A 573,764-nucleotide genomic window follows, 5' to 3' on the forward strand; every position below is an offset into this window, starting at 1 on the left:
GAAACAAAAAAGGGTAAGTCAGAGGGCAGCTGTTGGCATCAGTAGAATCTGCTAGGGAACAATAGCAGTGAACTGCCCTTGGTGTTGGGTGTGATGCTGCAGCTGGCGGGCATGTAGACTATAGTCTGCAGCAATCGGTACCTGCCTGGTCTTTGAGCACCAACTACTAGCTTCCTCTCTGGCAACTGAAATGCAGTCTCTTGTGGTAATTTGCATTTATTTGACTAGCCAGCTTTAAAATTTTTTCCAGTTAGGTATGCTGGTGTTATTTCCATTTGCCCACCAACTTGAGGCTGAAGCAGGAGGATGGCTAGTTCAAGGTCAGCCTGGGAAACATACCCTGTGCATCTTAACTCAGTGCTAGAACACATGCTTGAGGCCCTCTGGGTTCAGTGTCCATACCCCTCAAGAAAATTACTCTCAGCCCTGAAAACATGGATGCTGATCCTGCCATTGATGCTTCTCTTTGCTGATGGTGTATTTTTTTGCAGGGAAGTGGGAATGTCCTTGGCATCACTGTGATGTATGTGGCAAACCTTCTACCTCATTTTGCCACCTGTGCCCCAACTCATTCTGTAAGGAACACCAAGATGGGACTGCCTTCCGCTCCACCCAGGATGGGCAATCCTACTGCTGTGAGCATGATTTGAGGGCAGACTCTGCGAGAAGTACCAAGACTGAGAAACCCCTCCCAGAATCCCTGAAGTCAAAGGGGAAGAGGAGGAGAAGGCGGTGTTGGAGAAGGGTCACCGAAGGCAAATAGCGCTTGGTCAGATCCAGGGGCGGCATGGGGCAGCCAGCCCTTGCCAGCCTGTAATGGGAAGGCAAGCACGGCCCTTGCCCCAAGGACCCGCTCACTATGCTCTGACATGTATAGGCCTCCTTGGGTGGGAGGGAGGGAGCACTCCCACCACTGAGCCATCCTCAGCAGCTGTGCTGCGTCTGCACTGATGCTTGTCAGCTGCACACTCAGTGGTCCAGGACAAACAAGCCTTACTACGCAGCACCAACTGCTACACTTGAATCTGAGACCCAACATCAAGGTGCCCTCCCATTTTTATTTTAGATTAAAGTTATGATTAAAGATTAACTGGCATGTGAAATGCTTTCATCTTACCTGGAAATATAGACTAGAACTTCCTAAAGGTCACCCTAGCTCTATCCTGATGGTTCAGCCTTCTATTCACGTACTGCCCTCCCCTCAGGACAGACTGGGACTCAGGCCCTGGGCTACTCCCAATCAGGATTGATCATCACTTTGCTCTTTTGAAACAGCCCATGTTCTTTGTACTAATGTGAATTGTTTCCTCAAAGTGCTTTGTTTCCACTTTGAGTGGTTGTGGTTTTCCTTTGTGGACTTGACCAGCAATGGCAGTGTGGCCTGTGGAGCAGACCACTGCCTTTGTTTTGGCTGTTTTTCTCTGATGTCTGCTCAACCCAATTTCTTTGACCAACATTTGGGGGAAACCCTGTATATTTTCTTCACTTGGTTTTTCTGTTTCTGACATTTATTCCCAATATACTTTTGCTAAAACTTTCACAAATTATTTCCAGCTAAAATGTATTTGAGTTGTCAGGCAGATACCAACTATTGAGTGAGCAGGGAGGTAACTACAGGATCCTGGGACACCAGGCACACAGCCTGGAGCCTAGGCTGGTGCTTGCTTGCCGACGTGCCCTCTCTGCTGTGCATCTGCTCGGCAAGCCCCCAGCTCTGTTGCCCTCGACTTCTTTCCACCAGGGCACCACCTGGTCTCATGGTGGAAGGTCTGATGGTACTTGTGTCCTTAATGAGATTTAAATGATTTCTTTAAAGGCCCCCCAGCCGAAGGACCATTAGATTGTCTTTGGCAGGTTTGCTTCTGCCTTCTCAGGAGTGTGTCTTGGCCTTGGAGAGCTTGAACACTGAGAAAGGAGACCTCGTGCTCCATTGGAGGGGGGGGGGTTTGCATGCAGTGCAGCACCACTGGCTTAGGAGAGCCACGAAGTGGAAAAGCTCTAACTCTCCATAAGTCCCTTGCAGGGTGCTGCCCACTGCTGCCCTGCTGCCTTCTAGAACTGCAGTTTCCATCTGCACCAGGACTGACCGCGCCCTCAGTGGTCAGTGTCGCGCATTAGCCATGACACCCACAAGCCTAGTATGTCCTGAGTACTGACCAGTGACCATCCTTTTGACCCCAAGAGTCAAAGCAGCTTTGCAGGCAGCCTGTGGCTTCCACAGGACAGGTCTGGTTACCTCTGGAGACGTCTATTTGACCAGATGAGACCAGGAGCATTTTTCGGTTGATAACTTAACCTGGCTCAAACTGTCCTCTAAAAGTACTAGTCTGGCTCATAAAACTGTGTCATCTATGCCCTAAGTTTGGAAGGCTGATGAGTGATAGGTCAGATAGCCTCCTCACATGCACATGGCCCCCCTGGGGGTCCATCCTGTTACCTGTCCACCAGCTGAGTGGCTTCTGTGAAAGAGCGTCAGAATTGGTTTTACAGTACACTTTGGGGGAACAGATGAACTCTTTTCTAATGTTAAGTAAAATCTTGGGATTTTTGGTTCTACATTACTATTTATGATCTTTCTGAAGGAAATATTGTGAACTTTTTAGACAACTTCCCCTTCCCAAAAAGTATTAATGAGTAAATAACACTAACTCTGAAAACCAACCGAAGACCAATATATACAAATCTGAGTAAAGTAACCCTCTGGGGTGATTTCCTTTCCCACAGGAGGACCGGCCACAGGGCCAGCCAGGGCTGTGACTCTGGATGTGGCAGGTGCTCTGATAACAGAGTCTGAAAGATATGTGACTTTCTGAGCATCAGCTCCAATTTTTTTCTTTAATGTGAAGTAAACCAAATAAAACCTGCCCGGATTCCATATTCCTCAGACACCTCCAGTATCCAAAAACCAGCCAGCTGTTCCCTACTCAGCACACACCTATGTGCGTGCCTCTGCAGGGTGGCAGCAGCCGGGGATGCACAGCCAGTGTCCATGCCAGCATCGGTCCACGAGTCTGTGGAGCCATCAGTTAAAACCAGGCACCCACCCGTACGGCGGTGCATCTAGCAAGAGTGATGAGGACCCAGGTGCTAGATCCTGGGAACTTCCTGGCACCGGCACCCAGGTCTCTTGAGTCCCAGGCAGGCACACTCAGGTTGGCATTTCTGATGACTTACAAGTGATACCTGTAGCACACTGTGTGAAGTGCCCATCTTCGGAGCTACCTTATTTTCAAGAATTAAGGATAAAAATGTTAAGGATAAAGTTAATGCAAACAACCGTCAGTTGCCAAATATCTTCATCTACAAGGAGTGTAGCTGATGACTGTTAGTCAGTAGAATAAATGCTGTGTCCATGTGTGTCATGGTGTCACCATATCCTGTTGAGATGTGAAATGATCTATCAGAAATTAAATTTAAGTTTAAATGTGCCTATTGGTGTCTAAACTTCATACAATATAAAGTCAGGTTCCTTTTAGGAATGCTGGGTACTGTCACCAGGTCTGATACTGAAGGCTTAAAAAACTTGAAGTCTGGGGGGTGGGGGGGGGGAAGTAATAAGAAATATGGACGAAAATTACCAGTTGGGGAAAAATAGCATTTAAAGTGGAAAAGTTGTGTTTGGAAAACTGTATTGAGTATTTTTTTATTAAAAAAACTTTAAAGGCCTTTTTCTTATACTTTTTTTTTTTTTTATATGGAACTGTGTTTGAATCCACCAACTTCCTGGGTGCTACACATTCTGGGCAACAGGCTTAGGCTCATTTCCCAGTGCTGTAGCTGTGGCCTTGACTTTCCCGGTTGCTGCCTGTGACTGTGCCTCACTCTGCAGAGTGAACACCCCAAGGTTGCCATGGACATTACCTACCTGTTTTCAGGTAGTCTGGTTATCTCCCAGCCCTGCCTCTTCTCCCCTGGGGTCCTGACAATTGTACAGGGAGGGTTTGGTCCCAGAGTAGGGAGTCAAGCTAGCTTGAAGCAGCTCTGTGGGCTTTCTGTAGAAAAACTAAACTTTAATGCTCATATCATTTTACAATGAAAATAGGTACCCAGAGACAGGTTTGAAATGTTTACAACTGCACAAAAAACATACAAATCCCTGGCAGGCAGTGGCACTGAGACTGGTCATAGCCCCCTCACAGCCTAGCCTGCCAGGTGTCACCTTTGGTCCCCTCGGCCTCATGAGGGAGGGCATGAACAAGCAAAGAAAGTCATCTCAGCTAGTGCAGGTTTGTACAAGAAAAAATAAAGGTAAAAGTCTTAACAGGCACTAAAATGAACTTTTTTGGTTTCGCATTAGAATATTAATACTGAATCTAAAAAAAAAAAAGTATCTTAATCACACAAAAACTAACCCATTATAATAATTAAAAAAAAGAAGTCTACATCCCCCAGAGAAATAATCTAAAACTTAAAACAGCCTGTGGCCCAGCAGCCTGTGCATGGCAGGTGCTGGGTGGAGTACATCCTTGGGCATTTGCTCGGGTCACATAGCATAGCCAGCAAAACTTGTCTTCGGGCCTGATGAGGTCAGTAGCAGAGATGGCACTTAGGACACATTGGTCATGGGCTTGTACTTCTTGAAGCGCGTCCACTGGCCCGTGGCGTAGTTCATCTCGAACACTGTGTCCACTAGCATGGTGGTACTGCCCTGGCCGTCTGCCTTGGGCAGATCCTCTGTGTGCTCGCTGAGCTTGATCTGGATCACATCCCCCTGCTCCGGGCATGGGTTCTCTGTAGGGAGCAGGGGCTGCTGGGCAGGTGCCTGGGGCCAAGGAACCCACCCCCCACCCCATGGGGGGCACCCCCCAGGCCTAGTAGCACAGACGCACCTCGAGAGCCAGCCATGAAGCCCAGGATGAGGGCCTTCTCTGGCCGAGTGACCTTGTTTGCTGTCTTGAACATCTCTCGGGCAGCAAACATCTGTTCTCTCTGTAAAGAGAGGACGGGGCTGCTGGGGCCACTTGCCTCCACCCACTGGCCCTGCCAGGCTCATCCCAAAACACCCCCAGCTGCAAACAGGCAAAGCTATGCCATCCACCTAACGGTCATGAAACCTGCCAAGGGTACCTACCGTGAGGGAAAGGTTCTTCTTGGGTTGCTGCTGAACAGGGGCAGGTGCCTGGGTCTGTGGGGCCACCATGGCCACTGGGGGTGTCTGAGCAGTGGGAGTGGCAGCCGGGGGAGTAGTAGGTGTCAGAGGTGAGGTAGGTGCTGCAGGTGCTGGCGTAGCTGGGCTCAGGCCACTGTTATACATAGGCACCCTTTGTTTAAACTGAGCTGGTAGTGTAGGGCTTGGGGCACTGGGCTCCTCAGGTGGTCGGCTGGCTTCCCGGGAAGGAGGCGCTGCAGGCAAAGCAGGTTTACTAAGGAGAGCTGTCCAGGAAAAGGAGTACACCCCTAATCTACTCATCCTACACTGCTCTCCAGGCTGCCTGCCCCAGACACCATTTTCTGTAGGAGCAGCATGCTCAGCTCCATCTTCTAGGTCATGACAGCAATTGTGTCCTATACCTGCCTGCCCTGTCTTGCTCCCATCACTGCTGACTAGAAGCCCTTGCAGGCCTGCACAGCCAGGGACAAGAGCCCGGTGCACTACTACCCAGCAGGGCAGAACCTATATCCTCAGGCATTTCTAGATCCACAGATTTCAGTTATCCAGGACTGGCTAGCTCCTGGTCTATGACAAGTTTCCCATAACCTGGATGCTGGTGACAAGGCGCTGGAAAGCAGCTTCCCCAAACCTAGCACCCTCTTTGCCTCAGCAGGGCTGCTTAACTGACCCTCGACCCACTAACCAATAGACAGAGCTGAGCCCAATGGAACCAACCCCCTCAAATGACTGGCTAACCCAAGCGTATGTCTGACCCTGAAGGAACGATCCCTCTGTAGTATCCTTCATCTGGGAAGAGACAATCCTCAGCTCCCAACCAGAGAACAGGGTGCCAAAATGGCAGTCCTGGCAGCCACTTGTTCACTCAAATCAGGACTTCTGGCTTATTCCTTAGCCAGGAGTTCCCTCCACGCTGCCTGGGATCCAGAGATAATGAGGCAGCGCTGTAAAGCTGAGCAGCACCAAGTAAGCAAGGTGTAAACGCTTAGGCTCAATCCAGCTAACCCCAGGGCAAGTCCTTGTGTGAGCTGAGGGAATACTGGCTTGGCTACTGAGGCTACTCACCTGGGGGTGTCTCAGAGCTGGGGATATAAGATGAGGCCGGTACCACACTGGGGGTAGAGGGCAGGTAACTTGTGGAGGGAAGTGCTGGCTCGCTATTCAAAGACCCAAGTTTCTGGAAGACAGAGGCTAGGATCACTTCAGGCAGAGGTCAGGGTTTCAGTACACCTCCCTGGGTTATCTGGACAACGTCCATCAGCCCCTGCCCATCAATGGAGCAAGACGGCAGGTACACACATCCCCAGGACACAGGCTCCTGGCTTCAGTGATGCTAGACTCCAAACTTAAGCCATGGCCACCACCCCATGGTCCCAAACTGATACCTGGAAAAAGGTCAGCAATCAAGGAGCTCAGAGACAGATCACACCATGCACAGGGCCACACTCTGCCCCCACACATGTAAACTCTGCACCTATGTCTCTGAAAACCTATTTCTATTTCCACAGCCAGCCTCTGAGGAAGAGCTGCTCTGGCTGACTCAACCTTCAACCTACATGCAAGACCTGATCTTCAGGGCTTAAACAAGAACCATACCCACTGGACAGAGAGGAAAGTGAGGTACAGAGGCATGGAGACACTCCAGGCAGTAACCCCAGTATAAAGCAGGTATTCGTTCCAAACCCGAGGTTGATGCCCAAGTCAGGCTCTGCTACTCACATACATTTACATCCATACACATCTGTACACACACTTTTACAGAACACATCTTAGGGCCTATCAATCAGGACAAGACGGTGCACATTATTTGGGCTGTGTCAGGCTGGAAACAGTTGAAAGTGGTATGTAACATGCATGCCCATGGCTGTACTGCATGGAAGTCCTACCTGTGTGGACACCAGGCCAGCAGCATAGTCAGGGGTGGCATTTTCAACAACTGTCTCTTCCTTGGTAGGCTTTTCCACCACTTCTGTGTCTGTCAATAAAGAGAGTTGGTTAGTGTCTCTCTGACCCTGCTCCAATTAAGAGGTTACAAGTGTCCTCCGAGTGGGTCAAATGCAAAGCAGCATTGTGTCTCCAGGTCTCTGGGCAAAGAATAAATGATTCCTTGGGCCAGGCATTATAACCTGTAATCCTAACACTTGGAAAGCTACAAGCCTGAGGCCATCTTGGACTGCAGTGTAAGACCAGGTCTCAAAAGCCACTCTGTCCCCCCCTCATCACCCCAAAAAAAAGATTCCGGGGGAAAGTCCCATTACCATTGTGTTAAGATAAAGCTCTCAGAAATACTGGACCTGGCAAGAAACCCCAAAGCACCTAGACACCCACAGGCAGAGCCAAGCACAAGCACGCTAGGCCGCAGGGCCTTCAACTTCCCTCCAGACTTGAGATGCTCTATACACACCCAAAGTCTTCCTCCTCCTCTTTGCCTCTCGGCCAGCACCAACCGTATTCAGCTCAGAAATATCCAGCAGCTGGCAAAATAAACACATTCCATATTTAACTATAGAGCAAAGAATCAAGGCTTGGTCTTGGCAGGACATGAGAAGGGATATCCCACCTTCACACCCCTTTCTTTCTGCAATGGTGTCCTTGAAGGTGGTATTGGGGTCCGGTTCCCGGAGGGGCTGAAGACACTGGGCTTGGTGGGACTTCTGAAGGGGGCTTGCTTCGGGATGCCTTTGAGAGGGGCTACAGAAAAGATTGATGTCAGTGACAACAGCAGCTTCGAGCACAGGGTGGGCAGAGCAAGGATGCCTCTGCTTCAGGGAGCCCCACACAAGTTAGTCTCTCCTATCACATTTTGCCTTTGTACATTTGTCCTGTGCTAAAAAGAACTCGGCGCTGGGTGGGGCAGTGGTGGCTCATGCCTTTAATCCCAACACTCAGGTGGGCAGGTGGATCTCTAAATTCAAGGCCAGCCTGGTTCCCAGAGCGAGTTCCAGGACAGTCAGGACTACGCAGAGAAACCCTGTCTCGAAAACACAAAACAACAAAACCAAACTCTGTGCTGGAGCAAAGGCTCAGTGGTTACAGGCATTGGAGATTCTTCAATACCCAGCCCCATTGTTAGTTACAGTCCCAGGGAAGCTGATGCCCTCTTCTGGCCACATGTGCACAGACATATACCCACACAAAACACCCATACACATACAGTAATACAGTAATAACAAAACACAAAAAACCAACACAAAAGCCCACTCAGACTGTTGGGGCCAGTGTCTCTGCAGGGACGGGACGCTGGTTCACACCCACAAACCTAACAACATCCCTGAAGGTCTGTTGGGAAGACCCAGGCTTGATTCTCTGGATGTGCATGACTCCTATCCTTTCTGCGGAGGCTGGAGTAATGGAAGATGACTGTTGTCTAAGACACTGGAGACCTCCAAACCTTGTAGGACAAGAACTGTCCAGATACCGAACTCTGACCAGGAGAGTGAGCCACACCAACTGACAGTCTTGCTAAGAACAAAGGCTCACATTATCTCCAGCTGTGTGACCTGCACTGACTTCCCCTTTCCTTACATGTCTCCTAGTGCTGGAGGACCACCCACTGAAGGAACCGTCCCCACTTCGTCTTGTCCTCAGTCGTATCTCCTAGCTGCAGCACCAGTGGGTCTCAGCTGTCAGGACTAACGTCTGAGTGGTTTCTCTGGTGAGGAAAAGGCACACCACCCGCAAGGCAAGCAAGAACAGCACTGGCCTGACAGCAGGCACAGTCTTACTTGTAGTGTCCATCTTGCGGAGCAGCCCCCGGCCCTTGGCATGGAATGGCACCCCGGCACTTCTCTTCAGCTGCTGGGCTGTCTCGGTGGCTGTGTGAGAGAGGTAACAGGCTTAAGGGTCTCTTAGATCACAGGGCTGCTCAGCCCATAAAGTAACCTCAACAAAAGTGACTCAAAAACTACCCAAGGGGACTTCTTTGATAACCCAGCAGGAATGAGGCCAGGAAGGCCACTGACCTTATAGCCAATACTTCCTCAAAAAAGAAAGAAAGGAAAAGGAGGGACCGTTCCTGGGAATTTATTTTATGAATCATTGCCTGTATAATCTAACATTAAGCTAAGAAGTAGTAAAAATTTTTTGCTACTTTGTAATTGTCAGAGCTTCTGAGAAGTCTATTTTTCCCTGGGCAGTGGTGGCACATCCTTAATCCCAGGGCTCAGGTGGCAGAGGCAGGCAGATCTGAGTCTGAGGCCAGCCTGGTGCACAGACCAAGTTCCAAGACAGCCAGGGCGACACAGATAAGCCCTGTCTCTTCATCACTGTTCCCAGGGCGGCCAGACACTGACAGAAGTGAATTACAGCATGGGGAGGCTCTGATTTCCCTGGCGGGAAAGACAGAGGTGGCCAACTACCTACTCCGTGGCTTCTGGGTTGCCCAGCCTCATCCTGGGGGCCTGCTTCTAGGTATTTCTGAGAACATGATGATTAGGCAACAGTTAAAGTTCAACTTAATCTCCACTACATCTCCTCCAAAAGGGGGAGCTCAATCCACTGCTGCCTTCTCTTCGCCCTGGTAACCAAAGCTTGTCTTGGAACAGATCCTGAGGCAGCACCTAGATGGACAGAGCCTGAAATGAGCACGTGGCTAAGTCTCTCCCCTCGCATGGTCCCCGACTCGATGCCTGTCTTCACCAGTGGACTCTCAGACCTCCGCCCGACTTTGCTCCATTCCCCCAGGGACTCTTTTGGTCATGGAAGGACTAACACCGAGGTAGTATTGCAGAAGTTTCTCTCTTCTTGTGTCCTTCAACAGAAAACATTAAATTTCCCTATAAACTGCATTGGCTTTCTAAAGTGATGACCTAAGCCAAGAAAATACCACGGTGGGCACTGATGGGGCATTTAAGAGGGCACTGATGGGGCATTTAAGAGATAGCAGCAAGACAAGAGTCTTCCGTGAGCACAGAGTGAATGCCAACTATGAGAAAGAGCTGAATGTTAAAGAGAAAGAGATGACTGAAGCCACAATAAAGCAGTACCAAGTAATAAACCCACCATGTGTTGTAAGCCCATGTGTCTAAGCCTCCCCCGTCACTAAGTTGCTTGACACAGTTCAAATACAGTCAAGACTTTCTGTGTTTGGAAATTTCCACGTAAGTGGCTCCAGAATCATCACAAGTCACCTGTTGCGCCCCAGGGACCCTGGAGCCTGAGAGGGGCTGATATCTCACAGGTCCCCGCAGCTGTCTTTATAACAGGCTCAGGCCAAGACTCCCCCGAGTCATACAGACATAGGAGAAAGAGCAGATTTTCCTGAAGGCTCCTCAGGAAGGCTGGAGGATTAGCCCGAGTGCACTGGCAGTACTGCCGACTCCCACAGCAGGGCTGGGGCAGCTCTGCAGAGACCTTTCAGAGTAGCTCGGTCGGCCTGCACCACACAGCTACCAGGCAGTACAAACCCCATTCCGCTGACACACCCGGCTCCAGGCTCTTCTTAGAGTCCTCAAAACAGTATTTTCTGGGCTCGCGACAGACCTGTGATCCCAGCACTCAGGAGGCTGAGGCAGGAGAAGGGTGAATTCAAGCCAGCCTAGGCTACACAGACTGTTTTCCAAACTCAAAACAAAAAAGCAGCATCATTTACAAATATTAGTAAATATTATGTTAACTGCATAGCCAAATAACAGTTTATGACCCAGGCAGTGGTGGCACACACCTTTAGTGGTGCACACAGAGAAACCCTTCTTGAAAATTAAAAAAAAAAAAAAAAAAAAAAAAAAAGAAAGAAAGAAAGAAAGAAAGAAAGGATACAAAGGTCTGTGCTGCCTAGGCTGGTCTTAAGCTTATCTGGGCTCAAGTGATCTTTCTGCCTCAGTATCTCAAGAAGCTGCAACCCAGGTACACAGTACACCTGACTTCTTAAGACCCATGCTTTAATGTTATTTGGCTAAGGGACACTTTCTCCAGCAAGGTAGTGCCTTCCATACAAACTGTCATAAGAATGCTCTGGGAAAGCATTTAATAAAATCATCCAACATCTTCTCTGAGAGAGACCAAATGTGGCTCAAGACCAAGGTCAGGACATAAGCAACACCCTCGCACCCCACCTTGGCCGGCACAGATTCCACTTTGTGAGATTACAGGAACCACGCTTGAAAACCCTAAGGTCTCTAAACAGCAGATCCGACACAGAGCAGACAAGCTATGTCTAATTTTAAAGTAAACACATCAGCAACACCACAGAGCAAAGAGCAGGACTGTTGTAACTCAGACACTCACACTTCTGCAGCAGCTCCGCCCTCAGAGTGGCGCTCTTGGGTTTCCGCTTCAGCTGAAAATGCTTCACCGGTGGGGTGAGGGGTCCAGCAAGGGTGGTCAGGGCATTCTTGTTCAGGTACTGGCACTCCAGTGGCAGCATGGCAGATGCCTCGCACTCGCCCACTGTGGAGAACCAGAGTGTCACAGGAAGTCAGAGCCCTTGCAGCAGGGAGCTCAGGCTGTGACCCTCACAGCTCACCTGCAGATGTGCAGATGGCTCCATGTAGGCTTCATTATTTACCAGCATGGCATCTTTGGCTTTGGTTCCCACCCCCTGTGGACACCACCACTCCAGTTCTAACATCCCTAGAATCCAAGATCATCCAAGTGGGTCAGGACCAAAGGTCAGGCCTGCCACCTAGAGGAAGGCTCATCAGACTCCCCAGGGACTTCTTAAAGATAAGAAACACGAGAAGAGAAGACAAGGATTCCTCAGTTATGTTAGCTGCAAGCCACGGACCACGGGGTACAGGGAGCACAGCACACTTGATACAGCAGCATGGAGACCAGTCTCCTGCATCCTAACTACACGGCAGCCTCAACACCACGAAAGGCCTCTCCCTCTGGCTACAGAGTCCTGGTGCCTGGTCACCACAGACACTACTCAATTGCTGTCTTATAAAACTATCCACGTGTGCTTTCTGACTCAGTGTGGTCCCCAAGAAGTCAGAGCCTGAAAAACCCCAAGGAGCTCCCCCAATCAGCTACATGAGTGAGGGAAGCAGACTCCTAAGAAGTCAGCTGCCTCATCTTCCTGCTCTCAGGAGAATCAGCCACTCCAGGAAGGGAGGTGACCAGAGCAGGCCAGTGCTCCAGTCTGCAACTACAAATTAACAAAACACCAAAAAGTACTAGGGCCTCCCAAGCAGCCATTTAGAAGGACGTATCCTCAAGCCTCCATTTCCCGAAGAGGGAGAGAGCGTCGCAGGCACGGACGTTCCCACTGTGGCAGATCCAAAACCACACCAACTGTTTGCCTCTCAGATTCTAGCGACTTACTGGTTGGTTCTTAGTTATGAGTCTACATTTGTTATTTAGGACAGGATATATATGTTTGAGGATCTGAAGACATAACCTGCAGGTGTTCATCCTCATGGAGCTTATGGGGAGAGACAGCAGTGGCAAGGAAACATGGCCGAGTCATACAATTCCCGACATAGCACTTGCATGGGGAAGACTGAAGCATGTGAGAACGGAGAGCGAAGCATACTACACTCACAGTGTGATACGGATAACCAGTTTCTAAAATGAGGCCCCTTCCTCCAACTGTAAAATAAAGACAGGCTACGTACTGTGGTGGTATTGTGTTCCCTGAAATATTGTGTGTTCCCCGAAATAAACTTATCTGGGGTCAGAGAACAGGATGGCCACAACATTAAACATGAGGATAGACAGTGGTGTAGCAGACGCGTTTAATCCTAGCATCCCAGAGACAGAAATACCTGAGTTCAAGGCCACATTAGAAACAGCCAGGCATGGTGACACACCTTTAATCCCAGAAATCCAACCTTTAATCCCAGGGAGTGATGGCAGAAAGTAGAAAGATATATAAGACGTGAGGACCAGAAACTAGAAGCATTTGGCTGGTTCAGCATTTAGGCTTTGGAGCAGCAGTTCAGCTCTGAGCCATTGGGATGAGGACACAGAAGCTTGCAGTCTGAAGACACAAGACCAGCTGAGGAACTGGCGAGGTGAGGCTTGTTCTGCTTCTCTGATCTTCCAGCATTCACCCCAATAACTGGCTCAGGTTTGATTTTATTAAGACATTTTAAGATTCATGCTACAACATACCTTTTTCTCTAAGTTCTCCTAAGATGTCTTGAACATTGGGGTTCTGCTCCTCGAGGTCTAGATTCAGTGAGCCCATGTCAGGAAAGGATTTCAGAATGTCAGCAACCATGAGGACCCAGGGATCTGAGTCCAGGGTAGCCAGTTGGATAATATCCATCAGCGCGCCCTTCATCTGCCAAGACAGAAGAAGATGCCAATTACATGCTACCAGCCCTGTTTTGTCCTCCTGGAACAGTGGCAGCTTCAAATGCCCCCTGCCACGGATCTACCCATTTCCACACTGCAGCCTCTGGGTGGCCTGTGGCAGTAACCACTGTGAAACCTGTTGTGGAATATGACTTTAACTGTGTAAAGATGTATTACTTTTGTTTATCCTGCATTTGTTTAATTATGTAAAGATGTGTTGCTTCTCACCTTGCCTGCCTAAGGAAACTGATTGGTCTAATAAAAAGCTGAATGGCCAAGAACTAGACAGTAGAGGTGTAGGTGGGCTAGCAGGCAGCCAGAACAAGTAGGAGGGATCTAGGCTCAGGAGATGATGAGAAAAGAGAAGAGAACAAGGGAGAAAGAGAGGGAGGTACCAGCCATACGTGGAGGAAACAGTGAAAGTGAGACATATAGAAGGGAAGAAAGGTAAAAAGCCCCAAGGCAAAGCACAGACAAAGAGAAACAGGCTAAGTTATAAGACCTAGTGGGACAAGCATAAGGTAAGGCCAAGCATTCATAAAAGAAGTCTCTTTGCCAGGCGGTGGTGGTGCACACCTTTAATCCCAGCACTGGAGAGAGAGGGGCAGGTGGATCTCTGTGAGTTCGAGGCCAGCCTGGTCTACAGAGTGAGTTCCAGGAAAGGCTCTAAACTCTGTCTCAGAAAAACAAAAACAAAAACAACAACAAAAAGTCTCTGTGTCATGATTTAGGAGCTGGCTGGCGGCCCAAAAGAAAGCCTGTTATATTTGTCATTCCAACATGGGGCCCAAATTTCCACATAGGGCCTGAGAAAACTGAATAAATAAATAAATAAAAACAAAAGAGAGAGAAGAGGATATGGCTCCTTTAAGAGGCTCTGCAGAACCAGCACACTAAGTAGAAACCACAAGCTAGTAGAAACACCTGCCACAGTGCGGGACACCAACATCCCAGAGCTGGGATGAATGAATGCTTAAAAGTTAAACTCAGTCCAGCTCCCAACAGAGGCCAGGTTGCAGTCTTAAGGCTGGCTGTAATAATGAACACAAGGAAGGGGCAGAGCCAGCCACCAGAGCAACACAGCAGCAGCTTAGCAGTTTAAGGTCTGGCTCACATGGTCAGAAAAGGCTAGAGACACTCAGTAAAGACAGGTCCAGAAGGTTTTTTTAAGAGGGAAAAAACTCTAAACAGGTTACAGTGTGTTTAAAATTTTGCATAGGCTGAAGAAAGAAAAGAAAATAGGGGCTGGAGAGATGGCTCAGAGGTTAAGAGCACTGACTGCTCTTCCAGAGGTTCTGAGTTCAATTCCCAGCAACCACATGGTGGCTCACAACCATCTGTAATAAGGTCTGGTGCCCTCTTCTGATCATACATGCTGTATACATAATAAATAAATCATTAAAAAAAGAAAGAAAGAAAGAAAGAAAGAAAGAAAAGAAAAGAAAAGAAAATGGGTATAGTCGGGCAGTGGTGGCACATGCCTTTAATCCCAGCACTCGGGAGGCAGAACCAGGGTGGATATGTGAGTTTGATGTCAGCCTGGTCTACAGAGCAAGATCTAGGACAGGCACCAAAACTACACAGAGAAACCCTGTCTCGGAAGAAAAAAAAAAACAAAGAAAGAAAGACAAAAGAAAATGGGTATAGACAGTCATAGGAAAAACTAAAATTTAAAATTAATAAAGTCCTTAAAGAGAGATTAAAGTAATATAAAGGGAAAAAGTCACATAAAGATGGGAAATACACAGGGAGTCAGGATTCTGAGATGATGTGCTGCTTTGAATTTTCTGAATGTTGATGAGCGAACAATAGATGCTGAGAGGGACTGTTGAATTAATCCAGCCTAGATACTTTAGGGATACCTTAACTTTAAAATGGAATTCAGAAAATGCATTGCACTGGGGGAGAGGTTATGCTTTTGTTTCCATTAAGAAACAAAAGGCAGGCCTGGAGAGATGGCTCAGAGGTTAAGAGCACCAATTGCTCTTCCACAGGTCCTCAGTTCAATTCCCAGCACCCACATGGTGGCTCACAATCATCTATAATGAGATCTGGTGCCCTCTTCTGTATACATAATAAATAAGTAAATCTTTAAAAGAAAAGAAAAGAACCAAAATGCTGTGGATTCCTTCAAGGTTAACAGATCAGGTTTGGTCAGGGGAGATCTCCTGAAAATCTTGGCTACAGACAAAAAATAAACAAAAGGTAGATGACAGGTGACATATACTGATCCCTCAGCTGGGAAGAGTTCTGAGACTGGGACAGCAAAGGTTATAACTACTTTTCCTAGGACTTGACCATTATCTTAATTTTCTCAGGGTCCCTTAAAGATGGCATCATCCTCAGACAACAGGAAGCAGTCAAGAGAACACAACACCCACATTTGTAGGAGTTGGGGTGGTGGTTTTGGTCATTCAGTAGGTTATGGATGCTTGTCATCGTTTAGGGGGAGATAGAAGAATATAGGATAAAAAGACATCTATTAACCTCAAATATTTTACATTAGTATGGATTTTGGTATATTGATACAAATTTAAAATTATGGGATACTGCATATATGTTTCTACTCTTGTTTGGGGGTATTGTGCTTATGCAGCTCATTGAAAAATATAATATATAATTAAGAAATGCAGGTTAGTAGTCATCTATAGTAATCAAACTTATAGTCATGTTAGCTATGTTTTCAAGGTCAAACATACATGTCAGATGAGATACATGATCTTCAAATGCTTCAGAGACCTACAGAATATGGCATTAAAGATGTTTAATAAACCTAAGGCTTTTCATGACAGCAAGACATATCTGTTCTTGGCAGCATCACTTTACTTCAAAAAAGGATGATGGGCATTGAAGAAACTCCATATGGAGTTTGCTTTCACTGTGGCAAAGCTAGCCATTTGGGCAGAAACTGCCCTAGCCTCAACTGCTGACAACGGGCTGTACACACTGGACATGCAGGACACACAGGAAAGTGACTGCTGAACTTTGCCAAAACAAGGCAGGACAGTCCTTCAAAATTCCTGCTTCACAGAAAAGCCTGCCAGATATTCTAGGCCTGTAGGCTGAAGAAGATGGATGTGCCCCAACATTGCAAAGGAACCTTAGGTGGCTGTCCAGGCAGCCAGATGTTTTCTGTTGTTTCTATAGTTTGGGAAGTAGCTTGCTGTTGTGGAATATTATTCTAACTATGTAAAGATGTGTTACATTTGTTTATGCTGCATTTGTTTAATTATGTAACGATGTGCTGCATTTGTTTTACCTTGCCTGCCTAAGACACCTGATTGGTCTAATGAAAAGCTGAATGGCCAATAGGTAGGCAGGAGAGGGCTAGGCAGGGCTGTCAGGCAGAGAATAAATAGGAGAAATCTAGATTCAGGAAGAACAGAGAGAACAAAGGAGAGAGAGACACACCAGAGGCCAACTAGTCAGGCAGCCAGCAGTCAGCCAGATACAGAGGAAGCAGGAAAAGTAGAACATACAGAATCAAAGAAAAGTAAAAAGCCCTGAGGCAAAACAGAGATAAAGAGAAACAGGTTAAATTAAGTCATAAGAGCTAGCCTAAGCTAAGGCCAAGTTTTCATAAGTCTCCGTGTCCTGATTTGGGAGCTGGTTGGTGGTCCAAGAAAGCCTGCTCCTAAGTACCATCCTATTCAGGAGCAGCACTTCCCATTTCCTCAAGGCCTTTAAATTCACTCAAGCACCACTATGTCGGTTCCTATGATCTCTGTGATCATTGCATCCTTACACAAGGTATCTTACTTCCCAACCTCACAGTAAGGTGTTAGCAGCTCCACCTAATTCTGCATCCCTCACTGAACAACTGAAACAGACCACTGAAAGACCTTTCTCTTTGATGAAATTGGTTGAAAACTGTGGTTTACTTAGCGTCTACAGAATGAATAAGGCTGTACAGAGTCTGAGAATTACATACATATTCACGTATATAAACACTATACAGAGAGACATTTATACACCTCTGTGCTGGTTAGATTTGTCAACATGACACAACTGGAGTCCTCTGGGAAGAGGGACTCTCAGTTGAGAACATGTTTGCACCAGACTGGTCCATGGCGAGTCCATGGGGGGCACTATTACTTCTTTTCTTTCTTTTTCTTTTGAGATAGGATCTCACCATATAACTCATGACCTGGAACTCACTAATGTAGACCAGGCTAGCCTCAAATTCTCAGAGTCTGCTTGCCTCTGCCTCCAGAGTGCTAATATTATAGGCATGTGCCACCACAGACTTATTTTCTTTCCTTCTGTTTTGAGACAGGGTCTCTATGTAGCTCTGGTTGTACTAGAACTCACTATGTTAGACCAGGCTGGCCTTGAAAGTCACAGAAATCCCATTTGCCTCCCGAATGCTAAGATTAAAGGTGTGAGCCACCACACCTGGCTATTTTCTTGATTGAAGACTGATGTGATAGAACACAGCCCACTGTTGAGGGTGTTTGCCCGCAGGCTATAATGGTAATAGTAGAAAAGCAGTGTGAAGCCACTGGAGAGGCTAGCCTGGTCTACAGAGTGAATTGCAGGTCAGCCCAGGGCTACAAAGAAACCCTGTCTGGAAACAAAACAAAACAAAGTAAACCTTTCGGAATGAGGCACAGGGAGCAAGCTAGTAAGCATTGTTGCGCCACACCTCTGCCTCCTGTTCTAGGATTTCCCTCGCATAAGGGACTCTAAGCTAAGCTGAAGCAAGCTTTCCTCTCCAAGTCACTTTTAGTGATGTGTTTTATTACAGAAACAGAAAGCAGACTAAGATAGAAATCAGTATAGATGTGGGGTATTGCAATGAAGTGACAGACAGACCATGTTGTTTGGGGAGGATTGTTGGCACACAACCTGGAGGCTTTGGATGGAAAAACCATTCAGGTGCTTAGAGCTTAGTGAACTGTTATATGGGAGCTTGGAAGACGGGAATGTTTAAAACCAGTGCAGATAATGGAGGCCTGGTGTATGAACTTTCAGAGAGAAGCAAAGACTCTATCTATCCAGTCTGCTCCTGTGATATTTTGAATTGAGAAATCTGTGGTTTCTGGTCAGTAAGAGCTGACCAGAATCAGCTGTGATTAAAAAGAAACATCAATCACTGAGGCAAAACCTTTTGGGAAATTTCCTTCAGGTGAGCACACACAGCTGTAGTCCAGAGGGTGGAAAAAGCTGCATCTCAAGCTGGCAGCTGAACTTGGTAATGTGTGAGTCTCCTGGGAAGGACTGAGGTTGGAGTCCCTGCAGAAAGGCAAGACACCATTGTCAAAGGTGCAGCCTGTGGAGACCCCGGCTTATTGTAGATGCTAGTACCACGGGACGGCCACCAAGGGCGGCTGAAACTGTGGAGGGGAGCTAGCTTGAGCCTATGAGCTTACGAAACAAGCTCTATGTGCTGTGGATGGCAGAATCAGAGAGATGGAGCCCAGAAGCTCAAGAGAAAGTCCATTATACTTTGAGACACTGGATTTTTACAGAGAGCTTCGATTTTTAAAGTGATGAAACTTTTTTAAAAAAGATTTATTTATTTATTATATATACAGTGTTCTGCATGCCAGAAGAAGGCACCAGATCTCATTACAGATGGTTATGAGCCACCATGTAGTGGACCTCTGGAAGAACAGCCAGTGCTTTTAATCTCTGAGCCATCTCTCCAGCCCCTAAGTGATGAAATTTTAAAAAGACCATAGGACTTGCCCGGTGGTGGTGACACACACCTTTAATCCCAGCACCTGGGAGGTAGAGGCAGGCAGATCTTTGTGAGTTTGAGGCCCAGCCTGGCCTACGGAGTGAATTCCAGGACAGCCAGGGCTATACAGAGAAACCCTGACTCGAAAAGCAAAAAATAAAATAAAATAAATAAATAAAAGAAAAGGAAAAAAGATAGGGACTTAAACAGTTGAACTGTATTTTATATTTTGATATTAACATGACTTTAGGGATAAACAACAACTGGAGACATTATGTTTTAACAGTGATGTTTTAATGTGTTTGTATGTCAAGATGACTAGGAGTCAGCTGTGCTGGTTAGTGCTCCATACCACTGACTTATAGGCAAGTCTGCTGGGACAACTTCCACTTTTATTTATTTATTTTTATTTATTTTTTTTTTTTTGAGGCTGTCTCACTTGGATGGCTTGGAACTCAAGAGGTCCGCCTACTTCTGCCTCCTGAGTGCTCACATTAAAGGCGTGTGCCACCACAATAGACTCATTTTCTTGACTTGTGATTGATTTCGAAGGACTCAGCCACGTGTGGGTGGTGCTACTCCAAGCAGGTGGTCCTGTGGTTTGTAAGAAAGGCTGAACAAGCCAGTAAGCAGCACTCCTCCAGGGCCTCTGTTTCAGTTCCTGCTTTTAGGTTCCTGCCTTGAGTTCCTGCCCCGACTTCCTCCAGGACAGACTGTATAAACTCAAGCTGAAATAAGCTAGTCCCTAAGTTGTTTTTGGTTATGGTATCTTATCACGGCAACAGAAACCAAACTAAGACAACACTATAGTAGTTATTTTCTATTGGTGTGATAAACATCGTGACCACGGCAATTTATAGAACAAGGAATTTAGGGTTCCAGTATGAAAGCCACCATGGCAGGGAGGTGTGGCAACAAGCAGCAAACTCATGGCTGGAGCAGAGCTGAGGGTTCACATCTTCACCACAACGATGAAGCAAAGAACGAACTTGAAATGATCAGTCTGAAAGCTCACCCCACTCCCGTAATATACTTCCTCTAGGAAGGCCACACCTCCTAAGCCTCCTAAAACAGTGCTACTAACTGGGAGCCAAGTATTCAAATCCCAGAGCCTTTGGGGGACATCCTCATTCAAATCACCCAACACTCACACCAAGAGAAAAGACAACTAAGCTAGCATTAATGTGAGATTAAAAACTGTTACAAGGCCAAACACAGTGTGCATTTCTTTAATCCCAGCACTGGAGGCAGAGAAAGATGGAACTCTGTGAGTTCCAGGCCAGTCAGGGCTGCATAGTGAGAGATTCTTATTAAAAACAAACAAACAGCTGTGCGGTGGTGGTGGCGCATGCCTTTAATCTCCAGCACTTAGGAGGCAGAGCCAGGTGGATCTCTGTGAGTTCCAGGTCAGCCTGGTCTACAGAGTGAGTTCCAGTTACACAGAGAAACCTTGTCTCGAAAAACCAAGAAAAAACAAGGAAATGACTGCTCCTAGGTATGGTGAAGAAGGTTTATTATAGATAAAAGGGAGAGCACAGCCAGAGGCAGATACATCTGGAGGAGTCTGAGTGGACATGGCCAGACTGAGCTGGACCATGTTGGGAGAGAGAGAGAGAAAGAGGAACCATGGACTGAGTTATGGCCTGGGCCAAGGAACTGGTATAGCCAAAATGCCTCCGTTATTGATGGACCAGAGGAGGGGAGGGGAGGGAAGCCTAGTGGGCTGGAGAGTTCAAGGTAGGGGCCAGGATATGTCAGACATACCCCAAAACAAGTAAAGACTGAGGGATGCTGGGAGAACCTGGAGGCCAGGTCCGGTTTGATATGTTAAATAGGCAACTCAGCCATTTGTCCTGGGCTTAAGATATAACACATGGCTGGAGACCCACAGTCTTCTCTGGAGGTACACTGGAGTGGGGTTGTGGACTGCCACCTATTTCTTCTATTTGTCCAGAATATTAATTAGCCACTGTCTCTGTCCCTTCACTGCCTGTCCCCAGCACATCTGCTGGATGTTTTTTTTTTTTTCTTTTTTCCATGACAAGGTTTCTCTGTACAGCCCTGGCTGTCCTGGAATGTAGTCAGGCTTTTCTTTGGGCCACCAGCTCACAAAAAATGATATGGAGACTTATTCTTATAAAAGCTCAGTCTATAGCTTAGGCTTGTCCCTCTAGGTCTTATAACTTAAATGAACCCGTTTCTATTCATTTACATGATGCCACGTGACTTGTGGCTTTTACCTCTCCCCCTGCATTCAGCTCAAGACTCCTCCTTTCTTCTTCCCAGAGCTCTCTGTCCCCAGAAGTCTCACCTAACCACTTCTTGCTTAGCTAATGGCCATTCAGTCATTATGTTTCCCCTGCTTTGGCCCCAATATCACTAGGACACGCCTCTGGGCCTGTCAGTGTGGGCAGAAAGAGACTGCATTTATCATTATGTCCCTAGTTCCATTTTTCCATTTGGTGCAGGGGGTGACAATGGAGACATCAGACTCCTGGGATTTGCCACAGAGTTTTTTGTTTTTTTTTTTTTTTTGTTGTTGTTGTTGTTTTGTTTTTTAAGCTGAGGATCGAACCCAGGGCCTTTCACTTGCTAGGCAAGCTCTCAACCACTGAGCTAAATCCCCAACCCCCACAGAGGTTTTTAGGCCCAGTCCCCACCTCAGCTCTCATTTCCCTTCCCCTGCCCTGCGGGGTGCCAGCTGCCAATGCACGATCCCGTCCCCCACCCTACCCCTTTTAGCCTCAACCTGAAAAATTTTTTTTGAGACAGGTGTTCACTATGAAGCCCTGACCTAGATCTTTCTATGCCAAATTTTCAGGCCGGCCTGAAATTAATAGAAATCTGCCTGTCTCTGCCCCCTAAGTGCTAGAATTAAAGTTATATACCACCAACCCCCCAGCAAATCTTTTTTTTTTTAAGTTTTTAAATTGTGTTTAGATTTATTTTATGTATTTGGGTGTTCTGCCTGCATGTATGTTTATATTCTTTTTGTTTGTTTGTTTTGCTTTTGCTTTGTTTTTGTTTTTTTCCCCGGATAGGGTTTCTCTGTGTAATTTTGGTGTCTGTCCTGAATCTTACTCTGTAGACCAGGCTGGCCTCGAACTCGCAGAGATCCACCTGACTCTGCCTCCTGAGTGCTGGGATTAAAGGCATACGCCACCACTGCCTGGCTTGCATGTATGTTTGTAAACCATGTGCGTGGTTGGTACCCACAGAGGCCAGAAGACATCAGATCCCCTAGGACTAGAGTCACTGATGGTTATGAGCCACCATGTGGGTGCTGGGAACTGAACTTGGGTCCTTTGGAAGAGCAACAAGTGCTCCTAACCACTGAGCCATCTCTCCAGCCCCCAATTCCTGCTGAATCTTGAAGCTAGGTAGTCCCCACAGACATATCAGATCCTTTCCGAAAAAGCTGATCCAGAGAGGTTGTGGGACAAGATCCTGAGACAGAGCTGGGGCAAGGGTGGTGGTGTGTGTGTGTGTGTGTGTGTGTATGCATGTGCGCGGGCACCCAAACTGTATGTTCAAAGTAAAGGGTTACAGTCCCTGACAGACCAAAACCAAAACGTATATTCTTTCCCCCTTCCATTTTCCTTCCCTCCCTCCCTTCTGGTATGGGGGATTGAACCTAGGGCTCACACATGGCATTGAGCTATATGCCCAGCTGGCAAAATGCTTTTTAAAAAACTTAACCTAACCTGTAGATTAACAATATAACCTCCAAAGCTCCCAACTGGCACATAAATATCAAGAACTCAAAATCCAAAGATTATGTCTCACATCTAAGCTAAATCTAATTGTGTCCCAACTCACTCTATATTGACTTGTCCTAAGTGGCTGTCCTTAGAGGAACTTGGCCACACAGCCAGCCCCGAGGAACTTCCTCCTGGAGGAGACTGCTGACTGGGCTGCTGAGCACCATGCAGGGGGAAGTCACTGTTCTTCAAGTCCAGGTGTACCAGGGATGGGACGTGGCTGCTCTGCTCACCCCAGCCTCTAGAGAAAGTGGGGCCAGCGTCAAAACTGGGGGTAAAGAAAGGATCGTTGGTTGCTGGCCTCAAGGAGGGCAGATGAAGTGGGGGTGCAGTGGGCAGGGTGAGGACAGAGAGGAGTTGGAGAGAGAGAGAAGAGAGAGAGAGAGAGAGAGAGAGAGAGAGAGAGAGAGGGAGAAAGAAGAGAGGAGCAGATGGGTTTGTGTGAGCTGAAGATTCCTGAAGACATTGCCTCATTTAACTGTTCTAGAAGGCTGCAACACTCATGCAGCCCGGTGGTTGACTGTGGAGACCAAGGGCCAAAGTGATCTCGTGCTGGACTTAAGTCCTTTAATAGTTACCCTAACTTGTCTGTCTGACTTGGCAACCCGGTGACTAACATATATCTCAGAATGTATCACCTATGTCCCCCAACTATAAAACTAGAGACTCCAGATAACATTTGAAATGTATAGAGGTGATCCCGCCCGCCAGATGCAGCACCAATTTCTCTGGCATCTGCATTCCCAGCCTTGGTCACTCACCTGGCTTAGAATAAACTAGTCTTTCCTTTAAGAGCACAGTTCCTTCCTGTCATCAGTGACCTTTGGGGCCACTTTTGAGTGGTTTGAATATAAATCTCAGCGGGTTTTCTGAAGAGAGAGTGTGTGGTGTGCTTGGGTGGGAAGGAGCAAATGGCTCACCTGGACCCTCCAGCGTGGCTCATGGTCATTGAGGTCAGCTTAGAGCCTGGAATAAAACATAGTGGAAGGGTTTTCACCCCACCACAGTGCTCACTTGGGCCAATCCCGCAAGATGCAAGCCTAACCCAGAGCCTTGCTTTCCGAGGGAAGGCGAGCTCCTCTCCATGACACCTTGATGGGGCAGGACACTGCAGTGACAAACCAGTGTGGTGTGGCGCCCCAGGCTCTCTCCTGACTGCAGGCTCGCCCGCACCTATCGCGAGGTTCCAAAGCTTCAGCCAGGACATTCCCTCAGCCTGGACTCGCTGTTCCCGGCCGGCCTGGGACAGTATCCCACGCTGGTCTCCCACACGCGTGGGTCCCAGAGAGCGGGCAATCAAATTCGGCAGCGGCCAGCAACTGATCACCGTGGAGAAACAGCACCCAGGCCGCAGGTGCTGGCCGAGCGCTGAAGTGCGCGGCCAGAATGGGGGGGTCGCGGCAGATGCCCCCAGCCCGGCTTCTGTGTCCTCCGCTGCGCTCCTGCGCGGGTGCGCTAACAAGCCTCGCTCAGTGTAGGAGCAGCCAGCGCCAGGCGCGCGCGGCCGCGGTGTTTCCATGACGACGACGTCGGGGGATCCGGGTGGGGTCGGCCTGGGCGCATGCGCGCGCGTGCGGGTCGCGGTGCGTCTTCCCGTGTCGCCCGCGCTGCTGGTCGCGGTTCCGTGAACCGCGGTAAGGGTCGGGTGGGGTCCGCGAGGCCCGGGGAAGGCTGGGTCCGAGCTAAGCAGACCCGAGTTCGCGGGACGCGTGAGTGGGGTTGGGCTGTGGGTCGCGAGCCGGGGGTGGGCGGGGCCGGCGTCATTGCCAGGGGACCAGCTCGGGTCCAGCCTGGTGCGCAGCGTCACTGACCGCTCTGCTCGCTGCAGGGCGGCCCCGGGCTCCCTCCTCGGCCATGGCCCCCGCGTCCAGGTCCTTGCTGTCGCCGCCGACTTTGCTGCTGCTGCTGCTGTTGCTGCTGAGCTTGGCGCTGCGGGGCGCCCGCGCCGAGCCCGCCGCCGGGAGCGCTGTCCCCGCGCAGAGTAGGTGCCCGAGGAGGGGGCGTGCGGGAGGCGTCTTTGTTTCCTGTGCGGTCACTTCTTGGGTGGGAACTGGAGGGCTGGAGACAGGGACTGGGTCGCCTCTGGGCGCTCGGCTGGGGCCTGGCTGAGGCTTGGTGTGTCCACCCTCACGTGATGCTGACCCCCGGTCCCCGCAGGCCGTCCGTGTGTGGACTGCCACGCGTTTGAATTCATGCAGCGCGCCCTTCAGGACCTACGGAAAACGGCCTACAGCCTGGACGCGCGGGTGAGTACACAAGGTCAAGGAGGTCTGGCTTTGGTTTGTAAGCATCCCAAGACCTAGACACTCTTAAGATCTGGGACCAGATCTCATCGAAAACGCCCTCCTGCCCAGCGAGCTCTATCCTCCGCCAAGGCCTCAGGGCACTTTGTCCTGTGACTTGTGGTAGATAGTGTACTACAGGGATGTGTAGTACTAAACTAGGATCCCTCGTGAGAGATGAGCCCAGAGAAGAAAGGAGAAACTGAGGCTGGGCATAGAGGTTATGGTGTGTGCGGACCGGAAAGCTGGGTAGGACTAGACCCAGCCCTTTTGGGATAGTCAGGAGGACACTCCCAACACTGGTGTCTCTCCCGACTCCCCAGGGAAGTCTCTACTCTTGTGGATTGTGGAATGGGAGTGCATGATGGAGGAGCTTTGAGTGATGGGTGTGAGTTGAAAGATGTCTGGAGTGGGGATGGGTGTAAGGAGGGCCCTCAGCAATGGAAACTGCTCTGGAGGGAGTGAATGGAGAGATAAGACACCTAAGGGACAAGGAGAGCAGGCCCAGCAGGGTTCCTGGGTGAAAGTGAAGAAGCCAGGAAGGCCTGGGAAGAACTCTGTCCCATCCTCATGCTCTGGTTCCTTTGCAGACGGAGACCCTTCTGCTGCAGGCTGAGCGCCGGGCTCTGTGTGCCTGCTGGCCAGCTGGACGCTGAAGATCCTTGGCCAGCGATGTTCCCTGTCAATAAATGCCTGCTAGCACACCTGTGTCACGTGTCCCTGCTCTGGCCATCAGAGCCACCCATGTTGCCCTGTCATAACCCTCTCTGGGTCTTGGTTCCTCTGTCACAGGGGGTAGGGTACTGTTTGACACTGCTTCACCCGTGCTGAGGTATACTTGCCTGCCCATCCAAACACTTGGCCCTCACAGACACCGACACTGCAGTTTTTAGTCTTCTCAGACCTGTCCCAACCGGCTAGCCCTTGTTTGGAGGCCAGGGGATCTTGATAATGGCCTTCCCACTTCTGAGTTCTCCAAGGCCTCTCTCCACAGGGGTGGGCATGGATCTGTGGAAGCTGAGCTCTGGGATCCTAACCTGGGGCTTCTGGAGAAGGGAGCAGCAGTGGGCAACAGGCAGTGGGTAAATGTCCTTTCCAGGAAGGGGCAGCTGGGATGGTTCCATCTGCAGACCCAAGCTTGGCCCCTGGGTACCAAGGACTTCTGGATGGAGTTAGTGGCCCCTCTTACATCTGCACATGTGCACTAAATGCCTAGCAGGTAGTCCTCAGGCAAAGGGAGGGTAGGTCTCTACTTTTATTGGAAACCTGGTGCAAGTGAAGTCAAAGCTTCTTTTCTTTCTCTTTTCAAGGTAGGGCATGCACTCACACTGTTGCATCGCACTGTTGCAAACACCTCCAGGAGCACAGCAGAGCTGAGGTTGAGTGACAGCCTCGCTCTAGGCACAACACTGTCTGATCTGGGGTATTGTTTTCTTGATTAGCACCATGCCCCACAAAGAGCTAAGCCCCACCCCACCATGTGCTGAGATGACCACAGTCCAGGTGTGCTGCACTAACCAGGTTTCCGGGTTCTCCCTGAGCAAAGGAATAGTTATACACTCCTGTGCCATTGGATGGTCTCAACTGGTCATCCCTAGTTGCAGGAGAGACCAGAAGTGTAACCTTGTTCTAGGGGTAGGTTGCCAGATTTAGCAAGTCAAATACAGAAACACTTTTTAGTACCCTTTATACAATGCTTGTGGGATGTACTTATACTAAAAGTATTGTTTACTCTAACTAAATTCAAAATTAACTGCCCTGTACTTTATGGATGCTTTTAGCCCTTGATACAAATAGTCAAGAAACTATGGTGTAGGGTCCTCTGGGGACGTGCTTATGGAAGGAAGCAGGGGTACCAGCCAGGAAGGTAGGATGGAGCGGTCTGGAGGTTGGTAGTCATGTTCCAACCCATCCTGCAGGAGTCAGGGGCTGCAGGTGCTGGAGCAGGAAGAGGAGAGGCAGGTTGGCAGGTGAGCTTTGTGGTGTCTTTAAAACTGTGTGTATATGCACGCACATGTGTGTACACAGAGGACAGTTAGGGAGATCGTTGTCTCCTTCCACTGTGGGTTCCAGCGATTGAACTTGGTTTGCTAGGCTTGCTTGGCAGGGACTTTACCCGATGAGGTCTCTCTGACTTTACGAGGTTTTGAGCCAGCAGAATCTAGGTCTGTGTGAACAGGTGCTTGTGGTTGCTAGTGACACTAGCTGACTCTGGAAGATAGTATGGGCCCTTGGGGAGATGGCTGCACCCACCATGGATGGGGAACAGCTGGACAGTGGCAGGAGAAATGGTTGGATTCCAGATGTATTTGAAAACAGAAGTGGGGTGTAGTGACACACGCCTTTAGTCCTGGCACTCAGGAGGGAGAGGCAGGCAGATCTCTGAGTTCAAGGCCAGCTTGGTCTACAGAATGAATTCTAGAACAGCTAGGGCTATGTAGAGAGACCCTGTCTCAAAACAACAACAACAACAAAAAACACAAACAAACAAACAAAAAGAGAATGAAAAACAGCCAGGAAGCTTTGGGGATGGGGCAGGTCATTGCAGCTGGACAAGCACCAGAGGAAGAGGGATGGACCAGTTATACTGCTGAGTTCTCTGTGCCTGAGTGTGGACAGGAGGGGCTGAGAAGTCTTAGATGAGGGGCCTCAGGGGAGAAGGAGCAGCCACGAAGCACGAAGAAAGCTGAAGCATGTTCTGGGTGGTGTGAGGGCTCTAGGGAGAAGAAAGGGGATGAGTTCCACACTGCTGAGGTTAAGCAAACACCAAGACTACCAACAGGTTTGGCCTCATTGGCCACTGGTGATCTTGATCAAAGATAGTCAAACTGGGTAAACTTGACTTGGGTTTCTGGGAAGGAGCAGAGGTGGAGTGTTCCACAGCACAGACTCCTGGGAAGTTAGACTTTTGTAAGGTCAGTGGCCTTTGCATTGTCCCAGAGCCCTGGTACAGCTCTCCTGTTTGTCATCGGCTCAGAATGACATTCAGAATGGCTAAGTGTAGCTCAGCATATGGCCAAGCACACGGCATGCATTTTCTTTACGATGCCTTTCGTTTTCCTGGATTTTGAGTTGGACTGACTCTTTTTGCCCAGCACCGAGCCCACACCTCCTGTCTGCCCAGATTCCTGTTTCTGTTCCCAGACAGTTGTACATTCCCACACTGACTGCCCTTTAGGGAGCAGAGGGAGTCCTGAGTGAATGAAGTGCTGAGTGGATGTGAGTGTGAGTGTTTATAATGGTTGATGGACGTGTGCAAAAACCAGCAGCTGCAGCTTCTTCCTTCCGCCTCCTCGTAGTCTGGGACTTACGACCTGCAGACACCTCTTACAGAGACCATCACCCTCCTGTGCTGTAGCTAACACACACACCGAGGTTCCAGGTTCCAGGGGAAGTCACAGAGGACCACCTCCTGACCCCAGCTTTACTGTGCGCACCTGTGTAACTGTTGCTACCCCTAGCTGGGGTTCTGGGCCCCAAGCCCCCAGTTACAGCGCTGTCTACCTTTCACTCCGGGCAGAGCCACCCTCTTCTAGGTTTCATGTCCTTTACCCTTTGTGGTCTGTGTAGGAAGGTGTTCAGGAAGGAAACTGAGTCAGTCAGTCTGAAAATAATTTTTGTTGACACATTCCATTTGTAGCCCTCCCTCCTCAAAGGCTTTGCATGCACTCTTTGGTCGCTTCACTGTGACCTGCTTCACAATTCAGCCCTTAGCATCCTTCCTTCCTTCCTTTTTTTTTTTTTTTTTTTTTTTTTTTTGAGGCAGGGTCTCCTGTAGCTCTGGCTGGCCACCTACTTGCTTGGTAGTTAAGGATTTAGTCTTGAACTCTTAATCTTTCTGTCTCCACCACCTCTCAAGAGCTGGGAGCCACCATGCCTGTCTCTGGCTCCTTTTTTTTTTTTTCCTTTTGGTAGAGTTGGCTCCTAATGGGTGCTAGGTTATTTTTCTTTTCTTTCTTTTGCTTGTTTTTTTTTTTTTTTTTTTTTTCTGAGACAGGGTTTCTCTGTGTATTCCTGGCTGTCCTGGAACTTGCTCTGTGGACCAGGCTGGCCTCGAACTCACAGAGATCTGCCTGGCTCTGCCTCCTGAATGCTGGGATAAAGGCGTGTGCTATCATGCCCTGATTTGTTTTTCTCTTTATTAGCATATTCCCTCACCCAAGTCCATGGCTGAGTGTGATTGAATGGGTCAGGCCCAACACAGGGTGGGGCCTCTCAGTCTGTGTTTAGAGGAGTAGTGGGGTAGGTAGACATGGCTTCGGAGTGTGTCCACTTTGCAGCTGGGGTAATGCCATGTGCCTGCCGCAGGTGGCTCCCCAGAGGTGTCGCTCTGGGGTGGCCTTTCTAAGAGGGCAGACCCTGAGGTTGTCTGGGGGTCTTTTTGCACTCAGAGTGCTGGGCAGGTTGAGTCTGGGACTCCAAGACTTCTAAACTGGAGATATTATTGCGGAATTTCCATTTTGGTGACATCTGTTAGTGGCATGCTGGGCTTGGTTTTCTTCCCTGTTTGGGGGTTCTTCTACTTTCTTAAGGTTCCTGTTCCCCCCTCCCCCCCCCCCCCCCCCCCCCCCCCCCGTTCCACACCCACCCCGGTCCTCAGCGGCTTATACCCTTCAGGGGCCAACCCCGGGCCATTTTTATCTTGGCTGTGTATCTTCCCAGCGCCTTCTCCTTTTCTCTGCATTTTTAGCTCTAGGCTCATCCTCCCCCATAGACCCTGAGGCAGCCATGCCAGGCAAGGATAAGTCTTCTGTCCCCAACATCATTAGAAGACACACCCTAGGTGAAGGAACATTCAGCTGCAGGGCGCCAGGAAGCCAATTTGCGTCTCCAGAGTCCTGAAGATCCAGGCAGCGGAGTGTGAAGGCCTGTGTGGGGAGTTCAAGAGAGGTCTTCATCAGAAAGGACCTTGATGCCACCGGGGAATGACCTAAGGGATACCAGTAGAGGGCGCCCCACGACAGGGAGGAGGAACCAGGCTAAGCAGGGCCCCTGGCCGCCCTGTTGTCTGCGCAACCCAGTCTTTGGGTCTCCAAGCCCTTCTAACTGGCTGTGCCTAGATTCCAGTCCTAACCCCACTACACGTCCAGACGGTTCTGATGTGTTTTAGCTGGCCACATCCAGGCCTCCACCAGGGCCACGGGGGGGGGGGGGCACATGGTTACAGGAGGATTGGGGCACTGAAGGGCGTAGTCAGGCCGACAAGGGGGAAGGGACCTCTGCAGAACGGGGAGGGCCCATCAAGGTCGCGCTGATCTGAGCCTTGGCCCCTGGGCTCTGGCGATGTCTCCTGACAACGAAGGAGAAGCTCGGCTCGGGGTGTAGGGTGAAGCCCCTATAGACTACTTTGTTACCTCTAAAGCTTCAGGGTCCCGTGACCCTCAAGCCTAGGGTCCTGAGTCAGACCTACTTGGCTTCACCTGATGTCTCCTCTGCGCCCAGCCTCTCCTTCTCCCAGGCCCCTGCCTGAACGCCCTCACAGGCAGGCACAGTTCCTGCACACCATCAGGACCCAGAAGAGGACAATGTGGCTGGTCAGGGGTCTCAGCCTGTTCAGGTACTATCAGTGAGTTCCTTTGAACTTTCTAGAGATTTAGCTTCAGTGTTCTGGAAGGTCACAGCCGGGACCCAGATATGCCTCCGTGTTTTGAAAATCCACTGAGGGAAATCCTCCTTCGCTTGGCCCTCTCCTCCCCAAAATCAATGCGCTGAGGAACCTGGGTGTTGGATTCTTCACACCCTACTCCCAGGCTCCATATGCAGGCCAGGCCCCTCCAGCCTCTAGGTGACCTTAGCCTCTCTGCTGGCTCGAACTCTGGTGCTGCACGACGCAGTCTGAGGGTTCTCAGGCCCGAAGACGGTCAGGGTCTCCAGGAGCATGTGGGCGAACTCGGCTCTGGGGGTTGCCCATCCCTGTGACCCAGGAAAGAGAATATACCACTACGCGTCCCCTGGCCTGGATACTGGCCCCCACCCCATGCGTGCCCAGTCTGCTGCGTCTGCACGTCTTGCTCCTGGAGACCGTGAGACGCGGTTCAGATGTGAGCCCCCGCTGCACCTGCACCAAGGCCACGGGGCGCATGCGCGGGCCGCGGAAGGCGGGGGCCGAGCGGGAGGGGTCCTGAAATCCCGAAAGCCTGCTGCCGGGAGTGGTCGGGTGTCAGATTGGAGTGGGGTGGGGTGCGGCCCTGCGTCAGGAGGCGCGGGCATCATACCCCACTTCAGCTGCATCCTCACTGTCTCAGTCTGTTCGGCCCCGGCCACGGGCTCGCAGGGCGCCAGCCAGGGGAGCATGGTGCCCCTCCCGAGGACTTCGGCCGGGCACCGCGTTCAGACAAAGGGGTGGGAGATGGAGACACTTCCGTGACTGCTGCCAGCGGCCGCGGAGGAGGAGGACGCGTTGCTGCAGGCACCGAGGCCCGAGCGCAGCGGCAGCTTTGCGGGTGCTCAGGGGCGGGGTGGGATGCGTCCATCACTCGCTGTCCTCCGGGCGAGCCTCAAGCTCCCGACGCAGTGCCTCTCCAAGCGCCCTGTCCCTGCTGCCGCTGGCCAGCGCGCTCACTGAGGACCACTGGCCTGGCCGCTTCCTCGCACTCTCGTCGCCCGGCCCCGCCGTGCTCCCGCGGTCCGCCGGCCGCGCGCAGCCCAAGTGTGCCATCGGGCGGGCGCAGAGGAGGCGTCAGCTCCCACCCCCGAGATCACATGGTGACCCTCGGCAGCCAATGCAGTGGACGCTAGGACCCTGCGGGACCCCGGGCGCCTCGACTGCACCGGCGCCGCTGCATTATAAATACTTCTCCAAAATGCGGCGCAGCTCCCTGCGCGCGCCCCGGCCGCCCGCCGCCTCCGCCCTGCGCCCCTGAGCTGCCGCCGCCGCCGCCGCCGCCGCCGCGGGTCCGAGGGCGCCGCGCCCTTGCCCTGGGCCCGGGCTCTGCCCGCCTCCGCCGGCCCGAGTCCCCGCGCTGCGCCGCCCGGCCGGGTGCATGCATTGTGGGCCTCCCGACATGGTCTGCGAGACGAAGATCGTGGCTGCGGAGGACCATGAGGCACTGCCGGGGGCCAAGAAGGACGCGCTGCTCGCCGCCGGCGGAGCCATGTGGCCCCCGCTGCCCGCTGCGCCCGGGCCGGCCGCCGCGCCCCCACCCGCGCCCGGTCCCCAGCCCCACGGAGGCACGGGGGGCGCGGGGCCGCCGGAGGGGCGCGGCGTGTGCATCCGCGAGTTCCGCGCAGCCGAACAGGAGGCGGCGCGCCGCATCTTCTACGACGGCATCTTGGAGCGCATCCCCAACACGGCTTTCCGCGGCCTGCGGCAGCACCCGCGCACCCAGCTGCTCTACGCCCTGCTGGCGGGTCAGTGCGCCGCGGGGGGGCGGGGGGCCGGCGGGTCTGCCGCAGTCCCGGGCCGGGCCCGGCTCCAGCGGGTCCAGCGGACCCCCTCAGGGGACCGTCGCGCTTGACTCCGCCTTCTTCCTGGGTCCCCTTCTGGGAGAGCCCGGGTGCCGTACCGGTGCGCGGGACCGGCGGGGAGGAGACCCGCTCGAACCCGCGGCGCAGCGCTGCGGGCTTACGGCCGAGGCGCCTGGACCGGGCGTGGGAACCGGCGCGGGCTAAGTGCAGGCGCTGCGGACCGGGAAGCACTGGGTCAGCAACTCAGTCCGCGGTGCCCGTTCTCCCCGTCGCGGGGCATCCCGGGTGGGGGCGGCGTGACAGGGCAGGTAGCGCTGCAGCTGCGGCCCGGCGCGACAACTATATATAATCTGCGGGCGGGGGAGGCCGCCTGAGGCTCAAGTGCTAATTTATGACGGGAAGACAGCCAGCTCCGCGGGGAGCCAGGGAGGCTGTTCGCCAAAGCCAGGGCCACAGGGAGGATATCCTGTGCGGTCTTGAAGTACACCCCTCCCCCCATTCATGTCACCCCATTCTGCAGATGAGGAGCTTGAGGCGACTCTCCCAAGGTCATTCAAGGGAGGCAACTTTTGCTCTAGTGCCTTTTCCTCCTCCACAGCATAAATGAATCTGGAAGCAGTGTGGTGCTTGTCGCCTGACCCTGTGGGCCTAGTGGGCCCGGAAGCTGCCCAGGGATGGCTCTGACTGGGTCCCTTCACACCCCAGCGTGGGATGACCTGCATCGTTAGGCAGTGTCCTGGTGTCTCTGTCCAGCTCTTTGACTTAGCACCAGGTTAGATGGAGTAGGCCAGAGCCCTTTTGGAAACTGGAGCACCAAGGGCTGACCAGCACTGGCCTGGCCTAGGCTGTATTGTGGACCTTTGTTTCAGGTTGTGGAGGTAGCAGGTGTTTACGCCAGAGAGCTTGGAAATGAGGAAGCGTAGAAAGGGACTGCGGCCATGACGGCTCCTACACAGAGAAACAGTCCCTGGTGGGGCGCATCCCTAAGCACTGATTTACAAAGGTGGTTTGGGCTCCGGGTGCTGTGGGGCCCACCCATGTCCCGCCTGGCCCGGTGCCTCTCTGCACCTGCCACCTCACCTGTGCCCCCTTGCCTGCAGCCCTCTGTTTTGCTGTGACCCGCTCCCTGCTGCTGACGTGCCTGGTGCCAGCCGGACTCCTGGCCCTGCGCTACTACTACAGTCGAAAGGTGATTCTGGCCTACCTGGAGTGTGCGCTGCACACCGACATGGCTGACATTGAACAGTACTACATGAAGCCACCTGGTGAGTTCTGGAATTCCAGCTCTGCCCGCCCACTCCCTCTTCCCCTTCAGGTCCAAGGGCCTGGGCTGGGGATCCTGATGTTCTGAGCGTTCTGAATGACTGAGGTCTCTAGCTAAGTGTGGAGAGTCAGCCTGGGAGGCCAGAGCGCAGTCCTTTCCTTGGTGGCCTGGCTCCACCGTGCCTGCGCTGGTGGACACCTTTTCCGGGTACCTGCCTTGTGTTTGTGTGTTGGGGAGTTAAGTCCTGGCTGGATCCTGAGCCAGCCCAGAGTGCCTTGGGTGGAGGAAGCTTGTATGGCACAGGAGAGGTCCCAGGAACAGAGAGGGCAGGGATCCCGGCCTTATGCTTGGCATCTGACCAAGTGAGCCTCCTAGTGAACCATATTAATGGTATTAATTATTTCAGACCTCAGGGCTTTCTGTAGAAAGAGGGGCTGGGAGCTGGAGACTGCTCTCCCCGAAACGAGCCCTGAAGCAGGATGGGTCTTGGGAACCAGAGGAGAGAGACATTTGGGATGTGAGGGGCTAAGAATAGGGAACTGGCCAGCAGGAGTTGGGTCTAGTTCAGGGAAGGGCAGCCACTCTGGCTCTGCCAGCTGTAGTTTTTGCCAGCTCCTCCCCAGCTGTCCCATCTTGTGCCCCAACCTCCTACCCAGCTGGCTTCCATGCCTGCTGTTCTCTTTGGCCCTCCTCACATTGGAGGCCTCTACCCGGCATTGCTTGGGAAGAGAAGGAGAAAGATGGTTGAAGTGGGCTTGGGTAGATGGCGTGGGTGTGGCCAGAGGTTCCTTGTGTGCTCTGTCTGAGCTGTAATCCCCCAGGGGTTGGAGTGTGGCAGTCTTTGCCAACCCTCGAACGTCTGCTGGGTTTACAGGACCCCACAAGAGCAAATGCTGGACAGCAGCTAACAGGCTATGTGGATTTATGAGAGTTCTCATGTAAATAGGGAAAGCAGACCCCAGGGAGTGAGAACACTCAGTGCTGGAGGCTGCCCTGACCTCTGTCAGGTTTGTGGGGGGGGTGGGGGGCAGTTGGTAAGAGTGGGGTTTGCCCATAGGCTCCCCTTAGGGTGGGGGAAGTCCTGAGACTCTGGGATGAGGGCCCAGCCCGAGCTGTTGCTTTCTCTGCTGCGCTGATGGAGGGTGGGCAGGCAGCACCTTCAGCTAGAGAGCTCAGAGTCTGCAATGGAGGGGCTGGGCTCCCCCCATCTCCCAAGAGGTAGGGGTGCTTCCTACTGCCTGGTGGGGGCAAGTACAAGTGCAGAGCCTTTGGTGGAAGTTTGGCCCTTTGAGGGAAGGCCGGATCACCCACAGCACAGGCACTCTGGACCAGCCAAACGCGCTCTCTCTCCTATCATCCCTCAGCCTTTGTTTTTCAGAAAGGTCTCTGGGTATCCCCTTGACCATGGATGGACCTTTGGTTTCCGAAGGTGACTGGGTTCCCAGCGGCCTGTGCCCTTCAGCATCCTTCCCATCCCAACTCCTTATTCCCTCCTATCCCTTTCTTTTTGGTTTTTCAAGACAGGGTTTCTCTGTGTAGCTTTGGAGCCTGTTCTGGAACTCACTCTGAGCCCAGGTTGGCCTTGAACTCACAGAGATCCACTTACTTACCTTTGCCTCCCAAGTGCTGGGATTAAAGGCGTGTGCCACTACCGCCCGGCCTATCCCCTTCTTGTAGGAGTGAGGCTGGGATTGATTGGCTTTGCTATAGGTGGGGATGACTGGCCTAGACATCAGGCTCAGCGTCCAGTAGAGGCTGAGTCACTGGGGCTTGGGGACGGCTGTGGCTGTCTGGGTCTCTCACTGGTATTTATAAAACATTCTTCTGGGTTCTCACTCAGTTCTGTCCCTGCAAGGATCCCAGAGAAGGAGGATGGCAGGCTGGGGGCTGGGGTTCTGAGTATGTCTTGAGGCCTTGGCTGTGGTTGCCCGTGGTTTTTCAGGTGGTCTGGGGGTAGGAATCTACTTCGTCAAGGTCTGCCCAGCTCCTAGGCACCTCCAACTACTAGCCTGGCCAGGAGAGTACAGACTCAGGTCAGAGCTGATCGTGTCTTCCTGTGTTGTGGGATCTAGTCATGCAAAGTTGGGCAGGTTAGCCTGGACTAGGGATGTTGGAATGTTTTTGCTGCTGGGGGGGTCTGGAGGAGGCAGCTTACCTACTTATCCTGAATTGTGGCCTCCCATGGTGTCCGAAAGAGCTGAAAGGAGGGCCAGGGTACTGGAGGATTGGACATCACTGTGATATCCTGACTTGGTGCCCCACTGGAATGGGCTGCTGAAGTCTCTCCAGCCTTCCATGCAAAATGTCCCTGACTGTCGTGTCATTCATAGGTTCCTGTTTCTGGGTAGCTGTGCTGGATGGCAACGTTGTGGGCATCGTGGCCGCAAGGGCCCACGAGGAGGACAACACGGTGGAGCTGCTCCGCATGTCCGTGGACTCACGCTTCCGCGGCAAAGGCATCGCCAAGGCTCTGGGCCGGAGGGTGCTGGAGTTCGCCATGTTGCACAACTACTCTGCAGTTGTACTGGGCACCACAGCCGTTAAGGTGGCCGCCCACAAGCTCTATGAGTCACTGGGCTTCAGACACATGGGCGCAAGTGATCACTACGTGCTGCCTGGCATGACCCTCTCGCTGGCCGAGCGCCTCTTCTTCCAGGTCCGCTACCACCGCTACCGCCTGCAGCTACGCGAGGAGTGACCACCACCACCTGCCCACCACCCTGTCTGCCCCTGTCCACCTCTGCTCTCCTGCTCGCTGCCCAGTGCGGCCCTGCTTTCCAATGCTCACCTTGGCGTTAGTTTGGGTTTTCCTTTCTCAGCATCATGCTGGTTCATCAGCTGGCTGGTTCTGGGGGCCACAGGGTGTTGCTCGTCTGCAACACTCTGGTGGGGTGGATTGTCTGCAGCCATGGCTCTTGCCTCCCCAGCCCATCAGAGTGGCTCGTCATGCCTTGAAGAGTAGCATTGTGGACCACCTGGACTATCCACAAAGCTGCCCAGCCTGCCTCCATCAGGGAAAGACTAGCCTTGCCCATCAAGCACAGAACCTCTACATCAAGCCCCCCAAGGAGCAGACCCCTGGCCCCCAGCCAGGCTAAGGCTCAGCCATTGGCCTCTGGAAGAGTGGCCTGCTGGGCTGGCCAGCCACTGCCCTGTGGGAGGCCAAGCTGGCCCCAGGCCCTGCTTTGCCCTGTGCATGCTGAGGACATGGCCTGGCTGCAGCATGCCGCATGCCACAGCCCCCTGCCCCTCTGCCCTGCCTAGCCTGGACCTCAGGCCCGAGCTGGTGAGCTCCCCTGTCCTGTCCTGAGCTGGCCTCTGGAGGGCCTACCTGCCTGACCCTGTCTGCTCTCTGGTGGGGCCTGGCCTGGTCTAACCTGGCTCTATCCACTCCTGCTTTGCTTCGAAATCATCTTACCTCTTCCCCTTTTTGGTCCCCATGCCTCCTTGCTCTGGCTGACTTGGCTGGTCACCCGGGTTTGGTTCCTGTAGCAATCCACTGCACAGCATGGTGGGGATTTCATGGGGGTGGGGGGACACCTCCCCCAACACCTGTTAGATCAGGTGGCCCCCTCCCAGCTGCCCGAGGCCCTGTGGCCTCATGCTGTTTGTGGGGGGGTCTGCCCTGTGAATGTAACTAGCTCAGGCTGTTGTTGGCAATGCCTGCCACAGCTTTTCCCAGCCTGAAACAACCCATTCTCTAATAAGTTACGTAGACAGAATAGCACTCTGCATGACTTTAATTCCTGGGACAAAATGGTAGTTTGAGCCTCCAGACAGACACACATCTGTGTGGTGCTAGCATACACACGGTCTCTGGCCCCATTTGATGGGGTGGGTGGCCGGGTAGGTGAAGATTTAAGTATGGAAGGAGACTCTAATTTAGTGTAACTGCTCCCAAAGTGCATTCCTGGTCTGTGAGGCCTCAGGCTGCCCCTTGAATCCTTGTGTGTAGGACTGAGGGGACTGGAGGGCCCTAAAGCCTCATAGGAGGGGCTAGGCACTGGGGGTAGGAGCTGGTGGATGGGGTGGGTCCAGCCATCTCACTATAGACTACTCTGCTGGGCCAACTGTGCTCCTGGCCTCTCCTTTTTGAGGTCCAGCCTAGTGGATGGGGGGGAGGCTTGGTGGCCTGGGACAGGGAAAGGAAGGTGGTGGCTAGTAGTGCTCAGGTGGCCAGGCTGAAACCTGGGCTTAGCTTCAGTGTAGGGTGGGGGTGGGGCACAAAGGCCCATCTGCACCCTCTGTGTGGGGCTTGGGGACAAAGAGTGGCAGCCTGGGTAGGCCATAGAGCTGGGCCCCTAGCACCAAGGCTATGTTCTTAAAAAGGCTCTTTAGAGTGAATGAATTGGTGGAACAAGCCCAGCTTCCCAAGGGGCCTTTTGTCCTGTTAGCAATTGAGGCATCTGCAGAACACTGTACAGACCCCGCTCTCCCTGTACATTCCTCCCTGGTGGTGCCCGGTCCCCTCGGGGATGGGAGTTTTGTAGACTGTACAGAAATTGGCACCCTATTTTCTTGCAGCTCTCAGATTTTGTTAATCTGGATTATACAGACAGACGTAAAGTGTTTTAGCAAAATGGAAAACAAACAGTTGTGCCTTTTTCCTCTTTTCTGTTTGGATTGGTCTCGGCTTGGGGCTAGTCTTAGTTGTTGTGGGGGTATAGGGACTACTGGTGTCTGAGGCTGGGGTCAGAGGCTGCTGGTGGGTCTGAGGCCTGGGTGGGCCTAAGTGGGAGCCAGGTCTGCTGGACACCGTCAGCTGCCAAGGCTTCTCTGATCCTGTGCCTTTGGGGCCTGCAGTCTTTGGGGTTGAAAGGGCACTGGGATCATTTGGGCCAGGGCAGAGCGTGGGGGTCCCACAGCCACCCATGTTTCCTTGATACTGACCTGGGATGAACTCATAGTACATTCCCCAATCCTAGGAGCCTGGGGGTTAGGTGTGGCCCTCCTGGTCTATTGGCACCTGTCTGCCCAAGGGGATCTCTTCCTGCTGAACAGCCCACAGGTAAAGGGAAGCTTGCTGGGCTCTTGATCGATGTCTGCCTTTGGTTGCTGCCAAGACTTGGTAGAGATGCCAGGAATGGGTGGTGGGGTAGTTTCCAGCTGCTCCAGGTGGAACTTCACCAGGCAGTATATAGCTTGGCAAGGCCTGAGGCCCTGGAGGCACATCTGTCTCCCTGGGCTGGAGGGAGCTGAGCATGCTGATGACTGGGCCTGGCCCTGTCCACTTCATCCCAGCTAGGGCTCTAAGTGCTCTGTGCATGTGCACTGATGTGAATTTTCTGTTTGTTGAGATTCTGATGTTTCTTCTACCTCTGTGGGGGCCCTCCTCCCCGTTCCACCTGGTGGCCATGAGCTTGGTGCAGCTCCTTGGAGTTTGCTGGCCATCTCCCCCTCCCTCTGGCCTCCAAGCACCTGAGGTGGCCAGCACTTGTACTCTAGGCCTGGGAAGGCCCAGGGAAGGCCAGTCTGGGGTCTGGCCCTGTGCTCAGGATCTGTGGCTTCCAGGAGCACTATTGTTTGCTGGGAGCCTCTGTTTAGAGCAGGGAGGGTGGAGGAGGTGGTGGAGTATACCTGCAGCACAGACCTGGTATAACACTGCTTGACTGTCCCCGGGCAGCTCCCACTGCCCAGGCATGTGTCTCTGCAGATGCCTTGTCTCAGCTGTATGGCCAGGAGGCTGGCCTGCATGTGCTCTGGCCCCTGAAGGGTGGGGTGGCACACTCCTGAATGTAGCGAGGCCAAGCCCTGGTAGACATGGGAACCTCTCCCCTGTTCTCCCACCCTTGTGCTCGCCCTTCACCCTAACATTGCCCTGGGGCTGGGCAGCAGCTGAGGGAGGGATGTGCTAATCTGGCTGAGGTGGGAGAAGGTTCTGGCTGGGAGGCCCTGTAGATAACAGGCTGGTGGTCTCAGGGGTTTGGACAGTTCCCATCCTGCACTGGTACCCTTTGTCAGACAAGGGGATAGGTCAGAGCATAGAGTCAGGGACACAGCTGAGGGGAGCTGGAACTCTGTAAGCCACAGTATCCTCACTTGCTGCTGGAAAGCACCCTGCCCATTCCCACTTGCCTCTGCCAGCTCCAGGTGGCCCCACAGTCACAGCTTCCTGGAGCTGGCTTCCAGGGCTATGCCTGGGGCTAGGGGCTTGGGAACAAAAGTTTCTGGGTCTTGCTGGTGCCTGGGGCTTCTTGGGGGCTGGGCATGGCTTCCTAGCTGTGCAGCACCCATGAGGCTCCCTTCTGTCAGGGCCCAAGGGGCAGCCTGAGAGTTGACCTGAGGTGGTTGTGTGTCCCCGTCTGTGGTAGGCCGCACTGCTGCTGGCATCTGTTGCTACCTGTTCTCTGTCAGTTCTGGCCTCAGCAATGGTCCTGTCCTTGGCTCTTGGCCACACTGCTGGGCGTGGGGCAGACCCTGGGTTGCGCTGCTCTTTGGTGCTGCCGTCACTGTGCTTCCAGCAGGGGTGGGGTCCATGGAAGGTGGGCAGAGCTTGCCTGGGTCTGGGTAGAAGATGAGCCTTGACTTACCACTGTTGGATGTATTTTTTTTTTTAAACAGCAATAATTAGCCATTTTAAAGACGGGGTGTAGCTGCGTAAATGTGCATACCCATCTGTGTATGTGCATCTGTGCACACATGTGTGAGCATGTGCATCTGAGAGTGTGTATGCATGTGTGAGTATCTGTATGAGTAGGTGCGTGTGTGCACAAGCACATGCCATTTGTAATCATGTGCTCATGTGACTATATGTGCCCAAGAAATCATAGTCATGTGTTGCATGTGTGTGAGCATGTATGAGTATTTGTGTGTGCATGTGTGGGCATCTCCATATGTGTATGGATGTGTGCATGTGTGTTGGTATGTGCACATGTGTAGCAGTGGGAGGGAAACAGTGGGAACAGTCTCTGATCTGGGAGGCACTTTGTGGTAAGAAGCAGGGTCCTGCAGTTGTCTCTCACTGTGCCCTCCCCTGCCCTGCCCAGCTCCATGTGAATGTAGCACAACCCCACCAGGCCAGCGGAGCCTCTGCTGGCCCTCACTTCTGTCCATCTCCCCCTCAGCTGAGGGTAGGGCAGAGGAGCAGGAGGCCCCTTGGAAAGGACACAACTGGGTTTGGTCAGGGTGCAGAGGGTGTGACACAGTGGTAGATCTCACTGTTGTGGTTTTGTTCCTGAATTTGTACTGTGAGCCCATGATGGGGGTGGGGGTGTCCTGAGACCCCAGGATGTGCCAAAATAGCCCCTAGGGCCAGGTGACGAGCCGAGTTCCCAAGAAGACAGGCTGGGGGCCCAAGTGGGTGTGTGCCCCTGCCTGCACGGCCCCCAATGCTGCTGTTTTTCAATAAAATCAGAACTGAAGGAAACCGGCTCTGTGCTTTTTTGAGGCACCTCCTGGGGTGGATATTCTGGGTTTCTCACTGTCTGGGCTGCTTCTGCTTGTGTTTGGCTGAGCTAGACCCTGGATCGGAGTGGCATCAGTGAGGCAGGGTTAGGACCTTGGTGTCCCTGTCAGGGAGAGGTCTCTTCCCTCAACTGGTACCAAGCCCCTACCTTCCAAGATGCTCCCTCCCCCACCAGGGAAGAGGTGCCTGGACTCCTCCTTGGTCAGGGATGGTTAAGGGCTCTGCAGGTCTTCACACTTTCCTAAGTGTGGTAGACACAGGCAACAGCCTGTCTGTGGGACAACTCAGCTGAGGGGTGGAGGGCGGGGCAGGGGACTGACTTGGGCCCAGCAGCGACCTGAAGGTTTTACCCTACTTCTCTGCTGGTTCCCAGTTCCTGGGTGTCAGCACAGCTAGGACATCTTTAGTGTGGTCCCCTGGCTACCAAGTCCCACTGTTCTGGCCTGTTTCTGGGATCTGGGTATTTACAAGGCCAAGACTCCTGGGCTTATGGGGGTTGGATCCATGAAGAGCTTCACTCTTTTCCCAAGGGGCTCTTTTGGACCTTGATGGTGCTGGCAGTCTCCTGCTGGATGGCTTCACCACAGGCTGTGGCTCCTGCTGCTTTGTCTGCCTCTCTACTCACAAACATCTTAGGGATGATTTGAGATCTAAGAAGGTATCAGTGTTGGCCAACTTGAGGGGTAGACATCATGGTGAATGAAGACACACTTCCTGTCAGATCCCAGTGCAGGATACCAGCCAGCCTTGTCAGTAGGGAGACCCTTGGAGGCTGGGAGAGGGTTGCCAGAACTCTGACATTGAGCCCAGCCTCTGGATAGCTTTCTAGGAGCTTCCTCTCACCCCACTTCTTTCCCATTCGGAAGCCAGAAGGAATGTAACCATGGCATAGTCAGGGGCTACCCTTTTCATCCAGCAGGAGGGAGTTGGTGATATTTCCTGGGCTTGGGTGACATGACAACCCATCTCTGAGACATCTTAAGTGAAACACAGCCAGTGGACTGCCTGCCTGTTATCTTAAACCTTGTGGTACACTCCCCAGTGCCAGTTTTGGCTTCCTTACTGGACATGCTCCATGCTGGCTAATGTTTGGCACAGGGAAGAACAGGGCCCAAGTGGACACCTATCAAGGGCCACTTGGGTGAGGCACTCTCCAGTCAGCCTCTTGCTGAACAGAGTGTATACTGTACGTGTGTGCACCTGCAGGAAGAACCCCCTCAGTCAAGAAGAAGGCAGTGTCTTATTAGGCATTTACTGCAGGTAGTGACAGCTGTTCCACACAGGGTCAGTGTGTCTGCATCAGTCTGGCCCTCACGGAGTGCGAGCTGGGGAAAGGCTGCAGGACGGACTGACTGGTGGGATGGACAAACTTAAGATGAAAAAATGTACTTGATGGGGCTGGGAGCTGAAGGGGAAGCTCATGGTAGATGGGCTGTTGCAGGGAGATTTGCTGTGGCTCAGGCTGAGTCCAGGGTCTCCTGCAGTGGGGCCAGGTGTCCCCATGAGCGGCCGACACTCAAATTCACCTTTAGGGGCACCTGTAGGGTGACAACCAGAAATGACCTTCAAAGAGAAACAGCCACCTCCCAGGCCCTCCAGCAGGTTGAAGAGGTAGCAATGCACAGGGACACACACTTCCACACAGAGAGCAGCCACATATACAGGCATACACATGGACACACACATGTGTACTCACATTTGCCTTGTGAGCTCACATCAGATGCCTACCATAGTGGAGCTCCCTATCTACTAGGCTGTGTAGGTCTGCAGGGCTCCCAGGCATGGTGCCTTAGGGTAGAAATGTCTTTTTTCTTTCTTTTTCTTTTTTTTTTTTTGAGCTGAGGATTGAACCCAGGGCCTTGCGCTTGCTAGGTAAGCGCTCTACCACTAGCTAAATCCCCAACCCTAGAAATGTCTTAATGCAACATGTGTTCACCCTGTCAGTGCTGTATCTTGTAGAGATGCTAGGGAGCAGAAGACCCCCTACTTGGGTGGGCTTTTCCCCAAGACAAAGCCACTGTGTCTGAAGAAAGGGGCTGGCTCCCAGCTGTTTGCCATAGTCTTCTGCCTCTTGAAGGCCCCCTGATGGCAGCTAAGTTTAGTTTCCTGGGCTTCAAGCTCCTCCCTAGCACCTACTTCTTTGCCCACCACAGGCATAGGTTTTGTAGACTACTTCAGGGGGCAGGGTAAATACATGTATTGCTCCTTAACCCTGCAAAGTTGCCACCTATCCAGAATGCACAATGCCCTGGTGTGCACCAGGAAAGCCTCAGAGCCTGTGAGCAGAGCCAAGGCTGCTCTGGAAGGTGGTCAGCCAGCTTCTGTGGCTCTGGTTGGTTCTGAGGGGCCATGGGGCTGGATGCTTTACTAAGTGACAAGATGTGTTTCTGGTACCATCTGGATGGCTCTACAGGCTTCAAGGCCCCCACCTTGTTACTCCCTGCCCAGTTGTCCACACTGCTCCAGGGAGTCTGCTGAAATACCCAGGGGTCTTTGCCCAGAGCTGCCTCCAAGCAGTATTCAGCTAGGTGCAGAGTGGGCCTGTGTTTAGACACGTCCTGGGGTATACTCAGGGTAGGTGGGGCCCAGTGCTCACACCCTCAGTGAGGGTGAGCCTCAGGGAAGGGGGTTAGCCAAAGGCTGGTAGGAGCAGCAGCAGATATCCGTGGTGGTGGTTTCTTACCAGGGACTAACCAAGTCATCGAGTAGGGAAAGGGACAAATGGAGGCTTGGAGGGCGGCAGTCCTGGCGCACAAGGCTGGGGCTTGCCTTATTCCTTGCCCTCCTGACCTCTGGAGAGTGGGTCCTGACCTCTTGCATACCCTGGGTTGACTCCAGCTGTGAGGGATGTGGCAGTGATGCTGGGCAGATGTTTGTCTCCTTACCTGCAGCTGCAGTTCCAGGGTCTGTACCTGTTGCAAGGACTCCATGATCCTTCTGACAAGAGCTAGAACAGGAAAACAGCTGCTTATAGCTGTGTGGGTCCAGGTCTGGCCAGCCTTCTGGCTTCCAGGCCCCAGGAGTTGGGAAGTGAGGAACCTTCAGGATCCCGCCTGACCCAAGTTCCTGGGTTATTTCTTGGGTCTACAAGCCACTCAAACCAAATGGTCAGGGCCTTGATCCTCTCATGTGACCTCACAGCTGGTTCAATACCGTGTCCACACCCATGGCTCTGGATGCAGCTTAACGGACCCTCAGCCCACTCTTCTGGCTCCACCCTTCCACCCCAGCTCTTCCCAGCAGAGGCAGGCCAGCTGAGGTGGGCAGGCACTGTGCCCACACCACTAGTTCTGGCTGTGGGGCTAGGACTAGGAGGAAGCACCAGGTTATCCTTCCCAGTCAACAGTCTGGGCATGGAAGACCACAATCCCTGATGTTCTCGCCATGCCTCTGAAGGAAGCGTTGTGGCCCTGACAGTACGACCTATCTTGTGAGCTTGTGTCATCTCTCCAGACTGCCCTGACTGGAGGCTCAGCCATGGATGTCTGCACAGGAGCTTCAAGGCTGTTCTGGAGCCTTAGACATATATCTCCCCTTACTAGGGTCACTAAACTAGCTGCCAACTGAGAGAGTCTCTGAGAGACAGAGTAGGAGAAGAAGCTTCAAAAAGACAGCAAATTTCCTGACTGTGGGTACCACCACCCTCTGTGCTCCCCTGGACGCACCTGCAAACTCAGGGATCTGAGTATCTTCTACTTCAAACAGCAGCTCATCATGAATTTGGGCAACTAGCCTGGAGAGGAAAGAAGTCACTCGTGGGTGTAGATACTTCCACGTGGGACCTAGGGTTATCATTCACAGTTCCTAGTAGGTTGTTTGGCATCCAGTTTATGAAAGAGTGTGGCTCTGTGTGCAATGGGTATGGCTATCCTGGCACTGTGGCCTGGGGTTGCTGACCATCAGAAGGACAGCTCCAGGGAGTGGGCAGAAGGGGTCAGGAGAGAGAATAAATGACTTCCAGCCCCTGAGCAGACTTAGCATGTCACACTTCTGGAAGACTTGCAGGGCAGAGGAAGAACACCTAGGGGCAGAGCACATGCAACCCCTTCCTGTTCTCTACTCTTCACTGGTTGTGAGATGTGACGATGAGCATAGATGGGGCAGAAGAACTGAGGGGCGTTAGGAGAGTTGCTCCTGCTGTGAGGAGTGAGGCTAAATCGAGAATGTGCTGGAGCATACCCTTTAGCTTAGAGGAAGTGATGGGGCAATTTTTTTTCTTTTCTTTTCTTTTCTTTTTTCTTTCTTTTTTGAGATAGGGTTTCTCTATAGCTTTGGAGCCTGTCCTGGACTAGCTCTGTAGACCAGGCTGGCCTTGAACTCACAGAGATCCACTTGCCTCTGCCTCCCAAGTGCTGGGATTACAGGCATGCACCATCACCACCCAGCTTCTTTTCTTTTTTTTCCAGAGCTGAGGACTGAACCCTTGTGCTTGCTAGGCAAGCGCTCTACCACTGAGCTAATCCCCAACCCTGGGCAATATTTTTTTAAAATTTGCTTTTAAAGTCACATAAAGATTCAACAGAACTTGGAAAATGTAGAAATTCAAAGGTACAAAATCACATCAGATATGGGATATTTTGATGGCCCATAGAGGACTGAACATGGCCTTTGGTTCCAGTTGACTGGCTTCATGGTCTACTCCGGGCCCATTTCTCTTGCAGTCCTGCATGGCCCCTGGGGCCCCTTCTGGCACCAGTAAGAAGAGGACTCTAGGCAGCAGTGCTCTGATAGCCAAGGCAAACCGATTCAAGCAGGGGAGTGGGGGAACAGTACAGATGTACACAGGATGAGACATGGAGTGCTGGGGACACCTGAGTACTCAACCCATACATCTATGTCAGCACATCAACAGCTTGCCACAAACCCACAGGATCCTTGGGAGGGTGGGATCCTGGTGGTCAAGCTCCCCAGGAAGATGACACTTCAAAATTCTTGTAGATGTGTAGCCCCCAGATCTGGCCAGCATCTTTGTGGGGGCACAGGGGCAGCTGGTCCTATCCTGTCAGGAATGGAGTGTGTAGTAAGGATGGTCACAAGGACCTATAGTCCCCAGGGAAGGGAGAGGGCATAGAGGGGTCCCACGTGTGCTGTCTTCTATGGCCCTTGCTCTGTCTCCTGGATGGGACTCTGAAGGGCAATAATCCTATGCCATATGTCCCCCACTGCTATTTGCCCTGGATTCCCCCGTGGCACTGGAAGCTGAGGCTCACAGGGAAGTTTTGGCACCCCTCTCTACCCCAGCAGTGATAAAGGATCTGATGGTAGACCCTGGTTGGAAGGAAGGAGCAGTCTTCAAATGCCTGACAAGAGCAGCCATGATGGCACTTGACAGCAGAGTTCTATGGTGACCTGTCCATCTATCTTCTTCTCTGACACCTTTTTGTTATTGGGTGGGGAAGAGAAGGGGCTATGTTCTGAGCATACACACCATCTCATCTAAGATGGGGTGACCCAGAAGTTATCTGTTTTCAAACTCCCAGGAAGGCTTGTAAAGGGTTGCCTTGACCATCACTACCTTCTTTTGACAGGAGGGTGTTGTGATGGTCAGAGCAGCTACCTCTATCATGGAACCAAAGGAAAGGACCCGAGCTTCTAAAACAAAGCCAGCAACTTCTGTGCCTTGAATTTGGCAGGAAAACGACACACCTTTTTGAGCCCAGGCTACTAGAGCTAGGCCATGTGTTACTAGAGGTCAACAAATGCACATCCTAAAGACTGTGCAGGCAATGGACATATCATGCTGGGCCCAGACTATGGAAGAGTGGAGTATACATTCTCAGAGACGTTCACAGAGGGTTCCCTTGTGTTTTGTGTACTGCCTCTGGCCAGGGCATCAGCATTGCCCTTCCAGAAGCCAGACTGTGGTAGGACATGGCAGGCACTAAGCTATAGCACTGACATGCTTTCTTAAACTAATACAAAGGGGTCTGGCAGGCCTTGGCTCCCAAGGGGTTTACTTTTCAAATGGACAGAAACCTCAGAAGAGGCACTTGTAACTCTTTCCAGATTTAGCAGAAGTGCTTTCACACTTCTTGAAATCACACCATACACTCTGAGCTGCCAGTGTGGCAAGACCTAATAGGTGTGACTGTTAGTCACTCACACATCACCATCACAGCCACAGAGATATCACACTTCTCACTGGAAGCTAGGGCACAGGGAAAAGCAGGAGAAGCAGAAGAATGCAGGCTTAGACCACCCAGGCTCCCAGGGCCATGCCTCCATAGGTTACCATCTGCTCCGCAGAGGACACCAAACTACTGGATTTGCACCTGGTGGGCCCTTTGAGAGGACTTCCAAAAGGGCCTAACCTCATCTCTTTGCCAATAGCCTGCCAGGCAGCTCCCTCTTATGGAGCACCCTAGCGATGCTGAATTCTTGGTGGTTTCCTCCTAGAAGTGCATTTGTCTGGTGGCACAGGAGAGGAGAATGCAGTCCTGGAAGGATACCTAGCCCTGGCTTGGCTCTGCTGAACTTGGACAAGGTGCATACTGCTGCTTATTGCCTTAGTTTCCTTTTCTCTGTATCCCTGAGTCAGATTTTCTATGCTTACCTTTTGGAAAGACATTGCAACCAAGGAGACCCTAAACCTTAATATGCTAACATCTCCCACCAATTCTAAAAACAGCATCAGAGAAGCAACTTGCTAGCCTTGCATGTGGCAGATGCAGAGTGCCATGTGCTTGTAGCAGCTGCCAGGATGGGTTAACACAGGCTGTGTACAGCCCAAGGGAAGCTAGAGGTTATCCCAGGAAGGGTGGGAGTGGGCAGACGGACAGATTCCATCAAAAGTGGAACTGGGAGGAAATCATGGAGAGTACTAGGCAGAAGACAAAGAGGGGTGATAGGAGAACCCAGTGGGGCCCAGCTTTGCAGTCTGCTCCTAGCTCTGGGGCAGGGCTCAGCTGCCGTCTACACCTTTCTCTGGTACTCTTCCCAGAGGGCTTGCAGCTTCCCAAACTATTTCTTTTCAGAGGAAAGTGCCTGGAACAGGGCTGCAAATAGGGCTTGGAGCTGAGCCTTCTGCCCTTGGGTCTGTGTGACACCAGTCCACAGAGCATACTCCAGTTAAGAGGTGTAAAACCCACCCAAGAACACAGGTCAGAGGTAAAAATGGACAGGGAAAATGTTTGAAGAAAAAAGTTTTTGAAAGAAATATGAAAGGTTGCTGATAAAGGAAAACTCATGCCTCGAACATGAATTCAATTACAGGCCAAGAACAAACTGTAAGCTTAGTGAGGAATGCCCAAAGGCAAGCAGGTTCCCATGTCTCCAAAGCTCTCTTGGGGCTGAAGCACAGGGGCCCATGGGACCCAGTTCACATTTTAGGATCTAGGGAAGCTGTCATCTTCCTGTAGGAGATTTCCTCCCAGGACTAGGGGTGCTGACCAACGTCGGCAGTGTTATGGGCACCCTGGTGTGTAGAGGCCCATGGGAAGAGCTCGGAGTCCTTAGAATAGGATAGGAAAACATGTGGTGGGTAGAAGGAGTAGTGCCATTTTGGTACCCAACAAACCTCTTTGGCAGGAGTTCAAGGCTGGGCCCTGGAAAATGACTACTTCACTGACCTGGCTGTCAGGGTTGGGGATGTGGCCACTGCAGCGAAGATGCGGATCATGGCTAGCTTACAGAGGTCTGCGGCTGAACCTGTGGACACAAGGGTTCTGGTTTAGGGTCTGAGTTATGTGGCACACAGTAGCTGTTATAGAGACATTTCCCATGGACACTGCTCACTCCACTGGCTAACAATGAAGGAGTTTTTTCAAATGGAAGCAAACCAGCAGCAACAGAGCTGCTTCCTTCTCAGTGCTGGGGGGATGTGTGGGTTTGGATGCCTTACTGAGGAAGCCTAACCTCAGCCAGATACTCAGGTAATATTCCAGGGTCCAGGCCCCAGCCTCTGTCAAGTAACCCATCTCTAAGACTGGCTCTATTATGGTGAGGCTCCTGGGGACTCAGGATCCTACTTTTAGAGGGGAACAGAATGACCTCCATGGGTCTGGGGAGTTCATCTTTTTATTTCATTTTTTATAGGTCTGGCTACATAGACCAGGATGGCTTCAATTTTTTGGCAGTTCTGTTTCGGTCTTCCAAGGGTTAATATTACAGGTATGCCTCACCATGTCCTTCCAAACATACCTGAAACATGAAGGTGACCCTGTCATCGCATCAACAGCTGTGACACTTACTCAGGCAGGACATGTAGGGGCTGTAAGGCTTCATACAGAGAATGAAGTAACACAGCAATCTGCCAAATACCCGAGGAGCAGGGGACAAGGGCCTTCAGGGATGGAGCCACAGGCAGTGGTAGGCTAGGGGCTGTAGTACCTTGTACCACAAAGTTTACTGCCTGTCGCTCTGCTTGTGACCGTAGCTTCTGGTCCTGTGCACGGATCCTTGGTAGAGGTCTCCTTCTCCCCAAGATGGATGTCACATAGCCTAGGGTATAGGAAGGAGAAGCATACAAGAAACAGATATAGCGTAGCACTAAGTGGTCAGCGCCTCCTTATACTGCCCTTCACTTCCCACAGGGCTATCCCATATAGTTCCAGGGAAGATGGCTTCTATACAGTAAGGACTGTAGTGGGATGGCTTCTACTGGCCAGGTATCAAGCTTCTCTTTTCTGGCTTCCAGCTGCACTAGGATCTTACACAGAACAAGGGAGGAAAATTTTTATTCTATAGAAGTTTAACGCCATATGTAGGGCTTGGGCACAGGAGTCATTCTGGGGTATGTGGCAGCTGGAATATAGAGCAAGGAATAGTGGATAGATATGTCCTCACATGAAGGTATGTTGATATCTTCTGGGGCCTGAACTTTACATGGCTTTGGGCTCTTAGGAAATGCATAAAGGGTACAGAGAGATGGCTTAGCAGTTAAGAGCATTTATTCTTCCAGAAGACCTGGGTTTGCTTTCTGGCATCCACATGGCGGCTACCATCTGTAACTCTAGTTACAGAGGATCTGATACACTCTTCTGGCCTCTGCAGGCACTGCATGCTTGTGGTGCACAGACATATATGCAGGCAAAACACTCACACTCACACACACACACACACACACACACACACACACACACACACACAATAATGAATAAATAAATAAAACGCACACAAAAACCCACCATGTTGCTGGGTAGTGGTGGTGCACAGCTTTAATCCCAGCACTCAGGAGGCAGAGGCAGGTGAATCTCTGTGAGTTTGAGGCTAGCCTGGCATAAAAAATGAGTTCCTGTTTTTCTAGAGTAACAGAAGTTATAGAATGAATCTCTCTATATAGATCTATAGATCTATAGATATAGATATATGGGGATTTATTAGAATGACTTACAGGCTGTGGTTCAGCTAATTCAATAATGTCTGGCTGTGAATGGAAAAATCCAGGAATCCAGTAGTTGCTCAGTCCATGAGACTGGATGTCTCAACTGGTCCTTAGCAGACACTGGATTCCAGAAGAAGCAGGCTCTAAAGCCAGTGAAGGAACAGACTTGCTAACAAGGCCAGAGTAAGCACACAAAGAACAAAAGCTTCCTTCTTCCGTGTCCTTATATAGACTTCCAGCAAAGGGTGTAGCCTAGATTAGAGGTGGGGTGTCCCAGATCAAATGATCTGGATTAAAGGAGTTGTCTTCCTACCTTAAAGACCCAGACTAAAATTGGATCTTCCTATTTCAAATAAAGCAAAAATCCCTCACAATTGTGCCCTCCATTTCAGGGTCTTAGTTGATTCTAGATGTAGTCAAGTTGGCAACCATGAATAGCTATCACAAGCACACTCTGTCAACCTGACACACAATCACAGTTCCTTATATCATGATTAATTTCCAAATGAAAGAATAACCAGGTCATAATAATGCCTAAATATGAGATAAATATAATGTACAATCATAATTCATTATATATTTAATCAGGTCAAAATTATACCTTGTGGTGGTATTGTGTTCCCCGAAATATTGTGCACCCTAATAAACTTATCTGGGGTCAGAGACAGAACAGCCACAGTATTAAACATAGAGGATAGGCAGTGGTAGCACACGCCTTCAATCCTAGCATTCCAGAGGCAGAAACCCATCTGTTCAAGGATACAGCCAAGTATGGTGACTCACGCCTTTAATCTCAGGGAGTGATGGTAGAAAACAGAAAGGTATGTAAGGCGTGAGGACCAGAAACTAGCAGCATTTGGCTGGTTAAGCTTTTAGGCTTTGGAGCAGCAGTTCAGCTGAAATTCATTTGGATAAGACTCAAAGGCTTCCAGTCTGAGGAAACAGGATCAGCTGAGGAACTGGCGAGGTGAGGTAGCTGTGGCTTGTTCTGCTTCTCTGATCTTCCAGCGTTCACCCCAATACCTGGCTTCAGGTTTGATTTTATTAATAAGACCTGTTAAGATTCCTGCTACAATAACTAGCATGATATAACTATCCCTTGTACAACCACAAACACATTATAAATCTGGAATAGGTTACAATGTCCCTTGAGGAACATTGTTTTACTATCTCAAACTTAAATATGATAACAACTCTTAATTGATGTTATAGTATATGATAAAGTAATTGAGGAAAGAAAACATAAATATCTGTACAAACACATTCTTAACAAAATATGACAGAAACATTCATGTCAATTATAATCCATTTCTATAACTTGTCATGTGGATTTAGCTGGCATTTATAACTATTTTCCTCTACTACCCATTCTTTATTTCCTCCAACCTTGGGCAAAAACCACAGCAGGTCTTAGCTTTTTTCCTGGAGGAGTGACCCATACCTTCATTTCTGATGGGTCTGTGCCCTTTGTGATCTGCCAGGATTGGGCTGTTGCAGTTTCCCATTGACTTTAATCACAGGACATGGTGGCACCAAGAGATGCCCTAAAGGATCTCCTGGACTCCAGACATGATTTTTCTTATCTCCACTGTGGAGAAGCAATCCAATTTCCATGGTAATCTGGATCAATCACTCCTAGCACCATTACTCATTTCTTTTTTTTTTTTTTTCTTTTTTTTTTGAGATAGCATTTCTCTGTGTAGCCCTGGCTGTCCTGGAACTCTCTTTGTAGACCACACTGGCCTCAAACTCACAAAGATCCACCTACCTCTGCCTCTCAAGTGCTATGATTAAAGGTGTGCACCACCATGCCTGGTTCACTGTTACTCCTTTCTTAGTCTGTTAGTTTAAGGGCATTAGAAGCCCTAAGTGGCTAGCGGCCAGTCTGAACTTCCAGTTCAACAGTTCAATGGAATGTTAGTTGTGGCTTTTGGTAGGAACTCCCCTCCCCCAACTGGAACCAAAACTTCTAGGCCAGCAGAACTAATGGTTGAGGGAACAGGGTGATAGTGAGAGTAGCTGTTCCCTTTTCCATCCCTTGATTCCTGGAGAAACCATACCAAATACTGGACGCTGACTCAAAGCATATACTGCCTTCTGGAGAACCCTGCCCCAGCCCTCCAGGCTGCTCCCACTTAGTTAGTGCTGTAACTGTGTCTTCAAAAGGCCCTTCTAACTTTCTATCAGGCCAATTGCTTCAGGATGGTGGGGAACATGGTAAGACCAGTGGATTCCATGATCATGGGCCCACTGTCATACTTCTCTGACTGTGAAGTGAGTTCCTTGATCAGAAGGTACCAGGAAAAAGGCATTTGCTAGATCAATTGCTGTTTACCATGTACCAGGAGATGTGTTAGTTTGTCCAAGTAAGGACACCACATCTGGGGTTGGGGATTTAGCTCAGTGGTAGAACGCTTGCCTAGCAAGCGCAAGGCCCTGGGTTCGGTCCTCAGCTCCGGAGAAAAAAAAGGACACCACATCTGGTACAGCTGCTGCAATTGGAGGAGTTTTTTGATAGACAACTGTCATTCTCCATGATGCATCTGTCTTCTGCATTGTCCAGATAGGAGAGTTAAAGGGAGATGTGGTGGGAACCACCACCCCTGCATCTTTCAAGTCCTTAACGGTGGCACTAATTTCTGCAGTTCTTCCAGGGATGAAATATTGGTTTTGCTCCATTATTTTCTTTGGCAGAGCCAACTCTAAAGACTTCCATTTAGTCTTTCCAACCATAATAGCCCTCACTCTGCAGGGTCAGGGAACCAATGTGAGAATTCTGCCAACTTCTAAGTATATCTATCCCAATTATACATAATAGGACTGGGAAAATAACTACAGGATGAGTTAGGGGACCCACTGGACCTGCTGTGAGTAGGACATCAGCCAAAACTCCATTAATCATCTGGTCTCCATAAGCCCCTACTTTAACTGGAGGGCCACAAGGTTTCTTGGGGTCTCCAGGAATCAGTGTCAATTAAGAACCAGTATCCGGGAGCTGGAGAGATGGCTCAGAGGTTAAGAGCACTGGCTGTTCTTCCAGAGGTTCTGAGTTCAATTCCCAGCAACCACATGGTAGCTCACAACCATCTGTAATGAGATCTGATGCCCTCTTCTGACCATGCAGACACAGCACTGTATACATAAAAAAAAAAAAAAAAAAAAAAAAAAAAAAGAGTTGGGTGGGGATTTATCTCAGTGGTAGAGCGCTTGCCTAGCAAGCGCAAGGCCCTGGGTTCGATCCTCAGCTCAAAAAAAAAAAAAAAGAAAAGCCGGGTGGTGGTGGCGCATGCCTGTAATCCCAGAACTCAGGAGGCAGAGGCAGGTAGATCTCTATGAGTTTGAGGCCAGCCTGGTCTACAAAGCTAGTCCAGGACAGGCTCCAAAGCTACAGAGAAACCCTGTCTCGGAAAAACAAACAAACAAACAAAAAACCAAAAAAAACCAGTATCCAATAGACCCCAGAAAGTCTGATTGTTTCCTTTCCCCCAGTACAGTTATACTCATGAAAGGCTGTAGGTCCCTCTGGGGAAGGACTGGAGAAAGGCTAACAGTAAAACCGTTAGGTATTTTACCAAGTCCTTCCTCAGGGAACCTGGCATTCCTTAATTCAAGGTGTTCTGGTCTGCAAACTGGCTCAAGTCTGGAAATTGATGCACAGGCCAAGATCGCCTCTTGCTACTGCCCTTTGTAGCCTTTGTTTTCATCTGCTTGAGAATTTTTCTGCTTATACAGATCAAAAACAAACAAAAACAAAAAATGAAAATAAAAACAAAAACAAAAAAAACAAAAACAAAAAAACTTAGCAGCTTTCTTATCCATTTCATGCCTGGAAACATCATGATTGATTAGCCAGTAACATATGAATCATGTCACCATAAAATTCACTTTGCTTGTGATGACCAGTATGGACCAGGCCACTATGGACATTACTTGTCTGTGCTTCCCATTACAATAACTACGAACACTGTCTTAGGATTTCTTTTCTTTTTTTTTTTTTTTTGGTTTTGAACCTTTAATGAGAAAAAAATATATATACTATGGAGCTCAAGTACATGGTGGTCGGTGAGCCATTGAGGGGAGATCGGGGTCATACATGACATCTAGTTAACAGACTATACAAATGATACACACTTCACAAAATGTCAGAGTGGTGGCTAGCAAGTTTACGTTTCCGTCTCCTCGTCATTCAGCAGCATATTGGGGATCCCGCGGCTGATGGGGAAAAGACGGCTGGATTCTGGGCACTGCAGGGTGCCTTCGCGCACATCAACCTCAAGCAACATGTGGTGCATCTTCCTCAAAAACGTCTCGTCGTGGTCATAGCCCTCAGTCGGCTCTTTGGGTACCTCTTCCAGGTTTAAGGTGTCTGCCGCCTGCACAAGCGCCGCCCACTCCACTTTGGGGATCACCCGGCGCCACAAATTCGGGGTTGAGCTCCACAGGGTTGATGTGGACCTCGGTGGCCGGCAGCCTCAGCGGGAAGCCACGTGTGCCCATGCCCCGTACATGAGAGCTCAGGAGATTGTGGGTGAGCAGGTTCATGTTGTCACCCTGTCTTAGGATTTCTATTGCTGTGAAGAGACACCATGACTACAGCGACTCTTATAAAGAAAACATTTGAGGTGACTGCTTGCTTGCAGTTTCAGAGGTTTAGTTCATTACCATCAGGAAGGGAACATGGTGGCATGCAGGCAGACATGGTGCTGGAAAAGGAGCTGCTACATGTTAATATGCAGGCAATAGGAAGTAGACAGTTTCATTGGGCATGGTTTGAGTATATATGAGCCCTCAAAGCTCACCTCCACAGTGACACACTTCCTCCAACAAAACCACACCTCCTAATAGTGCCACTCCCTTTGGGGGCCATTTTCTTCCAAACTCCCACAGTCACCTTGCCTGGGGTGATTCAGTGCAGCCACTTGGCCCCTACTACCTTGGGGCCCAATTAAACCCACTGCATTTAATTCGTCCAACTGAGCAGCAGCATCTCCAATCCTAAGGTCTGGCACAAGAAAATGGGTGACAACGAAGCTCTTCACATGTGCTGGTGCCTCTCTCACCGTTTTGTGTTTACAGGATTAGTGAAGGGCGTGTCTTCTGGGTCTTCCCATTGTGGAGGCTTAGGTTTTACATAGTGTACCCACACTAGCAATACAATTTTCCTGAGCCTTAACATTCCTTCATCAACACTAAGCCATGGCACAGTAGGAATCTCCAACTCTTTTTAGGAGGCCATCTTTTGATAAATGCTTCAGCCAACCATTCAAACAAACTTTTAACATTTCTTTTAACTGTGCAAACTTCCATCTTTAACCTAGAATCTCCACTCAGAGAGCCATAAACTCAGCCTGATCCAGGTTTATGTTCGGTCCACCATTATCCCACATCCTTAAAATCCATTCCCATGCTGGGCAGTGGTGGCAGTGGCGGCGGCTCACGCCTTTAATCCCAGCACTCTGGAGGCAGAGCCAGGCAGGTCTCTGTGAGTTCGAGGCCAGCCTGGGCTACCAAATGAGTTCCAGGAAAGGTGCAAAGCTACACAGGAAAATCCTGTCTCGAAAAACAAAAACAAAAAACAAACAAACAAACAAAAAAAATCCATTTCCACACATACTCCCCAGACTTCTGCTTGAATGAATTAGCAGCCTCATTAACCTCTCTAGTAGTGTAACACACCTTTTCATGGACCACACTTTCTACCTCCCCTCTAGAAACCTACTTTAAGTCTGGTTATAGGTATGAAGTAATGACTCGTAACCTGTGGGTCACAACCCCACTGGGGGGTTGAACAGCCCTTTCACGGGGGTCTACTAAGACCAACAGAAAACACAGATTCACATTACGATTCCTAACAGTAGCAAAATCAGTTATGAAGTAGCAACAAAAATCATTTTATGGTTGGGATCACCACAACATGAGGCGCTGTATTAAAGGATGGCAGCATTAGGAAGGCTGAGAACCACGGCTCTAGAGGCAACTATCGGTGGGTCCTGAGGGACATCAGTATTGTCTTACCTGGCATCTCTCAGAAAAAGTCCCGCTGGTTTAGCAGCAGACAATGAAGGATTAATTTCCTTGGTCAAAGGTGAAAAAGGCTGTATTTCAAGGGATAGGGCTAAAGGTAGAGAGACTACTTCAGGAGAGAGAAACCCTTGAGAACCTGAGGGCTCAAAGATCTCAGCTTCAAAAGGTTTCTCCCACACATCCCTATCCCATGTCATGGGATCCCATTCTTTACCAATTAATGCCCTTATTTTAACTGTGGACACCCATCTGAGGCTGAGACTTAAAATTTTTTTTTTTTTTTTTTTTTGAGCTGAGGATTGAACCCAGGGCCTTGCGCTTGCTAGGCAAGCGCTCTACCACTGAGCTAAATCCCCAGTCCCGAGACTTAAATTTTTGCTGTAATTCAGCCAGTCTTATATGAGGGCTTTGGTTTGGTTTTCTGCAATTTGAGCTCTGTGGCTGCTGGAAAAAAAGATTCTCTTCTAGGGCACACTTAGAAACTTTTAGACTGTGGAAATCTGGAGCTGGTCAGTTTAATCACTAAATTCTTTGTTGACCTTCACTGTATTTTGAGATGCTAGAAGTTGGTTGGTTTTTATCATGGAGCTCATCCTTATTCTTTATTAGCTTATCTAGAGATGCTAAGAACAATTGACCAGCATAATTTTCCTTATTTTTCCCCAAATTGTCAAAAGTTTTAGATACAGGGTCACCAAATCCATTGCCACTCACAACTGGTGAATCAGGATAGTCTAATGCATTTGTCTCCTTAATTTGTAAAAAAAGTTCACACCATGGGCTTTTAGTGCTCTCCAGGCTCCCAAGGGAAGAGGTTGTAGTGGCTTTTACAACCATAGATATTGACAAATTGAAAAGCTTATCCATCCTTATACTTCTGTTGTTGCTCTAGAACCAGTTCTGGTAGTAAAATCTGTATTGTCAGGGTTTTCTGGAGTAAAAAAAAAAAAAAAACAAAAAAACTCTCTCTATACATAGAAAGGGAATTTACTGGAATGACTTACAGGCTGCTAATCCAATGGCTGGCTGTGAACAGAAAGTCCAAGAATCCAATAGTGGTTCAGTCCATGAAACTGTCTCAGCTGTTCTTTAGCAGACACTGGATTCCAGAAGAAGCAGGCTCTAATGCCAGTGAAGGAACAGACTTGCTAACAAGGCCAGAGTAAGCACACAAAGAGCAAAAGCTTCCTTCTTCCGTGTCCTTATATAGACTTCCAGCAAAGGGTGTAGCCTAGATTAGAGGTGGGGTGTCCCAGATCAAATGATCTGGATTAAAGGAGTTGTCTTCCTACCTCAATGATCTGAATTAGAAGTGGATTTTCCTACTTCAAATAAAGCAAAAATCCCTCACAGTTGTGCCCTCCATGTTTAGGTTTTAGTACATTCCAGATGTAGTCAAGTTGACAACCAAGAATAGCTCTCTCAGTTACAAACGTTCCTGAGCAGTGAGGGCTTCTGTTTTAACTTGGTGTGGGTCAGAAACAAATCTTCCACTGGTGAGTTCCTTGGTTTAAGGATCAGAAGAATTCTCTACATATAAAATCTATAACTTTTTGGTGTTGGTGGTAGGTGTTAAGGACTGAAACCTAGAGTCTCTCACCTCTATGTTAAGTAATACAATGTAATCATCATGGAGTGACAAGGTTCTGAGGACCTCCACTTCATGGATGACATGTAAAACAAGGGCAGGGCACTATGCTCTGACTCAGCACATTTGGTTCCCATGTCTTCACATGTCCATAGCTTGTGACTGGATGTTGGGTATCATGGACTTCATGTTGCCTTTGTTCTCTATCCTTGGCTGTCTTGGCAGGCCTACATCACTTGTATATATCCTTGACTTTTGAGGCCTATCTTTATGCTGAGGGTGAGGAAGTTAGAGTAATCTTTCCGTAGAGCTATAAGGTGTGGCCCTTGTGAGGCATTTATTGGATGGATCAGGTATCCAGTGAGTTAACTCTGGCCTATATGAACTTCGGGACCATCCTGCTGGCTGCTCCCAGTGGTTATTCTCCCAGAGCTTCTCCTGCCTTGTGCTGTGTGCCTGCAGACATGGGCACTTACAGGACTCATCTCATTTGTTTTTTTCTCTCAACACCTACAGCAATAGGACGCTCACCACTAAGTGTCATGGACGTTGGCCTGTTGTAAGGTTGCCTATGGAGGGATCCACTGTGGTCCAAAGTGACTACACATGCTTCAAACCTTGTCTTTACTCTCCCCAGCGTTTGCAGCACCGATGATGAGTTTCTGTCTCTAGTGCAGGAGGACCTGACACCTTGCCACTGTGTGCTCAGGGAGGAAGCAACCCTCTGGAAGCCATTCTCATGTCAGGACACCTGGCATCCCTTCACCACACACTTAGGAGTGAGTGGTGAGCCATGCGAATACTGGTACGGGAATCTGTCATCTCACCCACTCACCCCCAGTTAAATTTTTAAAGTGGCTGTGGTCATTCTAAGGTACGAGACATAGGAGGGAGAGGTAGAGGAACCTGGAACAAAAGCAGCAGCAGTCTTGGTTGACTGCAACCAAGATACATTAGTTTGGGACAATTTTGCATTTTGAGTAAGATTCAACTATGTGAACAAGCTGTGAGCCTGGCTTCTCTGAGGCTTTTGGAGCAACTTGTGTGGTTGTAACCATTTGAGCTGGGGAAGGAAGAGAGTCAGGTAGAGAGCCTGAGCCCATCTGTATTGGCAGCCAGAAGATGCTTGAGCATCTGCTTGAGTGACATCTCTGTTAAATTTCCATCATTTCATCTCTGCTACTGATCTAATTAATACCTTGGCTACTCCTAGATGGTCCTCTGGTTGTAGCTCTGACTTCAGACTCTCCAAATCCCTTGCAATGGTGCTGCTGGACTAATTTCTAAAGATCAAATTCATATGCCTGCCATGTAAAGTGCTATGAATGGGCTGGGCTTGATCAGCCCCATCTAGCCTCTTGTCCATACATCTGCTCAGGTCTCCACTTGCTCACACTGGGTACTTTCCTAGGTCCTTCCTGATGTTTCAAGTCCTAGCCCTGGTCACCTCCTCAGGAAAGCTGTAGCTGCCAGCTCTTCTGAGTTCTCTCTTTGGCCTGAAACCCTTTTGTTTCTTCCATTTATGGGATGTAATGTCTGTTGCATCCCATAGGCTCTCTGTCTCACCTGCCGAAAGGTGAAGTCTGAAAGAGTGAAGAGCTGTTGTCTTTAGCATTGGCATGGTAACTGACACATGCCAGGCATCCAGCAAATCTTGGCCAATAACTAAGTGATTATTCTAGTATGTATTTATCACTCCACATCCCTTTAGAAAAGTGTAGTACAAGGAGGAGAGAAGATGTCTGTACCAGAGAGGAGTGTTGAAACTGTGGTCACTCTACCTGTGGCCTTGTCATTCAGATATTGACTGGACCTCTTGCTGATTCATTTGATTCTGCTGTAAAATGGTGGCAGCACCATAATCCTGGAACACGAAATCCAAATGGTCTTTTAATAAAAAACCCAGAACCAGGTATTGGGGTAAATGCTGAAAGATCAGAGAGACAAAAGAACAATGGGGCTGGAGAGATGGCTCACGGGTTAAGAGCACTGGCTGCTCTTCCAGAGGTCCTGAGTTCAATTCCCAGCAACCACATGGTGGCTCACAACCACCTATAATGAGATCTGGTGCCCTCTTCTGTCATGCAGATATACATGCAGGCAGAACACTGTATACATAATAAATAAATAAATCTTCAAAAAATAAATAAATAAAGGTGCGCTCCACCAGGAAAAAAAAAGAAGAAGAAAAGAAAAGAACAAGCCACAGTCGAGTCTCACGTTGCCAACTCCATGAATCCTCTCACTTAATGCCTCTGAGTCCTCAGCCAAAAGCTCTCAAGGCAAAAAGCCTTTAGTTCCTGTCTCCCCACACCTTATATACCTTTCTCAGCCCAGCCATCACTCCCTTCCTAGTGTTGGGATTAATGGCATGTGTGCTTCTCAAATACTGAGATTAAAGGTGTGAGATCTCAAGAGCTGAGGTTAAAGGTATGTGAATCCCAAGTATTGGGATTAAAGGTGTGTGCCACCACTGCCTGGCTCTGTTTTTCTCCTAGACTGAGTCAATTTCATGCAGTCCAGGGTGGCTTTGAACTCACAGAGATCCAGACAGAGCTCTGCCTCCTGAGTGCTAGGATTAAAGGTGTGTGCCAGCACTGTCTGGCTTCTTTGTTTAATCTAGTGGCTTGTTCTGTTCTTTGATCTTCAGGGAAATTTTATTAGGATACACAATATGTCACCACATCACCTACTGATTTCTTTTCTTTATCACTCACTTCTTAATTGTTGTGAAGATTACATAAGTAGCTTTATGGACCACATTTAACAAGCACTCCCAGTATGCAGCTGGTGTTACGGAAGAGTCTATTGTGACTATGTTTCAATCTGTAACATGTGAGAAGACACTGGCTTCTTATGTTCTCATCAACACTGGGTACTATCACTATTGCATCATTTCAAATAGACAGTATTTTAATTTCTACTGAGACTCCTGGGCAGACAGTGGTCAAGGTCAGAGGCTTGCGGGATGTGGGGCAATGATGATGGTCTGAGTGAGTAGTGAGCTTTGGGATCTAAGTGTGCTGGGGGCTTGTGGAGGCTTCCTTTGACTAACAGGAGGTAACTGGGCACATATGCTACCTGATGACATCTTCAGGAATGCCAAGGACAAGCCTGTGGCAGCTGCCCAGAATTTATGAGGATGAGCACAGGCTCTAGGCTATAATCTCTTGAGTCCCTAAGAGCATTTGGGAACTACAGGTTCTAGAACTCACATTTAGGAATGAGAAGTCCTGCCAGCCTAATCCAATTTTAATTTTTCATCCTGTGAGTACTTATTTGCGAATGCTATCTCTGCACTAATTAATAACCTTGCTGCTTGTTGTTAATATGTGATCCTCCATTTATTTCCTTCCTTCTGCAATTTCCACTGCTCTCTCTCTGGAATAATCCTGTACACTGTGAATGTGTATTGCTCTTATTTGTTAATAAAGACGCTGATTGACCTATAGCAAGGCAGGATAAAGTTATGTGGGGCAATCTTGGGCTGTCTGAGGGGCCCCTGACAATGTGAATAGGACCTATCCCTGGTGCATGAGCTGGCTTTTTGGAGCCCATTGCCTATGGTGGGATGCTTTGCACAGCTTTGATGCCAGGGGAGGGGTTTCCACCTGCCTCAGCTGAATTTACTGGGCTTTTCTGACTCCCCTTGGGAGACCATATCTTTTTGGAGGAGGGGATGGGGGGTGGGATGGGGAGTGGCCTGGGGGGGAATTCTGGGGGGGGAGTGCAAGGAGGGATGAGGGAGGGATATGTGGTTGATATGAGGAATGAATAAAAAAATTCTTAATAAATAAAAATAAAACACTAATGCCACATCTCCCCTCCCAAATAAATAAAAACACTCTTGGTGTGGAGAGATGGCTCAGTGGTTAAGAACACTGGCTGTTTGTGTAAAAAGAGAACCTGAGTTTGGTTCCCAGCATTCACATGGTACCCCACAACCATCTGTAGCTCCAATTCCAGGGGGATCCAATGCCCTATTCTATCTTCCACAACACCAATCACACATGCCATACACTTACCATACATGCAAGCAAAATACTTGTGCACATAAAAATTAAATAAATACAAATTTAAAAAAATAAAAAATACACCAGGTGGTGATGGCGCATGCCTTTAATCCCAGCATTCAGGAGGCAGAGCCAGGTAGATCTCTGTGAGTTTGAGGCCAGCCTAGTCTACAGAGCAAGATCCAGGACAGGCACCAAAACTTCATAGAGAAACCTTGTCTTGAGACCTGCCCCCCCCAAATAAAATAAAAAATAAAAAATACTATTTTATTCTCTTATTTCCAATTAAAGCATATATGTAGCTAAGTCTCACATTTTTGGTGAGACTTGTTTTATTGGGATATATATATATTCTAAAATTACATAGGATTTCAATGTATTTCCAAACAAATAGAGAACAGAAGGCATACTCACAGAGTGTGTATAAAGCTACATACTTACTGTGCTATGTTCACAGATAAATTTTTCTTGTGTGGATACTGTATAAATGGGCTACAAGCCTTTCAGAGGAATATATGGTCTCCACTTTCAGGGTCTTTTTGTTTGTTTGTTTTTTGTTTTTTGAGACAGAGTTTCTCTGTGTAACAGCCTTGGGTATCCTGGATCTCGCTCTGTAGACCAGGTTGAACTCAAACTCACAGAGATCCACCTGTCTCTGTCTCTTGAGTGCTGGAATTAAAGTCATGCACCACCATGCCCAATTAGCTTTCCAGTGCAGGGTTTTATCTGTCATTTTTACCATATGTGTAGCTATCATGCTAACTCAAGCTTGTTCATTTTGTCACTACAGTTTGAACTTGGCTCTAGCCCTTTCTTTTCCACATGGTGTCTTGCAGCCCTGTTGATCCAGTAGGGCTAATGGCTCTCCCAGCCACCTCCACCTAACTTCAATAACCCATACACTCACTTGTCTGTCCATCCACACAGCCACAAAATGAGAATCTGTGGACACCACTGTCTGCTGAAGGAGGAGGGGCCTGGCTGCAGCTGGCTTACCTACATGGTGACACTGGGCAATAACTGTCTGGGAAAAGTCCTTAATTTTCTTGTACTTCTGCAAAAATCTCTCCAAAAAGTGGGTGGCTTCCAGAACAGTGACTCCAAGGCAATCAGCAAGCCGCTCTTTCCCTGTGAATCAGGAAGACATAACAACCAGAATGCAGGCCTAACCTGTCTCAGGTGAGAACATGGTGTGTGGAAATGAGCTAACTGCAGGCCTCAGGGGCAGAGTGGCAAATAAGGGCCCACTGGTGGTGTGGGCCTTATGAGGTTGGTTTAAATAATATTGGCTTTGGGCTTTCCACACTAGATGTTGGATGGCCATTGACCTGGAGAGGGCCATTTAAACACTTATAGCCTCCGTAGTCTTGACTATCTTCCAGGAGCTGCATGTGAAGCTGGAAACAGACTTGGCACTGCTCTCAGTCAATGGAAGATCTGCATGTAGAACTGGGGGAGCTGCAGGGCCACAGGAACAGAGAAGGCAGAGCTAATTACCAAATGTGGAAACATGGCATTCAGGAGCCCCTATGCTTGGCATTCTCATTTTAGAATACATGCTTTTGACCTAGATCAGTGTTTTGCTCCTGAAAGAGGCAAAGCTCTTGTGAAGTGGCTGCAGAGAAGTGGGGAAGGTCTCCGGAGGAAGTGGTACGAAGTTCTAGCACAGCACATAAGCCTCATGTTCACTAGGTGCAGGGACTGGGATAAATACACAGGCCTGGGTCTGACTTCAGCTCAGTCACCCACAGGAGGTTCTGGTGGCCTTGGGGAAGTTGCTTAACTCTCAATAAATGTTTCTTTATTCATGAATTGGGAAAAACAGTCTTTAGCCTAATCCTTAGCCCTAAGATTGGTCAGGGAATCCTATGAACCAAACTCTAGCCAAGTGTAGTTTCTATTTGGTACTTAATGTGTAATCATTCTCTTTTTTTTTCCTCCAGGAATAGGTACCATGTCCTTTGCTTAACAGTAGTATTGTGGGGAAAGTCCTAGGCTCTAGGGGTAACAGTGTTTGAGGGATTCCAAGAGCTGATTCCTGGGAAGGTCATTACTAGGTCATTACTGGCCTCATTGAACTTTGAACTGGCTACAAAAAGGGCACCCAAGAGGCCTTCAGACACTTGGCCTAGAAACCATGGCTTAGGGCTTGAGCTCTGTGTCTGTAAAAATTGGGAGAGATTCTTAGAAGAGGAACTATCTGACTTCTCAGAATCTCTTTTTGATTCCTTCTTCAGGGAGGCCACTCCTGGCCTTAGCCAGGTGAAACCTGCTGTGGAATCATTCTTCCGTACACTGTGGATATGCATTATTCTCATTGGTTAATAAAAGCTGACAGGCCAGTAGCTGGGCAGGAAGGTAGGTGGGAAAGCCAAACTGAGAATGGCAGGAAGAAGGAGGGCAGAGTTAGGAGTTACCAGCCAGATGCAGAAAAAGCAAGATGGGCAGGCCATACTGAGAAAAGGTACCAAGCTATGTGGCAAAGCATAGATAAGAAATATGGGTAAAGTGTAAGAGTTAGCTAGTAACAAGCCTGAGCTACCAGCCAAGCATTTATAAGTAATATAAGCCTCTGTGTGGTTATTTGGAAGCAGCTGCTGGGATGGGAAAACTCCACCTACAGAAACCTAAGGAGTTCTAATGGCAGCATTATTGAACATGAGGGGCAATGAAAGAGCAGATGGCTTCAAGTGGTTTGCTTGGAAGAGTGGAGAGCTAGTTTTTTCCCAATAGAGAACGACAAATACCGGGAGTCCTTGGTCCTCTGTCCATGTCTAGGCCTTCCTGACATGAATTTTACTGGAAATTAAAAACTCCTAAATTCCCTTTAGGGCTTAATGAAGATAGTGTGATGTCTCCACAATAAAGTTGTTATGTGTTTTACTGAAAAACAAATCATCATTCTTTCTGCCATCAAGCTCTAATCACCACTTTCAGCTGCAGCACTGTAATACACAAGCCCATTGGCTTTAAGAAAGGAACGGACAGTGGCTGGACCCCGTCCAGGTCAGACAGAGGGACTAGAAATTGTCTTCTCATTTCCCATGTGCTATTAAACTAATTTGGGGAACTTTTGATTTCAGATAATGTTAGTTTCAGCTTTAGAGTCATCATTTGGCTCTTTTTATCTGGCATACTTTATTTCCCCCATTTGTTGTGAGCATGTTTTCTCTTAGGCTCTTGAGCAGCTTTGAAGTCTTTGTCTAGAATTCTAACATCTGGGTCATCTCAAGTTCTGGTGTCATGAGTGCCCTTTTCTTGACTGGGATCAAGGTATCCAGTTTCTTTATGTGTCTAGGAATTCTAGACTGAATCCCAAATTAATAAGTTGTCTTTTTTTCCAGGGTATTTTTATTGCAGTAACATAAATGTCACTAGGACAGAAACTGTTTCCACAAGTGGGATGTTCTGCAATAGACCTGACCATGTAGCTTTTATGCCTTGGATTGTTTTTATGGGAAGAATGTGGAAGTATTTATTACTTTGGGTGGAAAAGGCCGTTCAGTTATCTGGGAAGAACTTAATGAGCAATTCTTTTTAAATGTTTTTTTTTTTTTTCAATTTCACTTTATTTTATGTGTGTAACTGTTTTGCCTTCATCTGTGAACCATGTGCATGCTTGGTGCCTGTGGAGATGAGAACATCAGGTGAGGGTGTTGGACGCTCGGGAACTGGAGTTGCAGATGGTTTAATGAGCCATTATCGTAGGAGTGTTCAAGATAAGACTGCCGAAAGTAACACAGACAGAGGAGGCCCAGATAATGTTTCAGGGGAAACAAGGACTTTGTTGTTAACTGAGCTAACGCTATTGGCATAATATTTTGGTTAAAAAACTGTGTGCTGATCATGGGCTGAAGAATCAGCTGTGATTGTCAATAAGATTAGCACCATGAAGGTAAAACCTTCTATGATTCATTGGATTTATAGAAAAGTATTTCCTCGGCATCAGCACACAAGAGCTGATAAGCTGTGGTCAAACAGGGGGCAGGCTATACTTCAGCAGAACTTGGCAATGCAAGAGTTGTCCATGTGGTAATGGTTTTGAAGGCATGAAGGGGTCTAAAAGAACATCTGAGGCTTGGCACCTTGTGACAGGGCTGGGGTCCCTGAAGGGGGGCCTGGACTAGCCATTGGTGAAGGTGAGGCCTCAGTTGCAATGAAGACCCCAAGATATTGGAGAGTCCAGACAGAACCAAAGGGTGTATACCCAAGGATGTCTGTAGGTACAGAATGGAGCTGCTTAACAGGGAAACTATGTGTGCTGAAGATGGCAGAGCTGAAGAAGTGGGGCTGCCCAGGCCCTTTGGGAACCAGAAGGTTTACTCATTTACTCATTACTAGGAGTAAATCTTGGATGTCAGACACTGAGGTATAAGATTTGGGTCTATACTGGATTTTGGGTTTGCTTAAGTGTAATTTTTCATTTGCTATGCTCTGGCTTTTCTCTTTTGGAAGAACTTTTTTTTTTTCTTTTTTTGGAAACAGGGTTTCTCTGTGTGTAACCTTGGCTGTCTTAGAACTCTTTGTAGACCAGGCTGGCCTTAAACTCAGAGATACACCTGCTTCTGTCTCCCAAATGCTGGGATTAAAGGTGTGTGCCACTATGCCCAGCTTTTATTTTTTAGAAGTATGAAAATTGTTTTTGTCTTTGTAGGAGCCTATGGTTAAGAGAATTTAAAATAGACTTTGGACTTTTGCAGTGCTAGAATTTTTGAAGACTTTGAGAGATTTTTGGAGTTGGATTGTATTTTACATTATAAAATTAATATGAGGGCTGGAGAGATAGCTCAGCAGTTGGGAACACTGGCTGCTCTTCCAGAGGATCCAGGTTCAATTCCCAGCACTCACATGGCAGCTCACAACTCTCTGTAACTCCAGTTTCAAAGGATCCAGCACCATCACAGACATATATGCAAGCAAAACACCAGTGCACATAAAATAAAAATAGATAAGTCATTAAAAATAAAAAATAAAATTAAAGTGGGACTTTCAGGTCAAGGAGTAGAAAGTTACAGTGCTTGTGTGTCAAGCTAAGGGGCAGATTATGCTCCTTAGTTTTAATTGTTATCTTGACACAGAGTAGAATCACCTGGTAAGAAAGCCTCAGCTGAGGACTTATCTACAATCAGGCTGGCCTTTGAGCATGTCCATGTGTAATTATTTTGACTGAAGTAGGAAGACCCAGATCATTGTGGGCAGCACTATTCCCTAGGCAGGGCTTCTTGGACAGTATAAAAGAACAGCAAGCAAGCAGCAAGCAAGGATCCATGAGTTTCTTCTCTTTCTGCTCTTGACTGTGGATGTGATGCCTAAGTTGCTGCCTTGACTTTCCTGCAATAATAATGGACTATAGCCTGGACTTGTAAGTATAATAAAACCTTCCTTCCCTAAGTTGCTTTTCAGCAGAGTATTTTATAACAGCAGCAGAAATGTAACTAGGGCATTTCTGTTTCCAGGGCTGAGCACGCCTAGCCACAGAGGACCCCAGGAATGCTGTCTGGTCTACTTGAACAGAACTTCCCATACAGTCCAGTTATTGGCGCTCTGGGCAGCTCCCCAGGTTCTAAGGCTCCGTCATAAGTATAATCCTAGGGCATGAAGAATGAGGCCTGGCTTCACTTTGCGTTTCTCCTGGCAGAGCCAGGGGCTTGGGAACAGGCATGAGCCTATACACTGTCCTCCTGGTGCATGCATCCAGTAAGCATCTGCAGATTATACAACAGCTGAGTATGGAGTTCATTGAGGAATCATGGTGAGGACTCAACACTCGGCAGCCAACCCTTAGAAAGCAGAAGTCCAGTAAGCCTGGGGATTAGGAATGACTTCCAGTAGAGTAAACTAGGGTCCTGCTGAGCTCAGAGATACTATCTTAGCTAGGGTTTCTATTGCTGTGATAAAGACCATGACCAAAAGCAATTTGGGAAGGAAAAGGCTTATTTAATCTTACACTTCCAGGTAATAATAGACCATCACCAAGGGAAGTCAAGACAGGAGCTCAAGCAAGGCAGGAACCTGGAGTCAGAAACAAGAGCAGAGGCCATGGAAGAGGGCTGCTTGCTTGCTCTCAATGGCTTGCTCAGCCTGCTTTCTTATACAACACAGACCACTTGCTCATGGGTGGCACCATCCTCAATGGGCTGCACCATCCACAATGGGCTAGAGCCTCCTACATCAATTATTAATCAAGAAAATACCCCATAAACTTTCCTACAATTTCATGGAGGCACTTTCTCAATTAAGATGTCCTTTTCCAGGATATGTCTAGGTCTGTATCAGATTTAAAAAAATCAACTAGCACAGATGGCTATAAGCAGGCCCAGCAAGAGGAGGTACCCAGTAAGATGGCCAATGCTGAATTCAGCTGGATACAGGAGAGGCAGTGGGCTTGTGAGCCACCTTGGGTCAAGAGTCTAGATAACACATAGGGTACATGAATTTGAGGTCCTAGGAGGCCAGGCAGGGTTGTCGTATGCTGCAGGTAGCTGGGCATGCACACGCATATCTCTTCCAAGTGCCTTCTCTGCTTGTCTCATAGCCCTGTGGCTTTTCCTTCTGTCCTCCCCACAGTCATCATAATGATCACATAACTGTTAGCTGAAGGTTGCACTGGAGTTATGTTTCCCCCCGGCTCAGCATTACTATCAGCAGCTTCTGCGTTACCCAGAGATGGATTCTGTGGAAACACTTCCTCATGCCAGCACCAGATGCCTGTCCAGGGCCTCTCCACTGGGTTTCCCAAGGCCCCAGCAGCAATGAAGCCTGGTGATTCACTTATGCCCTCAGCCTGCTCATCAGCAAGGTTCTGGCTCAAATGAGGGGGTGGGATAGAGACGACATGAACTGAGCAGCAGATACACAGTAATTCCAGCTGTCAGGTGGAGCAAGAACAATGGAGCAACAGAGATAGAAGCTCAGGGTGGGAGCCCCTGTCACCACCAGGGCTAAAAGCAGCAAATTACTCCCTTCACCAGCATCATAGCTAATGACTCACTGCTTATTTACAGTGAGGCTCTCTTCCTCTCCAGAAAATAAAAAGTGAAAGCTCAGAAAGAGCCAGTGGGTGCTGTGAGGCCATCTCTCTTTGGGATACAACTATTGTGGTAAGGGGTGACCCTACTCTCAGAGAGGCAAGGGCCAGGCAACACTCAGAAGAATTACACATTCACCCTGCACCCCTCTTGCCTTCCTGAGCCAGCTCCAGCTTGGAGGGTCAGGAGACCTCTGGAAGCTTAGCTATATAGCTCACCCTTGAAATAGGACACAGACAAACAGGAAGCAGATGGCAGAGATGTGAGTTAACTGTGCCAACTGTAGCTCCAGCAACCCTATGAGAGCCTTTATGACAAAGGGATGGGCAAAGAGGTACAGGGCTTCTTTTGAGACCAGCAGGTTAAGAGTCGACAAAGTTGACTGGGATTTGAGCCTGGGTGGGGGTGGATTGGGGGGGGGGGGGGGTGGGGGTAGAGGCAACACTGGGCCTGCAGAGCTGGAGCTTATGGCAGATCTGCAGGAGGATCCAAGGCATCAAGTTCTAATCTGTCTGGCTGAATGCTGCTTTCTTCCAGGGCAGAAACCCCAGGGCTGGGGGAAGGGGTAGTAAGGAGGAGTCTGAGGAGGAAATGGGACAGGAGAACCACCAGTTCATGACTGTCAGCTTCCCCTAAGTTTGATTACTGGTTTCCACGTTGCTTTCTAGATACTTCATATGGTCTGATGTTCTCAAAGGACTGCTGCTTGTTCAGTGGGTGCTTCGTGCTTCTCTGCACTAGTTAGTAAACAGAACTGATGGGCACTCCTGGCTTCTCGGGCTCATGCTCAGGACGGGCATTTTACCCTGGCCAGATGAGTAGGTATGCAGCTGGTGCTTTGCAGCTGGCTGGCTTTGAAGTGTAAAGTGGTCACTGTGCAGGCAGTTCATGCCAGAGACCCACGGGGCCAGCAGGAAACAGAAGCTGAGGAAGGTAGAATACCAGCAGGACTCAGATGGTACCACACATATGATACCACAGTCCCAGTTAGCACACTGAATGTAGCCTGCAGGGTAGGCACCACATCAACTGTGAGTTAACAAATGGCTTTCTGTGGTAGCTTGCTGCCTAGGTATGGGTAACTAGTGCAGTGGTGGATAGTTGAGAAGGGGAATGTTAAATAAAGATGGATGAGTTTTGTGCATGTGGGAAAAACATTCCCATAAGGGAAGGGCAAGTGCAAAGCCGTGAGTACTGGGAGGGTCTGGACAAGACAATATTGTGATCCAGAAGAAGCATTTAGGATGCACATCCATCCACTGAAGTCAGAGACTGTGGAGTCTAGGGGTGACTTATGTAGTTTTGTTGGCTTTCTGTGACAGAGCATAGTATTTCAGTGGTCAGGAGGGACTCTTCTCACGGTCTATGTACAAGCCCCAGTGTGTTCAAAGCAAGAAGGAGGTGCATGCAGGCCTGCATCTGTGACAGCAGGTAGACTGCTCCTCAGGAAGGGACTGGAGAGTCATAGCCTCTTCTCAGCGGAACCAGTCCTTATTATAGCATGACCCAAAAGGAGAAAAGAGAACACCCCAGGAGCTGGAGAGATGGCTTGGTGGTTAAGAACACCAGCTGTGCTTCCAGAGGACTGGGGTTTGATTCTCAGTGCCAACATGGCAGCTTACAACCATCTGTAACTCCAGTTCACTCAGATCTGATGCCATCTTCTGGTCTCTGGGGAACAGTGCACAGATGGACATGCAGACAGAATATCCATACACATAAACAAAATATTAAAAAAAATACTATTGTGGTAGTTTGAATGTAATTGGCCCCCATAATCTCATAGAGAGTGGGACTATTAGGAGGTGTGGCCTTGTTGGAGTGGGTGTGGCCTCACTAGAGGAATTGTGTCATTGTCGGGGTGGCCTTTGAGGTTTCCTATGCTCAGGATAGCACCCAGTGTCTCAGTCGACCTCCTGTTGCCTGTAAGATGTAGGACTCTCAGCTACTTCTCCAGCACCATGTCTCCCTGCATGCTACTACACTCCTGCCATGATGATAATGGACTGAACCTCTGAACTGTAAGCCACCTCAATTAAATGTTTTCCTTTATAAGAGTTGCTGTGCTCATGGTGTCTCTTCACAGCACAGAAACCCTAACCAAGACAACTACTGATGGACTAATCAGGGAGTGGAGGAGAAAAGAGAGGGAGTGGATGAAAGCAGAAGGGTTACATTTCCTGGTTCTGGAAAGAGGAGAAAGAGAAGGACAGCTTATTACTGAATGCGTGCGGAGAAGAACCAAATCCAACCGGAGTCCCTTTTGGGGTGTGTTTAGGGATGAGTCTCTAAGCACAGAAGTGATGCATGTCACTGTGGTGAGCTGTGGAGTTGGGTCTGGTCACACTCTGCACCTCTACTGCCTCCTCTTGTTTTGTTTTTTGAGACAAGGTTTCTCTGTGTAACCCTGGGTGTTCTGGATCTTGCTTTGGAGACCAGGCTGGCCTGAACTCACAGAGATCTGCCTGGCTCTGCCTCCTGAGTGCTGGGATTAAAGGCGTGTGCCACCACTGCCCGGCTTGTTGCCTCCTTTTAAAGGGTCTATGGTACTGTAAGTCAGCAGCATGGAGTAGTTTAACTGGTGTCTGGTGACACAGATACCACTGCAGTGTTTGTGTAAATGACACACAGAGATTTACAGAGTGATTTCTCTGAAGCATGGCACAGTTAAATACAGGCATACAGACATTGGCTGATGAGTGACACCAAGAACCCAGCCCTTCCTTATGGCTCACCTGCTCCATAGACCACGGAGTACACCACTTTCTTGGTCTGTTCTCTGTCCCTGTGTGTCACATGCTCCATGGGAATGTCCTTCCTGCATGGAAAAATGGCATGCTATCCATCATGGTTGGCAATGTCTGCAGAGGGACAGAGTCCAACTTACATGCATCCTGTCACCTCCCCTGGAGCCCTTCATTATTTCAAGCCAGGCCTGTCCAGTAGGCAGCAGACTCGCAATGTGTGCAGCATCCACCCCAGGGTCCAAACACCAACAGTAAGGCGGTGCCCTCAAATTCTGGGGTGACCATAAATCAAAACCAAACAGTGCTTTTGGGGAGCCTGTGTGTGACAGGTCCTGGGCCACAACTGTGGTCGCTGCAGGGGTGAGCTGCTTTTAGTCCTTTGAAGTCCTTCACAGAATTGGATAAGCAGCTGCTGCTTTGATCTCCCACAGAGAGCGGGGTGAGGTCTCCATCTGACTGCCTGTGATCCAGTGTCTCAGAGATTAAAGCTGAACAGCTAAGAAGCACAGAGCCCCAAGAGTCGCTCCTTCCTGCAGGGCATTTCTCAGTGACAGATGCCTGTGCCTAGGAAGAGCTACTCTAGACTGCTGCTCTTGAAAACATCCTTAGCATCTTCACCAGCCTCAATGATGGGATAAGCACAGATTCAAGCACCAGAAAGACAGAAGCCTCTATCAGTCTTTGTGATCATGGTTCTGTGTTGGGCTCCTGTGCTCATGTTATTCCCAGCAGTCTCTGCTTTCACTTCCTGTTTATACTGCACATCAAGGTGAGGGCTCAGTCCGTCTTAGGTCTTTTCCTAGCATGTCAGCTGCCCTGGGATGCCTGAGGCTTTCTAGATTTCCTAGCAGCAGAGGTGCTTTGGAATGACCTGATTTCACAAGGTAGCTCTCTCCCAGATTCCTGAGTCTGTGCTCTCTTGTTTACCTCAACTACTATTTTTGCCCCAGGCAGCTGCAGGTCATTTGCCTTAGGATGTGGCTGAGTGATATCCACTGATTCTCTGCAGTGTGTTGTGTATCAGGAAAAAAAAAAAAAGATAAGCACCCTTGTCAGTCAGTCCTTCAGGCAGCTCCAATAAATGAGAATAGAAACCACTGCACTTCTTTGCAAGTGAGATGAACATTCCTCTCAGGGACCAGGTTCTAGGCAGGAGCAAAATATGCAGTTGCCACAGGGCAGCTGACTGGGGCAAAGAATACACCACAAAGCTCTCTTTCCACTCTCAAGATGCCTTTTCCAGCATTTGTCTGGCTGGAGTAAACCATTGGCTACTCTCCAGGATTCTGGCAAAGTTGGTTTTAGCAGATGTTGCTTGAGTTTTCAGTGTTTCTGTGGCGGATGGCTCCATGGTGCACTTCCACTGATATGTTAGCAGTCATTGATTTGGGTCACCTGATTTCTATCTAAATAACAATGCATTGCTAGCTTTCTCCTTTCCTGTTGTGTTGTTTTATATACTTGTTTATCTCTTATACAAGTTGATCCTTAAACTTGACTTTATAAATAGCTGTGGGGCCAATGAGATAAGCTCCCGTGCTCATGGATTGGTAGGACTAATATTGTAAAATTGGCCATCTTTTCAAAAGCAATCTACAGATTCATCACAATCCATATTAAAATTCCAACTCAATCTTTTCACAGAAATTGGAAAAAATAATCTTAAATTTCATGTGGAAAAACAAAAGACTGAGGATATCTAAAAGAATCCTGAATTAAACAAAACTGCTGGAGGTATTACCATCCTCCATTTCAAATTATACTGCAGAGCTATAGAAAAGCAACAACAAAAACAGCATGGTACTGGCATAAAAATAAACACGTTGACCAATGAAATAAACTTAAAGACCCACATTCCTACAGCCACCTGATTTTTCATAAAGAGGTCCACAATACAAACTGGAGAAAACACAGCTACTTCAACAAATGGTGTTAGTCAAACTGGGTAGCTACATGTAGAAGAACAGAACTAGATCCTTATCTCTCACCTTGCATAAGACTCAACTCCAAATGAATCAAGGATCTCAATATAAACCCTGATACCCTGAACCTGGTATAGGAGAAAGTAAGGAATACCTTTGAACTTACAGGCTGGGGAAAGGGCTTTCTGAACAGGACCCTGGTAGCATGGGCATTAAGACCAACAATTTTCAAACTAAACCATGTTCTGTGAATGGAAATAGACACAGAAGTTACATAGTTTCCAATTTATATCTGCTAATGGGTTAAACAGAAAACAGCTAAGAAAATTCATAGACCTAAATCCCTCTATTAATAACTAAGAAAGAATGAAAGTGTTAAAATATTTTCAGTACAAAACACGTGAAAAAAACAACAAAAAACTAATCAAAATAATGAGAAAGGAAGGAAATTATAAAGATGGGACATTAGTCAATGAACTAAGGAGCAGAAACCAGGAGATCAAATTGGCAAGTAGGATCTTTGTTCTTCTAGCAAATAAAATAGAAAATTAACTTTGCTAATTTTCTCAAAAAAGAGAGAAAGCACAAATATACAAAACAAGAAGCTACAAAGGAAAGTAACTCTTGATATGGAGGAAGTAAAAAAAAAAAAAAGCTTGGAAATTATCTTGTGCAACTTTATATAGGCCCATTTGAAAACCTAGATTAGATGAACACTATCTTGAGAAAATTCAGTTATACAAATTGGTTGCAGAGTCAGAGGAAGCAGCTTGCTGTCAGAGGCCTTGGCTAGCATTTCCAAAGCCTTGGGTTTGTTCCATTTTCAGCAATGGAAAAAAAAAAAATCAAAACTGACCTCAGGCTAAATGTGGTGGCATGGTCCTATATTTCAGAATTTGGGAAGTGGAGGCAAGAAGTCTGAATTCTAGAACAGTCTAAGGAATATATCAAGATTATTAAAAAAAGAAAAACTGACCTCATTACAGATGAAAGTTAATGAGGTTGGCTCACTAGAAGAGCACTTGCCTAGCATGCATGAGGTCCTGGATTCAACTTCCAGTTCTTCTTTTAAAAATGCTAAACAGATAAGTATCTACTGAAGAAATAGAGAAAATATTTAAGGAACTCTCTCATTAAAAAGACCAAGATTTTAGAGACCAGACAATATACTATGCTGAGCAAGTTGTATCAGAGTCTAGATAGTGAAGAAAACCTTCAAAGTTTCCTTTATTAATCAAGTATAACATTACATCTAGACATGTAAAGAGATTACAATAAAGGAAATTTCAGATTTATACCTCCTGTGAATAGGGATTGATATAATAATCTTATATAAAATACCAGTAAACAGATTCTAAACAGTAAGTATATTAAGAAACATATCCATGATCATTTAGGGTTTATACTAGAAAAGTCAGGTTGGATCAGTGTTAGGAAGTCTTATCAATACAATTTACCACATTAACAGGTTTACGTAGGAAATTATGTGATTACTTTCATAGCTGTTGGAAAATATCCATGACAAAATCAAGATTCAGTTTTAATAAAAGTCCATCTTATTTTTATGCTATGTTATTTCATTTTATACAGGGGTGTCATATGGCCCAGGCTGCCCTCAAACTTGCTATGTAGCTGAGGGTAACCTTGAACTTTTTGTCTTTTTGCCTGCACCCCCAGAGTACTGTGATAACAGGTGTATTTCACCATGTCCAGTTTAGGAGACGTCAGAGAGCAAACTCAGGGTTTTGTGTATTCTAGGCAAGCACTTTACTGAGAGTGCTGCATCCCTAGTTCCCCTAATAAAATCTCCTGAAAAATAAGAACAGCTGAATAGTTCCTTTAAAGGAGAAAATAATACACCTCAATACAACAAAAAATATCCCCATGGGAAAACACTGGGCAAGAATAACCACTCTTTCCACAGTTATTTAACACTATTCTGGTAGTATTCACTAAAACAATTAAGTAAGAAGAAAATATATGTGTAAGATTAAAAAATAAAAAGTCCTTTCTGTACTTTTAGATAACATGATGATATTACTGAAAACCTCTTGAGAATTAACAATAACTTAGCAAGAAATAAAGTGAACACACAAATCCAAAGCACAGGCCATAACAGCATGAAGATGTAACAATATTTTCACTGCTACCAGAAAAGTCTGAATGCTTAGGAATAAGAACTGTGTAAAGTCTACATAAAAGTAAGTTTAAAATAGGCGGAGAGATGGCTCAGTGGTTAAGAGCACTGGTTGCTCTTTCAGAGGACCTGGGTTCAATTCCCAGCACCCACATGGTAGCTCACAGCTGTCTGTAACTCCAAGATATGACACCCTCACAGACTTACATGCAGGCAAAACATCAGTGCACATAAAATAAAAATAAATACATTAAAAAAGTTAACTTAAAAATCTCCTGAAAAACAAAAAATGATTTGATCAAATGGAAAGCTATCCACTACTTGTTCTTTGTGTTTCATTTTTTTTTCCTTGAGAGAAGTACTGGGTAGCTCAGGCTAGCTCAGGCCAGCTTTTAACTCATTATGTAGCTGAGGGTGACCTTGAACTTCTGATTCTTCTGATTCCCGCTGATCTCCCAAGTGTCAACCATCATGCCCAGTTTATGCAGCTCTGGGGATCAAACTCACATTGTGCACATTAAGCAAACACTCTACCAAGTAGGCTACACTGACAACCTGAAGAATAATCAATTTCATTACTTCCTTGCATCCACAAAACACCTAATCTTTGCAGGGCATGAGATACCATATGCAAAGCCAAATGAACCACATAGTGGGAAACATTTGTAACACATTTCACAGAGGAAGATCTTGTATCCCTAACTTACAAAGAACTTAAATATTGAGGAAACAAGAGCAAAAAAAAAAATCTTATGCAAAAATGGGACAAAGAAGATTACCAAAGGAAATAGTAAAACAAAGCTAAATCTATCAAACATATAAACCTCAATTTTATACCCCGAAACATTATACAAATTCTATAGAATTGCAGGAAGAAAATGCTAGTTCAACAATTATAATTGGACATTAAAATGTGTGTGTGTGTGTGTGTGTGTGTGTGTGTGTGTGTGTGTGTATGGGTGTTTTGGCTGCATGTGTCTGTGAACCACATGCATGCAGCACCTGCAAAAGCCAGAAGCACTTGATCCTCCTCTGAAAGGGGCGTTACCAAATAGTTGAGAACCCTGTGGGTGCTTTGAACTGAACCCTAATTCTCTGTAAGAGCAACAAGTGCTCTTAACAACTACCCATCACTCCAGCCCCATAAAAATTTATTTTAACAAACTCTTCTTAGGAACTTTTATAGATTAAGTGAGCAAGCAAACAAAAATCAGAGAAAAAGACTAAACAAAGAAATTAAGCTCAAGCTGTTGGTAACCAGAAACCCATAAACTACAACCGCCCTCTCGTCATAAATGAAACTTCAGTAAGTATCAACAGACAGGGCTGGGACAGGGCTGGGGCTGGTGTAGCATAGACCTGGGGACAGACAGGCAGGACAAATGTTTAAAGTGCACTGTATTCAGTCCTAGTTACCAAACAAATGATATATATTATATATACATAATTAAGAAACAGTAACTCACTTAGAAACTAATGACAAGGAAAAGAATGAGTACTTAAATGTATTAATTTTTATGACTTCCTTGACTTCTGTCTGGTCTTTATAATGAATAGATCTGGAATGCCCCTCCAAAGGCCATGTGTCAGAAGCTTCGTTCTAGTCTGTGGTGCTACTTTTTTTTTAAGATTTAAAAGAAATTATATGTATGGGCATGTGTATATGTGTATGCACATGTGTGAGTTCAGGGGCATCAGAGACCAGGGTAGGGCATTGGATCCCCTGGAGCTGGAGTTACAGTTGGTTGTGAGCCACTTAATAACTGAACTCGGATTCTCCACAAGAGCAGCTTTTTATGGCTAAGCCCTCCCTGCATCCCCCTGTGGTGCTAATTTAACACTTCAGACTAGGGACTCTGGTCCCTTCTGTTTTGCCTTCTGGTCATGAAGAAATGATGCTGCTCCACCACATGCTTCCATCATAATGTGCTGTTAGCCCAAAGCAGTCAGACCATGGAGTGAAACCTCTGACACTGTGAGCAAAACAGACCTTTCCTCTGTATAAGTTGTGCCTCAGGTATTCGTGACAAGGACATAAAGCTAACACAGTTGCCTTCTTGTTTGATACATGCTTTCCAACACACTGAGTTAATACTTTTCATGTCTGTTTTTAATTTCACTAAAATTCAAAGCTTACTCTAGATACTGCTTTAACTTCGCCCTATATATGTTGATTTATAGCTTTCATTTCTGAAGTTTTCCTAATTTTCATTCTTTTATGCTCCATCTATCCACTTTTTCCACCAAGAGCATTTTTTATGAAACACTTTTAAAAAAAGTTCTATGTACATTGGTGTTTTGACTGCATGTACATGTGAGGATGCCAGATCCCCTGGTGTAGCATGAATTCTTAGAAGGTCTTATTAATAAAAACAAACTTGGAGCCAGGTATTGGGGTGAATACTGGAAGACCAGAGAAGCAGAACAAGCCACCGCTTCCTCACCTTGCCAATTGCTCAGCTGATCCTGTTTCTTCAGACTCTTGAGTCCTCATCCAGAATGGGTCTCAGATGAACTGTTGCTCAAGAGCCTAAAAGCTTAACCAGCTCTAGTTCCTGGTCCTCACTCCTTATATACCTTTCTGCTTTCTGGGATTAAAGGCTCACTTCCTGGGATTAAAGGCGTGAGTCACCATGCCTGGCTGTTTCCAGTGTGACTTTAAACTCACAGAGATCTGGATGGATCTCTGCCTCCCAAGTGATAGGATTAAAGGCGTGTGTGCCACCATTTTCTGGCCTCTATATCTAGTGGTTGTTCTGTTCTCTGACCCCAGATAAGTTTATTAGGGTACGCAATATTTTGGGGAACACAATATCACCACACCCTGGAACTAGAGTTAAGAACAGTTGTGAGTTGTGAGCTGTCATGTGGGTACCGGGAATTGAACCTGGGGCCTCTGGAAGAGCAATAAGTGCTCTTAACTGTGGTGATACTTCGTTTGTGCTCTAACGAATAAAGCTTGCCTGGAGATCAGAGTATGGAGCTAGATACTAGAGGCCAGGCAGTGGTGGCACATACCTCTAATCCCAGCATTTGGGATCTCATGCCTTTAATCCCAGCACTTGGGAGGAGGAAACAGGAAGTGATATGGCTGGGCAGAGAGAGGAAGTGATAAAGTAGGGTTAAGACAACAGCTCTACCCTTTCACTCTAAGGATTCCTAGAGGTAAGAAGTCTTTCTAGTGGTTGGCTGCTCAGCTTCCTTGATTTTTCAACTTTCATCCTAATATCTGGGTTTTTATTATTAAGACCAATTAGAATTTACACTAAACTTAACCACTGAGCCATCTCTCTAGCCTCAGGAAACACTTTTTTGTTTTGTTTTGTTTTGTTTTGTTTACAATCTTAGCTCAGGGTCTTTCCTGGACCAATGATACTATGTCATTAATTGGGGAGATGATTCACTCAGACCTCTGTACCAGCAGCTCATGAATGAAGGCAGATTCCTGTTTGATGTGTTGTCTGGAACGAACATTTAAACAGAACAATTTGCACTGGGTGGCGGTGGCACACACTTTTAATCCTAGCACTTGGGAGGCAGAGGCAGATGGACCTCTAAATTCGAGGCCAGCTTCCACTACAGAGTGAGTTCCAGAACAGCCAGGACTACACAGAGAAACTCTGTCTCAAAAAAACCAAAACCAGGGCTGGAGAGATGGCTCAGAGCTTAAGAGCACTGAATGCTCTTCCAGAGGTCCTGAGTTCAATTCCCAGCACCCACATGGTGGCTCACAACTATCTGCAATGAGATCTGGCACCCTCTTCTGTAAACATAATAAATAAATAAAATCTTAAAAACAAAAACCAACCAACCAACCAACCAACCAAACAAACAAAACCAAAAACCCCAACATTTTGAATCATCAAAGATAGAGAAATATAGATAACATATGATTTGGGGATTGGGCAAGACCTTTACATTTTTAAAAATTATTTTTCCTTATTAATTTATCTGTGTATGAGTGTTATGTGCATGTGTGCCCGAGGAGGCCAAAGGTGTCAGATGTCCCTGGACTGGAGTACAGGCAGTTGTGAGCTGCCCACAGCTGCTAGGAACCAAATTCAAGTTCTCTGCAAGAGCAATTTGTGTATTTAACCAATGAGCCATTTCTCTAGCCCCCAGGAAAGGTGATTTAAAGCGATACTGAAGTTGGGTGTGGTGGTGCATCCCTTTAATCCTAGCACTTGGGAAGCAGAGGCAAATGGATCTCTGCGAGTTTAAAGCCAGCCTGGTCTACAGATCAAGTTCTAGGACAGCCAGGGCTACACAGAGAAATCCTGTCTTAAACCAACCAACCAAACAAACAAAAAGATACTGAGACAAAAGCAAGCTGGATTCATTACTTCTCGTCTGTGATGACCTGTCAGAGGTATTAAGGAATTAGGAAGGGTTTGTTTATTTTGGTCCATCATAGTGTGAAGGCAGGGCTACAAGAATTTAAGGCAGCTAGTTACATTGCATTTGCACTCAGGAAGCTGAGGGAAATGGATGCTGGTGTCAGCTCACTTTCTGGTTCTTACTCAGTCCATGACTCCAGTCTTTAAATGGTGTTGACCACATTTATATAGGTCTTCCCACCTCAATTAACACAATCTAGAAGTCCCCTCAGACGTGCCTAGAGGTTTGTCTCCTAGGTGAGTCTAAATCCTGTCAAGTTGATAATCAATATTATTAACCATCACACTGGGCATGGTGGTATACACTCATAAGTTACTTGGAAGTCTATAAGGCTGGAGGATCATCATTTAAGCTCAGTCTGGGCAACACAGTGAGAATCTGCCTGTCCTCAGCATAAAAGGGCAGCATCAGCCAAGCAGTGGTGGCACACGCCTTTAATCCCAGCACTCAGGCAGGAGAAAGAGCCAGGTGGATCTCTGTGAGTTTGAGGCCAGCCTGATCTGTAGAGCAAGATCCAGGACAGGCACCAAAACTACAGAGAAACCCTGTCTCAACCCTGCCCCCCAGGCAGCATAAAAAAGTCAATAGATTTGATGGTATAAAAATTTTGAGTAGGGGTTGGGGATTTAGCTCAGTGGTAGAGCGCTTGCCTAGCAAGCACAAGGCCCTGGGTTCAATCCTCAGCTCTAAATAAATAAAAATAAAAATAAAAAAAATTTTGAGTATATAAATTTTCATTACTCAGCCTCTTTGGAATGCTCAAGTAGATGGATGGCAAGTTCAAGGTATGCCTAGGCTTATGAAGTGAGTTTGAAGCCAACCTGGACAACTTAGTGTGACCATAGCAAAAACTAATTCTTTTTAAAGGGTTGGAGATACAGCTCAGTGATAGAGCACTCGCTTAGTATATGCAAGGCCATGGGTTCAATCTCCAGAACAAAAGAGGGGAATGTAAATACAGGCCAGCAAAAAACTAGGAGGAAATATTGGCATCATATCTGCCAAAGGAGTAAGAAATCACAGAAGATGCCACAAAAATAAGAATGACAAAAATCAACAAATTATATATCCAAGCAATTAACAGAAGAGAAATAAATGATCAATGATAAGTAAAAATTTGGCTTGGAACAATTAAGCAAATGCAGATATATGCATTAAGAATTGTCTTACCCACCAAGTTGCCAAATACTAAACACTGTCTAGAAACTGAAATTCACAGAAGAGGGATTGTGAGGTAAGGAGTCCATATATACTGCAAGGATTTCTTTCAGAAAGATATTAATTTGATTTTGTATCAGAAGTATATATATATATATATGAAGCTCCACCCCTCCACCCATTATATAAGGACACATTTTAAGTTTATTTAGTATCTGGCAACTTGGTGGGTAAGACAATTCTTAATGCATATATCTGCATTTGCTTAATTGTTTCACTGTCTACCCCTTAGTTGTAGATTCATAATTCTCTTCCACAGGGTACAGCCACCACTGCAGTCCAGTGACATCAACAGTGATAAGTTCTCTTGAAGACTGTCCTTCAGGTGAGGTCGTGAGACTGTGGTCTTCCTCCACATTCCATAACCCTAGTATAAGCACCAGAAGTTCATCAGGCAAGTGCCAAAATGAGGACATTCTACAAATGTTTGGCCAAGATTCATTGAAACTAACAAAGCCATCAGAATGAGTAATAAATACCACTATGGATATTCACACATAAGTCTGTATGGGCATGTTTTCATTTCCCTCAGGTCACATGGCACTTTCTTTAGCTTTCTGAGGAACTGCCAGAATGTTTCTACAGTGACTGCCCCATTTGTCCACTGATAGTGGATGAATGTACTTATTCTGTCTTTTAGGAAAGCAAAAATGAAGACCCACCTTTGAGTTCTGTACATGCCCAGCCCCCATCAAATCCAGTCCTGGAGTCCTTAACAAGTAATAAAGCTCCTAGAGGGAGACACAGGCGACAAAGTCTCTGTTTCCCTTGTGCAGCTGAAAATGTCACATGGTCACTCCTGCCCATCAGATCACATGAGCAGAGACAGTTGCATCTGTGGCCAGGGGAGGAAGTGACTGATGCATAGATTATAGCTTTCCCTGTCATTCCAGGCTCTGATACCCATCTTCAGAGGTGAGAACTAGCACAACCAACCAGCTTTCTTCAGAAGTGTGCACAGCCCTTATAAACACACAACAGCTTTGCCCAGCCTGATGGCAACCACTGGTACTCACCACTTGGGCATCTCCCACTTCTCTGCTGAGGTTCTTCTCTGAGTGCCAGTCTTGCCACCATGGCTATCTGTCATCTCTTTGAGGATGGGGCAGGAATGGCAGCTGGCCTCCCCTCCCTCACCAGTGCAGTGCTCACTACTTATCTTGCATGACTCCCCTCCTGCACTTACACATTTAGTCCATTCCTAGCTCTTGTTGGCTGCACCTTTTAATATCAGCAGAGTCTGGACCTTCCCTCCATCTCTACTGATGCCTCCCTAACTCCCACTGGATGGTAATGAGAACCTCTCAGCCTTTCCCATGCTATCACACTTCTTTGCTAGCAACCACAGTGAAACACAGAGCCCCTTTCTGAATGCCATTTGATGGACATTTGGTTAAAGAAGACACATCTATCCTTTTCCCTTCTGATATATCATTAAAATAAAGCAAAGGAGCCAGGAGGTGGCACATGCCTTGAATCCCAGCACTTGGGAGGCAGAGGCGGGAGGATCTCTGAGTTTGAGGCCAGCCTGGTCTACAGAGCAAGTTCCAGGACAGCCAGGACTGTTACATAGAGAAGCTCTATCTCAAAAAACCAAAGGCCGGGTGGTGGTGGCACACGCCTTTAATCCCAGCACTTGGGAGGCAGAGCCAGGTGGATCTCTGTGAGTTCGAGGCCAGCCTGGTCTACAAAGTGGGTTCCAGGATAGGCGCAAAACTACACAGAGAAACCCTGTCTCAAAAAACAAAACAAAAAACAAACAAACAAACAAACAAACAAAAACAAACTAAACAAACCAAAGGAAAAAAGTGCAAATATATTTGTACAGTAGAGGAGAAGGATGTTCAGCAAACAAGAGAGTTCCACACACCTATGAAAAGCAAGGAATAGTTCTATGTGCCTGCATGCATGTATGCACAGCATGTGTGGGTTCATGTGTCCCAGTGACAATCCAAGGCAGAAGATGGGGCTGGAACTGATGAAGGCATGAATTCAACACGTGTGTATAGAGTGTCCAAGCTTTCTAACTACCTGTCACTCTATCTCCCTCACCTAAAACATGGATCTAGCTAGACTTTCCCCAATCCCCAACAATAATGATGATGATGATGATGATGATGATGATGATGAAAATGAAGTGAGCCAGTGAGTTCTGATGGTTTTGACAAGCTTCCTCAATGAGCTTCATAATGCTGAACCACAACAATCACCCCACAGTTATCTATCCACATACAATCTCTCAAAAGAAACCTTCGTGTGCTGCTCATTTATGGGAGCAAACACAGTACAATGTTCTTAGACTCCTCCCTATTTCTTCTAGCAAGAGTGATCTCTGTGACTGTCTTTTAATACTAACATAAAATTACAGTCTAGTTTCAAAACTTCAGTCTTAATAGTTTAAAAATGGCATTTAGGGAAGAAATGAAGGAGCTACTCCCCTGGCCTGTATCCGAGGAGAAGGGAATGTGGTCCATGGATCCAAGCAGAATGGGGAACTGACACGTCAAACCTTGCTTTGCTGTCCTAGAGTGGTGAGCAGTGTACTTGCTGAGGTCTTCTTGTTCCTGCAGTTACACATTTCCTCTTGGAAAGACTCCCAGATGTTAAATGTGTTACTATGTCCTGTGAAAATGGTCTTGAAAGCTTCCTGCGACTCTGGTAAAGTTTCTGATCTATATCAAACTTATGAGACTTGGCTGTTCAACTAGAAGGCAGTCCCTGGTAATTTTTTCCTACACTAAGATGGATTAAACAAAAACCTATGGTTTGCTGGGTAGCACATGCCTGTGATCCCAGCACCTGGGAAGTTGAGGCAGGAGGATCTCTAATTCAAGGCCAGACTGGAGTACACTGTGAGACCCTGCTTGAGAAACAAAGCAAAGCACAGCATGCTCTGGGGCCGCAGCTCACGGGTAAAGTGCTGGCCTAGCATGGAAAGATCTTGGGTTAAACCTCTGAACAAAACAAAACAAAACAAAAAACTGCTGCTTGTTGCTATTTAACAAATCACTTAAGTTTTCATTAAATTAATATCCCCTTTACTGCATACTAAATTTTAATACATGTGTGGATCTATGAACTTTACTTTTCTAGTGATCTTGCCTTTATATTTTAATATTTGTTAGTTCCATCTTACTAAACATTTTTTATGACAATTATACACTTTTCTCTTTACCATAATCTGCAGATTAGTTGTAGGCCACTAAAAATAACCTATCCTTGGGCATGTTTAGTAGGAAATTTCTATGTCAATGTAAAAAGCGGTGATGGTTTAATCACGTTTTCTCTGTTTTCTGTGCTTTTCTAATTTTCCCAGGGATCTTGCCCTTTTCAAAATTACATTACCATAGGTATGTTTATCCTTTTCACTGTACCTTTTTTCCCATTACACTCCCTACAATGGTGGCTGTTTATGTTTAGGGAGCTGGACCCTGTGGATTAATTTGTAGCTGTTTAGCTTCTGAACCCAAGTGCTGTTAAGGGCTTTTCCTTTATTGATTCTCTCAGCTTCCTAGGCAGAAATCACAGTCTTCACCAAATTACAGCTTGCTTCCTACTTTCCAGTGTTTGTTTGTTACATCACTAGAACAAGTAGGGCTGGCACAGTGTCAGTGACTTTCCTGGTTCTGAACTTCACAGAATACCTTAGTTTCTATACTCAAGTAGTTGGCCTGTGGCAGAAAAGTCACTTGAGAGGCCAGGGGACTGAGAGAGTTCAAGGACAGCCTGGGCTACAACAGCAAAGTCCTTTCTAAAAATGAAGCCATGCAAGCAGCAAATGGCATAGCTAACCTGGAGCCCAGAGAGAACCAAAGCTGGGGAGAGAATCTTCTGGGAGCCATGAATATGAAGAGAGCCTAGAACATAACCTTGGGGGTCCCTCACTGGGAGAAGGATCCATCTCTAGCTGTTACTTCCCAGTAAGCAGACTAGAGTGGTGACTAGTTGAGTGGAAAGGTGCTGTCTACTCTCTTTCAGTTTGGTTCTTCTAGGCTGCCTGCCCTTAGAGGCATTGCCTTCTACCCTATTCCCATAATGTCAGTCCTGCAAGCAGGGCAACTTCTGCAGTACAGGGCTAGTTCCAATTTAAGGGTGGGTAGAACAAGTGCATCAGAGTATGTACAAGTCACTCTCCCGTGGGCTTCGTGAGAAGGGGGCTTATGGGTTCCTGTGTTAATTGCTTTCTCATTGCTCTGACAAAAGCAATTTAAGGGTTTGTTAAGGGTAAGGCTGGTGGTTTGAGAGGATAGCACAGTGGCCGAAATGTGAGGCGACTGATTACATTGTGTCCGTGGTCAGGAAGCACAGAAAGGCAAATGCTGGTGTTCCACTGGCTCTCTTCTTTGCATTCAGTTGGGAACCCCACTCTACACTACGCTCCCATCCTCACTGAGAGTAGATCTTACCTCTTCAACGAAATTGTTCTTTAAATGACCTCACAGATATACCCAGAGGTATGTTTCTTAGGTGATTCCAAATACAGTCAAGTTAATCATGATGATTAACCACAAGTCCACTTTGTATCAACTTAACACCCAAATATATCACTTTTTAACCATATATTTCATCCCTCACCCACATAGACTCATGGCCACCTCATAATGCAAAATTCACTCTGTCCGACTTCAAAAGTCTCTATAGTTTTAACAGTTTCAACATTATTTAAAAGTCTACTCTTCTGAAACTCAAGGCAATCTCTTAACTATAAGCCCTGGTATTACAACAATAATAATAGTAATAATAATAACAATAACAAGTTACATAGTTCCAATATATAATATCACAGAGTAAACATTCCCAAAGGGCAAAATGGGGACAAACAAGAGAAGATCAGACCAAAGCAATACAAAAACATGGCAAGGCAAACACCAAGTCCTACATCTCCATACTCTACAATTGGACACTTGGTGTCATCATCTGGATTCAGTGGACTCAGACAGTCTCAGCCAGAAGTTTTACCACCTATAGCACTACAGCCTCTTGGGCCAGTTCCATTTCATTTCTGCAGCTTTTCTCAGCAGATGTCCTGAGATCTCCAATACACTTGGGTCTTCACTACAACTTAAGCGTTACTTTCACAGGCTTATACAGTGGCTTCTCAGATGTCCTTGCAGGGTCTGATCCTGCTTGATACAAGCCTCCATGACCCCCTCACTTACGTATTTTGCATATGAGCAAACCAGCACCAGGGGATGTGCTGCCAAGTTCTATTGCCAGCTCCAGATGGAGTCTGGCCCCTTCCACCACAGTTATTGTAGTCTCTGTATGCCTTGGTAGTTGAACAGGGAAAAAAAATTCCTGGGACAGTTGTTTTCCAGTAGAGAAAACCTTCAGCTGCTTGGTTCACTCTCTCCTTTCTGATGGATCTGCATTTTCAGAAGCTGGTGGCATCAATTGGCAGAGTCTTGCTCCCAGTGCATCTTTCCTGTTGTTCCAACGCCGAACCTCGGATTTCTCTTTATCAGTGCTCTATCAGTTACAGCTGCTTTCTTTGCATTTCCCTTGTCTGCGACCTTAAACTCACTTCTTTGCTCCCCAAATTTCACATTTTCTTACCTTTCTGCTTTGACTTCTCATTCTAAACCCCAGGAAGTGTAGAGAACAAAAGCCATGCCTTAACTCAAACACTATGCTGTCTTAAAGCTTCCTCCAAGTGACTTAGCCCATGATTTTTGAATTCAGCCGCACTCAAAGTTCCAGGACACAGATAAACTGCAGCCAGATCCTTTGTCAGAAATGTAACATGAGTAACCTCTACCCCAGTTTCCAACAGAGTCCTTTTCACTTCAGAAACCCCATGAGCCAGGCCTCCACTCTCCATGTCTTCCACACTCATACTAGAATGGCCTAGTAACTTCTGCCTACAGTATTTTAGGCTTTTCTAGTCTTCTGTTCTATATTTTTCCTCATTCTGCCAAATTTTGAAGGCCTACAAAGCTATATGGTCAGGTTTTTTATAGTTTCAGCTCTGCCTCTTTGTGCCAATTTTCTGTATTATTTTGTTGTGACAAAAACATATGACAAAAAGCAACTTAAGGGAGGGAGTGTTTATTTTGGCTCATGGCTTGCGGGGATAGAAATCTATCATGGTGGGGAAGGCATAGAGATGGCAGCATTAAAGAAATGTCTGGTCACATTGTGTTCACAATCTGTGGTTGATATATTGTGCACCTCAATAAACTTATCTGGGGGTCAGAGAACAGAACAGCCACTATATTAAACATAGAGGTTAGGCAGTGGTGGCATATGTCTTTAATCCTAGCATTCCAGAGGCAGAAATCCATCTAGATCTCTGAGAGTTCAAGGCCACACTGGAAACAGTCAGGCATGGTGACACACACCTTTTAATCTCAGCACTTGAGATCTCATGTCTTGCTTGGGAAAGAAACACGCCTTTAATCCCAGAAAGTGATGGTAGGAAGCAGAAAGGTATATAAGAAGTGAAGACCAGGAACTAGAGGCTTTTTAAGCTTTTAGGCTTTTAGCAGCAGTTCAGCTGAGATCCATTTGGGTGAAGACTCAGAAGCTTTCAGTCTGAGGATTTGTGGAAACAGGATCTGATGAGGAGTTGTCAAAGTGAGGTTTGCTGTGGTTTTTCTGTCTCTCTGATCTTTCAGAATTATCTCAATAGCTGGCACTGAGGTTTTTTTTTTTATTAATAAAAACATTTAAGATTCGTGTTACAACAATAAGGATGTAGAAATATATGAATGCTTATTGTCTTAGTTAGGGTTTCTATTGCTGCAATGAAACACCATGACCAAAAAGCAAGTTGGGGAGGAAAGGGTTTCTTTGGTTACACTGTTCATTATTTCATCACTATTCAGCATTGAAAGAAGTCAGAACACGAACTCAAACAGGACAGGAGTCTGGAGCAAAAGGTGACGCAGAGGCCATGGGGAAGTGCTGCTTACTGGCTTGCTTAACATGGCTTGCTCAGCCTGCTTTCTTACATAACCCAGGACTACCAGCCCAGGGATGGCACCACCCACAATGGGTTCGGCTGTCCCCTATTGATCACAAATTAAGAAAATGTCCTACAGGTTTATGTAGAGCTCAATCTTTTTTTAAAAATATTTATTTATTTATTATGTATACAGTGTTCTGTTTGCATGTGTCCCTACACACCAGAAGAGGGCACCAAATCTCATTAAGGATGGTTGTGAGCCACCATGTGGGTGCTGGGAATTGAACTCAGGACCTACTGGAAGAGCAGCCAGGGCCCTTAACCGCTGAGCCATCTCTCCAGCCCCCATAGAGCCCTATCTTATAGAGGCATTTTTTTCAATCGAAGTTCCCTCCTCTCAGATGACTTCAGCATGTGTCAAGGTGACATAAAACTATCCAACACACTGGTGCTCTGCTTGCCTTCTCCTTTCATTTAGTTTGTGATTCCAGCCATGGTATGGCACACACTTAGGGTAATCTCTCTCCTCAGTTAAACTACAGAAATGCCCTCATAGACACACTCAAAGGTATGTCTCCTCAGTGATTTTAAAATCCAGTCAGTTGACAATGAAGAGTAACCACGTTCTCTTGAGCTCTGCACTGCTGTGTTCTGTACTTCTGGACCTCTGCAGGGCACTGTTTCTGCAGCACTGACCTCCAAAGCTCAGCCAACAACGTACCTTCAGAGTGCAGGAAGTGGGAAGCACAAGTCAAATTTTTTGCCCTTCCTATGTAGCTGTGACCTTGCTGCCTTGGACCTCAAGCTCTTGCCTTGCCCTTCTTGGACATGTGGCTCCCGCTGAATCTGTCTCCAACACTTCTCAGTGTACCAGCTGTCTAAATAATTCCCTCTTTAAAGTACCATGTAAGGATTGATCTTCTTTTCTGCCAAGGTTCTTTCAGGATTCCTAATACAGGGTTAGAGAGATGGCTTGGTGGTTAAGAGCATTTAATGCTCTTGCACAGGACCTGAGTTCAGTTCCTGACACCTACATCAGGTGCCTCACAACCTCCTGTAATTCCAACTCCAGTGGGATTTAAAGCCTCTGGGATCCACAGGCACCTTCATTCACATGCACATAATCATGCACTCGTACACACACACACACACACACACGCACGCACGCACGCACGCATGCACGCACGCACGCACACACACCTGTGCATACATACATAATTTAAAGTAATAAAAACAACAACAACAACAAAAAACCAAATCCTTTTTCTTTCTTCTTCTTCTTCTTTTTTTTTTTTTTTTGGTTTTTTAAGACAAGTTTCTCTTTGTAGTCCTGGCTGGCCTGTAACTCCATCTACAGGCTGGCCTCAAATTTACAGAAATCCGCCTGCCTCTGCCTTTTAAGTGCTGGGATTAAAGGCATGCACAACCACAGCCCAATTCCATTACACTTTTTGAGACAGGAATTCTTACCAACTTGAAGCTCAGATATTGGGCTAGAATGGCTGGCCTGTGAGTTCCACTGATTGTCTCTGTCTCTCCTGTGCTGAGATTACAGGCACCCCATTCACTGGCTGCTTTTTACATGGGTCCTGGGATTTTGAGCGCAAGTCCTCATCCAGCAAGCATTTTACTGACTGAGCCATCTCTCCCGACCCCTAAACCAATTCTTTAATAGAAGAATCTGGAATATTTCTCCCCCCCCACCCCCAGAGCTGAGGACTGAACCCAGGGCCTTGCGCTTGCTAGGCAAGCATTCTATCACTGAGCTAAATCCCCAACCCCAAGAATCTGGAATATTAAACAATTCTGTTTAGGAGGATAAGGATGAATAAAAAACAAAACAAAACAAAACAAAAAAACCAACAAAAAATGATCCATGAAATGGAATCAATCCTGAGGAGTCCTTTGCTACAATTAATGAATACAGCGGAACTTTCTTCTGAAGGGCCTTGGAAATAATAATGTCTAACAATGCATAGCAGGACACCAGCAGCATAAACTGTATATTAAGAGAACTAGAGCCGGGTGGTGATGGCACACACCCTTAATTCCAGCACTCGGGAGGCAGAGGCAAGCATATCTCTGTGAGTTTGAGGCCAGCCTGTCTACAAAGCAAGATCTGGTCTACAAGGCAAGATCTAGGACAGGCACCAAAACTACACAGAGAAACCCTGTCTCAAAAAAAGAAACAAAAAACAAAACAAAGGGGGGGAGAGGGGACTATAATCAAAAGTATACAGTACAGCACATTTATTGATGTATATTTCAAGAGAAATTTCCCTCCTGGGAAAAGCAACAAGACCTTCCTAGTGAATGAATGAAAGATACTTTCTATTTCTGTCTTTAGTTTTTGCATGAAGTATTTTATTTTTTGGGGAAGAATCTTGCTATGTAGCTTAGGCTAATCTCAAACTTGGAATCTGGGATATTCCTGCCGAAGTTTCTGGAGAGCTGGGATTACAGAGGTATGCTACCACGCCTAGCTTTCACCAAGTATTTTGTAGTTTAAGGTTATTTAGTTAGGCACATTCCAATTTAGAACTGTTGCATCTTCCTGATGAACCCATCTTTTACCATTCCTAAACGTCTGGTTTTGTCACTGGCAACAGTTCCGATTTTGTTTCTTTGACATGAGTGTAGCACATTAGCTTTCTTATGTTTAGCATTTGTTTTCAAATTATTCCTTGTCTTGTAATGAGTGCTACAATTAGGTTTTGTCTTTTTATCTAGCCTGACAAGTTCTGTTGGTTTCACATTTAAAAATTATGAAAAAATATAAATATATGAAAGGATATATGAAAATATATTGCATGACCTTGAATTTCTGATTTTCCCAAAGTGAGGAATTACAGGGTTCCATAATCTGCCTGATTTTAGTTCTCTCTTTTAAAAACTGAATATGATACACAAATTTGTTATTGCTGCTGTAGTTGGGATTCGTTGACTCTTTTTTGAGAGAGAAAGTCTCTTGTATCCCAACTTGGCCTCGAACTTACTACACAGCTGAAGATGACTGAACTGCTGATCTTCTTACCTTACTTCCTGAGTGCTGGGGTTATAAGAGTAATCCGTCATGCCTGGTTTACGGAGGACTGAACCCAGGGTTTTATGAATGCTAGGCAAGTGCTCTACCAACTAAGCTATACATCCATAGTGTGTGACTGTGGAATTCTTGTTCTACTAAGCTCTTACAGTCTGTGTGAGAAGTAGAGACAAGGAGGGGGTCAAGCAAAGGAAGAGAAGCATCATTCCATGAACAGAGCAATTATTTAGCTCTGGTGCAAATGATCACTGACCCAGAATGAATTTTCCTTCTGTCCTGGCTGGGTAGAGCAATGCAGATTCCATAAGGTCAGTGGGGCAGAAAGTCTCCTCTGGGGCCTGAGTGCCTCTGCCTATCCAGTAGAAAAGGGACATTGGGCCAACAATACAGCAATCACAAGGTGTTAAGGGGAAGATTTCTTGAAAAAAGATAAAAACACATGTTTTTATTTGCTGGTGGTATTGAATACTACTCTATCCTCACATTTGAGTAGTAGGAGGCATAATAATATATTTATAATTACACGATACACACCACACATTTATTTGTGCCTTTTAAGTTTTCATCTTATTTATATTTAATATATATTAAAATATTAAATATATTTATATTTAATGTTCATTGATACTATTAAGTTTAATCTTTCCATTTTAGTATTTGGTTTTTATTTATCCTATCTGCATTTTGTTCTCTGTTCCTTTCTTGAATTATTTTGGGTGAACCACAAGGTTTTTAATACCTCATTTCACTTCATCCATTAATATTTTAGCTGGCTTTCCTTACCTTAGAAAGTTAGATATGCACCTTTAAGACCTTAGCGCCTGCCTCTAAGTACCACTCCAGTGCTTCACGGCCACTGTAAGGCCTCATGCAGAGTAACTCCACTTGTGCTCCCGCCAACCCCTTCTGCTTTCAGTGTCTATCTTTTACTTCTAACTGTGCTCTAAACATAAAAAAAGATACTGCAGAACCCAAATACTATATATAAACCACACTTAGAGCAACATACAACATGTGAGACAAGTCATGTAAAGTAAAAATGAGCATGTTTCATCTTTGCTCATTCTAGTACTCGATTCTTTCCTGAAGACTCGGGGCTTTGTGTGATCTTGTTTCTCTTCAGCCCAAAGAACTTTTAATTCGTCCAAGCAGTGCAGCAGTTCTCAGACAAACTTTCAGCAGTCTGCATGTCTGAAACTGTCTTTGTTTTGCTCTAGTCTTCGTCACTGTCTAGTAGAGAACCCCAGGCTGTCCCAGCACTCCCCCACTGCTAACCTCCCATCTTTTGCCTCTGGTTTTGCTGTAATTACACCCTTGTTCCTTTGCCATGTCTTCCCTTCTGTTGTTGGTTTTTAAGATTTTCTTTTTGTCTTCGGGTTTTACAAGTTTTACTTTAATAATGTGCCTATTGTGTGACTTTCTTTGTATTAAATATTTAGGATGTTTTAAAGCTTTTTGGGTATGTGAATTATTATCATTAATCAATATTTGAATGTTTTCAGCCATATTTATTATACTTTGCCTTCATTCTTTCCTCTCCTTGTGAAAGTTGACCTATTTTATTTTCTCCCATGTATGGGTTTTAAGTGGTCCATATTTTTTCCTCTTTGTATCTCCTTCTTGTTTCTGTGTGCTGGTATAGACTCATGGATTCTTTCCTAAGCTGCATTTCTCCTCCTCTCTCTTCCCTTCTTCTCCTCCCTCTTCTTTTTGAGATGGGGGTCTCACTATGTAGTCTTGGCTGGACTGGAATTCACTATGCAGACGAGGCTGGTTTTGAACTCAGAGATCCACCTGCTTCTCTCTCCTGAGTGCTGGGATTAAAGGCGTGTGCCACCACGCTTGACCTAAGCTGCATTTTCGATTCTTGTTCTGATATGGTGTTCTTCACTCTAATGATCTCATCCCTTTCTACGATGTTTATGTATCTCTTAAAGTTCTTCACATCTTAGCACTTTTCATCCACATACTTAGTTGGGTATTTTGTTTTTGTTTTTTGAGACAGACTATCACTATGTAGACCCAGTTGGCCTTGAACTCACAGAGAGCCACCTGCCTCTGCTTCCTGAATGCTAGGATTACATATTTTTTAGTATAATATAATATGTATTTTTTTCAGATCTGAGGACTGAACCCAGAGACTTGAGCTAAATCATCAACCCATTTTAATATAATATTTTATTAATTATTTAAGAATTGCATACAATGTATTTTGATCACATTCATTTCTTATTCCTACCCTCCCATTTTTGTGCCCTTTTTAAAAAAAAACACCAAGTCCAATTTGTGCTGCCCATATACTCATGGGTGTTGGGTTGTCCACTGGAGCATGGTCCAACTCCCAGGGACCACACCTTTAAACAAAACTAAACCCCCCCCCCCCCCCCGCCACCCCCGACACCCTCACCATGCCTCCAGAGGCCATCAACTATGAAGTGCTTCACACATTGGCATCTTTAGTACAATTTTTAAGAATGCTCTTCAATAAGCTGTATGTTTGGACTGTTCCTTTGGCTGACTTCTGTTGAATCATAGAAGTTTGTTTCTTGGTCACAGGGCAAATTTCTTGTTTCCATTTATTTATTTATTTACTTGCTTGCTTATTCATTTATTTATTTAGAGCAGGGTTTCTCTGTGTTGTTTTGGTATCTGTCCTGGATCTCACTCTGTAGACCAGGCTGGCCTCGATCCATCTGGCTCTGCCTCCAGAGTGCTGGGATTAAAGGCATGTGCCACCACTACATGGCGTTTTCATTTATTTAAATTATTATATACTGTACATTTTTACAGAAAATAACAGTGGGTACTGAAGCAACATTTACTTCCTATAAAAGATACACTACTCCTGTCAGGCTACAAAGTTGGGAGCAAAGTCAACTTGATCTGTGGTTAGGTTGGGTCTGGACTTGATTGCAATGGTAGTTTGATGCAGATCTCTACTGGTTTGAACTGCTTTGTGAGTGGGCCCAGAAACTGTCCTTCTATAGGGTCTAAAGCAAGAGAACTACCCAGATAAAGGATTCCTTAGAGCTTCCCAGCCCAGCTGTCAGCTTTTCAGATCTCTCTCCCTTGACAAACCAACTGCAAATTTCTGGGTGTCTAAAAAGTCACTTTGCCCTCTAGTTCTAGCCTGGCTTTCTGTATCTTGACTCAAACAGGCTAGAACACTTGAAATGGGTAGAGATCCTCTCAGTTTTTCTGCCCTGCCCTGACCCTTGGAAGCTGAGGTCCAGAATGCTCTTTGTTGACGCCATGCTAGGCCACAAGTTAATTAGAAGTTTAGATGGTCTCTCCTCCCTCCTCCAGGGATCAGAGTCACTTTCCATGGGCTCTTTTCTTTAAAGGCTTATCACTTTTGGAGTCCCATTTGATTGGAGTACTTTGTTTATCCTTTTACTCTAAGGTGGTACCTATCTTTAAAAGTAAGATGTCTTTGTTTGTTTCCAAGACAGGGTTTCACTGTGTAGCCTTGAATGTCCTGGAACTTGCTCTGGATATCAGGCTGGCCTGAATTCATAGAGATCCACCTGCCTCTGCCTCCCAAGTGCTGGGATTATAAAGGTGTGTACAACTACTACCCAGCTCTAAGATATGTTTCTTGTAGATAGCAGATAGATGGATTTTGTTTCTTGATCTATTCAGTCAGTGTCTTTTGATTGGAGAATTGAAGTCATTGGTATTTAAAATTATTATTGAAATGTATTAGTTGTATTCATTGTGTTGTCGATTTGTGATGTTGTTTGTGTGCTCAGTGGCATACTGTGTTTTAATAAATGGCTTTGTATTTCTTTCCAGTCTCTCTTCTATGCTCACACCTCTCTTCAGCCCCCAACACTGCTTCTTGTATTTTCTTAGGTTTGGTTTGTTGGATATATTTTTTAGGCTGTTTATGTCATGGGGAATTTTTCTTTCTCCTTCAATCATGGAAGATAGTTTTGATGGATATATTATTTTAGGTTGGCTGTCATAGTCTTTTAGGACTTGGAGTTCATTGCTTTAGGCTCTTCTGGCTTTTAAAGTTTCCACGAAGAAATAAGCTGTTATTCTGATGGGTTTTCCTTTATATGTGACATCTTTTTTTTTTCTCTTGCAGTTTTCAATACATTTTCTTTGTTATATATACTTAGTGTTTTAACTATGATATCCTGTGGGGATTTTCTCTTCTGGTCTTGTCTTTTTCATCGTTGCTACATTCCAGCACTGGCTGGGGCCTCACAAGTGATCTCCATGATTTCTTCTAAACCCCATCTTTATATGTAACTATTCAGCCTCCAAAGTTTTCCTAGGTAATTGTTGCTACTTTGAAAAATGTTATTACATATTTTTGATTACTTGCTTTTTTTGCTCGTTGCTTTTGGAATAACAGAGCATTTATAGGATGCAGGAGTTTTTAAGTGTATTTGATCTGCATTTTTACCATGTGCTATTCTGGTCCTCTGTTTAGAACATAAAAATCATTTCCACAGCAACTAATTATAGTATAAGTCACAAATGCCAGATTACTACTGCTGTGAAGGTTGGAAGCAACCCTCATGCAAATACTAAAAGCCTCTTATTTTGGAAGTTCTTCACTGAACTATTACAAGCTAATAAAATGCAGAAAAGACATATAATTTCCAATGCAGACATCAGCTTTATGTGTGATAAGCTTGACACAAATCTGAAGAGGATGATTTTCTGCCTCATATTAAACCCTGGCCAAAAATCAGTTGAACATATCTGTGAGGGACTATTCTGGTATGTCATTCCTGTTCTGTTGATCTGTGTCTTCAGCTTTCTACAACATCACTGTCCCTTGATCACTGTATATTAAATCTTACCAGGTAAAGTGACTGTTTTAGCTGATCTAGCATTACCATCCCCCCATGCTTTCCACATACATTTTAGATAAGCTTCTCTATGTGTATAAACACACTACCTGGACTTTAAAAAGAATTTCACTATCCTATCTATCTATCTATCTATCTATCTATCTATCTATCTATCTATCATCTATCTCCATATAAACACATGGATCTATTTAGCAGGACTGATATGTGTTTATTGAGTTGCCCATACTACAGACACAGTATGTCTCTTGATATATTAAATCTTTGATTCTTTTCCTTAGCATTTTCTAATTTTAGGCATAAAATGTTTGCTGACTAAGTAATTAAGGACAGATTACTACTTGACTTATAAATGGGTTTCATCCTGGCAAGCCCATTTAAAACTGAAAATAATGTACTGTATTCCTGGCTTAGCAGCACAGCGCAAGGCAGAATACTGCAGCTTCCTTTAACTGAAGGCCTGTCTGAGGATGGCATCTTGCCACACCCCTAGTGTGGAGAGAGCACCGTACTGCACAGCACTAGCATAGAAAGTGATCGAACTCCAAACTGATGTCTGCCTATACCTACATGGTTTTCACACCAGAGTAAAGAACATGTGTGGGGGGGGGGGGGGGGGGTGCAGTCTCTCTAGAGAGCCCATAAATGATGTTGGTTTTAGTTTCACATTCTACATGTTGTCAGTTTAAAAGAATGTGATATGATTTTTGTGTGTTGATTCTGAGTCTTGTGACTTTGCTGGACTCATATGTTAGTTCTAGTGATAAAACCAAACCTGCTTATGTTATATTTTTTGGATAACAATCATGTTATCTGCAAATAGGTAAGTTTTGTTTCATTCTGTCCAATCTATCTGCTATTTCTTCACCCTTTCTTGCAGTTTTAATGAGTTGTTATTCATTCCAGGGGGGGTATTCTACCTTTCCCCAGTAAATACCATTTAGCTCCAGGGGCTGGTGGTGGCACACACTTTTAATTCCAGCACTTGGGAAGCAGAGGCAGGTGTATCTCTGAGTTAAGAGGCCAGCCTGGCTATTACAAATAATGCTGCTATGAATATAGTTGAGCATGTGTCCTTGTGGTATGATTGAGCATTCCTTGGGTACATGCCCAAGAGTGGTATAGCTGCCAGAACTAGATGCCCTTCAACTGAAGAATGGATAAACAAAATATGGTACGTATACACAATGGAGTACTACTCAGCAGAGAAAAACAATGACATCATGAGGTTTGCAGGCAAATGGATGGAACTAGAAAAAATCATCCTGAGTGAGGTAACCCAGACTCAGAAAGACAAACATGGTATGTACATACTCATAAGTGGATACTAGATGTAAAGCAAAGGATAACCAGACTGCAACTCACAACTCCAGGGAGGCTATCTAGTAAAGAGGACCCTAAGAAAGACACAAGGATCACCCAACAGCAGAGAAATGGATGAGATCTACATGAGCAAACTGGGGGTAATGGAGGGCAAGAGAGCTTAGGGGAGTAGGAGGTCTCAGCTGGATCAGGAGCAAAATGGGAGAACAGGGAGGGAGATACCATGATGAATGAAGACCCCAGGGGAATAGGAAGAAGTAGAGTGCTAGAGAGGTATCCAGAAATCCACAAAGATACCTCCATTGTAGACTACTGGCAATGGTTGAGAGAGTGCCTGAGCTGACCTGCTCTGGTGATCAGATGGCCGAACACCCTGGCTGTCATGACAGAACTCTAATCCAGTGTCTGATGGAAGCAGACGCAGAGATCCACAGCCGAGCCCCAGATGGAGCTCCAGGAGTCCAATTGGCGAGAGAGAGGAGGGACTGTATGAGTGAGAGATATTGAAACCATGATTGGAAAAAGCATAGGGACAAATGCCAAACTAGTGGAAATGCATTAACTGTGAACCAATGGCTGAGGAGCTCCCATGGAACTGGACCAGGCCCTCTAGATAAGTGAGACAGTCAATTAGTTTGAACTGTTTGAGAGGCCCCCAGGCAGTGGAGCCGGGACCTGTCCTTGGTGCATGGGCTGGCTTTTTTGGAGCCTGGGCCTATGCTGGGACACTTTGCTCAGCCTTAGTGTAGGGAAGAGGTGACTGGACCTGCCTCTGCTGAGTCTACTAGGCTGGGCTAACTCCCCAGGGGAGACCTTGCCTTGGAGGAGGTGAGAATGGGGAGGTGGAGTGAGGGGGAATCCATGGCTGATATACGAAATTAAGTTAATTATAAAATAAAAAATATTTTTTTTTAAAAAAGAGGCCAGCATGGCCTACAGAGTGAGTCCCAGGATAGCCAGGACTACAGAGAGAAACCCTGTCTCAAAAAAACAAAACCAGCCAGGCGGCGGTGGCACATGCCTTTGATCCCAGCACTCGGGAGGCAGAGTCAGGCAGATCTTTGTGAATTTGAAGCCAGCCTGGTCTACAGAGTGAGATCCAGGCCAGGCACCAAAACTACACAGAGAAACCCTGTCTTGAAACACTGAAAAGAAAAAAAAACACCCCAAAAACCAAACCAAACAAACAACCTACCCACAACAAACAAACAAAACCAAAATAAAAAGACTAAACACCATTTAGCTTCATAAAAATAAACATTTTTTTGTTTGTTTTTTTTGCTTTTTGAGACAGGATTTCTCTGTGTAGCTTTGCCTTTCCTGGATCTCACTCTGTAGACCAGGCTGGCCTTGAACTCACAAAGATCCATCTGCCTCTGCCTCCCGAGTGCTGGGATTAAAGGCATGCGCCACCAACGCCTGGCAAAATAAACAATTTTTTAATCAAATTGAGATTGTTTCCTTCTATTTAAAACTTGTTGAGGATTTTTATCTTGAATGTTGAATTTAGCTTGCAACAACTAACATGATCCTATTATTTTTACTCTTTAGCTTGATTTTATGACAAGTTACACTGATAGAATTTTGCAAGCTGAAATGCTGTTCCACTGCTGGGGTAGATCTCTCTTGGACATAGTATATAATTTTATACACTGTTGGATTTGAGCTTCTATTGGTTTTTTGTGGAATTTTTTTTTGCCTACATTCCACTAAATTCATGAGTAACATTAGTCTTCACTCTGCTCTGGTTTTAATTTCCTTTGTCTATACTGGTTTCACAGAATGAATTGAAAAGCAATCCACCTACTTATATTTTGTATAAACTGATGTCAGTTCTCCTTCACAGACCTGGTTAATTCTCAGCAAAACTATCTAGACATGGAGGTTTCTTTTTCAGGAATTTTTAAGTTACAAATATAATTGTTTAATAGTTACAGGATAATCAGGAACCAATTTCATTTTAGTTAGTTTCTAGTAGTTTGTGGCATTTAAGATACTGTCTTCTTGAGAATGAAGCTTCTTTTCAAGTGCCCTTGTACTCTGAGGAGGGAGCTGTGGAGAACAGAACATAGCACATGGGCAGAGTGGCTTTTCAGAGCTCTAGCCTCTTAGGTAGAGGACATCCGCTTCTGAGACAGAGGCAAGCAGGCATCTGTGGGACATAAGTCTTTGGAGAGGCTGATAACCGGGTGTCAAGAACATAGAGATTCAAATGGACTCAATCACTCCCACTGCATGGGTTTTTCCAGTGCTTAGGCTATGAGATTGAGAAGTGGCTGTGGGTATAACCCAGGGCTTAAAACAGCAACCAGAGCGAAGGCAAAAGCACCCTCATCCCAGAGAAGACAGCCACTAGGCTGAGCAGAGGTGAGAGGGTCTAAGTGATGCTTCACTTACAGCCTGTGGCACCTCAGAGTCAAGAAGAGGTAGGCCTTGAATCTCAGTGTAGTGAAGAGAAGAAACAAAGGACATCACCATATGTGTGAAAGGCACAGGACAGTGAGGTGCTAGATAGCTGAGCATGAGAGCAGGCCAGTGAGGACCAAATGTGCTTCTGGTGGCATTAAGACTAAGGAAGGTAGCATCTGAGAGAGGGCCTTGGCCAGGTTAGAGTCACTTGTATTAAAGGACAGCATTGCAGAGGGTCAGGGTAAAGGTCAGGAGGCTGAGCAGGAGGGCAGAGGATGGTGACAGAAAGAAAGTCCTTAGAAGGTGGCAGGTAGCAAGACTCTTAGCTAATGCTTATAAGCTGGACTTGGCTCCTGATCACATCATCTATGACGTAAAATCCCTCACTTCTAACCAGAACCCCTTACTTTACTTCATAACGATTATGTTTGTCTTAATCACTGTTCCATTGCTGTGAAGAGACACCATGACCAAGGCAACTCTTATAAAGGAAAGCATTTCATTGGGGCTGGCTTACGGTTTCAGAGGCTTAGTCCATTGTCATCATGGCAGGGAGCATAGCAGACATTGTGCTGGAGAAGTAGTTGAGAGCTACAACCTGATCTACAGGTAAAGAGAGAGAGAAAGACAGAGACAGAGAGAGACAGAGACAGAGACAGAGAGAGACAGAGACAGAGACTAGGCCTGGTATGAGATTTTGAAACCTCAAAGCCCACCCCCAGTGACACACTTCCTCCAACAAGGCCATAGTCCTAAGTGACTAAACATTCAAATATATAAGACTATAGTGGCCATTCTTACTCCAACCACACACTGTTATTCCTTATATCTACCAATTTCCCTGCTGCCCCATCAAACAGAATTTCCATGGTTACTCACTCTCAAGTTCAGCTTAGCATACAGTACTATATTCTCACCCTTAACCCTAGCTCTGTTACATAAAATATTTCCTGACTTTTATTACTCAAATAAGAGTATGTGATCCTGGTATTCTGGTGAATGCATAGGGTAGCCTAGACTCTGCACTCTCCACTTACCCCACACTCATTGAGCAGATGCTCTGCAAGACTCAGAGCTTAATGCTACATTGCATATGTGTGTTAGGCACTAGGAGCAACTGAGCTGGGGAAAGTCAGGTTGGTGTGTCAAAGAGGGCTCTTGAAGTCATGAGTGCAGGGCATGCTTTGATGAAGCTAGGGAAGGGCGTTCCTGAGTACAAAGTAAAGAGGCTTGAGCAAAGTAGACACCAGTGTGCTGGACTAGCCAGAGAAGACCAGTAAGTGGGCCACAGCAGCTGGTGCCTAATCTGGAGGTGTACAGTCCTGACCCCATGATGGTCATGTGCCAGGAAGACTGACAACAGAAATGAGTACTTGAGAGGCAAGTGCAGGGCCTTCTGAGACCAGGGACACCCTTTCTGGAAAGCTCCTGACAGAAGCAGTTGACAGGTGAGATGAAGGTGAGGGAAAAGGAGTAAGTCACAGGGATCAGTTTGATGGAAGAGGCTTACGGTGAGAAGTTAGCACCTGTGCTGCAGAGAGGGGATAGTAACAGCTGAGGCAGGGGTCTCCCACCAGCAGCTACCCTGTTCCTTCTCTTAATCCCGACTCTCTGCTGCAGTGACATATCTGTTTATATGAGCCTCTCTCATGAACCAAGCTAGTTACAGTCTCGTTTTTCCTTATCAGAGCAGAGCCAGTTGACCTCCTTTAACTGGACAGCACTATTCTGCTTGGAAAGTGAGGTGTCATAGATGATTGCAGTGAGTTCCATGGAACCCCCTGTTACCCCAGGTCAGAGAGATATGTGAGATCAGAACCCTGTACCTGCTCTGTCCACCTGCCTGGCAGCTAGCTGGTCTTGCACTGGGAGGAAGAAACGTTAGTGCCCAAGAATGGTGATTCAGAAAAATAGGTAGACTCCAAAGGCAGAGAGGTACACCTCAACAAAACCTGAAGTCACTGGCTACTGGAATTCCAACAGAGTGAGCTACAGAGTTGGGGGCTGCCACCTGAGGCCCATATGTCCCTGCCCTCTGAACGGCAAGGGTTAGGAGGCACAGAGGGGACAATGGCCTTCTAATAGGAGTCCCACAGATCACACGTCCAGCACCTGAGCTCCTTCTCCTGTGACTGGCACTTGTGTTTCATCCCTTTTACACTTGTTTTTAGTGGGACAGGTCATCAGTTCTTTCATAATTAGGAAGCGTTTGGCATCCTAGTCATATACTCTTCTTTTCAAAACAATTAACTACTAGAGAAACACTTAACTTCTTTCTAATGAAAATAGCTTTGGAATAACTTCAGACTTTTAAAATCATGTCAGCATTCCTGCAGATCTGATAACACTGTCCTTTGTTATCTTACCACTGTGAAGTCAGGGTAGAAAATACATCATTTCTTTCAGATTCCTGGAATAACTTCAAAAGCTCTGGATCCCCAGATAAATGTGCAAGAATGCGCAATTCAATCTGTGAAAAGTCTGTGAGACAGAGTTCTCAGTCAATTTTGAATTTACCCATGGTACCCCCATCATTGATTCACCCCAAGCCACTCTCAGACTGCACCCCCCATTGGGCTCAAGGTCAACACACCTCTTCCCATCTGCCAGACTGCCTTAGCCTTTGGACTATTGGCTCTTTTCTATGCCAGCAATTCTATAGACCTGTTCTCCCTCTTGCAAGGTCAGCAAAGGGATGGGCAGTGTTCATTCATTAACTATATCCACATTGATTTTATGAAGGGCCTCCTGTGTGCCAGGATCCCACTGGGGTGTGTTAATAAACAATATAGACACATAGCCCTTCTTCCATGGAACTTACATTCTAGGAGACATTCTGAGTAAATCATTTGGTATGTCAGAGGGACAGAAATGAAAAAATTGGATCAAGGTATGGTTTGGTAGAGAGTAGTGTGTATGAAGAAAGCTGATGATGTGGGGTGGTCAGCTCCCCTGCTTCTAGTCCTCAAGAAAATTACAATGAACAAAGACAGAAGAGGGGAAAAGGGAGGGCTGCAGGGGCTTGAAGTACAGGGGCTCAGTGGCTAGCAGGGCTGCTTGAGTCAGCAAGGGGAGGGAATAGGGGAGGGCAAAGGAGGAGGAAGCAGATTGAATGAGCTATGCCTGCAAAATGAGGGGACCCTAAAAGCCAAAGACCTGTTATTATTTAAAGTGTGTAAGAAATTTTTGCTTCATACAATTGTTTGCTTTAGGATTTATTTGCAAGAATGAGTTCTACATGCATCTTTGCATTATTTAGTTGGTAAATATTTAAACTGCATGAAAATGCACAAAGTGAGCTATAGTGAAAGTGGCATCCCTCCACCATCCCATGCATGTACCTGCTGCCAGGAAGGTGTGGCCTTCAGAGGAAACAAACAGGGTTCTTGGGGATATGGTGACAGTCTCCTCTTCTTTACCTGAATTGTCATTTCAAAAGCATGTAGTGAGTTTCACTGTCAATTGACTTGCAGCAATTCTTCATACAAAGTTATTTTAATATCATACACAAATAAAAGTCTAGATTTTTAATTTTGTGACTACTTCTATTAATACAATTACAAAATAAATAGCACTGGAAGATAATAAAAATTTCTGTTCTGTCTAGAGTTCTGATAAAGAAAGGAAAGAGTCAGACACTGACACCCAAAGCACTGGAGAGAGCTTCACTGACTGGAAGATCTATGCTGAGGCCAAGCAGCGATGTGGTTCCCACTGGAGACACCACAGAAGGGCAGTGAGGCATGGATGCTGTGGTTTCCTCTTGTTCCTGCTCAAGGTGACTGTGTATTTAGAAAGGAGCGCTCTTGGCTTTGGTGGCATTATTGTGCCTCCTTGATCAATGCCCACAGCAAAGCAGCAGGACAGACACGGTCATGGGTTATTGGGAGTGGACATCCTAGCACTCTTTACCAGATGAGGATTTCTCCTTTTTAGAAATATGACCATCAGCATTACAGTGGGATAGCTCAAAGGAAAGAAGATTTTTCATATGCTTTTGTAAACACCACCAGAAAACTTTAGATTTTATTAAAAGCCAGTGCTGTCGTGTGTGCTTTTGTTTGTTCTTTATTGGGAAGTTGGTGGGGGAAGGATGGTGGGAAGGGAGATATTTCCCTGGTATAATTACCATCTATTTTAATGTGTAAAACTGCTAAAAGGGAGGTACTATATCACTTCAGCTGCTTTTTATTTTTTCAATGTAGGTTTAAATACTGGTCATGCAAACACAGAGGAACACTTCAGGAAAGTATAGTATTACATTGTAAGAAAGTAATTATAAAAACTTCTTGGTTTTAAGAAATGCTCCTAGATTTTTAGCAAGACAGGAAGCAATGTCTTACCTTTAAAATTCCGAGGCTTAGAAATCTGAATTGGATGCTTGGAGATACCTTGGATATTCTGTTAATAAGATAATAGCTTTAGTTGAAATATCTACTCCTAACTTAATCTGTACCATTCAAGAGTATTTAAAATACATAGTATTTTATTAAATATATAATGCCAATATGCCATGCCTAAGCATATTAGCATATAATACAAATGCCTAATGTGAAAGTTTCAATGGAGACACCACTAATCACAATTAACAAGTGTGAGAACAGCTTTGACTCTGGCCTGTGTGAGCCTGTAATACATACAATGACTGGACAGTAGCCCAAATTATGAACCTTCTTAATTTTAAAAGTCCATGTAATATGCTAAAGTTAGATTTCTAGGAAATCTGTATATTATATTTTAATTTAAAAGCACTCTTTAAGCTGGAATATAGTACTTAATGATCATGTACAAGGTCAGAGGATTCATCTTTTGTACTGCCTAAAAGCACAAGAAAACAAAATCCTCACCACACTTTAAAATGAAAGTTCTGGTCTCAGCTTTGTGCAGCCCCACTCCTGCTCCTACTGTTTGGTACCTGCCTTGGCCTTAGCTTATGGCTAACAGTGGTGGTATCACTTACAAGCCCTCAGGGGATTTTCTTGAGTACCTTGGCTTTCCACCTTTACCAGGGTAATGACAGTAGATGATGATGATGATAATAATAATAATAGATAACAGCCATATTCCATCCTGTTTCCACTATTCAAATAATGAGAATTTCTGTCATTGCATCTTCCTATGCTTGGCAGTATAGTGAACAACAGGCTACTTTGTCTGATAGTGGAGTTTTCTAGGTACTAGTTAGTCTTGACCCACTGACTAGGTATGATGAATTATACTGTGTCAGATACTGACCATTAAAATCCATTTGCAGGTGACCCTTTTAGGTCTCACAAAAACACAAAAGGTATGGGGCAAGTATTTCATCTTCCTTGCACATAGGAACTCACAACAGTTGTGGTGACCTGCACAAGACCTGCATGAGATCAAGCCAATTAAAATTCCAGCTCAAGCACACTTCTTTAATCCCAGAACCAAGGAGGCAGAGGCAGGTGGACCTATGTGAGTCTGAGGCCAGCCTTATTTACAGAGCTAGTTCTAGGACATCCAAGGCTACCAAAGAAACACTGTCTTGAAAAACAAAACAAAACAAAACCCAGGTTGGCAGGGAAACTGCATAAGATCAGTTAAAATTTCTAACATCGATAGGGGAGAGGCTACTAAAGCCTCACCTCTTGCTGGCAGTTGATGGCTGATGGGGAGGAGAGAGTCATTTTTCTTTATGGGTAAAGTGTCCACTGGTAGGTTACTTATGCTCCAGTGGATGACCACATATCCATGAACATTTGGCATCACTAATTGGAATCAATGGGTTAAAAATAAAATTAAAACGAGGCATAAAATTGGAAGGAGATGTTGGGAGGTCCTAGGGGAATTTGGATTGGTGAAATGGGGTGTGGATATGATTAACATATTTTATGTACATGCATGAATTTTTCAAAGGATAAACAAAAAAGATTATTTACTTGATTAAGATAACATTTGATTTAAAGTAATGCAAAGAAAAGCTTATGTTGGAATTTTGTTTGCAAATCACATAGACACAAAATATAAACTACTAAAGTAAACCTACAAAACAGACAGAAAAGCACCCTGACACTAAAAGGTATTTCCAGAACTGAAGAGTGAGGAGTTTTCATATGGAATCAGTGACATCCTGGTACTAAAACCAGAAAGCAGAAGGAAGAAAAGGCTAACCAACATTCTTAAACATAGGCACAATAATTCTTAACAAATTATTAATAAACCAAATCCAGTAACATAGAAGAAGGATTATATATCATGACCAAGAGAGAATTGTCTTAGGAAAGCAAGGTTTGTTTGAAAATCCAAAACAGGGGTTGGGGATTTAGCTCAGTGGTAGAGCACTTGCCTAGCAAGCGCAAGACCCTGGGTTCAGTCCTCAGCTCCAGAAAGAAAACAAAATAAAAATCCAAAACAATTAATACCTAGCATTCATGGGATAGAGGGCTTTAAAACAGTAACAACATAATAGAGCAGAAAAGGGCAATGACAAAATATTCATTCAGACTGACTATGTCCCATACAGACACTGAAATTCTAAACTAACTAGGAAAGGGGATTGTTTTTCAGCACAGTAAATAGCAGGTACAAGGCTTACTCATTCTGAGTAATTTCACTGTCTAAAGCTGTATAAAATTGGCCTGTGTTACCTACCCCTCTATCAGAGTCAGCCCAACATAAAGCCAAACTGCAGTAAACACACCCTGCTGACAGCTCTGGGAAAGCACTGGATGATTGGGACCAACCAGCAAATAGGTGCTCAGGTTCTAACATTATGTCCTACAGAACACAGCATGGTCGTTTTAATGACAGCTGTTCTACCAAAATAAAGGGAATACATGGGCTTTCTATTAGTCCTGAGAAAGGAGGAAGTTTAGTTTATTGTGCTTAGATGAATTACAAAGGAAGGTTTTGTTTTTACAATATATCAAATAATAGTATGATAGAAAGTTCACCAAATATTTAATTTACATAGTGCATTTTAACCATCCCAGGAAAAGTTAAAATATACATCTTGTCTTTCGGTCATATGGAAGATTGTTATCCTGAGAAGGAACTTCTTTTCTTTCCTGGAAGACAAGACTTTAGCTTTTCCTCTTCCACTACTACTGACAGGATGACTTGAGCGGCACCTTCTGTTTTGATACCTTGCGATGGATACTCGGTCCAATATGACTTGTTGAGGCATGAATGGGAGTGAGGGACCCACTTTAGCAGAGGACTTCAGCCAGTAATCAATGCCTTTAGAGCTGACAGGACAAGAGGAATCACCAGTGTCAGCTATGAGTACAAGCAGAGAAATGCTGTGCCCTACAATCAACGCTAGAAGAATATGAAAGTCACTGAACAAGAAAAAGTATTTCAACCAGAATTGCTTCTGTGAAGTGTCCCCAGTATGTCTACAGAGCAAAGCTAGTAAAACTAAATAAATCAACTCCTAAAAATATGTATTTTTTTTTTTTTTATAAATACCAGAAACATCCATGGAATTGTCTATTGTGTGGAGTGGCTTTTAAAGAAAAATAAATGTTTTGTTTTTAGAGCAAAGTTGTAAAGACAGAAGAGTTGTCACATGTCCTCATCCAGTTTCACCTAGTGAGCATCTTGAAGTTTGCCACAACTAAACCGACTGAGGGCATTACCATCCTCTAAGCTCTGTGCTTTGTTCTTACTGCATTTTTAAAACACAATCTCTTTCATATGTGACAATAAGTCATCATGTCTCCTTAGGGTCCTCCTGGCTGTCAGTTTCTCATCATGTTTTTCAATTTTGAGGAGGGTTAGTTAGGTAGGAAACCCCACCCTCTAAAAGGTTGGGATTTGTCTGGCATTTTCTTCACAGTAGCAGTGGAATTGTGTTCTTAGGAAGATTGTCATAGAAGTGAGATGTCATCCTTGTCCTGTGGTGTCAGGACACAAGCTGTCCACAGGACCTTGCTGTTGGCACTGATTTCCACACTGAATGAGGCAGTATTCTAGGCCTCTCTTTATAAAATTGCTCTTAAATTTTCTTCTTGTCTATACTATACACATGAAAAGTAGGTCAAGAAGCAGAGTCAAAAGTTAAGGCAATCACACTGTGCTAGTCACTTCTGTGTCACTGTGACCACAAAACCTGCTTAAAAAAATTATAGAAGGAAAGATTTATTTTGGCTCCCAATCTCGGAGGGTTCATTGCATCATGACATGTTAGCAAGGGCATGATGGAGCTCAATAGTTTCCAGCATGGTTGGCCCGGAAGCTGAGAAATGGGGATGCCAACACTTGGCTATTTTTTAGTCATTTCCCCTCTTTTATTCTGCCTAGGCCTCCAGTCTATGAGCTGTGTTATCTACAGGATGGGTTTCCACAGTTAATCTCATTTTTCTGGAGAAAGACCATGTCCTCACCACCATCACATCAACTCTCCACCAACATGACCCATCACTGCTATAAACTTAGATCTTTTCTAGTCAGGCAGGTCTCCATATGCAACCAAGTTGGCTTCAACTCTCCATCTTTCTATCTTTGCCTCCCAAATGCTAGGGATACAGGCACCTTTCAGCACAACTGATTCAATCATTTTTTTTAATTTTAAAGATTTCTTATTTTATTCTATGTGTATGAGTGTTTTGCCTGTCTGTAAGTACCAGTGGAGGTTGGAAGAGATTGTCAGATTCCCAAGTTACACATAGTTATGCATAATTGTGAGCCACCACATGGGTGCTAGGAACTGAACCTGGGTCTCCTGCAAGAACAGCAAGTGCTCTTTACCACTGAGCTAGCTCCTCATTCATGTCTTTTTATGGTTTAAAGACTGTTCTTTTTTATCACTGAAAAATATTTCTCTGTGTGGATACATCATAGTTTATTAATCCAATGAAGAAAATCTTGGTTGCTTCCATGTTTTAGCAATAATTTGCCATCATATTTATTTATGCAAGGATTTAGTATAGACATAAATTTTCAAGTAAATTTGATAAACTTTGGAGTTCGTTGGCTGGATGATATGGTATTTGGTTTGTGTGAACCTGCTGAACTTGGGCTTATACATTGGCTCAGCAAATAAAGGTGTTTGCCACCATCATTTCAGCTACTGGTGGGCTGGCCAGATGGCTCAGTGTCTGAAGCATGTGCTATATAAGCCTGATAAGTCAACTTTGATTCTTGGAACCCATGTAAAGGTGGAGGGAGAGAACAGATCCCACAAAGTTAAAAACATTTAAATTTGGCTACAAGTGCTGGGGAGATGGCTCAGTGGCTAAAAAGGGTTTGCCATGCAAGCATGAAAACTGGAATTTGAATTCTTAGAATTCCTGTGATTAGAACCCACATAAATGCTGGGTGGTCATGCTGGCCCATCTGTATTTCAGCTCAGAAAGCTGATACAGGGAATACCACAGCAAGCTGGCTGAGGAGGCTAGCTAGCCTTATCAGTGAGCTCTGAGTCTGAGTAAAAGACCTTGCCTCAGAGAATGAGATGTAAGAATGAGGAAGATTCCTGGTGTCAGCCCTGAGCCTCCACATGCACAGGGACATGAGCACCTGTACATATAGGGTTATACCCTTCCATACATGTACAGTAAAAGAGTCTCCATCAATTGGGTGCAGACAAAGTTGTTTGTTGAGGGTAGCTGCAGAAGACTCTTCCTCAGACTTTAACAGAAGATTCACAGAGATATTTTTCCTTCATACTGGAGAGAAATTGAGCAACTGCTTCCAAGATCTGCTAGGGCCATGTAGGTAGTGACAGTGAGGAATGGGCAAAGAATCTTCTAGGCCTGCTCCTATGGTTAGATTTTGCCTGAAGCTAGCCCTTCCTAAGACATCTGACACAGGTAGGTTGAGAAATATCCTTAACTGTGTAGATCAACTTGAGTTTAGGTTTGTGTTAATTCAGCTGCATGAATGCACACATCAGCAGCACTTTAAATTCAGATTAGGGTTTTTGGGAAGAGCATACAGTCAGTGTAGTCTCACCCCACCCCACCATTCCCCCTCTACTTGTGCTCCTCCTTCCCAAAGTGATATCAGTGATGGTGGGTGGTGGAAGAATTCATATAACTCCGTAACACTAGCAGGAAGGTCCCATGCTACCAGCTTGGGACTACCCTCATCTTGCTAGCTTTGCTGCTTTCTGCCTGGGCTACCTGCGCTTGTCTGCTTCTCTGGATGAAGTGTCTACAGCAGGACTACAGCCCATGAGCTTACTGTAGCAAGTGCATGATGTCCCTGTCTGCTATTCTAGCCCCGTATTTAACCTTGGTGACACCGCTGTGTTCTGAAACTCGGCTGTGCTTTCCTTTTGGAGCCAGCCTTAGACTGCACTAGTCACAGCTCCCTTCCAGGGTGCAGACAGAAGTGGAAGATGTAGAGGTCATCATTTCTACACTAGAGGCATACAGAACCCAGGAGCTTATTGATCTCATGGAGACTGGGCAGAAGAACAACTATAGGCCTCACCTGCAAACGCACACTGTGTGTTAACTTGATGCTGCTGGAAAGACAGCTCCTCTAAACTTAGGGGTTGGGAGACAGAGTTCCAAACCCCATAGCCAGCAGGTTGCATGCTCTCTTCTGGCTGTTTCCCTCACACTGGATTCTAACACACAGGGGCAGGGTTAGGACCTTTTCAGAGCTCTCCTTCCCTCTGTCACTCAGCTCAACTCTAAACTCCATGGTCCCTTCCCTCTCAGCACCTATCCCAAGTTCAGAGGAGCTGCTTGTCTCCTTCCCAAAAGTGGGTCCTGCAGATTCCAGTGTGTCCTTAGTATGTTAAATTGACAAAGGCCAGGCTGAGTCTGGGTGCTGCAGGTGAACTTCTGAAACAGAACTTAAAATACAGATTAAAACCCTCTTAAGTCTCTAGTGCTTCATATTCTTCTTTCTGCTGTACTCCCTCCCAAGTTCTAATTGAGAGCCAGAACTGAGCAGGACTCATTTATTCTCAACGGTATCTCCTCTCTCTGTGGAGAGACAGAAGCTTCAACCCCAATGGCTGGCAGCCTCTCAAAAGCAAGAGGGCAGGAATGAATACATATCAGATAGTATTTCAAAACCATCTTTGTGCTATGAAGTATTTTGTTCAGTCAAAGCTGCTTCTGTTTCCAGGAAAGTGGCGTAAACATATTTTCCCTGTTCCTGTCCTTAGGCACAACTAAAACCCTGGGCACTATGCATACAGGAAAGAAAAAGAACCCTGAAAGCTGGATAGAAACAGAATGGTCAGGGACTACAAAGTTCATAGAATTACAAGTGAGGTCCACAATTTTTCTGTGCCTAATGTGTCTCAAACTGGGTGCTAGGGAAGCCAATAGCCACAGACAAAAACCAAACTAATAAACAAAAAATTCTAACAAAAGACTACTGTTACTTGCAACCTCGCAAGACAGAAAACTTTGAGACAAACAGCCTTTTCTCTCGTCAACACCAAAGAAAAGATTTGTGTCTGAATTTGGTTAGGATCCTCCCACCTAGACACCTAGCCAAGCTCCTCTCTGTAATTTTCCATGTACTGACCCCTCACCCTGCCAGATGTGCTAAGTCCCTAGCCACCCCTGCCGTATTTAGAGTTGAGTTTAGCTTCCCTGTCCTATTGCAGTAAACTTGGATAAAGTCTTCCTGGTTTGTTTAGTTCTGCTTCATCCATTTTTTCTTTGACAAAATATAATGTATCAAATTCTTGGGTTTTTTTTTTTTTTTTTTTTTTTTGAGCTGAGGACTGAACCCAGGGACTTGCACTTGGTAGGCAAGCACTCTACCACTGAGCTAAATCCCCAACCCTCAAATTGTGTTTAATGTAGCTATAGCAGCACTAAGAGGGCCGTTCACAGCACTAAAATAAATCAGACATAGAGAAAAGAGAAAAGAAAGTCTTAAGCAATAATCTAAGCTCAAGAAACTAGAAGGACAGGCTGGAGAGATGGCTTAGGGGTTAAGAGTGATAACTCTTCTTCCAGAGGACCCGAGTTCAGTTCCCAGCATCCACATGGCAGCTCACATCTGTCTGTAACTCCAGTTTCAGGGAACCCTGACACCCATGGCAAAACCACAAATGCACATAAAAATAAAATAAAATACAGGTTTTTGTTTTGTTTTGTTTTGTTTTGTTTTTTTGTTTTGTTTTTTAAAAAAGAAACTAGAAGGAGAGAAAAATAAACCCAAATCAAGCAGAAGAGAAAACAGAAATAATAAGGAACACAGACCAACCAACTGAAAACGGCTGGAGGGTGGGGTGGGAAATCAATGGACCAAGTACATGGTTATTTGAAAAGATCACTAAAATTATCAAAATTCTCACTAGATTGACAAAGAAAAAGAGAGAAGAAAGAAAAGATCAATATCGAAGGCAGATTAGTGCGCAGAAAATGCAGAGAATACTGTTAGCAATACACATGTGCATATCACAACCTGGACAAAAACACACTATGAAATGGATAACAAGAGGGGCTGGAGAGATGGCTCAGTGGTTAAGAGCACTAGCTGCTCTTCCAGAGGACCCAGGTCCAATTCTCAGCACCCACATGTCAGCTCACAACTGTCTAGTGCTGCTTGCTCGCCCTCAGGAGGCAGAGGCAAGTAGATCTCTCTAAGTTTGAGGTCATCCTGGTTTACATAGTGACTTCCAGGGCAGCCAGGACTGCATAGTGAGATCCTGTCTTAAAAGAATGTGTGTGTGTGTGTGTGTGTGTGTGTGTGTGTGTGTGTGTGTGTAAAAGACAACCTGTAACAGGATATTGACCCTAGGCCAAGGTAATTTCATCAAAGGAGTCTACCAAATATTTAGAGAGTGACACTTTCATACAATGTTGTCCAGAGAATATAAGAGGAAAGACTACTTCTCAATTCATTTTATAACACTAGTATTACCCTGATACCAAAACCAAACACAGATCAATATCCTTCATGAATATACACACAAAAAATCCTTTAGAATATCAACATATAGCATTCAGGCATGTATTTAAAAACACTTGATCCAACAATTGCAGTCATAGGCACTTATCTCAAAGAAATGGAGATGTAAGCTAACATGAAAACCTGCATATTGATGTTTTTAACAGATTTATTTGTAACAGTTGAAAACTGGAATGAATCCAAATGTCCCTCAGATGAAAACAGTCATGTTCAGAATTTCAAGTGGTGATTAAACTGCCCAGAGGAACATAATATCTTTTGTCAAAACATTAAGTGTTTTAACTATATTGTTTTGAAAAAAATAATTATTTTCTTAAAATTGTAAAAGGGTCTTCTATAAAGTATATATTAGCTGTCAAAAGTATTCTTAGGACTTTGAACTGGAATTCATTCAGTTCATTATCAGAATCCTGTGATGTGGGATCTACAGTGAAAAATGCTAGCTCTTCCTGCATTCACCTCCAAATAACTAACACTGGTGTAAGACATAAACTGCTGGAGGAAGCTGCTTTAATAATGACTATGAGCTGTAAGAGCTAAACATTCTTCCATAAAAATGCTTGCCTACCATTCTATGAGCAAGGGGCATCATGATGGGGAAATGCACAGAGACAACCAAACCAAACTAGTGGGAACTCATGAACTATGGACCACTAGCTGTGGGGCCTGCATGGGACTGGACTAAGCCCTCTGCATAGGCGAGACAGTTAAGTAGCTTGATCTGCTTAAGGGGCCCCTGGCAGTGGGATCAGGACCCTTCCCTAAGGCATGAGCAGGCTTTTTGGAGCCCACTGCCTATGGTGGGACACCTCAAGCAGCCTTGGTCCAGAGAGAGGGGCTTGAACCTGACTCAACTGAGTGTATCAGGCTCTACTGACTCCTCATGGGAGGCCTTGCATTGAAGGAGGTGGGAAATGGGGGATGGGATGGGGGGAAGACTGGGGGGGGTGAGAGGAGGGAGGGGAAGGGAGGGGGATCTGTGGTTGGTATATAAAATGAACAGAAAATTTCTTAATAAAAATGAAAAAAAAAATCTTCCCTATAATGAGACATCAGCAATACCTAGCACCTTCAATTTAAGACCCAAGTACCCAACTCTCCTCTTGCCTTCAGTGACATTTGTGATAGCTAACAGACACAATGCCCACTTCTGGGGCTAAAATGCTGAGTGAAAGTGACAACTGGAGGAAGGACAAGAACGCTGAGTCAGGGGTGCATGGAGGAAGGACGAGAACGCTGAGTCAGGGGTGCATGGAGGAAGCACAGGGATAAAGTCTTCAATGAGACTGTGCTGTGGAACAATCCTTGTCTACACTACAAATATGTATTACTCTCATTGGTTAATAAAAGCTGATAGGCAGGTAGCTGGGTGGGAAGTTAAGCAGAAAAGCCAAACTGAGAATGATGGGAAGAAGGAGGCCAGAGCCGGGAGAGATGCCAGTGAGCTATCCAAGAAGCAAGATGTGCTAGAGGACAGGTAAAGTCATGAGCCATGTGCCAAAACATAGATTAATAAAAATGGGTTAATTTAAATAAATAAAGCCCGAGCTATCAGCTGAGCATTTATAAATAATATTAAGTCTCTGTGTGATAATTTGGAAGCAGCTACCATGATGGGGAGTGGGTGGTCAGGACAGCAAACATCCATCTTTAAGACTGTACCAAGTCAAGAGTCAGAAGAGACCAATACACCAACACTATAGAACTCAGAGCCTAGAATCAGGCCATGCACACCAGCACTTGTTTGAAGAAGGATTACAAACTTAGTTCTCAAGATAGCAATAGTTATAGCAAGCAGCTATCCAAAATAATCAAAATATCTACCTCACACATGTACAAAAATAGGTTTAGTGGGATTAAAGACATATTACAAAATGCAGAACTTGAACATCTTTATAATTGCCATGCAAGGAGAGATTTCTTAAATGACACAAACAAGTTGGGTATTGTGGTATACATTTGCCATTGTGGTCACGGCATATTGTGGTATACCCAGCTTCATGGGAGGATGGGGAGGGAGGATCATTTGAGCTTATGAGTTTGAGACCCTGTCCACATTGTATGAGAGTGAGCTGGGACACCATTTAGACACTAGGAAACTTGTTCATTAACACACCCAGCAACAGTTGGGCAATAATGGTGAAGAAACCTTTGCACAGGTTAAAGAATATTCACTAAAACACTACCTTCCCACTCAGCACTATATTTATTTAATTCATTCATCTACCTTCCTATCTATCTATCTATCTATCTATCTATCTATCTATCTATCTATCATTGTGTGTGTGTGTGTGTGTGTGTGTGTGTGTGTGTGTGTGTGCCGGTGCATGTGTGTGCGAGTGTAGAGGCCAGAGGGTAACCTTGGGTGATGTTCTTTAGGTGCTGTCTACGTTTTTATTTAATTTACTTAATTTATTTTTTTTGAAAGAGAAAAGATATCCTACTGGCCTGGAATTGTCAAGTAGCCTAGACTGGCTTGGTCAGCAAGCCTCTACCTATCTCCACCTCCCATTGCTGGAATTACAAGCATATACCATCACACCTGAGTATGAGGATAGAGTTTCTACCTTGCAAGCACTTTACCTACTGACTTATCTTCCTAACCCCTCAACACAGTTTTAAATAGTGAAAATCTGGAAATAATCTATTGTATTTGTATAATGATATACAGTATAGCAACCAAGAAGAATGAACTAGAGCTGCTTCTGTTAAGGATAAACCTTAAAAACAATGCTAAAAGAAAACAGCTAGTGGTATGAGGATAAATATTATCAGCTACTATTCACATGAAGTTTAAATATCAAGCTGGGTGACGGTGGCGCACGCCTTTAATCCCAGTACTCGGGTGGCAGAACCGGGTGGCAGAACCAGGTGGATCTCTGTGAGTTTGAGGCCACCCTGGTCTACAGAGGCAGATCCAGGAAAGGTGTAAAGCTACACAGAGAAACCCTGTCTCAAAAAAACAAGGAAAAAAGATTCTAACTTTTGCTGGACTTCACAGCCAAAGTTAATAGTACACCCTGGGGTCACTTAGAACTTAAAACTGGCATCTTACTATGTACTCAGCCTGTTGGTTTAGCCCACCTTTAAGAGAATAATGTAACAATCAACCTTATTTGCCTTGGGTTGTTCATGTAATCAATTCATACAACTTAAGCTAATGCATAACTGACATCTTTTTTTGTTTTGTTTAGTTTTCAAGACAGGGTTTTTCTGTGTAGCCCTGGCTGTCTTAGAACTCACTATGTAGACCAGGTTGGCCTCGAACCCAGAGATCTGCCTGCCTCTGCCTCTCAAGTGCTGGGATTAAAGGTGTGTGCCACTACCATCTAGCTCATAGCTGATATCTTAAGTTATATATTCTTCCATGCCACTGACCCATGAGTAATGCATAAGTGTATATAGATTATAGTAATTGCGATTGCTATTCTTGGTTGGCAACTTACCTACATCTGGAACTAACTAAAATCCAAATGGCTAGGAACATCTGTAAGGGATTTTTTCTTAATTAAATAATTTGAAGTGGGAAGACCCACTTCTAATCCAGATCTTTGAGACAGGAGATACACTTTTAATACAGCTCTTTTGAGGTAGGAAGAGCTATCTTTAATCTTGGCCACACCTTCTGGTGTCAGCCTATATAAAGGACATGAAAGGAGGAAGCTTGCTCTCTTTGCCTGCTTGTTCTCACTAGTAAGTCCATTCCTTCACTGGTATTAGAAACTACTTCTTTGGGATTCTGGAATATACTGAAGACCAGCTGAGACATCCAGCTTCATGGAATGAACAATTACTGGGTTCTTGGACCTTCTGTTGGTAGCCAGCCATTGTTGGACTAGCTGGACCACAGCCTGGAAGCCATTCTAATAAATAACACACACACACACACACACACACACACACACACACACACACACACACTCATTCTGTAAGTTCTGTTCCTCTAGAGAACCCTGAATAATACAGTAATACATGTTAAAACAGAAAATATGATTAATACAACCTTTTAAAGCAAATATCCACCATAAGTGTTAGTGACATGAAAATAAGTTGATAGGTCTGTTTGCAGTACTATTTGTTATAGGTGTCAGTTGTGGTCAGCCGGAGTCAGTAATGTTTCAACCCTTATAAAACTTTGTTAAAGATTTCTGTAAATTATCCCTCATTCCTTCTCCATGCGGTTCTTTCTGTGCTATTCAATAAATACAAAGCAAAGGCCTTTTCAAGGGATACACACAAGGACAAGGACAGGGACAGAGGAGACAAGACAACATTCAGGCAGGCAGAGATTCAGACTCATAAAGCAGACAGATTCCAGATAGGCCAGAAACAATATGCTACAGAGAGATGACAGAAGATACAGGGAGAGAAGTAGAGAATACAAATCTGGGCTTGCTCTCGATAAAACCACTCCAAGGGAAATGCTTGGATTTATTTTCCTTAATGTGACACTGATGCATTTTGGGTACTCTGAGGTTATTACTAGTGTGTTTAACCAGCACACTACTATTTAGGGAAATGCATATGGGACAATAAACATTGCATTTGGGATAAAAAAAGGACACTGACTTGGGAAGAAGAGATCTGAGAAAAGATAAACGGGATTTCAGTGTCACCAAGTGACATTTAAGCTCTTAAACTGAATGAGTGACATACTTAACTATACCAGGCTTCGTTCCCTGTGTATAGGAAAAAAGGGGACCAGATAACTGGGATGGGGACATGAAACTAGGCTTCCTGAGGTCAAGGTCTCTTGAGTGGAAACAGAATCACTGACTGGGAAAGAAGACTGGTCTGGAGGACATGTTCATGGTTCAGGGGCAGAGAAGTGATGAGGTAACAGGAACAGTGGCTGGGATGCAAAGGAACCATAATGACCTAGTCGGGTACTAAAACGCTGTATAAATATGCCGGCAGGATGCTGAAGACAGTTATAAAAGTAAAGAACACTAGGGAAAAAAAAGTACTCACAAAGAAATGGAAGCAAAAATCCAACTAATAATGCCTGGATGTTAATATTTCCAATTAATTCAGCTATAGCCTTTCAAAAAACCAAAAGAAAACCAAGAATCCAAGACACTAAAGACAAACACAATGTGAAAGGTCAGAAAATTTGAATTTTGTACCATTGGTAAATTCTGAGCCAGCATCACGAGTAACACTGCAGTGAAATAAGGACATTGACAAAAACTGGCCTGATGATGTAGAAACACTAGACGGGACATCTAAGCCATGTGTGATAAGAGGTATTGGATGGAATAATGTGGCTCCTGGCAAGCACAGTAAGAGCAAAGGTCCTCGACTCCTCCCATGAGAAGGCCTTTGTGGAGAAAATAGTGGTTCTGAACAGGACTTAAAAAAAGGGACCAAAAGGTCTGAGCCCTGAGGCCTGAGTTAGGGGAAATGAAGAATTTAGATGAAAACTAAAGACCTCATGGCTCCTGCTTCAAGTGGTAAAGAGACATGGCCTTGTTTTTATCACACTGAAATCCTAGTGATGACCCCAAGCCACAGCAACAAGAGCAGGTAATACATTCCATCAATGGAGAAGTAGGCCAAAAGGCTTCTATTCACATTGAATTTATGACTAGCAAGAAGAGAAAAACAAGTACTCAGGCTTCAGAAAACCCAGTGCCATACGCACCATGACCAGGGAAAACCAAATGACAGAAGATTGATTCTGACAGAGTAAAGAAGGATTGACAAACCATTTCAATGAAGAAGAATGTAAGACAGAATTGTAGACAGATTAAAATGTACTAGCTGGGAGTTTTTACTCCCACTTAGGACATATGCAATTGAAAGAAAATTGGTTCCCACAATGAAAAAAGTCAGATAATTAAAAATCATCACTTTTTGAGCCTACCACACAGCTAAGTATTCAACAGAGAACTGATCCTTGCACACATGTGAAGAAATTAACACCACCTGCAGATAGCCATTCAAAGGACTAGAGAACAAGGTTCAGTTGCCACACAGGGTCAGGAATTGTACATGTTAAGAGCAGCTATTTATGAAAAGCTTAGAATTCATAGACCTTTAGAAGAATATTTTAAAAAGTCTTTCCTCAAAGGTAAAAAATAATTAGCTTTAGTTGGAACATTTCTTTGGATTGTCCAGACAACCCATGAAAGCAAAATCAGAAAGAGATGAACTATTAAAAATATCTCATCCTAGGGGGGGAAAACTCTAAAAAGATCTATTACCCATCAATGTCAATGTCTTTGCTAGGGTTTCTATTGCTGTGATAAAACTCCATGACCAAAAGCAATTTTGGGGAAGAAAGGGTTAATTCCGTTTACACTTCCACATCACAGTCCATTGTCAAGGAAGTCAGGGCAGAAACTCTAGGCAGGAAACTGGAGCAGAGGCCATAGAGGAGTGCTGCTTACTGGTTTGCTCAGACAGCTTTCTTATACACCCTAGAGCTATCTGCCCAATGATGGCACCACCCATAGTGAACTGGGCCTTTCCACATCTATCATTAATTAAGAAAATACACTGCGTATAGCCCAATTTTATGGAAGCATTTTCTCAGTTGAGAGTTCCTCTTCTTAGATGACTCTATGTGTCAAGTTGACATCAAACGGCCAGGACATCTATCATCCTCTGAAATTGTGAGTCAAAGTAAATCTTTTCGCTTTTTAAGTTGTTTATATCAGGCATTTTGTTACAGTAATATAAAGCAAACATACTATTCAAACTGAAATAGGAAATAAATTCAAGGAAAAGGCAAAAGATGGGTCTCAGTGAGCTATGAGACAAAGTCAAGTGGCCTAATATAAAAGACAAGAAAGAAGGTGAATCTTTAAAAAGTGAGACTAATAAGCTGTGAAAATATGAAATTATGACATTCACAGGAAATGGATGGAATTGGACATTTATGAAATGAGGTAACCCAGGCCTAGACAAATTTCATATGATCGGTCTCACATACAAGCTAGCTTCTAGCTTCAAGGTTTTAGATTGGTGTGTTTAATGTGGAGTGTCTGTAGAGGTCAGAAAGCTAGAAAAGGTCCATGACAGAGGAAGAGGCCTTCTTAAGGTTGGACGTAGGTAGCAGAACATAAATGATATGAAAGTAGACAAGGGAAATAATGAGTTTAAGTGGAGATGAGGATAGAGAAGTAGGGGAGGGAAAGCTAAAGACATGAAAAGCCTTATGAGGACCTGCTACTTTGTAATCTAATTTAGAAATATATGTATTATATATTAACTATATGTTTAAAGAAGCTTCAGTGGTTAGAGAGAGAGCTCACAGTTAACAGTAGTATCAGCTCTTCTTCCTGAGGACAGGGGTTTGATCTCCAGACCCACATAGTAGCTTAAAATTGTAACTCCAGTCTCAGTGGATCTGACACCCTCTTCTGGCTTCCACAGGCAACTGCATGCATGTGGTACACAGACATACAGGCAGGCAAGACCATGCACATAAAAATAATTTTCTTTCTCAAAAAAGGAGTTTCACTCTGGCCAGACAACAATCCCTCTGGTGAACAGCTTTGGAACTAGACCTTTAGACTTTCATGGTAGAAATGGGTTCTATCAATACTCCATCTCATAAATAATTTTAGGGTTATCATCTCTCTAGAAGGGAATAATAGCATAGGAAAGAATGGAATACATTTCTATATGGAAACATGCATTGCCTCCTCCTGTAAATCAATCTAGTTGGTGTCAACCACTTGGCCAAGGAACCACCCCTAGGAAGGTGTATTCATCTTAAGCCATATTAAAAAGGAAGGGGCAATAATTAGCCCTTTAGAGATAGTGTACTACTCCTCAGATTTCTTACTCCTGAGCATAGTCATTTCAAATCTGCCAGGAGGTTCTGTTGAGACTTAGAAAGGCATAACTTTCCCCTTTTCTTCTCTTCTGTCTCTTTTGAACGAAGGCCAGAACCTAAGTGTGCTTCCCCCCACTCCCCCCCCCTCCCCGGTATTTTAGGCTTTCTTACATTTTTCTCTAAATCTCCCTCTCTGCTTGTGGCTGCTTGTCTACCAACTGAACTCTACACAGGCTTAATTCAAATGGCATGGCTTTTTTCTCAACTTTTTTTGAGGCAGGGTTTCTCTGTGTAGCCCTGGCTGTCCTGGAACTCGCTCTGTAGATCAGGCTGGCCTCAAACTCACAGAGATCTGCCTGCCTCTGCTGGGATTAAAGGCGTGCGCCACCACAGCCTGTTCTGGCAAAGCATGGCTTCTTTCCCTTCTCTATTCTCCTCCCCTGGGCAGCTAGTGGGATTTCAACTTGCCTGCTCTGTTTGGTTTTGTTGTTGTTTGTTCTGTTTTTCTCCTAAACTGTAATAAAATTTAAAGGACTTTGATTGTTAGTATGCTGGCATGGATGGATGGATACCGCTGCTCCCAGAAGCCATGGGTTATTAAATGAAAATCTCAGTGTCAGGCATGGAACAGCCTCCTATGAGTTGTTGGTCAAGGAGGTTCTAGAATCCTGTGTCCTTCAAAAAATACAGGCTATTGCTGTTATGTTTGGTTGCTCGTCAGAATTCGATGGTTAAACCCTATTGCTAAAGATCTCACACTCTTTGATTGCAGGACATAAACAAGTAAAGCTAGAACTGACCTGAAAACTCCTCTGCTAGCTAGTATTTATAATGCCTACTATGCAGGAGAAGAGTCATCACTGGTTTTACCAGAGGTGGACCCTGCATGCTACAATACTAACTTGCCAGATGTGCTCACTGGTGCAATACCTTTGCTTCCACAGAAGTAATTCATGTTTAGTCCTATAAATCTGATCAAAAGCCCCTGGGCTTTAGGTAAGTGATAGGTCACAGAGGAATCTACTACTGTTTCGCTAAATGGACATGTTGTCAGATTGTCTTTTAAATATTTCTTAGTTTACACCCAAAGATTAGTGCTGTTGACAACCTTCATCAGAGAAGCTTCTTTTTTACAGTGAGCAGGAGTTACTGCAGAGACTCATGACTGGTCAAAGTGCTGAGAATAAGTGACTGCTGAGTGCTCACCCTAACTGGAACATCTATACAACCCCTCTTTTAGGGTCAGGGAACATCACAGAAGAAAGTGAGGAAAGAATGTAAAAGATGGAGGATAAGGAGTATATGAAACACTGTCTTCTGAATATGACATAGCTATTGCACTCATGAACTCAGCAGCTATTGTTACTTGTACAAGACCTACACAAGATCTGAACCCATCAACATTCTGACATGAATGGGGAAGGGACACATGAACCTCCCCTCCCCCATTGAGGAGCTATGGCAGTAAATACCTGCTGAAGCACACCCAAATGGCCGCATACTTTAATCCCAGAACTCAGGAGACAGAGGCAAAAGAAATCTCTGTGAGCTAGAATCCAGCCTGATCTATACAGACCAGCAAAGACACAGTGGTACCATCTCTCAAAAAAGAAAGGAAAGAAAAAAAGAGCAAAGCAGCACATATATACCTAGTGTATGACCCAGCTATTATTATATAAGTATTATACATATATACATAAAGAACATGCATGAATATACATACCTACATCCCAAACAGGAAACAATCCTACATGGGTCAATAAAGGAATTCATAAACAAACTATGGTACACAGATTGAATGGAATACTGCTCAGCAATAAAAAAAAAAAAAAAAAGAAGGGGTTGGGGATTTAGCTCAGTGGTAGAGCGCTTGCCTAGCAAGCGAAAGGTCCTGGGTTTGGTCCTCAGCTCTGAAAGAAAAAAAAATTAAAAAATTTAAAAAAAAAAGAAAGTATTAGCCGGGGGTGGTGGTGCATGGCTTTAATCCTAGCACTTGGGAGGCAGAGGCAGGTGGGTCTCTGTGAGTTTGAGGCCAGCCTGGTCTACATAGTGAGTTCCAGGACAGCCAGAGCTGTTACACAGAAAAACTCTGTCTCAAAAGATCAAAAAAAAAAAAAAAGAAAAGAAAAGAAAAAAAGAAAGTATTGAAACACAGTTCAACATGCATGAATCTCAAAATAATAACTCTGCCAAAGAAGTCAGACAAAAAGATAAACACCATGTGGCTCCATCAACATAAACTTCCTGGAAATGTAAGTGATCTATAATGACAAAATGGGGACACGCATACAAGTTGAGGGAAGACATTATGAAGGGTCACAAGGATAGTTCAGGTGATAGATATGTCCACTATTTTGGTTGTGGGGGTAGTTTCATAGTTGAATCTATACACCACATCATAATTCATCAAATTCATCACTGTTAGTAACATATGAAGTTTCTGGTATATCAATTTTGTCTCAATAAAGCTGTTAAAAATGAAAAAAGTCAAGGTGGCATTTTTGCTCCTGGTAGGATTTAGTGAGTACATTCCACTGAATACAGCTATGAAAACCAGACAGAATGCACAGGGTAGCATTCTGAAGATGCTGATAAATTAGAGCAGGACACAGACTGGAGAAGCAGACTAGAATCTGAAACTCTCAGACACCAAGTTGATCATTTGTCTCCCTCAGTACCCACGTTTTGTACTCAACACGTGGTTAGTGGCAGAGAGCGCAGTGGCTTCAGATTATTAAAGCTCAGGTTGCTGGTTAGAAGACCCAGGAAAGGGACTGCTAGGTTGCTGGTCAGAAAACCCAGAAACAACATCCAGTGGTACCACAGCCATCAGAACCTGTAGCCTGAGCCTAACCAGGCCAACTGCCCACTAAAACAAAAGTATCAACATTTTAGTAGATTTTAAAAATAAGACTCAACTTTCAAAATGTAATATTCAAAATGTCTAGTAAATAGCCCCAAATGCCCTAGCACAGAAGTAGGAAAGTCTCAAGTCACATGGGGAGAAAAAAACAACCCAAAGATGTAGCACCAGGAGGATACAAACATTGGTCTTTTCTTTTCTTCTCTCCCTTTCCTCCTCCCCTCCCCCCTCTCTCTTTAGAGACATGCCCTCACTACACAGCTCTAGTTGTCCTGGAACTCACTATGTAGACCTGGCTGGCCTCAAAATCATAAATATTTGCCTGTCTCTACCTCCTGAGTGCTGGGATAAAAAGTGTGTGCTAGCCGGGTGGTGGTGGTGCATTCCTGTAATCCCAGCACTCGGGAGGCAGAGGCAGGTGGATCTCTGTGAGTTCGAGGCCAGCCTGGTCCACAGAGCTAGTCCAGGACAGACTCCAAAGCTACAAAGAAACCCTGTCTTGAACCGCCCCCCCCCAAAAAAAGTGTGTGCTACCATGCCTGGGGATATTTTCTGTCTTTCTTTTTTGGGGGGCAGGATGTTTCAAGATATGGTGTCACTGTGTTGTGTAGCCCTGGCTGTCCTGGAACTCACTCTGTAGACCAGGCTGGCCTCAAACTCAGAAATTCACCTGCTTCTGCCTCTGCGATTAAAGGCGTGTGCCACCAACTCCTGGCCTGGCAGTATTTTCTAACAGAGACTTAAGCAGCTATTGTAAAAAAATGTGTCAATGTGATTACTTTACATGCCCTGATGAAACTTCAGCATAATCAATTAAATCAATGTTTTTATAATTATTAATTTTATTATTAACTATTTTATAATTATTTTATTTCAGTGAAACCTATTATTGTTTCACCGAAATGTCAAAATATAGAAAAAGGTGAAGGAAACCAAAGCATGTTACACTTTCCATCACTAGAAGCAGAATAACACAGAAACAGGTGGAAGTGACCAGCAGGTGGCAGGGACTTTCTCTTGGGAGGGGTGTATGTGAAAAAAAAAGACAGTTTTCTGCAAATATTGCAGTTACAAATGATCTTTAAAAATATTAATCAGTGCGGGCGGTGGTGGCGCATGCCTTTAATCCCAGCACTTGGGAGGCAGAGGCAGGTGGATCTCTGTGAGTTCGAGGCCAGCCTGGTCCACAGAGCTAGTCCAGGATAGACTCCAAAGCTACAAAGAAACCCTGTCTTGAACCGCCCCCCCCCAAAAAAAGTGTGTGCTACCATGCCTGGGGATATTTTCTGTCTTTCTTTTTTGGGGGGCAGGATGTTTCAAGATATGGTGTCACTGTGTTGTGTAGCCCTGGCTGTCCTGGAACTCACTCTGTAGACCAGGCTGGCCTCAAACTCAGAAATTCATCTGCTTCTGCCTCTGCGATTAAAGGCGTGTGCCACCAACTCCTGGCCTGGCAGTATTTTCTAACAGAGACTTAAGCAGCTATTGTAAAAAAATGTGTCAATGTGATTACTTTACATGCCCTGATGAAACTTCAGCATAATCAATTAAATCAATGTTTTTATAATTATTAATTTTATTATTAACTATTTTATAATTATTTTATTTCAGTGAAACCTATTATTGTTTCACCGAAATGTCAAAATATAGAAAAAGGTGAAGGAAACCAAAGCATGTTACACTTTCCATCACTAGAAGCAGAATAACACAGAAACAGGTGGAAGTGACCAGCAGGTGGCAGGGACTTTCTCTTGGGAGGGGTGTATGTGAAAAAAAAAAGACAGTTTTCCGCAAATATTGCAGTTACAAATGATCTTTAAAAATATTAATCAGTGCGGGCGGTGGTGGCGCATGCCTTTAATCCCAGCACTTGGGAGGCAGAGCCAGGTGGATCTCTGTGAGTTCGAGGCCAGCCTGGGCTACCAAGTGAGTTCCAGGAAAGGCACAAAGCTACATAGGGAAACCCTGTCTGGAAAACAAACAAACAAAACAACAACAACAACAACAACAACAACAACAACAAAATTAATCAGTGACCGGAGAATTAGCTCAGCAGTTAAGAGCAGTTGTTGACTTTCTCAAAGTCAGAATGGCAAAGAGCAAGAAAACAACTGAGAACAGATGCTGAAGGGGACACAGAGGGAAGGGAGCCTCCATTCACTGTTGCTGGGATTGCAACTGGTCCAACTTCTAGAAATCAATGTGGAGAACCCTCAAAAAGCTAAAATTCATCTGTCATAGGACTCAGCTCTACTATTTCTTGGCTTATGCCCAAAGGACTCGACATTCTACTCCACAGATACTTGCTCAGCCATGTTCGATGCTGCTCTATTCACAATAGGTAGGAAATAGGTACAACCTAAATGCCCTCCAACTGATGAATAGATAATAAAAAACATGATTGATACATATACACGAGGAAATATTATTCAGATGTAAAGAAAATTGAAAGAATGAACTTTGCAGATAAATGGATGGAACTAGAAAAGATCATATTGCGTGAGGCAACTGAGACTCAAAATGACAAATGTCACATGTTCTCTCTCATCTGTGGTGTTTAGCTCCCAGATTTCAGATGTGAGTGTATAAACTGGCGTAACTACAGAAGCCAGGAAAATAAAAGGGGGCCATGGCAGGAGGAGCAGCAGAACAGGGGAATAATAGAGTACAAGTGATTTGACAGGGGAAATGTGAAAAATGGGGAGGTAGGATTAAGGAAAGAGATAAATACAAAAGGAAGAAGGAGGGTAAAATAACAGTAAGGATTTTTGAAAAAAGTTGTATATTATTTATCTACCTAAATTTACAAATAATACATCTAAGTCTTGGGTATGTTTATATATATATATATATTTCAAGTTAAATTTTCCCATTTGGGCTGACACTTAAGAGCCATACACTATCAAACTAAAGCTCCAGACCAACCATGAGAAGCCACAGGCTAATGCTGTAGCCCTTAGTTGACTCCCAGAGGTGGAAGGTAAGTTGATATTGCTGAAGATACCATGTACCTTGAACATATAACCCAGAGGACCTGAGCTGGATCCTGGAGGAGAATCTATCATTGCCATTTTACTAAACCAGCAAAATCTCTAACTACATTTAAAATACTTATCTTTATACTCATAGGTTAAGTGTAGTTCTCACACTTATCAGAATCTTCTGATTTGCAACAGAGACCATTACAGAAAAACCATGAACTGGTCAAAACACAGAGAATCAGAGATCATGTGGTGTCTAGATCCAATAGTTACATATACAACACAATTCCTGCACCTAAGACTCAGAGATCATTTCAGAAGACGGGGCAGAAGAGTCAGAGGAACAGGAAGTTTGTTGTGAGGTTGCGTCTCCTAGGAAAGTCAGAGAAGCTCCACCCATGAAGTCTTATCAAAACAGCAGTCTAAACAGATTCTAAACAATGACAACACCAATAGACATGATAACACGGAAGGAAGAGATCATATCGACTAGACAAAGAACTACAGACAACTAAGGAATGCTGAGAGCAGGAGAAACAGTCTTCCCCAAGGAGGAGCTCTGGAAATGGTTATTCAATACCAAGTAACATTATACAGAATGAGCAGGTTAGATTTATAGATTTAAAGACAATATGTAACAAAGAAAAAGAGGCAATGAATTTGAGAGGGGGCAAGAGCAGCAGCATGGAGGGACATGTGGGAAGGAGGAAGGGAAGCAGGGGAAATGATATAATTATATTTCAAAAATAAAAATATCATAAAGCCAGGTATAGAGTAGATGGATCTCTGTTTGAGGCCAGCCTAGTCTACATAGTGAATTCCAGGACAGCCAGAGCTACATAGTGAGACCCTGTCTTGAAATAAACAAAAATATATTTTTTTAAAGAGCATTTGGTACTCTTTCAGAAGTCTCAAGTTGGATGCCTAGCACCCACATGGCAGCACACAATGGTCTGTAACTCTAGTTCTAGGGTATCCAATGCCCTCTGCAGGTACCAGGCACACACATGGTACATAATACACATACAATAATAAAATAAGTAAGTCTAAATATATTTGTCAGAAATCAGAATGAAGCCCAGTGGTAGAGCTCATACCTAGCATGTGCAAAGCTTATGGTTAATCAACTGAATTTTGTTCAGTTAAAGGAAAACTGTAATTCAAACTCCAGACATCCTATGGTAATAATATCTGGTTAAATAATATACAGCTGGACTCAAGTTTTATGTGTAAAAACATGAAAATACTAATATTATGAGACAACAGAGGTAAACATTGAATTAATCTTGGTCAGAGGAAAGTCTGTCTGAGAAGATCTGGAGACATAACTAATCAGGAACTACAGCCTGGGGACAGTGGGAAGTACCACGTACATGGCTCATGGCAGAGATGAGGGCTAAACTTAGAAGACAATATGACAAAGCTATCAAAGAAAAAATGGAACATCCTTTGAAAGGACACATTCTCAGAATGCTCTTTGCAGTGGGGCCTGAACTCATGAAGCTCAGAGAGAGCCACATGTTTATGATTCACTCTCATAGGTATCTGCACAACCCAAGTGAAATATTACTTTAACTATGTGTAAGGTATGTTACATTTGTTGATGTTGCATTTGTTTAACAATATCAAGATGTGTTGCTTTGCCTGAGTAAGGCACCTGATTGGTCTAGTAAAAAGCTGAACAGTCAATAGCTAGGCAGTAGAGGGATAGGCAGGGCTGGTAGGCAGAAAGAATAAGAAGGAGGAGGAATCTAGGTCAGAGAGAGTGAAAGAGAGAGAGGAAGAAGGAAGAGGAAGAGGAGGGAGAGGAGGAGGAGAAAGAGGAGGAGGAGGAAGAGAGAGAAAGAGAGGGAGACACCCAGGGCCAGATACAGAGTAGGACATACAGAATGAAAGAAAAGTAAAAAGCCCCAAGGCAAAGTGAAGACGTCAAGAGAAATAGGTTAATTTAAGTTATAAGAGCTAGTGGGACAAGCTTAAGATAAGGCCAGATATTCATAACTAATAGTAAGTCTCAGTGTCTTTATTTGGGGGCTGGTTGGTGGCCCAAAAGTAAGCCTGCTACAGGACTGTAACAAGCAGATGCTGGCAGAAAAAAAAAGCAAGAAACAGAGAAAGAAATCTGCCAGAGACACTCAAAGAGGGCCTGAACCTGTAGTATTGTAGACCAGGTGGATGTATACTCTGAAAGGTAGACATCCTCATGGTCACCTCCTAGAGCAAGTGTGAGAGACCTGAAAGACAACTGACCCAAGAGTTTATAGTACCAGAGCAGGCTCCCTGTGCTCAAGAGAGCACCCACACCAAGCTGGCCTCTTTTTCCTCCTTGCACAGTCACCTGAGTTAGGTCAGCAGGTGCCTCTTCTGCCTATGTCACTGGAAAAAAAAAATATATATATATCTATCTAGACAGACAGATAGATGCCTAGTATAATGGCTGGACTTTGTTGTCAACTTGACTACATCTGCAATTAACTAAAACCCAAGTGGCAGGGTACACCTGTGAGGGATTTATTTTCCTTAATTAAGTCACTGGAAGTAGGAATACCCACTTTTAATCTGAATCTTTTGAGATGGAAAGATATACCTTTAATCTGGGCCACGCCTTCTGGTGGCAGTCTATATAAAGGACATGGAAGAAGGAAGCTTACTCTCTTTGCCTGCTTGTTCTTACTCTTGCTGGCAAGTCCATTCCTCTACTGGCATTAATGCCTACTTCTTCATATTGTGAAGGTCAGTAGAGACATTCAGCCTCCTGTACTGAACAACTACTGGATTATTGGGCTTTCTGTTGGTAGATAGCTGGACTAGAGCCTGTAGATCACTCTAATGAATCATCTTTCTACATCTATATAGAGAGAGTCATTCTATCAGTTCTGTTCCTCTAGAGCAGTGGTTCTCAACCTGTAAGTTGTGGGCTGAATGACCCATTCACAGGGGTGGCATAAAACCACCAAAAAACACTGGTATTTCTATTAAAATTCATAACAGTAGCAAAATCACAGTTATGAAGTAGCAACAAAAATAATTTTATGGTTGGGGGTCGCAGCATTAGGAAGGTTGAGAACCGCTGCTCTAGAGAACCCTGACTAATACATCTGGTAAAGCTCTAGCTACTAATCAGGGACTAATGGGAAGAACAGATAGGAAAAGATGACTTACATTTTCTTCTTCTTTAAACTTCCACATTATTTTATGTCAAACATTTCTAATTATAAATATTATTTAGTTTATATTTGTATTAGTCACATATGTAATTCAAGAATTTAAATATAAGTGGACTCAGATTGATATATAGTAGCAAGAGATATTAAAAATAAAATTATAGAAAATAGTATTTTATGAACATATGTTTAGTAGAAAGTATAAAAAGAAGACTTTCCAACTTGAATAAAAGTGATATTTGTTAGACTATATTTCTTTCTATGCTTGAAGAACTTTTCCATGAGAAATTAGTAACAAATCTCTGTGTGTATATATACATGTTTGTATGGGTGTGTGCATGTGAACACCAGAAAACAACCTTGGGTGTCATTCCTCAGGAGCCATCTACTTTGTTTTTTGAAATGAGGCCTCTTATTGGCCCCAAACTCACCAAATAAGCTAAGCTGGCTAGCCATCAAGTCCCAAGGACCTTTCTGTTCCCACCTCTGCAACCCTGGAATTATAAGCATACACGACTACCCCCAGCATTTTTATATGGGTGTTAGTGATTGAACTCCTCAGGTCCCCATGCTTGTGCTGCAAGCACATTACCTAGTTCTCCTTTGTATCAGAAGTATGAAGCCGTTTAGAAAGCTATCTGGGAGTGGTGCACACCTGTGACCTTAGCACTCAGGAGGCTGCACCTAGGCTACAAAGCAAGACCTTATCTTTTAAACAGACCCAAAAAGTATCGTTAAAACTACATCATAAATGCAAGGGAATTTATAACTTTCCATTAAAAATAGTCTTTAGAAATTACAAAATGGAGACGGTTTTCATCAGATAACACTTTTGGAAGCCAGCTTCCCAGGAAAACCCTGAAAAGGGCAATGGAGAGAGGCACATCACTGAAGTGCCTGAGTTTCTTGTTCTTATAGAAGAGTTGATGCCTCAATACCAGAGAAATAAACATGTGGAGTCAAACACAATTAGCAGCATGAAGTCCCCTTCTGGGAATAGTGCAGAACCAAACATACAGTGAGACACAGAAACGGTCAAGTAACTTACAGGATGCTTGGCTGAAAGTCTCCCTGTCACAGTTCCGGTCTGATTCCACGTAGAAGAGATGGAGCCCTTGATCATTTAAGAAGAATCAGTTCAAACCCAGGCAATATGATGTAAGGAAGAACACACAGACTCTCCACTACAACCCTCCTTGCTCTTGAACATTATAAAGCAGTCTTGGGATCAGAGCCAGCTGTCCCCTCTAACCCAAATAGAAGCAGCACCAGGACAAGTAGATCCATGTCAGTTATTAAGTCTATGTGTGGGTTAAGGGCTGTAGGGACAGCATAAACTCAAAGTGGGATTATGTCACAATGCTGTGGCTTGTTGTGAAGTCTTATAAGTCACAGAGACCCCTGACTGTACTTTTCTCATGTGCAAATTGAAATAGTAATGTCTACCTGTGATGGATATTATTGGTTATTGACTTAACTATATCTTAAATTAACTAAAACTCAAGTGGCTGGGTATGCCTATGAGGGATTTTTTTCTTAATTAAATAATTTGAAGTGGGAAGACCCCCCTTTTAATGTGGATCTTTTGTGGTGGGAAGATACACCTTTAATCCAGATCTTTGGAGGTGGGAAGATCCACCTTTAAACTGGGCCACACTTTCTGCTGGTGGCCTATATAAAGAACATAGGAGAAAGCTTGCTCTCTTTTTGCCTGTTTTCTCTCATTGCGAATCCATTCCTTTACTGGTATTGGAGCCTACTTCTTTGGGATTCCAGCATACACTGAAGACTAACTGAGACACCCAGCCTTGTGGACTGAACAACTACTGGATTCTTGGACTTTCTGTTGATAGACAGCCATTGTTGGACTAGCTGGACCACAGTCTGTAATCCATTCTAATATATCCCCTTTGTGTGTGTGTGTGTGTGTGTGTGTGTGTGTGTGTGTGTGTGTATTCACAAGTATGTTCTTCTAGAGAATTCTGAGAGCCTTAAATGGCTCTAGAAAAAGACATTACTGTGATGTGAAAGCAGGCTAGCTGCTGAACTGCCTCTTATATGGAGGATCTGAAGGCATAAAACTAACCTGCATTGTGTGGATATTGAATAATATGACCACAGTCCATAGTTCCAAGAATGATGAACTTTTCCTTCTTTACTGGGATTGTAAAAGTGGCATATGTATCTGAACTCAAAATAAACCTTAGTTCTAATCCCAATTTCTTTTTGTTAAGCTTTGTTACCTTTTTCATATAAGCTAGTAATCCATCTACAAAAGTTGACTTGATCTTGTGAACCTACATCATAAAGACAAGAATAGTTATGTTCTTAAACTTGTTTAAGTACTCAAAGAGACCAACTGCAGAGCAGTAGTTGACATAGGGCTGGGCATGTGGTACAGAATTCACCTTGGACAACCTTAAGTAGTGCCAGGATTGAATAACACAAGTCCACAAAGAAAGATGCCCGTCTGTTATTCTGCAACATTTCTAGGCTACAGAGAAGCTGCAAAGTTGAGCAAATTCTCAAATATTAATTTCAGTATTCCCAGCAGTGGGGCTCTTTCTAGTTCTTTCCCAACCCTTATATTATTCCAGGAGGATGGCTGGTTTGGTATCAGTGTATTTCTGCAGGACAGGGTCTAAGCAAATAACAGCACTGTTGATTGGTTTGTAAATGTGATTACGGGTAACAGAAACCATGAAGTAAAGGACAGGTATGTGAACAGAGAAAACATGAATAGCTAAGAGAGGAAAGGGGGCATACCAGTAAACACCCAGTAAACATCACTGTCCTAGAGCTGGAAACCAGAGGAATGACCGGACTTTTGTGAGAATTGGTACAAGTCTTATTCTCACTTGAAGGGACAGGGGGACAGGCCATCAGTCTCCTTTCACATATAACTCCTTGGGCTCCCAATGTTGGGCAAAGCAGACTCAGACTTGAGTAAGATAACATCAGGATATGAAGAAGCAGGGCTGACATGAAGTTGGTTGAGGAAATTTTATTTCTTTAGAATACTGTTCACACGCATCAGCAAACATGGGGCTGTGAATAGAGACAGGGTTGGACAGTTTTCCTTCATCACAAACCATTTACACACACACATACACACACACACACACACACACACACACACACAGTCAACTTACCTGTCTATATTCCAAAATTATCTTGGGTAATGGGTGAAGATCTTGTAGAGAATTTAACTAAAAAATGAAAATATGTATTACCAATATAATTTCTTCATTTCAACAATGCAAATGTTTACTTTCAACTGGAGAGTGTCCTAGTAATAAATAATGTAACCTAACATATTTTCCAACATGAAGACTCATAGCAAACTCAGATTATCAGGTGTCTTAATCCCAACCCTTTACAAAGTCATTCTGATATCTACCCAGGAACTAAATTATTTCACATGAGCTAAGAAATAAGAGTCTTCTTCAGATCTTAAATTAGCAAAATCTAAATCCCACATAAAGGAATAAGTCAGGTGCCTCCAAACATAAAATCCATGCTATAGCAGCACCCAACATTTGACTCAGAAATCTGGGTGAAACTTCAGGGAGGTAGCACAAGCTTTGAATCCTAAAGCTACAGTATTGAACAAACAGTACTGATCCTAATCTGTTGATATGAAGTTCAAAAAGAGGAAAAAGTAGCCTGTAGTGGTAGACAGAGCTCAGGGTCTGAAAAGAAGCAGGAACACCTAGGAGAATGAAATATTTATTTCTTGCCACACAGCAGTTACATGGTATTATCATAAGCTTTCTGTCTTAGTAGGTTGAACATACCTAAAAACATACCATACCAACAAAGCCACACCTCCTAAAAGTATCTGTTAATATTCTGACCCATCCCTTGAAATCTCACGCTTTGGGGCCTCCCTGGGTCCTGACCTAAAAGCCTCGTTTTAAGGAAAACTCCCTCCCTTTCCTCTCTTCCGCTCTCTTTCTTCCCCACCATGAGGTGCACACATCTCCACTTTTCCTCTCTTCTCTTGTCTTCCTCTCTCTCCTTTCTGTCTTTCTGTCTCTTTATCTCTATATTATAATGAACTCTTTCCGAGATGATGCAGCACCTGGGTTGTAAATGAATGTCAGTCACCACCACCATGCCTGCATGGTGTCTTGCCTGAAGAGGGCAAATTCCATAACCCTTTTCTTTTATCCTTAACTCTAAAGCCAGAACCATGTGGCCAAAGCTGCTAAGTTCTGCTGCTTGCTGGGGTTGGAAAATGGCCCCCTCATTCAATTACATCTTTGCTAGCTTTATAGGTTTTTGTTTTGTTTTTTGTTTTTGTTTTTGTTTTTTTTTTTTTTTTTGAGCTGAAGATCAAACCCAGGGCCTTGAGCTTGCTAGGCAAGTGCTCTACCACTGAGCTAAATCCCCAACCCTAGCTTTATGCTTTTGATTGTTAACTTTACTGCCTAAGCTTAGCTGTCTTTGAACTTGCTCTGTACACCAGGTTGGCCTCAAACCCAGAGATCTTCAATTATATCTTCACCAGCTGCTACATTTAGCACATTCTTTCCTCCCAGTACCACATCATCATTTTACAAATAGAAGATCTGAAGCTGAAGAAGTAACTTATATATGGTCACACTGCCTTTATTAGCAGCAAACAAGACATCCTAACAATCCTGAGTTCTTGGGATGTTAATGAAAGAGTCTCTGATGTGAGATATTGTTCTAGTTAGATGACTGGAGGACCATAGGAGAGCACAAGACAGAAGAAAAGAAGTAAGGTACATACAGAATAAGAGAAAGTGTCTCTCTATATAATTTATATTCACTTGTGACTATGACTATATATATGTAAATATATCTCTTCGTTATGTTACAGAACAAAATTCTCCAAATTTAAAGCATCTTAGCAAAAAAAAAAATCATACACATATATATGCTTTTCATTGACTCACAGTGGTTGCACACATATGTGGGGCACGGTGTGACATCTCTGTGTTCAATGACCCAATAAACAACTGTCACTTAAAAAAAACATTTTTACCAGCTTTCTGTTTTCCACAGTTTTCTTCACTGCCTAAGATTGGCTGTCCTTGAATTTGCTCTATAGAACAGGTTGGCCTCAAACCCAGAGATCCACCAGCCTCTGCCTTCTGAGTGCTGGAATTAAAGGCATGCACCACCACACTTAGCTCTAAGCTTTTCTGTAATTCCTTTTCACAATTTGGAAATTTAGCTGGGTCAGATCTTGCCCTGAGATCACCATTCCCTTTACTCAATTTGTGTGTGTTTTGAGATAGGGTTTCTCTGTGCAGTTTTGGTGCCTGTCTTGGATCTTGTGCTGAAGACCAGGCTGGCCTTGAATCTCACAGAGATCCACCTGGCTCTACCTCCCTAGTGCTGGGATTAAAGACGTCACCCACCATCACCAGCACTGCCCTGTTTCTTAATTGGCTGCTTCTAGGGTATCTGTTTGAGTTGTTACGGCACATTCCTGAGGTTCTTCCCAAAACTGAGTACAGCCCCTGGTCATCAGGTGGTCTAAGATGGTGGCCCTTCCCTAAGACGGAGTCTGCAAAGTCAAGTCTAGGCCTTCATATTGCCTTCACAGTGTGTAGAAAGTACCTACAGGCCTTACTGTAGCCAGAGGATATTCTTTTTTTTTGGGGGGGGTGGATTTCAAGACAGGGTTTCTCTGTGTAGTCTTGGCTGTTCTGGAACTTGCTTTGTAGACCAGGCTGGCCTCAAACTCAAAGAGATCAACCTGACTCTGCCTCCCAAGTGCTGTAATTAAAGGCATTTGCCACCACACCCAGCTAAGAGGATATTCTTTTTTTTTTATTTTATTTTATGTGCATTGGTATTTTTTTTAGATTTATTTATTAATCCCCCATTTTATTTGTTTATTTATTTTTTTATTATCAGCTTGATACAGTATAAATTCTTATCCTAATAGTGAAATGTTTGATTGAGGCTTGCCCAGTAATTGAGTAAACCCAAAACTTATTATAAGCCACAGTCTTCCTAGGGTCCCCCCTGCTATATAGCCTTCCTGGTTCTGTGGGTTGCAGTCTGATTGTTCTTTGCTTTATATCTAGAATCCACTTATGAGTGAGTACATACCATGTTTGTTCTTCTGGGTTTGGGTTACCTCACTCAGGATGACATTTTCTAGTTCCATCCATTTGCCTGCAAATTTCATGCTGTCATTGTTTTTCTTTGCTGAGTAGTATAGTACTTCATTGTGTATATGTACCACATTTTCTTAATCCATTCTTCAGTTGATAGGCATCTAGGTTGTTTCTATGTTCTGGCTATTACAAATAGTGCTGCTATGAACATAGTTGAGCGTGTATCTTTGTGGTATGGTTGAGCATTCCTTGGGTATATGCCCAAGAGTGGTTATGGCTGGGTCTTGAGGTAGATCAATTCCCAATTTTCTGAGAAATTGCTGTACTGATTTCCACAGTGGTTGTACAAGTTTGCATTCCCACCAACAATGGAGGAGTGTTCCCTTTGCTCTGCATCCTCCCCAACATTGACTGTCATTAGTGATTTTGATCTTAGCCATTCTGACAGGTGTAAGGTGGTATCACAGAGTTGTTTTGATTTGCATTTCTAAGAGGATATTTTTAAAATTATATTTAAGGTGACAATTATAAACTATCAGGCAAAAATTTGCTGTCAGTCTAGGGTCTATCTGTAGTGAGAACCATGGGCAGTTGGTGTTTGGATAGAAGTGCCACAGCCAAAGGACCGGAGACATGGTCTAGGGCTGTGTGTGATTTTGAAAGTGATAGGAAGACATGGCAAGTGTTTTCAGGGCAGCACCAAGATGTTTCCATAGCTTTAACACGTAGGTGTAGTAGTGAGACTCTGGAGAGGAGGTGTGGATTGACTTAAGTGACAGAGGACAAAGGTGATAAAGTGAGGATAGGAGGAAGGAGGCAGATTCAGAATACAGTTTGGAGGGAGAAACCACAGGATTTGCTGTGAGTGAGGCTGGAAGAAGGTCAAAGATGACCAAAAGATGTTACTGATCTTTTGGCAGTCTATCTTGTAGACCATCTTTAGTAACGTTAGGCATGCACAGACATACATACCCTCACTGAAATCTCACAAGGTCCTAGTAGTGAAAATACAATATAATACTTCCTTTACAGACCTGGAAATCAAAGTACGGTTAGATGAGGTAGGCATGAAGACTAACTTGAATCCTCTCCTCAATTCTGCACTGCCTATCCAGAACGGGATATTAATTTACTTTCTACACACTGAGAAAAAAAAAAGAAAAAAAAAAAAAAAAAGAAACCCTAACTAAGACACTTATCCTGTGATCTCTTTTGATCAAGCCCCTAGAGGAACATCCTCTATAGGAGATCCCTATTTTCCTACAACCTTCTGCTGAGCCTCACAAACTAAATGGGAGCAGTCAGTAAGTACAGGATCCCACAGTCCTTTGTTCTAAGTGCCAGCCTAGGCTAAGATGAGTGGACACAACTTTCCCTGTCACAAAGTCAAAATCAGGATGGCACAGAAAACCCAAACCAGCGCTTCAGTCACTGCTTCCCTACAGCAGTTTGAATCTACTTATTTACTCCAATCCACATCTCTTCAATGAGATTACTTGTCAGCTTTGAGCATCTAGGTGTACTCTAGGTACACTGCAGTCTCATTACTCTTTAAAACTGTATTCCTGGTCAGGTGGTGGTGGCGCACACCTTTAATCCCAGCAGTTGGGAGGCAGAGGCAGGTGGATTTCTGTGAGTTCAAGGCCAACCTGGGCTAGAGAGTGAGTTCCAGGACAGACTCCAAAGCTACACAGAGAAACCCTGTCTCAAAAAACAAAAAGAAAAACAAAAAGAATAGAGAGATGGCTCAGTGGTTAAGAGCACTGGCAGCTCTTCCAGAGGACCTGGGTTCAATTCCCAGCACCCACATGGCAGGTCACAACTGTCTGTAACTCCAGTTCCAGGGAACACCTGACACCCATGGCAAAACACCATGGACAGCCAGGGCTACACAGAGAAATCCTGTCTCCAAAAAAAAAAAAAAAAAAAAAAAAAAAAAATTTGCTTTAAACCAGGTAGGGTGAAATATATCTACAATCTCAGCACAACAAACAAACAAACAAACAAACAAAGGAGTTTGTTTTAAGAACAAAGCCTCAGAGGAGGTGCGCCAAGATAGTTAATTGGAAACAACCTCTGTGTGATGTCAATATTGAGAAAAGTGAGGGAAATGAGGATACACTCTAAACTGAAGAGATTAAAAAAAAAAAAACCACAAGAGATCACAGGACAAGTGTCTTAGTTAGGATTTCTATTGCTGTGTTGAAAACACCATGACCAAAAATCAAGTTGGGGAGGAAAGGTTTATTTGGCTTACATTTCTAATTCGCTGTTCATCATCGAAGGAAATCAGGACAGGAACTCACACAGGACAGAGACCTGGAAGCATGAACTGATGCAGGCCATGGAGGGGTGCTGCTACTGGCTTGCTCCCCATGGCTTGCTCAGCCTCCTTTCTTATAGAACCCAGACCACAGTAACTTGGTCCATTGATCAAAACTTTGGGGTCAATAAGATTATAATTACTTAGACTTGTGGGTCTAGGTTAAAATCATTCGGAGGTTTTTTATTCTCCGAGATGCCCAGGGATGGCTCCACCCACAATGGGCCCTCCCCCATCAATCACTAATTAAGAAAATGCCTTACATTAGGATCTTATGAAAGCATTTCCTCAATTAAGGTTCCCTCCTTTCAGAGAACTCTAGTTTGTAGTCAAGTTGACATAAGACTAGCCAGCACACAAATGAAAGTCAGGAGAAAAAGAAAGGCTAAGCAGTGGAAAGGAGGAACTAACTACCCATTTTTCCAGCAGCAGAGGAGGAATCATCTTGAGCAGAAACAAACAAACTTCAGAGTCTAGCTTTGCACTATAGGTCAAATGGACATAACAGATATCTATAGAACATCCCATCAAACAGAATACTCATTCTTTTTAGCATCTCATGGACCTTTCTCTAAAATAAGTCACATTTTAAGCTATCAAACAAGTCTTAAAATATTAAAAAATCAAAATAATTTCTTGAATAATGTCACATCATATTAGAATAAAGTAAGAAGTTGACAGCATGACAAACTACACAAATATGCAGAGAATATACACTATATTCTTGAATGGATAGTAGGATCAAGAAGACTAAAGAGTTCCTAAAATCAAATAAAAATTAAATCACATCTTATTAGAATCTTAGTGCTCATATTAAAAGATCAGAGAAATCTCAAATAAACTATTTAATAATGTACCTTCAGGTACATTAATTAAGGACAAGTCAAGTCTAAAAGCAATAGATGAAAAGAAATAATAAAATGAAGTGGGAACTAAAAAGAACAATATGAAATATCATCAAAATAGTTGATTTAAAAAAACAAATAAGATTGACAAATCCTTAGCCAAACTAATCAAAAGAAATGGAAAGAAGACCCAAATTAATAAAATTAAAGATGAAAAGGGGGGATTTCTATAATTTCCAGAGGATCATTAGGGAATAATTTGAAAACTTATACCCCCTACACACTGGAAACTTTAGAAGAAGTAGTAGATAAATTCCTAAATACATACAACCCACCCAAACAAACCTAAAGGGATAAAAACAGACAAATCCATAACAAGCAATATGATTGAGACAGTAATATAGACTCTCCCACCTATGAAAAACTCAAGGAGGAGGGCAGCTGGAGAGATGGCTTAATGGATAAGAGTGCTTCATGTATAAGCATGAGGAACTGAATCCAATTCCTGGCATCCACATAAAAGCTGTTGTGTGCAGACAGGTGAATCCTGGGAGCTCTCTGGTCAGCCAACCTAGCAAAAGTGGTGAGCTTCCTGGTTCAGTGAGAAACGCTGTCTCAAGGCACTGAGTTCAAGAATTATAGAAGATACCTGGTGTCTTCTTCTGGCCCATGTATGTGCACACATGGCACACACACTTGCACATTGGCATGTATACATCATGTAATACTTACTGAATGCACAAAGGAAAAAAAAAAAAGAAAAGCCCAAAATAGGTTGAATTCACTGTAGAATTTTGCCAAACCTTTAAAAAAGAGTTAACCAGGGCTGGAGAGATGGCTGTTCTTCTAGAGAAGTTCAATTCCCAGCAACCACATGGTGGCTCACAACCATCTGTAAAGAGATCTGGTGCCCTATTATGGCCTGCAAGCATGCATGTAGGCAGAACACTGTATACATAATAAATAATAATAAATCTATAAAAAAAAAGAGTTAACCAATGCTTCTCAATCTAGTCTAGAAATTAGAAAGGGAATGAGCACTGCAAAATTCATTTTGTGAAGCTAGTATTACTTTGATACTGAAGCCAGATTAAGAGCCTAGCAAAAACAACAACAAACTACAGATTCTCTGATGAACATAGACACAAAAATTCCATAAAATATTTGCAAACCAAGTTGAACAACACATTGAAATATCATGCTCCATGACCAAGTTGGCTTTATTTTAGGGATACAAAGATTGTACATATAACAAATAAAATCACATGGTTATGCCAATAGATACAGAAAGGGTCTTTGACAAGGCTCAAGATCTCTTTATGATAAAAGCTCTCAAGAAACTAGAAACAGAAAAAGCATATCTCAGTATAATAAAGGCCATATATGAAAACCTATAGCTAATATTACACTAAAACCAGTACAAGACAAGGGTGCCTATAACCACAACTCTTCATCAGTATTTGCCTATAGTTTTACTTGGATTATTAAGACAAAAAGAAAAAAAGAAAAGAAAAAGGAGACAAATAGAAACACAAAAAAGTCAAATTATCCTGTTGCCATGTGACTACTTGTCTGCCATTTGGCTGCTTGCTGACTGCCATGCCTAACTCAAAAGGCATGGCTTTCTCTCTTCCTCTTCTCTGTCTCCCTTCTCTGACAGCTTTGAAGATTTCCAGCTTATCTGCTCTGTTTTCTTCTAATCACTAACAAAATTGTCCTTGAACTAAAAACATCAACAACAACAAACAAAAAGCAAAACTGGGCCAAGGAGATACCTCAGAGGACAAAAGCACTTGTTCCACAAGCCTGATAGCCAGAGGTAGAGCCCCTAGAAGCTACATAAAATGTCAGATTCAGAAACTAGAGCAATGCCTCAGGGGCTAAGAGTGACTGCTGCTCTTACAAGGCACTCAAGTTCAGTTCCTAGCATGCACTTGAGTGGCTCATAATTGCCTGAAACTTCAGCTGCATTGGATCCAACTTTCTCTCCAGGCTTCCATAGCTACCTATAGTCATGAACGAGACACACAAGTATGTACATACACAAATACTCATTCTCTATCTCTCTCTCTCTCTCTCTCTCTCTCTCTCTCTCTCTCTCTCTCTCTCTCTCTCTCTCTCTCACACACACACACACACACACACACACACACACACACACACACACTCTTAAAAAGAGCAAAAATTGCACTAAATTATTGTTTGCCAGAAGTATAGCCAACCAGGCATTCCTAGAGAGTGCTACCTGCCCATCTGTTGGTGCACAGCCAGGAGCATAACCTTGGGTGGAAGCACCTTGTCTACAGGGTCTCCTGCCAGCACCGAAGGAAACCTGTACCTGGTACAGATACATCAGCATGTCAGAAAGATAAGGAAGCTAAACTCTTACCATGGCCTCTGATGTGGACAGCTGGTTCTGCAGCCCAGTTCTGGGAAGATGCTTCCTCTGACTCAATAGGTGCAGCTTCAACTTGCCAAAGAGGATCTTCAACAAAAGCAATGCACATGTGTGAAGAAAGATGCGAATTTGAGAAAATGAACATAACCATCATAGTTATAGCCAAGGCCTGAAGACATACACTGAAAAGAGTAAAAGAGGCTTAGCTCCTCATTTATAAGGACTTTGACTTAATGTATCTGAAAATGTTCATTACTTGTGAGAACATGAATAACATCACTTTCAGACAACATTATAAATTCAGAATAAAGCATCTTTTTAATTCATGAGTACAGTGATTTTTATTTGTACTGAAATTTGATTTTATTTGTATGTTAATAAATAAAGTTGCTTGGGGGTAGGAGCTAATAGCAAGCCATAGTAGAAGCTGGGCTGTGGTAGCTCACACCTTTAATCCCGATCACATGACAAGCAGATCTCTGTGTGTTCAAGGATACAGCTAGCATGGAGACACACTCCTTTAATCTCAATACCAACCATAGAGACCTAGAGGTCTGTATAGACAGGCAGTGATGAGGAGGTCATGTGGTTGGGTTTACAACCAATAAGAAAGCAGTATAGAAAGTCAATAAAAAGACAGACACACAGGAAGTAGGCTTCTTTCAGAGGGGAAGGACAGCAGCAGCAGGAAGAGTAAGAAAGCGGTTTTAAGTCTCAGCTCTTAGCTACTACTCTGACCTCTTGGGCTTTTAACTCTGCATTTGGCTCTGGGTTTCTTATTTAATAAGACTGTTACATCTACACATGAGCAAGACAATTTTTTGAAAGGACAAAACTTAACATTACCAGCTAGGTATGGTGGCCCTCAGCTGAAATCTCAGTACTTTGGAAGATGAGGCAGAAGAACTGTCATGGGTTGGAGTAAGCATACAGCCTGGGTTGCTGAGTGAGTTCTAGGCAAGTCTGGGCTACAAAATGAGTCCCTGACTCAAAACAAACAAGTGAAATTGAGCCTTACCTCGCGAAGCTGATTATTACTCATTATGAGAAACTGTTCTCCTGCAACAAAATGGGCTTCTTGCTCCAGTTCCTTGAGGTGAGCCTGAAAAATTGAAATATTATCACTCACAGATTTTATGATTTAAAATAATTCAATCTGCTCATCAAGGAACTCTCAACAAAAGCCCTTAATGGAATAAAAAGTCATCTATAACTTATCAAAATGAACATTTAAAAGCATACATATTGACTTGTGGGGGAATTTTCAGGCTCATAAATTACCTTTTCCTAAATATAGCTGAAACTTAAACAAAAATAAAAGTACACCAAAATGAGGGAGGGAAAGAATATGTTTTTCAGCAATATTAGAACTAGGAAAGGGATCCAGCTCTAGAATTCAGAAGACAGAAATAGATCAAGATATTCTTTAAGCCAATAAGAAGAAATATAAACATGAGTAAAAAATTTAGAAGAAGGGCTGGCAATAGGTAAAAGTACAAGCCTGGTAACCTGAGCTACACCCTTGGAATTCACATGGTGGAAAGAGAACTAACTCCCCAAAATTGTCCTCTGACCTCTACACATGCACGTACACACACACGTAGTAAAAACACTTTAGTGACTTGGTCAGATTGTTTTCAAAGAGAAATTAATAGCCAATAATAATAGAAAAGCAATTCACTTCATTAGTAATCAGGAAAACAGACCAAACTCATGCACAATTTATGATCGTTGCAACCTTCAAACAGCCAGGTGCTTCTTGACTGAGACAGATGTCACCCATGGCAGAGCATACAGACTGTGTGACAGCATCAAGGCTAAGGTGCAGAAGACTGAGAAGTTGTATACAAACTATTAATTTACTCACAGTTCGATAATAAACTAAACTATACTGTTTAGACACTGAAATAGAGGACACATGAATAATAACAAGAATGAAATGTCTTCCAAGGCAGGGTAGTGGTTACTTTTAGAAGCAGAACACAGTTTCTGTCAGGAAAAAGCACATAAGGCTGTGGATATCCCATGCTTTGACCTGGGTGATGGATACCAGAGTTATCTTTTGGGTAATTTATATGGAATTAAAATATTTTTCATTCATCTTTATGCATCTTTCCATATTTTTCATTCTTTAGTAAATTTACCAATTCCTTGAATGAACTGTAGGGATCAAATGTCCACACAAGAAAATTAGTCTAACTTAGTCTAGCCCTTGATGGCCTGTTGTGGGATATTTTGATCACTCTGTGACACTCCAGGCCATCAATAAAGTTTACCTTGATTCAGGGGCAGAGCCAGTGACTGGCTGGCCAGAATTAGCCATAGAGAAACAGCAATTTTTGAAAATCATTTAGAATCTGTAATTGATCTCTCCTGATTTGTACTTTTTTGTGGCAGAATTTTCTGTAAACCTATCTGATATCCTAAATAATGAATAGACTCTCCTCTTTGTATTTATTCAGGAGCAATTTGTAATCCCCAACAAGAAAAATTCTCTTTACTCCATTAAACATTTTTTCTAAAGTATCTGCACCTGAATCAGCCAATAAGATATCATCTATATAATGGTAAATTATAGATTGAGGAAACTGTTTACAAATTAGTTCTAATGGCTATTGTACAGAATATTGACATAAGGTGGGGGCTGTTTGACATTCCTTTTGGAAGAAATTTTCAATGGTACCTTTTAACAGGCTGGGAATGAGTATAAGTAGGCATTGTGAAGGCAAAATTTTCTCTATCCTGTTCTTGTAAAGGTATAGTAAAAAAGTAGTCTTTAAAATCAATTATTATAATAGACCATTTCTTGGGTAATAAAGAAGACAAGGGAATTTTAGGCTTTAAAGAGTCCATTGGCTGAACCACCTTATTTATGACTCTTAAATTTGTTAACATTCTCCATTTTCCAGATTTCTTTTTAATGACAAATATAGGAGAATTCTAAGGACTGGTCGATTCTTAAATATGTTGAACATTTAACTGCTCCTGAACTAGCTGTTCTAGTGCCTGCAATTTTTCTGATGTCAAAGGCCATTGTTCCACCCACACAGGTTTGTCAGTTAACCATTTTAAAGGTAGGGCTGTTGGTACCTGTTGTGTTTGTTTATGTACAACTGTAACAGTCTGTGACTGTTCTTGATAATAACTTTTAACAATTCTTTCAGAAGCATTCTTTATTTTATGGTTTATTTCTGAGATTGGAGGAATGTTAATCTGTGTTTTCCATTGCTGCAACAAATCACATCCCCATAAATTCATTGCTATGTTAGCCACCTATGGTTTCAATTTTCCTATCTGTCCTTCTGGCTCTATACATTCGACCCATCTTGCACTTCATTTTACCTGAGATAAAGTTCCAATCCCTAGGAGAACATATACTTCCTGAAGAGGCCATTCTGGTTGCCAAGATTTTGGTGAAATTATTGTTAATTCTGCACCTGTGTCTACCAAACCCTCAATTTCAATGCCATTTATTTGTATGCATTAGCTTTGGTCAATGGTCATTTGCCAAAATACTTGTCTCCTGGTCTCTCCTGAACTTTTTGTTATATTTATTGAAGCTGTTCTGTCTTTGTTTACATCCAAAGCTGTGTGGTTTTTAATAACAGGTAATCAGTTTTTTAACTGCTCTGAGAATGAGTTTCTCTGATACTGGTAGGGAATGATTGAACCAAATTTGATATTGGAGCCTGCAGGAGGCCCCTCAAAACCAATGGCAAAAAGGTTACCTTGCCTGTCCCTTGTTGATCTGCATTTATTAGTCCAATGCTAGCCTTTGCCATAGCTTCTGCATATTCCAAAAGGCTGGTGCCTTCTGTTTGGATTATCTCTAGAAAAAACATTGTTTCTAGGAACATCTTATCTACAATACCTATGATGATATATTGTGTACCCTAATAAAATTTCCCTGAAGATCAGAGAACAGAACAAGCCACTAGATTAAACATAGATGCCAGGCAGTGGTGGTACACACCTTTAATCCTAGCACTCAGGAGGCAGAGCTCTGTCTGGAGCTCTGTGAGTTCAAAGCTACCCTGGACTACATGACATTGATTCAGTCTAGGAGAGAAACAGAGCCAGGCAGTGGAGGCACACACCTTTAATCCCAATACTTGGGAGTCACATGCCTTTAATCCCAGCACTTGGGAATCACATGCCTTTAATCCCAGCACTATGAAGGAAGTAATATGGCTGGGTAGATAAAGGGATATAAAGCATGAGGAGATAGGAACTAAAGTTTTTTTCAGGCTAAGGAATCCTAGAGGTAACAGATGGTTGTGGCTTGTACCTCCATCTCTCTGATCTTTCAGCATTTACCCCAATATCAGGATCTGGGTTTTTTATTAAAAGATCATTTAACATTCATGTTACAAATACCTTTTCAAATGACCTTGTTTACCACAATTAAAACATCTGACATTTTGATTTTTCTTGAAATTTTTAGAAATCACCTTTCCTATCCAAGTATCATTGTAAGTGTGAGATCAAATATCAACTGTATTTTGGGTTCATTCATCTATAGGTGCTGATCATCCCTTTAAGGGCCTAATAACACTTTTGCATTGTGAATTAGCAATTTTCAAAAGCCAAAGATTCAATTAATATTTGTCTAACTTCTGGATATGATATCATTCTATTTACAGCTGAAGTCAATCTTTGTAAAAAAAAAAAAATCAATGAAGACTTCTTTTGGGTCTCTTATAATTTTAGTAAATGACTCAGTCCTCTTTCCTGATTCTTCAACCCTGTCCCAAGCATCCAAAGCTGCTATATGTCATACAGCCAAAGTGTGATCATAAAATGTCTTTGCAAATCAGCATACTGACTACAATTGAAAAGATGGTCTTGGGAAATTTCAATACTTCTAGCCCTACTTTGTTGTTCTATAATCCTAGCTCCACCATGTTTTCCATTGTAATTGAGGACCAGCTTCCAATATTGCTATAGCTAAATCTTTCCAGTTTAGTGGAATAATTCTGTTCTGAGTTGCCCATGAATTTAACATCTGGTTCACAAAGGGTGAATGCATACCATATGAAATGACTGCTTCCTTAAATCTCTTCAAATCTAACATTTCTACAGGATCCCAGTTACCTTCTGCATAGCCTTGGGGGTACCTATCATCTGGCGGTCATTCTTATATGGTAAATGGATAATTAAGGTTGGTTTTCTAATAACCTTGGGATGCTCCTCTTCAGTTTCATAATGCAACAGTGCAGTAGGTTCTGCTCTAAATTCCTCTTTTTGTGTCTAAGTATTTTTCTTATTTTCATTGGTAGTCTTTCTAAGGCTCGTACCTTATCAGCACTAAATTTTTCTAAGGCTTGTTTCTTATTAATAGGAAGTCCTTCTAAGGCTTGTATCTTATCAATAGTAAGTATTTCTAAGGCTTATATTTTAATCAAATTTTCATCTTTGGCTCAGTTATTAAACCACTTTTTAAAGGATAAAATATGAATTACCAAACTGATAGTAATTACAGTTGGCATTATGTCAATCCCAGCTAAGTGGTTTATCCCCTCATTTATTTTTCTATACGTAAGTCATCCATAGTAGCACTATACAGTCCTAACTCCTTACATTGTGATATTCCCAAGTCTTAAAATGGGAAAGATTTTTTTAAATATTATTTAACTCTCTCCTCAAGGACTTCCCAAGTGTCTTACCAAGTCTGCTGACTTCTCAGTTTGTCCTCAGCAACAGTACCATAAGCAGAGGGCTCAAGCCCCTCCTGTGATTTCAAGTCACAAGCCCACTTTCTGGAGTCCTGTGAGTGACTCTTGGAGAGGCTCAGGCAGTGACTGTGGTGGTGCTGGCTGGCATGACTTCTCCATCTGTGTGGTCATGCTACATGCTGGAGCGCCAAATGTAGTTTTTCTGTTATCTTAGAAGCTGACCTGAATCTGATATTTTAATAATCATCTGCAGTATCATGGCCCCACAGTCAGTGCCCTACAGGTCACTGAGGCCACAGCCTTGCAGGGCTATTGGTCCCATGGCCTGGTTTATGAAAGTTTAAATTATAAGTCTCTATCATTCTATTTACTAACAAAGACTTGGAAGTCAGATGTGGGGCTGAAAATCTGCTAGATCAGAGAAATTGAGAAACAACCAGTTGACCATCCTTTTTGGCCAGAGACATCACAAGAGACATGTCTCTTTCCTCATCCCAGAACCAAAAGGGAAGCTCAAACTCTCGTCCCCACGCTTTTCTTCCTGTGCGTCTTCTCTATCCAAATTGCTGGCTTCTCTATGGCTAATTCCGGCCAGCTAGTTGCTGGCTCCATCCCCTGATTCAAAGTAAACTTTATTGACAGTTTGGAGTGTCATAGTGCAATCAAAATATCCCACAACAATGGCCCACTGAAGACCGCCCTCAATACACACACACACACGCACACGCACACGCACACGCACACACTGGGTGCAATGCTTGTCCCCCCCTACATGAGTGCATGTCTTAGTCACTGTTCTGTTGCTGTGAAGAGCATGACCAAGGCACCTCTTACAAAACAAAGCATTCAATGTGGCCTCTTTTTTTTTTTTTCTTTGTTTTGTTTTGTTTTACAGGTTTTCTCTGTGTAGCCCTGGCTATCCTGAATTCATTCTGTAGATCAGGCTGGCCTGGAACTCAGAGATCTGCCTGCCTCTCTGCCTCCTAAGTGCTGGGACTAAAGGCTGTGCCATCATCACTTGGCTGAGAGTTCTACTCTTGAGCCACAGGCCAAGCCACGAGACACTGTGCTTGATATGGGCTTCTGAAATCTCAAAGCCCACCTCCAGTAACACACTTCCTCCAACAAGGCAATAACTTCTAATCCTTCTAATCCTTTAAAATAATTCCACTCCCTGTGACTAAACATTTAAATATATGCCCCTATTGGGGGGACTTTTATTCAAACCATTACATTCCCCTCCATGGCTTCCATAGGTTATAGCCATATCATAATGCAAAAATGCATTCAGTCCAACCTCAAAAGTCTCCATAGTCTATCATAATTTCAACACTGTTTAAAAGTGTTGAGACACATGGAATTTTTTTTTTTCAAGATAGGGTTTCTCTGTGTAGCTTTGGAGCATGTCCTAGAACTCACTCTGTAGACCAGGCTGGCCTCAAACTCACAGAGATCTGCCTGGTTCTGCCTCCTGAGTGCTGGGAATAAAGGCATGCACTACCACCTCCCGGCTCATGGAAATTTCTTAACTGTAACCCCCTGTAAAATCAAAATTAAAAAAGCAGATCACATTCTATTGTTGTGCCCAGGTTGCAAAACCCCCAAGCAAGACCGCCACAGAGCCAATATCTGATGCAAGCACACAGAGGCTTTTAATAACAAAACAAGCAAGCTTGGTCCACATCCAACATTGGACACAGTGGGTGGAGGAGAACTTCCCGAACACTCACTCAAAGGGGTTTTTATAGGAAAGGTTTACATGCAGCTTGGGATTGGATGAGGGGGTTAGGGGTGAGGTAGTTCTTTGAAGTTACTGGCTGAACTATAAGCATGAACTGATGGCTAACAGGATTCAGGGTATCTACAGAGACATAAATTTTTACTCCCTATGCCCTGATTTTGTTGAACCCAGGATATATACATTCAGATTTATTGTCCCAGTCCTTTTCTCTTATAAGCTCAATTTCTTGTCAGTTGAGCCCATTACTCCCCATATCCTGTTTTGTCAAGTCCAGAATACATAGATTTATTGTTCCAGCCTTGTAAGTTCAACTTCTGGTCACTTCGAAAACTGCTGGTCAGCAAATACCTTTAGAGGAGGGGAGGGGAAAGTGTCTCTCAAGATGGCTACTGATTTTTCCCTTTCACTACCAATATACAATGGCACAGAATATACATTAGCATTCCAAGAGGGAGGAAAAGGAACAGAGTGAGGAAATACTGAACTAGATCAAGACCAAAAACCAGCAGGACAAACTCCAAATTCTGCATCTCCATGTCTGACATCAAAGTGCTCTTCAGATCTACAACTCCTTTTAGCTTTCTTGACTACAACATACTTCTTTTTCTTGGGCTGGTTCTACACCCACTCTGCAACTCAGTTTGGCTGGTATCCCATGACTCTGGCATCTCCAACATCTTGTGGTCTCTAACACAATCCAGGCTTCACCTTCACAGCTTCAAGAAATGGCCTATATGAAGGCACACCCCTGAAACATGTCTGGCCTCAATGGGTTTCCTTAGCTATGGATGGAGATTCCACAACCCCTTCTTGTATCCTTGATTCTAAAGCCAGAAACACATGGCTGTTGCTAAAGTTGCTTTCTGATGTTAATGGTTTCCTTTACAGTTTAAGCTTTTCTTTAATTCCTGTTTATAAGTTGGAAGTTTAGCTGTATGGGGTCTTGCCCTGAGGTCACCATTCCCTTATTTCATTTAGCAACAGGCTTTTCTTAAGCTTTTTTAACTCCTTGGACACAGGAATTGGCTCCAACATCATCTTTCATGGTATTCTTTTTCTCCTCACATTGTATATTTTATATTTCTCTTTGTCCAGTTTGCTCCTTTTCATTATATGTAAGAGTGATTACTAGCCAGGTGGTGTTGGCGCATGCCTTTAATCCCAGCACTTGGGAGGCAGGGGTAGACAGATCTCTGTCAGTTCAAGGCCAGCTTGGTCTACAAAGTGAGTTCCAAGATAGCCAGGACTTTTACACAAAGAAACCCTGTTCTGAAAATCAAAAAAAAAAAAAAAAAAAAGTGATTACTAATAACCACATGATACAGTGTCAATACTAGGCTGTCTTGAATTCTCTTCTGCCAATGCCAATAATCCAAAACACTTCAATTTGGCCTCAGGCAGATTTTTAGGGCAAGAGCAAAAATCAGCCACATTCTTTACCAAAATATCACAAGAATGATTTCTAGGCCACTTGCTAATATTCTTCCCCTCTGAAACCTGGAGCTCAGCTGTTAAAATTTGCATCGCTCTCACCACTACTATATCCCATCCTCCTACTAGAAGGGCCCAGTAAACCCTACTTAAAGTGTTCAACCACTTTTCTAGTCCAAAGTCTCCCATATCCCTCTAAACAAACAGCATGGTCAGCCTGTCACACAATATCCAAATCCCTGGCACTAACTTCTGTCTCAGTCACTGTTCTATTGCTGTGAAGAGACACTATGAGCAAGGCAAATCTTTTTAAAAAATATTTATTTATTTATGTATATAGTATTCTGCTTGCATATGTTCTTGCCAGCCAGGAGCCAGATCTCATTTCGGGTGTTTGTAAGACACCATGTGGTTGCTGGGAATTGAACTCAGGACCTCAGTTAGTGCTCTTTACCTCTGAGCCATCTCTCCAGCAAATCTTATATAAGAAAGCATTTAATTGGGGGCTTGCTTACAGTTTCAGAGGTTAGACCATTATTATCACGGTGAGGAACATGGTGGCACATAGGAAGACATGGTGCTGGAGAAGTAGCTGAGAGTTCTACATCCTGATCCATAGGCCAAGAGAAACACTGGGCTTGGCATGGGCTTTTGAAACTTCAAAGCCAACCCCTAGTGACACATTTCCTCTAACTAGGCCACACTGCCTAATCCTTCTCATCCTTTCCAATAGTGCCATTTCCTGACAACTAACCTTCAAATATGTAAGTCTATTGGGGCCATTCTTATTCAAACCACTACAGTGCAATAGATGTCAATGGGCTGCAAACTCTTCAACACATGGTCTTCCCCTCAAGGAGTCCAGGAGAAGGATGAACAGTACTAATAATATTCTAGGGCCAATAGGGAAGGGAAATAAACATCAGAATCTAAGGAGAGCAATGACAATTACAGATTCTGAAATATTAGCTTACCCCAAGGAGTGCTGATGTCCTCTCCATTTCTTCTTTGTCAACTGGAATCTTATGGTTTTCCATCACTGTGAGTCAAAATCAAAAGCAGGTCATATTTTCATTGCATTAATCAATCCTTCTCAGTAGACTGAAGAGCCCTACTCTCTAATGACCTAATGATAGCAATGTTCATTTACTCAGGCCCCATTGTAAGTCAATCTCTGTTTTGTTAGGAAACAGAAGCATTGAAAGAACTGGCCTGCTAGGGAATACAGTCTAGTGACAGAGCACTTGCCCAGCACAAGCCAGGTCCTGGGTTTAGTCCCAAGGTGGGAAGGATGTAGGGATTGCATTGGTTCCAGCCAGGCCCTTTGCATACTATGGGTGGAGAGCCATTCCTGGCCCTGAAGCAGTACCTAGTCAGAGGAAAAGATGGGCAAAATCCCTGGAGGGGGCTTAAAGGGAGGGTCTCAAGTGCTAGGAGAGAGGAGCAGGAGCAGAGAACTGGAGAATTAGCCTGAAGTTGAGATAACACAGGTGGGTAAATGTCAATGAGACCTCCTTCTGGCTAGACAGAAAAGGAGGGGGTTTCCATGGCTAGATGCCAGGCCTTCAAGTCCTTCTAGACCAGGAGGTGATGTAGCCCATATCCTCTTGTTGCAGAAGAAAAAAATGTGATAGCAACCTCTTTGGATGAAATACAGTACCCACTCTATTATAGAAGAAGATTCTAATATATATATATATATATATATATATAAAAGAAGATTCATTCCTAAACAATGTAAAGATTCTCCAGAAAGATAACTATACTTTGTTTTTATGGTAACTCACCTGCCAAAATTGGTATCAAAGGAAGTTCCAAAGTACAAAATAGTTGCCATAAGCCATAAGCCTGTTTCATGGAAGAAATAATATCAATACAGCTTTGAATTATTATCTGCATTTTGTTGAAAAGCTATTTGACTTGTTGTATAAGGATTAAAGTGACCCCTGTCTGAAGTGGTTCCTCCTACTGGCTTCATACTTTTTAAAATTTTATTTATTTTTATTTCTAATGTGCATTGGTGTTTTGCCTGCAAGTAGGTCTGTGTAAGAATGTTGGATTCCATCGAATTGGAGTTACAGACAGTTGTGAGCCACCATGTGGGTGCTGGGAATTGAACCCAAGACCTCTGGAAGAGCAGCAAGTGCTCTTAACTGCCAAGCCACCTCTCCAGCCTCTTCATTCTTTTTTTAAAAAAAATCTTATTTCTTTTACAGAGAATATTTTACTACTATCTGAATATCTGGTAGAGATATTCTGAAATTTCATAAGACCTTTGCTTTCTTACTTTGAGGAGGAGTATTTGCATCATTTTACTCTTCCATTTTAACTACAGAATAGTTCACTGAACTCCAATCATTTTACCTATTCATTTTCTGAGTGAGGCACAGATTAATTTGGCCTTAGGAAAACATCTCACTTCATATTCAAAACACTAAGTGTGACTGTGACTATGGGAACAAATGAAAATACAGGCCTTTTATAGCCAGAAATTACAGTATAAAAATGTCTTGCCTTCAACTTGGAACAGAGATCCATTGTGAGGTTGTAGAGTATCCTCAGGTCCACACACACATTCTGACTCTTTAAAATAAATACATTAAAATTCAGATGAACTTGGCAGCAATTTTCATCATAGTCTGTGAACTGATGTCACTTACAAAAGTGTTTCTAGTGACATGGTAAGATGCTCCTGACAAGGTCCATAAGAGAAAAATACCTCCATTGTGCAATTTAGGCTGTCCACAGGGAGACACTTCCCCAGCCCAGCATTTTCTGTCTTCATTGTGCAGATAGAAAAACAGAGTTCTCAATGCTAGTTGCAACGATTAAATGATTGACAGAGCCAGAATAAAGAGTCTCACACCCCACAGCCTCTCCTCTCTGCTCTGTCACGCAGCAACCACTTGATGGGTGTTACATTCCACACTAATCTATCCATTAACACCTGAGGACAGGTAAACTGAAAAGCCACAAACATGTTCAAAGGACAGAGAGGGGAGTTGGGATAAGAGGCAGCCCCTCATCAGTCTGTGTCCTTCCTAACAGGGATCTTCATGACCTTCTACTCAACATCCCACTCTGCCAAAGAACCCCAAACTCTGGACTAAACCATCACATTAGAAGAAACTCAAAGTCTGTGACTGCTAGTTAGATATATGCTAGCATGCTTCTTCAGTCATTTCCTGATCTTGTCTTGAAGGAGCCTAACAACGTTGGTGCAGCAACGCCAGTACCAATCCCTGTTTGACAAGACTTCTGTTATCTCACTTCTGCCCAATCAGGAGTTCAACCCCCATTTGAATCCATAATTCTCCTACTCCCATCCTTTACTCCTTAAAAACCCTGCAATAACTAAGCTCAATGCTCTCCCTAATCCAATGCTGTGCTGGAATAGGCAGAGAGCCCAAGCTCCAGTTTGCAATAAAGGCTCTTTGCTTTTGAATATTAACTCAGACTCCTGGTAATTTCTGGGGGGCTCATGATGCAGGCACAACAGACTTTCTCATGAACAATTCAGGAGATATGAGGCAGAGGACCACATCTATGCCACCACCTAGAACAATGCCACATGGCTTTCTGCAGCTTTTTCAACTACAAAGTGATCACAAGCTTCCACTTTGAACCATTCGAAGACAGGCCTGTTCTCTGGCATGACACAGCCCCTGAGAGCCCTAGGAACCTGGATCCCAAAGCCTCCCTTCTCCTTCCCAAACTGCCCTGTTGTTACCTCTAAGAAGCTAATTTTCTAGGAGGCCTTGCCGTCCCCATGCCATTCCTTCTATCTGAGCTCCCTTCCATTCTGAGCAACTCAAATCACCTCTTTAGAATGGTTTAGAAGCAGATCCCATAGACTAAAGGTGCAATTTCAATCTCTTAACTCTCATGCACTGCAAGGCTCTACATAGCCATATCTTGCCAATAACCATGATTGGAATTGCATTTAAAGCTGCCTCTTATCCTCATGAGGCCAGGACAAGGGGCCTGAGGAACAGAGAACAGGAGATTCGGAGCTGGCTCAACAGCATGACTAAGCATCTGGGCCAGCCTGTATTAGAGGAACACACTCTCTATAGCTGATTTTCATTCCATGCAGCCATCTTACCCCTGAATCATATGTGGGAATGGTAAGAAGAAACTAGACTCAGTCATAAATCCCAAATGAATCATGGCATCAATTATACCCTGGACAAGATGAGTGAACAGTAGTATAACCAACTGTGAACTGGGACAGGTGGACAGTTTCTTTTTTTTTTTGTTTGTTTTTGTTTTTGTTTTTGTTTTTTCGAGACAGGGTTTCTCTGTAGCTTTGGAGCCTGTCCTGGACTAGCTCTGTAGACCAGGCTGGCCTCGAACTCACAGAGATCCACCTGCCTCTGCCTCCTGAGTGCTGGGATTACAGGCGTGCGCCACCACTGCCTGGCTAAAATGGCATTTTGGGGTTTTTTGGGGGGGGCGCTATACTGGCAGTATTTTCCTTGGGCATTTTGCTGCTGAGTTACCAGGAACATTTGAAAGTTTTTTTTTTTTAAGATTTATTTATTTATTATGTATACAGTATTCTGTTTGTATGTATGTCTGCACACCAGAAGAGGGCACCAGATCTCATTATAGATGGTTGTGAGCCCCCATGTGGTTGCTGGGGATTGAACTCAGGACCTCTAGAAGAGCAGTCAGTGCTCTTAACCTCTGAGGCATCTCTCCAGTCCCGACAATTTCTTGTAGTCATATCAGCTTCTGTTTGGAGAATCTTTGCCTGGTAGAGTAGGACTAGAGAGGGAAGAGGGATACAAGTTCTAAAACTGAATCTTGGCTCCTATATTGCCACTGTCTCCAGGCTGCCAGAACCACAGATTCCCATTCTTGCAAGAACTGTATCTTCTTGATTCTGCAATCTATTTCATGACCTTCTGGTATACCTACTTTTAAATTCAGTATTTCTGGTATTTACAGTCTATCTCTATGGGACACAGATACTCTACACATGGTAGTTAAGAAGATGAAGGGCAGAGTGTGCAGGCTCTCACATCTGCTATGCCTTTGGCTGTCTGAATGCTCACCTGTAGTGTTCCATCATATGACTGAGTGGAGGCTTCTGGCCATGAACACACTGCTGTCCTACACCTCTCCTTCAGGATAGGTAGACCCTAAAGATCAGGAGCAGCCCCAGCATAAGAGGGCTTGGAAAAACTCACCTTGTCCTCTCTATGTAGACTGAGGTGGCTGTCATAGGAAGTCAGCCAACAAGAACATATCACCAGTGCTAAAGAGTTACAAAAGGACACAGAGGAGGTGCTACTGACACTGAAGAATTCATAGAAAAATTACTCTGTAAACGAGACTTCCCAGGATATCTTTTTCTGACTTTATTCATTGACCTCTACCAGAAACACTTCAGCCAAAAGGATTTAGATGGGACAAATGAAATGAAAATGGGTGCTAGCAATATTCTTGTTACTATTAGATTATCTATGAAGTAGAAAAAGTCAGGGTTGTATTAAAATAGATAGAACCTCATCTTAAACATCTTACAATGTGGTTGGGGATTTAGCTCAGTGGTAGAGTGCTTGCCTAGCAAGCACAAGGCCCTGGGTTCGATCCTCAGCTCTGGCAAAAAAAAAAAAAAATCTTACCACAATATTTCTTGAGGTATCACCAAATGTACTGCTTGGTTTGACTACAATGGACTTTTCTAGGTGTTTTGCCACTAAATCTTCAAATGAAGGCGCAGTGTCACTAGGATCTATGAGCCATGCAGCAACTCTGGGATCTAGTCCTACAAAACCTGCAACTGTAGAGGAAAAGGTCACTTAAATCACAAACAATTGTTGCTTTTCCCATATTTACACTAAGCAGAGTTCTTTCCAAATATGAAACACAAGTGACTGAGAAACGAAGAAATGTTCAACATCCTTAGCCATTAGGGAAATGAAAATTAAAACTACTTTGAGATTTCATCTTATCCTAGTCAGAATGTCCAACATCAATAAAACAAACGAGAGCACAGCTGGCAAGAATGATGGCAAAGGAGAACACTTATCATTGCTGTGGGAATACAAATTGGTACAGTCACCGTGGAAATAAGCGTGAAGTTTTTTCAGGAAGCTGGGAATAGATCTACCTCAAGATCCAGCTATATCACTCTTGGGCATATACCCAAAGGACTCACATTTTACTACAGAAATATTTGATTAATCATGTTCATAGATACTCTATTCATAATTGCCAGAAATTGTCCATTAATTGATAAATAGATAATGAAAATGCAGTATATTTACACAATGGAATATTATTCAGCTGTTAAAAAAATGAATTTTTTTTTTCTGCAGGTAAATGGATAGAGCTAGAGAAAAAAATCCTGAGTGAGGTAACCTAGACCCAAAATAGACAATTACATGTCTTCTCTTATATGTATATATTAAGCTTTTAAGCCTTTGATATGTATGCTAAAATTTAAATAACCACAGAAGTTAGGTACCTAGTAAGAGACTAGGGGGATGGAGATGATCTTCCAAGTAAGGGAAAATCGAATACAGTGTTATGGGGAGACAGAGGGGAACTAGAATAGAAGGATTAAATAGGAAGGAGAATGGGAGATCAGGGTAAAGGAGGAAATATGAGAGAGACAAGTAACACTAAAGTTCTTTGAAAAGCCACAGGGAAACTTACTACTATAGAAGCTTTCTAATATATACATACAAGAAAAGACTCTAAATAGATTCATCATAATGGGGTAGACAATGTCCCAACTAGATTTTTTTCTCTGTGTAACAGCCCTAGCTGCCCTGGAATTCACTTTGTAGGCCAGGCTGGCCATGAACTCACAGAGATCCATCCTGCCTAGCCTCCCAAGTACTGGGATTAAAGGCATGTACCACTGTTGCCCAGCCCAAATAGATTTCTTATGTCACCAAGTAAAGCTTCCAATGCTAGGAATGGGTAACAAATTTTTGAGTTGTTGGTCAAAGCAGTCCCATGGAACCCCCAAAACATCATAGGCTATTGTTAAGTCTGTTGATTGCTTTCCATAATGAGATGGTAAGACCCTATTGTTGAAGACAACATTTGTTTATGTTACTGAACATGGAGAAGTCGAGTTGGTGCCAAACTAGAAGCTTAACCTCTACTGTATTCATGGTACTGGGAGGTATTCTGTACTCTACCAAAGGATAAAGGCAATCATCAATATTACCCAACTACAAACATTGTTACCTATAACAGTGACATGCCTATAAGTTTTTCTGTTTTGGTTTGGTTTGTTTGTTTTTATTTTTCAAGTCAGTTTCTCTGTGTAGTCTTAGCTGCCCTGAAACTCACTCTGTAGACCAGGCTGGCCTTGAACTCACAGAGACTCACCTGCCTTTGCTTCCCAAGTGCTGGAATTAAAGGTATATACCACTACCACAAAACAACCTGCCTATAAGCTATTCTGGTACAATAGTGGCACAAAAGTTATAAGAGTAACCAACTACTTTTTGATTGGATTAAGGCTCAGTCATGAGATGGAATCCATACCCAACACTACTAAAGTGCTAACAACCTGAAACTAGATAGGATATTGGCCTGGTGGGAAACTTATTATTCTGCTAAAGGATTTGGCAATAAAATGACTCCTAATATTGGTATATCCATAGATCACCGTCTCACTAAACACTAATCAGAGAAGCATCTTCATGCAATAGATAAGAATTAACAGAGACACCTACAATTGCACAATGTGCAAAAAGTGAGAGATTTTGGAGCACTCAATCCTAAATGGGACATCAAGCCCCTCCCCTCAGAGCTCAAGAATCTATGAGTAAGAGGAAGCAGAAAGATTATCAAAACCAGAAGTGAGGAATGATTCCAAGGAAACTATGTTATATATACAACTGGACTTACGCATACATGAACTCAGAGACTGTGGCAGTATGCATAGGGCCTACACAGGTTCAATCCAGACAGTATCCCACCACTGAGATGGGGAAGTGGGCACAGGGCCCCATTCTAACCAAGAAGCTATCTGCAACTGATATCTGCTGGCAAAGGGTGAATCAGTTTTCTACAATGGAGTGTCATTGGGTATATCAACCACATTCTAGGGTAAGCCTCATGGGTAGGAGTAGTGGGCCAATAAAAAAGAAACTCTATAGGTTTTTTTGTGGACTTTTTGTTTCAATTTGTTTTGCAATTTTTTTAAATAGTGATTTTGTTTTTGTTTTTGTTTTTTGAGACAAGGTTTCTCTGTAGCTTTGGAGCCTGTCCTGGACTAGCTCTGTAGACCAGGCTGGCCTCGAACTCACAGAGATCCACCTGCCTCTGCCTCCCGAGTGCTGGGATTACTGGCGAGCACCACCACCCGCCCGGCCAATAGTGGGGTTTTTTAAACTTGTTTATTTTTATTTCGTATGCAATGGTGTCTTGCCTGCATGGATGTCTGTGTGAGGGTGTTGTATCTCCTAGAACTGAGTTTCAGAAAGCTTTAAGCAGCCATGCAGATGCTCAGAATTGAAGGTAGGTCTTCTGGAAGAGCAGCCAGTATTCTTAACCACTGAGCCATCTCTCCAGACCCCACAATTTTTTACCTGATAGGTTTTTGTTTATTTGTTTTGATTTTCATTTCTGTGGTTTTGTGAGATTTTTTTTTTTAAAGAAGAGGTGAGGAAAGATCTGGGAGGAGTTAGAAAAAGATCTGGGAGGAGTTAGGGAAAGGAAACATAACGAAAATATATTATATAAAGAAATCAAATAAAAAGAAACAACCCCCCCAAAAGATTAATTTTCCAATGACTAATAATTTTTGCTGTCCTCTCAAATTACAGAACTAAGTACCCCTAAATGACTATTATTTCTCAAAAATTTCTCTTTAAAAAAAATATAGAAGTTAGCATGACAAGTTTTGTGCTTTGTAATTAGCAGACAAAAATAGTCATACTTAACTGCATATATAAAATATGTTAATATCACATATGTTCTAAATAATCACTTGGTTATTGTCATAAAGTCTTGATTTAAGTGATTTTTCCAGTCATTGTCAAATTTCTGAGCTAGTGGCCTGTCAGGTCACAAGACTTTGTGAACACAAGAAAAAACTTCCTTTTTTCTTTTTTGTGTGTATCTGCATGTGTGGTCTGTATATGCCTGTGCATGTGTGTGCATATGATGTGTGTGTGTGTGTGTGTATGTGTGTGTGTGTGTGTGTGTGCGCGTGCGCGCGTGCAAGTGCAAGATCCTGTGCTGTGGATATCGCTCTGTGTAAATAAAGTTCTGATTGGCCAGTGGCCAGGCAGGAAGTATAGGCGGGACAAGAGAGAAGAGAATTCTGGGAAGTAGAAGGCTGGGGAGACACCGCCAGCCGCCGCCATGAAAAGCAACATGTAAAGACACTGGTAAGCCACAAGCCATGTGGCAAAGTATAGATAAGCAGAAATGGGTTAATTTAAGATAGAAAAGGTAGATAACAAGCAGCCTGCCACGGCCATACAGTTTGTAAGCAATATAAGTTTCTGTGTGCTTTTTTGGTTGGGTCTGAGCGACTGTGGGACTGGCAGGTAAGAGAGATTTGTCCTGACTCTGGGCCAGGTAGGAAAATTCTAGCTACAAATGGTGCCCAACGTGTTGGCAAGAATTTCCACCTAAAACCTGAGAAAAAAGATTCTAAAACAGAGCTAAAAAGAACTTCCTAGTTGTCTCTCTCAAGTTAGCGGCAGCCTGCCGGTTTGAGCTACTATGGCGGGTTCCTGGCGTGTGCGTCTGACCTGCAGTGTGGTGGGAATGAGGAATCTACAAGCGGCACTTTACTCTGCTACGTGGTAGATTTAGTCTTTGCTAGTTTAAAAAAAGAAAAAAAAGTTTCTGGGCTATGCACTGCTTTGATAGAACTGCTTCTGATAGTTGATGGTACACATGGCTCCAGACCCAGAGCTGGCAGTAAACTGTACCACCGCCATGTTGGGAAGCTGAGGTGGGCGGAGCCAGCAGCCACAGTGGTGTTTCAGTCTTACAAAGATGGATATTACACAGAAAATCTGGTTTATGTTGTCTTTGGGATTTTTAACTGCAGAAAAAGATTTGATCGTAAAAGCTGTTGAGTTAAACAAGTATGTAAATTTTGAAGGTACCTTGACTTCAAAATTTGGATATAAGGATATGTTGCTTTGGAAAAGAGTCTCTGCTTTTGTTTCCACAGAAAGCCAGAGGCTGTGGATTTGTTCCAGATTAAGATACATCAGGTTTGATCAGCCAAGACCACCTGAAAGGTCTCCAATGACACCATGGCCCAGATGATCTGACATCTAGAATGGTTTCAAGGCAACTGGCTCAGAGGTTCACCCTAATGGACTACTCCATAATCCTAAAATTTTCTTTGTATCCCCATAAGATACAGCGACCCCCTCCAGCAGGAAGTAGTAAGAGAAACTACGCCCACATTCCCAAAATTATCAAGCTGGCTTTGGAGATGGAATTGGCTCACTCCTTCTCTAAATCCAGACATATTGCTAAAAGAAAAGGTTAAGAGATTTTTGTGTCCCAAATCAGAAGAGCCCTCTGGTGTGGGACAGAAAAAAACCAATATTTTTATTTAAAGCAGGTTGATTATAAATGTGATCTCTTTCAAAAGAAGAAAGGGGAATATGATATAGATATAATAGGATAAATGGGTAGATTAGGGAACTTACTTCTAAAGAGCAACAACTTGTTTAAAATGTTTTACATTGGTTTAGATTTTAGTCTATTGATACAAACTTAAAGTTAATTTTGTTATACTGTGTGTATATTTCTAATCATGTTTAAGGCATTATGTTTGTATAGCTCATTTAAAATTGTAATGGATAATTAAAAATAGATTAATAATTAATCATCTGTGATAATCATACTCATAGCCATGTTAGTTACGTCTTCTGGGTATACATAGAGATATTTCAGATAGATAGGTAATCTTCAAATACTTCAAAGACCTTCAGAATATGGCATTTAAAATATTTTTAAAATTTAGACTTTCTGGACAGTGAGACATGTCTGCTCCTGGCAACACCGATTTACTTCAGAGACAATGATGGGCATTGAAGACATTTCATATCTTATCTTCACCTTGGCAAAAATAGCCATTTGGGCAAGAAACTGTTCTTGCCTCGACTGCTTGATCGACTGGACATGCAGGACCCATAGAAAGGTGACCACTGAACTTTGTTTGACAAAATGGTCCTTCAGGTTCCTGCTTCGCAAAGGAAACTGCCAGACATTCTACAGGACACTGAGAGAAGTGACCAAGAGACTCTAGCCCTGTGGGCTGAAGACAGATGCCCCAACTTTACAAAGGAACATTAGGTGACTGTCCAGGCTGCCAGCTGTCTCTGTCTACTCTTGCAAGACTCCTGAAAAATGCTTACATCCTTCTCCCGGTTCTCAGGTAATATTATATCCTTCTGAGGTCTTTGATGTGGTTGAAGACTATATAGTTATAATTTCTTCAGTTATGATAAAAGATAAGTTAGATATAAAACCTTAGACACACAAATATAAGATAGATAGGATATCTTCTTTAATATTGTAACTGTAATTCTTGCTAGATAATTGTTTTGTTATATGTAATTGTACTATGTAAAAGTTAAAACCTTCCTTTAAAAAAAAAGAAAAGGGGAAGTGCTGTGGATATCGCTCTGTGTAAATAAAGTTCTGATTGGCCAGTGGCCAGGCAGGAAGTATAGGCGGGACAAGAGAGAAGAGAATTCTGGGAAGTAGAAGGCTGGGGAGACACCGCCAGCCGCCGCCATGAAAAGCAACATGTAAAGACACTGGTAAGCCACAAGCCATGTGGCAAAGTATAGATAAGCAGAAATGGGTTAATTTAAGATAGAAAAGGTAGATAACAAGCAGCCTGCCACGGCCATACAGTTTGTAAGCAATATAAGTTTCTGTGTGCTTTTTTGGTTGGGTCTGAGCGACTGTGGGACTGGCAGGTAAGAGAGATTTGTCCTGACTCTGGGCCAGGTAGGAAAATTCTAGCTACAATCCTGTGGCCGATATCAGGAGTTTTCCCCAGGCATTCTCCATCTTATTGATTGAGACAAGGTATCTCAGTTGAACCCATTGTTCCTCAGTTTGGCTCTCTAGCTAGCTAGCTTGTTGTAGAGATCCTGTTTCCATCCTCTGGGTGTACTGGAATGGCAGACATACCATCACACCTATTCAACATTTACATGGGTACTCTGGGTCAGAACTGCAGTCCTCACATTCACACAGTAAGCATTTTATCTACTGAGCTGTCTCTCCAGTCCTCTTCAAGAATATCTACCTTGTGGGAAGGTAGCTCGATACACCCAGGTCCTACATGGCTGATTGATATGGGCATCACATCAAAGAAATAGAATCCAAATAGCTGAGAAAGGATAGGGAGTCCAAGCTCACTTGGAACATGAATCTCAATGAAGTCAGAAACCTGGTTTCAGGTCCCTGTTTTTCTCTCCCCGAAACTTTTCTCTCCCAATTTGGGCTTTTCAGCCATTATAGGTGATAAAGCTTCTCTTCCACTTTCTCCCCTGTCTCTTGCAGCGCAGACCACTCATAAGGCTTCACTATGGTCTCAGAGTCATGCCTCCTGAGTCAAGGAGTAGGGCAGGAGCTACCTGAACTCACAGTACCCTGTCACTGCGTCACAGTAAGCAGGCACTGTAGGCCAGGCAGTACAGTATTCCCTGACGTAAGATAGTCTCATAAGACAACTAAAAACAAAAAGGTGCTGACCTTTAAATAAAACCATAATTTTGGATCGCATCACATTAAATGTCAGATTGCCTGGCATCCTTAAGTTATTATTCTAGTCAGAGAGATTTATATTTACCACAGCAGCCAGTGTCAAGACTTCTCCATATTATGGCCATGACAACTGATGTAGGCATATTTGGAACTTTCATTTTGGATGCTTGTGTCCCCAGGACAGCAATGTTTGACTTCACATGACACTGTCTGGTAACACTGACTGACCTCTGATGTTCCAAAGGTAAGAGTTCTACAGAAAAATCTTTTGAAAGGACCTTGGGAAATTGGACAGTACCAAATGTTCTGGATGCTGATCCTTGTAAATGTTTGTAACTGACAAACTGAAGCCTTCCAGGACAAATTACTATTTTTAGTTTTTTAGGTCTCTCCATAGTATTCTCCATAGTGGTCATACAGATTTGCCTTCTCTGCTCTTCACCATTTATTTCAACCTAATAGGCATGTTTTGTTCTGGCACACATATCTTTGATGGTTTATAAAGTTGACCTTTCTTAACTTGAGGAATTTTGAGCTATGATATACACAACCCTGGGCATTTCCTGCCCTGCGCTCAGCCATGTCCTAAGGAACTTGTTACTGTATTAATGTACATACATTAGTATATCTTATTTAAATATTACTAATACTTAACATAAATAAGTAGTAAAAACAACCCACATGTTCATCATGACCAGTTAAAAAGTGTTTTGTATCAAGTTTTACTTGATACAATTACTCTGTGGAACAATTCATTATTTTGAAGATAAGTAAAGAGAAAGAGCCAAATTTCCATCTAGCAGTCTCCAGTTCAAGTTCACTTAGGCAGATGATGAAGGGATCCTCTCTATAGAACTAGTTAATAAATGAAGAAAATGGAGTGGGGTGACAGCTTAGTGATCAAAGTGCTTGCCTTGCAAGCCTGAGAACCAGAGTTCAAATTCTCAGACCCATGTAAATGTCAGATAGGTGTGGCAGCATGCCTGTATTCTCAGAAGGCAAGAGGTGGGGTTCCCAGAGCAAGCTGGCCTCAAACTCAGAGACCTAAGACCAGTCACATCTGCCAACTCTGGGTTTGACTGAGATCATAACTTAATGAATAAGGTAAAACACCATTAGATAATTCACACCATCAACTTCAGGTTTCCATATATGTGCATATATGTGTACATGCACCCCCACACATGTGTGCCTCCAATATACAAATATACACACATGAAAACAGAAAAAGTATAATGGATTTTGGATCTGGCCAGGTTGCAGTTAAGGAACCTAGAGAATCAACAGCTTCTACCATCACAAAAACCAAACCAAAAGCATCACAGGACTAGTGTGGGAGCTGGAATACTGTCAGGACAGCTAGTATTATAAGAAGATTACTGCTCACACTCAGGGAGGTGATGGCATTGCCTTGAGCGTGGGATTCTCACACAATTGAAATATTAAAGCTTAATCTTATGTTGTTTGAGATTTGTTACAAAATACTGAGGAGTCGGTGGCTTGAACAATGGAGAGTTTGAAAAACGAAGACAAAAATCAGTTGTATGTTGAATCTTGGTCAAGCTGTGATGAGTAATTTTGTGTGTGTTAGAAATTATAATAATTTTCTCAACATTTTATTAAGAATATTTTAAAACACAGATAACTTGGAAATTTTTTATAGTTAAAACTCAAAGACTCGCCCGGCGGTGGTGGCGCACGCCTGTAATCCCAGCACTCGTGAGGCAGAGGCAGGCGGATATTTGTGAGTTCGAGGCCAGCCTGGTCTACCAAGCAAGATCCAGGAAAGGTGCAAAGCTACACAGAGAAACCCTGTCTCGAAAAACAAAAAACAAAACAAAACAAAAAACCAAAAACTCAAGGACTCAATGATGAATGCTTTTGCCATGTTTAGTTTTTTTCCTACTCTTGTTCTTTCTTTTGGTTTTTCAAGACAGAGTTTCTCTTTGTAACCCTGGCTGTCCTGGAACTTGCTCTGTAGACCAAGCTGGCCTCGAACTCAGAGACCTACTGGCCTTTGCTTACTGAATGCTGGGGTTAAAGGCATCCACCACCACACCCAGCTATTCCCTCCTCTCTTAAAAATAATAAATGCCCTGCACTGTTTGATATTATCTTACTGCAGTTTAATTTTTACTGTCTGTATCCATTAGTGGTAATAATGAAGCCCATTGTGACTGTGCTTCATGGGTCATTCTTTCCTACTTATGTCACCAAAGGAGTATGAACGGGCACAAAAGCAAGTATAAACCAAACACATCAGGGGAAGTGCCTTTTCCTACTCATGGCAGGTGAAGAAACAGCATCTGTGAGACCAGGCGCCCTGGAGCAGGTGACATGGTGGTCTGACCACCTTTCCAAATCTTAATGACAATGAGGATGGTGGCTTACCATGCTTCCAACTATCATCTTCATCAAAGAACTGCAGTACTGTTCTCACAAAGTCCTTGGCATTAAAACAAACAACAGGGCATTTACATCTAAGTGTCCAAAACAGCATGTTCCTAGACAAAGGAAAATTCACCAATTTAGATAGTAACTCAAATCTTGGGGAAATGTTGTAATATTAAATAACTAGCTATCCTTACATAACACACACACCTCAATTAACTAAAGAATCCTGTGAAGTGGGCATTACTTCTTATATACAGTTCATACACTGTGAAGCCTGGACTCAAGGCTTATCTCTGAGCAGAGCTTCTAGTCCTGAAGCTCTTATGCAGAGTACACACACTGGACCTGGCCCAAGCCCCTCCAATCATTCTACCTCTCAGTATGCCAGGTCTTTCCTTCTGCCATTTCACTGTGCTACTTGTACTCATACTGTTGGATATGGCATATGCTCCTTCTTGTCTACTCTTCTCCCAGAACTTGGGCAACCTGCTCAAGGGCTGTTCTGGGCAAGCAGCCTATCCACACACCTTTCACAGAAAGGGCCCACTTGTGCTGAACTGTAGCATGCTTCCATCACTTCCTGAGCTTCTGCGTGTGGGGTAACAGTTAACACTTACCAGATGTGTGCAGATACCAGGCAAACATTTCACGAGGTTACTGCACTAACACTTAATCACAGTGCTACAAGGCAGGAACTCCATCCAGTATGTGGATGAAGGGACTTGGGTTCAGAGATGTCATATCTAATAGGTGTTCTGATACTTTATCTTGCTACTTCCAGGAGATAAGCCCTAAACCACCAAACTGTAAGTTCCTCTTCATGGCAGAAATGTAATAGTACATTAAAAGAGCTCTTTGATGGGATGAAGAAGGAAAGAAACCAGGAGCCCAGTGAGCATTTACACTGTGATGTGTAATTGGGTTTTGTTTGTCTGGCTCCATTGACAGCACTGTATAGTGTTCTGAAAGTTATGTGGTCTGGCTTTGTTTGTTAGAACAGGAGGCCAAGATGGTAGGGAGGTCAAGGTGCCAACAGCGTTGGGTCTTGGCTTAGATTGGCTGGTAAGGGAAGGGAAGGAAGAAGTGAAGAATGATAGAAAAATGGGGTGTGGGGACCTCCCTGACACATGCTAAAACACAGATCCAGGGTAAAGAACTCTAATAGCTACACTGCCTTCTCCTAGGGAGACATTCAGGCTTAATGAAGTCTATCATGATAAGACAAACAACAAAAGGATTTCTTATGGGCTGGGAGATGGCTCAGTGGAAAAAACACTTGCCACACAAGCATGAAGACTGGAGTTCAGATCTGTTTTAGTCTGCTTTTTGTTGCTGTGATCAAACACCATAACCAAAAGCAACTTGGGAAGAAAAGGGTCTACTTAATCTTACAAGTCATAGCCCATCATCAAGGAAAGTCAAGGTAGGAATCTGGAGGCAGAAACTGAAGCAGAGACCCTAGAGGAATGACTGCTTGCTGGCTTACTCCAGTCTCATGTTCAGATACCTTTCTTATATATCCCAGACATACCCTCCCAGAGATGGCACCATCCATAGTGGGCTGTCCCCTCCTATATCAATTAGCAATTAAGAAAATGCCTCGTAGACATAGTATGAGTTCAATATGATCAATGCAGTTCTTCAGCTGAGGTTCTCTCTTTCCTGATAGTCAGGTTTATGTCAAGTTGACAGCTGAAGCTAACTATGAAAGATCCCCAGAACCCATGTAAGTGCTTTATGGCCTGTCTGTAATCCCAGCACTTGGGAGGCAGTGATTCCCACAGCAAGCTGTCTAGCTAGACTTGTTAGGATAGATGAGTTCCACATTCAGCAAAAGACCTGGCCTCAATAAAATAAAATGCATATACATGTGTATGTGTATACATGTGCCAACACATACATACACTTAGATATACCATATATATGCAAATTTTCTTAGAACATATTTATGTATATATTCATAAAGTATTATTTAAGTTCATTTTGAATCCTAAATACACTACTATAGAATTGGGACTATTATTCTAGCTTTATAGTACACAAGGGACTATCTTTCCTAGAATTTAACATGCTTCAAAATGATGCTGGATAAGTATTATTCATTTGTTCTGTGGCAGTGCTCCTGGGTGTGGGGTCATGAGAGTGAAGGGAAAAAAATCCTATCCTTATCCTCATCAAGCTTAGTAATAGACATATAATAAACAAGATTTATGAATGGTGGTTACAGGCATTATAGAGATGTAAAGGTAGAGATTGTATACAGTGCTGGGCTAAAGTATTGTTTTATCCAGATGTTCAGAAAAGGCCTAAATGATAAAAATAACACATGAGCAAAGATGTGATAAGGTGAAAAAAGTCTAGTTGATATAGAAAAGCTCTTCACATAAAGCTTTCATAAATGTAAAGAAAATTAAAAAGCCAGAAAAGTCACTATCATATTAGGCACAATTAAATAAAGTCTATTTGGTGCACAATTGCAAAAGTCCAAACAGCACGGCACTGGCTTGATCAGAGGCCTCTCACAGCATCACAGCATGATGCAGAGACAGAACGGAACCAACTAAGGATAGAAGAGGCTGAGCGCATGGTGGCCTCACCTCATAACAGTCCATTAGTGTGAAAATTCACTCTTGAAGGACCAGCTCTAACCCATCCAAGAGGGAGGAGCTCCCATGACCTACTCACCACCTACTGAGTGCCTTCTCTTAAGGGCTATCACCTCACAACAGCCACCCTCAGGACCAAGCCTTTATCAGCAAAACAGCTTGTAGCACAAACGCACTCAAGCCACATTTTCAGACAGGCATTATCCTCAGTGATGCCGAGGACAACCTAGTGTTTCCAGGCAGCGGTAACTGACCTCCTGTGCTGCACAGGAGGAGACTAGGAACGCTAGTAGAAACCACCTGGAACCCTGTGGTGGCAGTGGGTTTTCAGGATGGCGGATGAGGCTTAACATCTCATTGCAAAGTTGTCACAATACTGGAACAGGCTCCCTTGGCATCAGGATGGACCTTCCATTCTGGAAACTCTGGGGGAGGAGAGCTTGGAGAGCCTTACATTTAAGGTAATACACAGAGATTTCTGTGGTGATATTTTATTTGTGCTCTAATAAATAAAGCTTGCATGGAGATCAGAGGAAAAAGCCAACCACTACATTAAACACAGAGGTCAGACAATGATAGCACACACCTTTAATCCTAGCATTCAGGAGGCAGAGATTCATCTGAATCTGTGAGTTCAAGGCCACACTGGAAACAGAGCCAGGTGTGGTGGCACATGCCTTTTTCCCTCGTACTAAACCACAGCGGTCTGGAGGGCTGTACAGACAGACAGGACATGATAGAGCTGGGCAGGAAGAGGAAGTGAGGGCAGGGCAGAAAGGATATGTGTGTATACAGGAAGTAGGTCTCTCTGGAGGCTGAGGAGTTGGTGAGGTGAGGTTGGCTGTGGCTTGTCCTATTCCTCTGATCTCTCAGTTTTCACCCCAATATCTGGCTCTGGGGTTTTTATTAATAAGACCTTCTAAGATTCATCTTACAGATTTCTTACCTGACAAATAGACTATGTGCCTCTTTCTTTAGGCCCCATGAAGGGAAGTGCTCGATATGTATGTAGATACAGTGATCTGTAGATGTAGAGTCCTCTCCCAGAGCACTACCTCGGGCTGGGGAAATCAGAGGACTGATGTCCAAATGGTTTTTTAGTAACACTACAATTCCTTTAACAGGACAAGTTAAAGTCTGTGAAGACAGTAAAACAAAGTTACAAAATTAAACAGATATATTGCTTTATGAGAGCAAGCTATAAGACAAAGGAGTAACATCTATAATGAAACTTAAAAAAAGACATGCCATTTAAGAAATATGTGCATGTACATGTAAGTTCAGGTACAGACACACCATAGCACACATGTGAAGTTTGGAAGACAAATTTGGGTGTTGGTCACCATTTTTCACCTTGTTTGAGACAAGGTCTCTTGCTGTTTGCCATTGTGTACGCCAGCCCCTGAACTTCAGGTGATTCTCTTGTATTTGCCTCCCATCTTTCCATAGGAGCCCTGGGACTCTGGCATCCAGCTTTATATAGGTTCTGGGGATCCACACAAAGGTCTTCATGCTTGAACAGCAAGCACTTTGTCTATGGAGCCATCTCTCCATCCTCCAACTGATTTTTCTTTTTAGACAGTGTCATCTATGTAGCCTGGGCTGCCTAGAACTCCTGCTCCTCCTGCCTTAGCCTCCTGAGTGTTGGGATTATAGGCATGCACTATCACACCTAGAGCTCAAGTAATATTTTCTACTCAATCAGATACCTTTCAAAACATAAATCAAAGTGTTTAGGGGCTTTGATCCTTGGTCTAGATATTAAATAATTCTTCCTTTCAGAGAAGGGAATGGTACAGTGGCCTTGATCAGGGCTCTGTGGAGGCCCAGAAGGCTATTTCTCTGGCCTGAGTGAAGACCTAATATTCCAAACTAGCCAAAACAAAAGGGTCAATGTAATTGGGCTAGTAAATCAATCATCCAGCAAGAGACCATCTCTCAGGAAGGCAGGTTCACCTTAAGCTATGCTAAATACATAGAATAGTTATCCTTTTAATGAGATAATGTACTTTTCTTTCCCAGAATTCCCTCCTCCTAGCACACAGAGCCACAGCCATGCAGCTTTATAAGTCTACCTGCTATTCTTTTCTTTTTAAATTTTTTCACTAATTCTTTGAGAATTTCATACATGCATACCTTATATTTTGATCATACTCACCCCACTGATTCCCCTAACTCCTCCTGGACCCACTTCCACTTCCCACTCTGTCCTGTACTATTTTTTATTTTTATAACACACTGAGTCCAATTTGTGTTGCCCATATGCTCATGGGTGTGGACCATCCACTAGAGCATGGTCAACCTATCAGGGACCATGTCTTTAAAGAAAATTGACTTTCCTTCCCTCAGTAGCCACCAGCTATCAGTAGTTCCTCAGCTAGGGGTGGAAGCTTGGGAACCCATCCCCATCCATGCTGGAATTGTTGGCTGCTTGATCCTGTGGGGGTCTTGTGCTGGCAACCACAGCTGTTATAGTTCAGCAGTGCTATAATCCAGTCATGTCCAGTCCACTCTGACCTGCAGCTCTTAACCATCTTTCTATCCTCTATTCCATAATGGTCTCTGAGCCTTGTGGGGATTTGATATGATATAGATGATATAGATTTGATCTGTGTTGAGAATTCCCCAGACACTTATTCGCTGACCTCTAACCAGTTGTGTGTTTTTACATTAACTACTATCCACTGCTCAAAGAAACTTCTCTGATGAGGTCTGAGAGCTGCAATAGTCTATACTATAGGTATAGAGATACAAACTAGAGGGTCTGTCTTCTTTTCTGAACTACTTAGAAAAGCATAACTTAGTCTTTCCTTTTCTTTTTTTTCTTTCTGGGTTTTTTTTTTTTGTTTGTTTCTTGTTTGTTTGTTTGTTTTTGTTTTTGAGACAGGGTTTCTCTGTGTAACAGCCCTGGCTGTCTTGGAACTTGGAAATTGCTTTGTAGACCAGGCTGGCCAAGACTCACAGAGATCTGCCTGCCTCAGTCTCCTGAATGCTGGGATTAAAGGTGTACGCTGCCACACCTGGAACTTTTCCCTTTCTTTTTGTCTCTGTTCTAAGCCTGCTGTCCCCATCATTTTGGGATTCCTTCTCCACCATGTGGCAGCTTACCCACAATGCAAATGAGCTCCACGCTAGCCTAACTCAAATGCCATGGCTTTTTCCTTTCTTCCTCTTCTCTATATCCACCCTCTAGGCAGTTGCCAAGATTTCAGTTTTCTTGCCTTTGTGTCTTTCTTTTAAACTAAATTGTCCTTGAGATTGAAAAAAAAAAAAAAAAAGGCTTCCCCACCAAAACAAAACATAAACAAAGATTCAACACAATTTGTATAAAACCCCCAGCTGGATGGTTGCAGAAATTGATGACATAATGAAATAATGATAAAATTTATAGGGAAGTACAAAGGAACCCTGATGGTCAAAATAAATTTAAAAAAGATTAACTCGCCGGGCGGTGGTGGTACACGCCTTTAGTCCCAGCACTCAGGAGGCAGAGGCAGGCGGATCTCTGTGAGTTTGAGGCCAGCATGGTCTAGAGAGTGAGTTCCAGGAAAGGCGCAAAGCTACACAGAGAGACCCTGTCTCGGAAAAAAAAGAAAAAAAGAAAAAAGAAAAGGATTAACTCAATTGGAAGATGGAGGAGTCACACTTTCTGATTTCTAAATTTATTACAAACCTCAGTAACCAAGACAGTATGGTTTCTGGTATAAGACAGACACAAAGATTAAAGAAAAGAATCAAACATATGGAAATCAGCCTTAGAGACTGGGGTGAAGTAGCATATACTTATAACCCTAACATTCAGAAAGCTGAAGTAAGAGGATGGTTGTGAGTTTGAGTTCAAGGCCAGGCTGGGGTATATAGTAAAACTTTGTCTCAAACCAAACAGGTGTAAAGCAAGGAGGTGGAACACAGAAGCCAACCCTTAGATCCACAGCGACCTGATTTTCAAAGAAAGTGTTATGATGGTTAACTTGATTGTCAGCTTGACTAGATTTAGAGCTACCATGGAAACACACCTCTTTACTGTGTCTATCAGGATGCTTTTAGAAAGGCTTCACTGAGCAGGAAGACCTACCCTGAATGTGGGTGACATCACCTGATGCTTAGGGTCCTGGGATGAATACAGTAAAAAGAAGAGAGTTGGACAAGCATTCATCTATCTCTGCTTCCTGTGAATGCAATATGACCAACTATCTCAAGTTCCCACTACCATGTCTTCTCTGCCATGATGTACTATACTGTCAAAATTTGAGCAAAACAAACCCTTCCTCCCAGCTATTTTTGTCAGGTATTTTCTCACAGTAACGAGAGAAGCAATTAATAAAAGCACTAAGAAAAGTAAATGAGAAGGAGTATTCTCAACAGAGCTGGGATGACTGAACAACTGCCTGCAAAGGCTGAATTTCTGCCTTTTTCTTTCTTTCTTTTTTTTTTTTTTTTTTGTATGTGGAGCTGAGGATCGAACCCAGGGCCTTGCGCTTGCTAGGCAAGCACTCTACCACTGAGCTAAATCCCCAACCCCCTGCCTTTATCTTATGGCCTGTGAAAAGGTTAACTAGGATGGATCACAGGGTTAGATGCACGAGCTAAAACTACAAACACTTAAGAATAAAACTGGGGCAAATCTGAACTAGGGAAGACAAAGCAGAGAGAGAGAGAATTGTACGCACATGAATGTGTGGGTTTATGTGGAAGTCAGAGCAGAATGTTATTGCTTTGAGACAGGGTCTCTCTCTCTCTGAACTGAGAGATCAGTCTTTTAGCTAGGCTAGCTGGCTAGCAAGCATACAGGCTCCCCTTGTCTCTGTCTCCCAATGCTGAAGTTACATACATGCAAAGTTGTGCTCTGTTTTCTCTGTGACTGCTGAGGATTTGAACTCTGTTCCACATGATGGCAGAGCAAGTGCTCTTACCCACTGAGCCATCTCCCCAAGTCCCAAACATTCTGAATATGATAACAAAAGCATGTTTTTGAGGTTCTTTAGACTTAAGGTCTTTTATTTTCTTTTCAAGAAATCTGAATGAAAATCCACAGATTGGGAAAACTGCAAATCACATATCTTCTAAGAGACTTGAATCATATAAAAACTATGTAAGGAACTCTTACATATCCAAAATAGAAAAAAATCATAAACTAGTTTAAAAATAGGCAAAAAAAATTGAATTTTACCAAAGAAGATACATAAAGAGCAGTAAGTGCATAAAAAATGCTCAGCATCATCACTGTTGAGCAAACACACTTCAGAAGTACAAAAGAATACCATTGTGCACCCACAAGGGTGGCTAAAACAGGAAGGCAGGTCATATCCAGCAGATGGAGAATCTGACACCTCATGCTTTACCAGTGGAAGGTGGAGTGGAGCAGTTTATCAGCTGCCTAGAACTGACAGGGACCCTACATTGTCAGAATCATTTACCAAAGCGAGGATGGGAAGGTTTAAAATCTTATTTCTAGCTCTCCTATCAAAATCAGAAAGAGGATTTGTTTTGAAATGAGGTCTCACTGTGTTTCCTAGGCTGATGCCGAATTCCAGCAGTCTCTCAAGTGCTAATGCCACAGGCATGTGACACTACTGTTTACTAACCTGGCTAGCTCTGAGCTGTGTGGAACCATCCTTGTACATCAGTGTCACAACCAGGGCTTCTGCCTGCTTGAGCACATCCATTAGCTGGAGTTTTGCCAAATCATCCAAATATCTGACATCACAAAGCTGTTTTCCAAACACTCTTGTGTCCTCAGCGTTTAGCCAGGGTTCAGCCCCATCGGTATCTTCTTCCAGTGCTATGTGTTTACTTCCTTTTTCTGGGGAATCACTACATGTAATACATTTTCTTTTAAGATTCAAGCTTTCTTCATCCTCTTTAGCTTTATTTTCCTTTAGGAAGTGCTTTCTCATATGCTCCGTTTTCTGTAAGACTGGAGCTTCCTGGTCACTCTGTGGAATTAAATAACTGGGGAGAGCCAATGAGCTGCTCTGTACTTGACCAACAGAGAGCTGACTTGTAAGCTTAGTAATGGAGGACTGAGGAGACAACTCCATGGATCCTCTTGGTGTCTGGGTTATTAATGACTTATAATTCTGGAGAAAAAAGGAAAAAATTCATCACAACATGTATTCACAAGACATGTCTATAAACCAAGTGAATTTCTGATACAGCTTATCAAAGATAATGTGAGGACACAAGTTTTACATCATTTATGACTATTCTCTTTTCTTTTCCTGTGGTGTTTGCTGAACAAAAGTTCTACCACTCACTGAGCCACTCCCAACCCTAGAACCACATTTTCCAACAGAGTCTTTCTAGACTGCACAGCTGGATCCTGGGGCTAGAGCAGGTAAGAGCTCAGAATGTTTCCTCCTGCCTCTGTGCTGGAAGTCATTCATCTCACTGAGAGTGAGGCCTGTAATTTACAACTCTAAGTAGAAGCCAGTCATAGAGAAAATGAAATCATAAAAACTACTTGATAATGTTAATTGACCTTTAAGTTAAAAAAAAAATACAGTTCAGCAATCCTGGTCCTCATTCCAGCAATGTGTAATCTACACTGACAGATCCATCCACTAAAAGGAGAAGCACCTCCACTCATTTCATTGGATTTGTTTACAATGGTACTTTGTGTTTGAATGTTCATTTCCAAATTTATAATTTATCTCTTGCTTTGGACAACTGTACATTAATATTATTTTAAGAGAAAATGTCTTAATACTTGGTCATATACCACAGAAAATTTAACATTTATAGTCATATTTTTACGCCGAGAAATAGTTTATGGTTCCAAGAACAGACTTTTAGTCATAAAATTATATTAATTAAAAATTCTGTGGAGGAGTATTCAAGAAAAGGAATTCAATAAGATTACAGACTATTGAATATTTTGCTCATGTGTTTTTTAAAGGGTGACAGTGGATATCAAATTGCCAGAGTGTACTTTGAATCACAGTGGATGTGTTTTAAATTTCATGACAGTTTCTAAAATGTCAATATTAACAATATACTAGAATCATGTTCTTTGCGACGTTAGAAACTTCTGGTGAATGTTTTAGATTTCAACTTTAAAATATTTCTGGAAGTACAAGACTTTGAAAAAGTCTAGGGCCAAATAATCAGCCAGTGGTATCAGAGATAGGTCCTGACATTAACTCCACTTTACTACAGGGAGTTTAATTTTAAATTAGGTTGAGGGCTGGCAAGATGATTCACTTGCCACCAAGCCTAGAGAGCTGAGTTAGATCCCTGGGATCCACATGATGGAAAATGATCCAACTTCTGCAAGATGTCCTCTAACCTCCACACATGCTCCATGGCATGTGCAGCTCCCCCAACAAAAATAAATAAATGAATATACAAGAAAACTTTAAAGTAGCTTTTGCTAGATACAGTACTGTATGCCTCTAGTGCCAGCACCTGGGGTTAAAGCAGAGACAGGTAGATCTCCATGAGTTTGAGCGAGCCCAGTCTACATAGTGAGTTTCAGCCCAGCCAGGGCTATATAGTGAGACCTTCTCAAAAAAACAAAAATAAGCCAGGCGGTGGTGGCACACGCCTGTAACCCCAGCACTCAAGAGGCAGAGGCAGGTGGATCTCTGTGAGTTCGAGGCCAGCCTGGTCTACAGAGCTAGTCCAGGACAGGCTCCAAAGCTACAGAGAGGGGTTGGGGATTTAGCTCAGTGGCAGAGCGCTAGCAAGCACAAGGCCCTGGGTTCGATCCTCAGCTCACAAAACAAACAAAAAAACAAAAAAAAAACCCAAAAAACAAAAAAACTACAGAGAAACCATGACTCGAAAAAACCAAATAAATAAATAAATTTAAATAAATAAAATAGCATAAAAAAATAGGATCCCAGCACATGCCTTTAATCCCAGCACTTGGAAGGCAGAGACAGATGAATCTCCATGAGTTCAAGACCAGCTTGGCCTACATAGCAAGTTCTAGGACAGCCAGAGCTGAACAGAGAAACCCTGTCTTTAAAAATAAAAAATAAAAAAGCAAAAATTAAAAAAACCAAACAAACAAAAATTAGGATAGAATCTGAACAAGCAGTTTGCTCCAGAGTCCATTCTCTCCACCACTGTTTCCTAACAAGGCTTTTGGTGGCATGACCTCTTCGTTTAGAAATGGATGTACAGCCGAAACTGGTTAGCTCACAAACGTTTCAAGATCTTTTCAAAATTCTCAGTATCCTTCCCCTACTCTCTAAAGCTGGGACCCTCAGTTTGGCCAACTCCTAATGATCCATTACGTTTGAACTCAGACACCATTTTCACACTTCAGAAAGATACCTATCCAGGAATGAAACTGCCACAGCGTGAAGCTCGGGTGACTCCTCCTCCTCTCGGTCTCAGGGAACATGAAACTAACTGTGATCACAAGCAGCACTTACTGCACACATGGAACAGATGTGTGGGGTGTTTCATCCTCCTCACCACCTGTCCAAATTAAACCGCGTGCTATGCAGAATAAGAACTATTTTAAAGCATTGTATCTGTAGATGCTTATTATATATTTGTTAACAAATGAAGATCGTCTATTTAGAATTACTCATATTTGCAAACAATTACCTTTGTTTCTAGTGATTGAGTCCTCTCATGTTCAGCTAATACTGAATAATGAACACTGGATTTTTTGGTCACTTTTGAAGCTTGAAAAAAAAACAAAAAATTAAACATTGAAAAATGAAGAACTAAGCATGCTGGTACATGACTGTAATCTCAACACTTGGGGAGTAAAGGCAGGTGAATCTCTGTGGTTTCAAAGCCTGTCTAGTTTACACAATCATATCTAGAACAGCCAGGGCTGTCTCAAACAAAACAAAACAAAAAATTTACAGAATTAGGTAACCTTTGAAAATGATTCACTATGCTATTTAGCCACTATCAACACAATCAAAAGGCGTAAGACTATGACAGTAATTGGTTACATAAAGTGTCTTCAAATGAACAGAAGACAAATCTATATAATTATAAAATATTTATTTGTGATTACTTTGAATTTGCACCTGTTTTTTGTTGGTTTTTTTTGTTTTTGTTTTGTTTTTTTCTTTCTTTTTTTTTAGACAGGGTTTCTCTGTGTAGCCTTGTCTGTGCTGGAACTATCTCTGTAGACCTCAAACTCATGGAGATTTGCCTGCCTTTGCCTCCTAAGTGCTGGGATTAAAGGTGTGCACACTTGAATATTTTGAAAACCAAAAGTTAACATTTTGGAGACATCTTATAAGTACTAAGGGTTTGAGGAAATTGTTAAACTGAATAATCAGGAGCTCAGGAAAACATCACTGATACATATACCTAATTTAGGTTTTATTTTTAATAACCCTGGGCTGGAGAGCTGTGTAAATGTTTGTAATATGCTTGCTGATCAAGAATGAGGACCTCTGTTTGATCTCCAGAACTCATGTAAAATGCCAGGTATAATTTTTCATTATAATTCCAGTGCTGGTTGATGTGGAGATAGGATCCCTGGGTCTCATTAGCCATCTAGCCTAGCCTAAGGTGGGTCTCAGGTCCCAGTGAGAGACCCTATCTCAAAAAAAAGAAAAAGACAAATAACTAGCTCCTGAGATCATATTACCTCCACATATACACACACTTGTGCGTGTACACACACACACACACACACACACACACACACACACACACACACACACGCTAGCTAACTAACTAACTTGAGCTGTATGGAAGGGGCAGAACTAAGACTCAGTCTCAAGCAGTGTGACTGAGACATCTGTGCTCACAGCCACTTTGACAGGTATTTCTGTATACATGGGCCCACTTGCTCATGTGCTCTTCCAAAGCTCCCAGAGCACTCATGAAAAGTGGAGCTGATAGAGGCACTGAGAATGGAAAAGGTGAACCCATGCTCGGACCCGGTATTGATTTGGTTCAGATAAATCACTGCATAGTTAGCCATTGGTCCAGTTGCTTGGGAGGCTAAGGTAGAAAGATCACTTGAGGAAGACCAACCTTGGCCACACAGTGAGATAATTTCTCTAAGAGAAAAAACGATTACTCTACCTTTCAGAGCACAGGGAGTTCAATGTTGCCAACCTGCCACCAAGTGACTGCTCATAAAAGATGATGCCACTGGGGACTCTAAGTTCAATCTCTGTTGTTGGGAAGTTGAATGTTTGACAGACAAACAGCTAAACCAGTACTGGTTAATGGGCTGCTGCCCAATGGGCCAACTCCAAGTCCTCTGGTTACTAAATTCAAAGCAACTGTGTGTTAGCACTGGGACAGCACGGGACAGAGGCTGATTTGTGTTAATTGGCCAAGTCATTCTAATAACATGGCTGTTGGTTGCAGCCTGTGGTGGATGCTCATAGGTGGGAGAGACTCTTAAGACTATACCATAGACCTAGCCATATGCCTTGCCTCAAAACCACTTCCAGCATACAATAGATTGCTGCTGACCCTCTTGATGCTCTGACAGAACTCGACAATGTTTGGTGGTTTGGGACTCAAGGTTAGTTGAATAGTCTCAAGCTCCATTTTCACCAGGAGCTAGTAGCATGGCAGGGGCATTTTAGTTTAATTTTAATCTTTTAAAATAGTTATGATTCTCTGATGGTGATGGCATACATAGCCTTGCTTCATGTTCTTACAGTTTGTATTATGATTCTCTTGTAAAGACCCTGAAAACTGCACATCTATTTTTCCCCACCCCGCGTCTGTTGGGCTGGCACTTACTTCACTGCCTAGCCTTCATTGGAACCCCATCTACTTTAGGCCCTACATGAAGCACATGACTTTTGTATCATTGACTGTATGGGATAGAACACATTCACAAATATGAGATATATGCCTTTATTCTTTGCAAATTTTCTATCAGGTCCTGTGCCTTTTTCTTAGTGGTGAGAGGAATAAAATGCTGTAATTTGTCCTTTACTTACAAGGGGATACCCTACTCATCCTCTAAGGCTTCTGAATTACTTAGGATTTATCTCCCACCCATTGAACAGCCAGGCCTCTAATAAACAACACTTCTTTTTTTTTCTTTTTTCTTTCTTTCCTTCTTTTTTGTTTTTTGTTTGTTTGTTTGTTTATGTAGCCTTGGCTGTCCTGGAACTCACTCTACAGACCAGTCTGGCCATGAACTCACAAATGCCTGCCTCTGCCTCTCAAGTGCTGGAACTAAAGGAGTGCATCACCAGCGCCTAGCTGTATCCTGAAGGTTTATGCTGTGCATCCTAAGTGAATGTGAACTTCTTGACTTTCCTTCTGCTTGCAATACTGAAACTGACCCTGCAAACACTTGGCACAATGCTAAATTTAGTCAGCAGAGGGTGCTGGAGGAACACTGCCAGGGCATGGACACCTTTCCTTTTTCTGAACGCTACTCCAGCTTTGGCAGGGAGGAAGCTGCTCCCTGTCTGCTACTTAGATCTTTTAGATATTTTTATATGCCTTAGTAGCTAAAACCCATCTAGTCAATAGATTTAAACATTCCCTGTTCAAATCACTATGTGATTTCTGCCCTGAGTGAACGAAAATACTCTCTTAATAAGCCAAGTTCTACTAGACTAGTTTAACAAAAAGACAAGGAAGGGGAAAGAGACTCAAGAAAGAATAATATTGAACTTATACTATAAGAGTTCATATATATTCTAAAAGTTTCAGATAAAATATGTGAATATGTAAAAAAAAATTTTAAGAAAAAATGTAGGGTAATAGACATTCGGTTTAGTTTTCAATGTCCCTAAAGTATTACAAAATAAGCAAGTATGCTATGTTTTTCTAATACAGATGCCCCACGGCACTGCTGTCAAGCAAAAGGACAGTAGGGCCTGGATCTTCAGCTATCCAGGTGGCCTGGACATGGATTAGCTATATGGAAAGGGCTTCTGGGCTCTCTGTATATCTAGATTGCAAAACCTCCAGAACCATAGCTGGGTGGTGATTGCACATGCCATTAATCCCAGCACTCAGGAGGTAGAGGCAGGTGGATCTCTGTGAGTTTGAGGCCAGCCTGATCTACAGAGCTAGTCCAGGACAGGCTCCAAAGCTACAGAGAAACCCTGTCTCGAAAAAAACAAAAAATAAAAAAATAAAAATAAACACCTCCAGAACCACCCTTTTGGTACAATTTGGTTTTTGCCCTTTATTCAAATTTAATAATTCACTCATCTTCCATCTCAACCTACTCTGGTTCTCTTCCCTCTTCCCAAAGTCTTCCTTCCATTAAAAAAAAATCCTATTATGAATAAAAGATTAAACACAAAATGTTTTGTCTGAGTTTGACTTCTTTAACTTAATATGATTTCCAGTTCCATCATTTTCCCTGCAAATGGCAGTTTCATTCTGGCTGAGTAAGATTATTGTATATATATACATTTTCTTTACTCATGTGTTGATGGGTGTTCCTTCAACATTAAGTTCTGTTGGCATAGAAGTTTTGGTTTCCAAGGGGGCAGTGCTCCTGCCAGGAGAAACAACAAAAATTTCCCCTACCTGAAAGCTCAAGACATCTCTCTGGCCACTTTGGGTTTCTGATGCCCTTAAACCAACAGGATAAGAAAGGAGTAACAGAGTTAGGAGGGATGGTTGATCCAGATTACCAAGAGGAATTTGGATTGCTTCTCCACAATGGAAGTAAGAAAGATTACATCTGGAATGCAGGAGATCCTTTATGGCATCTCTTGGTGCCACCATGTCCTGTGATTAAAGTCAATGGAAAACTACAACAGCCTAATCCAGAGAGTGTGACAAAGGGCACAGACCTGTCAGGAATGAAGGTGTGGGTCACTCCTCTAGGAAAAGACCCAAGACCTGCTAAGGTGCTTGCTGAGGGTGGAAGAAATACTAAGTGGGTAGTAGTAGAGAAAGGTAGTTATAAATACCAGCTAAGGCCATATAAGCAACTGCAGAAATGAGGATTATAATTGTCATGTTTCTGTCATATTTTGTTAAGAATGTGTTTGTGCAGATATTTGTGCTTTTTATCTTCAGTTCCTTTATCATGTGCTGTGACAGAAATTAAGAGACTATAAGAGGTTATATTTAAGTTTGAGAAATTCCCTCAAGTGATATTGCTGCCCATTCTAAAATTAATAATTTGTTTGTAGTTGTACAAGGGATAGTTATAGTTATATCATATTAGGCATAATTATGACCTGGTTAAATATATAATGTGTTTGCAATTGTACATTGGATAGTTATATCATGTTAGGTGTAATTATGATAATTATGATGGTTATTGTTTTCATCTGGAAATTAAGCATGACATGAGTTATAATTGTGCCAAGGTGAAAATAGGTAGACTTGTGGTGGCTATTCTTGGTTGTCAGCTTGACTACATCTGAAATTGACCAAAACCCAAGCATCTGGATACAACTGTGAAGTTAAATTAAATTAAATATTTTTAAATTCAATTATTGAATCAAACTGAATTTTAAAATTTTAATTTTTTAAATTAAATCATTTGAAGTGGAAAGATCCACTTTAAAACTGGATCTTTTGTGGTGGGGACATACATCTTTAATTCAGATCTTTTGAGATGGAAAAATCCACCTTTAATCTGGCCCCACCTTCTATTACAACCTATATAAAATACATGGAGGAAAGAAGCTCTTTTTTGCTTGTTTGTTCTTCCTTGCAAGCCCATTCTTTCACTGGCATTGGAGTCTACTTCTTTGGGATTTCAGCATCTACTGAAGACCAACTGAGATGCCCAGCTTTGGGGACTGAACAAACTACCCAATTCTTGGAGCTTACATTGGCAGACAGCCATTGTTGGACTAGGTGGGCCATAGCCTGTAAGCCATTCCAATAAATCCTTTCTCTCTCCGTGTGTGTGTGTGTGTGTGTGTGTGTGTGTGTGTGTGTAATGTGTGTGTATGTGTGTATAGATTTAATACATATATTTATTCATTATATATATATGTGTACATATATATGTATACACACACATACATACATATATATATATATTCATTCTATTACTTCTGTTCCTCTAGAGAACCCTGACTAATACAATTGAGCATATATACTGATTCTATAACCTGGCTATTGTGAATATTGTGCGGGTATCTAACTGATTCCATTGGATATATTCCCAGAAGTGTTCAGCTGGATCATAAGTATTTATTTGGTTTTTGGAGACAAGGTTTCTCTGTGTAGCCCTAGCTGTCCTGGAACTCACTCTGTAGACCAGGCTAGCCTTGAATTCAGAGATCTGCCTGCCTCTGCTTCCTGAGTGCTAGAATTAAAGGCATGTGCAACCACTGCCCAACCACTGCCCAGCATATTTTTTAAGAGCTTTCATACTAATTTCCATGGCCAGTGACCTAATTTCCATATTCATTATATATTGTTTAAGGGTTTCTCCCTTCCTCCACACCCTGAACAGTAATTTTTTTTTTTTTTTTTTTTTGGTTTTTTGAGACAGGGTTTCTCTGTGTAGCTTTGCGCCTTTTCCTGGGACTCACTTGGTAGCCCAGGCTGGCCTCAAATTCACAAAGATCCGCCTGCCTCTGCCTCCCGAGTGCTGGGATTAAAGGTGTGCTCCACCACCACCCAGCAAAGATAATTTTTTTTTTTTTTTTTTAAGCTGAGGACCGAACCCAGGGCCTTGTGCTTGCTAGGCAAGCGCTCTACCACTGAGCTAAATCCCCAACCCCAGATGTGGTGTCCTTACTTGGACAAATTAACACATCTCCTGGTACATGGTAAACAGCAATTGATCTAGCAAATGCCTTTTTCCTGGTACCTTCTGATCAAGGAACTCACTTCACAGTCAGAGAAGTATGACAGTGGGCCCATGATCATGGAATCCACTGGCAAAGAGATTTTTTTTTTTTTTTAAACTGAGGACCGAACCCAGGGCAAGCATTCTACCACTGAGCTAGTTAGTGACCTAATTTACATATTCATTATGTATTGTTTAAGGGTTCCTCCCTCCCCCCACATCCTGAACAGTATTTTTTTTTTCGATTTTCATTATCGTATGGAATATTTTGTCAACATGTACATCTGTGTACTGCATGCATGCCTTGTGCCAAAGGAGGTGGTGAGCCTCCATGTAGGTTCTGTAACTCAAACCCAGGTCCTTTGCAACAAGTGCTCTTAACCACAGAGCCAACTATCTAGTCTCAAATTTGTCTTATTGATGACAGACATTATGACTGGGATGAGATGGAATCTCAATATAGTTTTGATTTAAATTTTCCTGACAGCAAAGAACATTAACACTTTATGTGTATTTATTGGCTGTTTATATTTCTTTTCAGAACTCTGTTCAATTTACCTACCCATTATTGACTGGCTGATTTTTTTTCTTTTTGATTTCTTGAGTTTTAAAAATGTTAGATACCCTGGGCAGTGGTGGTACATGCCTTTAATCCTAGCACTCAGGAAGCAGAGGCAGGTAGATCTCTGAGTTCAAGGCCAGCCTTGTCTACAGCACCAGTTCCAGTACAGTCAGAACTACATAGTGTTGTAAGATAACCTTTTTTGTACATGATAAAGATGTGTCTCTGCTAAGGCACCTTCTGATTGGTTTAATAAAGAACTGAATGACCAATAGCTAGGAGGGGGGATAGGCAGGACTTCCAGAGAGAGAGAGGATGGGTAAGACTTCTGAGGAGGAATGTGAGGCTCCAGGTATTTGCCAGTGAGACACAGGGAGGTCCAATATATGGTATGGAGGAAAGGTAATGAGCCATGTGACAGGATGTAGATTAATAGAAAAGGATAAAGTTATAAGGGCTGGTTGGGAACAAGTCTAAGCTAAAGGCCAAGCTTTCATAATTAATAAGAAGTCTCCATGTCATTATTTGGGAGCTGGCAATCCAAAGAAAGTCTGACTACAACACAGAGAAACTGTCTTAAAAAACAAAACAATGGACCAATAGCTAAGGAGCCCCCATGGTACTGGACTAGGCCCTCTGGATAATCAAGACAGTTATTTAGCTTGAACTGTTTAGGGGAGCCCCAGTCAGTGGGATTGGGACCTGTCCCTAGTGCATGAGCCAGCTTTTTGGAGCCTAGTGCCTATGGTAAGACACTTTGAGCAGTCTTGGTGCAGGGAGGAGGAGCTTTGACGTGCCTCAACTGAATGTACCAGGCTCTGCTGACTCCTTATGGAAGCTCTTGCCTTGGAGGAGATGGGAATGGGGGGTGGGGGAGGGGGAGGAAGGCTAGGGAGCAGGAGGAGGGAAAACAGGGGAATCTGTGGTTGGTATGTAAAATGAATAGAAAATCTCTTAATTAAAAAAAAAAGCTTAGAAGTCAATGCTGTTAGATTAATAGCTAGTAAGGATTTCCTCACATTTTTCAAAAGGTGTATGTGTGTGTGTACATGCAAGTGCCTGCCAAGACCAGAGGCATCTGACTCCCTTGAGTTAGAATTACAGGTGATTGTAAGCAACTTGACATGGGTGCTGAGAATCAAACCTGTGTCCTCTGGGAGGACAGTATGTGCTCTTAACTGCTGATCCACCCCTTCAGCCCCAATTTTCTCACATTTTGTAGGCTGTCTCTTCACTGATAATTATTACCCATGATGCTCAAACTTCATTCTGTGTAATCTCATTTGTTAATTCTTGCTGATTTTTCTGGCTAGAGTCCTATTCAGAAAGTTCTGTGCCTGTATCTTTGTTTTTCCTGTTGTTTGTTTGTTTGTTTGTTTTTCTAGTAGTTTCAGGTCTTACATTAATTTCAGTTTTCCCAGCACCAATTGTAGATGCTATCTTTTCTCCAACATATTTTGGCATCTTTGTTGAAAGTCGGATGGTTGTAGCTCCATGGGTTTATTTCAGGGTCCTTAATTCTAGCCCACTGTTGGTCTCTGTTTCTGTGTCAGCACCATGCTGTTTTTGTTACTACTGCTTTACAGTATAATTTGAGATCAAGTATTATACCTGTAGCATGCTTTTTGCTCAGGATTGCTTTGACAACTTGAGGTCTTTCATGCTTCCATATTAATTTTAGTTTTTCTAGTTGTCAATTTTAACATTGGAATTTTGAGTGTAATTGTATTATTTCTGAAGATTGTTTCTGGTAATATTTTTCTTCTGCCAGTCAATCAACGTATTTTTTTCCATCTCTAGTGTTTTCAAATTCTTCCTTCAGGGCTACTGTTTTCACCATAAAAGTCTCATACTTACTTGGCTTAGGTTTATTTCTAGTTTTTTCTTCTTTACCCTCTTCTGCATTTTTTTTTTTCTCCTGAGACAGGGTTTGTCTAGGTAGTCTGGGCTGTCCTTGAACTTGCTATGTAGAACAGGCTGGCCTCAGGCATCCTGCCCTCTTCAAGCACTGGAATTAAAGGCATGAACCACCATGCTTGGCCTGATTTAAAACTTGTTCCTTATTGTTATACAGAAAAGCAACTGATGCTGACTTTGTATCTTACTACTATGATGAAAATGTTTATTTAGATCTAAGAGTTTTCTGGTGTTATCAGGGTATTTTAAGTATACGATCAGTCTGTAAATAGGGATAATTGGACATCTTCCTTTGCTGTGTGTATCCTTTATTTCTCTATATTAAGAATTCAAGAACTACTCTGAACAACAATGGAGAGAACAGACATATTTTTCTTTTTTAAATTGTTTGCTATACTTATTTTGGGGTGAACTGTGCCTGCCGTAGGGTGCCAGTGGTCAGAGGACAACTCTCAAGAATTGTTTCTGTCCTTCTACCACATGGGTCCCAGAGATTGAATTCAATTTGTCAGGCTCAGTAGTAAGCACCTTTACCTGCTGAGCTATCCTACTAACTAGACTTGTTTTTCTGTTCCTTTATTTACAGGGAATGCTTTCAATTTTTTCTTCATTTACTATAGTATTTGCAATAGGTTTTCTGTATATAGCCTTTTATTTTTTTTTAATTATTTTTCCATTTTCATGTGAGTCATGCAAGTGTGTGTATGCATGTTTGTATGTATAGGCACATGAGTTTGAGTGAGTGCAAAAACACATGGGTGCACATGGATGTAGAGATCCAAAGTTGATGTAAGGAATCATTTCTCATCACTCTTCTGCCTTATTCATTGAGGAAGGATCTCTCAATCAAACTTGAGTTCACTTATAATGCTAGTCTCACTAGCTAGTTTCTCTAGGGGTCCCATCTCCACTTTCCAAGTATAGAACTACAAGAGGACCTGGACACACACACACACACACACACACACACACACACACACACACCCTTCAGGGCATTTACATGAATTTTGGGGATCTGAACTCCTGTCTTCATACTTGTATGGTAAGTACTTTTTTTTTTTCCCTCGAGACAGGGTTTCTCTGTGTAGCTTTGCGCCTTTCCTGGAACTCGCTTTGTAGACAGGCTGGCCTTGAACTCACAGAGATCCGCCTGCCTCTGCCTCCTGAGTGCTGGGATTAAAGGCGTGCGCCACCACCGCCTGGCATATGGTAAGTACTTTAACCACAGAGCCATCTTCCTAACCCTTAGTTTTAAATTACATTTATTTATGTTTGTGTGTGCATGTGGTCAGGAGACAACTTTCAGGAGTTCTCTCTGTTGACCAGGTAGATTCTGGAGGCTGAAATCTGGTGGTCAAGCTTGGAGGGAAGTGCTGCTACCCAATAATGCTGACTACTCTCTTACTATGGTAAGGTATGGTCTTTCTAGACATAGTTGCTTCAGGACACTTAGCATGAAAGGGTATTGAACTTTGTCAAATGTATGTATCTTTTGAGATGATCATGTGATTTCTGTTCCTGATTCTATTTATGTACTAAATTAATTTACTGATTTGCTTGTTCTGAACCATCCTTATATCCTTGGAATAAAACTAACTTGATTGCCAGCAGTGGTGGCACACACCTTTAACCCCAGCACTCAGGAGGCAGAGACAGGCAGATCTCTGTGAGTTCAAAGCCAGCATGGTCTACAGATTGAGTTCTAGGACAGGCAGAGCTACACAAAGAAACTCTGTCCTGAAAAACAAAAACAAAAACCTAACTTGATCATGTTGTAAGATGGTTTGTTTGTTTTTTCAAGACAGGGTTTCTCTGTGTAGCTTTGGAGGCTGTCCTAGAACTCTCTCTGTAGACCAGGCTGGCCTCGAACTCACAGAGATCTGCCTGGCTCTGCCTCCCAAGTGCTGGGATTAAAGGCATGTGCCACCACTGCCCGGCATAAAATGTTTTTAATGTGGTATTAAACTCAGTTTGCAAGTATTTTATTGAAAAAATTTGCACCTATGTTCATACAGGAAACAAGCACTAAAACACTAAAAGTTGTAAGGAAAGGCCAAAAAGAAAATGATGAATACAGGGGGAGACAGAAAAGTGTGACATTTTCAGGAGTCCTAGTTAAATCTGAATGGGACAACAACAAAATGATGGAAAATAGTGAATAGTAGAATATAATATAAAGGGCAGGCTGAAGCCAGATGATATACAGGAATACATGGGAATATTTGAGGGACAAACTTCCCAGAGAGTAAAGACAAAGAATGACCTGAAGCTGTGACACAAACAACCAACCAAAGTGGCAGTCAACTGAAAACAAAAAGTAATGTGAAGGCTACCTCAAAAACCCCCAGGAGGCAGAAAGCAGTGGCCTTGGGAACTAAAATCTAAGACCTTGCAGAGTTGTATAAATGATTTGAAGTAAGGATTTTATATTTATTTGGTACGCATAAAAATTTACTCATTTACTCCTAATTAGAAGGAATATAATCATCATAGCCATTTAGTATTTCATTCTGTCCCGGAAATTGCTAAATATTTCTACTAGATAGCAGCAACAAGGACAAGGTTCCCATTAAATGGATTTTAACAAATATATTTTTGGGAATCAAACTATGTTTGTAAAACTATTTTGAATATAATATACATATCTCTAAAGTCCAACTTAAAATAGAAAGTTCTAATAAATATGTGGAAAATGTTTTTTCCTATGAAAATAAAGATAGACACATATACTGATAAAAACATGCTTAATCACAACATAGCATCTAGTCAGCTAACAACCTTAAAAACTCCTTTGACCCCAGTAATTGACAAACTCTTTCAACAGTATTACTGAACATAATGCCGAAAAATTTACAGATGAACCCAACTCTGAATATAAAGGTGAGTTAAGGTAAAAAAGAAAAACAAACAATAACCTAAGCTTAAGGCACAAAAGAGCTAATACAATGGCTTAAAGAACAAAGTGTAAGCCTATTTCTTTCATGTTCTGGATAAAAGGTCTCAGTTGGTGGTAGAGCTGTTCATGAAGCACTCACAGGCCCAAAGTCCTTCTGGCACAGTGTTTCACCCTCGCCCCATGATATTGTTATTTAGACTAGGACTGAAGAGAAATGATCTTGAGTTCCAACTGGGAAGCAAGTGGGCCATCTTCAAGCCTGCCTTGGAAGGGGCACTCACTACTGTCAGCACTTTGCTGACAGGAACTTGATGCAATCAACCTGAGCCATGCCCACACCTCTGTACCTCAGAAAGGAAGTCTGGATTATTATAGGATAGATAATTAATCTCTGACAAAAAGCAATATAAAAATGCCTTCATTTCAAAGTAGTTGTAATAAAAGCCAGGATAGTGGTGACCTTTGAGCAATGAGAGGATTTCGAAAAAAATTTTGAGATTATAGAAACATAAGCAGTAATTTTCACTAGGCTGGACAGCCAGTGACTTCCCAAGCTCTACCTGCCTTTACCTCCAATGCTGCGATTACAGACACATGTGGCCTTGCCTGGCTGGCTTCTTTACCTGAGTACAAGGGATTCAAACTCAGCTGCTCAAGCCTCTTTTCCATGGATCGATCTCTCCATCCCCAAGTGCCACTGTCTCTTAACTGAGAAACTGTGTTTATAGACAGCATTTGTGCTAATACTTGGCAATATTTTCAAAGATTTCATCTCAATATCCTAACTTAATATGACTTATTTTGTAGGAAAATAAACTACAAGTTACTGACTTTGCTAGTTAAAAAACCCTAATGTTACAAACCTTTCAGCTATACCTGTGCCTGAGAGTATATGCCACAGCTTTTTAGTATTATACATTATAAACCCACATACAAAAACCCATTCCTCTGATACCCAGAATTTATACATTTTATGGCAGTATGTTTTAACAACAAACATGTCTCTTATGACTATATACAACAGCAAGAACAATTACAAATTCGATAATCTAAGAGTCAAGCAAGAGGCATTAGGAAAGAGATCATCTCCTTTGAAGATACTAGAACACCTGGAACAAGAGCGTGGTGTTAAAGCTATGGAGTTAAAGGACTTTGAATTTATAAGTAATTTAGTCACAATCAATAGGGAAGGGAGGGTATTGGAAACCACTTTTGTAGGCAATGGAAATCCCTACAAAATATAGTTCTAGGGAATAATTTTATTACATTCATTTCACTTTTAAGTCTGTTTTTAAAATAATTAACATTCAAGACAATAAAAGGCTCATAAAATTACTTACTCTTTGTACTCTCTCCCTCATTCTTAGACTCCATGAAATCACCTGAACGCATAGCACACATAATCTTCTGGGCAACCGTGGAGAGGGGTGTCCCACAGAGATCAAAACCTACACATGCCTCATAATTTTCCATTTTCATAAAGTCCTAAATATAAGATAAGTACCCATATATTAATTTTAAGACTTTAAAAGGGCTTCTGTATATCTTCATTTAAAAGGTTTTAATAACTACAGGAAAAGGGTTTCAATTATCTAACACAAATAGGATGGAAAAATGAGAAGTGAGGCCTGTTGGTGCAAGTTGAATTAGGAGGCTGGGCAGGACACAATTCAAGCCTGCCTAGGCTACCGAACAAGTTCAAGAACAACTGGGCAGATCAGTAAGACCCAGTCAAAATATTTTTAGTTTTTTTTGTTTTGTTTTGTTTTGTTTTTGGTTTTTCAAGACAGGGTTTCTCTGTAGCTTTGGAGCCTGTCCTGGACTAGCTCTGTAGACCAGGCTGGCCTTGAACTCACAGAGATCCACCTGCCTCTGCCTCCCAAGTGCTGAGATTACAGGCGTGCACCACCACCATCCGGCTTATTTTTCCTTTTTTTTTTTTTAAGTGTAGGGATAGGGTTCAGTGGTAGAGTATTTGCTTGGTATGTGTAAATCCTAGCTTTGATTCCCAGTGCTACAAATCAAAACAAACCAGAGGCTCATCTGAAGGATCATGATAAACATAAAAAATACTTTCTAATTAACCAATTATGAAGTGAACAGTCTACTTAAATACTCCTCAGTTCTGGAAGCTGGCTATTAATTTTCAAGCATACGACTCTGACAATACAGTAATTAAAACTGACTTGGATCATCAAGGTAAACAAATAACCTGCCATCTTGGTAATGACACACTCTATTGGTCCCCTGGCTTAGTAGGTAAAGGTTTAGGTGGAAAGTACAGAATAAATATCTGGTTCATATAGCTAAATTATCTGGCACCCACCAGGAAAGCAGTTAACACATTTTCCTATATTATTTGAGAAAAGAAAAACTTAAATGCCTTATCTCTGGACATTCAAATGAACAGCTGACAGTTATATCTTTTTTTTTTTTTTTTTTTGAGGGAGGGGGGTTTGTTTTGTTTTTGAGACAGGGTTTCTGTTTAATAGCTCTGGCTGTCCTGGAACTCACTTTGTAGACCAGGCTGGCCCCGAACTCACAGAGATCCACCTGCCTCTGCCTCCTAAGTGCTGGTATTAAATGAGTGCGCCACCACTGCCTGGCCTGACAGTTAAATTTTATGACAAAATTTAATGTCAGAGTTTTTTTCAACTGCATTAGGTTCACCTAACAAAAATAAATGTATGTAACGTGATACAATAATTGACAAAAATGCATTTGCTTGATGGATTATAAAAATACAGTGCATGGCCATTTTCTGTCTATAGTTTTATCCCAAAAATGTCCATAAAACAACATAAAATATGTAGTTTTTAAGACTGGCAAACCATATCACAAAGGTGAAGAATATTCTTAGAGGCATTTCCTATAGATGAACTCTTATAGTATTTAGTATTTGACACAGACATATCATAAAATGATCTCTTTGGGAACATTTGATAAAATAACTGATAGGCTGCCTAGTGTGGTGGTATATACTGATAATCCCAGCATGGTCAAGGTAGTATCATGAATTGAAGGCCAATCTGGGCTACAAGACTTTTTTTAAGACTTTATCTTAAAAAAAAGAGAATTTAAAAATCAAACTAAAAAGCCACTTCAAATCTTTAAAATAATTATCCAACATTTTCTTTCCTAAAAAAGTAATTTAAATATGTATCATAAATCCTTTAAGCAATCACTTGTACATAATTATGAAACTTAAATTTCAAATTTCATTACTTATATCGCACTGGTTAAAGCTCTAGTATGGGCCACCAGAACCCAGTCCTTAAAATGGAAATGCTCAAACTCTGGTACAAGGAGACACATTTAAACTTCTCAAAGGTTACAATAGAGAATTAGAGGAAAATACTTTGAGCAGCAGAATTTACAAAACACTGGTTATTGAATATACAATATTATGACTTTACTAACAGAGGATAAAATTCAAAAATTCAGTGAAACCACACATAGTACGGAAATCTATGTTTCTGCTAGCTATCAGGTATTAAGTGACTAGTAAAAAAGGTCAAGTATGTAGCTAGCATACATACACTGAACAAAGGTATAACACATCCCAGGGCTTCAGAGTCCACAACATATATAGGAAAGCATACTTTAAGCCTCTGTGACTTTTGAAATTCGGTGTTTTCAGATCACAGTTGACCTCAGACAATTAAAACCTTAAAAAACAAAACTCAAAATTCTACAAACTTTTGAAATACTCAATAGTAGAAAATGCCAAATTAAGATTTAATTCTATTTAAAACATGTGTATACCATGGTTTTTTCCTACAAGTAAAAATTTGCCAAGAGTAAGTGGCACCATGCAAACAGGTCATGAGAAGCACTTGGTAGTATGCCTGATGTGATGGTGTTAATCTCAGCACTGGAGAGGTAAAGGCAGGCAGATCACTTAAGTTCAAGCCAGTCTGACCAGCTGGTGCTACAAAAGCGTAGCACCTCTACTGTGTCCATGGTTACAAGGGTTAAAAACCCATTGTCACGAACTGAATAGCCCCTAACTTAAATGAGTGGGACCAAATTGTTTCAGATATTTTAATTTTTGTATATATATAATTAGATATTTTAGGGATAGGACGCAAGTCAAAATGTGAAATTCATTTATATTTCAGACAAGTTTTATACACATAACACTGAAGGTAATTTTATAATTTATGTATTTTGTGATTCTGACTTGTCTTGTAAGATCAGATGTAGAATTTTTCACTTGAGAAACATCCCAGTTGTTTATAAAGTTTCAGATTTTGGAGTATTTAAAAATTTCAGATTAGGGAAGTTCAACTTCACACTGAATCTATTAAAATGTTCTATTGATCTTAAATTTATAAACTTAGTAACACTGAAGCTGATGAGACAGGTTAATCACTGCCACCAAGACTGATGACCTGATTTCCATCCCTACAGCTTCTGTGGTAGAAGGATAACATGATTCCTTCAAGACGTCCTTACCTTCACATATTCATCATGGTACACACTAATGTATATACACGCATCCCTCCCCCTCATAAATGTAAAAGAAATTTATTTTCCTTATTAGTTTATTAGTGTTTATTGGAAATAGCCTCCTAATATTTAAAAATTGAAACATAGCAAGCATCATAAAGATTCAGTTTTTAGAAATCTTCAATCTTTTTTTTTTGGAGCTGAAGATCGAACCCAGGGCCTTGTGCTTGCTAGGCAAGCGCTCTACTGAGAAATCTTCAATCTTTAAGACCAGAGGCCTTAATCTTTGACTGGTTTTCTAAATTTTCCACAACATCTTTCAGATAGTCTTCATCTTTAAAAAAATATACATATAATTCTCTTTCCACTTGATGCAATTTATTAGTTGCCAAAATTTTTCTTTTTGTCTTCACATCAGCAAGAATATCAGTAAGGAGATGATTTAGTTTATTCAACTTAGATTCAACTTGATGAAAGTACTCCATTAACTCCTGCAAGGGAGAAAAAAAGCTTTATTTCAAGAACTTTATCCTTAACACCAACTAAAAACTTTAAATATAACTTAAAAGGAAATTTTATTGATTTAATAAATTCTCATAATCATAATAAAAAGCCGTATTTGGCTGGAGTGGTGGAACATACTATTAATCTCAACACTTGAGAGACAGAGACAGGAAGATCTCTTAGTTTCCAGAATAGCCTGATCTGCATAGTTAATTCCAAGCCAGCCAGGGCTACATAGTGAGATCCTATCTTTAAAAAAAAGAACTAAAGGAAAACAGAAAGATAGGGCTGTAGAGATGGTTCAGTGGACAAAGGTACTTGCTATTAAGCTTGATGACCCAAGTTTGATCCCCCAAAACTACATGTTTAAAAGAAACAAAAGATCAATTGTCCTCTGATCTCTAGGCAGGTGAGCACGCCTCCACACACAAATATAAATAAATGTAGTAAAATTTTTAAAAAGAAAACTAACCCTCAAAAGACTGGGCATAATGGTGCTCATATTTGTGATCCCATCAGTAAGAAAATTGAGACCAGACTGGGATACACATTTTTTTTTTCAGATATCAACATATCTGAATTGAAGAGGCATCTTATTATAGAGACCATCATGTGGTGGCTATTGATGGCCAAGCACTCTTTTCAGATAAGCACAGTGACTCACATCTGTAATCCCACCACTTGAAGACTGCTACAAGTCTATGTAGCAAGTTCCAGACCAGCAAGGGCTACATGGTGAGATTCTGTTCCGAACAAAACAAAAGTTTTCCCTAATACTCTTGATGCAGAAAAATGTGTCAGTTGTGAATCACAAAATAATTTAGAGCAATTTGGAATTAAGCATGAGGTTTTAGAAGTAGTCTACTCAGGTTGGGGATTTAGTTCAGTGGTAGAGCGCTTGCCTAGCAAGCGTAAGGCCCTGGGTTCGATCCTCAGCTCAAAAAAAAAAAAAAAAAAGTAGTAGTCTACTCATTTTAATTGGCTTATTTTCTCCCTTTAAAATATGCTCAACAGTAACACAATGATGGGCTAGAGACACCTCAGTAGACAATGGCACCTACAGCCAAGCCTGAAAACCATAGTTCAATCTCTGGAATGGAAGATATGGTAGAAAGAAGGGAACCAACTTCTACAAATTGTCTTGATTTCCACTTATGCATTATGGCACCCCCACACAACACACAAATAAATGTGTGATTTAAAAAAAAAGTAACAGGCAGATCTCTGTGAGTTCAAGGCCAGCCTAGTCTACAAAGCGAGATCCAGGACAGCCACCAAAACTACACAGAATAACCCTGTCTCGGAAAAAAAAAAAAATTAATTTTAAAATTCTGTACACGATATTCAAAATTATCTGAATATGTGTTAGGCGTTACAAAAAAAAAAATAAGTTTTTATATGGTGGTATATGCCTATAAGCCCAGTACCCAGGAGATTTTGAGCTGGAGATCAGATAGACTACACAGCAAGACCCTTCTCTCTAAATAAATACATTTTATATTAGTGTAATGGGATAGGGTAATCTTTTCTTCATGGTATTTTCTTTTAAAAGAAACATTATTTTTTAAAGATTTTTTTTTTTACTTGAATAAGTATTTTTGCTTGCATGTGAGTATGTGTCCACATGTGTGCCTGATAACCACAAAAGCCAAGGATGTCAGAACCCCTAGAACTAGAGTCACAGATGGTTGTGTGCCACCATATGGGTGCTAGGAATGAAACATGGGTCCTCTACAAGAGCAGCAAGTGCTCTTAACTACTGAGCTAACTCTCCAGCCCCTTACAATAAGCAAATTTTTAAAAGCATTTTAAATTTCCTAGGTAACACTCACCTGATCACAAAGCAATAACTGGTTTCCTCCATGATACAAAGCATCACAAAGCATGTCCACATCGTTATTCAGTTTGGACAGAAAGAAAAAATGCTCTTGAGTAGATACTGACAACTGATCTTGTATTAGAGAAATATCTTGTTTCAATTTCTCAGCCACTTCCTCCAGGTGTTCATGGGTTATAAACAATTCTTTTTTCTTATTGTCTCCTTTTAAGAGTTGATAAAGCCTAAAATACAAAATTTGAAATTAAATAGAGCAAAGTTCATGTTAGTAGTTTTCAAAATTATAATCCACCATATTGAGTCAGGGATAGTAATAGCTAAGTAACAACTGAAAAGTAGTAATTTATGTGTTTCTAATATTGAGCAACTGAAACCATCACAAGAAACTAAAGTAGGTGGATCACTAAGTACTAGCAAATTCAAGGCCACCGAGATACTATCTCAAAAAAATAAATAATTATTTAAAAGAAATATCTGAATTTCTAGTTTCTCCATTTTCCATATTTTAGATATAAACTTCACCTTGATTTTCAACTGCCATTGGTTTACTTCAAAATAAGCTTCAGTGATATGTCCCAAGAAAACACTTCTTTTACACAACACATCTATGATGTAGCAGTAGCAACAATGGCCCAGGGAAAAAAATCAATCTTTAATGCCTATTTCACAAGACTGTCATGGGATTAAAAGAGAAAAACTAAAAATGTAAATATTGTAAAATGTAAACAACTAAGATATATATAAATGGCCACTAACAACAATACTTCCTACATTAATTTGTTCATTATTTTGGTTGGTAAAAATCCTGATAATTAACAAGACCATTTTAACATTTCACTTAATGGCAGAACAACTCATCAGCCTATAAGACAAGAGAAAAATCTAACATGTTATACCTGCCTTATAAAAAAAGACAGTCTTTTACTTATAATATTATACATACAGCTTGCTCTCTTCACACATACAAATCTTTTTTTTTTTTTTTTTTTTTTTTTTTGAGCTGAGGATCGAACCCAGGGCCTTGCGCTTGCTAGGCAAGTGCTCTACCACTGAGCTAAATCCCCAACCCCACACATACAAATCTTAACAGACTGTAAAACTGGTTTAAGTCCAAAGCTGTCAATTACAATCTTGAGAACTATAACTATACAATTATACACTGGCACATTCACATAGATCATGATGTTGATGGTAACCCCTAAAATTAAAACATTGAGGCAACCCTAAGTCATTCATTTTACTAATAAGCAACAAAACAATTTAGAGTATGTTATTCCAATCCTACAGAAAAATGAAGAACAGGATACAAAATATGTGTGTGTACACGTGCATGGGAACATGGGCTACAGAGAGGCCAGAGGTTGATGTTAGGGGTCTTCCTCAACTATTCTCTGTCTTACTTTTTAACAAAGTCTCTCACGAATCTAGAGCTCACCTATTCAGTGAGACTGGATGGCCAGCAAGCACTAGGGAATCCTTCTTCCTCTACCTCTCCAGTGTAGAGATGACAGGAGTGTACCACAGCACTTGGCTTTGTTATGTAGTTTCTGAGGGATCAAATTCAGGTTCTCAAGCACTTTAGTGACTGCACTATCTCCCTAGCCCTGTCTCCCTGCCAGTTCTTTCTTTCTTTAAAATACAAAGTCTCATTGTGCAATTCAGGCTGTCCTAGAATTGTTGCTATGTAGCCGAAGCTGACCTCAAATTCAAGATTCTCCTGCCCCAGCTTCCAGAAACTTAAAGGTATAATCCCATCACCACACAGGATTTAAAACACAAGTGTTTGCTGAACATTCTCATTCTACAGTCCATGATGGCCTCAAACTTAGTATCTTTCTACACCAGTCTTTTTTTTTTTTTCCAGAGCTGAGGACCGAACCCAGGGCCTTGCGCTTGCTAGGCAAGCGCTCTACCACTGAGGTAAATCCCCAGCCCCTCTACACCAGTCTTTTAGGCACTAGAATTACAGATAGTGAGCCACTACACTAGGAAGAACACAGACTTTTTAAGTCTACTACTTTAGCATTCTAATTCCAGTAGTTTCGTATCATCAATTACTTTAGATATCCAGGAAAGGCCAGCTTTCATTTTGAGTGGTCTACCTCACCAGAGAGGGAAATGAAGTCTTCTATTACCACTTTCCCCAAATACAATCAGTATCATGCCCAGCAAAACCTATGACATAAAGCTGTATTCAAATTTCCTGTCCCAAATCTAAAATAAATAATGGTGTCTAAAGTGGGAGTAACATATTTTATCTTTTATTCCAACGAACTGACTTCAGCTCTAAAGTGTCTACATTCAGACCTAACATGAACAGAAAGGGAACAAAAAACTTTTAAGAAAAGCAGAAAGGTCATTCTAAGTACAAGTTAATTTTTTAAACCTTTGCAATTTCTGTTCAAACTCTCTAGTATTTCACACAAATAAAAAAAAATATTAAGGAAACAATGACATATACATACCTATGAGCAGAACAATCTTTAGTGTCGATGGGAGTCCTGGAATTTAACTGCTCAGATGCTGATGGATCTGTTAACGTTGCTAATTGCTGACAGAGCACATTTCTTTGACTAAGTTGTTGAACCAAATTTTCAAGTTGCCGATATGTATCCCAATGTCTTCTCAACTCAATTTCATATGATAACTGTACAAGCTCAAATGAAGCCTTCTGCTTTATCAACTGATTTAAAACTAACTCTTGTCTTGCTGTATAATAATCTTGTTTTGCAATCTGTAGATCAAAATCTCCCTTTACAACTGGCATGTTCAATAACTGGGCATTCTCTTTTACCACAGCAGGTAAAATTTTGTCTTTTATATGAGTGATTTGTTCTTCAAGTTTTAGAATCTCACTGTTCAAGCTAGAAATTTTAGCATCCATATTTTCTTTACCAATAGCCTATATAAAGAAAGCAATAACATTTTAAACTGTAAGTTTAAATTTTTATTTTAAAATTATTTTCACTTTTTTAGGTGGTCAGATAACATGCTTAATGAATAAAAACTAACTTATTAGTATAATCCAAAACTAGTTTTAAAAGGGGAAAATATGGACTAAGTCAAGAGAAAAGCCAGCATGAATTACTAAACTTCAGTGCTTTTACACTATATATGATACAGTGATGACTAACTAGATCTCATCATTACCTTAATTATAAGTTTATCAGCATATTACTCATTGATAACAAATGGAAGATTTTAGTTTTTCTTAAAATTATCTCAATAGGTATTTTCTTAGTTCACCAGCTGATTACTGCACAGATTTACCAGACTTCTTTTATTATTTCAAATTTTTTGTCTGTTGTAGTAACTAATTTAATGCAGGTATTCTGATTCAGAAAAATCTACGTTTTCATTCAACTATCTAGTGGTTACATTATCAAGAAAGCAAGTTTCTAAAGAGTACAGATGAACAACTGTAATAGATCTATACATTCTCAACAAGTAAAGACGAATTCATTCCACTGAATCCTGAACTTCTGACTTCATTAATACCTCGTCAGAGAAACAAGGCAGAATAACCACAATCAAGCAAATAGTCTCTTTGGCATGTATCATAAAATAAAAACACCAGTTTAATCTCTATTTGAAATGACACAAATATCAAATTCATAATGCAAATTAAGGCATTTTTGTTCAGAATTAACAGATAGTATGAGTGAAGATAAAATTACTAAGTTCTGATAATATGATTAATAATATATTTATATGACACACATACTACAAATAAGTATTAAGCAAATATAAAATTAAAATTAGGTACCCTCTTTCTAAAGGAGTAGCAGTATTAAACTTCTATTTCTAACAATTATAATACAAATTCAGTCTTATTTCTTATGTTTACCTCGCTGGTTAGGCTATGAAGGTTCTCTTCTGCCCATTTTATACTTGACTTCATGCTCAAATTACTCGCTTTCAAGTATATGATCTGTTGTTGGGTACAGATGTATGCTATCTGCAGCCTAGCCATCTCCAGCCGTCTCTCCCCAAGGATTTCTTCATTATCACAAAGAGATGGTGTCTGTATATCTAAGAGTTGAAAATTTTCCTCATTTGAACTTTCAACTACTTCATGTATACCCTGAAAGAACTGCTTTTTTGTATATAAGGTTAAGGCTGCCGTGCTCTGCTCTTCTTGGCTTATATATTTTTTCAAGGAAAACTGAGATAAAAATACCATTGGATTTGTCCCTTGACCTAAATTAGAATTTCTGAAGAATATCATCAAATTATTAATTCCATCAGTGAGAACCTGAAGTTCATTACTAAGCTTAGTATTCACAGCATTCAGGAATCCCTGGCTCTGTTTCAGCTTCTTAGTAGCTTCCTCTTGTTTAGCATTTAACGCCAGAGATTTGTAGCTAGTTTCAGAAGCCATCAACTGGTATTTATTCCGTCGCTGAACTTTTAGGTTCTTTAATTTCTGCAGAGTTTGAACCTCATCCTCTAATTTCTGTATCTCTGTGTCATCCAGTGTAGGTGTCTTCAAATCAAAAGTTTTACACGTTCTAAGAGCTTCATCCAACGCTGTTCCTTCTAAGATGGGCTTGCCTGATCTTTGAAGGATGCTGAAAGCTTCCAATTCTTTTGCAGACAATACATTCTGTTCATTCACATTCCCACAAAACCATTTCAAAAATGACTCATCTTCAACAGCCTCAAACAGCCAGTCAAAATCTTCTCCATTAAGACTATCAGCTTTAGGATAACCAATTTTTTTCAATGTTTCCACGAACTCCTTTCCACAACTCATAGTTTAACTACCCCTGTTTCTTATATTTGATAAGAATCTATGGTTATGATTTTTAAAAACTAAATTCAAACAGAAAAAAGCATATTTACACTAAGTCCACAGAAGAAGAGGGAAAAAATACAATCTATAATGTGTTTTCCTGGAGGGGAAGAAAACAAGTATTAGACCACAAACAAGGCAAATGCATTTGAAACATATAGGTAATTTTATGAGATGACATCAGGAAGCTACTTAAATGAAAGGCAGATGCAGGTTCTTTATCTGATGCAAATAAAGCAAAACATCAGCAATTAGGGCATTGCTCTGGGCAACAGTAATGAAAATCTAATTAGTGAAAAGCTAACAATTAAGATCTTATTTTTTCCAATGTTGAAATTAGTTACAATACACTATATTTTGTAAAAATAATAGTTGTTTTCCCCTGTCGTTTCTAGTTAGGAAATAGAAATGTCACTTTTTTTTTTTTTTGAGGAAGATCAACTAAATATTTACCTCAGTCAGCATTCATCAGGTTCAAACGACTCAATCTCCAGATTTAACCAGTCTAATGCAGAGAAAACCAGGGCAAACTGACAAGTTTCAAAGTACCCAGCAGTTATCAAGCAAAAAGTATTTTTTTTTCACCCAGCGCACAACGATCCACGATTTGAGCCCGAAGGTCAGTAGCAGTGGCAGGCCTTAAAATCTCTAAAACGTTTGACATTCTGAGAGCAACATCTCGGGGCTGGTTTTTGTGTGTTTCTGAAGTATCCAGTTATGATACTTCGGATCCCTAATAAAACACATCCACAAAAGCACCGGATTGCTGTTTTTAAAAGATGCATAAAGGATAGGAGTATATTTCAGGTGTACCGCTTGCCCGGTATGATTGAGGACTTCTATCCGCAGGACCCGGAAAAAAATACTTACCAACCCCCGCCGGTGGCCAAGCACCGCCAGCCCTGGCAGGAAGCCTCAGCCTCCCGCGCACCCCACGCCCGAGCCCAGTGACCTCTACCGGCGCGGCTGCAGGAGGGGAGCGGCGGCCTCGCCAGCCCGGAACCGGAGCCCCTTACCTCAGGCGGCTCCCGCCGGCGTCCCCAGCTGCCTCCAACCGCGCGCGCCGCAGTGCCTCACGGGAGGGCCGGGACGCGCACGCGCACATAGCAACAGTACGCTCAAGCGTCGCGTCGCCGAGAGGCCGAGAGGGAACGGCTGACCTGCCCCGCCCTCCACGGAGCCAAGAGCCAGGTAATTGGCTCTCCCGCCCGACGCCCAGCCCCTTAACTCCGCCCCCGGCCCGCGGTCCTTCCCGCTAGGTTCAAGAGGATTGGTTTCCTCACTGGAGACTCCGCCCCCTCCCAGCCACGCCCTAGCGTTGTCACGGGTTTCTTGGGGCTGAGGGGCTGCCCAGGGAGCCAGGCTTCTCTGGATCAGTTAGGCCTCCTGCCCTAAGAATGGCTTGTAGTCTTTGACACCCCCAGGAGACAAAAGCCTGAGGCCGAACAGACCCCTTCCCCCGGCACGGTGACCTTGGTATTGGTAACAACGTGTTTGTATGGGAGAGAATTTGTTCGTTTTTCTAGCAGACAAACCGCATTTGGAACTTGCCAATCTCTTGTTAAGACGACATATAAATTTGCAAGGTGTGGGTTTGATCATTAGAAAAAATAGTACTCCCCTCCAGTTACAAACGAGGTGGCTTATCGGACAAAGTTCTAGGCTAGTTACTACTAGGTAGAATTCTACTCCTGTCCCTGTTTTTTAAGATTATTGATTGATTGATTGATTTACTTTACGTATGAGTGCTCTATCTGCATGTACACCTTTATGTCAGAAGATGGCATCAGATCTCACTACAGATGGTTGTGAGCCATAATGTGGTTGCTAGGAATTGAACTCAGGACCTCTGGAAGAGCAGCCGGTGCTCTTAACCTCTGAGCCACTTCTCCAGCTCCTTGCTTTTTTGTTTGTTTGTTTGTTTGTTGAGAAAAGCATTTGCTGCATGGCCCAGCCTGGATCTGATTTCAAGATCATCCTACTTTAGCATCTCCAGGTGCTGGGGTCATAGGTATGAGTCACCTTGCCCAACTCTTAATGTTTTTAAAGAGAAAAAACCAAAACAAAACAAAACAAAAACTAACATTAAAGCAGGTAATTTAAACTGGAGTTGAAGACATTTACTATTAATTCTTGTTTTACTTTTTATCCTCCTTTTCAAAGTCACTAACATCTAAAGTGAATAAAAACAAACATTACAGGGGGGAAGGTCTCAGCATGGTGCCTCATCTGGGGTTAGGAAATCAGGGGGACAGGCCCAGAAGGGCCCCTGGAGTTAAGCTGGAGGTAGGGGCTCAGCAGGGAGCTGGTGCTAAGTGGGTTTTGGCCAGAGGAAGTGCAGGCTTCTGGGAAATTTTGCTGAGGAGGCAAAGAGTGCGAGAAAAAGAGCCAAATGACACAAGACGAGGGGGCGGGAGCGCTGAGAGGGTTTTTGGTTTGGTTTTGTTTTAAGATGGGAGGAACTTGGAGATATTTATAGAATGTGAAGAAGAACTCAGAGGAGACAAAATTAAGGATGCCAGAAAGACAAAGGGCTACTAACGCAGGATGAGGTCCCCCCAGAGCAGGAGGCACAACCTGGAACCCAGGAGACCTCCCAGGAAACCCACTCTTCTTAGTGACTCCTGGGGGGGTTCCTGGCCCCCAACTCTCCATTTCGAGTTGCTGACCACAGCTATTTGTTTAAAAGGTGTTTGTGAGGCCATAAGAAGCCATAAAAATATAAAGATTAGAACAGATCAAGCCCCTGAGTACAAAAGACAAACACAATGAGTTTAATTATTCAGATCTGGGAAGTTTTCCTGGAATTGGATTAGAAATTTAAGAAGGCAAATATGTTAAACTTATTTCCAAGACAAGCTTGTTTTCTACTCAAAATCAGTTGTGGTTTTAATGGGGTCAAGAGGTAAAGGGAAGCCGGGAGCTCATCTTTCCTAAGCAAGCCTGTGAGAATGTAATGGACAAAACCAGCCTAAATGCAGGACAGGAGGGCAAGCCTATGCTGTTTGCCTTCTCTACTTCTTGGCTGAAGTTTTACTCTCCTGTCATCAATATCTTAAAAGTATTTTATGTTTTAGACAGTATCTTTTCCGCATACAGCTGTGATGTTAAAGGTTGTTTGCGGATGCACTTTAATGGAAGTGAAGAGATCTACTCTCCAAACAACATGGAGATGGTACTGTTTTTAAGCCAGGGAGTGACAGCCTCAAACATGTGTTAGCTTGATTCTGCATTTGTTTTTTCAAGTCACAAAGGGTCTGAGAAGGCTGGCACTGGACAACTCAGGAATGGGTAAAGGCAAGGGAACCCCAGGAGCTGGCAGAACCCTGGGGGCTGTCAGCCAGTGAGATGTGGTCTGGCAGCTTCTTCCTATTGGTCTTGTTCTTCCAGAAGAAAGCTGACTTTCTTTAGACCATGGAGTTGGGGGAGGCCAGATTTGCTTTTCATTGTGTTTACATTCATGTGACAAACTGAAAACTCAGTACCAAACTGAGGAGCATTTAGGTCTGCATCACTAGGAAGGGGTCACCATGGTGGTGCGTAGGGATGGGTCTTTGGAGCTGGAAGCTGATAACAAGAGGCCTGGCAGAGTTTAGGGCCCAAGGGAGCCCAGCACCTCAGATAGGCTGAGAGCCTCAGGTCTGTTGAGGCAGACTGGGATGAGAGCCACTACAGCTCCCTCCCCAGGCCAATGGCATAACTCTGGAAAAATCCAGAGCTCCTGTGCTCCAGCTGTCTGGCTAAAGATTGAAAAAGAAGTCATGCAATGTCCCACTAGCAATTAGTCCAGATGAGTCCAGCACCTGTTTATGCAGCCATAATCTCAGCATCAGTGTGATAGAGAAGGACAAAGGCTCGGGGCTTACTTGCAGAGGAGGCTGGGCTTGAACTAACCATGAGTTCCCAAATGAGACGGCAAGGACAATGGGCTAAGTAGAAGGTAGGCTAGGTTGAGGTGAAGGACAGGAGACAGCAGGCATTTGAGTTTAATTCTGGGGATGAAGAAGTGGAGGAGCAGCCGGGCCATCTTGGAGCTACTCTGGCAGCCAAGAAGGAAGTAGACAAGGGTTCAGATTCATAGAGGGGTCTCATGTGGGGGCAAATATGAAGAAATATAGAGATAGGGCTAGGGAGGTGTCTGGTGGGACTGGGGTAGGGGCAGAAAAGCTATGGAAGGAGTACCATCTCTGAGCCTTATGTTTCCTGCGAGACGGACCCAGCATGATTAGCAGGTACTAATTATGCAAAGTATTTAGCACAGACCATGGTGCCCACTGCTCCCAATAGAGAGCAGTAGTGGGGTAGACTCAAAACCACATTAATTGGGATTAAATGTCCATATTGACATCAACACCCAAGTCGTACCAATTCTGGGTTCCCAATTGTGTTCACATCAGAAAACATTCTTTTCTCTGAGTGACCTTCAACTGCTCCAGAGGCTGTCCACCCTTTCTTCCCCTGCACCCAACAGAAGGCAGGGAAAAGCAGGAGTACACACATTCAAGAATCCAGAGCCCATTGTTGCCTGCTGGGAGGACTGATCCCCCCAAGATTCATGGTTCCACCCTAAAACTTCCTATCAGGTACCACTAGGCCATCTCCAATGGGCTCTACAGAAGGTTCACTGTGGTGACACCTAATGTTCTCTGGAAGTCCTGATCCATCCCTCTATGGTATTCAAGGTGGCAAATCCTCTCTCTTGGAGGACAGCCAGGTCCCCAACGACAAGGGCCAGGGTTCCTGCCAATGGGCTGAAGCCTCCCTGTAGGCAGTGGAGTATCAGGGACACTGTCCTCTCCCCTCCTGTGTGTGTTCTAACAACCTCACAGCTGCTTCTGTCAGGGAAGTTCAGAAGCCTAAATCCCCGTGCTAGCACCAAAGCACAGCTGGCCACACCTGCACCTCAGCACAGTAGGTATTGAGGGCAGAAGCTATGCCTGAGTCATTCTGAGGATGCTGGGATGGGACCAGGGAGAGTCCTTGAAGGTATAATCTGGAGACCTAGAAACTTCCCTGTAGAGGGCACCTGGCCAGCATAGCACCCTTAAGGATTGAGCTGTCTTTGGGCCCACAGTGCCCTCGTTCCACCAAAGGGTAACACTACAAGACCAGCAACAAGAACACCTGGTACGGAGTAGGATGTGTTGTCCTTCTACCATGTCTTCATAGAGAGGCTAGTAGACCTGTGGACCTACCAGCTCCCCAGGAAATGGAGGTTGCAGACATGTGAAGACTGATTCCCAAGGGCCAGGATGACCCATGCTCCAGCTGAGTCGGGCCCTCTAGCTGAAACTGGAGGAAAAGGAGCAAAGGAAGGAGAAAGAACTGGAAACCAGAAGATGAGGTATAAAAATCTGTATTTATATTACAATGACAGAATGACACAGCACAGCCCCATCTGTTAGACAGGTGGGATGGGGTCCCATTCCACTCTGCAGCTTGGGTCTCATAACTCACCCACTGCACTGGCACCAGGCCCCTTGTGTAGCCCCAGACTCTGGCACGGAACCTGCCCTAGTGCCCTAGTTTAGAGGCCTGAGCTAACTTGCTTGCTGGCCTGGGGTCAAGACCCTCTGTGCAGACACAAGGAGTGGTAGGCTGACTGATCGACAGAGGCAAGGAAGGCTTGGGGCACACAGGAGGGTAGGGTTGTCCAGCCACAGTTTGGTGCACAACTCTGTCTGCCTAGGAAGGCGAGCTCAAGCACCTGCAGGATGGGGCTGCAGAGGCAGGCCTAGGACCTCTACAGAGACAAACCTCTGGGTCTTCTCCTGCTAGACCAGCTGGGCCTGCAGCAGGATGGAGGGTCTGGTACATCTGGTACAAGCCTGAGCCTGGAGTTCCAGACTGTTATGGAGCACCACATGGCTCACATGGATAGATGCAGGTGGAGGACATAAGCAGCAGCTATTTTGGTCCAGATTTCTTTCTACAGACACACAATAGCCTTGGCTGAATCCTATGACCACTAGTAATGGCCATACTGTACAAATGGTAGAGAGCAGGCAAAGGAATAGTGGATATGTAACTCTTAGCACCAGCCCCATGCCTATGGACCACCCCTCACAGGTCTGCTAGTGGGAGGGGCGGCTGGCGAGCACCCCTGGGTGACTGAGGAGGCCAGCTCCCAGGCTACATGGGAACCATAGCCTGAAAAGGCAAAGGGCTGAGCTGCCACAAAATTCAGCCAAGGGAGCCACTCTGGTCACTGGGAGTGGACTCTGCTGGCAGGGATGGAAGCAGAATCTAAGGTGCTGGAGATGGAGCGGGGTGCTGATGATACAAGAATTCAGGGCACATCAGGAGTTCAGGGCACACTAGGAGCCCTGGAGTTCTGAGGCCCTGAAGAAACATAGCTCCGTCCTGTGCTAAGGGTGGGTATGCTCAAAACAAATGCCCAGAAGGCATGCTTAGGCAGACATTGAAGCCCTCAGCTGGGCTGAGAATATAGACAGAACCAGCTTACTAAGATGTTAGCTATCATATTCCATAGACTCCTACCCAGGCCTGATGTCCTCCTGTCATCCTGAGTACCCAAAGGTCAGGTTCTATGCCAGAGCTGTTTCCAGGAACTCCATTCTGCCTATCAGTAGGCCGCCCACCCTAAGATGCTCACTGGCATGACTAAAGATAAACAAGAATGTTGCCCCACAGTTTGGAAATTGTTTACAAATGCACCAGAGGAGGTGGCAGGTGCTGCTGTGGGCCAGCCCATGGCCACTACCAAAATATTGCAGTGTGGTGCCCCTAGAGAGGTCTTCTAGTACTGAAGGGTCAAAAGAAGCCTCCTAGCCAGGCCTGCACCACCTCCAGAAGAGCTGTGTTTATCAGCTGCCTATGGCTGAAACTCCAGGCCCTTGCCCAAGGCCCAGAGAAAAGGTCCCAGGCCAGGAGACCTACTGTCCGCAAACTTTCAGGCACAGCCACGCTGCCAGTTACCAGGGAGGCACCACTGGAGGCCAGGTCATAGCCCTGCAGGATACAAAATCAGCCATGGGAGCCACACAGGCATGCATATGTCCCTCCCAGGAGGCTGCAGCTGCTGGGAGGTGCCACCTGTGGAAAAGCAGTGAGGGGGGCACCTGCCAGCAGGCCTGGGGCATCCCATAAGCCACAGGGACATGCTGGTGGCAGTGGAGGGGGTGAGACGGGGGACACAAGGCACACTATGACGATGTGACAGAGGATGGGTCCCTGAGACGCTGGGTCGCTCCCACCCCTCAGCAAACAAGGACACAACAATGGCTAGGAAAATAGAGTACAAAAATTTCATACAGGAAATAGAGGCGGCACACACTCATGTCCCTTGGCGAGTCTTCAGAGCTTTTGTCTCTTTTTAAAAATGTTTCTGTTTTGTGTTTTGGGTAAAGCCTCTGCCAGCTGAGGCTGTCCTGGGCAGGACTTGCGAGGCCCCTTCTGGGAGCTCCCTGTCGAACTTTTTTTTTCCCTCTTTTTTTTTTCTTAAGAAAGGGAGATGAGAAAGCTTGGAGGACCCAGTGGTTTCAGCTTGCCACCCAGCTTACTCCAGTCCCCTGCCAGGAATAAAAGCCCTATCTATTTCCTGTGCAGACTAGACAGAGCCATCTGGGCTGGCCCAGGTGAGCAGGGGCCTGAGTGAGAGTCAGGTATAGGCCAGGGGCCATCGTTTCCAAGTGACCTCAGGCCAGCTATCGCAGGACAGACATTCTCTGATGTATGTCCATGTGTCTGTGTGTATGTGATTGTGGGTGTGAGCCTAGGCATGTGTGTCTACATCTGATGGTCCGAATAGAGCAGAAGCCACCCAAGTTGGTATGAGGTGGCCCAGCCGGACCCCAGGAGCATCCTCTTGGCTCCTGACACCATGGTAAAGGATTCCCACCCACCTGCTCCCGATGCTCACCCAAGTCCTGCCTTTCACAGATCTCTCTGTGCACACCTCAGGTAGTCGGACAGATGAATGGGTGGACAGCTGCACCCGCCTGCCTGCCTGCCTTCTTTCTCTGTCTACTCCCCTCTCCTGGGATCCAATGCTGGGGTTCAAGCTCCCCATGGTGGTCATTAAGGCCCTACACGGATCCTGCCGAGATTTGCAGCATGACATTTAATACTTCTGGAATGATTAGGAATCTGAGAACAGATCATGGGTGACTACGCTGGGCTCCAGATGTAAGAGCCTGACCCTGCTTCCCTGCATGGGATCTTGCCCTGCGGAGAAGGGGCAGGCTGCTTGAGTCCTGACCAAAGGGTGGGCAGGCAGAGGCAGGCAGAGGCAGGCAGCAGGTGTAGATTGGAGAATGGCACAGCAGTAGGCTCCTGACGAGGCTGGCTTCAGTTAAGGGAGGACTGGAAGGCTGAGACGCTTGGCTAGGTGGGCAGGCAGGTGGGCCAAGAAGCAAAGGACATGGAGCCTACGAAAGGCCAGGGCAGCCAGGCCGTCTGCAAGGGTGCCCATAGCTGCTGTCGCTGCAGCCACTGCTCTGTAGGCTGTAGTGGTCATCGGCATCACTGCTGCTGCTAACACTGTCCAGCTCCCCAGGGCCAAACTCCATGCCCTCTATATCCACCTCTGGGAGAACAGAGAGAGGATGGGTCAGGGTGGCCCCTCCCAAGGAAGCCAGACTGGGGCTCCCTTCCAAGTTAGAGCTCATGTTTCCCTTTTATGGAAGTGGAGGCTGGGGTTGGGGGAGATAAGGGAGGACCTCTGGGCCCTGAGGTGGAAGATGCTAGGGTGGCTCTAGACCAGGGGTGCATCATCTGCTCTCACACAGCCAGGTGATGGCCTCTGTGCCCCTTGTCTTCTTCCCACCCCTCCTTTGTGTGTGTAAGGCTGGGAAATTACCGTAGTGCAGCTAGCAGTTAGTTCAGGTGGTGCGGGTACCTTGTCACCACTAACATCATTCTCTCCCTAGGTACTTCCTTGTCCCCCTGGAGCTTTGGGGATTCCTATACCCAGAGGCCAGGGTTGGGCTGCCCCAGCTCCTACCTGGGCACTCACCTTGCTCCGAGTCGTCCGTGGACACGGCAGAACCTGTGCTGTCAGTGCGCACACGCTCTACACTCTGCACTGATAGTTGCTCTAGGCGTCGCTTGAGGAAGCGGTGTTCCCGCTGCAGCTGCTCCTTGATGCTCAGTGCCCTGCGGTCCTGCTCCTCCAGTTTCTAGGGATAGAGGGTGGTCTGTGAGCCCACAGTCAAAGGGAATAACCTCCCTTGGGAATAAGCACAGAAGCTTTATAGGCAGGATCCTTACCCATAACATGACCAGCCGGACAGAGCCACAGGATGCCCAGCCAAATGTGTCCCTCCTCACCCCAGTTTAGTCTTTCACTCTTAGCCTGTTAACTAGCTGTAGAATGCCCAGTGATGCTGGCCAGCCCCAGGAAGCTGAGGCACATGTGGGCCTCGAGCCCTGGGACAGTATCATCCACACTTTGGCAGGCACCTCCCTCCAGCCCTACTCATGAGAGCTCTACCTGCCCCTGAATTGGGCTTTCACTCAGTCTGCCTGCAGCATCGGAGAATGGAGCCACAGTGGGAAATGGTAAGGAAGACATCTGCAAGCAGGCCTGGTGTGTCCTGTAAGGCACAGACCTTCCTACCTTCTCAAACCTTCCTGTGGGGGGCCCTTCCTGAGACACTGCTGTTCTATTAAAACCCCGGGGCCTTGGATGTAACTTTCAAAGCTACCACCTGATCTGTGACTCCACAGCTGTGAGGAAGAGCAGCCCTTTCGAAGGGAAAAACTATCCTGGTTGACCTAAATGTCCTAAGAACACTAAAATAAGCAACTCTCAGTCTGAAGGCTTTGGGGGACTGCCTCAGGTAAGATCTCCCTTAGCCTAGCCCCACACCAACTCCCAAAACCAGTCTCCACCACTCCTCCCACTTCCCTTTAAATATTGCCTACTCCCAGTCCGACTGTCTATGAAGGCATATAATGATCCCTTGCCCCTCTCTTAACTCCACCTCTTCTTCCAGCCGCTGCCCTTTCACAGCCCAGTGTTAGAGAACTATCTGTACTAGCCTGGGGCCTGGCCTATCCACCCAACTATACTGTCTGCCTGCCAGTCACCACTCAACAACGCAACACAAGGCCACCTATCAGCTCCTTTGGGGTCTCCCCATAAACTCCAGACCTGTACCTGCTAAGTGGCTCCACAACCACTTCCAGGTCCTCTGAATCAGTGGCTGCCCAAGAGTAGGGATGGCTTGGGGACATCAGGGTGTCTGGAGAACAGTGGACACAGTGTGCTTACCTTGATGTGCATCTTGGCACGCTTCAGGAGGCTCAGAGTGGTGTGTCGTGTGCTGTCAGGGCCCAAGGGTACCAGCTGCTTGAGCTGTTCCAGGTAGAGCCTGAGTTTAGCTCGTCTGAAAGAGCCAGAGACAGACTATCAAGCGAGGCAGCAAATCCCACAGAACTATGGCAGATGTGGCTGGTGGAAGGTGGGAAGTGGCCAGCCAAGCCCCTCCATAGGCCCCAGTATCACTGTAGGCCTGCCTCTTGACCTGGAAGTTGCCCCAGACTCTGCCTCAGGGCTGGAGTATTCCTTCTCCAGGAATTTCCTCCTGGCCTGGGTAACACATCCCCTCAGGAGCAGCCTGTCACAGGTACCTCTGTGGCTATGGTGTCCACAGGACTTAAGGGCCTAAGGGCCTAGGGAACGAATATCTGTGTTACTCGTTCTGCCCTGTACAATGTGCTCCAGTGACTCTTGTCCCCACAGAAACATGAGGACCAGTTCTGTCAGCTGAGTTTGTGGTCTCACTGGAAACTGCATCATTCCAGACTTTTGTTCTTGTATCCATTTGTGTGGATCCATTTTTTCACAAAATGAACCATATTCACAGTACTTGTTCATATGCTGTAACACTCTTCTGCCTGGTGTGTAACTACAACCAAGTTCACCTGCAGAGGCTATCTCTGACATTACCATGATAACAGGGACTGCTGCTACATCTGCACATTCTACCTGACTGGTATCTGCAGGAAACCAGTGTTCTAAGTGATGCCCAATTATGGAGCTAGTCAGGCCCTATAGGAAGCCAAGGTGGTTTCCAAGTCAGTATGGCTTGCTTTGGACACATTCTTAAAAGTGTAACTGGCAGGTCAAGGACAGAATTTTCTTTTTTTTTCTTTTTTTTTAGGATTGTGGAAACCTGCTGCCCAACTGGTCTGTCATGGCCAGTGCCCACACATACTCTCTCTCTCTCTCTTTTTTTTTCTTTTCAATTTGCTTCTGTTTTCAAGAGAGAACGAAGGTGTGAGTTGGATGGTGGGGAGGTAGGGAAGATCTAGAAGTGGGAGGTGAAACCATGATTAGAATATATTGTATGAAAAAAATCTATTTTCAATTAAAAAAAAAGAGTGGCACCATGCTGAAAGTCTACTTTTCATATCTGTTCCCTAGTCACAGAGCCCAAACATCCCTACAGACTCCCTCAGTCCTAAGGAGACGTTGGAAGGACAGAATGCAGAAACAGCCATCTCTTGGACAGAGGAGGGGCCCTTGGGATGTTAACAGTCGTACCCAGTGTTCGGGCAGGGAGGGGGAGGTGCCAGCCCTGGCCATCATGCCTTTCAAACTGAGAAAGTGCTGAGAAAGCACTTTCTCACCTAGCATCTTGGCCCAGAGGTCTTTTTGGTGAACTAGAGTTAGACTTTTGGAAGAACTTCTTAGACACAGGACTGAGGTTGGGCTTAGCCGGAAGGCAGGGTGTGAGTGAGAGTGTGTAAGCCCCTGACTCTGCCTCAAGGCTAGAGGATCTTCAATCCTACCATACATACAGGCTCCTGGCTCCATATTACTGCATGCATGGTTACCCGCCCAGGGAGTCCAGATCTCAGCTTCATTCCAGCACGGTGAGTATCCCGCCCTAGGAACTGAAGGGACTAGAGAACAGAGCTAGGCTAGGGAGCAGAGACGGAGCGTTCCCGAGATAGATTCCACTGTCCTGAAGCCACCACTGAGATCTGGCAGGTGGAGCGGCTGGGGACCCTTCTCACCAGGTGGACTTGTCACACACAATAGCAATTCACATGCCCCACCATTTAATCATGTTAGCAGCAATGGCTTTTTGGTCATTGATGGAAAGGGCAAATTGACAAGAAACGAAGTATTCCCAGGTTCCCTGTCCCAGAGATGACCACACTGTCATTTGTGGTGTATCTATCTTTCCAGTTCATGAGTGTTAAGTGAAAACATTAGGCTACGGAACCACATAGGTGACAAGTGACCCACTTTCGTTTAAAAAAATAAAAAAGCAGACGCACACGAGAGACTCAACAGAAGACAATGAAGCACAGGAAGCGAGCATCTCCAGGGATGCGGCTGGCAATGTTTATTTCTTTAGCTCAGTGCTCTTCTGCATTTTCCAGGTCTTCTATGCTTTAAAAACCCCACAGTTACTTTACAATCAGAGAAAGACATGTTTGTACAAGAAAGAAACACAGCTGAAAGACAAATAACAGTAGGAATGCATTTGCAATACATATAAAAGACAAAATGGTTAGTATTAGTGATATTTTGAGCTCATACACATCAAAAATAAAGAATACTGCCTTTGTGTAACAATGAGCAAAGGACACAAACAGGCAAGTTGCAGAAAATAAAGGGCAACTCTAACATGAAAACAGACACCATCCCATGAGTAATCAGGAAATGAAACTCAAACAAGAAGAGGCTCATTTTCTCCTTTACACCAACTGGAATGTAAAGAGGTGGCTGGAACTCACTTGGACAGTACATGTCACAGTTCCTGTGGGAGAAGTGCCATTGATTTTGGCCCAGACCACTGCCCAGTATTTCTACTTCTAGAAATTTGGGAGCTATAAAACCATCCCTGGGCATCTGAAAACTCAGCTCAACAATGCTCAGGTCAGAGGGAACCTGGGAAGTATGGCTGTGGGTTTCTACAGGCTCTTAGGTCAGGGAGGCTAGGACACATGGACACAGGTCTGCAGCACTTACATTGTATTGGGTGAAGGATCCATGTAGGGATAATGGGTAACAAGGGCCCTTTATCATTTCAGGGGCCTCCAGGTGACCAGAATAAGGTCTCTGGGTACAGGGAGTACATGAATAATACTTTAGAAAAAAAGCATTGCTTCGAGAGATGAAGAAAAAATCACCTGACCATACACAGCACTGTAAAAGTAATATTTCTACCCAAACCCAGAGAGAGTATACTCAGAGCTAAGCCTATGGCTCCTGGGGGGGATGTGGGGAAGGTCCCCCACCCCTATTCTGAGCGACACAGTCTTGGAGTCTAGGATGCTCTGAAATCTCACTTAATCCTCCCTAAAGCCGCTACAGCACACCAAACTCAATGCTAACACTCATGGCTGTCCCTAGGCATCCCAAACTTGTCAAACCCCTGCGCTTCTGAAGGAATCAGAACTGCCCCTAGAATCCCTGCATTAGTATCAGCAACTGCCCCAACTCTCCTCACTGCCCAGCCCCTGGACAATGCCACACCTAAGCTTCTCACTGAAAACCCTACTCCTCAAAGGAAGGCCCAAAAGCTGGCAGCAGAGGCTTGGCTCTTATGCCAGGGTCCCCCAGCACATGTGTATCAGAGTCCTGGCTGGATGGCAGAGATAAGTTCCAGGCCAGGATACTGGGAAAAAAAGGGCAATGAGGAATTCCACTACAATCAGTGGCATGGGATAAGGGGGACCCCTACTCTTTTCTGTTTATCATCATCTTCTAGCAGTTGCTAACAAAACATGTTCCCGTGTGGTTCCACATGGCTACATCAGGCACTTGTGGGCAGCTATGAAGGAGCATGCCAAGGCTCAACAACCATCTCTGTGCCTGGATTAGGGTTAGGGGCCTAGCTGAGGGTTTAGACCTGATCTCTGAATGTATTGGGCCACTCAAGGAGTGCTAAGGGCCAGGAAGAACATCTAGAGCTCTCACTGATACCAGCTAAGATCAAAGACTAGAGCTGAGCCTAGGAGGGTTGCCAGGTCCTGAGGTCAGCAGCAAGTGCTAGACTTGGTAACTCTAACTGAGCTACTGACCTACAGGGGTAGTAGGCCTGTGACTGGCTGGGTGCTATTCAAAGCTCCAAAAGGATAAGTCCCACAGACCTACCTGAGTCTCTCTGAGGGACACTTCCACTGAAGGCAGTGTCCAGGGTATGCCTCTTATGGCCTGCTGGGCAGCTAGCCAGGTATTTCCTTCCTTCCGCAGGACAACACACAAGCCCTTCCTTCAGCCAGCAGCCAGGAACACCTGGCATCAATCTCAGGCCAGCTATAGCCAGCCATGACTGATGTCCCTACCAGAGCCCAAGCCCTAAGCCTGTGGGCTGCTCAGGGCTATCTATGGTCTGATTAGCTAGGTAGAAAGACTCTGCCCTGAGCTGGGTGGCAGAGGGCCCCAGGATACCCAACCACTCTTACTCCATCTTAAATTAAGGGCTTCCATGAGACCCAGTCTTGAGGAAGATGGCAGAGACCAAGGGCAAGGTCACTGGATGTCTGCAGAGGTCAGAGGCCAACCCTTATCCTTCCTAGAGGTTGCCATCCCCTTACTACCCATGCTTTCCTCAATGGCATTCCCCATCCACCCTCACTACCAGCTGTCCTCCCAAACATTGCTCCCAGGAAGCCCTTACTGTAGGTCAGGCCACTGTGCCTGGGTCTGGACAAGGTTGGCTGGTCTCTTCTGACCTAGGAGCAACCCCAAGCCTGCCTCACACTGGCTTCCATCCCTGTGGCCTGGCCCCTTGGGAACCCCCCAACCACACACAGCCAGTGCAGGAAGTGCATCTCCTCAGGGAACATGGTGTTCTGTCCCTGCCCAGCCACCCGCCCCAACCAGAGTCCTGAATCCCGGGAGAGCGGAAGTTGGCGCTGCACTGGGCGCAGACATGGGGGAGGGGGGGAAGGAAAGAACTGGCTGGGCTCCAGATCTTCCCAGTGCACCCAGGAGGGCTCATCTAGGATGCAGAGTTACACACCCCACCCCCCAGACACCAAGAAGGCAAGACAGAACTGGTCCATTCTATAGATAGGAGCAGAGGTCAGGATAGAACTATTGCCTAGAGTCTCTCAGGGGCTTTCCCTGGTCCTTGCCTGGCCTAAAATACCTCTGCTTCCACTTAGGCTGATACCGGCAGCCACAAGTATCTCCTTCATCTCCCGCCTCCCAGGGCTCAGGCACACCTTGTCATCACTGGCAGAGGGAAGACACAAATGACAAGATGAAGCAGCCTCATGGGCCACCAGCCATACCAGGAGCTGACTAGAGCCTGGGTCTGCTGCCCTCTTGATGCAAAGCATCACAGCTCTTCAGAAAGCAAACCCCAAAGGCACAGAAGTAAGGGGGAGAGGGCTGAATCCTCTACAAAGGCCATTGTACTGAGAGCTGAAACAAAGTTTCCAAAGGGGCTTAGGCACAGCCAATCACACCCATGTCTCCCAGGGAGCAAACTCAGCAGGCTAGCAGTGCAAGGATCTGTGCTCTGAGTCCTTGGTACCCACAGGTTCTGACCCCAGGCTAAACACCAAGAACAGGTCCTGGGCCCAGCCCTTGCCTACCAATCTAAAATGCCTGAGAACAAACCCTTGACCCCTGTAGAGCTGAACTTTCCAGAGCCTAAAGCATAGCCTGGCAACCCAGACAGGTCAGGTCTGCAAAAGCAACCCCTCAGCGTAGTGTTGGGGTGGGCAGTCACATCCAGTAGCTCACATGGGAACGGGGGTGCCACTTACCTGTGCTTTTCTAGTTCGTTGTGTGAAGACCTGTTTAGAGAGACAGAAAGACAGGGCTCACTCCGAGGCCCAACAACCAGAGCATAAATAACAGTGGTTCTTTGTAGAGAGCCAGGAGGCCTCACACAGTGGCTAGGAGGGTCTAGGTCCAGGATATCTCTGGATGCTGACAGCTAGGGCAGGTGTACAGCGGCCTACCAAAGGCTAGGGTAACCCCACACTGAACTGTGAGGATTGGGGCTGGCCACCTTCCTTCTCTGCTCCCTTTTCCCTCAGGCCAACCGTGTGCAACATATGCCATGCAGAGGGCCAGTGGCAGTCTGGGCATGTAACACGAAGGCCAGGCCCTCAGGAGACAAGATGACCCTGTCGTCCCACAGCCACTCTGTCATACAGATAGGAACACCCAGGACAAAGCTATTACAGCCAAGTCAGGTCACAGATGCTTCTCTGGGCCTGTAGTTATACAGCAGGACACAGAAGTCATTCCCACTTCCCTCAGGAGCTGCATTATGCCAGAACTTGTCACCCTGAGTCCAAGTTTACCTTCCCTGGGAACAGTGACCCCATGGGCTGCTTGAGGCCTACTGGCCAAGCCCACTCAGATCAGAGCAAATTTCCGAACCCCACAGGTGCCACTCTGGCTTTCAAGTGACTCTATAATCTAAGGGAGTGCCACAAAGCAACAAGGGATTCCAGGTCCCCGGGCCGCTGCACAAATGAGCGGAAAGCTCAGGACACACCCAGACCAAGTCCCTCCCTGGGCTTCTGCTGGCCACTGCCCACCTGTTCCTTCTGCCGCTGCTCCAGAACTTGGATCTGGTATCTTTTACCAAAAAGCATGCGTACTCTGGCTGCCCCATCACCTACTGAAGCCATCAGGATACTAGGTCACCCATCTTCCCTCAGGCCCTGCTGATTTCTGGGCTCCCCTGTGTAGTTTCCAGGGTCTTCAAAGACCTTCTAGTCACCTGGGCTGGGCCAGAGCCTCAGAAACCCTACATGAGCCAACCAGAGCCAAGAAGGTAGCACAGAAGCCCCTCACTGGCCTTGGGCCTTCAGCCCAAACTGCAACTCGACTGGATCTGTAGGTTTGCTAGTTTGTGTAGGAGGCTGGGGTCAACAGGGGCCTTCAGTGTTGAGAAGCCCCTGACCTCCTGCACCAAAGAATGACCCCTGTTCCCAACCCTGGACTGGAGGGCCACTCTTCAGCAGTATAAGGGATGGCCTTTCTTGGAACTCTTCCTGCATCCAGGGATCCTGTAGGGGAGCTTATCACACAGGTTCTAGAAGCACCTGTGCCTGAGCAGAGGCCATGGTTGTGTCAGGTGCTGTCTGGGCACCACCTTGACCTGACCCCTCTGCTCACCTTCTCGAAGAATGTGACTCTGAAAGGCTAGCTCCAGGCCCCTCCCACGGAGCCACTGCCATTAGAGACCTCTCCAGAGCCCACATCAGTCACAGGGTTGCTGTCTCCTTCCCTCAGTGCTTCTCCCTACCCACCTTGCACCCTGGCCTGCCATGCACGAGCTTGTCCTTCAATTTTCCAGGACACAGAAGCCTCACAGTTTCAGAACTGCCCTTCCACATCTGGGGTCCCAGCTTCTCACCTGAGCTGCCTGAGGGCAGCCTCCTGAGCTGGAGAGGGCAGGGCTATGCCTGCCACCCCTAAAGCCTTAGGTCTTGAGGGGTCCATTCTGTCCAAGGAAGCTTTGGGGGAGGTGTACCCAAGTCAGAGAGGCCCTCTGCATCCCCTGCCCCTTGTACCCAGGTCTCCATCCCAGCAGAAGGTAAGAAGGTAGGACCTCATCCAGGAAGAGGAACCAGAGGTGGTTAAGTGGCCCTAGGCAAGTAACTGAATCAGTCTATGCCCTGATTTCCTCAGTTGTAAAATGGAGTTCAAAACGCTTCTCAGTAAATTTTTTATTTATGTGCATTGGTGTTTTGTTTGCATGTGTGTCTGTATGAAGGTGTCAGTTACGTTGGAACTGGAGTTACAGTTGTAAGCTGCCATGTGGGTGCTAGAAATTGAACCCAGAACCTCTGCTGAGCCATCTCTCCAACCCTCAAAATAAGGCTTCTTTTCCAAGGCTAGGTCAGATTGCTTACTTGTGTATATGGCAGAAGCATTTGAGTACCTCAGCTACCATCCCTATCACCTGTGGTTACTCCATGCCACAGGAACCTGAACTCCCAACCTGGGGTTTAGGGCAGACAGAAGCAGGGGCCAGGCCATCTCGCTGTGGAAGCAGTGAGGCCTCCAACACACTTACGTCCTGCAAATTGCCCAAAGCAGGGGCTGGGACTCAGGCAGTTGGAAATTCAACCAGGCCTTGGACACCACAGAAATGGGTCCATGTGCCAGCCTCTCTGTTTCCCAAGAACAGGCAGGCCACAGGAATGAGCCGCACCCTCTGCCAGGGGGCCCTGAAGCCCCCAGCCTGCCAGGGAAGCTCTCAGACTGACCACACAGGAGTGGCTGGGACAAGGATGGCCCCTGGATACTGTCAGGTGTGTCATGGTCCCCACTGCAGCCAGGAAGGTGGAACCCTTAGGAGTCCTAGCCATGCCGAAACCCCAACTTCAGGGCTACCTCCAAGCACGGCCAAGGCCAAGGCATAGAGTAGTTGGGCCTTGGGACTCTTGGCAGAAATAGCTCCCTGTAGCTTTTCGCCACAGGGCCAGCCCTGCGCTTGCAGTTGGGAGTTCCCCTGTCAGTTTGCTGCGCAGGACCGATGGGTACCCAAGGAGGGGTCTCTGTCCAGGTTCCTGAGGGTAAGGTGATGGGCCTAGTAGCAAGGCCAGCTTCGAGAAGTGCAAGGGGGGGGGGGGGGGTCCCCAATTCGTCCCTAGGGAGGGAGCAGCGGCCAGCACCAACTGACAACTCCTCTCCAGTCTGGAAAAGTCCAGAACGACTCTGGACGAACGCGGGCGCTGTACGCGTGGCACTGTTTACGGCGGCGGGAGGCGCGGCCGCGGGAAGATGGCGACGCGCGGGCGGGGCCGGCACCTCTTCCAGGCCGGCCGCCCGGGTGCGCGCAGGACTGCGCTGGGGACGCGGAGAGGACGGGGACACTCGGGCGGGGCCGGCCCGAGCTGGCTGGGCACAGCGCGCGGGGGTGGGGGGATGGGGGCGGTACCTGTTGTTTGGGGCCTTGCGCACCAGGCCAGCCGTCTTTGTTTTCTTCCTGGCGAAGTCACCGTCGAAGGGCAGCACAGAGGCGTAGCCGTGCTCGGCCTCTGCGGGACAGACGGTGCGATCAGCGGCCCCCTGCGCCCGCCCGCCGCCCGCCCACCCTGGCACAAAGGGGCGCAGGCTACCTCGGTCCCTACGCTCCAGGTACTCGGCCGCCTCCAACAGCAGCAGCAGGGAATTCAGCTCCATCCTGCCGCCCGCGCACGGGACGGCGGCGGCAGCTGCCCGGCGCGCTCCTGCCGGCTCTGCTCGCCGCACGCCCCGCGCCTGGCGGCACACCAGTCCCACTCGCGGACTCCAGCGCTGGACCGCCACCCTCCGCCTCAGGCCCTCAAATTGACACATAAGGCGAGCGGCGGTCGTCACATCCAATAGGCGTGGGCTCTCTGGCCTGGGGGGCGGATCCTAGGCCAGCCTCGGCCAATGGTGACTGGCCGAACGCCTCGGGCAGGGCTGAGAATGTTGACAGATGCGAAGCTCGGCTGGGATAGGCTGGCCCCAGTAGTAACAATTTAGAAGCCCAAGCTTAGCAACAGCACGTGGTGGCCCGGCCCCAGTGCTCGCTGACTGGCGGCCGTCGTGCATGTTAAGTAGGCATTGCACACCGATTGGGCCAGATCGGCCTATGTAAATTGGGACCGCGGACCAATGGCCGGCGACGGGGCGTGGGGCCAATGAGGGCGCCGGGGCAGGACGCGTTGTCGAGAGGAAGCGTATCGCTGTGGGACCGCTGCCCGGCCTACGCTGGGGCCGGGAGGACGTGGACCGTGTCTCGGGAGACACCCGGCAGGATGCGCTGCGGACACGCGCTCCGGTGCTTTGTCGTGCCATGCACGTCGTGCGCAACGACCTGTTGCTCGGGGTCAGCTGTACCGCAGTCACGGTGGACGACCGGGTTTGGGGGCCTGACTGGGGCCGGCGCTGGGATCTTGCTAAAGGACTGCAAAGGACACCTGTCCCCGCATGAATAGTGGCTTCAGGGAAGGCTAAAACTTGGGACAGAGACGCAGACAGTTGGAACCTAAAAGCTTCTCAGAAAATGTCAGACCCAGAGTAGGCAGAAACACTTAGTATTCCTGGTGGCCATCAGGAGTGAAAGAAAGATCACCAGGTCTAAGGAAGTGGCCCCAAGATCTGCTGCCGCGAGCGAGAGATCCCAGAGTGCAGTCTGTTTGTGGTGCTTGGTCTGAGGGTAGGGCTATTCCAATAATCAGGTGCTGGTGACCTACAAGAGGGCGAGATCACTTCAGCAGGCTCTTGGTGGTGCGGCCGCTCTAAGTCCTAGGCAGATGGACCAGCAGGCTGGAGAGTTCTGTGGCATAAGGTGGCTGGCTGGCTGGACAGCAGCCTCTAAAATAGGAGGCTACTGTCACCAACAGCAAAAATCCCTAATGCTACACTTTATTGTAGGACCAAAGCGGATGCATCATACACACTTCCTTGAGGATCTCGGTATGCCCAGTATGCAGATAAGGAAACTTGCAGTGTCCCCTTGAAATAGGAAAATGGAGACCAGTGCTCCTACACTGGCTACTCAGGACTGTTAACAATCCGGGAATGTGGACACCAGAGCCACTTCGCTCCCAGCCTGGGTGTGAGCCACAGAAGTCTGACCTGTGGGGCAGGATTAAGAACAACAGGTGCGCAGATGGTGCCCTGCAAGACCCAGTGAGGAACCTCATGCTGCCACAAACAGTCCTGTATAGACACTGAAAGAACCCCTTGGTGTTGGCTGAGGCGCCTCTTGGACCAGCCCCACGATCACCCCAAGGCCAGGTAGCTGTAGGGGTGCCTAGAGTTGTGAATGACAAGGATGTCCATCTTTCTGGAGCACTGAGAGCCATGCTGAGCTTTGGGGGTCCTGAGATTAGCACGGGGGGGGGCAGCATTTTTATGGGTGCACCCTTGTTTCGGCAGGCTGGAGAATTGCCTCAAAGTGCTAAGGCAAGACCTCCCTAGCCTGCTGCCTCCTGCTACTGGGACAGGATGTTCCAGTGTGCTGAAGTGGGGCACAAGGGTAACCACGGCCTCCCAGCCTGGGAAAATTTTAATCTCAACCGAGGACACTAGCTCCTACCAGCTGCACACAGGACAAAGCACTTTCCGGTGTCAGAAGGGCTCACCCTCTGCCAGGTCGTGCAAAAGCTAGGAGAAGTGGATAGTGGTGACCTGCTGGCTGTAGAGGAGTCCTAGGGGGCAGGCCTCCTGCTCAAGGAGGCTGCAGAATGAGCTGGAGCCCCAGGGGAGTCTGGAAGCTGCTGCTTGCAACAGGAACCGGCTTGCAAGTGCAAAGGGCAAGCTGGTCCCACGGAGACCAGAGGGGTCTCTACACCCATGGCATTCACTGTGTGAGATGGGGCAGAGGAACCCCTAGTGCCTGCGTGCATCTGTGCCCCAAAGTTCCCAGGATTTGGGAAAAGGAGGTAGCGGCCTGGCTGACCAAGACCCTGTACCTCATCATAGGTCACTTACTGTGATGTGCCAGGCTCACCTCGAGAAGGCTAGTGGGCAGTAAGAAGGCAGACACCTCCACTCTTGGTAGTGCATTGCTGCCAAGTCCTCAGTCCTGTCTTCCCTCACAAACTGGAGGGTAACCCAGCATGACCTAGGAGAAAGGACATGGGGCCTCCCCAAGTTTGGGGTGGATGATCAGGGGTTGCAAGTCTTCAGTCTGCCTGACCTTTCCCCCTAGTGGGCTCCCCAACTTGAGTTTCTCTGACTAGGAATAAGGCTAACACACACTTTGGGGGCTTCTGGAGGGTTGACCAAAGAGTTTTTGATCCAGTATGGGGAAGAGCTGCTTGATCCCCTCCCCCAACACACACACACACAGAGAGAGAGAGAGAGAGAGAGAGAGAGAGAGAGAGAGAGAGAGGAGAGAGAGAAGAGAGAGAGAGAGAGAGAGAGAGAGAGAGAGAGAGAGAGAGAGATATCTAGAAGAATGCTTTTAGGTCTCCCCCCCCCCTTACCCTGCCCTGGCTTCTTTCTGGGATCAGGTCACCAGCTTATGGTACACAGCACCCTTATACCTCCCTGCCCAGGTATGGCAATATTGCCCAGACTTCTTAGGAGCACCGGGGAGTGTCCCACACAGCCAGAGTAGAAAAGTTGCTGAGGTCTACTCCACCTCCACCTCTTATTACCTGACCCTGCCCTCTCTCCCACCTTTGGCCTCTTCGGTCATTGGAATAGACACCTGTTTTGTTTACCCACATGTCAGAATCCTGCAGCCTGCACCTGTCTCTCCTTAGACCCTTAGTAGGAAGCTCCTGGAGGAGAGGTCTGGTTCTGTAGGATGGTGGGCCTAGCAGGCTCTGGAGAGCTATGATGGAGGAGAGCTCAGTCCTCTGGAATCTGATGTTCCCTGCACTGAGAGGCTAGTGGTGTACCCACAGCAGGGAAGGGTGTATGGAAGTTCTGTTTGTGTCCATTCCTGAGAGCCATTCTGGATACTAGTATGGCCGTGAGAATTTGACTGCCTAAGCCTCAGTTTCCCTAACTATAAAGTAAGAATGACAACCTCTGGTTTTTGGAGTGCTTGGTGACACATTGAAGAATGCATGAAAAACCCTAGGCAACAGCAGGCTGAGCACAAAGCCATGCCCAGGAAACAGCAGGAACATGTGCAGTAAGTACTGCACACCCCTGGCCACGCCCATGGGGTAATGGAGCCCATAGGGGCAGGCTTACCCAGTCACAACCGGTCAGAACCTGGGGTGGAGCCTAGGCTGCCAGGCTGGCCAGTCACAAGTACCAGGCCTGGTCTCAGAGCACTTGGAGGCCTTCCAGAAAGTTTGACATGCAAGAAAACACTGTGTTCAAGAATACAAAAGGAAGACAGGAAAATCAAAGTGCATTAAGATGTAATTAATGGTCTATGTAAACTAATATAATGTCAGAATTATTTAAATTATTAAAATTTAAAATATAACAGTTCATTGTATTTGTGAATGATCTGCAGTGCTTTTTCTTCATTTCAAGCTTTCCCCTGCTATACTAATGGGCCATGCATAAGTTAACAATTCATATATTAAGTAAATTTTGTAACCTTAAAGGTCCAAATCTTTCCAGTGCTTTCACAGAGGAGAAATAAAAAGACGTCCATGAATGAGGGATGTGGGTGAATGCACTCACTCACTGCCATGGGGTCTCCACAATAGGGAGAGCCAGAATCACTGGCAGCTGAATCACCTGGGCTTTGGCTAATAGGCACAGGGAGGGCCCATCCTGGCCCTGCCTCTGCTCCTGGACTCATATGATGAGGGGTCCTCCTTCTTGAAGGTCATACATGAACCATAGGGGCTCTGCTGTGTTCTCTGTGTCCTGGGGGGTGGGAGTCAGCACTGCTCCCCAACAAGGCTTCCTCGTAAGCCTAGGAGGAAGCATGGATTTCTATGCTTTGGGGCTAGAAAGGGCACAAATAGGGTCCCTATGACCTCCTCCAGCTCCTTCTGTGACTGCTGTCAGCACTGGGCTCACAGAGGCCACCGAACCTCTCAATCCTGCATGCTGCTAGCCCCACCCCAATCTTATCTGTGAAAGGCACCCAGCACTTCCAGGACATGTCTCCCCTGCTGTCATTGCTGTGCCAGCTTGGGACTCCCCCAGCCCCTCCACCCATCTGCAGGATCTTGAAAACCGGGACATAGCCACTGGGTCTGTCTGCGCTGGGATTTTGTCTGGACTTGGGGTGCTAGTCACAGTGGGGTGACCCCCCCAACCCAAAAGCCAAGTATTGCTAAAGAGGCATGGAGTGCCCCCTGGTGGCAATTAAAGGCTGCAGCCAGAATTCTGGCTGGGTCAAGGACACACTGAAGGGAGAGGGGAACCAGGCTTCAAACCCATGCTTCCCTTGGCTGCAAAAGCTATCCTTACCACAGGACACCAAAAGCCCTTCAGAGTCCCATGCCATGCCATACACCCCAGGGTCACTATATGTCTGGCTTATGGCTACCTTTTCTCCACTCAGGCCAGGACTCAGCTGAGTATGCAGTGGAGACGCCATGCTGCCTCCCAGCCAGGGCGATCCTGGGGTCCTCAGGGGAGGCAGATAGGGACTGAGGAAAAGTTAGCTGTACAAATGAGACACAGACAAGAAGGATAAGCATCTAGGGGGCCTCTGAAATCTCATGTGTGCAGGTGGGTCCCATAACCACTTCCGTGGGCACTGAGTAGACCCTCTGGAGATGACAAATTGGGACTCTTATAGTGACTTAAATGAGAAGTGTCCCCTATAGGCTCAGATATCTGAACACTTGGTCCCCAGATGGTGGCATTGTTTAGGGAGGTTTAAGAGGTGTAGCCTTGCTGTACAAAGTATGTTACTGGGGTGGGCTTTGGGTGTTTATAGTCTTGACTCATGTCCAATTCCCTCTGTCTGCTTCATGCTATGGTAACGGATGTAAGCTCCCAGAATTCTGTTTCTGACACCAGCAGGTTGCTGCCATGCTTCCATATCATGATGGACTTGTATTCCTCTGGAATCCTGGAGCCCAGATAAACTGTCTTCTGTAAGGTGCCTTGGTCATGATGTTTTATCACAGCTAACAGAAAAGTAGCTAATGCATCAGACATAGAGCTAGAAGTATCTCTTTCTGCCCTCTGCCAATGCCACCTCCCAAGATCAGGCATAGAAATCCCTACTTTTGACCCTTCAGCTTGCTAGCTTGTCCCAGGTAGAGCTCTAGGCAGTCTAGACCCTGAGCAGCTGAGGGCCCCTGCATGTCACTGCAGTCTGGGGTAGAGGTGTTGGAAGAATGCTGAGGATCCCTTCCCAGGACCGTGCATAGCCAGAGAATAATGAGAACCATGCTGCCAGCTGCCAAGCATGGTTAGGTGGTCATGAGCTGGCACAACTCCCAAATTCCAAGGATGACTCCCAGCACAACTAGCTTGGACCTGTCTTCAACTTCTTCGCTTCACTGGACACTTCTGCAGCAGCCTCTTGATGGATTCTCCTTGAGGCACACAGCTCAGCTGCTGTCTGATCCTAATGAGCTTTCATTTCCCGATCCATGATAGGGGATCCTGCCCTCTTGAAGCACTGCCATGGGGATTATCATGGACATATAAAATTCTTCAACAACAAAGATGGCGATAGCGGGAAAACTAAGGTTCAGGAAGGATGATATGAGGAGGTCCTGAGGATCTCCAAGAATGTCCCGTGCCTCCACTCCCTCAGGAGTTCCCAAACACAAGCCCCAACCATGGATAAGGCTTCTAGAGCCTTCTTGAAGCTTCCTGGCTCTGCTCTTGGTGTAGAGACAGTTCCACAGAAGGGTGGAGTGACCAGATATCTTAAATTTATCCTGGGAGGCCTGAAATTCCTTCATCATGGGTGAATGGGACAGTCTATTATCCTCATTGAAGGGTACCTGTGGTCCTAGGCCATAAACAGGGCAGTCCATGGAGCAACTCCCTTTACCCAACTTATAAAGGTAGGTCAAGGCTGTCTCATAAGGCCTGTCATGAGCAGATCATATGGGGAAGCAAGCAGATCACATGGGGAAGCAAGCTCACTTATGCATGCGTGTGCGCGCACGCGCGCGCGCGCACACACACACACACACATACATTCAGGCCCCTCTAGAGGGCAGATGCTCTGTTCTGACCTTTCTTCCCTCTGACATAGTAGGACACCGTGTTTCAGGGGTTGAAAACAAATGCTCGTGATGTGCATTTATTTATACTGTAGTGTGCACAAAGGAACACACTCCTGTAGCGTGCACAAAGGAACACACTACAGTGTAGCTCCGTGTGGGCTTCTGCAGGTCCTGGCTTCCTGGTTAGTAGCCGCAGAGAGCCTTCTTCAACAGCTTGGAATGCCACTGTGGTCCAGCCAGTGACACAGACACTGGGACGCAGGTGGGTGAGGCGAGGGTCAGTTCTCTGCATTCTGTCCAGGTGGGCAGAAAGATAGGGTCCAACCCTGGGTAGTATGAGTCACCAGCCTCCCTGAGCTCCCCTTCCTCCTGCTCCCTAGGCTCTGCTCCACTTGAAAACACATTCTCACCGGAAAGCAGGTGTGAGAGCAGCCGCTGTCTCTCACAGTCCCGCTTCCCCACCTACTGTCATCCATCTTCCAAACACTGGCCACTTAAAAAGACCCAAGCACTCGGGCCCCAACAGCAGACAAAGGCCCTGTCACCATGGCAATCCCGGCCTGGACCCGCTTCTTGCATTCTTCCCAGAATAGCCAATGAGGCAGTCCCCAGACTGCTGGTTAGTACAGATCTAAAACTAACACCGTCAAGGTGGAGAGGCCAAAGGCATGTGCCCTGACCCTTCCCCTAGCATAGGCCAAAGGTCTTAGCTGCAGGATGTGCAATAGCTGGGGAGCCAGGCACCCTTCCAAGATGCAGGGGAAGGGTGGCCAGCCCCTCCTGAACGATGACAGGAGGACAGGTCCTGACATCCAATTGTCCCCAAGGCACAGATGCCCCAGTCTTCCAGAAGAAAATTGCATCAGCGCCAACACCATCACCTCCCCAACAGAGACAAGGACTCGGTGTTCATAGAAGACGCCAGAGCGTATGCAATCCTTAAATAGATTTATGGAAATGGTTTCGAATTACAGCATTTAGAAAATAAAAATAATCTCAATACATAATATTCCCTCTGTTATATACTCTCCCCCCAACTCCCGCACAGAAGCCATTTTTGTGCATGTGTATTCCACTGCTGAACTGCGATTGGATTTCATCCTATAAAAGAAGCAGTAGGTGTGTCATCTCTCTAAAAATAAAACTGTAATCATCATTGCAACGTGAAGCCTGAGATTGAAGCCTGAGGAGGTGACTGTGCGTCTCAGCCTGTCCAGGCCGCGCTGAGGTCTGAGGAAGTGGGTTAGAGTCCCGGTGGGTATGGAGGAAGAAGGGAATGTTAGCCAAGTGGCGGCTGCCTGATGAGTCCAGTCCCAAACACCTGAGAGCACAGCCTAGGTACCAGCGGACGGTCAGCCCCTGCTCCGCCAGCAAATGGTAATGGTATAGATGCCAAGAGCATGCCTGCTGCCCCAGGAGACCACTGTGTCTGCTTCCTACATTCCCCCTTCAAAACAGAAACGAGATGTGTGTTGTTGAGCAGGGTCCTGAGGCAGGTGATGAGCACTAGGGAATGAGGTGGGTGTAAACAGCAGGGAGTCCTGCTATGATGTTGGGGCCTAGAGCCTCCTGGCTTCCGCTTCCAGATTCTCAGCTACAGAAGAGAACATACAGAATCGGCCCTCTCCTGCCCGGTATGCACAGCTGGAGCACAGCGCCATTAGATGGGCAAGAGAAGAGAGTCCAACCCTGCCTGGTTTGGTACCCTGACCTGGAAGCAGCAACTGGGCATCCCTGGGTCCCTCCTCTGAATAAAGCTGGCCTCTCATTGGCCCCATGCCAGGACTGGTGTCTCCATAGGTGGAGAGGCCAGGAGGAGTAGACAGAGGCTCTGGACATTCTGGAAACCCCAGGCAGGTCAGCAGCAGCAGCAGCAGCAGCAGCAGCAGCTTGATGAGATGCGATGAGGCCCTCCCGCAGCACAGCCTGGACAGGGCACACGGCAGGTACGGCACCTCCTTCCTGGAGACCCTGGCTAGGACTCAAGGCAGGCATAGTGCCTCTGGCCTGGAGTCTCCAGTCCGCTCAGCTGGGACATGCCAGGCACAGCATCACATGCCTGTCTTGTCACTGTAGAAAGGTGTAACATGGAACATGTAGCAGTGTGTGCATACACGGACTGGCTTTACCTGTCCGTAGCGCGGGAGCGGTGCTGAGTGTGAGGAGCAGCGGGAACAGAAGATCTGGAAGCCAAGGGATAGAAGGCAGTGAGCAGACAGGGTCTTTGTCAGCTCCTTTACACAGCCCTCCCACCAAACCAGACAAAACCATGGTGGGTGGGAGTCAGCCTGACCCAAACCCTGCACACTATGGAGCTGGAGCTTTCTGGAAACTTTGGGCAGGGCTGGCCCAGTAGGTCAGGCTTCTTAAAAGTAACTAGGCCCTTCACCATAACCACTGCAGACTCCCTCTCAACCCCCATTCCCACCCCTTCCTTGTCCTCACCTTGGAGGGGCCAGGACTGAGCCTAGATACTACCTAGGAATGGCCTAGTCCATGGAGCCAGAATTGTACCTAGAACCTGAATGGGCCCCTGCACAAGGACTACAGAAACCTGACTTCTAAACCCTGATGCTGTGCTTGGGGACAGTCCCCACACAACCCCAAAGATGCATAGGGCTAGTGGGGCCTCACCCACCTTCCCACAGCTGCGGCAGTGGTGCTTCCTGCGGATGACGGTAAAGGGAGCTTTACAGGAGGTGCAGAAGCCACAGGCCTCATCTGGCACCCACTCAGGAGGGTCTGTCACAACAAGAGCAACAGGGCATCAGACATGTAGAGTGGTGGGCTGAGGGTAGGGGAAGGGTAGAGGCCTGGCTGGTGGAGAGACACCTCCTATCCCGCTCCTCTGGTCCTGCTCTGCCAGTCACTGCCTGTGACTAGTTACAATGTCAGTGAACAGAGTCACAACCCAGTTGCAGGCCCCAGGCCAGGCCATCTGGACTCAGGATGTACAGGATGATCATGCCCTAACTAAGACCTTCATCTCTGGTCATTCTGTTTAGCCATCTGGCTAGACGCTAATGCAGACCTCCCTGACCCAGGCACCCCTTTAACATTATAGGAGTATACTTTTCCACAAGCCTTGGGCCCCCTCCTATAGATGCACTGCCGTATTCCCAAACAGCTCGGGATTCCTCTCCCCTGACATCCAAGCTGCCTACCTTCCAGCCCACTCTGGGCAGACTCCATGTGACCATATTAGTCTGCAGCCCCTGTCCTTACCACAAGGAAGGCTTCTGCACCTTCCCAAAGCCCCCACTAATGTCCCAGAGTGTCCTGAGGTTGCTATGTGAGACTCCTTCAGTGCAGGTGAAGTGCTGGAAGATTGGGTATTGCAGCCACAGTCAATCCTTGCTTCTCATTCCTGAGCGTGTACCTACCAAGCTGAGCTGCTAAACAACAGGCCTAAGGTTGCATAGCAGTAAAGGGGCTGAATATACCTAGTACTAAGGAGGAGGTACAGAGTGGGAGGCCACCTCCCATGGGAAGCTGTATCCCCAAATGGCCTGATGTCTGGATAACATGTACAGAATAGATCCTTGTGCTCAGTAAACAGCATACCAGGTCCACACCAGAGCTTCCCACGTACCTTCAAAGTCCCCATCTCGAGTCTTGGCTGCCAGTTCTGAGGATGACACAGTCTCCTGGCATAATGCACAGTCCTCCAAGGCCGCGCTCCGTAGAGTCTGGGTTACTGGAAGAGAGAAGGAAGCCCGTGGGGTTGGTAGGCAATGGAGTAGATGCAATTGATTGTCCTTAGAGAACACTTGGGTGTGTTATTCTAATCTTAGATGGTCTTACTATAAAAAAAACCCAGATCCATATATCAGGGTGAAAGCTGAAAGAGCAGAGAAGCAGAGTAGCCAGCCACTAGTTCTTACCTCTACAAAATCCTCAGCCTAACAAGAGTGAGTCTCTGTTTCTTCATGCCTTTCTCTGCCCAGACATCACTTCCTGGATTAAAGGCATGTGTGCTTCCCAGTACTGGGATTAAAGGTGTGTGCTACCACTGCCTGGCTCTGTTTCCAGTGTGGCCTTGAACTCACAGAGATCCAGACAGATCTCTGCCTCCTGAATGATAGGATTAAGCATGTGTGCCACCACTGTCTGGCCTCTATGTCTAATCTAGTGGCTGATTCTATCCTCTGATCCCTAAGCAAGTTTATTAGGGTACACAATACATGACTACATGGGTGCCTCTAACTTTCCAGCTCCCACAAGCACCCCAACCATCTCTCAGCACACAGAACAAGTCACCTTAGCAGGAAGGATGCCAACCCTGGCAAAGTTCTTCCTATAAAAGGGCCCATTTTTTGTACAGTGGCTTTGTATAGGGACACTCAGTGGCTCCTTTCCATAAACCCTGGGCCCTTACACTGACTGGTAAGATTTCCTGGCCTAGGATTGATCCCCAAGGCAGAAGTTTAAAGGCATGGCATCTGAGAACCCTGTCCAGAGTGTGGCCAAGGTGCCTTTCTTACCACCAACTTGACTCATGATTTCCAGAAGGTAGCCCTGCCTGGACTGCCACTCACAATTTGGCCAGGTGGAAGAGCTGGTTGATGCAGAAGTTCCTCCTCACCAACAAGGACACGCCCTGCTGGGCCAGACTTCTAGGACCAGCTTGGCTCTCCCATATACCCAGATAGCTCATGGGCAGAAGCTCTTGTGCAGAGATGTAGCTCTCCCCAAACAGGTAGGTACCTTAGACTAGCACCAGGGGTGTCTAGCCCCATTTCCTAGCAGGGACTCTACTGGGACAAAGGGCAAACTCCCTTCCTTGCCAAATATCTATTTACCTGTTGTGTGCATAAGGTATGCGTGTACATGAAAGTGTATACATGTATGCACCTATGTGTAAATGTGAGATCACATATGTGTGCCTTCAATGAGCTGAATATGTATAAATCTGAGGCAGTTGGGAGTGGATATTGCCTGAAAAGTTGGATAGCCTGGTACAGCCTATGTAAGAACCAGAGCCAGGGACCCACCTGCAAAGTGGCATGGGGAGCCACTTCTCCAGGCTATACACTCATCTCCCCAAGTCGACAACCTGGCACATTTGGTCGGGCAGATCCTGGGGTATGTGGTTGCCTTGGAGGTGTGATTTTCTGCATACTCCCTTCTTGGGGACAGTGGGGACAGTGGTCGGCAAGAGTCTCAGAGCCTGCAGCAGCACTCACCCTTCTTCAGCTTCTCCTTGTCGTCTGTTTCTGGCTTGGTGGCCATGACCTCAAACAGTGTTTTGAGAATACTTCTCAGGTCGCTGGCATAGTTCGTCTGCAGCTGGTCAGCGACACCTGATAGAGAAGCCCATGGGAGAAGAGACAGGAAGACAGAAGGCTGGGTTGAGCCAACCACATTGGGAGACCACACTGCCATGTACTAGATAGGACACAGCCAGAGCTCATGGATCAGCAAGTCCAACCCTTTAAGAGAGGATTCCCTTGACATAAGTGTAAACTCAGGCATCAGGAGGGGATAGGGAGGAATGAGTGCTTCCTGCCCAATCCCATCATTGCTGCTCTCATGGATATATAACTTATCCAGGCTCACAGGCACCACAACTAAACTGTGGTAGTTGCTCATCAAGAGGTACCCACAGAGGCCCCGATAACACTGTGTCTATGGTAGCACCTGTTGCCACCATAGAAACAAGGGAATCCAAATATGTCTACACTCTCCCGGTACCCCACACTACACTGCCCCGAGTAACTTTGACCACAGGGTCACAGAACAGGCTCTGTATAGCCATGAATCCCAGGGTAAATCCCACCCTGAGGTGGTGTCCAGGGCCTGGCTGTTTTGGTCACTTGAGCCCATCACTCCCAGCCACCTCAGAGGAAAGTTCTACCCCACCTTCACTTACAGAGCTCCTTCTTTCCTGTAGGACAGATCTAGTCCTACCCACAGGTTTGCTCTGCAGACCACACTGCCCTCCACTTTAGCCAGGGCAAGCTGGGTCAGCCCCACTGTTCTTTCTCTCCCAAGGTACATCCTGCCTGTCCCCACACTCATGCCCTAGGTCCCGATCTCGCACCTGAAATGCAGACAAACAGACGGTGGATCAGGTCATGGCTGCCATGGAACCTGGACCGGATCTTCTCTCTGGTGGCCATGGGGGTGAGAGGCACGGCTGCAGGGGCCACCTCCAGCTTGGTGTTGTCTAAGGAGCAGGAACCAGCTGTGGAGCTGATGCAGAGAAGAGAGGCAGGGCAGGTGAGTAGGGGCCACAGCTAGGGACCTCTCTTAGTTAGGGTTTCTATTAAGACCATGACCAAAAGCAACTTGGAGAGGCAAGAGTTTATTTAAGATTACAACTCTCAGATCTCTCCTCACAGAAGGAAGTCAGGACAGGAACTCAAGGCTGGAACCTAGAGGCAAGAAATGAATCAGAGGGCATGGAAGAAGGCTGTTTGCTTTCCATGGCTTGTTCAGCCTGCTTTCTTATATAATCCAGGACTACCTGTTCAGGGCCGGCACTACTCATAGTGTGCTAGGCCCTCCCACATCAGTTACTAATTAATGAAATGCCCCCACAGACTTGCCTAAAGGCCAATCTTACAGGATGCATTTTCTCAATTAAGATTTCATCTTCCCAAATGCCTAGGTTTTTTGTGTCAAGTTGACAAAAACCAACCAGCACAGGGCCTCTGGAGTCAGAGGTAATAGGGTCAGGGCAAGTCTGTCCTCAAGCTCCCCTCCAAAGGAGCTGAATTACCTGGATATGCTATTTCCTATCATGTAAATGCCAATCAACATGTCCACTTTTGAAAAACAACGACTGGACAGACTGATCCAGTACGGCCTTGTTCTAGCCTTTGGTTATTCTAGTTACTCCCCTGCACTAACCCTTCCAAGTGGGCTGATGTGGCATTTACTTTAACTTAAGCTACTCCATCTTGCATCCTCAATTAACATAATCTCCCAACTTCTTCCTATGGAAGACACCATGTGTGAGAACAGAACACAGCCCCCCAAAATGTGTGCACACCTGACCCCTTGAATCTGTAACTGGGACCTTATTTGAAAAGGATTTTTACAGATACACTTAAGTCTTAAGTGAAGGGTTAAGACTGGCATTGAGACTATCCTTGATCATTCAGTAGGTCCTAAATTCAAACACAAGTGCCCTTGTAAGACACAAAAGTGGAGGCCCGGGACTCAAGGTGAAGAGGAGACCCCATGTCCAGAGTCTGATATTGCAGGGATGCAGCCAAAAGCCAAGGGACACCTGGAGCTCCCTGGAGTTGGAAGAGGCAGGAGAGAGAACAGCCCTGCCAGATTTTAGACTTCTGGCCTGGAGACTATAAGAGGATACATTTTTGACAATTTAGGCCACAATTGTAGCACTTTACTATAGCAGCCACAGGACATGCAAATATTCTCCCCCTCCTAACACCAGTTCCTCCCCTCCCCAGTGGCTAGTTTTATTAGATTTGTTCTTTAGGAGTTCATTCTGACTGTGCATAGGGGATTCACAGCCAAATCTCTGAAAAGTTAGGACTCTAGCTGGCCAAACCCAAACCAATCAGAAGCTGGGGGAGACTCAGGGCTAAAGAATTTGCCATGCCTGGTTTTGATCTTTACCATTAGTAAAGCTGAACTGCTAAGCACAAAGCAAGGGCTCCTAAGCTTAGAGCAGAGTGGCAGAAGCCACCAGAACAACAGTGGTTACAGAGCTGAGGAGGCTAATGGGTTTGGGAGAGCAGCCTGGGTAGAAATGATGGAAAACAAAGCAGCAGAGATCAGAAGAGACAGAGAACGCAGAGAGGAGGCAAGAAAGGGCAGGCCATGAGCTGAGGCCAAAGAAAGAGAGAAAGGGGCTAGAAGATGGCTCAGCACTTAGGAGCAATGGCTGCTCTTCCAGAGGACCAGAATTCGCTTCCCAGAACCCACACGGTACCTCACAATTGTCTGTAACTCCAGTTCCATGGGATCTGACTCCCTCTTCTGGTCTCCACAGGCACCAGGCATGCATGTAGTGCACAAATATACACGTAGGCAAAACACTTACACACACTAAACAAACACACGAAAAGGCAGAGAAGGCTGGTAAGAACTAGAGAACAGAAATTGCGGGCCTTGGTTGCCGGGAGTTTCAGAAAGCTGCCAAACTGTAAGTGCCAAGAGTCTGTCATGCTAGGCTGTGATACTACTCACTGTAGCCCTCAGCACACCAGCACCCAAGGACCATTTGGCAGTTCTAACACTAGCGGGCACAGCTGCCTACTGCTCCTCACTGCTGCTAAGAAGTGGGGCCACTGGTGGTTTAAGCCCACAGCACTAGATCTCCAATTAGAGTGTCTAGGACCCCAAGCCTGCAGCATCTACAGCTCTACCCTTGGAATAATGAGTCCTGTTGGAGCTGTTAGCCGTTGGGTCCACCATCCTAGTCCCTAGACCTCTGGCATTCAAGGGCTCAGGACTGCCAGCAGTGGGAGAGCTTCTCCTTGTCTGCTGCAGATTCTCCCCAGTTAGAGTAAAGAACCCCAGTCAGTTGACTGACAGCGACTCATGACCTAGACTGTCTCCTGGTGGAAACTGATTTGTTGATGTGTTTTCTATGCCAAAGTCTTGCCTCAAATGCTTGTGGGTACTGGACTCTTTGGTGTATTTAAAGGAAAGCCAGCCCAACAGGAGTAGAAAATGGTATTTTGTCTTTTGGAATGCAAACTACTACAACCACTTTGGGAAAGTATTTTGGTACCATCAAAATAACATTGTATAATCCCCTCAATTCTACAGCTCAGTGGACCATTACCAATGATGCCCTGAATCCTCTGTACATCTGCTGACACAACTGAATCTTTGTGACAGCACTCCATATTCCAGGAGAAAACTGGGCAGGAGCCCAAACCTCCATGATGGGATGCAGAGTCAACTGCAATCTGACCACCCACTGCCATGGCTACCAAGGCAGGGGTGGATCAGCCCAACACAGCCCACTATAGGCATGGTTTGACTTAATACTGTATCAGCCCCTGGACATGCAGTGGGAAAACACACAGGGCTGTGTTCATGGATACAACCTGGGTACAGATACATTTGGGAGCACAAAGGTAAGATGCCATGAACACTCAACACTCACACAGGAAGGAGTGGCTGAGCCTGGGAGAAGTCCTGCACCCCCTCCCCCGGTTCCTTCGTTACTGGATGGGACACTCACAAATGTTGTCATGCTCTAATACAGTGAATGTCTACTGGCACACAGAAAAGCCTGAAGAGCTGAGTCAGGGTTGAGCATGCTGAGCCACAGAAGCTGGTGTCCTGCTGGGATCCTTAGGATAAGCTCCAGGCCCCCACATCTGGGATGGCTCCATTTCATAGAGGTAAAGCCCCTGACTTCCATCTAGGGATGTGGGCCTTATTGACTCTGTGCTGATTATTGAGGATGAGGAGACTTCCTTTAAATATACCCTAAGTGCAGTTGATAGACTCACCAGTTAAGACCAGACTGGACTCAAATTTACAGAGCTACACCTGCCTCTGATTCCTGAAAGCTGATATTAAAGGCAGGACCACACTTGGCTCAGGTGATTTCTTTCTTTCTTTCCTTCCTTCCTTCCTTCCTTCCTTCCTTTCTTTCTTTTCTTTCTCTCTCTCTTTCTTTCTTTTCTTTTCTTTTCTTTTCTTTTCTTTCTTTCTTTTCTTTCTTTCTTTTCTTTTCTTTTCTTTTCTGAGACAGGGCCTCATGTAGACTACATTGGCCCCAAACTAGCTATTGTAGTGAGGAAGGCCTTGAACTCCTGATCCTTCTGCCTATACCTACCAAGTGCTGGGAGTTCAAGTGTGGACCATTATACCTGCCTAATTTTATTGTTTTAGACAAGGTCTAACTATGTAACCCAGGTTGACCTCATGATCCTTTTGCCTTAGCCTCCTAAGTGCTAGCTAGGATTAAAGCCACATACCACCACGCCCAGCTCACTCAAAACTGAAAATAGAGACTCAGGCATATGTTTGTACAGAGATGTGATGAGCATCATTATTCACATGCCCAGAGGTGAAAACAACCCAAGAGTCTATGAAAGAGGATGAGTGTATAAACTGGGCAGTGAAATACTATCCAGCCTTCAAAACGAAAGAGATTCTGACACATACTGCAATGTAGATGAACCTTGAAGCACGCTAAGTGAAAGAAACCAGACTCAAAAGACAAATCTGACAAGACTTCATTATATGAGGTCTCCAGAGCTGGTTAATGCAAAGAGACAGAAAAATAGAGTGAGTAGATGCTGAGGGCTGGCTCAGGCAAACAGACAGAATTCAGCTTAGAAGAGAAAGACGTGCTGGAGAGGGAGGGCAATGGCGGCTGACTGAGGCTGCAAGGGTGGCTTTACAACACAGCTGAAATCATAGTTCAAGTGATAAATTCGATGTACGTTTATCAAAATTTTATTAAATGAAAGTAAAACAAAACAAAAACAACCAGGGCAAAGGAGAAGGAGGAAAAGGCGTTGAGGACAATAGGCATGGCGTGAACCCACTGGAAATGCTATTAAGTAAAATGGCCTTCAGGATGGCTCAGCAGATCAAAGCACTCACGGCTAAGCCTGAGGACCTGGGGTTAGTCCTTGGGCCCCACACTGAGGAGGGAGAGAACTGCCTCCTGCAAACTGTCCTCTGATTTCCACAAATACACTGTGGTTTACATGCCATGGCTCTGCCCTCCAAACACAAAATAATAATTACACCTAAAAAAAAAAACAAACAAACAAAAAAAAAAAAAACAAAAAAAAAACCCACTAGAGTATCATACAAACATAGATTGGAGATTTGGAAATAACAAGTATTTCTTTTCTGCTCAGAAAAATAAATGAAGTAGTCATGGTGGTACAATCCTAACTTTGGGGAGGAAGCAGGAGAAAGGTAAGTTTGTGACTAGTCTGAACTATATAGTAAGACCCAGTCTCAAACAAACAAGTAAGTAAGTAAGTAAATAGAAATTCTATACCAAGAAGAGAAGGAAGTGGCAGCCAGCAGCAGATGGCACCCTTGGGCCTACTCATGGTGATGACACCAAGAGGCTTAAAGAGAGAGGTGGGTGGATGGGCCAGGGCTCTGTGGGAGCCAGACCAAACATGTTGCTGAAGATTTGTCCCCTGAGATGAAAATAACAGGCAAGTATTGCCTGCCCAGAAGTTAGATATGAAGGACTTGCTGACCACACTATGGCCCTGGGCCTGGTCAGTCCCACTATCCTGGACATCTCAGTCTCCAAGAGTAAAGCTCCAGAGAGCTGAAATGGCCACAGCATGTCTAGCTCTGCCTTCTTCAGGAGTCATAGAGTTAGGCAGTGTGCTGGATAGTTTTGTCAACCCAACACAAGTTAAAGTCATTTGAGAGAAAGAAATCTCAATTAAGAAAATATCTCCTTAAATTTGGGCTGTAGGCAAGCCTGTAGGGCATTTACTTAATTAGTGATTGATGGGGGAGGACTCAGCTCATTGTAGATAATGCTATCCCTGGGCTGGTAGTCCTGGGTTCTATAACAAAGCAGGCTGAGCTAGCCATGGGGAGCAAGCCAGTAAGCAGCACCCCTCCATGACCTGCCTCCAGGTTCCTGCCCTGCTTGAGTTCCTGCCCTCAATGCTTTTGATGATGAACCATTATATGGAAATAAAGCTTGTCCTTCCCAAGTTGTTTTTGGTCATGGTGTTTCATTACAGCAATGATGACCCTAAACTAGGATAGGCAGGGCAGGACACCCTTCTAGGAACAGGCTCTAGAAACATCTACCAAAGTCACATCTGCTTTGTAGACAAGCAGTGAACAGCAGCAGGTGCTCAGCATGCTGACCTTATAGTCCTGCTTGGCTTTAGCAGGGAGGTGTATACACTTTCCTGGGCTGAATGGTGTCCATTAATATCTATGATGAAGTTCTAGCCTGCAGGACCTCAGAGAGGGCCCTATTTGCACACAGCATCCTGGTGGGTGTTATGAATGCAGATGAGGTCATACTAGAGCAGGGTAGGGACCTGATCCAACAGGACTGGTGTCCTCATAAAAGGAGTAAATCTGGACAGACACACAGGCAGGAACAACAGCATGGTGATGAAGGCATGGGTTGGGGGTGATATTTTCACACGTCAAAGAACTCGGGGATGCCTGGCCACCACCAGGAGCAGGAGGGTAGTCTGGAAGAGTTTTTCTCACAGCCCCTGATAGAACCAGCTGATCTTGACTTCTGGCCTTCAAGACTGAAAGATGGCCATTTCCCTCTGCAGCATCTACTGCTGTTTGTCATACTTCATTACAAAAGCCCCAAGACATTTATTCCTGGGGGAGTTTCCTATGTCTCAGGAGTGTCCCATGACTCAGATGAGCCCAGTATCCAGGCTGTACCAGGCACAGGCTGTCCCCAAACACTGCAGCTCCTAGCAAGACTCCCACAGGTCCGGGGCAGAGAAGCTTTGCATACAAAAGTCAGAAGTTCTCTCCTCTATTCAAATCCCTCATCTCCTGTCCCTTCAACCACTCTCCCCTTGCTCACTCCTCTCAGCCTTGCCCTGTGCCATCAGAGAAGCCAGGCATGATGCGTCTGGCCACAGGACTTTTCAATGTCCCCGAGCTCACCATCTTTTCCTGCATACCTCTGGAGCTTTAAGCTCCTTCCGAATCTGTTTCAGTGTCTATGTTAATTAGCTTTTATTTTTGTTTTTGTTTTCCGAGACAGGGTTTCTCTGTGTAGCTTTGGTGCCTGTCCTGGATCTTCCTCTGTAGACCAGGCTGGCCTCGAATTCACAGAGGTCTGCCTGGCTCTGCCTCCCAAGTGCTGGGGTCAAAGGTGTGCACCATCACTGCCCAGCTAGTTAGGGTTTTTATTGATGTGGAGAGACACCATGACCACAGCAACTCTTTCTTTCTTTTTTTTTTTTCTTTTTTTCTTTTTTTCTTTTTTTTTTTTTCAGAGCTGAGGACCAAACCCAGGGCCTTGTGCTTGCTAGGCAAGCACTCTACCACTGAGCTAAATCCCCAACCCCGGAACTCTTATAAAGAAAACATTTCATTGAAGTGGCTCGCTTACAGTTTCAGAGTTTAAGTCTGTTACCATCATGACGGGGAACACGGTGACATGCAGGCAGATGTGGTGTGGGCTACATCTTGACAAAGGCAGCAGGAAGTTGACTGCCGGTCACACTGAGGGAATCTTGAGCAAAACCTCAAAGCACTCACCCACAGTGACACACTTCCTCCAACAATGCCACACCTACTCCACAAGGCCACAGCTCCTGATAGTGCCACTCCTTTTGGGGGCCATTTTCTTTCAAACCACCACATTGTCCTATGGGGGAAACCATCCCTGGTCTGGCCACAGACAGACTCCAGGACATAAATCTCTTCCTGCGCCAACTCTGACTGATTACTGTTTATGCACATTTAGTGAGCACATAAACCTTTAATGGTCTTTCTTCTTGCTCTGGACCTACTCCAAAGGATCCCCAATACATGCACTAACCTCCAGGTCTGTGGAACAGACAAAGGAGTCCTTACACAAGCAGGCTCTCCTCTCTGAGACGATAAGCACTTTGCAGTGACCAGAGGCTATTCGGATTAAGAAAGCAGAGTAGCCTGCAGGGTTTGCAGCAGCCTCCAGCCTCTGGCCAGGAACTCTTCCTGATGTCTTCTCTGATGGCATTGTGAAAACATATCCAATGGAGGCTCCTCTGGGGAGGAGTGGGAGAGCAGAATGGTCAGAAGCCCAAGATTCGGATGCCATGGTGAATGCCATATGTTCCCAAAGTGTGACACACTCACATTACACCCCAGAAGGCTATGAGCTTGTTGGGGAAAAGATGCTTTTTAGATTCTTCAGTGGTAGGCTCTCAAAATGAGGCCAGCCTTGATCAAAGTGTCATGAGGAACAGAAATGATTTCCCACAAGCCATGAAGTGCCAGGACCCCTAGGAACTGGAGGAGGCAGGAAGGCTCGGAACCTTCAGCTGGAGCGCACTGTGACAGACCTCTAGCCTCTAAAACTAGAGAGAAGTCTGGCTTGAGGTGTCCTCATTGCCTGGTGCTTTGTTAAAGTAGCTCTTCCCTAATCTGTATGTGGAATCCGTGATCCCCTGAGACCATCTCACACCTCACACCTGCTGCACGATGCTGATGAGTTACACTTGGTCCTGAGATCCCTTTACCCACAGAATGGCAGCAAAATAGCCTGATGACCAGATAAAGAAGATTCAGTCTGTGAGATCCCAGTACAGCTGCCTCAGGGCACTAACACAGAGTGGTTTGAGAGGAGGGGACATCCACGTAGTGAGCAGAAGCTGTCCACACAAAGGCGTGTTTAAAGTGTTTGAAGCAGTCAAAGGAAACAATCATACTTAACATATAATTATAGCTTAAGTCATTGAGGGGAGCTGGAGCTTGTAATCAATGTTTATACATCTAGAAAAGTGCTCAGCAAAGTGTTTACTGCTGCATTCATCCCACAAATTGGACACGGAATGCAGCAAAGAGGTGGTCTCGATTCACGCTTCTGTGTGGCAGGTTTTGAATGCCACAGCACCTGAAGACAGACCACAGGGAACCAAGGAAAGCAGAAAGCTGAGAAGTCTCTTTAAGAGAAGCAGCACCTCCATGGGTGACATGCAACTTTCACTAAGGATGCTAGGGCCCAGTTGCCTCTACCAAGCCTCTCCGCGTGATTAGGTAGGAAGGTGGAGTCTCACTTTCACCTAGGATGCTGGGGACTCCAATCATATGAGGGTGGCTAAGGCTGAGGGGACACCCTTCCCTCCCCTCTGTATTCCCATGTTACCTGCCTCTCTCCTCCTTGTCACTCAGAGGCTCTCTCTGAGGCAGGGGAAGGGTCAGATTTCTCGTCCACATTCTACAGTAATCGAAGGACTCTCTGAGAGATGGACTAGAGTTACTGTAGGACAGCAAATAGTCCTGAATGTGAACAAGGCTCAGCAGGTACTATGTGCAAAAGGATCGAGGCTCTATTCCCTCTAGTGAGCTCGCTGCCCTTTGAGATTGGTCCTTCAGCCTGATAGGAGCATTCTTTACATTTGCAGTCTCTCTACTAACCAAGACCATACATTCAGTACTGGCTGAGGCCAAGTACAGAATGCCCCGCCCTGAGACATGCCTGTCTGAAGACACCGAAGCAATTAGCCTGTGAATTGAGCTCACACTCATGCTGCCAATGCATTAGTGGGGCCCCAGGTGAGGCAAAGGACTCTCAGGAAATTAGACAGTATGAGCTGAAGGTTCCCAGGTATCACTATCTCTGCCAGGGCCTCAATTTACTTAATCTACAGAATGGGGAAGTGATGCTGCCTGTCCTTAAGAAAGGGTTACCTGAGCACAAACTGTGGAGGGGCAGGTCTAAGGTGATCAGTCCTCCTGCTGTGGGACCCTAGGCCTGCAACACGGCTGAGACAAAGCTCGTCAGGCTAAGGTGGAGGGGCGGGGGTAGGGGGTGAGGCCACCAGGACAGCTCTTGTTTGGGTTCACAGCTGCCTCAATCTGCCATTGGTAAAGAGGGCAGCCCTCTGAAGATTTAGATAGGACAACAGAATGAAGCTGCCCCAGCACGGAGTGACCAAGGGTCTGCTCATATTCTGTGGACACATCACCCTCATGACTGATCTAGAAATATCTCCAGATTTGACTATGGAAGTCCAGAAGCCACACAGTGAGCAAGACTCCACAGCTATACTCAAGGTTAACAGGTAGGCTCTACTAGCTACTGTAGGCCCCTGGCTCTCCAGGGGGAGGACAGAAGGAGAGACCAGGAAGGCATGGATAACAACGTGATGAAATGACCTCTGTGAGCAGGCAGCCTGCATTCCATCGGTGCCACCTGAACCCACTGTAGGCCAGCAGGCTGACCTGAGGGATACATGTGCAAGATCAGCTGGAGACAAAATCCTACCCATGCTGGGATCCTCACAACCTCACCCCAGGAGGGAGGAAGGGAGGCTTTGCATCTACCAAACATGCTGTGTTAGAGGCATGTGAGCAGGAGTCTGCAGTCCCTCCCCTCTGGGACTGAGTTCAATGGTGCCCAATCTGAAGACTGCCTCTCAGTTGCCACAGCCAACCCTCCACAGATGCCACAACCACTCTGTTGGTCCTGTCTGCCCACCAGGTCCTGAGCCCATCTTCCTTGCCTCAGATTCATCTATATATCAGCCTACAATGCTGCTCACACCTTCAGGAGCCATCAGGGCTCAGGGACACAGTCAGGACCAGGAGAGCACTCAGCTAGCTCTTAGGAAAGATCCATTATTATGGTATGGGACCCTAACCTCCACATCACTACTTTCTAATTTAATATGCAGTATGTGTGTGCACTATGAAAGTAAGGAAATGCAGGTAAGCAAAAGTGCATTTACATATGTAATATATGCCTATATGTACACAAATGGATACACTCAGGCACAAACACACTATACATACATTGGGCAGAATACAACAGGGAAGAATCTGGGGAAAGGATGGAGGAAGTGAAAATACCAACAATGGGATTTCAAGTATAAGGTGTGTCTGATCTGCAGCCCAGAACTGTAAGCTTATTTAAACATTATGAGGCTTTTTGTTGGTTTTTTTTTTTTTTTTCCAAACAGGGTTTCTCTGTGTAGCTCTGAATGTCCTGGAACTCACCCTGTAGACCAGGCTGGTCTCAAACTCAGAGATCTACCTGCCTCTGCCTCCCGAGTGCTGGGATTAAGGGCATGCACCACGACCGCCTGGCTGTTAACATTTTTTTAAACACAGGATCTTACTGTGTAGGCCTGGCTAGCCTAGAACTCAACATGTAGACCAGGCTAATCTTAAACTTAGAAATCTACTTGCCTCTGCCCCTCACATGGTGGAATTAAAGGCGTGCACTTCTACACTTGGCCCCAATACAGTTCTTGGGTGTGAACTTTGTAGATGACAGTGTCATGTTGCAATGTTAAGAGAATGACATTGGAGAGATCAAGAGAGATGTCACAGCACAGGGGCAAGGGCTGTGGCCCAAGGAAGCAAACAATGACCAGACGCAGAACACAGAGGGATGGAGAAGCCGAGAACACACACACAGATGAGGAAAGGCAACTGAGGAGTGGCCCTGGCCAGCAAGTCTCCACCTTAGAAACCAGCTGATTTCTTCTGGGCACCTGCTTGAAGATGCAATAATTAGGGTGTGGTCATGAGATATGGGAGCTGCCAAGTGACCAGGATAGAGAGAATAGCTTGAGTCAGGGCTGAGCGGCAGGTTGAAAGGACTGTTATAGGGGACCCTGTGGTCATGGCCATCCCTTTGGCCTAGAAGGACAGCATGCCTCATAAAACCTCCCTATACTCAGGAAGCTGCAGGATTGTCACTGTCTTTCCAGGGCTTCCATTGACCTAGGAGGTCGTATGGCTAGTGCCAAGATGGGATTCATGGGAGAACCCAACCCCCACCCAGCCAGACTATGGTAGACCACCACTCTAGTCCTAGTCTTGCCCTGTGGCAGACCCCAAGTCATCACTGTGAACAGCTGGCTTGATGCCATCATATGCTTCATCTCAAGAGTTTAAATCACTCAAAATTCTCCTCCACTCAGTCATTTCTGTTTTTCTTCCGTAGGGTGCAGTGGATGGGGCCTTTGTGATCCTTGCAGATATGGGATCTCATACACAGCTGACTAAGAATGGTGGCTGCAACAACCAGAACAACATCCAGTGTCTGGCCCTGGGTGGTTCCTGTAGAAATAGCACTTGGTGTGCACAGCCTGGCAGAGAGGGCGACAACTCCAAGACCTGTGGTCTCAGGCTCCACAGTCACCAGATCAAAGCTGGACTGCCAGTTCAAGTCTCCCTGTCAGCCCCACCCCAACGCTGGTCCTCTGCTGAGACCTTCCCCCAATAGGAGGCTTGTCATCAGAAACCGCAGGGGAGCACAACACTGGGGCCAGGTGAGATCTGTGCCAAGCAGTACTGCCTTTGCGGCTCCTGTCCCTTGACTTGCCTCCCCTTCCCTCTGAGGTACAGAATAGGATTGATTGCACCAAATGCTGCAGCCGCTTTCCGCAATAGAAGGGAAAAAGCATACCTTCTCAAGCTACTGAGGTCAGAAGACAGTAGTGACACTAGGGTGGGCTCCGGGCATGAGGTAGTCTGTACCTGACATCTGTTAGCTGGGTGGGATTCTGTGCATGATCAGAGCCAGCTATGGACACACTATGGTTTTACTGATGTGCTAGCCCACCTGTCCTCACAGGCTGGACACCAGAAGTGGGCTGAAGGCCATGGGACTGTGTATGACCTGGCCTGGAAGTAACAAGTAGATCTCAACCTGCTACCTCTTGGTGGAGAAAAGGTGTTGGGGTGCTGGAGCTTCCGTCTACACAGCACAGGCTGCAGGCTTCTCTCTGTAGTTGCCAAAGCATCCACAGCCCTGGTGCTCCTGAGCCATAGTTCTCACCCCACCAAGAGCAGAAGGGTTCAGACCATAGCAAAGAGAGACAGACAGATACCCATCTGAGGCAAGAGACTGGACAGGAAAGGAGAGGTTGGACTGAAAGCTTATGCTTGAGGCACAAACCCCACCCTGCTGTTGACCACTGTCCCTTGAGAATGGAACACAGCAGAAATGGGTTCTGGAGACAGCAAAATCCAGAGCTGTGACATAGAGCACAAAATCAGAATGGAATGACCATGAGGAATAATCCTAAGAAAGGAGAGGTAAGAAAAACCTTTGTGGGTACCAGCGGTGACAAAGGATAGAAATGGTGGGTGCTGCAGGAGGGGCAACCAGGAGGGAGGAGAGAAGGCAAGTCCTTGTGCTATGTTGCTTCTTTCCAAGAAGCTAGTGGGCTGAGAAATGTCATTTGCTCACCTTGCAGATGACAAAACAAGCTTAGGTCATGAAGCCCATGCAAAGGCACCACCTCCCCACCCCTGAGCCTGCCCATCCTGCTATGTTTGATACTTCTCAGGGTGAAGAAGGGCTCAATAGTAGATCTATAGGAGAATCTTCCCCATGTTAACTCTCTGCTACCTCAAGGCTGCAGGATAAAGAAGCAGTCAGAACATATGTGCCCAGGGTAGCCCTGAAAGTTCCTATCATTCCTCAACAAGGGTGTAACCACAGAGTGGAAAAACAGAGCAGGCTGGACTTCTGCAGGAGGGATATAAATCGTGACCATTCCCAAGAGTTCTTGAGCCAAAGCCAGATATCAGTTAGGATGGCCATCAGTCTAGCAGTTACAGGCTGATACTTTCGAAGGCTGGATGAAGTCAGGTGTGGTGGCAGATGTCTGTAGACTCAGCACTTTGGAGGCTGAAGCAAGGCTGTGAAGTCAAGGCCAACCAGAGCTATATGACAAGACTCAACTTCAAAAACAACCAAACAAGACAAAGGCCAGGCGGTCCAAATCCTTGGATGTGGCGCCAAGCCTCACCTCACTCTAGGCATCCTTGTTGCAGGGCTAATGGAGAGAAAGAAAAACCACGGTGGCCAGGAGACAAGGAGCAACACAGCACACAGCATGTGCAGCAGACCAAAGCAAAGGGAAGCAGGAGAACAAATTCTCTAGAGTTTTTATAAACTTAGGCACACAAAATAGAACTAAGACCTCTGTAAACCCAGAGGCAGCAACACAGAGAATGAATGGTCAGTAAGAGATCAGAAAAAGGTGACTGCTCTGATACACCTGAAAGAAGGATGGTGTGGGGCAGCGAGGAAAACTAAAAAGTCCAATGAGGCAAAGGAAAAACCAAGGCACCAAAAAAGAGCACAGAGCCAGAGGGAGGGCCAGGCTTTGCCTCCCAGGTTAGCAAGATGTGGAGTGGGCATCCATGTTGGTAAGGATGGCACACCTTGGAGGATGTATGCTACGTACATTAAGTCAACGCTTCTCTGGAAAAACTTGGACCTTTGTGGTGCTGATTCTAGACACTGGGATAAATTCTAATGAAAAAAATCAGCCAGGCAGTGGTGGTGCACACCTTTAATCCCAGCACTCAGGAGGCAGAGCCAGGCAGATCTCTGTGAGTTCGAGGCTAGCCTGGGCTACAGAGTGAGATCCAGGAAAGGTGCAAAACTACACAGAGAAACCCTGTCTAGAAAAACAAACAACAATAATGATAATAATAAAAGAAAAAAAGCGAAGGAAACTGCACAAGGCTAACAGAACACAGAAACTGAAAATACAGAGAAACTAGACTATGTCCTGTGACACCATTTCAGAGCTGTAGGTTTTTTTCAATTTTTAATTTTATGTGTATGGGTATTTTTCCTGCATTTGTGTCTATGTACTACATATTTGCCTGCTGCCCATAAATGTTAGGAGAGGGTATTAGAGCCCCTGGAACTAGAGTATGGACAGACAGCTGTGAGCTGCCATGTGAATTGCACCCAGGACCTCTGGAAAAGCAGCCAGTACTCTTAATCACTAAGCCATCTATCCAGCCCCTAGAGTTGTGTTTTAAAAGAACTTTGTGGAGAAATGCTCACAACATCATGTCTTTAGTAGAAAAATAATCAAAAACTATTCAAAAAATGTGGGAAATTTTTATTTACTCCTTTAGTCTTTTTAATGTTTCTAAAGGTTTTACAACGAACAGGGACCATGCTTATAATTAGAGGGAATAAAAAAGCAGGATTAATGTCATTTCTATAGCAAACACTTCTGCAATGCTCACAGTAGGAGACAGACTTGAATGGTCTTCATCCTCTGACAAGTAGCCAATGGAGTTGACACCAAAGAATGTTTTGAGTCAGGAAGCTAAGGCTAGGTGGGAGAAAACCAAACGTCAACTTTTGGCACAAAGTCTGATGGCTGAGGCTCGGTGGATGTTTTGAGGGCCTCCAAACCTGTAGCCTGAAGCCCCGTGTTGCTTTTTGTGGAAGCCTGAGCCCACTGTGCAGCTTTCTCCCTTATTCTTGCAACCACCAATGAGAATGCTAATTCACCAGCTGCCCGGCTTAACAGATTCAAGAACAAGGGAAAAGACAGTACTGAAATGCAGCACGGCCGAATAGAAGTTAATGTGGAACTGAGGGAAGCAAAGAAAGATGACCAGATGCTGAAAAGGAGAAATGTCAGCTCATTTCCTGATGATGCTACTTCTCCACTGCAGGAAAAAAGTAACAACCAGGGCACTGTAAACTGGTCTGTTGAGGACACTGTTGAAGGCATGAACAGCAACAATTTGGAAAGCCAGCTCCAAGCTACTGAAGCTGCTCGGAAACTGCTTTCTACGGAGAAACAGCCTCCTATAGGCGACATCATCTGAGCTGGTTTGAAATCAAAATTTGTGTCCTCCTTGGGCAAAACTGATCACAGTCCCATTCAGTTTGAATCTGCTTGAGCGCTTACTAACATTGCTTCTGGAACATCTGAACAGACCAAGGCTGTGGTGGATGGAGGCGCTATCCCAGCATTCCTTTCTCTCTTGGAATCTCCCATGCTTGCATCAGCCAGCAAGCTGTATGGGCTCTTGGAAACACTGCAGGTGATGGTTTGGTTTTAGTTATCAAATATGGTGCAGGTAACCCACTGTTGGCACTTCTTGCAATCCCTGATCTGTCTTCCTTGGCACACGGTTACTTACATAATCTTACCTGGACACTTTCAAACCTCTGTCCAAACAAGAATCCTGCACCCCCACTTAGATGCTGCTGAGCAGATTTTTCCTACTTTAGTTTGTCCCCTGTATCACAATGATCCAAAAGTATTAGCAGATCCCTGCTTGATTGACATTTCCTGCTTGACTGACAACCACTGAAATGGTTGTGAAGTCAGGAGTTGCACACACACAACTTGTGACGCTTCTAGGAGCTACTGAATTGCCAACTGTGCCTCCTGCACTAAGAGCCATGGGGAATATTGTCACTGGAGCAGATGAACAGACTCAGATTGTAACAGATGCAGGAGGAGTTGCAGTCTTTAGCAGCCTGCTAACAAACCCCAAAACTAATATTCAGAAGAAGGCCACATGAACAATGTCAAACATCACAGCTGGACGCTAGGACCAGATACAGCAAGTTGTGAGTCATGACTTAGTCCCATTTCTTGATGGTGTCCTCTCTAAGGCAGACTTTAAGACACAGAAGGAAGCTGTGTGGGCTATAGCCAACTACACTCATGGTAGGACTGTTGAACAGATTGTGTATCTTTTTTTTTTTTTTTTTTTGAGCTGAGGATTGAACCTAGGGCCTTGCACTTGCTAGGCAAGCACTCTACCACTGAGCTAAATCCCCAACCCCAGATTGTGTATCTTGACACACATTGTGTCATGATAGAACCTTGGATGAACCTCTTCAGTGCAAAAGATACCAAAATCATTCTCGTTATTCTTGATGCCATTTTTAATATCTTTCACACTGCTGAGGAACTAGGTGAGACAGAGACTCAGTATAATGATTGAAGAGTGTGGAGCCCGGGACAAAAATGAAGCACTACAGAGCCCTGAAAATGAGTCTGTAGATGAGGCCCTGTTAAGCTTGACTGAGAAGCACTTCTCAGTGGAGGAAGAGGGAGATCAAATGTGGTGCCAGAAACGACCTCTGAAGGTTTTATTTTGCCTCCCAAGCTCAGTATGGGGCTCCCAGGACCTTTAACTTCTAATGTCCAGCTGAGGCACAAAGTTGTTAGCTATGTGCTGTGTCCCTCATAAATTTCTCTTACTGTTTCTCTACTAAGAACTCTTTTTAAATGTGGTTTGTTATTGTAGCACTTTTTACAAAGAAACTATACTTGAACAGTTGTGAACTGTACATACTATATGAAACTGTCCCCTGAGTTTCTTATTTCTAAGTGGAATTTCATATCCTACAGAGTCCTGTAAATAAAGATTAGGTTCCATCCTTTAAAAAAAAAAAGTCAGCTTTCGCTGGGAAGTAGTGACACACACCTTTAATCCCAGAAGAGGAAGGTGGATTTCTTGTGAGTTTGAGGCTAGCCTGGTCTACATAAAGAAACCCTGTCTCAAAAAGCCAAACAAGGGGCTGGAGAGATGGCTCAGGGGTTAAGAGCACTGACTGCTCTTCCAGAGGTCCTGAGTTCAGTTCCCAGAAACCACATGGTGGCTCACAACCATCTGTAATGAGATCTGGTGCCCTTGTCTGGCTTGTAGGGATACAAGCAGGCAGAACACTATATACATAATAAATAAATAATCTTTTTTTTTAAAAAAGCCAAACAAAATAAATAAATAAATAAATAAGGGGCTGGAGAGATGGCTCAGATGTTAAGAGCACTGAATGCTCTTCCAGAGGTCCTGAGTTCAATTCCCAGCACCCACATGGTTGCTCACAACCATCTGCCATGAGATCTGGTGCCCTCTTCTGTGTACATAATAAATAAATCTTTAAAAAAAAAATAAAGTCAACTTTCCTCAAAAAAAGGTTCATCTCTGACCACTGAACAGATAGGAAAGAAGCCAGCAGAAAGCAAAGAACTAAAGAACACAGGTTCCAAGACATTCATTCAGCAGGGTCAGTGCATGAAAATGTCCTGCCACCCTTGGGTGACGGTGCTGGTGGAATTGGCCAGGACCAGAAGACCACCTGCGGAGGGGCTTCTCCAGTAGGTCTCACTCTCTCAGCCCATCTGCTTCCAGCATGTCCCCTGACAGGGGCAACTCTCCTTCCCTCTGGTGGCCATCTTCTAGCTGACTAGCCACACAGATCCAAGGGAAATGGGGGACTCTATAGACTTGAAGGCAGGTCTCTTGCAACAACTTCCTGTTTTCCTCCATTTATAGCACAAAGAGGTAAGGCTCACACATGGGACAGAAGCCTGTGAGCATTGGGCCTACCCACAGTTCATTAGACTTTCCATGCCACATGCCACAGGAGGTACAGAGGCACCTGCCAGATGATGGGTGAATCCTATGATCAAATTGTAACAGCAGTGAAATGGATCCTGCTGCTTGCAGAGAGTGAAGGTAACTGTCCCTTTCAGGGATACCAGGGAGAGGCAGACATTAGCATCTAGGTTTGTCCCCCATTTGCAGAATTAGAGGAGAATCATGACCCACTTGTGATGGATAATCTTGACTGTCAACTTGACTGCATATGGAATGCAATTGAAACCCAAGATGCTGTAAGGGATTTTCCTTGTCAAGTTATTTGAAGCAGGATGTCCCACACTAAATGTGGGCGACACCTGCTTGCAGCCCACATAGAAGAACAGAGAAGAAGGAAATGTTGCTTTCTGCCTGCTTGTCCTCACTCTCACTGCTCATCTATCCTGTTGCTGAGGCATTCCTTCAACTCTATTAGAACTAGCTTCTTCAGGATTGCAACGTGGACTGAAGATCAGCAGTTCCCCAGGAATCCTCCAGGACTACAGTCCCAAACTGGGACTGCTGAGACATCCAGCCAAGGACTGAACAACTACCAGGTTCTCAGCCTTACCAGCATGAGACAGCCACTGATGCAGTACTCTGACTGCATCCGCTAAGCCAATCTAATAAATCCATATACAGAGGTATAGATATAGATATCTCCTCTCAGTTCTGTTCCTTTAGAGAACCCCAATAGACCACCCCTGTGTATGAGACCACATGTGTCATGAGAAAGCTTTGTCACAATGCTGTCCCACTAGCCAGACCTCCTCATGTCTCACTCTGCATTTCAGCAAATGTTCTGCCTGTGTGTGGCCAGCCTCTTGCCTCTGTTTGAAAACACACTGCTGTATCATCTCCTTGTAGGCCTGAAGGACCTGCTACATCCATCTGGTTCTTGGGTAGGTTCCGGCACCTGGCTCATGACACAGAACACGTGACCAATGCTCCCATGCCAGTTCCACCAGTGCTGGGACAGGAGTAACAGACAGGTAGCTGTAGGCTGACTTCTTCCAGCTCCCTAAAGCACAGTGCTGGGCCAACATATGGCTGTCCGAGGTCCTGGCCTCCTGCCGAATACTTGCTCTTCAAACCCTTTGTATCTTCTCAACAGGCTTCCTCGAAGGTGGGAGGTCTTCTGAGCCACCAGGTGGGTTTTCTCAACTTTTCATAGCTGAGTTTTGAGTGTGTGCTGAGCTGGGCTGGGCCTAAATACAGAGGCATGTTGTGAAGGGCCCTTCCAGATGGTAGATGTTTGCTGGCTCTTACCTGGACAAATAGGAAAAAGAACAAGTCAAAATTAAAAAACATACACACCTCTCCTGTCAAGGAATTTTTAGGGATTTTGTGTCAGCCTTGTAGAAAAATAATTCACTCACCAATAAACTCAGCCACGAGCCTCAAAGCAGCTACTGGCAGCCTTTGGGAAGTTAATTCATTCCACTTGACATGGCTGCAAAGCCGGGGCTGCCTCCGAGGAAAGGCTTTATGGAACAGGAGAGCCCTCTGCAGCAGCTGGCCACAGCAGCACCCTCTACAACAGCTGGAGTGTGGACATCGCTCTGTAGATGACAAGGCTGACTGAGTGCACACAGGCCCAACCTTGTCAGGCCTTGACTTTTCAGTAAAGGAAAGTGAGGGCGTCTCCAAAAGGGGTTCTGGGAAGGCCTTGGACTAGGGGTCAGGAAGCAAGGTGGAGAAGGGGGTTTGGAGATCAGAGCCATCTGCCTAACATCAGGAGTGTGCACACTGAAATCCACCTCTGGGCCACGAAACTTTAACATCCATTCCCTTTAGACACAAGAGAGAGTAAAGTTCCCTCTATACAGATTTCTTTTTTTTTAAATTTTGTTTATTTTCATCTTATGTACCTTGGTATTTTGCCTGCATGTCTATGTGAGGGAGTCAGATTCCCTGGAACGGGAGTTACAGACAGGTGTGAACTGCCATGTGGCTGCTGGGAATTGAACCTAGGTCCTCTTGAAGAGCAGCCAATGCTCTTAACTGCTGAATCATCTCTCCTGCCTGACAGACTTCTTTACATCTGATTTGTTTAGATTTGCCTAAAAAGCATGCACATACTCTAAAACTGAGCTAAATATAAGTGGTAGTTTCTCTAAACCTAATGCAAAGTTGAACAATTTCAGGTAACTTTGGTTCTTTTTTGTTTGGTTTGGTTTTGAGACAAGTTCTCACTCTGTAGCCCAAGCTGGCTTCAAATTTGCCATTCTCCTGCCCCAGCTCGCAAAAAGCTGAAATCACAGGTGTGTACCTGACAAGACAACTGACTGCATACTAACAGATTATGCCCTAAGGGTAGAATATTATTAAAAATCATAGACAATGTGAAGAACCCCTCATGTACGTACTGTAACCTCAGGCATATGGAAAATAGCCCGTTGCCATATGACCTACATGTTCTACTCTTAAGAGACCCAAAATAATGAAAACACATGTCCAGACAAAACCGGAAAAATAATTTCATAGCAACATTGTTCTTGACAGCCAAGAAACACCCTACACATCCATCAACTGTGAAGGAGGCGACACAGCATGGCCACCCTGCACAGTGAGGGTGACACAGCTGTAGAAAGGAGTGATGTGGCTACCCTAGCTGCAGTGTAGATGACCTTTGAAAACCCTGTGCAGGAAAAGACGAGGGACACAAAGGGCCTGCACTGTATGACTTATTCTCGATGTCCAGTCTGAAGATCACAGATGCCAAAAGCAGACCAGAGGTTACCAGTGGCTAGGGAGTAGGCAGGCTAGGAGCTTCTGCCACAGTGGCTCCTACTGACCACAGAAGCTGCAGTCCAGCACCACAGCCAATAGCAGAGCAAAGAGCTATGGGATGAGTGAGAGAACCTTCGGATTTATGACAGACACAAGAGCCTGACCAGCTCTTCCCCACATGTGTCCAGCGAATGTGGTGACCACTAACTGCACAGGAAGGGATGAGGAAGGAGGCATCAGCCCACTGCCCAGAAGCTTCTGCCCCCTGGTATGAGAGTACCTTCCTTCTACACATGTGCCCTACCTTGTCCTTTGCTTTGTCCCAACCTGTACACACCCATCTGTGCTGGATTCCAGGACCTCTAGGTGGAGGAGACCCTTCCTCTCCTGCCCTCCCTCCCTTGTCCTGCAAGGTCTCCATATGGCAGGGTTCTGAAGACATCATGACAATGTATGAGCCACTCAGGCTGGGCTGGCTTCTTTGCCCCTCCTCCTCCTCCCAACATTAAAGACAAAGTAGACCATAGAGCCAACATCAGTGAGGCTTGTCAAATTCTGCTATGGACAGAACACTCAGGTGAGAGGCAAAGACGGAAGTCTCAGTTCTAAAGAACATGTCTACTCTAGAAACCCAAAGCTTCCCCTGCACCCTGACACCACAACACAACAGCAGGGAGGGATCTCCTAAGGAGGAAAGAGCCACATGGAGCAGGGAGAACACAGAGTTGAGGAAGGGCTGGGATCATGGGATACTGCCCAAGAATTTGCCCAAGGGTAGCCTCAAGAGCTCAGCATGGCTCTGTATAGTCAGGGTTTCTGTGAATCTCTTTTCAGCTGTGTGAGCCCAGCAGGTATGGTGGTGGCAAAGATCAGGAGGCTGTGTGGTTAGTTCCCACCTGTGCCCACTTACTACTGCAGTTTACCATGGGCTACTCCAGGCTTAGAATGAGCTACCAAGATGAAGAGGGTGGCCCTGTGCCAACATTACCTGAAAGATGCCCCTGGAGATCAGTGGGAGGCAGCTTAACTTAGTGTAGGATGGGTACCTCCAAGGGCAGTCCATACCTCATCCTTTCAGACATCAATCACATACCTGCCCTGGGTCCAGAACCTGTTTGATGGCCAAGAAACTCCAAGAGGAAGCATCTCGGTGCTTTGAGAACCAGCCAGGACATATCCTGAATGCGAGAAGAGAAGTCTGGTCCCTAGAACAGAATCAGCCCTTACCTGGAGCCTGACAGGTGTTGGGCTTCTCCTGTACTGTCCTCCCTGACCACAGAGGACTTCTCAGGGTCCTGATTTCTGGTCTCTGGCTCTGGCTGGCCTTTGACCTCACCCTCTCCTTGCAACCTGCTTGCTGTGTCCACCTGAGGCCCTGAGGTGTGTGCCAGGCACTTGTTGGAAGCAGGGGCTTTGGGCTCCTGCCCATTGGAGGCATCTTCTGCAGGCAGGGTGACATCGGGAGAAGGCCAGGCTTCATCTAGTCTCTCAGGCTCTTTGTCCCCAGCCTTGGCTAAGCTTACAGAAGGGTTAGAGGCACTGATGATGCTTCCTGGGACACACTTCTCCCGCAGGCGCTCCACCGCATCCTCCCTGCTGTCCCCACAGCTCCCACAGCACACACAGGAGTGGAGGAGGCAGCTGGTGGCTGCAGCGCCGAGTTTGTGTGACTTGTCCCCTGTCCCCTCTGCCCTGGGCTCCAACGGGGACATACCATGGCCTGTGGCTTCTTGGGTTGCCCCGGCAGAGTCCAAGGAGGTGGGAGACTTGGGATTGAAGATGACAGTGGCCGAAAGTTTCATGCCCCCGGTCCGGTGTGCAATCATCTCGGCTGTCTCGGCATTGTCTGCACTCACCTCCCAGCCATCCAGGGAGAGCTGTGAGTCCAGACAGCTGCAGGAAGTGGAGCCCACAAGGCTGGCCAGCTTTATCTTGTCATCCTCAATGTTGTTGTTGCTCCGGTCTTCCTCCTTTACCAGGGAAGGTGCACTGACCCCTACCTCTCCGCTCCGGCTATCTTGTATTCTCTGCGGAACATTGCCCTCCCTGCTACCTGTCAACTCAAATGTACCCCCTGGGGATTCCGACCTGGCAGAAGACTCTGTCACTTCCACGTCATCCATGAAGAATACCCTCTCCTCCTCATCACTGCTTGATTTCAGCTGGGCTCTGGCTGGAGAGGCTTCTGCTCGGGGGCTGGCCTCTGTGCCTGGCCTATGTGCTGGGGACTGGCAGGCACTGGGAGGTGAAAGCAGAGATGACATCTCGTCTCCAGCCCTGTGGACCATGCGGCTGAGCTCCTCCAACTCCTGATCATCATACTGCATTGAGCAGGCCAGTTCTGCCTCTGGGTTGCTGGCACTGGCTGAAAGTGGCTCCTCAGGGGGAAGGGATGCAGAAAAGGTAGGTGCCAGGGCACTGGGTGCCTGGGCGTCTGCCCGGATCGGGAGCTCCACATCCTGAGAAACACAGAGGCTCCGCTCCAGTGTGTGCAGCTCCTCCTCAGTCAGCGCCTGCAGCAGATCCCTACAGGGTCAAGACAGAAAGCAGGCTGAGGGTCTCAAATGTCATAGTAGCCTCTACCAACAACAGAGGCAATCCCCCAAAGTTGGCACCCACACTGAAGAGTCCAGGCAGCAAGCACTTGTACTTGGCACTCACTGGGCCTTCCTCTTCAAAAGGAAGCTCTCTTCTACATCGCAGGGGTGGAAGTGAAGTACTATAATTATATTTGTAAATTATATTTAAAAATGAGATTCTGGAACCTCTCACAGGGAATTCTAAAGCCCCAGTTAGTCAGGAATATATCTCAGTGGTGAGTATTTGTCTACCATGTATGAGACCTTAATCATAGGAATATTGTGACTGCATTAATAAAAGCTTTTCTAAAAGATTTATTTTTATTTTATGTGTATGGGTATTTTGCCTGCATGTATATCTGTGTACCATGTGTACCTGGTTCCCATGGAAGCCAGAGAGGGCATTGAATCTCCTGGAAATGGAGTTACAGATGGTTGTGAGCCACCATGTGGTTACTGGGAATCAAACCCTTCCTGTGGAAGAGCAGCCAGTGCTCTTAACTATGAAGAGCAATCTCTCCAGCACCAATAAAAATTTTAGAACAGGTGTCCTCATCCTTCCCAGTGCTGCAACCCTTTAACATAGTTCCTCATGTTGTGGTAACCCTCATTCCTAATTTCATAAATTATTTCATTGCTACCTCATAACTATAACTTTGCTACTGTTATGAATGGTAATGTAAATATTTGGTGTGCAGGATATCTCATTTAAGACCTTCAAAGTGTCACAACCCACAGGTTGAGAACCTCTGCTTTAAAGACTAAAATCAATACATGTTTGTTTACCTAGGAACTCTCACCTTTAAAAAAACAACAACAACAACAACTAAATACTATTAAGAACCAGCCATATGCCTGCCTGTCTCTGGACACCAATGGTTTTACAGGGAGAAAGCAAGCATGTCCTAGCTTTTTTAGGGTTCTCTTCCAGGTGGGTGAAACAGGTTTAAGCATTTGTATAAACAATGTGCATTCTACAGTAATAACCGCTAGAAAAGGAATACAAGCCAAGGAGAGAGCAGGAGGGCATCTGGCTGACTTTGGGATAGTTTCTTCAAGAAAGGGACACTGAAGCTGAACTTGAACATGCAGCCTGGTTTTGTGGCAGTGACTAGGCTGAGCCTAAGGCAGGGCCAACAGATGCACCCAGAAATATTTCTCCCAGGTGATCCTAAATCCTATCAAGTTGACAGTGAAGACCAAAAACATGCTTTGTAAGCAGCTGTGACCTCGGCTGGCCGCTCTGCCCTAGGCCTTCACAACATGTCCTCTCTGGTGCATATATAATGGAACCTTATTTAGCCTGATGGAATGAAGCTGAGCACCAGTTTGCATACTTATCAATCCTTACATATCCTAAGTGTGATGCCTACTCAAAACGTATACCCATTTTTCTATTTGACTGATTTTCTTTATGTGTTTTGGAGTTAAGTTCTTAATGGATTTATTCTCCAAATTCTTCAGCCCACATTTCATTTTCCTTTCTTTTCTTTTTTTTTTTTTTTTCTGAGACAGGGTTTCTCTGTGTAGCTTTGTGCCTTTCCTGGATCTCACTCTGTAGCCCAGGCTGGCCTCAAACTCACAGAGATCCAACCCCCCCCCCCCCCCCCCCCGCCACCACCTGAGTGCTAGGATTAAAGGTGTGCACCACCACTGCCCAGCTCACATTTCATTTTCTTGCAGATATCTATTGGTAAGACATTTTAAAAAAAATTTTTTTTTAAGATTTATTTATTTATTATGTATACAGCATTATGACTGCAGGCCAGAAGAGGGCACCAGATCTCATTACAGATGGTTGTGAGCCACCATGTGGTTGCTGGGAATTGAACTCATGACCTCTGGAAGAGCAGCCAGTGCTCTTCACCTCTGAGCCATCTCTCCAGCCTGACATTTTTTTAATGTATCATATTTTTAGTGGTGCTGAGAACTGAACCCAGGGCCTCACACAAGCTAGGTAAGTGCCCAACCCTGCCCTGGATCACCAACCACACATTTTTTACAGTTAGCCCTTCTGTGTCCTATTTAGGAAATAGCTGCCTGCTCCACGGTTACAATGATGATCTTGACTGTTTTCCTCCAAAAGCTCAATAGTTTCTCTTTTCATATTTATACCTCTACTCTATCTGGAATTGATTTGGTATGTGATTACAGTAGCCATAGACAGGCATAAATGAAACTTTTTTTTCTCATATGGATACCTATTAGCTCAGCCCATTTACTAGAAAAAAAGTCCCACTGTTCTACAATGCCTCATGGCCATAAGTTGGGGAACTGTATATTGATCCATATCATCTATTCTGTATATATTTTATTTGTGGGAGGCTTATAAGTAATGGATTAAGTTCTCTTAATACATATTGCATTTAAAAATTTTGTTTCTTCTGTCAGCTTAACGACTTTGCAAAATTTGTTACTTTAATTCACATTGTCAGATTCATAGAATTGTTCATAGTACCTGTAAAGTCCGTAGTGATGTCTCTTGTCCTTTTTTTTTTCTTTTGCTTTCATTCTTTTATTTTTGCATTGGTTGGACTTTAACTCAAACACTGGAGTCACAGGCATGTGCCACCATGCCCAGTTTTTTGTTTGTTTGTTGTTTGTTTTGGTGTGCAGAGGGGTCTATCTTATGATACTTTTAAAGTAATATGTTATTTCCACTCTCACTGTTCTTAATGTTTTTCTTTGTTGGCAATTTTGCTACAGACATGCACAGGAATGTTTTGTGCTCATCTTGCTTGTGATTTGAGCCTCCCAAATATATGGTATATGTCTCATCAGCTTTGGAAAATTCTAGGCCACTTTCTTTGGGTTTTATTTCTACTCATTCTCTCTTCTCCCCTTCTGGGATTCCAACGGCATGTGTTAGGCTTTTGAGCGTGTGGCACATGTCCTTCCTACTGATGGTTCTGTCCGCTTGCTTCTTCACTCCTTCTTGTCTCTGAGCTTCTGTTTGTGCTTCCTCTGGTGACCTATCCTCGGCTTCATTACTTCTGTGTTCTGCTGGGTCCAATCTGCTATCAGACCTACCCATCACTTTTCAGACAGTGAACATTTTACCTCTTGAACATCATTTTGTTTTTGTTTCTCGAGACAGGGTTTCTTTGTGTAACTTTGCACCTTTTTCCTGGAACTCACTTGGAAGCTCAGACTGGCCTCGAACTCACAGAGATCCGCCTGGCTCTGCCTCCCGAGTGCTGGGATTACGCCCGGCTATGAACATCATTTCTAATAGATCCTAGATCTGTAAGTTTTCCTTCCTCTTCTCCAATCCTCTCTTTATTGTATATTCTGCAGTACAGTAATTCATAGTCTTGTATGTTAAGTCTAGCTTATGAGTCACATGCTCTCTCTTGACCATTGATCACATTTTCTTGCCTCCACACTTTTTCAACAGGTTTGAACTGCATGATGGACATCAGACCTAAAACATTCCAACAGTGGCGAGAAATACTGTCTTGTGCTCCCTGTCTTTGGCGAGGGATGTTGAATTAGGGTCCATTATCACACTGGCTCAGACATCCAACAGGTTTACCACTACTCTGAGGCTGGTGGGCCTTCATCTTCCCATACTCCAAAGTCTTCAGAGACTGAGCTCTGCCCCTCTGAGTTCCAGCTCGGCCTCCAACCTTCCAACCCCTCATCCCATGAACCTTCAACATTTGGCAAAATCTCTAGGGCAGACTGGCAGTGAGCTTGTGACATACATCTGTCTCCCAAGAGTGCAGAACTGCAGGGAACCTCCCTTTGTTCCTGAGGAGCTTTGTGTCCAGAGTCTTTCTACACCTGAACCAGCAGCTATGCTGTCTGGCTGCAACAGTGCTGATGATTTGCTGGGATTGTCAAATACCTCCCGGGAAGAAGGGCCAGGTATCTCTGGGCCTAGCTCTCTCCTGAGCCCACAGAACTTCTCATTTCCCCAGCACCTGCCCCGTTCTTCCTGTGAGGACCCCCTCTGCCAAGGCCTGGTGTGCTTTTCTTCCTGACCCCAGCACTGTCTACGATCTTCTCTCATTTGCTGCTGTCCCTTGTCTTGGAACCCAGAAGGGCAGGTCCTCAGCCTCAGTCTAGGGTTTGCAGTCCACTCAGAGAGAGAGGAAAACAGCCACGAGCCATCTACAGGATACACTGAACTGTGAAGTAGACTGAGCACCCTGCTCCCAGTCTGCTGACTCCCTGAGGTCCCACAGGGGTCTCTTCTTGGGGGCATCTGTTCTGTCATCGTTCTATGTTCTGTACACCCTCAAAGAAGCTCTGGCCTTGCTGGCTGTGCCTGAGGCTACCCTGTGCTGAGCAGGTTCTAAAGAGGCTCTGGACATTCTGCCAGACCCATGGATGACACTACCAAAGACCGATAGAGAGCCAAAGGAGGCACTTAGAAGATAGGTGGCCATGGCCTCCAAATTGTTTCCAGCCCATCATGAGGCCCTCCCTAGGGTCTGAAAAACCCATCCCAACAAGCCACTGGACAGAATGCTCATTCCAACAAGAGAAAGGTATGACACAGCAGAAGGGATCCAACACGTCAGCAGGAGCCTAACAAGACTGATGATGTATGAGCTTCCTGGAGGGCACTTCAGGGCTTTTGGGAACTGAGAGCAAACACTGAGCTCTGTGATACACCTAAGGTTGGGCAGTGTGAAGTTCACAGTTCCTTAAAGCTCGGCACACAAAAGTGCCAGCCACTCTGAGGCCCAGGCAGAGAAGATAAAGGCTGGCTTGGGTCACTGTGGACACAGGTATTACACAGGAGGATGTGTGGCCAGCTCTCGTGACTCAGAGGGGGCTGAGTACTTGACTTCAACAACCTTCTCCCAGCCCTCACCTTATTTTCCTCAGCAACGTGTGGAAGGGCCGGAACAGCTCAGACATGTCCTCCACCTTCCGGTCCAAGTTCAGGGGTCCATCTGCATAGACCACAAGGCCACTGCATTCAAGACACACAAGTCAGTGTGGTTAGGCTCTGTGGGCCTCTGAGTGAGCCCTATAATTTCAGCTTCAACATCTGTAAGAAGACTGACAGCCAGCTGGGACTCGGGGCAATCCCACTTAGCAAAACTTAGTGATAGTTTCTCTCTTCACCTCTGTGGGAGCCCGCTTTCGGGTTCCTTGTGGCTTTACCCAGCAGGTCCCCATAGAGGATGATTAGGGCCACGGGCCTGAGTGCAGGAGTCTGAAATGGTCTGCACTTGGCTATGCTGGGGGAGGAGGTCTTTTGCTCCACCCCCTTGGCGTCTCTATAAATATCCTGGGGCAGAGACAGGGCCCATTGGAAAAGGTTCCAGGCCCTCTCAAGGCTGTCCTTTCTTTTCTTTTTTTTTTTTTTTTGGGGGGGGGGTGGGTTTCGAGACAGGGTTTCTCTGTGTAGCTTTCCTGGAACTCACTTGGTAGCCCAGGCTAGCTTCGAACTCACAGAGATCCGCCTGGGATTAAAGGCATGCGCCACCACTGCCTGGCTTATCCTTTATTTTCTATCTGTTTATCTCCGCACTATAAATCCTTCTATATAATATTTCCTGCTGCTCACACTCAAGGAAACTCTGGGGAACTGTGGGGTTGGTGGGTAAACGCCCCACACACCTCCTATAAATAGAGTTTCAATAAGTCAAGGAAAAGGTAATGGCAATTACTATCCAGACTTTACCATCAAGTTTATTAGCTTGGTTCACAGCAGGGATCTAACAACCCTGGAATATATTTGCTTACCTTAATGCTACAGAGAAATGAGGTCAAGATTGGTTACCGACATCTACCTCATTGAAAGTGAAAAACTAGATCTATAGAGGCTCCCAGAAATCAGGCCTGAAACGGTCACTTTAAAAGCCAAGAGACAAATTCCCATGTGGGTCTCCTGTCACCTTTCAGGGAAGGAAACAGCTTCCTGTCTACTCCAGGCAAGACCGACTCTTCCCCAGATGCCCCCACCCAAGGCGGGGGCTTTCTTCACTGTTCCCTCCCAGCACCTAGCACCCAGCACCCAGCTCAACACCTGCTGAAGGCCAGCTTCACTCTGGTGCACCTCCAGGCAGCTCCGACCCTATCATCTCATCTCCTTGACAGCTACCTCCACTTGCCCACCCTCTGGAAATCGCAGGGCTTACTGTCGAGCTCTGAGGTCACCTCCACCAGCCAACTCATCGCCTTCAGAGCACTATGCCTGGACCCTTCTCCAGTACCTCCTCTGGTGTCCCTGGGGCCCAGATGCTCCCGTTGGGCACGTCTCAGGAGCCCACAGACCATTTACCTGTGCCTTTGCTCCCTCATTTGAGTACAGATTAGGGCTATGTGGGCTTTCTGCTTATTTCTACAGCTGTGACATGGTCTCCTTGCCAGCAGAGCCCCAGTTCCCACTGCCCCACACAGAATCCCTGTCAGTTTGTAACAGTCTTCTTTAAGATACCCAGTGTGGTAAGAAAAAGTGACAAACAGAATCGAAGGGACTATTTTCCCCTTAGAAGGATGGATTCTGTGTGCAAAACAAGAATCAAAAGTCACAGGAGAAACTGTGCTGCCTCTGGACTCGGCGGTCCTGCTGAGTAGTGAGCTCACACCAAGCAGAAGCAGGTTGGTCTGTGATGGTGGCTGTATCCTGGACAAATAAGGCAAAAATCGAGAAAGGGGGAGGCATGGATGCTGTGGATAGCGCTCTGTGTAAATAAAGTTCTGATTGGCCAGTGGCCAGGCAGGAAGTATAGGCGGGACAAGAGAGAAGAGGATTCTGGGAAGTAGAAGACTGGGGAGAGACACCGCCAGCCACTGCCATGACAAGCAACATGTAAAGGTACTGGTAAGCCACAACAAGCCATGTGGCAAAGTATAGACTAACAGAAATGGGTTAATTTAAGATGGAAAAGGTAGATAACAAGTAGCCTGCCACGGCCATACAGTTTGTAAACAATATAAGTTTCTGTGTGCTTTCTTGGTTGGGTCTGAGCAACTGTGGGACTGGCGGGTAATAGAGATTTGTCCTGACTGGGCCAAGCGGAAAACTCTAACTACACATGGAGGCTCTGTGTGTGTGTGTGTGTGTGTGTGTGTGTGTGTGTGTGTGAGAGAGAGAGAGAGAGAGAGAGAGAGAGAGATTGGGAGTAAATTCAAACTGCAAGTGGAGGTGGCAAGTGAGCTGGAGACCCGGGGAAGGGTGGTCACTATAGTCACAGACAGAGTTCCCTCTTTCTTAGGGGACCTTAGCCTGTTTATTCCCTGGATTTCAACTGATCATATAAGGCCCTCTGCACTAACTATAGAGGGCAATCTGCCGAACTCAAAGCTCTATTCATTTAAATGTTAACTTTTTAAAAATAATTTGACTACTTAAAAAAAATTTTAAGCCCTTTTATCTCCTTTTTAATTTATTTTTATTTTATGTGCATTGGTGTTTTGCTATGGGTGTCGGGTCCCCTGGAACTGGAGTTATAGACAGTTGTGAGCTGCCATGTGGGTGCTGGAATTGAACCCAGGTTCTCTGGAAGAGCAGTCAGTGTTCTTAACCATTGAGCCATCTCTCCAGCCCCATTAACTCATTTTTAAGATGCAGTCACAACATCCAGACTGAGGTGCGGCCAAATATGTGGGTACAGAGGTTATGCTGACACAAAACTAGCAATAATGGTGTATGATGTGGCAGCCACGTACTAGCAGCATTCACTGAAGAGAGAATCCCTTCCTCCTTGAATGCTCCTGGCATCCTTGTCTGGGATCATCTGGCCACAAATGGAAGGGTTTCTGATCTCTTAATTCCATTTCACTGCCCTCCACGTCTTTCTAAGTGGCCAGGGCCACCATTTTTATTTGTAGTAAGTTTTGAAACAGACTGTATGAATCCTTTTTATTCTTTGTTTCTTCTTTGAAATTATTTTTCGTCTGTAGGCCCATGGAGACTCCATAAGAATTTACAAAATAGTAGCCGGGAGGTGGTGGTACACGCCTTTAATCCCAGTACTTGAGAGGCAGAGGAAGACAAATCTCTGAGAGCTCAAGGCCAACCTAGTCTACAAAGTGAGTTCCAGGACAGCCAGAACTGTTACATAGAGAAACCCTGTCTCGAAAAACAAAACAAAACAAAAAAAGAATTTACAGAATAGCTTTTCCATCTCAGCCATAAAAGGGCAGAGGTGAGTTACAGGGATTGCACTGAAGCTATAGGTCGCTCTGGAGAGCACTGACTTCCCACCAACCCATGAACATGGGCTACGGGTTGTCTTTCTATCTTAGACTTTCTCTATTTTTGTTTCTTCACCATGTTCTGCAGTCCTCAGTTGCCATGTGTTTGACTTCCTTGGCTAAATCTATTCCTAGGTGTTTTATTCTTTTGAATGCTGTTTTTTGTTTTGTTTTTTTATTTTTTGAGCTGAGGATCGAACCCAGGGCCTTGTGCATGCTAGGCAAATGCTCTACCACTGAGCTAAATCCCCAACCCTTAAATGCTGTTTTTTTAAATCTTGTACTTAAGGCTGAAGGTACCGCTCAGTGATATAGCACTTGCTTGGCATGCACAATGCCAGAGTTTGATCCCTAGCACTGGGAAAACAAAACAAAACAAAACAAAACAAAAAAAACACTTCATGTTTCAAATAACATTTAATCACATTCAATAGAATATTAACCCTAAAAAGAAAAGAAATTCTAACACATTTCAATGTGCTAAGTGAAATTCCATGTGGTTCCACTTACAGAAAAGTTCCTGGTATTGTCAGATGCCCAGGGAAAGAAGAGCAGTGGGTGCTGGGAGGTGCTGGGAGGTGGTGGTTTTTTGGATGGAGATGGATACTGTTGGACAACACCAAAGTGTTCCCTCAGGAAGGGTTAAAACGGGGCCAGAGAAATGGCTCAGCAGGTAAAGTCACTTGCTGTCAAGCCTGACAACCTGAGCTTAATCTGCAGGATTCACATTGTGGAAGAAGAACTGAATTCCTCAGGCCGTCTACTGACCTATACACACACGCACACACACAAAAGTGTTAAGAATTTTTACAGAGGGCTGGGGCTGTAACTCAGTTGACAGACACTTGTCTGGCCCTGGATCAAACACCAATAGTGCAAGCCTGTGATCCCATCATGGGAAGGTGGTGACAGGAAGACCAGAAGTTCTAGGTCATGCCTGAATACACAGCAAGGGTCAGCCTGAGATGCACGAGACCCTATTTAAAAAAAAAAAAAAAAAAAGCCTGGTGGTGGTAGCACACACCTTTAATCCCAGCATTCAGGAGGCAGAGACAGGTGGATCTCTGTGCATTAAAGGCCAGCCTGGGCTACAGAGTAAGTTCCAGGACAGCCAGGGCTACACTCAGAGAAATCCTGTCATAAAAATAATAATCATAATCTTGTAGTGACAGCATTTGGTGATGATCTTGTATTTAACATAGTGAGGATGCTTCCCTGACATTAGTGTTTCTAATATTTTGGTGACAGAGTATCATTTTTAATCAGTGTCTTAGTTTTGGATATTCAGCCCCTCAAATGTTTTGATTGCAAGCAGTACTCTGTGGACAATCTGTATACATATGTATCTGAGCCTTATCAGATCAAAGTGCCAAAATTCTACCGAAGGCCACTGCGCCTCCACCCTCCAGGAAGTAAGGGACTTCAGTAAGTGCAGGAGGGAGGCCTGTCTTCCTGTGGAGATACACAACCACAACACAAATCCTATTTATAGAACTGTAGGACCAGAAATCCCACAGAAACAGAAAATAGATGAGAGAGAATGCATGCACACCATTTGAGCATATGTGTGAATGTAGGTGGTGTAAGTGGTCACAAAGGGTAAGGGGTGTGAGGTGTCTGGGTGATACAAGTATTCTGAAATTAGTGGTAACCAGTACACAAGTCTAGCTGTGGTGAAACTGTGATCTGAACATTTGTGGATGGGTCAGACAGTAGGAAGTTGTACTTGCAGAATGTTAAAAAACCAAATAGAGTAAGCATACACATTATGTGAACCTGGAGGTAAGGAACACAGAAGGCAGACCTGGGCAGAGGGTAGATGCATAGCAAGGAGTCACTGAGGCAGAGGCCAGGCTGGGGCATCCCATGGGTGTGGGAAGGCCCATTATCCAGGAGGTGGAGCCCTGGCAGGGTAGGAACCAGTGCAGTGTCCTTCTTGTTTGAAAACGTCCAGGACCACTGGTGCCCCAGGTGAGGAGGTGTCACTACTCTGACAAGGGGGTGGGACTAAAGAGTGGGTGGGGCCAAGAGCCAGATGGCACTGTGGGGGGTGGGGAGATAGGTGGGGGTGGGGAGGTGCTGAGTTGCTGTGGTGTGGATAGACCTTGTGGGAAGAAATGGCTGATGCAGAGTTCACCCAGGTGAAGTAGGGCATGGACCAGTTAGATCCTGGGCTGGTAGGCAATAGTGACCCTGTGACACAGGCCCATGTTGGCCAACCAGATGGGCCAGCTGCAAAGTGAACACTGAATCCATAGGTTTTGGTTTCTTTATTCTTTTAAGGAACTGTTTTAAGATAAATACATTAAAATTACATTTGAATGTAAAGGAAAAGTGCTCTCCAGACCCTGTCTCTCCAGCACAGGCATTCCAGGACCCCTGGGATGAGTGTAGGGCCACGTACGCAGTGGTCACTCAACATGCGCTCCCATGTGAACACAGGGAGGAGTGTCCTAGGGCCTCCTCCTGGAAAGCTAACAAACCCGAGAAGCAAGACAACACTAGGTTGTTGGGTGAGAACCTGATGAGCATCAGAAAGGGTGCTGTGGAGTAAAGCTCACACAGTGGGGCTCAGCAGGGTGGAGTTTATCACAGGTGTTGCACCTCATGATCCCTCAGATCCACACCTGGCTCTGAGGCTAGAGGCTTGCTTCTGAGAGCCCCGTCAGTAGGCTATGCAGTGCTCCCTGTCAGGAGCCAGACCTCCGTGATCTGAGCTCCATGTTCCTGAATCTGCTCTCCTTTCCCACAGACCCTGTGTCTTCTCCACCTTGTGGAGATCCCTTCAATCTTCTCAGCTCTTTTCTAGCTCTCTATCTACCCTGAGTAGAAGGACTTCATGTCTACCTCTAGAAGGAGCTACCCAGAACAAAATCTGCAGCCACAGTGGCCTCACTCTACTCCAGGACTAGGGATCTGGGTGGGCTACTGATCCAGCTGCCAGCAGTGTGGACAGTGATGTCAGCACACAGGGCACCAATGATACAGGTCAGAGAGAAGCAGCCGCTGTTCATCAGCCACGGATGTCCGGGCACAGACTGAACTACTGTTAAAAAGTGGAACAAACATGGAAAATGACTCCAGAATGATTCTGAGTATGGTGGGGTATGCCTGTGATCCAGTACTAATGGGGTAGAGGTTAGAGGATCAGAAGTTCTGGGTCATCATTCACTACATAATGAGTTCAAGGATAGCCAGGGCTATATGAAACTGTCTTAGCTCCTCCCTCCAGTCAACAAACAACAAGAAAGAAAACAGATTCCAGAGTTAAATCTGGAAGCAGTGAGGGCAGGGGCTGTCTGACACTTGTGTTTATTTTAAAACTAGTCTGCTGCCTAAGATAGACTTCAGAATAAGTTTTCCCCCAACCCCACCTGCACTCAGTCAGGGGAGCAGTTGCAGAGCAGGGAGGATATGCATAGCCCCAAATGGCAGCTGGTTCTGCAGAGCCTCCCAGGGAAGCCAGCCCTTGGATGCCATCAGTGTATTCTCCTGGGTTGTGGGTAAGTGCTGGGTACTGTACTTCACAGCAGCTACAAGGAAGGGTCTGCTAAAAAGAGGGACACATGCCTTTGATCCCAGCACTCGGGAGGCAGAGCCAGGAGGATCTCTGTGAGTTCGAGGGGCAGGGTTTTCTGTGTTACAGTATCCATTCTCAGAGATGTGTGCCCATTGAGATAAGGGTCAGTCATTAATACACACACATATGAACACCTGATTTTTGACAAAGAAGCCAAAACTATACAATGGGAAAAAGAAAGTATCTTCAACAAATGGACCATTTCCTCTTAATGAACCACAGAGACACCTGTGAGCCAGAACAGGTCCTCCTAGGAAGGGCCACTTCAGCCCACTTTATGTGGGCTACCAGGGATTTCCAGTCCCCCAGCTCAACATCCTCAGGAGGCATGACACTCCCAGAGTCTGCTGATGAAGAGCATTTTAACGGGGACATCCCTGCAGTGTGATGTGACCCTTTGGGTATGCTGAAGAGGAGGAAGAGAACTCTCTAAAGAAAGGGGGAGCATATGCAGAAGGGGGCCAGAGATGCTGGGCTATTAGAGGGTTCTGGAAACACCAGACAGTGCTCAACATTAGCTTGAAGACATCTACGACACACAAGCCAGAAGCCTGGCAAGGAGTGTCTGGTTTGGCACCAGCCCCCTGCTTTGCTGCTCCTGACACCTGCCACAGCACTTGCCTGTGCAATGGCCCAGAGCACTGGCTGTCCTGAAGCACCATTCCGCCGCTGTGCTCCCACTTCCGTGGGAAAGCATCCTCAGGTTCCTCTAGGTTCCTTGAGGTCCCGCTGTGAAACCAACCTCTCCATGGCCTAGACCAGGATCCATCCTGGCCTCTGGGCCTTCTTCTTCTCCCTACAGGACCCCCACGCCCCTCTCAGTCCAGCTATCCTCTTGCAGGCCATCTCCCAGACTGCAAACCCGGCCAGCCTTTACCAAGCTCCCAAATCCCATGGACACTCACCCAGCAGAAAGATGGAGCACAGGGGTAGAACAAGCTCCAATAGCTGTGGCCTCAGACACTCAGACTATCCAGCAAGTGATTGAGTGTATCATCTTTGAGATATGAAAGGCCCCAAATCCTGTATGCTATCTTGACACCTTGAACCCCACAAGGCTGACCTGTGAGTTCCTTGTTCTCCCCAGATCTGTTCTACCATTCTAGTAGGAAAGGGTCTCTATCAGGGCTCCTATTTAGCCAGCCAGGCCACAGCTCACCTGAACCTAATGGGCTCCATGTCCCTGCAGGCCAGAAACGGCTCACTTAAACCAACCTTATTCTCCTTTGGAACTGGGGCCTCTCATCTTCCTGTCACCTCAGAGCCTGCCGCCCACAGCCCTGCATGGTTACTCTGTACCAAAGAGCCCCTGCATGGTGTATGGGTCCACCTCACCTCTCACAGTCTATAACAGGGGCTCCCACCGCCCCCAACAGGGGAAGCGGGAAGTTCTCTGAACACTTGGATCCTCATCTGCTGAAGGAGAACAGGAGACCGGACTGGGGACGGCTAGAGGTTGACCAGAGCAGAGTCTGCAGGGTGTGAGGACCATTACCAGGACCCCGGAAGCAGAGGGCACTCACCACACGATGGCCAGCCGAGGAATGGTGAACATGAGGGCAGGTTCGTAGTCATCAATCATGTCCTGGGTCAGATACCCGAAATCCAAGGCTCTGGCAGAGGGAGACGGGAGGGAGGGGGCATCTGTAGGTAGACTCCAAGTGTAGGGAGCAGAGCACCCAACCTTCTCTAGTATTCACAGGGGACAAGCTGTGAGGAGGGTGACCTGTATCACATCAGTCATACATGGAAGACAAGGCCATGCTTTGCTTGGAAAGCCCCAGGAGAGTGGCCAAAGTTTAGCTTTTTTCGTGCCTGTCCCACCTCTGTCCCCGAAAAGAATGGAAGGGCAGGCAATGGGTGACATGTGTGAAGATACCTGTCAGTGTGTCACTGTCTGTCATTACCAGTGCTTTGCCCAAGTGCGAAGCCAAGACAATTCGAGGGCCAAGCGCAAACATGGGGCAAAAATATTCCCCAATCTGGCACTCCTAGGGAATTGAGGTCAGTTCCCTCCCCCACTGTAAGCAGGTGGCTTTCCCAACTTAACACCCCATAAACAGGTGCTGCACCATCAGAACTTCAAAGCAAAATGTATTTTCTGTCACTCTGTTTTCTGGCAATTCGAGACACTTCTGAAACAAGCATAAACGGCGAATGATCTGCCTTTTAAAAATAACAACTCGTGGTGTGATTTAGTCAGTTTCAAAACTAGCACCCCTGTCAACACTCTGTGGTGAATCTTGGCCCCAGACTCGATTTGGAGAATCTAACTTTGAATTGCCAAACAAGGCCTGAAGGAAGCAGCAATGATCTACAGGTGGTGACCGGGGCTGAGCCCTCAGGGGCCCACAGAGACTCTGAGGTGAGCAGCAGAGGTGGGGGTGCAGGGGGGTGAGGGAACTAGGGTTTGTGGCGGTGGGGGAGGGGGGACATGTCTAGACAGCGGCTGCCTATTAAGGGAGAGATTTCTGCTGTCTATCTGTTACAAGACTCCACTAATGGCACCTGCCCTTTCGGCCCAGAGCAGAGGGGACCTGGGGTGCCAGTGAGCAAGGGCTCTGCCTTCTGTGTAACAGAAGCATGATGGGTAAGGGTGTCCCCAACGAGATGCGACCCTGAACAGCCGGCCCTCACCTCTCCACTGTCTCGCAGAAGAGCACAATGACCTCCTGCTGCACATAGTACTCTCTGGGGGACTTCACAGGCACCATGGCTGAGACATAGCTGCAACACAGAGGCTGTCAGACCTGTGTTCCCCAGCTTCCCAGGCCTCCCCAAACAAGAACGTTAAATCAAAACCACAGCCCTCGGTGACCCTACCCCATGCTGTTGGTTTCGTAAGATACATGGCTCCCAGCTTTACAGGGATAATTTAAGTCAGAGCTCCTGCTAACCCAGGCTTTATGTGACACTTCTTCAGACCCCCAGTCCTGTTCCAGCTCAGCCTTGACTGCCATGAAACCACCCCATCCACTTAAGTGTCTGTTCCCACCTTGGCCCTAGCTGTGAGGAAGCAATACATTAGTATATATGAATCCATGAATGGGGAGCAGGCATCTGGGACCCCTCCTCCCCCCACAGAATGCAAAGTCAGGCCCTATGTATCTCAGCTGCCCAGGAGTGGTCCCAGATGTACACAGGACCCAAAGGATATTTGCTGAGCAGCTGGGGGATATTTATCTACCTGATCCTAGGTAAGAACATTTTCTTGCCTCCTAAACTACCAACTTTATTTTTTTTTTTCTTGCTACAAGACACAAGAAAACAATACTCAATTGTCTGCACTCTGACTTCCAAGAGAATACCTCCTTCTAGAGGCCAGTCATGGTATCCTATCATCAATCTTTATTAACAGAGGCCACTGAAGGCACAGATTTCCCGTCTGCAAGCATCACAAAGTTGGTGCACAGAGCAGAGTAGGCCTCTTCCTTAGACCTCTCCTCAGACCTGTCCCCCAGGGGTTGTGAGTGCCAGAGCCCTGCTGGAGTGCATGACCTGCTCTCCCTCTTCCCTCAAAGGCTCCTTCACCCCCACCCACAAAGCTCCCCAGGGGCTAGCCACCCAACTCCTCCCTCATCATTGTCTATATGGAAACATCAAGATGTGCCCCCAAAGAGCTGGCACCCCAAATTCATGAGCAAAAGCCCAAATGTCTAAAGCACATCCATAGGGCCCTCAAGGTCACCTGAGCTCAAACTCAGCAAACAGAACATCAAAATGCCTCAGTGCCTCCCGCATCTTCTCCGTGTAGGTGTTGAGGTCTCGTAGTGCCTGGTCACGGAGAGTGCCCCGCACATCCTCCAGGCTGCGAGTCAGCTCCTTGGCTAGTGGCCGCATAGCCATGCTCTCGAGCTCACGATTCATGATGATGGAGCCAGCTGCCAGGCACTGTGGGCAGGAGAATATGCTTAAGAGTGGCCTATAGCTCTTAGAAGTTGCATGTCCTCAGGGAACCTGACCCTGTGCACCTCAAGGCCTCAGTGCCCAGTGTAAGGCTCAATGCAGGGGAAACCAATGATGTGACTCTTATTGCCTCCTGGTCCAGGGTGACCGTTGGGAGCCAAGAGCATCTAGAGGCCACACTCAGGGTTGTAGCCTGGAACAAGACAGTAGTAAGGGTCCAGTCACCCGGCAGGCCATGAACTTTATGGGAAGTCATAGATGCCTATTGCACACATACATCTAATACTAAAAGGAACATGATCTCCTCTGATATCCATAATCATCCGCTAAAAAAGCACTCCACTCCTGGTTGGTGAAGAGGCCTCCATGCACCCTCAACCCCACCCCCCATATCTGTGAGAGACCCAGGCTGTGCTCAGAAACATAGGAAGTTTGCCTACTACTCTCAAGGGACCAAAAAGTACACACCGCCCCCAGTGGGCTTCTTCTGGTATAGATGCTCAGTCTACTAGCTGGCTTTCACCAGTTGAGGGTAGAGTCAAGCCACCAGCCAATCCATCAGCATTCATCAGGACAAGAAGCAATCTCCTGTCAGCTGAGGCAGCGACCACTGATTTCCCAGGTCTATCCTGAAGGGGAGCATTGAACTTCAGGCTTCAGGCCTCAACAGCACTCCCAGGACACACACATCAGCCAAACCAATGGAGCTAGACCTGTCCCCATCCACCTCCTCACAGGTGCCCTGGGCCACACTATACAGAGTGAATCCCAAAGCTAGGAGGAGACAACCTGCTGTGGCCACCAAACCAACAGGAACCTCAGGGAGGACCCAGCCAGATGGTTCAGAAGAGAGGCATGGAGCAGTATGGGTGGATGCAAAGATGAGAGAAGATGGACACGAGGCAGGTAAGATCCGGAGTTCCACAGGGAGGGGTGTTAGGGACAGCACAGAGGGATGACAGATGACAGGCTGCGGTCATCGCCCTGGATTCCCAGTGTTTTGAGAACATGGACAAGGGAGATAAGCTTGGGTTTAACTTTTTTGAGAGGTACAGGAAGTCCCCAGACAGGGGGAACAGTGGTCCTACTACCCCACTGAGGAAGGCACCTTTCTCACGTCTCACTGGAAGATAAGCTATAGGGAGATGTGGAGTGAGTTTCTCTGAAGAGTGGCCCCCCTTACACTGCCATTGTGGTAGGCGGGTGAGAACTATGTTCACACTGGTATCTGAGGTGCAGTGACAGGATCCTGGATGCCCGGGGAATCTAAGAAACCCCTAACAATCAATCACACGAGAACCCTCATCTGCACCAGCAGTGTTGGGGAGTACAGGGTCATGGCTCTCCCTGATGTTCCAAGGGGCTGGTGGCCAAGGAAGTTCAGACCACACCTTCTGGAAATAAAGGGCAGATAGAACCCCTGGAGGACACGGGGCATCTGTGTCTGCAGGTGTCTGTGGGCAGATTCACAGGGACATGGCTGGAAAAGGGTGTTCAATGTTAGGACCAGGAATCCCAGCAGCTGCCCACTACCTCAGCCCCGAACCACAACTGGCCAGCCAAGTTGTCATGCCGGATCTCCTCGGGAAACTTGACGCAGAAATCCCGAGGGGCACGGTCCTGAGGGATGCACTCCTCCATGATCTGATTAATGATGTTTAACACATTGTCCTGAAACAGAAAGAAAGACTGCTCACCGGAACTACAGAAGTGATTGGCAGCACATCCTGCCTCACCACAGAAGGCTCAGGGGGAAATGCCTACAACCATTCCCTCCTGGGACAATATCAGTGTGTTCCCTAGTGGCCTGTTGCTGGAACACAGTCCTGTGACTTGGCTGAGAAGTAGATTTCATATCACTCTTTGTAACAACTGAACCGTCTTCATAGAAAGAAGACAACAATTTCCCTCCTGCCTGCCCCCTGCCTGCCTCTGCACGTCACGGCTCCCCCAGGTGCCTCTGCACACTCATACACGTTCTCTTGGACACTAGGTCAGTGGAGTTCTATGGAAACTTGACTTGGGCTGGGGAGACTGCTCAGCAGATACATTGCTCGCTGTGCAAATATGAGGCCCTGAGTTTGGATCCCCAGCACCTACTCTTAAGAAAAGGATACAATAGCACATCTGTGACCTCAGCACTGGGGGAGGGGTGGAGACAGGAAGCCCCTGCAGACTTGCTGGCTCCAGTTTCAGTGAGAGATCTTACCTCAAAAAATAAGGTGGAGAGCAACTGGGTACTGCTGGCCTTCAGACCTGCCCACATAGGTAGCACATGCACACACAGGCACACGCACACATATACAAACATGACTTTCACCATCCGTTTCTGCATCATTATGATTCATATTACAAGCCAAGGCTATCCTTGGTGTGTCTACTGACTTCCAGGCAGTGACATTGATGAGGACCACTATGTGAAATCAGCCCTTTCACTATGTGAAAATCTCCCCAGAGTCGGGATGTCAGTTTCTACAACAGAGTTAACAACCCATGTATGAGTAAAAGGGTCCCTTAACCCCAGTGATGACCAGCTGGAGACCCTTGTCCTGTCTGAACCTCAGCTTTCTCACAGGATCAGGGGCACAAAATCTTAGGACCAGATAAGGAGAGGCTGTTGGGTCAGCTCTTTCAGACCCTGCTCCTTCACCAAGCAGTAACCCTCCTACCTGCTCTGGGGCCAGAGAAAGACAGCACAGTAACTGTCCATCAATACAAAAGCAGTTCCAACTCCACCCCATGGCCGTGCAACCTATGGCATGGCACCTGGCTTTTCTGACCCTCAGCAACAAAATGGAGACCTCGGTTCCATGGCAGCTTGGAGTCTGCATATGTTACAGTTGGTAAAACTTTTTAACTTGGGACCTTCCATAGACAGCTACTTCTTTGTTTTGTTTGACACAATGTTTCATTTTGTAGTCAGGAACTTGCAGAAATCTTCCTATCTCTGCCTCCCAGGTGTAACACCGTGTGTGTGTGTGTGTGTGTGTGTGTGTGTGTGTGTGTGTGTGTGTGTGTGTGTGTGTGTGTGTGTGTGTGTGTGTGTGTGTGTGTGTGTGTGTGTGTGTGTGTGTGTGTGTGTGTGTGTGTGTGTGTGTGTGTGTGTGTGTGTGTGTGTGTGTGTGTGTGTGTGTGTGTCCCTACCTATCCACACATGCAGATCTATCATTCTCTGAGTTATTCTCTTGAAAGAGGGTCTCCTGCTGAACCTAAAGCTAGGCTGACTGACCACCTAGCAAGTCCTGGAGAGCCTCTATTCCCCCATCCACACCCCATACCCTGCCTACAGCACTGGTGTACCAACATGTGTATGTGACTATCGGGGATTTGAACACAGATCTTCATATTTGTATAGCAAATTCTCTTACCTACTCAGCCATCTCCCCAGCCCTTGACTGGGAATTCTGAGCCCAGCCAAGATGGAGTTCCAAGAACCAAATTTGCTCCACACCAAAGAGCAGAGGAAATGATGGCTCTCAGAGATGGATGAGGATGGGCAGTGACCCTGAGACAGAAGAAACAAGGCATGCCCTATACAGCACAGGGAGATGACAGCCAGTGGCACCAAGGCAGCTGGAATTCAAGGGTGGAGCAGCAGAGAAAAGAGACACATAAAGAGAGGACTGTAGCCGGGAGGTACCCCACAGGGATTCAGCAAGGACCTAACAACACAAGCTTGTGAGCAGTGAGCCCTCACAGCGCTGGCAGTGTCAGAGATCTCCCACATCTCAGAGCAACAGGGAGCACCCCATGTCTTACCATGGTGAAGAGAGGTTGACCCGGACTAACACAGCTCTGATCCACCTAACACCTTTAAAAACAAGACACACCTTCTGAGTAGGTAAGTGTGAAGGGTTGAATGTGAGAGATCCCCCACTGGGTTCCCAGCCCGTAGAGCTATTTGGGGAAGTTGTGCAAATCAAGCCTCACAGGGGAGTAGGTCATTAGGGAGAGGTATATTTTCTCTCAACACATGCACGCATGCACGCACGCACGCACTATAATGTAAAGAGTCCCATGAAAGAGAAAATCAACAAAGCCAAAAACAGTTCAGTTGAGATGGTGAATAAACCTGACAAAGCTCTAACGACACATTCAGGAGGAGGAGACGCAGCACACAGGAGAGAAGACATCGCTACACAGCCTACAGATGCTAACATGACTACACAATTTACGCTGACATGGAGAAGTAATTTCTTCTTTTATTATTTTTATTTATGTATTTTACATACCAACCACAGTTTCTCTCCTCCCTCTAAATACAGAAATGGTGAGAAACCCGAGTGTATGTACGGGCAGAGTATTCAAACTTTGAGCAGTTTGACACAGCTTCCCATCATCTGTGTGATGCCTTGATTATTATCAGAAAGTGAATGAACAGATCAGGCAGATGAGTAAGGAAGAAAACAACAGGCATGGTGGTGCACAACTATTCTAATGGGGCGGAGACAAGAGGATTATGAGTTCAAGCCCAACCTGACTAAGCAAGACTCCATCGCAAAAACCACATGAAGAGGAAGAAAGGAAAGGAAAAGAAAGAGGTAAGGGGGAGCAGAAGGAAGAAGAGGAAAAGGCAGCGTTCTAGGTCAGTCACTCGGCACTCCTGTTTCAGTGATAAACTGAACGCTCACAATGGGCTAGGTACTCGGGTGAACTAGTGGATGTTACAGACAGAGCTCTGCCCTCAGAGCACCTGCCTGCAGCTGATGCCCGGCAATGGCAAGAATAATAATGGAAACAGTCAGTATTTACTGTGTAAAAGTATTCAACATCATTTAACATAATAGGAAACTTGACTATCCCAATAATCACAAAGAAAGTATTTGACAAAACTCCAACATCCTTTCCTGATAAGAACCCTCAGCTCTTTTCTATAAGCTATAAATAGAAGGCAACTTCCTTGGCATGATAAAGGGGGTCTGCAGAAATCCTACAGTTCACAGGCTTGATGATAAAGGACTGACCACTGTCTCTCCCACGGTAAGAACAAGTCTGTTCATCATGTACGCTGAGCACTGGACTGGAACTCCAGGAGGGTCTCGGGAGCAGGGCACAGCATCCAACACCACAAAATGAAGGCAGCTAATGAGGAGAGAAGTAGAAGGCTGGGGCTGAAGAGATGGCTCGACGTTAAGAGTACATCTGCTCTTACAGAGAAACCGAGTCCAATTCTCTGCACCCTCCTGAGGCAGCTCCCAATTGCCTGTAGCTCCAGCTCCAGGGGGATCTGACACCTTCTTCTGGGCTGCACAGGCACCTTTGCACTCCTTTGCACATACCCACACACAGTTACACATGCATACACATAATCTAATAAAAATAAATATTTTAAAAAAAGAATCACAAAACTTTTTTGTAGAAAACATTTATATAGTATCTAGTAGACTCTAAAAGGACAATGTCAAAAGTAGTAAGTGAATTAGAAAATGATCCATGAAATGCATTTGGGAACCAGGCGCAATCCAACTACTTGCTGAGGCAGAAATATCTCTTCATCCCAAGAGCTCAAGGCCAGGTTAAGCAACATAGAGAGACTCCCCCCCAGCTCAAAACTGTGATGTGTGAGAGTGAGTGAGTGGGTGAGTGTGTGTGTGTGTGTGTGTGTGTGTGTGTGTGTGTGTGTGTATTCTCAGTTTCTTGATATACAATTCCTAAAATCCTTGCAGTCTCAGAGGCAATAAATAGTCTTTGCCTGTTAATGAGATGGCAGGTAGCCAGGCTCTGAGTAGCTTCAAGATGGGACTAGCCACTACAGGGCACAGGCCTAGATTTTCAACTTTATCCTCAAACTCTGAGGGGAGGAGAAGGCATCAACCACACCTGTGCATGAAACCTCCATGAAACCAGAGGACAGATAGGGTTCAGAGGGCTTCTGGGCTGGCAAGCTCATTGGCAGTCTAGGATGGTAGCATGGTAGCATTTTCCAACTCCACAGAGACAGAAGTGCCCTGCTAAGGCCATGTCCAGATATTACCCTGAGCACTCTTCACACGTTACACCTGCCTCTTTTATCATGCCAATGTTTTTTGTTTGTTTTTAATTTTTATTTCATGTGTATTGGTGTTTTTCCTGTATGTATGTCTGTGTGTATAAGGGTGTCAGATCCCCTGGAAGTGGAGTTACAGACAGTTGTGAGATGCCATGTGAGTGCTGGGAATTGAACCTAGGTCCTCTGGAAGAGCAGTCTGTGCTCTTAACCACTGAGCCAGCCCACTGCCTCCTTTATCATCAACATCACAGGTAAAGGCAGCACTCGCCTGAATTCTGACACCGTCTTCAGGAAGCATTAGGACCACTGAGCTGAGCACACCCATCTGGTAGGGCAGAATCCTGTTTCTACTGTCAGGAGTAGTGAGGGAACTTGTAAGAATGGAGGGCAGAGAGCAGGAAGAACAGTGCAGTGTGACCTGCATGCCCTCGGGAAGGCCTCAGATCACAAGATCGGCTTATAGAAGTCCATTGTCTTCCTACACAGCAGCACACCCAGCACGCAGGCTAAACTCGATAAAACAGTGCCAGTTGGAACACCATGAAGAAATATGGAATTCTGAGTTCATGGGCAGAACTTGTGTGAGGTGCCGAGGATGGGAACTGGAGTCCCCAGCTGCAGTGGTCCTAGTGGGGCTGGGAAGCACTGTGGTACATGTCTGGATTGGGGCAGGGGAGAAACTGAGTCAACACAGAGAGCATGGCCATAGGGGGGCCAAGAAGAGGAGAGAGCTGAATCTTGGGCCTAAGAGGCTAGGGAGGGAGGAGAAATGGCAGTGGGTATGAGGTGAGACAGAAACAGGGTCCTGGGAGCCAAGTAACAAAGGACAGTACTGAGAGATGTGCACAACCTCTTGTCCCCATGCTTCCCTCCCAGACCCCAAGACAAGGAAGAACGTGTGTCCTTAAGACACAGCCTGGACCTTAGTGTTTTCCACAGACCCTTCTCACAGTATAAGACTCACTGTGATGAGCCCTGACCCCTGACCTAAGAAAGGACCACCAGCTTGACATCCCTTTCCCCAACCTACCTAAAATAATACTTTGTCACTGACATCAATACACACCTAGCTCAGAGCAAGACATTAAGGTGGCCACAGCCATCTCCCAAAGTGACCACACCTGTCCCCCTTCCCAAGAGACCTGAGCAAGGAGGAGGAGCCTTCAGCCCCTCTGATCAGCTTCTCACCTTTGCAGGTGGCTCCCTAGTAACTGTTGCTCTCAGGAGCTGTTTCTAGCAGGAGCTCCTGCAAGCAGGGAGGCTGGCCCTGAAGGAGCCTAGGGCATCCATTGGAACATCCAAACAGACACATGGTGGGTGGAGGCTCTGTTGAACAGCTCAGAGCCACAGAGTCCAAAGAAGGAGCAGATCATGACGCAGACAGGGCCCTTACACTGGAGCCCCATGGGAACAAGCCATAGACAAAAACATGAGGAGGGAATGACCGCCTGGAGGCAGCCTGGAGTGTGATCACCTTGGCTACTCTGTGGAGGCCCTGAGGACCACAGTGACAGTAAAGGGTGGGCTCTCTGTCCAGTGAGCATGCACCAGCCCCACCTCCCAGAACAGAGGACCCAGCAAGAACTTGTAGGCAAAACACACAAAGAAGGTTCCTGAACTTTTCGAAAGACTGTGCTTGTCACTTGACAAAACTTTGCCCCTGCTGGAAACGCCTCGTGAACATTTGCTGCACTGGAAGAAAATGCTGCTGGCAAGGTATTTTTAGTAGCAGCTTCCAGGGCTGTCTCTGAATTATGCAGCAAAAGCTCACAGCACCATGAGTCAGCAGCCGAGAACAGTCACGTCCCCCACTAGCTCTGCACACACTACCCAGAGCAGCCAGAGTGACTACCTCCCTTCCCAAGCCAGCTGCTCCCTACCTCACTCTGGCCCTCGGCGTCTGCTCTTCCAAAGTGTCCGGTATAGTTAGCACTTGCAACCTAGCTCCACATCATCCTGCCCAGGAGTACAATCCTCTTGGGTCTGGTTCCTTCACTATCTCCAGGGCCCTGACCACATCCCTACAGAGTGTGATCAGGTGGCAAAGATATACGCTTATCAAGGACAGGTCACAGCATCCATCCTTGGTTACACTTGCCCACGCAAGAATCTCGCCCCAAGACCCCCCCCAGGATAAAGACACATACCCCAATGCCCCCACCTGCCTGCTCACCTGGCAGGAGCGGAACTGGCTGACAAGCAGTGTGCACCGCTGGGGCTCCTTCCGCCCATCCAGGCTGTCCAGTTCTGCAGCCACCTGGTTCAGCTCCTCATCAGCATAGTAGAACTGGGCCAGCAGCTGTGGGTCTGACCTCTGCAGGAGAGAGAGGTGCCAGAAGCATGAGGAAGTGGTAACTGCTAGAGGAGACACAGTAACTGGTAACCTTGTTCCTACAGGGCAGGATGCCATTGGGATGACCCCCAGGGCTGAGTCCCTAATCTGAACTCTTCCAACCCCAAGCAGTAGCCAGCTCATCAAATTTCTATATAAGAACCTTTAGGACTACAGCCAGAGCAAAAGCCAGGCCACTGGGGCCCACTTAGCTCACCCTACACCCTACACGAAAGAGTCTCATTAGAATCCCAGATAAGAGGAAAAGATAGGCCCGGAGCCCTGGGATGACAGAAAACATCTTAGAAGAAAAAAATTATATGTCAGGCCTGTTGCATACACCTGCTATCCCAGCACTAGGGAGGCTGAGGCAGGAGGATTGTGTATTTGACATGAGCCTGAATTATGTAATGAGACTTTGTATAAGGAAAGTGTTTAGCCGGGTGGTGGTGGCGCACACCTTTAGCCCCAGCACTCGGGAGGCAGAGGCAGGCGGATCTTTGTGAGTTCGAGGCCAGCCTGGGCTACCAAGTGAGTTCCAGAAAAGGCACAAAGCTACACAGAGAAACCCTGTCTCGAGGGAAAAAAAAAAAAAGTGTTTAAATCACAAGTCCAAACAGAAATGAAGAAGACAGCCACTGAAGGAAGTGGCCCAGAATAAGACAATAATTTCCCTGCACTGACGTGAGACTGACTGGCAGAGCTTGTAGACGGGCTTCCGTTCTCTGCCCTCTCAGCCCCATTTCTGTAACACCAGGGAACAGCAGTTTCCTCAACTGAGGCCTCCCTTCCACTGAACTCACGGGAGTTCTGGTCTTGCACCAGCTGATCTCTAAGTAGAACCCAGGCTCCCTGTCTCTTCCATCAGGCCTGATGCCTCCCCACTGTCTCTCTGCTGCAGCCCCACTGGCTGGCTTCTTTTTCTACACATACACAGCAAACCCACCACTCTGGGCCTGTGCACAATGATGGCCTAGGCTCCGAGGTATGAAGGACTCCTTCCCTTAGACCCCACAGTCCAGAATTCAGAGAGATGAAGAATGTTTTGGTAAAGGATGCTCATGACATGCGAGTGGGCTGAGGATCTATGGCTCTGAGGCAAAGCATGTGCTTTGCATGCTCAAAGCTCTGGTTCAACTTCTAGTACCAGAAGGAAAAAAAAAAAAAAAAACCCAAGAGAGTGAAATGTACCCAAAGGGACCAACCCAAATTTGCTGTAATGCTGCTCACTTGTGGACACACATGCACGCACAGCGCAAAAGTGACACCTGGCCCGCTCTCTCCCACTCACACATGTGGCTATGTTTATACCACAGTGTGTTAAACGTAAGGTAACTTCTGGCCATTGTTTGTAGTTTCCTCTCCTTTTCCTTGGTGTCCCCCCATCCCTTCCCTTTCATTTGACATGGCCAGGCCTCAGGGAGGCTTTTCTTGAACTAGAGGACCATCATCACAAACATGCACCTGCCCTGAACCTCCCAACCAGCCAAAGACACTGGGGAGGGAAGAGGAACCCCAGCTGTGGCCAAGCGGCCCCTCATGGGGCTTGAACTCCTAAAGACACCACTCAGAATCTGCATAGTGCCTCACAGCCAGCTACAGTGCCAGTCAAGATGAGTATCAAACCTTCCCAAGACATTCTGCAGAAGGCTGAAAGGAAACTCCCAGATGCTGCTTGACCTGGTCTAGATGCAGATGCAGCACCCTCTCCTTTCCATGGGTGATGACATACTATAGGTGGAGAGAGAAAGGCCCCTGGTGCCACCCCACATCCAGTGCTGGCTAGCTTCCCCTCCACACCCGGACTGACTTCTCAAACTGCTGCCACACCCACAAGGGCTATGACACAGCGGAGACTGTGATAAGACGAGATCAAGACTTACTAGTTGGGGTCTGGGAGATGTCTCAGTAGGTAAAGGTCTGCCGTGCAAGCATAATGACCTGAGTTCAGATCTTCAGAGCCATTGGGCGGTGGTGGCGCACGCCTTTAATCCCAGCACTCGGGAGGCAGAGGCAAGAGGATCTCTGTGAGTTTGAGGCCAGCCTGGTCTACAGAGTGAGCTCCAGGAAAGGTGCAAAGCTACACAGAAAAACCCTGTCTCAAAAAAAACAAAACAAAAAACAGATCTTCAGAGCCCACCTAAGACCAGACACGGCAGCACATGTCCATAACCCCAGCACTCCTACAACAAGATAAGAGGTGGAGATAAGACAGACTCTAGAAGCTGATGACTGAGCAAGCTCATAGGCCAGCTAGCCAGCACACAGAATAACAACAAAGAGACCATGTCTTAAAAAGGATCAGGCACGAGGACTAATGTCCAAGGTTGTCCTCTGACCTACATGTGTATCATGGCACACCCACCCACATTCACAAAGCACACATGCACACACACAACTGAGATGGCTCAGCACATAAAGCCAACAACCAAGGTTTGATTCCACGGATGAACAGCATAGAAGTACAGACCCAGATCCCACAAGTTGTCCTCTGACCTCCACATGCATGTACAAATAAGTTTAAAATAATTTTTAAAAAGACAGGGTGGGCTGGGCATGGTGGCACATGCGTTTAATCCCAGGACTCAGGAGGCAGAGGCAGGTGGATCTCTGAGTTCAAGGCCAGCCTGATCTACAGATGAGTTCTAGGACATCGAGGGCTACACAGAGAAAAAGACATGGTGGGAGATGTGAGACACGTTTATTCCTCTCTTCGCACAGCATAGATCCAACTAACTCCAGGCCCTGGCCCTGTCTTCTCCACTACGTGGCCATGACTCTGCAAGTCAAGTCACATTCTCTGACACAGCCCCCAGGACCCCGGTCTGCCTTGGAGTGTCACTAGCTCCCCGTCCTAGGTGCCAGGGCCTCCTGTCATTCCCCCAGGAAGAAGGCACAGCCCTGGGCATACCTATTTCCCAACTGACAGAAGCAGCTTCCTTCTGTTACCCCCTTCTCCTGGAAGGGACCTGGCTTCTTCTCGGAGCAGGGATAAGCTACTAGCCACCCAACAGATTGTACTGGACACTCACCAATGGTAAGGCCCACTTTACCTGTCACCCAGCTCAGGGTGCTCACCCGGGTCAGCAGAACCATAGTTCCCCTCTGACCTCAAACCCACAAGCTCCCCAGCAGGATGAGTACGGGAGTGGGGAAGGCAGAACACAGTAGCTGCAGTCACAGAGTGGATACCTCACTGAGGCCAAGCGCCTCTCAGAACCAAACTTTCGAAAGCCCTTTGTGCAATTGTACGCGCTTGGCGAACAGCCTCCCTGTGTCCCTGTGTCCCTTTGGCCCCTGTTGCTGCTTGCAACCTGCACTATTCATCTCAGCAACCAGGCCAGGTGCTGAATTTGAGAGACTGGATAACGGCACTTCCAAGAAGCAAAATGTATACTGGACAAGGGAGCTGTATCTGGCTCAGCCCCAAGAGTAGCTCAGATGAGACCCATCCCAGCACTAAAATCCTCACTACACATGAGCTGACCTCAAGCTTAGTACAAACAAGGTACAGAGAAGTTGACAATGGCCTAGGGTTGTCGGGAAAGCCCCCATCTGTTATAGGCTCCCAGGCTGCAAACAACCCATGACCGAGGAATGAACCCAGCCTCAGAAGCAAGAGGGTTACATGTGGTTTCCTTGGCCCACCTAGTCCCTCTTCTCTGTGCTCTGCAAAAGCCAACAAATACCCATGTATACATGGGTAAGTGTGCACGTGACCTGTGTGTGCACGCGTTGTGCATATGTATGTATGTGTGTGTTTGTATATATGCATTTCTATCGATATGTGTATGCATATATGTATGCACAAATGTGTGAGTTAACTGTTCCGTCTGGGGAGGACCTAAAGCAGAAGGCCCACACCTGCTGGCATTCTAAAGCATATCCCTGCTGGAGTCAAGGCCCGCCCTCTGCCCCTTATTCTCCACTGTGACTAGAGTAGGACACGTTCTCTGTCTTGGATCCTTCATGTGGCTTTAGGGCAGAGGCTGGGAAGAAGGGTAGTCAGTCTAGAACCTCATCCGTCAAGCAGGTCTATGTCTGTGTTGTAACAAAGGAAGACGCCACTCAGTAGCCAGGATAAGACTGAGGGCCCAGCATAGGGCGACAGACCACAAAAGAAACATGAAGGCCTCCGCCAGAACCACTTCAACATCTTTTGGAGAGACTCTTCCAGATCATTTGTCCCTGCTCAGCCCACTTACTGTGGATACTTCCTGAGACCAGATAGAGTTCTAGTGTAAGACAGAGGAGGATGTCACCTGCTCCATCAATCAGTGAATGTTTGGGGGAGTAGCTATGCATTGCCTACCCCAGGGCAAGTAAGTATCCACAGTAGAATCAGGGACAACTGTGCTCACAGGCTTCCACACCCAGGTGCACCGATCCTCTCAGGCCTGTCTGTGGTCTGCAGCCTCAAGGGTAGAAACTGCTGTGGCACTCTGCCTGGCACCAGACCTCCTCGCTGAGCCGTTTATCACTGTGGTGACTCCTCAGCCAGGCTCATGGCCTATCCCACGCCTGGACCTTACCCAGTCCACATCCCTTCATGAATCCTCCCACCTTCCCATCTACCCAGCATTAAATTGCTCACCAGGGGACCAACTAGCAGAAGTCAGCTATCCCTGTGACTCAGAAGCAGGCCTGATTAACAGCATCAGCATCTCCAGCAGACTCTACAGGGCTAGTTATCTGACCCCTACTTACACTTCTGCAACACATGCACAAACACACACACATGCCCGCACCTGTAATCTAAAGACTTGGGGGCAGATACAGGGAGTTCCCAGGGGCTCACTGGCCAAACAGTCTAGTCAAATTTATAAGCTCAAGGTTCAATGAGAGACTCTGTCTCAAAAAAGCACAGTGGAGAACAAGCAAGGAAGACATCTGGCATCAACCTCTGACCTCCATGCACATATGAACATATTTATAGGCATACGAAAGAACCTGGGTTTGCCTGAGCCAGCTACTAAAGAAAGCAGGACTAGTCAGCAAACTGCAGCCAACAAAACTGTCATACCTTGTGAGTTTATTGTTGGTGAATGAGTTATAATACTGTAGAAGATACAGCTGAGTTCACTTCTATTCCTGCCACGGCACACTCATGACAAACATCCAATCACCAGCATCCAGGATTCCTCGATGTCTCTTACTGGCAAAAGGCCATGGTTCTGAGGCTCGTGCATCTACACCAGCAGGTAGATACCCTACACTGAGTCCACTTCCGAACGACAGCCTCAGTACAGTTTGCTGCGGTCACTGTAGAGACGCCTCCGAATGTGTGGTTCCCATACAACCCTCACCTTGCTCCACCACAGCAAGGGTCCATGTTTGGGCTGGTCTGTCTGCTTTCTTGGAGGACAAATGCCAGGAAGAGGGACTCACTGACAAGGTGGAAGGGGCCAATGATATATGGCATGGCTAAGTTGTTTTAGAGCCTGGCTGAGCAATCAGGATCAACCTACCAAGAACCCTTCCTGCCGAGCTTAGCAGGAATCCGGTGCCTCTGGGGAAAAATGGAATCCTGTATACACACACACACACAGACAGAGACAGAGTCAGACACAGACAGACACAGAGAGACAGAGAGAGACACAGAGAAAGAGACAGACAGACAGACAGACAGAGAACTTAGACGCCACTGGCAGTCCTCTCTGATGTGGAGGGAAATAGCGAGGGTGTCTATGGCTGAAGACCCACAGCTCCAGACAGGTAGGGGACCCCAAACAAAATGTCCAACCTCAAACCCCACAGGACTAGGCTGGCTCTAAGTGTAAGCATAACCACAAGCATTCTCACATCTCATTGTGCCTCAGTGAGGGGCCAGAGGCCATTCAGCTGCTGCAGACTGGATGCTGGGGCACGCAAAACCTCGTTTGCTCTCACCTGGCTTTGATTTCTACAAATCAAAGCCCTGAAAACCAGATGTACAATGTCTAGACCAGTAAGTCGTAGGAGGGAATCTGTGAACACATGTACATGCACCCATGAATGGACATACACACACGTATACACACACACACAAACACACACAAATACGCACACAATGTACATGTGCACACTTGAATGGATGTATACACACACACACACACACACACACACACACACAAAATGTACATGTGCACACCTTGAGGCACACACATACACCTTGAGCAGAAGAAATCAAGAGAGTTTAGAAAATTCTACAAAAACATAAAATGCCTGTGCTGTTTTAAAATTCCAGCTGCCAACAGAGTGAGAGGGAGCATCAGCCCCCTCAGGACAGCTATTTCAGATCAAAGAACCGAAGTTCTTCTGTGTCTCCTCACAGGACAAAGTGTGGGAGCAGAATAGGTTTTTAATGATTGTGTCAGTCACGTCTATCCAAGGGCCCAGGTGCTGTGCAAGCGGAAAGCTCTAGGCAGGGGGTCCCAGGAAATGAATTAACAAAACCAATGAGATTCAATTTGTCCTGATTAACAGGATCCAAGAGAAAATTTTGGTTACTAAGTCTCTCATTGTAAGTATGCAGAGTAGGGCCCAAACAGCCACCTCACCAAGTCCCCACTCAGTGCTCCACCAGCCTGAGGGACACTGACCCCATGCAGGCTGGCCTGCAGGCCTGAGGCTGGGAGATGGCAGAGAAGGCCATGGAACAAATGGCCACCGCCAGGCTGACTTTAAGTGTTTCGATGTCCCCAAAGAACACTGTGTAACAAAGGGACCGCTGTAAGCAGAAGTGTGAAATAACACTGGGACATCGTAAAGATCATACATTAACTGTAGGAGTGTGGTGTTATTTTGTTTGTGCTCTAACAAGTAAGAATTCACACTACAAAGGCATGCCTTTAGAACACTACTGGTCAATACTGTCTCAGCTACTCCATTGTGGAGGAAACCCGCACTGCTGAAAGAGGGCAGAAAGGCTAGAACAGGTCTCAGGTTTTTTTCACTGGAACCCCTTTCCCAACAAATCTTCAGATCACCCTGGGTACATAAGTGCATAAAACAGGTATACAAGCCAGGCAGTAGTGGTGCATGCCTTTAATCCCAGCACTCAGGAGGCAGAGGCAGGCAGATCTCTGTGAGTTTGAAGCCAGCCTGGGCTATAGAGTGAGTTCCAGGACAGGCTCTAAAGCCACACAGAGAAACTCTGTCTCAAAAAACAAAAACAAAAATCAGGTATACGGGGTTGGGGGTTTAGCTCAGTGGTAGAGCACTTGCCTAGCAAGCACAAGACCCTGGGTTCGATCCTCAGCTCTAGCAAAAAAAAGAAAAAGAAAAAGAAAAAAAAAACAGGTATACAAATTAACATTTACTCATAAATTAATCATAAAGAAATTTTATTTTAAAACAATTCTTTGAAGGCTGGGCAGATGACTCTAGACAAAGTTCCATGCAAACATAAGGACCTGAGTTCAGGTCCCAAGAACCTACACTGAAAAGCCAGGCATGATGGCACACGTTTGTAATCCCAGCGCTCCTGTGCAAAGACGGAGGTGGAGACAGGAACAACCTCTGAAACTCACAGGGCAGCCAGGCCGGTGTGTGCAGTGGCAAACAAAGACGAGGAGAGTCTGACGTAAACAAGGTGGACAGCAAGAACTGCTACCTGAGGTTGTCCTCTGATCTCCCTGTGATGTGAATGTGCCTGCAATCATACATACACACATGTCACACCCACAAAGAGAAAGGCAGAAGACACATAGATATACTGAGCAATTACAAGTTTAAGTCACAATACAGAATGGACCAATGCAGCACTAACTCCAAGAAGTTAATTGTCTTATTTATTCACTCAAATGCCTGGTCTCTGATGAGTGTGGCTGTCGGTGTGGCTATGCTCATAGTGTGAGCTTGGGCCCTGCCCACAGGGCCCTTTGATCAGCCACGAGTACTCTGAAGTGGTTCCCTATAGTTCAGAGGACTTCTGGCTGGGCTGGGACAGAATTAGAGATCACGGCACCTGAACCATCAGTGGAGACCTTGCTCACCATGAGCCACTCTAGAGGAATCACTTCTAGTCCTGCATAGAACCAACCTCAGTGCAGCAGTCCAGGCAGGGAGATTGGAGCTCATGAAAGTAACAAATGGCCTGGATTGCATTATAGAGACTAAGAGGCTCAAATTCTGCCCAGGGCCATAGTGAGGCCCTTCAGGCCTCTCTGGTGGAACAAGAGGGTAGGCCAGCACCAGGGCACCTGTTCGCACTCTTGCTTCCTAAATATGACATGAACACTGCAGTCAGAGGGCATTAAATGATGCCTTCTCGCTCTAGTCAACAACCTCACGGTCTTGGTCAGGCTCCAGGTAGGAGAAGAACAGGCAGGCAGGTAGCTGGACATGTGACCTGCACAGATGGTAGGGCAGGCAGCCCGGTGGATCAGAGAGGACAGTTCCTGCCCCAGGTTAGTCCATGAGTGGTTAGAACAAAGCCTAGGAGGTTCTTCCCCCAAGCAGTTGTCCTCAGAATGTCAGCCGGGATCTGAATGCCAATTTCCAAGAGTGGCCCCTGCCACATAACCAGCTAAGTGCCACTCAGTGGTCCAGCGTTCAGGATGTGAAACCCTAGAATGTTACCTTTCAGTCTCAGCACATCCCCAGGCAGTGGCCATACACAGACTTCAAGAAGAGACTAGGAAGTTCAATGATGGGACAGTCAACCACAATGCCATCCTGGGCCCTGACTAGGGCCCTCCTGGACTAGGTCTCCAGCCCTAGGCTTTGCGCTCCACTCCCCCCAAATCCAAAAGCATCACAGGAAACCAAGAAAGGCCTCTGTAGGTACCTTAATGCAGCTGCTCACCATAGCAACTACCCACCCCAGCAACTGCGTAGGCCACATGCAGATGTCAGCAACAGGTCTCCATGGATGGGACTGCTCATTGCCTCCAAACACTGACCTAGGCCCTCCTAGGGTACCTTGGTCCCACTCATCCATCTGCACAAGTACCTGTTGATGTTTGGGTTTGATTTTTTGACTCTTTGGTCTTTGGTCTTTTGGGGGGCTCATCACCCAGCTCCCAAATAAATCATACACAGAGGCTTATTCTTAATTATAAATGCCCAGCCTTAGCTTGGTTTGTTCCTCCTCCTCTGGCTGCTTCCCTTTACTTTCTCCTGTATATTCTCTCTGCCTGCCAGCCCTGCCTGTTTCTCTCTCCTGCCTCACTATTGGCCGTTCAGTGCTTTATTAGACCATCAGGTGTTTTAGACAGGCACAGTAACACAGCTTCACAGAGTTAAACAAATGCAACATAAACAAAAGTAGCACACCTTAAAATAATATTCCCCAACAAGTACCTAGAGATGTCAGCATCCCACCCATGCCTCCAGCCTGACCTAGATTCGCAGCTGGCCTATCCTCAGAGGTATGGGGCCACGGGGAGCCCTGTCTGTCCCTAGATCGCAGCACAACCTCTCAAATCCTTTCACAGCACTCTCTGAAGGACAAGCTGACACGTTTGTTTTTGTTCACATTAGCAAACACCGTTACTGTGGTAAAATAGAAATAAACCATTTCAATAATGTGATTAAAGGAACAACAGACTAAGGGAAGAATCTGCAGCCTCGACCCTGAAGGGACCAGATGGGCTCCAAACTCCAATCCCAAACACTTCCTCCATGGTTCATCCCCTGCTAAGTGACCCTGCAGTGCTGTGACAGGCATTAGCAATGTCCAGTAGATTGCATGTACAGTCCCTAGTGTCCTCATTAGTGTGCATAAGAATGACAGCCAAAACAGCTGACCAGGATAAGGAGCCAAATACTATATATCCTTCCCTCAGGAAAGGGCCCCACCCCCACAAGGCAGCATTGACCTGGACCAGGGATGGCTGGGGCTGGGACTACATGAAGGATGAAATGCACAGTAGAATCAGCATCCTCTCAAGAGTGAAGGTGGGAGCCACAGAGACAGCAGAAACACCTGTCCTGTGTGTACACTAACTGGCTCAGGAAGGGCCAAGCTATCCTATCCACCTGCCCACTGCAACAGCACAACCCTGGATAGAGAGGCCCAGGGGATTCTCCAGGAAAGCATGAGGCAGGGTAACAATTGGGACAGAGCGTCCAGGTAACAGAAAAGTAGTCTCAAAACTCCTAGGATCTGCGAAGGCAGGGAAGGGGGAAACTGGCCCTCAGCAGAAGTGGGAAGAGAGTGGAGGGCAGCTAGGAGTCTTATAGCTAGTGAGTGGAGGCCACCGCCTTTGAAGGCCAGGGAGTTGGTGAGGAGTTGGTGTGAATTCCTTCCCTTGGAGTCAGAGGAAAGAAGAAGGGCTGTAACTTGTCAATCAAGCAGATATTCCAGAAAGACAAGCGAGGAAGTAGCTAGGTGGGTCTGCCTCATGTCCACATGCTGCCTCATGTCCACATGCTGCTTCATGTCCACGTGCTGCCTCATGTCCATGCGCTGCCTCATGTCCACATGCCCCATACCCGCAGCAGGGCCTCGGGGTGCATGCAGGAACTTGAGGCCTCTTTACCCTCTCACAGCAACCTAGGCTGTCACCTCACAGACTTCCCATCTACAAGGTCTGAATGCTGCCTGCTGGCTCCCAGGTCGGTCCTGTCCCCTGTTCCCCCATCTCTGTTTCTGGTCCACTCAGCATCTGCAATCTCTGGCCTTTCAGAGCTTTGAACTCTGGACTTGACCTGGGGACAAGTGACCCTTGGGTGGGGACACAGCTCTCCCTCTTCAGGCTCAAAGTTGACCAGCAATGGCTGCTAGACCTTGGTTCTGCTGTGCTCAGTGGGGCCCTCCAGCTATAGTCTCAGCTGGACTCTGGGTTACTGAGCTATCCAACACAAGTGGACCTCAGATGAGCCCACTGTTGATTGAATTCCAGAAGGGTAAGACACAGAAGAGAAGCTATGTGTGTTTGCTTCTGGCCCTGTGGTCCACAACATTGGGGGAAAGGCTCCCCTCCACTCCACAAGAGGTGTGTGTGTGGGGTGGGGGGGTCCTCCTCAGCTGAGCACAACAGAAACCTAACCAGAAGTTCACACAACTTCACTTGAGAGTAAAGGAACAGCCCCAGCCCAGCCCCTGCCCAACACACCAGCTGAAGGTGGACCAGACAGGGACAGCCACCCAAAAGATGCCACATTAGCAAGATTTGAGAATGAAGAATTCCGGCCAGTGAGAGTTGTGAAACCTTATCTACACCTGAGAGAGTCACCATAAATTTTGAGGGCCAGAACCCCACTTTGTCTGAAAAACTTCTATAGTAAGTGCTGCCCAACGGATGTTTTATAAGAAATGGTATGTGCATAACTGCATACGGGCCTCCCTGAAGGCCAGGCTACGCCTCTCAGGTTTCTTGGCAATCTGGTAAATTAAGATTTTCGGTCTAGTTTCAACACCCCAAAAATAATAATCCCCTGTACCCCCTGTCTCTCCAGACAATGCTCCTTTTCCAGCTCAGAAGACCATGACAATGTGTGAAAGCCTTCACACAGCCGCTAATTACTCAAGGACAGCAGTACTCAGCAGAGCTCAGAGGTCAGGAGAAAACTGCAGAAGGTCCAGTTCCAAGTGCACTGGCCTCCACCTTGCCAGTGGACAAAGGACCCCTTTGTAACCTCAAATCCACTCTATGACATGGAAACAGACTCCATTGTGAAGGGAGATCTCTGGAGAAGATCCCAGCCCTGCAGAGAGGACTGGTCACATGACCATGAACAGCCCTCTTCTATTAGGATATCCTCCTATGCCAGAGAGCTACTGGGCAAGCAAGGACCCTGCAGTAGCAACACAAGTGATGACCCCACCCTGGCTGTGACACGTTCTCTGCAAGCTGCCACAGACCAGTTAGAAAAGTTGGTTCTTTTCATCCTTGTATGTTTTGGTTTTTTAGGGATAGGAGCTTGCTGGATTGCCCAGGATGAACTTAAACTCCTAGGCTCAAATAAGTGATTCTCCTGTCTCAGCTTCCAAAGTAACTGATACCACAGTTGCGCATCACTGAGCCTGGCTAGGCAAAGGGTTTTCAAAAGAAAGATTAATTTCCTAACAAACTCCCAATCAAATGCTGTTCATACACTAACTGCAGATAGTCAACATAGCAGCTGCCATGGGACTGGAAAGAAGCCAAGGAACCACTCAGTGAAAGACTCCAGGCAGTGAGAGACCACGAAGGGAGAATGTCAGTAAATGGAACGGCCTGCCTGGCAGGTGGGTGTAGAAACTGGGGGAGATCATATTTTTTAACTTCAATAGATTAAAAGATACTTTAAAGTGCATTTTATGGGACTGTGCAGACAGACAGCTAATGGGTAAGCGTGCTTGCCATGCAAGCCTGCAACTCAAGACAAGCGGATTACTGAAGCTGGGTTTAGTAGCCAGCCTAGGCACCCTGGTGTTTGCTCTGTGGGCTCAGGCCCAGTTGCCTATGAGTGCCCCATACTCTTGGCCTAGAAGTTCCACAGGCCTGAGATACAGTAGATTAGAAGAGGCCTACCCCATATTGAAGGAACAAGGTCCTGGGATGACCTTGCCTGGGTCATGCTGCTGTCGAGAGAAAACAGAATTCAAGGGGATTGAGGGGTATGTCTCCAGAAGCCAGCACTTATATAGGTCTCAGTGGTTGAGGCACAGAGGGTTAAGGCTGTTTAGCAGACGGATGCCATCTTAAGCAAGCTCATGGACTTAGAAAACAAGGTGGTTACCACATCCTATAACTACCAACCCCCCACCCAGGAGTCCATCCTCTGCAATACCTCCCCTAGGCCACTCAGTGGGTGCCAATCTAAAAGGCTAGGACTGCAAACCCTGCAGCCAATCCCCTGAAGAAAGAAATTAAGATGTACCATGCCCAGGAGGCATTCAGGCAGATCTCTGTGAGTTTGAAGCCAGCCTGGTCTACAAAGGGAGTTCCAGGACAGTCAGGGCTACACAGAGAAACCTTGTCTTGAAAAATCAAAAACAATAACAAAAAAAGATTTACATCCTGTAAAATTCTTCCAGTTAGAGCTTGCAATTCAGCAGGATCCAGCATATTCCTAGATTGTGTAACAGTTACTGTGACTAGTTACAGAATATCTTCCTTACCCTAAAGAAACCACACACACAAACACATAAAACCTGGCAGTCACCCTCCTTATCCTCAGGCTGTCTGTAGACGGCCTGTTCTGGGCAGGAATGTAAATGAAGTCATCAGTATGTGACTTGTGGGTCTGGCTTCTTTAAAGGTTTTTCCACAATGTAGCATGTCATTGTCTGAATGTCCATTGCCAGAATTTCCCAGGTTGGACACAACTCCCTCCCCAAATAGTACCTTAGTGGCATTTGAAGGAAAGTCTTTGAGAGGTAACTAGGGTTAGGTAAGGATGTGTGGGAGCCCAGAGTGGCATTACTGCTTCATAAGACAAGCAAGCAGGGAGGCGTGGAGATGTCTCAGTTGGTAAGGTGCTCACTGAGCAATCGTGGGTACCTGAGTTCAGATTTGCAGCACCTACATAAATGCCAGGAGTGATAGCATGCACCTGTAATCCCAGTGCCAGGGCTAGAGACAGGATGATCCCTAGAGTCTGTCCCAGGCCTAAAACTCATCAAGTAGGCTAGGTCTTCTGGCCATGAGCTCCGGGGCCTTCCTGTCTCTACCTCCCTAGCACACACCACCATGTGTGTGTGGATCCTTTTAGTTGTTGCTGTTGCTGTGGATTCTGGATCATCTCCCATTATGACAGCATCTGCTGAAGCCAGGTGCCTCTAAGTTTTAGTCCATTTATTTAATAATTTGAACAACAACTGTAATATGAAAGAAGCCTGCAGAGGAGGTGGCATGGGCTGCTCTGTGAACCTGAGGGCTGCCTCCACCATCTGCAGACAGAAGGGATAGGAGGCGGCAGGTCTGCGCATCAAGGTGCTGCTCTGAATTCTCAGGCATCCCTGCGATTACTTCTTTCCATGACCCCATTTCTTCCCCACTTGATGCCACAGGACAAGTTCTTCTTCTCTACCCAGATCTGAGCCTGGTAGAGACCCTATCTATCTACTATCTATCTATCTATCTGTCTGTCTGTCTGTCTATCTATCTATCTATCTATCTATCTATCTATTTATTTTGAGGCAAGGTTTCATTATGTAGCTCTGGCTGTAACTCACTATATAGACCAGGCTGGCCTCAAAGTCACAGAGATCTGCCTGCTTTGCCTCCCAAATTTGGGGATTAAATGTGTATGGCACTACAATTGGCTTTGGTAAAAATTTCTTTTCTTTTCTTTTTGTTTTTGTTGCTGTTGTTATTTTGTTGTGTGTGTGTGTGGGTTTTTTTGTTGGTTTTTTTTGGGGTTTTTTTTTGTTTTTTTGTTTTTTGTTTTTTTTTTGAGATAGGGTCTCTCTATGTAGCCCTAGCTGTCCTGGAACTTGCTCTACAGATCAGGCTGGCCTTGAACTCAGAAATTTGCCTGCCTCTACCTCACAAAAGATGTCTTAGCTCACATAGAAAACCTTGAACTTTATACAAAAGAGGAAAAAAATCAGCAAATGGGATTTTATCATCTTTAAGGGTCTGTTGTTCTGAAAATTCTGTTAAGATATGAAAAGTCAAGCCACAGACTATGTACAGATTTGCCAGACATGCTCAGAACTTACACTCAGAAAATACAACATGGGTCAGGAACAGCCCAGTGATTAAAGCCCTTGTTATGTAAGCATGAGAACTAGACTTTTAATCCCCAGAACCACATGTGTAATACACCAACACATGTGTGTCCACACACATATAAACATACATAGATACATGCATAACACACATACAGAAATGGGGGGAAATATAATGTAACTGTAAAAAAAAAAAGTTGTGCTGGGCGTTGGTGGCACATGCCTTTAATCCCAGCACTTGGGAGGCAGAGCCAGGAGGATCTCTGTGAGTTCAATGCCAGCCTGGTCTACAGAGGGAGATCCAAGAAAGGTGCAAAGCTACACAGAGAAACCCTGTCTCGGAAAAAAAAAAAAAAAGAAAAAGAAAAGAAAAAAGTTGTGAAGGTTAATGTTTTAACTTATTTATTACTTATTTCATGCGTGTGAATGCGGACATCCACGTGCCACAGCAAACGTGGAGGTCAGAGGACAACTGTCAGGGTGTGTTCTCTCCTGCCACCTTGTGGGACCTCAGAGTCAAACTCAGGTCATCAGGCCTGCATGCAAGCACCTCTGCCTCTAGCCTTTTCACTGGCCCTAAATATGGTTATTATTGTGTGCATATGTGCATGCCGAGCAGCATGTGAACGTCAGAGGACTGCTGTTGCAGGTCAGTGTCCCTTCCACCATGGGATCCAGGAACTGAAGTCAGGGCTTGCGCCTCAAACACGTATCTGAGCCATCTCTCCTGCTGGACCTCCATCTTGATTGCCAACTTAACGTGATTTAAAATCACCATGGAAACAGCTCTCAGGGCACACCTGTGAGGGATTTTCTAGACTAGGTTAATTGTGAGAGGAAGCCTGACCTTAAATATGGGTGGCATGATTCCACGGGCTGGGGTTCCATAGTGCCATGTTCTCTCTGTCTCTCCTTCGTGACCAGATGCCCTATACTTCTGCTGCCCTGACAGACTGTGAGACAGAACAAACCCTTCCTTCCTTAAGATGATTCTGTCAGATATTTTGTGGCAGCAACAGACAAGTAACTAATATAACAACTGAATTTTCTTTTCTTTTGTTTGCTAGTTTGTTTTCAAAACAGGGTTTTATAAGTAGTCCTGGCTGTCCTGGAACTCACTCATGAGACCAGGCTGGCCTCGAACTCAGAGACCTGCCTCTCTCTGTCTCCTGAATGCTGGTATTAAAGGTGTGCGCCACCATTTTGCCCAGTCTTAGCAACTGAGTTTTAAAGTACAAAAGACTTTAATAACTAAATCTAACTAGAGAAGACCCACTCAATATCCCTCTTGGGGACTGTATTAGTTACTTTTCTTGTAACTGACAAAATTCATGACATGCAATTCAGGGAAGTTCAGCTTCATGCTGGGAAAGGCATGGCGGCAGGAATAGGGCTACTTGTTTACATCTTTGCAGATCACTGCCACAGGGCTGGGCTTAATGGCCAATGATGCTGCCCAGCAATGTCCTTCAGTTGGCCCTATAGCTTACAGATTCCACAACACATGAACCTATGGGGTACATTTCACATTCAAACCATAACACAGATGCCACCAGGTGTGGGACCAAGAACTGAGGTGAGTCTGCCTAACCCACCTGGAACTTTCCTAGAGGTACAACTGCCCTCACCTGGGTTGAGAGCATATGCTGTCACCCCTAAGACCAGACAGATAAAACTCGACAGACATCACCTTAAAGGCTGAAGCCCAACTGGAAAGGGTTAATTTAGAAGCAGGCATGGTGGTGAGCACTTATAATCACAACACTTGGAAAGGAGGATCAGGAGTTCAAGGTCATCCTCTGCTACACAGCAAGCCTGAGGCCATGCTGAGCTAATCAGAAAATTAAAAGAGCAGGACACGGTGGCGGTGGTGCATGCCTATAATCCCAGCACTCAGGAGACAGAGGCAGGGGGATCTTTGAGTTCAAGGTCAGCTTGGTCTACAGAGCAAGTTCCAGGAGAGCCAGGGCTACACAGAGAAACCCTGTCTCAAATAAGAGAAGGGAAGTGGAGAGGCAAAAGAGAGAAGGGCACAGTTTATCTAGTCTGGGCTTTGGTCGTCAAAAGGCAATGGAAATGGTGCATGGAGGGCCCACCACTGGCAGTCACCAAACCTTCAGGCATAAGGAGCCGGGCCTATTGGGTGACAGGAGGACTAGACTGCTGGGCTCACAGCTGATGGTTGCTATAGCCTAGGGAAAGTAGCCCCCCAGGACTGAGTGATCCCAGAAATAGCACCGAGTCAACAACTTGGTCTTACTGCTGTTACATGACAATCACGGAGCAGAAGAAAGTTAGGGGTCACTCAGTGGGTGGCTAGAGGAATATGTGGAGGGACAGTGGGAAGTTCTGAGTCATAGCCACTCCCCAGAGACACTTGGCCTGTGAGAAGAACGAAGCCATGGAGGGCACAGGATCTCCAAGGACACCTGTCAGCATGGCAAATGTTTTTTCTGAACAGTCCAAGCAGAACCAAGGGAATTACCGAAGATCAGCTGTGTGGTGTTCACCTGAGAAAGACAGTGCATTGGAGACCGGAGAGAGATGGCTGTGTGGCACTCACCTAATTCCAGAATCTGTGCAGTGCTCACCTAAGTGTGGTTGCTGGACTGGAGCAATGATTCGGTGGTTACACACACTGGCTGCTCTTGCAGAGGACCTGGTTTGGTTCCCACCTACAAGGTGACTCAAGAAAAGTCTGTCCTCAGAGGCCAGGACAGCAATGCAGAGGATTACATCCTCCTCACCTGCCAATGAAAGCAAGACCAAGAATCCAAGGTTCTGCCCAGGCCCAGAGGGCAGCTAAGAACTGCAGGGGCACTTTGCCTTCTAAGAGAAAACACTGTCCCCCTGCTGACATCAAACCTGAAGCCCTCCTTTTTGGGGAGAATCAGGGGAAAAAAAATCACACTGGCAGCCAAAACGTTCAATTAGAGTTCCAAAATTGTAGAGGCTATGATCTCTGGGGGATTTACACTGCTGAGACTTGGCATTAAAACTAACCCATCACATACCAGTGTTCAGGAGATGAAGGTAGAAGGATTTGGAGTCTGAGGCCAACCTGGACCACACAGTGAGTTTGAGACTAGCCTGGGCTATACAGGTAGCCACTGTTTCACATACATATGCGTACAAACAAGACTTGGCCTATCACTAATGCCCTCAAATGGCCTCTGTCCTACCTGACAACCCCTCATCAGTGAAAGAACAGAGGTCTCCAGATGCAGATGGACTCAGCTCCTCTGCCTTCTAGAATTCTCCTTTCCATTTCTCTTCCCATGTCATGTTATCCTGTATTTTTGGGTTTTGATTGTTTGTTTTGAGGCAGGGTTTCCTTATATAGCCATGGCTGACCTGGAACTCACTGTGTAGACCAGGTCAACCTTGAACTCATAGAGATCCACCTGCCTCCTGAGTGCTGGGATCAAAAGTATGCACTACCAAATCTCACCCAGGAATTGTATTTTTATGCTTACAAGCATTTTATTGACCATCCCTCAAACTTCTCTGCAACACAAATTTAGATGGAATTTAATTTTTTTCAAAGGCTCTCCTAACTGTTAGGTCTTCTAGACTGCGTTACTGTAATACGTATTAGCAGACAGTTGAGCAAACAACAAGAGACAAGTCTTGGTAAACTATCATTCCTCAGTGAGGCTTCAGCAGAAGTGTTCTCAACAGTGTGGATGCCGCCAGGCTCCAGCAGTGTGAACAGACTCAGAGGCAAAGCTGCACCTCCCTGTGGCTTTAGCTAGGTACCACCAGAGGGCTGACCAGCTAAACACCAGCACCTCCAGGCCTGCTATCCCCAGGGAGGGATTTGGGGAAGAGAGGTGTCAAGGTGGTAGCCATGGCTTACATCCATGAAAGAGCAAAATTTTAAGGATTTCTTTGTATTTTGTTTTGCTTTTTGTTTTTCGAGACAGGGTTTCTTTGTGTAGTTTTGAGCCTTTCCTGGAACTCGCTTTGTAGACCAGGATGGCCTCGAACTCACAGAGATCTGCCTGCCTCTGCCTCCCGAGTGCTGGGATTAAAGGCGTGCGCCACCACCGCCCGGCTTGTGATTTTTTTAATTATATGTATTGTGTTTCTGTATGTGGTGCTGGGAACTGAACTTGAGTCTCTGGAAGAGCAACAAGTGCTTCTTAAATGCTCAGCCATCTCTCCAGCTCCCCTGACAGAGCAATTTTGAGTAGAGAGGGTGCACAGCAGATGGAGCACCAAGAGTTGGGTCCCCTATGAAGGCAGACAGCTGCCAAGTCTGGTAAAAGGTCCGTTCCCAAGACCCCCCTTCCCTCAGCCCCCTTTTCTCAGAGAAACCCTTAGGGAACCAGGTCCTACTGCTGACCAGGAACCTTCTGGAAAGAATCCCCTACATCTGAGAAAAAGGAAAGCAGCTTTTACAGTGTCTGGGAGCTTCTGGACCCTGCAGATAGAGTGAGGTGCAATGACCACCCTGTCAAGAAAGGGAACAAGAGCTCTGTGTAGCCAGGGTCAGGACATGTGGAGGTCACATAACTCACAAACAGTTCGGGAGCAGAAATGAATTTGAATCATCTGGGAAGCCCCTGAGCTAAGCACCCCAAAGCGTCAGTGGGCTTCAGGAACAGCAGCACAGGGAACTTGGAGAAAGAAAGAAAAAAAAGACTGAACAGAAAAAGGAGTAAATAAACTTTATGACTTTTTAAAAATTCTGCTAAGGCAAAGGAGACCAAGGCCCAGAGCTATCTCCCTCACCCCTGTGCAAGACCTGCCAAGCTTCTGCTCTATAATGTGCACTCTATTGGTAAACTGCCCTGTGCTGTTTGAGCTCATTGAGAAGCTGGCTTTGGGAACTGGGTCCCCTCCCATCGCCACATCAGAACCAAGAGTTTTCCATCTCAAAGTTCTCCAAACACCCAGTCCTGCTGGCCCCTGAATCTATAACAGCAGGCAGGGGTGGGAGGGTGCGGCGTAGAACAGAAAAACAGACCGAGGGAAAAGACTGTGGGCTTGGGAACAGTGGAAAGCAACCTTCCAACAGATGCTAATATCGTTTATCCCACGATACACAAATGCTGGCTGTGAGGAAGAGAAGCCAGAAGTTTGCTCATAGAAGCTCTGCTCTGCCTGGGACTTCAATGGGGATGCCGGCTGACTGTCCAAGGCTTTCCCAGTCATTTCTGGTGGGTGACTTTAAGCACGACTCAATGGTGTTATCTGGCTGATATCTGCTCTGCTCTGAAGCCTCGCCCAAGGGGACACTCCACTACTCCCTGGGTTCTCCGCAGGGCTTCCCCAGTCAGCTTCTGCTGTATGATTTAAGACCCTGATTTACTCTGTCAGCCTACTGCACTCTCTGCTAGATGTTGTAAACACCCGCTGTGATAGTATTTTTTTTTCTATTTGCTGCTGCTCACTATTTACTTTTTTACTAAGGCTGACTATACTTAATAAACTCATTAATTAGAAATCAAAAGCACAGCTATAGTACATCATTCTCTGGCCTACACAGAAAAACCCTACCTTGGAAAGAGTCAAAACAGAAACCTGGCTTTTCAAGAAACGATGGAGGTGGGATCAGGTCCTAGAACCCCACGTGGGGTAGGGAACCTGTCCTGACTTCACCTGTTTATTATAAAATTGAGCAGTTCCAGCCCAGGGCATGGAACAAACAGTAAAATTTCCGAAGGCCAGCTGACAGCCATACACAAAACTCTCCAGGGAAGCCTGATTGGCTTTGACTAGCCCCACCTCATCTGCAGGATCCCCAGAAACACACCCAATGCCATCACTCTTTCCTCACAACAGAAGCAGAGCTGAACAGAAGGGGAAAGCTGATGACTTGGCCTCTGCGGTGGTGACTGACTGAGGAGGAGGCAACGAAGAGACTCAGCGTGAGGAGTCTCACAGAGAGCACAGCCTCTGCTCCCAAGCTTACACTAGCCACTGGCCCCACAGAGCAGACTCCTCCCCAGCTCTGAAGACAACGCCTGTGATGGAAGAAGTGGAAAATGCTTCTATTCCTTTTTTCTGATGCTCTTTCTACATAAGTAGTATGTGACTGGCACAAAATATTTTTTTTTAAATACAAGAAAATCAGGATTATTCACAAGCACTGCTACAGGAGATGTGCATCAAAAGGCACAACCTGAAGCATCATTTTCCAGTGTAGAGGGACATGCACACTCTCTAAATCACACCGCACATGCTGTGTCTCACCAGCTCTCTGGACTGCACAAATACTTTAGCTGCATGAAAATTCGGTCCATAGCAATGTGTATACACATTGTGTATGTATGTATTGTATACAAACTGTGTGTATGGGCATTTCATATGTGCACATATGTATGCAGGTAAATGTCTATGTGTGTGTGTATGTGGAGAGTAAACATCAGGAACTTTCTTCACTCATTCCCCACTTTAAGTTTTGTTTTTTTGTTTTTTTGCTTTTTGTTTTTTTTTAATTATCTGTATGTGTGCACGCCTCTAATTGGGTATATGCATCTGCAGAAATCTGAGAAGACCAGAAATGTTGGATCCCCTGGAGCTGGAGTTACAGGTAATTCTGAGTCTGTAACTGATGTGGGGACTGGAAACTGAACTCAGATCCTCTGGAAGAGCAGTATGTGCTCTTAACTGCTGAGCCATCTCTCCAGCCCCATTCTCTATCTCCCCCCACCCCCGCCCCCAGAGGATATCTCACTGAACCTGAGATCACCAAGTAGGCTAGAGTAGCTGAGCAGTGAGCACTAGGTTTTAGCTTCTCTCTGCCTCCCCAGTGCTGGAACGATGCTCACATCGCAGCTGCAGGTAGTCTGTCTATTTCATTTTTTAATGTGGGTGCTGGGGTAGGACTCAGGTCTCGGGCTTGCGTAGGTATTACTTTACTGACTGAGTCATCATAATTAATTTTTTAACCACACCACTAATGCAGCTTTCAAAGTTTGTGAACACAACAGCACTGAGCAACTTCTCCCATGTCCTCTCACACCTGCATGGCCATTCCTTAGAATAAATGCCTAGGGGTAGAATTGTGACCTAGGGCACTTGCCAGAGTGGAACAGAGCTTACCTCTCCACAGCTGGCCAGCCTGCACACTGGCACTTAAGTCTAACAGAGCTGTGATCTGGATGCTAAGTGTCCTCCAAGCACCCAAGTGTTAAAGACTTAGTCTCCAGGATGGTCCTACTAGGAGGTGGTGGAATCTTCAGGAGGCAGGGCTTGGTGAGAGGTATCCAGATCCCTGGGATATTCCCTAGAAGGAACTGTGGGATCCTAACATGTACCTTCCTCTTTGCTTCCCAGTTAAGGAAATGCCACAATGTGCAGCCTCACTGTAAGAATCAATCATGGGAGCTTCCGTCAGCCCTGGAACTCCCATCTGGACCAAAGGTGAGTGCCTGGGTTATAGTCAGAGAGGCACCTGCGCCTGGGTCCCACCGCTGGACACAGGCCACCCCAGGAGGACATGACCAACTTGGCCCCAGTTTCCTGCCAATCGGCGGGCCCTGCGGGAAGGATCCCCTTTTCCAAGACTGCAGGCAGACACTGCAGTCTCCACACCCTGCCCCCACACCCATTTGCCCAAGACCCCAGCCACTTCCTGAGACTCAGAGACCAGCCCCCAGCTTCCGTCCGCCCTGGAACTCCCATCTGGACAAGAGGAGCTCCCATCTGGACAAAATAAGGAGACCCCAGGGACTTCCTGAGACTCAGAGTCCAGCCCCCCAGCTCCTATCCGGCCAGCACTCTCATCTGGACCAGCGCTCCCATCTGGCCCAGAGCTTCCATCTGGACCAGAGAGAGGCTCCCTAAATCTGTCAGCTCTCTCTGGACCAAGTACACTGATAAGACCAAGAACAAATCCACGAGGAGATGGGCAGACGTCAAGGCAGAAGTACATACAACAAAATAAAGAGCAATACAGCATCACCAGAACCTAGCCCTTCTCCAACAGCTAGACCTGAACATCACAGAACAGAAGAAGCAGAAGAAAACAACCTTATAAGTAACATCATGAAGAGGCTAGAGCCTTATATAGAAGAAATCAAAAATAAAGTAGAGGAACAGACAAACAAAAAATGGGAAGAACGCTATAAAAAACTAGAGGAAAGGACAATTAAAGCAGAAGAAAACAATAAATCCTTGAATGAAAATCATGAAAAAGCAAGGGAGACAATCCAAGACCTGAAGAGGGAAATAGAAAAAATGAAGAAGACACTAGCAGAAGGAATGCTGGAAATAGAAAATCTGAGTAAACAAACAGGAACTTCAGAGGCAAGTATAACTAACAGAATGCAAGAGATGGAAGAGAGGATCTCTGGTGTTGAAGATACGGTAGAAGAAATAGATTCATCAGTCAAAGAAAACACTAAAACCAACAAAGTCATGACCCAAAATGTCCAAGAAATTTGGGACACCATGAAAAGACCAAACCTACGAATAATAGGGATAGAGGAAGGAGAAGAATACCAACTCAAAGGCACAGAAAATATATTTAACAAGATCATAGAAGAAAACTTCCCCAACTTAAAGAAGGAAATGCCTATGAAGATACAAGAAGCCTATAGAACACCAAACAGACTAGATCCCCAAAAAAAGTCCCCTCGCCACATAATAATTAAACAACTAAACGTACAGAATAAAGAAAGAATATTAAGGGCAGCAAAGGAAAAAGGCCAAGTGACTTATAAAGGCAAACCCATCAGAATAACACCCGATTTCTCGATGGAGACTTTGAAAGCCAGATATAATGCAGACACTAAGAGACCATGGATGCCAGCCTAGACTAATATACCCAGCAAAACTTTCAATCATCATAGATGGAATGAACAAGACCTTCCAAGACAAAACCAGATTTAAACAATACTTATCCACAAACCCAGCCCTACAGAAAGCACTAGAAAGAAAATTCCAACCTAAGGAAGGCAGATACACCCATGAAAACACAGGCAACAGATAACACCACAGCAGTAAACCCCAAAGAAGAAAAGGACACACATACTACCACCAAAAAATAAAAATAACAACAGGAACAAACAATCACTGGTCATTAATATCCCTTAATATCAATGGACTTAATTCACCTATAAAAAGACACAGACTAACAGAATGGATATGAAAACAGGACCCATCTTTCTGCTGCATACAAGAAACACACCTCAAATTCAAAGACAGACACCTCCTAAGAACAAAAGGCTGGGAAAAGACTTTCCAATCAAATGGTCTTAAGAAGCAAGCTAGCTGGTGTAGCCATCCTAATATCCAGCAAAATAGACTTCAAACTAAAATCAGTCAAAAGAGATGATGAAGGACATTACATACTCATCGCAGGAAAGATTCACCAAGATGAAGTCTCACTTCTGAACATTTATGCTCCAAACACAAGGGCACCCACATATGTAAAGGACACATTACTAAAGCTTAAATCACATATAAAACCCCACACATTAATAGTGGGAGACTTCAACACCCCACTTTCACCTCTGGACAGATCGGCCAAATTGAAACTTAACAGAGACATAATGGACTTAACTGATGTTATGGCTCAAATGGACTTAATCGATATCTACAGAACATTCCACCCAAACAAAAAAGAATATACCTTCTTCTCAGCACCCCATGGAACCTTCTCTAAAATCGACCACATACTTGGCCACAAAGCAAATCTCAACAGATACAAAACAATTGGAATAACCTCCTGTGTTCTATCGGACCACCATGGTTTAAAGTTAGATTTCAACAACAGAAAAAAACTACAGAAACCCTACAATCTCATGGAAACTGAATAATGTTCAACTGAATCACCAATGGGTTAAGGAAGAAATAAAGAAAGAAATTAAAGATTTTCTAGAGATCAATGAAAATGAATACACCACATACCCAAACTCATGGGATACTATGAAAGCGGTGCTAAGAGGGAAATTCATAGCACTGAATGCCTACATAAACTGGAGAAATCTCACGCTAGTGACTTGACGGCACACCTGAAAACCCTTGAACAGGAAGAAGCAAAGTCTCCCAGGAGGAACAGATGCCAGGAAATTATCAAATTGAGAGCTGAAATCAATAAAATAGAAATAAAGAGAACAATACAAAGGATTAATGAAACAAAGAGTTGGTTCTTTGAGAAGATCAACAAGATAGACAAGCCCTTATCCAAACTAACCAAAAGACAGAGGGAGAGCATCCAAATTAACAAAATCAGAAATGAAAAGGGGGACATAACAACAGACAATGAGGAAATCCAGAGAATCATCAGGTCATACTTCAAAAACCTCTATGCCACAATAGTGGAAAATCTAAAAGAAATGGATAATTTTCTGGATAGGTACCACATACCTAAGTTAAATCAAGACCAGATAAACCATTTAAATAATAACCCCTAAGGAAATAGAATCAGTCATTAAAAGTCTCCCAACCAAAAAGAGCCCTGGACCTGATGGTTTCACTGCAGAATTCTACCAGATCTTCAAAGAAGACTTAATACCAATACTCTTTAAATGTTCCACACAATAGAAGCAGAAGGTATATTACCAAACTTCTTCTATGAGGCTACAATTACCCTGATTCCTAAACCAAACAAAGATGCAACAAAGAAAGAGAACTACAGACCGATCTCCCTCATGAACATTGATGCAAAAATACTCAATAAAATTCTGGCAAACAGACTCCAAGAACACATCCAATTATCCACCATGATCAAGTAGGCTTCATCCCAGGGATGCAAGGGTGGTTCAACATACGAAAGTCCGTCAATGTAATACACAATATAAACAAACTCAAAGAAAAAAACCACATGATCATCTCACTAGATGCAGAAAAGGCATTTGACAAAAATCCAACACCCCTTCATGATAAAGGTCTTGGAGCGATTAGGAATACAGGGATCATACCTAAACATAATAATGGCAATCTACAGCAAGCCAACAGCCAACATCAAATTAAATGGAGAGAAACTCAAAGCAATACCACTAAAATCAGGAATAAGGCAAGGCTATCCCCTCTCCCCCTACTTATTCAATATAGTACTTGAAGTTCTAGCCAGAGCTATAAGACAACATAAAGAGATTAAGGGGATATAAATTAGAAAGGAAGAAGTCAAGCTCTCCCTATTTGCAGATGACATGTTAGTATACATGAGTGACCCCAAAAATTCAACCAAGGAATTGATACAGCTAATAAAAACCTTCAGCAACATTGCAGGATACAAGATCAACTCAAAAAATTCAGTAGCCCTCCTATATACAGTAGACAAACAGGCTAAGAAGGAAATCAGAGATACATCACCCTTTACAATAACCACAAATGATATAAAATATCTTGGGGTTATGCTAACTAAGCATGCGAAGGACCTATATGAAAAGAATTTTAAGTCCCTGAAAAAAGAAACTGAAGAAGATGTCAGAAAATGGAAAGATCTCCCATGCTCATGGATAGGCAGGATTAACATAGTAAAAATGGTGATCTTACCAAAAGCAATCTACAGATTCAACGCAATTCCCAACAAATTACCAACACAATTCTTCACAGATCTGGAAAGAATAATACTCAACTTCATATGGAAAAGCAAAAAACTCAGGATAGCCAAAAGAATCCTGTACAATAAAACAACCTCTGGAGGCATCAGAATCCTCGACCTCAAGCTCTACTATAGAGCTACTGTAATAAAAACAGCTTGGTACTGGCATAAAAAACAACATGTGGACCAATGGAATCAAATTGAAGACCCTGACATTAACGCGCACACCTATGAACATATAATTTTTTACAAAGAAGCCAAAAATGTACAATGGAAAAAAGAAAGCATCTTCAACAAATGGTGCTGGCATAACTGGATGTCAATGTGTAGAAGGCTGCAAATAGATCCATATCTGTCACCGTGCACAACACTTAAGTCCAAGTGGATCAAAGACCTCAACATAAATCCAGCTACTCTGAACCTGATAGTAGAGAAAGTAGGAAGTACTCTTGAACGCATTGACACTGGAGATCACTTTCTAAATATAACACCAGTAGCACAGACACTGAGAGAAACAATCAATCAATGTTACCTGTTGAAACTGAGAAGTTTTTGTAGAGCAAAGGACATGGTCAACAAGACAAAGCGACAGCCTACAGAATGGGAAAAGGTCTTCACCAACCCCACATCTGACAGAGGGCTGATATCCAGAATATATAAAGAACTCAAGAAATTAGACATCAAAATGCCCAACAGTCCAATTAAGAAATGGGCTATAGAACTAAACAGAGAATTCTCCACAGAGGAAGTTCAAATGGCTGAAAGACATTTAAGGAATTGCTCAACATCCCTAATTATCCGGGAAATGCAAATCAAAATGACTCTGAGATACCACCTTACACCTGTCAGAATGGCTAAGATCAAAAGCACAGAAGACAGCTTATGCTGGAGAGGATGTGGAGCAAGGGGAACTCTCCTCCACTGCTGGTGGGAATGCAAGCTTGTACAGCCACTTTGGAAATCAATGTGGCGCTTCCTTAGAAAATTGGGAATCCATCTCCCCCAAGACCCAGCTATACCACTCTTAGGCATATACCCAAGGAATGCTCAATCATACCATAAGGGCATTTGCTCAGCTATGTTCATATCAGCTTTGTTTGTAATAGCCAGAACCTGGAAACAACCTAGATGCCCTTCAACTGAAGAATGGATAAGGAAAATATGGTACATATATACAATGGAGTACTACTCAGCAGAGAAAAACAATGACAACATGAGGTTTGCAGGCAAATGGATGGATCTAGAAAAAAAAAATCATAGGAGCGAGGTAACCCAGACTCAAAAGGACAAACACGGTATGTACTCACTCATAGGAGGATACTAGATGTAAAACAAAGATGACTAGACTGCTACACAACTCCAGGGAGGCTACCTAGAAAACGGGACCCTAGGAAAGACCCAAGGATCACCCAATGACAGAGAAATGGATGAGATCTACATGAACAACCTGGATGACAGTGGGAGTAATGCAGGGCAAGATTTGAAGGAAAGAAAGCTTAGGGGAGCAGGAGATCCCAGCTGGATCAAGAACAGAAAGGGAGAATGAGGAATAACAGACCATGATAAATGAAGACCACATGAGAACAGGAATAGGCAGAGTGCTCAAGAGGTCCCCAGAAATCCACAATGATATATCCTCTGTAGACTGCTGGCAATGTTCGAGAGAAAGCCTGATATGACCTAGTCTGGTGATCAGATGACTAAACACCCTAACAGTCATCTTGGAACTCTCATCCAATAACTGATGGAAGTGGATGCAGAGATCCTCAGCCAGGCACCAGGTGGAGCTCCAGGTGTCCAACTGTCGAGAAAGAAGAGGGTCTGCAAGAGCGTGAATTGTTGAATCCAAGATTGCAAAAAGCACAGGGACAAATAGCCAAATGAATGGAAGCACATGAATTATGAACCAAAGGCTGTGAAGCCCCCAGCTGGATCAGGCCCTCTGGATAAGTGAGACAATTGAATAGCTTGATCTGTTTGGGAGGCACCCAGTCTGTGGGACCAGAACCTGTCCTTAGTGCATGAGCTGGCTGTTTGAAACCTTGGGCTTACACAGGGACACTTTGCTCAGTCTGGAAGGAGGTGACAGGACCTGCCTGTACTGAATCCACCAGGTTTAAATGAATCCCCAGGGGTGCCTTGATCCTGGAGGACATGGGAATGGAGGGGAGGGGCTGGGGGGAAGGTGGGGTTGGGGGCAGGAGGGGGGAGGACAGGGGAACCCATGGCTGATATATAAAATTTAAAACACATAATAATAAAGAAAAAAATTTAAAAAAAAAGAATCAATCATGGGAGCCAGTGAATACTGCTCTTACAGAGGCCTGGCACCCACTCCAACAACAACGAATAACTCAGGCTTCAGCTAGATTTGACATTTCTGGACTCTGTGGGCACCTGCACTCTCATACATGCAGATAAACACACATGTGTTATGGAATATTATTTTAAGATGTGTTACATTTATTGATCTTGTGGAACATTTGTTTAATGATGCAAAGATGTATTGCATTCTTTTTTTTTTATTTCCCCGAGACAGGGTTTCTCTGTGTAGCTTTGCGCCTTTCCTAGAACTCACTTGTAGACCAGGCTGGCCTCGAACTCACAGAGATCCGCCTGCCTCTGCCTCCCAAGTGCTGGGATTACAGGCGTGCCCCACCACTGCCCGACGTATTGCATTCTTTTATGTTGCATTTGTTTAACTCTGTGAAGCTGTGTTACTTTGCCTATCTAAAACACCTGATTGGTCTAACAAAGAGCTGAATAGCCAAGAGCAAGGCAGGAGAAAGGATAGGCAGAGCTGGCAAGCAGAGAGAATAAACAGGAGGAGAAATCTGGGAAGAAAAGATCAAGGAGCAAAAGAAAAAGGAGAAGAGGACGCCAGGGGCCAGCCACCACCTACACAGCCAGCCATGGAGTAAGAAGTAAAAAAGGTATACAGAGGGGGTTGGAGAGATGGCTCAGCAGCTAAGAGCACTGGCTCCTCTTCCAGAGGATCCAGGTTCAATTCCCAGCACCCACATGGCAGCTCACAACTGGCTATAACTCTACCCAGTTCCAGGGGATCTGACACCCTTACACAGACATACATGTTTAATTAAAAAATAAAAAATAAAAAAGGTATACAGAAGTACAGAAATATAAAAGCCCAGAAGCAAGAGGTAGACAGGATAATTTAAGAAAAGCTAGCAAAAAACAAGCCGAGCTAAAGTCGGGCATTCATAAGAAAGAATAAGCCTCTGTGTAATTTATTTGGGAGCTGGATGGTGGTTCCCCCAAAGAAAACTGTAAGCCAGCCCCAATTAAATATTTTCCTTTATAAGAGTTGTCATGGTCATGTCTTCACAGCAATAAAAACCTAAGTAAGATAACATACAATACCCATAATTAACAATAATAAAATTAAAACTTAAAAAATTAGCCTGCCAGTGGTAGCACATGACTTTAATCCCAGCACTCAGAAAACAGAGGAGCCTGCTCTACAGAGTGAGTTTCAGGACAGCCAGGGCTACACAGAGAAACCTTTTTTTTTTTTTTTTTTTTTTTAACAAACAAAAACACAGAGCTTTTGTTTGTCAAAAACAATAACAAAAAAAAACAGACAAAAAACTGTAGGCTGACACCTCAGTGAAGCAAAACTGTTCTCTTTATATGTTGGTTATCTCAAGAATTTTGTGACAGTAATGGAAAGCTTACAAACACAGCAATATCCAAACTAGAAAACAGAAATCATTCTTGGGACCTAAAACAGGAAATTAATAACAAGAAATTGGTAACAAAGTTGAAAAAGAAGGTTGAAGTTGGCAAAAGCCAATAGGATTCCTGTCAGCAGGAAACAGCTCAGCCTCAGTCTGGAGAGACCAAAGCAGGAAGCAGTGTTAGAGGACACTGTCCTGAACTCAGTGTCACGAAGGACCCTGGCTGTGTCCTTCCTATATGTTCAGTCTCCTACCAAGAAGCAGCAGGCAGGTAGTCTGAAGAACACTCAGCAACGGGAGGGCCAGGAATACCCAACTGTGATGGCTATTCTTGGTTGTCAACTTGACTACATCTAGAATAACTAAAACCCAAATGGCTGGGCACACTTGTGGGGGATTTTTTTCATAATTAAGTTATTTGAACTGGGAAGACCCACTTCTAATCTGGTTCTATGAGGTGGGAAGAGTCACCTTGAATCTGGGCCACATCTTTTGCTGGCAGCCTATATGAAGGACATGGAAGGGGAATATCTCTCTCTCTCTCTCTCTCTCTCTCTCTCTCTCTCTCTCTCTCTCTCTCACAAGTCCATTCCTTCACTGGCATTACAGCCTATTTCTTTGGGATTCCAGCATATACTGAGGACCAGATGAGACATCCAGCCTCGTGAACTGAACAGCTACTGGATTCTTGGACCTCCCATTAGTAGACAGCCAGCCATTGTTGGACTAGCTGGACCACAGCCAATATGTCACTCAATAAATTCATATATATATATATTCATTCTGTAAGTTCTGTTCCTCTAGAGAATCCTAATACAACCATCAAAAGAGAGAAACGCCGGGCAGTGGTGGCGCACGCCTGTAATCCCAGCACTCGGGAGGCAGAGGCAGGCGGATCTCTGTGAGTTCGAGGCCAGCCTGGTCTACAGAGCTAGTCCAGGACAAGCTCCAAAGCTACAGAGAAACCCTGTCTTGAAAAACAAAAAACAAAAACCAAAGAGAGAGAGAGAGAGAAACAAGGTCTCACATTCAACATCACTGATTGCTAGTGAGGGTGAACATGGATTATCTTTCTTCTAGTGTCTGTGTATGTCTGTGCTATGCTATTCTTACCACAATTTCCCACTGGAACAAATTACTTCAAATTTCAGCTGCCACATGGCTCTTATTTCTCTGCCTCCCTTGCAGCTAGATATGGCTGTGAGTCCTGACAGCCCCTCAGCAGCCATCTTGGTCTAAGAAATGTATACTACAAGCTAAGGATGATGGAGCAACCCTAACTGCCCCCTGAGCTGTAGTTTGTTTTGCATTAAGCCTGACTTGTGGAGATGGAGGCCTTTGTCCGTGTTTCTCTGGAGCATTTCTAAGTACTTTTCATAATTATACTGATATAGTTTTAGTATATTTCCCCTCTCTGACCCCCATCTTTGAACTGTGTGGTAGTTTTCTCCCAAGCCAGTGCTGTTTCTGGACTCAGGAGATTTAATCCACTCTCAGGATGCCACTTCCACTTTCTACCCCATGTACCTATATAGCTCCCCTGCTCTAAGAGACTTTACTTCTTTTTTGTTTGTTTGTTATTGTTTTTGTTTTGTTTTTCGAGACAGGGTTTCTCTGTGTAGCTTTGCGCCTTTTCCGGAGCTCACGTGGTAGCCCAGGTTGGCCTCAAACTCACGGAGATCCGCCTGGCTCTGCCTCCCGAGTGCTGGGATTAAAGGTGTGCGCCACCACCGCCCGGCGAGAGTTTACTTCTTTATGTATCTTTCTGTCATAATTTTGGTTTCTTTTGGTACAGTGAGATATTAAATCATCTAGGACATTATTTTCCTTTATAGAGCATGGTGATGGCTCGATCTTATTAGCTTGTTTTCCTCACAGATTAAGCATTGATTTGTGAGCTGCCCAGACACAAGACTCCAATGGGCTCCCCTCAGATAAGGCCCATGCTGCCCTAGGGCCATGAAGGAAGTCTGTCTTGGTTTATCCCATAGGAGTACTGCAATAAATCCCCTTCAAAGCCAGGAATAAACATTTAAGATATTAAGACACATAACACCTAGCAATTATAACCATATTAAGCCTGGATCCCATCAAGTGAGGCAAATTAAAAGCTTTCACAATGTCAGCTTCCCAGTTAGTTCCACTGGGTCACTCCTAATAATGTTGCCTCCAAGCACAATTATCTCATGGGATAAAATCCTAGCAGCAAAGGAAAATGTCACAGACAGCCAATGAGACAGCACAGTCTCCCAGGTTGGTTTTAAATCTTTCTTCCCCTACCCAACTGCTACACAACAATAGAAGAGCAAGCCCATGTCTGTACTCAGCTGGCCTCCTATCTGCTCATGTGATGGCGGCATTTAGAGACAGGCTTTTGGAACACAGAGCATCCTTAGAATGACTGATGGCAGTGGTGGTGCCACTAGAAGCCCTAGATGTTGGGCACACTGGAGGTCTCAGAGCCGCAGAGGACAAGGCGGTGAGGACAGCCAGCACCAGACCCGGATGACGACTCTCACTTGCCACAGCTGGATGCAGGGAGCAAACAGCAGCTGCTTCAGCTCACCATGTGCTGTTTGCTTTATGCCTGTTTCTGTGTAGTGCTGGGAACTGAATCCAGGACCTCAGACATACTAGGCAAGTACTCCACTGCTGAGCTGCAGCCCAGCCCATGACTACTTTATCCTGTGTTCTGAAGGTAAAGGAAAATCTCCACCCGTCGTAGGGGAGCAGGCCTGCAGATCGCCCCGCTGCCAACGGTTCTTGTTTCTACTGTTCTCTGTATTAAAAGACCCTCACCTGAGAATGAAAGTTCCCCTACCCTCCCACCACCACTGGCCCAACTCCTGCCCAGAGATCTATCCCATCCTTATATCCCCAGTAGAACCTCAGCCCATGTTCAAATTCATTACGCATTTCCATGCTCTGGGGGTGCTCCAAGGCAGGTTGGAGTAAGAGTGTTTTCTGTCATATTCTCTTTACAAAGAAAAGACTTAAGAGAAACCCTATCTCAAAAAAATAAATAAATAAAATAAAAATCTGTTAGCCGGGTAGTGGTGGCCCAGCACTCAGGAGGCAGAGGCAGACGGATCTCTACAAGTTCAAGGCCAGTCTAGTCTACAGAGTGAGTTCCAGGACAGCCAGGGCTACACAGAGAAACCCTGTCTTGAAAAAACAAGAAGAAAGAGGGCTGTGGGGTGGGGAAAGAAGGAAGGAAGGAAGGAAGGAGGGAGGGAGGGAGGGAGGGAGGGAGGGAGGGAGGGAAGGAAGGAAGGAAGGAAGGAAGGAAGGAAGGAAGGAAGGAAGGAAGGAAGGAAGGAGGGAGGGAGCGACAGAGGGAGGGAGGGATGGAGGGAAGGAAGGACTTGTATCCAGTCCCTAAAGCAGGCAAGGCCACAGTGGTGTTACTGGGAACTTCTCTTCTGCTTTAGGCCACTGTGGTCACACATCTACTTCTGGTGTTACAAATCCAGAAATATAAAATTACTGTTTTATGTCAATTATCACTTAATTCAATCTTCTCTTTTATCATAGTAGTGAATGCAAATAACAAGATCTGCCGTTTAAACTGTCTTTAAGTGTGTGGTTCATCAATGTTAAGCAGGTCACAGTTTTCTAACATCCTCCAATCTGTCTCCATCCATCTATTAAACTGAGGCCTCAGTCCCCCGCCCCGCCCCCACCAGCCCTTTTGCAACCTCTGTGCCTTTTGTCCCTATGGAACTGTTCACTTTAATGACTTCATAAAGCAGAAAATCCTTTTACATTCATTCTGTCTCTGGCTTGAACCCAAGGCTCCCAAGGACTCCATAGTTCTACAGCCAAGCTCAAGTGTTCAGGAGCCTGCTGAAGAGTTCTGGGGATGTAGTTCAGTTGGTAGAATGCTTACCTAATATGCGCAGGGCCCTGAGTTCACCCCTCAGCACTGCATTAATTGGGATAAACAGCATATGCCTACAATCCCAGTCCTGGGAGGTGGGTAGATCAAAGCTCAAGGTACCCTTCACTACACAGTGAACTCAAGGCCAGGCTAGCGTGCCTTGGCCTCTGAGTATGTGGCCAATCCAGGACCCATTCTGGCGGGACTACAGAACTGGCATCTGAGTGCGGAGAGGTCATCAGATACTGTCAAAAGAAAGGAAGCAAGAAAGGGAGGGAGGGAAGGAGCAGAGAGGAGAGAAAAGACCCTGAAGTGTTTGGGTATGAAATGACGCCATGGACTCACATGTTATACATTTGGTTCTAAGCTGGAGATGTTTTGGAAGATTCTAGAACCTTTAAGAAGGTTGGGTAAAGGAAACAGACCACGGAGGTCACACCTTTTAACATTCTCCCTCGTCCAGTGCTGCCTTCATGCTTCTGCCCGTCCTGAGGTAAACAGCCTCCACCATGCCCTTCTGCCACATGAAATCATATGTGACCAACCACGTGACCAAGGGACCAAGGGCTGAATCCTCAGAACCTATGTGCGAAAACATAGCCCTTCTCCATTCGGCTATGGCAGGGGGCATACCACCACAAGGAGAAGAGCAGCAAACACAAATATGGAATATGCTCAGTTCCTGCTCTTTCTTACCCACTTGATGGCAACCACATCGCTCCCTTTTCTGCCCAGGTGAATTAGGTCCTGAGCAGTTCACTGACTGGAAGGGCTTGTTCCCCCAGGAGAATTCAGTCCATCTGTCATCCTGAGTATCTATTTTTTTGCGTGTGCCAAATAACAAATTGCTACACACCTTACTGCTTGAAATGACCTATTTATTAGGACACAGCTCTGTGGGTCAGATGCCAGGTACCACATGCTCATGTTCTCTGCTCTGTGAGAATCTCTGAAATCTCTGAAGAGAAATCATTTCCACACTCACCCAGGTAGCTAGCAGAATACCACACTACCTGGTGGTGGCACCTGAGAGGTTCCTTTGTTCGGTGGTCATCAGCAGAGTGTTTCAGCTACCGATCCCCCAACATGCCTCTCATGTGCCCCTTCTTCCTTGAGCGGCAACCCCACATGCTTCCTCTCTCTGATTTATACCACCTGCTGTCGAGAGTGCCAGTTCCTCAGGGACCTTGGACCAGCCCCACTAGATGACCTCCAGGAGAATACCAAGCCACACAGCATGATGAAGCTGGACCTAAAATTCGTATTGCATATTTCAGGGGCAGGGAGATATAGTGTGGAATTTCAGGGGCCAGTTTTAACGTCTGGTTTTTGCACCAGATGACCTGCCCTGCCCCATGACTTCAGCTCTCTGAGCAAGCTCAAGATGTGCAAGCTGTCAGCATTTTCTCCTGCCTGGGGTGATGTGATGCTTTGCTGAGGTTTGTCCATACCTTAGCGGAAGCAGCAACCCTCCCACTGTAACCAGGACTCTCAAGTGTACTGCGTCCTGCTTAACTTGCTTACAGAGAAACAGCATGTGTTTCTTCAGAGTTGGGTTCTACTTTTCATCATGACACTTCACATTTCTAGAAGCACCAGCAGATCTGTACACTCGGCTGCATTCCCCCAGGCACCTACTTATGGTCAGAGATGTCGAAACCACGTCACTGATGGGGTGGGAAGCGGAGGTGCAGAATGACCAAGCCCTGGTCAAGGTCACACAGTGGCTCCTGGTACTTGTGGGTCAGATGGGACAACACCTGGTCCTGCTCTTTGCTGTCCGGGGCTGTTCACCTCTGGTTCTGTGATGTCATCACACACTAACACCATTGTTCCAACTGCTCCTCAGTTGCTCACTGCAGTGCTCCAGCGAGCATGCTTACTAGAGGATCGGGGATGGTCAATGTCAGAGAGGCTGCTTAACCAATACAGAGCTTTCTTCGGGGATAACGAAACTCAGAGGACTAGATAAAGGGGGCAGCTGCATGTTTTGACTATACTAAATGCTTAAATCACTCATTTTTAAAGTTATTAATTTGAGGCTGGGGTGTAGCTCAGTTGTAGGTCACTTGCCAGAGTGCACAACACCCTGGCTCTGATTCCTAGCACTGGGGTGGGGGAGGGGGAGGAAGAAGTAATAGTAGAGGAAGTTAATTTTATGTTACCTGAGCTTTACTTTTTAAAGATTTATTAAAAGATTTTTGCCGCAGTGATTTATAGGCACATGCCTATAATCCCAGCACTTGGGAGGCAAAGGCGGGTGGATCTCTGTGAGTTCGAGGCCAGCCTGGTCTACAAAGCGAGGTCCAGGAAAGGCGCAAAGCTACACAGAGAAACCCTGTCTCGAAAAACAAAAACAAAAAAAAAGATTTATTATTTTTATTTTTGTGTTGTGTATTTGTGTAATTGTGTGCCACATGTGTATGGATGCTCACATAGTCCAGGAGAGTGCATCAGATCCTCTGGAGTTGCAGGTAGCTATGAGCTTGTCTTATGTGGACAACAGGACTCTAATCTCAGTCCTGTAAGAACAATACATGCTTCTAACCACTGAGCCAACTTTCCAGCTCTGAACTTTACTAAAAAAAAAAAAAGTCCTAGAGAGGAAAACGCATCTTCCTGTGATGGTACATTCTTGAGAGGTTGCCTCCTATACAATCCAACTCAAAGAGCTCTGTGTAAAGGTATTTAGCACCCCCCAACCTTCCCATACATAAGCAGCACCAGGCACTTGCTTTCCAACCTCATCAAAAATCTAGTAACTAAGGAAACTCCAGGTTGCAACAGAGACAAACAGACATGAGCCAAAAAGTAGGAAATAGACAAGATGCTCAAAAGGAGATGGTTACATCATTCTTTCTTTGAATCCATATGTACAATAGATGTAATCATTTAGGAAGAGGCCATTTAAAGCCAACATTTACAAAGCTGGTCAGGACAGATTCATACTTTACAGTGGAAGAAAGTAAACTTAGGGGTCTTTTTATTGTATTTTATTTATTTTATTTATGTATTTATTTATTTATTGTATTTATGTGTATGGGTGTTTTGTCTGCCCAAGTCTACCTGTGCACCACATGCATGCATTGCCTGTAGAGGCCAGAAGAGGGCACTGGATCCACTAGAATTGGAGTTATTACAGAGAGCTGTGAGCAAGCATGTGGGTGCTGGGAATCCGACCCTCTGGAAGGGCAGCCAGCAGATATTTCAAGAATGCAATATAACTTCTAGAAAATAATTATAATGTTTGTAGAGGTGACTGAGTAATATCTAAAGAAGTGAAAATAACAAGTACTCTTAACCCCTGATCCATCTCTCCAGCCCTTAATATTTAAAATTTAGGGCTCTTAATAGACTATCTCTCTGTGCCTTACTGGCTCATGCATCTAAAACGAAAATGTTTCTTGAAATAGGATCCTTGTACTAGTCAGGGTTCTCTAGAGTCACAGAACTTATGGAATGAATCTCTCTCTCTCTCTCTCTCTCTCTCTCTCTCGATAGAGATAGAGATAGAGATAGAGATAGAGAGAAAGAGGAGAGAGGGGGGGGGGATTTATTGGAATGACTACTGGGTGCAGTCGAGCTAACCCATCAATAGTTGGCTATGAATAGAAAGTCCAAGAATCTAGTAGACGCTCAGTCCCATGAGGCTGGCTGTCTCAGCTGGTCTTCAGTATATGCTGGAATCCTGAAGAAGAAGGCTCCAGTGAAGGAATGGATGTGCTGACAAGGTGAGGGCAAGCAGGCAATGATATAGAGAGCTTCCATCTTCCATATCCTATATAGGATTCTAGCAGAAGGGGTGGCCCAGATGAAAAGTGTGTCTTCCTGCCTCAGATCTGAATTAAAGGCCTAAATCTTCCAGCCTTAAGATCCAGATTAAAGGCATATGTCTTCCTGCCTCAAAGGTATGGACTAGAAGTGGATTCACCCACTTCAAACCAAGCAGAAAAAGCTCTCACGGGTGTGCCCTCCATTTCTGGAGTGTAGTCCATTCCAGATATAATCAAGTTGACAAGCAAGAATAGCCACCACAACCCTGCCACCTAGTCCAAGCAGGCCTCAAACTGGAGATCCCCCCCACACCTCAGTCTCCCACCAAGCTGAAATGACAGGTGTGCATCATCACACCTCACCTAAAATTACTTTAATTTACAACTACAATTTGCAGGTCACAGTACATCATCATTTAGAGCCTTCTTCCCTTCTCTGAGCTCTTCCCAGAGCTAGGAGGAAAAGTCATCAGGAAAACGATATTAGGTTTCCTTAATTATTTTGTCAAGACACCCACCTGGCATCCCCCATACTCAATATTTAAACTGATATTACTCGAGCTTTGACCCATCAGTTTAATGAAAATCATGCATCACACACCTCAGCTGAAAGAACTCACAAAATGTAGATAAATGGGCCTACTAGATCGATCCCGGCATTCCGAGAAAAGAGCTTTTACACCCTTATAGATTCGGGGGTTGGGGGTGGGGAGGCTCTTTTGCTTCTGTCTTGGAAGGAAACAAATTTACAGAGTTCCCCCTAAAAGGACCACAGGCTGTGTCTTTCTCACCACCAAAGATGTCTCATTGATCAGAGCCAGCCAATCATTTCTCATCTGCAGTGCCTGGAGGTCCCTGCAACTCCCTGACACAGGGCACCCAGTAGCCACCATAGCAACTCAACTCAGGGCACTCCCAAGGTCCCTACAGATCCTCAGTGAGGCACCTCGGAGGCCCCAAAACCCCCTTGACACAAGGCTTGTGGACGCCTTCCCAGGAACCTGATGCAAGGCACCCAGAGGCCCACACAGGTCCTCAGCACAGAGCACTCCAGGGGTTCCTGGAGTTCCTTGGCACGGGACTTGCAGGCTGTGGAGGAGTGTGGACTGTGAGGTCATCTCCGCATAACTGGTCACCAGGCAAACACTTGTGCCTCTGGCTAAGTACTGATCATTTTACTCTCCAAAAAGCTTGCTGTTTCTCACACAATGCTGCAGACAACAATAATTTTTAAATCCCTGCCCTGGGGACTCCCTGTTAGGAAAGCTGCACAGGCTGAAGACACACCTTTTCAACTCTGCCAAAAGAACTTAAAGGTTGCAAAGGTTATTTCAGAGCAGGGATAGGAGCCCATCAAAGGACACACAGGTGGAAGGAACGGGCTTGGTTATGTCCACCCGCCCTCACACTGACACCTCCCTACAGTGCGACCTTCACCTGAGCCCAGGCCCATCCAGACAGCTTGGTTGTTGCCATATGTCATCCTAAAATGTATTTTTGGTTGTTTTTAGCTCTATAAAAAGGATGTCATGCATATGTGATATTTTGAGGCTGGTGTTTTGCACTTACCACGATGCTGCTGAGACTCATTCACACCCTGTTTCACAGTGACTCACACTACAGCCCAGACCCAAGGTGGACACTCCATGGCCCATCAGCCATGCCATGGAAGACACCTGGTACTTCTAGGTTCTTACTGTCCTGAGCAGGGCCTCATGAACTCTTGAACCCTAGTGTGTTCCCCCAAGGCAAACTTAAAACAGCTGAGCTTAATATCTCATGTCTAGAGGACAAGATCAGAGCAAGGCATCCTGGGCTTTCTCATGCCCCAGATCTGAGCACTGCACATAAAAGCCTCCACCGCCATTCACAGTAGGCAACATTGCCTCTCTGGCCCTCCACTGTCCCAGCTCCCTCTGGCCCCCATCTCCCACTTCTCTTGCCTGCCATTAGACACCTGTAGTTGCAGGACCTTCCCAAATAATGGGGAAAGCCCACTCTCCCAGGGACATCTTGTAATATAGTCATAGGCTCCGGGGGTTAGGATGGAGGCATCTGAGGGCCATTGTTATGCCAGCTGCAAGTGCATTGCTATACTAACCTGCTCAAACCCCAGCAGCCTGTGATCCCAGGCCCTCTAGTACCTGGCCAGGGGAAGGGCACGGGTGGACTCAGTTATAGTCATAGGATCCCTCATGCCACTGGGTTTCTTACACAAGGTGGATGTGAGAAGAGTCAGGAGCCATTCGATACGAAGGCTCTGGCTTTGTGCTTGTGACATCCCAATGACACCACACCTTCTAACAAAGGAGAATGCTTCTAGCCCCAAGCTCACAGCCCCAAGACAGGGGCCTTGGTTTCTGGGTGCATGGGGACTCTTGTTATGTGAATGGTCACCACACAACACAGACTTTGAGTCAGTGACCTCACGCTGACACCCACCAACGCACCAGGGGATGCACACTGTTCTCTGCTCTTCAGACCACTCGGCAAACCCCCCCATGGTGATGGCACAGTGCAGACACCCAGTGCTAAGGATATGGCCAGCCACCATGATTGCTAACTTTCCCATGAACATTACAACTTCACTCAGCTGTGAAAAGCTATCTTCCTTCCAAGAAGTGGTTGAAATTATGTGGCCTCCCAGTGTGAGACACCATCTGTGCAGAGCTGGTAAGAATCCAGCACTCCCTAGTCAGCCTGAAATTCCCCTCTTCACTCAGATATGAGCACTCCAGCTCATACCTGGAGCCCCCAGTTATGACATACATAATACAAACGATAAACACTTAAGGGTGAGGAACTTGTAACTCAAGTTCAATGCTTCCTCTCTTCCAGATTTTAAAAGAAGAGGACGAGAGGAATATTCAGATACAATAACTAACATTTTGTGAAAACTACTTGACCATGCTACTTATTTCCCGAGATATGTGCCTGTCTGTCCACAGTGGCTTTACTTACAAGAGACAAATGGCAGGATCCCAACTGCAGGTCACTTGAGGGTAAAATCTTCTACCTGACAAAGGAGGAAGGACCTGCTTTATGCCACGTGTGACTTCTGGGTACCCATGTGACTAAGATGACAGGTCACGCTTTCGATGCCAAGGAACCATCTTAGCAGCTATTCCATGAACCCCTCTCACTTGGGGACATCATCACGGGTGGACGCAGACTCCTTGCCAATCACCCCAGCGAGCTCTAAGGCGGGCTGCTGCAGGGTTTCATTTGGAAATGTCAAGTTCAGTCTCCCTAGGCCAGGGTCTTCCTTGGACAAGTCACGCTGAGTATTGGCTCTCCGACATCCCACAGGGCCCAGCCACAGCTGCTTCCGTGCAGGCAGATGCTGGAGGGCTGTCGGCAGGAACATAATCGTGAGAGCCAGCGACAAGGAAAAAAACCAAACAAATGGAGTTCTCAAGCCGGAGCTGCTCATCAGAAAGATAGCCACTCCGTCACTGTTCTATAAAGGGGCCCATGGGCCTGTTGGGAAGTAGCCACAGGAAGACAACAAGCAAGCAACATGGGAGGGAGGAAGTGGGCAGATCATATCAGCCAGCCAGCACCAGCATTGCTGAAGATGGACATGGATGAAAATGACTAAAAGGGATGTTTTTTTAAAAAAAGTTCAGGGTTGGGGATTTAGCTCAGTGGTAGAGCGCTTGTCTAGCAAGCGCAAGGGCCTGAGTTCAATCCTCAGCTCAAAAAAAAAAAAAAAAAAAAAATTCTAGAACCTGCCATGTGCAGTGGCATATACCTTTAATCCATGACAGAAGTCTGCACCTGGAGGTGCTGAGAGAGGTCCTCTAAGCGCTGCAGGAGCACTGGCCTGGCTTGGTTTGGGGACCACATGGGGAAAGCTTCGCGGCACTCAGAGTTAGAGATTCCCAGCCTCATCGTAGAACTACCAGGAAACCACCCACAGAGCCTCCCTGGTACTCGCAAGCATGTCCAAGAATGCGGGAGTCAAGAGGGAGGTGTGCCCTCTAAAGGGCCCCACCTGACCCACACAACTGGTCCCAGACTGCTCAGCTCATGAGCCCCAGTTGATGAGACTCAGAACAGCTTTACAGCAAAACTCCCTGTCCCAGGGGCCAGTGCCTAGCTGCTGGAGCAGAGGGTAGCCCCTGGGTCTTCTGAGGGCCTCTGTGTTTGGTTCAAAGCACAAGTGATCTGGCTGTCACCTTGTAGCTGAGGAGATCGAGACTTCAGAGAGCCTAGAGTAGTTCCTGGGCCCCTGCACTGAAGCAGTTGGCTTGTCTAATCTCATCTGTCTTCCACAAAATCCAAACCATGACTTAGCCCTGCAGCCAGAGGCCTTCTACCAGCAATTACAGCCTCCTTGGGGTCATATCCAGAGCTGAGAAACAGAACTGCATAAATAAGGCCAACTGTCAGAATTCCATCAGCCTTGGAAAGCATAGCTGCTCCTGATGCCTCCTCACAATGCTGAGACAAAAGTCTAGTTATCAAGACCACAAAATAACCTAGTACATGCCCAGTGGAACAGAGTCCTCCAGTCATATCAGGAGTCAGGGCTGAGGACAGAGTAGTCCCCAGGATCTAGATGTGGCCATCTCTCTCCAAACACACAGAGACTTGAACAAGAGGAAGGCACACTTATTCCTGATTTACAGTGTCGAACAGTCCATCTGAGAAGCTTCTGCCAGGTGTTAGCCTGGCCTTTCCAGAAGCCTCAAGTTAACACAAGAGGCAGTGAGGTCAATATCAGTGAGAAGTATTCCAACAGTGTCAAGGACAGGTGACACCAAAAAGGCATTTGTGCAAAGCGTATCTACACCAAAGACCTTGTTCCAGGAGCTTCTAGTGTTTCTAGTATTGTAGGCAATACCCCCCCATCCCTAGTTAGGGAAGGGCCCCTGCATGACACCACCATCTGAACCTGTCCAGCAGAGGTAGACAACCCCAGCCACCCGGCTCAGCTGGAGACCGTGGGGTTAGCCAAGGCCTTCCTTAAGCCTGCACCATAGTCCGGCTTTCCTATACCCAATCTTGCCTCCTTCCCTTCCTTCCAAAAGGCTTCAGCAAATGTCCTGCAGGCCAACCTCCCTCTCAGAGCCAGCTCCCCCAGAAGGCCAGCGACCACACACACACACTCACACACACACACACAAGGGTGTATGTGCATGCACTCACGTACCAGGCTTCCAGGCCCTGTAGCAGGCAGGCCACTGGCCAACACTAACACAGACTCACTCCCTTGCTTTGGGAAATGACAAATCTTCTCTTCCCACCACTTTGTAGATTCCAGGAATCATCTGCAGCCAGCAGCTCACAGCAGGACTTTTAAACACCACCCAAGAGTCTGGCCAGGTGGGCTAGCTCTGGTCACATTACTGCAACAGCCAATCCACGTGTGGTTATTCCACACCACTGCTGCTCTCTCTAACTGGCCATGCTGCTTTGCCGCCCTGTCCCCTCCTAGAGCTTCAGTTGATGGCATCGTCCTGCTCTCGCTTCCCTGTCCTCCTCAGAAGTTACCTGCTCTGCACTGTTATCCCAGCATCTGCCCTGCAGTAATTCACACAACGGGATCATGGTCTGGAGCCAGGCACCTTAGGCAACCCACACCAGCTCAAACCCATGCAGGTCTTCACCACATTCTTGAGAGGCACAGACTCTCATCATTCCACACAGCCACTGCTATTCGGTTGTGCCCACGTGCACCCAGGCATCCCTGCCCACCAGCGCTCTTACCTCCCACACCTTCCTTCTGACTTTGATTTCTTTTGGAGACTATTTTCCAGTGCTTCTTCAGCAAGGATTTGGGGGTGGTTACTTTTTTGTCTTCATCTAAAACTGTCTTCCATTCCACTCTTCTTTGAAAACCACAGCTTAGCTAAGATCAGGACTCTGCTCCTCCAGCCCAGGAAGATCTCATCCACAGACCTCTGGACCTCCAGTCTTTACACAACCCAGCTGTTAACCCTGGAGGTGACACCTTTTACCAACCCAGTCTTTTCCCCTCGGGTCCCTTAAGATTTCTGTGTTCTGCAGTGTGAGAGTTTAGGTATGGGTTGTGTCCCCCAAACACCCATGACAACTGAAGACGTGGTCTACAGGATGGTGCTATTGGGAGATGATGGGATCTGAAGAAGTGGGGCTTGGTGGGCGGTCCTTAACTCATTGGGACCACTGTAGCCTCCCTAACTTCATGTTTGGCAATGAAAGCGCTCTCTCTCTCTCTCTCCTCTCTCTCTTTCTCTCTCTCTCTCTCTCTCTCTCTCTCTCTCTCTCTCTCTTTCTTTCACACACACACACACACACACACACACACACACACACACACACACACGCACACAGTGCTTGTCATCCACAACTCTCACCAATGTTGGACTTGGTTCTACTTTGCTTTCTGTTACTGTGATAAACACTATGACCAAAGCAACTTGGGGGAAAAAGAATTTATTTCATCCTACGGTTTATAATCCATCATCCAGAGAACTTAAGGGAGGAACGCAAGGCAAGAGCTGAAACAGAAGCCATGGGAAACGCTGCTCACTGGCTTGCTCAGCTTGCTTTCTTACACAACTCAGGCCCATCTGCCTAGGGGTGACACCGCCCACAACAGGCGGGGCCCTCTCACAACAAGAAAATATCTCACGAGTTTGCCTATAGGCCAATCTGATGGGGACGTTTTCTAAATCGAGGTTCCCTCTTCCCAGGTTACCCCAGCTTGCATCAAGCTGACAAAAAGATAACCAGCACAGACTTAAACCTCCAAAACTATAAGCAACATCAGCTTTGTCTCTTTATGAAACGGCTGCTTCTTACCCACAGTCCCACTGATGTACCTCTTCAGTACGGCTCACCCATCTAGGATTTGTGCTAATTGAACTCCATCATTCACTTCAAGAAACTCCAAGCCATGAGCCAAAACATCTCCTCCTCCACTGTTCTCTTTCCTGAAATCCCATTTGATACTCTTTGAAAGGGCTCCCTAAACCTACCCTCCCATCCCTTGGCCTAAGCCAACGCTCCGAGTGCTTCCCAGGACATCTCTGTGTACACACATTTTGGTGCCCTAACAGAGAAGTGACTGTCAGCCTCCATCCAGCAAGGACTGGCGTTAACGCCATCACAGTGATGCTGTGCTGTGTGATTTCCTTGCTGGGCCTGGGATATACAACGCCACCTTTGCTCTGCTACCCAGAATCTCCCTCCAGAACATCTCGACTCAGGGATTGAGATATAGGCCCCATAGGAGAGTACATCCCAGCATGTACACGCAGACCCTGCGTTCCATCTCCTGTACTGGAGGGGGATCTCAATGGAGCTTCCATCTCAATGAGAAACCATAGAATGCTGCTCAGAAGCCATCCAATGGGCCTCTGTGGACCTGTGTGGTCTAGTGGAACTACCCTGCCCGGTCACAGCTTCACCCCCTGGAACATACTGCCAGCCGAAGCTTCCATAGGAACCCTCCCCATCCTCCCCCGCCCCCTCCCCACCATGTCACCAGCCTTGGCTCTTACTCCTAGATCTAGAGGACTAATCTCTCTTGCCAGCTCAGAACTTAGAACCTGTCCCTGTGCATTTTTTCTCGTATTTCCAGACAACTGTGTGAGGCTGTCCGTCTGCATGTCTACCCTAGAGTCAGGAGCCAAGGCCGTCCTTTCCTTCCCACCCTCCTCTCTGAGGTACTGCCTGGCTCCTCAAACATGCCAGTCCAAACTCCAACTCCTGTCCTGCCCACCAGCTCCTCCATGCTTCCCATTCTGCAAACAGTACTCCTAATTCTCCCCTTCCCCATCCAGGCCCTGCCCACCCCGTCCAGGCTGTCCTTGCACCCAAGTCACCCTCCCCAACGGCCAGTCCTGCTTCTTTCACCAGCAAGCCTAGAGTGATCCCCAAAGGTAGAGATGACTCCTTGGTGCTCCCCACCTCATCCCTAGTGCTCAAGACACAGTTAGCAATTTGGCCGGATCCACCTACATCTCTGGTGCCCCTTGCAATAACAGGGCTCTTGAGCCCCTTGCCTTCATTCTGCTGACTGCTGTCTGTCCTTCCACTATCGCAGCTGAAGGGTCACCTCTCTAAGGCTTGCCCCTCTCCCTCAGGTGATCCAACAACTCAAGGTTTTGTATGGGGCTGGGCACACCTTGAATCCCAGCACTCCGGAGCAGAGCCAGGTGGAGCTCTGTGAGTTCGAGGCCAGCCTGGTCTACAGAGCGAGATCCAGGACAGGCACCAAAGCTACACAGAGAAACCCTATTAAAAACAAACAAACAAACAAACAAAGATTCCGCATGGGGCTAGCACCTGTTTCCATCCTACTCTTGACAAACTGCAACAGAGCTAAGCGACACTCAGCTGAGCAACTTGTGTGTATGGTTGTAGAGATTTGACAGAATTAACCAGTAACAACCAATCCAAGACACACCATCCCTTCACTTGCATCTTTTAGAAGCCCCGGGTGAAGAAGGCCCATGGCTGCCCAAGCAGTAAGAGAGGCCAAGAAGGATGCAAGGACCCTCTCTTCAGAGATGCCCAGAGGTGACTCCACCAGCAGGGAGGGATAGCAGGGATCATTTCTAGATGAGTGGACATCAGCTGTGAAACCAGAACAGCAAGTACCCCAGAACTAAAACTCTGAACATCTTTTCCTTGATGTTAACCTCAAGTAGTGCTATAAGGCCAGCAAGATGGTTGTGAGTCAAGTGCTTGCCACCAACACTGATGACCTGAGTTCAATTCCAGGGACCCACACTCATCAGTGGACAGACACTTGGGCTGTCCCTACTTTTTGGCTATTTACTATTCCTGACACTGCTAAGAACAAAGGTGCACTTTTTATAAAAGCCTAACTGACATTTATGTAGTTGATTATGTTCATAGATGGTTTTTTTTTTCAGTCATCATATTCTTAAAAAATAACTGGAACAGTCTCGGACACTGATGATTACTGCCTCCCATCTCCCTGAGACACTAGTGCACCACCCTGTCTGGTTGGTATGGGGAGTGGGGCTCAGATGGAGGAACTCACCATAGCAGAGGCAGAGTGCTAGCCACATCAAGCTGGGAAGACCTCCACTCTCTGCCACCCTCTGCCTCCACCAAGGATGAAAACAATGAGAAATTGAAGACCTTCAAATACAGTAAGAGAAAAACCATCCATTCATCTTACCCAACTACTCTACATAAATTACCATAATAGAAAATGTTCTAGTCTACTTCTCCTTAATCTATTCAGATCACTTGGAAAAAAAATCTATTCATTTTTGTCTTTCAAACACTTGGATTGCCCATCAATAACTAAGTTTCTTTGCAACCCAACTGTGGAAAGTACAAAAGTAATTGTCTAGCCAAATGGGACCCATTGAAAAGCTGACAACAGCCACACTTCCTTCCTGCAGAAAATGGGACTTGCAAAGGACAAGGGCGGTTTCTGTCCCAGCTGAGGTTTGACAGGCCTCAGCTCCGACTCTTCCTACTGGGAGCCTGCACCAAACTCATTTGTCCTTTCCAAGACATCGTTTGTAGAAGTGAAGTCCATCGGGATCATCTAAATGTTAAAGAAAACAACCCCAAATCTCTGTGTTTGATCAACATGTCTCCCCACCTATCTAGCATAGCCAACCACAGATTAGTGGAATGGAGAGTGGGTAAGTCCCGAGCTATCACTTACACCAGACTCCTCCCTGTGGCTCTGGGGTCCTCCCCTGGATCCTGAACCTCCAGACACCAAGCAGGAGACATAAGCAATGAGAGGATGGCTGGAGAGACTCGGGGCCAGGCTTGACAAGATGGCCTGTTGCCGCCATTCAGGCCTGGCCATCCCAACCACAGGAAGGCGGTACCTGGATAGGGCAGGGACTTGGCAGCCAGCATCCCCACCCTTGGGAAAGAAGTGTGGTCTCCCGCTGTACCACAGCTCTCCATGGCTAAGTCCTTCAGGATGCCTGAGGTAACCTGCACCAGGGTCTACTCTCAGCACCAAACACAAAAAGGGCAGGGGCGGTGTGCACCTGTGAAGACTCTCCCACCCTCACAAGGACCTGACAGAAGCAGCTGAAGGCTCTGATAGCCCCTGCGGCTCCTGCAGTGAGGCATACCCTCTTATCCTGTCGATATCTGGTGATATTGACAACAGTTGTGGCTGAGCTACCACCATGGGTCTTTGCTCCCAACAACTCTGTATGGCAGGTCCCATCACCTCCACCAGACACCTAGGGAAACTAAGGCACAGAGCTAAGAGGGATAGGGCAAGGATCCCCTCCCAGGCCCTAATGGGGAAAGCCCCTGCTGCCTTGTCTCTTGGACCCAATGCCACATAGTCACAGAGGCCACGGCCAGAGCAAAGACTCAGGACAACTTAACACGAGAGAAAATCCTAAAACTCACCAAATTCTAAGCATCTGTTTCTCTCTGAGCTCAGATCAGCTCACTGTCACGCGCCTCTGCAGGGCACAGAACACACCCCCACCATGTTGCTGTCAACTCTGACAAGACAGAAGTGTGCTGCACTGATGGGCGGCTCTTAAGTGTGCATTTCTGCACTACTAAGAGAAGCACAGTTGCTATCCTAGGAGTTTTCGGTGTACCAAAGCAGGCACTAAGATTGCCTTAAACACCATCTCTCCTCTTACGGGTGAATGAAGGTAAGCACTGCCCCACTTAGTGTGGGGCGGTGTGCACACCCACATGACCTTCCTGGATGCCAACACCAAATATCAATTAAGTGAAGCCTGGGACTTCCAGCTATGACTCGCCCATTTAACAGAAACCGTCGCACACACTTCCAGTAAGCCGGCTGCTCTGATTGGGAACAGAGCCTGAGCAATGACAGAGTCCCACAGAAACGGACACTGGCCCTGCCGGCAGCACTGCCTCTCCCTCACCCAGCCCATTCACAGGAGCTGGGAGCCCCCCCCACACACACACTCCCCACTACAGAAACCACAGGAAAGCCTGGGAAGTGGGACCAGCTTCCTGCTGAGAGCACTGCACGGAAGAGATCTAAGAAGCCACTTTAAGCTCCCTAGCCCTGCCTAGCCACAGCCTGAGAGTGCTGGGTCTGAAGAATGGCTGAGGAAAAGCTCAGGAAGGAGCGGGAGATGAAGGCAGGTGACAGGAACCACTACCCTCCGGCCTCAACCCTAGACTTGCCCCCACCCACTACTGTACCTCCAGGTACCACATACCCTTGGCCACTAGTCAAGGAGCATGGGGCTGGAGGCTAGCTAGAGACAGGCAGCCAATAGAATGGTCTGTGCAGGGTGGGCTGGCATTTGAGTGAGAACTAGAAAGGCCTCTAACTGTGGATCTGGGCCCGGGCCTACTGAGGCTATGGGGATTCGGCAATAGGTAAAGTGCTCCCTGCGCAGCCATGAAGTCCTGAGTGTGGTTCCCCGGCCCCTACCTAAGTCAGGTGCAGCACTGAATGCCTATAACCACAGTGCCGGAGGAGTCCCAGAGCTCCCTGGACAGAAAAATCTCATCACAACAGTGAGCTCCAGGTTCCACGAGAAAACCAGTACCAAAAATAGGGCAGAAAGCTGAGCTGGTAAAGGTGCTTGCCACTAAGCCTGAAGACCTGAATTGTATCCCTGTGTGCCACATGGAGGAAGGAGAGAACATTGTTCTTTGACATGGTGCACACACCATGGCATGCACAGACCCCTGCACACAAAGTAAATACATAAATGCAACTAAAAACAAAAACAGTTTGTTAAAAGAAAACACAGCCAGCAAGTCTCACTGGCTTCCCTTGGTGAAGGCCATCTATCTCATCTGTAATCTGAACCCTAAACGTTTGCAAACAGTATCTCAACATCACTCAGAAGGACTGCAAGGAAACTCCACAACAAAGGAGCAGGCATGCAGGTCAACAGCCCCTCCCCTGGAAGCACTTTAGGGGTGAGACAAGAAGGCTCTTTGTGGGGTATGTGGCTGAGTACAGAAACTAGCCACCACATCCACCATCACTATTCCCCTGACAAGCACTACCCACCTGCCAATCAAAGATGGAAACTACAAAAGGACATCAATAAGCTTGCCCATGACAGCCAAGAAATCCCAGCTTAGCCAGGGTCCCAGGCTGGAGCCCCTATCCTCTTATGCCAAGACAACTTTCTCCCTCCCTCCTAGGAGCCAGCAATGTCCACCCAGGTCAGTCAGAGAGAGTTATAGATAAGCAAAAAGCAAGCCAAGACCTTTGTTTCAAAGGAGGGCACCCACTGCCTCACCTTTCTGAAGCATACATTCTTTCTGAGAAGGCCTTTGCCTGCGCAAAGCACTCTAAAGAAAAACCGAATATGGACAACACAGCCTCTGAGCCCTCACTACCTGCCTTTTCCTCACAGCCTCCAGAGGCAGAGTACTGGGAGCCTACAGGTCTCCATCAAGGAAAAAAAACAAATAAATAAAAGAGCTGTTCAAAGGCTGACTTTAGGAAAATCAATGGAAATAAAATGCTTTGAAAAATGTCATTTCAATATCAACTATTGTACTACTCACCGGGTATGTTTTTCATCCAACTTAAGTAGTTTCTAGTGCTTCAGAAAGCAAAACTTGCATCATGTAAAAAACAAAAACAAAAAACAAACAAACAAAAACTCTAAGCATTTCCCATTGCTTTTTTGAACTGTAGGAATAACAGCATTTTTCAAAACATTTCCACCACACGTAATGAACCAGGTCTGTGTGTGTTCAGCTTTAAACCAAAGCAGGAGTTACATTTAAACATGGTTTCAATAGTAGATCTAAATAGGAAAGTAAAAGGGGAATTGTGTCAGCAACAATCTCCTCCAGACATCCCCCACTGCTAGCACTTAACTCTTCCAGACCCAGAATCTTCTGAAGGCCAACTCTGTGCTCACCTGTGCCAAAATATGTCCGATTAAGCAGGAAGGAGACACAAATTTCTGTTCATAACTAGACGCAAAAATCTGAGCTTTGGTTTGAAAAACAAAATCTACAAGGATGACATAACACAACCCAATGCTTCAAACAATCACGACATTGAAGTCCAATGACAGATCTCGACTAAGAGATGGCTCACGATTAGCCTGACCACAGGGCACCAGCTCCAGAGAAGGCCATGGCCGGAGCAGAGATCTGAGACAGAGATGTGGCTTAAGTCCAGAGGTCAAGGACAGTATCAGACAGCTCTGAGAGATGACAGTGAGGACCAGGACTGCAGTGGGGGAAATCTGACCTATCTCTTCCCTTCTAAAAAGTACGCAGCTTTGGATTGAATCACCCAAAGTTACTAACTCAACTCTCCACTTGCCATGGTCTGCACCTAGAAAGCAGTTGCTTGCAAAAACAGTGAACTTTATGGATGTGATCCTTAACATTGGGGCTCAACCTCAAGGGAAGGCCACTGCGAATTCAGCTATGAATGATAATCAATGGGTTTGCAGGCACTGCTCCATCCCTTCCAACTGCTTAAGTGGCGGGTCACAAAACGCACTCTTCCCACTGTGGCACTGCTGGAAATGGGACCTGGGCATCCCCAGCACCCCCACAAGCATTGTCAGAAACAAGAATGTAGCTTTGCATTCAAACAGTCCCATCTGTTCCCCTGTCGTTTTATTGAAAAAGTAAATCCCTCCTGCTGCAATGGCTTTTTCATCGCTGAACCTGTTTTGTTGTTGTTGTTTGGGTTTTTTTTTTTTTTTCTTGTGCTAAAAAGTCACTCAAAGGGGGAAAAAAACCACTTCTTGTACAGATATTCAGTGCAGGAGCTGCTGCAGCCCCCTGGCAGACCCACAAAGCAACAGCAGGTAAGACTGAGCACACTGAACGGATTGCAGCAGAGAGGGCTAGACGTCTAGGGCGTGGCTAAGGGCGAGCAGGCCCAGACCACACCCATCGCCAGGGTCAAAAGAGCCCCACCCCCCGCCCCCAGGTTCAACTGCCCCACAAGGAAGACAAGGGCACGAACCCCTGCTGCACCGGCGTGCAAGAATCCAGAATACTTATGGCCAGGCCAAGGCTGATCAAAGGCGGCTCCACGTTTTTATAAGCCTTCATCCCAACACTCTCCAACCCAAGAAAAACTTCCCGACCTCAGAGGCCAAAAAACATGATTCTTTGAGGTCCCTGAACGTCCCCCAAACCTTGAGGGCCAGTCTTCCAAACCGAATGTCTCTTCAGAACGTGCTCGACAGCAGACATGATTTTATGGAAACCCCACCCCGAGAGATCATTCACAGAGTCAGGGACAGGAACCCTAAACCAAGAAAAGTGGCTAGTCACGGCGGGAGAAGGGTCAGTTCTTTGGGTGGGCCAATGAGAAGGAGGCCTCTGACTTCCGAAGCACCAGCACGCAGCCGCTGCACTGCTCCCGCCCTTGGTCTTTGCAGTGACCCCACCCAGGTCGTGACCCCCTGAAGCCCTCCAGCGTTGGCGTCCTCTGGCTCTGCGGGCTGCCAACACGCAGCTTTAGACGCTGCGGGTGCGTCCTGGACCTTTGCTGGATCTCAGCTTTGCACCTCCCGGCCTGGAGCAGAGCGCACCGGGTCTTGCTCCGGCCGCGAGCCCTAGGCAGGCGGCGGGGACGCAGCGCCCGCAGTGCGACTGGCGCAGCTGCCGAGGCGCGGGGCGCGCCGCCCGGACCCGACCCGGTGGAGCCAAGAGAGGCGCCGGCTGGCGAATCTCACCTCCGGCCCGCAGAGGCTGCAGGCTCCAGGAGCCTCACCCGGCGACCGGGCGGAGGACTGGTCCAAGATCCAAAAGGGTGCCGGTGGGTACAGTATCAGGATAGGGATGCCAAGTGGACTGAGGTCGAATCAGTCCGGTTTGGGAAGACCAAACCGCGGCGTGAGGACCCTCTAAAGACACAAGAAGAAAGGGTCTGACCAAAGCCTTGGGACTGGAGAAAGGGGAGTGGGGAGAAGGTTGGTTCACAAGTGAAGGGAGGGTGGGAGGCCCACTATCCTAGGCCAGAATAATTGTGGTGCGGAAAAGATGAAGGGGCATCTGCGGTGCGGCAAGGGGTAACCAAAAGAAGTAGGAGCTCTGAGCACCCAGGCTGGGACCACTGAGTGCGAGCTGGGGCCCATCTAGTATCAAGACGGGAAGGGAGAGGGGACATGATAATACACCCAGGCCGGAAAGAAAGAGCCCCGTTTGGTACTGGGTTTATTAGGAAAGAGCAGTCAGTGCGCGCCTGGTACACGGTCTGTCCAAGTAGCAGAATGCAGGGAAGGGGCATCGCAGGAACCGGAGAGGGGAATTCACATAGGGCCAGGGAAACTGGGGTGTCTCACCAAGGAGGGACCTGCAGGGTACAGGAACTGGAAGGGGAAAAGCGCGACGCGGGGGCATGGTCCGCAACTGGAGCCACTCACCTTGGGTTTGTATAACCACTTTCGGAACCTGTTCATCATCGCCGCACCGGCCCGGGCCGCGCTCCGGGCTGCCCTCGCCCTCCGCAGCGCTGAGCCCGGGCCCGGCTGAGGCACGGGGAGGACACGCAGGCAGGGCCGGGACCGGCCAGAGCACGCGGATCGTGAGCACCGAGCCGAGCGCAGAGCAGCTGGCGGCAGGTGCGCGGGGCAGGTGCGCGGCCGGAAGGATGCTCAGCGAGCGGCGCGCGACCGACCCAAACCCGCGGGCGGGCGGGCGCGCGGAAAGGCGCGAGCACTGGGCGCGCGGCGCCTCGCGGATTGCTGGCACCCCGCGCCTCCGCCGGTCACAGCCGCACATGCGCCGAAGGCGCCACAAGCCCCCGGCCCGCCGCGAGTGGAGGGTGGGGCGGGCCGGGTGAGGCGGCCAATCCGCGCCTAGCACCACGCCGCACCCCGCCCGGGACGCGCACCCGGGGAGGGCGGCTCCGAACTACAGGTCCCGACGCCCATCGCGGACAGGGCCTGCGTGGTGTTGCTAGGTGACGACGCCTAAACGACGCCCTGGCGAGCTGCGGGTGCGGGCGCTGGCCGGTGAGGGCTCTGGCCCGCGGCGCCTGGAGAGACAACACTGGGGCAGGTGGAGGCCTGTGGAGGCCAGGCGGCCCGCAGGTAGGCGGGCAGGTGAGGGTGAGGGGCTGCCGTAGGGAGCCAGGCGCATCCCATCCTCACATCTTCTCACTAACTCGTTTTCTTCAGTTCTCAAATCTTTGCTTCCTATTTTCTGATTTTTAGCAAGCTACCTTTGCGCTCATCTTCCCACCTCCCAGATTAAAGGTAGGGTGCTTTCCACCACCTCCCCTTTAATCGTCACAACAAACAGTAGTTGTTTTTTTTTAAAGACAACTTTACTCGTGATGCACTACCTCCCTAGCAGTGCCTAAACTGGGATTTGTAAACACACAAACACAAACCTAGCCAAAAACCTGAAAATTTATTACGTGCCAAGAATTCAGCTGAGAACATGTGATCCCACCTAAGGTTCCCATGCACAGCGAAGAGCATTTGCCATAGGCAGTAGATCCCAAGAGCCCCCAGGTGCACCTGCCCCCCAACAATTTTTTTTTTTCTTTCCCCTCACCTCCACCCAGAGCCACCTCTCCCGCTAGTCTGAAATGAGTGGGCTTACCTCCAACCCAGCACACAACTCCTGTCCCTGGACTCTGACCTCTCCATTTCATTAAATTCAATGGGAGTCCAGCCCTCCAGCCCCAGAAGAGGTGCTCCTCTTGTGTTGTGGATTCTGATTGATTTTCCCGCTTCCCTATACCTGCCACCCAATCTCTCCTGCACTAAAAAGCAAACACCTCTGGAGGTGCCTCCTGTCTCCAATTCCTTCCCACCTGTTCTTTCTTGAACACACTCCCAGCCACTCCTCCGAAACACTACCAAAGTCGTCCTTGATCTCGGAGCTGCTACATCCAATGGGGCGGGGGTCTCATCTCTCATCTCTCTTTCTTAATGTTAGCAATAATTGACCCAGCTGACTGCCTCTTGACTGATACAGTGTATACATCCTCTTCTGCCCCTCAGCTCTGGACCTGCTCAGCCTTATGGCCCACCACTTATTCCTTCCACCCATTCCTGGGTAATTTCGGGTAGCCACATGTTTTTAGAAACAGCCATTTTTTTCTTCAGCCTAACTGCTGGGCTGGGGTTCAGACCTGTTTGCCTGTTCTTCACTATTTGTACAACTAACAGATCAGCTTAGAATCCCCATGTCCACAGTTGTGTGCTCTCCCATCATAAAAGCTGCCTCTGGGGCTAGAGAGATAGCTCAGCCAGTAAAGCATTTATTTGCCTTGTTTGTGAGTCTACCAGAACCCACAGAAAAAAGCTAGGCATGGGGCTGGAGATATGGCTCCGTGTACAGAGCACTGGGTGCTCTTGCCAAGGATCCAGATCCAGCTCCTAGAACCTACATGACTGCTCACAACTTAATGTAACTCCAGTTCCAAGGAACCACACCTCTTTTCTGACCTTCGTGGACACTGCATCCTTGTGGTGCACTTACATACATGCAGGCAAACACACATACATGTAAGATAAATAAATCTTAAAAGAAAAAAAAAAAAAAAAGGCCAGGCATGGTGACAAACATTTGGAATCCCAGCACTTCAGAGGCAGAGAAGGTGGATCCCTGGGGCTCCCTAGTCAGACAATCTAGTCTAGTGGGTGAGTGCCTAGCTAGTGGGAGACTCTGTCTCAAAGAACAAGGCAGACGGTTCCAGAAGAATGACAGTGAAAGATGTCCTCTGGCCTCCGCATACAAATGCACACATAAAAATAAATACAATTTTTAAAAAGAAAAATAAAAGCTGCCCCTCCCCAAACCACCATCTTTTCCAAGTGGAAACTTTGAGCACCAATTCATGTCCGGTAATAAGTGGACTAATGAATTATCTGAGGTCTGTGCATCATTAGCCAACTCCAAAGCCTAGGGCTGTTGCTGTCCAGAAGCCCTGTTTCTGCGCTGCATAGTTGGAAGTTGTAGCCAGGATATAGAGGCTGACGCCAGGAAGGTGGGTATATCAGGATCAGGCTTAACTACAGGCAACAACAGATTATTTCTGTTTCCATACAAGAGGTCTGTGAAGAGGTAATCCTGGAGGGACAGTGGGGGAACCAGCTTTTCTGGCTGCCAGCCCGAGCCCACGAACCTCCAGGAAAAGAGAAAAAAGGGAATGCACCTCCCTTTCTGCCCAACAATCCCGAAGTTTGTTCCCTAGTACTTCTCAGAGCCAGCTTCTGGGGAAGTGTCATCGTCCACTTGGGCAGCAATAGGCCCAAGGAAGAGTCGGGATTTGTTGCTCAGAAGGAAAGAAAGCCACAGAGAATGACTTGGTAGCCACACTTAGCAGAGCGGCTTTAGTCATGGGAAAAGAGCATATTTTCATTAACGTACATTTGGGATCTCATGGCTAAGGAGCTGGTTTGTATCTGATAGAAATAAACCCTCCTCACCTCCTTTACTTCACTTTGCTTCAGCCTGCCTTCCAGATCACCTCAAGGGACAGACCTGAGCCCTGATGAGAGAAGGGAGTTAAAGGGCCACATAGAAAGGAAATCAATCCTCTTAGGAACCAAATCTGTTTCCACCTATAAACTAAATGCTGAGGCACTCGGCATGTGGCTCGGTAGCCAGCTAACCTCCTAGTGCATGAGAGGGGCCGGGTTCCATCTGTAGCACTCAGAGTAAATACACAAACTTTTAAAATAACACTGAATCTGGGTGTGGGTATGTGGGCGTGTTATCCCAGCACCAAGGAAGCAGAGAGAGGAGGCTGGAGAGTGCAAGGCCAGCCTCTGCAACATATCAAGAGCATCTTCCCAACACAAAATTAAACAAGGAAAAATAACACTAAAAAATGAATCCGAAATAGTAATGGTAAGGTGCTCAGAGCTGACTGAGCCTGTGCCTGTTTCCTACCCATAGACCTGATTGTTTTGCTCAAGTCATAGGTGAATTTCAGAGGGGATTCAGAATCCACAGATCCTTTCCCTCATACCCACCTGCGCTCACATTGCACCTGCTTTTTGCCACAGGTGGGTGTGTAGGTTCCTGAAGGCCCCCTCCACCCCTCGAGAGCAGAGGGCTCAGGCTGGATGGTTAGAGGCAGGCTAGGCTCCCAAGAGCTCCCTCTCCACCTCCAGTCTGGTTCTTTCACACATTCATCCTGTGTTCTTCTACTAAGCTCCACTCTGGATTCGGGAGGGTTTGGATTGATTCCTTCACTCATCCTCGACTCAGGACGATCAAGGGCATTTGACCCACCTTTTCTGCAGAGATAGAGGCTCCACAGTAGAGAAGCAGGAAGCAGTCCTTGCTCCCTGGCACATAAGTTCCATCCACATAAGTTCTGCCCAGACTTCAGCCCTCTAGATTGGAAACTTGCAGAAAAAGGAAAATCAGAGTATCTAATGATGGTTAGTGTTGTCGACAGGATCTAGACCACCTGAGAGACCTCTGGACATACCTGCCTGGGTGGGTGGGTAGGTAGGTGCATAATCTTGATTACCTTAACAAACGTAGAAAGACCCACCCATCTTAATTGTGGGCAGGAGCATTCAATGGGCAGGAGATCCTGGGCTGACAACTACGGGGAAGATGACCTGAGCAATAGGATGCGTCCACCCTCTGTTTTCCTAACTGTGCATGCAATGTGGTAATTTGTCAAGCTCCTTCTGCACCTTGAATACGCCAGAGAAAGAAAACTCATTCTTCAGCATTGTTTCCAGGCAATTGGGTTTGTGTTTTGTTTTCCTTAGTGCTGAGTGGAATCCAAGGCATGGTGTCTTTTAGGCCCTGCTGTCCGGCTGAGCCCCACCCCTAACACTCTTAACACTGAGTCTTTTTTTTTTTAAGATTTTTTTTTTTAATTTTTATTTTATATGCATTGGTGTTTTGCCATGGGTGTTGGGTCCTCTGGAACTGGAGTCACAGACAACTCTGAGCTGCCATGTGGGTGCTGGGAGTAGAAGAACCCTGGTCCTTTGGAAGAACAGTCAGTGCTCTTAACCCCTGTCTCCCAGCACTCAATTTATTATGTACAGTGTTCTGCTTGCGTGTTTGCCTACTCGCCAGAAGAGGGCGCCAGATCTCACTATAGATGGTTGTGAGCCACCATGTGGTTCCTGGGAATTGAACTCAGGACCTCTGGAAGAGCAGCCAGTGCTCTTAACCTCTGAGCCATCTCTCCAGCTCCCAACACCAAGTTTTTATAAATTCTTTGCCTGCCTATATTCTTTACTGAGTCCTGGAATGTGTGTGTATATGCTGTTCTACTTTATTTCACCTCTTCACCAGGGAGGCTTTTAAGACCAGGCCTCAGGTTCACACAGAAAGAAAATTCTTTGGGGTTAGGGAACTAGCTTCTCCATTCCAAACTTTTACTTTCAACCTGGATTTTGTTCTTATTTATTTTATTTCTTTCTTTCTTTCTTTCTTTTTTTCTTTTTTTTTTTTTTTTTTTTTGGTATTTCAAGACAGGGTTTCTCTGTGTAGTTTTTGGTGCCTCTGTAGACCAGGCTGACCTCGAACTCACAGAGATCTGCCTGACTCTGCCTCCTGAGTACCAGGATTAAAGACATGTGCCACCACTGCCCAGCTGTTCTTACTTCTTTAGAAAATACTATTACAGCATCTATCCCCCAATTAAATGAGACAATAAAATTGAAGTTTATTGTATAAAGGGCCCATGTAAGTAGAGGTTTAGAAAAGCAGATGATTGCCGGGCAGTGGTGGCACACGCCTTTAATCCAGGTACTCGAGATTAAATCCACACAGGTGGATCTCTGTGAGTTCAAGGCCAGCCAGGTCTACAGAGTCAGTTCCAGGACAGGCTCTAAAGCTACACAGAGAAACCCTGTCTTGGAAAAAAACCAAAAGGAGGGGTTGGGGATTTAGCTCAGTGGTAGAATGCTTACCTGGTGAGCGCAAGGCCCTGGGTTCGGTCCTCAGCTCCAAGGTTAAAAAAACAAAAGGGGAAAAAAAGCAGATGATTTACAAAGTCATTGTGTGGGAATGGATATAGTCAAAACACATTGTCTACATGTGTGAAACTAAAAGAATAAAAGACATTCTGTTTAACGAAGTTAATGGGGACTTCCTGTTCCTCGACTGTGGAGCCAAATCTCTGCATGAAGCTCATTGACAAAAACCTAGCCTGATGAAAGCCCTAGGTTCAGTCAGTACAATCTTCCAGTTGGTTCTATCCCGGCCACCTGTGTCTTTCAGATTAGATGAGGAGCCTGTGTTAGTGTACTTAAACCTTCTTATATTTCTGCATTCATCTTCACAGTTCACTCTCAGCTGAGGCCAGGTTTGGGTGAGAGACAGGGCCCTGCTCACCAAGCTCGCCAAGGCTTAATGAATGTTTTGTTGCTGTCAGAGAAAGTTTCCAGAAAGGAATCTCAGGCAAAGAAGGCAGGTCTCAGTGTGTCAGCATGTAACTCAGATGTAACGAGATCACCTAACTTAAGGGAAGAACAAGGAGCCATATGCAAAGACCCCTTGTGAAGGAGGAGGAGCCCTAGGCTGTGACTTTTGGACTGTAAAGGGCTTTGTGACATGCTGAGGAGACCCCCTCTAGGTCCCACAGCAACTGAGAACTTGGGAATAGACTCCTGAGACCTCACCTCTCCACTCTGCCCACAGCAGCCAGGGTCAAAGGCCTAGAGCCCACCGCTGTTCCCACCCCACCCAACACTCTCAGGAACATGAGCTCAGTTTTGGTGCAATGGGAGGGGTCAGGCTGAGAGGTCAAGTGAATGGATTTAAGGCTTCACCTAAACACATCCTGTATCTTGTTTGTGAGGCCAGGGGGAAAGGATTTCATGAACACAAATAACTGACACAGGAGGAGTCCGCAGCCTGTACCCCATCACGAACAGGGTGACTTCTGACACTTTAGGACGCATGCGCGCATGCGCAGTGAGAGCCAGCACTTGCTGTGAATCAGTACATGTCTTTTGTCCACAAGTTGCACTTGGCTGAGAAAAATTGGGTTTTTCTGGGGCACAAACTGAAAACTGGAGAGATGGCTATCTTTTCAGAACTAATGTTCTCTCCAGAGCTACCTGACAGCAGGCAACACCGTTTGTCACCAGGACACTAGTAACTAGGAGTTGGAGAAGTTGGGAAATAATGCTTCCAGGAGTACAGACATCCCCCCACTCCCAAACACACACACACACACACACACACACACACACACACACACACACACACACGAAGAGAAAGGACCTCCCCCACACCCACGGAGCTGCCTTGAGCCAAGATTCTTGGAGTGTCTGAGATTGTTTTCCACTTAGGAGAGATCCAGAGTGAAACAAAGGGCCCCCAAGAGCTGTTCCAGAGAAAGAGGGCAAAGGTCTTGCATGGCCAATGGCATCCAGGCTTACAGGACTAACCAGCCAAGGGGTAGAGCCAGGACAGGAACAGACCTCCAGGGCACTGCCTAGCAGATGTGGCCTCAGGGAGAGGCTCTGGCTCCAGCCCTTTCGATAAACACCAGGTCCCCAGGCTCACTTATCACAGAGCACCCTCAACAAAGCCAGAGGGGAAGCCACATGTCTCCCACTCCATGAAGTAATGTCCCAGAGAAGTGCCTCCTGGCCTCTTGGGTGACAATTGCTTAAATCTACCCATGTTGGCAGAGCTGAGTGTCTGGTGTGTTCTGTCCCTCCCAAAGAGAGGAAGCCATATCCACAGAGGGTGAAATGGCCACTGGGCATGAAGCCCATCTATTGCTCATTCAGCGTGCATCATGGAATGGGAGCAGAGTGGGCGGTGGTTCCCAGAAGCCGTGGCTCAGCCTCCTCTGAGCACTCAAGTCTCACCGGGAAGCTCTCTAGAAGTGACTTGAGTGACCAGAGAGGCAGAGGACCCAAGAAGCCCTCAAAGCCTTTCTCCTTGGTAGGCTCTCCAACAGTAGATGCTCCTTATAGGGTGGGTTTTAGTGGACAATCTCCAGGGAGACAGGCTTCCAACCTGTCACCATACCCAACACCATACCTGGCTGCATCTTGGCAGGTGTGGATCTGTGAGTGATAGATTGAATCTGGCTACTGTCTCCTCCTGCCCCTCTTATCAAGATCCCATTGACCCATAAGGAATCTACCATGAGATGGCCCTGTAGGTTTCTAGGCATGAGAAAAGGTTGCCCTGGTGCCTGTCATCATGGGCTGAGCAGGGATGGAGTCCTAGCTATGCTTCCCCTCGGTGCCCATAGAGCCTCCTTATTGTGTCCCAAGAACCTGGTCCTGGTCCCAGGGCTTTGAAGCAGTTTCCAGACTCCATGAGATCATTCTCAGAGAGACTGGTGCTACCTTTGTGTTGGCAGCACTGTCAGGCCCTAGTTGTGGTAGTACTGACCCAGAATGCAGCCAGGTTACATGGGGACTCTGGGCCTCAGTGAACTGGTCATCCAGCCTTTCCCCCTAACTACTCAGTGATGTGTCCTAGGCAGCACCACAGAGAGGCTCCCCTGCCCCCCAAAGACAGCAGGGGAACCTCATTCTCTTCCTCTGGCTTCCTTGACTTGCCACCCACTAACCTGTTACACTGGAGCCGCCTGCATCTCCTCCACAACCACACTCCCTTGAGTTCAGCTCCCCAGACCCATATCTGTTGCTCTCTGGACTTGTTCAGGGGTCAAGCAGAACCTTTGACAGGTGACCCTCTGGATCCTAGAGTGCTGGCGCACGCAGGAGGCTGCTTGGCAATCCTGATCTCTGCTGGAAGCATTTGGGGTACCCTACTCAGACTTTATGAGTTCTCCTGCAGAAGCCTCAGAGGCCTTGCCCTTCTGGAAAGATACATCCTTCCATTCTGACATTCTGAGCATGTCCCTGTTGTCTTTCTCTTCTGTCTTTCTTAAATTCTCATTCATTGGTATTTTGACCACTTAGAACAGCTCCCTAATTTTAAAAATCAGCTGCTGGGCCTGGCCGTCACACTGAGGACCTTAGTTTCTTTTCCTGTTACTATGATGAAATACTAACAAAAGCAGCTGGACGCAGTGATGCACACCTTGAGTCCCAGCACTCGGGAGGCAGAGGCAGGCGGATCTCTGTGTATTTGAGGCTAGCCTGGTCTACTGAGTCAGTTTCAGGACAGCCAGGGGTACACAGAGAAACCCTGTCTTTAAAAAAAAACAAAAAAAAATAAAAAAATAAAAAAAAAAAAACCAAAAAGAAAAAGAAAGAAGAAACACTGAGAAAAGTAACTTCAGGGAGAAAAGGTTTATTTTATCTTACAGTTCCAGATTTAGCCCTCCATGGTGGGGAAGTCAAGGCAGCGGCAGCTTGAGGCAGCTGGTCACATGACATCCACAATTCGTAAACACAAAGGGGTGACTGCATGCTAGTGCTCAGCTCTCTCTCTCCATTATACCTATTTCTCCTTTTAATTGGATGTTTCGTATTATTTCCATTTATTGTATGTGTGAGCATAGGTCCCGCCATTCACATGACACAGCATGAGAACTCCACAGCCTTCTGTAATTCTGTCACCTGCTGTGGGCAGAGCCTACTGAGAACTAGCCACCCTTCCGGCTGGGCTGAGGGATGTTCAGAAGCCTGCTTTCTGACCCGAGCCCCTCAGGGGGGTCACCCCACCCACAGCATGGCTTTGGGGCTTTGGTAGCGGCCTTGAAACCCTGGGTGTAGGGCAGAGAGAGAGGAGGCTAGGGCTAAGTGGTGACCTGTAGTGGGCTCACCAAGGCAAACAGCTCACTTGGGCCGCAGAGGCCTGAGATGAACTAACCAAGTAGTGAGTTTGAGCTTACCTGAGCCCAAACCCCTACCTCCAAAATCCTTGCTGTTTAATCCCAGAACCCTTACCAACTTCCAGTTGGTGTGGGTAAGAGTCCTGCAACTACTTCAACCAACAGCTAAACTGGCAACTCAGAGGTTGTGAGTAATGGGACCTGTGTTGTTTTGTTTTAGGACTCTGCTTAAAAGATGGCCTATTATGGAAAATGTATTGAGATTGTAATAGAGCAACTTGACAAATTTAAGCCCGAGAAGGACAATCCTGAGCAGTTCCTGGAGACGGCATCTACCTCCTTACAGCAGGTAGGGAGGGTCAGGGGAGCCACTGGGTCCCTTGGGAGACCACATCAGTGACGGGTGTCACCTGGCATTTCACTTTCCAGCACACAGCGTGAGGTCCAGTTCTTCCTGTGGGAAGAAGTATACGTCAAGGCAATGTATCAGAAGGCTGGTGGTCCTTCCTTCCGTAGGCACCCCTTTGCCACGAGAGGGCCCCCAGCATCCAGAATGCACGTCAGACCTGGCTCTCCCTATAGCTACAAAACCCCCATGGTGCCTTATGAGAGGCAGCTACAGTCCCCCACACAGGAAAGGCTGCAACTATGTAGACAGCATCAGTGAGGGAGGCAGGGACTTGCCTGGGGGCGCAGTTCCTGGTGGATTGTGCTTAGCTAACGAGGACTCCAGTAGAGTCTGGGCCCTAAGTGCCTCCACCTAGTGCTTGCCCCACCTCCCTTCAGCCCCACTTCTGTCTTTGAGCGTTGCTACACACACCTGAGGCTGGGGGAAAATTTTATTTTTGTTTTTTTATTTTTATTTATTTTTTGTTTTTTCGAGGCAGGGTTTCTCTGTGCAGCTTTGCACCTTTTTCTGGAACTCAATTGGTAGTCCAGGCTGGGCTCTGAACTCAGAGAGATCCGCTTGCCTCTGCCTCCCGAGTGCTGGGATTAAAGGCGTGCACCACCACCACCACCACCACCACCACCACCACCACCGCCACCCGGCTTATTTATTTATTTATTGGGTTTCTTCGAGACAGGTTTCTCTGTGTACTTTTGTGCACTGGAATGTTCACCCTGAGCCTGTCACGGTGGCAGCTACTCTTCCAAGTGAACTTTAGATGACTAAATCTCCAAAGCACGCCCCTCCCCACAGCAGACTTGCCACTCTCTCTATTGGCAACTCTAGACTCTGCCCAGGTTGTCATCCCGTACACAAGCACTGCAACATTCTGATCGGCTCTCTGGACACTACCTGCTCCGAGTCCCCTTCCCCCAGAGGCTCTAGCTTCTCCTTGTCAGGGCACTCAGAAGTCACCCCACCTGCTAATAGGTCCAGTTCCTCCATCCAGCACAGACCTCTCTCCCTGACCCTAGCCTCTTGCATCCAGTGGTAAGTAGCACATCTGTCTAATAGCACAGTCTAGAGTACTTATGTCCTCTCTGTTCCCATGAGCTCCCACAAACAGCTCATCTCAGCAGCCCAAGCTCAGTCATCAAGAGCTGTGTCCCTTCCTGGCCCAGGTGAGGTATGCACCTGCCCCCAAACCCCACCTCAGCCCTGGTATAGCCCCTGTCCTATTCACTGCAAAAGCTCCGTCTTGCCTCTCTGACACCCTTTCCTGATCTCCCCACAGATATGACACAGAAGTTAGCCTCCCTGCAGGGCCCCTCAGCTCCCTTGTGCCCTCCTGGTTCTCCCGCCTGTCCTCACGTCCACGCCTCCCTGGTGCTTTTTGAACAGCCCATTTGTTCCTCCCACTCTCCTTGCCACTCCCCACCCACCCACCCACTTGGAACACCCAGCCTGCTCCCTGGCTGCTAAGTCTTTCAGGGCCTTGATAGAAGAAGGGCCCTTTCTTTCGAGCGAGGCAGAGAGAAGTCAGTGTCATTATTTCTGATGACCACGACAGAAAACTAAGTTCTAGGTCTCACAATTAGTGTGAGGCACTTTTCCCATTAACAACCAATAGATTAATGGTAAATGAGTCCCAGTTGTCACTTGGAAAATCGTGTGACCATCTGTGTGCCTTTCCATAAGACGCCTAGCACTCTGACGCCACCCAGCGAGCTGGCAGCAGTGGATGGAGCTGATGTACCCCGGAAGCTGATCTTCACCTCAGGCAGAGATGCAGAGCTCCTGCTTCAGATGTTGGTCCTTTCAGGTTCTGCCAAAGTTCCTCTGAAGCCGAGGTGGATCGGGGCCCTAGGTGCTGACCCAGTTTGAACAACACACTTTCATCTCCAGCTGTCAGAAACTTGCTGATGTACGGACTGTCAGGTCAAGGCTGGCAACGCCACCTGCTAGAAAATTACACAACCCCTAGATCACTAGGCAGAGGCTGACGGAGACTTCAGGGCAGTGCATGTGGTGGGTGGACTACATACCCTAAGTGCATGGCAGCCCTAGGCTCTTCTTACTGTGGACATATCCTTATTTGGATGCGCTGTCTGAAGTAGATGAAACTAGGTTACGGCCGGCAGCACAGAGCGTGGACCCAGCTGCAGTAGCCTGGGTTCACCTGGGCTGACTTGACTTGGGCCTCGGGGAAGGGGAAAGGGAAAAGGGATCCCATCCACTAACCTGTGATGTCCCAGGCAGTTCTGGAGGTCTAGCCTGTGGCTTCTGTCCCCACTCCTAATCAGTTACCAACCCTTTGGAGCAAGCATTAAGTCACTGACACATTAGTCCCTGGGTCCCGCCTTGGCTTTTGCTGTGCTCAGAAGCCCCTTGCCCGGCAAGAACAGGCTATGCGTAGGTACTCAGGAATTCACTTGGGACTAGGGACAAAGGAGAGGGCAACATGGGCTCCAAAGGCAAGCTAGGTAGCCAAGCAGTGAGGAAGAGTCTGACTGAGGAGCAGCAGATCCCAGAAGCAGGATAGGGATCCCTGGGCAGAGGGACCTACCAAGATGAGACCCCAAGAGCCTAAGGTTTATCTGGACTGAGAGTGTGTCGACAGGAAGCCAAGCAAGGTCTGTGAGCTTAACCTTCAGACCTGGCTACTCAGCCTGTGTGACTGGCCCATGGGGAGGTTAAATGTGAGCAGAAAAAGGTCAGAGCAGAGCCTGTACTGTGGACAAGTGGGAATGAGCACAAAAAAATCCTGCAGAGCAGGACTAACAGGAAAAGCATAGGCAGCCAAAAAGCTCTGGGTTATGCAGCCAGAAGAGAAAGGGAAAAGTTAATGGAGCTTATACAAGAGTTTAGGTGAGAAGGGACTGGAGAGAGATGGTTCAGTGGTTAAGGGCACTGACTGCCCAAATTCAATTCTCAACACCCATATGGCAGCTCACAACCATCTATAACTTCAGTTCCAGGGGATCTGATGCCCTCTTATGGCCTCCATAGTAGGTACTGCATGCATGAACATGGTGTACTGACGTACATGCAAGCAAAACACACATACACATAAAATAAAATTGTTTTAAAAATAGCTGGGCGGTGGTGGCTCACACCTTTAATCCCAGCACTCGGAAGGCAGAGGCAGGTCAATCTCTATGAGTTTGAGGCCAACCTGGACTACAGAATGAGTTCCAGGACAGCCAAGGCTACACAGAGAAACCCTGTCTCAAAAAATCATAAAAGGAGGAAGGGAGGGAGGGAGGGAGGGAGGGAGGGAGGGAGGGAGGGAGAAAAAAGCAAGTTAGAAAATGTTAGACAGAAAATGTGTTTACTATGGCTCAAAATGGTGTTCAATAAGAGTCTCCCTTCAATGCCAGTCTCAGGGCTGGAGCAGAGAGTAGGATTTGGTTCTCTCTAAGGACTTGCCAGAAGGCTTGGCTTGCATCTAGTAAATAATAGGTAAAATTATGTAAAAAGGATATACGTGAAACTACGTTGCACATATTAATACAGAAGTTTTGCTATGGTGTAAAGGTGGTTTCCTCATCAAACCTCATGCTGAAGCTGAATTTCTCGGGACCACAGTGTTTAAAGATGATGTAGGGAGAGATGTTTCAGTCCCTGGGGGTGAAGCCCTTAAGAGTGAATGTGTCTTCCCAAGTGAGTTCTTGTTCTGAACTTTGCAAGAGAGTAGGATGTTAGAAAGCAAGGCTAGCTCTTGTGTTTCGTTTCTGTACGCATATCTGGTACCTCCACTTCTCTGCCATACACGGAGCAACACGAAGCAATTCCTGTAACACATACAGGAGCTGGCATCATTCTCTTGGACTCCAAAAACTGTGAGGAACTTTGAAGAGGAGGTGTGATGGTTAACCTTCATCATCAACCTGACTGGATTTGGAATCAGCTGGGAAACAGAGCTCTAACGCCTCTAGGTATCTGGACTAAAGGCAGATAGATCAAGGAGGGTAAGAGGGTAAACAGAAAGGCACTTGGGATATCAGGCAGAAGATTAAGTGCTGGGATAGGGGGGGGTCAGTCTCAGGAGGCCAATGGCAGAGCCCTTAGCGTGAGCAAATGCTGGACTCCAAGTGAGGAGGCCAAGCAGACAGCCAGGGGGAGGGTTCTGGAGCGTAGGGAGAGGTTCAGGCTGGTGAGAGGACATTTTAGGGCCAGCATATTCTCAGTCTGAAGTTGGACCAGGTCACTGGGGTACTTGTGGATAATGGAGACCCAAGCCCAAGGTGTTCATGTACGGTAAGGTTGAGAAGCCAAGAAGAATTGCAGCAGAGCTGAGAACCATGGTGGCCAGTGTGGGAGCCCACAGAGGTTTCCTAGTGAGATCTGAGCTTGCTTTACTAGCAAGACTGCCTAAGAGGATGATTGGACCAGAGGCCTGGGTACCAGGTGTTTGGAAGGGTCTTACGCTTGGCTGTATCTAGCAAGGGGGAGGTCTTTTGTCCTGTCCTCTGGCATTATTATAAAAAGCCCTTTGGAATAGAGTTCTGGGCCAGTGGATAAGAATCCAGGCCCTCCCAAGGCTTTCCTGTGTTTCTATCTGTTTCTCTCCCCTCTGCCCTTCTGTCTAAATCTCTTATTCCTCCCTCCTCAGGAGTACCCTGGGGGAAAAGGTGGGCGAGGTCCCCCACAGGCCAGCAGATATATTTTAGCCAGATGTGTTCCAAAAGGAACCTGGGACTCCACCTAGAACCCTATGTTGAGAGTCTTGGGAAGGGTGAAGGAGTAGGGGGCAGCCCGGTTCCTCCAGGGCTGTCCCTGCAGGGGACCCCTCCTGGCATGGCTGCCACTGTCCATACAACAGGCACATCTTAGTGGCTGTAGGTTTTAGGGAAGAAGAAGTAAGGCATGTCCCTTTACACATTCTGTTTTTCCTGCTAGTGTTTTATTAACAAGCTGGCTCAAGAATGCCTTTCCAGGCTCTTCCTAGTGCTGGGAAGCAAGGACAGGGCCAGAAATGACACAGGAACACCAAGTCATGACTTGGCATGTGTCCTGGGCCCTGCAGGCTCTTCTATCTACCCTCTCATTCCTTCAACATAAAAATAATTGAGTCGGACGGCGGTGGCTCACGCCTTTACTCCTCGCACTTGGGAGGCTGAGGCAGGCTGATCTCTGTGAATTCAAGGACATCTTTGTCTACATAGTGAGTTTCAGGACAGACAGAGCAACACAAAGAAACCCTGTCTTGAAGAAAGAAAAAAAAATCAAACTAGGGCTGGCAAGATGGCTCAGTGGGTGAAGGTGCTTATGGTGTCAAACCTGATGACCTGAGTTTGATACCTGGGACACACTTGGTGGAAGAAGAGAACCATTTCCTAAGTTGTCTTCTGACCTCCACATGCATGCCATGTCGTGTATGCCCACACACAGGTGTACATGCACACATATACATGCACACACAAAATAATTATTGCATGTAATTTAAAGACTCAAAGCATTGAGATAGCAGTGTTCACTCGTGTGCATGTGTGGCTCCGGTGGAGTGCATTTAATAGTTCCTCTCTAGTGCTGCAAAAAAATCAGTAAAAGAGACACTTTTCGGGGTTGGGGGATTTAGCTCAGTGGTAGAGCGCTTGCCTAGTAAGCGCAAAGCCCTGGGTTCGATCCTCAGCTCCACATTAAAAAAAGAAAAAAAAAAAAAAAAAGAGATACTTTTCTTAAATGGACACTGTGGAAACTCTGTGTGTGTGTGTGTGTGTGTGTGTGTGTGTGTGTGTGTGTGTGTGTGTGTGTTTTGTTTTATTGTTTTTGAGACAGGGTTTCTTTGACTATCCTGGAATTCACTCTGTAGACCAGGCTATCCTCGAATTCAGAGATCCATCTGCTTCCGTCTCCCAAGTGCTAGGATTAAAGGTGTGCACTACCTCCGCCTGGCTGCTCTGAGGTTTTTTGATGCAGCCTTTCTGGAAAGTACTTTGACAGAGGCAGGTTCTGTTAAAAGGGTTGGCCAGCTGGGGAAAGCTGTTACTAATTTTGAAGTTGTTAGAAAAGTGTGGGTGCAGAGGAGCGGAGAGGAGTGGCAGATATGCATTCTATGGCCACCAAAGTCATAGCCCATGGTTTCACTGTGGGTTGTGCTATTTTGTCATCCCCTTGTAAATCTTAACATGGCATCATTTTAATAGCTGCATCATACTGGTCTGCAGGATGGAGCAATGGTGTCTGACCCATTGGTCACCTGCTGTTGGACCCTTGTTCCTGTTTTCATTGATGCCCAGACCCCTTCCCCTGATGTGTGCACATGAACATTTTCTGTGTTCAGGAAGGCTTCCTTAATTCCCAGCAGCACACTTACTCTGTTAAAGGGTCATGAAAATAAAGCTCCTGAAACCTATTTTCCAAATTGCTTTCTGGAAAGGCTCAGCAGCCAGTGTCCCACCAAGTTTCTCGGTGCTGTGCTGGCACCAGCAGATATCTTCATTTTCCTTCTCCATCGAAACTTAATTACTTTTCAGACCTTAATTTGAAAACATTAATTACCTTTTAAAACAATTAACATATGTCACACACGGGTCATATTATCGTTTGGGTCTGAATTGTCCCCCAAAGGCTCCTGTGTTGAAGGTCTTGCTCCCAGTGCAGTGTTCAAAGGTGGAGCAATTGGGGAGTAATTGGATCCTAAGAGCTCTGAATTTGTCAACGGACAGCTTCACTGATGAAATCATAGTGTGATAGCATTATTCAGAGCTGGTGGGAACTGGGTGAGAACCTGAGGAAGCATGTCACAAAAAGGGTGCCTTGGAAGGATATATCCTGTGCCCACCCCAGCCCCCTCTGCTTCCTGCCGCCATGAGATGATGAAGAGCTTCCCTCTGATCTGCCATATCTCTATTTTATTATGGGCCAGAAAGCAATGGGGCCAGCTACCTGTGGACCATGGCCTCTGAGACCATGAGCCAAATTATTTTTTTTCTACCTGTAAACTTTTTTCTTAAGTGTATTTACTTTCATTGTATGTGCATTGGTGCTTTGTCTGCAGGTATGTCTGTGTGAGAATGTCGGGTCTTGGAGTTACAGACAGTTGTGAGCTGCATGTGGTTGCTGGGATTTGAACTCTGGTTCCTGGGAAGAGCAGTCAATGCCCTGAACTGCTAAGCCATTCCTCTAGCCCCCTGTAAACTGTTTTTGTCAGATTTTTTTTTAATCACAGTGATAGAAAGTCTTGACACTGGTCACAAAACCAAACTGTTTGAAAAGGTGAGTGAGAAAAGTCAGCCCTGCCTCTCCCTGCCTGACCAGCTCCCTCTCCAGAGGGACAGAATTTAGAAATTTAGAGTCAGTATCTCTAGCTATCTATCTGTCTGTCTGTCTGTCTATCTATCTATCTATCTATCTATCTATCTCTCAATCTCTCACTCTCTCTCTCAGTCCCTCCCCCCTCAAGACAGGGTCCCCCTAAATAGCCCTGGCTGACCTGGAACTGAAGTAGACTAGATGGCCTTGAACTCAGCCTGGATTAGAGGTATGCTCCACCATGCCTGGCTAAGGGAACAGAATCCTTACCACTACCTAGCAGCTCCCATCTGCTTTTTATTCTGGACAGGCTCTCACAGATTTCCCTTGGTCATGCAGCAATCTTTTGGATGTTTCATTTCTCCATTTGAAAGCCTTTGTATGAATTCATTTTTAAGTTATTTGTGGTAAAATGCACATGACATAAATTTTGACCATTTTAACTACTTTCAAGGGGCACAAAGCACACTCACAGGACTGTGTAGCTACCCGTCACTTCCATCCATCTCCATAACCCTCTGGTCTTCCTGACCTGAAACTCTGTCCCCAGAAACACCAGCTGCCTGGCTCCCCGTCCCCTCCCCAGACACTTGCTGGCCATTCTTCTTCTATCTCTATGGCTTCGCCTGTCCTCGTATAGACGAATATTTGCCTAATGCTTGTCCTTCTGTGGTTTTATTGTCTCACTGTCTTCCATGTTTATTTTGTCTTTGCACCACTTTATCCTGACTCACCCTGGGGGTCTTGCCTTTCCAGTCTCTGTGGTCATTGCCCACTGCTCTAGGAGAACTGAGCTAACTGGCCTCTCTTCAGCCATATGGGAATGTCTATCCCCTACCTTTGTCCTTGATCTCCTGGTCCTCGAGAGCTCTCCCCCGGCTCTCTTTTCCAGGCTCTGAGCCCCCAGAAGCTTGCCTTTGTTTTGGAGGTTCTGTCCGGCTGCCTTGAATACCAGAAGTTACTGACCATCGTGGTGGACGCCTTCTATGTACGGGATGGTCGGCTCTGCCTGTGGGCTGACTACAGCCTCTTTGAGGGTGCGTATATCCACTATCCACATGTCCGTGAGGCCCACTCCAGACAGGGATTAGAGAGGAAGCTAGAACAGAGCCTTGGCAGGTTGACTTGAGAGAGGCCAACAAGCAGACAGGCTTCAGGACACAGAAGGCAGCTCCTGCTTCTTCTGCCTTAGCTCTCTTTGTCTCAGTTGATTCGCAGGTGTCTGTAAGTCTGTGGCCCAGGCTAGATATAGTTTATCATTTCTACATTTTTTCATGGATTTTGAGAACATACATGCAGCCTCTGGACCCCCAGCCACTTGTCTGGAAGAGAATGCCCCTGAGGGAAGGTTGGACCAAATAACATACCTCTTATAGTCTGTTTGTGTCCCTAGCCCTGACACCTGTGGAGAGAATAGGCATATACTAGTCTGGATCATCCAGGGAGAGATTAAATATGAGAGCCAACTCTGAGAACACAGAACATGGTAACTATTGTGGCCACTGGCTGGTGCTACCATAGAGCAGAGAGGGGTCTAGCCCTAGGAGCTGCTGTTGGTCTTGATGCTGGCCCAGGAGGTAGAGAGGTATGGGCTACAGCATACTGGTAGGCTGAGACAGGTGACTGGCACCAGGTGCAAAGCTGGGCCTGACCCTCACTGCCCGGCTCAGAGGCAGAACCAGCAGCCTCATCAGAGGAGCCTCCATCCCCAAAGGCTCGGAGTGACTCAGCTCACAAAATCGACAAAACCAAAGATGATATCACTTTTGCCCAGAGAAATCCTGGGATTTCTGAGAATTGACCAAATGCAGTGTGATGTGTGTGGAAACTAAAAGCCCCAAGTGGCTAGTTCTACAGTCACCGAGCATGAAGTAGCAGTTACCATATGGGCCTGTCCTTATGTGCCCTGACAGGACAAGGTGCCTGCAAGACTCTCAGCAGCTGCAGAGTTCTCCCAAGGTTACACCCAGAGCCCCTCTGCAGGGCAGCTGGCCATTCCTCATACCATGCTCTCTCTCTTCTCAGTGATCTGCTACCTGGCCATGTTCCAGCTGGATGAGCTCGGCTTCCAGCTCTTCTGCAACATCATCAAGTCCCAGCCTGTGGACAAGACTTGCAAGGTGAGATCCCCTGCCCCCACCACAGGACCATGATTGAGGCTACCAATCAGGAGGGACCAGAACCAGGGCCAGATATGCATCTGATCAGCCCCACTTTTCATCCTTTAGCTAGAGTAACTGGCAGGTTCGTCTTTTCTCTGCTTAATACCACCTGATACCCCTGGATAGGACAATGTTTTCTGTCTCAGGGAGGTCTGGCTATTTGGTTGGTTTATAAAGGACAGGATTTCCTACCTGCACAAACCCCATGATGGATAAGCAATTAGAATTATCTTACGCAAGGGTGTCATTTTTGTGACAAAAGAAGTTAAAATTGATGGCACCTTCTGAGTGATGCTTTGGGACGGCCCTGGCCAATTCTACACTCAGCATGACCTGTACTTGGCTCAGCCTTTTGCTGCCTTATGTTAGAATCCATAATGACTATTGAGCAAACATCCACCTTGCCTCCTACACTGGGTCCCACAGTGCTGACTCAACAGATGCTTGGGGTGCAGATCACATGCTACTCCCAGGATATGCACAGTGCCCCCAGGCCAGTACCTGGTCTCTGACCAGCCTAGGGAGCTCTGGAGACTCATGACAACAGCCAGCCCACAAAACCCACATGGGAGACAGGCCTTGTGGCCTGTAATCCCAACAGCTTGGGAGGCTGAGATAGGAGGGCTAGCCTGAGTCCCTGTCTCATAGTTAAAAGAGAGAGAGGACAGAGAGAAAGAAAGAAAAGACTAAGGCTAAAGCTCAGCTTTAGAATACTTCCTTAGCTTATTTGGGGTCCAAAGGGGGGAAAAAAAACAAAACAACTCCAGGGACCTGTAGACAGATTTTAAACGGACCAAAGCTGCAGAGGTCGAATGGTGACCAGCACAAGGCCTTCCCTTGTCCACTTCATACTCCATGCCCCATTGGGTGATTCTGGTCCCATTAGGGTCCCTCTGCCTGCCTCAGAGCTCTAGAAAGAGGCCAGGAAAAGATGGAATCTAGCTGTTGACAACAGGGTGGCCTGTCTTAGCTGCTGCTGCCGCTGTGGTCAGGGGTGACATGGCTATAAAGCATCCCGGGCCCAGGTTCCTCAGAAGGCAGTTTTCATTTGTAGCCTCCCCAGGGGAGGCTGCCCATTGCTCCAAGACCACAGGTAGAAGAGGTAGATTTCCTAGCACCTGGGAGCCTCATACTCATGCACTAAGAACCTTCCAGATGGTCAAAGGCTAGTTTTTCTTATAGCCTGGCTAGTCTGGAATCCAATATATAGACCAGGCTGGCCTTAAATTCACAGAGATTCTCCTGCCTCTGCCTCCCAATTGCTGGCATTGAAGATATATGCCACAATGCCCGCCAATGATCCATTTTTATTATTTTTAATTGTATGTATGTGTCACCACTGTGTAATCTGTGCACGTCAGTGCCCTCAGAGTCCAGAGGAGAGCATTGGAGCCCCTGGAGTTGGAGTTACGGGCAGCTGTAAGCCACCTGACTTGGGTGCTGGGAACTGAACTCTGGTCTTTTGTAAGAGCAGTACATGCGGGCTGGAGAGATGGCTCAGAGGTTAAGAGCACCAACTGCTCTTCCAGAGGTCCTGAGTTCAATTCCCATATGGTGGCTCATAACCATCTGTAATGAGATCTGGCACCCTCTTCTGTGTACATAAGAAATAAATAAACAAATCTTAAAAAAAAAAAAAAGGAGCTCTTCTGTGTACATAATAAATAAATAAATCTTTTTTTAAAAAGGAGCTCTTCTGTGTACATAATAAATAAATAAATCTTTTTTAAAAAAGGAGCTCTTCTGTGTACATAATAAATAAATAAATAGATAGATAGATAAATAAATAAATAAACCTTTTAAAAATAAAGAGCAGTACATGCTCTTAACTAGTGAGCCATCTCTCTAGCCCGCTCCCCAAATCAGAGGGCTTTCTTAGACCCACAGGGAGCCCCATCCCCCACTCTAGCAGGGTCTCTAATAGCACTGTCCTGCCACATCCCAGTGAGAACGGTGGCCTTGACCCTGCTGAGATGCTGGTATGAGGGTGTGGGGAGGGATGGGAGAATGGAAAAAAAGTGATAGGATGCACCCCAGTGGGACTGGGCAAGGAAGTGAGGACCCCAGAGTCCCGCCACAGGGGCCAGCTTCCTGTTCAGGTGTCAAGACTGACAGCTGAGAGATTAGGAAGTGGCTGATAGGACACTGGCCATGGGCAAGGGCTGAGGAGGTGAGAGGCCACAGAGGTAAGTGATGAAAGTGGACAGGTGGCCAAGTGGGGAACTGTAGAAAGCTCTGGAACCTTGGTTCTCAACCTTCCTAATGCTGTGACCCTTTATTTTCATTGCTACTTCGTAACTGTAGTTTTGCTACTGTTGCGAGGTGTAATGTAAATAACTGATATGCAGGATAGTCTTAGGCAACCTCTGTGAAAGGGTCATTCGACCCCACCCCCAAAGGGGGCATGACCCACAGGTTGAGAAACGCTGCTCTAGAGGGTGGCCTCTGTTTGGAATAGGGTTTCAGGCCACAAGGAAGCTAGAGGCTGGTGAGGGTGGAGTTGATGAGGACAGCAGTCACACTGGGAGGCAACAGCGACCAGAGGCCCTGAATGGTCATAGCCTTGTTCACCATTGTCCTCTCAGCTGGCCACGCACTTCCAGGGTCGCCTCCCAAGTACATTTCCTGCTCCCAAGTACCAGCTGTGTGTCTTGTGTCCCTGCAGAGCTCTCCTGGGCGCTGACATGTGGTCCCTGGGTCCTGCAATCAGGACAGTGAGTGGCATAAATGTAGCCCATTGGCGGTCCCTTCTGATTGGGTTTGGAGACTGCCTCAATCTCAGGGCTGAGATCAGACACCCGCTGTGAATGGTTGACTGACAACCCACCTTCCCAGGTCCGAGGGCTTTCCCAGCCCTCCCCCCTGCAATGCTATAGTGGCAAGGGTACAGGACACAGAAATGGCACGATTACACTCCCAGAATTAGAGCCCACTGGATGGGTCAGGGTGAGTGGCAGGCAATCCTCCAGGTGTCGCTGCAGCATCTTACCCAGGAGTGGAACAAGGGGCCTTCCTGGCCTAGAAGCTGGATGGATGCCCTCTGCAGTAGGTGTGACAACTGAATGTCACAGCCTGTTCTGCCCCTGTACTGAGCGCTGGGGCATCAGTGGGTGGTGGTTGAGCCACAGCTGAGCTGCTGAGGGGCTTTCTACCTCAGTTCCTCAGGTTCTTCTTTAACCCCTTGAACCTGTGCTCATGGATCAAGGATGAGTGGAGCCTCATCTACGAAACGACCCACGTGAAGGAGAACTGGATAGACCCTCTGATGAGGTGGGTCAGCCGGGGCAGGGCACCGGGGCTCAGAAAATCCAGGTGCCTCGGGAGCGGAGCTCCTCCTTTCCTCCCTGCTCCTGGAAGCTCTATGAGAGGCCAAATCCTGTTCCAGGTTAGGATGAGAGGCCCAAGATGCAATGACTGGGGCAGGGATGGCAAGATGCAATGTGGATCTCCTAGACTCCTCCCCTCTGAGAGGGCTGGGAGAGCATCGGGTCTTCCTGGGGACAGGCAGACAGGCTGGACCCAAGCAGACTGCTTATGTGTTAGATGTGTGTCAAAGGCTTTGGCCCCGTAATGGGGTTCCTCCGAGCTTCTCTTTTGCCAAGGAGAGCTCTGCTGCCCAACTGATTCCCACTGTCAACTGTTAGGACAAACTTCAAAATCTGAGGGGAGGCCGGGCGGTGGTGGCGCACACCTTTAATCCCAGCACTTGGGAGGCAAGAACAGGCGGATGGATCTCTGTGAGTTCAAGGCCAGCCTGGAGTACAGATCGAGATCCAGGAGAGGCGCAAAGCTAGGCAGAGAAACCCTGTCTTGAAAAAACAAAACAAAAACAAACAAACAAACAAACAAACAAAAACCTAAGGGGACAGCTGTGTGCTGTTTCCACACTCACCTCAGGCTTCCCAGCCCTCTTTGGGACCAGCCTCAGCACACGCCTACAGCTGCTTCCCCACACCTCCCCTGAAGCAGGAGGTCCAGTCCAGGTGTGGCCTTAGGAGAGTCCTCTGCTGTTAGCCCTCACAGCAGCCTCACTTCCTCTTTCAAGCCATGCATCCACCCTTGATGAGCCCTGCAGGTGGTAACACCAAGCAGGATGGTGATGATGGCGTAGGTCCACTCAAGGTATGGAGAGCCAAAGGGGAATTCCTAGACCTCTGGATCCTTCTGAAGCCCCTGCTCCACAGGACCCTGAGGCTGAGCTCAAGGACAGTTGGATGTCCCATAGGAGGATATGGCCCTTACCCCACCCAGTACCCACAGTTCCCTCCACCTGTTGTCAATAGTGCTTCTCCAGAATATTCCTTTCCTATTGCCAGCTTGTTTTCCCTGTTCCCAGCTACCTCCATCAGTGCCATATGCACTGCTCGTATTAGCTTCCTACCAGTTCCTGCTTGTCCTTAGGGAGCTCCACATCCCCACAGTGGGGGTGTTTCAGCCTCCCAGCTCCTCTATCCCGTACCTCAGTTTCCTCATCTGTACAAAGGGAAACTTAATGCATGTGCTGGAAGGTGTGACTAAACTGCACTTACAAGTTAGTGAGGAAATGTCACCTGTTCGTCATGACCTCACCCTGAGGGACAACCACGCACTGAGGGTCCTTCACATCCCAAGGGCCAGCTTCTTGGTGACCTGTTTAGGATGTGACTCTAGGGCCTTCTCCACTTTTGCCTTCAAGATGGCAGCCAGAGGTCCAGGAGCTAATCAACCAGCTGGAGGGGGTGCCAACCGATCAAACTCTTCCTTTGAAGACCAAGGCCAAGGTCACGGAGCCCAGGGAATTCAACCTGACTGTCCCGAAGCCCCGAGCCATTACAATGCCTGAGCCTGTACCAACTGTGGCCAAGACAAAACCTGTGAGTTAGGCATTTGTGGTGGACACAGGTCTGCACCATCAGGATGTTCAGGCTGGGAGACTGGTCTGTGGGGGTCATTGGGCAGCTGGGCTCCTCCAGGGTCAAGAGTATACTGGGCCATCCAGGAGCATTCAGTGACCCACAATGCACCCACATACTCCCACACACCCTTACACACCCATACAGAGAGAGAAGTAGGCTGACCCAGAGCCCACCACATTCTCAACCCAATCAGGAGGTGCTAAGTGATACTATCTGGTCATGGGTTTAGACCTGTCTGGATAATGCTTGGAGTTCACCATTAGCCATGGCACCTACCCTCCCCATTAGATAGTACACTTGAAAGTCACCGTGTATATGCTTTTCAGGCTGGGTCAGGAGTGTCTTCCTGAGCCCCAGAAATGCCTGACCCCTACTCAGGGAAGCTCATGTCTGTCTCCTCTGCTGAGAACCTCTCTTTCTCCTGCCTGTTTCCGATTTATCAGTCAGGATTCCCTGAACTGCACATAACAGGAAATTGTAGCTCAATTGGCAGCTTAGACAATAGACCACTAGTGTTAAAGTAGAAATAGGCTCCAGATACAGTTTCAGCTCTCTTTCTCTGTGACTGCCTCTACACTAGCCTCCTCTGTAAGTGGGTTTCATCTTTAGATTAACTTAATTTCATTTTACTTTAAAAAAAAAATGAATCCATAGCCGGGCGGTGGTGGTGCACGCCTTTGATCCCAGCACTCAGGAGGCAGAGGCAGGCGGATCTCTGTGAGTTTGAGGTCTCTAAAGCGAGTTCCTGGTCTCTAAAGCGAGTTCCAGGAAAGGCACAAAGCTACACAGAAAAACCCTGTCTCGAAAAACAAACAAACAAACAAATAAATAAAAGAATCCATGTCTCGTGTCTACATTGTACAATGTCTAGAACAGGAAAGAATGTATAGAGACAGGAACGATTCAGAAAAGTCTGATTGGTCCAGCTCAGGCCTTGTGCCTGCTTAACCAGGCCACTGGCTTTCTGAGTGCTAAGTCCTGACCAGACTGTGGATTCGCACAAGCACTAGCAGTGGCCTCCTAGGTCAGTCTGGTCCTCCTAGAATGAAAGACCACAGAGGCACGAGAGGGGATGGCACTGGAGGTTCTACATCTCACCCTAGTTCCTCCAGCTTTCAGGTCTCCCTGAAAAATCTCATTCCAGAAGCTTTTCATGAGGCCTCAGCTCTCTGGGTCCCCCACCCAGTTTTCTTCTTCTCGACTCATCTTTTCTCCACAGCATTGGTTACTGTTTTTACAGTTTGTGGATCTGCTTATTGCCTGGCTCTTCATCTGTTTTATTCATACCGTATTTCCAACACAGGTGGTGAAGTCGTGGCTTAGAGAAGGCCTTCACTAAATGCTTGTAGGATGGATAGATAGATGAGGATAGATGGGGCATAGATGAATAAGTGGCTGTACGGGTAGTGGATAGATGATGGGTAATCAGATGGATGGGTGGAAGATAGGTTACTGGGGCTTTGTTGCTAAGCAACTCCACTGTTTCCTCATCTTCAGGATCTCTGATGTTTCTGGTGCCAACTCCTCAAGAATTAATCCTGCTAGCCACCTCTCTTTCTGCTTGGCTGAGGGACAGTTCTGCTCGTCCCCTCGCTCTGACATAGTAGACCTTCCCTGAGCTCATTTCTGTGTTCACAAGCCTGTGTCCATCACCCTCCATGCTCTGACCCATGGCCAGGACTCCCTTTCACCTCCTGAGCTGAGGAGCTATGGGTGCCTGGAGGCACAGATAGTGAGCAAAAATATGCACTAGCCCCAGGCAGTGTCCTTCCATCCCTCCCAAGCTGGACAGCAGCCAGGGGAAGGTCTCGGCGCAGTGGGAGTGGGGTGGGGAAGGAGATGCAATCTTCCTAATATGGACTCAGAGCACGGAGGGTGTTGGATACAGGCTTTGTGGATACAGAACTGAGCTCAGGGAAAATCTATGTCATAGTGAGGGGACAAGCAGAACTGTCCCTCATCCAAGCAGAGCAAACAGAAAGCATGAGGTGACACTCAGTCAGGTGGGTCGGAACCAACACAGCTCCTCCTGCCTGTCAGGAGGAAAGAAGCCAAGGAAACAGGCACTTGGTAGAACTTTTAGAAGCAGGTGGGCAAGACTGGAGATGGCTCTGGGTGTGAAGGACACAGTCACAGAGGAAGGCCTTGGTGAAAAAGAACACCAGGGTCCCCAGTGAGGGTCATCAAGGCTCGGGGAAAGGCAGATGGAGGAAGACCTTTAGGTTTGGATGAGTTGAGTTGGTCATGCCTTTGAAACGTGCAGAGGAGAAGACAAGGATTAGAGGAGAGAGACAGGTTCAGGAGTCTCAGGCTCAAGGGTGACAAGGCTGGTTCCTCACCTGCCCTCTGATGGACACAGCTCCTCCAGGGACATTGAGAGTCTCCTGTGACTGAACTCAGGGGACAGACCAAAGTCTTCTCTAAAGGTCCCTTCGTGGGCAGCTTACTTTTCTGTTTTTGTAAACAATGCGTAAAACTCCTGACCCCTCTACCCACCCTTCTGTCTTAAGAGCTGGCTGCCTCCCCTTGCACACCCTGGCTTCTCACCTGAAACAATGGCATGCCCTCAGTGCTCTGGCCTTACCGCTCCCTCTGTCTATCCCCATCCCATACTGAACTCCAGAGCCCATGCCTGCTGCTGGTCTGACTATCTACACTATGGTTCACTAACCACTCACCCCTCGGCCACTCCACCAGGTCCCTCCGAGCACCTACCAGGAGCCCGTGGAGCAGCAGCTTCTGCAAATGATCAAAAGATACAACCGCCGGAAGGCTGAGGTGGCCACATGGGACCCGTCTCCCTAGACACCCCATTGGGCTGTTAAGAGCAGGGGAAGGGGAGAAGGTTGGGGACCTTAGGCATAGCACATGCATTCTACCGTCACCACCACCACCACCCACCCACACACACACACACACACACACACAATGGCCTGAGGACCCTGGGTTGCAGCTGGGGAAGAACAACATGATGTCATGGCAGGAGCTGCTACTGAAAGCAAACATGGAAGAGCTACAGTGTGCTATGCCCCGGCTGCACAGGGATCCACAAACACAGGTAATGCCCAGCCTCCAAGGCGAGCCCAGTCTTTCGTCTTACGCCGTAAAGTTCTTCCTACTGGGGCTGAGGACGTAGTTCAGTTGGCAGAGTGTTACCTGGCATTCATGAAGCCGTGGCTTTCATCCCTGGCACCACATAAACCAGGTCCAGGTGGTACGTGCCTGTAATCCCAGAACTTGAGAGGTAGAGACAGAGGATCAGCAGTTCAGGTCATCCTTGCCTTACAACCGCATGTGCCACAGCACACTTGTGGAGGTCAAGGGACAGCTGGCAGAAATTGATTCTCTTCTACCATATGGGCCCCAGGGAGGGAACTCAGGACATCAGACTCAGCACTCAGCACCCACTGATCCCTCTCCCCAAACCCATACGGGAAGACAAGAAAGACTGGGGTGTAGTGATGTCCTCCTTTAATGCCAGCACTCAGGAGGCAGAGGCAGTCCACATCTTTTAGTTTTAGTTTGAGCCAGCCTGGTCTACATAGTAAGTTTCAGGCTAGCCATAACCAAATAGTGAGACCCTGCCTTAAAAATAAATTAAAGGGTTGGGGATTTAGCTCAGTGGTAGAGCGCTTGCCTAGCAAGCACAAGGTCCTGGGTTCGGCCCTCAGCTCCGGAAAATAAAATAAATAAATAAATAAATTAATTAATTAAAATAGCCAGGCTGTAGTGGTGCACACCTTTAATCCCAGCACTCAGGAGGCAGAGGCAGGTGGATCTCTATGAGTTCGAGGCCAGCCTGGTCTACAGAGTGAGTTCCAGGACATCCAGAGCTGTTACATTAAAAAAACAAAAAAAAAAAACTTTCTAAAAAATTAATTAATTAATTAATTAATTCAAAGACTAGGGTGATAATAGGCCAATACAAAGATATTCTGTCTTCCAGATAAACTCACTGAAGAGTAGGGCCACACATGATCTAACAGCTGGGTAGTCCCAGGGCTGTGTATTCCAGTCAGCAGCATGCTTGGAGTTGCGATGGCTGCCTTTATGGACTACTATTCCTCCATACTGGCACTTAAGCTCTCCCCAACTTTTATCAAGGGACAGCAAGAGGCATAGGGCAGGCATTCAGTCCAAGTAAAGGGACTAGGGAGGGGATAACAGCCTTGAGGGGTAGTGGAGGAAAAGGATACTGAGTCCTGAGGAAGCCAGCATTCCTATCTGGCGACTGCTATCCTCCGGCCTAGCAGACTCTCCCCCTTCCTTGTTCCTGCCCAGGAGGTCGAGCACCCCAGCAAGGCTTAGAGTGCAGTGGAAGACAGAGTGCCATCCTGAGGGGCCAGGGTAGACATGTGGATGGGTAGCTAGCTAGAGTGAGGACAGAGGGGAGTGGGTGGCCTTTCCAGGGATACTGGGCAGGCACAGATGCCAGACCACCTCTGCCTGATTTACAGGACTTCGAGAAGCAGGAGTGGCATCAATCTGCACCCCAAATACGCAGGACTCCAAATCTGACCTTCTACAAGGTGAGGGCCTCCTGGCCTATCAGGCCTCTTCTTGGGACTTCCTCGCTGCCTGACCCAAGTAAGGCTCTGAGAGTGAGAGCTGGAGGACCCCAGGGCCCCACAGACAGCTTCACCCTTGCAGCAGAAGGTGCCTTGGCAGGGGATGAGTTAGAAGGACTTGATATCTGACAGCAGACACTTGCTTTTGAGACCTACCATCCATTCCCCTCCTCCGCTGCAGCCTAACACCTTTCCGGTCAAACTGAACACAGCTACCATCCTTCGAGAAGGGGCCTTATACCAGCGGCAGGTGGAGAAGGAGCTGCAGAGGTGAGGGGCAGATGACGTTATCTAATTCTTTCCCTTTCCCTTTCAAGGATATTGCCTTCAAGAGAAAAGCCTAGAGTAAGAGCCTGTCATCAGGCTGCTCAGCAAAGAGGAGGGGGAGGCTCTGAATTCGTTGAGGAAAATGTAAGCAAGTCCAGGGCAAGCCATGGTTGTCCACATATTAATCTTAGCTCTTGGAAGGCTGAGGTGAGAGGATGGAGAGTTCTAGGCCAGCTTGGGCTACAGAAAGACATTGTCTCAAAATAAATAAGCAAAACCCACTTCAGTTTTTCCTAAGTTCTCAGCAACACATTTCTCTCCACGTGTCAGCAAAGCTTACAGTAGACAGCAGCTCAGTACCCTCTGGAGGCAGCACCAGATAGCACTCGTGTGTTTGGGGCCGTGTCCTCAGACCTCTCCTTGAAGGTGCTGATCACAGTTCCCAGCTGGCTTTCCCTGCGTCTCTGCAATCTAAACAAGGTTTCAAGTTCCCTCCTGGGGTTTGATTAGCTTTCTAGAACAGCTCAAAGAACTCAGGGGCACTCTTATATACATTTACTAGTTAGTTGTAAAAGATATTATGGCTGATACTGATGGAGAGATATCTGTGTAGAGCCCATAAGAGAGCTGGGGGGGGGTTCCCTATTCCACCAAGGTGCATACCCTCCAAGACTATCTGCTGAGCTGTCCAAGTGCTCACATGAATCTTGGCCTTCGCATTTCGTGGATCCCTCAGAAGGAGGTGTGGTTAACTACCACACTGGCCAAGGGGAATTAGCTTAACTGGTATCCCTTTACCCTCCCAGATCCCAGCACTCGGATCCTGGTTTTGTTTTGGTCTTTCTGGTGACCTGCCCCATCTTAAGCTACCTAGTTGTGGCCAGATAGCAGCCAACAAGCAGCCAAAGACCAAATCCAAATCTGACATCTTCACAGTCCACTCCCCATCGTTGAACACGAATCCCTCACAGTTTGGAAAGGATATGTGACCCAGAAGATGTCCTATTACTGTTCTCCAGTTCTGTTCTGAAAGTCTCTCAGGACTTTCAGGCTTCTGTTAGGTCCGTTCCAAAAGTAGGAGTGGTTCAGCTCAAACCGCCTCTCCCCTCCAGGGTGAGATGTAACTGGGGTAGGTCAGTACCATTTCTTGCTCTGAGCCTCTCATGGTAGTAAAATAGTATTGAATTTCCCTTATTCTGTAATACATCAGTTCATTCCTCCACCTACCTGGGCCGTGCCTTGCCCCTAACACCCAAGCCTTTCTGTGGAATCTTGGAATCAGTCACTGTGCTAGTAAAGACCACAGGCAGCAATTCCTGACTGGCAAGTGGCTGTCCCTTGGTCCATTCTCATTTATACAGAACAAGGAACTCCAAATTTTTCAGAGTAGGTGAACACACAACCCAATCGTACTGTTTATTCCAATGTTTTCACTCAACAACACCTTTCTCAAACCAAGACGTAAGATCTCTCTTCACCAGCCTGTAAGCATGCTACAGCAATAGACACCATCTGGGTATCTTATAATTCAATTCTGCTGTGGCACCATCTACCTGGAGGTGATAGTCAATGACACAAGGTGGGGGCTCTGTCCTCAAGACTGTCCACCCCAAGATGCCAATTGTAATAATCAAATAGGCTTTTTTGTTTGTTTGTTTTATTTTGTCCTTGCAATGCTAGGGATCAAATCCAGGGCCATGTGCATGCCAGACAAGCACCCTACCTCTAACCAATTCCCTCAGGTCTCCAGGTAGTTTTAACTGTGCTTCTAACCAACCACATGTAATTTTGGGGTTTCACAACCCCTTCCTTGTTTTGTTTTTACTTTTTGTTTTATTTTTTATCATTTATGTGTGCATCTCTGTGAGGGTATGGGCATGTGTGTGCTGGTGCCCGAGGAGGCCAAAAGAGGGTGTCAGATACCTTGGAGACAGAATTAATAAAACAAGTGTGAGCTGCCCTTTGTGAGTACTGGGATGTGAACATCAAGAGCAGCAAGTGCTCTTGAAAGCTAAACCATCTCACCCAGGTGGTGGTGGCACACGCCTTTAATCCCAGCACTCCAGAGGCAGAGGCAGGCAGATCTCTGTGAGTTCAAGGACAGCCTGGTCTATAGGACAGCCAGGGATATACAGAGAAACCCTTGAAAAAACAAAACAAAACAAACAAACAAAACCCAACAAAAAACCAGCACTAAACCATCCCTTCCCCATTTGATTAATTACCTACAAAAGCTCAAAGAACTTGGAGACAGGCTTAGTTGTATATACCAATTCATTGTAAGAAGTGTGACTAAGGGCACAGAGAAGAACTGCACAGGATGGAGAGTAGGAAACCAGTCACAGAGCTTCACACCCATTCAGATCACCAGCCTCCACGATCTTCTACCTGCTCAGTTCTCCAGAAACTCATGCGAACCCTGACCTCTATGTTGTATGGGGATTTGCCATGTGTGTGATTAATGAAATCACTGGTGTGTGTGATCACCCCCCACCTCCTGTCCAGTTTCCTGGACAATGCTGAGGGTGAAGCTGAAACTTCCAAACACTGCTCCTGCCTTGGTCTTTCTGGTGACCAGTCCCATGCTGAAGGTGCCCAGAGACCACCAGTCTGAAATTACCTCATTTGCATAAAAAACACTTGGAAACTCTCAAGTATTTTAGGTGTCCAGTCATATGGAAAGAAATGAGGATGAAAACCAAATGCATTTCACAGCGTCATGACCAATCTCTGGTCCTGCTATGGTAAGGGGGAAGGCAAGCAGGTCTGCGTTAGGCTCATGGCCACATTTCACAGAGATAATCCCAGCTCTGTGAGTGAGGAGACAGACCAGGGCAGGGAAAGACTTAGCAGACACCTGGTCCCCTCCCTTGACCACCCTCAGGGTCACTTGCTCTTTGGACTCCACCATGAATGTCCTTTCATGTCTACAAGTTGGGCTGTGGTGGGGACCTCAGGTGGCTGACTGGAGGGATGGGTACATGAACAAGCAAGTGTGGACAGGGTTGGTAGGTGGACAGAGAAGTGGATGAAGAAAGGGTGAGGAGATGACTGGCAGGTGGGTGGGTACATGGGAGAGGCAGGCAGCTGTAAGTAGGTAGGGAGCAGATGTAGGTGAATGTTCTTTGAGGCTGTCCCTGCCTGAGAGGACCTCCGAGTGGTCCTGATCACATGAGGAAACCTAGCCGCACCTCTATCTCCCTTCCCCTAGAGTTGACAAGCTTGTGGATGGGGCTGGAGACTTCTCTGAGTTCCTCGAGTGGCAGAAGAAGATGCAGGCAAAGGACCTGGAGGAGCAGCTAGCTGCATGCGAGTGCCGTCGGCTGCAGGGAAAGCTGAGCCATGAGGAGGCCATCTTGGCCCGGCAGAACCTCAGACAGGAAAACAAGCAGAAGGCTGACCAGAAGAAGGAGGAGGTGATGTACACAGTGGAGGAGAGGAAAGGGCCACGGTGTGACTTCTCGGAGTCACGAGCTGTGGCCAGCAGAGGAATCAAGCACTTGTGCTGTGGCTGACTACAGCCTGGCAGCCACTGTGACCCTGGGTCATCACCTAAGACCTTCAAGGAGACGTGGTTTCTCTGTCCCTACATCAACATCCAGGGGTCCATAAGAGTTTCACGTTAACTAAACAGAGTGGTATTCCTGCTCCTGCCCAGAGGCTACCCAGGTCTAGACTTCAGCTTTGTTTCTCCTTGAATGTGTCCCACTGAGAACCAGAGCTCAAAGGCTGCACTCAACGTCATCACATTACTGCTTTGAGTAGATTCACTTGTGCAATGTTTGGTGTTTGTTTTTGTTTTTAAGAACTCAGGGATCCACCTACCTCTGTGGGATTAAAGGCATGTGCCACCACCACCCGGCTTGTATTCAATTGTAGGATTTGCTTTTTCTTTCTTAATTTACTTTGTTTTGCTTTGCTTCAGTTCTATGAACTGAACTCAGGACTTTGGGCATGAGAAGGACATGCTCAGTCACCAAGTTAAATTCTCAGCAGAATATTTCCCTTTTGAAAGTTTTTAAATTACAAATTCCATCACTAGAGATGTAGCTCAGTAGAGTGCTTGACTACCATATGCTAAATCCTAGGTTCAGTCTCTAGTACTGTAAAGAAAAAAACAGCACAAATAAATTAAGAGAAAGAAAGACATTTCATTTAGCCAGATGTGGCGGTTCATTCCTAGACTCATCCAGCACTTGTGACATGAGTCCAAGGGCAGTTTAGAAAGTAAGACTTTGTCTCCAAAAGAAAAGAAAAAAAAAAGTTCTTTCATGCTTAACATAGAACTTTTGGAAACAAATTCTTCATGTTGTGTTGTGATAGTTTGTTTATTTTGAGAACTGGGTTCATTACACTAAGTTGTCAAATTTGTAAGTGTGTAATATTCTAACATCTTTTTAAAAAAATTCCAACTGCTGTGTGTGGTGGCACATGCCTTTAATTACAGCACTCAGGAGGCATAAGCAGGTAGATATCTGTGAGTTCAAGGCCAGCCTGGTCTACATAGTGAGTTCTAGGCCAGCCAGGGATACATATTAAGACCTTGTCTGTATTAGTCAGGGTTCTCTAGAGGAACAGAACTGATAGAATTAATATGTATCTAAACACACACACACACACTTAATATGTAATATATGTATATTAAAGAGACTATATTATAATGGTTTGCAGGTTGTGGTCCAGCTAGTCCAACAATGACTGTCTACCAACAGAAAATCCAAGAATCCAGAGTTGTTCAGTCTGTGAGGCTGGATGTCTCAGTTGGTCTTTAGTAGATGCTGGAATCCCAAAGAAGTAGGCTCTGATGCCAGTGAAAGAATGGACGTTTTAGCAAGAGTGGGGGCAGCCAAAGACAAAGAGTTTCCCTCTCCCATGTTCTGCAAACAGAAGGTGTGGCCCAGCTTAAAGGTGGATCTTCCCATCTCAAAGGATGCAGATTAGAAGTAGGTCTTCCTGCTTCAAACGATTTATTAAGAAAAATTCCTCACAGGTGTACCCAGACACGTGCATTTTAGTTAACTTCAGATATAGTCAAGTTGACAACCAAGAATAGCCATCACACTGTCAAAACTGAAGAGTTTCCTTTTTGTTTCACTGGTTTCCTTTGTTTTAATAACTTCTGCCTGCCCACCTTCTTGCTTTCTGTTTGCTGTGCTCTTGTTTTCCAGCTTCTTGAGATGGGGATGTAGGTTGCTGATGTGAGTCAACCATGCTTTTTCACTGTGAGGACTTAGTGTTTGGTGTTTTCTCTGGTTCACGGCTCCATTTGTGTACTCCCAATCCTGACAAGTGGCAAATAGAAGGGCAGTGTTTTCCCCCACGTTTCTTTATATTTCCTCTTTGCCCAATGAGTTATTTAAAAGTGTGTTGTTTGGCCAGGCAGTGGTGGTACACGTCTTTAATTCCAGCACTTGGGATGCAGAGGCAGGCAGATCTCTGTGAGTTCGAGGCCAGTCTGATCTACAGAGCGAGATCCAGGACAAACACCAGAAACTACACAGAGAAACCCTGTCTCGAAAACAAAAAAAAAAAAAAAAAAAGTGTGTTGTTTGGTTTCCCAGCATTGGTAAATTTTTCCATTATCTTTGTTAGTACTTTCTAATTTGAATCTACTATGGTCCATGAACACACTTTTTTTCTTCATATCTCTCTGTAATTTGTTTGTTAGCTTTTTGCTTTGAAATGGAATCTCATGGAAGCCAAGCTGGCCTCGAACTTGTGACCCACTCAGCCTCCTGAGTGCTGGGACTGCCAGGCTTCTTGGCACCATACCCTGTGTTGAGTTGTTGGGTTTTGTCCAGGAGGTTGTCCTGCTGAGTGTTCCATATATGGTGGGTACTTGAGAAGAATGTGTGCTCTTTGGTCTTGGTGGGTTCTCTGAAGTCCATCACTTCTTGCTGATTGACAGTACTATTGAGTTCTGTTCATTTGCTAATTGTCTGTCAAGTGGATCTGTGCATTGTTGAGAAGGGGTTGAAGTCCATAAATATAACTGTGAAATTCTTTCTATTTTGGTTTTTCTGCAGCTCTGTTGCTTGGTACATGCAAATTTGTAGCTTCTGTGTCTTCTGTGGAGTTGGGTCTCTTAGTATTCTGTTTATGTTGTATCTTTGTCTCTGGTAATTTTCTTTGCTCTGTTATCTACTTTAAATGATGCTAAGTCCTTCTTTCCTTTGGTTAATATTTGCATGAGACATTATTTTCCATCCTTTGGGGTTTGTTATTGTTGTTGGTTTGGTTTGGTTTAGTTTTTCAAGTCAGGGTTTCTCAGTATATCCCTGGCTATCCTGGAACTCACTCTGTAGACCAGACTGACCTCAAACTCACAGAGATCCACCTGCCTCTGCCTCCCGAGTGCTGGGATTAAAAGTATGTGCCATCACCACCCAGCATTTTTTATTGTTGTTGTTGTTGTTAATTTGTATATGTATGTTTGGATGTGTGTGTGTGTGTGTGTGTGTGTGTGTGTGTGTGTGTGTGTGTCCAGGGTTCCAGTTACATTTCCATCCATACTTCCTTGACTGTGAATAGAGAGCAGTTCAGCTGGAGCTAATATTGGGAAAAAGCAGTTTAGGGAAGGAAGCAGGACCTAGTTCCCTCCCACCTGGGCTTTTCCATGGGTGCAGTGGAAGGGGGTTGGGCCATGGTGACTGGTGAAGTCATCTTCCCTCAGCAGTCACCTCCACCTTCACAGCAGCTGGCTTTACTGTCCCATCTTCTATATCACCACACGTGGCAAGTGACTCAAGAAAGGTTTGTCATCGAGGAATTGAATCAAGAGTGGCTGCTGTGTCTGACTGTCTGGGTACTGAGTCGAGAGTGGATGCTGTGTCTGTGTCTTCCTGGCCACAGACAGGTTCTCACAGCCTCTCCAGGATTGGTTACAACCTAAAAAGGTCTCTCTGACACCCAAAGGTCTCATGACTTAGTGGCCACAGGTAGAACCCAAGGAGGAGAGTGCCATGTGAGGGTGACAGCCAGCCACACCTGAAGATTGTTAGTGAACCCCGAGCCTTGTCAACACAGCTATCCTCACAGTCAGGCAACAGAATGCTGGCATCCCAGACCCAGAACTGTGTCCCTCAATGCACTGCTCACCAACCTATGTATGCCCAGGGGTCTTGCTGTTGGTTCTGAGCATGCCTAGCACATACATTCATGTGGCTAAAATCTTTGCCTAATGATAGCCACATTAGATGACACTGAATATGTTAAAATGAAATTAAGTTTAATTTTTCTTGTGCACTGTGCTCAGATGCCTTTTTGCAGTTCCAGCATGTGCCAATCAACTACAGCTCTTTTTCTGTGCAAGGCCCTCCACTCCCACTGGCCACAGTACCTTTGGCTCATCCTCTGATCTGTTTGCATTGCTCCACAGTCTTCAGAAGCCTCCTTTATATTTAAAGATACGATCCTTGGGCCTACTGTGGTTTTCTGTGCTTCAGACCTAGTTATTAGCTAGGTGTCGCAATGCATACCCGCAACCTCACAGGAGGCTGAGGCAGGAAGGTTGGGATTTTGAAGTCAGCTGGGGCTACACAGGGAGACACTGACTTAAAAAAAAAAATGACCTATTCTTCAACAAGTCCTTATGCTTCACAATGGAGACCAATGTTAAGTTCTAGCTCTGTTTTCTTCCACAGTGACCGATATTGGGAACTCTGTCAACATGTGTGAAAAAGATGTATTTAAAATTATCAATGTAACAGTGATCTTTTAAGTGTGTGTGTGTGTGTGTGTGTGTGTGTGTGTGTGTGTGTGTCCAGATGAATGAATGGATTTTTTCATACTGGTATTTGAATCTAGGGCCCTGTGCAGGATAGGTGAATGCTCTATACTAAGCTATATCTCCAGCAATAGTGGTATTTTCAATTTTGTTCTAACACTGACTTGATTACTGGTTATATTTTCTTCTCTTAACTAAATTTATCCCCCTTTTAAAATAATTTGATGAATCATGCAAATAATAAGCTAAACTGAATAAAACTCTCTTTTTAACCCTGCACCCCCCACCCCAGTCACAGTAGGATCAATGCAGGGTAGCCGTACGGGTCTCAATACTAAACCCACTAGTGAGAAACATTTTACATGCCGGTTGCCATGGGGACCATTCTTTGAGTACATTTTTACCAAAGTCCTCATTCAGTCTGATGTAGATTGGCAGCTCTTGCAGGGCTCTGCCACTTGGCTCCAGTCACACAAAGGCCATCTAGCATGTTTTGTGGGCTTTATTATTATTATTGTTGTTGTTGTTGTTGTTATTGTTGTGTAGGGAATTAAACCCAGGGCACCCCCATACACACGGGACAAGAACTTCATCATTGAGCTGTACCCACAGCTCTGGGTTAGTTTTGAAGTTCCCCCACTCAGGTAACCCAAAGCTCCTACTTGGTGCCATCTTGAAGAACAGCCCTTATTTGGGTGCTGTCTTGTGAAAAGGATAAGATCTGCCGTAGAACTCAAGAGCCGGACCAAGGATGAATCCTTGCCTCTTGCCCCTCAGCAGCACCAGGCAGAACACAGGTTTCCATCCCAGGAAGCAGCCAGGTGTGTGCCTCTAGACTCAGCCAGCTATCTGCTCTGCCGCTCACTTCCCTGGTAATGCCAGTCTTTCTGTGGATCTGGCACATACATCTCACAAACCCCTGTACCTACCTGCCTCCCCCAGCCTCAGTGCCTCCTCTTCCTCCACTCATTCCCTTTTTCTTTTTTGGAGGGAGGTGGTTTTTTGCAACAGGGTTTCTCTGTGTCGCTCTGGCTACTCAAACTCACTCTGTAGACCAGGCTGGCCTCCTACTCACAGAGATCCTCCTGCCTCTGCCTCCCAAGTGCTGGAATTAAAGGTGTGCACCACCACCGCACAGCTCACCCATTCCCTTTTCTTTGCTGACCTCCAATACTGTGCGGATGCCTACACTGTCACTGAGGGTGACCGACCCCTTTTCTGGTCCTTTGCCATGCTGTTGTGCCCATGTCAACTGGCCAAGTGGCATAGCAGGGGAAATGAAACAAAAACAAACAAAAATAAAAGATAAAAAATAAATTTTCTGGGTTTTTGTGTTGTTGTTGTTTTGGGTTTTTGGGGTTTTTTGTTGTTGTTGTTGTTTTTTAATTGGTTTTTTGAGAAAAAAAGTTCAGCCTGGTGGTGGTGGCGGACACCTTTAATCCCAGCACTCAGGAGTCAGAGCCAGATCTCTGTGAGTTCAAGGCCAGCCTGGTCTACAGAGCAAGATCCAGGACAAGCACCAAAACTACACAGAGAAACCCTGTCTTGAAAACCAAAAGTTCAATGAAACTGATTAGGGAGGCCCAGATGTTGCCCTACGGCACATGGCAAATCTATGTATCTGTTATTAGAGTCCCAGGCCAGGGAGGCCTGGCTCGGAGAGTTGCAACAGACTGTTTAAATATCAGATCTGTTGTTTTGGAATCCAAGGTGAATGTAGGCAAGATGGAGTTGATCTGCTCAGGTCTAGAGCAACAACTAGAAGCTTCTTTCTCAGTTGCTGTGCCCATGGTCTACATGTTGTAAAAGCCAGTGGTTGTGCCTAGGGAGGTGGCCCAGTGGTTAAGAACACCGGCCCCTCTTCCAGAGCACCTATGTTTGATTCCTAGCACAGCACATCGGCTTATAACCACCTGAAAGTCCAGTTACAGGGGATCTTGACAACCTTTTCTGGCCTCCTTGGACATTGCATGCATGCAGTATACATGCTGGCAAACACTCATGCGCATAAAAAAATCAACTGAAAACAAAAAACAAAAAAAACACTTGTGATTGGCAGGTTGTTGTTGATTATGATGTCCCTGTAAATCTGGAAGCCATTGTTGTTATCTTCATGTATTCATCATTGTGGGGTGTGGGGCAATTAACAGCCCTAAAAAAGTAATATGCCCAAGCGCCAAATAGAGCAAAAATGAGACCCAGAATTTGAGGGTAAAAAGGACATACACAAAATGAAGGCAAAGCTGCCATTTTTTTTCCCTGCCTTTAGCTGTTCATCAGGCATCTGCAGCCCATGTGAAGTCAGTGCACTTAGCAAAAGCAACCTCCGAGTTCTTGTTTGCATGGCTTGTTCCCAAGATGGTACCTTTTCTTCAGAGCTGTGTCATCTGTCAGATTCTCCGTGGCAAGGGTTGCTGCCTGACCATGAGTTGGCTTTTCCTTACTTCCAGCTATGTGCTTACCGTGGGCCTGGCCCCCTATCTCTTGGTCCCAGATGCTGTAAATCAGGCCTGGGATCCCTGTAACTCCTCTGCTTAGAGCGGAGGCTCACAGTGCAGGAACAGGCATCTTTCTTTGTTTTTTTTTCTTGCTTACTTATTTGAGACAGGCATGGTAGCTGGTACACCCGTCACTCAGAAGGCAGAGGCAGGTGAATCTCTGAGTTTGAGGCCAGCCTGGTTTCAAGTTCCAGGACAGCCAGGGGTACACAGAGAAACCCTGTCTCAAAAAAAAAAAAAAAAAATAATAATAATAACTAAAAACAACTTTGGAAGCCTGGCATGTGGGCAAATGCCTATAATTCCAGCACTCAGGAGGAAAGAGCAGGATGAATGTGAGTTTAATGTCAGTCTGGGATACACAGTGAATTTGAGGCAAGCTTAGGCTACCAAAAAAAAAAAAAAAAAATGAAGTGTGTTGGGACATGTTTTTAATTTAATTTAATTAATTTATTTTTTTCTTTATGTGGAGCTGAGGATCGAATCCAGGGCTACTACCTACTGAGCTAAATACCCAACTCTTATTTTTGGTTTTTCGAGACAGGGTTTCTCTGTGTAGCTTTGTGCCTTTCCTGGAACTCACTTGGTAGCTCAGGCTGGCCTCAAACTCACAGAAATCCACCTGCCTTTGCCTCCTGAGTGCTGGGATTAAAGGTGTGCGCCACCACCACCCGACTTAATTTTAGCACTTCTATGCAGAACTAGGAAGATCAGGAGTTCAAGGTCATCCCATGGGACATAGCAAGTTCCAGGCCAGTATAGGCCATATGAGACTCTGTTTCAAAACAAAACACTGCGCCGCGCCCCCCCCCATCACCCCCCCCCAACTTCTTTTGGTTCTGGAAATCAAATCCAGGCACTTGCATTTGTATTTATTTATTTATTTATTTATTTATTTATTTATTTATTTAGATTTGCCTCTGCCTCCTGTGTGCTGGGATTACAGGCATGTGCCACCACCTCCCAGCAGGCACTTGTGCATCTTAACCACATGCACTTCTTACTGGCCCCTCCCCACCATGTTCCTCCATTGTGAGCATCTTCCTTCATCAGGTCCTAGAGCTGCTACAACAAAATACTGGAAACTCAACCCAGGACACCCCTGGGAAGAAGGAAGGAGGACACGAGGTGGAACATCCCCAGTAGGCCCAACTTGAGAGGGACTAGGTTCTTCAGGAACTGACGGCCCTGGGATGAACCCAGGGCAGGGATGGCTGGGTGCCCCACAAACTTCTGATGTAGGCTGGGACAGGATTAAAGGGGGACCCAGCCCAGTTCTCAGTGTTTTGGGTCCTCTGTCTGAGCAGACAGCTGAGCTAATGCTGCAGTGTGCTGAGAGACGCCTCCAAGAGGAGAAGGCCAGGAAAGAGCTGGTGGGGCAGATCACTGAAGCCCAGAAGAATGTCAAGGTGGCCCAGATGAAGCTTGTGAAGGGCCGGCAGCAGATAGGTACCAAAGGGAAGCCGGTGCTCTGAGGCCTGCCCCATTCTCTTACATCCTTCTCCATGACCAAAGAAGCTACTATGGACAGTGAGGGATGGTGCCCCTGGAGGGTGGGCTAGGACTGAGCAGGGGCCAAGGTTTGAAGAAGACTCTCCCGGGGGAAACAGCCCCTGCTCATGGCCTGCCAGACCATTCGCTGTCCTCATCAGCACCCCACTTGGTTCCCAAGTTCAGGAGATGACAGCAGAGAGCCGGGAGCTGCTGCAGCGTAGCTTGGAGGCAGCCAAAGAGGAGCAGAGGCGGCGCTGTGAGCTCACCGCCCAGCTGCGAGCACTGGAGACACAGCCCACACGCAAGGGCAAGCTGGTGGACCTGACCCAGGTGAGACTGTGGCCCCTGGAAGCTTCAACTTCAGGGTACCTCCTTGTGTGGTACAGCATGTACAGAACTCTCCTCAAGGTCAGTCTCATCCTATCCACAATGCCCTCGTTACTTGGGTACCACCAGCCGTGGATGGATTCAGCTCAAGGTATGTCACAGCAAGACAGTGAGTTTCCCCTGTGACCTTTCCACTAACCTTGGCATGGTACCAACCACAGACCAAAGAAACAATGCCACCCTAATCTAAACTGGGGAACCAGTGATTTTATTGAGGCTACATATAGGAGCATGGGGGGAGGGCTGCTTATGGAGGCATAGATGACTCAAAGGTGAGCTTACCAAAATAAGCTCACCCCAGTTGCAAGGGACACCTCAGAAAAGCTGTACCTTGGGAGATCCCTGCACAATTTGCAGGCAGCTCAGCCTGCTGTGTGTGTGAGACCCTTTTCCTGAGTGAATGCAACACACATCTGCTTACCATAGAAAGGGAACCCAGGACAGACCAAAGTAAACCGGTGGGTTTTTACTGGGGCTCGTAACAGCAGTATGAGCAAGGTGTTACTTACGGGTTCCAGGATGGCTCAGAAGCTGTAGTGTCACTGAAAAGCCTACCCCAAAACAGAGGACAGCTCATGAAAACTGGATCCCAAGAGCTCTCGGCACAATTTACAGGCAGCTTGACAGGCCTTAGAATCTCCTCTGACAGCCCTACTGGTCTGCGTCTCTTCCCCAGTGGTTGTCTACTCATTTTGCAAAGCTGGGAGAGGACCTTGAGTCTCCCGAGCCTTAACCCCCACCCACCCTCCTAGACTGGATGGTTGCCTTTGGAGGAAATTGCTATTCAGCACTTTCCCACAAGTTTTCTCTTTCCAACAACTGCCATTGCTATACAATCATGGCCACCAAGACCTTGTGAATCCTGTAACTTTCCGAGCTTTCTGAGCCTTGTAAGTTTCCTTTGCCTCCTGAGTCCTAGGAGCCTCCCTCTTATCTGCAGGATATCTGCAGGATATGGAATGTTTTTATTTGGAGGAAAAAGCTACCCATCAGAGCAGGATCTCTGATGGGGAGAGAGCTAAACTGCGTGGAAGTAGCCATTTGGGAGCTGCATGTTGAAGGGTGAGGTCCCTGGACTCTCCAGACCCAAGACAGAAAGGGGAGTAAGGAGCACTCAAGTGTATAAAAATCCAGAGCCAGAGAAAGCCAAGGCCTAAGCGGGAGTGGGGTGGGGGGGGTGAGGAGGGTGGTGGTGGTGGTGGTGGTGGTGGTAGCCTGTACGAGAAAGCAGAAGAGAGCCAGATTCACAGGAGCAAGGGGGCAGGACTGGGAAGGTTTTGCAGTTGACTGCTAGGTCTCACCTAGCCCCAGGGTGAGGGGCATCCAGCTGAGAAGTTCAGCTCCACTGTAGGGTTCCAGGCTGGAGCTGCTGATGGGGGTTACACAGGCAGATTGAAGCAGAGGAAAGGTCTTTTTGGTTGATTAAACTGCAGGCTTAAGGTCTTCCCTTGTTCTTTGGAAGATCCCAGGATATGGTCTGGAAGGCGAGATGTCTGTTGCGGAACTTCGAGAAAGGCTGGCCCTGCTCAAAGAGACCCAGAAACGAGAGCAGGAGGAAAAACGGGATCAGATCATTCAGGGCAAGCGAGCCAAAAGCCAAAAGCTACAGAACACAATGGAGCAAATCTCACTGTGCCGCACAGCCATGGGCAGAACCGCAGCCTTGAGGTGAGTACCATGGTTCCCAGGAAGTCACCTCCATGTGTGGAAGGAGCGCAAGCCTGCTCTGCACCTTCCTCCATGGGTACCCTTGCCACGCCAGCAGCTCTTGCCAGACTATCCTCTACAGTAATCCTGACCGGTTTTATTTCGTGGGAGAAGTATCAGTTCTGTGGCAATGGCTTTGATGCCCACGACACACACCATGCAGTGCACCAATATCACGAGGATCCTTGTGCCGTATGGGCTTCACCTAGCTAGCTAGCTGTTTATCAGTCCTCAAAGCCGTTTAGAAACAGTTGCAGACACCATATACTTCACTCCTGAGCACTGTAGTGTGTATTTTCTTTGAAAAAATAAATGCTGTCCTACATAAACTACAACACCTTGACACAACTAGCAAAAGAAACCACAATTCCCAGCGTCACTTAGACGTCTGTCTGCATTCACACTTCTCTTGTGTCTCAAGACTACTCAGACTTTTCTATTTTCCCAGAGCTGAGAACCGAACCCAGGGCCTTGCTCTACCACTGAGCTCAATCCCCAACCCCTGCTGAGACTTTTAAAATACTGTTTGCTGTTTTTCTTTGTAAGCCAATATCTAGGTCACACATGTGCATATATGCACACACCTTTTATTTGTTTGAGACCATCTTTATCCAGGTCAGTGTCCAATGACAGCCAGGTTGGTCACATGGTCATAACTGCTCCAGGGGAGGTGGTAACTAGGCCTATTAAGATGGAACACACTGGTCTCTAGAGAAAATACCTTCATGTGACTGGGGAGGGATGAAGAGAGGAAAGACCCGAATTCATTGCCAGTGGAAGAGAAGACAGCACTCTTGGTCATCTGAGCAACTGCGGCCCTGGCTGCAATTCAGAGGAAAGGACTAGCTGGCCACAGTTACAGAGTGACACACATCTCAGGAAATCCATCACTTCCCAGCTGCTGGCCCCATCCTCGCAGACTCCAAATGTACTAGTTGATGTTGGAGTGCCTCTCAAGATTTAACTCTGGTAACAATGTTCTTGGACCCCCCTTCCTGCAGCCAGCCTCTATTGCAGGAATTTAATGAGAGAATTTTTGTAGGGGAACAGGGCCAGCACAGTTGGGCAAGGAGCATGTGTTCATGCCCCATGCTGTGACGTGTATACTCTAATCAAAGCTGCAGGCAGCAAGCCCTGCAACTGGACAGGGAAAGGGGCCCATATTAAAAAGGGGATAAGCCCGGTGTTGGTGGCACGCCTTTAATCCCAGCACTCGGGAGGCAGAGCCAGGCGGATCTCTGTGAGTTCGAGGCCAGCCAGAGCTACCAAGTGAGTTCCAGGAAAGGCGCAAAGCTACACAGAGAAACCCTGTCTCGAAAAAAAAAAAAAAAAAGAAAGAAAGAAAGAAAGAAAGAAAAAGAAAAAGAAAAAGAAAAAAGAAAAAAAAAGAAGGGGGTGTGCAGAAATGCTGTCACAATGCCAAAGACAGTGTGAGGCAAAAGGAGTTTTTGAATTTTCACACCAATTCTATTTTAGAATGCAATTTTTTTTTTTTTTTTGAAAACTTAAAAAGATTAAAAGAGTAAGGTTGCTGGCAGGATCCCACGAAACCCTCCTGGGTGTCGCCCAACCAGCTCCTAAGCCAGTGCTGTCGCGGTCCAGGTGGGAGAAAAAGAAGGCCCAGGCTGGAAGTCTGGGGACACCCTCCCAGGACGAGCGTGTGTTGGAGCTGCAGCGCAGAATGGAGGAGAGGGTAGCTGAGCGCCGTAAGCAGACAGCGAAGCTGCAGGTGTCGCCGCCCCGGACCGTGCGCCCCCAGCTGCGGGTGAGCTAGGAGGGAAACGAGGGCAACCTTTTGGGTGTGAGAGGTAGAGGACTGTTAGTTAGGGCATGAGGAAGTTAATGTCTGGGCGCCTGGCCGTGGGACCCAACGCCTCCTCAACCGCTCGCTCGCAGGCTCAGGCGGAGGCACAGCACTGGCTGGAGCTGGACCAGAGTCGCGAACGCAGGCTGCGAGCGATGCAAGAGGCTGACCGCCCCTGCAAGCCTGCCCATCACCTGGGGGCCGCCTGATCAGCCCGGCGGGCGGCCATGTGCAAACCCCGCGCCTGGCCGCCGACCTGTGCCCCCCGCTCCTGCCGCTCCAAGAGCAGCTCTTTTTCTGCACTCCAGCCACCAAGCCCAGCCTCTCCCCAGCTCCAGCCTGCTCCTGTATGGTTGCCCAAGAAAAGACAGTGCAGTGGCAGGAGAAACGCTAAACAGCTACTCTTGCTCTGGACTGCAACTGGCTACCTACGTTTTTATGTGCTAAACCTAGCCCTTCACTATGCCCGGCAAGGCTTTTCGTATAGCTGGAAAGCCCCACTCTCCACTCGGAACCAGTAGATATTTGCCTGAGAACCCCATAGCAGCATGAGCTTGCAAGTGAGGCCCGATTCTTGAACACCTCCTATAGACTGGTCCTTCTTATGCCTCATGTGGCTCATCTGAGCGAGCGATCGCTGCACGCGGCAACTATCACCCAGTCCTGTTCTGCTAATGAGGCCACCTGTGTCAAAGAGGTGACCCTGGCCTGAAAGCCAGGGCTCAGAGCTAACTGCAGGTGCCTTTCAGGGCCCTCTTTCCAGCATCATCAAGAAGAGCCTGAATCCAACAAGATCGGAGCCCTTGGGGACATCCCCTCAACAGGGCAAGTAGCAGGCAGATCAGAGGTGTTCTCAGTTTCTGTCCTTCATGCTGCTCTGTACTGGGGAAAGCTGGACTTTAATACTAGGTGTGTGAATGAATGCCTGCGGGTGAAACTTAGCCTGAAGAATAAAGATGTATTGTGATGTTTAGTTCACAGGAAGAAGATGGTGGCAAGTCACAGGGAGGGAACTGCTAGATGGGTAGATGTTCAAGGGAGAGATACCACCCACCCCCTGGCCATCCTCCTTAGGCCTGCAGAGAAGATGGGCACCTCTGGTGGTGAGGCTATACCCCAGGGTGCTTTCAGACCAAGAAAGTCTCTTAGCATTGACCCGAGTCCTATGTCAGAAGTGAAAACTAACAGAATTCCAAGGCTCTTTACAATCCCAGGTTGGGAATGCAGGGAGAAAGGAATCCCCATCTCCCTGTTGAATTAGAATTGGGGGCAGATTCAATTTTACTTAAATAAAAATCACGTTTCTTACAGGTTTTGTGTGATTCCAACTCATTTAAAATGGAGGGACTATGCTTGTGATTTCAAGGCTGCCAAAGGCAGAGTGGATTTAGGATGTACTGGACACGGGTGCTCTGTCTGTGAGATGCCTAACAGTTCCCATCTGGACCACAGGGAGATGTCCATTGTCACTGTTCCAGGTTGAAACTGCTCTTGTTGGTCTAGCTCCTGCAGGGGAGCAAGTGTGCATGGCCTGCAGCAAACACTGCGGCAAGACAGTAGGGATTGCCTGTGACTTTAGGCTAGCTTCTGGCCAACCCAGCAACCTGGGTGCTACTGGCAATAGTACTGCCTGGCAGTGAGCAAGCTCCCTCTTTCTTGTCTTGCCTTTCTGGACTGAGTAGCTGCTCAGAGACAGCTCAGGAGCACCTGGGTGTTTGCTCCATAAGCTTGAGCCAGAGAACAGGCTTGAGAGTATTTCTTAATAATGTGGCAAGTGGATGCTGCGTGTGGTAAAACTATGGCCAAAGGTTAGCCTATATCAATACCCATTGTCTTGCAGCTTTATATCTCTGGTCTTCCTGGGCCTGGTAATTTACCCATGTAATCTCAGCACTTTGGAGGTAGAGGCAGGGACCAATGAAGAGCTGAGCGATGTAGTAGGTCGCAGGCCAGTCTGGCTACACAGCAATACCTACATTAAAAGGAGTAGAGAGGCAGCAAGATGGCTCAGTGGGTTAAGGAGCTGGCTGTGCAAACCTGGCAACCTCAGATCAAATCTCGGGAACCATGTGAAGGTGGAGGGAGAGGAACACATGTCTACACGTGCTCCATGGTACATGTGACCTCTTCTGACTCACACACCCCCATCAAGAGAAAATACAAACAAACCAGGTAGCTTATGAAAAGGAATAGACTTGGGTGGCTAGCTTTAGGAATGTAACCTAATGGTTTTTTATCAAGGCAGAGGGAATGGGGAGAAGGGCAAGGCCTGCTAGAGCCATGCTCACCACGCTCAAGCTGGCCAGAGTTCCTTCAGTTTATCCCCTCAGCATCTGAACCATGCCTGGCCTCATAACTTTCTTTGTCCAATACCATACAGAAGTGGCAGTGTGCCAGCTTTGAGTCAGTCATCAAGTGGCCTCGTAAGAACATGGTCGGGGTGGCCGGCTGCAATGACTCTGTGTTGAGGAGTACCAGTTGTCCCTGACAGGCTATCCTAGAGCATCCTGCAACCAATAGATTGCAGCAGTAGTGACAGCCAGAGCAGCACCTTGCTCCTCTTATAGATTCATGAGTAACAATAAACACAGCCTGTGTAAGGTATGCAGATATTTGGGATAATTTGTTCAGAAGTAAAACCTAAATGATGCACTTTCCAGCCAGAGCCTTCATATTGGAGACCCCTGCCTTCCATTTCCCATATGGATCTTTTAACACAGGTGGTTAGTCAGCCAGAGATCCAGCTATGGCCCACAAGGTGCTTTCTTAATGACCTTTCTTAATGACAACTCTTCTGGAGATGACCTGCCCACACACAGAAGAATCTGTTGTTTTGTTTTTTGTTTTTGTTTTTCGAGACAGGGTTTCTCTGTGTAGCTTTGTACCTTTGCTGGAACTCACTCTGTAGCCCAGGCTGGCCTTGAACTCACAGACATCCTCCTGGCTTTGCCTCCCGAATGCTGGGATTAAAGGCATTCACCACCACCACCACCCGGCTCAGAAGAATCTTCTTAACAGGGCAAGGACAGATAAGTCACTGTGCAGCTGGTGTGAGGACTAAGGAAATCATATTCTCCTGGCTCCCATGTGTGAACCTATTGGAGCACTGATATGTCAGTTTTTCTCTCCAAGTTGATGTTTAAAGCCTGAATCCAGGAGGCAGTATTTGTGAGGCAGGAAGTTCAATGACAAACGGTGTTCCAGGAAAACTTGAGGGAAGTTTCTGAGCATGAAAGTGTTGTTTGTGGTTGACTTTTTCTACTACATCCTCAGCAAGCCAGGTATAGTGGCACACACTGTAATCACAACATTTGGGTGGGTAAGTTTTAATCTAGCCTGTGCTACATAGTGAGTTTCATGTCAGCCTGAACTAGAGAGAGAGAGAGACTGTCTCAAAATCAAAGAGGCTGGCAAATGACCCAGGAGGTAGAGGTGCTTGCCACTAAGCCTGGTGACTTGAGTTCAATCCTTGGGATCCTTTCACACAGTGAAAGGAGAGAGCTGGCTCACACAAGTTGTCCTCTGTTACATGTACACACATAATAAATAAATATAAAACTTTAAAAAATAAGGCCAGGTGATGTGGCACATGCCTTTAATCCCAGCACAAGTGCTCTACACAGCTGAGCCATCTCAGCCCAGTTTCTTTGTTTTGATAGGATCCTTAGCTGGCCTGGAACTCAGAGATATGCTTAACTCTGCCTCCAGAGTGCTGGGATTAAAGGCATGTGCCCCCATGTCCAGCCCTGACCTTTACTTTTTTAGTTTTTAAGTTAAAATTTTAGTTGGGCCGGGCGGTGGTGGCACACACCTTTAATCCCAGCACTCGGGAGGCAGAGGCAGGCGGATCTCTGGGAATTCGAGGCCAGCCTGGGCTACAGAGTGAGTTCCAGGAAAGGCGCCAAAGCTACACAGAGAAGCTCTGTCTCGAAAAACAAAACAAAAGAAACAAACAAAAAAGAGTAGTTCCTGTTTCTTAGATCTGATGTAAACTGCTTACAAACCCTATTCACATGATGTATATCCTTACCCCTGTTCCTTCCTCTTCATTGTATCTTTCTCTGGTAGTGTCCCCTCCCTAGGACATGAGAGATGCTTACTTGCTGCAGCTTGTAAGCCCAGTCCCTTGCTGCTTACTACATAGGCTAGGCTAGCTAGGGTGATGCTGAAGAGCTCTGACCCTGGTGTTGAGGATGAGGGAGAGCTGAGGGGAATGGCCAACCCAGCAACCATTCAGACCCAGAACCAGGGCTATGAGTTGGCCCATCCCATCATCTGCCAACCCAAAGTTGCAAGATCTCCTTGACACAGGACAACAGATAACCAAGAGGAGCTCCAGTGACAGCCCAGAGACCTGGAACCAGACCAATAATTCATAACTCATTGCAATGAACACCTGCAAGTAATAATATACAGATTAATACTGTGTGACTTCCACTTCCACAACAAGATTTTTCTTTGTGTAGCTTTGTGCCTTTCCTGGAACTCACTTGGTAGCTCAGGCTGGCCTCGAACTCACAGAGATCTGCCTGCCTCTGCCTTCTGAGTGCTGGGATTACAGACTTGCACCACCGCCCGGCTGAAACTTATTCTTAAATGTCTTATGCAAACAACCCTTAGCCTACAGGCTCTATTGTTCCTGTTTTGATCTCCCACACCTTATTAAGTATTCAAAAACTAGAAATGCCCACATTTCTCTTAAGCTTGTAAATCCTCTTTATTCCACTTATAACAGTTGGAAAAATATGCTCAAAACATCCAAACACACATTTTATACTGGAGTCAGATGTATGTCTGATAGACAAACTCCCTTGTAATTACATGTCAGATTGTAATAGCACAAACATTAACGTTTGGTTTTGATCTGCTTTGTCATTCTTATATGTGAATCAACCTTCCAGGGTGATTACACCCTGCAGAAGCAACTCAACTACATTTAAGACAATCTTCACATAGCCTGAGGGTCCCCGCCCATCTGTTTTCTAGCTGCTATTCATCTATCGATCCATCGATCTGTTTCCTCGTTGCTAAACCCATGCTACAACCTAGCTCAGGGACAGGTGCTCAAGAAAAACAGCATTGTTTTCCTAGTACCATTCTGTTTTGCTGCATTCCAGGAGGGCCTAGTCTGCACTTGTATTATCTGTTAGCCCTCACATTCTTTCTCAGAAGCAGGTAAAACAGATGCCTGGTACCAGGTGTGACCATGCCGAGACTCGCCTAAAATCATGGCGCTGGTTTTCAGAATCAGGTAGAAGGGACTCTGCAACATGAGCTGTCCCAAGACCCAAGAATTCCAGGCCCTGGCCTTTCCCGAGGCCGGTTCTCCTCAGGCCGTTCTTCTGTAGGACAGTACAGTCCCAGTGAGTACTTGGCAGTTGTGTTCTCTGCCGAGTTCTGCCTTCCTCACCCCTCGCCTCCGCTCCTGGCACACTGGGCAGCTAGCCTGCGGGTTCCTGGGCATGCACATCTCCCCTTTCCCCCAGCTTTGGCACACAACATGTCTAGCTGTATGTTCTCTTCCCGTCTAGTCCTCACATTTCCTCCAGTTACGCCTCCCAGGTCTAGGCTGAACCCTCGGGGCTCCAGACGGGACCAATAAAGAGTGCGGGGGGCCGGCACGCCCACTCAGAGCCTGGCATTTGGGGTGCGCAGCCAGGCGGCGTTGCCGGTGGATCACTAGAAAATTGGGGCCTTGGGCCAGTCTCCCGTAGGTCTCGTCAACGACCGAAGAAACTGAGATGGGCATGGAAGGCCTGGCGAGGATTACTGCCTAATGTTAGCCGCAGCCAGAAGGCCACTGGCAAACCACATCAGAAGCCAAGTGTCCGGCTCAAGAGCCAGTAGACCAGCTCGCGCGGCGGCCCAGCAACGACACCGCCAAGTTCTCGCGGGAGGAGCGTGACTGGCGGTGCTCTCGCGAGAAGTGGAACTCTGGCACGCAAGCGGGGGCGTGGCCGGAAGAAGGAGCATTTCAAAGTGGTAATGGATGGTTTTCTTACCCAATAGAATTGCAAAAGAGCCTCCTAAACCGGTAAAGCACGGGAGTAAGGGCGACGGAGGCCAATGGGGACTGTGAAGGGCGGGCCGGGGGCCGGCCGAGCGGAAGTGGGTCTCGGTGAGGCGGTGGAGTCTTGCTTGAGCGGGTCTCCTCGGCGGCCGGTCGAGGGGGTACGTCCTTGCTCGAGTGCGTTGGCCCGTGGCGTCTGCCTGATCACACCAGCTCCAAGTAAGACTAGGCTTCGCAGGATGGAGGCGGAAAGTCGGGGCAGTGCGGGCGGCTTCTCGACCTGCAGCGGAATCGGTGCCCGCCAGTCGCGGCTCGTTCGGGCAGCCGGGAACCGCGCCTCTCGGGGTCGGGCCCGCTCAGCCTACTCGGCCCCCAGAGAGCGCGCGGATGTCGGAGCCCGGCGCCGCATTCGCGTCGGGAATAGGGAAGTCTCTATCTGGGGCGCCGCTCGCCCACCCGCGGCCTGGCTGGTCGGACCTCTTTTGCAAACCAGGAAAGGGAAACTAAGGTTCGAGGAGGGGAAGAAGGCGTCCAAGGTCACACTTTTTGGCTGGGCGGGCCGATTGGAGAGGACCTGAGCAAGGTTTTTGTTCCCCGCTGACGACGCAGCCATTGTGTGTTGTCGCCGCCGCCGCCCCGCCTTCTTGGGGCCTGTGAGTTTGCTAGGGCACCCAAGCCGCGTGGCGGGCCCTGTGTAAGCTGGGAGAGTGTTGTGGACGCTTGCGGGCCTCGGAACTGGATGGGGTTTGAGCTTCCAGGAGCCGCTTTCTGCCCTACCTATGGTTGGTGAAGCGTGCGATTGAGATTTGTCGCAGCCCTGCACCCTCTGGGGTTCTTCCCTCCCTGGTACACCGGGATAGGAAACTCAACCTGATCCTTAATCCTAAACACTAGTAGTGGACGCCATTGTCTACCTTTTGACCCCAGAGGGACGAGTCCAGATAAGGGCGTTTCTGCTTTTGTTTTTTAACTTGTCTATGCCTGTGGGCGCTTTGAGCTTTCAGTTCTGCAGTCTGGTGCTCAGTTTAGGTTGCCCAAGTGGGTGAGGGAGACTGAGGTCCACAAAGGAGGGAGAGTTCGAGGTCTTTCGGCCTGCTCTTGGACGCAGATTAACTCTAGTTCCTGACAATGGTGAGAGGGAAACCCCACCCCAGATACACCCAGTGTTTTGTTTTTGTTTTTAAATGGATGGATAAGCAATTGGGTTCGGGTTTACCTGTGAGTTCGATGTGAAATGAGTGGAAAGATGTCTTCCTGGCCTTTGTATTACATAAATATGAGCTTCCAACTATAATTTTATGAAAGCTTCCTTTTTTAAAAACAATGTTTACTACTTTTTGAGGGCAGCAGGATTGGTTTTTTTGAGACAGGCTTTCTCTGTTTTAGTCTTGGCTGTCCTGGAAACAGGCTGGCCTTGAACTCAAGAGATCTGCCTGCCTCTGCCTCCCGAAGAGTGCCTGTGATTCCAGTCCTTCAGAGGTAGAGTCAGATGAACCAGGAATTTAAGGTCATCTTGGGCTCTATTTGGGCTTGAGGCAAGCCAGGGCTACCTGAGAATTGTCTCAAGAACAGTTTTAGTTTTATTTGCTTGCTTACTTAGTTGTTAATTCCAAGGAAAGTTGGTTTCTCGGTGAGTATATAGTGTTTGCTACAGTCCTGAACAGTCAAACGATACTGTTTTGTTGGGACTGGAGATTGAACCCAGGGCCTCACACATGTTAGGCAGCTTACTCTGCTACTGAGCTACATCTCTGGTCTTTTTTATTTATTATTACTAAATACTATTGTGTGAGTATGATGTGGGTCTAGGGCACCCAGGTGCCACGATGTATGTTTGGTAGTAAGAAGACAAGTTTATGAAGTCAGTATCTCCTTCCACTGATGTTGCTACTTCAGATTGAATGAAGTTGTTGGGCTTGTGTATAGCAAGTGCTTTAATGCTGTGGTATCTCACCAACTCCTCATTTTACTTTTTTATTTTGAGTCAGGATCTTGCTAAGTTGTCTAGACTGCCCTTGAACTCACTTGATAGTCCTGTAAGAATCCTACTCCCAAGTCCCTTTGTTTAGCTGATAGAGACTATAATTTTACATATATTGAAAGGATTCATTTTCCCCCTAGATCTGAACACCCCCACTCCCACCAACAAAAAAAAAAAAAAAAAAAAAAAGCCAAGCTGGTGGCCTGTGCCTGTAATCCTAGCTACTCAAGAGGCCTGAGTCAAGAGGATCACAAGTGACTGGGCTGTGGAATGAGTTAAGGGCAAATGAGTCAACCTCCTCTCTGTGTCTGGTAGGGTAAAAATGCTTGCAGAGAGCACTGTTGCCTCATCACTCTATCTTACTCCTTGAGACCAGGTCTCCAAGCCTCAGTAGGCTTCCTGTCTCACCACACCCCTCCTCCCCCAGCCCCCATACACACACAGCATAGGATTTATAGGTGAGCACTCTGCCATGCCTCACATTCTTTCATGGATACTGGGATCCGAACTCAAATTCTTCTTTATAACTGATATATATCTATATCTAGCTATCTATCTATATCTATATATATAGAGAGAGAATGAGAAAATGAGAGAATGAAGGAGAGTGCATGCACGCGCAATGGTAGATGGCTTGTCTGGCATGTGCCAGGCCCTAAGTTCAAAACAAAATACTCTCCCACAATTTTTCTCAGTTATCTGTCATTTTTTTCTAAGCATCTAATGAGCTATATAATTTGAATGCAATTTCATTGGGAAGAAAAATGGCAACCTTATTTTTGTTTTGCCAAGTATACTAAATGAAGTGGAGTCTGTGGTAAGTGATTGATTTAGAGTTAGGCTTATTAAATTTAGGAGGTGTAACCTTGCAGTGGTGGTAAACACCTTTAATCCCAGAACTCAAGAGACAGAGAGAGGCATTTGAATTTCAGTGAGTTGAAGGCCAGCAGCCTGATCTACAAAGTGAGTTCCTGGACAGCCGGAGCTATACACAGAGAAACCCTGTCTTGAAAAACAAAACAAAAGGTGGGTCTTCCCTCCTCAAAGATCTAGATTAGAAGTGGGTCTTCCTATGTCAAATGATTTAATAAAAAAATTCCTGGAAGGTATACGCAAGCCATTTGGGATTTAATAATTCCAGATGTAGTCAAGTTGTCTACCAAGACTAGTAATACCTTGTAAAGGTGGAAGGAAGAACCAAATCCACAAAGTTATCCTCTTGACTTTATATACTATAACATGTGTACCTCTCCCATGTACATACAACAGTTTTAAATTTATTTATTCTGAGATAGGATCTCACTGTGTATCCTCAGCTGGCCTCAAACTCGGAGGTCTGCCTGTCTCTGTCTCCCAACTGTTAATGGCACTGTCATAGAAAAGAGCCTAGAGTGATGACATCTAGGGTGCCTGAAAGTGAAATGCAGTTCTACTTAAAATGCTGGTTTGACTCATATTTCTTCCAGTGGTATTGATATAATAGGAACACTTTATACATAGTAGGAAATTGAGTTTACTATACACAGCTTCTTTGAAAAATAGCAGGAAAAAAATCAGAAAATTAAACCCAGCTGAACTAAGTTTCAAAAGATACTTTAAGAGCCACATTTCGGTGGGTCTGATTCTGCAGGCATTTACTGCCCTCCACTTCACATTAATTTGAATGTGGCAGACTATCTAAGGTTCATTTCCACAATCAAGAAGCTTACAGTATCATAGTTAATTGTGTCTTCCAGTTAACACTTGTAGAAGGACACTACACTTTTTAGGGCAGGGGTGGTGGTGGTGGTGGTGGTGGTGGTGTTTTTCAAGACACGGTTTCTCTGTGTAGTTTTGGTGCCTGTCCTGGATCTGCTCTGTAGACCAGGCTGGCCTCCAACTCAGAGATCCTCCTGCCTCTGCCTCCCAAGTGCTGGAATTAAAGGAGTGCACCATTACCATCAGGCATCCTGGGTCTTTTAATGGCAAGGACACTGTCACCCTCAAAGTAATTTGCTCATTTCAGTCAATTATCATGAGTATCTGTTATGTGCAAAATACTAGGGAGGTGGAAAGTAGATAAAGCCCTGTCAAGTTGAGGGCTTCCTTTGCACTAAAGGATGGTGGGTCCCTTGCTAAGGTAATGGTGCTGGAGGATTGTGTTGTAGGAAACAGGAATTAAGAGATCGTTACAGTTTTCTTCTAGAATACCTCTAATTTTGGTCTTAGCATAGCAGTTAGAGTATAGATTCTCGGCCAGGCATGGTGGCACACACCTTTTATCAGCCTTCTGAATTCTCAGAATTCAGGACCAGCCATTCATGCATAGACCCTTTCTCAAAAACAAAACTGTGTTCGTGGCACACATTTTTTCATTAAATTAATTCTCAATCATTCGATTTTACCACTAAAGACTCAGGAGCCAGATGCTGGGGTGAAAGCCTGCTAGCTCAGAGAGGCAGAGAAAGCACCCAGCTGACCTTTCTCCTGTACCAACGTCCCAAAAAGGGCCTTTCTCCTTCACCATCTCTCAGTGTCCCTCCCTTCTACTTCCTGTGTGTCTATTTATTTGTCCTCCTGACTTCCTCTTGCTCTCTCGGTTTTGTTTTGTTTTGTTTTGTTTTTTTTAAATGTTCACTTCCTGTCAACTAGTGTCTTGCTTTGCCTCTTGATCTATGGTTGACTTTACTTAATCTTGTTTGCAATATTCAAGCAGAAAGCTCTTAGATAAAGGTGTGTGCCAGTTAATAATGCAAACTGGGGGTTCACAGTGTGATCAAATATCCTGCAACACATAAATATAGAGTCTCAGAAATTGGGGAAGTAGCTCAGTGGTTAAGCATGGCTAAGACCTTGAGTTTCATTCTCACCACTGAAAGAGAAAAACACCCCCCCCCCCAAAATGTAAATTCTGGTATTTATTGGTTGTGGGTTGTGACTTTACTATTACTCGTCCCTATCTCTTAGAAAAAAATGTTCATCACAATACTTACTTCCTTAATCTGGCCAATAGGAAGGACATACAGATTGTCCTTAGATAGCACCTCATCTTACACATGAATGTAAATATCCTGAAAACCTGTCATCTGTATGATCCAGAAACCTTTGTGATTGGTGAGGGTACATCTATCTACATCCTCAGGCTGATCTGATGGATACCCTTTCCTGCCTGGATTTGCTGGTGAAATTTAGTCTCTAGATAGATTCCTAAGACTGGCTCCTGTCATAGCTAGAGTTCTCTGGCTCTCGGCCATTGTTATCTCTGAAAGAGAATCAGATTTGGAATGGAGTTGGTATAATCACCAGTAGTGTGGAATGTGAAAAAAAACTCCTGGGAAGCTCCTAGTGATGGTAATGGATTATTGGTGGGTTTTTGGGGTTTTTTTTGTTTTTGTTTTGTTTTGTTTTTTGAGACAGGGTTTCTCTGTAGCTTTGGAGCCTGTCCTGGAACTCACTTTGTAGAGAGACCAGGCTGGCCTCAAACTCACAGAGATCCACCTGCCTCTGCCTTCCGAGTACTGGGATTAAAGGTGTGCCACCGCTGCCAGGCTCCTCTGCCTTATTTTTTGAAACTGTGTCTGACTTAATCTGAAGCTATGAGGTTCCTGGAGCTTGTTCTGTAGACCTGGCTGGCCTCAAGCTCACAGAGATCTGCCTGTCTCTGCTTCCTGAGTGCTGGGATTAAAGGCGTGCGCCACCACTGCCCAGCAAGATATTTTTGTTATAGTCTTCTGAATTAAGATGTACCCTTGAGAGCGAGCAACATTTCATGGATATGTAAGATACTTCCTAAAACCAGAAGCAAAAATGTACATGGGGATCCAGCAATTACAGTGGGTCTGGGACTATTCTGTGGTCTGCATTGTATGCTGGGAGACTTGGAAACAATGGCTATCTCCTTGGTCCCTCAGATCCTTAGAAGGGTGGTGAAATAACAAGACAAGGAGACTCGCTGGCTTCGAGAGCTCTCTCTGCTCCTGCCAAGGAGCTGGTCAGTGTATTCTAGTTAAGCAGCTAAAACTTCTCCTTCCCCTAGAGTCAATCATTTTGCTACATTTGAAGCCACCAGAAAGGAGATCAGAAAGGTCTGCAGTAGTATAGCTCAGTGGTAGAATACAGGAAGCCTTTTGTTCAAAAAGGAGCTTGGGCAGAAAATGGTGTGATAGTGTGGGTAGTACACTTTGGAATTACATAGTCAGTTCTATATTCATCAGGAATTATTTCTTCCTAAAATGAATGTAGGGTAAAGGTGCAAATTATATAAAATGTTCAGCAGAGCATCCAGGTGATAGAAAAGACTGGTAATTTTCTGTGTGTGGTGTTATGTACATGTGTGAACTTTGTCTTCAGCAGTGCAAATAGCAACATTTATCAAGTGGGTATCTTTGTTTTTCAGAATTTGGAAATACTGGACATCTAATTGGCTCCAGATTGTAAGCCACAAGATGAGTATTCAGTGGGCATGAGAGATTGAGAACATTCCACCTCCCCATAAACCTTGGTGTATATCACTTCCTTTTTTGTGGATTGAAGCCAGCGAGCACAATGAGCACAGTAAGTTTTCTTGTAAATTTTATTACCAACATGAGTTAACTGTTTTGTCTGTTACAGAACTGGCCTCCAGTTCCCTATAATGAGAAGTTGAGATACAAAGACTGAAAGTTAAGCATAGTCTGGGTTACACAGTAACTCTGTCTCTAAAAATAAAATAAATAAAAATAGCTGAGGATGTATCTCTATTGCTTATGCAAAAGGCTCTGCATTACATTTCCCAGCAGAACTGAAAAACATCTGTTTTGGTATGCACCTATGTATAATCCAAGTAAATAGTCTTGGATACATCTATAATCCATTGATAATGGAGGCAAGATGATCAGAGTTTCAAGTTCAGGGCCATACTCAACTGTATAGTGAGATCAGACTCTAGGGCTGCAGAGACGCCTCAGTGAATAAGCTTCCTATGTGAGAATGAAGACCTGAATTTGGGTCCCCATCACCCACAAAAAGCTGGACAGGATAGCATACATCCTCAGTCCTTAGAGAAGGAGGAGGCTTGATCCCAAGGGCATACTGATAAGCCAATCTAGGAGAAACAATAAACACCAGGTTTAATGAGAGATAATGGTCTCACATCTAAGGGCTAGAAAGATAAATTTGGGGTTAGGAAGCTCCTGCTACTCTTCTGAGGACTCCAGTTCCAGGTGGCTCACACCTCCTGTAACTCCAGATCCAGGTGATCTGTCACCTGCTGACCTCTATGGGCACCAGGCATGCATATAGTATGCATACATACACACACCTACTCAGACTTTTGAAAAAAAAAAAAAAGTTAAAAAAAAATAATAGAGTAGAGAGACAAAGAAAAGCCTCTGTTTTTTAACTGCTATTTACAGGCCTGTGAAACGGTTCAGTTGATAAAGGGCCCTTTCTGACAAGTTTGATTCCTAGGACTCACGTGAAAAGAGGGAACTGACTCCTCTGAGTTTGAGGCCAGCCTGATCTACAGAGTTCCGGGACAGCCAGATCCACACAGAAACCTTGTCTCAAAAAAAAAAAAAAAAAAGCTGGGTGGTGGTGGTACATGCCTTTAATTCCAGAGGCAGGTGGATCTTTGTAAGTTCGAGCCATCCTTGGCTATAGCCTTCCAGGAAAGGCACAAAACTACACAGAGAAACTCTGTCTCAGAAAAAAAAACAAACAAAAAACTGGGTCTAGGCATATGGCTACAAGCACTTGCTGTTCCTCCAGGGGGCCTGGGTTCAGTGGCACCTCAGAATTATAACTCCCAATTCAGAAGGTCTTGTGTCCTCTTCTGGCCTTCACAGGCCTGGAAGTGGTCCACAGAAAGATGTGCATGCTGGCAAAATATTCATATATGTAAAATGGGGAAAAATAAATAATGAATGACTATTACTAGCTGGGCATGTTGTTCACACTTTTAATCCCAGCACTTGGAAGACAGAGCCCAGCCTAGTCTATAAGAAAAAAAGTAAAAAAAAAAAAAAAAAGAGAGAGAGAAAAAGAAAAAGTAAAGTTGACTGAATGTTTTTTGTTTTGTTTGTTTGAAGCTTTTGTTTATATTTTTTTTGAATGCCAAGTGCCGTTTATTGAAGGAGGGAGGAGGTCTTAAATACAGGCACAGTGGGAAGAAAACTCCGGAGGGCAGAAGGGCAGAAGTTAGCTTCCAATGTTTTACAATCTTGCGTCTAAGCTGTTAATGCCCAATATGCAGGATACACAGACAGGGAACTTCCCTTAAGCATTCAGGAGGATGAAATATCACAGGGAATTAGCATAGGGAGGATATCAAGGTCAAAGTCAGCAAGCAAGGCAACAGTTATCCAAAATGGGGACCAGGGCCCTATAGGTCCCCCCCTTTTACCAAAAATGAGCTTCTGACTTAGGTTGCAAGGGATGTCAGCAAGTCACCTTACCCGTCATGGAGTCACCTGTCCAGGCCACACGGGCGTTCTGTCTTAGGTTGGTGAGCACCCCCCAGGCATTACCCAACTCAGAATATTCATTATCGTACAGGCTCAATCGTGTGAGAGCTTCAGAGTTAACTGTTGTCAAAGATCTCTAAATGGCACTGGGCTTGCAATCTGTGTGTTCAACACAGAAAAGACCAACAGAAGTCTTAACCCACCCATAGCTGGTAGGCTAAAGGCAACTGAGCCATTCCCTTCCTTAACGAGCTTTACTGCAAATTGGAGTCCTTGTAAGATGGTATCCCAAAAGCAAATGGAACTTGAGTTTGTAAATTTATAACTTTCAAAGCCAATCGAAATGTAATTAACTGTTGATTTAAATTTGTCATGCCCGATAGAATGAAAGATTAACTAACTGTGGTAGCTACTTTTGCTGCCAGGGTCTCCACTGTGCTAGCTGTAGTAACCAGTTATAAAATGGCAATCCCAGAAACAGTAGTAGTTGTGGTTGTCACCCGAATGTTTTATATACTATAGGACATATAACATCTTTGGTAATTTTTTAGCTCTGCTTTCTAAATGCTGTGATTAAAGGCGTGTGCCAGCATGCCCAGCTAGTATTTTGATTTTATGATCAACATTTCTAAGAATGCCGCTTCAAATAAATATAGTATTTAAGGCCATTTCAGAATCGTTGGGAATTCTGTCCTAATCCCAAACCAGAATTGATTTGATTATCTTTTTTTTTTTTTAATGAAACTCAGATTAATTTACATAGAGGTTTAAAGTTTTTTGTTTTGTTTTGTCTTTTTTAAGCTGAGGATCGAACCCAGGGCCTTGTGCTTCCTAGGCAAGCGCTCTACCACTGAGCTAAATCCCCAACCCGGGGTTTAAAATTTTTTAAACATTTATTTTTGAGGCAAGGTCTTATATGTATCCTTGGCTAGCCTGGAGCTCAAAGATTCACCTGACTCTGCCTCTGTAGTTCTAAAGGCGTGTGCCATCATGCCTGTTAAACAGGAATTCAAAAAAAAGTCAAGACATACAGGTGGTGGTGTACCCCTTTAGTCCCAGCACTCAGGAGGCAAAGTCAGGACGATCTCTGAGTTCAAGGGCAGCCAGGGCTACATACAGAAACCTTGTCTGGAGAAAAAGAAAAAAATGAACAAAGAAAAAAATCAAACATACTAGAGCAGTGTAATCTATGGATTTACTGGTTTGGTAATTATATGCTGAAGAATAATGATAGGAAGATGCTATAAGTCTTGTTTGCAATTAAACCATTCTGTTTCTGTAAGAATAAAAATACATGTACGATGTACAGTAAAAACACTAATTTTTAACATAACAGTAATCCTAGATCTAATAGGTGATGTTGGCATTGTGTGGCATGTCATTGTGTTCAGTATAAAGTGTATGAGTTATGTGTTCAGAACCAAAGCTATAGTGAAGTCATATGATGCAAAATGGGCAGGTGATATGAGAAATACCAGTTCTTTTTTTTTTTTCCCCGAGACAGGGTTTCTCTGTGTAGCTTTGCTCCTTTCCTGGAACTCACTCTGTAGTCCAGGCGGGCATCGAACTCACAGAGAACCGCTGCCTCTGCCTCCCGAGTGCTGGGATTAAAGGCGTGCGCCAACACTGCCCCGTGAGAAATATCAGTTCTTGATGCATTTGGTTTCGAATTAATTTTTGGTCTTTGAAGGTTCAGAAAACATTGCTGTTGCAAGATTTTTTTCATGGCCTACCCTCCCCCCCATTCAGTTACGTGACCATACATGGGTTTGTAAAACAGAATTGGATTTGTTTGTTTTGTTTACTTGCTTGCTTTGTTGTTTTGGTGTTTGTTTTGGGGTTTTTTTTTTGGGGGTTTTTTTTTTTTTTTTTTTTGGTTGGTTGGTTTATTTTCTTTTTTCTAATTTTTATTTTATATACATTGGTGTTTTGCCTGCATGAATATCTGTGTGAAGGTGTCGGATCCCTTGGAACTGGAATTACAGACAGTTGTAGGGTGCCAGGAATTGCCATCTCTCCAGCCTTGGCTGCCCTGGAACTAGCTCTATAGACCAGGCTGGCTTTGAATTCACAGAGGTCTTCCTGCCTCTGCCTCTGGGAGTGCTGGGTTCAAAGACATGCAATACCACCTCCTGGAGCTTGTTTTTTATTATTATTATTATTACTTATTGATTGAGATAGGATGTCAGCGTATAGCACTGTCTGGCTTGGAACTTGCTCTATAGACCAGGGTGCTTTTGAACTCACGTTCAAACTCCTCCTACCTGTCTCCCAAAGTGTTGAATTAAAGGTGATTGATAAGAGCTGTGTGGTCTAAAGGTCCTTTACCCTTTAGTCCTTACTGACGACAGTACCTTCTTCAAGGTTACATAGATGGTTCAAATTCAGAGCAAGTGTTTTGGAACAATAAAAGTTTCTTATCAGGTGTAAAAATAGCATTCTGATGGGCATGGCACAAACCTTTACTCCTAGCACGCTGAAGGCAGATACAGGCAGATCTCAGTTCTGGAACAGCCAGGGCTACACAGCAAGGTGAAACAACAAAAAGTACTGGATTTCTTTTTCTCCCTGTGCTTCAGAGAAGCTTCAAGTTTTGTAGTGTGTGGGATACTGCACCGTGTGTGTCCGTGTGTGTGTGTGTCCGTGTGTGTGTGTGTCCGTGTGTGTGTGTGTCCGTGTGTGTGTGTGTCCGTGTGTGTGTGTGTCCGTGTGTGTGTGTGTGTCCGTGTGTGTGTGTGTCCGTGTGTGTGTGTCCGTGTGTGTGTGTGTCCGTGTGTGTGTGTCCGTGTGTGTCCGTGTGTGTGTGTGTCCCCGTGTCCATCCGTCTGCCCACGTGGACAAATGAAACCGTTCCCCTGTTGACTTTTTTTTCTGTTTATAAACCCCTGTTGACTTTCATGCTGTTTATAAAACCTTCCTGAAACTCTTATCAAGTCTAGAGCTCATGCAACTGCTTCTTTTCCTTGATGACCTTAGAGAAACCCTCAAAGAAAGCGGCGTGGTGGAACAGTAGGTTCTAGACAAACCCAGAAGCGAACTCGGGAAACAACTTCAACCCCTGAGATTTCCTTGGAAGCAGAACCCATAGAACTCGTGGAAACTGGTAAGAAACAGGAATACTGGACTGTAGTGTGTAATAATAGAGACAGTATGGTATAGTTGGTAAACATGTGGATTGGACCCAGTTTGTGTTTATTAATGCCCACTGTGAGGCTTCATGGAGAGTCATACCCCCACCACCCATTTTTATGTATGTCTGTGCACTCCATGTGTGCCTTGTGCCCACAGAGGCCAGAAGTCATCATATTCCCTGGAACTAGAGTTTATAGATGGTTGTGAGTTGCCCTGTGGGTGCTGGGAACTGAACTTGAGTCTTTTACAAGAGTAGTAAGTATTCATAACCCCTGAACTATCTCTCTAGCCCCAGGTCACATTTTCTGGGCCTCTGTGATGGGGAAAAATGTTAGTATATAGGGCAAGTTGAATTTATGCCATAAAACCCTTGGGACTGTGTGTGGCAGATTGTACCATGCAAATGTTGGCTGTTGGAAGCTCTTGCACTTTCTTTATATGTATGTATATATAATCTTAGACTTACCTATGCAGCTTATAGCTACAATGAGTAAAGCTCTGACCTCTTTGGTATTGTGGTCTCTTCATGGGTTTTGAAGTAACCACTTGGCTCAGCTACTTCACCCTGTTTATTTAGCTTTGTGAAATACTTGAGTTTCCTCTTCTGGTGTTCATTAAGACAAAACTTCCTAAAGAAGACAAGCTTGTCAATAGAGCTATCATTACTAGAGCTTGGTTTGGGAAGAGGCCAGATAGGTTTTTTTTTCTCTTGCCTATTCAGGAAAGTGTCAGAGAGCTTGGATCAAACCCCTTTGCTCTGTTATTTTTTATAACTCAAGCCCAAGAACTGATATTTTAAATATTGTTGTTGTTTTGAGACGGTTTCTTTGTATAACAGTCCTGGCTATCTTGGAACTCGCTTTGTAGAGCAGGCTGGCCTTGACTCAGAGAGATCCACCTGCCCCTGCCTCCCGAGTACTGGGTTTAAAGACACGTGCCTCCACCTCATTGCTCCAAAAACTGATAATTTAAAGAGAAGCAGTGGGCTGTAGATACAGATCATTGTGGTAGGGCACTTGTTTAATGTGCAAAGCCCTTGTTCAACCCTTAGCACTACTACAAAGAAAAACGGCGAAGGGGTTATACAATGTGTGTACCAGGGAATAGGAACTTTTCAACCATCTTAGAGTTAAAAAGAAGCTACTTCCTGCAAGATAGGTTTCTTGGACTTCTCGGTGTTTTCTGTTTGGTCTCAGTTGGATTTCTCACAGTGAATCTTTCAGAACCCTTACTCTTCACCTACAGATTTAGGGCTCTGGAATTCAATTCCCAAAGGAGGTCTTTTTGACCTAACACTAAACACACATGTGGACTTAATCTCAGGGTTTAGAAGGGTCTAGCTGCTTCCAGTGATGCACTTGTCATGCTGTTGGAAGTTCTGTCACCTTTGCGAGGTGGTATACACAGGCATCCCATTAGGGTGTTTCCTTTGGAAGAGCCAGTTGTATCTGCCAAAAAAGAATGACTCATACATAAATTATGGTCTATGGATCATTAAGTAGTAGCCATTCGTTTTCATGAAGAATGAGAGGCAATTGGGACATTGTATTTTTGTGTGTATATAAGTGTAGGGAAGAGGCAGGCAGACAAGTTTTTTGTTTTTGTTTGTTTTGGGGTTTTTTGGTTTTTGGCCTCTTTGTTTTTCAAGACAGGGTTCCTCTGTATAGCCCTGGCCATCCCGGAACTCACTCTGTAGACCAGACTGGCCTCAAACTTGCAGAGATCCGCCTGCCTCTGCCTCCGAAGGGCCAGTATTAAAGGTGTGTGTCACTACACCTAGCACTGGGAAATTTAATACAAGCAGAAGCAGATAAAACAAGTTAGAGTGTGTTACACTGTTTATAAAACCTAAACCTCACCAGGCGGTGGTGGCAGCGCACACTTTTTAATCCCAGCACTGAGGAGGCAGAGGCAGGCGGATCTCCAAGTTCCAGGCCAGCCTGGTCTACAGAGTGAATTCCAGGAAAGACGCCAGAGCCAGAGCTACACAGAGAAACCCTGTGGGGGATGGGATCTAAATAAACTTTTTTTTTTTTTTTTTTTGGATCAGACCTGAGGATCGAACCCAGGGTCTTGCACTTGCTAGGCAAGCGCTCTACACTGCGCTAAACCCCCAACCCTCTTCATATTTTTTTATACTAATAACAATCAGGAAAAAATAGTTGTAAGTGGTTTTTGCATGCCTTCCCTAATTAATGAAATTGTGATGCCTGAGCATGATTGTGTGGGTAGGATGAAACCACTCAGACATTTGTCCCCACATGTACACCTCTGGACCTCAGTAAGTCCATATTACCCACTTAAAATGCTGGTGAGGCGCTTGGTTATCATTTTTGAAAGGGAATTGGTCTGGATGTTTTTTGTATTGTGTGTGTTGGGATTTCATCCTTTGACACAGGTTTATACCATGTTTGTAATGTGGACCAAGCCTGAGGAGGGCAGCCCTAACCTAATACTTGTTGAATTGCTTTATTTTGAAGCTGGAGATGAAATCGTGGACCTCACCTGTGAATCTTTGGAGCCTGTGGTTGTGGACCTGACTCACAATGATTCTGTCGTGGTAAGCAGTTGAGGGGAAGTTGGCTGGTTTGGGCAGGAGTCCCTGACCCATATCTGCATCTGAAGCCTGGGTTACTGGTCAGGGTTAGAAAGATTGTGAAAGTGACTAGAGAGATGGCTCAGAGGTTAAGGAGCCTGCTTTTCCAGAGGACCTGGGTTCAGTTATCAGTGCCCTTTTCTGGGCTCTGTTGGCATCAGGAACACTGAAGGCAAAACATCCATACACATCAAGTAATTGTGAAGGGAAAGTCCTGTATTTAGTAACGGGAGCCCTAATGATACATGTGTCAGGAAAAGCACCTGTTGTGGCTCTTGTCCCCTGTGGACTAGATCTGCTTGACTTTTGAGCTTTCCGTGGCAGCAATCCTAGTTCCACAGTTTGAAATGTGTACACTGGACATACCTCTTTGAAATGGGATAAGCTGCCAGTGTTGGTGCTATATTGTGTTAAGAGAGACCTGTTAGGGTGCCTTGCCTTGCATGAAGTGCAGTAGTTAGCAGTATGTTTATACCTCTGACCTGAAGGGAATTGGGAATATTGACTTTGTGCTGCCATTGGGTTTCAGAAATAGTCACTAGTCATGACTCCCGGGAAAACAGCTACCTAGTCTATGTACACCTGCTGCCACAGCTCTTTTATGACTCCAGGGAGGACAGAACTTGAGAGACTATGTATTCCATGTATATCCTGCTAGAACTAAAGCCTAGTCTGGTCAGGGTTATTAGAAGTTACTTCTGATAGATCTATTCCATAGTATTGGAACACCCCTACACATACGTGTACATCCTACCTCCATGTGGGATCTGGTCAACTAATTGATGAGCATCTTAAGGACAAGTTTGATTACAGTATGCCAGAACTGAAGCTGTGGAATAGAGGTTGAGCCACCTTGGATAGCATTGGACAAGTGTGTAGCAGTTGGTACTTAGAAAGGACAGCAGACAGGGAACAGAAGTGTTAGTAATCTAATCTTCCACTTGTCTCAAACTGAGGTTTGAAATTCTGAGTACCTAGCAACAAACTGCCAGAACAAAGACATGTCACGTTGTTTCCTAATTTGTTTAAAGAAAGGTTTTACTGAGAAGCAATACAGAAGCCAGATATGGCACATACCTTTAATCCCAGCATTCAGGTGGCAGAGACAGGCAGATCTCTATGAGTTCAAAATCAGCCTGGTCTACAAAGTGAGTTCCAAAACAGCCAAGATACACAGAGAAACCCTGTGTCTCCGGAAAGAAACAAAATGAAGATGTGGTTAACCAGGAGCCAGGTGCTTGCCTCTGGTCTTGAACACTTGAGGGGCAGTGTTCCTGGGTTATGTAGCTAAGGGAAAATGAAAACATAGCATGGAGCTGCCAGAGAAGAGATAGTATGGTTTTAGTTAGAAATCCCTCGGTTGTCCTGATGTCATCTCTGGTATCCTCACGAAGATTGGTGGATTCAGGGACATTGGCTCCCATGTAACCAATGGCTCTTCTGGAAATGGACTAGAACTGTTGGAAATAAACAGGAACAGGTTTAATTGTAAGTGGCCTCCTGTGAAAGCATTGACTTTGTTGTTAGTTCCTGTCAACTTCCTGAAGTTCTGTAAAGAGCATAATTGAGTACCTTAGCTAAAGCTACATTCCAGTTGCTAATGCTGGAAAGTGGCACCAAATCCTTTTTCTTCCTCTCTCTTCCCCTATGTCAAAGTAATAGAAATAGACACAGTTTATTGAAGGAAAGTATTCCTGAGGATGGAAGTGGGCTGGTAAACCAGGGAAAGGGCTCAGAAAGCCCCAAATCCCTTTCCTTAACAACTCAACATCTACCCATAATGTACCAGGCCAGGTCCTGACAAGGGAGCTGGGATTCTACCTCCAAGAAGACATTGGTCTTCTGCTGGGTGTCAAATCGCCATTTTCCCTTCCATGCCTTTGTCTAGACTGCTCTTGCTACACAGGTTTCTTCCCTGGGCTTTCCTGCCTTTCTACATCCTTGGTTTAGGCTCCATGCTAATCTGGCACTGCCCTACTCCAGATTAACCTATTGAAACTTTGTAAGGATGGCAATGAGTGGAGTCCTTGAGTGAGCCTGGAATAGGAGTAGTAGTGACAAGGGAACTGTCCTGACAGTGACTGAATGGGCAGGAAGTTGTAGAAAATTCCAACAATACAGGGTGGAGACAGGAGGCTTGGGTTCTTGTTTCAGAGTTAGTATTGGATTTCTTAGAGAAATTACCTCATGCTTGTTCTAGCTATAAAAGAATTGTCTGTATTTGGTAGATCTTTTCCCCAGTCGATCTCCATTTGTTGATTGTAATGAATCATCAAGGGCCATTAAATTATTAACTAAAGACATGGACGAGCATATATGTTAGGGATTCTGAACTATCTTCAGGTTGACCTTAGACTCCTACTGGAGCATAGTAAGAGGTGGGTCATTGAAGTGAACTTGCTGATTCCACCAAAAGCTATTAGAGCGGACACATTGAGTACCCTGGTTAAGCCTAAGTGTGGCCTTTTTATATCTAGAATAGGACCTCCTGAACACCTGATTAGGGGGAACTTTCGATGCGTCCTGAGCCCTGTTAAGACTTAAACTGTAAGCAGATTCTTGTGTGTTGTTCCAACTCTTAGATGAGTCCAAAGACTCAAAGAGTTAAGAGGAATTTTAAAATATAAGCAGTGAGCATCCCTCATACTAACTGGGAATTGAATTTGGGGGCTCTACACAAGCTATGAAAGTACGCTTCCACTGATCTTTTTGGTTTGGTTTGGTTTGGTTTGGTTTTTTTGGGGGGGGGGGGTTCGAGGCAGAGTTTCTCTTTATAGTGCTGGCTGTCCTGGAACTCACTTTGTAGACCAGGCTGGCCTCAAGTTCACTGAGATCCACCTGCCTCTGCCTCTTGAGTGCTAGTATGAAAGACTTGCACCACCACAGCTGACTAGGGCCAAAATTTTTGCTGCAAAGGAGTCCAAGTGGAGGGTATGAGAGTGTGGCATAGGAGAGGACACTGGGGCATTCACAGTTTGCTCTTTTCAAAAATGGTGCTTTCGCCCGGTGGTGGTGGCTTACACCTGTAATCCCAGCACTTGGGAGGCAGAGGCGAAACCCTGTCTCGAAAAAACAAAAACGAAAGAAAGAAAAGAAAAGAAAGAAAGAAAGAAAGAAAAAATGGTGCATCCTGTGTGATGAAAAGGAAAGGAAACCATTCAGCCATTTCTCCTGTGGCTTGAATGTTCACCTTATGCACAGTATGGCACTGACTGGAGTTGAACTGGCAGAAATCGTCAGTGTACAAACTGGGTGTGGTGACAGATACCTCTAATCCAGCACTTTGAAGGTGAAAGTAAGTAGTATACCATCCAGTAGCACAAACCCTGCAACGGTTCTTTCATTGGCATTTGCCGTGTTGGCCGAAGGTGCAGTGAGCATTGCTGATTGTTTTCTGACTCAGCCCAGTAAGATGAGCTAGGCCTCTGTTTTTGTGAGCAGAATGTAGCTTCTTCCTCCAGACAATAACCCAACCTCTGGTCTTACAGGCTCCCAGCTATGGGCTGGGTAAGATGCAGCATATTAGCTCATAGGAGACATTGGTCTGGAGAATTACACGGGATTCTTGAGAGTCAGACATATATATATTAGAAGCAAGATGTGTGTTTTATCAGTTAAAATGTCAGAATGTTTATAACACTCTCTTTTTCTCCCCCCTCTTCAGATTGTTGAAGGTGAGTAGTTTCATTTTCCTTTTCCCCTGGGTTTAAAGAAAATTGTTGTGAATAAATGCCGTAGCATTGCAGGCTTTGGTTAGACCTGTTGGCTTTACTGAAAATCTCCTGCCCATGATGTTGGGGACTAAGCTTTCTCCTGAGAAGGCAAACGAGTAGCCTCTGCTCCTGGGCAGGACTTCTGGGGGTGGAGCTTGTACGGTGGGAGTTTCTCTCTGGAGGTTTCAAGGGGAGGGAGGGTCTTCTGAGACAGTAGGGGTAGGATGGTGAAGATGGCTGAAAATGTGGCTTTTTCCTTAGAAAGGAGAAGACCAAGAAGAAATGGGAGGAGGTTGCGCCAAGACCATGCTGATAGCTGTGTGGTAAGCAGTGATGATGAGGAACTGTCTAGGGACAAAGATGTGTATGTGACTACCCATACTCCTCGAAGCGCCAAGGATGAAGGAGCTGCAGGACTCAGGTAATGTGCTCTGCTCCTGTTGTGCTGGGTGGAGGCCAGGGTATACAGATGCTGCACTTGCCAGCAGGTATATAATATAAGCTCTTGCTCTAGAACAAGTATCTGCCAAAAAGCCAAGCATACTTGGTATGCAGGGCTGGGCTCACCTGTGTGCTCAGAATAGAGCAATGGACAGACAGACAGCTGTATCAGGAGACAGACATACCCACAGTGGCCGGGTTGTGTCCCAGGTGACACTAGCAGGAGTGATGGAGGCAGAGGAGGTGGGTGGGCCTTGTTGTCCATATCTTTTCTTCTAGACCTGTCTAGACTGTTCTCTCTCTCTCTCTCTCTCTCTCTCATCCTCTTTTCATGGCCATTCCAGCCCAACACTTCAAGCTATTAATTTTTGGGGTGGGGATAGGGGTTTGAGACAGGGTTTCTCTGTGTAGTTTTGGAGCCTGTCCTGGAACTCACTTTGTAGACCAGGATGGCCTCAAACTCACAGAGTTTTGGCTCTGCCTCCCGAGTGCTGGGATTAAAGGCTCAAACTATTAATTTTATCTTCGAATTTTTTGTGTGTCTATCTTAACTCAGAAGTGAGAGGATTGATTTGGTAGAAGATATGGGCTGCATATATGAAGCTACTTTATAGGGTGTAATCAAGTATTTGAGTTTACTTAGAAACTGATGCAGGGCACTGTGATTTTAGGCCCTCAGGTACTGTCAGTTGTCCGATCTGCATGGATGGATACTCTGAGGTAAGTAACCTACTTATATCTCCTGTAGGTTTTACCTGCTTCACTAAAAAGAACTTGGAAGATCTTTGTCTCCTGTGGGATATGACACCTGTCTATCACAAAGGCTAATTACAAAGGAGATTGTATCAGTTGGTTATGGGCCCTATACATTTCATCTTTAGCCTTTGCAAATTCATGTTTCCCACTGTAGCCTTAACTAGAAGTTGCTGGTTTTTGTAAATGTTGCCCATAACCCCTTTGTGCTGATGCAGCTGGGAAAATCCTGTCTTATCGACAGTTTCTTCCACACAGGCAGCATTTGATTCTGAGGTTGTTATGTAGGCTGCTTCTGCTTTTTCTGGTGTAACCCTGCCCTTTGTTTTCACTGTCCTCAGTGATGCTTGGGTTAGGGTTCTTGGTGACAAGGGATACTTTAAAGCTGTTTCTTTTTAATGTCTTCTAGATTGTGCAGAATGGGCGCCTGATTGTTTCTACAGAATGTGGCCACGTCTTCTGTAGCCAGTGCCTCCGTGATTCCCTTAAGAATGCTAACACTTGCCCAACTTGTAGGAAAAAGATCAACCATAAACGGTACCACCCCATTTATATATGAAATGTTCAGAACTGCTCAGGATAGACCAATGGACAGACATCCAGGCTGGCCTTTCTGCATGGTATCTGCCTCCAGTTTCCTGAGCTCAAAAAGACTTTAAAAATCAATGTCTGATGTAAACTGCTCTTTTGTTTTCCAACCCCTTAGATCCTTTTGTTTTCTCCAGTTTGATACCATGGAGTAGGATCCAGGAATCCTCCCAGGTCAGCTCAGTATCTCTGCTCCTCTGGGTTTTCTGAGCTGGGAGTAGGAGAAAAGGAGTCAGGCATATTGGAGTTTGATTATCATGGCTCCAGCCTCTTTATGGAGCTTACATGTTGGCCAAGAAGTTTCCCTGTTGGGAAAGTTTGCCCCAACTCTTCTGGGTGCCGAACCTTCCCAAGGCATCTGCCAGTTAGCTATTCTGCCTGCCACACAGTGACCTGGCCAGACACAGTCCATCCAGCCCAAGGATCCCAGTACAGAAGCTGTCCCTGAAAAGTCCAGCTGGTGGACTTTTATTTTTCTTTTAGAGCAGAGGTGACCTGTGATTCTGCCTGCACCTTATCATTGATGTGCAGTGTTTTCTGCAAATCAAGAGACCCTCTGCAGGGCAACCATGTTTCCTAAGAATGAGAAAGTGCAATAAAGCCTGTTCTTCACCTGCTCTTCAGCAATCCGGAAGATGTAGCACTGCTAGTGTCCTCAGCCCAGTGTTGCCTATGGGAGCAGTGCCCATCCCACCCCATCTCTGTTCACCAACTGTTCTCAGGAACCCTACACATGCTCCAGAGTTCTTTGCCTGGCACAGAACATTCAAGGCCAATAGGACAAGTATTTAGTATCCTCTCTTTTCTGCTAAGGTATGTCCTGTGTGCTCCAACCATCAGTTTTTCAGTTCCCATTGCCTAATGTCTGCCTGAGCATAGATAGCAGGAGGTGGTAGCAGTAACAGTGGCCTTATCAGCTCTTCACTTCCATGCTTTTGCCCAAGTCACTGTTGCCCGTGTTTCAGAGGTGTTGCCCTACTCAACCTGCCACTACCCTGGTTTTCCCATGCCCCTTGAATAGATAGATATTTCCAAAGCTGCTCTTCTGGCCAGTTGGGCTTTGATCCTCTAGATTTTTGACTGCTCTGTAGGTTTTGGTCAGCAAAGCATGGTATCTCTTCCTCCCCATGGGACCACATAATAATCTCTGCTCCACTCCGTATGTATGGGAGCCATTGGTGCTCTCAGAGGCAGTGAGGTGGTAAATTGCCCCTGGGGACACCAGGCACAGGGTGGCTTGTAGAGGATAGGTCTTCAGTGCCAGCCTGCCTCCACCTCCACACTACTTCCTCAGATGGCTTCTATAGCCTTTTTGTGTGAAACATCTTTGAGGTGGGAAAGGGACCACTGGAGCTTTGCTAGCAATAACTGACTTTCAGTTTACTATTCTGAAGGAGCAGGGACTCAGCACAGAATTCACTTTAAATGGAGCTGAAGGAGTGTCCCTCCTCTATGTGAAAAGAAAAGAGTTTTAGTCTTCATTCTGACTTTTTAAACTGTTTGACTTCCAGTTAGTTTGAATGAGAGTAATAATTTTTTACGTGGATTCAGAGGGTAGGAGCATTAGCTCTCATCATTGTGATGTGTGGTGTGTGCCCTCCCCATGGATGTCACAGCCATCGAGTTCCCTGTGGGCCTCATGGACTTGCTCTTGTTAGTTCTTATGATAGCCAGACTTCAAAGAGCCAAGGTGACCATGCAGCCAGTTCACTGGTAAATATGGTGACACCCACTTAAAATTCATTTTCTCCTTAAAGACAGTTTATGAAGTTCATCATAAAAGTTCTATTACTTCATCCTAAATTAAATTGAGAAAAAGATGTGTTTAGTTCTACTAATCAGAAACTGCACCACTAGGAAAAGGTTGGTATAGAGAAAAAATTCCCTTTCCTTTTTTTTTAATGTATATAGTTTAACTCCCTTTGTTACATTTAAACTATGCTCATGGATATCAATCTGTTTTGGACTCCTGCTAGTGTTAAAAATGGAAATAAAACAATTTGAACCAGTACCTTTCATTCATTCATTTGCTCTTTGGATCCTTTTACCTTGAGGTGTCTGATGTTCATTCAGTGTTATTTATTCTTGGTGTGGGCAAGGGAATTTCAGCTCACGAAGATGATATTCATAGAACCACATCCCAGGCCTGGAAATGTCCAAGAATAGTCTACTGAGAGAGGTGTTGTTGGCTGGAAATGAAAGTTCCGGGACATTGATATGAACATCACTAATATTGCCCTTGGAATATTACAGATGCGCACTGCTTCTGACCACTAACAAAGAATTTGTGCTATGGGTGAGAGTCAACCCCAAAGTGCATGGACATAACGCTGCCATAGGAAAGCTCTGCCAGAGAAGCTTAAAGTGGGTGTGGCACATAGGCTTGTGGGGCGAGCAAATAGAGCTCTGCCTATCTCCATAAAGAGCTACCATTCACTGTCTACTGCTTTGTGACTACCCTGGTATCAACCATTTCACTGGTTGATGATGAGAAAGCTATATTGCTTCTCTTTGTGGCATGTATATTAGAGAATACAGTCTCCCAAGCAAATGGACAGAGTCCAGGATACCTAGCACAGTGGTTCTCAACTTTCATAATCGTGCTACCCTTTAATACAGTTTCCCATATTACTGGTGATCTCCAGCTGTGAATTCATTACTTTATAACTAATTTCACCACACGTAAATGTCTGTCCTCTGATGGCCTTAGGCAATGTCTATGAAAGTATCATTTGACCCCCAAAGGGGTCAGCCCCACAGGTTGAGAACAGCTGCTCCAGCAGGAAGCAGAACCTATCCAGAGGGTCCTTGCTAAGGAAAATGTTGAATTCTTACCCTGAAGTCAGTGTACTTCAGGGAGAGAAGACAGGAAAGAGTTTAAGCACAGCCCTCCTCCCCACATACACACACTGTTTATGCCAAGGTGTTGAGAGAACCTTCTTGTCAGCAAGAAATAGACCTTGTAGTGCTGGCAGACCAGATACTCTAGTAGCTTCATAGAGCCTTGTACTGTCATTAATACCCATCCCCCAATGCATACCATTCCTGAGAAGGGCTCAGTAGCAGTGCTGGCCTCAACTTAGTGAGCTTGGTATAGAAAAGGGGGCTCCTCAAGGCAGACTACAGGAAGAAGATGTTTGCAGGTTATTTTTGTAATTGCCTATGTTACCTATGTTTTGTTGATAGAGCAAATCAATCTTTTAAAATTTTGTCTTATTAATAGCATCTTTGCCAGAGTCTTGTACTCCGACCTAGTTTTTAGTGTTCTCCATTCAGATACATATCTGCAGTTAAATTGATCCTCTTCCTTAACTCTCAGACTCTTCCGTTTTAATTGAACTTACTGGTTCTGTACCTACAGTTAAGTGCAGATGTTGAACACTTATGTTTCAGTGTTTTGGTTTTTTTTTTTTTTTAGGGGCCTTGAGAGATAGCTTAGTAGCAATTAAGGTTAACCCAGATTGCTCTTCCAAAGAACTTGGGTTCAATTCCCAGCAACTCACACAGTTGCTCAGAATTATCTAACTCCAGTCACGGGGTTACCCTCTAATGATCTCATTAGACAGTGCATACAATGGTACACAGACATCACATGCAGGCAAAACACCCATGCGTATAGAATCACTCTAAAATGTTTCAGGTTTCTTAATTTTGTTTCATGTGTATGTAGCATGGAATGCTTTTGTACACTGGTTTAATAAAAACACTGATTGGCTGATAGCCAGGCAGGAAGTATAGGCGGGATAAGCAGACAGGTAGAGTTCTGGGAAGAGGAAGGCTGAGTCAGGAGTCACCAGCCAGACACAGGAAGCAAGATGTGAAGGCAGAACTGACAAAATGTACCAAGCCACGTGGCTAAACATAGGAATTATGGATTAGTTTAAGTGTAAGAGCTAGTCAGTAAGACATTTGTCCTGACTGCCAGCTGGCTGGGACACAAACCTCCAGCTATATCCATGAGTCTTTTGCCTGAGTGTATGTGTGTGTACTATGTGCATGCCTGTTGTCCATGGAGGTCAGAAGAGTTCTGATCCCTTAGAACTTGAGTTAAAAATAGTTGTGGGCTGCCATGTGCTGGGAATTGAACTCGGTGGCCTTTGCAAGATTAACAAAAGTGCTCCTAAATGCTGAGCCAACTCAGCAGCCCCCTGTTTAAAGCATTTTATCGAGCTGAAGAGATGGCTCAGAGGTTAAGAGACTGGCTGTTCTTCCAGAGGTTGAGTTCAATTCCCAGCAACCACGTGGTGGCTCACAACCATCAATAATGAAATCTGGTGCCTTCTTCTGGCCTGCAGGGATACTGTATACATAATCAATCTTAAATAAATAAATAAATAAATGAATAAATGAATAAATAAATAAATCATTTTATCAAGAACTTACCAGGTATAGTGGCACACACCTTTAACCCCAGAACTCTGGAGGCAGAGGTGGGTGGATCTCTGAGTTTGAGGCCAGCCTGGTGTTCAGAGCTAGTTCCAGGACAGCCAGGGCTACACAGAAAAACCTATTTTGGGGTCTGGAAAGATGGCTCAGTAGTTAGGGATGCTTGTTGCTCTTGAAGAGTACTAGAGTTTAGTTTCTGGCACTCACAAAGGGAGGCTCACAATCATCTTTTCCTCCAACTCCAGGTGATCTGATATACCCTCTTGGATTCTTTGGGCAACTACACACATGCAGATATAAACAAAATTTTTTTTTTAATTATGTTGCCTGCCAGTAGTGATATATGCCTTGAATCCCAACACTTGAGAGGCAGAGGTAGGCAAATGTCTTGAGTTCAAGACCAACCTGGTCTACAGAGCAAGTTATACTACAGCCAATGCTACACAAGAAATCCTGTCTCAAAAAAACAATATGTACATGTGCCTGTTTGTCTATGTATACCATGAACATGTGGGTGCACACAGCTGGAAGAGGGCATGAGGGGATCTGGAATTAGAGTTAGTATAGAAAGTTGTGAGCCACCAGTTACCGGTGCTAGAACTCCAACCTGGGTCCTTGGTAAGGTCCTTTGACCCATTTCTCCACTACATCCCCCTTTTATTTAAAGAAGTATATTTGGTGGATAGGCAAGATTCCTCAGTAGGTAAAGGCACTTGCCTCTGAGACTGGCAACCTAACCTGGGTTTCTTATTCAGATAAAAAGGAGGATCACCTCTAAATAAGTTGCCCTCTGATCTTCATAAGCATGTCCCCTACACACTACTTTAACAATTAAAAGAATGTTTGTTATGGGTTATTGTCAACACAAATGGGATTCTTTTCCTGTCATGAGTGTCTTTCCCGTCAGCAGTTCTGATTCTGTCTAGTAAGGCAGGTGTAACTGTTTGGCCTAATGGCTTGGGCTTTTTGTTATCTAGTTCTTATATCTTTCTTTTAAAGATTTATTTATTATGTATACAGTATTCTGCCTGCTCGTATGCTGCACACCAGAAGGCACCAGATCTCACTACGGGTGGGTGGATGTGAGCCACCATGTGGTTGTTGGGAATTGAACTCAGGATCTCTGAAAAAGCTGCCAGTGCCCTTAACCACTGAGCCATCTTTCCAGACCCTAGTTCCTATATCTTTTTTTTTTTTAAAGATTTATTTATTATGTATACATTGTACAGAAAAGGGCGCCAGATCTCATTACAGGTGGTTGTGAGCCACCATGTGGTTGCTGGGAATTGAACTCAAGACCTCTGGAAGAACAGCCAGTGCTCTTAACCACTGAGCCATCTCTCCAGCCTCTAGTTCTTATATCTTAAATTAACCCATTTCTATAAATTCATACCATGCCATGTGGCTCGTGGCTCACTGGTATCTTGCATCATGCCTCTGCCTCAGCCTTCCACTTCCCAGAATTCTCTCTCCTATACTTCCTGCCTGGCTACTGGCCAATTAGCACTTTTGTTTATCAATCAATCATACATAGTAGGCAGGGCCTGTCAAAGTCACTTTAATGTCACTAATCCAGAAATAAGATTCCCCCAACATTGAAAATGCACCAGCATCATACAAATGGAAAATCACACAACCTCACTTGGTCTCAACCTGGGGAAGTGGAAGGGGCTATTTTGGCTGTGGTTCTCAACCTGTAGGTCATGTTTCCTTTGAGGATTGAATGACTTTTTTTACATGGGTCACCTAAGACCATTGGTAAACATTTACAGGTCATAACTGGCAAAATTACAGTCAGGAGGTGGCAATGAATAATTTTATGATTGGGACCACCACAACAAGGAAAACTATTAAAGTGTTGTGGCATTAGGAAGGTTGAGAACCACTGTGCTAGAGGGCCAGTAGCCGGATTAGCCTAATTGGTGAGCTGCAGGCCAGTGGGTTATTCTGTCAGTGTGGATAGTGTTCCTAAGGATGATGCTTAAAGTTGTCCCCTGGCTTCCACATACATACAGTGTGTACCGGCCAACATTTTTTTTTTTTTTTTAAGTTTGGTACAATCCTGAATCAGGATAGAGTTCAAAGCTACAAAATGGGACACTGCCCCCCCCCCCAAGTGAGTTATACAAAAAATGAAATAATGGCATTCTGTGTGTATGAGCTTAGGATGCATGGACATGAGTGTGTGTGTATGTGAGAGAGAGACAGAGAGACAGACACGAGGTGCCCTTAGAGGGATGAAGTATATTGAGTATTTTTCTCTAACACAGTCCACCTTACTGCCCTGAGACAAGGTGTCTCAGAAGTTAACTAGGCTGGCTGGACAGCAAGCTGCATCTGTCTGTTGCTGCCCCAAACAGCATTGCAATGTTAGGGTTATAAGCATGTGTACAGCCATGCCAGTGGGTATTGGTTCTCAGGTCCTCATGCTCACATAGCAAGTTCTCTGACTTACTGAGCTATCTCTCAGTACTGGATCAGATTCTGTAAAATCCTTAGAAGGGGAAACAGATGGGAGATATTCACGATCTTGGATTTAGTGGACAGGAAGTACCCGGGTGCAAATGGAAAAACAGATAAGTCACACTTGACATTAGAGTAAAACCTGTTATCAGGCCGGGCGGCAGTGGCACATGCCTTTAATCCAGCACTTGGGAGGCAGAGCCAGTCAGTATATTTGGTGGATAGGCAAGTGAGTTCAAGGCCAGCATGGTCTACAGAGCGAGATCCAGGACAGACACCAAAACTACACAGAGAAACTCTGTCTCGAAAAACAAACAAAAACCTGTATCAGCTGGGCATGGGGGTACATGCCCCAAGCACTGCAGCAGGATGGCAGAGGGACAGAGGTAGGCAGATGAGTTCAAGGCCAACCTGATAACAAAGCTGGTCTACAAAGGGAGTTTCAGGATAGCCAAGGCTGTTAACAAAGAAACCTTGTCTCAAAGAAAAAACCTGTATCAAAAGGTACTACCAATAGAATGAAAAATGGCACAACAGTTAGGAGCAATGCCTGCTTTTTTAGACCACCTGAGTTCAACTTCTATCACCTACATCAGGCAGATCACATTGGTAATTCCAGTTCCAGGGGACTTGACATCTCTGACCTCCACAGGCCCCACCCAGTGCTTGTGTATATGCAGTATATACATGCAGACATACACATAATTTAGTGAAAAGGCAAAAATGTTTATTTGGAGTGTTGGTACACGCCTGTAATCCTAGTACTTGAGTCAGATGGGAGGACCACCACAAGTTGAAGGCCAGCCTGGTCTACATAATGAGTTGCAGGCCATTTTGGACTACAGTACAACCTTGTCCCAATAAAAAAAGGTAAGTTATCTATTTAATAAGGATCAATATCTAAAACATGTAACAACTAAAATGGAGATGGACAAAGGAGCCAGAGAGAGATGGCTTGGTAGTTAAGGGTACTTGAACAAGCATGAGGACCTACAGTCAGATCTTGTCACCCACATGAATAAGTAAAAATGTCCATGTATGTGCCTATAGTCCTAATGCTGTGCTAGACAGGCACAGGTAGTCTGAGGCTTGCTAGCTGCCATGTCTTGCTCCAAGTTCAATGAGAGACTTTATCTCAAGCGAAAAAGGCAGAGAGTGTGGAGGATACCTGACATCATCTGGCTTCATGTATGCACAGGCATGGCACCCACATACATGTAACACACATACCACATATATAAAAACTGATGGTGGCACATGCCTTTAATCCCAGCACTCAGAAAGCAGAGACACTTGATTCTCTGAGTTCCAGGCCAGCCTGTCTACAGAGCTAGTTCTAGGACAGCCAAGGCTTGAGTAGTAGTGAGTCTTTCTTTGTCCCACCAGCCAGCTCTTACTAATTATGAAAGGTTGGCCAATAGCTTAGACTTAATTTCTAACTAGCTTTTTTTTTTTTTTTTTTTTTTTTTAAGATTTATTTATTTTTGTTAGGTATACAGTGTTCTGCCTGCTGGCCAGAAGAGGGTGCCAGATCTCATTACAGGTGGCTGTGAGTGACCATGTGGTTGCTGGGAATTGAACTCAGAACCTCTGGGAGAACAGCCAGTGCTCCTAAATTCTGAGCCATCTCTCCAGCCCCTAACTAGCTCTTATAACTTAACCCATTTCTATTAATTTACATACTGCCACATGGTTCATGGCTTATTACCTCATCTGCTACATGTCATGTTTCCTCTGTGTCCAGTGGGTGTCTCCTGTTGCATGAATCCTCAATGGTCTTATAATAAAACCCTGGAGCCAGATATCAGGGTGAAAGCTGGAAGATCAGAGAAGCAGAGCAAGCCATAGCCACCACCTCTTACCTCACCAACTCCTCAGTCTGAAAGAATCGGTGTTCCTGTCTCCTCCTGCCATATATTCATTTTTTCTGCACAGCCATATCCCTTACTGTCTCAACCTTCCTAGTACTGGAATTAAAGGTGTGTGCCACCACTTCCTGGCTCTGTTTCTCTTTTAGACTGGATTAATCTCATGTAGCCCAATGTGGCCTTGAACTCACAGAGATCTGTCTACCTCTGTCTCCCAAGTGCTAGGATTAAAGGTGTTTATCATCACTGCCTAACTTCTGTGGCCAACTGTGGCTATCTCTGTCCTCTGATCTTCAGGCAAGCTTTTATTTCTTAGATTACAAGCAATATATCACATTCCCCCTTTTTTGACTATAGTAAAAGGTTATAACATATAAGAAAAACTATATGCAATAAGTACAATAATAATATACAATATATATAGTCAATAATATCCAGTCCATTAACAGTTCACTAATTCAAAAAAAAAGTACTCCATTATTTATCATATTTTGGTGAATCCAAAATGTTGTATCTAATTCACTTTCTATCCTAACTTGTATTACCAACCCAAAACGTTTTTTTTTTTGAGCCGCAGATCGAACCGAGGGCCTTGCGCTTGCTAGGCAAGCGCTCTACTACTAAGCTAAATCCCCAACCCCAAAACTATCTTTTGATGTCTTTCAAACTTACACACTTTTCACCTCTTTAGTGAGTTTCTTTTTTGAATTTGTTAATAAGGAAAACTATAACTGTGTAGTTTTCAACTCCCTCAGAGACCTTAGAAGGAAATAATATTACCTGAGTAAGTAGGAAGTGCAAGCAATTGACTTCCAAAAAATGTGAGAAATGACAGAAACAGCTGGCTGCCTGGACAGACCCCCAAAATTCCTCTGCAATGTTGGGGCATCCATCTTTGGCCTACAGGTCTAGCACGTCTGACAGACTTTTCTGTGAAGCAGGATATTCTGAAGGGCCTTCCTACCTTGTCTTGGCAAGGTTTGGCAGTCCTTTTTTTGTGTCCTCCTCCCATTTGGACAGCATACAGTCAGCAGTCAAGGTAAGGACAGTTTATTGCTCAGTGGCTAACTTTTGTCACAAAGAAAGTAATCTCCATATGGAGTTTCTTTAATGCCCATCATCTTCTCTGAAGTAAAATGGTGCTGCCAGGAGCAGACATGTCTCATTGTCTTTAAAAAAAAAAAAAAAAAAAAAAAACCAACAACCGGGCGGTAGTGGTGCACACCTTTAATCCCAGCACTCGGGAGGCAGAGCCAGGCAGATCTCTGTGAGTTCGAGGCCTGCCTGGGCTACCAGGTGAGTTCCAGGAAAAAGGCACAAAGCTACACAGAGAAACCCTGTCTCAAAAAAACAAAAAACAAAACAAAAAAAGAAAAGAAAAATAATCTGTTATTAAAACATCTTAAATGCCATATTCTATAGATCTATCTCTTCAGTGTTTGAAGATGACCTGTCTTTCTAAAATATATCTTTTTGACTTTGAAAACATACCTAACCTGACTACAAGTTCAATTGTAATAGGTGACTAACTACTAACCTGTATTTCTTTATTTCCTAAATAGTTTGTAATAAAACTTTTCAAATTACTAGCATTACATTGTTAAATTAATTGTATAGGTACAATACCTTGAATAAGAGTAGAAATATATGTATTACAAGCACAAGGCCCTGGGTTTGGTCCTCAGCTTAAAAAAAAAAAAAAAAAGATCCATATTAATGTAAAATATCTAAAACTAGCCAGGCAGTGGTGGCGCATGCCTTTAATCCCAGCACTTGGGTGGCAGAGCCAGGAGGATCTCTATGAGTTCGAGGCCAGCCTGGGCTACAGAATGAGTTCCAGAAAAGGCGCAAAGCTACACAGAGAAACCCTGTCTCGGAAAAAAAAAAAATCTAAAACTAGTAGATGCTTTTTAAAAGTAGATTCAATAATCCACCATTTTATCTTATCATATCTATATCTTCCCTTTTTTCTTTCAGAGTAGATTCAATAATCTACCTTTTATCTGATCATATCTATATCCTCTTTTTTTAAAAAACAAGAACCCTGAATCTAATCTCCTTTATTTAGTTTTTTATGTGACCATTACCAATAACAACTTAAAACCAACTACCCTAAACAATGACAAATATCCATAACCCATTGAAAGACCAAAAAACACCCACTCCACCTCTTGGGAATGTGGGTGTCATGTTGTTAAATTTACTTCCTACTGTATGGTGGGGTGATGGCATCTTTAGGGGATCCTAAAAAGAAAAATTTGGGGTTAATTAAGTCCTAGGAGAGGTGGCTGTATCATTTGTTGTCCAGTCTCTGCATAATGGGAAAAGTGCAGGGCTTGTCTCAAGTCCTGGCTAGAGTAGTCTGTGAGGCTAGATCATCTCAACTAGCCATCCTCGAAATTGTTCTGAGCAGTTTGTAGTCCAAAGCCAATCTTTGGGTGGTGTTTTTCACCTTAGTGAAGTTATCATAGTCTGTGTGTAATCATTGTTGTGGGGTCCCATAATCCTTTTGGAGATTTCAGAGATTGCATTAGGTCAGATTATTCATTTTCTTGGTAATATTTTCTGAGTACTTTTCCCTTCTTTGAATGTTTATTTGTCCAAAGGTCTTTAGATTCTTCAAGATGGTTGTTTTTATTTTCCTGAAAAGACAAAAACAAAACCCTTCCCCAATCTTAACTTTGGGAAGGTTCCAAATCTAATCTTTATCAATTTTGATTTATGGTTTATACTTAAATTTTTGTTTTATTTTCTAAAGCTGTTCTATCATCCAGAGCAGTATGGTTTCTTACAACAGGCATTAGGTTCTTCAATTGCTCTGGGATGGAGTTTCTTCCAAGATGACAAGAAAGGACTGAACGGAATTTGACATGGGCACCTTTGAGAGGCCCCTTGGGGTGTTTCCCTATGGCAAAGTCAAGGGATTACCTCGTCTATTCCTTGTTGATTTACATTCATTAGTCCAATGTCTGCTTTGCAACACTTTCTGCATAATCCAGAAAGGAGGGATGTTCTATTGGGATTGATTATTCCTTGAAAAAACATTGTTTCTAGGAACATCCTGATTACAATCCCTTCTTAGGTGACCTTGTCTGCCACAATTGAAACATTTGACATTACTATTTTCCTTCAAACCTCTGGAGGAAATCACCTCTCCTAACCATGCATCATTATAATCATGAGATTCAATATTGATTGTATCTCCGATCCATTTCTCCAAGGCCACTGATCTTGCCTTTAAAAGCCTAATTACCCTTTTGCATTGTGCATTAGCATTTTCAAAAGCCAGAGATTCAATTATCATTTGTCTAGCTTCTAAATTTGGAATTATTCTATTTGCTACAGAAGTCAATCACTGTACAAAATCAGTGAAGGTTTCTTTTGGCCCCTGTAAATGACTCAATTTTCTATCCTACTTCTTCAATTCTGTCCCAAGCATTCAAGGCTACTGTGCATCATAAAGCCAGGGTGTGGTCATCCTATAGAGACTGTCTTTGTACATCAGCATAATCTCCCTCTCCAAGCAGTTGGTCTTGGGAGATTTCCATACTTCTAGCCCTACTTCATTGTTCAATGATCTTGACCTCATCTTTCTACCAGGTCCTCCATTGTAATTGAGGGCCAGCCTCTAAGACTCCTGTAATAAAATCTCTCCAGTCTTGAGGGATAATTCTATGACAATGAGTTTAACATCTGCTTCACAAAAGGTGAGTACATGCTGTATGAGACTATTGTTTCCTTGAATCTCCTCAAATCTAGCATTTGTACAGGAGTCCATTCAGGTTGTACACAGTCTGGGGGATAGGTATCATTTGACAGTTCCTGTAAGGTTACTCGATAAATTAAGGTTGGCTGTTTGAAAACCTTAGGCTGTTTGTTTCTCTGTAATCTTACAATGCAGTCCTGAGCTTGGTTCTCCTTTAAATTCCTCTATCGAGGTCTGAATATCTCTATGAACTGTTTCAACAAGTTTTTCTAAAATTTTTATCTTGACACTCATATTAACCCAACTTTTTAAGTGATAAAACAGAAATGATCAAACAAATATTTATAATTGACATTTCATAAATCCCATCAACATTAATTATCCTCTCATTTAATTGTTCTGTTTTCAACCTGTCTAATGTATTATCAAACAGAGACCAAACTCCTTCTATTTTATTAATATTTCCAATTTCTTAATGTGGGAAAAAAATTCTCTCTCTTTTTAAAAAAAAACGAATTCCCCCTTTTAAGAAATCCCAATTGACTCACCAAATCTGCTGACAATTTGAAGATTCAGATGACAATGAAGTGAGGAGCTTCCTAATGTGGCAGCATCCCAAGGTGGGGATCCAATGAAAGCCACAACCCACCAAGAGAGGGAAGAAGCCAAAGAGCCAGCCGTCTGCTGGGGAGAAGGTGTGAAAGTGGCTAAATCCTGTGGCTTTTGAAGCCCAAAAGCCTATGGAGTTTGCTGCAGATAGGCTGTAACAGAAACCTAGCGGGCAGGGTAGGGATTCTGGCGCAAGTGGGGTGGAGACTTTAGCTGTGTGCAGCTCTGGCCTGTGTCAGTGGCTGCAAACCCACAGCCAAATGGCTTTTTCATGAATTTGTGCCCCAGAAGTTGGATGTCAGATGTTGCACGAATCCTAAACGGTCTTACAATAAAACCCCAGAGCCAGATATCAGGGTGAGAGGACAGGTTTTGGAGAGAGAGAAATGGGGCTTTCACAGGAGCAAGCTGGAAGTTCTAGCTGAACATCCTTACCTTTTTGGGTATATGGCCACCTGTTTGAATGTGGCTTCTTCCTGCTGGCATGGGATGATATGGGGAGAGGGAGTCAGGAGTCAGGGGCTCATGCTTAGCAGGAGGTATGGGTGAAGAAGCAATTAGTTAACTGCCATCCTGGAGACCTCAGTGTTGCGATATGGCGAGAGACAGCTCTTGGCAAGTTTGAGCCAGGGTGCCCCATGGTGGGTGAGAGACAAAAGACACCATGCAGACAGTACTCGGTGGAGAGTTTTATTGAGGGGAAGGGAGGGAGGCAAGGAGGGAGGGAAGAAGGGAGGGAGGGAGGGAGGGGAGAGAGAGAGAGAGAGAGAGAGAGAGAGAGAGAGAGAGAGAGAGAGAAGGTGTACATCTAATGGAATAGAGAGGGGGGAGAGAAAGAGCAAAGAGGGAGGAATCCTTTCTTAAAGGGAACATAGGATGGTATCAGGACACTGGGCAGGCCAGGGTATTATCTGTTTATTGGCCAGGATTCCAAGAAGTGGGTCTGAATCCTAACACTCAGGTTATCTGTTCCTGGAGAAAGCAGAGAAGGCAAGTTGCTAGGAGAAAAAAAATAGAGTATTACCACTGGCCCTATGAATGGAGCTAGCCATGGGAAGAATGAAGATTGCCAGTAAGAATGGAGTGGAGATGTGCCCTGGTTGTACAAAAGAGACAAAGGTGAATGAGTAAAACACAAGAGCAGATAGGCCTTTCTTTCTTTCTTTCTTTCTTTCTTTCTTTCTTTCTTTCTTTCTTTCTTTTTTTTTTTTTTTTTTTTTTTTAGCTGAGGATTGAACCCAGTTTTTTGGGTTTTTTGAGACAGGGTTTCTCTGTGTAGCTTTGTGCTTTTCCTGGAACTCTAGCCCAGGTTGGCCTCAAACTCACAGAGATCCGCCTGCCTCTGCCTCCCGAGTACTGGGATTAAAGGCGTGTACCACCACCGCCTGGCACAGATAAGCCTTTCATTGGGATAGTCTGGAAAACCGGAGAGTGGAGGGTCCCAGTTGCTAGACAGACCATTTGTCCCAGGTAGGTGCCCACTTGAGCCTGGAGAGGTGATGTCCCAGGAGGGAGCTTGGCAGCTGAAAGATCACAGTATAGGGTCCTGTCCACCAGGGCTCTAGAGACTGAGGAGATATCTGCTTGAGAAGTACTCAGTCTCCTCCCTCCCCCGAGAGTGGGGTGGGTTTAGGAACAGTAGGGTCCCTTGCTTGGGGGCAGGGAGATAGCTGTCAGCATGTGAATGGAGAAGAGCCCTTAGTGGGGAGAGGTAGGGTAGGTACCTGGCCAGTAATGGGGTCTGGGCCAGGGTGGTGGTGGTTGAGGAGGAACAGCTTTCTGTTAAAGCAACTCAAAAGGGCTCAGGCCTGGAAGAGAATGTGGGATGGCCCAGAGGCAGTTAATGGGGAGGAGAGAGAACCAAGACAACCTGATTTTCATGGAGAGCTCGGTGAATTGTTTGATGAGTCCTTTCGCCCTTTCAACCTTTCTTGAGGATTGTGGGCAGTAGGGGAGATGGTGTTTCCAGGAGATGTTGAAGCCTTCAGACATGAGCTTGATGACCCTGGAAGCTGTGTTTGGATGGTCTGTGGCACGCCAAATCGAGGAATGATGTGTTTGTTCAAGGAGTACCTGAACCACCACATCTGCCATTTCCCTGGAGGTAGCGAATGCCTCTATCCACCCTGTAAAGGTGTCAACAAGAGTTAGGAGCTAGCGGACCTTTTTTTGCATGCTTGTGGGTGAAGTCATCCTGCCAATCATTTTCCAGTTGGTGTCCTCGGAGCTGGTGTATCTGGAGGGCCCCTGTGGGTTGGCCTTGGCCTTGGCTGGGATCAAAGAGGGGCTCTAAGAAATGGAACAATGCCTTGGGGCCTATATGTAAGGTTTGATGGATGTCTGAAATTATGGACATTGCCTTGTCCTAGGGAGGATGAGGTGGTTATTTAAGTAGAACCATCCTTCTTTTGTCTGTGTGGCCCCTTTATTTAGGAGTTTCTCTGTCTCTGGTTGGTAACAGGGCTGATAGAAAGGTATCAAAAGTAAGATATATCTTGTAGATCTAGCAGAGCTGGAGATGAGTCCCTAGGATACTGAGTCAGCCCTGGCATTGCCTAAGGTCCCTGGGTCCTTGAGGATTGATGTCCCTGGAATTGGATTATGAATACCTCTGCAGGGAGCTTGAGAGCCTCCAAAAGCTTGGCTATAAGAGGTCTGTTGACAGTGCGAGTGTCCTTGGTAGTGAGGAAGCCCCTTTCCTTCCAAAGTACAGAATGGCTATGGACTATTAAAAAGGCATATTCAGAATCAGTGTAGATATTAACCCGTTAACACTTAGCTGTCAGGCGCACTCTAGTCAAGGTGATTAAATCAGCCTTTTGTGACAAGATCCTCACTGGCAGGTGGGTTGCTTCAACCATTTTAGTGGAAGTGACCATTTTATAAACTGCTTTGGTGGTTTCCTGATCTATCTATAGGAGAACTTCCATCAACAAAGAGGGTGAGTTGGGGGTCTGTGAGGGGTTGGTCTAGGGGACCAGGCTGGGGTGTGCACAAGGCCTCCACAGCCTCTGGGCATGAGTGGGAGGAGATTTCAGAGGAGGGAGGAACAGGGAGGAGAGTTTCAGGGTTTAGAGCAGGGCTGGAGGCCAAGGTAATTTGGGGATTTACTAGAAACAGTAAATGAAAGACCTGGATCTGTGAGGGTCCAAGAAGGGAAAGAGAGGAATGACTTAGAAAGTCTGAGAAGCAATGGGTGCAGTTTACAGTGCTTGACTGAAACAGGGTGATCTTGAGGGTCTCCCGGATGAGTTTGGCTGCTGCTGCTAGGGCCCTCAAACATGGCTGCCATCCACATATAGTGGAGTCTAGTTGTTTGGACAGAAAAGCAACAGCCAGATTCCAAAGCCCAACTGGTTGAGCTAAACCCTGGTGGCCACTCCCACCTTTTCATCTGTAAAGAGGTGGTAAGATTAGGTGGAGTCCGGCAGAACTAAGGTGGGGTCCATTAGGAGAGCATCTCATAGTAAAGAGAAGTGGTGGCAGATGGCAGCTGGGTGGGTGAAGGGCCCCATGGGGGGGTCTCTCTGGCTGCCTGGTACAGGGGCTTGGCCATGATGGCAAAGTTAGGGATCCTGAAGAATCCCATCAGGCCTCAAAATGAGAGAATCTGGAAGATGGGAATCAGAAGATAATGTGAGGTCCAAGGAGAGGGTGGTCCCAAAGTGGCTGAGAATATCACAGCCACGTAAAAGTACAGGACAAATGGGTCTGATTAGAAAAGAGTGTGGGAAGAATCACCCTGCAAGAATGCAGGGAAGTGGCAGGATGGAAAGGAGGGGGTCCCATCCACCTCTGTGACAAAAACTGGTGAGGGAACTGTGAGGCCCAAGTGAGAGGTCAAGACAGAAAAGGTAGCTCCTGTGTCCACCAGAAAGGTTATGGACTTACCCGCAACTTGGATCATTACCCTAGGTGATGGGAATCTCCACGTCTGAGTGGCATCAGTCCTCTGCCAGGCTGAGGAACTCAAAGGCTGGAAGAGTCTCAGATGCCTGTGCTGGTGGGGCTGGAGCTCATGGCGTGGCATAGAGAACGAGCCCGCCTCAGGGCATTCTGACTTCCAGTGGCTAGGCTTACTGAGGGGTAGATCAGTAGGCGCTGTAAGGGAGAATAGGCATGTGCTGGGCATGAAGTAGCTGGCCTCTCCAGCTCTAACTCCCACGTTGTAACAAATGTTAGGACAGGACATTTACACAGTTTAGGGTGGGAGAGCAGACAGAACCAACAAAGAGAATAGAATCCCAGCATGGCCAGACCAAATGCTAAGAGAGCCTAGTAAGTAAAATTAGGCAAAGTGGGCACCATTTGGTGGAACCTTCCAAGGTATGCCACTGAGAGGACACACCATGAACAACAAAGTTGGTGCAAGAAGTTTACTGAGAAATGGGGAGTGAAAGAGCAAAGGGCCATATTGAAGTGGAGACATGAGAGAGGCAGCAGGCAGACCGACAGAGAACAGGGAAAAGCTCAAAATCCCTGGACAAGGGAGCTCAAACCATTTACCATATGGTGTGAGACAGCCCCAATTTGGATAAATTTTGTAGTAGACACCCCAGGGGTGGTTGAGGATTGGTATTAGACTCAGCATTACCCATTTCCAAGTCTATGCCAGAGACCAAACACTAGGGTGAGGTGTCCCCTGAAATAGCCTGGGGTCGAGCAGTGGGAGTAGCCTCTGGGTAGGATGTCTCCTCCACAAGAGTCCTTGGGAAACAAAAACGGATTTTGCTTTGGAAAATGGTCGGGCTTGCCCTGGTCTAGCCTCAGCTTGGCAGAAGATCTCAGAGGTCTTGACTCAGAAGAGATCTTGATCTGGAAGAGATACCTGGTATCTCTGTAGGTGGTGGCTTAGAAATGGGTGACTTATTCAAAGTCAAAAGTCATCCCATCTGTGAGAGAGTAAGATAAAGGGAGAGGAGTGGTCCACCTAGCAGGAAGGCTCAAGTCCTCCCCAGGTTTCTGCACCAAGTTAATAGGTTTTCTATAAAACACGATGGTTTTCTTTGCTGACACAGTAAGCTAAATTTAAAAAGTAAAAGAACAGATTTGAGCAAAGCAACTACCAGGTGAGTTCTCCGGCCCCCAGAGATAGAGGCAGAAGAAGGTGCAGGAGAAAATCATGTGGTTGAACTAAAGCAGGGCACTTATGTACACTGTAGGTGAGGGGTGATGATGTGTCCATCACAAGCTAGGTTTGTGTCCACGTATAATGCTTCAGGTGGGGACTTGGGCCACTGGCAGCTTCAGGGGAGGAGCTGCCACAGCTGCCAAGAATGAGGAACTGGGCTTTTGGGTGATTTTTCTTTGTTGGAGGATCTCTGAGAAGGTGGGGTTTGGAGAGAGAAATGGGGCTTTCACAGGAGTGAGCTGGAAGTTCCAGCCAAACAGTAGGAGCATAAGGTGACTGGTCATATTGCTTCGACAGAAAATAGTACAAATGCTGGTGCTCAGTTTACTTCCTTCTTGTTCAGCCCAGGACCATGTTGTAATATAAAACTTTTTTCTGAGGAGATGCAACACACATGTCTACTCACCCCAGATAGGGATCCCACAACACCACCAAACTATGGATACCATCAAAGTCCAACCAAGTTGGTGAACCAATGAGTTTTATTGGAGTTAGTTGTGGGAATATGGGTAATGGGTTACTTAGTTGACTAAAAGACAACTGCATCACTAAAGCCTAACCCAGCACAGGTGATTGTGATGGTATTATGTTCCCCAAAATATTGTGCACCCTAATAAACTTATCTGGGGTTAAAGACAGAACAGCCACAATATTAAACATAGGGGATAGGCAGTGGTAGCACACGCCTATAATCCTAGCATTCCAGAGGCAGAAATCCATCTGTTCAAGGATACAGCCAAGCGTGGTGACTCATGCCTTTAATCCCAGAAAGCGAATCTTTAATCCCAGGGAGTGATGGTAGAAAGCAGAAAGGTATATAAGGCATGAGGGCATTATTTGGCTGGTTAAACTTTTAGGCTTTGAGCAGCACAGTTCAGCTGAGATTCATTTGGTTAAGGACTCACAGGCTTCCAGTCTGAGGAAACAGGATCAGCTGAGGAACTGGTGAGGCGAGGAAGCTATATGGCTTGTTCTGTTTCTCTGATCTTCCAGCATTCACCCCAATAACTGGGATCAGGTTTGATTGTTTTTTTTTTTTAAAGATTTACTTATTATGTATACAGTGTTCTGTCTGCATGCCAAAAGAGGGTGCTAGATCTCATTACAGATGGCTGGGAGCTACCATGTGGTTGCTGGGAATTGAACTCAGGGCCTCTGGAAGAACAGCCAGTGCTCTTAACCACTGAGCCATCTCTCCAGCCCCCTCAGGTTTGATTTTATTGATAAGAACTTTTAAGATTCCTGCTACAGGTGATAGCTCACAAATACTGGGGACTTGGGAAGACATTACAAAATCTACAGGCAGCTCAATGGGTTTTAAGCAACTCAGTTTGTCTAAACCTCTTCCAGACAGCTCAGCTTACTTTTTTAGGCAGCTGGTTTAGCCTCAGAGTCTTTTTTGTAGCTTAGCTTGTCTGAATCTATTTCATATCTTGTCTTAAGAATCTTTGCAACTTGGCTTCTCTGGGGGTGGGGTGTGGGGTAGTGAATCTGGTCAATTTCAGGGACTTCCTGGAGTTATTTTGAGTTGTTTACCTTCCTGATTAATGAGCTTCTTTGCAGGATGAAATGTTTCAATCTTGGGGGAAACTGTTGTACTCCACCCACTTTTTGGCTTTTTCTTTCTTTTTTTTTTTTGCCCCCCTCTTTAGAAATTATCTTTAGCCTTATAGGGGGTGACTATAGATGCTTACCTACAGCAGTGGTTCTCAACATTCTTAATGCTTCTACCATTTAATACAGTTCATTACTTTGTGGTGATCCCCAATTATAAAATTATTTTCATTGCTACTACATAACTGTAGTTTTCCTATTGTTATGAATTGTAATGTAAATATCTGCGTTTTCCTATGGTCTTAGGTGACCTCTGTGAAAGGATTGTTTGACCCCCAAAGGGGTCATGAACCACAGGTTAAAAATGCTGGCCTATGGCTAAGAATTAGGCCACTGGGCAGGGCGTGGTGGTGTTCATCACCAGAGGCCACCTCAGCATGGATGACAGTTCACAAACTGGGAACACACTATATAGCCTACAGGGAGCTCAACAGGTTGAAGATTGTCCTTTTTAAAGGAACTTGGTCTATGCTTCTTTTAGGCAGCTGCTTTGGTCTCGAGTTCTTTTTTTTTTTTTTTTTTTTTTTTTTTTAGTTTAGCTAGTCTGAATCTATTTCAGAGCTTGGTTTGTATAAGATGAAAGTCTTCTTTTGCAGCTTGGTTCTCTGGGAGGGAGGCACCTGGGGAATCTGATCAGTTTCAGGAACTTCTAAGGCTATTTTGAGTTGTTTACCTTTTTCTTTTTCTTTTCTTTCTTTCTTCCTTCCTTCCTTCCTTCCTTCCTTCCTTCCTTCTTTCTTTCTTTTTTTTTGAGACAGGGTTTCTCTGTGTGTAGCCCTGGCTTTCTTGAAACTTGCTCTGTAATCCAGCATGGCCTCGAACTCACAGAGATCCGCCTGCCTCTGCCTCCCAGGTGCTGGGATTAAAGGGGTACACCACTACCTCCCAATCCAATTGTGTATGTCTTCTTGTTTAAGGAGTTTCCCTTCAGGATGAAATGTTTCAATCTTGGAGGAAACTGTTACACAACAGATAGTGTAGCCCACAGGGTTGGTCTTCCCTCTTGAATCACAACTAGACTATCTCTTAACCATGACTAGACGCTTGTGTCCTTGGTGAGTCTACTAGATCCTATCAAGTTGACACTAATAACCATCACACATAAATGGATATGCAAGTCATCAGTCATTAGTGAAATGTAATCCAAACCCTCCATAAGATGCCGTGGCTCAGTAGTTAACCAAACTTGGTGCTCGTGGTAGTTGAGTGAGAATGACCTTAGAGGCTCATAGGTTTGAACACTTGACCTCTAATGGGTAGAACTGTTTGGGAAGGATTAGGAGATGTGGCTTGTTGGAAGAGGTGTGTCACTGGGGTTGGTTTGAGGTTTCAAAAGCCCAACCCTTTCCCAGTTAGCTCTCTACTTCATGTTTATGGATCAGGATGTATAAGCTCTTAGCTGCTGCTCCAGCACCATAGCTATTTGCCTGCTACCATGCTCTCAGCCAAGATGATCACAGATTCAAACCTTCGGTAACTGGATTTTGTTGTTGTTGTGTTGTTATTCTGTGTTTTTTGTTTTGTTTTGTTTTTTTGTTTTGTCATAGTATTTTGACCTGGCAGTAAAAAGTAACAAAGACACTACTATTTCAGAGGGCGTGGGTTTGATTCTCAGAACTCAACATGGTGTCTCACAACTGTCTGTCACTGCAGTCTGAGGAGATCCATGCTCTTCTCTTGCCTCCATGGGCACTGCATATGTATGCACAGACTTACATGCAGGTAAAACACACACACACACACACACACACTATATATATATATATATATATATATATATATATATATATATATATATATATATATATATATATATATTCATTTAGGAAAGCCATAATATCCAAGCATGATGGGCCTGTAATACCCCCCAGCACAAAATGATGGCAATTACTAGTCTACTCTGTGCTTCTTAGAAATGCCAGGTAGTGGTAGCACATGCCTTCAATCCTAGCACTCAGGAAGCAGAGGCTGGCAGATCTCTGAGTTTGAGGCCAGCCTGGTCTACAAATTGAGTTCCAGGACAGAGCTCAGGGCACATAGAGAAACACTTTCCCAAAAGACCAAAACAAACAAAAAAAGTAAATAGTTCATGAACCTCAAAACTCAGTACTAAAGATTTGTTTCGTTTTATTGAGTCTTTGCCTTTATATGTGTTTGTATACCACATGCATGCCTTCTGCCTCCAGAGACCAGAGAAGGGCATTTGATCCCCTGGAACTAGAGCTACAGAGAGTTGTGAGCCACTAGATCAGGGCTGGAAACCAAACTTGGGTCCTCTGCAAGAGCAAGTGCTTTGAACTGCTAAGCCATCTCTCCATCCTCTCATTATGGTGTAGATGTCACTGTTTCAAATTGTTCTGCATGTTGCAAAAATTGTTGAAATTAATAAGACTAATTAGGCTTGCGTTTCGTTTGGTATCCAACTTTGGGGGCACAAATTCATGAAAAAGCCACTTGCCCACCAGAGCTGCACATGAAGGCTTCCACTGGAGTCACTGCCCTACCAGCTAGGTTTTCCTTTCTTTTCCTCTAAGAAAGTTTGGGACTTTTCTGTTGCGGCGTCTCTGAAGCAAACTCCACAGGCACTTGGGCTCCAAATGCCTCTGGGAGTTAGCCACTTTCGCACATTCCCTTTGGCTTCTTTTCTCCAGGTGGGTTGTGGGCTTTTCCTGGAGCCCCTCCTCAGGCTGCTGCCACACTAGGCAGCTGCCTTGACACGTGCTTGGGCTTCTACTGTCCTACGCAGCAACAGTCAGCCTCACACTTCACCATCGTCTTCACTGTCATGGTCAGCAGATTTGGTGAGACAATTGGTAATTCTTTTTTTTTTTAATATTTATTTATTTATTATGTATACACTGAGTGTTCAGCCTGCAGGTCAGAAGAGGGCCCCAGGTCTCTCACTGTAGATGGTAGTGAGCCACCATGTGGTCACTGGGAATTGAACTCAGGACCTCTGGAAGAACAGCCAGTGTCTGAGCCATCTCTCCAGCCCTACAATTGGTAATTCTTAAAGGGGGGAATTAGTTTAAAAAGAGAGATTTTTCCCACATTAAAAAATGGTGCCAGATGGTGGTGGTGCACACCTGTAATCCCAGCACTTGGGAGGCAGAGGCAGGTGGATCTCTGTGAGTTTGAGGCCAGCCTGGTCTACAGAGCTAGTCCAGGACAAGCGCCAAAGCTACAGAGAAACCCTGTTTCGAAAAACCAAAAAACAAACAAAACAAAACAAAAAAATGTAAATACTATCATGATGGAGAGAGTTAGGTCTCTGTATGATTACATGATGAATGATTTAAAAATGCAACAATTAAATGAAGGGATGATCAACTTAACTGGGTTTGACTTGTTAGTGGTATTTGTCCTGCCAATGACCTTTGTTATAGGGCCCAAAGGAGGGAGGCAGTGCTTTTTGCCATTGTAGGTGACTTTTTTTTTTGTTTTGTTTTGTTTTGTTTTGTTTTGTTTTTTTGAGGCAGGGTTTCTCTGTGTAGTTTTTCACCTTTCCTGGAACTCACTTTGGAGACCAGGCTGGCCTCGAACTCACAGAGATCCGCCTGGCTCTGCCTCCGAAGTGCTGGGATTAAAGGCGTGCGCCACCACTGCCCAGCTAGGTGACCTCTTAAAAGGAAAGGGAGAAGGGTCACAAGTCCCTTCACCCTGCTGCCTGCTTCCTAGTTGAACCACCAGGTGGACTTGTGTAGTTGGAGTTTTCCTGCCTGGCCCACAGTCAGGACAAATCTCTCTCACCCGCCAGTCCCACAGTCGCTCAGACCCAACCAAGAAAGCACACAGAGACTTATATTGCTTACAAACTGTATGGCCGTGGCAGGCTGCTTGTTATCTACCTTTTCTATCTTAAATTAACCCATTTCTGCTAGTCTATACTTTGCCACATGGCTTGCGGCTTACCAATGTCTTTACATGTTGCTTCTCATGGAGGCAGCTGGCGGTGTCTCTCTCCAACCTTCTACTTCCCAGAATTCTCTTTTCTCTTGTCCCGCCTATACTTCCTGCCTGGCCACTGGCCAATCAGAACTTTATTTACACAGAGCGATATCCACAGCACTTCCCCTTTTTTTTTTTTTTTTTTAAAGGAAGGTTTTAACTTTTACATAGTATAATTACATATAACAAAATAATCATCAAACAAGAATTACAGTTACAATATTAAAGAAGATATCCTATCTATCTTATATTTGTGAGTCTAAGGTTTTTATATCTAACTTGTCTTTTATCATAACTGAGGAAATTATAACTATCTAGTCTTCAACCACATCAAAGACCTCAGAAGGATATAATATTACCTGAGAACTGGGAGAAGGATGTAAGCATTTTTTAGGAGTCTTGCAAGAGTAGACAGAGACAGCTGACAGCCTGGACAGTCACCTAATGTTCCTTTGTAAAGTTGGGGCATTTGTTGTCAGCCCACAAGGCTAGAGTCTCTTGGTCATTTTTTTTAGTGTCCTGTAGAATGTCTGGCAGTTTCCTCTGCGAAGCAGGAACTTGAAGGACCATTTTGTTAAGCAAAGTTTAGTGGTCACCTTTCTATGGGTCCTGTATGTAAAGTCGATCAAGCAGTCCAGGCAAGAACAGTTTCTTGCCAAAATGGCTATTTTTGTCAAGGTGAAGATATGTCTTCATGAAGATAAGATGTGTCTTTAGTGCCCATCCTCCTCTCTGAAGTAAATTGGTGCTGCCAGGAGCAGACATGTCTCACTGTCCAGAAAATCTAAATTTTAAAAATATTTTAAATGTCATATTCTGTAGGTCTTTGAAGTATCTGAAGATGACCTATCTATCTGAAATATCTCTGTGTATACCTAGAAGACTTAACTAACATGGCTATGAGTATGATTATCACAGATGACTAATTATCAATCTATTTTTAATTATCCATTACAATTTAAAATGAGCTATATAAACATAATACCCTAAACAAGAGTAGAAATATACACACAGTATAACAATATTAACTTTAAGTTTGTATCGATAGACCAAAATCCATACCAATGTAAAACATTTTAAACAAGTTGTTGCTCTTTAGAAGTAAGTTCCCTAGTCTACCCTTTCATCCTATTATATCTGTATCATATCCCCTTTTCTTCTTTAGAAAGAGATCTCATTTATAATCAACCTGTTTTAAATAAAAATATTGGGTTTTTTTCTGTCCCACACCAGAGGGCTCTTCTGATTTGGGACACAAGAATCTCTTAACCTTTTCTTTTAGTAATATGTCTGGGTTTAGAGAAGGAATGAGCCAATTCCATCTCCAAAGCCAGTTTGATAATTTTGGGAATGTGGGCGTAGTTTTTCTTACTACTTCCTGCTGGAGGGGGGCGCTGTATCTTATGGGGACACAAAGAAAATTTTAGGATTATGGAGTAGTCCATTAGGGTGAACCTCTGAGCCAGTTGCCTTGAAAGCATTTTGGATGTTGGATCATTTGGGCCATGGTGTCATTGGAGATCTTTTAGGTGGTCTTGGCTGATCTAACCTGATGTATCTTAATCTGGAACAAATCCACAGCCTCTGGTTTTTTGTGGAAACAAAAGCAGAGACTCTTTTCCAAAGCAACATATCCTTATATCCAAATTTCAAAGTCAAGGTACCTTTAAAATTTACATATTTGTCTAACTCAACAGCTTTTATGATCAAATCTTTTTTTGTAGTTAAAAATCCCAAAGACAACATAAACCAGATTCTCTGTGTAATGGCCATCTTTGTAAGACTGAAACGCTGCTGTGGCTGTTGGCTCCGCCCACCTCTGTTTTTTAACATGGCGGCGGTACAGTTTATTGTCAGCTCTGGGTCTGGAGCCATGTGTACCATCAACTGTCAGAAGCAGTTCTATCAAAGTAGCGCATAGCCCAGAAACGTTTTTTTTTTTAAACTAGCAAAGGCTAAATCCATTATGTAGCAGAGTAAAGTGTTGCTTGTAGACTCCTCATTTCCACCTCATTGTAGGTCAGACGCACACGTCAGGAACCCGCCATAGTAGCTCAAACCTGTAGGCTGTCGCTAACTTGAGAGAGACAACTAGGAAGCTGTTTTTAGCTCCGTTTTAGAATCCTTTTTCTCAGGTTTTAGGTGGAAATTCTTGCCCCACGTTGGGCGCCATTTGTAGTTGGAGTTTTCCTGCCTGGCCCACAGTCAGGACAAATCTCTCTCACCCGCCAGTCCCACAGTCGCTCAGACCCAACCAAGAAAGCATATAGAGACTTATATTGCTTACAAACTGTATGGCCGTGGCAGGCTGCTTGTTATCTACCTTTTTTATCTTAAATTAACCCATTTCTGCTAGTCTATACTTTGCCACATGGCTTGCGGCTTACCAATGTCTTTACATGTTGCTTCTCATGGAGGCAGCTGGCGGTGTCTCTCTCCAACCTTCTACTTCCCAGAATTCTCTTTTCTCTTGTCCCGCCTATACTTCCTGCCTGGCCACTGGCCAATCAGAACTTTATTTACACAGAGCGATATCCACAGCAGACTTGCTCCTGGTCAGAACAGAGGACGACTTCAGCTGTTTACTCAATTTTTATTTGTAAGTGTATTTCCTCAATTTATATCTTAATAAATCCCTATTACCCATTAAATAGACTTGTGGATTGATCTTAACAAGTGGCGCCCATGTAACAAAAAGACCCCACACTCCCTCTGGCTCCTGCCCATAGCCTCCATGACGTTTGCTCAGAGGCTCATGTGCTCGCTGCAAACTTGCCTCGCTAGCACCCCGGAGCTGCTTGGTCCCTATCATGTGGATCTGAGCCCCAGGTGTCCCCAATTGGGGCTACTCATGTGACCAAACCCTAGTACCCACCTGGGGCTGCTAGTGAATTTCTCCACCATGCAGAGCCTGAGTGTGCAGCCCAAACCCCCCAGGAACTTCCTGACCCCTGTTCAGTTGACCACCTGCATACAGTGGCTGTGCAAGGAGCCTGTAGTCCAGGCAGCAATATTGTAGGCCTGTGGTTGAAGATGAATGCCCCAACATTGCAGAGGAACCTTGGGTGACTGTCTAGGTAGCCAGCTGTTTCTGTCATTTCTTATATTTGGAAGTTGTTTGCTCTACACTTTCTGTTTACTCAGGTAATAGTATATCCTTCTCAGGTCTCTGATGGAGTTAAAGACTTTATAGTTACAGTTTTCCTTTTTAACAAATTCAGAAAAGACACAAAAGAGGTGTAAAGTGTATAAAGTTGACAGACAAAAAAAGATAGTTTTGGCTTGGTAATGCAAGTTAAGATAGAAAGTGAATTAGTTACAATACTTTGGACTCACCAAGATAGGATGGATAATGGAGTTTTGGAATTTGGCAAATGCTAATGGAATAAACATTGTTAATGTAATTATTACCTGTATATATTTGTATATAGTTATTGTACTTATTGTATATAGTTTTTCTATGTTAGTTAAAACCCTTGCTTTTGTTGTTATGTTCTGACAAATAAAACTTGCCTGGAGATCAGAGGGCAGAGTTAGCCACTAGTTAACCATAGAGGTTTGGCAGTGGTGGCACATACCTTTAATCCCAGCACTTGAGAGGAGGAAGCAGAAGATCAGAGTTAAAGACCATCCTGGGCTACGTGAGATTGAACCAGTCTAAAAGAGAAATAGAACCAGGCTGTAGTGGTCCATGCCTTTAATCCTAGCACTTGGGAGGTGGAGACAGGATCTCGCCCATTCAGTCTGAGGATTTGTAGAGACAGGAGGCTCCTCCACATTTGGTGAGGATCCAGAGACATAAGAAGTCATGGGTGACTGCTCTGCTTGTCTGATCTTTCAGCCTTCACTTTAATATTTGGCTACAGATTTTAATTTAATAAGACTAATTAGGATATTGCTTCATACTTGAACAGTTTGTTTTCACTGTAGGTTTGCGTTTGCTCTTATGTATCTTACTTAGGGGGTCACTGAACTTCTTGAAATTATGGGTAGGTAGAGACTTCATTAGGTGGATTATGCTTCTATTGTGACACACCTTTTTTCTCCCCCAAACTGTCTCATATAACTTTCTTTTCTGTGTTGTAGTTGGGCATTTTCAGGCTGTAGGTATGGCTCTGTGGCAGAGTGCTTGTCTACTACCATATTTGATTCCCCAATACAGAAACCTTGTTTCTGTGCTTCCTCTGTGCTATAGGTTTTAAGCTGATTTATCTCCCCCCCCCTTTTTTTTGAGCTGAGGATTGAACCAAGGGCCTTGTGCTTGCTAGGCAAGTACTCTATCACTGAGCTAAATCCCCAACTCCAATCTCCCATTTTTAAAATCTTAGTATCTAATCTGTTGTTGATCTATTGATTTTTTTTTTTTGAGAGAGGGTCCCACTACGCAACCCTATGTAGATGTTCTCGATGGCATAGAACTGAGAGAGTCCCTGCTTCTACCTCCAGAATAGTTGGAATTATAGCATGCAATATTACGGCCTGTTTGTCTATTTTTATTTCTATGCCCTACCTTGGTATGCCTACTTTATTATTTTTTTAAATTATTTTTTGAGACATAGTTTCTCTGGGTAGCCCTGGCTGTCCTGGAACTTGCTCTGTAGATCAGGCTGGCCTTGAACTTACAGAGATCTGCCTGCCTCCGCTCCCCACCTCCACTCCTCCCACCTGGTGCTGAGATTAAAGACCTGTGCCACCACCGCTTGGCTATACTTAGATATTATAAGTGTAATTTTAATTTTTTTTTTTTTTTCTTTTCCAAGACAAGGTTTCTCTATATAACAGTCATGGCTATTCTGGAACTCTGCACTGTAAACCAGGGTGGCCTTGAACTCAGAGATTCGCTTGCCTCTGTCTCCCAAGTGCTGAGATTAAAGTCATGCACTGCCACCACCTGGCTAAAAGATTTTTTTAAAAAAAGATTTATTTATTTATTATGTATACAATGTTCTGTCTGCATGTAACCCTACAGGCCAGAAGAGGGCACCAGATCTCATTACAGATGGTTGGGAGCCACCATGTGGTTGCTGGGAATTGAACTCAGGAACCTTTGGAAGAGCAGTCAGTGATTTTAACCTCTGAGCCCTAAAAGATTCTTTAATGTGTATGTTCGTGTGCTCTTGAGGCCAGAATAAATTTAGATCCCTGGGCTGGAGTTACAGGCAGTTGTGAGCTGACCAACATGAGTGTTAGGAATGGGAACTGGGTCCTATGGAAGAGCGCCAAGCACTCATAACTGCTGAGTCATCACTGCAGTCTCTGAATATATTCTAACTTCTGGACTTGTGACTTTCCTGTTTCACCTTCTTGGGTAGCTGGGACTACAGATGTTGTCTGACTCACTGTTCTGTTGTTGTGAAGAGACTCTGACCGCGGCAACTCTTATATAAAGCATTTAATTGGGGGCTTGCTTACAGTTTCAGAAGTCTATTATCATCATGGTGGAAGCATGGTGGCATGCAGGCAGGTGTTGGAGCAGTAGCTAATAAAAGCTACATCCTGATCCTTAGGCAGATACACTCTGGACTGGCATGGGCTTTTGAAACCTCAACACTCACTCCCAGTAACATACTTCCTCCAACAAAGGCACACCTCCTAATCCTTCTATTCCTATTAAAGAGTTCCTGGGTTGGGGATTTAGCTCAGTGGTAGAGTGCTTGCCTCGAAAGGGAAAGGCGAAAGGCCCTGGGTTCAATCCTCAGCTAAAAAAAAAAAAAAAAAAATTGGAACGATACAGAGATTAGCATGGCCCCTGCACAAGGATGACACACAAATTTGTGAAGCGTTCCATTAAAAAATAAAAAAGAGTTCCAACTCCCTGGTGACTAAGCTTTTAACTGTGTGAGCCTATGGGGCCATTCTTATTCAAACCACCACTGATATGCACATATGCACCTAGCTGCCTACAAACTTTTGAGTTCTGGATACTCTGCATGAAAAACTATAGGTGCTAGGGATGGAGCTCAGTTGGTAGTGTTTGCCTAATGTGCAGGAAGCCCCAAGTTTACACACATGAACCAGGTGTGTAGGCACAAACCTGTAATCCAACACTCCAGAGATGAAGGAGTGATAAGGAAGATGGAGGGGGATATGCTCACTGTACAACATAGACTGATATGAAAATTTCAAACAATAAAAAAACGAAAACAGTTTCACAAGTTGTCATTGGTATTCTGCTATGCAAACTAAGCCCAGGCTGGTCACAAATTACGCCCAAGTCCTACTTTTCTGCCACTGTGAGGAACACCTGAAAGAAAACTGCTTAGCAGGAGTGAAGACAGATCTTTTTTTTTTTTTTTCTTTTAAATACTTTTTTAGCTTTATTTTATGAGGGTGTCAGATTCCCTGGAACTGGAGTTATAGACAGTTGTGAGCTGCCATGTGGGCGATGGGAATGGAACCCAGGTCCACTGGAAGAACAGCCAATGCTCTTTTTTTCTTTCTTTCTTTTTCTTTTTCTTTTTGGTTTTTTCGAGACAGGGTTTCTTTGTGTAGCATTGTGCCTTTCCTGGAACTCGCTTTGGAGACCAGGCTGGCCTCGAACTCACAGAAATCCGCCTGCCTCTGCCTCTGGATTAAAGGCGTGCGCCACCACCGCCTTGCTCAGCCAATGCTCTTAACCACTGAACCATCTCTCCAGCCCCAAGACAGATCTTTGATCACAGTTTTGGAGACTGCAGTTCATTGTTGTATGCCTGTGGGAAAGCAGAACAACATGGTAGGCAGAGCATGTGTCAGGATTTGGGGGATATGGCTCAATGGTAGAGTGCTTGTCTAGCAAGGGCAGAGCCCTGGTTCAACCCCAGGACCTACCCACACCCCAACACACACACACACACACACACACACACACACACACACACACACACCCTTCCCCCACACAAAGGAAAATGCATGTGTTGAATAAAATTGCTCTATCTGGTTCCTAAGTCTATTGGCCAGTCCCATCCACATTCCTAGTAGGTTTTCCCTTAGCTGTGTTTGGAATTGCCCCCACGGATACCTAGAAATACGTTTTACTAATCAGATTGACAAAATTAAACATCATAACTGAACTCAGGCTGTTCCTTTCTCACCACATACACTTTAGGGGTGGTCTGTTTGAGTTGTTATAAGAATATAGCATAAATTAAATATTTTACAAATTTTTCACAGTTCTGAAGGCTGGGAGTCAAAATCCAAGTACAGGCAATTTCAGTATTTGATGATAGTCATTTTGGGGTTCATAGCTGGAAACTTCTATGTCATTTGGTAGTAGAGACAAGACAGCTCCTTCAGCCTCCATACCCCACACCCCTGAGACAGGTCTCTGTATGAAACAGTTCTGGATATCCTGGGATCTCACTCTATAGACCAGGCTGGCCTTGAACTCACAGAGATCCACCTGCTTCTGCCTTCCAAGTGCTGGGACTAAGTGTGTACCACCACTGCCTGGCTTCCTCCAGACTCTCTTTTCTTTCTTTTTTCTTTTTCTTTTTTTTTTTGGGGGGGGGGGTGTTTCGAGACAGGGTTTCTCTGTGTAGCTTTGTGCCTTTCCTGGAACTCGCTTTGGAGACCAGGCTGGCCTCGAACTCACAAAGATCCACCTGCCTCTGCCTCCCAAGTGCTGGGATTAAAGGCATGCACCACCACTGCCTGGCCCAGACTCTTTTATGAAGGCAGATTCTCATGACTTTTTGACCTCCATTCTTTCTTTCTTTCTTTTTTTTTTTTTTTTAAGATTTATTTATTATGTATACAGCATGTATGACCAGAAGAGGGCACCAGACCTTATTACAGATGGTTGTGAGCCACCATGTGGGTGCTGGGAATTGAACTCAGGACCTCTGGAAGAGCAGTCAGTGCTCTTAACCTCTGAGCCATCTCTCCAGCCCCCATTGTTAATCTTTTGTCACCATTCTATACCCAATAGCCATAGTTTTCTCAGAAGTGTGCACCTCAGGTCTGAGGAGCTGGCTCAGGGGTTCTGAGTACTTGCTGCTTTTGCAGACATAGGAGGTTTGGTTCCCAGCACTCATATGGTAGCCCAAACTGTAATTCTAGCTTTAGGGTCCTCCTCTGGCTTCTGTTGGCATCAGGGACACACCTGGTGCATATACATACAGGCAAGCAAACACTCATTCACATAAAATTAAAAATATCAAAAAAGAATATGTATCTCACTATAGTATTCCCTGCTCTCCTGGATGTTTGGAATTAAACTCAAGCCAGTGTGGTGGCACACACTTTTTTTAGTGCCAGCACTTGGAAGGCAGAGAGGCAGAACTCTGTGAGTTCAAGACTAGCTAGTTTGGTCTACATATTAAGTTCAAGACCAGCCAGAATGATATGGTGAGATACTGTCTGAAAAAAATAAAAATAAAAACAAAAGCTGGGCATGGTGTTGCACGATTTTAATCCTAGCACTTGGAATGTCGAGGTAGGCACTTCTCTGTGAGGGAGGCCAGCCTGGTCTACAGAGTTCCAGGAACCTGTAGATTTCAGGTTCCACAGAGAATCCTATCTCAAAACCAAAACCAACCAACCAACCAACCAACCAAAAAAACCCATCAACAATAAAAAAACCCCACAACCAAAAACAAACAATTCAACCAACCCAGCAACCCCCAAATCCCTTAGCCTCTTTCTGGAGGCCTAAGATTCTGTAAATTCATTTGCTCTGGAAACACAGTGGCTTTGTACAAACACTTGGCTGGTACACAAAATCATACCTGAGCTCGGATCTAGGCCCTGTCTCTGAAAACTGGAGTGGCTTTGGGCAACTTCCTGAATTTCTATGAACCTATTTCTTACCCATAGAATATGGTTAATGTCACCTATCTGGAGAGTGCACGTGTGAATTGAGATATGATAGCAGGGTGACTGGTGCACTGCTGGACAAATGGTCATTATTATGTCATTCATTCACCTAGCAAATACTGGCGTGCTTCGGGCCCAGGCCCTTGCTTGGAATGAGGTGGAATTCTCGTGTAGGAGGCAGGCACTTTTATATCCTAGTGTCCTCCTGGATACCGGTGACACTCAAAAATTTCAACCCTGTGCCAATGTGCCCAAAACAGAAGAAAACAAAGGGGTTATGGGAGGAGGGAGGCATCCAACTGGGCTCCTTAGGTGGAACAGGGAAGGTAGTGGCAGTCCATAACACTGCTTACCTACGAAGTATTGAAGGAGGTCCAGACTGGCATCCTATCCACTTTTAATAGCAGGGTCATCCAAAATCTGTTGGGGCAAGGGACCTCCATTCTAATGAAAAGGTAGTTATTGAAACAGGGTTGATCACATTGAGTTGCTCAGGTTTGGGGTGAAGAATGGGTCAAGGAGCTCCAGCTCCAGTTGGGACGGGGATGAATGGGAGGCAATTAAGAAATGGAGAGTCTCATTAGTGCATGTCTATATGTCGCAATGCTAAGCTCCACAGATAGCATTTGGTTCCACCATGGAACCAAAAAGGTTCAAGTTTGGTCTCTTGATGCGTCTGCTGCCAGGAGCCCGGGGAAAGTCCCTTTGGTCTGGGTCCTCAAGGACAGCTGTACCTGGGGCTTGCGGGCAACCGCAGAGCGCCAAAGAGCACGTTCTCTATGCAGTGGCCCAGGGCTCTGGCCTGGATTGAGGTCCCCCTGCCATGTGGGTGAATGGGAAGGGGTGAAAAGCCCGGGAAGATGCCTTGAGGAAGCGATCCTTTAAGTATCGAACTTTGAAGAGAACCGACTAGGGAGTGAGGCAGGCTCTCGCTTACTGCAGGCCTTGTCACCGCGGTTGCAGCGAATTACCAGTCCGCGGATGCCGGCCCTCTTCGCACTGGCCCGAGCATAGGCCAAGGTCACACAGCGGCAGGTGAAAGGGGCACGCTCGAACCTGGACTGGGCTAAAGTCAGCAGGGGCCATTACGAACAGGGCGAGAACCTGGCTCTGAGGCAGGAGGCCATTGCAAAGGAGCCAGGATACCGCCAGAGGCGGAACTGCGCGACCCCTTTGGACCCCACCCGCCTCCAGCTCCGCCCGCGCGCCGACTACAGAGTCCACAGGGCCGTGCGGCGCCTGACGTCACCCTTGGCCCCGCCCCTCGCACGCCTAACTGCGCGTGGCCCTACGGGAGTCGTGGTCCCGCCCCGCACGCCCGGGCGGAGCCGCGGGCGGCTGGAACTACAGTTCCCGGCGTGCCCCGCGCGGGGCGTCGGGGGCGGGGTCCCAGGCCAGGGGCGCGCCGCCCGGGAGGGCGGAGTGCGGGGGGCGGCCGCCCGCGCCCCTCCCCCTGCCGCCGCTTCCCCCTCCCCCGACGTAAACTGGGATCCCTTTCCCCTTGTGTCCGCCATATTGGACTCTAACTCTGGTCAGCGGCGGCGCCGGGCCCGGTAGACTCGCGTCGCTCCCGCCAGCAGCCGCCCCTCAGCTCCCGCCCGCCCCGCCCTCCCGGCCCGGGAGGAGACCCCGCGCCGCGCCCCCCGCCCGGCCGGCCGCAGCGCCCGCCGCCGCCTCCGCCCGCCCGCCGCCGCCGCCGCCGCCGCTGCCGCCGCCCGCGGCCCGGCGCCCGCCCGCGCCCCTTCCCCGCCCGCCGTCCTCCGTCCCTCCCTCCAGCCATGAGCCCGGCCGACGCCAAGCGCGGGGCCAAGCGCCGGAAGAACAAGCGCGGCGGCGGCGGCGGCTCGGGCGGTGGCGGCTCGGGCGGCAAGGCCGGCTCGGCGGCGGCGCTGCGCGGCCCCCAGGCCCCGGGCCCCGGCGCGGCGGGCCTGCTGGGCGGCGCGGCGGCCCACGGGCCCCTGGGCGCGGGCGCGGGCGGCGCCGCCGGAGGCTACTTCGAGGTAAGCAGCGGGGGTCCGCGGGCGGGAGCGGCCACCGCCCCCTCACGAGCGCCTGGGCGGGCGGGCGGGCGCGGCCGGCGGATAACGGGCCGGCTGCTGCCTGGCTGACAGCTCCTCCCGGGCGCGAGCAGCGCAGCGGGCGGCGCCGGAGGGACCCCCGGGGCACACTGCCTGCGGCCTCGGGGCTGACTGGAAAGTGCCCCCTAGAAGTTTCTGTGCCGCTGGACGCGCTGCGGGCGCGGCTGCCTTGTCCTCTCCTCCTGCTCCGCTCGGCCCTCGGGAGTCGCGGGGGTCTCGTTCCTTAGACTGTCGGCCGTGTGTAGTCGCGAGGGCTAGGGTAACTATTTTCGGTTTTACTTACGCAGGCATGTGGTGGATGGACTGCTGCCGCTTTTATTCTGCTTCGGAAGATAATGCTTGGACGTGGGGTGCAGTTGGCATGGTCATTTCCACCGATTGGATTGGCCACTGAACGATTTTGGGTTTCTCTCAAGTTGAGTTCTTGTGAGGTGGTTAAAACAAGTTACCTTGTTTTGAAGACATTCACCGTGAAGAAACTAAAAGATTTGCGTGTTAAATCGTGAGGCAGATTTTTTTTTTTTTTTGCTAGAGATTTGGAATATTGTGTTGGCACAGTTGTATTGAGAGCAGATAAACCATTGCGTGTGGCATGATTTTTGATGCTCATGTTGTTGTAGGAACGTGCAGCAGTGCATGAGGACTTAAATTTTCCTTATTGCTCCCGGGTGTTCTCTGCATCTTTGGAGCTTTCTGCCCATAGTATTGTTACATTTGTTTAGCATCTGGGATTCGGCCTTGGGCTTGAGTTTCCAGTTTGTCCTTTTCCACGACTCTGGACAGTAAAGTGAGCTCTAGTTTTAGATGATGGTGTGCTTTTTTGTTTTGGGACGTTGAGGGCCGCTTTTGCTTCTGCTGGGAGGGGAAAGGTGGGAGGTCGGCCTATGCAAACCCTTCGTAGAAATGTTATTAGTGATTGCTGGGGCTGAAGTGAAGTACACCCATTTCTGTACATTTAGTGAAGGCCAGGTGGTAACAAAGTAGAAGCCTTACTCCTTACACCTCATTCTAGGATTTAGTAATAACAACTCATTGGAATATTTACCTGAAATAACCTGCTTTTTGTAGCACTTCAAGCTCAGATAACATTATGCATAGTATTAGTTTGGGCAAGATTGTCTGTGTTGAGCTGTTATGCTTCAAGAGTTTGGGCCATAACCCACCATTAAAACAAACAAACAAACAAACAAACAAAAAACCCCAAAAAAACATACACAAAAGAGTTTCATAGAAGGATATTCCAGTATTTTCTGTTCTACTCTACATCATGAAAAACACTGGGTTTTGCTGTATTTTAAATTTAAAGTATCTTGCCAGGCACTCCTTTAATCCCAGCACTCAGGAGGCAGAGGCAAGTGGATCCCTGTGAGTTCGAGGCCAGTCTGCTCTACAAAACGAGTTCCAGAACAGCCAGGGCTACACAGAGAAACCCTTTCTCAACCCCCCCTCCCCCCAAAAAAATTTAAAGTATCTTTAGCTTAAACATTTTTTTTGAAAGTGTTTTAATCATATACAAAACTAGTCTTCATGGCAGTAGGGCTAAAAATGTCCTTGCAACCCCAGAAATCTGTTTTGTTTTGACTTTTTGAGACAGTTTCTTGGTGTTACAGTCCTGGTTTTGTAGACCAGGCTGGCCTTGCACTCATAGAGATCTACCTACCTCTGCCTCCCAAGGGCTGGGATTAAAACTCGTGTGCCACCACTGCCTGGTGTTTTGTTTGGACACTGGGTCTCTAGCTCTGGCTAACCTGGAACTCACTATGTAGATAGAGCAGGTTGACCTTGAACTCAACAGAGATTCCCCCTGACCCTGCCTCCTGAGTGCTTCAATTAAAGGCATCACCACCACACTCAATTCCTTAGAGGTCTTAATGCCACTCTGAAAACCCAGTTTCTCTGCTGATGGTAAGCTCTTTGGGTGCCTTATATGGCACAGCACAGGCATGCACAACAGTGTCAGCAGGTAGCGGTGTCTCTCTTGGTCTTGTGTTTCTCAGAGAGAGGTCCTGAGGAGCATCCTCTGTTCTCCATAGGTCACCAAACCAGAAGATGACTAAGAGAGAAGCCAGGGGAAGGCTGTCTTTATCCTTAGTAGGGAGTCCTAGGCACATTGCTGTATGTTCAGGGCACGGAATTGTGGGTTACACCACCTTCACTGAGGTGACTCCTGAGCCAGTTAGGGCTTTTGTGGGTCTGGGTAGCTTCTGTGGAGAAAAAAGGGCAATGGGAGAAGGAGACCAGTATGTGGGATCTTTGGTCCAGAAGTAAACTCTGCTATTCATGGTGTGTATTCACACACGAGCATTTTTAAATTTCTGTTCTCTTGGACACAGTGTCAGACCTGTACTCCTTACAGGGCACCCAAATCCTGGGATTAAGAACAAGCAAGTGCAGGGAAGTTTGTAGGCAGTGATTGGTAGTTAGTTGTCTGTAAGTGAGGTGTGATTGTGGCCATTGTATTTCAGGATGATGAGCTGGGCTTTATTAGAGATTTGGCTTCAGGTTACTATCGATTAGTTTTTTTCTAATTGTGAAATGGAGAAATTGTCATTAAAATGTTGGACCTGGATCTTGGACTTAAATGAATTTGACTGCTCACTCAATGAACAGTTAGTAAGTGAAACATATCAATAATTAATCTTACTATTTTGCATTTCTATTTTGAAGTATTTCCATAATGTTCATGATATAGTAAATAAAAACGATTACAGGTATTTATAGCATAGAACTGTTTTTGTAAAATAGTGCATGCATATGGATTACATAGGAAAGTCTCATAGAGTGTCCATAAGGACTTTGTGATGGGCATTCTGAAGCTTATTTTCCCACATGCTTCAAGCTGACAAACTTTTCTGTAGTGAGCCTTGTTTGTGGACCAGGGAAGTAAATGGTACTACTACAATCTGAGATTACTGTTTTTCTATTTGCAAATAAAACTAATGGAAGTTTTTCCCATTGCCCTTTGACACTTAAATGTTTTGATATTAGGTACAGAAACACAAGTTGTCTACATAATGAGGATTATATTTTCAAAGTAAGTATCTAACATTAAGTCATGTACACTTGGAAAACCCAGAATTCTTGTATTACAGAAATCCTGTGTTATATTAGCTGTTGGAATATCAGATTGCTTGTGACTTATACTCATACAGGGCTGAAACGGGGATTTAAGGCTCTTTTTGTAGTGCTGTGTGAGTTTTATAAAAGGATGCTACTTAGGGAAGGGGTCAAAAGAAGTTTTCAAAATGAATTTAGAAATTTAAAGTCAGAAAAACCTGACATGGAATTATGGACAATTGTGATAATGTGAGTTCCCTTTCATTCTGATGCTAGAAGTCTAGCTAGCAATGGGTTAAGGCCACCCTGCTAGTGCATCCTGAGTTTAGAGGGTGTGCATAGCCTGGTATTTGGGTCTTTGAAGTAGGTGAAGGTACACTTGTTGCAGTTCACCTTGCTTTAGTGGTCTGAGGAAGTAGGTTGAATAAAAATTTAGAACTTGGAGTGCTTTAGGATTACTGGTTTAACTTAGAATAGCTTATATTACTACTATCCAGGCTTTAGAAAAGGTGCCACCACAGAGATCCCTGTTGTGGCAGGATTTTAGAGTGCTTCATGACATTGTGGGTATCCATAGTGCCCTGTGCTCTTCATCATTCGCTCCAAGGTGTGCTACCTATCTTTGCCATGCCTTCCACTTGTTCTTGAGTTTTATACAAAAGGGTCTTTTTATGCCAGAGTACTTTGGCTCAGCATTACATTTGAGGTGACTCCAGGGTAATACTGCATGTGACTGTTGTTTTATATGATATGGCATGTACACTTTGCACTGTGAAGGTTCCTCAGTTTGTCTAATCTAATGTGGATGGGCATTGAAATTGCTTTAAGACTGATGTGAATGAGCTCACATTTTTGTGTGTGTCTTTTGTGTGCATGGGCAGTGTTTAAAATTGGGCATGTTCCTGGGAACAGGTTTGCTTTGTATGTAAAGGTGTGACTTGAGATTCAACTGGTCACCTTTCTTAAGTGATACTACTGTAGGCTAATTTTTAGAAGTTAATATGTAATGCAAAAATTTTTTAAAGATTTATTTATTTATTATGTATACCGTGAGTGTTCGGCCTGCAGGTCAGGAGAGGGCACCAGATCTCATTGTAGATGGTTGTGAGCCACCATGTGGTTGCTGGGAAGGACCTCTGGAAGAGCAGGTAGTGCTTGTAATCTCTGAGCCATCTCTCCAGCCAAAAAAAATTTTTTTTTGTTTTGTTTTGTTCGAGACAGGATTTCTCTGTGTAGCTTTGGAGCCTGTCCTGGCATTTGATATGTAGACCAGGCTGGCCTTGAACTCAAAGAGATCTGCCTGCCTCTGCCTCCCAAGTACTGAGATTAAAGGTGTTCGCCACCACTGCCCAGCACGAAATTACTTTTTGCCTTGGGAAACAGATGTTGTGATGTTGCCTAGGTTGGTCTCGAACTCCTGAACTCGATGTGAGCATTTAATTCAGGCTCCTTGAGAAGTTAGGACTGTAGGAATATACCACTGTGGACCAGCTTTGAGGTCCTAATGACTGAACCTGGGCCTTGTGTATGTTTATAGCGTTCTACCACTCAGTTATGCCTCCAACCTTGTTATTTGTATTTTAACACATATGGAGTCTTCTGAGGTCACTGTCAGTCAAGGTATAGGATAGTTTCATTAATCAGAAAAATACTAATGTTATCCTTGTATATTTGTACTCTTACTTCACTCTTTATTCTTGACAGCCATTGTTACTTAAGAAAGACAAAGTCTTTGAACTCATTGAGTAGAACAGTTGGAATTGAACTTATGATAATTCTCTTGTCTTTGTCTTCCAAATACCGAGATAACGGGCATGCCCCTATAATTTATTTCATGTCCTGAAGAAGTTGTATAAATGCCATCTTACAGTATAGAACCTTTTGAGGTGGCTTATTTTCCTAAGTATAATCCCCAAGATTTATCTAAATTGCATGTGTTTGTAGTTTGTTTCTTTTCTCTATTGAATTCTTTTAATTTTACGTATGGATGTACAACAGTTGTTCTAGTCTTTCATTGGTGGACATTTTTTTTGTTTGTTTTTTGTTTTGTTTTTTTTAAAAAGATTTATTAAGTTTTTTTTTTTGCTATTTTTAAGGTTTATTGATTATAGAATTGCTATCAACCTTCGTGTGTGTTTTTTTTTGTGTGAAAATAAATTTTCATTCTCTAGGGCTTTGTAGAATGGGAACTGGGTTGTATGGTAACATTATGAGGACCCATCAAACATTTTCTGGCAATGCATGAAAATTCCAGTTGTTCTGCATCCTTTCTAGCATTTGCTGTTTTCAGTAGTTTTTCTTTCAATCATTTTATTCAGTTTTTAAAAAAAGTTTTATTTTTTTATTTTATGTGTGTATAGGTGTTTTGCTTTCATGTATATCTGTACCATATATGTGCTGAGTACCCATAGCAGCCAGAAAAGGGTGTTAGAGCTCCTGGAACTGGAGTTACCTACTGTTGTGAGCTGCCGTCTCTCCAGTCCTGTCTTGAATCATTTTAGTAAATAGCATATGGTAGTATCATGATTTTAGTTTGCATTTCTCTATTGAGCAATATTAATAATTTTCATGTGCTGTTTCCATCCAATTCCTGTGCCTTTTTGGAAAAAGTGTTACTTAGAACTGAGAATTTCGGGGTTGGGGATTTAGCTCAGTGGTAGAGTGCTTGTCTAGCAAGCACAAGGCCCTGGGTTCAGTCCTCAGCTCCAGAAAGTAAAAATTAAAAAAAAAAAAAAAAAAAAAAAAAAGAAAGAAAGAAAGAACTGAGAATTTCTTTTTTGTTTGTTTGTTTTTCGAGACAGGAATTCTTTGTGTAGTCCTGGATGTCCTGAAACTTGCTCTGTAGTCCAGACTGGCCTCAAACTCAGAGAGATCCACCTGCCTCTGCTTCCCAAGTGCTGGGGTTAAAGGTGTATGCCACCACTGCCTAGGCAACACTTTTTAAAAAGATCTATTTTAAAGATAAAAGGTGTTCATTACCACTACCTACCTCAGAACGGCCAATTTCTGGTTGGATTGTTATCTTTTTAGTTTAGAAAGTTCTTTATAATTCTGGATGCAAGTCTTTTGATATATATGATTTGTGGACATTTTCTTTCAATGTAAATCTTGTCTCTTATTTTTTTCACAGTTATTGACACTTTTTAGGTTATTCAAGATAGGCTTTCTCTGTGTAACCCTGGCCATCCTGGAACTTGGCATGGAGTCCAGGCTGGCCTCAAATTTCACAGGGATCCACCTGCATCTGCTTCCCAAGTGCTGGCACTAAAGGCATGTGCTGCCACTGCCTGGCAATTGTTCTTATTTTTGTTGGTTATTCTGAACTCTTTATTCCACGATGTGCTATACCTGCTCCATAGCCAGTGCCACACTGTCTTGAGTGATTCTTCCAACTCTAAAACAAAATTAAAGAACAGTTATTTCCATACACTTCAGAATCAGCTTACTGGTACATAGAAGTAATTTTTATGAGATTTGAATAGAAAACTCTTAAATCTGAACATAGATCAGTTTGGTAGAAAATTGAGTTATTATTTTGAATCTTCCAAAAGGTGGAAATGATAGCATTGGCTGTCTTTGTTTCCTTTCATTAACATTTTCTGCATGTAACATAGAGACCATACAGCTTATGTTGTTCTAGATGTGTGTATATTTCATTATTTCAAATTTTACTTTTCTCAACTATTTCAAGTAACTCATTTTTAGTTCAGAGGTAGAACCCAGGACCTCTTCTGTATGCCACATACTCTGATACACTTGCCATTCTCTGATGTACACTCCTTCCACCTCTTATTCACCTCTTGTCCTCCTCCCCCTTCTAAATATTGCAAATGATGTTTTTCAAATTTTTAAAAATAGTTTTAAAAAGATTTATTTATTTATTTTATGTATATAGTACTCTTTCTGCATGTATAACTTTATGCCAGAAGAGGGCTTCAGATCCCACTATAGATGGTTTGTGTACCACAATGTAATTGCTAGGAATTGAACTCAGGACCTCTGGAAGAGCAGCCAGTGTTCTTAACCATTAAGCGCTTTCTTCAGCCTGTTTTTCTCTTTATTATGTATACAGTATTCTGCCTGCACGTGTCCCTGCAGGCCAGAGAGGGCATCAGATCTCATTACAAGTGGTTGTAAACCACCATGTGGTTGCTGGGAATTGAACTCAGGACCTCTGGAAGAGCTGTTGGTGCTCTTAACTACTGAGCCATCTCTCCAGCCCTGTTTTTCTCTTTTTTCCCTCCCTCTTTCCCTTCTTTCTTTCTTTTTTTCTTTCTTTTGACCTCCGGAAGAGCAGCCGGTGCTCTTAACCACCAAGCCCTAAGGCCCTAAGTCCTTTCTCTAGCCTGATGTTTCTCTCTCTCTCTCTCTCTCTCTCTCTCTCTTTGATTTTTTTTTTTTTTTTTGAGACAGGGTTTCTCTGTGTAGCTTTGAAGCCTTTCCTGGAACTTGCCCTGTAGACTAGGCTGGCCTCAAACTCACAGATCCTCCTGCCTCTGCTTCCTAAGTGCTGAGATTAAAGGCATGTGCCACCACTGCCCAGTCAGCCTGATGTTTTAAAAATTTTTAATTTTCAGTTACTCATTGCCAGCATATAGAACTCTGAGTAGAACCTAGTACAAGATGTGCTGGGAATAAAGGCCTGCGCCACTACTCCCAGCTAATTTATTTGTTTACTTATTTATTGGGTTTTTCTAGACAGGGTTTCTCCGTGTAGCCCTGGCTGTCTTGGAACTCACATTGTAGACCAGGCTATCCATGAACTCAAAAAGACGTGATCTACCACTGCCCAGCTGATTGATTTGTTCTTATTGTACTGGCTAGGACTTTTAGTACAGCCTCATCTAGGAGTGGTGAGAGTGGATATTATTGCTTTTCCCTGAACCTAGGGAAAAGGCTTGTGGCTTTTCACCATTCTAGTGTTACTGATTTTGGATATTGAATCAACTTTGGATATTGAGACAGCTTTGCATTCATCAATTAAATCCCTTTGTGGTCATAGTATATTATTCACTTTAAATTTAAATTTTTTGGAGGTGGGGTGGGGGTAAAGAACTGGCTAGCTAGTACTGATATTCCTCCTCCTCCTCCTCCCCTCCCTTTATCCCTTTCTTCCTTTTTTTTTTTTTTTTAAAAGATTTATTTACTTATTATGTATACAGAAGAGGGTGCCAGATCTCATTATAGATGGTTGTGAGCTACCATGTGGTTGCTGGGAATTGAACTCAGGACCTCTAGAAGAGCAGTTGGTGCTCTTAACCTCTGAGCCATCTCTCTAGCCCTCTTTGTTTGGTTTCTTGAGACAGGATATCTCTGTGCAACAGCCTGGCTGTCCTAGAACTCTTTGTAGACCATGTTGGTCTTGAACTCACAGAGATACACTTGCCTCTGTCCCTGCCCCTGAAGTGCTGGGATTAAAGGTGTGCCATCATGCCTGGCTTTTGGGTTGTTTCTTTTCTTTTCTCTCCTCTCCTCTTCCTCTTCCCCTCCCCCTCCCCCCCTCTTCTTCTCTTCCACTCTTCTCTTCTCTAATGGTTTTTTGAGACAGAGTTTCTCCCTGTAGTTTGGTGCCTTTCCTGGATCTCACTCTGTAGACCAGGCTGGCCTTGAACTCACAGAGATCCTCCTGGCTCTTGCCTCCCGAGTGCTGGGATTAAAGGCGTGCACCACCACCGTTTTATTATACTTGGTAAGACTGAACCTCAATTGAAGAATTTCCTCCATCAGATTGACCTGTGGGGCATTTTCTTGATTGATGTAGGAGGGCTCAGCCCACTGTGGGTGGTACCATCTCTAAGCAGTTGAGTCTGGGCTGTATGAAAAAAGGTAGCTGAATGAGAACCAGGTAGCAAGCCAATAAGCATAGTTCCTCCATGGTCTCTGTTTCTGTTCCTGCCTCGGGCTCCTGCTTGGCTTCCCTTGACCATAGACTGTAACCTGGAAGCTAAAATAAACCCTTCCTCCCTAAATTGTGTTTGGTTCATGGTGTTTATTACAGCAACAGCCAACCTAGTACAGGTGGTCTTCATGGAAGTGGTCTGTTTAATCTGAATGTCTGAGTCTGTGTGTAATATTTCTTTACTTTCTGTGTCCCCCTCATGTAAACATGGTAATTTGTTAGCATCAGTACTATTTGACATTTGGGTTTCTAGTAAATATGCTGAGTTGCTGGACTTGAACTACTCCAGGAGTGGCTTTTCTTCTTTTCATTCTTTTGTGGTCCAGTGTGGTAGAGAAGCCTTGGATGGGCAGCTTTTCTTTATCTTGCTCTGCGTGGCCTCCCACTGTTCATCAGAGGTGTGTGGGATGAGGCCACAAACATTAGTGCTTCTCCCATGTCAGAAGAACAAGGGCAGAGATGCCAGCAGTACATGGGCATGCCCACCATCCTTTTCTACTCATTGATGCTCCTGGTATCTGAGTAAAATAAAGCTCTTGTTACTTTACAACTGATTTGTTATTCCTGGTCAGACGGCTTCAGACACACCATCTCCTTCAGTGCTTTCTGGTTTGACGTGGGCATATTGGGAAAAGGGTATTGGGGATTGAACATAGGGTCTTTCTAGGCAAGTTGTTGGCTTCCGAGATAGCTATATCATTAGTGTGTAGTTGGAAGTTTTCCTGTGTCCCTCCTGGTCCCGCTGTTTCTCAGACCCAAATAAACACACAGAGGCTTATATTAATTACCGGATGGCCTATGGCTCAAGCTTCTTGCTGGCTAGCTCTTATAACTTAACCCACTTCTATTAATCTATAAAGGTGCATGTGGCTGTGACATTACCAGTTTGCTGGCATCTTGCTGCTCCTTGGGTGGCGTCTGGCATCTCCCCTTACTCTGCCTTCTCCTTTTCCTATCTCTCTTGGATCTTCCCACCTGGCTCTGTCCTGCCCTGCCTTAGGCTGATGCAGCTTTATTTATCAACCAATCAGAGCAACACAGATTCACAGCATACAGAAAGACATCCCATAGCATTCGTGCCCCACCCCTTTGTTTTATTTATTTTACTTTTTAAAAAATGTGTTATTTTATGTGCCTGCATGTATGTATGTCTTTGCCATATTTGTGCCTGGAATCCACAGAGGAAAGAAGAGGGTGTCAGGCCCTCTGGAACTGGAGTTGTGGGTGGTTGTGAGCTACCACGTGGGTGCTGGACATGAAACATAGGTCCTCTGCCAGAGCAGCCAGTGCTCTTTAACCACAGAGCCATCTCTCCAGCCAATTTTTTTACTTTAAAATATTTTTGTGGGGCTGGAGAGATGGCTCAGAGGTTAAGAGCACTGGCTGCTCTTCCTGAGGACCTGAGTTCAATTCCCAACAACCACATGGTGGCTCACAAACCATCTATAATGAGATCTGGTGCCCTCTTCTGGCGAGTGTATAAATAAATAAATAAATTAAAAATTTTGTGTGTCCACACATGTGGTGATACTTTATTTGTAAAATGTGATTTTATTTGTATATTAATAAAGTTGCCTTGGGGTCAGAGCAAGCCATAGCAGAAGCCAGGCGGTGGTGGCGTACGCCTTTAATTCTAGCACTTAGGAAGCGGCAGAGCTAGGTAGATCTCTGTGTGTTCAAGGATACAGCCAGCATGGCGACACACGCCATTAATCTCAATACCAACCATAGAAGACCTGGAGGTCTGTACAGACAGGCAGTGACGAGGAGGTCATGTGGTTGGGTTTACAACTAATGAGAAAGCAGAACAGAAAGTTTATAAAAAAGAAAAAACACACAGAAGTAGGTCTCTTGCAGAGAGGAAAGACAGAGCAGGAGTGAAGGATAAGGTTTTAGCTCTCAGCTATTGCTCTGTCCCCTTGGCTTTTAACTCTGCAATTGGCTCTGTGTTTCTTATTTAACAAGACAGTTACATCTACACATACTTGTGTGTGTTTGTATGATGTGATAGTGATGGTGGGCGCACATGTGCCACAGAGCACAGGAAGAAATCAGAGGACAACTTTCTGGAGGTAATTCTCTCCTTTTACTGTGCATTCTGGGGATTAAACTCAGAATCTGGCTTATAGGGCAAGTGCTTTTACCCACTGAGCCATCTTGCTGCCTTATTAGTGGTTTTTAGAGATGGTTTCAAGTAGTTGAGGATGGCCACAAATTTACAATATACCCGAAGATGACTTTGAACTCCTGATCCTGCAACCTCACTCTGATTGCTAGGATTACAGACAGGTACCATCATGTCTTGTCTACTTTTATTTCTATTTTATTTTATTTATTTATTTCCTTTTTTTTTTTTTTTTTTAAGAGTTTTTCTGCATAGCCTTGGCTGGCCTGGAACTCACTTTGTAGCCCACACTGTTGAATCAAACTCACAGTGGTCCTTCTGCCTCACTCAGCCTTTCAAGTGCTGAGATTACAAATCCATCAGGCTCTTGAGAGTGCTGGGAACCAAACTTGAATCCTCTGCTAGAATAACTAGTATATGCTCTTTTTTTGTTTGAGACAGGGTCTTATTATGTAGATCAGGCTGGCTTCTAACTCTTGAAATCCACCTGCCTTACTTTTCCCAGTGCTAGTATTAAAGGCATGCATCACTCACCGTGCCTGGGTGCAGTTTGTGTTCTTTACCGCTAAGCCATCTATCCAGCCCTACCCCACCCCCTTTGAAAGACAGTGTCTTGCTATGTAGCCAAGGTGGACTGGTGTTGCTAGACCTCCTGAGCTGCATTATAGCTCTGTAAGTAAATTATAGTAATTCCAGTGTGGTCAGAGACTGTGATTTTTTTTAACCTTTTTTTTTTCTCTCTTTTTTTTTTTTTTTTTTTTTTTGTTGTTGTTTGTTTGTTTTTTGAGACAGGGTTTCTCTGTGTAGCTTTGCGCCTTTCCTGGAACTCACTTGGTAGCCCAGGCTGGCCTTGAACTCACAGAGATCCGCCTGGCTCTGCCGGGATTAAAGGCGTGCATCACCACCGCCTGGCTTTTTTTTTTTTTTTTAAAATCTGAAGTTCTTTTGGATCTATCTTTGTGAATGTTAATATGTGTACTAGAAATTATTTTCTAATATTGGATGGAGTGTTTTTTGAACACCAGCTAGATTCAATTGGTTTAGGTTTTGTTTAGTTCTTTATTATTGTTGATATTTTAGTATGCTGGTTCTTTCATCTGCTGAGAGAGTAGTTATGTCTCTGACTAGAATGTTACCTTAGTTGATTTCTTTTTAATTTTTTGGTTTTTCAAGACAGGGTCTCCCTGTGTAGCTTTGCGCCTTTCCTGGAACTCACTTGGTAGCCCAGGCTGGCCTTGAACTCACAGCGATCCACCTGGCTCTGCTGGGATTAAAGGCATGCACCACCACCTCCCGGCTCTTTTTAATTTTTTGTTTCATTTTTCATATACGAGAATGTTGTGTGTGTACACTGCAATATGTATGCACAATTTTGCATGTGTTTAACTATGTGGAGGCCCAAGGTTGTTGCTAGAAATCATCCTTCATAGATCTCCCACCTTACTCATTGAGGCAGTGTCTCCATCAAACCCAGAGCTAGTCTTGCTAGCTTGCTCTGGGAATCCTGTCTCTACGGTCCGTGGCCTTGGCATGGGATTTGGGGTCTAAACTGGGTCGCCATCTTTGCACAGCAAGCACTCTCACTGAGCCGCCCCCACCTCTGTTGAGTTCTTTACAGTACGGTTTACTTGGTGTCCAATGGGTTTGACCCTTGCTGTTTGGTTCATACCCACACAGGATTGTCTGCTAATTTACTTGTAAATTGACCTTTTTGTTACTTAAGTATTGTACTTCTAAAAAATTATTTTCATTGATTGATTTACTTATTGATTGGTTGATTGTGTGTTCAAGTGTTGAACATGTAGAGGCCAGAAGACAACTTGCAAGAATCTGTTTTCTCTTTCCATTGGGTGGGTTCTAAGGATGAGGTTAGGTCATCAGGCTTGGCAGCAAACAACCCTACCATTGAGCCATCTATCCAGATCCCCATTGGATTTTTGGCTCTGTAGGCTTTGTAAGCTGATTTTCTTAATTTTCTAGCACAAAGATACAAAGGCCTCTTTATTTTACGTTTTAACCAGTGTGAGTTAAAGATTGAGGAACATACTTCATTGGCTTACAAACATTTTGTTTTTAGAGTAGAAGAATAGAAATCAGCCTTAGTTTTTTATTTTTCTTTCTTTCTTGAGACAGGGTTTCTCTGTGTAATAATAGCCCTGGCTATCTTGGAACTTGATTTGTAGACCAGGCTGGCCTGGAACTCACAGAGATCCTCCATCTGCCTCTGTCTCCCAAGTGTTGGCATGCACTACCACACTTAGTTCCAGCTTAGTTTTTAAACTAAAATTACTTTTAAAATTAAAATTACTACCTTGGATTAATTCTAGTAGTATGTGGTACTGAGTTTTACTTGTTCTTTCCTTATTAAAATTGTTTTCTCCTCTCGTGTATTATATATTAGATTGTTATATCAAGTGAAAACATTTTTCTCTTGGATATTTTAAAAAATTATTTATTTATTTAGTATTTTGCCTGCATTCTGTCTGTATACAATATATACAGTCAAGAATTACATTAACAATGTCTAGTCCATTAACGTTTGACAAATTCAGATTAAAAACTCCATTATATATATTAACAATGTCTAGTCCAGTAACATTTGATAAACTCAGACCAAAAAAAAATTTCATTACTTAGATATTTAAAACAAGTAGTTCCTTTTTAAATGTAGGTCCAATAACTTGACCTTTTCATCTGATCAGTGGGTGCTGGGAACAACCTGGGTCCTTTGGAAGAACAGTCAGTGCTCTTAACCACTGAGCCATCTCTCCGGCCCCCTCTCTTGACTATTTTGACACATTATTTGCTATATGATTTGGTTTGTTTTGGCTTTGACTTGGGTTTTTTAGACAGAATTTCTCTATGTAGCTCAGGCTGGCCTTGAACCTCCTAAGTTCCGGAATCACGTGTATGCCACCACACCCAGCTCTTAAGATTTGTATATGTATACATATATGTAAGCATAATGCCTTCCTCTGATATTTCTACCTTACTTTTTTTCAAGTATTTAGAAAATTGTTTGGTATTATATTTGTGGGCACGCATATGCCACAGGATGTGTGGGGGTCAGAGAAGACAGCTTTCCTTCCACCAAGGAATCTGGGAATGGGATTCAAATCATCAGGATTGCTCGTCAAGCACTATTACCCACTGAGTCATCTTGTTGGCTCAGTCTATCTTATTTGTTGAGTCAGGGTCTCAGTGAACCTGAAATTAGCTAGAATGACTGGCTATTGAGTTTCTGGGACCCACCTTTCTCCCATCTTAGTGCTCGGTGCTAGGGTTACTGACACATTCTGCCATTCCCAGTTTTTTACACGTGTGCTAGGAATTTGAACTCAAGCCCTCTTGTTTGAACAGCAAGTGCTGTTACTCACTGAGCTATTTCCCTAGCTGGATTTTTCCCTAGCCTGGTTTTTAATTGTATTTTCATATTAAATTTTTTATTTTATTTTATATGCATGAGCATTTTGCCTTCATGGTGTATGTACATGCATGGTGCCTACGGAGGTCAAAAGAGAGTACTGGCTCCTCTGGAACTGAAGTTATTGGCAGATGCCTGGGAACCACCATATGGTGCTGGGAACTGAACCCAGGTTCTCTACTTGAGCAACGAGTGTTTTTAACCACCGACTCATCTCTCCAGCCCCAGATCTTTTTTTCCTTGGTGATGGCAAATGCCCTTAATCCTGGCACTTGAAGGTAGAGGCACAGCAAACTCTGTGTGAGTTTGAAGCCAGTTTGGTCTGTGTATTGAGTTATAGGCTAGGTCTCCTCCTTGAGCTAATAATAGAGGCAGTTGTGAGCTGTTCTGAGTGGGCTCTGAGAATCAAATTTGGGTTCTCTGCAAAGAAACTGCTGAGCCTTTTCTCCGGCTGGAGAAGTGGCTCAGCGGTGAAGAGCACTGGCAGTTGCTCTTCCAGAGAACCCGGGTTCCATTGCTAGCACCACAAGGCAGCCCACAACTATCTGCAACTCCAGTTCCAAGGGATCTGACATTCTCACACAGACATGCATGCGAGCAAAATACCAATGAACATAAAATAAAAACTGTGTGTGTGTGTGTGTGTGTGTGTGTGTGTGTGTGTGTGTGTGTGTAGAACCTGGGTTTGTGCTGAGGTGTTTGCTCAGCATTCACAAAGCCCTGGCTGGGTTCAGTACTCAGCACCAAGTAAAATCAGAGTGGTGGTGCTTGCCTTGTAATCTCAGCACTGGAGGTGGAGACAGAAGGATCAAAAGTTCAAGGTTATCCTCAGCTATGTAGCAAGTCTTTTAGAAAAAAAGGGGGGGGGCTGTAGAGATGGCTCAGTGGTTAAAGAGCACCAACTGCTCTTCCAGAGGTCCTGAGTTCAATTCCCAGCAACCACATGGTAGCTCATAGCCACCTGTAATGAGGTCTGGTGCCCTCTTCTGGCCTGCAAGGACACACGCAGACAGAACACTTGTATGTAGAATAAACAAATAAATCTTTAAAAAAAAAAAAAAGTGAACCAAAGACCAGCCAAGGCTATATAATAAAATTCAGTCTCAAAAAACAGGGAGATGGCCAGGAGGTGGTGGCACACACCTTTAATCCCAGCACTCAGGAGGCAGAGGCTGGTGGATCTTTGTGAGTTAGAGACCAGCCTAGTCTATACAGCTAATTCCAGATAGCCAGGGCTACACAGAGAAATCCTGTCTCAACCCCCCCCACAAAAAAACAAAAACAAACAAACAAACAAAAAACAAAACAAAACCCCCAAAAACAAACCAACAAAAAAACCAGGGAGAAAACAGCTTTTAAAAAACGTGTTCAAGTCAGAAGGTGGTGGTGCATACCTTTAGTCCCAGCATTTAGGAGGCAGAGGCAGGTGGATCTCTGTTCGAGGACAGCCAGGGCCACACAGAGAAACCTTGTCTTGAAAAACAACAACAAAAAGCATGTGTTCAGTATGTGTGTACACACAGGCCCATTGTGTGCATGTGGAAGTAAGGGGTTATCTCTTAGTAGTTGGTTCACTTTTTGTACTGGCTTGGTTCCTGATGTTGTTATTATTTATCATTTGTATGTGTGATGTGTGTATACATGGATGCCTACATACTACAGTGTACCTGAGGAGGTCAGAGGACGCCTTTCTGGAGTCACTTGTTCCCTTTCACTTTTATATGGGTTCTGGGGCTGGAATTCATATCATTAGGTTTGCGTAGTTAGCACTTTACTGACTGAATCACCTCAATGGCCCCAAACTTAGCTGTTAATAGTTTGCTGAAATTAAAAAAAAAAAAATTCTCTCTTGAAATATTTGGAAATTCTGCTGTTGGAAGTGGCCCAGCAGAGTAGAATGTTCTCATTGATTGCTGCCCAGTCCCTCCTCACAGCTTTTTAGGGGTTATTAAGGGACTGGCTTGTCAGTGGAGGGATGCCTCTAGTCATTGATTGGTGAGGAAAGTATTAAAATCCTCCAGCTAAAGCTAGTTGTCCTCCTTATGTAAATTTTTAATGCCATGTCTATGGAGTGGCTTCTTCCTTCCTTCCTTCCTTCCTTCCTTTTTTTTAAGATTTATTTATTCTGTCTACATGTATGCCTGCGTGCCAGAAGAGGGCGCCAGGTCTCAATACAGATATTTGTGAGCCATCACGTGGGTGCTGGGAATTGAACTCCAGACCTATGGAAGAGCAGTCAGTGCTCTTAACAGCTGAGCCATCTCTCCAGCTGTAAAAATTTTAAAAACTATTTTTAGAAAATTTATATCTGTGTACCACTGATGTACCTGGTACTCAAGAAGGCCAGAGGAGGGCATTGGATCCCCGGAACTGAAGTTACAGTTAGTTGTTATCTGTCAGGTGGGTACTGGAAATTGACTTTGGGTCCTCTGGAAGAGCAGCCAGTGCTCTTAACTACTGAGCCATTTCTCCACACCTTTAGTGAATTTTTGACTGTGTATGTTTTTCTTAAAAGGATAGAAGTAGCCAGGCATGGTAGCACACACCTTTAATCCCAGCACTTGGGAGGCAGAAGCAGGTGGATTTCTGAGTTTGAGGCTGCCTGGTCTACAGAGGAAGTTCCAGGACAGCCAGAATTACACAAAGAAACCTTGTCTTGAAAAACCAAAAAAGAAAAAAGAAAGAAAAACAAACAAACACCATAAAGAAGTAGCATCTTTTATTGTAATTGCCCTATCAGTGTCTCATCACCTGCCTTAGAGTTCCTGGTAGCATTTATCACTAAGTAGTCTGTGGTGATCTATTAATGTGTTTTAATGTTCTATTGCTATGAAAAGACACAATGACCAAGGCATTGAGCTTGCTTACATTTTAGAGGGTTTAGTCTGTGAACATCATGGTGGGAAACAGACAGGCATGCTGCTGGAGCTGAGATTTTACATGTTGATCTGCAGGGTAGGCAAGAGATTGAATGGGTGGGGAGAAGACCTAGGCCTGGCATGGGTTTTTGAAACCTCAAAGCCCACCTCCCATGGACACACTTCTTCCAACAAGGACACACCCACTTCAACAAGGCATAACTCCTGATCCTTCCCAAACTGTTTATCAACTGGGGACCACCACATGCAAATATATGAACCTGTGGGGGCCATTTTCATTCAAACCACCACAGGGTGTGTTTTCGTTATGTCCATAGGTTCTGTTGTCTGCTTTTAGTTAAATTGATTCTCAGAATAGAAGCTAAGGGTTGAAGACATTGCCAGTAGTAAAAGCATGTGGAACACTGGCTCATTGTGTCAGAGCCCACACTTTTTTTTACAAGCTGCTCGCAAGCTGTGTGAAATTATGAAAACAATTTAAGTAAAACTGAGAATCTACTTACAAGGATTATTTGAAGTATAGAGTTACATGGACTATTTTTTTTTTTTTTTTTTTTTTTTTTTGAGACAGGGTTTCTCTGTGTAGTTTTGGTGCCTGTCCTGGATCTTGCTCTGTAGACTAGGCTGGCCTTGAACTCAGAGATCTAAATCTGCCTGACTCTGTCTCCCGAGTGCTAGGATTAAAGGTGAGTGCCATCACCACCCGGCCAGACTTTTTTTTTTTTTAATGTGTATTGATGTTTTGTCTGCTTGTATGTCTGTGCACCGTGTGCGTACATGATTCATGGAGCCTGGAAGAGAGTGTCATGTAAATGCTGGGAATCCAGCCTAGGTCCTCTAGAAGATAATTATTACTATTAATTATATATTTTTTTAGTTTTTGGAGACAGGATCTTTCTTTCTTTCTTTCTTTCATTCATTCTTTCTTTCATTCTTTCATTCTTTCTTCTTTTTTTGAGCTGAGGATCGAACCCAGGGCCTTGTGCTTGCTAGGCAAGTGCTCTACCACTGAGCTAAATCCCCAACCCAAGATTTATTTATTATGTATACAGTGTTCTGCCTGCATGTGTTCCTGCAGACCAGAAGAGGGCACCAGATCTCATTACAGATGGTTGTGAGCCACCATGTGGTTGCTGGGAATTGAACTCAGGACCTTTGGAAGAGCAGTCAGTGCTCTTAACCTCTGAGCCATCTCTCCGTCCCGAGACAGGATTTTTCTGTGTAGCCTTGGCTGTCATGGAACTCACTCTGTAGACTATATCACCCATAACTTTTGCAGCAGTATTAAAGTTATGTGTTACTCATCTATTACTAGACTCTAGTGTTTTGCAAAGTCTTGTTAAAATGGCTCAAAGTTTCTAGCCTGTATTTCTGTGTTTGGTGGGGTTTGGTTGTAGAAACAGCTCTGACTGGTGAGCATAGGCAGAGAGCTGGGTGTCTACAACAGTTTTGAAAGGTCTGCTGAACCCATCTCTGTTGGATTTCAAGAAAGGCATCCAGTACAGAAGTTTAGCTCTCTGGTATAGAGTAGTAGAGCTAGTGTGCAACATCTGTCATGCCTTTCCAGAACTGTGGGACACAGTAGCCACCTGTCATTGGGAAAAACTTTTCCAGCAAGGGCAGGAGTGGGCAAAGTGGCAGAAATAATGCATAAAAACCATGTGGCAGCAACAGAAGTACATTATTTTGTCAGCAAACACTTTTGGAATACTCATAGAAACATTGGCAGAAGATTTGAAAACAAATGATTGAGAGGAAATCTTGGAAGAATTGCTTTGAGATGGTGAAAGATAGGTGTTTACAAAAAGAGCCAGCCTGTGCTTTTTGCTTGATTCTGATTCACTTGTGTGTGAGAGATAGAAGATACAGATAGATTTTGAAGTAGTTTCTTAGATAAACAGGATTTTATGACTCAAACTGGATATTTGTGGTGATGGAACAGCCATTATCCTGTGTAGTGTCAGGAGGAGCAGCTGGCAAAGCTTATTTCCCAGTGAGACACAGGGAGGTGCTGATAGCAGTGTGTTGGATTGGGAGACCTGGAGGGAGTTTCTTTGTATTGTTTTGTAATGAGAGGAATGGGGACTTTTATTTGGCAAGACATGGGTTTGCTGGTCATCTTGTGGCCAAATAAAGAATATTGCCTATTTTGAAGATGAGTTTTTCTCTTCCATAAAGATAATTAATCTAAAATTGCTTATTATTTCTAATTAGTTGTTAGTAGAAAGCTACCCAGCAAGTTCAGTATATTTTTTAAAAAATAAATACTTAAGCCCTCTTAAGATGAAAGTGCCATTTTAGCAATGAGTAGAAAATTGCTTACTCAGAAACCTTACTGTATTGAGTATTTTGAAATGGATGTTTAGAATGGTCTCATTATATGTGTCTTTGCTAAGAATAATGTAAATAGTTACTGTGATGCACATTTATACTGGGGAAATGAAGTTTTGCTGTCTGTTTAAAAGATTATGTTGTACAGTAGGGTTTTGAATCTTTCTGTTAAGATGCTAAAATGTGATGCCTTCAGGTTACTGTGTAAGAAAGAACAAGGATCTCTTGTGAAGATGTAAGCTCATTTTGCTGAATTTTAACAAAAACACTTGCGTAATGGAGTGATGGTGTAGAAGAACAATTGTCCTGAGTTAGTAAGTGCAGCCAGTGATAGATACATTCCATTTAGCTCTATATGTTTTGAGAGGGACTGTTGTTTTCAGCAGATGCTGCCAGTAAAAGCTGACTAATTAAATTTGGCCTGCTCCCAATATGTTACCCCTCTTTTCTTCTCTCTTCTTTAAACTTTTCTTATTGTATTATTGTGTATGGAGAGGGGCACATGTGTCATAGTATACATGGAAGACAGCTTAAAGGACTTAGTTTTCTCTTTTAACTATGTGGGTCCTGATTGAACTCGGGTTGTCAGGCTTGGCAACAAGCACCTTTATTTTCTGAGCCATCTCCTCTCCCCACTTATACTGAGCATGTGCTCTATCATTGACTATAGCACCAAATCTAGTTTGTATATGTTTTTTATTATACATAAATCATGCTCTGTATTAGTGTGGAAAATACAGGTACTCTTAAGGATTCTCTTTTGATTTACCTTAGTGCACAGTCTGTTATATGGCCTGTATATGTGTGAGCCAAATCCTCCTGATGGTTCCTTGTAGAATTCTTTTGTCTGGGTGCCTCTGTGCCTTTCTGCTCATTCCAATTTTCCTTGGGCCTGGGCTTCCTTACAGTGGCATAGAGGCTGACTTCCAGAAACACCTGCCCATTCCCACCCTTGTCTACTCTCTGACTCTCGAATCATTAGCATCTTCATGGCCTGGCTTGATGCTGTCTGTTCTGAGCCTCTTCACCAGTGAGCACCTTTGCTCTACCTACATATTAATGTATTGTTCTTTTTTTTTTTTTTAAGATTTATTTATTTATTATGTATACAGTATTTTGCCTATATCATGACTGCACACCAGAAGAGGGCACAAGATCTCATTATAGATGGTTGTGAGCCACCATGTGGGGTGCTGGGAATTGAACTCGGGACCTCTGTAAGAGCAGCCAGTGCTCTTAACCTCTGAGCCATCTCTCTAACCCTAATGTATTGTTCTTTATGAATGCAGAAAATAAGGCATATTTTTTTCACGACTTTTAAATTAATTTCCAGTTAGCATAAAAAATGGATTTTATTATGACACTGTCTTCTTATACATCTATCATTATTATACCTGGTTTGTGTCCTTTTCCTTATCCTTTTTCCCCTTTTTTATGGTTCTCTCTTTCCAAAATAGCCCCCTTATCTGTTTTTCATGTTATTTGTGTGTGTGTGTGTGTGTGTGTGTGTGTGTGTGTAAGTAAGTCTATAATTCTGCATATGAGAGAAAATATACTGTGTTACAAGCCATTGAGTATTGAATGAATTAAATGAGATAAAGAATTAGTTTTTTTTTTCTTTTTCAAGATGGGGGTTTCTCTATGTAGTCCTGGTTGTCCTTGAACTCACTCTGTAGATCAGGCTGGCCTTGAACTCTCCGCTTTCCAAGTGCTGAGTAAAAAGCTGGGCAGTGGTGGCGCACGCCTTTAATCCCAGCACTCAGGAGGCAGAGGCAGGCAGATCTCTGTGAGTTCGAGGCCAGCCTGAGCTACCAAGTGAGTTCCAGGAAAGGCGCAAAGCTACACAGGGAAACCCTGTCTCGAAAAACCAAAAAAAAAAAAAAAGGGGGGGGGGGCTTATGCTACCACCACCCCATAAGAATTAGAAGTTTTTAAAGAAGTTACTGAAAGTTAAAGAATTATATTTGGAGGATAGACATATTCTACTGTGTGAATTTAAGAGTTCATTAATTTATTTGTGATTTTTTTTTCAATTATACTGAACTGAAAAGTTATACTGAACTGAAAGATTCAGCAAGGCTAGCATGTGAGGTGTGTGTGTTCTTTCCATGATGAGCAGAATTTAAGGCATGCTATGACTTTGCCCTTAGAAAATGTTCCAGGCGCCGGGTGGTGGTGGCATATAACTTTAATCCCAGCACTCCAAAGGCAGAGGCAGGCGGATCTCTGTGAGTTTGAGGCCAGCCTGGGCTACAGAGTGAGTTCCAGGAAGGGTGCAAAGCTACACAGAGAAACACTGTCTCAAAAAAACCAAAAAAAAAAAAAAAAAAAAAAAGAAGAAGAAGAAGAAAGAAAGAAAGAAAGAGTTTTAGGCAAGCTGGATGCAATGAAGAGACAGGTAGTCAGTTGTAGTCCAAAAATGTAATGGAAGAGCATTAGTTTATATGTCTTTCATGATGAGGATTAGTTTCTGATTAAGAGGTAATTACTGATTGTTGTTTGAGAGAATCTCATTTAGCATAAGCCCACGCTGCTTCAGGCTGCCTATGTACATGAGGCTGACTTTGAATTCTTGTTTAGCCTTGAACTCATAGAGATCTTCTTGTCTCTACCTTCAAAGTGCTGGGATTAAAGGCATGCTCTACCACCATCTGGCCTGTCTTTGAACTCTTATCCTCCTAGGTTTATATGGTATATTACCACACCTGGCTTAATTATATGTTTCTAATTAAAAATATTTTTGTTGGGGCTGGAGAGATGGCTCAGGGGTTAAGAGCACTGACTGCTCTTCCAGAGGTCCTGAGTTCAATTCCCTGCAACCACATGGTGGCTCACAACCATCTGTAATGAGATCTGGTGCCCTCTTCTGTATACATAATAAATAAATCTTTAAAAAAATATTTTTGTTTTATATATATGTATGTGTATTTATATATGTATGTATATATATACATATGCCTGAGGAGGTCAGAGGCATCCCCTGAAGCTGGAGTTACAGCTTCTTCAAGTTTTTACCTGGAGCCATAGGCCTCACCTCCAATCCCATTTCATTGGCCAAAACAAATCATATGACCAATTTTACTGCAAATAGGATGCAAAGTTCACATGTAGCAGTCTCAGAAAGAAGAAAACCAGGAAACTTGGAAATCAGTACCAGTGGTAAATGTACTATACAAGGACTATGCTAGACACTGGTAATGTTTCAGGAAGAAACAAAATCTTGCAGGCAAGTAGGTAATCTACGTCATATGTACACATGGCTTTAAAAGAAATCAGATGTTGCCAGGATTGATTTTCCTCTAGTAACATGGGGGAAATAAGTCCAAACCAGGGTCTTATTCCAGGCTTCTTCATTGGGATCATTGTGTCCTCGTGGGAATGCATAAGAACACCTAACATTGATTTTGGTTTTTACAGTTTGGAGTATGGTGTTGCTCTTGGTACCTAGTGAGCAGAGGTCAGAGATGTGGGTAAATATGCTAATATTCATAGATTGTCTTCCCACAACAAAGAATTGCTCAGTTCCAAATATTCACAGTGCTGAAGCATGGGAACGCTGGTTTGTGGTAAATTTCTATTTATCTCACATACACCTCTAAATATGCTGAAATGAAAAATTGTAGTCTGGCCAGGCAGTGGTGGTGCACACCTTTAATCCCAGCACTCGGGAGGCAGAGGCAGGCAGATATCTGTGAGTTCAAGGCCAGCCTGGGTTACAGAGTGAGTTCCAGGACAGGCTCCAAAGCTACACAGAGAAACCCTGTCTGTAAAAACAAAACAACAACAACAAAAAATTTGTAGTCTGTAGTCTAGACTATATATCCCAGTGTTTCTGGAAGGAAGTCCAAGTCAGGCCTTGTAGCACAACTACTCAAAGGACTAAGGCAAGAAAATTATCAAGTTCAAAACCTGTGTGGACTACAGAGTGAGTTTAAAGCCTGTCTAAATAACATATCACAATCCTGTTTCAAAAAAGAAAGAAACCTGGGGCCATGGTTCAATAGTGAAGTTCTTATGGAGAAGGCCTGGGTTTGATTCCCAGCACTGAAAAAGGAAGGAAGGAAGGAAGGAAGGAAGGAAGGAAGGAAGGAGTCAAGGAAAGAAGTGGGGAGAGAAGAAGAGGAGGAGGAAAGGAGGAAGGAAGGAAAGGAGGAAGGGAAGGAAGGAAGGAAGGAAGGAAGGAAGGAAGGAAGGAAGGAAGAAAGAAAGAAAGAAAGAAAGAAAGAAAGAAAGGAAGGAAGGAAGGAAAGGAAGTCAGCCAGCTCAAGTGTACTCTACCATCACATACTGCATGTCTGGGCATAGGGCACTTTTATTTAGAAATGTAAATCTGTAGCCAAAACAAGCTTCTTGGATTACATTGTCCCAGCTCATAGTTTTGGTCTGTATTAGCCAGCTTGATGGTTTCATGGCTCTGAACTTACCTCTAGTAATAAGTGCCTCTAGTAAGTAATAAGCCATTGATGTAGCATTGCCTAAATGCATGGAGGATGTAAGCTTAAAAACTTGATGTCACAGTAGATGGATCTCAGGTTCAGGGACTCCAAGATGGTGTTAGCATGCTTAAAGCACTCAAACTGGTGTTGAAGTGGGTCCAGTTATTGGAGAAGGCAGTTGGCTTACAAAGCAGTCTCATGATAGCAATATTCAGCCTAAACTCACATTTCAGTGTCATATGTCTGGGATGTTTTGATGCTAAGACATTTAACCTTCATTCAGTTTATCAAATGAAAGCTTTCTTCTTCTTCTTCTTTTTTTTAGCTGAGGACTGAACCCAGGGCCTTGGGCTTGCTAGGCAAGCGCTCTACCACTGAGCTAAATCCCCAACCCATGAAAGCTTTCTTGATGCTTGGGGACATTTATATTTCTGTAAGATGGCCACTCATTAATTCTAGCCTGAAAATTCTGGTAGTTTTGGTCTAGGTTTGATTTTGCTTTCTGCATCAATTTCAGGCTTGCTAATAATCTAATTAAAAGGTTTTATTGGTAGGGCCTAGAGAGAGAGCTCGGTAGTTAAGAGCATGTGTTGCTCTTGGAGAGGACTGGGCTTTGATTCCCAGTTTTCACCTAGTGGCTCACAATCATCTATTGTTCCAGTTCCAATAACTCTAATGCCTTCTGATCTCTATGGGCACCACACACATGGGTCACATATACATTCATGCAAAACACTCATACATATATTTCATATGTGAAATAAAATAAATCCCTAAATTTTTTTTTTAATAAGTTTTTGTTGTTGAGTTTGGGGTTTTGAGATGGGATCTTATTTATTATTTTGTCTTTCAGAGCTGAAGACTGAACCCAGGGCCTTGTGCTTGCTAGGCAAGCACTCTACCACTGGGCTAAATCCCTAGCCCCGAGATGGGATCTTATTTGTAGCCCTGGCTGGCCTAGAACTTGCTGTGGGATGTTCTGTATGCTGTGAATGTGTTGCTCTGATTGGTTGATAAATAAAAAGTTGATTGGCCAGTAGCCAGGCAGGAAGTATAAGATGGAAGAGCAGACAAGGAGAATTCTGGGAAGAGGAAGGTGGAGTCAAGAGACACCAGCCTGCTGTCCAGGGAGCAGCATGTAATGGCACACAGGTAAAGCCACAGAACACGTGGCGACATATAGATTAACAGAAATGGGCTGAGTTTAAGTGTAAGAGCTAGTCAGTAGGAAGCCTGAGCTAATGGCTGAGCAGTTTTAATTAATATAAGCCTCTGTGTGTTCACTTGGGTCTGAGAGCCTGCGGACCAGACGGGACACAGGAAAACTTCCAGCTACAAGAACTCACTATATAAGTATGTTAAGAAATTCTCCTCTCTCTGCCTCCTGAGTGCTGGAGTTACAGGCATATACCACTATGCCCAGCAAATTTTGTTTTGCGTTAAATAAAAACTTAATGGAACCACCATGCCATTCAACAGTCTCACTGTTGTCTATAGTAGCAAAGTTAAAGAAACCTTTTGCCTTTTTTTTTCTTTCTTTATTATTATGTGTTTTAAAATTTATACATCAGCCATGGGTTCCCCTGTCCTCCTCCCTCTTGCACCCAATCCCACCTTCCCCCCAGCCCCTCCCCTCCATTCCCATGACCTCCAGGATCAAGGCACCCCTGGGGATTCATTTAAACCTGGTGGATTCAGTACAGGCAGGTCCTGTCACCTCCTTCCAGACTGAGCAAAGTGTCCCCGCATAAGCTCCAGGTTCCAAACAGCCATCTCATGCACTAAGGATCCTGGTCCCACAGACTGGGTGCCTCCCAAGCAGATCAAGCTATCCAATTGTCTCACTTATCCAGAGGGCCTGATCCAGCTGGGGGCTTCACAGCCTTTGGTTCATAATTCATGTGCTTCCATTCATTTGGCTATTTGTCCCTGTGCTTTTTGCAATCTTGGATTCAACAATTCACGCTCTTGCAGACCCTCCTCTTTCTGGACGGTTGGACACCTGGAGCTCCACCTGGTGCCTGGCTGAGGATCTCTGCATCCACTTCCATCAGTTATTGGATGAGAGTTCCAAGACGACTGTTAGGGTGTTTAGTCATCTGATCACCAGACTAGGTCAGATCAGGCTTTCTCTCGACCATTGCCAGCAGTCTATAGAGGATGTATCATTGTGGATTTTTGGGGACCTCTTGAGCACTCTGCCTATTCCTGTTCTCATGTGGTCTTCATTTATCATGGTCTGTTATTCCTCATTCTCCCTTTCTGTTCTTGATCCAGCTGGGATCTCCTGCTCCCCTAAGCTTTCTTTCCTTCAAATCTTGCCCTGCATTACTCCCACTGTCGACCAGGTTGTTCATGTAGATCTCATCCATTTCTCTGTCATTGGGTGATCCTTGGGTCTTTCCTAGGGTCCCGTTTTCTAGGTAGCCTCCCTGAAGTTGTGTAGCAGTCTAGTCATCTTTGTTTTTCATCTAGTATCCTCCTATGAGTGAGTACATACAGTGTTTGTCCTTCTGAGTCTGGGTTACCTTGCTCCTATGATTTTTTTTCTAGATCCATCCATTTGCCTGCAAACCTCATGATGTCATTGTTTTTCTCTGCTGAGTAGTACTCCTTTGTGTATATGTACCATATTTTCTTTATCCATTCTTCAGTTGAAGGGCATCTAGGTTGTTTCCAGGTTCTGGCTACTACAAACAAAGCTGATACAAACATAGGTGAGCAAATGCCCTTGTGGTATGCTTAAGTATTCCTTGGGTATATGCCCAAGTGTGCTACAGCTGGGTCTTTGGGGAGATGGATTCCCAATTTTCTAAGGAAGCGCCATATTGATTTCCAAAGTGGCTGTACAAGCTTGCATTCCCACCAGCAGTGGAGGAGAGTTCCCCTTGCTCCACATCCTCTCCAGCATAAGCTGTCTTCTGTGCTTTTGATCTTAGCCATTCTGACAGGTGTAAGGTGGTATCTCAGAGTCGTTTTGATTTGCATTTCCCAGATAATTAGGGATGTTGAGCAATTCCTTAAATGTCTTTCAGCCATTTGAACTCTTTAGTTCTATAGCCCATTTCTTAATTGGACTGTTGGGCATTTTGATGTCTAATTTCTTGAGTTCTTATATATTCTGGATATCAGCCCTCTGTTAGATGTGTGGTTGGTGAAGACCTTTTCCCATTCTGTAGGCTGTCGCTTTGTCTTGTTGACCATGTCCTTTGCTCTACAAAAGCTTCTCAGTTTCAACAGGTCCCATTGATTGATTGTTTCTCTCAGTGTCTGTGCTACTGGTGTTATATTTAGAAAGTGATCTCCAGTGCCAATGCGTTCAAGAGTACTTCCTACTTTCTCTACTATCAGGTTCAGAGTAGCTGGATTTATGTTGAGGTCTTTGATCCACTTGGACTTAAGTGTTGTGCACGGTGACAGATATGGATCTATTTGCAGCCTTCTACACATTGACATCCAGTTATGCCAGCACCATTTGTTGAAGATGCTTTCTTTTTTCTATTGTACATTTTTGGCTTCTTTGTCAAAAATTACAAGTTCATAGGTGTGCGGGTTAATGTCAGGGTCTTCAATTCGATTCCATTGGTCCACATGTCGGTTTTTATGCCAGTATCAAGCTGTTTTTATTACAGTAGCTCTATAGTAGAGCTTGAGGTTGGGGATTGTGATGCCTCCAGAGGTTGTTTTATTGTACAGGATTCTTTTGGCTATCCTGGGTTTTTTGTTTTTCCATATGAAGTTGACTATTATACTTTCCAGATCTGTGAAGAATTGTGTTGGTAATTTGTTGGGAATTGCGTTGAATCTGTAGATTGCTTTTGGTAAGATCACCATTTTTACTATGTTAATCCTGCCTATCCATGAGCATGGGAGATCTTTCCATTTTCTGACATCTTCTTCAATTTCTTTTTTCAGGGACTTAAAATTCTTTTCATATAGGTCCTTTGCATGCTTAGTTAGCATAACCCCAAGGTATTTTATATCATTTTTGCTTATTGTAAAGGGTGATGTATCTCTGATTTCCTTCTCAGCCTGTTTGTCTACTGTATATAGGAGGGCTACTGAATTTTTTGAGTTGATCTTGTATCCTGCAATGTTGCTGAAGGTTTTTATTAGCTGTATCAGTTCCTTGGTTGAATTTTTGGGGTCACTCATGTATACTAACATGTCATCTGCAAATAGGGAGAGCTTGACTTCTTCCTTTCTAATTTATATCCCCTTAATCTCTTTATGTTGTCTTATAGCTCTGGCTAGAACTTCAAGTACTATATTGAATAAGTAGGGGGAGAGGGGACAGCCTTGCCTTATTCCTGATTTTAGTGGTATTGCTTTGAGTTTCTCTCCGTTTAATTTGATGTTGGCTGTTGGCTTGCTGTAGATTGCCTTTATTATGTTTAGGTATGTTCCCTGTATTCCTGATCGCTCCAAAAGACCTTTATCATGAAGGGGCGTTGGATTTTGTCAAATGCCTTTTCTGCATCTAGTGAGATGATCATGTGGTTTTTTTCTTTGAGTTTGTTTATATTGTGTATTACATTGACGGACTTTCGTATGTTGAACCACCCTTGCATCCCTGGGATGAAGCCTACTTGATCATGGTGGATAATTGTTTTGATGTGTTCTTGGAGTCTGTTTGCCAGAATTTTATTGAGTATTTTTGCATCAATGTTCATGAGGGAGATCGGTCTGTAGTTCTCTTTCTTTGTTGCATCTTTGTTTGGTTTAGGAATCAGGGTAATTGTAGCCTCATAGAAGAAGTTTGGTAATATACCTTCTGCTTCTATTGTGTGGAACATTTAAAGAGTATTGGTATTAAGTCTTCTTTGAAGATCTGGTAGAATTCTGCAGTGAAACCATCAGGTCCAGGGCTTTTTTTGGTTGGGAGACTTTTAATGACTGATTCTATTTCCTTAGGGGTTATTATTTAAATGGTTTATCTGGTCTTGATTTAACTTAGGTATGTGGTACCTATCCAGAAAATTATCCATTTCTTTTAGATTTTCTAGTATTGTGGCGTAGAGGTTTTTGAAGTATGACCTGATGATTCTCTGGATTTCCTCATTGTCTGTTGTTATGTCCCCCTTTTCATTTCTGATTTTGTTAATTTGGATGCTCTGCCTCTGTCTTTTGGTTAGTTTGGATAAGGGCTTGTCTATCTTGTTGATCTTCTCAAAGAACCAGCTCTTTGTTTCATTAATCCTTTGTATTGTTCTCTTTATTTCTATTTTATTGATTTCAGCTCTCAATTTGATAATTTCCTGGCATCTGTTCCTCCTGGGAGACTTTGCTTCTTCCTGTTCAAGGGCTTTCAGGTGTGCTGTCAAGTCACTAGCGTGAGATTTCTCCAGCTTCTTTATGTGGGCATTCAGTGTTATGAATTTCCCTCTTAGCACTGCTTTCATAGTATCCCATGAGTTTGGGTATGTGGTGTATTCATTTTCATTGATCTCTGGGAAGCCTTTAATTTCTTTCTTTATGTCTTCCTTAACCCATTGGTGATTCAGTTGAACATTATTCAGTTTCCATGAGATTGTAGGGTTTCTGTACTTTTATCTGTTGTTGAAATCTAACTTTAAACCATGGTGGTCCGATAGAACACAGGAGGTTATTCCAATTGTTTTGTATCTGTTGAGATTTGCTTTGTGGCCAAGTATGTGGTCGATTTTAGAGAAGGTTCCATGGGGTGCTGAGAAGAAGGTATATTCTTTTTTGTTTGGGTGGAATGTTCTGTAGATATCGATTAAGTCCATTTGAGCCATAACATCAGTTAAGTCCATTATGTCTCTGTTAAGTTTCAATTTGGCCGATCTGTCCAGAAGTGAAAGTGGGGTGTTGAAGTCTCCCACTATTAATGTGTGGGGTTTTATATGTGTTTTAAGCTTTAGTAATGTTTCTTTTACATATGTGGGTGCCCTTGTGTTTGGGGCATAAATGTTCAGAAGTGAGATCATCTTGGTGAATCTTTCCTTCGATGAGTATGTAATGTCCTTCATCATCTCTTTTGATTGATTTTAGTTTGAAGTCTATTTTGCTGGATATTAGGATGGCTACACCAGCTTGCTTCTTAAGACCATTTGATTGGAAAGTCTTTTCCCAGCCTTTTGTTCTTAGGAAGCGTCTGTCTTTGAATTTGAGGTGTGTTTCTTGTATGCAGCAGTAAGATGGGTCCTGTTTTCGTATCCATTCTGTTAGTCTGTGTCTTTTTATAGGTGAATTAAGTCCATTGTTATTAAGGGATGTTAATGACCAGTGATTGTTCATTCCTGTTGTTATTTTTATTTTTTGGTAGTAGTGTGTGTGTACTTTTTCTTCTTTGGGGTTTACTGCTGTGGTGTTATCTGTTGCCTGTGTTTTCATGGGTGTATCTGCCTTCCTTAGGTTGGAATTTTCCTTCTAGTGCTTTCTGTAGGGCTGGGTTTGTGGATAAGTATTGTTTAAATCTGGTTTTGTGTTGGAAAGTCTTGTTCACTCCATCTATGATGATTGAAAGTTTTGCTGGGTATATTAGTCTAGGCTGGCATCCATGGTCTCTTAGTGTCTGCATTATATCTGTCCAGGTCCTTCTGACTTCAAAATCTCCATCGAGAAATTGGGTGTTATTCTGATGGGTTTGGCCTTTTATAAGTCACTTGGCCTTTTTCCTTTGCTGCCTTTAATATTCTTTCTTTATTCTGTACATTTAGTTGTTTAATTATTATGTGGCGAGGGGACTTTTTTGGGGGGGTCTAGTCTGTTTGGTGTTCTATAGGCTTCTTGTATCTTCATAGGCATTTCCTTCTTTAAGTTGGGAAAGTTTTCTTCTATGATCTTGTTAAATATATTTTCTGTGCCTTTGAGTTGGTATTCTTCTCCTTCCTCTATCCCTATTATTCGTAGGTTTGGTCTTTTCATGGTGTCCCAAATTTCTTGGACATTTTGGGTCATGACTTTGTTGGTTTTAGTGTTTTCTTTGACTGATGAATTTATTTCTACCGTATCTTCAACACCAGAGATCCTCTCTTCCATCTCTTGCATTCTGTTGGTTATACTTGCCTCTGAAGTTCCTGTTTGTTTACTCAGATTTTCTATTTCCAACATTCCTTCTGCTAGTGTCCTCTTCATTTTTTCTATTTCCCTCTTCAGGTCTTGGATTGTCTCCCTTGCTTTTTCATGATTTTCATTCAAGGATTTATTGTTTTCTTCTGCTTTAATTGTCCTTTCCTCTCGTTTTTTTTTTTATTTATAGTGTTCTTCCCATTTTTTGTTTGTCTGTTCCTCTACTTTATTTTTGATTTCTTCTATATAAGGCTCTAGCCTCTTCATGATGTTACTTATAAGGTTGTTTTCTTCTTCTTCCATTCCGTGATGTTCAGGTCTAGCTGTTGGAGAAGGGCTAGGTTCTGGTGATGCTGCATTGCTCTTTATTTTGTTGTTTGTACTTCTGCCTTGGTGTCTGCCCATCTCCTCTTGTGTTCGTTCTTGGTCTTATCAGTGTACTTGGTCCAGAGAGAGCTGACAGATTTAGGGAGCCTCTCTCTGGGCCAGATGGAAGCTCTGGGCCAGATGGGAGCTGGGGGGCTGGACTCTGAGTCTCAGGAAGACCCTGGGGTCTCCTTATTTTGTCCAGATGGAAGCTCCTTTTGTCCAGATGGGAGTTCCTCTGGTCCAGATGGGAGTTCCAGGCAGGATGAAGCTTGGGGCTGGTGTCTGATTCTCAGGAAGTGGCTGGGGTCTCCAGTAGATGGGTGTGGGGGCAGGGTGTGGAGACTGCAGTGTCTGCCTGCAATCTTGGAAAAGGGGAGCCTTCCCGCCGGGCCCGCCGATTGGCAGGAAACTGGGACCAAGTTGGTCATGTCCTCTCGGGGTGGCCTGTGTCCAGCGGTGGGACCCAGACGCAGTTGCCTCTCTGACTATAACCCAGGCACTCACCTCTGGTCCAGATGGGAGTCCCGGAGCGGACGGGAGCTGGGTGCTGGTCTCTGAGTCTCAGGAAGTGGCTGGGGTCTCGGGCAAATGGGTGTGGGGGCAGGGTGTCACCTTTTGCTTTTTAAATCTTACTACATAGTCCAAGTTGTTCATATTACTCACTGTAATCCTCCTGTTTCAGCCTTCGAAGTGCTAAGATTATTGGTATAAGCCACCACAGTCAGAAAATAGTGTTTTGAAGAGATACTTTGCTACAGTGTGACATTGCCAGAATATAGAGTCTACCTAAATGTCAGTCAGCAAATGCATAAAGGAAATGTGAAACATGACGCTGGGTTCTTCTGTTCAACACTCCTGCCCCAAGATAAAATCTGTTATTTACTAAAGGTCTAGGTAGAGAAAGGCAAGCTCCACACAATCCTGGTGTTTGGTTATTTGATTTTTGTTTTTCAAGACAGGGTTTTTCTGGGTAGCCCTGGCCATCCTGGAATTTGCTTTTTAGACCAGGCTGACTTCAAACTCAGAAATCCACCTGCTTCTGCCTTTTGAGTGCTGGGATTATTGGCGTGTGCTGCTGCTGCTGCTGCTGCTGCTGCCACGGCTTACCACTACTACCACCACTAGGCCACGATCCCAGTTTCATGTGAAACTCAATGCAGTTAATCACTTAGACATTGAAAGTAGAGGCTGGGGAGAGGAGAGAGGAGAGGAGGTTGAAAGCTGTTACCAATCCAAGTTAGATAGCAGGAGTACGTTTTGCGGTTCTGTTTCACAAAAAGATAGCCACAGAGAGCAGTAATATATACTGTATATTTCAGGAAAGTCAGAAAAGTATCATTTTTGTATTTTAGTTTTCAGACTGGTTTCAAACTATGTCAGTGGTTCTCAACCTGTGGGTTGTGACCCCCTGTGAACATAGCTTTTCATCTGGGTCACTTAAGACTATCCTGAATATCAGATATTTACATTGCTATTTGTAACAGGAAAATTATAGTTATGAAATAGCAACAAAATTTTATGGTTGGGGGGGTCACCATAACATGAGGAACTATATTAAAGCCTTGCAGCATTAGGAAAGTGAGAACCACTGCTCTATGTAGTTGACTCTGGCCTTGAACCCTGGTTCTCTGACTACCTGACAAGTGCTGAAATTACAAACTTGTAGCACTATGCCACACTCTAGAGACAGGACTTCCCCAGTGCTTTTTTTTTTTCCAAGACAGAGTTTCTCTGTTTAGCCCTGGCTGTCCTGGAACTCACTGTGTAGAGCAGGCTGGCTTTGAATTCACAGAGATCTGCCTGCCTCTGCCTCCTGAGTTCTGGGGTTAAAGGCCGTGTGCCACCACCCCCCGGGTTATTCGTTTTTTTACTTCTTTCTTCCCTTCCACCTTTTGTCTTCTTTCCCTTGGATTTTTTTTTTTTTTTTTAAAGAATCTTGGGGTCAAAGGGCCTTTTGTATTCTAAGCAAGAACTACATCTCCAGTCCTCCTAATAGGACTTGAGATAAAGTAAACAATATATACTTGATATACCATTTACTGAAACATCACAGTGTATACCATCTACTACTTACTGAACATCACAGTGTATGTCATCTGCTGAAATACCACACGGTGTTTACTTTCTATTAAAACAACACATGGTGTGTACAGTAAATGTTTACAGTGTTTTTAAGGATTGGGCATGTAGTCTTGCTAATGGGAACCCTGAGTTGGGTCCACAGCAGAGGAAAAACATTAAAAACATTAATTCTAAGTAGTTGTCGTGATGCGTACCTATAAGCCCAGTCAGTATGCAGGAGACTGAGGCAGGATAGTTTTTGCTGCAAGTTTGAGACCCCAGGCTTGGTTTCATGGTAAGGTACAACCTGAAACAAAACAGGTTTTTTAAAAACAAATATATTTTATGTGCATTGGTGTTTTGCCCACGTGTCTGTGTGAGGGTCTCAGATCTTGGGAGTTACAGCAGTTGTGAGCTGCCATTTGGGCACTAGGAATTGAACCCAGGTCCTCTGGAAGGGCAGCCACTGTCCTTAACCTCTGAGCCATTTCTCCAGCCCCAAAACAAACAGTTTCATTCACTTCATTTTTTGTCTTCATCATGCTGATCTTACTTGGTATGTGTTCTTGGACTTACTTGTTGTGTGAGTGCTAGGGATCTGAACTTTATCAACGGAGTTGTTTTATCTAGCCCTACATTTTGTCAGTTAAAAAAAAATGATTTATTGGCCAGGCAGTGGTGGTACATGTCTTTAATCCCAGCCCTTGAGAGGCCAGTGTGGTCTATAAAGTGAATTCCAGGACAGCCAGGACTGTTATGCAGAGAAACCCTGTCTCAAAAAACCTACACACACACACACACACACACACACACACACACACACACACACGTGTATTTTTCCTACATGTATGTCTGTGTACCACGTGTGCATTGCACACAGAGGCTAGAAGAAGGCCTGAAATATCCCTAAGAACTTGTAGGTACAGGTGGTTGTAAACCATCATGTGAATGCTGGGAACAGAACCCAGGTCCTCTACAAGAGTGGCTAATGTTGTTAACAGCTGAGCCATCTCACCAGCCCCCCATTTTGTCATTTTAATGGTAATAAGTAGCAACCTTTTTTTCCCCGTGACAGATGGAAAATGTAATAATATCAATAATGAGGGTTGAAGAAGGCGTGTGTTACATAATGGTGTAAACATCCCAAAATCACACTTGAGAACTGAAAAGGATGAGAAGTAGTGGCCATTAACTAGTGATTACTGTGTTCTAGTGTCTAGACTTCAGACTCTGCATTTAACCTACAGTATCTCAGCATCTTGTTTGGTTCTCTGGCAAGTCTGAGTAGATTTTTAAAACTACATTCATAAGTGAATGAAGAAACAGGCCAAGAAGGGCTAAGCACTAGCTGGAGGGTGAAGAGTGGGTAGTGAGTGTCAACCAATGTTGTACTCTTTTATTCCAAGGGTTTGTTCTCTGAGCAACCATAATTTTCAGTATTGATTTTAAAACAGTGTTTCCAGAGCTTATGAAATTCCCGTTTCTTAAAAGAATGTCTTCTCCAAGGGACAAGAGGCTTTTCAAGGTTTCACATGACCTGTTGGGAGATGGAGTTAGAATTGAAATTTAGGGGGTTTTCTAGCTTCTGAGTTCCAGACTCTCATGGAGCTGTTGTGCAGTTTCCTCCTTGACTACTAACATTCAAACTGTTAGTTTCCCCTCAGTGGTGACTTACACTGACATATGAGAAGCATTCTGCTAGTCTGTGGTTGTTTATTTATTCCAATAAATCCTTGGTTTTGTAGACATTATATTTAGAAATGTGTAGGTACAAATACAGAACTCATGGTGACGAAATTTTGTTGGGTGAGGGACATATGGTTCTGGGGTAATGTTTTGTTATTTTCTTCTTCATTCTGTTTTATAACAAATTCAGATGATTCAGACTGTTGGAACATTTATCAGCACCAGTGTTACTAATCTGGGAAGAGACACATCAACATTATAGGAAGGAGCTTAGTTTAGAAAAGACATTTTCAATCAGAATCCAAAATTTTTAGGATTCTACCTGTTTTGTGTTCTTTTCCCACTACACTATTGCCATAGTTGGTAATTTTTCTTGTTGGGTTACTTTGTGGGTACACTTTAGAGTTCTATTCCTAGACATGTAGTTCTTAATGATGTAGTCTGTAATTTCAGCTATTCTGGTCTACACTACAACTTTGCTTTTTTTTTTTTTTTTGGTTTTTCGAGACAGGGTTTCTCTGTGTAGCTTTGCGCCTTTCCTGGAACTCACTTGGTAGCCCAGGCTGGCCTTGAACTCACAGAGATCCGCCTGGCTCTGCCAACTTTGCTTTTTAGCTGTTGGTTCAGAGGCATGAATCCACATGGTTAGGCCCATTATCAGCTGCTTGATGTTGCTATTCGCTTATTGGCTATAAAGACTTCTAAACTGTCAGAACCCCAAATTGTAGGCTCGGGAAGGAGATTTTCTTCTGGAATGTTCATTAAACAGTGAGAGATGATACTTTCATTTAAAGTTTAAATTTTAAACACTTCTTTTTCAAGTTTGTCTATCTGACCATAGGAGAACAAGTATCATGTATTGTTCATTTATATAGAATATTGGCTGTAGGGCTGGAGAGATGGCTCAGTGATTGAGAGCACTGGCTGCTCTGCCACAGGTCCTGAGTTCAAGTCCCAGCAACCACATGGTGGCTCACAACCATCTGTAAAGAGATCTGGTGCCCTCTTCTGGCCTGTGGGCATGCATGCAGGTAGAAAACTGTATTCATAATAAATAAATCTTTTTTGTTTTTTGTTTTTTAAAGAATACTGGCTGTATCTAGTGGGACTATTCTAGACCAGAGGTTTCCCATCCGGTGCTGTGGGTCTTCAGCAGGCCATCACACAATTTTACTTACTTACTTGCTTATTTATTTATTTTTTTAAAATTTTTTTGTTTTTTGTTTTTTTCGAGACAGGGTTTCTCTGTGTAGCTTTGCGCCTTTCCTGGATATGGCTTGGTAGGCCAGGCTGACCTTGAACTCACAGGGATCCTCCTGCCTCTGCCTCCCGAGTGATGGGGTTAAAGGCGTGCGCCACCACTGCCCGTTATTTATTTAGTGAACTGAAACTTCTTATATTTATGTATTTATTTATGTATTTATTTATTCACTCACCTGTTTACCAACTCATTCACTTATTCATTCATTCATTGTGAACTGAAGCTTCCTGTCCTTATTGCCAGGTCACAGATAACCTACTTAGAGGCTGAATATGAATTATAAATGTTCGTCTGATAGCTGAAGCTTATTAATAACTAGCTTTACATTTTAAGTTAACCCATATTCCTTATTTATGCTCTGCCACGTGACAGTACCTTTATTAGCATGGCACATTCATCTCCTGCTCCATGTCTGGCTGGTGATTCTTGGCTCCATCCTTCTTCCTATCATCTTAGTTTGATCACCTGCCTGGCTTTAGGCCAATCAGTGTTTTATTAAACTAATTCAAGTGACAAATCTTAACAGTGTACAAGAGGATTATTCCACAGCATTTCCCCCTTTTTGTCTACTTTAAAAAAAATGAAGGTTTTATTTTTAACAGTACTATTTACACAACAAAAAACAGTTATCAATTAAGAATTATAGTTACAATATCCAGTCTATTTGTATTTGGCAAAATTAGAGAACATACTCTATTTCTATCTTATCTTTTTTGAGACCAAAGTTTTGTATCTATTTTTACTTTCTATCCTGACTTGCATTACCAACCTAAAACTACCTTTTTATGTCTCTGAACTTTATACACTTTACACCTCTTTTGTGAATTTCTTTTCTGAATTTGTTAACAAGGAAAACTGTAACTATAGCTATCTAGTCTTCTACTCCATCAGAGATCCTAGAAGGATGAAGTGTTACCTAATGACAGGGACATCAGGCTGCCTGGACAGTCACCCAAAGTTTCTTTGTAACGTTCGGGCATCCAAATCTGGCCTATAGGCCTAGTATATCTGACAAACTTTCCTGTGAAGCAGGGGATTTTTTTTTTTTTTTTATGAAGAAAATGTTTTCATTCATTTTACACACCAATCAAAGATTTTCCCCCTCTTCCTACCCTCCCAGCTTCCCCCCAACCCACCCCCACTCTCCCCACAAGAAGAAAAGGCCTCCTATGGAGAGGCACATCCAGTAGAGGCAAGTACAAGCCCTTCCCCCTGCCTCAAGGCTGCACAAGGTGTCCCATCATAAGTAGTGGTCTCCAAAAGCCCCTGTAGTTGAAGATTTTCCTGGTCCTGCCTGGCTCCCACGGCCCCACGGTCCAAAGCTGCTCAGACCCAAGTAAACACACAGAGGCTTATATTAATTTAAACTGCTTGGCCATTAGCCCAGGTCTGCCACTGACTAGCTCTTACATTTAAACAGCCCATTTTTGTTAATCTATATGTTGCCACATGTTCTGTGGCTTTACCTGTGTACCATTACATGCTGCTCCCTGGACAGCGGGCTGGCGTCTCCTCACTCAGCATTCCTCTTCCCAGAATTTTCCTTGTCTGCTTATCCCACTTATACATCCTGTCTGGCTACTGGCCAATCAGTGTTTTATTAAACCAAAGTACAAAAGCATTATACCACACTATTTCCTCTTTTCTGTTTAATTAAAAAGGAAAAATTTAGCCGGGTGGTGGTGGCGCATGCCTTTAATCCCAGCACTCAAGAGGCAGAGCCAGGTGGATCTCTGAGTTTGAGGCCAGCCTGGGCTACCAAGTGAGTCCCAGGAAAGGCACAAAGCTACACAGAGAAACCCTGTCTCAAAAAAAAAAAAAAACAAAAACAAAAAAAAAAAAGAAAAAGAAAAATTTAACTTAAACAGTAAAATTACATATGAAACTGTTATTAAGCAAGAATTATAGTTACAATATCTAGTCTATTTATATTTGGCAAAGTTAAAGAAAATATTTTATCATCTATCCTATATTTGTGAGTCTGTTTCATATCTAATTTATCTTTTATCATAACCAGGGAAAATTATAACTGTCTAGTGTTTAACTACATCAAAGACCTCAGAAGGATACAATATTATCTAAGTAAACAGGGAGAGCATTGTAAGCAACTTCCAAAAATCTAGAATGACAGAGACAGCTGTCTGCTTGAACAGTCACCCAAAGTTCCTCTGCGGTATTGGGGCATCCATCTTTAGCCCATAGGCCTAGTCTCTCAATCACTTTTTTTCTGTGTCCTGTAGAATGTCTGGCAGATTCTTTTGTGAAGCAGGAACCTGAAGGACTGTCTTGCCTTGCAAAGTTCAGTGGTTACCTTTCTTTGGGTTCTGCATGTCCAGTTGATACATTTTGTCAGGCAGTCCAGGCAAGAACAGTTTCTTGCCCAAATGGCTATTTTTGCCAAGAAGAAGATAAATTCCTTATGGAGTGTCTTTGATGTCCATCTTCCTCTTTGAAATAAATTGGTGCTGCCAGGAGCAGACATGTCTAACTGTCCAGAAAAACCTTAAGTTTTTAAAACATTTTAAATGCCATATTCTGTAGGTCTTTGACATCTTTGAAGATTACCTAATTGAAATATATCTGTGTATACCTAGAAAACTTAACATGACTATAAGTTTGATTATCATAGATGATTATCTATTAATCTGTATTTCTTAATTATCTATTACAATTTAAATTAGTTACATAAACATAATACCTTAAACAAGAGTAGAAATATATATACATAGTATAATAAATTCAACTCTAAATTTATATCAATAAACTGAAATTCATAGCAATGTAAAACATTTTTAAACAAGTTGTTGCTCTTTAAAAGTAGGATCATTAATCTACCCTTTTAGTCTATCATATCTATATTACCCCCTTTTCTTCTTTAGAAAGAGATTATATTTATAATTATCCCTCTTTAAATAAAAATAAACATTTAAAAAAATATTTTGGGAATTTGGGCATAGGTTTTTACACTTTTTTGTTGGATGAATGCGCTGGCAATCTAATGGGGATCCTGAGAAAATTAAGAATTATGGCCAAGTCTTGACTGAAATAGTCTGTGAGGCTGTATTGTTTGAGCCAGTTGCCTTGAAATCATTTTGGATGTTGGATCATCTGGGTCATGGTGTCATCAGAGACCTTTTAGGGGGTCTTGACTGGTTAAACCTGTTATATCTTAATCTGGAACAAATCTATAGTTTCTTGTTTTCTGTGGAAACAAAAGCAGAGCTTCCTTTTTAAAGCAATATGTCCTTAGATCTAAATTTGAAGTCAAGATATCTTTATATATATATATATATGCTTAGTTTAACAGGCTTTATAATCAAATGTCTTTCTGTAGAAAACATATCAAAGACAACACAGTCTAGATTCTGTATGTAATTTCCATTTTTACATGGATTATTTTTATATTACTTTTACTGTTTTTTTAAAGACTTTATTTTTTTAATATATTTTTTCTCTTTTAAGTCTATGTACATTTTTATATACACTAAATTATTTAAAGTCTTGTTTTATTTGAATCTGTCTTATTGTGTAACTTGTTTGAAACTGTAGTGGCTAGTACTGAAGCAGAAGCCTTGGTTGCTGACTCTGTCCATTTTAGCTTTTCAACATGGTGGAGGTAATTTACCATTAGATCAGGGAGCCATGTTCTCTGTTGATTCTGGGAGGCAATGGGTCCATGCCTTCATTCAGCATTATGTATCCCAGAAACTTTTTTTTTTTTTTTTTTTTTTTGTTCTAGTAAAAGTTAAATCTGTCACACAGTGTTCTGTGTGGCTTGGAGATGCCACTGTGTACTGTGGCGGGAATCTGCAGCTATGCTGCTCTCAAACAAGCCTCTCTGAAACTGTCATACTGTAGCTCACAGCTTGCCTAAGAGACACAGCTAGGAAGCTGTTTTTAGCTTTATTTTATAATCTTTTTATCTTTTCTTTTTTAAGCTTTTTTAGGTTTTAGGTAGAAACTGTTGCCCCACGTTGGGCGCCATTACTAGTTGAAGATTTTCCTGGTCCTGCCTGGCTCCCACGGCCCCACGGTCCAAAGCTGCTCAGACCCAAGTAAACACACAGAGGCTTATATTAATTTAAACTGCTTGGCCATTAGCCCAGGCCTGCCACTGACTAGCTCTTACATTTAAACTTAGCCCATTTTTGTTAATCTATATGTTGCCCATGTTCTATGGTTTTATCTGTGAGCCATTTATTACATGCTGCTCCCTGGACAGTGGGCTGGTGTCTCCTCACTTAGCCTTTCTTTTCCCAGAATTTTCCTTGTCTGCTTATCCCACTTATACATCCTGTCTGGCTACTTAGCTAGTCAGTGTTTTATTAAACCAGTGTACAAAAACATTATCCCACAGTAAGCCCCCTCATGTACCAGGGATGGATTCTGATTCTACTGCCAGACGCACACCCCCAAGCAGATCAAGCTACACAATTGTCTCGCCATGCAGAGGACCTAGTCTAGTTCCATGCAGACTCCACAGCCATTGATCCATTAGTTTGGTTTGGTCGTCTCTGCAGGTTTCCCCATCATGATCCTGATGCACTTGCTCATAGAATCCTTCCTCTCTCCCTCTGACTGGAGTCCTAGAGCTCCTGCCTGGTGTTTGGCTGTGGATCTCTGCATCTGCCTTCATCAGTCATTGGAGAAAAGCTCTGTGATGACAGTTAGGGTATTCACCGATTTGATCACTGGGGCAAGCTAGTTCAGTTCAGGCACCCTCTCCACTATTTCTAGTAGTCCAAGCTGGGGTCATCCTTGGGGATTCCTGGCAACTTTCCTAGCAACGGGTTTCTCTATATCCCCATGATATCTCCTTCATCATAGTATCTCTCTCATGAAGCAGGGAATTTTGAATTACTGTCCTGCATTATCTTGTCAAAGTTCAGCAGTTGCCTTTCTTGTGTCCTGCTGGTCCAGTTTGGACAGTAACTGTCAGCAATTGAGGCAAAGATAGTTTTTTTGCCCATATGGCTAGCTTTTGCCATAAAGAAAACAAAACTATGGAGTTTCTTTGATGCCCATCATCCTCTTTGAAATAATTGGTACTGCTAGAAGCAGACACGTCTCACTGTTGAGAAAAGTCTTAAGTTCTTAGAACATTTTAAACGCCATATTCTGTAGGTCTTTGAAGTGTTTGAAAATTGCCTATCTGAAATATATCTCTGTATGACCTTGAAAACCTAACATGACTATAAGTTTGCTATTATAGATGACTATTAATTTGTATTTCTTTATTATATATATTTTTAAATGAGCTGCATAAATATAATATCTTGAGAATAGAAATAAACATATAGTATTACAAAATTAACTTTAAATTTGTATCAATAAACCAAAATTCATACCAATGTAAAATATGTAAGATTAATAGTTGTTGTTTTTTATTAAAATAGATTCAATATTTTACCCTTTCATTTCTATTTCCCCCCCTTTTCTTTTCAGAACAAGATCCCTGAATCTAACCTCCTTTTGTTTAGCTTGTTTTTTGACCATTACCAATAACAACTTATAACCAACCCCACTTAAATTTGGGATGTGGGCATAATTCTCTAGACTACTTTCTGTTGATTGCTGGGTGCTGGTAATCTTTGAGGGACCCTGAGAAAATCCAGGATTATGGTCAAGTACTGACTGGATTATTCTGTGAGCCAGCAGCCTTGAAACTATTCTGGATGCAGGAATCTGAGGAGCCTGTAACAGAGGCATTTTGAGATGCTGGATCACCCGGGCCATCCATTTTCATTGGTGTCTGTTCCACTTCCTGTGAAAATACATAAATTTTTAAAAAAAGATTTATTTATTTATGTGTGTATACAGTATTCTGTCTACATGTATGCCTGCAGGCCAGAAGAGGGCACCAGATCTCATTACAGATGGCTGTGAGCCACCATGTAGTTGCTGGGAATTGAACTCAGGACCTCTGGAAAAACGTTCAGTGTTCTTAACCTCTGAGCCATCTCTCCAGCCTGAAAATACATAAATTTTTAAAGATAGCATACATAATCTGTATTAATATAAGTTAGATTATGCAACATACACATTAGTCAAAGATGATTTCTTGTTATGAGTTTGAGCAGGTCAAATATGCATCACATGTCTTGCAGTTCTTCCAGGTTTATTTTTTTTATGTCTGAAGTCAGGATTTCAGGGGATCTTCTGCGATCAAACCCGATTTTCTTTAACTCAGAATGAATTTCCTGTGGAAACAAAAGCATAACCTCTTCTCCAAAGTAACTTTTTTTCTTACTTAAATTTTGAAGTCAAGACATTTTCAAAATATATAGGTTGGTTTAATCTAGCAGCATTTATAATCAAGTATCTCTTAGCAGCTCTTGTTCTTTCCTCTGCAGTCAAAAAACTCAAAAGACAACATAATATATGGTATCCGGACTCTGTGTATATTCCCTTTTTGTGGCTTTTTATTTTATATTACATTATTCCCTCTTTAAGGACTTCTTATTTTAAAACTATTTTTCTTTTTTTTACGACTATTTCCTTTTTCTTTTCTCTCCCAAGTCTATGTCTATTTTTAAGAACACTGTAACTTGTTTAGCGGTTTCTTTTGTCTGAATCTGTTTCTGTTGTGTATCCTTAATCTTTTTTTGACCACATGAGTCTTTAAACTACTAAGTGGCTTGGCCAGGACCAAAGCAGGGCTTTGGTGGCTGGCTCTGCCCCATTTTTGACTTCCTGAGAGCCTAACTTCATGGCGGAGGTACTTGCTGGAGTCACATTTATCACCCTAACTCTGGGGAGTTTCTAGGTTCATGCTGCCACACAATAGTGTGCCGCTGGCTGCTCATAAACACCCTATAAGTGGTAGTAGTACCTCTTAAAAGAGCTACCCATTTTTGCCACTAATGCTGAGTCAGGAAGTCATCTCTTAAAGGATCCTCACCTCTGCTTGCTGCCAGCAAACAGAGCCTACTGGAGAAAAGACTGTTACCAAGAAGCTGCATTTGACTCCAATTTTGTGTGTTTAGAATCCTTTTTTAAGCTTGGTCAGGTTTTATGTGGACATTTTGACCACACATTGGAACATCATATGTAAATGGACATTTCTCTCCCACCCACCAATTCTCAAATAACCAGAGATGCTTCTATTAATTGCAAATAGTTATCTGTTAAGTCAGGCTTTTTACTAACTAACTCTTATATTTAAGTTAACCCATATTACTTATTTGCGCTTTGCCACATGACAGTACTTTTATTAGCATGATACATTCATCTCCTCCCTCTGCACCTGGCTGGAGACTCCTAACTCTGCCGTTCTCCTTTCCATCATCCTTAGTTTGGTCACCCTGCCTATACTTCCTTCCTGGCTACTGGCCAATCAGCGTTTTATTAAACCAATTCGAGTAATAAATCTTTCCAGTCTACAAAAGGATCATTCCACAGCTTTCTTTCTTTCTTTCTTTCTTTCTCTTTCTTTCTCTCTCTCTCTCTCTCTCTCTCTCTTTCCCATTCATTCATTCATTCATTCATTCATTCATACGAATCCTTGGCTGTCCTGGAATTGCTCTGTAGACCAGGCTGGCCTCGAACTCAGAGATCTGCCATCTGCCTGCCTCTGCATTCCAAATGCTAGGATCAGATGTGTGGACCACTACTATCAGCTTCTTTTTTTTTTTCAATGACTTTACTGTGTGTCTGCATGTGGTTATGTGCCATAGAGACCAGGTGTATCAAGACCCCAGATCTTGAGTTACAAACATTTGTAAGCCACCTAATGTGGGTGCTGGGAACTGAACTCATGTCCTCTGGAAGAGCAGCAAGTGTGCTTACCTACTGAGCCATCTCTGAGACCCTACAATTTCCTTTTCTGATGCTTTCCTTTTTTATTTTGTACAACTCTAGGGATTACACACACACACACACACACACACACACACACACACACACACACTACCATGTCAGTTCATGACACAGTTGGCTTCTGGGATGGACATGTGATAAAATAAGGTGCTTTCCTCATTAAAAGCCATTCATTTCACTTTGACAGTAAAACAGACCCTTTAGTGTGTGCCATTGGAGCCATACAGGAAGTCTGTAGATCATGATATTTAGGAACAAATAGTGCACAGTGTGGACAGTTAAAGCAGTCAAAAGAGAAAAGGTACATTATATGTTATATACATCTAGGTATTGTCAGGGTTTTGTATGTTATGTGTGTGTTTTGTTTAGGGTCTTACTGTTGTTGCCTATGTTGCTATATTGAATTTGCTATCTTTCTGCCTCCCAAGTTGCTGGGATTGCAGGCAGATAGCTGTGATTGTAAGCATGTGCCACCTTACTCAACTCTTACTACGTTAAATAATTATTATACTGTAATAGAGTAGCTAGAAACAGGAAATAGAATGCTCCAGGCTACTTTGGGCTAAGAGCCAGGAGCCAGATGTGGTGTTTCCTATTTTTAATCTCAACACTTGGGAGTTTGAGGCCAGTTTGTGCTAAAGACTTTTTGGAGACAGGGTTTCTTTGTGTATGTACCCTGGCCATCCTGGAACTCAGAGATCAGCTTGCCTCTGCTTCCTGAGTGCTGGAATTAAGGCATGCACCACCAACTGGCTAAAGACAAGTCTTTAAAACACATACCAAGGGATATATTTGAAAGGAGCCTTCTCCCCAAGGCTGAAGATCAGACCTGTGGTGAAGATGGAATTATAGCCAGTAGGTTGGTCAGGGTTCCTGGGCCAGATCTAGTCCTCAGTCAGCACTGGAGTGGGGTGTAAGAAAGCTCAGAGTGGTGGGTGGGTGAAGATGCCCAGAACTGGCCAGGGTACAGCTTCTGGTTCAGCAGACTCCTTGGGCAAGGACTTACTTTTATATATGATGTGGGCCCGGGCACTATGTGGAATGAAGGTTAGCTAGTCTGTCAGTGCTGAGGGATCTTGGTGGGTGTAGGCATGGGTGGAGCTTAGGAGAAGGCAGGGTACAGATTGGGATACAGATTCGTGTTCAAAAATTCTAGCTGTGCTGCTACTTACCAAGTCCAGAGCTAGAGAAAGCACACATTGTCAAATACTACAGAAGCTGTGTCCTTCACACACCTAGCTCAGAGAAAATGCAGTCTAAGCTCATCTGTGGAGACAACACAAATGTGTTTTCCATTAGCCTGTGTTTTGCAGACCCTGAAAGGGAAGCTTTTCCTTCCTATTATATCTCTCTAGCTCCCTCTACTGACAAGTCTTAATTAATTTCTTACTGGTAACATAATTATAGAGGGGCTTTGTTTTTACCGTGCTGCAAAAGTCAGAAGTCATACTTTTATTTATTTTGGTGTTTTTTTTGTTTTTGTTTTTTGATACAGGGTTCTCTGTGTAACCCTGGATGTCCTGGAACTTGCTTCTTAGATCAGACTGTCCTAGAACTCAGAGATCGGCTTTGCCTCTGCCTGCTGAGTGCTGGGATTAAAATGTGCATCACTATGCCCAATATTTGCTTGTTCTTTAAGAATAGCTTATAGGGGAAAAAAAAAAAAAAGAATAGCTTATAGAGCTGGGTGGTCATAGCACATACCTTTAATTCCAGCCCTTGGGAGGCAGAGGCAGGCCTTGTCTACAAAGTGAGTTCCAGGACAGTCAGGGCTACACAGAGAAACTCTGTCTCAAAACCAAATCAAAACAAAAAGAATAGTTTATAGAGTACCCTGTACGAGGGAAGTAGACTGGGCAATAGTTAGAGTGGGATATTGTCTGCTTATTCCATGGAAGTTTATTGAGATGTAAGTCAAGGAATGTCAGTATTTATGAGACCTGGCTCTTTTCACTGAATAAGCAAAAAGAGTGGCTGAAGCCAAGAGGTGTTATGTCTGCAGACAGCATGGAAAAATGTCAGCAGGAAGGTGTGCCAAATAGCAGTTCATTGCCTCTTGGCTCCACACTTACCCTTTGTCCTACATGTGACATTTGAAATGTACTCGACTGATGTGTCTCTTTTTGTCAGTAGTGTGTTTGTAGGACTTAGAAATGGAAGGAACCTCTGATCCCAGTTCCTCTGTGCCTTTTCTGGATTTCATTAGAATCACTGTGGCAACTTTATGGCAATTCTTTGGACGAGTTATCTGGCTTCTCAGAAGAGTCCAGCAGCACTTTCTACAGGCACTGGATTTTAACCAGCATTCTGGCCTCAAACTCCTGGGCTCAAAAGTGATCCTTCTGCCTGGTGTTAAAAGCATGTAAAAATTTTTTCTGATAAATTTTGTCAGGTCTGGTGACATAGGCTTGTATTCCAAGGACAGGGAAAATGAGGCAGGTTCAAGGGTAGCTGGACAAGTTTCATTGTCTGCATCCCAAAAGATGGTTTCCTACTAGCTCTCTTGTGGTATTTGAGCAGATCCCCATTCTGGCGTGATAGCTGTCTGTCTCTAGTGATGTCTGAATCTTAGTAGGGCTGGACCCCCAACCCCCTTGCAAACAGGGTTTCTCTGTGTAACCACTTTGGTGGTCCTGGAATTCACTCTGTAGCCCAGGCTGGCCTTGAGACCTCAGAGATCCACCTGTGTCTGCCTCCTGAGTGCTGGGATTAAAGGTGTGCATCACCACTGCCTGGCAGAAACTTTTATAGATTTGTTCCTGAGTGACTAAGGAGATGGTTCAGTGGGTAAAGTGCTTGCTGTGTAAGCATGAGGACCTGGGTTCAGATCTCAAGCACTTACATAAAATAACAAACACAAACAGGTACAGTAGTATGTACTGTAACCCCAGTGCTGGGAGAGTAGAAACAGGCTGATAGATCTTGGGGGCTTCCTGGCCAGATAGTCTAGCTGAAGTGACCAGCTCTATGCTCAGTGATTTAGGGTCTGTCTCAGGGCTAGTAGAATAGCTCAGTGGCCACAGGTACTTGCTGCCAAGTCTTATAGTCTTTCTTGTAAGGAGCCACATGGTAGAAAGATCAAACCAAGTCTTGTAAGTTGTCCTCTGACCTCCACACTTGTGCCATCTCACACACAGAGAACAGAATAAAAATAAACAAGTAAGTAAACAACCAAAACCTGTTTCACAAAAATAGAATGGGTACTGATAGAGGAACACATCCAACTTCTGGCCTCTGCATCCTCATGTACACTTGCATGCTTAGGTACACATTTATTATATACATAGAATACTAATGTGAATAATTAGCACCAAATTTATTCTTGAACATTCTGCCTCAGGTCTATAGGTAGTGGCTGCTCCTGTGTTTACTCCTGTATCTATTGATCCTGTTCTTTACTAAGTATCAGCTAGCAAAATGTTGTGTGGCGGGGTGGTGGCGGCGCCCGCCTTTAATCCCAGCACTCAGGAGGCAGAGCCAAGAGGATCTCTGTGAGTTCAAGAGTAGCCTGGGGGTTGGGGATTTACCTCAGTGGTAGAGTGCTTGCCTAGGGTTAAGTCCTTAGTTTTTTAAAAAAAAAAAAAAAAAAAAAAGAGTAGCCTGGTCTACAGAGGAGATCCAGGACAGGCACCAAAACTACATAGAGAAACCCTGTCTCGAAAAACCAAGAAAAACAAACAAACAAATTAATTAAAAAAAAAAAAAAAGATGTTGTGTGACCCCTGCTCAGATTATTTTGTTTTTGTTTTTGTTTTTGTTTTGAGACAGGATTTCTCTAGGTAGCGCTGGCATTGGAGAGGTGGAGGTAGGTAGAGATCTGTGAATTTAAGATCAGCCTGGTCTTCATAGCTAGTTCTAGGGCAGCCAGGGATACATAGAGAAACTCTGTCTCAAACAAAGAGGATGGGAAAGAGAGGGAGGGAGGAAGGTAAGAAGGAAAGAAGAAAAAGAGAGGGTTGTATATTTGCCTAGCTAGCGTATCAAGTCCTGAGTTTGATTACCAGTATCTCAAAAGAGAGGGAGAGAGGGAAACCAGGGATGGTGGCATATGCCTGTTATCCCAATATGTAGGAAGTAGAAACATGAGGATCATGTATTTGAAGCCAACTTGGCTCTGTGAGACACTGTCTCAAAAGTAAAATAAAACAACACACATAAAGATAAAGGGGTGCTAAAATAATGCATTTTGGAATCAGTAATCAGTAACTTAACTAAATTTTATTGAGTTTCCAGAGAACAACCTTGAAATCTGTAAATTGTTGTGTATTCTGTAAAATTGCAGGAATTGTTGTCATAAAACTTCCAAGTTTTTTTTTTTTTGTTTGTTTGTTTTTGTTCTTGTTTTTTCGAGATAGGGTTTCTCTGTGTAGCTTTGCTCCTTTACTGGAACTCATTCTGTAGACCAGGCTGGACTTGAACTCACAGAGATCTGCCTGCCTCTGCCTCCCGAGTGCTGGGATTAAAGGCGTGCGTCACCACCGCCCAGCTAAAACTTCCAAGTTTTTAAACTAATTTTGTAGCTAGATTCTTGATTCTGTTACCAGGTTTTTTTGCAAGTATGGGAGGGTTCAGTTGTTGTTTAATTATTTCCTAAGCAGTGCTTCTTGCTCACAGAAACTACTTGTGCTTGAGTTCTGGGAAAGAAGCGAGGAAGGTGCAGGCAGGTATTGTAGTGATGCGGTGACCCCTGTGTGAGATGGTGCATAAAGAGTGGGCAAGCTGGAAGACAAGACTATGCATTCTGATACTACTGCACATTTAGTCCTTTCAGTGGGTATGGAGTTCCTTGTGGTTCTAAAAACATTGAGTGTCCATTGAGAAGCTAGACATGCAAAGGATACTTTGTATGGGTATAAATGGGTCATTATATATAAAGTTGTAGTAATTAGCTAAGGGAAGCATGTATTAGGAGGGAGGAGCAGAACTTAGAAGAGAGAAGAAATGACATGGGATAAAGAGAATTCCATGTGTCTGATAAAGAAGGGGAAAGTGGTGTTTCAGAGTGGGAGGTGATAAGTACTAAAGCAAGGCAAGGGCCAACCAAAGGACTCAGCCAGTAATGGGGCTGGCTAAACAGCAAAGCTTAGATGAGAACTGACTCCTTAAGGACATCCCTCTGGCCTCAACACATGTTATGGCATACATGTGGTGTACCCTGTCCCCACACAACAAATAAATAAATGTTAAAAAATTATTTTTAAACAAAGAAAGAAAACCATAGTCCTGAATGGAATAGGAATGTGGAACTGTCATTTTAACCAGGTAGTTAACTGTGTTATAAGGGGAACTTCCACCTGGCCAGGGCCTTATAAGTCTTGCATATTGCCCCACTTGAGGACTTGTACGTTTTAGAAAATGGAGTCACAGAAAGGATTTGAAGTAGCAGCTGTTATGGTTACATGCATTGTGAGCCAGCCCTGTGCAGTTGGAGGTGAAGTAAAAGAAGAGATCTGAGGATTAGTGTGGATGGATGTATGGAGTAGCTATTCTAACCCAGGGTGCATATGTTGATCTATCCCTTTTCAAAGCTTCATAGTTTTCCACTCTCATCTGGGAAGATACTGACTGGTTTTTCGAGACAGGGTTTCTCTGTGTAGCTTTGGAGACTGTCCTGGAACTCACTCTGTAGACCAGGCTGGCTTCAAACAGAGATCTGCCTGGCTCTTCCTCCCAAGTGCTGGGATTAAAGGCATGCACCACCACCACCCAGATATTGACTTTTATAGTGAACATCCACCAATATAGACCATGTTCTGTATCACTGAAAAAGTCTCAGTAGTCAAGTATAGAAGATTTTAAATTATATTAAAGATCTTTTCTGATGATAGCAGAATTATGTTAGAACTCAGATATCAGATATAGACCTCCCCCAGATATTATCAGATTAACACCATACTTAAGTATTCATCAAAGAAGAAACCAGAAGTGAAATTTGGCCAGGTGTGGTGGTGGTACACGCCTTTGATCCTAGCCCTCAGGAGGCAGAGGTAGGTGAATGGATCTCTGTAATTTTGAGGCCAGTTTGTTTTAACATAGAAAGACCCAGTGTAGACAAAACAAGCAAACAAAAAGAAGATGAAATTTAAAAATATTTTGTACTAAAGGAGAATTAAAAGCACATCAAAAATGTTAAAGTATAGCGAAAGTAGAGGACAGATGGAAATATATATGACTAATAACCTGGATCATACAAGAGGAAAGGCTTAATGACCTAATTTTCCACCTTAACAAAGCAGAACATACGTGTAGTCATTAATATCTGAAGTTACCAGAAAGTGAAAACATACAAGTAACCAAAATAAAAACAGAAACTCCCCACAAAAACCCAAGGAATCAAAGCTAATTCTTTTAGAAACAGTCAGACTGATAAACTTCATTCCAGGTCAAAGATTTGAATAAATATTGGACCATCGAAGATGCAAGGACATACATAAACACAAGGAGAGATATGTGCATTTACATGTTTGTGGACACATATATGTGGGTACACATGTCTACATGTATATGGAAGCCATAATTGATGTTAGGAATCATTCTCAATAATTGTTCTGCCTTATTCATTGACACAAGGTCTTTCAGCTAAACCCAGATCCCCTGTTTCTTCCTTCCCATGCTGGAATTACAGGTGGACCACTACATTCACCCAACATGAGTTTCTGGGGATCCGAACTCTGGTCTTTGTGCTTGCATAGCAAGTGCTTAAACACTGACCCATCTCCTTACCTGCTAGTTCTGTAACTTTCAGATCACTTATACTTGTGATGCCCAGTTATATATGCAACCACACCCCGTCTTCCTTAGTATCTTATTCATGAACACCAAATACAAACTCTACATTAGATGTTGCAGCTCATGAGAATAACATTTAAGCTGACCGTTGGCTCTTGCCACTGGTCTAACCCGTCCTTGGGATTCATTCCCCTGTGGTATTTAGTCAATGACCCTTTAGGCCCTGTGGGTCCCACCTTGCTCTTCTGTATTGTATATATAGTCTGTATTCCCATGAGTATACACTACCTCTTCTTCACTCAGAACTACCTGTAGCAGCACTGCTTGTGTCACTGTCCCATAGAATTCATTTTTCATACAATAAAATTGCTTTTTAAGATGGATATTGGGTCATGTCTCCTATTATATGAGAACCAGAAGCTTGGCTGACATATCCTTTCTGACAACGCCCCTTTGCTGCAGATACTTTTAGCTCCTTGGCTGTGTTTATGATAGCCATAGGCATATTCAGATATGTGTACTGCTCCCTCAGCATGCTTTGCTTCTCTCTTAGGTCTGCAAGTCTTTTCCTTTGGGTTTCTGCTTTCCTCTGTTCTACATACCACTCTTGGTAGCTCAGACCTGTAGTCTCACCTACTTGGGAGACTGGTAGGGGGATTGTCAGAGTCCAGGGTTTTGAGGCCAGTGTGAGTAATACAGAAAGATGCCATCTCAAAAACAAAACAAAGGCTAAGAAACTTCCACTGTGGCTCTGAATTTGCTTGTTCAATGTCCTTTAGAAGAGCAGGACCTTTGTTCTTTGCATTTCATTCTTGTCTCCTAAAAGATGGTCCAGAGTAGAGATTTCAGATGTGTATAGGTGTGTCTTTTTCAGAACTGTTCCTCACCCATCTTTGTCTCAGGCCTCACTTCTGGCTCAGTAGCAGTCTTAGAGTAGTAGCCTGGGGCTGGTGCTCTGTCTGGCTCTTCTTTCTTCAGCCTCATTATAGATTGTTGTGAGCCACTATGTGGTTGCTGGGAATTGAACTCGGGACCTCTGGAAGAACAGCCAGTGCTCTTAACTTCTGAGCCATCTATCCAGCCCTAAAATTGAAATCTTAAAACACTTTTGGATCCATGTATTTGGTGGTGAATGAGTTGGTGTCTTGTCAGTTGCTGGCTGTCACATTGCATTTCTGACCTGGCCTATGATACACTTGAGCCCAGCATGTGCATGGATAGTCCGTGACCAATGATGGTTGTGGTTATTCTGTCTGTGACAGGAAAAAGACAGGCTTAAGTGAGGTGAGTTTTGAAATTCTCATAATGTAGTCATCCCAGGTCTCTTGGTATGGGAAAAAGATGTTACTCTTGTGCTCTGTTCTTTGGGGAGGTTTGCAGGCCCTCACTGGAGATTCTCCTCACCCTGTCACACAAGCTCAGGCTACTAAAGCCCTCCAAGCCTTGTGGGTATGTAGCTGGAGTTTTCTCCAGGCCTGCCCATCCCCTCGGACCCCACAGCCACTTATAAAATAATCACTCAGGAGCTCATATTAATTAAACTGCTCAGCCATTAGCTCAGGCCTACCACTGTCTAGCTCTTACTCTTAAACTCAGCCCATTTCTGTTAATCTGTATGTCATGTGTTCTGTGGCTTTACCTGCTACCTTTACATGCTGCTCCCTGGACGGCAGGTTGGCGTCTGCTCCCCTCAGCCTTCCATTTTCCAGACTTCTCCTCCCTCTTTGTCCCGCTTATACTTCCTGCCTGGCTACTGGCCAATCAGCGTTTCATTTGTCAGTCAGTCATCCACAGCAAGGGTACAATGGGTACATAGTGTTTCAACCACTGATTTATCAGAGCATGTAAGATTGAAGCACTTTCCTTCACTCATTAATTCCTTTTTTCAGCCCCAAATTTCTGCCCCAGTGCCTTCTGTGTAGTCTAGGGTCCACTTGGGAGCTCTGGGTTGTTGTGGGTCAGTTGTGTGTGTTAGTGCACACTCACAATCAGGTTGAATATTGATGATGGTCCAGGAAGAGCCTTGAGAATAAGGGAAGATCTGAGGAGCTGGCTTGGCAAGGCCAGCTGAACACTAGAGAATGAGATGTTCTTCCCTTCCATCTGATGGCAGTGACAAGAGAGGCTTAAGAGGGATCTGCTGTATGCTTTTGCACTGTGCTGAGTCTCTGTGCTAGGCCAACTTCTGCAAGGCGCTTTCTGCCTTCTGGAGCTGCCCTGTGCCTACAGGTGTCCCCGCAATGGGTGGACAGTAATGCTATAGGAGGATCCATCTTAGTTTTCTGCTTTTATTTAAAATCTTGTTCCCTGCTTGATAGTCTTGGTACTTTAAGTCTATTTCCAAACCTATGAACCTTAGCTTCTTTGTGTATTTCAAAGGTACATCCTTTGCTTCAGGCTCACCCCATCGTCTTGGAAAGGCAGCTGCTTAAATTAGGCTATAAACTCAGCATTATGATCACATAGCCTGGGAGTTTGGGTCTTGGGGATGCCCCTGCCATGAGATTCTTGGTTCTCTGGAGTCTAGACCAGGGATGGCCCTCTTCAGAGATGCTTTCAAACCAGAGCTGCCACATCGGTGCAAGCCGTTGTGTGCAGATACCTCTGTTGTGGTAGTTTCATGCCCGGTTGAGGTCTGAAGATCTGTGCTGATGGGTTTTCCTAGCAGAATTAATGCAGACTGAGTCTAAGTGAAGGGTGAAGTGTTCGTTCGTTCGTTTGTTTGTTTTTTTAAAGATTTATTTATTTATTATGTACACAGAAGAGGATGCTCATTACAGATGGTTGTGAGCCACCATGTGGGTGCTGGGAATTGAACTCAGGACTTCTGGGAGAACAGTCGGTGCTCTTAACCTCTGAGCCATCTTCCCAGCCCCAAGGGTGAAGTGTTTCTTTGTGGTGTTCCTATTTTATTTGAAATATCACCAGTTTCTAGAGTGCGAGGTTCAGCTTCATGTGTTTCTTACTTTGTTTTTCTATATAAATATACATATGTGTAATAGATATACATATATGCATGTATATATGTGTGTATGTGTATATATACGCACATATACATACATATGTACGTAGTACGTACGTACGTACGTACGTACATACATACATACATACATACATACATACATACATACATACATAAATTAAACAATCTTGGCTTCCTGGCTCAGGTTTTGAACATAGAATTTTTTTTCTATTCCAGACTCCTTTTAGTTTTGGCATGAATCATAGGACACCACCCTACCCCGCTGGGGATTATTGTCTTCTATGCAGAAGTGAACGGAAAGACTCTTCATTCTTAGAGAGTGGAGTTAAGACTGCGAGCAAATTGGCCCTTTCCATGGCTCCCAAGGGCAACAGCGTGCTGCACCTGCCGCTGTGGGTATGCCCAGACTGCCGGAGGACTGTGGAGAAGGAGGAGAGGCACAGCGGTCTTGACCAGCCGGTGAGTGGCTGCAGCGTCAGTGGGCTTCTTGCTCCTCTCTTATGTGGGTGGTGGGCTAACTGGCAAAGAAAGGAAAGGACTTTCGTCTGTCATCAGAATGCTTCCTCCTACACTATCTTTTGGTCTGTGCTCACTCTCTGGAATGTGTCTTCTGCCCTTGTTGGCCATACCAGTAGTAGGTGGAGAGCATGTGCTTCCTTATCTGCAGTCAGCAACCTAGTCACCTGTTTGGTGCTTTTGGCTTTTGCATCTGGCCTCAGGGTTTCTTTGGCAATAAAGTTTCCTGAGAAGCTAGTGTTCAATTGTAGACAATTTCATGTACTGGCAAATGTCTGAAAATTATTTCTGTGATGCACTTCTGAAGCCTAGCCTTCCTCCCTCCTTGATTCCAGGCCTTCTCTTATTAGAGACTTTGAGGCCATTAAGCTTAATCTAATCTTTGGTATAGGTTAAGGCTTAGTGGCTGCTCTTCCCATTGGGCTTTTATGACTCTTTATGTTTTAGGAGATGGCTTTTTCAACCATTCCCATATTCAAGTCTCTTCTCTTCCCTTTTATTATTTTTCTTCTTTCCTTTTGATTACAGAATGCAAGAAGCTGTCTTCTGAGTGACTTGTCTTCTGATCCCTTGCTTCTTGTGGCAAGTAACAGGCAGCATTTCCTGCCTTCTGTTTTCAGAGTAGTTTCAGTGTCAGTTTGAGAAGCATTTGGCTGTAGTGTTGATGGCTCTCCACTTCCTAGGCTTATTACTCTTCCTGATTGATCATTCATCTAGCTGCCCAGCCAGGGGCTCCTTGAAGACAACCCCTCCTCCCCCAGCTTCAATGCTAGTCTTGGTGGTAGAGTTTTAGTAACCAATCCTGGAGTCAGTGCACATCAAACTAGAAGTAATGTTCCTCTCAGCCCCTTCCCACAGGTCCTGATTCCTGCTTTGTTTCTCTTCCTTAGCTCTGTTTCTCCTTTCTTTCTTTCTTTCTTTCTTTCTTCCTTCCTTCCTTCCTTCCTTCCTTCCTTCCTTTCTTTCCTTTCTTTTAAGATTTATTTATTTATCGGGGTTGGGGATTTAGCTCAGTGGTAGAGCACTTGCCTAGCAAGTGCAAGGCCCTGGGTTCGATCCTCAGCTGGGGGGGATTTATTTATTTATTATGTATACATTTCTGCCTGAATGTTTGTCTACATGCCAGAAAAGGGCACCAGATCTTGATATAGATGGTTGGGAACCATCATGTGGTTGCTGGGAATTGAACTCAGGACCTCTGAAAGAGCAGTCTTAACCTCTGAGCCATCTCTCCAGTCCCCTTATCTTTATTTCTAACAGTCTAAATATTTCACTTATGCAATTTGTCATCTTCACTGTAGTATAAGCTCCATGAACACAGCTATTTATTTTTGTGTATGTTTTAACCAAGAGTAATGCTTGACCTGACATATTTGGTGCTCCTGATACTTACATTAATGAGTAAACAAATGGATAAGCAAAGGAGTGGAGAAAAGCCCCTGTCATCTCCTCATCAGAGATTCAGAGCATAATCAGTCTAAAATTTTCTTCTCAGATTTTTTCTTTCAGTTTCATACAGTTATATATTAAATTTTAACCATTTCTCCTTTCTCCAGTTATCTTCCCTTTTGCCTCTCCCTCCAAAAACCTTCACAAGTCCCCTCCTCCTCTCCTGTTTGTGTTTTCTATAAACCAGGAGGTTATATTAGGGTTATTGGTATGAGTATTGGAAGTGGGGCTTGTTTACTGGAGCATGGGCAACTTAACAGTGGTTCTGCCAGTGAAGAAAATGACACCCATTCCTCCAGCAACCTCTGATTGTCCGTAGCTCCTCATGGAGTGGTGGGGCCTTATAAGTCCCTTCCCAGTCCATGATGGAATGTTGATGGACCCCATCTTGGGTAGGTAAGCACAGCTGCTGTGAGCTCATAAGTCCTATCCAGAAAACTGTTTCACAGTACTCTTACCCATCTTGTGGCTCTTAATCTTCTTCCCACTCCCTCTTCTGTGATGTTTGCTGAGCCTTGAAGTGGGTGATACAGATGTCATTTTCAGTGTTAAAACATTCAAAGGTCACTTATTCTCAGCACTTTAACTAGTATGAATGTACACATTGACTGTTGCCTACTGCAAAAGAAACTTCTCTTACCAAGGCTGGGAGCAATATTGATAAGTGGATATGCACATGAGTATTTAGAAAGTAGTTTGATAATGTATAGGTTACCAACTAGGGCATGTGACTTCTACAGTCATAGGCTATTGACCAGGTTTAGAGTAGCAAGCATGAATTCCCTCTTGTAGAGTAGGCCTCATACTCAGTCAGGAAGCAGTTGATTAGTCCCAAAATATCAATGCCATTATGGTTACAGTGGATATATCTTGCCTGACAGGTGATTAAGGATCATAGGATTTACATCTGGGCAGTACCACTGATGATATTTCTGCCCCAGTGGCTTATATAGCACAGGACCTTCCATCTCTGTGACAGCTAGCTAGCAGGAAGAAGCTGCTAGCTTAGTTCCACCTTGATTTCTCTACGTCCTGCAATCATGATATGCAATACCTTCAGCAATAGAGTTTTACATCTAATTTGGTGGATGATCAAAAGCAGTGACAATAGCCTGTACAGTTTGGGGAGATTCTGGGGGTCATATCCCATAACTGCTACTGAGGTTTTTGTTTAATAACCCCTGACTTCTGGGAGAAGCATTATCCACCCATGCAGGTACCTCTTTTCATATTGTCTTTCCCCCCATTATATCTATTTTTGTCCATTTAAAATTGTGTGTGTGTGTGTGTGTGTGTGTGTGTGTGTGTGTGTGTGTGTGTAGGGGAGCCACAGACTGTTGTATGGAGGTCAGAGGATAACTTGGAGTTGATTATCTTCTACCATTAGGTCCCAGGAATTCAATTCAGGTTATCAGTTCTGTTATCAGTTTTTTCACAGTTCTGCATTTTCCATAGTGTCCATAAACTTGTGTCATTTGGCACAGTGCTTTTGAGAGCATCCTTATTGCTGTAGGAGCAGTCATTTCTTCCTGTTGGTGAGAAACTGCACAAGACTGTAGTGTGTGTGTGTGTGTGTGTGTGTGTGTGTGTGTGTGTGTGTGTTAGTTAGTGCATGTGTATGCCTCCATTCATGGGCCTTTGGGTTGTTTCCACATCTGGATAGCTTTGGGAAAACTGCTGTGTTTTTTCCAAATCTACCTGGACATCTTTTCTCCACTTTACTGCACTAGTTTAGCATCTGTCATCAGGATGTCTTCTTGGAGCCTTCTTGACTTGTCCTTTAGACCTTGTAAAATGAGTTATGTTCCTGTTTGTTTTGGGGGAGAATTTGTTTCGAACTGGAATTTCCATTTCTTCCTTAAGCATTATTCTTGCTTATCCTTCTCCCATTCTGTTTGGTCAAATGCCAGGCAGTGAATAGAGAGCACTTGGCTGATGCTATTACCCAGCAGTGACCTTGGGAAGCTGAATACATATATTCACTCATTCTGGGTAGTCAAACAGTACCTTGTCTCAGACTGGAGAGGCTGAGACATCCAGTAGTCGCTCTATCCGCAAGGCTGGATATGATGTCTTGGCTGCTGATGTTCAGTCAGTGCTGGAGTCCTGAAGAAATTGGTTCTAATACTGGCAAAGGAATGCCTCTGCAGCAGGATAGATGAACTTGCCATTGAGAGGTAAGGGCAGGATGTCTAGGGTAGGTCTCCCTGCTTTAAATAATCTGATCAAGAAAACTCCTTATAGGAGTGCCCATCAGCTTGTGTCTTACTTGGTTCCACATGCAGTCAAGTTGACAATCAAGAATAGCCATCACACCCCAGATTCTTCTGTAGCCACTCACTTCTAACCTCATTCATGTCTGCATATTTTGTGCTCAGAAAGCTAAAAGATCTTTTTTTTTTTTTTTTTTTTTTAATTTTTGGGACAGGGTTTCTCTTTGTAGTCCTGACTGCTATGGAACACTATATAGAGCAGGTTAGCCTCAAACTCTGAGATCCTCCTGCCTCTGCATCCCAAGTGCTGGGATTAAAGGCATATGCCACCACGTCTGGCTCAAAGAAGCAACTTTATTTACTTTTACTATATTTCATTTAGTGTGTGTGTGTGTGTGTGTGTGTGTGTGTGTGTGTGTGTGTGTTGCACTTATGCAGAGGTCAGAAGACAACTTGCAGGACTTGATTTACCTTGTGGGTTCCAAGGATTGAACTCAGATTGTCAGGCTTGGCAGCAAGTGCCTTTATCCACTGGGGCCATCTCACAGGTCCAAACCCTCTTATACCTTTTAAAGTATGCTGTCTATTATTATTGTCTCCAGCCTGGGCATTGGCCAGCTAGGCTTCCTGCTCTTTTCTTGCTGTAATGATTTTATTGTGATATTGTATGGTTGGAAATTGTGGTATGTATTATTGAGTCTGTATTAGTCAGTAGCATTTGTTAATTTTGATCCATGGTTAAGTTTTATAAGTGTTGTGTATATATCTGGAGAGTCTTTCTCTGACCCGTGTGGAGGGCTCTGTGGACATTTGTTAGTTACTACAACTGTTTCTGAACTGTATGCTTAAATCCATCTTTCTCTAGTCTCGCTCTGTGTGTGTGTGGAGGGGCGTGCTTAATCTATTTTTGTGTGAGATCACTTACAATCTCTTATTCTTTGTGTCTTTTTGCCCTTTTTCCCCCGTTTCCAGTTTTGTCAACATGGTTTCAGGCTGTATACTGAGTGAGCATGTTGACTCCTTACACGTTTACTTTCTTACTGTGTAGGAGCCTTATTGGAAGCACTTTCCTCCTGAAGGTTGACTTTTTGTGTTGATCTGTAGTTTTTCTTCCCTATTCCCACCTTCTCCCCTCCTTCTTGTATCCTTTCTTTTCTATCTGTGAGTGATGTTTTAGGTGCTCTCATTGTGCACTCAATAGAAAGGTAGGCAGAATGGGTGTGGTGGCACACACCTTTAATAGCCAGAGACAGAGATAGGCAGCTAGCTCTCTCTTGAGTTGGAGGCCAGCCTGGTCTATATAGAGAGGTCCAGTCTGTCTGGGGCTACATAGTGAGACCCTGTCTTATGGAAGGAAGGAGGGAGAGAAGGAAAGAAGGAAGGAAAATTTATGGTTTTTTTCTGAGTTTGTCCTTACTGATGAGTTATCCCTGGTTGCTTCCTTGGTTGTAGATGTGTTTGGTGTTGACTGTTGGCATAGAGATTGAGAAGTCAAGTGATGCTCCTCAGCTCAGGTTCTTCTGCGGCCCTCATCTTAGGACTGCCTTCCTGTTGGTCACCTTCTGGCCCTCTGCTATCACTTCTGTTAGTGATAGCGCTTAAGCACCTAATCTAGACACTGTTGAGTTTTCCAAGTGTTTTGAATTTTATAGCCATAATCATATAGTCCTCATTTATTGTAATTGAATGTTTGTTGCTGTGTACTAGTCACCTTTATGGATATAACACATCTTAGCTTCCAGATTTTGCTGTTAAAGAGTCACAAACTCTTCTTTCTGTAGATGAATGGAAGGAGTTCCTGAAGTGTATTTATAAAAATAGCTTGATTGCCTGTGAAGTCAAGTATCGTATTTTTTTGTTGTTTTTTTTGTTTTTGTTACAGGGTTTCTCTGTGTAGCCCTAGTTGTCCTGGAACTTGTTCTGTAGACCAGACTGGCCTCAAACCTACAGAGATCTATCTATCTGTCTCTGAGTGCTGAGATTAAAGGCATGTGCCACCATACTCCGCTTGAGAATTGGCATCTTAACGTGTCCTCTAGTCCAAAAGTGTTATATAATTCTTTAAAATTTTTTTCTTTTTAGATTTTTTTATTTTTATGTGTATGTATGTTTTGCCTACATGTGCATCTATATACCAATTGTGTGCCTGGTGTATTAGTCTGTAAATTTGCTTTATATTGTTTTGGTATCTTAGAATAAGTTAGGAAATAAACTTAAATGTTTTTTAAAAAGAATAAACTAAGAACTGTTTCTTTGTTAATTTTTAGAAAGTTTGTGTAGAATTGGTATTATTTCTTCCATAAGTAGTTGGTAGAATTCTCTGGTGAAGCTATGTTGATATGAAGTTGCCTTTTTAGGACTGGTTCTTGGTGGTTAATATTTGCTAGAGGTTATTTATTCTTTCGTTAGAGATGCTAGCTTCTGTCTTTAACAAAATTTGCCTGTATTTTGTTAAATGTATTGACATGAAGTTACTCAGACTATCTTTATTTTTGTAGGATCTGTTGTATGTTTTGTCTTAGTTTCTTTTTCTGTTGCTATATCAAAATATTCTGACAAAAGTAAACTTAAGGAAGAAAGTATTTATTTTAGCTCACTATTCAAGGGACAGCCCATCATCACAGAGAAGACAAGGCATCAGGAGCTTGAAACAGTTGGTCACACGACATCCACAATAAAGAGAGAGGAATGGGGCCAGGAGAGATGGCTCAGAGGTTAAGGGTACTGGCTGCCCTTCTAGAGGACTTGGGTTCAATTCTTAGCACTCGAGTAGTAGCTCACAACTGTCTGTGACTCCAGTTTCAGGGGATCTGACACCCTCACAGAGGCATGAGTGCAGGCAAAACACCAGAGCACATAAAATTAAATCCTACTGTTTAGCTTCCTTTCTCCCTTTTATATAGTTAAGAAGCTTAATCAGGGAGTAGTGCCATCCACAGTGGTCAGTTCATGAAATCAAGATATTCCTGCGCAGGCTTGCCTAGGACTGTCTCCCAGGTGATTCTAAATCTTATAAAAGTGATAATTGAGATTGACCACCCTCTTCCCTTCCTGTTTCTCTCCTTCCCTCCCTCCCTCCCTTACTTTCTTAGATTGTATTTATTTTTTAAATTGTGTGTGTGTGTACATGTGTACAGTGTACACGTGTATACATACATACCGGAAAAGCCTGGATGCATCAGATTCCTTGGAGTTGGAGTCATGTGTGGTTGTAAGCTGGCTAATGTGGTTGCTGGGATTCTGTCTTCAAACAAACAAAAAATTAAACTCACTTCTAAATGATCCATGAGTCAAAGAAAAAGTCACAATAAGGATACTTACAAAACATTTTCATACTGGGTGGCAGTCGTGGTGGTGGTGGTGGCGGCGGCAGCGGCACATGCCTTTAATCCCAGCACTCAGGAAGCAGAGGCAGGCTGATCTCTGTATGTTCGAGGCCAGCCTGGTCTACAGAGTGAGTTCCAGGACAGCCACCAAAACTACACGGAGTAACCCTGTCTCAAAAAACCAAAAAACCAAAAACCAAAACAAAAAACCTTTTTCAGGTCTGGGACTGGAGAAATGGCTTAAGGGTTAAGAGTACTAACTGCTCTTCAGAGGACCAGAGTCCAGTTCCCAACAACTATCTCTAACTCTAGTTCGAGGGGATCTCTACCCTCTGCTGAGCTCCAGTGAGTATCAGGCACATACGATGTGCAGACATACATGCAGGCAAAGCACCCATACACATAAAATTGCACAAACATGCTTTGAGGGATGGAGAAGATGATTCAGTGGGTAAAGGTGTTTCCTTGTGGCTGTCTTCATTTGCTTGTCTTTGGCAGCTTTTATTTCTTTTGGTGCTTGGCATCAGCAGCAGTTAACAGTAAGCTAGTGGAAGCTGTAGCAAGCTGCTTCCTCTAGTGTTACAGTACTTGTCTAGGCCTGGCATATTGGTGTTTCTCAGCCCTTGGTAGCTGCCAGTATTATTAGCTCTCAGATATGGGGTCTGAGACTATGGTCTCAAAAGCTTGACATCTCAATCTTTCTACTCTATTCTTTCTCTGTCTCTCTATCTCTTCTTGCCTTGGCTCTTGAACTGTTTAGCTGCTACCTCTTCAGCTGTCAGACAGGTGGCTGCCTGACTTCTTCCACAACTTATCCACTATTCCACCACCGTTGTTGTACTTATGTCTGAGAAATGTATACATTATATATCCCAGGAAAGGGTGTTCACTACTATCCATACAGAGGCAGTACTATTGCTCTCTTGGTTTTATGAAGAAATTGAGCCAGGAAGGTTACTTTCCTAGGATCACACAGGTAGAAAGAGGCACTGTCAGGTTTCAAATCATAATATTTTGATTTCATAATCTGTGTCCTTAAACACTGTACCCTCTTTTTTTTTTTTTTTTTTATGTTGTTTGTAATGACTGGATACTTTTAGTAAAATACCAGAGAGTGATTGTACATTGGCTTTTTGGCAGGGTATGTGTAGGAAAGAAACAAAAAAGGAGAAGTTAGTGGGCAAAAGGCTGAAGCAAAGTACCAGAATATACTTAGAATAAGGTAAAAAATCTTTAGAATTTTATATCTCATACATACATACATATATATATGGAACCAGGTGGTGGTGACACACACCTTTAATCCCAGCACTGGGAAGAAGAGACAAGTGGTTCTCTGTGAATTCAAGGCCAGCCTGGTCTACAGAGCTATTTCTAGGACAGCCAAGGCTACACAGAAAAACCCTTTCTCAAAACAAAATAAAACAAGCAAAAAAGGACAGAGACAAAAGAGATGGGCACAGATGAGGATTGTGATTAATATGAGGCTTTTTTCTCAGACTTTTTTTTTTTTCTCGAGACAGGGTTTCTCTGTAGCTTTGGAGCCTGTCCTGGACTAGTTCTGTAGACCAGGCTGGCCTCAAACTCACAGAGATCCACCTGCCTCTGCCTCCTGAGTGCTGGGATTACAGGTGTGCGCCACCACCGCCTGGCGTTTCTCAGACTTTTTTATGTATATATATGCACACACATCTTCCTATGTGTGTTCATATGCATGCGGAGGCTACAGATTGACATTGTGTGTCTTCTCCAATTGCTCTTCATCTTATTTTTTGAGAATATTATTTCCATAGTGTGTGATTTCTGGCAGTGTTGTTCTAAGTATGTGACATAATAATTTACACTTCAGGGTCTCTCATTGAACCTGAAGCTCACTCATTTGGCTAGGATTAGCCAGTGTACCCCAGGGCACAGGGTAGAACTCAGGATCTCATGCTTGTGTGGTGAGCACTTTACTAACTGAGCCATCTCCCCTTTTGTCAGAATGTTTTATGTGTGTATGTATGTATCTATCTACATCTGTCTGTTTTCTATCTACCCATTCATGTTAAGGATACTAAATATTGTTTAAAGTGGAGGAGGAATGCATAAATCCCTCTTGTCTTTTCAATTATTGTGCAAATTAAATGTTTATATTGACCCTGAGATTAGTTGGGGGAAGTTACCTAATTCTGAAAAGGAAAAAACTTTCTCTTAATATGGAGAAATGTTTCAAGCCAACTGCTGGCTTGATTTTGGTTTCTTTTTGCCAAGATGCAATTTTACTGTTTCAGAATTTGCTTTGTTGAATTCATGTTTTCCTCTTGACATAGCAGTTTTAGTCCATGATCAGCATGGCGGCAGGCAGACAGGCATGGTGCTGGAACAGTAGCTGAGAACTTACATTCTTTTCTTTAAGATGAGTCAGACTCATCTTAGTGACTTTTAGCAGCACTCAACACCTGCCATCTTCCCAAGGAGAGGTATGTTCTGCTTATCTCTCTCATTTGTTCCTCTTGGCCTTTGCTGTCCTCATTCATTTGGTGTTCTGATTGTCTACACTCCCATCAGAACGCATTCTAAGGTTTATCCAGCCCCAAAGCTCAAAATTGTTCTACATTCCTCACACAAAGCAGCATTGAAGGTCTGTCATAGCAGTGACCCTGCTTTTTTTGTTCATTGCTCTAATAAAGCACCTAACAGAAACAGCTTGAGGTAGAGGATTATTTGGACCAACAGCTTGAAGATGCAGCCTATGATTGTAGGGAGCGTATCACTTTTCTTTTCTTTTTTTTAAATTTTATGTTCATTGGTGTTTTGCCTGCATGTATATCAATATGAGGGTGTTGGATCCCCTGAAACTGAAGTTACAGACATTTGTGAGCTGCCATGTGGGTGCTGGGAATTGAACCTGGGTCCTCTGGAAGAGCAGACACTGTTCTTAACCACTGAGCCATCTCTCTAGCCCCTTATGGGAGCTTATCATGCATCTTGTTTACATCTTTGTAGGAGCAGGAAGATGGACATCACAAATTTCACATTGCCCATTGGATTGTTCAGTTTGGACAGAACATAATGATCTGAGATTCAGCCTAAATTACTATAAGGTGCCCCATTCGGGGATTTAACATATAATTACTGTCGACCTTGTCCCTTGTCACTGGGAAATGTCATTTGGTTTGTGGTTGCTGTGCCACCTGTCACTGTAGGTGCTCATGCACAGTGTGAGCAGGTGGGAAGGTTCCTACACACACCCGCTTTATGTTGCAGTGTTGAAGACAAAAACACCAGAAAATAGGAAAAGCCAAAGTTTCATATAGCAATTTGTGAGAGAAGAGATTAACCATGGTGGTCAGATTGGTGTGCCAAACAACTTGGCCAGCAGTCAGGCACTACGTTAGTAAATAGTACATCTTAACACAAGGGAGAAACTACCCAGTGGTGGGAAAGATCATCAGATACTCAGATCTGTGAAGTGAGCCCTGAAGAACAGTCATGGTAAATTTCAAAAGCAGTCAAATCTCTGGAGCTGAAGGAATGGACTCAGGAAGAAATCAACTTAGAGGATGTAGTTATGACCTGCTGGAGAACAGAGGCTCCTCCGGGTGCTATAGACCCAGTTGGGTGCTAGCAGAACTCCCCTCACTGGAGAGTGCATGTCTGGAGAGAGTCTGTCTGTCTGTCTGTCTGTCTGTCTGTCTGTCTGTCTCTCTGTCTCTCTCTCTCTCTCTCTCTCTCTCTCTCTCGGTTTTTGAAGACAGTGTTTCTCTGTGTAGCTCTGTGCCTTTCCTGGAACTCTCTTTGGAGACCAGGCCGGCCTGGAACTCACAGAGATCCGCCTGCCTCTGCCTCCTGAGTGCTGGGATTAAAGGCGTGTGCCGCCGCCGCCGCCGCCGCCGCCGCCGCCACCACCACCACCACCACCACCACCACCACCCGGCATCTCCATCTCTTTAAGGACAAAGCTGTCCAGTAGTATGAGCAAGGGAAGAAATACACAAGGAGCCTGAGGCTCTTTTTGGTGTCCTACCATCCTCTGCCCACTGTTGAACATTGTACCTGTAACTTAAACAGATGACATGTGTCTATTCATCATAGAGCATGGCAGAGTTGATATTGAATTGAGTGGCAAAAAAATATATAAATAAACAGAAAGACCAAAAATGGTTTGTCTTCTCTGGGTAGGGGATCTTTTTGTTCAAGTCCTGAATTACAGAACTCCATCAGACCATCAGAAGGCATGCCAAGGTTAGTGGATGTACATTATAGGCAGAGGAACAAGTACAGCAACACAGAAGCAGAACTTTGTCCTAGGCAACTTGGAAGGCTTTGGTAAGAAATAAGGAATGTGGATTTGGAAGTCAGCAGAAGCTTTTATGCAGGGGAGCCCCATGAACTCTCTCTGGCTGCTGTTTGAGAGTGGGTAAAGGCAAATGGAGGCCAGTAGAGAACCTGGCAGTCACCAGGTGAGAAGTGACAGAGGCTTGCACTGAGTGGCAGGTGGTGGATGTGCTAGTTTTAAGTGAGGGTGGAAATGGACTTAAGCTGGGAAAGAATAGTCAGCCTTGTACACCGAGTGGCTGATCTGCTGCTGTTGAGAAACAGCCTTGTGATTGATTCATCACCACTGTCAAGCTGTGCTGCTCACTGGTCTCTCTACACCTGGATGATGGCAATCAGACCTTATACTTTTAGTGTTGGAATCATCTCATTTGCAGGTTTCAAATTTAGTTTGCTTAAAAATCTGAGTGTCTCACCTAATCCAAAGCTTCTGCAGCTGTAGAGGACATGATAGGAATCACTCTGGTAGAGGCTATGTTACATGTCCTTATACCTTCTCTATTCTTCTAGGGTAGAGAGGGGACTTGAGAAAGAGACATACAGGGTCTTGGTTCTTGTCAGGTTGTCTGTTGCTTTTTTGGCTACAAAGTACTTGTTCTAGGTTATGTTCTATGGCTCTGCTAAAGTAGCAGGAATAATGTATGCTTGATGTCTGACCTATGCCAGGTATTCTCCTTGGTCTGGAGGCTGGGCACTGAAGGATGCTTAACTCTACCTTCTCATTGTGCAGTACCTATTTGTGTGGGTTCTTTGCTGATGATTGCTCTTTCTCCCATGTGGTAGTGACAGTGCAGTTCCCTACTCGATCTGCTAGGCAGAAAGCTCTTGGGCTCTTCCACTTCAGAGTCTGCTATGTGCCAAACCTTTGGAGCACTTTAGCCTTGTGGAGTTTATTGCCTATCCAGTATGCTGCACATTGAGGCAAGAAAATCTGGGTCATATAATGAGTTTAAGGCCAGCCTGGGGGTTGGGGATTTAGCGCTTGCCTAGCAAGCACAAGGCTCTGGGTTTGATCCTCAGCTCCACATTAAAAAAAAAAAAAAGGCCAGCCTGTGCTGCTGTGTAGTAGATTTTGTCACTCCCTTTCACCCCCAAAAGTGTCTATATAGTAGATTTCAGTGTCTGTGTTGTAACATTTTTCCAGTAGGCATTATTGTTTGGAGACAGGGTCTCTCTTTGTAGTTCTGGCTGTCTGTATAGACCAGGCGGGCCTCAAACTAACAGAGATCCACCTGCCTTACCTCCTGAGCTCTGGAGTAAAGGTCATACACCATTACACCAGGCTCTAGAAGGCATTTTTAAAAGGTCAATAGATACTTGCTGTCATACACATAACTGGTCTGTTTATTCTGTTTTTAAAGCAGGGCCAAGATTTTCTTCTTCACTCGTCACTTGGGGGCTCCCAGCCTGAGGCCAGTGGTGCTGGGAGGCTGGCCCTAGGCACACAGACGATGACCTCATCAGGGCTAGGCACCACACCCTCAGATGCCTGCTCATGTGAAGCCTGCAGTGAGCGCAGGTATGTGTTGAGTTGGTCATTATGTTCACAGAGTGTCTAGGAACATGTTGTGCTTGCCTTGGAAATGGGGTTCTTTTGACAAATAACAGTACCTTTTTGGCATACCCATGAAAGTAGGACATGGCCTTGCTATTATGAGGAAAACTATACAAAAAGACAAAATTCCTGCCCTTGAAGGATTAAACACTAGGAAGCTGGGCCTCATAAAGACCAAAATGGAAGACCATTAGAATTTTTAAAAAAGGGTTGGGGATTTAGCTCAGTGGTAGAGCACTTGCCTAGCAAGCGCAAGGCCCTGGGTTTGATCCTCAGCTCCAAAAAAAAAAAAAAAGAAAGGAATTTAAAGAAAAGCCAACTGTTATTTCATGCCATAATCCTAGCACTTGAGAGGCAGAGGGATCTACCTGTTCTAGTGCAGTCATGGATTCTATAGCAAGAATTTATCTCAAGAAAGAGAAAATTAATTAAAAAAGAAAAGTGAGCCTAAGATGAGCATAAATAAATAGGTATGGATGGAGGACTTGTGATGGAGGCTTCTAGGAGGGAGGCAAAGGAAGAAGAGGTCAGGATCTGATAGAAAAAGTCTGTACTGCTTGTAGCTGGAGTTTTCCTCTCCATCTCCCGCCAAGCCCCCGCAGTCCCACAGTCCACTTATAAAATAGTCACTCAGATGTTTATATACTTAGAAACTGCATGGCCGTGGCAGGCTTCTTGCTATCTAGTTCTATCTTAAATTAACCCATTTCTATTAGTCTATAAGTTGCCACGTGGCTTACCAGTACCTTACATCTCGCTTGTCATGGCGGCGGCTGGCAGTGTCTCTCGCCTTAGCCTTCCACCTCCCAGAATTATTCTCTCTCCTTGTCCTGCCTATACTTCCTGCCAGGCTACTGGCCAATCAGTGGTTTATTTATTAACCAGTCAGAGCAACACATTTAACATACAGAACATCCCACAGCTACTGCTGGCCTGGGACAGCCAGACTGAATCAAGTGGATACCAAAGAGTGGAAAGCAAGAGCTCTGTATGCCATATGGGGTCAAAGTATGGAGTTGGGGTGTACCTTGTGGAAGTTAGATAGACTGCCTCTCTTAACTCTGCTGGTTGCTTTGTTGTCACAGAGACATCTCAGCAGAGACAGACCGGGAACCACAGCAGCTTCAGAACTATTGGTCAGAAGTACGCTACATGGTCCGATGCATATATCGCCAGGCAGGGACCCCACTGGCAGAAGATCAGGACCAGTCTCTGGTGCCCGACAAAGAGGGAGTGAAGGAGCTCGTGGATAGGTACAGGTTGCCCCTTCATGTTACAGCCCCATCCAATCCCTGTCCTCCCTGCTGCCCATGGAGCCTCAGTGCTTGTCCTGAGTAAAGCTCGGCTAGGTTTTTTGAGCTCTTGATACAGCTCAGGTCTTCAGCAGACAACTGACCAACCTGAGCCTTCTGGGTAAAAGTTGCAGGTTCTCCTGTTTCTAAGTTGAGATGTTTCTGTCATGTATTAAGACTGACAGTAACACAGTCAAGATGCCAGAGTCCTGGCAGTGCCAGGTGATGCTAGATACTTTCATAAGCACTCTTGCATTTGTAGCTCAAGGAGAAAGGCAGAGTGTTCCTGTCCACTGAAGCACTGTGAGATTGAGCAGCTTGTGAAGGCACCTACCCTATGAGGTCACAGCAGCTACTCTCACAAGGAATGGCTCCTGCCCAGCATCTGTTCTTCAGCAGGCTCCTTGTGCCCAGTGACTGACAGAAAGTGGGGTGGGCATCACTTCTGTTTTTCCTTACAATTTAATTGTGCCATTTTTCCCCTGATTTTTGAAATATTCCAATAAAGGCAACAGATCTGAGCCTGATACTTCATGGATTGATTGATTTTCTCTCTCTTCTCTTCTCTTCTCTTCATGTGTTTTGATAGCACACTTTTGACATCTTACAAAGTCACAGTTGCCATACAGTAGATTATGTCAAAGAAGCAGAGGCATTGATTGGCAAAGCATTGTATTCAGGATTTGAACTGTTGTCTACTTAGTGTTATGTGAGACAATTCCAGGTGGTAAGTGCCTTTAAAAGAAGGGGTTTCCTAGTTAATGGCACATGAAACTCATGACGTCTCAGACCCTTCATGCTATATCTGTGATGCTTTAGAACAGCGTCAGCACAGGTTTAATCCACATGGAGCAGAATCTGTGAACACATATGTGAATGGTTGAGTGAACTACTTGCAATGTCTTTTTCATGTGAGAACTCTGTTTGCATGGGCTGTAGAGAGATTACTCAGCGATTAGAAGCACCGGCTGCTCTTGCAGAGGACATGGGTTTGGTTCCCAGCACTCACGTAGTGGTTCACAGCTGTCTGAACTCTAGGTCCGGGAATCCAACACCCTTTTCTTTGGCACCAGGCAAATATGTAGCACTCATATATACATGCAAGCAAAACTCACATACACAGTAAAAAAGAACTTTTTATAAATAAAAAAAAAATCTGTTCTCAAAAGCATCACATGGGTTTTTTTCTTTTAAATTTATAAAATAAGGACATGAACAAAGAATCAAAATGCTTCTAATTTTCACTGCACTGAGAAAACTATAAGGAGGATGTCCACAGGCTTCCCTTTTTAAGAGTTTGTAATTGTTTGGTATATGCACATGAGTGTGTAGGTGTGTATGTGTTCAGGGAGGGCAGGGTGTTTTCCTCTGTTGCTCTCCCCTTGTTGCCTTGAGACAGGGCTTTTCACTGAACTGGAAGAGCCCACTATTTTGGCTGTGCTCATTGGCCATCGAAGTTTGGATATCCACCCCTTTTCAGCTAGGCTGGGTGCCAGTGAGCTCTCAAAAACCACTTGTCTCCACCTTCCAATGCTGAGGTGACAGACATGCTCAGGGAATGCCTGGCTTTGATTTCAGGTCCTTGTGCTTGCAAAGCAAGTAATCTTACCCACTGAGCTTTCTCCTCAGCCTCTAATATTCTTGTGAGTTCAACTGCCCCTTGCTCATTTGAATCTTGTGTCACTGTCCTTAAACATAGGAACACATTCTCCTTAAAATTGTATATACCTGTAACCCCGGCACAGGGAAACTAAAGCAGGATTAAAATTTGAGTGTAGTCCGTGCTTTATAGCAAGTTCAAGGCTGTCTAAGCCACATAGTAAGACCCTGTCTCCACAAATCAAAGGCTAGGGTAGCCCAGTGGTAGAGCTCTTGTGTAGCATGTGAAAAGCCCTGGGTTTGATCTCTAGTAATGGTGTGTGGGGAAAAACATTGTATCTTAAATGTTACAAAAATTAATACATCTTTTTGAAATGTAGCAGCCACAGTGAGAATCCTACCAGTTTATTTTCTCTAAGCACATTTTTTACATGGATTTACATATTTATTACCTTGCAAGTTGTACATGAGGCTTTACATACTACCTTGCAGATTGTATACATAGCTTTACTTGACTCTTATCTTTTACAACTTAAGTGATGTGGAACCTTAGAGAACAGGAGGGAATGAAGAGATGACACACATGCATACCCATATAAAAATAATACATCTTTTTTATTTTTTATTTATTTACTGGTTTTCTTGAGACAAGATATCATCATGTAACTGGCTAGCCTGGAACTTGCTGTGCAAACCGGGCTTGGCTCGAACTCACAGAGACCTTTCCACCTCAGTACTGGGATTAAAAATGGTCCATAACCCCTAATTTTTTTTAATGGAATAAGTAATAACTATGTTCTTCTCTTTAGATTTAATGTGGTAGCCAAAGATGGAAGAATCTGTTATATAAATCTTATACCTTAATGCATTCTACAACAGCCACTGAGCTCAGCTGGTTCTTCATAGTGACATGTTCTAAGAGATGTTTTGGTTACTGCTTCAGTGGTCCTGGGCTTTCATCTAGAACAGTGGTTCTCAACCTTCTTTTTTTTTTTTTTTTTTTTTTGGAGCTGAGGATTGAACCCAGGGCCTTGTGCTTGCTCTACCACTGAGCTAAATCCCCAACCCCTCCCAACCTTCTTTATGCTGTGACCCTTCAGTATAGTTTCTCACACTGTGGTGACCCCCCAACCATAAAAGTTTCATTACTACTTCCTAACTAATTTTGCTACTATTATGAATCATAATGTAAATATTTGTGTTTTCTAATGGTTTTAGGTGACCCTGTGAAAGGGTCATTTGACACCTCACAGGGTTGCGACCCACAGGTTGAGAGCTACTGATCTAGAGGCATCTTAGAAGCATACCTTTAAAAGTGGCAGTTTTAACCATAGTAATGCCAAATACTGTAGAACAAGTTTTAAAAACTGGATCACCTTGTTGCATGAGCCAGCATCAGGAGACTGAGGAAGAAAAACCACCTTTCCCCAAAACTTTATAAAAAGAATCACCTGTAAGTTTGGACAGAAATTTATCATTGTGGCTAGTTACAGGATGCATTTCATTGCTTTGTTGGTAATTTAAAAATAGGATGGCCTGTATTTAAAACTTACTCCAATTGTAAAAATAACACTGGCTCATTTGTATGGTATTCTAAGGTTCCTAGAAAGAAGGAAGGTAAACTTGGACCCAGCCCTCCAACCAGTTATCACCTCAGCTGGCATTGGAGCCTGTCACTTTTTAAGTCCTACTCATTGTGTTAGCGCCTGAGGCCAGCTCTCAGGCACACTACAAGGGAGGCTTATACCTCTTGTTTGTGAATTATATACCTTCCTCAGACTAGATGGGCTTAGGTCTTTTCTCATGGACAGTGAAGTGGAGCAGAGTCCCTGTACAGGTTGCATAAACAGTGTAGTCAGAGGAAGCATTTAGGGGATGTCAGTTTCCCTGTGAGTTACCTTGCACTCCCACAGGTCATCACAAGAGAGGTGTTTAATAAAAGATACCCACTGACATAAACACTGCCTGTCAACTGACATGTGTGAACAGCCATGGCTGAGTAATGACTCTTTCTTTGTCTCTATAGGCTCTGTGAGCGGGACCCCTATCAACTCTACCAGCGGTTGGAGCAGCAAGCTCGGGAGTATGTTCTGGAAATGAAGGTCCGCCTGCTCCGGCAACTGTCTGCTGCAGCAAAAGCCAAGGCACCATCTGGCCTGCAGGGCCCACCACAGGCACACCACTTTGTCTCTCTACTCCTGGAGGAGTATGGTGCCCTCTGCCAGGCTGCACGATCCATCAGTACCTTTCTTGGCACTCTGGTGAGAGACCATGCCCACTTCTTTCCTTGCTGCTGAGGTGAACTAAACAAAAGCATGTGATAGGGGAGGTATGTGCAGCTAGGGGACTGATCATACAGTTAAGTCCTCCTTGCACAGTCACAGACTCCTTTCCACACGAGGCAGACTAGGATTAATCTTAGTTCAGTGGATTTTGCTGGCAGTAGAAGCATTGAGAGAATTAATGTTTAGGAGCCACAGCAAGGAAGTCTGTTTGGGAAGACGTAACCACTAGAAAGAGGCATTAGGATATGGAGGTGAATAGGGTGGTGCATTGATAGGAAGTCCCAAGTTTTGGGTGTCTTGGGTTGGTGTTAATGTACTGCCAGTGACTGGTGCTGCAGTTGAGGAAAGGCACATCTAAGGACCTCTTGTTTGGATTTCTTCATGTGTGCACCTAGCAACAGTGCAAGAAAGGGATGGATTTGCTGAAGCTGCCTTGCCCCTTCCACATGGGGTGCTCACAGTTCTAGCGGGGCACACAAGTAAATCTTTGATCAACCCATTCATGGGTGGACAGAGAGAGGAGGCAGTGCATGGAAATAAAGTCATTGTAGTTGGAAACAGACCAGGATCCCCAGGGACAAACACAGAAGCTTCCTAGGCTGCCTCCCTGTCCCATCAAGTGTGGTCCGTCCCCCCCCCCCCCGTCTCCTCCCCCCCCGTCGTCGTCCCCCCCCCCCCCCCCCGTTTCCCCATAGTCTGCAAGTCTTCACCATTATTTCATCTGATTATTAAGTGACACTTCAGTGGGTTTTAATGCTTAGTGGTGGCTATGTTTTGGAAAAAATGTTGTAGTAAACATTGGTTCTTTATCTGGTTCTGATGTTAATGGGGTTCTCCAGAAAAGTTCACATAATACCACTTGGCAGGACATTGCAACAGCCCCAGACTATCCAGTTTCCCTGCCACAGTCTGCCACTGTGCCAGGTAACCACTTCCAAGAAGAGGTGTATGAGACACATGTTTAGGGAAAATTGGGTGAGGTGACTAAGGCAAGCTGGCTGTGAGGGCCCTGGTAGTTGCCGTTGTCCTACCCCCCCCCCCCCCCCAACTACCTGTACCTTTCAGCCCTCCTCCACTCAGCTTGGGACTCTGCCTGTTCTAGTCTTGGTTTCAGAGCTGCTGCTCTAGAGAACCATGTACCAGCCTAGTAAGAGATTAGAAAGAATTGGTAAATTAAAAGGAAGTAAAGAGCCCTGAGCTCTGTGTATATGTCTTAAAAGGACACAGAAGTGTGGCACATCAGAGCAATGTGGAAGATGTAGTGAGGAGCCTCTTACTACTGACATTTCTAGGAAAAACTGGGCTGAGAATACATAGGAAGGCTCAAACATCAGAAAGTAATCCAGTCCAGAGGAGTCAGAGAGCACTGATGGACTGGTGGCACCGCTATGGCTCCCTGCATGTCGCCAATAGCACTGGATGAGTTTACTCGTGTTTCTTAGGAAATAAGAGCCCATTCCTTGCCAGTGTCCCAGTGAAGAATTATTTGCAGCTATCAGAATGAGCTTTCACAAAGACAGGCAAGAAAAGTATTGTCCTGACTCAAATACATTTTTCTTCTTGAAAATGTTTTATGTATTTCTGTGTGCATGCTTGTGAAAGTCAAGAGGACAAGTTGTAGAAACTGATTCTCACCATGTGGGTTCCAGAGATTGAACTTAGATCATCAGGTTAGCACCATGCACTGTTACCAGCTGAGCCATCTCGACAGTCTTAGGTTTTTGGATTGTGTCATGTCCCCCAACCTCCCATCCCTTTTTCGACTCTGAGCCCACCTATGTCTAGGGTTGGGGTGGGTAGGGGTTACTTAGAATGCATCAAGGTGCCAACCCATGTTATTCCAATCAGAGATTTGATTTGGTGTGTTTTGACGCAAGCAGGGAGCAGTGGTTCTTCAGAAACAAGATGTTCTAGGCCTGTGCAGAAGGTGGCAGGGCATGGGAGCGTCCTTCTAGGAAGTTTTATATTTTCATCGACTCACTACATCTTCTATTATCTTTTTTTTTTTTTTTAACTAGGAAAATGAACATTTGAAAAAGTTCCAGGTGACATGGGAACTGCATAACAAACACCTTTTTGAAAATCTGGTATTCTCAGAGCCACTTCTCCAGAGCAACTTGCCAGCACTGGTGTCTCAAATCAGGTATTTTGTCTTGACTTAGATTCTTTTTTCCTGTGATCTTATGTGTGTGTTCATGCCTGTAGACCACTACATGTGGAAATCCTACAGGAAAAATAACAGGGCTTAGGGAAAAAGATAGTTAGATTGAAAGCTCTAAACCTAAGATATAATACAACTAAACTTTTATTTGTAATTTGTATTTTATGTGTATGAGCCTGCAAGCATGTCTGTGCGTAACATGCTACAGTGCCTAAGGAGGCCAGAAAAGGGCGTTGAATCCCCTGGAACTGGAGTTACAGACAGTTGTAAGTTGTTGTGTTGGTAATGGGACCCAAACTCAGGTTTTCTGGAAGAACAGCCAGTACTCTTTACTGCTGAGCCATCTCTTTATCCCCCAATTAAACTCTTAAATAATAAACCAATATCAGTGCTATTTAGGTGTAACATCACCGGGCGGTGGTGGCACACGCCTTTAGTCCTAGCACTTGGGAGGCAGAGCCAGGCAGATCTCTGTGAGTTCGAGGCTAGCCTGGTCTCCAAAGCGAGTTCCAGGAAAGGCGCAAAGCTACACAGAGAAACCCTGTCTTGAGACCCCCCTAAAAAAAAACCCCAAAATCATAATGCCTCATAAATAATAAATAAATAAATAAATAAATAATAAATGAACGAACAAACAAACAAACAAATAAATAAAGGCTCCAGCAAACAGTCCCTCACCTTAATAGGCCTTGGTTCAATCATGGGTCATGCAGGATTCTTGCATTGTGGTGAAGGGAGTTGGAAGAGGAGGAAGAACATGGGATTTAGAGTACCTTTGACTCTCTAGGCTTAGCTGTAACATGCTTTTCCATCTAGGTTTGTAGAGTGCCTATGTCACTTCTCACCAGGAGAGCTGGTGAGTGATTCTCTGCTGTCTCTAATATAAGTGCACAAGTACAGTGGGCATTTGTTGGGGTGAACTGTGCTAAATGGAGGCATACAGTATGTGTTTGTCCTGCAACTAGGCCCTCCTTCATCAGCCATTACTCAGGAGAGCTGAGCAGCTACCTCAGTATCCTCTCTTCTTGATTTTATTTCTTGTCTGTTAACCAAATAGAAGCACAGTCCCACAGTGTAGCACACATTAATAGCAGCGACCTTTGTTTTCCCTACTCAACCTCACTTTTAGAGAAAGAACCACCTCAGAAGTAGTTGGTTCACGGCAAGGTGCTGTGCAGAACTGGTATGCTTTTTGTAGATTTTTACCAGTTTCACTTAGCCTCAGTTTGCTTCCCAGCCATTCTTTCCATGTCCACTATTGAAAAGCATTCAGTACAGGGCAATCAAGATGTTTCAGCAGGTGGAGGTACTTGCCACCAAGCCTAATGACCTGAGTTTGGGTTTGATCTCCAGGACCCACATGGTAAAAGGAAAGAAGACTTCTACACGTTTGTTCTCCGATTTTCACATGCCTCCTATGGCAGATGCACATGTATGCACATACACAACAGACACACAGAAAATTTAAAAAGTCAAAAACATCCAGTATACTCTTAGAGGGTACACTACAATGGGAATATCTGACTGCAGCCCTGGTGAAAGGAAAGGAAGCCAAGCTTAACTTGAAGAACATGAGGTGCCCTGAATTCACCCATGCCTCCCTTGGGGCTAGAGCAAGTCTCAGTACCTGCCCTTTGTTTCTTTTCCTGGTGCATATTGAATTTGATGCATCTGTCATCCAGTTGATTCCCAGAGGCTGACAGAAACCGTTTCTTTTGTGGGCCCATGTTCTGAATATTTTTGTTTCTCACTGGGAATTACAGTCACATTCCAAAGATGAACAGTATCTTAGTTTTGAATGTTCACTCTGGGGTTCACTCCTTATTACTCTCAAGACCTAAGAGGAAATGAGGTGCAGGAAAGAAGGAAAGCAGTATGCCCTGTAAGGAGTCCTAGTCATTCCAGAAAATATTGTCCTATTGTCCACCACAGACTCACTTGTCAACCCCAAGAATGGTTTATACTTGAATTTGCAATGTATAAATATACATCTAATAACTCAAAATTTTCCCACAAATTACTAATGAAATACATAGTTGTATAGGCCTATTTAACTAATTATGGTGTAGGCCAGACATGGTGACACATACCTTTAATCTCAATACTTGGAAGGCAGAAGTAGCTGGATCTCTGCAAATTCAAGGACAGCCAGCCAGGGCTATGTAGAGAGATCCTGCCTCAGAAGGAGGATGGACAAAAAATTAATTGTGTATAATACAGATGTGAACTGTGCAAACACTTGTAGCTTAGTAGAGTATGAGATAACAAATAGCCTATGGCCAGCACTTAGGTTTATTTAATGTGTCTTTTTGCATTATTCTTGTTAACATAAATTATTTTAGAGGCCAGTCTGATCTACATAGGGAGTTTCAGGGCAGGGAGGGTTTTTATGGTTATCTGTCACAAAAATATACAGCAATTAGGGGTGGGAGGGTGTCAGTGAATAAGAGGTCTTGTTGTGCAAGCATGAGCACCTGAGTTTGAAACCCTAGCACCCACATAAAAGTCAGCTGTAGCCATATGTACCCATAATCTCCATTATGGTCGGATTATTAGTGAATTCTGAGTTTGCTGACCAGTCAGTTTAACTGAATTGTTGAACTCCAGGTTCAGGGAGAGATCTTATCTCAAGACAGAAAGGCAGAAGTGACAGACCAAGACAGTAGGTGTTCTGCTCTGCCTGCCTTATGCGCGCACACGCACGCATGCACTGCACGCACATACAGAATAAGTAAACAGTCTGCTTTAAGGTCATCCTTATTTATAGAAACTTAGTATCTTTGTTAGCTTTCTAATAGAGTGATAGAATGCTACAGGTATCAGCTTCTAAGAAGGAAAGGTTTGTTGTGGCTCACCATTTTAGAAGATTCCTTCTGTCACAGAAGGTATTTGGCAAAGCAAAGCTGCTCACCTGTGCTAACTGCCAAGCAGAGAAAGGATTCAGGAATAAAGTACATCAAGTTTCCACCAGTTTCTGATATGTAGCCCAGTAAACTCTGAACCCATCTGTGGATTAGTCTATTGGTGAAGTCAGAGCCCACATGATCTAGCCACCCCCCAAAACCCTATCTCTGAACACTGCCGCCCTGGGAACTAAGTCTTCAACACGGGAACCTTTGGGAGACATTTCAGATCCAAACCATAACAACTAAAAACAAAACATAAGAAAGCTACTTGTTTTATTGGCCACTTTATTGGGATTATTTACATACTGTGTAATTCATCCACTTAAAATTACATTCGGTGCCATTTGACTTAAATTATAAATTTTCTGATAAATATATTTTACCATTTTAAGTTATGATTCAATAACATTAATTATATTCACAGTAGTTACAGTTAACTGTATATTTACAAAATGTTTTCATGTCCTCAGACAAGTTCTCTTTTCCCTTCATCCTTTGAGAATAATTTCTCTGAGTTCCGCTGCTGTCTTGCCCCATTTTCCCAGCAGTTAAAGAATCTGTCCTACAGGGATGCTGTGGGAATGCTCTAGTCACCTCATTTCATCACCAATGCTGTCTGCAGGGTCCCTGTTGGTTCTGCTCTCCTTAACTCAGATAGTCTGTATTTGTCACTTGGAACAGGTAGAAATGGAGGAAAAACATTTGGGAAAAAGGCAGGATGGAAGTTTTTGGTATCTTTTTACTTTTCTGTTGCTGTGATAAAACACTATAAGGCAACTTAGAGAAGGAAGAGTTTATTTGGGTTCCAGAGACATAAGAGTCCATAATGGTGGGAAAGCACCGCAGCAGAAACAGGAAGCTGAGAGCTTACATCTCAACTGTGATCATAAAGCCAAGAGAGCAAACTGGAATTTTAATCTCAAAGCTGGTCAGTCCCCAGTGACATCCTTCCTCTCGTAAAGATGCACTGCCTAAACCTCCCTAAATAGCACCACCAACCAGAGACCGAATGTTCAGATGCCCCAGATTATGGGGACAGTTCTCATTTAAACCATCACATGTGTGAATTGGGATTTGTTTGTTTGTTTGTTTGTTTGTTTTTTTCAGACAGGGTTTTTGTGTGTAATCCTGGCTATGCAGGAAATCACTCTATAGACCAAGCTAGCCTGGAGCTCAGAGATCCACCTCATTTGCCTCTGCTTCCTGAGTGCTGGGATTAAAGGTGTGCACCACCACCCAGCTTGAGAATTGTTTTTTTTGTTTGTTTTGTTTTGTTTTGTTTTTTGTTGTTTTTGTTTTTGGTTTTTCAAGACAGGGTTTCTCTGTAGCTTTGGAGGCTGTCTTGGAACTCGCTTTGTAGACCAGGCTGGCCTCAAACTCACAGAGATCCACCTGCCTCTGCCCCCCGAATGCTGGGATTGCAGGTGTGCGCTACCACCGCCCGACAGGAATTGGGTTTTTTATTCAAGACTAGAATGAGTTCAGTGAAGGACAAGGCTGGCAGCAATAGGAACCAGGAGAAAACCTATTTGAGGGCTGCAGCATACAGCTGTTCTTGGGACCTACAGTGGTTCCAGGCATTGGTGCAAAGCCTAGATGGACACCTGTGCAGGTGGCCTTGCAACCAGTGTTTTTACAGTGTTTACAAATGTGAGCCACCTTGACAAAGAAAGTGAAAGGAAAAGATTTTGGCAACGACTTCTGTTCATTTCTACCTGTGAAAAAATGGTTTATTAAAAATGACTTTGTTAGGCTGGGCAGTGGTGGCTCCTGCCTTTAATCCTAGCACTTGGGAAGCAGAAGCAGGTGGATCTCTGTGAGTTCGAGGCCAGATCGACAGAGTGAGTTCCAGGACAGCTACCTCTGTTATATAGAGAAACCTTGTCTCAGGGGAAAAAAAGACTTTGTTATTTTTTTCCATTATTAAATTCCTTGTGCACGCGTTCTCACTGGAGGGGAGGGGCCCCCGCAGGGGAGATGGCTCAGTGGTTAAGAGCCCTGACTGCTCTTCATGGGACCTGGATCAATCCAGCAACTACAGCAGGTCTCACAACTATCTGTAACTCCAGTTCCAGGAGACCCCACACCCACACAGAGATACATGCAGGCAAAATACCAATGCACATAAAATAAAAATAAATAAATTTACAAAAAATCTCCACTAGGTTATTACAGATAAAGTCATGAAGTGGTAGACACTATAAACAGCTTTATGTTTTTTATGCATATTTTTCTTATGTTAATGCACAACATATTTTTATTAAACAATCTTCAGTCATACTTTCCTTGACATGAATGTATTTCCACTTCAGAACTTATGCATATATATAATTATAACATTTGTGTGTTTTGTATTTCTCATTAAACATTTTGTTTTCTCTGGATCAGTGTATGTTAATAAGAAATGTGTATACGGCTCCATATGTTGTAGCCTTAGTGTTTAGAATTCTTGTTAGTTTTTTTTTTTTTACCAGGTACTATCATTTCTTTGAGCATCTCCTTTATATGTGGTTCTGTTCAGAGTGCTTTGTGTATATAATCTTTTAAGCCCAGATAGCAGCCTTGCTGTGTGGTATGTTTTGTAAAAGTTAGACAGTAGTAACAGGCAACAAGATTATTCTGTCTGGCCCAGAGCTTTTGGGCTCTTCCTTTGTGATAGGTCTTCTCCCTCCTAGGCTAGGCACCACCACACATGACACTTGCAATGAAGACACGTACAGCACCTTGCTGCAGAGGTACCAGCGTTCTGAGGAAGAATTGCGCAAAGTTGCTGAGGAGTGGCTGGAGTGTCAGAAGAGGATCGATGCCTATGTGGATGAGCAGGTAAATGTTGTCCCCAAGGCACACCCTGCACTCTGAGGCCTCTGTGCCAAGTAGCTAGCTATAGACTGAGTTGCAGAGCTCCCAGTAGAGGCCTTTGGTGTACCCTGGTAGAAACCTTGCAATATCACAGACCTCTGACCTGTCTATTATTGTGTGACAGCAGCAATTAGGTCCTCAGCAAGGTTGTACCTACTGTCTCTGTGTTCTGATGGAGGACCCTGGGAAGTTACCAGGCTTTTGAGGTCCAGCAGCCATTTATCAGTCATGGTGTTGTTGAGAGCCCGTTCTTTCTTTCTTCAGAACTGTCTTCACAGTGAACAGACATAAGGGTAGAGGATAGCAGGACAAGTAGGATATGCCTGCTGGAGATGGGCTGGAAGGTGGTCTGCCAGGTGACCACTCTATCTCAGAGGAGACACCAGGCATGTTGTTAAGATGGTATTTCTGCCTTTCACCCTGGCCCCCTGCCTTTCTAGAGCTTCTGGTGAAGCCGAACAACAACAACAACAAAACTTTAGTTTTTAAAGGTTGTGTTTTAAAGGTGCTAATATAAGGAGTTAAAAAGGAGAAATGGCAGCCCAGTGTTGGTGCATGCACGGCAGTTTGTAAACAGTTATGAGTACCTGTTTTGGGTTGAGATATAAGCTGGTCCCACATGGATGCCAGGATCATTGTGCCATTTAGATACTGGCTGAGCCCTTACTCCCCTTCCTGTTTGCTGCTGAGTGGTTGGGAAGGGGATTTCTTGTTCAGAATTTGAGAAAAGCCTCCCTGTTTACTATGGCCCCCATGGTGTCAGTGGATTAGTCCCACTTTGTCACTGTATGGAGTTCACTGCTGCTGAGCTTGTCATGGAGCCAGCAGCCCTGAGAGCCCTGTGATTCTGCTGTGATGTGTCCTTGGCCTCTGCACAGTCATTGCCTGTGTAATGCCTTCCCTGCTGTTTGAGACTGCTGGCCCTGCTGGGTAAGCAGTTGTTGCTCTCTATTTTCTTTAGAGTGGGTGTAGCCCTAAATTATCTTTTTGTTTGGTCATATAGTCAGATTTACTTTCCAGCTGTGCCAGGAACAAGGCTGTTTTTGAGGTGAATAATAGATTACAGTTTGGGGTACTGACTATAGCTGGTTATTTAACTGCGGGGTCTGCCTATGGATTGGGGGAGGGAAGAATGTGAGAATAGCCAGGCTGATAGGCATAGAATGGGTGGGGCCTCAGCTGCAGCTGTCCCCCTACAGCCTCAAGAATCAGGTCCTGGTCCTACAGGTAGCTGGTCCTACAGGTAGCTGGCTGCCCAGTTTCATAGAGGCAACCATAGAAAAAGGAGCAGCAACTGCACTTCCTCTGAGCCCTGCTGTTCTGGCGACAGAGAGATCTGGGTCCAGGAGTGGGAGGGGCCAGAGTGGAAGCTATCTTCTCCCTGAGAATTCTCCTCCTAGGATCCTGTAGAGTACCCTGAGAGTTCACTCTAGCGTCAGCTTCTTACCGTGATGATGAAGAATCACATAAATGATATTTAGTTTTACATGAGCTTTTCTATTTTATACAAAATCATAGTGTTTTGTTTTTTTTTTAAATAAGTGGTTTTAAAAAAGCAGACTACAGTGCACTGTGTACAATGTAAACTCTGTAGAGAACGTTCATGGCATCAGAACATGACTTTATTGAGGTTATCAAAGTCAGGGAGAAACAGTGAGGGTTTGGGTCATAGGTACTCTGAAACAGCGAAGCAAAAAGACTGCTCGGTTTCTCATCACTATGAGAGAATACAACAAGTTTGTCATTTGTTACAGGTCTTACTCTATAGTTCATGCTGGCCTTAAACTTGTGATCCTCTTGCCTCTGCCTCCTGAGTACTAGTTAACAGCCCTGTGCCCACCACACCTGGCTTGAATCACCATCTTAAGAGGAACATCCCTTGACTTTTGCTGTGTTTTATGGTGGCACAGCACATAGCTGGAGATCATGATAGAGAAGGTCCTTAGGGCTCCAGGAAGCAGAGAGGAAGGCTCTGGGGTCCTAATATGCACTTCCAGGTTATGCCCCCAGTGACCTGACTTCCACTTGGAGCTATTTCCAAAATGGTTCCTTCACCTTCCATTGCTACTATGTGCTAAGGAACAAGCCTTCAGCACGTGACCCTTGTGTGGCTAGTCAAGAACCAGACTATAGGTGGCTGGAGAGATGGCTCAGCAGTTGACAGCACTGGCTGCTTTTTCAAAGGACCCAAGTTTTTTGATTTCCAGTACCCACATGGCAGCCTACAGGCATCTGTAACTCTAGTTCCATGTGGCATACAGCCATACGTGCTGGCAAAACACTCATATACATAAAATAATTATTAAAAAAGAAAAAGAACCAAACTGAAGCACCAAACACCAGCCTGTGCCTGGCTAACTCTTGTCATCATAGTGAATGATACATAGAAGGGGATGAGGAGCTAGAGAGGCACAAAGTGCCAATGCATTGAAAGCAGATATAGCAGAGCTTGTCCCCAGGGAAGAATCATTGAAGTCAGCTAAGGTTACAAACCACAAAAGGGCTTCAAACTCACAGGTAGGTGTCTCAGCATACAATATAATGTCACAGGAAAGACATGCTGCAGCCATCCTGGTGTGCTGATGCTAAGACCACATAGGATGACTCCTGCTTCCTGTAAAGGGCCACCATTATACTAATCTGGATTTGCTATTGGATACAACAGTAGGGGGAATCCAGTGTGATGTAGGCACTCTATACTTCAGCTAAAATTATGCAGCACCTAGAACTTTCTTTAGCAGGAATAGTAAACTTGCTATGGAGACAGCTGACAACAGTGCCCATACAATAGCAGCTAGTGTCTGCTTTGGGCCCCACAGTCCTGCTGGCAGTCTTAGCATTGATGAGAAGCTGCTGCTTATCTCTGCTCTTGAGAGAAGGGTACGAGCTGGGCTTAGTTCTTGGAATGGAGACTATGTCTAAGTGGGTTGGCAGTGATTTGAGGTTTCCTTGGTTAGTCTGTTTTACTTTCTTCTGATTCTCAAGTTGAATTGTTTTATACTTCATTTTTAAATTAATTTATTTTATGTTGTTGCTTTGTTGGAATTGCACATAGATGAAGGGTAATAATAAGGATAGTGTTCTCAGGACTAGGAAAGTCATGTATATGGGTGGAGCATACCAGCTCTAGGAGTCCCCAACCAGGCTTGTGGCCTGTAAAGTGCTGGAGAACAAGCACTTACTTCCCTCTGCACAGGAAATGTATCCTGCTCTCTGAGGTGAGCAGCTTCTGAGGTTCTGGTTTTCATGTGAGAAAAGTACTTGTGATAGTATTATGAGTGTCAAGCAAGAGGCTGAAATAGGTGGTGGCTCATCCTTTTGTATTGTACTTCTGTTCTTGTCTATATATTTTTAATAATATCTTTATTTTAAAATAAAAGAATCTTCCTTGAGAGTGTTCTGTCTAGTTGTTACTAAGGGTTTTTGTGTGTGTGTGTGTGTGTGTGTGTGTATTTTTATATCTCCTTTCTAGATGACAATGAAAACCAAACAGCGCATGTTAACAGAAGACTGGGAGATTTTTAAGCAAAGGAGATTAATTGAAGAACAGGTAAGGTTGACAGGAGAGACCTGTAAATTATGGCACAGAAAAGTGCATCTTGATACCTAAGCATGTTCTATGTTAACAGGATACTAATGAAGACCATTGACAGCTTCTTCCAGTGTTAAAAGTCATCATATACAGTGATTTTAACATTCAGATAAACTGACTACATTTACCTGTTTCTTGGTCTTCCTTATACTTGCTTGAAAAGAATAATCTTGGTGGGAAATGTAAGAAATGATAAAAGGACCCATACTCCCTAAACTCTCCCTTTCCCTTTACACCAGCTAGCCAGTTGCATCAGATCAAAGTTGAGCTCCACCAATGGGATGAGACAGAGGCCCATTTGCCTGAGTGTGCTGATAGGCCTAGTTAAGTTCTGGCACACCCTTCCCCTTTGAAATCCAGATTCCTAAGTTTCGAGGCTACTTCCTAGGCAGCTTTCAGGTCCAGTCTTCTCCTCCACATACCACTCTCAATTCCTGGTGTCTGAGCACCCAGAGCACACTGAGTAAACTTGGTGTCTGCAGCAGGTCTACCTTTTGGTTATCTGCAAAAAATGCACATGGGATGTGTCTGTTGGAGACCAGAACATTAAGGGGGTTTCTGATGCTTTGCTTTTCATTTGACTGACTCTGCCTGCATGTTCCAGGGCTACTGCCCTGTGGGTTTTTGTTGTTGTTTGGTTTGGTCTGTTTGCAAAAGGTGGGCCTCTTGGATTGTAAATGCGCATGATTATTGTAGTAGTTGAAATGTAGTCCATGAAATGGGGGAAGTGTCTTGCAAATTTAAGCCATTGTTTATTTCCTCTAGTTAACTAATAAGAAAGTGGTTACTGGCGAGAACAACTTCACAGATACCAGGAGGCACATGTTGTCATCGTCTAGGTTGAGCATGCCCGACTGCCCTAACTGCAACTACAGGCGAAGGTGAGCTAGGCTGTCTGGGTGCTATTGGCCTTCAGCCCAAACTGAAACAAGCAGAGGTTTGAACCCAACCTTCAGAGTTGGCTTTCTTGGTAACTGTCCTTAATTCCCGATCAGATGTGCTTGTGATGACTGCAGCCTCTCACACATCCTTACTTGTGGTATCATGGAGCCCCCCGTCACTGATGACATCCACATTCACCAGCTACCACTCCACGTGGATTCTGCTCCCGACTATCTCTCTGAGATGCGCCCACCTAGTGTGTCATCAGCAAGCTCAGGGTCAGGCTCCAGCTCTCCCATCACAATTCAGCAACATCCCAGACTCATCCTCACAGACAATGGCTCTGCACCAACTTTGTAAGTTGTGACTTTATAATAGAGTTTCAGAAATTTATCCGTTTAATGAGAAATACAGACATCAGTCTACAGAAATATCACCATTACAGTGCTTTTTATAAAAAAGAAAAAAAAGGATCTTGCAGTGTGTTAAGCACCTGTTAAAACATGAAATCAGTAAACCCAAACTGATTCTATTTTATTACCTGAAAAAAATATGGTGAATTTTTAATTGCCAGTTGGTATGCAGGGAAATGTCTCGAAGTTCTGGTCTCATTTTCTCATTCTGCCTGAGGTGGACAGTAGCTGTTCATCCTCTTCATTGTCAGCCCAGTGTTCATGCTCGTTCCATGTCTTGCTAAGAACTCAGATCACTTTAGCAAGCAATTAAAAGTTTGTGTTTTCTGTATTCCTTCATTTTTAAGAAGTGCATTTCATATTAACAAAAGGCTGTAAACTCAGTTGTGACCCTGTCATTTGCAGAGGCCTCATAAGTTAGTTTGCACATGGATGTATATAGTTTCTTTGCCTTTTTATTTTTCTGTTTGGATGGTTGGTTGGTTGCTTGGTTGGTTTTTTGTGATAGGGTTTCTCTAAGTAATTCAAGCTGTCCTAGAACTCACTCTGTAGACCAGATTAGACTCAGACTCAGAGATCCACCTCCCTCTGCCTCTTGAGTATTGGGATTAAAGGCATGTGCCACCACACCATTTCTTTCCTTCTTGTTTTTTGTTTGTTTGTTTTTGAGACAGTTTTACTATGTAGCTCTGGATGTCCTGGAGCTCTCTGTGTAAACTAGGCTGGCTCCAAACTCACAGAGATCCACCTACCTCTGCCTCCTTGGTGCTGGAATTAAAGGGCATATGCTACCACACTGGGCTATATGTGTTTTTTTTTGTTTTTGTTTTTGTTGTTGTTGTTGTTGTTGTTTTAAGTGAAGTAAGTTGAACATGAAGCCATCACTAGCCCTGCCGCGAGGTGCTTATGTTGAGGAATATTTGACTATATCTGGCTGCACATGATCCTCAGATTCTTTGAACTGATAGAGATACACATCATACAGTTCATTTGGATTTGTCATAGTGGTGCTCATTTTTTTTTTTTATCCTTCAACGTTTTTCTTGTCTTCTAGGTCTCCATGAATGAATTTTTATGGTGCTAGGGGGATAGAACCCAAGGCTTCGTATATGCTAGATGAGCGCTGTACCACTCACTGAGTGTTATCCGAACCCCAAATACAAAATAATTCTAAAGGCCTGAGGTGAAGTTCCTGGTTGACTTTTCCTTGAACAAAGTTCTCAGACCTTAGGCATTTTGGGGATTTCTCCACTAATTATTAATACGGCTTCTGACTGAGGCATCTGGAAGTTTAACATGCAAGTGAATCTATTGAAAATTGAAGTTGGGGAATTGCAAATGTATCAGACTGTCTGACTTACTGTCATAATTGCCATCATCAGTTGTGGGCTCTGGCTTATGATCATTAATGGAACATCAGCTGCAGGAGCCTTTTGTCTGAACTGGAACCACCCACTGTTGACCTTGGCAGCTCATGTCTTCCAATACTCTAGGTCCCAACAACTTGTGACTAATGTCTTCTAAATATCAACCCCTGTGATGAAAATCTTTGTGACTCTTGGCTTGCATTGTCTTTTCTGGTGCTGTTTTCTAAACTGATGAAACAGCAACATCATTTCAGTCATTGCAGTGTAGTGCAGTCTGGGTCTTCCTGAGGTGGAGAAGCCTCCAGCTGTCATGTGTGTGCCAATGCTGAGTTGTTCACTTCATTTCAGAACCAGTTTTCCCATTTGTGTACCATGGCAGGAATGCTGTGTTGGCCAAGACACACACTCCCTTGGTGGTGGGGTGCTTTTATCTTCTGTTGGTGAGCTTCATTTATTGGTGCAGTGTATCAGGTTCCTCATTTTAAAAATAGAAAGGATTCTTGAGGCAGAGGCAGGTGGGGCTCTGAGTTCAACACCTGGTCTACGAAGTGAGTTCCAGGATAGCCAAGGTTATGTAGAATGACCCTGTCTCAGAAACAAAATAAACAAACAAACAAAAAGGAAAGTACAGTGTGCTTGGGAATCCTGAGCCTTTTTCTTAGAAGGCAGACCACTGGTCCTTAGGGTTTTCCCCTTTTGGAGATCATTGTGTGCTGAGATAGAGGACAGGTTGGTGCAAATTTGATCTAATACTGGGGTGGGCCTGTCTCTCATCCCTCAACCAGAGCTGCTCTTCTCATATGTTAGAAAGTTATATTTTAAAGTGACCTCCACATGCTAAATCCAGAAGATTTGCTGAAGTTCTGGTTTTGGGGTTTTTTTTTAGTGGACATGTCATTTCCTCATTGCATTGATGAAGTTGATTGTCATAACTGACTGAGCTTAACTAGCTTAATTAGCATGTTGTTACATAACTATGCTTGTGAGTTTTGGTCAGCTGGATATTTTCTAACAATTTGGTGACTGTAAAATCAAACACTAAAGACCTGAGGTTGCTCATTGTACCTTAACATTTTCATAAAAATGTCTACTTGGGGGTGGCACTTGTACTCCAGGTCTTTTAAGGTCAAATAAAAGTGTAATACTAATTCATCTTGGTCTCCTCAGCATTCTACTGTGGGACATGCTTTCCCATCCTTCTCTATGTCACAGATGTTACTCATCCAGGCTTTTCTTTGTGTTCAGGTGACTAAGAGGTCTTAAGTAGTGTGAGTGACACTGAACACTCTTCGTGAACAGACCCATGACCTTAGAGGAGATGTCGTGTTCAGTGGGGGGTGCTCCTCACTGTCCTCCCCAAACGAAGGGCCTCATGGTGACCGTCTCTGCTTGCCTCAGTTGTAGTGATGATGAAGACGTCGCACCACTGTCAGCTAAATTTGCTGACATTTATCCGTTGACTAACTACGATGATGCCAATGTGGTGGCCAACATGAATGGAATCCACAGCGAACTGAATGGTGGTGGGGAAAACATGGCCCTGAAAGATGAGGTATGGGTGTGGCTTTTCTATGAGGAGGTGTGGGTACATACAGGATGTGGTCTTTACACTTCATTTACATTACTGTTTTGAAAACTAAAGCAACAGAATGCTGCCTTTTAAGTCCCCTCAGGTAAGCAGCACCAGCCATAGTTCTTCTGAAGCTGATGATGAAGATGCTGATGGGGAGAGTAGTGGTGAGCCTCCGGGAGCTCCCAAAGATGAGACCCTAGGGAATGGTGACCCAAGGACAGAGGAGAGTAACGTGGACACTCCACCTCCATCCTACCCAACACAGCAGGTAGGGTCCTGTTTCATGTTTCCTGCTTTCCCAAAGGTCTCTTCCTTTGTATGTATTTTCTGTAAATAGAAGCAGTTTATGCCAATTCCAGCAATTCCTGAAGATTCGAACTGCAGAGAAAACAACATATTTATAAAATATACAACTTATATTTTAATCTTTTTTCCCTGTTGCTCAGATCTATAATTGTCATTGGTTCTGTAACACTCTGCTTGGAGAAATGGTTTTTGTTTTTCTTTCTTCATTCCTTCTCTTTTCTTTTGTGTGTTTTGTCTTGTCTGTAGAAACAGGTTCATTGTAAGTATGTGATTAAAATAATAAAAGTGATATCAAAGGGAATAAATTGGGAAATCTTGCCATCTTTTCCCGTGTCCCATTGCCTATGCACCTTCAGCCCCTAGGCCCAGTAGATGACTAGTTTCATTATGTACAAATGCAGACATCTACTCTTTCCTGTCTTCTAAGAAAGGCTACCTATCTACTTTGCCTTTCACTTAACATGTCTTTTAAGAATGTGCTTCTATATTCTTCATTTTTGTAACTTTAATTTTTTTGTTTTGTTTTGTTTTTCAAGACAGGGTTTCTCTGTAGCTTTGGAGCCTGTCCTGGACTAGTTCTGTAGACCAGGCTGGCCTCGAACTCACAGAGATCCACCTGCCTCTGCCTTCTGAGTGCTGGGATTACAGGCATGCGACACCACCGCCCGGCCATAACTTTAGTTTTTTAAGAGTTATTTTTATTATTGTATTATATTTATTTAATTTATTTATTTATTTTTGGTTTTTTGAGATAGGGTTTCTCTGTGTAGCTTTTGGAGCCTTTCCTGGAGCTCACTCTGTAGCCCAGGCTGGCCTTGAACTCATGAGATCCACCTGCCTCTGCCTCCCAAGTGCTGGGATTAAAGGCGTGCACCACCACCGCCCAGCTATTTTTATTATTTTTAATTACATGTATTTGTGTGGGCATGTGCACATGATGCTGGTGACCAGGAAAGCCAGCAGTGCCTGATCCCCATGGAGCTAGAGTTACAGGCAGTTGTGAACCACTGGTATGAGTGTTAAGAAATAAACTCAGGTCCTCTGTTAAGAGCAGTACATGAACTAATGAGTGATCTCCTCAGCCTCTGTTTTTTATGTCTGGGTTTTTTGTTTCTGTGACTATTGTTGTATTTTACCTTTGTTTCTGGTTTTTGTGTATTTAAGACAAGATACTATGTAACTAAGACTGGTCTTAAACTCCTGATCCTGTTACCTTTACCTCCCAAATGCCAGTATTACAGGTGTGTGACACCACACTTGGCTATAAATAATTTAGAATCTTGACTAAAGTCTGAGAAATCCACGGGTCTCACCCATGGTAGGCAAGCTCTCTACCATTGAGCTGTATCCCCATTTAGCCCTGTCCTTCCTTTTCCATCTTCTATAGTACTATGGATTGAAAGTAAGGCCTCAGGCCTCCTAGGTAAGCACTCTGTTCCTACTGACCTCACTATTGGCCAGCACTTGTGTTGTTTCTCCCTTTTGACCATTACAAACTGCTCATATATCCAACACCCTGTTTATAAGCAGATGTATCCATAGAATTGGTCTAGCAATGAATACTGGGCCCCCAAAAGAGTCACAACATAGTTTTGAAATTTTGCTGATATTAATACATGAGACATGGTAAACCCCGGTGGTTACCTTTTATTTACTTAAGGACTGTTTCTTTTCTGTCTTATTACTGTGTTGCAAGAGTTCTTTATGCACTGGGTGCAAGTTCTAGTTTGCACTCTTCTCTCACCTTTGTGGTGTCTTTATTTTGAGTTGTCTACCTGCACTTAATGTTGGAGACTGAGTTTAGAACTTCTCACACTTGCTAGTGCTCACCACACCTTTTATGGTATCGTTTATAAAAGCACAAGGGTATTTTTTGTTTTGTTTTGTTTTTGAAGATTTAGTTATTATTAAATATACAGTGTTCTGCCAGCATGTATACCTACGTAGCCAGAAGAGGGCACCAGATCTCGTTTCAGATGGTTGTGAGCCACAATGTGGGTGCTAGGAATTGAACCCAGGTTCTCTGGAAGAGCAGCCAGTGTTCTTAACCTCTAAGCCCTGGCAGGAAGTCCAGATTCCTCCTGTTCTTCCCTGAAGTTCTGGCTATCTTAAAGACTTCCCAGTATTTGGCTTTGGCTGAATTCTAGAGCCTGAAGTGTTATCTTTGTCATTTGTTTTCAGTTTCATATTTGCTTTGATAAAGAGATATCACTGGTCTCTTCATTCTGCTCCAGCTAACATCCAGTCTCCCCTTCATGGTGGGAGTTTTCGTTGTAGCTATTGGTGGAGCAGTAGGAGCCCAGCAGAGTCCTCCTACCCAGTGATCCTTTTGTCTTTGGTCCCAGTACCTCCTAACTTTATCCTTTTAATATCTTTATGGAGTTCCTTGTTCCTGCTCAGTTGGGTCCCTGATCAGTGGCTACTGCCTCTGCAAATACCCTTCTGGAAAATGAGGCTCAGCTCTCCCCTCTGCAGCCTTCCTTCTTTCTATTATCTCTGGCACTGTACCTTTCCCCGTGAGAGCTTTGGTTAGCCCAGGCTTAGTCCTGAATCTTAGTGTTTGCTCTGTAGTACCTGGCTGACTGCAGCTTAATTCATGCCATTCTTTATTGTATATTAAACAAGTACTTCTTTTTCTGTTGTTTTAGGCAGAACAAACTCCAAACACTTGTGAATGCCACGTTTGTAAACAAGAAGCTTCTGGGCTACCAGCATCAGCAATGACTGCTGGAGCCCTGCCTCCTGGCCATCAGTTCCTGAGCCCAGAGAAGCCAACACACCCTGCGCTGCACCTATACCCCCACATCCATGGACATGTACCCTTGCACACTGTTCCGCACCTGCCTCGACCGCTCATCCACCCTACCTTGTATACAGCACCCCCCTTCACACACAGTAAGGTAAGCCAGGGTAGGAAGTGAAGTCACTCATGACTTGAGTTCTGACAAGAGCATATACTTCAACAGACAGGAGGGGTATGGTGACCCATGTACAGAGAGCAGCATCTACTCCTGATTCGATGGGGCTGCAGACATTTTGCTTTGGCTGTAGTCTCTGAAGTCCTTGTAATGTTGAACCTTTACAGTGTGTAGGGAAATAAAAATCACGATTTAGTCACTAAAATTAGAGTTTTCAGATAATAGTGATAATAGGTTGAACTCAGTATACTTGACAAGAGTCCGTTTTTCTACTCATGGCCTGACTCTTGCCTTCACATAATAGATAAGGGCTGGAGAGATAGCTCAGAGGCTAAGAGCACTGACTGTTCTTCCAGAGGTCCTGAGTTCAATTCCCAGCAACCACATGGTGGCTCACAACCATCTATAATGAAATCTGGCACCCCCTTCTGTATACTAAATAAATAAACCTTAAAAAAAAAAAAAACATAATAGATAAATGAGTTGAAAATAGCTTGAATCCTCTCATGTTTTCTGGGCATCCTTAGCTTGAAAACTAGGTCCTTGTCAAATATGCAAGCCTAAAGAAAAGCCCAGTGTGCAACAAAGAGAAATCCTATTATCTGAGGCTGTGGAAATAGAGCTGTAGGGCAGAGAGGAGGTTCCTCAAAACCCAGCCTACAAAGAGAGCATGTAGGAAAAGCAGTGAAAGTCTAGAAAGAAAGTGTTTGGGTTTTTAATTTCTCCTCTAAGAATCCCATGTATATACCCAAAATCTTAGACTTTGAGGATAAATTTAGAGAAAGTGGCCTGAAATCTATGTAGACTAAGCTATCCTTGAGCATGCAGTGATCCTCCTGCCTCTACATCTCTGGTGCTAGGATTGCAAATGTGTGCCATCTCCAGCTAATTCACTCTTTAGGCTGCTTTGCCTCTTGAGCTGCTTTGCACTTGCCTTATTGACTCCCCATAATGCTGAGATTTTGTTACGTTAGTTATTATGTTAATTTTATGTTATGTGATAGTTCCAAGTTGGCACTAATCAAACAAAAATATAATTCTCCCCAACTATATTAGTTTATTTAGCACAGTGATTCTCAAGTGGGACAGAAAAGGAGGCCATGACATGGAAAGTGCTTGGTTTTCTGGGGTCACTCTATGATATGGTATGTGTGGCCAGTAAATGGGTTCCCTAGGTGTTTGCTGAGGAGAGCACAAGTGGTAGATTAATACCACACTTATAGAAGAATAAGGTTCAAGTTCATTTTTAGTAAGTACTCAGAAGCTGCCCAAACCCATGCTTGGGTTTTGTTAGACTTGGTATTACCCATTTTGATACATGGTATCTTTATTAGCAGATGTTTTCAACCCATTTTCAAGTATGTCATCAAAGCCAGACTATGTTTGTGGGGTTTGTGGATTATACCCTCTTTTCCTCTTGGTGTATAAGGTGCTGTTCACTTCCTATTTTTCTAAATAGAGTTTTTACCTAATTCTGAAAAAAAGATTAAAGAATCTCCATTGTATATTTTTTGTTTATTGAAAGTATTAATGAATTAGTTTTTTTTATCCTAATAAATTAATTGTTCCCCAAATCCATTAGGAGTACTTTCCTCAGCTGTTTACTGGTTTTCTTCCTTACTTTGGCTTTCCCTTTTCCCCCTTCCTCTGTGTGTGTGTGTGTGTGTGTGTGTGTGTGTGTGTGTGTGTGTATGAGTTGCTTGCATTTGTGTGTGTGTACCATATACATGCAGTACCCATTGAGACCAGAAGAAGGTGTCAGATCCCCTATGACTAGAGTTACAGATAATATATGAATGTTTTGCCTGCAAGTATGTCTGTGCCCCACCTGTGTGCCATGGAGGCCACAGAATCCTTTAGAGCTGGAGTTTATGGGTGTTTGTGAGCCTGGATGTATGGGTTCTGGGACTCAAACCCAGATCTTCTGGAAAAGCAGCCAGTGCACTTAACCACTGAGCCATCTCTCCAGCACACCTACCTTTTTAAAGATTTGTTTTTATTGTTTGTATGAATGCTTTGCCTGCATACATACCTGTGTGTGCCTAATGTCCATAGAGATTAGAAGAGGGCATTGAATCCCTTGAACTGAAGGTTATAGATGGTTATGAACCACTATGTGGGTGTTTAGAATGGAAGCAGGACCTGTGCCATCTCTCCAGCTGCTGACTCTGGCCTTTTTTTTTTTTTAAGGAAGTTAGAGGTCTCCTGTACAAAGATAAAAGAAGAAAAACATTTTTTTAAAGATTTATTTATTTATTATGTATACAGTATTCTGCCTGCATGTATGCCTGCAGGCCAGAAGAGGGCACCATATCTCATTACAGATGGTTGTGAGCCACCATGTGGTTGCTTGGAACTGAACTCAGAACCTTTGGAAGAGCAGCCAGTGCTCTTAACCTCTGAGCCATCTCTCCAGCCTGAAAAACATTTCTTTAGCACCATTTCTATATCTGATACCCATTCCTTTGACCCTGTTAAACTTAAGGCCATAGGTAAATGCAAAAGATTCATGTGCAGGAAGGCAGAAACAGAGGTCTAACCACACATAGTGATGGTCATATAGAAACTTTAAAAATTAGCCGGGCGGTGGTGGCGCACGCCTATAATCCCAGCTCTCAGGAGGCAGAGGCAGGTGGATCTCTGTGAGTTCGAGGCCAGCCTGGTCTACAGAGCTAGTCCAGGACAGGCTCCAAAGCTACAGAGAAACCCTGTCTCGCAAAACCAAAAAAAAAAAAAAAAAAATTTATAAATTAATCTGCATTTCAGCTACATTGCTTCTTGGTCGTGACTACACACTGATACATTTTATTTTATTTTTTTAATTTATTTTATTTTATGTGTGTTTTGGCTACATGTGTATCTGGTGCCTACAGAGACTAGAAGGGTAGTGCTGGATCCTCCAAAACTATAGTTACAGGCAGCTGGGAACTGCCATGTGGGTGCTGGGATTCAAACCAGGGTCCTCTGGAAGAGCGGCCAGTGCTCTTAACCACTTAGCCATGTCTCCAGTCCCACACTGATCCATTTTAAATAATCTGTTGAAGGCCTTTTTATTGTGGAAAATAAGATGCTGTTGATAGGCTTGTGGTTATAACTCAGTGGTAGCTCAGTATGGAGGGGGAATTATGTTCAGTTGATGAAATACTTCATGTATATCTGCTGTAAAAACATTGGTTTCTCTAAACAAGCTTGTATTTTCTCTTATCAGGCCTTTCAGAATTGGTTTGTATTATTTGTATTTAGGCAGACTTACTTGAATGTTCTGGCTATGACTGTTTAAATACTCAGTATATTAACAGCCCTGCAGAGTTAGTAGAAGGACCTTCTAGAAACAAGACAAGCTATTTTATAATGGCATACATAGGCTTGTCTTCAGGTCCCTTGGTCGTTTCTCAGAAGTGCTAAGTGTAGTGTCTCATTATACCCAAGAGTCAAAGGTACTGTGCATGGAGGACAGCCACACACACACTGAGGCTCTTGGGCCAGCCTGTGTCTCTGTCCTTGGCTGCCTTTTTTGGAATTTCTGCTGTTGTGGACTCACAATTGTTGCATATAAGATTTAATGTCATAGTTGTTATTTTTGTTTTAATTTACATTCTAGCCATTGTGGGTAGATATTTTGTACATAAAATGTTGAGGATGAATACTATGAAGATTTAATTTTCTTTAGATTAAAAAAATTATTGCTTTCTATACTAGTGATACATCTATATGTTAAGATAGATGTTACATAAAAGTTAGAAGAAATGACAAGAAAAATACTACAGTGAAATATTAGAGAAAATAAAATATAGAGCTCCTGCCTCACTGCACAAGGTCCTAGTTCAATTGCCAGCACCACAAGATAGATAGATAGATAGATAGATAGATAGATAGATAGATAGATAGATAGATAAAATTGCATTGTGGTCTAGAGGCACTGAACTATACCTTCCAGGCCTGGTTACTGCTCTTGAATTATTTTTTATTTATTTTTAATTTATTTATTTTTATTTTATATGCATTGGTGTTTCACCAGCATATATGTCTGTGTGAAGGTGTCAGATCCCCTGGAACTGGAGTTACAGGCAGTGGTGAGCTGCCATGTGGATGCTGGGAATTGCATCCTGCTTTTGAATTTAAAAGAGTGTATGTGGCTCAAAAGTGAATATTTGCTGGGTGTGGGTGGCTCACACCTTTAATCCCAGCAGAGGCAGGAGGACCTCTGTGAATTTGAGGCCAGCCTGGTCTACATAGTGAGCTTTAGGACAGCCAGGAATCTCAAAAAACCAAGAGTTGAATGTTCCCTGTGAGCTAGAGAAGATTGTGTGTTCTGCGTTGGGTAATCTGTAGAAGGCATTGTATGCGTTTGCTTCTGTTCCTATCATCCTCCTTCCTGATTTTCGGCCTGCTTGATTGTCCATTTTTAATAAAAGGGATTGGAGAGTCCTAACTATAATGGAAGGTTCTTTTCTCTTTGCAGTCTTCTCTATCTTTGATTCACATACTTGAAGACTTGGTTGTTAAAGGCTCGTGTATGACTTGGTTTTATTTTTGGTGCTTTTACTTGATCTGAAATCTATTCTTTTTGAGACTAGCACAGTGCCTCCACTTTTTTGTTTAATGTTTTTCTCCATCTCTTTTTCTTTCTGGTGGTAAAATATGCATAGCATAAAACCTACCCTCCTAACTACCTCTAAAGCTTCAGTCAATGGAATCAGATGCATTCCTAACATCATGCCATCTGTGGTTGTAACTCTTCATCTTGTAAAGTTGGAGCCTTTTTACCTATGAAGCATTAACTTCTTCCCTGCCTCTCCCCTTGGGAACCACCATTCTGCTTTCTGTTTCTATGGCTGACTACTCCCAAGTCCTTCATTAAATGAATGATGCAGTAATCCTGTTTTCCTGAGTGGCTCATTTCACTTAGTTTGATATCCTTAAGGTTCATCACATCATAATGTATTACAGAATTTCCTTCCTTGAGTGATAATTTCATTGTATGCATATACCATGCTTTTGTTTGTTTTTCCTTTTTGTATTGGGACAAATATTTCTGAGCATGCATGAACAAGTATTTCTTTAAGACTGTGTTTGATTCTTCTGAGAATATACTATAATTGTTGTATTGTATGATACCTATACTGCCATCTAGACTGTGCCACTTTGTAGGTTTACCTATCTATGGTGCACAAGAATTATTTTTCAGCATCCTTACCAATGCTTGTTTTATTTATTTTGAGAGTAGCCATCTGATAGCTGTGAGGTAGGGTGACACTTAACTTTGCATCTTCCTGCTGAGCAGGTTGTGTGGGGTTATATGCTCCTGGCCTTCTTCCTTTCTGTGCCATTGTCTTGCTTGTCTGTTTAGACCACCAATGCCATAGGCTAATGTCTCCAGCTTTATTTTCTTTCAAGATGGTTTGGATTATTGTCTTAGTCACTGTTAACATTGCCGTGAAGAGACACCATGGCCAAGGCAAGCATTTAATTGGGGGCTTGCTTACAGTTCCAGATAGTCCATTATCATCAAGCAGCGAGTATGGCAGCATGCGTGGCACTGGAGCAGATGCTTAGAGCCATTCCTCAGGCAGAGTCGAGAGAGACACTGTGCTTAGCATGAGCTTTTGAAACCTTGGAGCCCACCCCCAGTGACATTTTTTTCCTCCAAGAAGACCACAACCTAATCCATTTGAATAGTGCCTAGTGACTAAGCATTCAAATTTATGAGCCTATGGGAGCCATTCTTATTCAAATCACCACAATTATGGACTCTAAGATTCTATGTGATATTTAAGGTAATTTTTTTTCCACTTTGCAAAAAACATCATTGGTATTGTGACAGATTGCATTAAGTCTATAGAAGACACACGGAAATAGGACCTGTTGGCAGTAATCTTTACTCGTGTATCCTCTCACTTCTTTGGTCAATTCATAAATATCTATTCTTTTTATGCTATTTTCTGATTTATTATTTTTGGTACATAAAATTGAGTTGATTTTTTTTTTTTTCTTTCTTCGAGTCAGAGTTTCTCTGTGTAGCTTTGTGCCTTTCCTGGAACTCACTGTAGCCCAGGCGGGACTCGAAATCACAGAGATCCGCCTGCCTCTGCCTTCGGGGTGCTAGGATTAAAGGCGTGCCCCACCACCACCTGACTGATTTTTTTTTTTTTTTTTAAATGTTGACCTCCTATCTTTGGGTGGGGCTGAATTCATTTATTAGGTCTAACCATATTTGGTTTTATTTGCATCTGAAATTTTTAGGGTTTTGTATTGTATCATCTAAAAAACTCCTTTCTTTCTTTCCCCACCGAAGTACCCTGGCACTAGTCACTGATACTGTATGGAATAGTAATGTTAGAAATATACCTAGCACATACTTACACCCATCCCCCAACACATAATTTAAAATAATAGAAATGGGTGTCTTAGATAGGTATAGTTGAGTTTCTTATACCTTGTGCTTCTGTTTTTCATACCCTATTTTTCTCTTTTTATGGAATATAACATTGATAAGAATGATTTTGGGGGAATATTTAAAGGCTTGTACTTTATACTTTTAAATACTTTATGATATATCAGTGATACTTACATTCTAGTTGTCTTGCTGTTGCTCTGGACTTCACAGTGTGCCTTAACTAAGTTCCCATTGAGATTGCATTGGCAAGCCCTGCACATAGCCTAAGTGGCTTCCGAAAAATGCCGCCTCCTTTCTCTACCTTTCCCATATTTATTGGGTGCATTCTCTGACCATAAGTTGATCTCCCAGACAGTTGCCTTCATATGAAGATAGCAGTTATCTTTCATTTAGGAATATGAGAAAACATTTTATGTTGCATTTATACATGTAGACCCAGCCCTTTGACCTGTATAATTTCCTTTCTGTCTGAAGAAAGTCATTCAGTTTCAGGCAGGGCCAGTCTACCATAAGTGAGTTTCTTACACATTTGAAGAAGTTTTTTACTTCTTTACTTTTGAAGGATTAATTTACTGAGTGTACAGTTCTAAGTGTGTGGGTTTTTCTTTCGGTGATCTAAGTATACTTTATTGTTTCAATGTTTGCATGGTTTCTGAGATACCCAATTTATTTCTTTTCCTTCCAATTCAGATTAGGCATTGTGGGGATATGTAGTGTGGAAAATAGTTCATGCTAGGGGATTTTGTGGTGATGTTGGGTGTTTTTTCTGTAAGAGGTAGTGCTTATGCTTCCTATAGCCTCTAGTTCAAAGATCATTGCCTGTTTACCATCCCTGGGAGGTATTGAAACCCCCACATCTCCACCCCCTGAGAAGAAAGAAATGAGGAATATTTGTGTTAACTTTCTCATTGGCTGCAATTCCTATTGATCTGACTGTACAGTGGAAGTTTCTTCAGTTAATGGTCCCATATTGTGATGTCTGGGCATGCCATCCTTTAGTCTTGGTGTCTGGGCTGGTGTGGGTAGGGATCACCCACTCCTAAATGATTGTAGCTTTATGAAGGTGTACTTGTTTGCATTCTTGTCAGAGTTTTTACTTAAAACAAAGAATTTTCTTTTTTATGAGTTATTTTCTGTCATAAAGTGGAAAACAATTTAAAATTTCTGTTAATTGAAGCTTTGTGAATTTGTGTGAAGAGTCTGACTTCATTAGTTAATCACTGGTGTACTTACAAAGCAAAGCCCACAGTAGTCCACTTAGCAAACAGCTGCTTTTTTTCAGAAAGAACATTTATGCTGTTAAGCATAGCAGACATCATGTATAAAATCATTGGAAAAAAAAACAAACAACTTTTTTTGTTACCTGTCCCCTCACTTTTGCCTTCAGTCTTTTATACTTGGGCCTTTTCTTTAAGTAGGTGGGCTTCTGAAGAAATGTGTAAGTAAATTATGTAAGAGCATGGCCATTGGGCCCTTTACTCCCCTGAACTCAGCTGTGCTCAGCAATCATTTATTGAACACCCAGTATGTGCCAGGCCCTGTCCTGCATTTTAGAAACACCCTGGTCAATGTTTTCATTGAGAAGGCAAAAACATAATCAGAATAAAATAACAAATCCAGGGCTGGAGAAATAGCTCAGAGGTTAAGAACACTGGTTTGCTCTTCTAGAGGTCCTGAGTTCAATTCCCAGCAACCACATGGTGGCTCACAACCATCTATAATGAGATCTGGTGCCCTCTTCTGGTGTGCAGGCATACATGCAGACAGAACACTATACATAATAAATAAAACTTAAAAAAAAAAAAATCCTGTGGCAAGTCTGGTGACACTTGCCTAGTATGTACAAGGCCCTTGGTTCCATCCCTTGAGCCGCAACAGAAAGGACACTTTGTCATTCTTCTGGTAACTTGTGGATAGACATAGGGTAGGAATGTAACACCGGAGAGCGGATCTGAGTGGAGTATAAGGGTCATCACAGAGTAGAGGGCCCTGAGAAGAATGAATAAGGGTCTAGACATGAATATTGTAAAGGTGAGGGACCAGAGGGGAAGCCAGACAGTGCACAGCTGTGTCCAAGGAGAGTCTCAGGAAGCTCTTAAAGTACCTGAGATCCCTGGAGGTGCTTCTGCTCATATCTCACCCCACACCCTGGCTAGTGAGCAGGCTGAAGTGTGCTAGCAGGTGTTTCTGCCCCTTAGCCAAAGGTTCCAAAATTACTTGTTCTTTATCAGCAGGTCTCAAGCAAGATACCTCTTAGCTTTTTTATTACTTTGTGGAACTAAGTGTCTGTTAAAATGTAGTATCATTATTTTCCTTACTTTTTTCTCCCTGGGGGTTCCCTTGCCAGAACACCTTGTTTAGGTGCTTGCTTTTGAGTGGTCCATCCAGGCCTGTTACCTGTCTACAATTTTTTTGGACTCTGAACATTGGCTCTATTTGTCTGTCTCCCCTCCACCAGTTTCCCAGAGCCCTCCAGGTTAGAGGATGTTCTGCAGTGTGCCAGTGGACTGGGTAGAGTCACTGCCCAACTTTTTCATGTTAGAGTGGGTCTAACTGGTGGGATTTGGCAGTCTTAGTAACTACTAGGAATTCATCTTTGCCCTCACCAATGCTTCCTGCAGGCTGGGCATAGTACTCACTTACCAAAACCTCTGCTGGGGTAGGATTTCCAGATTTCAGATGAGAAAACAAAGCACAAAAGACTGAGTGATATGCCTGAGGTCACACAGCTACTAAAAGGGAGGCTGAGATTTTTGCCTAGTTTCTGTTTTCCTCTCATTGACCATGCTCTCACAACAGAGCCAGGGATGACTTCCAGGTTCACTCACAGACCCCTTTTTTCCTCACCATTTCCACCCCATTGTGTCATCATTTCTCATCACCTAACCAGTAGCTTCAGCATATCCTTGCCTTGCTAATCATCACTGTCTTGCCACAGCTGACCTTTCTAATAAACTGACCAGATTGTCTTCTCCTGGCTTGACACTCTTAGGGCTCCCTGGCCTCTTCAGGACAGTAGTCAGTTACTTCTGATGGAGCCTCTACTGTCCACACCTAATGGGCCACCCCCAAACTCTAACCCCCTTCCTTCCTTCCTCCATCTGACCATCACCTGCAATTGGGAATTCCCTTGAAGCCTCAAACTGGAATCTGCAGAATCCACTATTCATTTATGCATCACAAAGAATGGGATCATCCTAATGGCAGGTCTGTGATTTGCCCAGAGCATGGTCCACTCACTCATCTCAGCAATACTTGACTCTACCAAAGGAACACAGTATGCCCAGCATTGTCCAGGGTTGGGGTACAGGACTCATCTTTTCATGAAGTACTTGTAATTTAGAAGATGGCAGAATTAGAATATCAGGCTACAAGTCAGTCTTTAATTCTGCTATGGCAGGTGAAGGAGGAGGAGGCCAAATCCCAAGGTGTTAAGTGGGAGGCTCGCCTTGGTGTACTGGGTTGGGTCTTGAGTAGCCAAAGCAAAAGAAGTGGCAGCTTTTCTGGGACAGTGGCATCTGGGCTTGAGGCTTGGGAGTGAGTGTACATGAAGAGGTTTCAGAACTTGGACACAGGTGAGAATAGAAGAGAGGTTGGAGAGGTGGTGGAGACCAGAAAGGAAGGTCTGTGTGCCCAGGCTTGCTGAGCAGGAGGAGGGGGTGTTTATTTCTCTAGGATGACATGGGCCATGGAAGGACTTTGGTTTTTTATCTGAAAAGTAGCAGAATGCTACCTCAACATTCTAAATAATGATCACTTGAGTTACTGTGAGGAAAAGGACTGGTAGGAGGCCCAGATCCCTATGTGGAAGCCAGCATGGCAATGTAGCTGTGTGAATGGTACAGCCCTCCCAAGACTTTCTTAGGTATCAAGCAGGGAGAGCCCTAGGGCACCCAGGTATGTACAGGGAGCTGCCAGCAACTTGGCATTCAGTAAATATGCATTGCTGACTGGCTCACTGACTGTATCCCATTCCCTTTCCCTGGCCTCTCAGGGCCCCAGGCTAGTGTGCTGATGAGGTTGGAATGGCTTTCTCCCTGGAAATGGGAGTAAGTCAGCACCCCAGTTTCAGAACACAACCAGAATCCCTCTAGCTCGTCAGATCTGTGTTGCTCTTTGCACAGCTCTGAGAGTTGAGAGTTAAGAACCTTACCAATGTTATCAGTGCTTCCAAACTTATTTGACAGTGTTGATCAGTACCTCTAAGGAGACTTAAGCCACAGAACAGTTCTTATGTGTATGAACCACATTTAAAGTGTGACTAGACAGGAATGTTTGAAGTGGCTGAGTTATCTGAAGAACCTTTGGGTTAAAGATCGACCTACATGTGTAGCCTTCCTAAGTGAACCTCCACTCCAGCATTTGTGAGATGTACTCCCCATGGACATTGGCTTGTGGGAAGCATAGCCCTCAAGGTTTCAGTCACAATTTGTCTATTTGTAGTTGAACTACACAGGTATACAGAATATTAATTTTGATATGTGATTAGAACTTTTTTTTTGTAGGCTTTACCGCCAGCACCTGTTCAGAGTCACACAAATAAGCCTCAGGCATTCAATGCATCTCTTCAAGACCATATTTACCCGAGCTGTTTTGGGAACACTCCAGAGTGGAATAGTTCTAAATTTATAAGTCTTTGGGGATCAGAAGTGATGAATGATAAGAACTGGAATCCTGGCACTTTCTTGCCAGATACAATTTCTGGTAAGGTATTCATTAAAACTTTCTTAAGGTTTTAAATACCCTGAACCAATTAAGATGGTCATCATCACACTCCCCAGTGGGAGGTCCTGGGGCCTGGCATCCCATCTACCCTTCCACATCTGCACTCATGGGTCCACTGCATTGATTAACAAAGCTAACACTGGCTCCATGCTACCTGCCAGCACAGTGAGCCACATTGTGCTGCCCAGCCACAGAAGATCTAGTTTCCAGGGTCTGTGTCTGGCCTGTAGTTCCCAAATAATGGTGACCACCAGACATCAGCTCAGTGCATGGGGACAGGAAGATAGTGACACATCCACTTGAATGCTGTGACTTAAGCTCCTATTTGCTGGTTTCTGTATTGACCCTAAAGGGCTCTCTCCCCTCTAACAAGCACCTTCTTCTCCCCAGCTGCCTCAGTTGCTGAGGCTCAACTGTTATTTCAGGCTTAGGTCCAGGGTTACCTGGGAGGGGCTGGTACCTACACCTCTCTGTCTTCAGATGGCCAGAGCCCCTGGTCACTTCACACCCAACCTTGAATGTGCTCAGAACAGAAGCTAGTCCTGACATCCTGATTTATGTTTAAAGGGATTTCTAGCTGTGTGACCTTAGGCAAGTTGCTTAGCCTTTCTGAGCCTCAGTTTCTTCATCTTTAGGATGGAAATAACATTTCCAACCTCAAGAACTGGTTTCAAGGCATTCAGTGATACTGGAAAACACCTAGCACAGGAATTGGCACATAATAGGTTCTCAGTAAACATTCCATAGAATAAAAGCATCATTCCAGAGGAGTCCTGGCTTCAGTAGTGGCCCCAGTGTCAACATGTTCTTTAGGGTTTTTTGCTAAGTGCTGTTTCTTTGAGAAGCCTTAATTTTCCCATTCTTCTCCAAAGGGAGTGATATATTAGGGCCAGTGCTCTCAGAAACAAGACCTGAAGCCCTTCCACCTCCACCCAGCAATGAAGCTCCTACAGTTTCAGATATCAAAGAGAAGAAAAATACTGCAAAAAAGAAGTGTTTATACAATTTCCAAGATGCTTTTATGGAAGCAAATGAAGTTGCCATGGCAAACACAGTCGCCATGGCCACCTCCTCAGCCACATCCTCTGTGTCATGCACGGCCACCACAGTGCAATCTAGCAGCAGTCAGTTCAAAGTGTCATCCAGAAGACCACCTTCCATAGGTAAGGACCCTGAGAGCCTTTCAGCTTCTCACTTATTACACCACTCATCTTGTTACTGTTTTGCCTTTCTAGAGGTGGAAATGAAACACCTGAAGGTACTTGTGCACAAGAACATGCCCTGTGAATTCTGGTTGGAATTTTAGCTGTCATTCAAAATACCCTTGGGTTGCTGAGCTCTGTGTCTTGCCTCCAGCTTCTGTCTTCTGTGATGGGCATAGGTCATTGTTTTCTGAGCACAGCTACTGCTGAGCAAAAGACTTATGCAAGCCAGCAAGATTAGCCTGCTAGCACTTACACTAATCACTTATTGACAGCTAGAAGGGACCTAAAAGCAAAGAAATGGTTCTAGAGACTTGGGGTAAATGTCTGAGGACATGGGAGCTGGTTTGTACCTCATCAACCAAAGTTGAGGCTGTTTGAGCATCAGAAAGAATCATGCTTGTCCTTACTGAAGGGCATGAGAAAGAAAGAGACTTGGCACTCAAAGTCAGGAATCTCTAGGGATTTTCAGAGTTTCAGGTTGAGAAACTCCTCTTACAGCATAGAGTAGAAACAAAGTTACTCTGCCAGCAGTCCATTAGATAATATAGGCAAGCCTAATCAGGGAGTATTTTTGTTTCTTTTCCTCTTGGTGGCAAAATATCCTGAAAAAGCAACCCAAGAAAGAAGGGGTTATATCCATCCTGCCAGGGAAGTCAAGGCATCAGGAGTTTGAAGCAGCTGGTCATATTACATCCATAATCAGGAAGCTGAGAGCAGTGAATGCATGCACATTTTCAGTTTAGTGTCTTCAGAATAAATAGTTCAGATTCACCTGTTCAGGAAACAGTTCACTCACAATTAAGATAGGTCTTCCCACACCAATTAAAATAATGAGAATAGTCCTCCACAGGCATGCTCATTTACCCATCTCCTAGATAATTTTAGATTCTGTCAAGGTAATAATTGATGCCAAGCATCAAAAGGAGGGCTTTTTTTGTTTTGGGGAGGTGGGAGATGAGACAAGCTCTCTCTATGTTAAGTTTAGGCCAGCTTCAAACCCACAGCAATACTCTTGCTTCAGCCTTCCAAGGCTCGTACTATGCTAAACAGCTAAATATATAGCCTGCACACCAGCCCTTTGTACGTGCATGGGGGTAGGGGGCATGTGCATATACTAGAGTGTGTCAGCCAGATCTTCACACTTGTTTGACAAACATGGTACCTTTGAGCCACATCTCCAGTCCTTCAGGGAACATCAAGAATACTGGATATCAGTTTGGCAAACAGAACATTTCCATGAAGGCTGACCCATTATGGGTGATGATGGGCACCCCCTCAGGAGGAAGCTAGGAGCTATAAACCTGACATTTACCCCAAACGTGGGGATTAATTCTTTATCTAGTTTATCTTTGTGAGATTTAGGTATAAAATGGTTCAAACTGATGTGATAAGATAAACCACACCAGTGGACAGCTGGCCTCTTGAAAAATGTCTGTCTTATGAAAGGAAGAGTTGAGCAGCAGCTGGATTAGTTGAAAAGCCATGATGACCTTGGTAAAGTCAGGGGCTTAGATTCCTATTACATGGGGAATCTGAGCTCCAGGCTTATGAGTGCTGGTTCCCACAATGGAGAAATCACAGGTTGTTTGTAAACTTATAGGTCTCAAGAGCTTAAGCTTACTACAGATGTTAGGACCAGATCTGGTGTGTGTGTGGGAAATAAAGTAAATGTGACCAGTCCGGTTGAAGGTGAATGTATGTTCTATGGTTTCTATAGGTCTGAATATCCCCCCCACAAAATGAGGAAAGAAATGTAATTAAATTAAAGGCAACATGAATATTTGTTTTCTTCAGCCAGTGGCAGTCTCTCTTGTCTCTCTACATGCAGGTGATGTTTTTCATGGCCTCAACAAAGAGGACCACAGACACTCAGCACCTGCTGCTCCAAGGAACAGTCCCACAGGCCTGGCCCCACTCCCAGCTTTGTCTCCTGCTGCACTCTCTCCAGCCTCCACACCTCACCTTCCAAATCTTGCTGCCCCATCATTCCCCAAAACTGCAACCACAGCCCCCGGGTTCGTGGATACACGAAAGAGCTTCTGTCCTACCCCTGTGGCACCCCCGCCCTCCACGACAGACGGCTCCGTCAGTGCCCCTCCCAGTGTCTGCAGGTGAGCCACAGAGCCCGGTCCCATGAGGAGGGCTGGGAGCCGTGCTGCACTAACATAGCTACAGACTGTGCTCTGGGTCCAGGCAGGTAACAAGTCCAGTGCAGAAGAAAGAGACCTCACCAACAGAGGCCAAGGCCGTGGAGTTGGAGAGGCTCCAGTCTCAATCTCAGCCTCTAGTTCTTCAGAGGAAAGAACAATGGCCCGGCTGCCAAGACCAGGGTCAGGGATGCTGACTATCTCCACTGGTGGCATTAAGGGTGTGGTGTGCCTTGCTTGTTTTTTTTTTTTTTTAAGTTGTTTTTGCTATACATTGGGTAGAATCTGCAGAAAATTTACAAGATGTATATATGGAAACTAATACCACACACAGTGATTTTTATAAGATCATTTCTGTTACCTTTGAATTTGCCTGTTAGAAGCACGTCCTTTATAACCCCCATTATGGAACCAGTGGTCTCAGGGAAGTCAGAAAAGTCATGTGTCCATCCAGTGGCACTGTAGGTGTGCTATGACTACTGACCACATATCTGCCTTATCTCCTAACTGAGCTCAGTCACCGCACTGTCTTGGCTGATGGCACATGATTCTCTGACCCCAGAGCCATGAGCCCTCTTTGCTGCCTTGGTCTAAAAAAATAAACAGAACAGTGGGTGGGCATGAGGAATAATTAGTGCCTCTGGGATGGCTGCTTGCTAATGAGCTGTGTGTGTGGTTTTGTAGTGACCCTGACTGTGAAGGGCACCGCTGCGAGAATGGTGTCTATGACCCGCAGCAGGATGATGGGGATGAGAGTGCAGATGAGGACAGCTGCTCCGAGCATAGCTCCAGCACCTCAACTTCCACCAACCAAAAGGAGGGCAAGTACTGTGACTGCTGCTACTGTGAGTTCTTCGGACATGGCGGGGTAAGTGCATGTGGTTAGTGTACTGTGACTTGACAGTTGCGTGACTTGCTAAGTCTTTGGCAAGAATTGTGTGTTAGATTTATTATTTTGAATTACGTGTAGGTATGAGTAACTGTATGTGGGTGTGTTCATGTGAGTGCAGGTGCCTGTGGTTACCAGAGGCATCTGATCTCTTGGAACTGGAGTTGCAGATGATTGTGAGCTGGGTGCTGGGAACTGAACTTGGGTCCTCTGGAAGAGCGGTGTGTACTCTTAACCACTGAGCCATCCCTCCAGCCCCTTAATAGGCCATTTTTAAAAGACATGAAAGTAGGACAGGAAGGGGACTTGTTAGGAGAACAGGGTCCAGAGGGAGGATAAGGAGGATAAGAGAGGATAGCAAGAGATGAATACTGTCAAACTGTATGAATGTCTGAGCTTTTATATGCACTTTCAGATTATACTTACCTAAAGAAACATGATTTCCCTGCTGCAGGTTTTCTCTTATCACTGTTTTTGTTGGTGGTGATTGTTGGTGTTGTTGGAGACAGGGTCCCTCTCCGTATTCTAGCCTGACCTGGAACTCATTGTGTGGCCAGGCTGGTCTCGAGTTTGCAGCTGCTCTTATGCTTTAGGCTCCTCAGTGCTGTGTTCACAAAACTGATCCACCTGCCTAGAGCTGCATTGTGTCTGTGTGTGTCTGTGTGTGTCTGTGTGTCTGTGTGTGTCTGTCTGTCTGTCTGTGTCTCTGTGTCTGTGTGTGAAATTTTAAATAGACAATGAAGTAGGGTAACTAAACCCCACCATAGTTTGGCTCATGCAGTCTGTGCATAGTATTAACCTTCCTTTTGGATGAGTACAAAACGTATTGGTACACTACATGCTTATACGACTCTGCAGAGCAGGAATTGTATTTATGCAACCCACAGTTCCCCATGGTCCCTAGGAAAGGAATAAAAGGAATGAAGTTGCATATACATTTTGTTTTTGCTTTGTTCTATCTCCATTTCTTAACATTTACATGTGATTTTAATGGTAAGGAATTGGCTGTAGGACTGAGAACTAAGTGTTTTTCCCCTTTGTTTCTCTTTTAACACTAAGAGAAAAGTAAATATTGAAGAGATACAGTGCAGAGCATCAAAAGATAATTCCAGAGTTGGGGATTTAGCTCAGTAGCTCAGTGATAGAGCTCTTGCCTAGCCAGTGCAAAGCCCTGGGTTTGGTCCTCAGCCTAGTGGTGGGGAAGATAATAATCCCACTATACTAAGTAAAACTAGACATTATAAATATATGTGTGTGGTTTGCTTTCAGCTTTAAAAAATCCATTTGTATATATTTTGCTAGATTTTCACAAATGTATACCAAGTTGAAAGGTAGTTGCCAAAACTCAACTTTCAGGTTGCATGGTGATAATTAGGCTTTGCTTTTTTCCTTGTACAACAATTATATGCTATTTAAGTAAATTTTTAATTAAATTTAAACGGGTTATTTTTAGAGATAAATGTTCTGAAATTTGTTATGTTCAGAGTTGTTAAAACTTGAAGTCTAATTTAGTTATATTCTTACCTTAGCCTCCAGCTGCACCAACAAGTAGAAATTATGCAGAAATGAGGGAAAAACTTCGTTTACGGCTGACCAAGAGGAAGGAAGAACAACCCAAGAAAATGGAGCAGATCTCAGAACGGGAGGGTGTAGTTGACCATCGGAGAGTGGAGGATTTGTTACAGTTTATAAACAGCTCAGAGGCCAAGCCAGTTAGTAGTAGTCGGGCTGCCAAAAGAGCAAGGCACAAGCAGAGAAAGGTAAGTGACAGCCCTCCATTTCAGGGCATTCAGGTCCTCATTTCAGAAGGCAGTACTGCTTGACATACCTGCCCTGGGGTTCTGAGAACCCATCTGTCTCAGGCTCAGCTTTATGTCTTCTCCCTAAATAGTGAGTCTGTAGTAGACTTCATGGAGGCTGCCCTGGCCACAGCAAAGCCTTCACCTTTGTGGGGATCTTCTTCCAAAGAGACAGAAGGAAGAGCTTTTGCCATGGGGAGTGGATGGGACTCTCTGAGGTTTAGAGGCTGAAAATAAGGAGATCCCTTTGGTATGAGACTGAGTTTTGGCCTGCAGTGCCTGTATGTGCCTTTCCAAGCAGACCTCCCACATTCTTGTTCTGACCCACAGGCCCATCTACTTGAAGGACAGTTCATAACATCAACACTATAAAAGGGTAAGGTTAGACAACTGTCCTTGTTTGGAAACAACTGAGGAATTTTCACCTCGAGAGGGCATAGCATGTCACCAGAAGTAGACATTTACTTGCCCAAGTTCAGGGCTATGACAGGACTTGGCCCGTGGGTTAGTATCTTTAATAAAATGAAATCTAGTGGGGCGGTGGTGGCACCTTTAATCCCAGCACTCAGGAAGCAGAGCCAGGCGGATCTCTGTGAGTTTGAGGCCAGCCTGGTCTACAGAGCAAGTTCTAGGACAAGCTCCAAAACTACACAGAGAAAATCTGTCTTGGGTGAAGAGCAGGGGTGTGAAATCTTCACTTGGCGAAACTTCTTTCTATCAAGTTGGAAAGGTAGAAATGCACTGGGCCGTATTTGCTGTGGTGCTGAACAGTTTTGAAAGCCCTTTGTCCTTTGTCCTTGTGCAAGTCAACATACATTGAGACTATCTGCCAACATGGGGAGGGATTTTTTTTTTTTTTTTAATTTTTGGACACATTTTGTTTGTGTCTTGTTTATACAGTTCCATGTTAGCTTCAGCCCTCACCTGGACAGCTAAGTTGGTCAGGAGCTTATGCAGTCAGTAAGCTGATTCCTTGCCTTGCACATAAAGAAGTGGTTGGCTCTCTGGGTGCTGCACATCCAGCACAACAGCTGCTTTGACTGCTCCCAGTACCTAGCTCTTGGTCAGAGGCTGGGAGCTGCTCTGTTCACAGTAAACCAAGTGTATGCTTCAGTAAGGAGATGAGATCCAACAATTCTATAGGGTGAAATCATTGCAAGTAGATATGACTAAGTTTTTAGTTGTTACCGTCTCTTTCAAAGTTTATTTTGCAACATGTGATTGATATCTCAAGTTTCTAGAGTTACTGTTTTAAATAACTCTTATGCGGAGGGGAGGGATATGTGTATAAGTCAAAGGACAACTATTACAGGATGATTTTCCACCCTGTGGAGCTTGGTCAAATTCAGATTCATCAGGCAAGTACCTTTACCTGCTGAGACACGTTAACAGCCCTGGCAAGTTTTAGAATTTTTGCCATGGTTTTAAGCCCTCTTCTCTTTTTTTCATTGACAGCTGGAAGAGAAGGCACGCCTGGAAGCTGAGGCCAGGGCACGGGAGCATCTGCATCATCAGGAGGAGCAAAAGCAGCGGGAAGATGAGGAGGAGGAAGAGGAAGAAGATGAGGAGCAGCGTTTCAAGGAGGAATTTCAGCGGCTTCAGGAGCTTCAGAAATTAAGAGCTGCGAAAAAGAAGAAAAAGGAGCGGCCGAGTAAAGACTGTTCCAAGTTGGACATGCTTGCTAGAAATTTCCAGGCAGCAACAGAGTCTATCTCTAACTCTGAAAACATCCACAATGGCTCACTAGAACAAACTGAAGAACCAGAAACCTCATCTCACTCCCCTTCCAGACACATGAACCACTCAGAGCCCAGGCCAGGGCCTGGAGCCAACGGGGATGCTGCAGACCCTATGGACCCCAGAGACTCCAAGCTTCTGCTACCCAAGGAAGTCAATGGGAAGCAGCAGCACGAGCCTCTTGCGTTCCTCTTGGACATGATGCATCATCACAAAGAGGGAAACAGCAAACAAAAGTTAAAGCAGACCAGCAAGACTAGCACTGAGCCAGCCCGGAAGCCCATGGAGCCCCCCAAAACCACGGAGCTGCAGCCCAAGCTCCGGACCCAGCCTGAGTTAAAGCCTAAAGTAGTTGACCTTGCTCTCCTCACAGAGCAGAAGAGAGAGGAGAGGAAGGCCAACAGCAACAACAACAACAAAAAGCAGCTGAGCCACATCAAAGAGGAGAAGCTGAGCACTGTCACTCCTGAGCCTCCCTCCCCCAGCCAGCTCCTGCAGAACGGCAGGCTGATTCTGGCCAGTTCTCCTCAGCCCAAGGGCAAGAGTAAGAAAAACAAAAAGAAGAAAGGAGACAGAACCAGCAGTTCAATTGGTAAATAAAGATCATAAGGGCTAGTACTGTTCTGTGTGTGTGAGCTCTCCACAGGTGGGATGTTGCTTACCTGACTTTTCCACCAACAATAATAACTGTAGCTGCTACGTTATATTTTGAAATAATTTAGACATGAAAAGTGCACAATATTTTATCAATGTATTTTGATCTATGGTTAGTTGAATCCACAGGTCAAAACTGGAGGGTAAGGAAAGTTGCAGCTGTAACGTCCTTCTCCTCCTGGGCCATCTTGGGGTGAGGTAATATTTGCCCATTTTTGCCCATCTTAAAGTTAATAAGTTTTGTTATCTATGTCACAGTGAATCCCCATGACACTCCAGTGCATGATGTGTGTTCTCAGGTATCCTTGGATAGTGAGAACTTGATCAATTGTTCACATGGTCACTGACTTACATGGGGTAGAACATTCTTGAAGTAGTTGCAGAATTTTCTGTCCTTACACTCCAGTGAAGCATGAACTTCCTGTTTTGTACATAAAAGGAGCATGCTGCATATTCTTTGGCATTTTTCTGGTTCTCCTTTTTAAACTTAATTTATTCTGGGGAGCACCTTCATATCTGTTCAGAGAACTCTTCCTTGCTCTTTACAGTTGTTTGGAATGTGCTGCAGTCTCTTAAGCCATTCTCTTTGGGGAACAGTTAATTGGGTTGTTCCCAGAGCTTTATAATCTCACACAGTGCTAGGTATAATGCTGTCCATATCTGTCTTCCTGAATGCAGGTGTATCTTTAGGATGCTTGCTCAGAAAAGAGAGTTCTGATCAAATGGCAAGTGCACAGTTATTTTGTGGGATGCCTCCATATTCTCCAAGCCTGGAGTACCGTGCCGGGCTTTTTAACTTTTACCAACCCATAACCTGGAATCACTCCTAGGGGTGGTTTCCATAGACATTTCCATCTAATTTACAGTGAGGTCAGTAAACTTTTACAGAAAGTTTGCTTGTATGCCTTTTTGTAAATTTTCTATACATATCTTGTTTTAATTAAGAGGTTCTGTTGTTGGGATAGAGCATCATGACCAAAAGCAACTTGTGGAGAAACAATTTATTTCATCTTAACTGGAACTCAAGGAACCTTGAGGCAGGAGCTGATGCAGAGGCCATAGAGGAGTGCTGCTTACTAGCTTGCTCTTCATGGCTTGCTGAGCCTGCTTTCTTATAGAACCCAGGACCACCATCCCAGGGGTAGCAACATCCACACAATGAACTAGGCCCTCACACATCAAGAAAATGCACCACAGGCTTGCCCACAGGCCAGTCTGGTGGAGTCATTTTCTTAATTGAGATTCCCTCTTCCAGAATGATTAACCTGTGTCAAGCTGATATAAAACTATCCAACATGTACCTTTTTCTTGTTTTGTTTTGTTTTTTAACTAGAATTTTGTTATTTGTATTTTAAGAAATCTTTACAAATGAGGGATATGAATTTTTCCCTTGTGTCTAGTGCCACCAAAATTTCCTGATAGTTCCTGAGTTTCTTATGGAGTTGATTTACTGGGAGGAAGATAGACACATTTCTCTCTAGTGTTTGTGTGGTTTCTTTTCCTTCGCTCATAGAGATCTTGAATACAGTTGGGATTTATTCTTGGGTATTAAGTGAGGTCCATTTTTCTCTTTTCCCAAATGGTTACACAATTGTCTTGAAGCATTTATGAAGAAGCTCATCCTGCCCCTGTGGCCTACAGTGCTGCCCTTCTGCAGCAGGTTTCATATGCTCTGGGTCTGTGTCCAGGCTTAGAGAGCCATCCTGCGTTTATTGCTCTGAACTATTATTTTTAGAGTCTCTCTGTATTTTACGGGCTCTTCTCACCTCTTAGGTTTTTGGGTGGTTCTTTTTGTTGTGTTTTGTTTTAGACAAGGTTTCTCTGTGTAGTTTTGGTGCCTTACCTGGATCTTGCTCTGTAGACCAGGCTAGCCTCACATGTGCCACCACTGCCTGGTTATTTGGAGGAGGGGACGGGGAATTATGCCACTCTTCTGTATGACTTACAGTGTGTTGAAATGTGGGCTAAGGTAGTGTATCTATAAAGTACATACTGCATTTTGAAACAATTTTAAGAAATATCTCCATGTATTTATTTTTCAGTGCTAAGATTGAAACTCAGAGCTTGTGCATGTCAGAAAAGCAGTTTACCCCTGAGCTACATCCTTTACCATAATACAATTTATATATTATTTACAATGTAATGTAATATGTTTCTTTTTAAGTTTTAAAATCTGACTCTTAAAATATATGTGGCTCAAATTGTATTCCTGTTAGCCAGTGCAGCCTAACTGGTTGGTTATGTGAAGCTGTGTTGTGTTGTTTTAGGGTGTGTGTGTATGTGTGTGTACATCACATCCTTTGCTTTACAAAATTGCTTCACTGTTCAAGTCTTGTCAGTCACTGGAGTTTACTAGAGTAGGTATATCATGTGTCTGTAGACAGGGAGGGACAACTGATGTGCACTCCCCCTACTGTGTGTGTGTGTGTGTGTGTGTGTGTGTGTGTGTGTGTTGTTGTTGTTGTTGTGTTGTTGTTGTTGTTGCTGCTGCTGTTTGGTTTGTGGTTTTGCTATTTATTTATTTACTTATTTACTTACTTACTTACTTATTTATTTATAGCTAGGGTCTCATGTAATCCAAGATAACCTCCAGCTCCCATTGTTTCGCTTAGGGTGACCTTGCACTTCTGATTCGTCTGATTCAACCTTCCAAATACTAGAATTTTAAATGTATGCCACCACTCCCATTTTATGCAGTAGTGGGAATTGAACATGGGGCTTTGTGGCAAGTTCTCTACTAACTAGATACATAGACAGGGTTTCTCTGTGTAGACCTGTCTATCTTGGAACTCTCTAGGTAGACCAGGCTGGCCTTGAACTCAGAGATCCCATGCCTCTCTGCTTCCCAAGTGCTGGGACTAAAAGTGTGTGTCACCATACCTGGCTCTTTGGTTATTGCTGTTATATCTTCATCTGGTATTGGTATCAAGGTGATAGCGGATTCAGAAGAGTTTGGAAGCCTTTTCTGTTTTATGGAATAATTTAAATAGTATTGTGTGGTGACATATTGTGTACTCTAATAAAATTTGCCTGAAGATCAGAGAACAGAACAAGCCACTAGATTAAACAGAGGCCAGGCATTGGTGGCACATGCCTTTAATCCTAGCATTTGGAAGGCAGAGATCTGTCTGGATCTCTGAGTTCAAAGCCACCCTGGACTACATGAGATTGACTCAGTCTAGGAGAGAAACAGAGCCAGATACTGTTGGCACACACCTTTAATCCCAGTACTTGGGAAGCACGGGGCCTTTAATGGCTGGTTGGAGAAAGATATATAAGGCGGAGAAGACAGGAACTAGAAGCCTTTTCCACTGAGGAAGCTTATTCAGCTAGAGGCTTATTGGCTGAAGCTTTTTCAGGCTGAGGAGTTAGTGAGATAAGAGGTGGTAGCTGTGGCTTGTTCCTTTGTCTCTCTGATTTTTCAGCATTTACTCCAATATTTCTGGTTCGAGGTTTTTATTAAGAGACCATTTAGAGATTTGTGTTACATCATTGGCATTAGTTCTTTGAAATTTAGATATAATTCTACAACAGTTCCATCAAGTGCCCGGGTTTTTCTAATGTGGGAAGCTTTTTATTACTGTTTCAATCTTGTGGCTGGTTATAGATCTGTTTGAATTATTTATTTCACCTCTTCGATTTTGGTATGTTGTATGCATCTAGGAATCTATCCATTTTTTAAAAATGTTTTCCAGTTTAGTGGATGGAGGTTTAAAACTAGATCCTTAAGATTTCTATAATTTGTTCATTTATGTTACAGTGTCATCTCCCTTTTTCTTTCTTTTTTCCTGTTTGTTTTTTGTTTCGTTTTTTGAAGACAGGTTTTCTCTGTGTAGCTTTGCACCTTTCCTGGATCTCACTCTGTAGACCAGGCTGGCCTCGAACTCACAGAGATCCACCTGCCCCTGCCTCCCAAGTGCTGGGATTAAAGGTGTGTGCCACCCACCACCTAGCTTGCTTTCATTTCTAAATTTTACTAACTTGTGTCTTTTCTCAGGCTAGCCTAAGGGATTCGCCTGCCTCTGCCTTCCCTCCTGAGTGCTATAATTAAAGGCATGTATAAGCATGCCCAGCTTGATTTTAATTTTTTTTTCATGTGTATGGATGTTTTGCCTATGTGCATGCCTGGTACCTGTGGAGGAAGGAGGAGTGTCAAGTTAGAACTAGAGTTACAGATGGTAATGAGCTGCTGTGTGGGTAACTGGAATTAAACCTGAATTCTCTGGAAGGGTAGCCAATGCTTCTAACCACTTAGCTATATCTCCAGTCTTTGGGGTTCTTGTTTGTTGGGGGGTTCATTTCTTTTGTTGTTTGTTTGTTTGTTGAGACAAGGTCTCATGTAGTTCTGGCTAACCTGGAGAGGTCTGCCTGCTTCTTCGTACCCAGCACTGATTAAAGGTGTTCACACAAGCCTCTCTTCCAAGTCTTGCACCTCTAGTTGTCTTCTCTACTGAAACATTCTTCCTGAAGTGGTTGAAGTCTTTCCATGTTAACTGAGAAGCTGGCTCTAGGGCTAAGGTTTTAGATATTCCATCAAATCCTAGGACAGAAGCTAATGACTCTTCAATTTCTTGAATGTGTTGATGAGGAAAGGATGTTGAAATTTATCGAGGTTTTTCTTGCACCTGTTGTGGTACTTATGATTTCCCCCTCTGGTCTGTTTATAATAGTGTTAATGTTCTAGTTTCCTAACAGTAAACCAACCTTAAAGTCCTATAATTACCACTCGCCTGTTTGTTGTTACTTTATTGTCTTGATATTTGTGGGTCGGTAACTTTCCCTTTTTCGCTGTTTTTAATTACTTTTCTGTATTTTCACAGAGTGGGGTGGGAGTGTCAATCTTCATAAAAGGAATTAGAGAGCGTGTTTAGTTTTCTTATTTCAGTTCTGAATACCTTCTGGCTGCATTGGAACTGTTAAGGCTTTAGAAGCTTAGCAGCATTCTGTCTGTCCCTACAGAAATCTTACATTTCTTCATGTGATGACATTAATTTTGGACGACTATTTTTCTTTAATAAATTTCCCTTTTCAGCTAAAATTTCAATTTTTGTATACAGTGTCTGCAAAGTATATTAACATTTGTTTGACTGCTCAGGACAGGCACTTATGTGGCCCATATTGTATAGCCAAGGCTAAACTTGCACTCCTGATCTGTGACCTGAACACTTACACCTCTTTCCTCCTTGTCATTTCTCACTCTGTGTGGTGATTTTGCTTGAGTTAGTAATCTGTGCCTTCTGTCAGGTTTTGTTGCTGCTTTAACTCACATTTTCCCCTTTTCCTTTTTTCCTCTGTAGTTTTCTGCTTTTACTTTTATTTTTTCTATGTGATTTTGTTTTGTTGTTTGTTATTTTGCTGTTCATTGTCTAGCTTTTTAATTTAGAAATTTAGTTTGGTGACAGGTGCCCTTAATCCTAGCACTCCAGAAGCAAAAAAAAAAAAAAAAAAAAAAGCAAGTGCATCTCTGAGTTCAAGGACAGCCAGGTCTATGTGGAGAGAATGTCTCGAAAAGAAAGAAATTTAGTTTGTTTTCAACCCTCCTCCATTTTTATTAATAAAAGTGTTTAGAGTTTTCCACTGATCATTACTTTAATTGTGTCCCAAAAAATATGTTTTTAAGACAACATCTTATGAGGAGTTCAAGCTTGCTGCACAGTTGTATGTTGTCCAGCCGGCTTTTATCTCTGCTGTCACCACCTTCTCCTGAGTGCTGGGACCACAGGCTAGTGTCCCTACGCTTAGCACTGTGGTCTTAGAGGTAATTTTCCCCTCAGTTGTTTAGGAATTCTCTGGTTGCCAGTTGTTAGCTTTGTGTGTGTATGGTTTCTCTCTCCTTTCACCTGGTAGGGTATTGGCAGCTTGAGTTTCTAGATGGGAGGGCTATTTGTTGTTCATTTCTAAGTGTTCTTCTCCTGCCCAGTCATAGCTACAGTGTTTGGACATTTCTCTATCCTGAAATGTCCAGATCACCCCGTTGCAACCTAATGTACAGCTTTCTATTATTAGAACAGAGTACTTGAGATGATCAACTTCTAAAGAGGGAAGATTTATTTTGCTCTCAGCTTTGATGATTTTAGTCTCTAGTTAGTTAGGCCCATTGCTTTGGGACCTGTGGTGAGGCAGCACATGATGGCAGGTAAAAATCAGTTCAACTTAACAATGACTGGGAGGCAGAGAGATGGGGTGGGGGTAGTAAAGAGCCACTGTGCCCTTCAAGAATGTATCTCCCAGTGATCTAACTTCTTTCCTGCAGTCCCTACCTCCATAGTTTCCATTACCTCCCAGTAACCCTACAGACTTTGGGGGACCCCTGCAGCCCTAACTAGAGCGAGCTGGTATGTGTCAGGTTTTGTGAATGCCTCATGTGAACTTGAGATACAGATGGATTTCTACCTTATGGTATTTGTGATACATTAATTACTTAAACTGGAAGCACTCTGCCACTAAGATGTATCTCTACTTTTTTTCTTTCTTTCTTTTTTTTTTTTTTTTTTTTGTGGGGAGTGGGGGCTGGTGGCACATTTTGCTAAGTTGTCCACATTGAAACTTGAAAGTCCTTTTGCCTTAACCCCCTGAATAACTAGAATTACAAGGATACACTACCACACAGCTCCCAAGGTTAGCCCAGGCTATGTAATGGGGCCCTGTCAGGGGAGAAAAGAATTTTTTCCCCAGTGAGTTAATGCCACTCACATTTGTTATAATAACTTTATAGTTGGCCTCAATCTTATCACTGTCTTGTAATTACTTTGAGTATCTTTGTATGTGCTGTTTTCTTCTCCATGATATTTTCTTCAACTATTTTATTTCTAAACATATTTGGCACTTAGGAAAAATTGAGAATTTGTACTCATGTTTGTCTAAATCATTTTTTCTGTTGCTATAACAACATCTTGGAGAGAATGAAAGGGGTTTAGATTCACTCAGTTCTAGAGGCTGAGAAGTGCAAGATCCAGCAGCTGCATCTATTGTGGGCCTTGTGCTACTTCTAGGGAGAGCAGGAAAGTCCGAAGAAAAGACAGTGGGTTCTTAGGCAGACGGAGGGATGGCCTGCTTTAGAACATACATACAACCTTTTATTTATTTATTTGTTTATTTGTGTGCACGTGTGTGCACACCTGCTGATGTCAGCAGAAGCCACAAGAGGGCATTGATTGGATCCCCTGAAACTAGAGTTACAGGCATCTATGAGCTACTTGACATGGATGCTGGGATTTGAACTGGCATCTCCTGGAAAATCAACTAAGAGCCATTTCTCCAGCCCCCAGAACATGCACTCTTGATAAATAACCTGGGTCCTTGAGAGAGAGAACGCTCTGCCCTCTAGGCCCCACCTCCTAGCACTGCTGTACAAGGAGATAAGCCTCAGTGTGGATTTGTGAGGTCAAACTATGTTCCAACTATGGTAGATTCTTTATGCCTACTGCTTCAGTGCTCCGGTGCCCAGACCCTCGTCTCCTCGCCCACCCTACCTGGTTTTCCCTCAGGGTGTGCACTACACCTCCTTTTCTGTAGCTGTCTGAGCTAGTCCCACCCTTTCTACCTCACTGTCCCCATTCCTTCTCTTCATCTTGCTCATCTTCATTGATTCTGCTTTTCAGAATATAGCATCTTTAGGTGATTGTAAGGGCCCTGGTCCTCTGATAAGTGGACCACAGCCTCAGCATGCCCCCTGCCATCTGAATTCCTTCTCATTGACATGAATGTAGGGCTCCGTTAGATTTAAAGTTCTTGAGTTACATCTGCATTTTAATATGCTGTGGAAAAACTGTTCTCAGTACTAAATACGACTTCTTATACTAAGGTTTTATAAATACTCATTTTATATTATTGAGATAGGGTCTCAATGTGTTTTAAGCAGGCCTTCAACTTTCTATGTATCTAGCAATGACTTTGAACTTCTCATCCTCCTGCCTACACCTCCTGAGTTCGGGAATTACAGGGTTATACCACCATGTCCAATTTTCATGTGTAATACTGGAGATTGAGTCCAGAGTTTGATACATACTGCACAAACACTCCTCAACTACGCTGCTTTCTCAGTCTGCACCTGTACTGTTGTGCTCAGTGTGTGTTGTGATTACCCCTGTCCTGAGGCTCAGAAAAGGCTGCTGAGCTACATTCCTCACATACCTGCAACATGTCTTCCCCAGACAGGGCCAGAGTTCTGTTGTCTCTTATGGTTTGTCTTTGCTTTTGATTCTTTATTATTATTCTTTTTACAGTTACTGGTTTTGGGAGGGCACATTAACATGCTACAGTGCAAGTATAGAGGTCAGTAGGTGGCTCACAGGAGTTAGTTCTCTCCTACAGCATTATTGCAGGAATCCATCTAAGGCAGTCAGAACTTGGCAACACGTGCTTTTCTCAATAAGCCATCTCATTGGCCCTGTTTTTCCTTGTCTTTCCTTAAGATAGGTTTTGAAGTCACCCAGGCTATAATGACCAAAATAATAGGTCTCCACTGCCATGCCAACTTGTTTCTGTGCTTTTCATTTCTCCTGCTTGAATCTTTAGGGTCTGGTTTGGGTGCAGCCCTGAGCAGGTGTCCAGAGCCTCCTGAGAATCCTTGGCTGCCTTTCCTTGTCTTTCCCTTCCTTCTGAGTTTAGATACCCAGAGGCCCTTTCCTGGGCCACTCCCAGTCCTCAGTACTCTCTAATCACGTGAGTTGCCACAATGGCAGCTGCTATTAGGCAAGTGAGATGTACCTAATTATGACACCGTGGAAATGTCCTGTGATCGATGGAACAAGGGTGATGGTTTGAGGAGACACCACTTTTAACAAAGAAGTGAGAGCTGCCTCTGCCTCTACATTTTAATTGGTACTGCATACTTGGAACTTTGAGCCAAGCTTGGGGAAGGGACTCAGTGTCCAGTCAGACCTGGGCACAACCGGGGAGAAAAGTTGAAATTCTCAAACATGGCTGAGATTCTGGGATGTATAATGTCCCTCAATTAATGACCCTCTGGTGCCTTGCAAAGTAAAATAGGGCTGCACTCTTGATTTGGGAAGGCCTAAGTTCTGAGTGAAGGGTTCCCTCCAGTGGATCTTTTTGATGGGTCCCTGAAGCAGTAATGGCTTAGTTCCGCAGATGAGTGAGTGGCTCTAGGTATTCACAAGAGCAGTCTGCCCTCCTGGCCTTTTGTGGCATCTTGACTTACACTTTGTGGGATGTTTATTCTGGTGAGAAGGCCACTCTGATAATGTGCTGTGTCTCCTTTCCTTCACTTGACAGATGATGTTTTCCTGCCTAAAGACATTGACCTGGACAGTGTGGATATGGATGAGACCGAGAGGGAGGTGGAATATTTTAAAAGGTAACATGAGGCTTGCGTGTCAGGACATTGTTGGGTTCCTGGTTGCCAAGCTTATCTGGGTTTCCTGTTCCTGTGACCCTCCTGTGAAATTTCTGTCACCCTGGATGAATATCATGAATAAGCCAAATAGCAAACAGCTCTGCTCTATCCCCCACCCTATACACCTGCTCTTACATACACATCTCATTCTCCCTTGATTCTTTTATTTTCTCTGTGTTGGTAGTGGTGGTTCCCTTGGTGGGTCTAAATCAGCAGGTTCACTTAACTTAGACCCTCCCCAAACCTGCTGCTTCTGATTCTGACCACCTGTGTTCCTGAACGCCTTGCAGATGACTCTCATATACATGTGCATTTGAGCATACTAACATAGCCTTCTTTAAGGAGAAAAGTAACATTGAAGATACTTTTCTGGTGGCAAACTTGGTTAACCTGATTGGGACCATATTTAAGGATGCATCATTTACTGTATGAATTATGGCAACAAAAAATACCTTTTGTTGTTGTTGTTTTGTTTTGTTTTGTTTTGTTTTTCAACCAAAGGTTAAAACCAACCGTTTCTCTTTGTAACACCTCTGATTGTCCTAGAACTCACTCTGTAGACCAGGCTGGCCTCGAACTCACAGAGATCCACCTGCCTCCTGAATGCTGAGATTAAAGGCATATGCCACCACTGCCCGGTGGCTTAATTATATTTATATAGAGTCCAAAAGAGCTTATAAGCAAATTAATTGACTTTTTTATTTTTTCAGTGTTTTGTTTCGTTTGTTTGTTTTTAAAGACAAGGTCTCCTGTAGTCCAGGCTGGCCTCAAACTCTTTGTGTAGCTACTGCTTCTACCTCCTTAATGGTAGGATTATAAGTATACATTACCATGTCCCATTTGAATTATTAAAGTGTCTGGGCAAGGTTGTTAGATACAAAGTCAGTACAAGGGATTCCACTTTGATGTCATGAACTGTATAGAGCTCCAGAGGGACCACATACCGGATCTGCATCCTAAAACTTTGAACGTTAGCACCCCTGCTGGATTTGACCCTAGGTGGGGAAGGGGAGCTAAAACTGTTAAGTTCCTTTCTGTCCTGGCATCTGTCCCCAGGTCCTTGTGGCCAGGAATGTAGTTTGGTGGGAGATTGGTCACCAAACAAATGCCCTGCTGCTAAGCTGCTTCTCCAGCCCCACGTTTAAGGCAGGATCTTAAGTTTCTTAGGCAGGCCTTGAACTCATGATCTTCCTGCCTCATACTCTAGCACGCCTTAGTTTATAGGTGCTCCACCACCAGTCCCATAGCTGCCTATGTTCCTGGCCTCAAATATCTAGAAAGAGATGGATGACAGAAGAGCAAGGAACTAAAGCCAAAGCTAAAAGCTGGGAATTAGGATGCATTCCTGTAGTTCCAGCTACCCACCTGGAAAGCTGAGATAAGGTGATAACAAATTGGAGGCTAGCCTTGATTACACAGTGAAAACCTTTCTGCGAAGTTGTTCATCGAAAAGGAAAAACTGAAATGAGATTGGATACCCATTCCACACCATTCTGTTGTTAGTCTTTTTGGTTTGTCTAGACGGGGTTTCTCTGTAGTTTTGGTGCCTGTCCTGGATCTTGCTCTGTAGACCAGGCTGGCCCCCCAAGTGCTGGTATTAAAGGCGTGCGCCACCACCACCCAGCCTGGTCTTTTTTTTCTTTTTTTAATTACACAGGATTTCTCTGTGTATCCCTGGCTTTCCTGTAGACGAGGCTAGCTTTGAATTCTCAGAGATCCTCCTGCCTCTTGAGTGCTGAGATTAAAGGTGTGCTCCATCACCACCCTCCCACACCATTTGAAAGGCCAGTGTCTCATGGGTTAAGATTTTATATGTATTTTATGTACATTGGTGTGAGGGTGTCAGATCCCCTAGAACTGGAATTACAGACAGTTGTGAGCTGCCATGTAGGTGCTGGGAATTGAACCTGGGTCCTCTGGGAGAGCAGCCAGTATTCTTAACCACTGAGCCATCTCTCCAGCTCAGGGGTTAAGATTTTAAATGTCAAAAGCAAACTTTTGGCTGGGATACAGGTGTAATGCAGAAAAACCTGGGTTTGTTTCTCAGCACTAACTCCCTGCAAAATTTTTATTTGGAAGAAAATAAATGTTTCTGAACTCAGAATAGGGAAAGGTTTCTTTCTTATCTTTGAGCCATAACCTGGGTGCAGAGGTACGGTACCTACAGTTCCTTCTACTAGGAGGCTGAGGCAGGGCTCACTTGACTGAAGCCTGGCAACAAAGCTAGATCTCATCTCAAAATAAGATAAAATAAGAGCCTGGTAAATGATACTACTTCAGTAGCAAGACTTTGTCTTAAAGGAAGTGAGGGAAAATAGTATTTACCAGAACATTATGCAGGTTAGAGTTAGGAGTTATGAAGAGGAATGAAACAATGTCATTTGAAGAAAGACAGGTGAAACTAAATATTAGCAGAGTAATTAATTCACCTATGAAGATGTCAGAGTAAAACCATTTGTATACTGATTTAAAAGAAATTTTAAAGGAAGATTATAGAACACAGTAAAACAAACCCAATTAGAAGTCAACACAATCCCACAGTGAATGTGTGGGCAAAAACACAAGGCAGGGGTTTAAGGGAGTGAGGCAGGGCCAAGCAGCTCTTAACAGTTCCCAGGAGGAGTTTGACAGGACCTAGTATGAAGGAAGTACCTTCCATGTAGCACAGAAGGTAGCAAGAACCACTTATGTAGTACCATCTGCCTATTCTCTATAAGACTTAACAGCCAAACAACTGAACAGACTTGCCTGGTAGAGGAAGCTCAGCCATAACATTGGCTAGAAGAAACAGATTAGAATTTAAAAAAAGTACTCAGTATGATTCAGTATGCAGATGCTCAAACAATACAGCCAGACCACTGCTGAGTATGCACACAGAGGTCCTAGAGCTGCCAAGTATGATGAGGCCCCACCTCAAAGTCAGGACAGCAAGGGCTTCATTGGGGCATTCACCGGGCCTTCTGCATCCTGGTACTCTATATATACATGTGTGTGGTGCATGCAGGATGGGATCCAGTAACAGCAAACCCCAATTAGTCTGGATCTTGGATGTGGATGGGGCTATCCACTTGCTGGGTCTGGGGGACTTTTGGGAAGCAGCTTGTGTTGTGTGCTCTTGAGCCTCTGATAAGCTTTGCCTTGGAAAGAACTTGTTCCCTGGATGTTTTGGGGCATCTTTTATTTTATTTTATTTTTTTTTAAGATTTAATTTTATTTTATGTGCATTGGTGTTTTGCCTCCATGTGTCTGTGTGAAGGTTTCAGATCCCCTGGCACTGGAGTTACAGACAGATGTGAGCCACCATGTGGGTGCTGGGAATTGAACCTGAGTCCTTTGGAAGAGCAGCCAGTGCTCTTAACCTCTGAACCATCTCTCCAGCCTGTTTAAGGAGTGAGATGCCCCGCCTCTTTTCTTTTTGGTTTTTCAAGACAGTTTCTCTGTGTAGCCTTGGCTGTCATAGAACTAGCTCTGTAAACCAGGCTAGCATCAAACTCACAGAGAATGTACAGCACATAGCTGGGCAGCCACAAGTATCTGGTTGAATGATTGGGCCACAGTTTAAACACAAACATTCAAACCACTTGAAAACTATCATTTTAGGTTTCATTATAATTTCTGCTCCCCAAATCAGAGCTGGCATGGTGAGAATAAGAAGTTATGCAGGAGTCTTTAAACAAAGAAAATACTCTTTCCATCATTAGTATACAAATTGACCATCATTGCCTGAGAAACAGGGCAAAGGGTAGTCCTTTTTTTAAAGATGTATTTTTAATTTTTGGTATGTGTGTACACATGTGGGAATGCCCTCAGCAGATAGAAGAGCATATCAGATGCTCTGGAACTGGAGTTATAGGAAGCTGTGAACCACCCAGAATGGTTATTAGGAACCAAATGTGGGTCCTCTGGAAGAGTGGTTATGCATTAATCACTGGGCCGTCTCTCTATCCCCAAAGGGTGATCTTTTTCAGATTAGCTTCCAGTGTTTGTGGCTCAGAGCACAGAGCTGGCAGGTGGTTCAAGCCTGAAGGTCTTCATGTATAAAGGACATACATGCCTTCTTGGAGCGGAGGACTAGAATATTGTAATCTGTCTTGTAAGTTCTTATTTTGTGAATAGGTTTAAGATAGGCCAAAACCTCAACATTACATGAGGGCTTAGCCATTCCTTGCCTTTGATTCATTCCATTTGATGCAGGCTGTGGGCCATACCCAGCCTGCCCTTGGTCCTGTTTGACTGCTGAGCTAAGAGAATATACACATTGAAGCAGTTGGGAAACAAAGATTTTCAGACACACAAAAATTATACAGACTTTCGATTTCATTCACAGGAACATCAGAGACATCAGCTGAGTCTATGTGGCCATGGGTCCCTGTGTGTCGTTGAAGCAGGGTGCCAGATTGCCACAGACTATAGGGCCTAACAAAGCTTGTAGCACTTTCTGGTCAGTTACAGTTTTGTAATAGTTACAGAAGTATTGGCTCCTGGCAATCTCATCCTTAAGCTTAGCAGCCTGCTCTTTCTAGCATCTCTTGTGGCACAAGGTCCCGGTCAAGTGGCATCTGCCTGTGACCCTAGTTGTGACTCTTCTGCATCCCCAGCCACAGTGTCCAGAGTGCCTTCCTGAGAGTCATAGTGCTGTAGAGGCTGAACCAGCTTGTGACTTCTTTCCCAGAACATATTTGTTGTTTTGAGTGAGTCCGTGCTGTTGACCAAGACTGTGAGGTATGTTATCACAGGAAGACCTGCTGCAGGACTGCCTGGAGTCCTGCCTCTTGTGTGCTAACTTCTGGCCTGGTGCTGCCCAACAGTTCCAACCTCCTGCTGGGCAGCAGGCTATGACTTGGGTAGTGGCTTAGACAGAGCATCAGAATCTACATCAGTCCTTAGAGGCCTCTGGGATTGGGAAGTAGCAGCCCTTGGCCCTTTGTTCCGGCAGAAGAGTTACTGATGTCAGCTGCTCTTTGATGGTCCCATGAGAAGAGCTTTCCTCATGACGCTCAGTCCGCTCTGTCCTTCTACACGAAGCACTGCTCTTCTTACCCTCTCTTGGCTCTCCCCTGAACGCAGTATCAAGTGACAGAAAGCACCAGAAGATACACAAGCCGCTTGGCCAGTGTCCTGAAAGTGGGACCACACCTCCAAGCACAGAGACTTGACCTCAGACCTCACTGAGCCTCTCCAGTGAATTGTTAGCAAGAGTCAGACTGGGTTGAGGCTCTGTCCTGTGACAATATGCCATTTTGTTTCACCAGGTTCTGCTTGGACTCTGCTAGACAGAACCGACAAAGACTGTCCATCAACTGGTCCAACTTTAGCTTGAAGAAAGCCACCTTTGCTGCCCACTGAATGAAGACTGCCTGGAGAGGGATATATGGGAGGCAGCTGGGCTGCGCCACTCAAGAGCCAAGCCCTTCAGTGGCTCCCCAGAGCTTCGGTACCCACCCAGGGTGTGTAGGGCGGGATGCCGTGGCCTGAGACCCCCCCAGACCGAGAACTTGCTGCTCGACCTGCGTTGTTAGCTTGTGTGCGTGTAGTCTGTGAGTGAGACTTCTTTGATTGTAGCTCTGTGCTGTCGGAATGGAACAGTAGTTCCCGCCAATTCCTCCACCACCACGGTCTCAGAGGCCTGGGCCGTGGCCAGAGACGAGTTTGCATCATCCACGTGGCTCTGTCACCTCTGCACCTCGCCCTGTCCTGTCATCTGTCCCCGCCGGGGTGTCAGCCATCCCTCAGCTCCCATGTGCCCTGTGTCCCACCCAGGCGGGCTGGGCGGGCAGGCCTCCTTTGTACTCTTTCACAATCTACTGTTTCCGAGTGTACACGTCGCGCTGTTTGTGTTTGACCCCCTGACTTGTAGCCAGCTTGTGTAAGACCCCTTGCAGATGAGAACGTTAAAAACAAGAAACCCACCCAGTACTCACACCATCAAGTCTGTTCTAGAGCGTACAACCGTATTAACACGGAGGCCTGCCTGGCTACTTTTTTAACATATTGTTAAGTAATATTAAAATCATGTCTTTCTTTTTGAAAGATGGAATACATTAGTACAGCAGGAGACCCAGTCTGGTTGCTTTCTGCTGGGGACGATGGGTGTGGTGGGAGGTAACAAATGAGTGATATTGTTCCCAGAGAGCCAAGGCTACCACCTCCAAAGTCACTTTCTGATGTCCCTAGGTCTCAGGGTTCCTGGTGCCCTCAGTTGTCTCCTAGACACAAAGTTGGCACAGGTACCAGAACAGAGCAGTCAGCAGGACACAACAACCAGCCAAATGATTAGGCTTCGTGTGCTCATGCCAAGAAGCACCAGGAAGATTCAAGATGGGGTGATGGGTTATACCCAGGTTACTGGGACATGGAGTGAAGACAGCCTTTGTAGCATGGAACAGAGGGTTACCTATGGCCTTGTATGTAAGTGCCTGTCCTCATTTTGGGGAGGAGAAGGAATAGTGGTAAAATGACAAATAAGGGACACTTAATTGGGTTTAAGTTAGGAACAAAGTAAATGGTATTGAAAAGAGAAAAAGGAATCCTGGCTTGTTAGTCCCATTTTTGTTCCTTCAGGCAGTTAACAGCTCACACAGTGGCTTCTGGGTTGTCTAGTTTTCACTCACCTCAGCACACTACAGCTCATACTTTTCCAGCATTGAGGCATCCAGCACCCAGGAGAAGATGACCGAGAGCTGAGGTGGGAAGATCATCAGGCCTAGAGTGACAATGACAAGTTGGTGGAAGCCAGTTGTAGGAGGGAGAGGACAGTAGGTCCTAGCCTTCTGGAGATTTTACCCCAGAGAACAGAAGGTAAATCAGTACCCAGAGGAGGTGTGGAATAGGTTGCCTTCTTTTCTTTTGTTTTCCAGGTGAGAAAGCAGCACATCCCTGTGTTCCTGGGATAGTTCAACAAAGAAAAGCAGGCAGGGCTGTGACCTTGCATGAACAGTGTTCTTGAAAGGGCAGAGATTCTGGTTCTGTCCCCAGGGATACTGGTTTTGTCTCCTGGTTGAGGAAGTGGCTAGAGAGGACTAACATTGGGCTTGCCTCCCAGAGGAGATCCCAGAAACTACCTCTCTGGCCCTCCACTTCTTCCATTGGAACCAAGCACCTACCAAGAGGAACCCAGGGTTTCCAGCTATAGCATCAGCAGGAATTGTTGGCACTATACTGATGATGGGAAAACCTGGGTGCCCCAACAGCAAGTACCATGTTGGAGCCCAGAGATACTCAGAATCCAGCCCTCAGCTCTTAAGCACTTATACATCAACAGTGGTATGCTTCAGGCCAGTTCCTCATGCTTCTTATCCATATGCCATTCACCACCAGGAATGAACTTCCTGTTTCCCTGGAAACTTCAAGTTTCTTTGGCTCTGTCATCAAGGGTTTCTAACTTGACAGTTTGAGGAACAAAAAGTAGAAGATGAAGCCTCTGGACTCAGTTGATGGAGAGGGGAGAGTAGGTGAGGGAATCCTGAGGGCAACTCTTCCGGTGGCTGCAGAGGCTGCTCAGATGCCTGCAGCTCGCAGAGTGGTCACTGCACCTAGATGGGGAACCAAAGCCCAAAGTGTGCATTGGCCAAGAGGCTGAAGACTTCCTGCCAGAGCCTGTGGGCAGGCTCCAGGGGAGCTTCATGTTCCATTATTTCCTTTACTCAATATAAACCTGAAATGAAATAAGGCAACAGCTGGAAAGAAACACTAACTGGAAATTTTTTCATTGAAATGTATATACTGCCTTAGCTACTTTTCTACTGTTATAATAAGACACCATGACCAATGTAACTTATAGGAAAATGTGTTTAATTTGGGGCTCACTGTTTCAGAGGGTTAGAGTCTGTGACTGTCGTGGCCGGGAATAAGGTAGCAGGCAGATAGGGGAGTGGCGCTAGAGCTGAAGAGACACTAGGAATTGTGCTAGTCTTTTGAAACCTGGAAGCCCTCCCCCATGACACACCTACCTAACAAGGCCCATACCGCCTAATCCTCCTGGAATAGTTCTACCAACTGGGGACTAAGTACTCAAACACGAACCTATTTGGGAACCATTCTCATCCAAACCACCCATGCCACTAAAGAGGATAGAACACCAAAATACATTAGTGAAAAGGCATGGATCATTTCCTTTCCCCATTAAGTCCATCTTGCTTTTTGTGTCTGCTGAGCAGGTGTGAGTAAGGCTTGTATGTAGATGGCAAGTCTAAGTATCTGCCCTTCATGGCTTGAGACGATACATTCTGAATGTATCTCTGAGTAGCAGTGGCACTGCTAACTTGGCATCTTTTGAAGTAAGTAGTTCTGCTCTCTGCAAGACAAGGATTTTCTATGGTAAGCATGTGACAAACTTCAAATCTAAATAACAACAAACTCTTCAGTGGCCCCCTCAATCCACAAAACACGACAGCAAATTTGTTTTCTAAAAGGATTTTTGTTTCAAGACAGGGTTTCTGTGTGTAGACCAGGCTGGCCTTGAACTCACTGAGATCTGCCTGCCTCTGCCGCCCGAGGGTGTGTGCCACCACAGCCAGCTCATCTTTTAAAACTCATTCAAGGGAGGAGGGGAGCATGACACATAATGAAATTAGCAGCAACACCTACACACAGCCTTCCAGGGTTTTATTGTTCTTTTGTTGAAGATTGAATACATTCCCAATGCCTGGGCTGATTTGAATATTCCCTGGATTGGCACTATAATGGGTTTAGACAGCATGCCTGGCAGTGCATCTGTGGCAGTGAGAAGGAGAAGCAGTCATGCTCACAATTTGTCTCTGTTTTAAACAGAAAGCCTTATAACTGGTCCCCAGACGTCAACTGAAAATGCCTTGGTTTCACTGTAGTCCCAGACTAACATTGGTCTGGATCCACTTCCATGAGGAATGTGGTATTGAGAGATGAATAAGAAATTTGGTTACTTGCTAGCACATGCTCATATATACACTGAACAAGGGCCCTAGGAGGGACCAGGCTTGCAGACTCCTCCTGCCATACAGTGTTTTCTATATGAGTAGCACATGACAGACAAGAAGCCTGGAGAGCCCTCGGGGGCATGATTTCCGCCTGAAGGAAGTTTCCAGATCTCAGCCCTGTAGAAAAACCAACAAGGAGTCCATGGATGGATAGAGGAAGAGAGGTTCTGGAGATGAGACAAGCTAATGGCCACCAAGGCCTTTCGCTCAATCATTTTCATGTTACATGAATCCAAGCAGCAGGTCACCTGAAGACAGCAAGACTTTCCCAGCATTTCTCTTAAACAGAATGGGAAGACACTGTAATGTGAAGTCCCATGCAAAATGGTATATGGAAGACTGGTAACAAATGGTTAAACATTTTTCAAAGGTGTGGACAGACAAAAAAAAAAAAAAATTAGTTGATAGCAGCAGGTAAGTCTCCAGTCAAACCACTGGGAGGAAGTAGATGTTCTTTAGAGCAGCCAAGCAGGAAATTACTTGGTGTTACCTCACAGGCTGTTTGCATGGGATCCATATTTGGGTGCACAGGCAACCATCCCTTTACTTTTGAGTAGTAAGTACAATATAGTTGCTTTCTGGGACTGGCCATTTGTTTTGGTTTTGGCTTTTTGGAGACAAGGTTTCTCTGTGTAGCCCTGGCTATTTTGGAACTCATTCTATAGACCAGGCTGGCCCCAAATTCAAGAAATCTGCCTGCCTCTTCCTCTGCCTCCCAAGTGCTGGGATTAAGGGTGTGTTCCCCCATGCCTAGGTTTTAGAGACTGGTCATTTGTGAAAGGCACGATGGCTTATTACAGATGGAAGCTCGGAGTGTGGCCTGGTTGTTAACATGTAGGACTTGTGCTTTTGTTTTTGCCTTTTGCCTCTGCACTCAGGGCACCAGTGTGCCTTTAGAAGGGCATCACCCAACAGAGGGGTGATGCTAGAGAATAGGTTCTGAAACCAAACACTTTAAAAGGGTCAAACTAGCCTTACTGCCTACCCCCAAACACTTCCCATCTTAATCAAGTAAAATCCAGTGTTGGCACCCAGTCCGATTTTCTCAGTCTATGCCAAATACAAGAAAGATGGAGCTTTAGGAGAAATTCCAGTCTGAAGAAACCCAGAAGGGGTAGATGATGAGTTTACAGGTAAGAAGCTTAAGATGTCAGTTATAAGTCAGGCAAAGTGGCACACACCTTTAATCCCAGCATTCAGGAGGCAGAAACAGGTGGATCTCTGAGACAAGGCCAGCCTGGCCTACATAGTGAGTTCGAGGACAGCCAGGGCTTTGTACAGAGATCCTGTCTCAGAAAGAAAGGGGGGAGGGTTAATTATAAATCTAAAATACACGTATGGCATAAATTAAAACATAATGAAGGAAGAAAAAGATTAAACATGAAACTTCTAAAGAAAAACATACTGTGAGGTGGAAAGTACTCTAGGTGGAGCTACCCACAGAAGACATTGGTGAATTAATGGTTTGTGTATACGCAGTTTAAAAGTGGATGGCTGAGAGGAGAACTGAAGAGTAAAAGGAGCGGCCTGCAGTCTACTGCAGTGTTTGTGGAACTGGAGTTGTGGAAAAGGTAGGGCATAAAAAGTACCTGAATTAGTAGCCAAAATGGTTCACATGTGCATACATCTATACATACACACATGCACTGGGAATAGAAGCCAAGATTTCATGCATGCAAGACAACTGAAGCAGAGCGGCATCACCAGTCCTGAAGATGATCCAGATTTGTTGGAAACTGTTCAGTTCTACAGACCATTTTTTCATTGGGTTTTTGTTTTTAATGTTTACCTTTTTAAAAAAATCTTGTTTTATTTATGGTTTATGCGTTTATTTTTCAGACGTGTCTCACTATGTAGTCCTGGCTGTCCTGGAACTTACTATGTAGACTAGGCTGGCTTTGAACTCAGAGATATAGGCACTTGCCTCTGCTTCCTGAGTGCTGGGGTCAAAAGCAGGTTCTGGATTGAAAGCATGTGCCACCACACCCACCATGTTCAGCTGTTTTAGTTCTTCGCCTATTCTACACACTAATCCCCACTGGATGGATAGCTGGCAGAGGTTTTTCCCCCCATTCTGTAGGCCGTCTATTTACTCACTTCAGTTTCTTTAGTTGATGAGATCCCATTTGTCAGCTGTTGGTCTTATTTCCTGTGAGATAGTCTTCCTCAGAAAGTCCTTTCATGTGCATATAAATTGTAGCACGTGCTGTACTTTCCCTCTAGCACTCTGACACTATCAGATCTTAGGTTGAGGTTTTTGAATCCATTGGGAGTTTTGTGCATAGTGAGAGAAGGATCCAGTTTCATTTCTGTCTGTGCCTGACATTTTTTGGCATCGTTTTTTAAGATGCTTTTCTTCTTCTAATGTATATTTTTGGTATCTTTGTGAAAATCCAGGTTAACTGTAGCTGCATGGACTTATATAGGGGTCTTAAATTTTATTCCATTTGTGTGTGTGTGTGTGTGTGTGTGTGTGTGTGTGTGTGTGCGCGCGCGCGCGCGCACACGCTTGTGCTTGCCAGCATCATGCTTTTTTTTTTTTTTTTAAATAAATACAGCTCTAGTATAACTTGGAATCAGGTGTAATGAAACCTTCTGCACTGTTCTTTTCATTCAGGATTATTTTGGCTATCTCTGGTTTGTGCCTCCATATAAATTTTTGGACCTCTAAGTGGGATGGCCATTTTTCACAGTATTCTTCTGATCCATGAGTATGGGGGTGTCTGTCTTCTAATGTATTCCTTGATTTCTTTCTACAGTGTCTTAAAACTTTCATTATAGAGGTCTTTAATCTCCTTGGCTTAATTTATTCCCAAGTTGTGTGTGTCACTTTGCTGAACATAATTATCAACTCAAAGAATTTTTTTGGTGGCTTCTTTAGGACTTGTTATGTATAGAATGATATCTGCAAAAGGAGATACTTCTTTTCCTATTGGTATCCCTTCTCTTTTTGTATTATTCTAAGTCTTCAAGCATTATATAGATTAGAATATATATAGAATATGTAGAAAGAATGGAAGCTCTTGTCTTGTTCCTGATGCTTTGAGTTTTTCTGTATTTAGTATGATGTTGGCTATATGTTGTATATAGTCTGTATTAGATTGAGGTATGCTCCCTCCATGTCTAGCCTTGCTATGACTTAGATCTCAAAAGGATATTAGATATTGTAGCTGTAAGTTTTCTCTGGTCCTACCCGGCCCACAGTTTGCATTCCTCCAGTCGTGCCTGGCCCCATGGTCCCTCAGCCACTTATAAAATAATCACTCAGAGGCTTAAAATTAATTGCAAATTATATGGCCTATGACTCAGGCTTCTTACTGGCTAGTATTATAACAACCCATTTCTATTAATCTATAAGTTGCCATGTGGCCGTGGCTTACCATAGTACTTTTACTCTTGCTTCTGGCAGCCGCTGGTATCTCCCCCTTCTCCTTTCTCCTCTCACTATCCCTCTTGGATTTTCCCACCTGGCTTCATCCTGCCCTGCCATAGGCCGATGCCGCTTTATTTATCAACCAATCAGAGCAACATATATTCACAGCATACAGAAAGACATTCCAAAGCAGGATGCCAAAGGCTTTTTCTGTGTTTATCATGATTATTTCTGGTTTTGGGTGTGTTTTTTTGTTTTTTGCTTTTTTGGGTTTTTTTGGTTCGTTTATGTTATGGATTACATTTATTGATTATGTATGTTGAATCATCCCTGCGTGATTGGAGTAGTTATAATGGTTATGATAAGTGCTTTTCAGTGTGACGTTGAATTGAGTTTGTATTTTATTGAGGATTTTGTATTTACATTCATTAGAGAGATCAGTCTAATTTTCCTGTGTGTCTGTCATATTTACCTGATTTTAATAACAGAATAATACTGAGGTTGGGGATTTAGCTCAGTGGTAGAGCGCTCGCCTAGTAAGCACAAGGCCCTGGGTTTGATCCTCAGCTCAAAAAAAAACAAAAACAAAAACAAAAACAGAATAATACTGGTTTCATAAAAAGTTTGGAAGAGGCCAGTCATGAATGGCACAATCCCCGCACTCAGAAAGGTAGACACAGGCAGGTCTCTGTGAGTTTGAGGCCAACCTAGTCTACATAGGAGTTCCAAGGACAGCCAGAACTACATAATAAGATATTGTCTCAAAAAAGAAAAGAGGGGTTGGGGATTTAGCTCAGTGGTAGAGCACTTGCTAGGCCCTGGGTTCGGTCCTCAACTCTGGCAAAAAAGAAAAAAAGAAAAAGACAAATAAGTATAGGTTCTTAGGGTCTATCCCCATTGTTTTCTGATTTTCACTAGTATCTGTTCTGATATCTTCCTTTTCACCTTTCAGTTGTATTAATTTGGATCTTCTCTTTTGGTTAATTTTTAAAGAGTTTATCATTTCTGTTTATCTTTTCAAAGTAACCCTTTTTTGTTTCATTGATCCATTGTAATTTTTTAGTTATTTCTATTTCATTGGTTTCTGCCCTGCTTTTGATGATTTCTCCCCACTCTATTCTTGTGGTTTGGTTTCTTGTTTTTCTAAGGCTTTGAGGTATATCAGTTTACTTTAAGAGTTCTCAAAATGCTTTGATATAGACATTTACCACTATCAACTTCCACCCTAGGACCCTTTTCATGTCCCATGGATTTTTTAATTTCCTTCTTGATTTCAATAGTGACCCATCATCATTCAATAGTATATTATTTAATTGCCATGAGATGTATACTTTCTATTGCTGTTGATACCTCGCTTTCTTTGGTCAGATAAAATATAGGATTTTATTTCAATTTTCATACACTTGCTGAGACTTGCTTTGTGTCCTAATAGTTGATGAGTTTTGAGGAATGTTCTATAAACATCTGTTACAGCCATTGTATTTATAATGGCACTTAACTCTTGTTTCTCTGTTTAGTTTTTGTGCAGATGACCTGTCTACTGGTGAGAGTGAGATTATATATATATATCACTGTATTAGGATTACTCTGTGGATTTGTGGGTGTGGGTGTGGGTGGATGGATGGATGGATGGATAGATGGGACAGAATTATAATTTGTTTTGAGACAGGGTCTATGTAGACCAGGCTAGCCTCCAATTCATATAGATCTGCTTGCCTCTGCCTCCTGAGTGCTAGGGTTAAAGGAGTATGCTGATATGCCCAGCTATGTCCGCTTGATGGATTGTTCTGTTGATCAGTATGAAAGTGCCCTTCCTATCTCTTCTATTTTTTGTTTGAAGTCTATTTTACCAGATATTAGGATAGCTATGCCTATTTCTTAGTTCCATTTGCTTGGAATACCTTTTCCTACCCTTTTACACTAAGGTGATGTCTGCCTTTGGTGGTAAGGTGTATTTGTTGGAGGCAGCATAAAGATGAATCCTGTCTTCTAATCCAGCCTACTAATCCAATCTTTTTTGTTTATTGAAGAATTAAGACTACTAATATGCAGTTATTGAAAGTATAATGACTTCTGTCATTCTGTTGATTTCATGTTTGTTTTGCTTTGTTTTTCGAGACAGGGTTTCTCTGTGTAGCTTTGAAGCCTGTCCTGGAACTCACTCTGTAGCCCAGGATGGCCTCAAACTCACAGAGATCTGCCTGCCTCTGCTTCCCGAGTGCTGGGATTAAAGGTGTGAGCCACCACCACCCAGCTGTTGATTTCATGTTTATCTTTACCTCTTATGAATATTTAGTCCTATGACACTTACCATTTTTATACTTCTCTTGAGACCAAAATATTCCTTCCATTATCTTCTGTAGAGCTGCCCTAGCGGTCATAAATTATTTTAAATTTTTTAACATGGAAAGTTTTTTCTATTTCCTTCAATTTTAATATTTTTGCTGGATATAATAATCTCATGTTCTTTCAGAGCTGTATTTCAGAATACATTTTTTAGGCCCTTCTGGCTTTAAAATGTCTGCCTGCAAAATAATCAGGTGTTATTCTGACGGGCCTGCCTTCATAGGTGATTTGCCCCCTGTCTTTTGCAGCTTGCAGTACCCTTTCTTTGACTGTTCTACCTAAACTAGATTGTCAGGAGCTTATCTTCTTATCCTATTTGATATTCTGTAGGCTTCTTGTATCTAACTTGGCATCTCTTTCTCTAGATTCGAAAAATTCTATTTTCTTGAAAGTATTTTTTTTTATGAAGCTTTAAGTCTTAGGCCTTAAGAGCACTGGCTTCTCTTTCAGATGACCAGGATTTGATTTTATTGTGACTCACAGCTGTCTGTAATTCCAGTTCCAGGGCATTCAATGCCCTGTTCTGGCTTCTATGAGCACTGAGCACACACATGATACACAGAGAGAGAGAGAAAATACCCACACACACATAAAATAATTTTTAAAGAAAAAAAATTATATTTTTTATGGTTGGTGTGCTATTCTATGTTCATAATTCAAAAATTTGGTGTTTTTATGGTGTCCCAAAGCTTTCACATTCTGTTCACTTTTTTAAAAAAATCCCTCATTGACTTTAACTGTTTGATCCAATCCTTATATATATCTTCCAGCCCTAATACTCTTTGCTATATGATCTATTCTGTTGAAGATTCCACTGAGCTTTTTTTTTTTTTTTTTGGTTTTTCGAGACAGGGTTTCTCTGTGTAGCTTTACGCCTTTCCTAGAACTCACTTGGTAGCCCAGGGTGGCCTCGAACTCACAGAGATCCACCTGCCTCTGCCTCCCGAGTGCTGGGATTAAAGGCGTGTGCACCACCACCCGGCTTCCACTGAGCTTTTAATTTGGCTTACTGGGTTTTTCATTTCCAGCATCATTTCAGCCTGGTTTTTCTTCAGCAGTTCTTTTTATTGAAGTCAATGTTCGTTTCTTCAAATGACTTAAATTATTTCAGTTAGCTCTTTGTATTCGTTCTCTCGGAGTGCATTCATGTATTCTTTTTTTCTTTTTTTTTTTAAGCTGAGGATCAAACCCAGGGCCTTGCGCTGCTAGGCAAGTACTCTACCATTGAGCTAAATCCCCAACCCTGCATTCATGTATTCTTTAAGCTGTTTGAACATAGTTATAATTATTTTAAATTCTTTTGTCTGGAAGTTCTAAGAAAGTATTCCCATTTAGGAGTCAGTATGGAATTAATAATCTTTTAATCTTTAAAAGGAGGACATATTATCTTGGTTTTTCATGTTGTTTTTGTTTCTGTGCTGGGATATGCCCATCTGGAATTAATGTGTTGGTTAAATTTTTATTTCTTTTGGGGTTTTTTTTTTTGGGGGGGGTTGTTTTTTTGTTTTTGTTTTTCGAGACAGGGTTTCTCTGTGTAGCTTTGGAGCCTGTCCTGGAACTCACTCTGTAGCCCAGATTGGCCTCGAACTCACAGAGATCCACCTGCCTCTGCCTCCCGAGTGCTGGGATTAAAGGTGTGCACCACCACCACCACCCGGCTCTTTTGTATTTTTGTTGTTGCTGTTTTTATATTCAAATCTCCTTTATATATTTAGTGATGGCATTTACAATGCTCAGGAGAGAACTAAGTTATAGTAAAGTTGAGGTGCCATTTCCCTTTGTGGGGTTGGTATTTAGGGCCAAAGGCTTCTTATTTGGATCAGGTATTTGTCCTGTGTCATCTGGTGCCTCCTGCATGGGTCTTCAGCTTTTGCTGTGAGTTCTGGCCCCAAGTGCCAATGGGCCTTACTCTGGATCAGCACCCTACTTTGGGTCTTGCATCTTTCACTGAAGCTGTTGTAAGATACGGAACTTCTGGTTTACCTTGGTTCATGACTGGTTTCCTCCCAGTCTTTAACAGCCCCAACACTGTTCCAAAGTCCAAGGTCTCTTCTGAGACTCAAGGTACTCTATGAACCCTTATAAATCAAAAGACTGGTTATATACTTCCAATGTATAATTATACACTTCCAATATATAATGACAGTGTAAACCTCCCCATTTCACATGGGAGAAGTGGGAAGACAGCAAGAAAATAACCATTCCAAAGCAAAACCAATTCTGTGACTCTGTCTCGAATTTGGAAATCTAGGTGGCATCAACTGGGCTCCTTGGACATCCCTACCCCTCCAGCTCTGCTACCTGCAGCACATGTAGACACATTCTTGGGCCAACTCCACTCCATGCCTGGTCTCCAATATGAGTTCTGTCATTTAATCCTGTGATCTTGGTGAAGTGACTTAGCCCCTTGGTGCCTCATCTTCTTCACCTGTGATGAGAATGATACTGCCTTCTAAAACTGTTAAAAGGTTGGAATGAATACATGGCAAACCCTTAGCACAGCACAGTCTTCTTATAGCACACAGCTCCCCCATTGTACTGTCACTCGACACACCATGACACAATCATATGCCCTGGCTTAGCAGTCCTAATACATTGTCAGTATGGCCTGCCTCTTACTTCACACTTACACTTTTCTTTATGTCCTGGGGCAGGACTGAAGAGTTCCAAGGCAAAGCACTAGGCTAGTACCCAATCACTTAAGTGGCTCATAACATCACCCTATCCAATGACCTCTTGCCTGAATACTGTACCAATTCTGTTCTCCAAAAAGAGCATCAGTAGAGTTCCAAACTCAAACTCAACTTCTTGCTTCTGTCAAAGGATGACCAGTCCCGTTTCCCATTTCCCTCAAACATCAGGTTTCAGTCCACATATCCTAGAGTTTCTCCAGGTAGTGTGGAACATAGGTCGGGGTTACAGTCTTTTACCTG

At 45.0% G+C, this 573,764-nt stretch overlaps 10 protein-coding genes, 1 non-coding gene and 2 pseudogenes across 19 annotated transcripts; 7 read left to right on the forward strand and 6 right to left on the reverse strand.

The window, feature by feature from the left end:
• Positions 1-3,988: 3,988 nt before the first annotated feature.
• LOC118591858 (negative elongation factor A-like) lies at positions 3,989-24,314 on the reverse strand. Its single transcript, XM_036200322.1, has 13 exons — positions 23,969-24,314; positions 23,716-23,761; positions 22,904-23,036; positions 13,166-13,337; positions 11,336-11,497; positions 8,836-8,925; positions 7,671-7,801; positions 7,515-7,584; positions 6,997-7,085; positions 6,176-6,287; positions 5,072-5,343; positions 4,830-4,929; positions 3,989-4,731 (listed from the first exon to the last, which is right to left on the reverse strand). Exons 1-13 carry the CDS (start codon positions 24,312-24,314, stop codon positions 4,547-4,549), a joined length of 1,908 nt encoding a protein of 635 aa, XP_036056215.1. The 3' UTR covers positions 3,989-4,546.
• Positions 24,305-25,781, forward strand: C10H4orf48 (chromosome 10 C4orf48 homolog). Of its 2 annotated transcripts, none has more exons than XM_036200196.1 (4): positions 24,305-24,504; positions 24,624-24,776; positions 24,953-25,041; positions 25,668-25,781. In XM_036200196.1, exons 1-4 carry the CDS (start codon positions 24,357-24,359, stop codon positions 25,731-25,733), a joined length of 456 nt encoding a protein of 151 aa, XP_036056089.1. In that variant the 5' UTR covers positions 24,305-24,356; the 3' UTR covers positions 25,734-25,781. The 2 variants fall into 2 exon arrangements, with proteins under 2 accessions (XP_036056089.1, XP_036056090.1); XM_036200197.1 differs by having other exon boundaries at positions 24,305-24,429.
• Positions 25,782-31,934: 6,153 nt separating this feature from the next.
• Nat8l (N-acetyltransferase 8 like) lies at positions 31,935-38,359 on the forward strand. Its single transcript, XM_036200553.1, has 3 exons — positions 31,935-32,427; positions 33,585-33,749; positions 36,079-38,359. The coding sequence occupies exons 1-3, from the start codon at positions 32,061-32,063 to the stop codon at positions 36,444-36,446; spliced, it is 900 nt and encodes a 299-aa protein (XP_036056446.1). The 5' UTR covers positions 31,935-32,060; the 3' UTR covers positions 36,447-38,359.
• A 4,046-nt stretch (positions 38,360-42,405) lies between these two features.
• Poln (DNA polymerase nu) lies at positions 42,406-200,687 on the reverse strand. 2 transcript variants are annotated; one of them, XM_036201016.1, is made up of 25 exons: positions 200,631-200,687; positions 189,367-189,511; positions 176,528-176,607; positions 173,551-174,045; positions 168,912-169,102; positions 165,357-165,469; positions 155,864-156,021; positions 152,745-152,813; positions 152,018-152,078; positions 151,205-151,269; positions 142,402-142,485; positions 141,375-141,470; positions 132,869-132,925; positions 131,960-132,013; positions 130,765-130,830; positions 104,405-104,462; positions 103,403-103,480; positions 102,428-102,542; positions 71,864-71,946; positions 63,097-63,228; positions 49,482-49,592; positions 48,722-48,800; positions 44,819-44,886; positions 44,039-44,100; positions 42,406-42,691 (listed from the first exon to the last, which is right to left on the reverse strand). In XM_036201016.1, exons 2-25 carry the CDS (start codon positions 189,503-189,505, stop codon positions 42,611-42,613), a joined length of 2,595 nt encoding a protein of 864 aa, XP_036056909.1. In that variant the 5' UTR covers positions 189,506-189,511; positions 200,631-200,687; the 3' UTR covers positions 42,406-42,610. The 2 variants fall into 2 exon arrangements, with proteins under 2 accessions (XP_036056909.1, XP_036056910.1); XM_036201017.1 differs by lacking the exons at positions 63,097-63,228; positions 200,631-200,687 and having other exon boundaries at positions 189,367-189,797.
• Positions 54,474-55,035, reverse strand: LOC118592209 (annotated as a pseudogene).
• Positions 191,149-200,696, reverse strand: Haus3 (HAUS augmin like complex subunit 3). Of its 2 annotated transcripts, none has more exons than XM_036201018.1 (5): positions 200,631-200,696; positions 198,667-199,714; positions 197,285-197,721; positions 194,815-195,043; positions 191,149-192,969 (listed from the first exon to the last, which is right to left on the reverse strand). In XM_036201018.1, the coding sequence occupies exons 2-5, from the start codon at positions 199,573-199,575 to the stop codon at positions 192,736-192,738; spliced, it is 1,809 nt and encodes a 602-aa protein (XP_036056911.1). In that variant the 5' UTR covers positions 199,576-199,714; positions 200,631-200,696; the 3' UTR covers positions 191,149-192,735. The 2 variants fall into 2 exon arrangements, with proteins under 2 accessions (XP_036056911.1, XP_036056912.1); XM_036201019.1 differs by having other exon boundaries at positions 200,485-200,642.
• Positions 200,697-204,954: 4,258 nt separating this feature from the next.
• Positions 204,955-218,876, reverse strand: Mxd4 (MAX dimerization protein 4). The gene is made up of 6 exons (XM_036200714.1): positions 218,641-218,876; positions 218,460-218,559; positions 215,320-215,349; positions 209,852-209,966; positions 208,592-208,754; positions 204,955-208,162 (listed from the first exon to the last, which is right to left on the reverse strand). The coding sequence occupies exons 1-6, from the start codon at positions 218,858-218,860 to the stop codon at positions 208,005-208,007; spliced, it is 786 nt and encodes a 261-aa protein (XP_036056607.1). The 5' UTR covers positions 218,861-218,876; the 3' UTR covers positions 204,955-208,004.
• A 7,150-nt stretch (positions 218,877-226,026) lies between these two features.
• Positions 226,027-331,219, reverse strand: Zfyve28 (zinc finger FYVE-type containing 28). 3 transcript variants are annotated; one of them, XM_036200455.1, is made up of 13 exons: positions 330,948-331,216; positions 278,031-278,171; positions 271,402-271,539; positions 269,651-269,853; positions 268,600-268,689; positions 267,486-267,575; positions 259,045-259,146; positions 252,868-254,166; positions 231,161-231,312; positions 230,304-230,420; positions 228,710-228,814; positions 227,756-227,859; positions 226,027-227,300 (listed from the first exon to the last, which is right to left on the reverse strand). In XM_036200455.1, exons 1-13 carry the CDS (start codon positions 330,984-330,986, stop codon positions 227,169-227,171), a joined length of 2,712 nt encoding a protein of 903 aa, XP_036056348.1. In that variant the 5' UTR covers positions 330,987-331,216; the 3' UTR covers positions 226,027-227,168. The 3 variants fall into 3 exon arrangements, 2 of the variants coding, with proteins under 2 accessions (XP_036056348.1, XP_036056350.1); XM_036200457.1 differs by lacking the exon at positions 330,948-331,216 and adding an exon at positions 330,258-330,351; XR_004946040.1 differs by lacking the exons at positions 226,027-227,300; positions 227,756-227,859; positions 228,710-228,814; positions 230,304-230,420; positions 231,161-231,312 and adding exons at positions 248,415-250,176; positions 250,287-250,469 and having other exon boundaries at positions 330,948-331,219.
• LOC118592219 lies at positions 241,450-247,685 on the forward strand (annotated as a pseudogene).
• Positions 331,220-331,543: 324 nt separating the features above from the next.
• On the forward strand, positions 331,544-376,697 carry Cfap99 (cilia and flagella associated protein 99). Its single transcript, XM_036200458.1, has 16 exons — positions 331,544-331,616; positions 340,455-340,583; positions 348,772-348,916; positions 349,905-349,999; positions 353,199-353,311; positions 354,717-354,894; positions 357,634-357,714; positions 357,920-357,994; positions 359,394-359,465; positions 359,686-359,774; positions 362,983-363,187; positions 371,303-371,444; positions 371,668-371,819; positions 373,339-373,544; positions 375,186-375,348; positions 375,480-376,697. The coding sequence occupies exons 2-16, from the start codon at positions 340,470-340,472 to the stop codon at positions 375,594-375,596; spliced, it is 1,947 nt and encodes a 648-aa protein (XP_036056351.1). The 5' UTR covers positions 331,544-331,616; positions 340,455-340,469; the 3' UTR covers positions 375,597-376,697.
• Positions 376,698-381,332: 4,635 nt separating this feature from the next.
• Rnf4 (ring finger protein 4) lies at positions 381,333-403,034 on the forward strand. The gene is made up of 8 exons (XM_036201188.1): positions 381,333-381,616; positions 387,754-387,911; positions 392,777-392,903; positions 395,413-395,492; positions 399,193-399,202; positions 399,503-399,662; positions 400,354-400,402; positions 400,845-403,034. The coding sequence occupies exons 2-8, from the start codon at positions 387,903-387,905 to the stop codon at positions 400,992-400,994; spliced, it is 585 nt and encodes a 194-aa protein (XP_036057081.1). The 5' UTR covers positions 381,333-381,616; positions 387,754-387,902; the 3' UTR covers positions 400,995-403,034.
• Positions 403,035-430,440: 27,406 nt separating this feature from the next.
• Positions 430,441-430,542, forward strand: LOC118592611. Its single transcript, XR_004946085.1, has one exon. It is a non-coding gene; the product is annotated as a U6 spliceosomal RNA (small nuclear RNA).
• Positions 430,543-435,016: 4,474 nt separating this feature from the next.
• Fam193a (family with sequence similarity 193 member A) lies at positions 435,017-562,215 on the forward strand. 4 transcript variants are annotated; one of them, XM_036200791.1, is made up of 21 exons: positions 435,017-435,544; positions 489,932-490,174; positions 502,901-503,058; positions 504,180-504,347; positions 508,012-508,246; positions 510,289-510,413; positions 516,013-516,160; positions 519,669-519,746; positions 520,554-520,669; positions 520,784-521,026; positions 523,849-524,002; positions 524,115-524,291; positions 526,978-527,229; positions 538,150-538,348; positions 539,242-539,532; positions 541,403-541,685; positions 542,406-542,589; positions 544,140-544,370; positions 545,865-546,738; positions 556,038-556,119; positions 561,411-562,215. In XM_036200791.1, the coding sequence occupies exons 1-21, from the start codon at positions 435,323-435,325 to the stop codon at positions 561,502-561,504; spliced, it is 4,557 nt and encodes a 1,518-aa protein (XP_036056684.1). In that variant the 5' UTR covers positions 435,017-435,322; the 3' UTR covers positions 561,505-562,215. The 4 variants fall into 4 exon arrangements, with proteins under 4 accessions (XP_036056684.1, XP_036056687.1, XP_036056686.1 ...); XM_036200793.1 differs by having other exon boundaries at positions 435,507-435,544; positions 502,904-503,058; positions 561,411-562,207; XM_036200794.1 differs by lacking the exon at positions 489,932-490,174 and having other exon boundaries at positions 435,495-435,544; positions 561,411-562,207.
• The last annotated feature ends 11,549 nt before the right edge of the window (positions 562,216-573,764 follow it).

The sequence above is a fragment of the Onychomys torridus genome, chromosome 10, assembly GCF_903995425.1.
Source record: "Onychomys torridus chromosome 10, mOncTor1.1, whole genome shotgun sequence".
In the NCBI taxonomy this organism is placed as follows: Eukaryota; Metazoa; Chordata; class Mammalia; order Rodentia; family Cricetidae; genus Onychomys; species Onychomys torridus.

What these genes read in the sequence shown, in the direction of transcription:
- Fam193a (XM_036200791.1), top strand. Translation starts at nt 435,323, where the DNA reads ATGAGCCCGGCCGACGCCAAGCGCGGGGCCAAGCGCCGGAAGAACAAG. An exon ending in GCCCCTCCCAGTGTCTGCAG is followed by an intron (nt 541,686 to 542,405) that starts GTGAGCCACAGA and finishes GTGGTTTTGTAG; the next exon opens with TGACCCTGACTGTGAAGGGC. An exon ending in AGTTCTTCGGACATGGCGGG is followed by an intron (nt 542,590 to 544,139) that starts GTAAGTGCATGT and finishes TTCTTACCTTAG; the next exon opens with CCTCCAGCTGCACCAACAAG.
- Nat8l (XM_036200553.1), top strand. Translation starts at nt 32,061, where the DNA reads ATGCATTGTGGGCCTCCCGACATGGTCTGCGAGACGAAGATCGTGGCT. An exon ending in GCTCTACGCCCTGCTGGCGG is followed by an intron (nt 32,428 to 33,584) that starts GTCAGTGCGCCG and finishes CCTTGCCTGCAG; the next exon opens with CCCTCTGTTTTGCTGTGACC. An exon ending in GTACTACATGAAGCCACCTG is followed by an intron (nt 33,750 to 36,078) that starts GTGAGTTCTGGA and finishes TGTCATTCATAG; the next exon opens with GTTCCTGTTTCTGGGTAGCT.
- Zfyve28 (XM_036200455.1), bottom strand. Translation starts at nt 330,986, where the DNA reads ATGATGAACAGGTTCCGAAAGTGGTTATACAAACCCAAG. An exon ending in GCCAGTTCCGCTCCTGCCAG is followed by an intron (nt 271,540 to 278,030) that starts GTGAGCAGGCAG and finishes TTTCTGTTTCAG; the next exon opens with GACAATGTGTTAAACATCAT. An exon ending in TCGAGATGGGGACTTTGAAG is followed by an intron (nt 227,860 to 228,709) that starts GTACGTGGGAAG and finishes TTGTTGTGACAG; the next exon opens with ACCCTCCTGAGTGGGTGCCA.
- Rnf4 (XM_036201188.1), top strand. An exon ending in CATAGAACTCGTGGAAACTG is followed by an intron (nt 392,904 to 395,412) that starts GTAAGAAACAGG and finishes TTTATTTTGAAG; the next exon opens with CTGGAGATGAAATCGTGGAC. An exon ending in GAAGGAGCTGCAGGACTCAG is followed by an intron (nt 399,663 to 400,353) that starts GTAATGTGCTCT and finishes CTGTGATTTTAG; the next exon opens with GCCCTCAGGTACTGTCAGTT.
- Haus3 (XM_036201018.1), bottom strand. Translation starts at nt 199,575, where the DNA reads ATGAGTTGTGGAAAGGAGTTCGTGGAAACATTGAAAAAAATTGGTTAT. An exon ending in TTCATAGCCTAACCAGCGAG is followed by an intron (nt 197,722 to 198,666) that starts GTAAACATAAGA and finishes TTCTTTATATAG; the next exon opens with GCTATTGGTAAAGAAAATAT. An exon ending in AAAGATTGTTCTGCTCATAG is followed by an intron (nt 195,044 to 197,284) that starts GTATGTATATGT and finishes TTTGTATTTTAG; the next exon opens with GCTTTATCAACTCTTAAAAG.
- Cfap99 (XM_036200458.1), top strand. Translation starts at nt 340,470, where the DNA reads ATGGCCTATTATGGAAAATGTATTGAGATTGTAATAGAGCAACTTGAC. An exon ending in TGACTACAGCCTCTTTGAGG is followed by an intron (nt 348,917 to 349,904) that starts GTGCGTATATCC and finishes CTCTCTTCTCAG; the next exon opens with TGATCTGCTACCTGGCCATG. An exon ending in TGGATAGACCCTCTGATGAG is followed by an intron (nt 353,312 to 354,716) that starts GTGGGTCAGCCG and finishes TTTGCCTTCAAG; the next exon opens with ATGGCAGCCAGAGGTCCAGG.
- LOC118591858 (XM_036200322.1), bottom strand. Translation starts at nt 24,314, where the DNA reads ATGGAAACACCGCGGCCGCGCGCGCCTGGCGCTGGCTGCTCCTACACT. An exon ending in CTGGCCTGGTGTCCACACAG is followed by an intron (nt 6,288 to 6,996) that starts GTAGGACTTCCA and finishes TCTGTCTTCCAG; the next exon opens with AAACTTGGGTCTTTGAATAG. An exon ending in CTTCATGGCTGGCTCTCGAG is followed by an intron (nt 4,732 to 4,829) that starts GTGCGTCTGTGC and finishes TGCTCCCTACAG; the next exon opens with AGAACCCATGCCCGGAGCAG.
- Poln (XM_036201016.1), bottom strand. Translation starts at nt 189,505, where the DNA reads ATGAAAATGGAAAATTATGAGGCATGTGTAGGTTTTGATCTCTGTGGG. An exon ending in CTCAATCACTAGAAACAAAG is followed by an intron (nt 174,046 to 176,527) that starts GTAATTGTTTGC and finishes TTTTTTCTCCAG; the next exon opens with AATTATAAGTCATTAATAAC. An exon ending in CACAGCTCAGAGCTAGCCAG is followed by an intron (nt 169,103 to 173,550) that starts GTTAGTAAACAG and finishes CTGTCTTCACAG; the next exon opens with ACTTTAACTTGTCCTGTTAA.
- Mxd4 (XM_036200714.1), bottom strand. Translation starts at nt 218,860, where the DNA reads ATGTGTCAATTTGAGGGCCTGAGGCGGAGGGTGGCGGTCCAGCGCTGG. An exon ending in AACGAACTAGAAAAGCACAG is followed by an intron (nt 209,967 to 215,319) that starts GTAAGTGGCACC and finishes TGGCTCTTTCAG; the next exon opens with ACGAGCTAAACTCAGGCTCT. An exon ending in GTGCCAAGATGCACATCAAG is followed by an intron (nt 208,755 to 209,851) that starts GTAAGCACACTG and finishes CTCTATCCCTAG; the next exon opens with AAACTGGAGGAGCAGGACCG.
- C10H4orf48 (XM_036200196.1), top strand. Translation starts at nt 24,357, where the DNA reads ATGCGCGCGCGTGCGGGTCGCGGTGCGTCTTCCCGTGTCGCCCGCGCT. An exon ending in GACCCGAGTTCGCGGGACGC is followed by an intron (nt 24,505 to 24,623) that starts GTGAGTGGGGTT and finishes TGCTCGCTGCAG; the next exon opens with GGCGGCCCCGGGCTCCCTCC. An exon ending in GAGCGCTGTCCCCGCGCAGA is followed by an intron (nt 24,777 to 24,952) that starts GTAGGTGCCCGA and finishes CGGTCCCCGCAG; the next exon opens with GCCGTCCGTGTGTGGACTGC.